Source organism: Schistocerca gregaria, chromosome 2 (assembly GCF_023897955.1).
Source record: "Schistocerca gregaria isolate iqSchGreg1 chromosome 2, iqSchGreg1.2, whole genome shotgun sequence".
In the NCBI taxonomy this organism is placed as follows: domain Eukaryota; kingdom Metazoa; phylum Arthropoda; class Insecta; order Orthoptera; family Acrididae; genus Schistocerca; species Schistocerca gregaria.
This window is the reverse complement of record NC_064921.1, coordinates 706,829,689-707,327,602: the sequence shown is the minus strand read 5'-3', so window position 1 is coordinate 707,327,602 and position 497,914 is coordinate 706,829,689. Positions and strand designations below refer to the sequence as shown.

General features: G+C 43.8%; 1 protein-coding gene and 1 pseudogene across 1 annotated transcript; both read right to left on the bottom strand.

The window, feature by feature from the left end:
• Positions 1–20,680: 20,680 nt before the first annotated feature.
• Positions 20,681–410,519, bottom strand: LOC126334818 (ribosomal protein S6 kinase alpha-5-like). The gene is made up of 17 exons (XM_049997461.1): positions 409,211–410,519; positions 329,160–329,231; positions 200,876–201,094; positions 43,876–43,991; positions 32,291–32,401; positions 31,774–31,857; positions 31,359–31,462; positions 29,626–29,776; positions 29,352–29,513; positions 29,146–29,265; positions 28,837–29,058; positions 28,578–28,748; positions 28,273–28,479; positions 28,022–28,172; positions 25,872–26,086; positions 25,596–25,701; positions 20,681–24,646 (listed from the first exon to the last, which is right to left on the bottom strand). Exons 1-17 carry the CDS (start codon positions 409,482–409,484, stop codon positions 23,865–23,867), a joined length of 3,267 nt encoding a protein of 1,088 aa, XP_049853418.1. The 5' UTR covers positions 409,485–410,519; the 3' UTR covers positions 20,681–23,864.
• On the bottom strand, positions 336,898–337,015 carry LOC126337408 (5S ribosomal RNA; annotated as a pseudogene).
• Positions 410,520–497,914: the final 87,395 nt, after the last annotated feature.

Genomic DNA, 497,914 nt, shown 5'->3' with positions numbered 1-497,914 from the left:
CATAGGTTTCAGTCTTACAGAGCCCATGGCATTCAGTTCATGAGCAAACAGCTGGTGATTTGATTTGAGTTTTTATTGGTCCAGTTTTATCATACAGCACAAATTGTACAATTTATATTGGACAGGTCAAAGATAAGTTACAATAATACAAAGTATTAACAAAACAGTAGGCCAATTAAAAACAGGTACCTTTTACAATTAATTTTGTTACACATTCAGAAATTCTCTGACAGTGTGGCCAAAGAGATTCACCGAATTCTCATTTTTTATTTAAAATTTTCATCCATACAAGCTGCAGATTATGCAACAAGAAAAGGAGATTGATTGACTGTTGTGATTATAACTCTGTCAGCAAATTGTGACAAACATAAGGTAAACAGTTTTCTGGAAAAGCTGAGGGTATCTGACAGGGCATATTTTCATCCAAGCAGAACTGGGCAGACAGCAGCTTTAACAAAGTTCATGAATACCCTTTTCACACCAGCAAGATGACAGTATAGCATGTAGTTTGATCAGCAGAGTCGTCACACATTACTTTTTTGAAAATGAGTGGATCACAGTGACTGTCACTTCAGGTTGGTATGTTGAGATGTTGCCATCTTTCATTGCACCTGCATTGAACAATATTCCACTTCATGAAACCTCATTTCAACAGGATGGTGCAACATTGCACACTGCAAGGCAATCAGTGCAGCTGTGTGGATATTGTTTGGTAGCTAAGTCATCTCAAAATTTGCTGATGCTCTCTGTCCCCAAAGATCATCAGATTTACATGTTTGTGTGTGTGTGTGTGTGTGTGTGTGTGTGTGTGTGTGTGTGTGTGTGTGTGTGTGGTTTTTTTTCCCTTCTTCCTTTGGAGTTACCTTAAGAGTTGGGTCTACATGACTCTGACAACAACACTGGATGATTTTTTTAGAGGAACAGGCTGCCATATGCCTGTTTTATTGTTTATTTAAGTACAGCCAAGGTTTTGACCTTTTAAGCCATTTTCAAGTATTTGCTAAAAACAAAAATTGCATACAGTAAGAGCATGTAAAATTTCAAAAGATGTAAAATATCTTAAACAAGGAATGTAAATTGGTGTATATTTATGAAATATGTATTTACATTTTATGTCTTTAACAAATATTACAGGACACTTAACATGTTGTCAAGCTCAAAGCTGGCCATAAATGAAATGCTAGATGTAAAACCACCCTCTTGTAATAGATCAGCAAGTAATCATGGGAGTACATTATATTTATTAAAAACAGGCTTACATTGGTAAATGAAAAATGAGGGCATGTCCTTAAAATATAATGATAATGAAACCAAAGAGCAAAAGTACTAGAACAACCAAATATTAAAAAGACAGTGTCATAGCTATGTGGTTCAAAATGGTTCAGATGGCTCTGAGCACTATGGGACTTAACGACTGAGGTCATCAGTCCCCTAGAACTTAGAACTACTTACACCTAACTAACCTAAGGACATCACACACATCCATGCCCAAGACAGGATTCGAACCTGCGACCGTAGTGGTCGCGCGGTTCCAGACTGAAGCGCCTAGAACCGCCCGGCCACATCGGCCAGCCATAACTATATGAAATATCTAGAGACTATATACTGGGTCACAATTACTGAAATATTTGGAAAAAAATGTAAATTAGTTACAAACTATGATATGCACACTCTTTATTCAACATGTAAACATCACTAAAGGTATTCATATTTAGGTTATGACAAGTTCAATATGCCTGCCAGCATTGATGGTGCAGATGAATATTGGAATAGTGGAATTCTGTTGCTGTCAATTGATGCTGTGAACAACATCCTGAACAGCTGCTTTCAGCACGGCAGTGGTTTTGGGCTTATTACTGTGCACCTTGTCTTTAATATAGCACCACAAAAAGGAGTTACATGTGTTCAGATCCAGAAAATATGGCAGCCAATCAAGGGCCATGTCAGTGGTCTCTGGGTACCCCAAAGTCAGAATGTGGTCCCCAAAGTGCCTCTCCAGGACATCAAACACTGTCCTGCTTTGATGGGATCGATCCCCGTCTTGCATGAACCACATCTTGTTGAAATCAGGGTCACTTTGGATAATGGGGATGAAATCATCTTCCAAAACCTTCATGTACTGTTCAGCAGTCACTGTGCCATCAGGGAAAATTGCATTGATTGTTCCATGGCTGGACATGTACACCACAAAGTCAGGCATTAAGGGTGAAGAGAAATCTTGATCAGGAAATGTGGATTCTCAGTACTCCAAATGCACCAATTTTGTTTATTTTCACATGCAAACGGCCAACAACAACAAGCTGCGTGTGCGTGCACATACTAACTCCCATCATGGCCCGTGGCCTACTGTGAAGTTTGTTTTAACGCAAACCGTTCAGAAGTTATGACGAGCATAGAATAGCACTGTGCACAATCATCTTTGCAATAAACTTGTATACGTCAGATGGCCAACAACTGTAAGTGAATCTACATTAAGTTGGATGAGGATCTAAAGTCTAAAAGGAACAAAACAAAATAAAATTCAAAGGCAGTGAATCACATTTAAGTATATGGTTAGTGCCATTGTAATACAAACTACAGAAGTTAACAATAGGAGTTAAAAACTAAAGGGGGGAGGGAGGGAGGGAGGGAGGCGATAAATGGATGCTGGCTGAAGAGAGATGGAAGAGATACATAAGTATAAATTGTTAAGCTGAGTCTTATAAAATTAAGAAAATTAACATGGTTAACAGTGTAATTAAGGGAGAGAGAGATGAGTTTGGAATCAGATGCGGGGGAGAGGGGGAAGAGATGCCAATGTCAAAGGACAGTAGCAAGTTGGAAAACTGAGAAAAGCAATGTTAGAGGTGGGTGTATGTAGTGGATGGGAAGGGAGGTGAGGGGGTTGAATAAAATGGCAATAGGAATTTGAGTGCATATTCAATTAAATGTTGAAGCAGGCAACAGGCAAAATCAAAATGAGAGTGAAGTGATGGGAGAAGGTTGGAGTTATGAATGGGGGTGGCAGGGGGGGTGGGGGGGGGGGGGGGGGAAGAGGGAAGAAACTTCAATTGACCTACTTATAGGCAAGTAGTTGGAGGTTTGAAGGGGAAGGGGGAGGAGGGAGATAACAAGAGACTGTGGACTGTGATATTGAGAAATTGTGGGGGGAGGGGAGGATAGTAATCAATTAGATTATGGTAGTATAGTAATGTTCACAGGGCGGAGAGCAGGGGATGAGAGCAGAAGACATGGGGAAGGGGGTAGGGGTGTGTGACAGGTGGGGGGTCCAAGGTGGATAGAAAACATGAGACTGCAGTCACAGTGCAATATTTATGAGCTACAGTACAAACACGAAAATGTATAGTGATTATAATATCCTCGTGGAAATGTAAAAATGCATTACACAAGTTTGTATAAAATAGAGTAGTTGACCCTTAGTAGGAAAAAAGATCTAATGAAAGCCGCTTTGGTGTTCCATAGCATAAATAGATTACTGTGTGTGTATGGGTGGTTGGGTGAGTGTGGGCGCACGCGCACATTCCTAGCCTGGTGTATTTGCTACTCAGTAGGTAAAAAACACCTAAATAAAATAATTCTAACTCATTTACGTGAATTCAGACAAAGAACTCGAGATGAAATTCATGGGATTCTGTCTGAGATGTTGCAGCACTCACTGAGGAATGTCAAGAGCAGAGAAGAAAGAGTGTATAGGTACAGGAGGATGGCTGATAAATCCTATGAAACATGTCTTGGTTTTTCTTTAGTCTTGCTTCCATTATCAAGCACAACATCAAAACTGCCTTTCTGGTGCCTTTAACTTTCCTAAAGTCAAACTGTTTGTCATCTAACAGATCCTGTAAATCTATTTATACATGCCTTTAAGGCAAGTTGCAGTGATTCTTATGCTGCTATTAAAATTTTTTATTAGAAATTCCCATTTTTCTGCATCACCTTATATAACTCCAACAAACAAACAAGAAAGTAAAATGTTTAAGTCTGTGATATGAATAACAGTTCTCATGTTGTGGAAAGTAGCTGGCATTGTAAACAGTTGAAATCTTTTGAGCTATGATAAATCCATACTTGGAAGTGAGCACTAGACACTAGTTTAAATTAGCAGAGAAGGGATACAGCTGGAATGTAGTGGAGCTACCAGTTCCCAGTGAAAACAACTTGTTATTTGAAAATCTTGAGACTCAAATCTGTATATAAACAATTCATCGTTTCTGTTCTATACTTCTCCCCTTTCTTAACTTTGAAGTAGCAACTGATAATAGAGAAATAATAAAGTAAAAGTAATGATCCAGAAATATTCTGTTGCATTCATTGGCAAAGAAGGAATTTATATATATCTCATAGCAGGAGGAGGGAAACATACATGAACATGGCACATGACATTCAAGTGAACTTAAACTCACAACAAAGATGTGGTGCTGTATTCAAGAAACAGTGGTAATACATATGGTGGAACAGAGAAATTAGCACAGAGTAAAATGTACAGCTGAGAGGCTACTGATTAAAGGAAAAACTTTCCTATGGAGAAATGTACTTACTGAATATTTTATGCCTAATGAACATTTCATGTGACTGAAATGTGATTGTAGATTTCCTGATTTTTCCAGGCAGTCACCTAAAGCACTAGGCTATCTCAGCAAGCTCCCAGGCTTAACTCAAAGTTGCATTGTCACACATCTTTTCTGAGTCATCAGTCTTCTGATCAGTTTGATGTGGCCTGGCACAATTCCTCTCCTATGCCACCCTCTCCATCTCAGAGTAGCACTTACAACATATATCCTCAATTATTTGCTAGATGTATTCCAACCTCTGCCTTCCTCTACAGTTTTTACCCACTACTGCTCCCTCAAGTAGCATGGAAGTTATTCCCTGATGTCTTGACAGATGACCTACCACCCTGTTCCTTCTTCTTTTCAGCTTTTTTCATACATTCCTTTCCTTGCCAATTCTACAGGGAACCTCCTCATTCCTTATCTTATCAGTCCACCTAATTTTCAACAGTCTTCTATAGCACCACATCTCAAATACTTTGTTTCTCTTCTGTTCCAGTTTTCCCAAAGTCCATGTTTCACTACCATACAATACTATGCTCCAAACATACATTCTCAGAATGTTCTTCCACAAATTAAGGACTATGTTTCATAATAGTAGACTTCTCTTGGCTAGGATTACCCATTTTGCCAGTGCTATCATGGTTTTGATGCCCTCCTTGCTCCTTCCACCATCAGTTATTTTGTTGTATACATGATCACCAATCCTGATATCAAGTTTTTAACTACTCTCATTTCTGCTACTTGTCATTACTTTCATTGTTCTTCAATTTAGTCTCAGTCCATATCCTGTACTCGTTAGACTGTTGATTCCATTCAGCAGATCCAGTTATTCTTCTTGACTTTCTCTAAGTAAAGCAATGTTGTCAGCGAATCTTAACACTGATATCCTTTCACCTTGAGTTTTAATTCCACTCTTAAACCTTTCTTCTATTTCTATGACTGCTTCCTCGATGTATATATTGAACAGTAGAGGTGAAAGACTACATCCCTGTCTTACACCATTTTCACGCTTTTGTTCTTGATCTTCCACTCTTTTTGTTCCCTCTTGGTTCTTGTGCATATTGTATATTACCCATCATTCCCGATTGCTTGCCTCTATATTTTTCAGAATTTCAAACAACAGCATGACACTGTTGAATACCATATGACACTTGAATGTTACCTCCAGGCTGATAAATCCTATGAACAGGTCTTGATTTTTCTTTAGTCTTGTTTCCATTACAAAGCAGAACATCAAAACTGCCTTTCTAGTGCCTTCACCTTTCCTAAAGCCAAACTGATTGTCATCTAACAGATCCTGTATATTTATCTACACATGATGTAAATCAAAAGCCCCACTCCCACTGCAGTTTCTATCTGTATGTGCTGTATGAGGAGGCTAATCTCAACAGCTACTGTAGGGATTTTGATACAGTTTTCACTATCAGACAGACAGACAGATTCATGAGGAATTTTCATGTATATAATTGTATAAATATTTCATTGATATTTCCTGAACGATGATGAATTAATAGTTCTCTGGGAGTGTGCAATGAGGCCATTGTCATTTATTGGTGAATGGCAGAACTCCCAGGAATGATCCACAAGTGACCACATCATAGCAGTGACGAAAACACTGCATAACTCGATGTAGATTGGTAGTGTGTGCCCTGTACCTATGTTCTGTGGGAAAGGGTATTTTGTTCCAGTATTCCACTCATGTTCCAAGGTCACTTGATTGCAGTGCCATGCTGGCACAAGATACCACTATCAGGAGGGCAGTGTGACCTAATGCTGACTTTGTAAATAATATGTGATACAGGACATATCAGCTGATAAGAACATATTTTTTGGTACAGAGTAAATGTTAAGAGTTGTCAGGGGAAATGCAGGAAAAAATCACACAGTAAATGTAGATCACACTAGACTGGTGCTGGAGTCGGGTGACCAGTAGTGGCCAAAACTCATGCCAAACTGGCACTTCAGTCAAATTAACTTTAGTGGCATGATACCCTACAGCTCTCATCATTGCCATGAGATGTCACTTCAAATGCCAGTTATATATGGATCAGTCAACATTAGTGCCTTCTGAGATCTTTCCTGGCATTCACTACTTAAATTGTTTAACTTTTACAAAAGTGATGGTATTCAGTTACTGAATGTTGTTCTCTGAATTTTAATCATAACTGCACACAGTGAACTGTAAACAAAGTTACCACTATGCCAGACAAGTTGTCCAGCTGTAGGAATTTAGTGCTATTCGTGTGAAGCCAAGGCAGGTTTGTAGTGCAAATATAAATATGATAATAAACAACAATAAAAATGTCCATCACATACAAGATAACACGTCACAATAAGTATCAAATAACAAACATGTAGAATTAATATATATAGCATGTGAGATTAGTTGCTGACTGCACATTGATTTTTAGATTTTGTAACCAATTCAGCTGATCTGCCACATTTTCTTATAGGGTACGCTTTTATGATATGGTCCAGAGTCACCTCAGTTACTCCACAGTAACAATTAGAGCTATCCACAAGTCCTGTTCATAAAGCATGGCCTTGATCTTGTGTGGCCACTTCAGCCAGAGACAGTGGTCATGTATGTGTGAGTTGTGTCCTTGTGAATGAGTGCATACTCCAGTAGAAGGCATTTTGGCCTAAAGTTTATTGTTTAGCAGTCTTTTTGTTGTGTGTGTCTGCGACTCAACAGCTCCACTATATAGTGAGTAGCAGTCTACCCTTTTCATAATATTGTCATTATTCCATTCCAGGTTTTCTATTGTTTAACACAGAACATATGTGTTCAAGTAGAAAGTTCCATGTATTTATGAGCAGACAGAAGCTGAATGCAGTCATCAGTAATGTTATCTGAAAAGAAATTGCCTCAAATGGCTTTCACATGTTCGTATATACCTGTTAATTTTGTTATACACATTTTTGTTTCTGCCTGTATCTCAAGGTTTACACATTTTCTGAATCTGACTGTGTTATGGATTATGAAATAGTTTTCTGCCCCCTAGATCTTATCATACCCCTAATCAAAAAGCTACGGGTCATTTAATAGTCTTTTAGCATGTATTGACAGCTGTGGTAACACTGGCTCACTTTTCCATCTTCTTTGACATGTTAAGCTCTGATTAGTTGGCAGCATGCTGATAAACTGTAGTATCATTTGTTTATTATCTAAACCTCGTCTGTGACTAAATCAATGTAGTGTTATCATATTTTAGAAACTACGAGGGTTGCACAGAAATTAATGCACTTCAATTTTTTTTTTCTCAGCTAAAAACAATGCTACAAATGTAAAATGTTACATATGTATTCCTTTAAGTCTCCTGAGTGACCATGTCAATTTTCTGTCTCTCCTGACCAATATCATAGCTGCAGGACAGTTTCAAAATGGCGTCTGTAAGTGATGTAAGTTACAAGCATCATATTGCCATTGAATTTCTCACTGCAGAGAAAGAAACTTGTGCAAAGTCTGTGGAGCATCTGCTGTCAACGGTAGTATGGTTAGTCACTGGGCATGGAGGGTGAGCTCATCTGAAGGGGAGGTCCACGATTTGCAGTAGTCAGGGTGACCATCCTGTCACACCTTACCTACTCCCCTCAGATTTCCCCTGAGCCCATGTTAAATCAATCAGAAATGATCGTGTATTTAAAACAGATTGTTAATAAAGTTCAATGAATCAATTATTTCCAAAAACTGAGGTAAATAATAATTTAAACAGATAAAATGAACAAGCATGATACTGATTGGTTTATTTTTATTAAGTCAGTCATTTCAGAACCATAATATAACATAAAAGACAACAAAAGTTGTTAAAAAAAGCTGCCAAGTTCAGAAACAAAAAATAGCTTTATTCTATAGACTTTTTGGGTTGGTTTATTTTGCACGACATCCTCGCTGTAATACATCATCATAGCATCAGTTGCGGTTGTTAAACAGTCACTTGCTTTTTCTCTAGCTGCTTGAAGATTGCTTCTCCTACCATGTCAACTTTTTTTTTTTCATTGGCAAGCATTCAAGAAGCTTTTTCTGTTTAGTGAGACAATTCCACCTTTTCAAACCCAGAAATAAGGTTTTGAACCTGGTCCCTTTTAGGCCCTTCATCAATTTCTTTAGTACCACAGGAAACAGTTTTCGACTACACGGGGAAAGAATTTTATTTAAAAAGCATAATAAATTTTTAAGTCCTGGTAGATAACAAAATAAATAAAATTTCAGCCTGTAATTGTTTGGACCAGAGCTACCCCAAAAATGTGTGACAATGTTACCAAATTGTGAAATATAATCTTTGTCTCAAACCGACATGAAGAATTACAAATTTCTGCTTTTACACATCAATCTAAACAAACACAGCAATAACAAAAACTCGTTGCAAACATTAAAATGACTTCTGTAACATATGAGTAGATGGAACACCACTATTCTGCCTCAACTAGCATATATGTCACAGAACAAGTGCTGCTGCAGGGACAAATGTGTGAACTACTGAAGCGCTGAAAAAAGCAATGTAAGTAGTGCTGATTATCATTTCCATGCATATTCATTGACTCAAGTATGAGTTATGTGGCACACAGCCTTAACTTTTTTCCCTCTGGGCCAGTGTTACCCTAGCTAACTTTGCCTTTGAACCTGTTATTTATGTGAGATTTTTCAGTTAATGTTTGTCCTAAGATTTTCATGAAGGGATGTTGGTAGGCAGTGAGACATTTTGAATTACAGCAAACTTAAAATTTTCAAAGTTACTGTCAGAATCAAAATGAAATTAAATGAGTGCATAGCATTGTTGACTGGGAGGCCCCATCCGGGGAAGTTGGGCCGCCGAGTCTGATTTCAGTAGACACCACATTGGGCGACTTGCGTGCTGGTGATGAGGATGAAATCATGATTAGGACGACACAACATCCAGTCAATGAGCAGAGAAAATCTCCAACCCAGCCGGGAATAGAACCCGGGCCCGCTGCATGGCAGGCAAGCACATTACCACTCAGCTAAGCAAGACGTAATAAGCAATCTCGATGCTGAAGGACAAGTTCACTTTATCTGATGGTATATTCAAAGCAGTTATGATAAAACTTGCCAGTGTGACCATTACGTGCTCAAGCACCACAACATATTTGTGAGGTAATTTCATCACTCTCATCCTCTCATTTTCTCCCTAGTGTTCAAATTTCAGTGTCAGCAGTTTCATCATGACAACAGTGAGATCAGCATCCACAACACTGATGTAGAAATGATCTGGTATTCCTATAATGTACTTTCAGGAACAGACAGCAGGCTAATGTAACACCTCCAAGTTAAGTGTTTTATTTCGTAATGTCTCACTTGGCCAGTCTCCCCTTGCAAATGTTTAACTTCTTCTTCTTATTCTCATTATTATTATTATTATTATTATTATTATTATTATTATTATTATTTATAGGTTTCCTGTCACAACAGTCAAATGTGTTAAACAATGAATAAGGACAGCCTGTAATCATGGATTCATTTGCCTTTCCCATTAGGCATTACAATATGGATGTTATTATATTCAAGTATAAGCTGCTGCTGCTGTAAGCTGCAACATTATTATATTGAACAGACAACAACAAAAGAGTGTAGTAACTACCTGCTATATTTCCTTATTGCAGAAATTTAGTTTTCGTTTTTGTTAATTACCATTTTTTTCTGCAGTTCTTACAAGTTGAAAATATGAAATGCCATAATTTCTGTAAAACAATAAGAGAGAGTAATTTCATTACATATATGGTCTATATTTTTGTAACTCATTTTGTGACAGGATCGCCAGACACTGCAGTAATGCTACTAAATTTCCAATTGGCAGACTTTTTTTAAAAAATTTGTCTACACTGTCCTCATTAATGGTAAATTCCTCTCATTTTGGGATATGAGTGATCTGACCTTCCTTCTTTCTTTCTTATTCACCTCCAATCTGTCCCTCTCTCATTTCCAAGGAAGGAACTCTTTATTCTAAAAACTAGGTAGTGTGTTGCTGTTGTTTAATATCAGTATTATATATGCCACCCCCTGAAGGCTGCCAATTGTGTCTGAAATGTACTACACAGTATGACAATCTTCTCACCTGCCCTTTTTCAGTATCCAGATCATTGGGGTGAAACAACACATTTCTCTGTAACACTGCCAATTGTTGCTATAAGAAAAGTTTAAAGTTACAGGGTTGGCATGTTAGCAGAAAGACATCATGAAAACCATATACACTGTGTTCCAAGAGGAATTTTCAATATTCAGGGATATAACAGGAACAATCATTTAAATCAAAAGGGTATACTTTTGTATGACATTTATGTGTGATAGTTCAACTGAAATATTTCTCACTGAACATGAAAAAATGCTTTGAAAGACTACCAAAACTGAACTGAATGGAGAAAAGCAATATGAGTACTATAAAACAAATCACATCTTAACTGTGATACATATGCACTGAAAAAAGAAATTAATGTAATCTCAAAGTGTAATATGGAGCTATTGCAGATACATAAACTTATCCACTTCAGATACAGAATGTTATACAATCCTCATCCATACAGTATGACCTCTCTCTCTGAAAGTAATATTTTAACAGCTGCCCAGTTTGATCTCTGTGAACAATCTTCTACCAAGTGAGTAATATATTATCTCACAAACTCAGTTCTGGTGGAACTAAACAAGGCATTTTCTGTATTCTTGACAGTGCTTTTCATTCTCTAGATCATAATATCCTACCAGTGAAACTAAAATGGTATAGTGCTCTAAGACTTTCTGTTGGTATATATGGTGTATCTTGACAATATAAAACAGGTTCTCCAACTCTTGAAAAAACTGTAATTATGCTGATGACATGAGTCTACTGATAAAGGGTCCCCAACGCATTCAAATCAGTCACAGTCAGAAGAATAATAGAACAGGCTTACAACTGTTTCACAACAAATAACTTAACCCTTAATTTTATGAAGACTTGTTTTATGCAACAAAAACTGTGACATACAAGTAATGGCACTAGAAATAATTACATTCACACTGGATGAGGCTCCACAAGTGAAATTTCTAATCGTTAACATGAATAATAAATTGAGGGGGCACTAGCATATGGATAAGTTAACTAAAAAGATCACTTCCACCTGCTTTGCACTTAAAAAGCTTTCTTATTGTGTAGACCCACAGGTGGGATTGCTAGCATACTTTTACTGAATACTGTCCTATGGTATAGTCTTCAGGAGGCAATGACACTAAGATCAAAAAAGTGTTTATTCTACAGGAATATGCAGTGAGAATATAAAAAAAACTGATGACTGAACATCTTTCAGAAGCCTCTTCAGGAGCCTATGGATCCCTAACTTATGTGCCAATGTGATATTCATGATAGCAACAAGGGTGAATTTAGGTTGAACTGTGCAACTGACAATAGCGGTACGAGAAATAAAAACCACTCAGATGGTGACTATGCCTCTCTATCTAGGAAGGATCATTTTCTGGTGCAATTTCTATTACAGGTTACCAGCATGTATCAGAAAGGAAACTGAAAATCCCAATAATCCAAAATAAAAGGATCTTAGATTACTCACTACTCTTATGATTTATTATCAGAATATTTAGACACAGCATAAAAATTCTGTGTAACTCTAAGGTTTAATATAAACAGTTCTTGGCTCTGCCAACATACAGAATGATGACATCTATCTTTTACAGTCACATAAATGTCTATGCTTATTACCAAAGGTGTGATTCTCTGGGTCATCAAGTGAAATTTGTGACTGGAATGATGATTATTTTTGGTAGGGAGGATGCAGCATGTTATCTTGGCAGGAGAGTTACCGACAGACATGGACGTAGCTTCATGTGTGCCCAAGGGAGGTGTATTGGGAGTCTTGCTGATCATGTTGTACATGAATGACCTTGCAAACAAAATTAATAGTAACATCAGATTCTTTGCAGATGGTGCAGTTATCTACAATGAAGTAAAACTGACTGAATCTGCACAAAGATTCAGCCAAATCTTGAGAATGTTTCACAGTGGTACTATGACTGGCAACTTGCTTTAAATGTAATTCATAGTAATTCTTGTTGTTTTGATCTTCAGTCCACAGAAAGGGTTTGATGCAACTCTCCATGTTACTCTATCCTGTGCAAGCTTCTTCATCTCCCAGTACCTACTGCAACCTACATCCTTCTGAATCTGCTTAGTGTATTCATCTGTTGGTCTCCCTCTGCAATTTTTACCCTCCACACTGCCTGCCAATACTAAATTGGTGATCCCTTGATGTCTCAGAACGTGTCTTGCCAACCGATCCCTTCTTATAGTCTAGTTGTGCCACAAATTTCTCTTCTCCCCAACTCTGTTTAATAGCTCGTCATTAGTTATATGATATACCCACCGAATCTTCAGCATTCTTCTGTAGCAACACATTTCGAAAGCTTCTCTTCTCTTCTCTTCTCTTCTTGTCTAAACTAGTTATTGTCCACTTTTCATTTCCATTGTTAACAACAGTATTATGAGAAGGATAGACTGTGACCCATCTGTCAGAGGAGATGTTCAATCACTGACAAGAATAATGATAAGATTGTTTGTTATACATTTAAGCTTTTAGCCTGAAGGCGAAGTAGAAAACCCACACTTTGCACAAGCGGGAACTCTCCCTCAATATATCCTACATTCCTATAACCATCCTGACCTCAATGCATCCAATAGTCTTTCTCCCCTTTTTCTACCTCTCTCCTCTTCCAATTTTCACTTCCCTCCCCCAACCCTCACCCCTTCTCCCCATGCCATAAACCTCATGACTGCACCTAGCAGGCATATTCTGTATACCCACAATGTCACGGCATGCTTCCACAAGCAATACTACACTTGCCCCATCCCTAACCTGCTATCCCTGCAATTCCTCCACCACCCCCCCCTCTCACCCCACCCCATGCCACTTCTTTACCACATCTCCCATGGCAGATTGCCGCTCCCATCAGGCATACTTTCAGTTTGCAGTCCAGCCACAGCAGCCGGAGAGGGTACTTAGCCCCCCCCCATTCTCTCTCTCTCTCTCTCTCTCTCTCTCTCTCTCTCTCTCTCTCTCTCTCTCTCTCTCTCTCTCTGTGTGTGTGTGTGTGTGTGTGTGTGTTGGCTGGAAGCTTCAATGTATAGTAGTCTATCAACTGTATATGAAGGTAGCATCTGTTCCCAAAAGACCAGATACCAATGATGACCAAGCAGCTTCTCTAGAATGAATTGATAATTAAATTGACACCCTAGCTGTAAATAGACATTGATGTACATCATTGGGCACATGCTGAAAATGTGTGCCCCAACCAGGAATCGAACCCAGGATCACGTGCTTAAATGGCAGACACTCTAGACGTCTGAGCCACCGAGGGCACAGAGGACAGCATGACTGCAGGGACTATCTCATGCACGCATCCCACGAGACCCATATTCCCAAAATGTCCACACCACTAAATTCATAGTGTGCCTAATAGATGTAAGCCCATCACACTCATTACTCACGGCAGATTAATCTGCCAAGTCCTGTACAAGTTGTGATTTGAGTCCCGGTCGGGGCACACATTTTCAACATGTCCCCAATGATGTATACTAATGCCTGTTTGCAGCTATGGTGTTGATTTAATTAACAATTCTTTCAACTGAGCATGTCTGCAACTCACCATCTCCTCTACATGGTGAGTAGCAGTCTATACTACTCTTCTTCTTCTTCTTCTTCTTATTATTATTATTCTTTCTTTTCTCAGACGTTATGTCTGGCCAAAAATGGAAAGTGACGCAGACCTTTATCAAGTGTGACTTCGTTTCAACTGTACGGTATATGTTACATTGCATTTACGAACTTTCAGGTAATTGGACATGTATCAATAATTACAGATTTCTGCAGTTGTATGTATAAGCGTGGATGTAGCTGCATTGCGTTGATGTACTGGTGGATATTGTGTGGTATAATTGGTATAATGTCAACTTTATCCTGATGCCATGTGTTCTTGACTTCCTCAGCCAGTTGGATGTATTTTTCATTTTTTTTCTCCTGTATATTTGTTGTATTGGGTATGGATATTTCGATTAATTGTGTTAATTTCTTCTTTTTATTGGTGAGTATGATGCCAGGTTTGTTATGTGGTGTTTTACCTGTTATAATGTTTCTGTTCCATTATAATTTGTATTCATTGTTCTCCAGTACATTTTGTGGTGCATGTTTGTATGTGGGAACGTGTTGTTGTATTGGTTTATGTTGTATGGCAAGTTGCTGATGTATTATTTTCTCTACATTGTCATGTCTTCTGGTGTATTCTGTATTTGCTAGTATTGTACATCCGCTTGTGATGTGATCTACTGTTTCTACTTGTTGTTTGCAAAGTCTGCATTTATCTGTTGTGGTATTAGGATCTTTAATAATATGCTTGCTGTAATATCTGGTGTTTATTGTTTGATCCTATACTGCAATCGTGAATCCTTCCATCTCACTGTATATATTGCCTTTTCTTAGCCATGTGTTGGATGCATCTTGATTGATGTGTGGCTGTGTTAGATGATACGGGTGCTTGCCATGTAGTGTTTTCTTTTTCCAATTTACTTTCTTCATATCTGTTGATGTTATGTGATGTGATCTAAAGGGTTGTAGAAGTGGTTATGAAATTGCAGTGGTGTAGCCGATGTATTTATATGAGTGATTGCTTTGTGTATTTTGCAATCACTCATATAAATACATTTATTATTATTATTCCATACTGGACTTCTCACTGTTAGAAGTAATTCTCACAGTTGTCAGTATAATTAAATTATCACTGGTCAATTTCTTGTGACATAAGTAGTCTGCAGTGGCTACTCATGGCTGTTATATAACTTGACAGAGTTCACATTCATAATGGGGTTTTTAGAAATCATGTGTGAATGAATGAATGAAAAAGGCAGTGGATAGATTAGTGATAAGACTCTAACAAAACCTGAAAAATGGGATCAAGACCAAACTGAAACAGAGCATTGGTTTTCTGAGTTTGAAATGTAAAATTATGCCAAAACACAGAATCAAGCCCACTGAGCAGTTATTTAATTTTTATAAACATTAAACCAGAAGAATGAAGACATTGACTTAGTCATGCCATTACCATTAACAATGCAACATAACAATAGAAAAGATAGACTGCTACTTATCGCAAAGAAGTCATGTCAGGTTGCAGGCAGGCATGATTAAAAGACACTCAAATGTAACTTTCAGCCACAGCCTTTATCACAGGCAAAATATCAGGAGGTTGTGGGTCTGGGAGGTGGAGTGGGGAAAGATGGGTGGATGCATTGGCAAATAAACTGCGTGTGAAATGAGAATTGGGGGAGGGGGGGGTGGAGGCTGTTGGGTGTTGGGACAGTATGTTATCTTATTATCTTAGGTTGAGGGAGTAGAGAATGTGTTGCAAGGATAACTCCCATCTGCACAGTTCACAAAAGCTGGTGGTGGAGGGAAGGATTCAGGTGTCTCAGGTAGTGAAGCAACCATTGAAGTCAAGTGTGCTATGTTCAGCTGCATGCTGTGCCACAGGGTGGTCTACTTTTCTCTCAGCCACAGTTTGGTGGTGGCCATTTATCCTCATGGACAGCTGGTTGTTAGTAATACCAGTAAAAAGATCTGTGCAATGATTGCAGCAGAGCAGGTAGATGACTGGCAGAGACCTTCTTTCAGGCAGTCACTACAATTCATCAGAATAGTGCAGTGTCTGCATGTAGGATGATTAGGTCAGGATTTGTTTTGGGGTTGTGTCTGTCTGTTCTTTCTTCTACTGAAAGACTGGTGTTCTGAGAAAGGGATCTGGGGAAGGATAGTGAGGCTAAGTTGGAGGTAAGGAATTCCTGGAATGTGACCAGCAGGTGGTTAGGTGGGAGAGGGGGAGGATCACGGTTGGATGGTGGTATGAGCTGGAAGAGGCAGGGTTCAATGTTGGAATTAGGTTGGTTTCGGTTGGATGGATTGGCAACAAAGAATGCTTCCATTGAAGAGACTGTGAGAAGGAGAGTGTCTTCTCCCTCTCCACCCCCCATCCACACACTACTATCCCTTTTCCTCCCCCCATATTGCTGTTTGCATCCCAAATGATGTTGCATTCCAGAGTGTGTGTGTGTGTGTGTGTGTGTGTGTGTGTGTGTGTGTGTGTGTGTGTGTGTTTTGCACTTGCTTATGTGTGTATGTGAAAGTTGTGTGTGTCCTCTCTTTACTGATGAAAGGTGTGGCCAAAAGCTACATGTAAGTGCCTTCTGATCATGCCTGTCTGCAACTTGATGTGTCTTCTTTACGGTAAGTAGCAATCTGTATTTTCCTGCATTGGTGATATTCCTATAAGGAGTTTCCATTGTTTGATAATGCAATGTAAGTGTGGCTTGTATAAAAGTGAAGCTACTTGTTCATGGGACACCTAGGATGCAAAGAGATGAGGGCAGTGGTGACATGGATAAATGTAGCAATTTAAATTGCACTCACTGCATATGGTGTCTTGGTGTTACTGTTGGGTACCCTGCAAGGATACTCCACAGATCCAAATTTAAAAAAAAAATGTATCAATAGATAAATTATTTCTCAGAAACACAGTCACAGTTAGTACCACCATTTTTGTGTAAGATCTTGTTCATAACAAATGTAAGAAATAGATGTTCCAATGAAGGAAACACATACCCACATCCACTGCAAGATAAATGAACACTCTTGTGAAGATAAGATTGGGTTTCTGTCCTGCCATGACTCCATAGATATGTTCTCCAAGGACCTATAGTCCCGAGTAGGTTTCATATTAAATTCTTGATTGGTCTTTTTTTTTATAATTCTTTCACTCTTTCCTGCTGATGGATCCCTAGTTTCAAAACATGGTGTTTATATGATTGATTTGTAACAGTGTCTACTGACTAGTGAGAATTGTGGGTAATAAGAGTGAGGTTGGGGGATGAAAGATTTAACCTAGAGTGTATTAGTATGATTAAAGGGCAAATACTGGCACAGCTAATGATCTGACTCCTCTTTATAAAACGGGTTTACCATAAGCCGCCTTTATATTCAAATGCACTTACCTATTATTCCTGCTGTTAGAGCTTTAGTAGTTAAAACTTCTTATTCTCACAAATTCAACACTGTCAGTACTGAAATTTGAGAAGGTGTTAAAATTACAGGAACAGAAATTGATACAGGTAAGGAGGGGAACAGTAACTGCTGACTAAGCTCCGAGTATTTTGTAACAAAATGAGGGGAAATTTTGTAGAACTCTACAAACAGTATTATGAATGTTGGAATTAAACAACTAAAACAACAGTCCTACATGGGTACATCAGGATGAACTGAGCAAACACTGCATATATTTTTAAGAGACAACAGCTTCTCTAACAGCCATTACAGCTCTGTCTTCTTCAGAAGGGAGAATTCTTCTCAATGCACAAGTATGTAGGTAACACTAACCAAAAATGATAATCTTTTATTTTTTTCTCTTCTTTGGTGTTTGTCCTGTCTGTGGTAGAGTCTGGTAATAATGGTTAATGACTTGGCAATTATTTTCATTTTATTTCTACGGCTACATGTCGTTCCTGTCTCCCCAAACATTAGATAGCACAAGGGTGAAAAGCTTTGTGCATAATCTATCTGTATACTTCATTCTGTGTTTATTCGTATCATGTGTCTTGTTTTAGGGTTGGAAATGAGGAACTGGCCTCATATGTGGCTAGATAAATGTGATATACCACCTAAGCACTGATATCTTGACACGTCAGATAAAACAGTGGCGTCCATGAACCTCAAGATACCGACAGATCACTGGGAAAACCTGAATACTTACACCTAAGCACTACATTCAGACTGCCAGTGTGTCAAATCAGCATTGTTAACTAGCATGGGATTCAGCTGGTGGTTGGTCCACTTTCCTGTGTTGCAAGCCTATGTACCATTTTGTAGTGTTACAAAATACATTTATAAAAATGGAGAAAAATAAATTAATAATTAAAGTGTATATGCGCAAGTGCTGAGGAGGGGGTAATAATTTGATGCAGCTACAGATGAAATAGGGTACCTGCTGGGCAATTATCCTTAAAGTGCAGCTTCTCACAAAGACCCAATGTGGACATTATCATATGGTAGTGAAATTTGGTGGATGTTCTAATGTGTTAATGTGGAACTGATGTAAGCTAGAAAAAAATTAAATTCAATTTTGTCCAACAGGCACAAATCAGGTGCTGTGAATGCAAAAAAAGACATTCTGAAATGTTTCCATATGTATCAGATTAGGGAAAGGATGTGGGCAGAAAAGGTCAAACAAGTGAGAAAGCCATAATGTTGATTTTCTTATTAACCATGGCTTACAAAATTTGTTCAGCATGAACACCAGAGACATTGATGAGATGCTGTGCAATGCCAGATTGGCACCTGGTAGCCAAAATTGGAATTAATTTTTTCCAATGTAAATCATTTCTGCATTAATGCACTGGTATATCTACTTTTAAGTTTCACTACCGTTTGATAAATAGCGCCCACAATGGACCACTGTATGTAGCTGCACTTTAATTTCACCATCTGGTACACAGGAAGAGAGATGCCTTCTTTTATCATCACTCATAGTAAGCCTGAACCCAGTTAGGTAACAGTCTCTTGTTAAATACCTTTCTATCCTGTCTGCACAAAACATGGAAACAGAGCAAATCATCTGAGGATAAGCCTTAAGTACTCAAAATTGGTCCTTTTGTGCTGGTTGCTGCCATTCTAATACGATCATTTTTCCAATATAGTGATTCTTCTATCCATTACTGAGATAATACTACTACTCAGGGGATTCCAAGAACCAAACTTCAAGATTCAATCTACAAATATTCTATATATCACACTGTATAGTGATATGTGAAGTACAGAGGTAGACTTTAATGTCTGAGAAAATTCAGCATTGTCACAAGTTTGTGATGTTCTCATCCAGTAGTAGACCCTCCTACAATTTGATCCAGCACATTTTTTACTCATGTTATCAAGAAATTTGCCCACATCCTGTTCAAAATCTGTTACATATATCTATATGTCATTCAAAGCACAATTATTTATCATCTCTGGCACTATAAAGACAGCAAGTTTGATACTTAGAAAACAATTTAATGACAATGTGGTATCAGTTTTGATACTTTTATGTTATATTCATGGTTATATCTTTCATCATTAAATAGATTTTTTAAAAATTGGCGCTCAGGTTAATGTTATTATGGCTCTGAAAATGTGGAATTGAATGGAATGAAAGTTCTTTATTCCACTTCCCAGAATTAATGTAAATATTTTTCATACTTGTATTCTAGCTTTGAGTCACAAGTACAGTTTAGAGCCTGTATGAAGCTTCAGTGACTTTTTGCAGTATTGCTAGTACCGCAGAATGTAAGTAGTGGGGGGCAAACCTCAGGTTTTGGTAATCTTGTCTCTAATAATTTAATCTGTGGTGTGATAAAAATGGATATAGTGAAGTTGCCGTGGTATAGAAGAATGGGATAAAATAAAAAGATATTTATAGCAACAGGCAAATCTTTATCAGTTATTTAGTTCAACAAGAAATTGCAATGTTAAATCAAAATTGTCAGCAGCAAGAATGTACTCCTACACACACAGACACACACACAATACTTTCAGCCACTGACAACAACAACAACAACAAGATAATGAAAATAAGTTAAAAGTTATTATTTTGTCTGTTTTACACCTCTCAAAACTTTTTGAAAATATTGAAGATACTATGACAACGAGTTTAATAGTGATGTGTGGGAGGGTAAGATTACTTCACTCCCTGGGCCATGGCAAGATGGGAAGATAGGTTTAGACACTACTGCTATTTAGAGTGTAGCCTTTTATTCTTCTTTACCGATTTTTGTACATCTCTAAGTTTTGCTCGTTCCTGTTCTTGACTTAACAATTTTTCTTTCACTATATCTGGATGAATTAAAACAGCTATTTACTGTAACATTTAACTGAATTCTTATGTACTTCTTTGTCTTTTGCATACAAATGTACACTACATTCTTCTTTTTCTTCTTCTTCTTGAAGTTCAAAAGGTATCTGTTACTAGTCACATTAAAAATCTGACCTAAATAAGAAGTGCAACAATTTTGGGAGGATAGGTAGGTATAACATATTCATGACCAACTACTACAGGAGAATTTTTAATATAAATTCTATAGATATCTTTATTTAAATCCCAAATTCAGTATGGTATATACACATATAAACAGAAATATTAACATATTTAGAAATAAATACCGTGTAGATTTCAGTAAGCAAATAAGTGCTACAACTGTATCATATGCAACAGTTCACAGAAAGATTCCACTTCCTGAGAATAACATCTTTTGATGAATATTCTGGACTTACAAAAATATATTCATGTGTAAAATCAATTGATGGCATGCCTGGTGAATCTACATCCAATAAACAGCATTGATGGTGAGAGAGACCACATAAATAAATATTGTGTGTTAATCATTCAGAAAATAGGCAGTTAACTTTAATACAAGCTTCCTTGCCATTCTTGCTACCGAAATTTTTATTTTCGAGGATAAAATACTGAACGATTAATGAAAGTGGAGGAACAGATCACTTTCTGAATACAAAACAAACATAATATAATCTTATTTTCTGTAGTAACATGATTTAGTACAAATTATGGCATAAAACAATGTGAAGTAAGCACATTATGTTCATTTATTATTATGACAGCTTATGAAAACACAATTATGTAGATACATTATAAATAATTTTTTCATAGCAACCTGAGACTGTTCAAACACACAGAAGCATCAGTCAAAAAATTAATGGATGGATCAGTGTTAAGTAAAGCTCATCTCTCTCCAGGAGAATCAGTAAGTATTTAAATCAGTGGCTGAAATAATTGTTCTATAATATCGGAACTACTTTCATGGAAAGGATTACAAACTCACTTCACAGAAAAACTTTTCTGTGATTTTAGGAATTTGGTGATGGTATTCATTTATTAATATATCAACAATAATCTTTTGCCAATAGTTTCATAAACAACCAGCTAACAATGATGATAAGTCAACATGTCCCTCAACAACTCAGATGGTTAATTTATGAGTGCAAGTCAAAATGAAACAATTTCACAATTTTAATCATTATCACAAGCCATTGCACATTTTTGGTATAACTTTACATTGTCACAAAGGACATATAGATATATTTATAATGTAAATTATCATCGGGGACAAAGACAAACCATGGTCATAATTTGTACCCACCTCAAATCACAGTCAATCATTAATAAATTCTTATTTCTAGCTGAATAACCAAACTGCATTCTCTAAGACTGGAATCAGACATTTTTTTAGAATAATCCTAAAAATAACAACTGATATTATTAATAATATATCTTAGCACAGCTACAATCACTAAATATAATTTGCAGATATACTAATATAAAAAAGTGATCACACCATTCATTTCAAAACAAATGCCCCTATTCTTCTTCAGAATCAATGACATTAAACTAAATTAACACAAAAAGGAATTACTTGAGTTATGAATTATTGTTGGAGTGTATACAGTTCATTCTAATGAAAAAACACCATATTTTTTTTCTTCTGATGTGTACCATTGTGTAGAGAAGAAATTCATACAGTGTTTGAAACAAAATGAGCAAGCAAATCTCTAACAGAATTTAATAAAAATACATCACCTTCCAAAGACACAAAGTTTCTCACTTCAAGACAAAATCATACTATCCAACTTAATGTTGGACTTCATACACGTACAAACCAATCAAGTGCAACACACACATCCTGCAACTCATCTGTATTTCTCTTTGGCAAGCAACTATGAAAGTTCGTTTTCCAGCAATGACAAATATAAACTCACTTGTAACAATTTAAATCAACAGTTTCACAACATAACTGAAACTAAGTTATGACATGCTTGCTTTTAAGATGTAGATAACTAATTACCATGTCTGTGTTACACCAAAGGGTAACAACACTGACACAAAGGCCTAAAATACATTTTCAGTCTCAATTGAAAAAAAAAGACATTTCTGAGAGTGAACAAATTCATCACTGTCAGTGGCTGCAGCTATTCAATTTTTTGCATACACGCTTTGAATTAAATAATCATACTTGATATAGAGGAAAGGTAATACTTCATCAATTACAAGGAGAAAACACATACTCCTTGCACTTTCAGCTTGTGAGTAATTATAATTAAATACACAGGAACAACAGTGCTTCTATACCAGAAACAAACAAATGTTTCTGATAAATCTATAGGTAAAACCTTTGAAAGTCTAGCTTGCTTCTTATTTAAGTTTGTAACACATTTACTCACGCACAGTAGTCACTGATTCACACATCACAATGAGGAGGTAATAAAATCATTGCCATGTAAGTAGCTTTATGGAAGCTAATGTACATTACCCTCCTCTCAACAGCCACCAAATGCAAGATAAACATTTAATCAAGATCTCGTAAAATCATCCACTCACCTGCAATGGCAAATGAAATTAAACATGTTAAATGGATATGTAGCTCTCACATGCAGCCTCACCATACAAAACCTGCCCCCTTCAAAAATAACAAACATTTGAGAGGTCAAACAACTACACAAAATTTTAGTCAGATTTTTACCTAGAAGCATGACATATATTGCAGTACAGTTTATTCTAAATTCACAATGCAGTACTCTTTTGAAATACTCAGCTACTGTGCGTTTCGACTAGTCTCTTACAAAAAATATTTGTTACCAATATATCGTCACACTACAACAGGTACAAAAGGATATACATGTGATGACTTAAGAAGTTAACATCAGTTTCTTTTTTAAAAATACTCTAATGTTAACGGCACATTATTAAAGCACCGTAGTTTCAACTCTGCAGTAACTGTGTATAGCTCTCATCTTCTGTTCCCTTTCATATTTATAGCAACTGTCACAATATAGATACACACCATATACATTCTGCAAAATAAACAATTGTCTTTTCAACAAGTACATAACATTTCTTCATTTAGCAAGTAACAATGACATAAATTTTCTAAAAGAAAACAAAAATATATTATTAAGTCCCTTTGTGTAAACAACATATTTCAACAACACCTTTTGCATCAGCTTGTGCAATTCAATTGCACCTTACAAAAAGCCATATAATATGTGTAATTAATGTTTCTCAAAGTGGGATAACCACTTTTCCATTTGCAAGAAAGTATCTATATGCAAAGTCTTCAAGCACTGTCACAGGAGACTAGGCTTAAGAACTATGTAGTTAGTCACACTTTTCCATCTATGACTCCTGCACTCAATGTTGTTTATTACATAATTCTTCCCACCTGACTAAAATGCTTACTCAACTGTAATAGTTGGCATCCTCTTTGACTTCTTTTCTGCACCATGGTGTCTCTGTCTGTGATGCCTTTTGTGGTGCCTCTTATAAGCTGTTGATGTCTCAGTTTTAACAGGCATTTCAGGGGTAGTCATGCGTGAGGATGATCCAGAGCTTGAACTGTCGTCTAGTCGACGCTTCTGAGATGCTGATCCAGAACTGGAACTGTTGTCTAAACGTCGCTTTTGAGATCTAGTCAAAGGACCTGTTGTATTTCTTCCAAGTTGTTCCCGAGAAGGCCCAGGGCCCACATCTTGATGTAATGCCCTGTGTGATGATGTTGCTACTGTAGGAGAACCACTTGGCACTGATAACTGTGCTTCTTGTCCATGTACTGAAATACTCGTTTCGGATGGAACACGTCTCTCCGTAGGTGCTGGTAACCGGTTGCTAATTTCTCCTAAACTTTGTGACACTTTCATTCCTGATATATCAGTCGTACGATGCTCCGTGATCAGTACTTCTGAATCTGAGACTGACTTCTTCCACTTTTTCCTTACAGGAGATAGCACAAAATCACTGTGTCGTTTCACTCCACTCTGTCCACTGTTGGAGCTTGAGGAGCAGCTGCATTCATCAGAAGAAAGACTGGAAAGATACTCCCTCACTCTTGCTTCTCCAAAATTGAACACCTTGTTGCCATCCTCTTGGCTGCTGCTAGCTCGTTTGACACTTCCACTCCCAGTAGAATGAGTGGACCCAGACTGACTGACTTTTACTGGAGTCTGAATTGATGAAGTTCCTAGAAAAAAAGATTGCAAGAACTGTAATGCTGTTGACTGAATGACACAGAAGGAACTGAATGATTACAAACAGAATTAGAATACCAAAATTTGGAACTATTTGCAACATTTTTACATGTATCACTGTTGACTAAATTTCTATAGGTATATGGCGAGTACAGATATTTAGTGCATCATTAGCTTTTTTTTTCTTTTGAAGACAAATATTCTGAAATAATTTTGCAGATAGAGGGTTTGGTTTTATGGTATTCTCTTATATCAGCATACCTGAAGCAAAGTTAATAATAAATAGCTGAAGATATGTTGAAAATCTGAGGATTACTTCAGAAACTACTACTTTTAGGAATGTTTGCAAGTATGAAAGAGAAACATGTTGATCACTGGGAAGATTAAAAGGTCTGATTACGGCTATGGACAGCAATTACGATTAAGGTGGTTGCCGGGGAGAGGAACTATATGCTCCATTACTGAGCTTTGTTCAGTGGACCTTAAAGTGTCCAACACAATACCAGTTAGCATTACTATGAAGCCAGAAGGTTAGAAAGAAAGGTATAAATGATTATTGATAATTTTAAGCAGTTATATGGGGCATTACATTCAGTGTGAAATAAAATATATATGATGCACAGGTAAAAATATTTTATGATTAATTACATTCATCATTTGATGGAAACGAAAAAGAAATCGTACTAAAGAACATTACAAAGCCCAAAGAAAATATTGCAACAGGATTTACAAGACAAACCATGGTAAATTTTATTTTGCACGAGAGTAAAAGTAGATATGCAGACATATGACAGTTTTATCATTAGCGAGTATACTACCAATTTATCACATTGTTGAATTAGCCAGTAACAGAAAGAGCTCAGATAAAACAACAATAACACGATGAAATATGAAGTGGAAAAAAGCTTAACACGATGAAATATTAAGTGGAAAAAAGCTCACCTGAAGAGCTCGAAGTTGAAAAGCTACTCGATGTTGAACAACTTCGAGCATCAGTTGAGGATTTCTTCATACGTCTGCGCTGGGCTAATTTTGCATTTACCACATCCTGAAACAGACATTGAATGTAAAACATACATTGTAAATAACATTTTTTAAAATAGGTATGAACCTTGGATGTTGTCTAAACACTTTTTAATGATCTGTTGAAATCTGGTCATAATTTGACACTTCTGTTTCACCACACCCATAAGCTATAGAACCAAATAAATTACTCACCTGCAGTCTGAAACCTTCTTTTTGTGCCTGGTAGAAGGCATCAAATGTCTGCTTAACTCCTATCTCTGCAGAACGTGCTGAAGAGCCAGCTGTGAGAACATCAGGTGTCATTAAGGGAGTTGATGGGTACAGTCTTGTATTGCTGCCCTTGAGCCATTCATTTGAACGTAAGTCACTCATTCGTAGTCTCTTTTTTGGATCAACAGTCAGCAGACCTGTAACGTTAATAATATTTTGTTACATAACTGTTCATATCTTCATTAATGAGCTATCTAAAAAAAGTTTCTGCTATGTAGTAGAACACTTCTCATATTTACATGACAAAGAACAAGTAGTGTGACAGTTAATGTTTATCATTTACTTTCAATGATGATCAATATTTTCTGTTACAAGTGGCCCCATAATGATTCACTTGGACATCTAAATCTGAGTTTTCGAAAGAAGTGTGAAGAATACACACAAATTGATTGCTAGATAAATATTAAATTGAGAGCTATTTTTATGCCTAATCATTCTAATATTCACAAAATAAATGTCTCTCTGTACTGGTGTAAAAGGCGTTTCAGTTACATAAGTGAATATATGATCTTTTTCCAATCATGGGGCATCTGTATAATGTTACGACATATCATAGCATCTTTGCCACTAATATGTTTGTAAAAGCTTTGTATCTAACAAAACATGCAGTGCATGTTAAAAGTCTGTCCTGTGACAAATCTGAAGTGCTCAGTTATACAAGTTTGAGTGTTCAATGATGAGAATGTGGCAAAAACTATGAACGCCATGTGCTGGATGAAGACTATGAAAACAAGTATTGCAAACTGGCATTTCACATGAGTCACATACCAATGCAAAACTGTATCACAACCATCTGTGTGATGTGCTTATAACTATGTATTATATTTTAGGACAACTAATCAGTAAACAATGCCCCACATGTTCTAATGAAAGCACGAAAGCCGTCTGATGATGAATTGTAAAGATTCAAAATCGGTAACGGTACCTTTTGAATAAAGGAACTTAAAATAAATTTGTGGCTCATTGTTGTCTCAACACCATCCTCGAACACATTACAAGAGTACATAATATGGCATTAAACAATAACCAACAAGAAGGGCAAGAAATTCATGATTCCATAAGCATATCATCAGAGGAAATATGGTTTATTTTAGATAAAGATTAACTATAGGAAAGCTTTGTGCAAGATGGTAGCTTCATTTCTTTTAATGCCAATCAGAAAATGAAATCCTAAGGCAAATAACTGAATTGTTTTGACAATGATTGACGTTCATGTCAATGAGGCATCATGTGAGAAACGCAGCATCAAACAAAACACTGTGTGGGAGCCAGATGCCAGTCACCTAAAAACAAAAAGTGTGTCTCATGGTCAAAAATTTTCGGCTAATGTTTTCTGGGATGCAAACACGAGTTGTTCTTGTTAATTAACTTTAAAATCATAAAATAGTAACTGGCAAATACTATACCAGTCTTCTGGATAAACTGGACAAAACAATGCATGAAAGATGACATGGACTGCACAAGAAAATAGCCAGGTAGATGCTCCTGCCCACAAAGATGCTTTAGCAATGTGAAATCTAAAAAACTAATCTTTTACTGCTATACTATTCACCTGATTAAGCAGCCACTGAATTCCACATACTTCCAAGTATTAAGAATTTTGGGTTAGAAAACATACAAGTTCAATGAAGAACCAATTGCTGAAGTATATTTTGTACATTTTACAATCAAACTTCTGGGGAGGAATACTCGAAATGTTCAACAAAACATATATATCATAGTAACAGTTGCATCATGAAGTTAATGCATTTTTTTCATCTAAAATGTGACCATTCCTTGTCAAGTGTTGTACTTTTTACCTTGCTTTTGCATTAACACTAAGCAATCATATTCACAGCTTTGTTATTGGACAGCTGCTATCCTTTACTAACCAAACATTAATCTTGAAAGGAAACTGGTAACTGGGTCAAGTAGTTGGTATATGTTTGATCAATACTGTAGAGTGTGTGTAATATTAGTCTGATCAACTTATGACCTTTCAAAAGGCCTTAAATGGCACCATGACAACTAGGGAAAGTAATATGTTAAACAAAAATTGTTTTTTCTATGGGCATAAAATTACTTCTGCATACCTTTGGTAAGGTATTTTGCTTGTGAAGATACATGTGCCCAAGCATCAGCATTAAAATTAAACTCTCCTCCTTTTATCCGTGCCATAACAGCAGCTGCACTATCATCCCTTGATCTGGCATGGAACGGTGCTTTCCCAGATAACATTGTGTACTGTAAAGACAAGATGTTTTATTTTAATGCATCAAATTTCGCAAGTTTTTCATGTAAGTATCTCAAAATTAGAAAAATAAATCTGAAAAAGAAAACTTACCAAAATTACTCCTAAACTCCATAGATCACAGTTCTCATCATACCCATCAGCACCTTGATTAAATGCCTGTTTGAGAACTTCTGGTGCTGCATAATGTAAAGTGAAACACGGTGTATGCATAGGTTCCTTTTCTTGCTTCAGTCGTGCAAACCCAAAGTCCACTATTTTGATTTCTGCCATATCAGAGTCATCAGTGAAGAGCAGATTCTGCAATGAAATTTGTATAATGAAATGTGAAGGACTGCACTGAAGTTTAATTACCAGTGAAAACAGAAATGTCTAGTTACTGAAAAACTCAAAAGTACCTCTGGTTTGAGGTCCCTATGAACAACACCTCTGGAATGCATGAAGTGTACTGCTGAGACTAACTTGCGCATTATCTGACTTGCCTCACTTTCAGTGAAATGTATTTTCTTTCTTATCCTTTCAAGCAGCTCACCCCCTCTTAGCAGTTCCAGAACTAGGTATGTATGCGCCTGCAACATGCCAGACATTTAGCAATTATATCCTCATTGTATTTTCTGATTATATTTAGAATGCACTGTGTCTTTCAAAAATGGTTACCTCATCGTGATACACCTCATGCAAAGTGACTATATTTGGGTGTCCCTGGCATGCCCTTAGCAAATTTATTTCCCGTGTACAGTCAATTTTCCGGCTGACAATCTTTACAGCGTACTCTTGTCCCGTCTTCTTATGGCAGCATTTTCGACAGACAGAAAAGCTTCCATCTCCAAGAATGCCTTCTGTCAAGTTAATTTCATAATTTTCAAAAAATGGAGACTCCTGTGGAAGTAAAAACAGTGAAATACAGATAATGTTCTGTGTATTCTATCTACTTTTTCATGAGTAAATACAGTGTTAGTGTGTTACCTTTATTTTACAAGACATGATGGTTGCACTGTTTGGCTTTTTATCTGTGTTAGCTTGGAATATTTCATCACTTATAACATTTTCACTGAACAGAACAGATGGTGCCACATATGAGTAACCCTGAAAACAAGTAATAATATTAAAGAATTATTCTTTCTGATATCAGTACATTATAGTAAGTGAAAAATCTATCCCACCCAACTTACCTTGAAAATTTTATCAAAATTAGGGGGGACAATAGCAGGTGAGTCAGTTGGTGTCATCTTAGTGAATTCATCTGAGAAGTTACTCGTATCCAGCTCATTGGTAATTTTTGGAACAAAGGGTGCTGGAATGTTTTTCTGAGCCAGATCTGCCCAATTTGTGCCCTGTAACACAAAGTTTAAAACATTTTAATTTTACAGCACATTATAAACATCTGCTTGGCTACTTCAGTCTAGACTATGCAGATTTTGTAAGACTTTTTGTAGAGCAGTTTACTTTGAAGAAAGGATGTCTCTTCAGTTCTTCTGCATCTTCCTCTCCACCACCCAGGCGCTTTCGTGGATCTTTCACCAGCAGCTTTGAGATGAAGTCAGACACTTCTGGTGAAAGATGATCAGGTATTGGTGGATTTGTCTTGAGAATTCGTCTGAAAAGTAACAGTAAACATTTTTGTCAAAACTGCTCATGTATCTGCGCTAAGCATGATGAAATTATAGTTTTCATTACAGAATAAGAATGTGTCTAGTACTTTATTTTCAGGAATTGAGATATAACCTGAGCTTACTCTGACTTTGCCTAGTAGAAAATCGTTTCCAAGTTTTTAGCTCCAAATAGGTATTCAAGTACAATATGAAATAAGTTAACAATACACAAGAAAGAATATAAGTCTATATAGGATACAGCTGAATACATGTGGTGACTAATGATGTTAGTACTGGACAAAGTTTACAATTATGTCACAAAACAACATTTATGTAAGTGCTGGAAAGATATTTAAGACAACCACCTAATATCACTCACCTCAATGCTGCTTTAGACTACTGCTAATTTACTTTGTTAAAAAATGACCATCGCCTAATTGTTAAGGGGAAATGGTCTAGCTCAAAACCGGCTCCTCATAAACTGTGAGTTTTGGTACAAAAATAGAACACCTTGTGGCCTTTACTACAGTGCATTAAAAAAATTGTTTTAGCCCATTTTTGGGTCTTTTGGTTTTTCTTTTTTCCTAACGTCTTTTGAATATCCTGTCTTGACTTTAAGCTGGTAACAGACACTTATGCACCTTCTGAAAGTATTGTCATACACCTCCCTTCTGTTATTCATGAGTTGTCAGCCACGTTGAAATATTTTGAGGTGGTATTCTAAGATCCAAAAAATCCAAAACAATGGACTAAAATTAACTTGTAAATTTTTTTGCAGGACTCACTTTGAGCGAGACAATTTTTTCCCTTAAAAATTAGGTGATTAATTTTCATTTTAGAAAATGGAAGAAAAATTAATAGCTTTTAAAACATTCAAGTTAGAAATTTCCTTCAAAATATTTTGCTAAGAAGGCTGAATAAAACGAAAGTAAATTAGAAGGAATTTAGCGGCAATCTTGAGGTGAGTGACATTAAGTGATGGTCTTAATTTTTTTCCCAGTACTGTATAGTTGACAGCTTTACATTACAAAAAGAACACTTACTCATTTGGACAATGTTAAGAGCAAACTGGTGTTAGTCTATTGAGTTGTTCAAATAAGTGGCAAACAGCGGAACTAAGCTGCAATGAGGAAAGAATGTGCCAGAGAAGTGGGAATAAGTTCCTACATTAAAGAAACAGATTCTTAGCTCATAACAGTAAACATTCTGCAACTAAGAGTGAAGGAAAATTAGATATTAAAGTTATTACTTTGTGAGTACTTTGGCTGATTGGAGGAAGACTGGAGAGAAGAAATCAGAATGACTTATATAAAAGATGTGGATTTCAAACCCACTACTTCTGAGTAAGCGTCCATTTGTTAGAACTCTGCAAATATACTTATCAAAGAGTGATGGTAATTTTGATGTAAGATCATTTCAAACGTTATTTCATACTCCTCCTGTTTGCCTGTATTTACATCTTGTTTTTCTGGTATTTAGAATGTTGTGTGTAGTCGAGCATAAGAATGAACAATGAATTAAAGATTGTTGCTGCCACCAATATGAGGAAACTGTTTATGTGGTTTCCACTGTGACTATTATACTCACCTCGAAATCTCCTGTTGGGTATTTTTCTCTCCTTCGACAGTGAAAGGTGAAGCGCCTGTGAGCAGCTCGTATGTAAGCACTCCAACACTCCACCAATCAACAGCCTGTGGAAATGATAAAGAATTGGAGATTTATTTCACATTGTGTAAAAAGGCTATCAGGAGTTGGTAGACATACCCAAAACAGTGGGCTTGCATATTTACAAAAGATAAGCAGCTCAGCCTAAATAACGAAATCTATTCTTGACGAAAGACATTGTTCAGGTCCGATTTGTAGATTATTAGGCCTATTCTTATAATTTATTGCTGGCTACATATAGCACCACTAAAGAGTATATTATTTCTATACATGAAGTGATTGTTAATTCATAGAGTTGTGTATGGTTGCATGGAGGAGATCATAAAACTTCACTTACAATATCATGGCCAGTGTTACCACCTCTGACGACTTCAGGTGCCATGTATTCGATCGTTCCACAGAAGGAGTAAGCTCTGTGTTCCTGCAAATGAAGGAGAAAAAAAAAATTATCAACAATTTCGTATGCTACATTGATGTCCGGAATAAGAAGTCAGACAGGTAACTGAATTACGAAGGAATTATGTTCACAAGAATTCTACAGCTTTTTATCGCAGGTAGAAATTACTGTGAATGAAGCAATAAAAAAATAAATAAAAATAAAAAAAAGGAGGAAAGAAACATACCGAGACTCGAACTCGGGACTTTTGCCTTTCACAGACTGAGCTATCCATGTATGGCCCGCACTCGAAAAAGGCAAAGGTACTGAGTTAGAGTCTTGGTCCAGCACACAGTTTTAATCTCCCAGGAAGTTTCATATCAGTGTACACTCCACTGCAGAGTGAAAATTTCATTAAGGTAAGGAAATATCATACAGTGGTACTGTTGGAGCTGAGAATGTAAAAATAACTGTGTACCTTCTCATGAGGCAGGAATTCTTTGCTGAGGCCGAAGTCCGTCAGAACAACATGCCCTTGGCTGTCGAGGAGGATGTTCTCCAACTTTATGTCACGGTAGATGATGCCCAGCTAAAATGAAGCAAAAACAAATTTAAATGAGTTAATAGTAAAGCTAGCAAATGGACATAATCAGCAATAAACTTTTAAGAAAATGGGAGATGTATTTACGAGCAGTCATCATTGGTTTGTGAACAGATGACATAGAATAAGACAAAACACTCTGCATCACGAGTAATTCTGTTCTATTGTAAAGTTTTCAGCTCTTCTCTTAAAATGTCAGTGTCTGCAAAAAGTAGTGGAAGAGTTGTGATTGTCATCAATGTGAAACATTTATTTACCTCTTACCCTAACGTGCTTCAAAAAGAGTATCATTATCGTCTGTAGGTTTCTCTTATGTTTTACCTTTCTGGCTCTTCTAGCTATTACAAATTTTGCTTTTCTTGGAACGGCAAACCATCTGTAATCTTTCCAGAGCTCGTACGAAGAGCGGGGTAGTTTGTAGGCAGTCAGACATGGCAAGTGCGACATGAACAGCGATTAAGAGAATGAGGTGTGGCAAAGTCCAATGAGTGGATTGATGGGGATAAGTTCAATTAAGATGTAATTGTATAAAATGGCGTCAGTGCTGAACCTGTACTGAAATGAATATGTGGTGACAGTTGAAACTTTGTGCCATATGAAATCTCTAACTCAGATTTCATGCTTTTCGCGAGCTGTCGCTGTAACTATTAGGCTATTTGAAAATGCCTCAAACTTCTGTTCTCACTGATGTTTTCATCTATGATATCCGAAGACTACTGCCAAAGGTCACTGCATACTGATTACACTGCAGGTTCAGCTCATCAGAACTGACACTGATATCATTCCATCTACATTATTTCGCCCCACCGATCTTTTTATTTAACTTCAGTGCGTTTAATTCATTTCATATACTGGGTGTTTCATAATTAATAGCGAAAATTGACATGGGTGAAAATAACCGATATTAAAACAAAAACGCTGCTGTAAGCATCGATCTACAAACAAGCCGTTTGCGAAATAATATTACGACCTGCTACTCACTTCAAACTGAACTCCTGTCCTAGTTCGTACCAATGTATTTGAAACGTAAACTTTTCAGATGACTTCCATCTAAGTGTGCTGAGATTTCATCCCTTGTCCATGGTTGAGGAATGTGGTCCATGCACGATGTGGCACCAATACATGCTGGAATAAGATGAAATCTAACGTGCCGGTACGGCCCAATTTGGGGTGTCGAGACAATCCTATACCTTTTCTTTCAAGATCACGGTACTTCAAGTCATATGGGGTTCTCTGTCCGGTGTCGTCTCAGATACAGCACACCTCAGTTCTATGGTTTGTCTGAGGTCATCTCACATGTGAAGTGCACATCACTGTCGTTCACATGGACGAAGAAATGGAGCAACGAATTCTACAGTTGTGTCAAGCTGTAGGAGATGCTACCGAGATGTTTGAAAGTGCAAAGACGATTGTAGTATTGCACCTAGCACCCAGCGCACGTTGGTCTATCGATTATTCATAGGATTTTGAAACTCACCATATTGTTTTTTGAACACATTCTAAGTTGATATCTGAACAAATCGTAAGTTGATTTTTGAATGCATGCATAGTGTGTATGAAGCCTGTCCAAGGGGAATCCGCATCGCATTCTAGAAATGGGAAACTTCCATGCAGACAAAAGGGGACGGGGCTATACGAGCTGTGCCGAATAACCCCGAACGGGTGAGTGCCAGTAGCTGTTTGTTTATGTGGTTGACGGGGTGTGCGGATGATCAGCGTTGTGAATATTATTACCAAAATCCACAGACTCAGACTTCCAGGGTGGAAACAGGCGACTTACAGGAACAACAGGTAAGAAAGGTTACATATTATCTTCTCCGTGGATCCAAGATAATGAAACTTTGACAGAAAATTTTTGTACACTGCTACTCTAGTAAGGGACAGTTGTACAGCCCCCCGTTAGTTCTATTCTCGGAATAGTACGGAAAATGCGTTGTACGAACACGTAATAACGCCTAACCGGAGAATAAACGAGGGGTAACTAAACCGGTGATTCTGGCAGGGTTAGTGAAATTATTCACAGGTTAAGTTTTGACAATGGCAGGTATAGTTACAGAATTACTGACGACAAGATTGATTGTTAGAACGAGGAAGGAGAATAAGCGTGGACAAGAATATGATTGCAAATTTTTATATGCATTTCGTACTATTACTCTTCGATCTCACGTTTGCGAAATTGGAGCATATGAATGAAATGGGGAAGTATTTCCTAACAAAAAAAAAAACTTTTGGCTTGTAGTAGCCTTGATAGGCATTTGCTATTGGTACTTCGTGAATTACATTCTGTCGTGTTATTTACGTAAATGAGGTGTATAAAAATGGCCATTTGTGCCAAAACAGTCTCTCTTATTTGGCGTGTTACAACTGCTACAATAGTAGAAAAGCCTATTTCTTTTTATCTAGCTGCCAGTGACGAAATAGGCGTAATCAGGTCGAGAAACCGCCCCACACTTGGGTACTATTCGTAACAACAGCTTTTACAGTAGTAGGCAACGACATTTTGATTTTTCACGTAGCAAAACTTTTGACAAACTTTGGTGAGGTAATAGATTCTTTCGCAGAAAAGAAAGCACACCGTGCAAAGCTATAGCAAGATTACAGAGAAGAAAAATTCTGGGACCTAAGGACTGAAGAAATGTGTACTGTCTTGTTTCTCTCTTGTCTTTACTGGTTTTGTGTTCCCTATATTTAATTTTAGGTCACAGGAGAGAAAGTTATAGGCAATAAAGAGTGCATATTATCTGAAGAGTTCTTATTCACTCGATCACAAGTAATCCCGTCCAGTTTTAACTGTGAGGATTTTTTTAAAGGAAGGTAGGGTGTGAAACAGGCCGACTGGGAGCAGGAGAGGCAGCACACATCATTTTCATTTCCACTGGCCTGAAGATAGGTTTGATGGCTTTCACTACAAAATATACACTTTTGAATTCCATAGAGCGAAACACGGTCACACGCAATAGAAGAATGCTGCTTGAAGAGGTGTGGCACTGCACTTTTGCACACTTTAGACGAAATAACATGTCTTACATTCCCTCGAAGGTGTGTGTTCTATGTAACAAACTCTTCAGAAAAATGTGCGCCAAAAAATGAACATATTTTTGAAAAATCGATTATTAAACATTTTTGACGTCCTATCTGAAATGCTCGAGGGAAGATAGATGGGGTGGGGGGGGGGGGCTCCAACAAGTAAAGCCCCTGTTCGGAAATATCGTAGATCCAGAGCTGGCTGTACCTTGTGTGTGACACACTGGGGCAGCCCTGTTTTGTCATTCACTGCCCAGGCTGAAACGCTGAATCCGGCCTGCCCGCTGGCAGGTGAGAGGTGTAGCCAACAGAAAGAACAGTGAAAGTGGCGCGAAGCCAAGCCACGGATAGAGAAAGCTCCTAGATTTTACGGCCTCCGCTTCACCCCGCACCGAGAACTGTTGTGCCAGCCCATCCAAGCTGGCGATCAGGAACACGCAATCTTTACTGTAAATGATGACTACCCCCTATATTTGCTCTGCCTGATGGAGCCAAATAGATAACAGATGCAATTTACACGGGCAAGATATTCGATGAGTACTTCTACCGTGCTCGCAGTAGCAGTTATGTATTGTTTTATTTGTTTCTTTACTTCTGCAATGCCTTTTTAATTATGCACAGACATAACAACACTGAACAGCAGCGAAATCAATATCCGCTTATAGCCGCTGTTATACTGCGAAAGCGCTGGCTGCGCAGGGTGCACTCTGGACGAGTATCGAGTAGGGATGTTCGATGATCATAAGTATTCTTGAAGTTTCAGCACAAATAATGAATGAATTTTATACATAGTGGATGCTGTCGAACTCCGTGAGTGTTCCTTTATAGGGTTGTAGAAAAATATCCGCTACCAGTCACAATAAAATGTTGTTTATGCGTCACAAGACCGGTTTCGGGCTTGCCCCCATCTTCAGGTTTTTATACGTTCATTTACATGTGTGTACTGTTGGAGATAAAAAAGATGAAGCACCATTATTAAAGTCATGCTATGATGATAATTTTGCCACTTACTTATGGTCATTTTTACGTCCATATATCAGGTATAGCTCCATATTACATTATTATGATATGCACTCGTGAAATACACTATGTTTGCATATAAACATGTGGGCTGTGGACAAAGGACTTAGTTGTAGCAGATGTAAAGATGTTGCTCACACAGAAACTCGTAGGTTCTGGCCAAAGAACTTATCCACAGAAAGTGCAAACGTGTTGCATATATAGAAATATAAAAAGCTATTATAGACTGCGGCGTTTCTTGATACACATTATGAAGTTTTTAGGTTCACATTTTTGACAGAGTACTTAGATCTAGGAAGTACAATGTTTTTATATATATGAAATTACTCAAAGCTATTACAAATTAAAAATTAAAAAATGACAGCTAAACAGCTGACAACAGTGTGGCTCAAAACAGTTCTAGCTGTCACTTTTTAATTTTTAATTTGTAATAGCTTTGACTAATATATATATATATATATATATATATATATATATATATATATATATATATATATATATATATATATAACAACATTGTACTTCCTAGAGCTAAGTTCTCTGTCAAAAATGTGTACCAAAAAATTTCATTATATATATCAAGAAACGTCGCAGTCTATAATAGCTTTTTAAATTTCTATATATGCAACACGTTTGCACTTCCTGTGGATAATTTCTTTGGCCAGAACCTACGAGTTTCTGTGTGAGCAACATCTTTACATCTGCTACATCTAAGTCCTTTGACCACAGCCCACATGTTTATATGCAAACATAGTGTATTTCACGAGTGCACATCATAATAGTGTAATATGAAGCTATACCTGATATATGAACGTGAAAATGACCATAAGTGTGTAACTAAGTGGCAAAACTATGATCACAGCATGACTGTAATAATGGTGCTTCATCATTTTTGATCTCCAACAGTACACACATATAAATGAATGTATAAACACCTGAAGATCGGCGCAAGCCCGAAACCGGTCGTGTGACGGATAAACAACCTTTTATTGTGACTGGTAGCGGATATTTTCTACAATCCCACAAATAATGAAGCCTTTGAAACATCGGCTCATGGTATTTACTGTTGTGAATGATTTTTTTTTAGTACTCCAACTGAATGTGAACATGTCTTATAACGATGCCAGTGCAAGACTTTCGTGACTTGTCAAACGTAATTGGCGGAGGGGGGGGGGGGGGGGGGGGGGTAGAGCGTGGCGGGAGAGCAACAAATTTTAACGAAGCCAGGTACAGAGTGGGGCAAACAGAAGTGGCCCAGGGCACAAAGTTCCAGTATACAAAGAAAAACAGCAGAGGAAAGGAAATACAGTTCTATCCTCACCATAGCAGACGTTGAAAGTGGCCACCACCCATCTCTTGGCAGTTTTGGGCCCTGGTCAGAAAGTTGCTGAACGCAGATAGATGCCAGATTGCCGGAATTTCTTTTATTTCATCCGAAATGTTCTGCTGCAGTTCTGTAATACTATGAGGGTTGTCACGATACACCTTAGACTTTAGGGTTCCCAACGCAAAGCAATCGCACACTGACAGAGCAAGTGACATAAGTGGCCAGCTTGGGACGCGTCCAGACTGACTTCTGCTAACAACTCTATGAGGAAGGGGATCCGGCCACCCTTTAAAATTAACCTTGCCAAATACGACTAACCATGCCGACCCTGCGTCACTGCAGGACAAAGGCAGAAGCAAAAGAAAGGAGGAGAGTCACACCCAATCATATCCACTTGTCCGAGTCACTTATTTGCTCCACCCTGTATATTGGCTACCGTTGTAGTTGAACATGAAATAATGCTTTTCACTGTTCATTTAGGTCATGCTTTAGTGGTATCTAATAGTAGTGTGTAGCAGTATGTTCGAAATGTGTTTTTTAACCTTTTTTAGCTGCTAAAAGTTATAAATACGTAGGTACCTTTTCCGTTTATGATACGTAAGATTACGTCTGATTACGTCTGATCCAAACCAGCATATCCACAATTAAAGGTTTCCAGAATTTTTTCCGTCCCCCTCGAATAAATTTACTCTTTTCGTTTGTTACTTTGAAAGACATTATTGAACACTTTCAGCGCTGATTTTCATATCGTCTGTGTTAACGTTAAATACGGTTACGAAATTATATAGCCGGTGGTATTTGCAAACAAGCGATGTCGGCGACTATTGGTACGCTATTTTGTAACTCCAATGTTGTTTCGGGACGCGGTACGAAGATAGAAGTCCAAGTTGCATTACGGTGTGTAGACACTTCTGGGATAAGTAATTTTAATTACTGTTGTCCTTATTGGTTAATAAATATGACACTGGATACATTTGTATGTTGCTCTTGGCGCCAATCTATACAGTCACCATCTGACCGACATCTAGGATCAATTATTATCGCTCATCGAAGTTTAGACATTGATGATAAAATCGAAATCAGAGCCGATGTTTCCCAGTACCTCACTTTCCTATATTGAGACGCATTGTGTGGTTGCTGTCTAGCTGGCATACAGGAATGATACTCGCATTTGTGAAAGTAACGTTGATGTTAAAGTAATTGAAGCGCACATTAGTTATTAACCTGGGAAATTACTCCTATTAGGCACACAATATTCTCTTGTACGTTGTTTTGTCGGAACATAAGTTGCCCACTAAGTCGACATGTCTGTGCTGCTATTGCTGTTTTCGCCGTTACAGGCACCCACCAGCAGTATTACAATGTGTATCCTCAAAATAACGTTAGTATCTTTCTCTTTAACGTTAGTATCTTTCTCTTGCGCATATCGCAAGCGACAAAGGCACAGACAAAGTCTATGAGATGTATTCGACGTAACATGCGTAGTTAGCATCTTCTGTAGTGCAATCTGTCGCTCACAGTTGACGAAGCTTTGTCTCGCTACACACAGCAGTTTCACACGCACTGCTAAAATATAATTTTAAATAAAAAACCAGCTGCTGCTGGTGGTAGCTCTTTTGAATGTTATTCATCATGTCCATCATTACTCTGGAAATGCTTGAAGGGACTTTCTCGCTGCGTTCGTGCAGGTAATATTCGCGCAAACAATGTTCACCCTCGGCGCGGTGGCTGTTGGGAGCGATCGTAAATGGGAAATGCCTTTACGGTCGCCCCCATCAACCACCGCTCCGAGTGTCCACTTAGCTTGCACGTATAATAGTTTGGATAGCAATTAATATACGTTGTATCTGAAAGGGAACAGGAAAAAATCTAAACTTTTACGTTTTTGTAAGTGTTCTTTGATGTTCAATCCGCGGGTTACCATTAGCAATATTCGTATTGGACATTTAAAATATCTAAATGATACTGCTTTCACCATTTGACTTCTTCGATTTCCTTCTGGCTACACTACTATAATTACAGCTATGTTGCCATTTTCGGTTTATTCTTTACCGCTCTTTGGAAATTATTTACATTGCGGGTCGTAGTGCACGAAAATAATATGGATGTATCATATTCGTTATTTAGTCATACGGGAATCATATTAATGCTTCTTACATTGTTTGCCTTACTATGTTCTAATTTCGAAGGACAATAATAATGAATCATTTTTATAAAAAAGGCTAAATAGCTGAAATTGCTACAGTTTTATCTTCAAGGAAATAAACTATTCAAATGACAGAAAGTATTCTCTGTTAGTTCTGCGTGACCGACTTCAAATGATGAAGAAGATGACGATCACAATAACAATTTTAAGAAAAAGAGAATCAAGGTTAAAACTTCGCCACAGCTAACATACCGATCGTTTCGTGCAGTTCATTAACTTTGTTATTACCTAACACAGGCCGAAAAGAGTAGTCTGATACATTTAATTTATGTCAAGCGTTCTTTCCTCTTCACATCTTAAACGTCACAAACATTTTAAAAGATTTCTGCCCACGAAAGCGAAAACGTAGCTTTCGAGATTTTTTTGAATTGTCATACTTGAAAGGTTGATGTGTCGAGTTCCTTCAGATTGGTTATAGACGTTTTAATATTAACATTTTCGACAACACGTAGTGTGTACGTGGTATGAGTAGTAATTTCATGGTTACAGAAGACAAGGTACCTTTAGATTTGAGTTTCGAAACAGAGGGCGTTCTCGTCTTTGGCTTGTCTCGTTACTTTCTACTGCGCCTCTTTCCTTCCTTGATAAACGCAAGGGAAAGGCTGGATGCTGCTGTGATGATAAAAATTCTCTCCTTCTTTGTGGCAGAAGAAGTTGAAAGCGAAACCGTCATGCAGGTATATGCTGGGCAGGAGACTTTGAGCAGTAAAGATCAGAACGTATTCTCCGCTGCGCAGTGAAAGTTTCGTTCCGAGAACAACCCCTAGACTGTGACCAAGCCATTATCCAAGGTATCCTTTCTCCCAGCAAGCAGGTGAGCTTACGAAGCGTCTGGAAAGTGGGACGCAGGTATTGGCGAACTGACTCTTTGAAAGAAGGAAGATTAGGTTGTAACATCCAGTCGACGACGAGGTCATTAGAGATGGAGCACAAGCTCGGATTGGGAAAACACGGGGAATGAAATCGGCCTTATCCTTTTCAAAGGAGCCATATCGGCATAGCGTAGTAAGCAGTTTCGGGAAATTTTGAAAAACCTTTACCTGTATGGCCGGACGTGGATTCGAACCGTAGTCCTCCTGAATACGGGTCCAGTGTCTCGGCACTGCGCCACTCGCTCGGTTTGAACCTCCGAATCAGGGCGACAGGTGCGCTCGGATGCATCAGATGCCGAAGTATTTACCGTGAAAGGAAAAACGTCCATGTTCGAGTCACGGTATGGCGCCTTTAATTTTTCCAAGACGACGAAGCGCTTATTTATTACTGGAACTGAATTATTTGCAGAATGCTCCTCGCGTCCTCTCACCGCTGGTGGAACAGCGAAACCGGGGACAGACGCCGACCCTTTTTGCTCAGAGTGTTACCCGCATTCCAGATACGCTGATTAGTACATAGTGCGTCATCGAAGGGCATGAAACATAGGGGGGCAAGAAAGGACATGTTTATCACCATACTGAGAAGAAATGATGACAGCTGTGGTCGAAATAAAACTGCACACTCAAATGATAATCGCTTTATGGCTTCCCCATACCTCGTGGCTCTTAAAAAAATAAAAATGTAATCCAAATGGTAATATTTTTTGCTGTTTTCTTCTTTTTGTAGTTTATATTCACGCATTAAGTGCACCGCCAAGCGCATATTCTAACGTTGCAAATTTTACAATGAAAAGTATTCTTACTAGCCACACAACACGTCTCCATTATGGTTTCCATTCTCTTCCTCGGCATGAAAATTGCGTTTAAAAACGATAGAGTGTTAATCTGTGGCGGGGCGAATCAGTATGAGGTATTTCGAGAATCAAGATGAGGTATTTGTTCACTTCTTTCTTTTCACTATAATTTACCTAAGAGATTTTTTAACAGACGAAATGAAATATGAGAATTTTGTTCCTGACGGGGGGCAGAGATCGAAGGAGAACGCAATACGTTGTTTATGGACAGACGAATGGTATCATGTCACGGGTGCTGTGTTGAGATCACGCTATGTTTACGCTTTCATCTGACCCGTCTTATGCTTGAAGGATCAAAGTACACGGTGATTCTTCTAAAGAGCCATCAGAGAGCGAATGGGGAATGTAAATGATCTTAGAATAAATCTGACCAAGTATCTCTCTATGACTTCAGTTCGAAACAAGTAGCTAATGATGTGTCTGTCTTATTTTAATGTCTTTTATCGCTTAATCGATGAAGACCTCCGTTAGCACAACCAGAAGAGTTCGTCTGTGGAAATAACCGCAGTGGCGTTTATTTAAAGGCCGTTCACGCGAGTCAGACCTCAATGCCAGAACAGTCTCGCACTTAACCGACTGGTTTCATGACCAGTTCGTTAAAACGCAATATAAATTTAAAAATGAAGAAATATTTAACACCCTACACTTCGCGTCATACTGTACATGGAAATCAGACTTTTCAGTCGGCTGTGGATAATCGTCCTTTGGACGCGTAAACTGCTGTTCAATTGTCCTGACGAATACGAGGGCTGTTCAGAGAGAATCAGACTTTTATTCATAAAATCGGTCTTTATTCAGATGCAGTTGTTTGACGCTAATTACCTTCAAGGCAGTCCCCTTGAGCTGCTACATACCTCTCCCAACGCTGCTGCAACTGCTGGAAGCGTAACTGAAAAGTCTGTTTTTGTTTGGTGCGCTGCTGCTCTGTCTAATTCTACGTGGGCCTAATGCCTTCCCTATTCTGAAATATGGCCCCTTTCGGAGCATTTTTCAGTATCTTTCTCAGGCTACGGAAAAGCCAGAAGTCACTCGGTGTCAGGTCAGGGGAACAGGAAGGCTGAGAAACCACAGCAGTGCTGTGTTTGATCAAAAAAACAACCAACTCTGAATTAATTGAGGCCTAAGAATGGACGCGTAATTTGATGAGGGTACCATTTGTCCACTGCCCACATGTCCGGCCGTTTGCGTCTCACTGCTTCGCGAAGGCGACGCAAAACCTCTCGGTTGTCCTGCTAGTTCACATTAGTACCTTCTGAGGTGTACTCGCAATGAAGCGGACCAGTGGAGTCAGAAGAGACGGTCGATATGATATCCACTTTGCTGAGACCTGCCTCGCCTTTTTTGATCTCGGGTATGATGGATGATTTTATTGCGATGACTGGAACTTTGTTCCTGGGTCGTACCCATAAACTCAGGACTCATCACCAGAGATCACTCTCTTATGAACGTTGGGATTGCTGTTCACAGTATCCAATATGTCCTGTGCGATGTCCGAACGAAGTTGCTTCTGGTCAGTTGTTAGCAACTTTGGCACAACTTTTGCTAAGTTCCTCCTGAGGGCCATTTTTTTGTTAAAATGCAGAGAATGAATTGCATACTAATTGTATACCCTTCTGCAAGTTCTCTGATCGTGATTCGTCTATCCTGCATCACCAGGGTCCTTACGCGATCAAGGACAATCTCACTTCCGGATGTTGAGTGCCTACCTCAACGTGCTTCACTCTTCGCTGACAAGCGACCATCTTTGAAGCGATTGTAACACTCCTTTATCTGTGTGGTACGTATTGCATCGTACCCAAACACTTGGCAAATCTCGTGGACTGTTCCAACTTGAGACTCCCCGAGCTTAAAGTTTGAGGCAATAAGGTTGTTCTCCATTTTCTGTCATTTTGCCCAAAACACAAAATATGACGACTACCACTTACATGCGTTCGCTTGTACACTAAGTATTGCTACAAAGAGAGAGCAAGCGCACCCCGATACCATTCTCGGTATCAACCATAAAAAGGAAGGTCAGGTACTTTTTGAAGAGCCCTCGTACACTCGACAGCTGGTCTCGACGTAGGGACTTACTCCATCTCACGGTACGACACGATACTGCATACGATTTTATTTAAGCTGGGCCGGCGCCATTTCTACACGGAGTCAGCAGTACCGACCTTGTGCAGGTGCTCCAGCGCCAGGATGATCTCGCCGATGTAGATGCGGACCTCGCTCTCGCTGAAGTGCTCCCGCTGGTACAGGTGCGTAAACAGCTCGCCGCCGCTCACGTAGTCTGCAACAACAGAAAGGGCACCATTAGCGAGGAATCCCAAGCCATTCATGCGGAGGAGAGTGGCGGCAGTGTGTGAGCAATTCCGCACAAGCAGATATTCCACTGTCAATAAAATTGATTAGGGCATACATGAAATGTCACTGCCTATGCAATTAAGGAGTACTACGCAATGTTCCTTCGCATGCATGCAAGTCCGAAGAAACACAGCGTCGTATTTCGTAACAACACTGGCACTGCTGTTTCGTATTTATTGGCCAATGCTAGGTCCTCGACTGTCAATAAGTATGTCCTTCCTGGACGAGAATATGCGTAACGTAAGAGAACAGGTTGTGTCTTTTTGACAACGCCATATGGAAGTATGGGTCTGGCAGTAAATCGTGCACGGATAGTCGAAACTGAGAAGGCGACAGCTCGCGTAAAGCAGGAAATCCCGGTTCGACTCCGGATCCGGCACAAATTTTCATTATCGTCATTCCATTACACAGGGTATGTTTGTATACTTCTGCATTTCAAGCGAAATTCGCCGATAAGTGTAGCCCGAACTAGAAAAGAAAACTGAAGTGTAGGAAGGAGGAGGAAGAAGTGTTGAGATTTGACGATGACTTTTTAATTATCTGAGAGACGAAGGAGGAGTTGGGAGGTCAGTTTAACGGAGTGGATAGTGTCCTGAAAATAGGTTGTTAGGTGTACATAAACGTAAAACAAGTGCAGTGGAGTGGAATTAAATCAGGTGATGCTGGCGGAATTACAAGAGGAAATCAAATCTACAAGTAATTGTTTATTATTACGTGGACAGAAAAGTGACGATGGCCGAAGTAGAGGAGATATAAAATGCAGAATTGACCTAAAAAAGGAAAGTGTTCCTGACAAAAGAGAAATATGTTAAAACAGATATAAATATAGAGATGAAGTATTTCTGAAAGTATTTGTCTGGGATGTAGATTTACTTGGAATTGAAATGTGGACGATGAACAATACAGATAAGAAGAAAATACCAACAAGGTTTCTAAACGTAGTACTCCAGATGAATGCTGGAGATTAGATGGCTGGATCGTGTAAATAATGAGGGAGATAACGAAATTATCAGGGGAGAAACAGATTTATGGTGAGAGTTGAATAAATGAAGGGAGAGACTGATAGAACGTATCCTGAGCCGCCAGTGTGATAATCTAGTAATGTAGGAAAGAATGTGACGAAAGGGGAGGGTAGGGTGGGGGAGGAGTATTTGATTAAACCTCTGGAGGGAGAACAGGGCTTGACTATACTAAACATGTTGAAGTGGCTATCGGTTACAGTAATTACGCTTGTATTACGATGCTTGCAAGGATAGACTGGAGAGCTGTGTCAAAACAGCCTTCGGACTAGAGGCAACAACGGCGTCACCCTGCTGGGTTCACGCCTAACAGCCCAGCCCCAGGTCAGTTTGGGACACATTTAATTAGACGGGGCGCCTGGGGGTGCAACGAGCGCTTGGCGGCAGCCACAGGCAGCCTTGAGTACACACGAGCCGCGCACCCCGTCTCAGGTCGCCGCTTAAGGCAATTAGTATGACGCGCCGCCACTGGCCTCGCGACACCAGCGATCAATACGGGCCGGTCGCTCATACTCGGCCCAGCTGCACCTGATGAGCAGCTAATCGCATGATCACAATAGTCTTATAGACACGGTAAGGTCGCACCCACGTCCTCTTAGTATATTATTAAAACTGATCTCATTTATCCTCATGACCGTATCGTTCCTAATTGGATGGCAGTGTCTGATGTTCAACAAGCCGAGGCTGGGGTACCTCAGGGATCAATACTAGGCTCAACTAACCCCCCCCCCCATACACAAGCGCTCACAATCCCGAACACCCTCCCTCCTCCCCCCCCCCTCTCTCTCTCTCTCTCTCTCTCTCTCTCTCTCTCTCTCTCTCTCTCTCTCTCTCTCTCACACACACACACACACACACACACACACACACACACACACACACACACACACACTCTCACTCACTCCGTCGCGAAACTTATGTAGGCAATAATGTTATCTTGGAACTCTTCCACTTGGTCCGTGTTTGCATAGCAAACAGTAATATCAGAAATTGAGTCCGCCTTGATGCAAAACACTTTGTTGTTCGCTTATTTCTTTATTATCCCAAACTAGTTTCGGCGACAAATATCACCATAATCATTGGGGTTTTTCAATCTAAAACATGCATAGAATGGCATGTTTGTACAAACACAGTAAAACACTATTACATTTTTACAAAAGAACTGTAAAAATTTTATAATGTTTTACTACGTATGTACAACCATGCCATTTTCTGCATGTTTTAGATTTAAAAAACAAAAACCACTGATGATGGTGATATTTGTCACCGAAACTAGTTTGGGATAATAAAGAAATAAACTAACAACAAGGTGTTCTGCATCAAGGAGGACTCAATTCCTGATGTTACTGTTTTACTACTTATGTAGGCTTTCGTGGGATAGTTACAGTTTTTATTCAAGTGAGTGGAGGGATGTTCTTCACTCCAAAAGACAATGCTGTATTTTAAAGCACGTTTGAACTTCATCTTTCACCCACCCCTACTCCTCAATAATTAGCCAATGTTTCCTTGTGTCACCCTTGTTTCCTGTCATCTTCCTGCACTCCTTCCTTCCTGTTTGTATCTTGTTATTTTAAGAGGTACCCTGAAAGCTCACTGATAGCATACTCGGGAAATGCGATTAGTCTATTTAGGGAGATGATCTATAGAACTCTCGTGCGACCTGTCCTAGAATACTCCCTGTAGCAAACAGCAACGTCAAAAGGATATTGACCGTATGCAAGCAAGGGCAGCACAGCTTATGACACATTTGTTTGGCCTACGACAAAGTGTCCCGGAGAGCCTAAGAAAGCTCAACTGGCGGCCGCTTCAAAACCGACACTAACTGCCCGGTGAGAGTCTAACTCAAAGTTTCAACAGCCACCACTAAGGGAAGAATTCAGGTATGCACTGCAACCACCTATGTATCACTACCGCAGAATCAGCTACGACAATATCAGCCTAATTACAGAGCGCACAGAGGCGTTTCAGCTGTCGTTCTTCCGAGCTCCATACCCGAATGAAAAGCGTGATAAGTGGTACAACCGGAAATAATTTTTAGCATGCACTTCAGTATGGCTTGCACGCTACTGATTTAGAAGTCATTATATTAATGCATTCAGTCCAGTATGTTAAATTATTTGGTCTGCAGATCACATTCCCTTTCTTTCAAATGGCCGGTTTCGGGCCAGAGTTACCATCTTGAGAGCATTTGTTTCAGTTAAGAAGTAACTTGTCGATACAGAACTGCAATTTTTCTGTGATAACTCAGTCGTAATTGAGTTATGGAAGTCCTGCACCAAGAAGTTACTCCGCAACTGTAAGAAATTGTCTCGAGATGCACAACTGGCTCGAAAGCGGTTGTCTGAAAATAAATAAATGCGATCTGCAGACTGGAATTGGACATTTTTGTACAAATGAAGATCATTTTTGTACAAATGAAGATCGTGGACACTCCCCAGTGACGAACATATCTAGTTTTCATGAATTCATTTCCAATGTCGACATTCTTAATTCTGTACGGTAAACTACGTCCTGGGAAAGCTCTTTTCTGATGTCTAAATGAATGTAGGAACAGCTTCGTCTTTTGAAAAATTTCAATCGTGTTTCGTTTTTTCCGTCATATAATTCTTGCCCGAGATTTATCTGCTCATTTTGCTAATTTTGATGTATTCTTTTAATATTCACAGATTGTGTCTCATTCTAGACAATTAACACCTTCAGTATTTTCTAACAGATCATTCTTGACAAAAATTTAGCCATCTTATGGGTTCTTTCGCTTTGAGAGTTGTAATTTAAGATTTTTTTGGCTGATATTTTAAGGATATATTCTTCACAGATACTTCACACAAGCACATTCCTTTCCTTAAATATCGAAAGAACAACATCTTTCTTCAGTCGCAAATCGTAGAATTCATTGCAATGCTTTTTTTCCGCCCATATTTTACAGAAGTAACTTAGTGAACCACACTGGGTAAAATTGAAGTCCTCCACGTGTATCATCTTATTTGCATCATTAAATGCACGATCGTCTATGTCCGCGAACATTGTACAACTTTTATCAAACAGAAATAAATTTTAAATGCAATGAAAGCTGTTTGAGATATTCTCTTTTATCTTTGTGACGTTGACAGGTTCCACGGTAGCACGATGAAGCACCAACAATAAAGCATACCTGCGGAGCCCTGACAAAGAGTTCCTAAACGGACCGCATGTGAGCAGTGTTCCCGAAGGAAAGTGACGATCAACGGTTTATCATTGATAGAAACTTAATCCGCGATAACTTGGAAGAAGACCGAAGTGTACGCTCCCCACCTTCACCTTCTCCCTCCCCCCCCCCCCCCCCGCTCCCTCCCTCTCTCTAAGTCTCGAAAGCGCCTCAACTAGAAACCCACGTACACATCCAAGAGTAGCTTCTTCCATACAATATTGATGAACAAAACATATAGCGCACAGAATGTAAGAAAAAAATGCTCATTCAGTTAACATGCGAAGTAATGGAAGTACGTCGCTAAGACGATTACGCAGTTTCTCTGTGGGCAACGTTAAACGTATCTTGCAGTAAGCTGTGTGGCACAACAAGTGTTTGGCCCCATTATCCGCCGCGGTGCAGTACTGGGCGAGCGCGGCCAGTAGCGCAGAACGCGGCCTGCAAACCTTGGCCGACATCCGAATCGCCGTATTGCGCGCTGACCTGCTAACGCCTGCCGCCGGCGCCGCAGGCAACCCGCAAAACGATCTGGCCGGCACTGCGCCCTGCTGCCGACTCTTTTCTGCCTCTTTCTTCTGGCCGTTCATGGAGGAAGCAAATCACTCTGTATGGCTACTTAAAACGTCTAAACGAGTTCACTGTGTTTCACTTAATGAATACACAGCTGCTTCATCTTTTGGAGCTTTTATTCTCTTCTCGACTTTCGATTATATGGGCGACTTTGTCATCAAAGAAAATAGCCGTGTACCCTTAATTACAGGAGCAATAATCTCACCTCAAGCTATGAGTCGTCGGTAAACATGAAACACTGAACTCGTCGCCGGAATTCTTTGCGCTCTTCTCTCTCTCAGTCGTATAACCTTTAGGTAGTCTCTGCCGTCTCACATACTCATCAGACATGAATACTTCTTTACTATTCCTGAAGTGTTGCTAAAAGCAGTGCAAGAGTTATTTTCCTCATTATGAAACGAATCAGTTATTATTACCTCGTTTTACACAGTAAATACGAGTTGTTTAAGGAAATTCGACTTATTTTTCAGACACTTTCACGCTCCACAAAACACAACACTGGATCACTGTTCTATAAAAATCAATATTTCATGCCAGAATTCTCTGAGTATAATGATAGAGTTACTTGTTTCGCTGTCTTGCGTTATATTTCCAAAATAATTTACAGTGGCTCATAGAACGGAGACAAGATTCCATGAAGTAAACAGCGTCTGCACTAAATAAAATATTAATTACATGAAGGAATCACCCACAGAAAGGTAAATTCTGGCCAATTAGCAAGAAAATTAAAAAAAGTTCTGTGTGCTATTCCTATGTTCTGCCACACACAGAAAAGATACAACCAAACTTGACGATATGTTTCGTCTAAAATTTTATAAGGGACACTAAGCTTTATCTAATGATGTGATATAGGTAGCCCACGAAACAGAGGCAATGCGATAGATGTGGATTGCATGGATTAATTATTTGTACTGCTTCCATAAAGCGGCCTTGACGCAGTGGTAACATCGATTCCCGTCAGATCACCAGAGTTAAGTGCTGTCGGGCTGGGCTAGCACTTGGATGGGTGACCATCCGGTCTGTCGAGCGCTGTTGGCAAGCAGGGTGCACTCAGCCCTTGTGAGGCAAACTGAGGAGCTACTTGATTGAGAAGTAGCGGCTCCGGTCTTGTAAACTGACAAAACGGCCGGGAGAGCGGTGTGCTGACTACATGCCCCTCCATATCCGCATCCCAAGACGCCTGTGGTCTGAGGATGACACGGCGGCCGGTCGGTACCGGTTGGCCCTCATGACCTGTTCTGGCGTAGTTCAGTTCATTGCTTCCATGAAACTAAGTCACTTTCCTGTAAATTCTATAATATCACTTAACTGCAAGCAAAGGGTTATAATTTTCCAAACTCCAAATAGTGTAAACGAAACAGTAAACTGGTGCAATTAAAATGTTGACGATAACCCGATTTCTTTGTTTTCGAATCTCAAACACTGTGCATCCATAAAGTCACCGTATAATTGTCCTCTGTGGTTTCTAATGACCAGTGATCTCCAACTGCCATGCACAGAGTACCAATTGAAATGTGTGAGAGCACTCTGTGTACACATAGATTCTCTCTCTTCCTATCGCGTTACCAGAGCAACCCAAGAACCGATGACACCAAATATCCGACCACTTAAACGTACCGCGGGATATTAGAGGGTGGAATACATTTAATTGCTTAGCAATTTATCGTGTAAAGGGTACAGGAGCCTGTTCACAATCTGGGTATGTAACAGTAATGGTCCGTCTCTTACTATGGCCCAGAAACTTTACATTAGACAGTTCTCCTCGTCGTTTGAACTGTGTTGTGATAAGACCCCAATGGAAGTTTTCGCGAAGAAGAAGGGGTCTCGCGTTAGTTCCACAAGTCGACACCTTGCAGAGCGGTACGCGAGTCCTTAATCAGTAAAAAAAAAAAGGCCAGTCAGCGAGAAGAAAATCCGTGTCCAAGGCAGCGTGCAGTCTACTCGTTGAAGAGACAAAAGACTGTCTCCGCTTGGAAGCACAGAGACACGCAACAGCTTAACAGTGGCAACGGGGACGAAAGCGTTCCCGCGGTAGCCGCTTTCTCGGCGGTTAACGGAGCGATTCGCTACGTAGTGCAGCGAAGCTAGCGGGTAAAAATAGAGGTTATCCGTGGGAAAGCAAACTGGGGGCGGCTGCAGTTACCGGCACAAGAAGGCGCACCGACGTGACACTGCCGAGTGAGCCAGGACCCAGTGGTCAGCTTTAATGCAGCAGGAAGTAGACCACTACATGGCCGCACCTCCCAGAGACGTTTCCCTAGAAAGCAAATTGGAGCTGCCTCAGAAAGTACCTAAGAAAAATTACCGTGTTAGAGAGCCTTCTGTGGGGCAGAAGTTTTTTCGATTGAACAGTTGAAAAACTACCGAACGCTGCCGTGAGAAACCACAAAAAGTACTGCTACCGAAGCATCTGTTACACTGTGTGTGTGCCGACCAAAGTTACGAATTGTCCAAATTGCCCACCTCCGACTCAAGGATGTCAAGTAATTCTCGTGGAAACCATGATACTCTTACTATAGCTCGAAGAAAAAAATCTGTGGTGACAGATTCCAGTAGCGGAGGAAAGCGTTGCGGCGTGCATGTACCTGCGAAACAGACCTGATAACACGAACTATATAACTTTTACCTGCTTAACACCCAAATCGCACTCTACGTTACCACCAGGTTTTTCTATAATTTAGTGACTGCCGTTACTAATAGATATTAACTCGTTGGCTGTCCCTGATCAACTTCTAGCTGGTTGTCGGCGTCACCTTTCTTTAAATATTAAGAGTGTCCTTGTTCCGATCTCACAAACAAAACTATTCCCATCTTTTCCAAGGTCTTCTAATACCTCTTTCCCTGTCGGCTTGCAGTTCAGGATGTTCTAGAGAACTGTATGATTTGGCATTCTCATGCGGTGTTTTGTCCCATTTTCACGACATTTCTGAAATTTTTCATCCACGTTGATAATATTTAATTCCGTTATAATATCTTTATTTCTTATGCAGACCTTCGCACTCCTCAGGAATCTCACCTCTGTTGCCTGACTTTTGCTTCCATGCGATAAGACAGCAGCTGTCATAATTTTATACTATTTCATGGCGGTCTCTTTTTGTACTTAATAGCTCAAATTTCTGCTGATGGTACCACAAACAGCTCGTAGTTTTTGTATTTATGGTCAATATCTGAATCCAATCATTCAAATGGCTCTGAGCACTATGGGACTTACCATCTGAGGTCATCAATCCCCTAGAAATTAGAACTATTTAAACCTAACTAACCTAAGGACATCACACACATCCTTGTCGGAGGCAGGATTCGAACCTGCGACCGTAGCGGTCGCGCGTTTCCAGACTGAAGGGCCTAGAACCGCTCGGTCACTAAGGCCGGCTATCTGAGTCAAAATGAAAACTTACATACAGACTAAGTACGATAGTCGAGACACATTTGTTCTAAAAGTGAATTATTAAATATTATTGGATATTTCCATGGCAATGCCGTTACTTTAGTTTTAATAGTACAAATTTTAATTTGAATCCGTTGCATATTTCGTTCAGCTGGTATACTGATCTTTGGAGGTCATCGTTCTTTTTAATAATAGCGAAATCATCTGCAAACTGAAGCACATTCAGGTACTTCCCATTCGTTATCTTAATTCCTTTTATTTTTATTTATTTGTGTTCCGTTGACCCAGTATGAACAATCAAGTAATAAATTACAATTATTCCACATTATAAGTCACAAATTTCATGGAATTGAAATGCTTTGTTTTGAAGTGAAGAACAAATAATTGAGAGGAGTATACTAGTCGCCACTTACTAGCTAACAAAATTTTATTGTCGGCCTTATTGCTGCAGTTCCTCCTGAAACTCGTAAACAAAACGACATCACCACTTTGTATTTCTCGTACCTCTGTTGTTTAGGTAGTGCTTTACCTACAGTCACCTTGGCGTTTTCTTTTTCTGTCGTCTTTTCACCACAATAAACGCAACACAAGCTCCCAAGCAAATACGAAAGTTTATAGCAGACTGCTTACACAGTGAGGCAACGTGTGGACACGAGAATGTTTCTTTCCACAAATTTTTGTGCACGCCCTTTTACTCCCGTGTGCCTGCGACTGTGCACGGCGGAAAGGGCATCGTGTGGACAGACCTTTACTGACTCACTCTTCATCAGCCATTTGAGCACTTCTTGCAATACCCTGCGGAGTTATGGCTCCGTCGCCAGGTGACACTTAGCTTGGTCGAGTTACTGAAAGAATTGCTGCGGTGACACCTTCAGTGATGTACTATCAAGGTTCCTCGCACAGTAGAATGTATTTAACGACAGCTTTCGAACGACAAGAATCCGTTTTCAGGTTGCAGTTAACATCGAAATCAGCACTTCGTCAGTGTCTCAGAGTGTCGAATCGGTCAGTATACCACTAATTGTAACTTGCAAATGGACGGTTGACGTCCGATAGCCGTCGTTAAATAAGTTTTACTTAGCAAGTGAAACTACATAAGGTCCCCTCTGCGCCAAAACAACGAATGTGCATTACACTAGTCCCGAGATAAATCTGACCGTTCCACACAGCCTTAAAAATCAAGAATGGCAACTTAAGAAATATATTTGTGCAATATACTGAATTTTCGAATACGAACTAAAAGTGAATCAGACATGTTATTGTGGTCCTCAATCCAGAGACTGGTTTGATGCAGCTCTCCATGATGCTCTATCCTGTGCAAGCTGCAACCTACATCCTTCTGAATCTGCTTAGTGTATTCCTCTCTTAGTCACCCTCTAAGACTTTTACTCTCCACGCTGCCCTCCAGTACTAAACAGCTGATCCCTTGATGCCTCGGAACATGTCCTACCAACCGATTCTTCTTCTAATCAAGTTGTGCCACAAATTTCTCTTCTCCCCAATTCTATTCAATATCTCCTCATTAGTTATGTGGTCTACCCATCTAATCTTCAGCAGTCTTCTGTAGCCCCACATCTCGAAACCCTCTCTTCTTGTCTAAATTACTTATCTCCCATGTCTGACATCCATACATGGCTACACTCCACACAAATACTTTCAGAAACGACTTCCTGACATGTCAATTCCAATTTTATTGCTTAAAAATAAACAAGGGAAACTCGAAACAAAAAAATTGACCCAACAATAAAACTGCGAAAAAGCAATCTAATCGACAGAAACCTTTAATTTGCATCGGAGTCCTATTCAGCATATTCATGCAGTGTGTCACGTAGAATCCCATCGCTCAACTGCGGTAATTTGCATGATATTCCCTCCCAATCTGCCGTTACACGTTCTGAGCGGACCCCTACATTTCGCCGCTGCTATCGGGAGCTTTTTCCGTGTATGCCTTGTAACAGACTTTATGCCGAAGAGCGTCTCTAGCTTTTTAAGTTTATTTCACTAAAAGTCCTTTCAAATCGTGTCTTGCACGTAATTTTCCTCTTTATCACTCGATTTCTATGTGAACTGTTTTGACTGTAGAACTTAATGGCCCTTGCACAAAAAAAGAGACATAGACATACACAAACGTAGATTTCTTATCCTGACCGGCATATTCATTTTTTACTCCACCATTCAAAATCACTTCTCACCTCGAAAGAATAGTACATAATGCACAATCCTAGCCCAGGCTCCACTTTTAAAACATTTTTTTCCAGTAATAGAGGTGAGTATAGCTGACTGAGCTCTTAAATGAACAACTGACGAGTTATTAGTAACAATGATACACCCGAAGTTAGGGAAATAAAGACGAAAACTTTCGTTGTTATCGTGCGTTAAAAAATTTTGGAAATTTACATAATCAGAGTAAGCAGTACGCTCATGTTTGCACAACTCAGAAAGTGCTGTTAACTGAGCGCCAAAATCACGAACGCTACAACTGGCCGTTTTGGCGTTACTAAGTAAGCTCATTTGATGACAACTGACCTCGTAGTTTTTTTTATGCACTGCTATGGCAACTCAGTGGAGGTTTTACTATAAAAAAGGACACGAACAATGAAACTCCCCAGTCCAAGTCGCCGTTCGTGGGTTTGACGTAAGAGGGACGATACTACGCTTCTAAAATATGATCACTTGCTGTTGCTCCGTACCACCTTGAGTTGTGAAACCTGACGAATACTTGTTCCCCCGTGATACGAGAGCGTTATCGAGCAGGACAGTAGCGCGCGCAGAAAGAGCGGCGGGCAGCTTTCTTCGTGTTGTGCAAGTCTTGTTGCACGGCAACAGGACGGCGAGCTTCAAGCTGCGCTGTCAGCCGTGTTGGCAAAGTCAGTTGCCGCAACCGGCGGCTGGCGCCGGCCGGTGCTGCCGCCTGGCGGCCGGTTCGCAAGTGGGTCAGTGGGGGCAAGTGGCACGCGGCGCGCTGGCCCGCTAGACTAGCGGCTGCGCGCTCTGCGCATGCGCCGTCGGCCGCGGCTTCCTTCCTCTTCTACTTCTGCTCCCACCGGCGTCCCAAGAATCCGCCCGGCCGTGCTGAGGACATCACGTAAGCGCTCACTGGAATCCTCTGCAGTAATCAGGACCCAGTTGTTGCGCTCGCTCTCCCTCTCACGCAAAAACGAGCCTAGCCTGACCTTCAGTCGACCTCTAAATCCACCACCGCAGTAGCTTCGAGTAGTAATTATGGGCTATCCACGGGTTGTTGGCAACTAGAGGAAATTAGTATGATACATTTTTCCTTATGTCAAGCCTGTTCTTGGGACTTCCGCCCTGTCGCAGCGGTCTAGGGGACTGAAAAACTGACGGACTTCCGGTGATTGTGAAAGTTAAAGTTGGCCGGAAGTTGAAAGCTGTACTCCATGTCTGCTCGGGAGGAGAAATCTTCAGTAGTACGTTGGAGTGCTCCTGAAGCACTGAGGGCGCGTGAGTTGTGTGTGGTTGCCACAATGAAAAAGATAGGTAAAACACGTTAGTGATTTTTGTTTTACTGCGGACGTCATGAAGGAATGCATACCGGATGCATCCAAGTGACAATTCTATAACGTCAAAACGAGACGCCATCGTCCGTTTGTCTAATGTAGCGCCTTTTCCAGTCTGTAAGTCTGCTACAATCGCTCCTGGACAATACTGTTTCCATTGCTAAAAATGCAATACGATACGAACACTAATTGACTAACCTACAAAAAGTGTATAGGACGACTATTCTTTGTATATCAACAGTATCCCACTTTAAACTGTAACAATTGGATTCGTACAACTAGTAGGTATTGATTACTTATGACGACACTCAGGCGCTCGAGCACATATATATTTATAATCTACATTATGCACTCCGAGAAGGTTAATTACGCGTAAAATTCGTGCTTTGACCATTATTTCGGGATATGTGAAAGTTTGTTTTGTCAGCTGAAGCTCTTCTCATTTTTGTCGTCGATCTGTGCCATCACAAAACACTTAGTGTGCATCTCCCGTTCTCCTCGTGAGCACACAACCTATTGACAAATACAGGCAATGGGAAATCTTACACCTTACAGGTCGCCGTATTTGTTAAAGGATAAACCTCCTTTCTTGCTTACAGAATCTCTCTCTGCATTATGGAGCGGCGTAACAGTGAACTGCCAACGGCCTTGCAGCAGGGGTAACACCGGTTCCCGTCAGAGCACCGAAGTTAAGCGCTGTCGGGCTTGAATAGCACTTGGATGGGTGGCCATCCGGTCTGCCGTGCGCTGTTGGCAAGCGGTGTTCACTCGGCCCTTGTGAGGCGAACTGAGAAGTAGCAGCTCCGGTCTCGGCAACTGTCATACGGCTGAGAGAGCGGTCGGGAGGGATTTAGTTTAGTTTTAGTTGTAGTGAACTGCTGCTGTTTATCAACTGTGCGTGCTGACCCATTGACAGAACTATCACCTAGCAAGCTGCACTGTAGCGGAACTATAGCACGATAAAATTTGCAGCGGGACGTCGTTGCGTGCACATCGTTTGTTTAACGTAAGCGCTCCCAACATCTTCGTATACCGCGCCGTGACACTCCTGTGAAAAATTGTTCATAACGGGGTGGCCACAGGAAGGACATCCAGTCACCAGTTAAATTAGCAATTCTGAATCAGTAATAACCCTGCCGGTATTGCGCATATGCGGCACGGAGGCAGAAGAAGAAAAAGAAGAAGAAGGTTTAGAATACAAAATTTCGTACTGCGAGACCTTTTCTGTTGAAAGAGATGTTACGTATTATAAGTCCAACACACAATGGTTTCACACTCAAGTCTTTCAACATACATTGGGGTGAGAAAAGTCATGGGATAGCAATACGCACGTATACAAACGGCTGTAGTATCGGGTACACAAGGTATAAAAAGGCAGTGCACTGCCTGGGCTGTCATTTGTACTGAAGTGATTCACGTGAAAAGGTCTCTGACGTGATTGTGACCGCACGGCGGGAATTAACAGACTTCTAGCGCGGAGTGGTGGTTGCAGCTAGACGCATGGGGCATGGGGCATTCCATTTCAGAAATCGTTAGGACAGGGCTTCCCAACGTGTGGTCCGCGGACCCCTGGCGTCCGGGGCCACCTTTCATCAAATCGTGCAAAATAATGAGCAAAATTATTGAATAAAAATGTGAAAATCAAATTCGTCACTTTTTTTCGTGTGAAAAACATGTGTGCTTTTTCTACTTCAGGTCGTGTTCCCAAGCAGCCTTTGCGGTTCCTAAGTGAGAACGCATACGCAGTTTAGTGCCGAAGAATGCGGCTTCTCTGATCGACTGTTTTGCAACAATACGGGGATCGTTTGGAGCCGGATCACGGCGCTAGATGCGCCGTAACCTTTTACGCATGCTTTGTCGAGCAGTCACAGCGGTCGCTGGCACGTATGCGGCCCCAGGCATCATTAAATGTTAAACTTGCTTTGTCAGTGCACTACCTATTTCATAAGTCGATTTTTGACCTTCGAGTTGTTTTCATTCATATCTAAATCAAAGACTATGATACTTCAGGGGAGGGGTGTCATTGCGAACATGGCTCTTGCATTAAGAAGCTTTCAGTTCCCATGGCTTTCGCTCTGAAGTTTAAAGTTACTGTGCTCTTGACTGACTAGGGGTCCGCCATGGATTTTCGACTGAAGAAGGGGTCCGCCAGCTGAAAAGGTTGGGAAGCCCTGCGTTAGGGAATTCAGTACTTAGATTCATAGTGTCAAGATGCCGACAATACGCGTTCTCTCTCGCCAGGGACAACGCAGCTGCCGACGGCCTTCACTTAACGACCGAGAGCAGCGGTGTTTGCGTGTTGTTGTCAGTGCTAACAGACAAGCAACATTGAAATAACAGCAGAAATCAATGTGGGGCGTACGACAAACGTATCCATTAGGTCAGTGCGGCGAAACTTGGCGTTAATTAGCTATGGCAGCAGACGACCGACGCGAGTGCTTTGCTAACGGCACGACATCGCCTGCAGCGCCTCTGTTGGGCTCGTGACCACATCGACTGGACAGTAGACGACTGCAAAAACCGTCAACTGGTTGGATGAGTTCCGATTTCAGTTGGTAAGAGCTGATGGCAGGGTTCGAGTGTGGCGCAGACCCCACGTAAACATGGACCCAAGTTGTCACCATGGCACTGAGCAAGCTGGTTGGTGGCTCCATAGTGGTGTGGCCAGTGTTTACACGGAAAGGACTGAGTCCTCTGATCCAACTAAAGGGTTCATTGACTGGAAATAGTTACGTTCGGCTTCTTTGTTACCATTTGAAGCCTTTCATGGACTTCGTGACAATGCGCCATGTCACCCGGCCACATTTGTTCGCGATTGCTCTGAAGACGATTCTGGACAGTTCGAGCCTATAATTTGGCCATCCAGATCGCCCGACGTCAATTCTGTCGAACATTTACGGGACATAATCGAGAGGTCAGTTCGTGCACAAAATCCTACCCCGGCAACACTTTCGCAATTTCGGACAGCTATAGAGGCGGCAGAGCTCAATTTTTTTTATTTTTTTTTTTTGCGGGGGACTTCCAACGAATTGTTGAGTCCACGGCAAGTCGAATCGCTGCACTACGCCGGGAGAAAAAAAAAAAAAAAAAGAGGTCCGACATGATCTTACAAGGTATCCGACGACTTTTGTCATCTCAGTGTATGAGTTTCTGGTTTTACGACAATGGAGTAGCTATTATTACTAAGCTTTCGTGTGAGTAAGTGTGACCTAAACTCCAGCATTATCGAACAGAAGTACTGGTGTTTAGTAGTTGTGCTACGCAGGGTATTGGTGTATAGATGTGTTGCGCGTGAAAGGTTCTCTGGTGTAAAATGACGGTGCTGCCACCCTAGGTTCAAATGGCTCTGAGCACTATGGGACTTAACTTCTGAGGTCATCAGTCGCCTAGAACTTAGAACTACTTAAACCTAACTAACCTAAGGAAATGACACACATCCATGCCCGAGGCAGGATTCGAACCTGCGACCGTAGCGGTCGCGCGGTTCCAGACTGTAGCGCCTAGAACCGCTCGGCCAGTCGGGTCCGGCGCCACCCTAGGCAGGGCTTCACTTTGCGTTTCTGGGTAATGCAAGCGTCTTACTTGTCTAATCCCTGTTGCCCATCACCCACAAGTCGAATCCAGCAAAACCGACGTTTCGAAAACTAGGGCAGTAGTACTCGCGGATTCGGATCCCAACGGCGGACTTTGATACCCCAGTCTGTAAAAGCACTGTTCGTGAAGGATTAGGACACAGTCCAAGTATCTATCCGCGCTCGAGAGGAATTAGCTCCGGAGAAGAATGTCTGCCCGCTCGGCTTCAACAACAGTCGTTATCCTCTCTTCCCACGTGCCACTGGCGAGATAATACAAACATTAAGATTAGAGTTATCTACGACCAAAACAAAGTGGAGCGCTGCGTCTCTCGGCGGTTCCAATTCCGTCGCGGCAGCCCCTTGGCACAAACAGAGGGGCAGTGGCGCGTCTCGGGCAATCACGTGGCCAGCTGCCATCGACCATTTGTTTGTAAACACAGCGGTGGTGAGGCGATAGCTTATTAGTAAAGAGTGTAATTTACGTGTTTACCGGTAGAGCTGTCGACGAGGCAACTGAAAGCGTTATACACCGCGCAGGAATTAGCTGAAGACATGTGGGTACTTTTCATCACTCACTATTTGCTGGATGAACCTAAACACGACGACAGTTCTTACATGCGAGAAAGTATTTAGAAGACTTTCCTTTTTCTCTTTTCACATCGTTCTCTTACCTTCAAATGAAAATAAAGTCTCCCGTTCCCTCGAAGCGTCTGTAGCTCTCACACTGTACTGCTGCAACAGAGCTATTGGAGCACCAATATGTATAATAGCTGCTTTACAGCCGGCACGCCAGCAAGGGCGGCCAAGCGGCTCTAGGCGCTACAGTGTGGAACCGCGCGACTGCTAGGCCGCAGGTTCGAATCCTGCCTAGACGTTAAGTCCCATAGTGCTCAGAGCCATTTGAACCTTTTTTCATATCCGGTAGAGTTAATAAAAAATACACCTGAAAATTGATGGTAAGATGTCTATAAAAGGTCTGTAATGAACGATATGCACTTGCACCTTAGTGCATTCATTTTACCAATACGAAGACCCGCATAAAACAGCTAACGCTGCGTCATTTGCGCCTTTCCCCCTCTGCACGAATCAGTGCAATGGAAATGCCAGGGGACGCACTGCAAAGCAAAACCAAGTAACGTAACTGTAAAATCTATCAGTTACCCTTTTAAAATTTATTTTACTTATATATGAACAATAAAATTTAATAAATTGTATTCCGTTATGATCAAAAACACGATTTCACAATACAAGAAAAAAAAGAATAAGATGACCTACTCTGAAAATCGGTGGGGTAAGGACACGACCCTAAAACTAGGTCCATGTTTTAATGTGAACCTAGGATTTGCAAAGTTATGTTTCTTGTCCGTAGGGCTTTTTCATGAGGATGGCAAATACGCAAAAAAAGTGGCACAAATTATTACCAAAACACATTTAATCTCTAAATTGTTAAAAACACGAATGTCAAACACGTTTTCAGCATAAAGTTTCAAGATGGCTGTAACATATCACACAGTAATGATTTCTACGTTCTATGAAGCTTGCTGCGGTATATACATTCCACTGAACAAAAATTACGCACAGACCAGAAAAATTACTGAGAAATACAGTAATGTTACAAAACAATGTCTGGGACGTAAAACAAAACACAATTTGTCTCTTCAGCCGTTCTAAGAACTGAGAAGATGGTGATGTGATCTGATTTTCGTGGAACAGACATACTATGTCATCTATGAACACACGCCACCTTATTTGATTGCTCACAGTCCTCCACATATACACCCACATGGTCTGTAGAGTTTTCTCCAGGTTCATAAATCATCTTGCTAGATATCAGCAATTAGCACTAGATATGGGATATAGAGATCACAATGCTCAAAACGGGCTATTACTTTAGTGAGTCATTTGTGTCCCATCAAACGCGGAAGGATTGGATAGATACGTAGACGCATAAAATACAGTGGGAATGGAAGCAGTAGTGCTAGAAATCTTTAAACATCACAGTAGTACTAGAAGTTGTACCAATAGCAACTGTAGTCGAAGCTACATAGAGGAAAACGCGCGCACAGAAATTGAATCTACCTACTGAAAAACCATTATGGTAACAAAAATGAAACACTAAATTAATAATTATTATTCAGATTTTCTGCTACGATCAAACGTTGCTTACGGCTGCATCTTAATTTTGAAACGCATGGGGTTGTTGAAGAGTCACTCTAGCATTCGTAAGAGACAATATAAAGAAACCAAACGAAAAATAAAAAATAAAAATATTACTGACAGGAAATGAAATCCGATTGATACTAATTGCGAATGGCTGATTTCCGCTGCTTTAGGTTATCTGCGCATTCTGACTTCCACCTGACACGCTGGTAAAGAAGCGCAGCCATAAACGCCAGTTTTTGCAAGGAATGCAAGCCGAGGCCGGCCGCGGTGTTCTCGCGGTTCTAGGCGCTCAGTCCGGAACCCCGTGACTGCTACGGTCGCAGGTTCGAATCCTGCCTCGGGCATGGATGTGTGTGATGTCCTTAGGTTAATTAGGTTTAAGTAGTTCTAAGTTCTAGGGGACTGATGACCACAGATGTTAAGTCCCATAGTGCTCAGAGCCATTTGAACCATTTTTTGAATGCAAGCCGAAACGGAATTCTACTGCAATTTCCTAATGGAAAAAGGTCAAGGACATGTGCGGTCAGTATGTTACTCATAACTGAAGAAATGATTCCTCTTGGAAACGTCGACCAGTGTGAAAGAGAGACACTGCCTGGATTACATTTTTATTGTTCCTCTAACTGATTGCAAACCGTAATGCAGGTCACCTTTAGATCGAAATAACTGAAAAAAAAGAAGCGATAACAGAAAAATAAGATTTCACAGTAATATTTTTTTGCATTCTAACCCCTCTTTATTCTCTCCTTAACTGTTTGGATCTGAAGGTGACCTACATCTCAGGCAGAAACCAGTTATCTGATTAAACAGATAGCAAGCGATGAGACGGTGTCTTTTGTCATCGTAAGTATGTACCTGCCTTAACGTATATTTTGGATTCCGTCTTTGGCAGTAGCTGTTATGTATCAATTATTGTTTTCTCTACCTTAAGCGTACTGTGATTTAGTAGACTGTTACACGAAGGAGTTTCGTTATTTACAGAGCATTGCCAGTGATGGTTCTCTTCAGCATAAAAATCACTTCATTCATGATGTTGGCAAAAGTTATAACAGACTCGAAAAGTAAAGGAGAGTAAAAATCCTGTACTGATTACAAAAGAGGAGATCTGACAGTAAAATTTCTATATAAACTTTTGCAGAGCGCGGAAAGGTGGATTGCAAAGCACGCAAATGCAGGAAAAGAAAAAGGGGAACGAACGCGAAAGGTGAAACGAAGCCTTTTTTTTCGACTATAACCTCTGACAGCAACAGGGAAAGCACCTGGCGATTACAAAACACGTAAAAAGGAATGAAACACTGGAAATAAATTGTACGAAGAGAGTTAAAAAACTAAGCTACACATGTTGTCCCGCGCTTAGACAATTGCGAAACAGCGCCGCGTTGTCAGAAAAAAGTAAATGTTCCGAGTTTCCTGCTGCGGCACGCGTAACAAGTGCATCACACTGTGGCAGTGAAATGGCGAGGCAACTGCGGAAGCACTCCACAGTTGATGTACGCGCGATAGTATGACTCTAGTGGACAAAACTTCTAAATTGTACACAGATGCACCAAGAAATTCTGGCGGTGGATGGACCAAATGAAATGTCGGCCCCACATCCATGCCCGAGGCAGGATTCGAACCTGCGATCGTAGAGGTCGCGCGGTTCTAGACTGAAGCGCCTAGAACCGCTCGGCCACAAGGGCGGCTGGTCTGAACAATTTGACCAAGGCCGCTCAGACAGAAATGATGGTAACCGGGAGTGGAAGGCTATTGACATCGACGACAGAGGACAATGTCCAGGTAATCTCGAAGAAGTGTGTCCCTGATAAAGGAGCGGGATTCTATCGTCAAAGAACTGAGCAACTGAAAGAACATTCCGACCGTTGTTTATAGAGAACTGAACAGCAGTGTCATGTAGCCCCCCTGTCACTGTGAAGCGTAGCGCAGCATCCAATGAAAGTTAAATGACCGGTCATAAAAATTAAATGCACGGAATGCGTTTTTGACCTTGAGCCCTCCTCCGAGTTCGGAGACATGGTTCAAGTCTTTATCTGACACCACTTCGGCGACACTTTTAAGCTTTTGTGCTTTGGGGCCCGCAGTGCAAAATGTCTTTTAATGAAATGATTATTATGAATAGTAGCCAGTTACACTGCCGTGTAAATTGTTTATATTTTATATCATTCGCTATGAGCCCATTTTGGTATATTGCCGTCGTCAGGTTTACTGTAAATACATAAGCAAGCGATCGTCTTAATATAATGGTCTTTTAACTGTGATCTGAAAAGACGTAATACATTAGGTGTATTTAATTTGCAGCCACAAACACAAAATTCACAAAGGCAACTCGAAAATTGCGTGACGATGGAATGATGACGAGGACGATACACACATTCAGTCCAGGGCGGAGAAAATCACCGATCCGGCCGGAAAGCGAGCCCCGGGCTCCGCGATCGAGTGTCAGAAATGTTTAACCGCAAGACCACCATCTGCAGACGATCTTCCATAATACTCTCTAATTTAGTTCTTCAAGTCAGCTCGTACATAAAATTTGTAGCGAAAAAATGTTTTCAATCTGTAAGCATCAAAATCTAGAAGCGTGTTATGTTCGATATACACTTAAGCGCAAAGGAAACGGTATAGGCATGCGATTTCAAATACAGAGATATGGCGCTGCAGTCGGCAACGCTTATATAAGACAACAAGTGTGTGGCGCAGTTGTTAGATCGGTTATTGCTGCTACAATGACAGGTTATCAAGATTTAAGTGATTTTGAACGCGGTGTTATAGTCGACGCACGAGTGATGGACCACAGCAGCTCGGAGGTAGCGATGAAATGGGGATTTTCACGTACGACCATTTCACGAGTGTACCGTGAATATCAGGAATCCGGAAAACATTAAATCTCCGACATCGCTGCGACTGGAAAAAGATCCTGAGGACGGGACCAGCGACGACTGAAGAGAATCGTTCAAAGTGACAGATGTGCAACCCTTCCGCAACTTGCTGCAGATTTCAGTGTTGGGCCATCAGCAAGAGTCAGCGTGCGAACCATTCAACGGAACATCGTCGATATGGGGTTTCGGAGTCGGTAGCCCACTGGTGCACCCTTTATGACTGCGAGATACAAGGCTTTAAGCCTCGTCTGGGCCCGTCAACACCTACATTGGACTGTTTATGACTGGAAACATGTTGCCTGGTCGGACGAGTCTCGTTTCAAATTATATGGAGCGGATGGACGTATACTGGTATTGAGACAACCTCATGAATGCATGGACCCTGCATGTCAGCAGGGGACTGTTCAAGCTGGTGGAGGCTCTGTATTATTGTTGGATGTGAGCAATTGGAGTGATATGAGAACCTCTGATACGTCTAGATACAACTCTGACGGGTGACACGTACTTATGCAGCCTATCTGATCACCTGTATCCATTCATGTCCATTGTGCATTCCGAACTGGGTAATTCCAGCAGGACAATGCGACACCCACACGTCCAGAATCGCTACAGAGTGACTCCACGAACACACTTCTGAGTTTTAACACTTCCGCTCGCCACCGAACTCTCCAGACATGAACATTATTGAGCGTATTTGGGAGGCCTTGCAACATGCTGTTCAGATATCACCACCCCTCGTACTCTTACGGATTTATTGATAGTCCTGCAGGATTGATGGTCTGAATTCCTTCCATCCAGCACTACTTCTGACATTAGTCGAGTCCATGCCGCGTCGTGTTGCGGCGCTTCTGCGTGTGGCTCTTTAATTTATTTGCAGAACCATTGATCAAGCTTTGTAAGTAGAAAGAAGAACACGTGCAGTGTAACCCACTCTTGAACTGCAGTACGATTAAGACGGCGGAAACAATTAATTGATGTGCGTCTCTGTTTAGGCGTAACAAGAAAGAAAATGTAGAGTTAAACGTCAGGGTGAGACGACTGCGTAGAGAGGACAAATGCAACCGTGTCTGGCTGAAGTGGCTGAAACAGCTACCGCTTTAGACAAGACAATTCAGTCAACGTCAGTAAGAACGGCGACTTAAAATTACCAGCGCATTTTGTGAGATGCGGGGGAGGAGACGACACACAGCTCGACAGATAAGATGTATACGTTCCTTTATCTGCGCTCCAAACTCCAGGTGCAGTCTGCGGAAAATCGGGGAAAGAGAGAGAGCGACTTTTTTTGTTGTTGCGGACAGGGGGGGCTCGCTGTGGAGGCGGGGCGGCACGGCTCAGCGCCAGAATCACTCACGAGTCTGCCGCGAACAAAAGACTGTATGCCGGCGGGGGAAGGGGGGGGGGGGGGGGGGGTGCGGCGTGTGATGCGAAGGGTGGTAAGGGGGCGACAGCGCCTCCACGCCCGCTGCCGGGGAATGCAAGCCGGCGGAATGAGCATCTACTTTGTGGACAAATTACGAGATGCACCATCTTCATCAAAAGTATCCGGACACTCCTGAGTAATGCGAAATTGACCACTAGATGTCCCGCCAGCGTAGAAAGAGGTTGGATGTCTTGCGTTGTCAGCAGAGAAGCAGTAACAGAGAATGGGTCAGTCACGAGAACTCAGTGCCTTCGAACGAGAAATAGTCTTTGCATGTCACGTGAGTAACAAAGCCATCAGAGACATTTCGACACTTTTAAGCTTTTGTGCTTTGGGGCCCGCAGTGCAAAATGTCTTTTAATGAAATGATTATTATGAATAGTAGCCAGTTACACTGCCGTGTAAATTGTTTATATTTTATATCATGCGCTATGAGCCCATTTTGGCATATTGCCGTCGTCAGGTTTACTGTAAATACATAAGCAAGCGATCGTCTTAATATAATGGTCTTTTAACTATGATCTGAAGACACATAATACATTAGGTGTTTTTAATTTGCAGCCACAAACACAAAATTCACAAAGGCAACTCGAAAATTGCCATACACAACCACCACGGCGTTTACCGAATTTGCTGTAACACGTGCTACAAAGTCTACATAGGGAGAACTGGTAGAAACTTCAAAATTAAATATGAAGAGCACACTAGAGAAAGTGAAAACAACCCATCCACTTTTTTTTCAACATTTACAAGCAGAAAAACCCGACGTAAAATCTATAAACGAAGCACTAGAAATCCTCCATATTAGGCAAAAGTGAACAGTCATGAACATCCTCGACCAAACAGAGATATATTCACAAGCATACAGCAACTAGACAAATTTACTGAAGAAACAAACCGACCTAAAGCACAAAAAGTATATAAAAACTTCATTCAGTTTGTAAATAAAGAAAATGGCAAAATAATAAAATCAGAGACGCTGAATACACGTCTCCACAGTAACAGCGATAGCATGAAGAGTATAAAATACTGACATAACACCAACATAAATCATAGACAACAACAATTATTTTTAAAAAAGAAATTAAAAATGTAAAATAATCTCAAAACTAAATCTCCAGGGAAAACAAATTAGAAACAAACATATAAAAATAATAAGTTCACACATCACTTATTTATAATGTTAACTTATCAAACATGTAGTATCGCTGAAGCACTGTCATTCAAGCTGTCAAAAAGGTGGCATACATGGAAACCCAGTAAAAGCCTATATGAATCTCCCGTGTACACCTAGGAGAAAGTAACAATTCTATAAAAGACAGTACATGACAGCAACGATGTTATATGTGAGGTAGAAACACCTAATAATGTGTTAAAGCTTTTCAGATCATAGTTACAAGACCATTATATTAAGACCATCGCTTGCTTATGTATTTACAGGCACCTGACCATGGTAATATCCCGAAATGGGCTCATCAAAAAATGGCTCTGAGCACTATGGGACTTAACATCTGAGGTCATCAGTCCCCTAGAACTTAGAACTACTTAAACCTAACTAACCTAAGGACATCACACACATCCATGCCCGAGGCAGGATTCGAACCTGCGCCGTAGCGGTCGCGCGGTTCCATACTCAAGCGCCCAGAACCGCTCGGCCACACCGGCCGGCAATGGGCTCACCGCAAATTATATAAAATATAAACAATTTACGTAAGTGTAGCTGGCTATTATAATAACTCCTAAATCTGCCCAGGTAGATTGTTTAGCGATGAAATGTGGAAACGCGAAGGGAAATCCACAACTAAACCAAGATCAGGCGGAACTCATGTAATAGAAGACACACGGTCCGTCCAGCATTACGAATGGTGGTTCTAAAAAAATCGCATGCAATCGAGGGAAGGAATCTCTCGTGAGTTTCAAACTGCTGCCAGCAGTCTAGCTAGCACAGAGACCGTGCATAGGAAGTTACAAAGAGTGGGGAACACTAGTCAGGCAGCTCTTCACAGGCCACACATTTCTATGGTCATTGTTAAGAGACGCTTGAGGCGGTATGAAGAGCAACGTCACCACAAAGTCAATGACTGGAGACAAATGCTTTGGAGTGATGAATCACGCTATAGGCTTCCGTCTGGAAATTCTATGAAAAGGCTCGGAACTGGCCAATTCTGCCTAAGCCAGCCGTCTTCCATTTCTTATTTCTTGTTTGGCCAAGGGTTTGGTCAGTTTCATAACTGCAGAAATTAAGTCTGAGAGCACGACGGCCACTTTCAACATGACGACGAACTGCAATTCACAATAATCATATATGGATCAGAATTTCATTCGTAATGAAGGATGGATCAGATAGTCCGAATGAACACAAATAGGCGGTTTCTTCATACTTCACTAATTAATTAACGCCAATTTTTTTTTAATTTGATTGTAGAACAGGTCTTCGTATACTGACTGCGGCCAGATCAGGCAGTGGCAGCTGTCTGCGGATATCTGAATAAGCAGCCGGGCGGCCGACCACCTGGTCCGTGTTGACAATATGCGACAGACAGACACAAGCGGAATGGGAAACATTAACTGTAAATAAATGAAAATATGGATGGACTCAATGCGACATATCTCGCTAACTTCAGTTTCATAAACTGTCAGTGTACAGTAGAGCTATCTCTACAATCATTCTGATAAGCTTCACTCACTCACAGCAGCTTTCCTTCCCACGTATATCGCCCACAACTACGAAATTCACGAAGTTATGAGTGCAGATGCAGGAGATATTAATCATTTAATCTTTGCTTGTCCCAATTCCCAGCAACACATATAACAATTCCCGGCAGAACTGAGAAAGCTGAGATTATCATTACTAACAAGCATTACTGCTCTCACTACGGAATGGTGAGGCAATTCTTAGAGGCCTGCTAGGATTTGTTTTAGCTAGCTATTTTAAAATCTGACAACGGACGCTGAAGAAGTTACTATCAACTTTTTAGTGATTTACAGAATTTCTCGAATTGGATTGATTTGCAACTAACATACTGGAATTAAAATAATTCTTTTGTAACTCAAAGAGTTTTTTATACACAGAAAGTTACTACTTTATAGTCACAAATTAAGAAGCTAATGTTTTTCTAATAGTGCAAAAATACTGTCATTTTTAAGCGATGTGTACATTTATGAATCAGTTTGCTCTTGTAATTGGGTAAGGCCAAAATGTGTAACAGTTGATGGTCAAAATGTGTAACTGTTGATGGTCAAAATGTGTAGCTGTTTATTACCGCTAGTCTATTCATACCGTAAACTAAATATTAATGTGTGCCACGTTCAGTCTAAGACATTCAGTAAGAACCTCTACCAAACAATCCCGCAGGAAGCACAATGTTGCTACACTACTGAAATAGAAACTTTTCATACATTGTGCAGACGACTGCCTTCGTTTAAACGAAGCATCTCCAGGAAATATTTGTAATGTTTTACATACAAATTAGTTTAATGTCCTTTCGACCAGTCGCTGTTTCTTCCATCTTATCAGGGTTGTGGCCAATTTGCAGTCCACTTATCGTTTTCGTGGCCAATTATTAGTTCATTGTTTCTATGTTTAAACGCCTGCTCGATCGTCAGCCATTGGAAACGACACAATGAAGTCGTTCAAGTGAATGTGTCTAAGCAGTTCGACTGTCTTTGGAAAATAAAGCATCCTGATCATCAACCAAACAAGAAGAGGCATGGATTGTATCTATATACTTACAGAACAATAAATCAACGATATATTTAAAATCCGAGTCTGCGTACAGCTCTGTGTGCATTTTTTCTGCAACAAATAATGATTCATTCCTTGTCATCCGGCGTAAAGAAACTATTTTACAGTCAAATTAGAGCCAATGAAGAAAGTGACATCATGCACAGCATCAGTGATAAATTCAACAAGGACGACGACGACGACGGCTGTAACACCGTCCTGTTAACAGAAATGCTCAGTAACCGCTGTATGCTAACTATTCAGTAGCCACTGTGGGTTTCGTACTTTAAGCTCATCTCGAGCTTAACAATCTTGGACACCAGCTCATCATCACGTCTCTTAGATGCGTAACAGCTATCACTTCATACAAAGAAATCGGTGGGAAACAGCATATAAATGATATCACGGTTGGAAAGCCTGTATATTCAAACTGCCACATACTGACCCCCGAATTTTCAAACTGATACACAGAGGAAACCCAACAAAAATTGCACATACTTTGAACGCACTGACTGCTGACCCTACAACAGGACGTGGTTGCGATTAATTTTAGGACCAGCTGTCGTGGAGGAAGGACGACAGAACGCGTCACATTGTGAAGCGGTGTAGTTAATTCATTGATCGGCTGGGCCATTTTTAGTTGTTTTCAGAACTGGCGACAGAGCAGCAGGCTAAACTTAGACGTTTATTAATGAGTACTCTGCAGCGGCATAACCCATCAGCAAAAAATGCAGCACGCCCCGACATCCTATTTCGGGTCGGGCGCTGATGCTGCAGGATTCTGAAGGGCTGCTTGTCGCTCAAGTATTGCGCCGAAGCGACGCGACGCACGTTGGTGGTTTATATAAATAACGTTCAGACGAAGTGACGCGCTTGGCTGTCTTAAATAGGCTCGCTGCTAAACAAGTTGTAGCATTAGCTAGGCACCAGTCTTGCAGCTGTATATCGACTATTTAAAAAAACTATTATTATTATTATTATTAGTAGTAGTAGTAGTAGTAGTAGTAAATTAGGTGGTCGTTTTAGTACATCGATACCGGTTACAACTGGCCATTTTTAAGGCATTCTTTAGTTTGTTTACAAACGTGGAAAAGATCACAGACACTCTAAATTGCTACCAGTTATACTAGAACGAGACGTGGGACATTAAAACGTATCGTTTTTTCCTTCTTATGACGTAGGAACTATTAAGACTCCGTTCGACCTATACTGGAGTACTGCTCACCAGTGTGGGATCCGTACCAGGTCAGGTTAACGGAGGAGATAGGGAAGATCCAAAGAAGAGCGGCGCGTTTCGTCACAGCTTTATTTGGTAAGCGTGATAGCGTTACGGAGATGTTTAGCAAACTCGAGTGGCAGACACTGCAAGAGAGACGCTCTGCATCGCGGTGTAGCTTGCTGTACAGGTTTCGAGAGGGTGCGTTTCTGGATGAGGTATCGAATATATTGCTTCTCCCTACTTATACCTCCCGAGGAGATCACGAATGTAAAATTAGAGAGATTCGAGCGCGCACGGAGGCTTTCCGGCAGTCTTTCTTCCCGCGAACCATACGCGACTGGAAAAGGAAAGGGAGGTATTGACAGTGGCACGTAAAGCGCCCTCCGCCACACACCGTTAGGTGGCTTGAGGAGTATAAATGTAGATATAGGTCCTTGTTTAAACTAGTCTGTTCCCAGCGTCCTCTACACACATCGTAGTAGTTGTGAGAGGAATTTAGAAATAATAAGGCACCAACAGCTTGCCGTTTAGAGTAGCCAAGTTTCGTTGGCTGTTTCCGGACTGAGTGCGTGTGACTTCAGTGACAAATGGGAACGCTGCCAAACAGTGAAGGTCGCAGCTGCGAAATAATCTCTCAAGGGTTTAGCGTTGAACATAACCGCTCTCACTACTGGCTACAGAAAACTGTGTTGAAGGTAAGATAGCATCCATCATTTTATCACACAAATGTCGGTTATCAGTATCATTGAGAGTTACGTGTACCGAGTCTGAGGCAAGATGCGAACAAAGGCATTCCGCCAGCAGTAATTCTTTCTTCGGCAGAAATGAAATCGCGCTTTCGACAGCGGCCTTCGCTCGGTTGGCCCGTATCCCACTTGACGCGTATTCTGAAAGGACGCCGGAGGAGGTCCGTATCTCCTGGAGTTCTGGTATATACTTGACACGATTTCCTCTTCGCGTGGCCTTGGAGCGCTAGCGAAACGCCAGGCTTGCGACTATGGGAACCAGAGCCGCGGAAGAACTTTACTTACGTCATATTACTGGAACAATTTCGCCCGCTCTCTGCCACTCCAGTACAATAGTGTATTAAGACCAGTCACGACAGAGAACAATGAGTTGAAAAATAATTGTTTCGCAGTGCTGACCCAGATTTGATCACCTTCTGCTATTTCTCTGCCCGAGTGTTACGAGACCGCTGCTCCGGTCCGCTAGTCTGATGTCGCGCTTCAGTGGGGTCTATCTTCCGTCATCGCTGAGGAACGCCTCTGACTGGTCCTTGGTGGAGTGGCTGGTGGCCGCAGCCAGCGCTTTTTTTTCTAACATTGCCCTCACAATCACAGCCGTTCTTCATTTTCCAATAAACAGTCGTGGTACAATAATAACCATACAACCACCCCCACCCCCCAAATTAAACGTTTCCACAGTTTCTGTCGAGTAATTTTCTGAGTCAACAAAGATACTACGTACGAAAAATATCTAATGGTACTTGCATTATCTCAATACCCGTGCAATAGGGTTCACGCGCTGAGCCTAGAACTAACTGCGAAGGCCGCAAAATTCACTAACATCTTTACTAAAATATAATATTGGCGCATATACCCTTAAGATTTCCATTCAACAACGTTCCTTAAAACGCCACGAACAAAAAGCAAGAGAGACCGGTTTACAGTTTGTTAGAGACCCATAAATTAAGCACATAGCCTGAAAAGGAGATTACACTACAAAACTTAACACTCGAAAACAGCTAGTAGGGCAATTAAGTCGAACCATAGGTATGTTTTTATGTCAACAACGAAATAGCACTAAGATATTACAGACTCCTTCATATATTTTTAAAGATATTATCTTACTAACCACTTTTGGTTTATTATGCTGTCATCTTTTAACATATTAGTATGAGTGTAATACTTAGTGGCAATATTTCATTATATGGATGTGAAACATTAATATTTAGAAAGATGAAGAAAAACTGTTAATATTCGAAAGGAAAGTACTAAGGAAAATTTTCGGATCTGTATACGACGAAAATAACATGGAATGGAGAATAAGAAGAAATGAAGAATTAAGAGGGCTGTACAAACACCGTAACATCGTGGAAGCGCTCAAGAGGAGAATGTTGAATTGGGCAGGCCATATAGCAAGAATGACTCAGAAAAGCCTACCTAGAATGGCATTTAGCAGAACAATAGATGGAACGAGAGAAGAGGGAGACCCAGAATCAGAACAGCAACAGCAACTGGATAACAGCGCATTGCACAGGCAGAAGTGGAAGAGGCTCATAGAGCAGGCGTATGGTCGATAAGGCCCTTGCCACATGTAAAGTAATATTTCATTCTACTTCAAGTAGTGTGATTAAAAAAATATGGACTCAGACCCGCTAGAAAAAGTTAGTCAAATTTCCGCTTTTGGAAATAACGCTATTGCCACGAAGTGTGTGTTGTTTCTGTTCCGAGCAATGATGTTCTTTACATGAACACTTTTACAAATCCTGTTAGTAATAAAACATAACACAATATACTGACGAAAGATAACAGATTAGACAACGCAAAGGATAAAGAAGAAAAAATTTCGTCTATGAAGCGAACTTCGGTCTATACTGAATATTAACGAAGGATGAAGACCAAAATGCTAATGTACCGTCGAGTGGGAGTAAATTAGGGTCCAATCACAAGCTCGGATTCGACAGTGATGAGGTAGGAGATCAGCACTCGCCTCATGTTACCTGAGCAGTCACGGGCAAGCCAAGTCTGGACCGATAGACGGGGATTTGAAATCTACGTTTTCTGGATGCGAAACCGGTGCGTTGACCATTGCAGCACCGCACTCAGTAGTAAAATACTGTTGGTGTTTTACGACTTACCCAAACATTCTTTCTTTAAGTCTTTTTCTGCTCCATATCATAGACAATGGACAATACACGATAAAGCAGCTGAAGTACAGACGAGATTCCTGTAAGACGAGTAACAAAACACGGCCAATAACTCGGCGTTGAGGTGCACCATGCGCTGACGCCGGGATCAGTTCTCGGATGGGGGCAATTCGGTCTTCCCCCCCCCCCTCCCCCCCCTCTCCCCGACACATATATAAAAATGATGGCTATTAAATTATAACATGATTGCAGATGTCTAGGATTTTCATAACAACAACAATACCATATTTCATATTAACAGAATCTTGCGTCGGTTCTTGGTAGAACAACATTATAATAAATGAAAAGCACCAGTTTGCTTTTCTTTTAATACAATATTTCAGCTATCAGTCGTCTTTTTTAAGTTTTATTGGCAGATCTAGATTTCAGCTAGAAACTAGCCATTCTCAATGTACTATCATGAACTGTGGATGAAGCCCGACCAACAGGCATTACATGCTTTGATCAAAAATTATAGTGCATTGAGCATGGCTAGTTTCTAGCTGAAATCTAGATCTGCCAATAAAATTTAAAAAGGACGACTGATAGCTGAAATCCATTATTTACAAGTCAAGATAACAGTCGCTGAGTACAACAGCCTTCTGAATGGCAGGGTAACCACACAATACAATATTTTATGGTAAACATAATTCGTTTATACTAGTAGCTAAAACAGTGCTTTTGCTTTTAGGAGCCAGTCATGTCACCCTTGACTCTCACGCTTTTCCCGTCTTAGGTGCGCGCTTACGGCGGACGAAAGTGTAACGCAGTGCCTCTTCCGCAGAAATACCTCGAACACTGTTGCTGAGAATTTCAGAAAGTGAAAGGAAGAGGCCCGAGTTTTCCTTTTACGAGGATAAAAATAAGATTTGCCTCGTTAGTTTAGCACAATGCATTCCGTAGCATGTAAGCACCCTAATATTATTTCATTAAGTTAGGTACTTCCAAACCTCGTGTAACCTGCAAACAGAAGTACGAGAGGATGGGAATGTGATGACTAAACTCGTCGTACCCACTCGTTTATTCAAACAAGAAGTAGCAGTAAGAAGTGCTGTAACCTCTTCCGCCAGTATGTTAGTCGTAGCAAGTGCTTGAGTACTACTCTGTCATATTTCTGGCCTACAGTTGGACACCTTTCGCAGCAGCCTGTCGAAGACGTCAACAGTCACAGGTGTGAAAGCGGGGCCCTACTTCGCACGCGAGACGCGGTCCGTGCCTGTGTGCGCTTCGCTACGCTACGGTCCACGAGGCGGCGTCCTTGACATTCAGATGTGGCGCAGACCGGCTGACTACCACACTGTTATAATTCTTCCGCGACGCAAGATGATTTGCAAGCTGCTGCCCGCCGTTCGCAACGCGCACGGACTCGTCAATTTGCATTTGTCGTGCATCACGTGCTGTATGTCTATCGTGCCCCACGAACCGTTCCAGAACTTCCTCTTCCTGGACATCCCAGACGAACTCTCCGAGTCAGTCATCGTCTGTTGAAGCTAGATAATCCTTCGACAGTAATACTGGAGACAAATATGGCAAAAGGTTACTCTGGCTTACACGTAACCTTGTAACACTTACGAGATCAAACTCTCACACCACGCTAGGTCTTTGCGATTCACTAATTATTCACTTATTATTCAATCTGTATATTGAGCAAGTACTAAAGGAAACAAAAGAAGAATTCCGAGTAGGTATTAAAATCCATGGAGAAGAAACAGAACCTCTAAGATTCGCCGACGACATTGTAATTCTGTCAGAGACAGCAAAGGACTTGGAAGAGCAGTTGAAAGGAATGAACAGTGTCTTGAAAGGAGGATATACGATCATCATCATCAAAGGCAAAACGAGGATAATGGAATGTAGTCGAATTAACTCGGGTGATGCTGAGGGAGTTAGATTAGGAAATGAGCCATTTAAAGTAGAAAAGGAGTTTTGTTATTTGGGGAGCAAAATAACTGATGATGGTCGAAGTAAAGAGGATATAAAATGTAGACTGGTAATGGCAAGGAAAGCGTTTCTGAAGAGAGAAATTTGTTAACATCGAGTATAGATTTAAGTGTCAGGAAGTCGTTTCTGAAAGTATTTGTATGGAGTGTAGCCATGTTGGAAGTGAAACATGGAAGATAAATAGTTATGACAAGAAGAGAATAGAAGCTTTCGAAATATGGTGCTACAGAAGAATGCTGAAGATTAGATGGATGCATCACATAACTAATGAGGAGGTATTGAATAGAATTGGGGAGAAGAGGGGTTTGTAGCACAGATTGACTAAGAGAAGGGGTCGGTTGGTAGGACATATTCTGAGGCATCGAGGGATCACCAGTTTAGTATTGGAGGGCAGCGTGGAGGGTAAACATCGTAGAGGGAGAGCAAGAGCTGAATACACCAAGCACATTCGGAAGGATGTAGGCTGCAGTACGTACTAGGAGATGAAGCAGCTTGCGCAGGATAGAGCAGCATGGAGAGCTGCATCACACCAGTCTCAAATGGTTCAAATGGCTCTGAGCACTATGGGACTTAACATTTATGGTCATCAGTCCTCTAGAACTTAGAACTACTTAAACCTAACTAACCTAAGGACATCACACAACACCCAGTCATCACGAGGCAGAGAAAATCCGTGACCCCGCCGGGAATCGAACCCGGGAACCCGGGTGTGGGAAGCGAGAACGCTACCGCACGACCACGAACTGTGGACACCAGTCTCAGGACTGAAGACAACAACAACAATTATTCGTTATAAAACAAGTTCCCCGCATGTGTTTTGTTAAATTAGTATCTATCCGTTGCCAGCTCATGTATATCACGCTTTCTGTGTCCTAATTTTGAGTCTGTGATAACCTGAGATAACGGAACGTTGTTTTGACACAGAGGTAACACTGAACAACAGTTCTGAAAACTTTAAATTAAGCTTTTTTATACTACTCGACAGCAAAGAAACGAGTGTGCTTACATTACTAAGCAACTAAATACACTAAACAAAAAGTAATTTATTGCCAGAACACATCACGCTGATACCTTTTAACACCACATCTAGCCTTGATAGTGCCATTAATTCGGTGATGGAGATAGTGATCAATTTTAATCAGGGGTGCTATCTCCAGCCTGAAGGCACTCGCTGATGATTTCATCCTGCAGAGCTTCCAAATTGCGAGATTGTTGATTGTTATGTTCCACGCGCTGTCGCAAACAGATACCAACATTTTCTATGGGATTAAGATCAGGTGGTTTAGCGAATCAGTCAAGCTCAGAATTGGGGCCCAAGTGGTCAAGTGCTAACGTATGCAAGCAGCCTTGTAAACAAAGCTGTTCTCATCTTGTAAACTGGAAGTGACCGCAGAAGATGTAGGGAAAAAAAAACCCTAACAGAACCACCTTGGACCTCCACTGCACACTCCTCACACAACGAACGATGACTCCTATTTATTAACCGTTCATAGTCTTCTGAAGTAGCGTATACATCACGTCCGAATCGAAATAATTTTGCCAATTTTATATTTCTGCTTTCGTTTCATCGTACTTCCCGTAATAGCTGAATAATGAGCTTAATAATTAACAGGAAACATGGTTCCTGTCGTGCTCACCGCACTGTTTCTATTTTCAGATTCCTGCATTCACTGTATCCCATTGCAGGCGCTGGCGGATTTGACGACGGTGGCACACAAATTAAATTACGATTTACGGAAGCAGTAATGTGCGTAGTAGGTGGTCCTCAGTAGCGTTGCTATGACGACGTGTTCCACTGCGCGCGAGCGTTCCGCAACCTATCCATCCACTCTGGCCGTATAAATGTACTGTGGGAACATAAATCAGTCGCATGAGCTTTGCAGGCGGTGCTTCCGTGTGAGGAGTCACTGAAGCGAGAAAAGTTCTCGCCGACCAGCGCTGTTTCTCACCAATTACCCTTCTTACTATTTGTTTTGTTGGCGAATGTCATGTCCAGCAAAAAGCGACGCATCAAGTATTTCGAAATTCGAGATCATTCCAGCAATTGTTGTACAGCCATTTTCCAGAAAGACCGGCGGATACATTGTGGTGATTCACGATTCTCGAAGGCGACTCCAGCGTCTTACTCGGCGTGCTAAATCGCTCTGTCTTAGGCTACTTTACTTCAGCTAAATCCCTATGTACAGTCTAGCAGATGTAAATTTTTCACAAGTTTTCTAAAAAAGCAGTGAGCCAGAAGCTTTATGCCGACAAATCTGGGAGAAGTGAGACTTTAAAGAATGCAAGATATTTAAGCCTATATTTAAATAACAGCTATAAGAATTGTGTAGCCCGTTCTACAAGAAAGTGCCCTTAAAACACACAACAGTCGCGTTGGTTCCCACTTTTGCCAGTTTTGTTTTTGAAAGTTAAGCTGTTATTGTAAGATTGATGATAACTGTTAGTGAAATGTGTACATTACTAGTAGACAAATATGTTAAAGTCCTAAGAGGACAGCTCAAAAACCCTCGACAGTTGGAATCACAATCAAGTGATAAACAAGCATTCCCATTTCACCCCCGCAGGTCGGCGAGTGAAGTTTCCCCAGAATCTGCTAATTTATCCACTTTAATGGTCTAATTTTAACTGCAAACGTCTGATCTGGGGCTTTCGTTTCTTTTTGTAACAGTACGAACGCGATCCCACATGGATATTAATACGACAAAGCTATTAGGGGAGTTCGACGTGGCGATACCTCCGTGACAATTAGGCTCTACGGTGCCTAACAACTAGACGATAGGCGAAGGTATCAGAAGACGCTGTAACAAAATGGATAAACACATTCAGCACTTTTAGTGCAGGTAATTTCCATTTGACTGCATGCCACAACTTGCAATGAGAAACAAGCTGACACAAACAGGCAGGGGGACTTCCAGTTATTGTGAAATGTATCCAACGCACATTGAAAGGAGGGGTGGGGGAGGGGAGGAGGGGGAATACTCAACGCGTCTCTTGTAACGCAGCCAAGAGGAAAGGGATGCTGCGACGAGCACCACACCAAGGCTGGTTTTCCCACGACATGTCTGTCATCACCTCGATAGTGGATTACGCGACCATCAAGCTGCAGGTAGAGAGCAGTACTTTCGTCACATGGTCAGTAAGCTGTGCTATCTGCGGTACTAGTACTCTGTAGTCTTTGGTAAATTTGTTTACTTGTAGTTAGAACACTCACAATTTAAGACTTCTACCTCAAGGAAGTGTTATAGGCCCTGTATTGTTCCTGATGTACATTAACGACATAGGAGGCAATCTGAGTAGCCGTCTTAGATTGTTTGCAGATGATGTTCTCATTTAGCGTCTTGTAAAGTCATCAGTTGATCAAAACGAATTGCAAAATGATTTAGGTAAGATATCTGTATGGTGCGAATACGCGGCAATTGACCCTGACTAAAGAAAAGTGTTAAGTTATTCATATGAGTACTAAAAGAAATCAGCTGAATTTAAATTACGCGATAAGTCACACAAATCTGAAGGCTGTAAATTCAGCTAAATACTTATGGATTACAATTACAAATAACCTAAATTGGAACGATGACGTAGATAATATTGTGGGTAGAGCAAACCGAAGACTGCGATTCATTGGCAGAACACTTAGAAGGTGCAACAGGTCTACTAAAGAGACTGCTTACACCACGCTTGTCCGCCCTATTCTGGAGTATTGCTGTGCTGTGTGGAATCCGCATCAGGTGGGACTGACGGATGACATCGAAAAAGTACAAAGAAGGGCAGCTTGTTTTGTATTATCGCGAAATAGGTGAGATAGTGTCACAGACATGATACGTAAATTGGAATGGCAAACATTAAAACAAAGGCGTTTTTCGTTGCGACGGGATCTTCTCATGAAATTTCAATCACCAGTTTTTTCCTCCGATTGCGAAAACTTCCTGTTGCCACGCACCTACATAGAAATGATCAACACGATAAAATAATAGAAATCAGGGCTCGCACAGAAAAATTTAAGCGCTCATTTTTCCCGCGTGACGTTCGAGAGTGGAACGGTAGAGAGACAGCTTGAAGGTGGTTCACTGAACTCTCTGCCAGGCAGTTTATTGTGAATAGCAGAGTCATCACGTAGATGTAGACTGCTGAAAGATGTGCGTATGCCGTAACGAGCGCATTGTGGCCATTTACTAAGCCATCTCTTGTGACGACCTACACCACAGGATACTGTACATTACTCGTCACGAGTAAAACTGCATATATCTCAACAGGTATTGATTTCCGGACACATGTATAATTTTACGAACTTTTTACTTTTGGTTAATACTTTCTCATGTGGGAATTTGTGACACTTTCGTTTAAACACTCAGTATAGATAATTCTACCTGCCGAAATAACATCACCATCATACCCAATTGGAAAACACTTGTGTTTAACAGCAGTTAGGCTCCTCTACTATTACATATAATTCGAATACTGCTGTGTGTACAGAGAACGAAAAACATCTCAGCATATAGCTCTTGACGGCTGTAGTAGTGTAAAGTGCTGAGCTGGTTCTACAGCTACATCTACATCTACATGACTACTCTGCAATTCACATTTAAGTGTTTGGCAGAGGGTTCATCGAACCACAATCATACTATCTCTCTACCAGTGGTTCCTAACAGTGCGCGGGAAAAACGAACACCTAAACCTTTCTGTTCGAGCTCTGATTTCTCTTATTTTATTTTGATGATCATTCCTACCTATGTAGGTTGGGATCAACAAAATATTTTCGCATTCGGAAGAGAAAGTTGGTGACTGAAATTTCGCCGCGACGAAAAACGTCTTTGCTTTAATGACTTCCACCCCAATTCGCGTATCATATCTCCCACACTCTCTCCCCTATTACGTGATAATACAAAAGGAGCTGCCCTTTTTTGCACCCTTTCGATGTCCTCCGTCAATCCCACCTGGTAAGGATCCCACACCGCGCAGCAATGTTCTAACAGAGGACGAACGAGTGCAGTGTAAGCTGTCTCTTTAGTGGACTTGTTGCATCTTCTAAGTGTCCTGCTAATAAAACGCAACCTTTGGCTCGCCTTCCCCACAGTATTATCTATGTGGTCTTTCCAACTGAAGTTGTTCGTAATTTTAACACCCAGGTACTTAGTTGAATTGACAGCCTTGAGAATTGTACTATTTATCGAGTAATCGAATTCCAACGGTTATCTTTTGGAACTCATGTGGATCACCTCACACTTTTCGTTATGTAGCGTCAACCCGCCACCTGCCACACCATACAGAAATCTTTTCTAAATCGCTTTGCAACTGATACTGGTCTTCGGATGACCTTACTAGACGGTAAATTACAGCATCATCTGCGAACAACCTAAGACAACTGCTCAGATTGTCGCCCAGGTCATTTATATAGATCGGGAACAGCAGAGGTCCCAGGACGCTTCGCTGGACAACACCTGATATCACTTCAGTTTTACTCGATGATTTGCCGTCTATTACTACGAACTGCGATCTTCCTGACAGGAAATCACGACTCCAGTCGCACAACTGAGACGATACCTCATAGGCCCGCAGCTTGATTAGAAGTCGCTTGTGAGGAACGATGTCAAAAGTTTTCCGGAAATCTAGAAACACGGAATCAACTTGAGATCCCCTGTCGATAGCGGTTGTTTGGTATCTGCTGTCCTTTCAGCAACGAGTTGTGTGTGGCCCTTGGTGTTGAGGGGGGGAGGGGGGGGTGACGTACGCACTGGAAAATGCTCACCATGTCGAGCCGAACGTCATCTGCTAAGTCTAACTATTGTAGAAGCTGCCAGCAGTGGCCTGGTGGTGGAGCACGAGAGGACTGAATCACTGAACGCTATCAGGGAACGCTTAGAAGTGCGAGAAATAAGTTACAGCGCAGAAGCAGCTGAGGTGGCAGAGGCGGGGTTCCCGCACGCACACGTCATAGGTGTGGTTCCCCGCGTCCCGGAGTCGAACGGCTGCGACGCGGCAACAAGTGGCATCAGCCACGCCGGCCTCTTGGCGCCTCGACATCGATTCTCGGTCAAGGTCGACCACGTCGCCAGGTGGATCGCTCAGTCGCCCCCCTCCGCCCCACTCCTCGCAGCTCATGTGCAGCTGCGTTGCGCAAGGTGCTCCAGGAGAACGCAACTATTTCCGTTCTCGGATCGAGCAATGACGCGCGGCGAAACATTTCCTCTGCGGGAATTGTTGCAACTGCTTCAAGGAGCAGTTACACCGCTAACACTTGCCTGAGACTAGAACACCAGAGAAGTTACCATCCAGGAAGTTCTCCCTTTTCCAATGAACTCCAACACAATTTTCCATCACCTGAGCGTTCAAGATGAAAAATTCGTCTCCACGACTGCAACTACTGAGCGTAAATGGAGGAAGTTGAAGGCGTATTGTACAATACGCTTAGACAAGTATGTGTCGAGCAGAATTGGGAGTGATTGGAAAGATCTGCCGCGGTTCGATACCCGTGATAGAAAGCTGCTCCGAAAGCAACTTAAACGTGGCCCGAACCTCAAACACAAACAGAACCAGAAGGAAGACAAAATGAGCGTCATGAGAGACACGCGTGAAGAGTTCAACGAATTCTAAAGTAAAATTCTACCGATCGATCTGTCAGAAAATTCTAAGTAGTTTCGGTCCTATGTTAAATAAGTAAGCTGATGGTACCCATGTATCCACACACCCTGTGAGCATTGCGGCTTCGAAATGTAAAACGAAAGACAGAAAGCCGAAAAACTAAACGTCTTTTTCCAAAACTGTTTCACTGTGGAAGGTCGTAGTCCATTAAATCGACGCACGAGCGTCAACATGACGTATCGAAATAAGTGAACAGGGCATAGAAAATCTACTGAAACCACCCAGCAAAGATATGGCCAGAGTAATTGATGGGATGTCAAGACGATTCTAAAAGACAGCATGCGAAAGTAGTAGTGCCTCTTTCAGCTGGACTAGCGAAACGTTCTTACTGATTGGAGGAAAGCACGGGTTATTCCTGGTTTCAAGAAAGGTTGTCGAAAAGACGCGCAAAACTCTGACGTTGGTCTGCTGGAGATTTTTGGAACACGTTTTATGCTCGTCGATTACAATATCTATGGAGAACAAAAATTGCCTCTGTTCGAATCAGCACGGTTTCCAAAAACTAATCGTGTGGAACCCAGAATTGAGAATCACTACTAGCGGGAGAGAGAGAGAGAGAGAGAGAGAGAGAGAGAGAGAGAGAGAGAGAGAGAGAGAGAGGGGGGGGGGGGGGGGGGAGCAAGAACACAAAGTTATGAATGGTTAACTGTGTATATTTTGTAAATGAATACCTTCATGTTTTGCTCATTCTACAGTGTTTTATATAGAGTGTTCAAGAAAAGGCGCGTTCGGTGACAGTTTCATGCAGTAAGCTGGAAAGCGTCAAGGGTAATCTCAGCGAGTTCATCTGGCAGATGCTACAAGAGAGGCGTCGTACATCACGGCGCGGTTTACTGTTAAAATTTCTAGAGCGTACGTTCTGATAGGAGTCAACCAATATACAGACTCCTGCTACGTATATCTCGAGAAAAGACCATGAGGATAAAATCAGAACCGTTCCAACTTTCCCGGAGGCTTACCAACAACGGCAACTGGTAAAAAAAAAGGGGGGGATTATATTGATAGACCAAGTACGCTCCGCCACACACCGTAAGTTGGCTTGCACAGTATGTAGATGTACACCTAAACACACAATGCCTGAGCTGCAGCACCGTGCACGCTTTTTTTCTCGCCCTCTTCTGTACAGCTTGTGAGTGAATCTGGGATAAATGACTGCACGCCATCCATTTTAATATTGTTCTGCTACCTGTCGCCTTCTAAAATCCTTCATCGATATATGCATCTGTGGTTGCAGGATCTTTTCATGGAACTGACAAAAAAGCATTTCACGATATCATATTTCTACTCTGTAAGACGCGAAGCATCTCACTAACATTTCCGTAATTATTGAATCTGCTAATTACGAACCCAGCAACAGGCCTCTGAATTCAGAATATATTCATGTTCAGGCCCACGCGTTGAGAACAGTGAAGCACTGTAATATATTGACAAATGGATTTTGTGGGTGGTACAACTCTCGTTGCCGAGTTTAAATTCGTCAGTTAATGTTACTTGACACGTGACATACGTGTGACAAACAAAAACGATACACGCTTTAGGGTTGTGTGCCACGTCATTGCGAAACAGTGTAACATCCATGTTTCGATCGGCTTCACAGCGGTCCTCTTCAGTGAGATGTAACTCCAGTTAATACTGGCCATGGAAGCGTGCGCGATATTTATTTGATTCTTTATTATTTGCTGCAATGTAGGTTATTCTAACAGACTGCTCTGTAGCGTATACTGAGGTGTAAGTTGTGTATTAATGTGCCTCTAATGGGATTCGTGAGAGAACTACAATTCTTGCTATGGCACCTGTTTCATTCATGTTTGATTTCAGTATATGTCTATCATTTAAATAGTGTCATTGGCCAAAATATAGAGGCGTTTCAGAGGGGTTCAATATTTCTGGTTTTATAGTAATACTGCGTTTTGTCTCTTGTTTATTGGACTGCAAATCGAAATCTCTGTGTGTGGTAGGTGGGCGATCGAACATGCGATTACTTACTACTGCGTTGAGCGCAGTGATTTTCTCATTTTATTCGGTCTTCGCCTTCTCGACATGCACTTGGTTAACGAGGAATAATCCCGCAGTGCCGGCTGTGGTTGTGCAACTGAATGCTGTCCGCTAAAGAGTATGTGCAACGACCACCATCAGGGTGACACAGCGTGTGGGCGCTGGGAGGACGTGCATGTCAGGGATGGCCTTGTCGAGTGTCTGCAACAGGCGGCCGCTACGTAACCACCATCTGTCTCTGTCTGTCTCTGCTACACGCAGCGGGTGCCGAGGGGAGGAGAGCGAGTGAGAGGCGTAGGGACTGCATTGCAAGGCACATAAATATTATTACCAACATTTCGAGGCAGAAGAAAGGGGTAAAACAAGCGAGGGGATATCGGAGTTGCAAGACTGTCCAGATCTCTCTGAGGAGAGGCGTGACGAATACTGTCGGCAGAACACACAAAGTCTAATTTCCGTCCGCGGTGTTCTACGTTCAAATCGTACATAAAAACGAATTTACAGAAACTTATCTTTCTGCTAGAGCAGTTATATTATACTCATGCCGCGTCTCTATCAGGCCGGACGTTGTTGACAAATTTCTAAGAGTAGTTTATGAAACGGACCTAACAACGAGAAGCTCGTGGGAATAGAGCACACAAGTCTTTAACAATTCTGAAATAAGGAAAGCTCATCTACGAAGATTATGTTAGAAAGCAAACTCAAACATTGGTTTGCCTACAATGGTGATTTACTCTTCGCAGATATGGGTCCCTTGCGTGCGCTATGCCCTTGCTGCCTCCCAATTTGTTACTAGCAACCTTCAAGTTAAGAGTAGTGTAACGTGGAATCGAAATCTCGACGAAACCTTGTAGTCTCACTAACTGCATGGCACAAGTGAAAGACAAAAATGGTTCAAATGGCTCTGAGCACTCTGGGACTAAACTGCTGAGGTCATCAGTGCCCTATAACGTGGAACTACTTAAACCTAACTAACCTAAGGACATCACACACATCCATGCCCGAGGCAGGATTCGAACCTGCGACCGTAGCGGTCGCGCGGTTCCAGACTGTAGCGCCTAGAACCGCTTGGCAGTGAAAGACACCTCCGCATCACTAACGTTTCCAGGGTTCAGCTATTTATTTTGGAACTATAAAGAAGTCACCTACTCATTTATAATAAGAGCCAGATCAGCAATTTTACCTCGCAAATATCGTAACCGGAAGCTCAACTTATATAGACCAAGAAGGGGTGCAGTGCTGTCCTGTTAGCCCGTTGAGGTAAGCAAATGCGAGTACCAGAAACCGAAATGAGCGCGCAGTTGCTGCGAACCGTAAGTCATATTCCGCGAAACTCTTCTCACAATTAAAAGAAAAGAACCAAACATACCCCATTACCGCACGTATATTTCACTGCTACGATCTACATCCCAGTAACTCTGAGGAAATACACGATGGAGAAATGTATTATCGAAAAACTAAATGGAGCTTCATGCTCTTCTCAAGTGTGGTGTTTTGTCAGTTTACGTTTTAAAAACTGATATTTGATATTCTTGCAAAGCACGGGACTATTATGCAAAGATGAGCTGCCAGCGTGGTATCGCGCAGGACAGGGGATACAAATGGCACTTGGCGAAGGCGAACGAGCGGTTCGGCCAGGAGACCAAATGCCAAGGCCGTCATTGGCGCGTAAGCACGCTCACCATGGGAAGATAATTGGGCCGTAGGGCCCCTCGTACACGGCTCGCAGCATTGTCCTGGACCACAGTGCACTCAACAACGTTGCTACTCGGGTTGTTTCTAAAGGTGTGAGATAGAATAATGAAACAGCGAGTGTCTATTTAAATGTTACATGTCCTCACCTACGTACTCCTCCTCCTCCTCCTCCTACTACTACTACTACTACTACTACTACTACTGTTTCTAGCAATTGTAGTATTAGCAGTAAAACGGAGAAGAAGAAGAAGAAGGAGGAGGAGGAGGAGGAGGAGGAGGAGGAGGAGGAGGAGGAGGAGGAGGACGGAGGGAGGGAGGGAGGGAGGGAGGGAGGAAGGAGAAAGAGGAAAAGAGGAAAAGAGAGGAAAGAGAAAGAGAAGGACATGGAGGTGGAGGGAGAAAAGGAAGAGGAAGAGATGGTGGGGAGGAAAGAAAGAGGAAGAGATGGTGGGGAGGAAAGAAAGAGGCAGAGATGGTGGGGAGGAAAGAAAGAGGAAGAGATGGTGGGGAGGAAAGAAAGAGGAAGAGATGGTGGGGAGGAAAGAAAGAGGAAGAGATGGTGGGGAGGAAAGAAAGAGGAAGAGATGGTGGGGAGGAAAGAAAGAGGAAGAGATGGTGGGGAGGAAAGAAAGAGGAAGAGATGGTGGGGAGGAAAGAAAGAGGAAGAGATGGTGGGGAGGAAAGAAAGAGGAAGAGATGGTGGGGAGGAAAGAAAGAGGAAGAGATGGTGGGGAGGAAAGAAATAATATGAGGAAAGAAAAGGAAGAAGGAGGAAGGAAGCAAAATATTACAGCTTAACATCTCGATGTGGTGCGGAGATCATTTACTACATGATTGAAAGGTGAATTTGGGAAACGATAACTTTATGATAAGCCAGTTAAAGATTCCCAACTCCCCTTTCAGCCCTACCTCTGTATCCGCATCCCATATCTTGCGCTTTAAGCACCACACGCACTCCCTTGGTATTATCATGAACCAAACCAATGAACAGATTGAGGATGGAGTCCTGATTTTTTTATCAGTTTTAGGGAGCCTAAGCCAAATATTGTTGCTCCTGCCATAGAATTTAGCGCCTTGGTTGCAAATGGTTTCGAAATTCGAACCCTACCGCCCCTTTCCCTCTTCGCAATCAATGTCAAATTAATAATTATCGGGAAAGCAGTTAGCTGTGACCTTTACGAAAGATTTCTGCAAATGACGTGTAACCAACGTAGGATTGGCTGTGGGGGATGGTGACATCTGATCTTCAATTGAATTCGTTGTTGCATAGCTGAGCTGCATTAGAATCACAGTCCGTTTCAATTCTATGCGCAAATAGTTCGAAGACATTGTTTTAAATGTATGGTATTTTAACTACCTGTCAGATTAAAACTGTGTGCCAGAATGTAGTAGAGAGAGAGATACTGGCATAAGTCAAGCTCTAAGGTCGGGTGATGATCAGTGCCTAAATAGCTCAATTTGTAGTAATACTGACCGCGAAAGGAGGCTCCGAGTTCGATTACTGGTCTGGTACACGGTTTTAAACTGCCAGCAAGTTTCGAAGCTACGCTCACTCTCTGTAGATTTACAGGTTCATTCTGATATAGAGTATCGTGTTTTTGGACAGATGTTGCTTCACGAATTTCATACCGCTATTGTAACTTTTGTGTTCGTAAAAAGTTAGGGCAAGAAGAGTTATTGGAATCAAAACTCGTCTTCCTGTCGTCCACCTGGACGTTAAGTGCCATCTGACCTGCTACTTCATCGTCGTTATTGGGAGCCAGTAACCGAAGGCTATGAAATCTAAACTCGTTAACCGACCGTTAACGGCGATTTTAGACATTTCTTTTCTTTTCCAAATAGCTCTTCAGTTGTCCTTACAAGCCTGAAGTGGAGCCTTCCATGTGTTCCGTCGCCAATACACACTGACATTATTTGCATTCCACTAACACAATCAATCGAAAACTCGGGTCGTGCCAACAACAATATCCCAAGAGGTACTTCTGGCAGTACTCCTTTCTACAACACATCCTGCAGTATTAGGGGTCTGAACCATGCAAATATAAGTGCATTCAGTTAAGCATCTGATGTACTGGAACTGGATAACGGCGCTATAAAATTGAATCACTGATCTTTTCGTTTACGCGTAGACGTGACAGCTATCTGTCCTTGTGCTAGGAAATAACGTATTTTTAAAAAGGAGACTAATATATGGAGTGGTCTTTGCAGATTGTCTCTCAAGAGGTGTTCTACGAAATGTCTCCAAGCACATCTCCTTAATCAATTAAAAGTGAAAGTATTCCACTGTTTTCTTCTCAACAGCTAGGAGCCACCACATACACTAACGCAATTCTCTCCTGATAGCCATTCAAAAACGTGTTTTTCATTCCGTCACGCGCTGTTAAAGGCCGTTGATAAGCACTGTTCGCTATCACAAGTATTTGTTATGTACGTAATTTTTATTGTCTACGCTCGGACGGTATGCACAGTTCTAGGAAACAATGTGTCTCTCTTAACGATTAGTTTAAAGAGTGGCGTACATCGATTCGATGAGGAAGTAGCGCATAACCCGTACTATCTCGTGTTTACTCTTCCCAACTGACTGACAGCAATGTCTGACTCATGCCTAGGAAAGAACTATCACGTATTTCCACAGATATCTCTGTAGTTTCTGACACAATGTTTCTATGCTTCAACTTCGTAGTTTCAGCAGGTTTTCACATGTTATCGGCAATGTACAAGGGCTTTTTGTCAACCTCTCAAATGCAGCGGATTTGTCGACGATGCTTGCTGTATGTGCGCCCATATTTTCTGTTTTGTCCGTCTCATCCAGAACATACTTGATATTAGCTAGATGTCAATTGACACCTACTTCTTTCATTGCATGCTCTAATCGAAGAGGTCATTGGAGAGTAGGCAAAGATCGTACCGAAAATTTACAGGACAGGAGATCGTCTACGGCTTTTCAAGGATACTACCCCCTCTCCCCCACCCCCCTACATTCGTCCAAAGTGGGAGGGTCAATGCTTTGGGTTCGAAGAATAGAATGTTCAGAAATCTTTTTGTTAATCTAAAGAGTTTAATATGTCTTGTATAGAACGCTTATTTTAATAGCAGCATTTGAATTGCCCTTAAATTATTAAAATGTTTAACTCTGCACAAACAGCAACGCTCACCTCTTCAGATGTTTGGGAAACGTTGATGTAGACTTGTCTTCTTTCGAGGTTCGTAATAGATAATAAAGCATGCACTACTCAGATACAAAGGTTACGATGTTTTGGCCACATCCAGAGAAGGTTTGTGGTAGGCTTCGTCGCTTGCTAAAGCAGAAGAATGGCCAAGCGCTTGATGATAGAAAACCACTAGGAGGGAAAGGCAGGCTGACTCTTTAATACATTGATTCTCTTCATATATTTTATGGGAAAGCTATTAGAGAAATATTAACGATTTAGAAGCTATGGCGTGGGGGGGGGGGGGGGGGGTAGGGGGTGGAGAAGGGGGAGGCGGCTGAGTGTGCAGTTTATTTTCACGAACTATAAATCGTTCCGACCGCCAATACTTAATCTGTGCCCGAAAGACTGTTGATTTACGTAGAACACAAGAAATGAAACTTATTCACGGAATCAGCCACTATCTGAAGTTGTTAGGAACACAGCTAAACCCCATTGATGTGTTTTGCAAAGTCCGTCTACTGAGCATGTGAAAGCTTAAGTACTTTAATTGGGAAATATTGACACGATTGAAGTACTGAAGAATGTTGGTGTAAATACGGGAATGGTTATTGTAAAACATTGGACGTCATCGATCAGAGTGGGATCAAGGGAGCTTACGCAGCACTGCTTGATCTACAAAGAGAGGTCAAATGGATTAGAAAGGGAGACGGAGGGGGAAGAGAAGCCTGTAGGATTAGGAGTATCAGTACGGAGGACATTTAAAGACAGATAAGGCTATTACATACTGAAAAATTAGGAAGCCTTGAAACTTTATTTTGTGGCAGTCTTTTGGGTGTGAGACCGCATGGTCACCATCAGTTAGCAATACACCCTGCGGAAGGCGTCTTGCAACAGTCGCCGAAACGTCGGTATTTTACACATGACTATGTGACCTCAAACCCAGAAGAGTTTTATTGACTGTGACAACCGTCACGGAAGCTTACGTTTACATTTGTGTGTTTTTCATGTTTTTGCGTTACTGGGTGTCTTTTATCAAAAATGTACGTGAACTAAAGCTTCGAAATTTTCAGTAGCTGTTCAAAATCCGTAGCTGTCTCTCTGGAATGGAATAAATGTAATACCCTATATCTCATTTATTCGATTACATGTTAGCAAAAAAAAAAAAAAACCTTCATTTTGACTGTGCAAAACTGACAGCTTGACACATAACAAAAGCTTGAACATAAGTTAATGGCTATAATTCAGCGAGCGATCCTTTAACCCTCTCATGACCCTACAATAAAATTATCGAATTCTTTACTTGATCAGAATTTCAGTTACGACTTTTCACGAAACGGCGACAAAAAATTTAAAAATTGTTTGTGACAGTACACTGATCTTGTATTTCTTCGTTTACACATGCAGAAGTTCAGATATCTACCTTATTAACTATGGCCCTCCCCATCAGGTGATTTAGGACTAACAAAGGATCGTTTAATTAGGGACGGACGGACAAGGATGAAGCCCCCCTCCACTCCACCTACTCCTCTTTTCTCCCGTGATTCAGCAGGCACACCGATTCATTCGGAGCCGCCTGCTAGAGAGGGAAGGCGGGCCACCCACCCATGGGGTCCTCGGGTCGACGCCCGACGACGCCTCGGCGGATTCGCTTTTTATCGACTGTGGCGGCGTCCCCGCCAAGACAGGTATTGATCGCGGCGGCCGCGTGGCCGTTCAGCTCAGTTCACCGACGCGACCGCCGCCTGCTTGATTTACCGAGGAATACCACCGCCGACTTCACTTCCCCTCCCCAGGCGTCTTTCTGCAACTCCCTCTCCCCCATAGCACCCGTGATCTGCGCCTACAAGAGGGAAGGCGTTAACATAACATTCTAGCGTCTTTAATGTTGTTTACTTGTCAATCCGCATGGTGTCGCTGTTAATACTATGTTAATTATTTCCAGCTTATCACGTTGTGAAAAGGATTAAATTTATTTTATCTTTATTGGATGTTGTTTAACTTCACGGCCATTAAGGACTGTCCGTGAATAACGTAATGAGTCACAAATGTTTTATTTTATGCCACTCTGTTTTCCGACCATCATGCCGATCTTCAGATGGTTAACTTGGCCATTTAAATACCACTAACAAAGCAAGGAAATGGATCTCCTAGAAGAACTAGAAATATGCATTCATACTCCCACTTTCAGTGAAGACTAAATGAGCAACTGGAGCCAGCTAGCAGCCAATTCCTATAAATTTTCCTTGTGTTGTTGCAGTGGAACTAAACAAAACATGGATCCCTCAACAGTCAGAAATCGGAACAAGAATACTCTCATCACTATAGAAAGAACTACTTAACATTTTATCAGGTACTTTAGAACGAAATAGAGAGAAACCAGAATCAACACCTAACAAAAAATATCTTTAGTGTGTTTTTTTCGGTGACTGACTATATAATTGTATCTAACGTCAATTTATGCTGGAAATAACCTCTTAATGACATCAGTTCTAAGTTCATTCAGCAACTCATACTGCGCAAAGGTGTTTCCCTACCCATGACTTTTTGTTATTATAATGCCCTGAACTGCAAACTATGCACATGTGCGTGTCTATAGTACGCAATGTGATGGCTCTGCCATGTTTTCTCAAAATTCGATTACCAGTTATTGAAAGAAATAACCACCTTTAAACAAATTGTCCTGAAGTCCTTGAATAATCTGTGCTGAGGACATGCTGCTGACGAATACGTTCCTTCTGGTCTTGTAACTGAATTATAGTGCTTGACTTTGGTCTTATGGATGTGGCTCCCTTGTCGTGCCAGTTCTTTGTTAATTTGGACGCAAGGTCTAATTTTATGGCTATTCTTTTGACTCGGTTTATCCAGTCAACATGGTTGGATTCATTCTCTTTAGTATTCGAATTCATCTGGCCTTTTAATCTTACCATATTTTGCCTCCAATTATTGTGTCTGTGTCCCATTTATTCCGTCTTTTCATAGGACACTTTAATACCGGTTTTTCTAATGTTTCAATGCGGTATCTCCGGCATCATTTGCACATCCTTCCGAATTTATGGCTGAAGTGGCAAGGTGATTGGTAAAAGCTGAAAATCTGATTTCCAAGTTGTTTCCTTTCTTCCCGAGGTGTATTCCATTTATTTCTTCAAGTTTCCTGCTTTACTGTACGTATGAAACACATAAATACGGTTTACTCGAAGAAAGTGTCCTCTCGCAAGGAACGATTATGCGCCGACGCACATCATAGTGAGCTGTCATTTTATAAATGCACGGTAGCTGAAATCGCGAACGTGGTGCGTTAATACGTTAAGTAAAAGTCGAAGTGGAACATGGCGTCGTTTCGAAATACTACAGGACTGTGGAAGCAAGTAAAGAGATCATCAGCAACTCTGAGTTAGGTTTGCACTACTATATCACGTGCACTTTGTGACTGTATGACGACTATTATTTTTTTGACAGGTATTGTGACTACTGATCATGCAGACAGATGCGGTGCACACATTACGTTCGGAGAGTGAGGGGTGGGGGGTACGTCAAGACATGAAGCACCGTCCGGCCCTGAGCTAATTTCCTGAAAAGCGCGTCTAAATAGTTGAAGCACGCGACAACACTTGCTTTCCTTGCGGTATTCTTGACGAAAGATTTACGTATTCTTGTTATTTATCTACCCGAAGCAGTGTTAGGAGTATGCTCAGATACACCCTGTATTTGTGCAGACGAGGTCTACGACGTTATGAAGGAAGTCCCAGCATTGGACGCAGTGGGTCCGTGTCTGACGAGACGAGGCAGGTAGTTTTCCTGCTCGGGACTGCCTGTATCAGACAGACGCGTTAACTGCCCTGCCCGGACCGGCGCTGTGACACCCTACGGGGAAGCGCCGCCTTCTGCGAGGCGTGCGGAGTGATTCACCGGCACAGACTGAAATGCCCCAGGACAAACGCCCGTTGCCCTGGCAACAGCCCAGAGCGCATTATCAACGTTGCGTAACACGTTTTTATCGTCACTCCGAGTGGCCCCAAGTTCCAATACCTCGAACTGGTAGCAATAAAGCTTCAAAAATACGATAGCTGTGTACTTACGGCCCGCGTGGGCGAAATGAACGAAGTGAATGTTACGGGACCGTTACCGTTCACAGCATACCGGGCGGTTCACGATGAATATAACGATTACGAAACGATATGAATAGCCGCCCAGATGGCCGCACGCATTAACACGTGGTTTCCAGGGAGTCGGGGGCGCGGCGGTGCATTAACGACGAGGGCCGGTTTATTGGCCGGCCTGGATATGGTTTTTGGGTGGTTTCCCCCACATCCGATTAGGTGAACACAGTGATGGTACTCACGACCCAACTCAGATACACAATTCGGCAACATTTCGAAAACTTTTCTCACACTTTCACATGGAATAACGCTAGTCGGAGACAGATGCGGTGCACACATTACGTTCAGATAGTGAGGGGTGGGGGTGCATCAAAATGTGAAGCACCATCCGGCCTGACCAAATTTCCTGAAAAGCGCGTCTAAATAGTTGAAGCGCGCAACGGTAAAGTAGTAACTTGAGCAAGGTAACACCAATTCCAAAGATATTACGAAGGCAAAGATATAGCATTACGGCAGCTTCGGTCTTAGATTCGATATAATATCGTAGGAGACGCTTGGACCCTGGTAAAACGGTACTGCAAAGAAAAGATACTGGCTCTGACTCCATCTACATCTACATCTACATCCATACTCCGCAAGCCACCTGACGGTATGTGGCGGAGGGCAGTCACGAAAGAGCCAAGTGTCAAGGCTACGCCTGTGCGAGACTGCAGCTGGCGGCGTTTCCGCGGTCCACCCGACGGAAATCGTGACGTGTTCCTGATTAAATATCTGTTCTGCCCTCTGTGGCTGCTTGGCAATTCTTTCTCGGCATGGGCGTCGTCCTAAACTCGCGAGCTTTACGTAACATCTGAGACCCGCCGTGACAACGCTCACAATAGCCAAAACGTGACAGCTTATGGGGGAAGCCCTTTTACGGTGTAACGCCAGAGTGCCTGCTGGAGTCTGAAGTAGGCTGCTCTTATCATAGCAAACGCGGCTGGTGGAACTCCAGTGCCACGCCGTCGCATGTGGCCGGTCGCACTCTTGTCTCCGCCTTCACAAACTTAGACCATGAAATGTATTTCACAGATCTAGCAGACAGAAACAGAACATTATGTCGATACTCAGCTCAGCCGTTACTTGTAACTAGCCTTTTTTTTATTACCAAAAGATTCAGTCATCTAAGCGAACCTTCAGAAGTGGGAAATGAGTCTAGGCATACATTAACAAAAAAAAAGGCAGCAATAAGAAACTAATTCTGTACGCTGTATCAATAGCGAAGTATCGCTAACTACTCCATTCTGAACACAGATGCAAACAGGTTAAAACGACCACAGTATAATTTGCAGAAAAACTACTGTTTCCCCTTACATGAACTAATTAGCTGCTGCCGTTTATGTATTACGGCTTGCTTAATCTACATTAATAACACTGGCTGACAAACCCGGCATTGTCTGGGTATACATTTCGCCAATTTTCTGTTATAGAGGAAACCAAAAAATGAAATGTTTTTGTGATGTACTACTGAAAAAATTTCGTCTCCCTTTATTCGCGAAGGTGCGCACATAAATGTTCATCGTCAAAGGTATCTGTCGAAGAGTTAACAGGATGCTTTAAACAGGCCTCACGCTGGTGGAGATATTACAGGTCTTTCAAAGCGAGAGTATACGCGCAAATGACCAGTTAATAATTCATTCATCGCTTCACAATGTTTTGGTGTATCATTTGAAATATGACGCCGGAACTGAAGAGGACACTTTCCGGATCTAAATCTGATCAATATATCGAAAACAGCACATCGGCTGCTGTGTCGTATTGTTAACGCCATGAAGTTCGCGTAAAGTGTGTCATTGTCAGTGTAGAAACGGCGGTCTTATGTGGTATATTAAGTCAAAAATTTTAAAGTAAAGAACTTTTAATGCCTGGACTGCAATTTTCTTGTTACAATTACTGTACCGCAACTAGGTTCAGTTACTACCTACAACTATGTTCAGACCTTAAAAAAAAAAAAAAAAAAAAAAAAAAGTGGAGAGAAAGTATCCTACCGTACCCTGCGGTATTACTATGTTACATTTTTAGCTATACACTGCACTTTAATGCTTTTTAATCATTTAATTGTCGTATATGATCGGTCTTTTACACATCTCACGTTGGCAGTTAGCTGTATAAAGGCAGCTTCCCAGTCTTGTAATTTTTAACTTCATTCCCCTGCTGTTTTCGTAGTTCTAAAATTATTTGGACCCGAGTACAATTTCTTGGATTTTATTCTTGAATTATTGACAGTTACGTAGGATTTACCTCCGAATGTTGTCAGTTAACGAAGTAACCCTGTCTTGTAATTTTGACTTCATGCTATTCTTATCTTTATAATTTTAAAATTAACTGAAGCTTTTTAAGATTTCTGGACGAAAATTCTTTGGGCATGTCTGCAACCTGGCACGCTCGCTGTCACTGTCTCGATATTTACAGACGCATGTCATTGCATGACAACAGCTACTTATGCTTTCCAATGCATAATGTTCCCTTTTTACATTGTAAGTATTAACACACTTTGTATAGTGGTATTAAGTGGATTTGTCAAATGTCCACCTTTACTGTTGGAAAAGGCTCACAATTATATTATTGTTGAGATTTTACACAGTGTTTTTATATCTTACTCGATTGTACAAAATTTACTTAGGCTACTGTTTCTTCCATTTGTTTACAGATCTGAACATGGTTGTAGAGAGCAACAAAAACTTTAATTGTACTTTTTGCGCTCTAGACATTAAAAGCTTTTACTTTAATTTTTTTTAATTTCATATCCTACAAGGTACTGTATAATCTAAGTACCTGAACTCACTCATGACATCCATCCACTGTGTGTGGTAATTTCCAGCCACTGGCGGGAGGGACGCAGTAGCTGGAGACCGGCTGACCATTGCTCCATCCGCATTAGCGCTTGCGGAAATGCCGTCGGACAAGAATTGGATTTCGCGCTTTACATAACATCACTCGCAAGAGCTAAAAAGCGGAAACGCCAAAGAGCTGCCTTCGAATCATACTTTTATACATTTACGGCGTTTCTTGTTTTTTCCTGCTTATGGACACCTCTGCCCTGTTCATACATTCCTAGGTAGCGAAATGCACCAGGTATAACAGAACAATACACTCAAAAATCCCTGATAATGGCGTAAGTCATTCTAAATTATGCAAACAAAATTCCTTTGGCGAATTTCCAGCAAAGTTGACGCGCGAGGACTGCAGGAAACTGTTCTCTGTAGGCTGTTATTTGTCACCCGCTCAGACGCGAGGCCAGGAACAGAAAATACTTACTCAGTGCGAGCAGTAATTGCGTCGTTCCTGCGAACCTGTCACAGACATCTGTTCTCGCAGTACACACAGATATTTCGTGATACTTCCTGGGAGATTGCAACGGCCAGCGTCCAAATCGCGTGAAACTTATTAAATAAGTTTACAGTGCGGTGCTTAATTTAAGACAATGCGTTGCTTTAGTCTTAATTAAAGTCCTATTGCGTGTAACACCGCGTCATAATGTGATGCGAGACAACGCTACTCCTCACAGCCACTGATACTCGCTGATGATTTGATATGTGTTTTTTTCGGCGCTAGGCATCTTCATATTCAGCGGCCTTACTAAAATAGCTTGACACAGGTGCGGTTAATAACTATAAAAATGTTAAAGTTTCCACTGGAAGAAACGTAATATTCTTGCCTGAAATGAGCCAGTTTACTTCCAATACAAGGATACAAAGGAGACAGTTTATGCTCCACTGTCCCGCCTATGCAGGATATTGAGTCACGTGATTTAGGGAAACCACAGAGAACTTATCTGAATGACAAGATAGACGTCTCACTTTCGCTCCTACGCAAAGCGAGCCCATTTACGTGCCACTTCGTTCAGTTTTGTATGTTCATTGTAGTCAAAGTCGTCTTCTTCAGTGTGAAGACTGGTTCGATGCCGCTTTCCATGTTAAGACTTTCTTGAGCAACTTTGTTTATCTGTACATAACTACTGCAACATACACCCGCTTACTGTATTCAAACTTTCACCTACCTCTACAATTTCTATCCTCCACGATACTGACTGTTCCCTGATGTCTCAGGATGAGTCCTATCACGTGATCCCTTCTTTTAGTCAAGTTCTGGTATAGTCGTCTAGATTAGTAATCCCATCTACCCACGTAATTTTCAACATTCTCCTGTAGCATCACGTTTCAAAAGTTTCTATTCTGTTCTAGTCCAAACTGTTTACTTCCATCTAATGCTACACTTCACACAAAGATCTTCAGAAATATTAACTCTAAAATTCGATTTATTAGATGTTAGAGTGTCACTCTTCTTTTCGAAATAGTTTATTAGTACTGCCGGTTTTCACGTTATATCGTCTCCAGTTTTGCCACTGTCAGTCTTACTGCTCGAATAGCAAAAACTGTGTGGCACTTTTGGTCTGTCTTTTCCTAGTCTAATTCCCTCAGCATCGCTTGATTTACCGGGGCTGCACTCTATTACCTTTCTTTCAGTTTCGTTGATGTTCATCTTATATCCTCTTTTCAAAACATTATCTATTCCGTTCAACTGATCTTCGAAGTCACTGCGGATGGGAGACCGGTCGTAATAGAGACTTCACGAATTTAAATACCTGGGCGCGCTGAAGAACTCGTCATACGAAGCAGGGATGATAGGCAGTCTAACATAACTGCTTCGGTCCAGGTGCTTCTCGATGGTGTTCAAGATTTAGATATATAAAATCCTGGCCCAATCCGTGGTACTATATGGGTGTGAGACGTGGAGGAGCAGAAAGCGAGACTTTGACAAACGTCTCGTAGAGTGCTGCGGAAGATCTTTAGTCCGGCGGCGGACGCAAACGGTGACGAACGGAGGGTCAGATACAACCATGAGCCAGATGAACCGTACCGAGATACGCATGCAGTAGGAATGATAAGATGCCAGCAGTGGACTGGAGATGAGGATCTGATGGAAGGCAACTGGTGGCCACGGAGGCTCCTGTATCTCATCGCCACAAGTAGGAGACTAGCGGAAAAGACCGAAGAGGAGATGGAGGGATGGCCTCCATGAAGATCTGCAACGGTCAACAGTAAATTGGGAGGGATGGCAGCAGCGGATAGATGACGGTAGAGTAGGACAATCCATTGCGCCTGATCGCGTAAACCTAAAGGAAGCTCTTTGGAGTCCTTTACCAAACCGTAAAGTTTATTCTGCCTGATTGTTAAGAACCTTTTCAAAGTTGTACCCCTGCATAGCAGCCCGTTTTGACTCAAATTGCTCACCATGCATCATACCAGCACAGTTCGCCATGCATCTGAACCGCCAGTGATACCGCGTTAAAACTGTTTATCGCGTCTCTGGTCGTCATGTCCCACCCGTTTAACTACACCGCCTTTTTAAAGGCTTCGAGACCAACGCCCGTCACGGCAGAGAGATGTTCACTGTAATGTGGCATGTGTAAGCAATTTGCCACGGGATATGGAGCCGGCAAAGTGAAAGTTGTCTGACGCGAATAACGCACGGGTAAGTGCCGCTGCTAGCCGGCTGCGGCTCCGGCAAGTGGCCAGAATCTGTAGAGGACCACGTCAGCTGACTTCGTATTTAGGCGAACTTATTTATTTTCGATCACAGATATAATAAAGAGAGGTAAAACAGTGTTATTCGTGAGTTGCTGTACCGTAAGATTTTTTGGTTTGTAAACTCCATCCCAGAGAAGAAGCAGAAATTACAGTTTAAAGTTATTACAGACAAGATATGACTGGCCAGGGAGGAAGGGAGGAGGCTGTAGAAAGTTCACATGAGACGCGCCAGTATTAACCTGGATGATTTTTACTAACCACTGGGATATGCAAACCCGGGTGACCGAGAAGGGGCTTCCGTACGAAGGGCCAGGATTCGATTCCAGTGCATTAATCCATTGCTGCACCTCGCTTTCTTCCACCCTATGGTGACGTTCAGGCTATACAGGTTCCTTTAATGTATGGTTTGTGTACTTCATTTACGAGTAATATACGTCAAAAGTGGTGAATAGGTAAGTGAAGTAGAGGAAGAGTTCAGCAGTCGAGGTAGCAACTACAATGAGTCGTTGTTTGGTAGGCCATGAAAGGTTATGAATACTTAACAGCCTTGATGAGCAAATTACTTTTTCGCTAGATGAATCTTGATTTATGAGCACTTCATCTCTGAGTTCTCTGTCACAGAACACTTGGTGGTATATCTGCAGATATAAAATTTTGAATAAATAGGTTTTGAAATTGATTCTGCGCTAACCAATCAATTTTCTTCTCTTTCACCGATACGTGTTCGGATGAAGTTTCACCATAGTCAGTGGATTAGTTTCATTCAACATTTTGTAAACAGTGACACAGTGCGTGTTTGCGAGTATACCTTCCATTAAATGATGATACGAGGGAACCACAAAAATTGCAGATGACAGACTGCAGAAATACCAGCTGTACAGTATACGGGTACATAAATATCAGTAACTGCTTTTAACGAAATAAAATTAACTGTCTGACGATGGTGAAACTTCGCTGAAACACATATGGATCAAAAAGAGGAAAACTGATTTTGCTCCAGGCAGAAGCCCTTTCATGGTCTATTTATCTGAAAGGAAACACTGTCAAAACTACGAACCCAAGAAGAATACAGCATTTGGAATACTTGCAAAGGTGGTCCTGTTCAACACGAGAGAGTAGCACTGTCGCGAAGCAGCTCTGTTAGTGGGTAGTTCGTGTCGCTTCAGGACAATGGTTAGGGAAGTACGAGCTTGGATGACACATGAATTAATTTGTGGAAGTTACGTCAGTATATAAACGTCCCCAGGCTGCAAGTTGAGTTCCGATTGTTTAATGAATAGTTTTCACAAGGCATTGTTGAGTCGAAAATCGTCACCAAAGTCTTCTCTCGGACTGACATCAGAAGTCCACTTCTAAAGAAATGCGCATTCATTGAGAGTCCTACTGTTTCCATTTTACAGTAAAGAGCCGGGAAATTGCCAAAAAAGACACGGTTGATGTTTAAGCGCCTAACAATAGGTGTGATACATTGGGGAGAGACAGGTCAGAAAGTGTAGTGCGATTGCAGGATCATCCGTTTGCGAAAACAATCAGCGATGGATTGCGTACGTGAGTGTAACCTCTGCAGATAAGGTAAATTATCTATTGTCATAATAATTTTGATGAAACGGCACACAGACATTATTAACGATATTTCATTATGTTCCTTATTTAAATTCCACGATACTTACAAATTTATCTTGATAAGAGGTATTATACGAACTTCAGCAAGAGGCATTTACATATTTATCAACAAACTGGTGCTACCGAAACCTCTATAAGACAAGCGAAATACTAATGTGTACAGATTTAGAATAGTAACCTCGAAATAGTTTGTGCATGGCACGAGATGTAATTAGTCACTTCTTCCGTCACTACTAAGACATTCATTTGTGATGCGCACTTGCTTCTAAAATTACAACATAACGGCAATATTTAATTGAGAGTAAAATCATATGTTGATTTGTAAATCAGAAATTGCAGGATAGTTAATAACGCCCTAACTGGAGTACCCACCAACCGAACAGTTCCTACTGCATATCTGATCAGAATTAAGGCTAGAGAAAGTATGGCGTAAGGGGGAGAAAGCGCCATCGAAGCAACAGTGGCCCGGGGCTGCGTACGTGAGAACAATTTCTAACACCGAGGCACTGCCTCCGTGTAGCAGATAAAAAAGCTGTTTTAGTCTGATGTGATATGTCGCCATGTTTCAGGCAGCAATTTGACGAGATACAGATCGGCGTTAAACTTTATTCTCACGTAAGTACTTAGTTTTTGAAGGAAGAAAAAGATAGGGAAATGTAATGGGTGTGGTTGCTCTACTTCTTGTTGATACATTCATGCATGCCCGTCAAGTGAATTAATGCTCCTGTATGAGAACTGTTGCATAATGTAGTTGATTGCAGTTGGAAGAGTTCGTAATACGACAACTATCGACTGTCAGTTAATATCGCTTGCGCAGTGATACGCCGCGTCTGACAAAGTTGGAAGACAATCCATCGTGACATCAAATTCCTTCGTTTTCATTTGAAGTCCTTAATTTTACCCTCGAGAGCTATGTCCCGGAAGAATTTATGCACGAATGGGGCCACTTAAAAACGTGATTGCTAGAATTAACGGAATGTGGGTCACGACAATTTGATAATTTCGTTGTCCACCAGACTTTCAGCCCTTTCCGGACGTCGACTTCATTGATATTTTTTCTTTCGCCGGCAAGAGAAAGAAAATTACATGATATCGCTACCGAAAAACTCTGAAGCTCCGACAGGCAGAAAACCTATAAATCCAGCTGTCTGAACACTAAAAATTACACGCTAAATACAATACTAATCCTAAACTTGAAAGAGTACTAATTAAACATTTCATTCGTACGCAGTTGACAAGTACAAGTACAAATATTAAACTGGACATGAAGTTGTCTACCTCCAATATTTAATTGAAGAGAAACAGCCACTGTGCTCACTAAATCACAAACAGTCGATTTCCAGACACCGTATTTGACCGGTCTAGCAAAACCGTTTCAAGCCTTGACCTGTTAACATGACAGCGAAAAACAGTTTTTGAAATTCTGTTTTCGCCTTCCGGGAATTGCGCCACTTGTAAACTTTGTGTCGTCAACATAACGTTAAAATCAACAGTTTTTTCCTTCTATATATACAGCAATACTCCACAAGCCACCTTACGGCGTTTGGCGGAGGGTAATTGCCGTAGTGCCATCTCCTCCACTTTTCGCCCATCTTTTCATGAACAGTGCGCGGGATGAACAACTGTCAGTAAGCCTCCGTATGAACTCTAAATTTCCCGAGCCTTCTACATCCACGAGGCACCCTCTGTATTTGCTTAGCTTTCACTTCCGTGAGCAGTTTGGGTGGCAAACCACCTTCCAACGAGCGAGCTCCATTCTTTGCACGTAGCGTTGGAAGCAACAGCCCACGACCAAGAAATGCCCGAACAAGCGATTCGCCAGTAAACAGCACTTAATCTTATGTTGTCCATGTTGAACAGTGGTTTGGAAAATGCTATTGTTTACGACATAAAAGATAAAGCAATTCTCTGTCAAACACTTTTTATTTTCTCTTATGACGCGGCTCTAGGTATCTTCCGGTAAGCCAGTGGATTACATTACAATTTTGTTTGCTGCGTATAGCCAGGGGTCTGTTTTTACTTCCATGCAGCTAAAGGTAAGGTAATAATCACCAGTCGCTAATGTAATATAGCACTAGGATTGCAAATTTTAAACAATGAAGACTGCCATGTTATTTTAGGGAAATTAAACTCAAATCAAACCACTGGCTATATCAGCAAACAGAAATGTAATATAATCCACTGATTCACCTGAAGAGAGAGAGAAAATAAAAAGTGGCCGACGCAGATGATTTTAATTTATCTTTCATAAGGACCGCTTGGTTACCATATGTAGTACTTCAGCTGAAGTCTGCCAAAAGCACAGAAATATGAAGAGGTATCTCCTTTCAAGGTTAATAAGAAGCTCCTAGACACACTACACTCTCCATACTCGACTATGGTGATGCCATTCTCCAAGGATTTTCGTACAATAGCTCACACAGGCTGGAACTGGCTATGAATTCTTGTGTACTATACATTTGTGAGGATCGCTTTTTCGACCATATCACATCAGCCTACGGAAAATGATCATGTCTGCGTGCCGATAAGCGTAGACACAATTCTATATGTCTGCTGTATCGTCTTTTCAATCATTGCATTCCTTCCTATTTGTCTTCAACTCTTACTTGACTATCTGAACAGCACAGCAGAAATACTAGATCTCAACAAAGTTAACTTCTCTCTGTACAATCACACAACACTTCCAAGTTCCCAATCATTTCGTGTTTCAGGAACCCGACTTTGTTACGAACTTCCTCAGTATATTTGAGAAACTGAATTCCGTCCAAACTTCAAAACACAGCTAATTGTCCACCTTCTGTCACATCAGACATCTCTCCCACATTCTGTAAACAATAAATAAGTATATGAAAGCACTGTACTCTGCAACCCTACACAGCATTTGGCTCTTGAACGAACTTTTCATTTCAGTTATTGCATATTTCAAAACCTGTTGCCTATTTTAAAAAGTACGTCGTACATTTTACAAGTTACAATGCATTATATTTATAACAAAATTTGTTTTCAGCAGCAGATCAAGAGTAACAGCAAAGAGTTAATACTGATATAAAACGAACATAATTTGAGGAAAAGAAAACTGAACAAAAAAAATGGTTCAAATGGCTCTGAGCACTATGGGACTCAACTTCTGAGGTCATTAGTCCCCTAGAACTTAGAACTACTTAAACCTAACTAACCTAAGGACATCACACACATCCATGCCCGAGGCAGGATACGAACCTGCGACCGTAGCTGTCTCGCGGTTCCAGACTGTAGCGTCTAGAACCGCACAGCCAATCCTGCCGGCAAAACTGAACAATTTGTTTATTTAAGAAGAAGCTAATGGATGATAGAAAAGGTTTTTGATAGAAGGTGGTGTCCCACTACCTGACGCTCCATGTGGGAGGGCACGGGAACTAATTCGAGCCAGTCCCACATGGAGCAGCAATTTGCTTAGATCTTAGTACAAATTATACTGAATAATGTTACTTACAATTTTTCATTATATGTAATAAATTAATATACATTTGAAACTTCCTGGCAGATTAAAAGTGTGTGCCCGACCGAGACTCGAACTCGGGACCTTTGCCTTTCGCGGGCAAGTGCTCTACCATCTGAGCTACCGAAGCACGACTCACGCCCGGTACTGACAGCTTTACTTCTGCCAGTATCCGTCTCCTACCTTCCAAACTTTACAGAAGCTCTTCTGCCAAACTTGCAGAACTAGCACTCCTGAAAGAAAGGATACTGCGGAGACATGGCTTAGCCACAGCCTGGGGGATGTTGGTAATATACATTTATTACATTAATTTTATTGTTACAGTGCTGTTTCTACTAATTTATCACAGAAAATAATCTATTATAGGAAATTTACAGCTTATATGGCATTTGATAGTAGTACGGCATCTTGAATAGTTGCTGTTAATGAGATGACTTTTCCTGTAGGAGGGAGGCCTCGGAAGTTCGCCGAGCCTAGCCTCCCCAGGAAGTTTTAGTTCAATGTATTTCTGTAATTTAAGCCATTATGAAATTAAACATACCAATTATTTGCGTGTTACTTATCTATAGTTACAATCCTTACACATTTTCTATAGTTGGCTGATGGTCCGTATATACTTTTATTTTTTTCGTTGTTCTATTATTTACTTTCACATTTTCTGTATATCCCCGTTGTCTTGTTCTGAGTTTGTTGACGCTCCCGAGTCAGTGGTTTCGTTGCTGTCGAAATCGTTGCATGTGTTGTGTTATCTTGTAGGGTGATACCCTATTGTCCGCCTCATCTGTGGTCGTCCTGCCTGTATACTGTGTGGAGCGCTTATGAAATTTTGTTTGTGATAGTGTTTAGTTCTAAACAATTATCCGGCTGTCTTATCCTTTGTTGTATGTCATTGCCGTGCTGTTGTGGTCGCACGTGTTCAAACACGTCGCAATACAACTTGTCGTGTTCCGCTGTGCCGATTTCTCCCGAAGGAACAGTCAGAAATTATTGCACAGACACGGATACCGTATAAAGAAGCGACTTAGGCGTGTGGAATTCCGGTGCAGAGTGACGTCAGAGGAGTTGTGGCTCCACGGTGAGTCAGCAGGCGCGCCCTTACCTGCTGAGGGCGAGCGAACGGCGCACTGAGTCACGGACTCCCCAGTCGACACAGCGCACAGGCCTTCCCCGGCGGCTGCCCGCTATCAGCGGCCGTGGCAGCGCTCCGCTAATGCTGGCGCCATTGTATGCTGATAGCGCTTTCCGCGTACAACTACGATTCAGCATTCCGTCAACGCTCGTATCGCTACGGATGATGAGCGTTGGTTCACTTACAACCCTGACAAGAACAGCGGGATCCCCTCCTCACGCGGGGAAGAACAGCGAGAATGGCTGAGCGCGCACTGGATCGGTATCAAAAGCACGAGCGAAATAAAAATGGAGTATGCAAATAAACCACAGATTTTTGTATCGACCGAAATCTGGATGAGGATTTCGAGCGAGGCGGTACAGTGGTTAAGGCACTGAAGTCTTGAAGGGGATCGGGTATCTTATCCTTGTCCGAACGTCCACAATTACGTTTCCAGACTTCAGATTCCCACAACAATGAATCGCCGGTGGTTATATTGGTATTAGCTGGTAGGGGAAGATCGAGAGATGTCGTGCTGAGACAGACGCTTACATCCGTTTTAAAGTAGCACCAGTGACAGAAGTATTCTCCTCAGAATGCAGTTGTCTGTGCAAAAGAACACGAAATGATTCAAAATAATAAAATTGTACATTCGATTAAAACAATGCTCTTAAGTGAAAGTGTCTTATTATAAGCCTCATTTTAATATTTGATAAACACGTAATTGTAAAAGTATTTGTATAAAACAGAATTGACGTCCTTCAAGGGTTATGAACTATCTGAGCCAAAGTATCGAGACGCGCCTATGTAATGCGGAAATGGCCAACAGATGTTAGGAGAGACGGACACGGCGATGAGGCGGGAGTCCTGTGTTGTCAGCGAATGGGTGACGAAATGGCGATCGTCCTTCAACGCCAAGAATATGCAGGCAACAGCTATTTGTAAAAGACCTTTTCCACCTAACATTCAGCCCATCGAGATAAGAGGCATTCCAGTCCCATGGTCAAAAACAACGAAACACCCGTATGTGACCCTCGACAGGCGTGTGACATGGCGCCCTCACACAGAAAACACCCGACAGAAATCCAGGAGACGAATGGTAGTGCTTTACCCACTACTAAAGCCATCATCATGACTGAGGGTGATATTGTACCTCACATTGGTGCGGCCAATCCTAGACTACGCTGCTGTTGTGTGGCGCAATGCTGCTCCAACCCACATACAACGACCACAAAGAACTCAAAACCGTGCTCTGAAAAAGGCACTCCACCTGCCACGCCGGTTCCCAACGAACGAGCTTCACCAGCTCGCACGGGTGCCCTACCTGAGGGACCGCTTCAGAACCACTGCCAGAGCTCTCTACGAAAGAACACAAAATTCAGAAAACAGCCCTGTTCGAGAACTTCCGACGCAGGGTCCACTACCAGGCCTCCACCAGATGGCCGGACGACCTACGAGAATAACAAGACTACACACCTCGTGTATATATACTTTTATATTTTATACAGTTTAAAAAATTAAAAAAAATAAAAATAAAAGTAAAACAAAAAATAAAAAATGACTATGTGTGAAGGTGTTTACCGTAAGATGTATAAATGTGTGCAATGTATATATCATGTGAATGTGTGAACGAATGGAAAAAAAACCATCCAGCCAATGTTTCGAAATCATTTTAATGCAGGAAAAAAATAATTCCACCAAAAAGCCAATGTTTTATTTCCAATATATGTTGTTATTGAAGGCGTAAGCGCAAGGCTTGTACTATCTTTCAGACTGGGCAACCCAAGGTGCCCCAACAACTCCTACAGCGCGTGTGTTGTCATTAAGAAAAGGAGTAACTGCAGAACGGATCAGGCAGGACAGTCCAGTGACTTCGTATGTGGACTAGTCATTGTTTGTCACCACGATAACATATACATCACGGACGTTTTAAACCTTCTAAAGTTGCCGAAGTCGACTGTAAAATGATGTGGCTCTGAAGTGGAATCGCGACGGAATAACCACACATGAAACATGACCAGGCACACCTCACGCACAAACAGAGAGGGACCATCGCTTATTGCCGAGAGTGACTGTAAAAATCGAATGAAATCAGCGAAAGGAATCACTCCTGATTCCAAAGCGCTACCAGCAGACCAGCTAGCACAGATGACTGCGTAGCGAGCTAAAACGACTGGGATAGAGCGGTCGAGCAGCTCCTCATAAGCGAAGCTTGAGATGCTACGCCAATGGACATTGGCAGAATGAAAAGGAGTGATGATCATGCTGTAGCCTGTGGCAATCCGATGCAAAAATTTGGTTTGCCGAATGCTTGGACAACTTTACCACCCACCAATGTATTACCAACAGTGAAGTAGGAAGGAGGTGGCATTATGGTATAGGGTTGTTTTCTTGTAGTTAGGGCGTGGTAACTTCATTGTGCTTAAGAAGAAACTAAATGCAGAAGGATATGAGTAAGTTTGACAGCATTGTGTACTATGCCCAGTAGACGAACAGTTTGGAGACCATGATTGTACACTACTGGCCATTAAAGTTGCTACACCACGAAGATGACGTGCTACAGACGCGAAATTTAACCGACAGGAAGAAGATGCTGTGATGTGCAAATGATTAGCTTTTCAGAGCATTCACACAAGGTTGGCGCCGTAGTCGACACCTACAACGTGCTCACATGAGGAAAGTTTCCAACCTACTTCTCATACACAAACAGCAGTTGACCGGCGTTGCCTAGTGAAACGTTGTAGTGATGCCTCATGTAAGGAGGAGAAATGGGTACCATCACGTTTCTGACTTCGTTAAAGGTCGGATTGTAGCCTATCGCGATTGCAGTTTATCGTATCGCGACATTGCTGCTAGCGTTGGTCGAAATCCAATAACTGTTAGCAGAATATGGAGTCGGTGGGTTCAGGATGGTAATACGGAACGCCGTGCTGGATCCCAACAGCCTCGTATCATTAGCAGTCGAGATGACAGGCATCTTATCCGCAGGGCTGTAACGGATCGTGCAGCCACGTCTCGATCCCTGAGTCAACAGATGGGGGACCTCTGCAAGACAACAACCATCTGCACGAACAGTTCGACGACGTTTGCAGCAGCGTGGACTATCAGCTCGGAGACCATGGGTGCGGTTGCCCTTGACGCTGTATCACAGACAGTAGCGCCTGCGATGTTGTACTCAACGACGTACCTGAGTGCACGAATAGCAAAACGTCACTTTTTCGGATGAATCCAGGTTCTGTTTACAGCATCATGATGGTCGCATCCGTGTTTGGGGACATCGCCGTGAACGCACATTGGAAGCGTGTATTCGTCATCGCCATACTGGCGCATCACCCGGCGTGATGGTATGGGGTGCCATTGGTTAAACGTCTCGGTCACCTCTTGTTCGCATTGACGGCACTTTGAATAGTGGACGTTACATTTCAGATGCGTTACGACCCGTGGCCCTACCCTTCATTCGATCCCTGCGAAACCCTACATTTCAGCAGGATAATGCACGACCGTATGTTGCAGGTCCTGTACGGGCCTTTCTGGATACAAAAAATGTTCGACTGCTGCCCTGGCCAGCACATTCTCCAGATCTCTCACCAATTGAAAACGTCTGGTCAATGGTGGCCGAGCAACTGGGTCGTCAGAATACGCTGGTCACTACTCTTGATGAACTGTGGTATCGCGTTGAAGCTGCATGGGCAGCTGTACCTGTACACGCCATCCAAGCTCTGTTTGACTCAATGCCCAGGCGTATGAAGGCCGTTATTACGGCCAGAGGTGGTTGTTGTGTGTACTCATTTCTCAGGATCTCTGCACCCAAATTGCGTGAAAATGTAATTACATGTCAGTTCTAGTATAATATATTTGTCCAATGAATACCCCTTTATCATCTGCATTTCTTGTTGGTGTATCAATTTTAATGGCCAGTAGTGTATGACAATGAAATTGCCATTTTTGATAAAGCAGCATAGTGAGGCAATTCTTTGTGGACAATAACGCTCGTGAAATGGACTGGCTGCTCGGAGTCCTGACATGAACCCGATACAACATCTTTCGAATGAGTTACAACGTCGGTTTCGCTCCAGACCCCAGCGTCCACCACGACTACCTTCACTGTTTTGACCTCTCCAGTAAGAAAGGGTTGCCGTTCCACGACAGACATTCCGGCGCCTTACTGAAAGTATCCTCAGCAGAGTTCAAGCCGTCAGGGAAGGGAGGAGAAAGCGCTTATTGATGTCCACTAACTCACACCCGGATACTTTTGATCAGGCAGTGTGTGCTTCTTTCAGCTCAAACTTTCATCATCAATATGCACACGAAGAATATGGACAGTTGTACACAGCTGATGACAGACACTGTGTTAGTTTTCCCAATCCCCGCCTTACTCGGGTTCGGCCAAATAGCTGGGCTTTCCAGTGGACAGCTACACACGCAGTGTTCTCGCCGTACGCCAGTTGACAGCGCGTTGCGCGTGTGAGGCCGCGGACCGCGCTAATGGACGGCGGCCCACGGAGCGCCGTCGGCACAAAAATACGGTTGGCAGCCGCCCACGGCCTGTCTGGCAACTGGAGCGGCCGCCGCCGTGCCGCGTCCTCAGGCGACATGCCACCACCGTGCAGCCGGTACAGTGCACCGAACCCTGCCCGCGGCGCCGCGCCGGACCTACCATTAAAACTCCACTCACAAGGACCATATTTCACGGCCACAACAACGTTGTTTTCAACATTGCTACAATGTTGTCTCACTGCCCACGCAACACTCTGAATACCCGGGCAATATATCGTGCAACACCCGGGTAATACCGGGTGATCAAGAAGTCAGTATAAATTTGAAAACTGAATAAATCACGGAATAATTTAGATAGAGAGGTAAAAATTGATACACATGCTTGGAGTGACATGGGGTTTTATTACAACCAAAAAAATACAGAAGTTCAACAACTGTCCTACAGATGGCGCTTCATCTAATCAGAATAGCAATAATTAGCATAACAAAGTAAGACAAATCAAAGATTATGTTCTTCACAGGAAATGCTCAATATGTCCACCATAATTCCTCAACAATGGCTGTAGTCGAGGAATAATGTTATGAGGGGTTGGGTTGTTTGGGGAAGGAGACCAGACAGCAAGGTCACCCTTTCAAAGGAACCATCCGGGCATTTGCCTGGAGCGATTTAGGGAAATCACGGAAAACCTAAATGGCCGGACGAGCGCGATTGAACCGTCGTCCTCCCGAATGCGAGTCCAGTCTCTAACAACTGCGCCACCTCGCTCGGTCAATATAATGTTATGAACAGCACTGTAAAGCATGTCCGGAGTTATGGTGACCATTGGCGTCGGACGATGTCTTTCATCTAGAGATGTCGGTCGATCACGATACACTTGCGACTTAAGTTAGCCCCAAAGCCAATAATCGCACGGACTGAGGTCTGGGGCCGGCCGGGGTGGCCGTGCGGTTCTAGGCGCCACACAGTTTGGAACCGGGCGACCGCTACGGTCGCAGGTTCGAATCCTGCCTTGGGCATGGATGTGTGTGATGTCCTTAGGTTAGTTAGGTTTAATTAGTTCTAAGTTCTAGGCGACTGATGGCCTCAGAAGTTAAGTCGCATAGTGCTCAGAGCCTTCTTTTTTTTTTATTTTTATTTTTTTTTTTAGGTCAGGGGAACCTGGGAGGAGAAGCATGACGAAAGTGGCGGCTGAGCACACGATCACCACCAAACAACGCGCGCAAAAGATCTTTCACGCGTCTAGCAATATGGGATTTTTTTTGCTTCTAATAAAACCCCACGTCATTCCAAGCATGTGTGTCAATTTTTTACCTCTCTATCTACATTATTCCGTGGTTTATCAAGTTTTCAAATTTACACAGACTTTTTGATCACCCGATATTATCACGGAATTCCCCGGTGTTGTGCGTTATGGATGGTAAATATTCCGTATTGCAGGGCAGTATCTACCGTTGTCAGTAAACGCTTTCCTCTCAGTCTTCGTCGTCAGATTCCCTTACTGACGCCGACGGCGCTGCAATGCCGAGCCAAGTAATCGAGCGCTGAAACAGTATTCATTTTCTGCAGTTCGAAACACGGCATACACAAAGGCACTCTGTTCGTTTGTTTTGTTGAGGGATGCGGAAGTGAATAAATTAGACAACCACGAGTCCTACAAATGTGATGCGTACATGTACACGACGGGAACTATGGAACACTGTGTTAGATATGAGGCGTGTTCAAAAGAAAAGGTAAGAAGCAACACTGTGGGTATAGTTGAAGTCTCTATTCAAAAATGATCACCAGAGGCCTGAGCACAACCATTCCACTGTTTGCGAGACGAATGATTTCCTGTTCCCAGAATTCCTGCGGGTGTGACTGAAGCCTATCCTCCACTGTGTTCTCAAGTTCATCGTCAGAGTTCAAGTGGTCCCCTCTGAGATGTGTCTTTAGCGGGTTGCACACGTGGAATCTGCGGGGCAACGTGTCCGAGCTGTAGGACGGATGCGGCAGCGTCTCTCTTTTAAACTTGGCTATTACGCTTGTGTGACATTGGAGACGCGTGCAGGCGCGTTATCGTGGGCGGGAGTTAACTGTCCCCATCAGCAGCCCAGGCCGTTTGCTCCTGATGGATTGCGTACGCTACGGAGGAGGTCACAGTAAGCGCCACTGTTAATGCTTTTCCGTCCTCGTGAAATTCGAAGAGTATCCGACCTCGGACGCCGAAGAAGACGGTGAGAATCACCTTGTCTGCCGAGGTCACAGCTTTGAAATTTTTAGGGCGTGGTGATGACACATGCTGTCTTTATCTCTATGACACTCTAAGTTATCCCAAAGCGGCACACGGAAATTTCAACCTGTTTGGTTATTACAATGTTTCGTACTTTTCATATGAACACTCAAAGATCGATATCGGAAAAATGCATTTTCGTTGCAACCGTAGTTGTAGAAGATCTGCAACAGTGGGCAACAATTTCTCCGTCTAGCAAAGCAATTTTTTTCCTTTAAACTTTTTTCCTTCTCGGAAATACTGCCCCGAGAACTAGACCCCTGTGAGAAAAGAATACTGTGCTCGAAAATAATCTCTTCCCCTGGAGAACATTAGCACGCTAATATTCCGGAAATAACCGGAGTATAGCTGTTTCGCAGAACGCCGTTAGGTAACGAACTAGCGAGGGCCTATTTATCACCGATGAGTACCGGAGAAACAGTCAGGAATCTGGCAAGCAAAAAATGGCTACTACAGAAACATTCAAATATACTGGGAGGTCATAATTGCTATTCATAGAGGTCCAGCTCGGGTTGTAATTATCGTATGGCAGCAAAACCTGGTAGATATTCTAATGAATTAATGCGGAACCTATTGACCCTAGAAATAAGTTAGTTCCAGTTTTGGCCACAAGGTGCAAATATGTCGTTGTGAACGCAAGAAAGATATGCAGAAATGCTCCTATATGTAATAGACTAGGAGTGCGACGTGGATGAAAATGTCAGACAAGTAAGAAAGATGTAATGCTGATTTATTATTACCCGACGCTTACGCAATTTGTTCAACATTAGCACCGGAGATGTCGCCACGGTTCCTTAAAACGACGTGATGAACAGTTACGCGCAGCAACCCCCGTGTAATCTGAGCACTGTTTTCAAGTATACTGACCTTCAGATCAAGTAGATACCGAACGCGTCCCTGGCAAATGCATTTTTTTTAGATATCAGCACAGCCTATAGTCACATGGATTCGGCCCAGTTGACCGTGCAGGCCGTGCATCTGGAGAACCTCTGGAGGTAACACATTCGCGGAATGGTGCATTAAGCAGATCTTTCAGTAGGCTAGCGAAATGATGTATTGTCCTGTACTTCATGGGAACAGCGGTTTTCTCAGAGTTTGTTCTTCCAGAACAGGAATCACATGCTGTACAAGGAGGTCTCGATAACGTGCAGACGTCACGTTACATCTGAAAAAACCCTCTGGTTTTATGATCTACAAAAAAAGAAACGGACCGAGAATAAAGTGCTTGTGAATCCACACCATAGTCACATACGGCGAATGGAATGGCCCTTCGTGCATAATTCGCGGTTTAACAGTACCTCAAATTCGGCAGTTGTGTATATTCATTGACAACCGCAGTGTAAAATGTGCCTCGTCACTCCACAGAATGTTGGCCGGACACATTTCAAGAACTCCTATCCGTACCACAAACCGAAGAGCAAATTCAGAACTTTGCTGCGGAGTCATGAAGTTTCAGTTGCTGCTCTGTCTGGATCTTGCACGGGTACCAGTGTAAAATAGACCGCACAACTCTCCATAGTGTTGACCATGGGTCGGACAATTCTCGTGAAACTGCGCGAACACTAGCACTTCCCGTGGCACACGCTGCAGGGTCAATTACAGCAACAGCAACCTCGACAATAAATTCAACCGGGATAGGGAGCCTTTCTCTTCCACGTGCCACACCAAGGTGATCTGTGTTCTCGAATTTTATCACCACCACCACCACCACCACCACCACCACCACCACCACCACCATTTAATGACGTCGGGCTTGTCCTCAGACTTTTCAGTCGTTGATACTCTCTCAATGCAGCGCTATAACGTCTGCTGTTTGCAAAAGTAAGTTTCACTAATAGCCAACAGTCATATCCATAGCCATACTGTTCTTCACTTTAAGACTTGTCAATTGATAGTCAATCTACATCGACAAATCACACGTAAGTGCCTGGCAGAGGGCTCCCAAACTACCTTCACAGTAATTCTCTAATATTCCACTATTGAACAGCGCGTGGAAAAAAGAAACCAACACCTATATATTTCCGTGCGAGCTTGATTTCCTTTGTTTTATTTTCATGATCCTTTGTCCCTATGTAGAGCGGCGTCAACAAAATATTTTCGTAATCGGAAGGGAAAGTCTGTGATTGAGAAGATCTCGCCACAACGAGAAACGCCTTACTTTTAGTGATGTCCATCCCAAATCCTGTATCATGACGGCGACGCTCTCTCCCCTATTTATCAAAGATATAAAACGCGCTGCTCTTGCTTGAAATTTCTCAATGTTCCTCATTAATCTTATCTCGTAATGATCACACACTGCGCAGCAGTACTCCAAAATGGACGGACAAACGTAATGCAAGCAGTCTCTTTAGTAGATCCGTTAAATTTTCTTTGTTTCCTGCCAGTGAAGCGCAGTCTTTGGTTTGCCTTCCCCACACCATTTTCTGTGTGTTAAGTTGTTCCTAATGGTAATTCATAACTATTTAGTTGAATTTACGGGCTTTAGATGTGACTGATTTATCAAGTAAGCTAAGTTTAATGGATTCCTTTTAGCACTCATATGGATGACCTCACACTCTTCATTATTTAGTCAATTGCAAATTTTCGCACCATTCAGATATCTTTTCTAAATCATTTTGAAATACGTTCTGATAACTTTACTAGACGATAAACGACAGCATCATCTAGCAAACAACCTAAGACGTCTGCTCAGATTGTCTCCTAAATCGTATATATATATATATATATATATATATATATATATATATATATATATATATATATATATATATATATAACAGTGGAGGGCCTATACAAATTGTGTACAGCGCCAAATTTGCCCCTCGTGGCCACAACTGGAACTAATTTGCTTTCCAGCGTAAATAGCTTTCGCATTAACGCATTAGCATATGTACCAAGTTTCGCTATTATACGATAGTTACGGCTCACACTGGGCCTCAGCGAGTAGCTTTACTTTAATTGTAACTATCTGATATTGGTATTAGTGACTATCTCGGAAAGAATCCCCGTCGCGTACTGGTTTTACCCACAGCTCAGCCTCTGTATCATGCCTCCCGCTTCGTATCCAACAACGAACAGTAAGATGCCGTGAGCCATGATGAAGCTGGCTTTAACAGCCAACGTGTTTGCCAGCGGTCGCAGACTGAAGGTCCCCGCGGTTTCTTGTGAACGCGGCGAGGAAGCGACGCCAATTACCGGCGCGGCAGGCTTCCCGGAACCGAGCCCCTGTCTTCCTGCTAACGCGCCACCACCAGGTGCTGGCCAGCACTCGCCAGCGGATACCCAGAAACCACCACAACTACGGCTAAGCCATCTCCTGAAGGGGAGTCTGAGTACGGCGCAGCTCCACTTAATTGCATATCCATTTACATATACACGTCGACAGGGGGGAGGAGATGGGAGGGGAGGTTAAGGTTTGGGTTAGAGGGGTGGATGGAAATAATAGGGAGCGAGATGGAGGCAGAATAGATGCAACGCTGCATCATTTTCTCTGCCAGAATTAGTTCTCGTCGGTATACTAATGAGTTTGTAATGGGATTTCTTCCCCATTAGCGTAATGGTTGCTGCGTCCGAGAACCAAAAGTAGTCCAAGCGTGACATACTAAAAGACAGCACTGACAATGCACACAGCGCACATGATGCCATTTAGAAAACGTACACTTATATTTTTTTTACGGATAGAGTTTTTGATTGAAATAGCAAAATGTTGTGGTAACAGACATATGAACGTATGAAAATAGGAAACGAAGCAGTGCAGAACAAAATTTAACTGTCGAAAGCAAATTTTTATGGCCAATACTGAGCGATAGGAAAATTAGCAAATTCGTGGAAAATTATGCAAGTGCTACTAGGGCTGGCGCACTGACGGTTCGATAAAAACTTCTACACATACATTTGATCAATCATGCGAATCCAGTATCTCGACGATTTTTGCCTGATATCGATACTGGCAAGATATTGATTCCTGGAATTCCAGGGGCCGGCCGAAATGGCCGAGCGGTTCTAGGCGCAACGGTCGCAGGTTCGAATCCTGCCTCGGACATGGATGTGTGTGATGTCCTTAGGTTAGTTAGGTTTAAGTAGTTCTAAGTTCTCAGCAGAATTTAAGTCCCATAGTGCTCAGAACCATTTTTGAATTCCAGAGCCGTATCAAAATCTCTACGGTAGTTGCTCACACTAGCCTGGACATACAAAAAGAAGCGAGCAGTTTATATACATAGAAGATTTATTAAAAGTTCTTCGTTTACTCACTAAAACAAGACTAAAACTTACGTTTCATGTTTGCTTGCAGTAATGTTCGCCTGTTATGCTTTTCATGGATGATGAATGTAATGTATGTTCCACTGGCAAAAGATATTTTTATATGATGTATTACTATTTTTAGGTTTTTTACTTTAGTTGTAGTGAGAAACCTTGCTTCTTGCCAAATTTCATTATTCCGGGTGAATGGGTGAATCCTGTAACAGTTTCAAAATATGTGACATAATGGTCGTGACTTAGAAGCTTAAAATTTTTGTACGTCCGAAGGATAATATATTGACATACTAAATTTGTACTCGTTACATGTACCCGTTCCTGAGAAAATGAGTTCTTAAGAGTCAGACAGACGAAGCTATCCTATAATGGTTTCGTTTTTACAGACTGAGGTACAGAGCCCTAAAGATAGAGTTGTGCTATTTTGAGAAACGTTATTTACCGACACTCACTGAGATCTGCATTAGTTGTACACACTGCACGTAAATAAGCGAAGACATCTATTATTGTTCAGTTACGCTATTGGTGAAAAATAACTGAAAACAGTAACAACTTTAAAATACCTGGTAGTAAACAACCGCAGCGATCTGACAGGAATGACTACATGAACCTAATCACAGAAGAAGCAGATGCCAGGCTGAGAATTTCGGAACAACCTTAAGGAAATTTAATTCGTCCACGAGAAAAGCTGCCAATAAATTAACTCTTGTTCGACCGATTCTTGTCCCTCAGTCTGGTACTCTTACCTATGAGGATTAGCAGAGGAAATGAAGAAGATCCAGCGATAAAAGGTAAGTTTCGTCAAGAGGGCGTTTAGTACGCGTGACATCGTTACAAACATACACAGGCTCCAGTGGCAGTCTCTGAAAGAGAGCGGGCTACTGTGTAACTTCCGAAAGCGGACGTTGGAAGAAGAGTCGGTCAACATATTACTTACTCTCACACCTTAATAACCGCGTCGTTGAAATTAAGCAAATAAGAACTCATACGGAAATTTATCGACCACTCCGTCATCCTATTCGTCATTCGCGGATGGAAAAAGAGAAAAATTTTCGTGGTACAAGAAGCATTCACCGCCCCACGCTGTCAAGTGGCTTACGGAGAATGGTTACAGATGACCTCATACACAGAAATTTTGATCCTGTAATTTAACAGCAGCACCCATAAAACAGGCCTTAAAAAGTACATTCTCAAATTAAAAGTAATTTACTTTTCCCCGTGTTATAAACCAAATGTTTTTATACGCTATTAGGTAACATAACTTGAGATACAAAAGATTAAGCGGTGTACTAGATTTAAAGCGGCACAGGATCGCATTTATTCCCCGGACTCGTCCTTTCAGTAACAAGATTAACTACTGCTGTTGCCCGCGTAATATAATTCCTAGCGATTAATAAACGAATTTATCCGTAACAACATCTGCTCACATACTGGCTCCCAATCGACTTCAGCAAAGCGTGATAAACCTGTTTGTCAAATTTCTTTACGCTTCTACGGCGTGCGATAAGCTTCATCACGGTGGCGTGCTTAACCGAGCTTAGTAGAGAAAAAAAACGGTGTCATTGTAACAGTTAACCTACCATCGTAAGAGTGATTGTTCTCGCCGATGAAACACAAGGGAAATACTGCGGTGAAAGAAGGCCACGTGTGAATGCAGTTTTTATATGCTTTTCGACGCAGCTATTGAGGCACTGGAAATAAACCTTGGCAAAACAGATATCGGAAACACAATTCACGTGGTTATAGTTCGTGGGATTTTGGAAGTGAACAGAGTCTGTAAGCACTTTCATGTTATCTTTACGAGCAGGAGAAGGCAGTCACTTTAACGTTCGATTACACTCAATGTCAAGTGATGTTAAACTAGCACTCCCTCGAGGCAAGAATGAGTGACAACGCTTCCACGTGTGCTCCGTTTGTTACACGCGGGAGCTCTAGGCGTTGCTCAACTTCTCTCCATGCCTTTGCCAACACTTCTTCCGGCATTACCTCTACAGCATCTCGTATTCGTGCCTTTAGAGTTTGCACAGCACAAACTGATGAAGTGGACTCTTTATCCTTAACGCAACCCCACAAAAGTCAAATCTCGACCACAGGCACTTCGTAACCGTCACGTCACGTGCGCGTCACTGCGCTACTGTTTTCAACAGCATGAAACATGTACATTTTGAAACGTCCCCTTAGAAAAAAATTAAAAATGACAATGCTGGTAAACCTCTTACGTTATTTGATTTTCGAACAGCTGTGCAAAACTGAACGTACTCAGACATTTCTCTCTTTACTTATTCTGATCAACAATAAACTGACACAAAATATTTTTAGCGCAACGCAATCTGACTTTCAATACTCCCTACAAAAGAATGGCCGTGACTAACAATAACCTATACCTTTCATGAATCACCTGACAAAAATCTTCGTTACTCTAACTACTGCAGTACAGCGAGCGCCAATACTACCAGCTAAATAAAAGATTCTAACTACTGAAGGCACTAACTACTTTATAGGCATAGTTAGCAAATGAAAGATTTTGCTAAAGAACAAACAATGTATTTACCTTAATAATGTTCAAAAGTCATCATATACGGTATATCAGTTCATGACATTCATATTTACAAATTTCCTTTTTCTGGCTGACACACGTCCAAATCGAACCGCTCTCAAAACTCTGGAATCTGTCTCCCACATCCACCACTGCTGGCGGCTCACCTCCATCTGCGCAACTTTACACGCTGTTCACATCCAACTGCCCAACACTACACAAGCGAATATTGCAACAGTGAGTCCAACCAGCCACAGACTGCACACAGCGCGTCAGCGATTTTCATACAGAGTGCTACGTGGCATTACCAACATAAAAACCTAAACAGTCTACTTCAGTTTGAAATAAGGTAACTGACAGTAGCCTGCAAGACATTTGTTAAAATGGGAATGGCACGCGAACGTGTATTTTATCTCGTCGCTTATGCGCTCTGCCCCGTACTGAACTTTTCTCACTGCGAGAATGTAAACTGTCTGTGACTTTAGGCCAAACCTAAACTGCATGAAGTTGCCCAACAAAAAAAAAAAAAAAAAACTGAATGTGATGCAACACTACTGATTTGAAACTGGCCCTGGTAGTGAAATAGTACTAGATCAAATTAAAAATTATGGTCCGTGTGCTTTATGAACGCTATACCTTAAATAATAAAATTTCTTACCTTATCTGCAATGGTAACTCTCTTCGCACTGCTCTCTGTTAGTGCTTTAAATTGTATAGTTAGTAAACAGCTATTGTGTAAGGCTGTTGCTTAGCATACATCTTAATTAAATCGAATATGACTGAGACAATAGCTTCTTGCGCAAAATAGTTAATCAAAGACGACGTGGATCTGGGAAATGGTTTTGACTTGAGGTAAGTGACAATATGGCACTAACTTTAGAACTTGTATTATCACTCTTTGAAAATTAATAATGCTCAAAATTAACACACAATAAATTGATTATACATTTACAATTAGCTTCACAAATTCATTGGATGTGAGTGCTATACACTGTCTCGATCATCACTTATGAATACGCGCACTGCATTGGTAACAAAACTTTCTTTACCTTAATTATTTCCAGTATGATATCTTGCAAATAAAAAGTCAATATTGCTTCTTGTAGCGAGTAAGTGTACATGTAGCACACACCAGATACAACACGTTTTTACGATCGAGAGTCCTCTACATACATATCTGACAGACGTTACTCCAACCAGCACGTCTTTATACTTGACTGTCCCTCTCTATCTCAAGTTACTCTAACACATTGCCCTTAATACATTGAATCAGTGACGAAACTACACAATTGGTACTACACAACTGATACTACACTACACAACTGATAAGTCTGACCAACTCTGATTCAATGTAAAATTTTCTTAAAAATTTTTACCCTGTATACATACCTTTCAAGCACTGTTAATATAGCAACTAAAAGTGGCACTAGAGTTTGTGCCGCAAGAACAAATTGAAAGGTGTTGCCAATATCTCTATCCTTCACGGTCCTTGTGTGTTTTAATGTTAGTGCTGTTAATAATGAATCTTTTAGTCCTTGTAACTGTTGGTTTACTGTTGTAAGAGTTTTAGTAGTGCTTTTGCTCAGCGTCACTTATAAATTACGCTACCTATAACGAGAGGGAGGGAGAGCATCAGATGATGTTAGAGCGTATGTACAAATGTATCTTCTTGTTTTCAGAATGAAACGTCGACGTTGTTTTCCATAAGTTTGGCCCAGAAAAAGACGAACCAATGACGCCTGGTAGTTCGTTAAAAATTCGTCGTGAGCAGAAAATGACATTTCGATGTTGAACCTGAATTACTTTAAAAGGATCAACCGTCGTTACGTTCAAAGCACCAGTCTATGCCATCGCTTTAACGGATCAGGCATACTGGAAAAACGTTCAACGATACTCTTTCGTTTCGCAGCATCTCCTGTACATTCATACTACATGGTTCCAAATCCGAGTCGTTTGTGGTCCGCTATCGCTCAGCTACAATTCCGCAATTGGACTACGGAGCGCGGAAATTACGTGTGAACTGCAATTACGGTAACCGTGCCGGACACGGAAATAGCATCGTCCCGACTACACGACCACTGTCTCAACAAAGACAATGAAGAGCTATTTCCATTACTGACCTTAAATGCAATCAATGTATCAACGCAGAGTGACAGCCCGATGAATGTGCAAGCAGACAGCTTGGCGTTATCTAGGAGCGAGCACATATAGGCTACGTACATCAAATATGCGTCTCTGTCAGGTCAGCACAGAGCATCTAGGCTAGAGATCAGACAGTCCGCTTCTTCCGTATGCTGAGCACTTTAAGGACTCATTTCCAATGCGACGCTCAGCTCTTCCGCACTGCATGAAAATGTCTTGCGTTTGTGTCGCTATACCGGTTGGAGCACGGTTGGGTTAAATAGATGGCTGCAAGCCAACTGGCTAACAGACGCATATAAACTTTACCCAAGACTCGTGGCGCAATTACAAGAAGAGGAATATATTTCTTTGAAAGACTGATTCCACTGCTGGTATTACATAATGTAATGTCGCTGATATGTCATGATATATATATAGCTGGTTACTGTTCACTTTCGACTCATGCTTAAGTCATGTTCCTTCTAGTTCAGCCAGTACATTTATATAAGCCAAACAGAAGACCTTTACTAGAGGAGTAGTTCTCATAATTGAGTTGCCAACCACAAATCATTTTCTAAAGTTTCCTTGGTGACTTCTTAACGATACTGAGACAACTGCTTACGTAAAACTACATTCGCATTGTTTCACTGGGCGGTTTGCAATTATACCATTTCTGTGCACCTACTCCGACCGATGACGAAATGGCACGATAGACCAAAAAATTGTGTTCGATAAAATTTTACGAAAATGAGGATTTATACCAAATTAACTTTTGCACGGTGGAAAGACACAGAAATTGTAAAGTCACGTAACATGTGAGCTCCTATACATGAAGACACAGATTTCTGTAATTATTCTGTCAGCGCAATCTGGAAACTTGTTCGTTTCTTGAGCTTTGAATCTGATAAAACAACAGATGCGTGTTGGATATACGTGATCACGTACGGGATATACTATTGATCTAGGCGTCTACATAGATACTCCGCTAGCCACAGTACGGTGCGAGTTCTGTACCTACTATTTGCATAATGAATAGCATGCAGTTGTAGCCTCTAATTTCGTCACCGTATGATGGATGTGGAAATACTGGCGTGTTTGCTGACGACAGAATCTGTGTGCGAATGCATAAGATTCAAACACCGATTAATTTCGTTTTCTTACCATCACTCAAGTCTTCGTCCTTCCTCAGCCAAAACTTGAGGTAATCAGAGAGCCTCCTAAATGCTTTAAAAAACTTCAATAGGTATTTGCAATTCCACTACGTAATCTTTTAACTGTATGAGTGTTCTTTAAAGATAGAATAAATCTGATACTATCCTGCATGTTTATTCGCGCCGTTATATTCACACTACATTTCAGAGTTCCGCAAGTTTTGTAAAGCACTTCCTTAATGAAACAGATTCCAATTGACGGGTTTCCGGGTCCCGTACGTTCGATATCTGAAATGAATTGACTCCGAGATTTATTTGGAACTTCTATGTTTTGCCGGGCTATTCCTCATGTAGTTAACGCTGTGCGTCGTGTCGGCGACCTCAATTCACACTGCAGGAACTAATGGATGGCCACATCGCGGCCATCTGCAAAATCAACGCTCCACTGAAGCCGGCTTTAATCGGGACGGTAGTCGTAACGGAGCCGAAGTTAGTGTCTCATTAAGGAACCACGCGATAATGGGCGGAGGGAGGCGCAGGTGAAACAGCGGCTGTCACCGTGGCCCGAGCGTTTGAAAAGCGCAGCTTTCAGGCTGGCGATAGCGTTTTCACGATGTCATGCCCGGCTCGGAAACGTCGGCCGTCGCCCTTCGCTACGGAATTATCCCTGATAGGGCTGTGTGCGGGCTACTAATGGCTCCCCCTTCCGGCGGAAAACCAGATGGTCTGAGAATGGTGTTATAAATTAGGCGAGAAAAAACACGAAGTGCTTCACAAGTCTTAAACACGAGCAAATTTCCTAAAGAGTTAGTTGCTGCTAAACTCTACCAAGTTGCTTAGTCGAAGTTTTGATCATTTCAGGGACAACAAACGTATGGCGGATTCTTTCGACTAGAGAATGGATGACCATATGGGCATGCAGGTGTTAATTAGCATAAAGTGCATGACGGTAACGAATGAATGCATCACGATCACGATGACTACATGGTGGTGGTGACCTACACGATGATGATGATGATGATTTAACGACATAATGCTGACTATTATTATAATGATGGATGATGGTATGACGACGACATGATGAGGCGGCGACATGACGACGATGATGATGATGATGATGATGGTGACACACTGCACGAAGACGACTACGACGACGATAATGAAAATCACTACGTGCATGAACACGACGATCACAGTGATTGTGTGTGCTTAATGATGGACCCCCATCAATCTTGAGGTCATTAAAGATGGCGCAAATGGACAAGGAGTCAGTTGTGGCGTCGAACAAACAATCGGAGCTGACAAAATACTGACAAAATGTTTATTTGCGATTTAGTTCCGTACTCAAGACCTTTGGAACAAACACCACCACATTGGCGAGCGTTCGCGATCTTTGCTACCGTGAGGAATGCAATTTATATCAGAGATCTACACGCTTAATACCAAAATTGTAGCCGGCCGGTGTGGCTGAGCGGTTCTAGGCGCTACAGTCTGGAACCGCGCGACCGCTACGGTCGCAGGTTCGAATCCTGCTTCGGGCATGGATGTGTGTGATGTCCTTAGGTTAGTAAGGTTTAAGTAGTTCTAAGTTCTAGGGGACTGATGACCACAGCAGTTAAGTCCCATAGTGCTCAGAGCCATTTGAACCATTTTGAACAAAAATTGTACCGACGACAAAACTGCGGCTGTAGAAGCACTACAGATGGCGGCATAACTTCTGCGTCAGTACGAATCGTAAATTACCGACCAGATGGAGTACTCCAAGAACAGACAGATATTGTATGATTTATATTAGCTGAACGGTATTGTACCTCGTAGTTTAACGAGCGAGGTGGCACAGTGGTTAGCACACTGGACTCGCATTCGAGAGGACGACAGTTCAATTCCGCGTCCGGCCATCCTGATTTAGGTTTTCCGTGATTTACCTAAATCGCTCCAGGAAAATGCCGGGGTGGTTCCTTTGAAAGGGCACGGCCGAATTCCTTCCCCGTCCTTCCCTAATCCGATGAGACCGATGACCTCGCTGTTTGGTCTCTTCCCCCATACAACCCAACCCACCCCTCCCCTCCCCTTGTAGTTTAAGAGGCCTGGGACACACACACTTCTCATAGGAATGCGAAAATAAGTCCATGTGATTCCTAAACGAACGCATTTTTGCTTCCAAATGTACAAGGTAGCACTGGGGTTGCAAATGCACCAAGTCCATTGTGACTCTATATTGTTAACAATCAAATCATTTGAATTTCGTATGTAGTCTTAAGTCTATCCGAAATGCTGTAACGATAAAGTGCGTGTATGTGTGTATTTATGGTAGCCTTACGTAGAGCCAATGCTGGGAATTGCGGGAAATGAATGGCTCCTGTTAACCTCGAGGCAGGCATCAGGACCAGGGAACAAAACTGGGAACCATTCACGTTAGTTTAATTCCAATGGCTCGCATTGCGACAGTTTGTTCCACAGAGTCAGATCTCTTCTCTTCCCTCACTTTTTAGGGATGGCAGAGCAGTAAATCTGGCCACGTTGCAGGTGAATTTGCGCAAGCGGCTCCACTACAGCGATGAGAGGTTAACTCTTGGGCTCCTTCCCGCCATATCCATTAGTCTCTTCTCCCGCCCTCCCCCGTGAAGCAGCGTGCAGTTGTTTTCTTCACCGTTCAGCACTTTCATTCTAAGAGAAATTCACCAGCAGCACGAAAGAGGGTACGAAATGTGCCTCGCGAAGAGGGCTCTGCGGCCTACCGCAGGAATCCGGAGCGACGTACCGTCCTAAGAAACAGAAAACCGCTGTCCTCAGGTTCTCGCTCGGAACAGCCACCGGGTTGCATTTCACAGCCGCGACTGTCTCGCTACTTTTCGCGCATCTCTCGCAACGTGGCGTAGAGGGTGCATCCCAAACACGTGCTCCAAAACACTGCGGCTAATAGGGAAAGGATGTTAGCAGTAGTTGTTTCTCAGTTACATGCACAACATCCAGTACAAGAAAATTCCATTGGAATATGTAAAACTACACACACTGTAGACGTGGATGTACCTGTGAGCTAGCCAGAACATCTGTTGCCAATACAGTCATGCCATAGCTGTGACACCGAGAGTTTTAGAAGGTTTACAGAACGTTCAAGGTTTCCAAAAGTTAATAATACCGTTTCTTCAGCACAAGACCGAGGAACGCAAACTAACTCTCCCCCTGTCACCGAGAAAGGAAAAACATCGTCTCATTTGAACGTACTACAGTGACATATGGGAAGTCACAATGAACAATTTGATAAAGAACACTTACGGTCTATCAGCCGGGAAGCAACGTCAACCAGGCCTGCAAACATCACCTAGACCACAGCTCATGTGCGTCGTGCGACTTTTTCAATACCCTCTCGCTCTCCGCATCGGCTTTTGTCGGCTATTTCATAAACATCATTCGTTTCAACTTTGCTATGAGGGTACTTAACTAAAGAGAGACTTTGGCAAATATGTAAAAACTAATTAAGATGATAATTCGATTTTAACTAAACCCTCACAAGCATGGTAGTTTCGGAGTATGAAGGTCGGACAAACGCAACTGTTTAACGTTTATTTTATGCTGCTGAAATCCTCAATATTTTGAGGTAATATGCACACAATAGTTAGTTTCACATTTTGTGAGAGTAAGAAGTTTTTAGTATTCATTGTTTTAATATTAGCCAAATTGTCGCGGGGCGCACAAGCGCTGTATCTTAGGTAGCATTTGTAGGCAACTTTGAGGTTGTTCCCGGTTCGTAGACTACAAGGACCTTTATCAAGTTGTTCGTCTCGACTTCACCTGGACCACTGTGGTGTATTGAAATCAGTTTCGGTTTACACCCTGTACATACAGGGCGTAACGGATGTAAGGGTAGACATTTCTATTGGTGACTGAGGACTGTGTCCTATATAAAAGTACGCCAGTATTTATGCCATGTGCAGACTAATAATTGCAGCTATTGCAAGCCGCTTGTTTTTAGGTTGGTTAGTACTTCCAGGTACATGAGACAAGAGCTGCCCCTGGGCAGAAGGTCGTATGTTGAAGCGTGGACGCATGGACGCAAAACGGTCAGTCTATACTGAGAGGCGTAGTCCACTTGGTGACGCAGTTAGGACCACGCAGGAAACATCGGGTAGTAAATTATGTGATGTGTTTGTGGGAAGACTTTTCGACACAGAGGGTAAATGGTTCAAATGACTGAGTACTATGCGACTTAACTTCTGAGGTCATCAGTAGCTTAGAACTCAGATCTAATTAAACCTAAGGACATCACACACATCCATGCCCGGGGCAGGATTCGAACCTGCGACCGTAGCGGTCACGCGGTTCTAGATTGAAGCGCCTAGAACCGCACGGCCACACCGGCCGGCAGAGCGTAAATAACCGACACACTGATGTGTGTAGATATTAAGGCATGGCGTATAAAATTATGTGTACTTGTACTCGTTACGCCCTGTAAACGCACCTGTCATCAACAAAGGAGATTCTAGGGATGAAAATCAAAAAGAAACAAAAAAAAATCGAGAAAAGTGGGTTGCCATTGCGTTAAATAAAGTAAATGGCCTAGATTCCGGTGACTAATAATTGTATGGATCTGCAACACATTCGAAAATAGTGACCAGAACGTTGCGTAAGTTTATTGAGTCGACTCGTCACCGTGAACTTTACTTCAAGCCCCTGTATCATTGCGTGTGGGGCAGCGCCTGCCATCCACGAACTGTGTATTCAGGGAACAGGACAATATAGATCCTGTGTACACAAGCTTCGTGTTAGGCAGTTATTGACAACTGCCTGAACTAACATCGAGCTCCAGTCTTCACTGTGCTTCAGCTTGTTTCCGACAGTCTGGATACTCGCGCTAGAGACATGTTGGTAACTTTCTGCAAAGTTGTTCAACTTACGCTGATTAATGCCTTCGCAGCTTTCATGGCGTTTTCTGTAACGGTTTAAGTATTAACTACGCCTCATCCATACGATTTAGTTGTAACTGTATCTTGTGGATATTGGTACGTCTACAATTCAATAAACTTAATGTATTTTGCCAAAAAAAAATTGTGGCGAAATATACATATTTTTTAAACCGGAGATATTGCGCTGTACCGTGTAGTAAAAGGTTTTATTACCTGTCAGGTGGCGCAGAGGGGTGCTGTCAGCCACGGCACACGTTGCACCAATCTGACTGGCACGTGTGCCACGTGGTTGGGAGGGAGGGAGGGCAGGTGATAGGAGGAGGTATTGATCAGGCGCCGCCCTCACCACCGCCTCCCTGCCCCACCTGGGGGCGGCGCCGGCTGTCCGCAAACAAAACAGGCGCCACTGCATTGTTACCTAACCGCCGCGATACCGTGAGCGCCGACTCCGAGGGTCGCTCTCTCCTCAGAGAGCGCGCGCCACTTGTGACGCGCTGTTCTACGAGCACTGACCGTGGCGCCTTGCAGCGCGGTAGGGGGCGTACTAACGTGTCGTCACTTTCTCCGCAACGCGCCTCACGTGCATCTACCACACGAAAGGATTCCTAGGGGTGGGGCTGTTTGTGGAAGAGACCAAACTGCGAGGTCATGGGCCTCGTCGGATCAGGGAAGGACGGGGAAGGAAGTCGTCCGTGCCCTTTCAGAGGAACCATCCCGGTATTTAGAATGAGATATTCACTCTGCAGCGGAGTGTGCGCTGATATGAATCTTCCTGGCAGATTAAAACTGTGAGCCCGACCGAGACTCGAACTCGGGACCTTTGCCTTTCGCGGGCAAGTGCTCTACCAACTGAGCTACCGAAGCACGACTCACGCCCGGTACTCTACCTCGTCTCCTACCTTCCAAACTTTACAGAAACTCTCCTGGTTCACCAGGAGAGTTTCTGTAAAGTTTGGAAGGTAGGAGACGAGGTACTGGCAGAAGTAAAGCTGTGAGGACCGGGCGTGAGTCGTGCTTCCGTAGCTCAGTTGGTAGAGCACTTGCCCGCGAAAGGCAAAGGTCCCGAGTTCGAGTCTCGGTCGGGCTCACAGTTTTAATCTGCCAGGAAGTTTCATCCCGGTATTTGCCTGGAGCGATTTAGGGAAATCACGGAAAACCTAAATCAGAATGACAGGACGCGGGATTGAATCATCGACCTCCGGAATGTGAGTCCAGTGTGCTAACCACTGCACCACCTCGCTCGGTAAAGATTCCTGTCCTACTGTATTTTTTCATGTTAACCAGTGCAACATGACACTAATAATGTCTATGTGACACACCCATTAGTGCCAGGATTTTCATTTTTTTATCTTCTTTGCTACACAGAAAAAGGAATGTTAGAAGTGAAAAGGCAGTTTTAAACTGAGTGCAAAACGTATGGTAAAGAAGGATATTATTCGTGACATAGATAATTTTGTGATTTTTTTAATTCACTCCGATCATATCTGCTGAAGGGACAACACGCCATTTCAGCTTACAGCTTCTTGCGACATCGTTGTTGGCAGATGACGACTTAGCTGCTCTCTACCAATCGTCACGAAATTACCTGACGTCTATCACAAATTTCCTACCCGTACCACGAAATTCCTAACTAACGTTTATAGTACTTGATCATCATTTGGAACTCCACTTGTACTTGTAACAAAAAAATGTTAAATTTCCGTTAGTAGTCGATCCCGTTAATATGATTTATGGATCCGTTTAAAATTCTTTTATGTTAAAGAGTAAAAAAATATTTAAAAGTATCACAAATATACCTTTCTTTATATTACAAGTACATGAAAAGTTGCACACTTTTGTACTGAATCAAACTACAGTGCAAATTGCAAATCGAAAAACAACAAAGTACTTGGTATGAGAGGTAGCAAGCTGTGTAACACACAGTCCCATATTACGTTTCTTTGAGCGAGTACGTGCTTACGTCTGACTATTTATTCCAACACATCGCCTTCTGTTTTGAAGTACTGTATTTTCACAATCAGGTGGTTCATTCCATCAAATCGGAGCTCATCTGCTGCGGTACTGTAGTGTGAGGTTCGTCCAGATCCTTTCGGTGGCGCGCATACCACCTCGAATATACCGACAGGATTATTTCTCTCCAAAAATTTACGTAAGAGATTTTGTTCTGCATTGGCGGTAGGGAATCCTGATGCTGCGTTGACGAACATCCAGTAACAAACTGAAAATAGCCCAATACCATTTCCTGTTACTGATATTGATCGTTTAATGCTTGAGGTCAAGATGGAGGATCAAGGATTTCAACGTGCTTCCTCGATCGCTGAGAATATCTGGGCGGTGGTTACTGGGTTCACACCAGTTGTATTTGATGCTGCAGAAACAACAGACTTATGCCATTCACACAGAAACAGGCTACTTTCCTCTCGTAGGGCAGAATGAATAGTATGTCTTTAATCCTTACTCTGCTTATCTCGTTAATCCGTTCTGTATTTCCCTTTGTTAAGAACTGTGAAATTTTTTGGGAATACGTACTTCTCCGTCATTCCTACTACCCTCAAATTAATACAACTATACGGCACAAAAGGCATAACAGAAAACGCGGAAAAATTATTAAAATCCTCGCGTCAGTGCTTAGCATTACTTTTATGTAACTCTGAAAATTTAGCAAATGTCACTGCGATACAGTTAATTTTGTATAAATTTAAATAAATGACATGTCACTGTTGCCGTGTTAAGGAACTGTTTACAGTTGTTGAACTTTTAATGATAAAATATTTTTACTATTATACGGTACTTACTCTAAATGATCAAATTCTGGTTTTAGAAAGAAACGTTTAAATTCGGTTGCCAATAATTGTTCATAGTCATGGACTGCTTCCTACTATTGTACTGTATTGTTTTGTATTTTAACTGGGGGCCTAGATGGAGAGGCTCCGTCCCCGCCGCAGCCGCAGCCGCAGCGGTCCACTGCTCCACGACGACTACCGCAGTCCACTTCACCCCTCCGCCGCCCCACACCGAACCACTCTTTCAGGCTTATTGTGCGGTTCGGCCCCTTGTGGACTCCCCCCTCACCCCCCTCCCATGGAACGTCTCACACCAACCGAGTGTAACCCCTATGTTTCCGTGGTAGAGTAATGGTGGTGTACGAGTACGTGGAGAAAGTGTGCGCGCAGCTATCGCCGACATAGTGTAACTGGGGCGGAATAAGGGGAACCAGCTGCATTCGCCGAGGCAGATGGAAAACCGCCTAAACACCATCCACAGACTGGCCGGCTCACTGGACCTCGACACAGATCCGCCGGGTGGATTCGTGCTGGGGACAGGGCGCTCCTTCCCAGTCCGGGAGGTCGTGCGTTAGACCGCACGGCTAACCGGGCGGGCGCTTCCCACTATTACTGATACAACAATCAAAGAACAATCAATCATTGATATGCTCACTATTACCAACACCCCAATGAAAGAACAATCATCAATGATACTCGTCGATAAGCTTAACAGGTTTATAGAAATGCATTGTTGTCCAATTCTGTCAAGCGCAAAGTTAATGTAACGCTGGGCCCGAGTGGGTATCACGGAAAAACCATTCAGTGCGCTGTCATTTTTAATTGTTTTTGTGTCTTAGGTTGCCGTTTCCGATCCGTTACATACGACAGGCGACAGCGGTACCCGCGACCTGCGGTCATTAACCCGAATCGCGCATTCGACCCGGCTCGTGGCGGGCTGTCTACCTGTCCCGCGAGCTAATGCCCTACGCGTGTACTCTGCGCCATCAAGTCGGCGCATCAAGCGCTGCCATTATTTACCAGTCGCACAGCTGATACTCCAGCCGTGACTATGCCGTAGGCTGGATGGACAGAAACTACAGATGGCGGTTACCGAAGTAACTTGTTAGTTAAAACCTCTCAAAATAACCGGTTTCTGAATCAACAGATTTTTCGGTTTCTTACTGTTGCTATTTCCTGGAATAAATGTAGACTTCGAATAAAGACTGAAAAATTCTGATGAAAGTGAAGAAGCAGAAAATCTTGATCGATAGGGAGTTGAGGCTGTGACAGAAATTAGTCTCATTGCCTCCAGCAGAGATGGTGGAGGTGGAGGAGACAGAGACGGCGCGAGTGAAAGGACACGAGTTGATGACTTCCCTGCATTGCATCATCGCTTTGGATGGCATCAATTTTTTCTCACTGAAGCAGCCACGAAGTTAAGGGTTCAGTTGACTCAATTTTATAGCATGTCAATAATATTACACCGGGTGATCAAAAAGTCAGTATAAATCTGAAAACTTAATGAACTACGGAATAATGTAGATAAATAGATAAAAATTGACACACATGCTTGGAATGACATGGCGTTTTATTAGAACCAGGCGCTCCATCCCATATTGCTAGACGCGTGAAAGATCTCTTGCGCACGTCGTTTGGTGGTGATCGTGTGCTCAGCCGCCACTTTCGTCATGCTTGGCCTCCCAGGTCCCCAGACCTAAGTCCGTGCGATTATTGACTTTTGGGGTTACCTGAAGTCGCAAGTGTATTGTGATCGACCGACATCTCTAGGGATGCTGAAAGACGATATCCGACGCCAGTGCCTCACCATAACTCCGGACATGCTTTACAGTGCTGTTCACAACATTATTCCTCGACTACAGCTATTGTTGAGGAATGATGGCGGACGTATTGAGCGTCTCCTGTAAAGAACATCATCTTTGCTTTGTCTTACTTTTTATGCTAATTATTGCTATTCTGATCAGATGAAGCGCCATCTGTCGGAAATTTTTTGAACTTTTGCATTTTTTGGTTCTCATAAAACCCCATGTCATTCCAAGCATGTGTGTCACTTTGTACCTCTCTATCTACATTATTCCGTGATTTATTCAGCTTTCAAATTTATACTGACTTTTTGATCACCCGGAGATTTATCAATAAATTTACCATTTCTTCTGCTTATATGCCACACGCCACGCGGTAACATGCGTAGTAATGTCTCAGGAATGCTGTTCCGATTCTTATGCCATGTGTTTTTTCCTTGTTTCTAACTGTCGGCGTTATAATTCTAGTAGCACTAATCGCTTTACCCACTGTCTATAATAATCAAGGTACGAGACACCATCATATATAGTGAAACTGGTTGTACGGTTTTCATTCTACATTTGGTACTGCAAATTTATGACAGTTGTCCGTATGAGGTACAGTTCTGCTGAATTACTATCATGGCCATCATAACTTGTTCTTATTTCTAGACTGCTTTGTGGGTCATAACGTGCTGCAAGCATGACATAACGACTTTTTCAGTTGATGAATTGTAGCTAAGAATTGGATTAACTCTAACTGCTGCAGATTTCAGAGCATACTTATCCACAATTAAGTCATCTACATATCATTTCTGACGTCACTGCTCACAGATCATTAGTGTAGAGAGAACGAGGTGGCACTGTGATACAAAAGTTGCTACGGGATCAAATGGGACTGTGGATCTCACCATTTTCCGGACGTTTCTCACATGATTTTCCTGTTTTTTCGTCATATGTTGTAGCTGGTAGCTCTACTCGACCACTACTCGAAATGTAATAAACACGCACAGGAAAGGTAAATGCGGGAGCTACTGCCAAATTTTAACTGCTCAAACTGTTAACTGCCCTTATCGCAGGTATACAAGCGACAGAAGTTTTTTCTCAGGCCTCTGGTCCATTTCTTATCACTTGCCGCAGAGCTTTTAACGAAACCCGCAGCAAACTGTTACGTGAGGAATGCAGCAGATTATTTACTTGTAGACAACTTCCTTGGCTCGCATCTCCGTCTGAATCTGCCCGAAGCGCTTTAACCTCAACCACTGTTATCACAATAAGTTCATCTTAGGCTGGTTACGCTTATTAGTTTACAAGGACTCCGATTCCGGCCTCTGCTGTTGCAAGAAGTATAATTTTCGCCGAGTTACGGCCGTGGGGTAGCGTGCAACGTTTCCTTTGTCTTGCCCCCTCCCCTCTCTCGCAGGAACTGGAAACTTGCCCCCCTGTTAAGTGAGAGGGGTGCTGCAGCACGGCTTCCTCTAGCAGTTTACACCCTTCTTCGCTAAACATTCCTCGCTGCGAATGTCTCAAAGTTTCTCAGCATTATTTACTAGCGGCCCTCTCACGTCTTTTGTTTTGTTATGGGAAAACAGCGGAGCTTCAAGCGGCTTGAAGGCACCGAGAGGAATTTGCTCTAGACACGAACTCTCGTTTCAAATGGATTAGATACCTGTAAGGCCAAGGTATGAAAAATCGTCGGTATCAGTGCAAAATTGGGTTACAATAAATGCTTCTTAGAGAAAGTTTTCATTGTATTAACTTACACGTTGACGCTTATCACTCACAGCAGCCAAAATCGTTATCGGGAAGGTTAGTCGCAACGAGATACCAGAGATATTTCGCAAACTCAAGGAAGTTCTCAGAGTGCTCTTGCTCCTTGAGATATACGCGATCTGAAACGTATCAGCTTCTTATTGCATATGAGGTAGCTAATAAATGCTGAATGCACACACTGCCACTTGGCTGCATCTCAGATCTGCTCTCACATAATACAATTCTCAGCTCTGTATCCTGCCAGCTGTACAAACAGCCAATTAGCACGTAGCTGCACAATAGACTGCACGCTTGTTGGTAAGTGTTACAACGATAGCGTAGTATGCAGCTATGATATCTACCCGCTCATTCACTCATTTCTGCATATTGATAAAGAGGGTTCAGGATACAGAGTCTCATTCAGATGTTAATAATAAATATTTTTGTTTCGTTGTGGAACAATTTAGTGTGAATATTTAAGACATCTAAAATAGTGCAGAGCTTTGTATAAGGTCTTCGTATAACTACGTTGCATTTTTTTTTTTTCGTTCTTGGAATGTCAATATATTGGAACAGTACCAGCCCATCACTCAAACGTCCCGAAGAATTCACCTGGACATTTTCGAAGGCACAGTAAAGTAAATAATAATGGACTTGAACTTAGGTTCTAACCAATCCATAACATGGTTAAGAGAGCGAACGCGGGCAGTTTGGCACACTACCGCATGCCACCATACTGCGCAAATACTTCAACTTCTTCAATAGTAGTGGTAGTAATAGTGTCACATGACCGAGCGAGGCGGCGCAATGGCTAGCATGCTGGACTCGCATTCGGGAGGACGACGGTTCAATCCCGCGTCCGGCCATCCAGATTTAGGTTTTCCGTGATTTCCCTAAATCGCTCCAGGCAAATGCCGGGATGGTTCCTTTGACAGGGCACGGCCGATTTCCTTCCCCATCCTTCCCTCATGCGATGAGACCGATGACGTCGCTGTCTGGTCTCCTCCCCCAAAACCAACCAACCAATAATGTCACATCGTAGCCAGCTACTGATTTTTACAACTTTGTTTCTGTAATTATCCTCGTGAAATTCGTAATCTACACTCGAGAGTCAAGACACGGGACCAAAGGTTAAAATAAATAGAATAGAAACAAAGCTTTCACTATATCTTTTACTTTTCTCATCGTATAGGAGAGTGTAAGGGGTAAGAAGAGACTTCAAAGAAAATGTGGCATTCTATTTCAGAGGTTGAGATGGTGTCTCGACAAGTCAAGCATTAGGGTAAGAAGTAAGGCTGAGCTTTATATTCAGTCGACATCGAGGTCATGAGAGAGACAGCGCAAGCTCGGATTGGTGAAAGATAGGCAAGCAAGTCGGTGGAGCCTATTTGAAAGAAACCTCCCAGAATTTTGTCTTAAACGATTTAAGATCATGAAAAACCTAAATCTGAGTGGCCTGACTATTTTTAGAACGACCGGTCTCCCAAATACAGGTCCATTATCCTTACCTCTCTTGATTATAATTTTACGGACGACAGAAAGCCAGTAATAGTCACTGTAAATAAAACGGGAGAGTAAGAAGTCGGACAGGCAGGAAAGGTAGAAGGTGGGCGAGAGGGCGAGAGAAGCTTAACAAAATATCGAAAGCTACGCCTGTTGGGTCGGTGAAACGGATCTACAGAATCAAGTCTACAGTATGTACTTCGGGGCCACTGGCGAAAATCTCGCTACGAAAATCTTTAGTTTGGCGCACCTGCAATAATAGTATGTGGTGTTGGGAGTGCGAGACTAGACGACGACCAGGGTCACGTGCTGGCTGCAGATGCACGTATCGAGCGGGCGCGCCGCCTTGGCGGAGTTTGGCATTCGGCCGCCGGCCTTGCCGCGGTCCTTCACTCGTCACGCCGCGTCGCCACGGCTGCCCGGCCGCTTGGTCGCCTGGCTGAGCTACAGTCGACTCGGCCGCCGCCATCTTTCATCAGCTATCACAACAGGGTGTTACAAAAAGGTACGGCCAAACTTTGAGGAAACATTCCTCACACACAAATAAAGAAAAGATGTTATGTGGACATGTGCCCGGAAACGCTTAATTTCCATGTTAGAGCTCATTTTAGTTTTGTCAGTATGTACTGTACTTCCTCGATTCATCGCCAGTTGGTCCAATTGAAGGAAGGTAATGTTGACTTCGGTGCTTGTGTTGACATGCGACTCATTGCTCTACAGTACTAGCATCAAGCACATCAGTACGCAGCATCAACAGTTAGTGCTCATCACGGACGTGGTTTTGCAGTCAGTGCAATGTTTACAAATGCGGAGTTGGCAGATGCCCATTTGATGTGTGGATTAGCACGGAGCAATAGCCGTGGCACGGTAAGTTTGTATCGAGACAGATTTCCAGAACGAAGGAGTCCCGACAGGAAGACGTTCGAAGCAATTGATCGGCGTCTTAGGGAGCACGGAACATTCCAGCCTATGACTCGCGACTGGGGAAGACGTAGAACGACGAGGACACCTGCAATGGACGAGGCAATTCTTCGTGCAGTTGACGATACCCCTAATGTCAGCGTCGGAGAAGTTGCTGCTGCACAAGGTAATGTTGACCACGTCACTGTATGGAGAGTGCTACGGGAGAACCAGTTGTTTCCGTACCATGTACAGCGTGTGCAGGCACTATCAGCAGCTGATTGGCCTCCACGGGTACACTTCTGCGAATGGTTCATCCAACAATATGTCAATCCTCATTTCAGTGCAAATTTTCTCTTTACGGATGAGGCTTCATTCCAACGTGATCAAATTGTAAATTTTCACAATCAACATGTGTGGGCTGACGAGAATCCGCACGCAATTGTGCAATCACGTCATCAACACAGATTTTCTGTGAACGTTTGGGCAGGCATTGTTGGTGATGTCTTGATTGGGCCCCATGTTCTTCAACCTACGCTCAATGGAGCACGTTATCGTGATTTCATACGAGATACTCTACCTGTGCTGCTAGAACATGTGCCTTTACAAGTACGACACAATATGTGGTTCATGCACGATGGAGCTCCTGCACATTTCAGTCGAAGTGTTCGTACGCTTCTCAACAACAGATTCGATGACCGATAAACTGGTAGAGGCGGACTAATTCCATGGCCTCCACGCTCTCCTGTCCTCAACTCTCTTCACTTTCATTTATGGAGGCCATTTGAAAGCTCTTGTCTACGCAACCCCGGTACCAAATGTAGAGACTCTTCGTTGCTCGTATTGTGGACGGGTTTGATACAATACGCCATTCTCCAAGGCTGCATCGGCGCATCAGGGATCCCACGCGACGGATGGTGGATGCATGTATCTTCGCTAACGGAGGACATTTTGAACATTTACTGTAACAAAGTGTTTGAAGTCACGCTGCTATGTTCTGTTGCTGTGTGTTTCCATTCCATGATTAATGTGATTTGAAGAGAAGTAATAAAATAGGCTCTAAAATGGAAAGTAAGCGTTTCCGGACACATGTCCACATATTTTTTTTCTTTGTGTGTGAGGAATGTTTCCTGAAAGTTTGGCCGTACCTTTTTGTAACACCCTGTATATGCGCACTTTCATTACGAGGACTTTCATAGAATCAGGACAGCCTAGTAGGAAACAGACCTACAGATGAAACCAATTTAAATGTCTTAAGTCTCATTCGAACAGAGGGCGTTATACAGCTTTCATCGCAATGTAAGCACATAGCATGTCTCTGATGATTGTACTCATCGCTTAGCTGGCTCTTAATCATGTGGTCGAATGGCCGTTCTGACACCATCAACTTTAATCCAAAAGGAAGAATGTGGTCAACGCCATGTATCCTATCTGCTGCCTACTATCTGCTCTACACTTTAACTGTTTACGTGAAGAGTTGGTGAGGCGATGTAGTCATATCAGTTAGGTAGGAGCCAGAAAGTGGTTTCCCAGCCCGTAAAAAGAAATCTCTCCCAGGTAACTCATTTAAAAATGAATCTCGAAATAATTTGTTCTGATGTTACACACACCATTCGAAAATCTTGGCTTTTTCTCCTCCTCTTCCTCATTCTGGTTTAGCCAACATACCTGTCCCAACATCGTATTTTTAAGACTAGCTTTTTCTCGGTCTTCCAATGTGTCTTTTTCCTCCTGGCATGTACTTGTCAACAATGTCTGGAATTATGTCTTCATCTGCACGTTTAAGATGTTACCCGCATTTCTCTCGGTATTTTCTTGTACTTCGTCGTTTAAGTTGAATGCTCCAAATTCTTCTTGTATATTCGGATTTCTGATGAGATCCTTTCTTGACCAACCACTGAAGAACATTAAAAATCTCATTTCAGCTGACTATCTGCTGTTTTTATATTTCTTCTTTTACGTCCAAGGCTCAGTGCAACAGACACGCAAAGCCACCGCTTTTTACAATTCTAATTTTATGTCTTTCCTCATCTTGTTCTTTAACATTTTACTTTTATTCCCACAAATAAGATGAAATTTATTGATTTTACTCGCTACACCATTATTTTTATTCAAGTTTATATCGCACCCTGAATATCTAAAAATGGAAATTGTCTTCAATAATGAACCATAACTTCAGCTTTAGTGACAGATATTTTCAGATAGTAGGATTGTAGGATTGTCTCCCTAGTTCATGTAATCTCTACACCAAATGTTGTAAATTTGTTTTATTATTCCGTATTAAGAATACATCTGCTTGTTGTGCAGCATTGAGATGTTTTCAGGATTCCGTGCCGCACTCGATAGAAACGGAAAACTTGTAGAATCACTGTGTTGTCTGTCCGTCCCTCCGATTGTTAAGGAGTCTTTTTTGTAAGGAACGGGTAGATGTATAAAGATGAAATATTTTTACGGAACACTCTGTGCGCGTTCTACTCACAGTTCTCCTTTTTTTCTTTCTTTTTTTTCAGCTTGATACCTTCATCTACTTCATTCATCCATCATTCATTTGCTTATGAGATCATTATTACAGACGTCAAGAGTGTAGGTCACACGCAAAACCTGTGTCTCATGCTTCGATTTATTGTTATCTCGTTTTTCTGAGCTGGCTGTGTTATGATTATTTTGGAATCTTCATATCAGTTTTTGATTGCCTGTATTAAGATGCATGGGATATCCTCCTCCTTCCATTATTGTCCTTAGTTTGTTTCTACCCGAGCTCAGCTCGATCTCAAACCACGTCCCGTAACTTAACAACAGACGAATATTGACGAAATAAAGGCTACTGCAAAGACAGACAAAATCGCAATACCTCAAATGTACACTGAAGAGGAAAAGAATATGGAAAGGAAAGGTAAAAAAACATTCAGTAAGCAAATTATCTTGGTCGTATACACATTTTTCAGCGATGGGGGAAATAAAAACTTCAAGGGCAAATATAGATAGGGGTAGTACTGTAATAGTGACCTACAATTCCAGTACCATTCCGTTCACTTCATTGTGCCTCAGTGTTGGTTTCTGAATAGCCCTTTACGGCTTGGGATTTCTCCACGTCTTCTGCTGTATGTTGATACACTAACGTTTGCGAAAGTAGCATCATCTGTCTTCTCCTTCACTTCCCCTTCCAATTCCTCTTCCCCCTCTTTCCAATTACTCCACCCCATTCACTTTGCCTCCATTCTTTTGTTGCTGCTTCTCCCTTCATTCCTCTTCCTAGTCTTATGCCCGCCCTATACCTTACGTACCCCCCCCCCCCCCTCTCTCTCTCTCTCTCTCTCTCTCTCTCTCTCTCTCTCTCTCTCTCTCTGCCGCAGCCTACCCCCCTTCCTCCTCCGCCCCCCCCCCTACCCGACTCTCTCCCCGTTCCCCCCTCTGCCTCCCCCCTGCCTTCCACATTCAATCTTTTGTGGCTTGACAACTCATTCGTTTAAATATCGTTGGGAAAAAACATAATTATGCGTTTTCGACACTCGTATCGAAGCATATTTTTATCTTGAATGCACACTCCAGCGAGCATTTCTTCTAGAATGAGCAGCGAACGTTCTGTATGTGTTGCTGTTGTTGAAGTACTTCCAGTACAATAATCATTGTCACTTCCTTTGACTGCTTTCCAAATTTTTACACTTGGCCATTTACAGTGATTATCAAATACTATGTGAATTACTAGTGAAACACACGTTTGTCCTAAACTGTGTGTTCGATGATTTCGCTTGGAATTTACCGAGCAGGCGAAGCAACCATCTACTTAATCTCATGTGATTTAGCTGTTCCATGGTTTCCGTAAATCACTTCAGATGAATGTTGTTTCCTCGACATGGCCATGGAGAAGGCCTAGTCCTACTTATGTCCAATCGGCTACAACAGTTAACTCCGTAACACTCCCGTGCTGGCTCTACACTCTAAACTTAATCCAGCTTACTTAATGAATTTTTTGAGATAGGAACTTTAATGCCAAAGATATTGACATCTCCGTATTCTATTTCGGTTCCTCATACAAAAATGTATTAAGCCACTATACAAAGACCTAACATGGAGTTAGACTTAACCAATAATCCCGTACTGTGTTACAAAGCATGGTTTTTTTTTTCTTATCCTGCCAGGCTGGCCATTTATTTCATACCCTTTTTCTAGCGTCACATTGGTTCATCCTGTTCAGCACTATGTAAAAATAAATGACGTTCACTGATTTCGTTATTGACTCGTTACTCCTTATGCTACCAGTATCCTTTCCAAAACTGTCACGTATCTCAGTATTACATCAGTCTTATGTCCTTCGCCGAATTCTCTCTCGTGTAAGAACCCTTTCGACGGCTGGGGCTGCTCGCCACTTCCTCGTCCACCCTGCAACTGACGCACCTGTGGCGTCCGCTTCCCTCGCCTTTTCGCTACTTATGTCGCGTGATCGACTTTCTGCCGACTGCGCTATCTGTCCTCCTAACTTGCGTCAAAAGGTATAAACTACTATATATAGCAGTGGGGCCGAGTTCCGGGTGGACTTCTTTATCCATTCTAAGAGGGCGTCGTGAAATGTAATGCCCCGAATTTTTCACGTGGAAACTCTTAAAGCTTTATAATAAAACTTTAAGATTCTACATCTTTACTGTACACCACTACATATTTATTTCTCAACATAGTCACACTGGCGACCAACACATTTCTCCAAACGAGAGACCACTTTGTTGACACCTCTTCTTTTAGAAACAGATGGGTATCGGATGCGGCGAAGTGGGGAAAGCATGGAGGATAAGTGACTGTGAATGCAAGGCATCGGGTTGTTGCAGATGTCGCGGCATTCTCGTGGAGTCCGACACTGTCATACTGAAGGAGAGGGCGAATTCTAAACTCTATTACAGCACGTAGTTGTCACACAACGCCATGCTTACGCTGCAATTAGGAGCCCACCAGCGGCAGAGGACTGCAAAGATGTCGACATCAAGAGCAAAAATTTAGAATATTGTCTTTTTACAAAGTTTTACGAGTTTTTAAATAAAAAATTCGGAGGCACTACTTTTCAGTACGGCCTCGTATATTTTTTAATTACTCAGCAACTAGAGAAATGTGAGACGACTGATTTCCGAAGATACGGTAACCTGGAGTGTGACTTCTTGCTCCTAGGAGGAGACTCGTTAATGCGATGGTATCGGGAAGTAGTGCTACGTTGGATGTGTGGTAAAAAAAGCGGGGGAGGAAGTTTTAATTGCAGGGCGGGTGACCGATGAGACCGGCGCTTCTGCGTACACCTTCCCGCTCCCCCTCTTCACCCCCGCCGCCGTCACCCCCCCCCCCCCCCTCGCCCCTTTTCTTTTCCAGCGGCGCTCAGAGCCTGGAGGCCGCTGGCTGCTGATCCGCAGTCCAGCCCAGTCCAGCACCAAAGCAGTGGTGAGGTGCCGCAAGGCGCGGCGTGTCACCTTTAAAGGTTGCGCCCGCCGAGTTAAAGCGGACGCGCCTGCCTGGACGCTCCACGCTGAACCGCTACCACAGAGAAGACACTGCAGGCAATGTTCACTATCTCATCAAAAGTAACTGGACACCCGTACTTGATGCGGAATTGACCAGTAGATGACACGAGGGAAGAACCAGCTGTATAAAAAGAGGCAGGTAGTACGGTGGAGTGCTCGTATACAGAGTCCTCGATTCCATCAGCCACGACGGCCTAGTGTTCAAGCTCTTTGCATCCGGGCTGCTGACGTCACACGCGGTCACCCTCCGATTGTACCTACCGGAGCGAACCTTACTAGTTAGGGCAGACTATGGTGCGTCCACAGACGGACAGCTAAGTGCGGGAGTGCTGCAGGAGTCGGTACACGTCCCCTTGTTGTACTCACTGTACACTGCCCATGTACCGCGGATGGCGCATGTCGGATTGGCGCTCCACGCTGATGATACTGTGTTGTATGCCCGCAGCATGAACGCGGACATGATGCGACACCGTCTCCAACTCGAATGCGACGCTCTGGGTTCACGGTCAACGATACGACGCAACAAATGGCCAGGCAATGTTTTTCACCCGAAGATTGTTGCCGCCAGATCCCCTGCCTGTCGAAATTCTGGGAGCACACGTCCCACGGACCAAGACAATGACGTACATATGGTCACTCTAGACCAAGACTCTCCTGGGCGCCTCACATCTGCGACTTCAGAAGCAGAGCCACAGGGCGCCTTCGTGCTCTGCAGCCGCTGCTCAACCCGCAGTCGACGCTCTCACCACAACACGCCACCACACTGTATCTAACACTAGTCCGACCAGCATTAACAGTACGCAGCTGTGTTGCGGGGAAAAGCTGCAGATTCACTCATCGCAACGTTTGCAGAGGACCCAGAACCGAGCTCTGAAGACCGCTCTCCGTCTTCCGAGGCAGTAACCCAATCGTCTACTACACGAAGAGACAGGCGCGTCCTGCTCCTGCAGGAGAGATTAAGGACCATCGCGATGCACCTCTACGAGGAAGTGGGGCAATCTCGCAACCGACTCGTCCGTAAACTGGGCCACCAACCACATCGTAGGCCAACCACGCGTTGGCCTGACCTGCTGCGAGAACAATTTTCTCGCAACAGGCACAGCAAATCATCACCAAATCACCCAAGGCCAATTCGATAGGTAAGGTTTCTTTTTTCTTGCCCACAGGAACAGCATTTTTATGCTTACACTGCCCAACATGACGAGCAAGGAAAGCTCGCCAAAGAAGCGTCAGCAGTGATGTCAGTAGAGGAGCAGCAGTGAATGCGGAGCGGGTCTGTCAGTGGAGCTCAGTGACTTCGAACGTGGACTCGTGGTTTGTTGTCACCTGAGTACCAAATCCATCACCGACATTTCAACCCTTTTAGCTTTGCCTACCTGGCCAGCTTAGGAAGGGTTGACAAATCGCTGATGGATTTATTACTCAGGCGACATCCAATGACTAAGCCACGTTCGAAGTCACGAGCTCTACTGCCCGACCCATCCTGCCGCTACTCTACTGTCACCACCATACTCCCCGCCTCTTTTTATCTGCGATGATTGTGAAGTGAAAATGTAAAGGAACGACAACAGCCAAACCAGGACCAGGCAGGCTTCACGTACTGACGGACAACGGCTGTCGAACATAGCAAAGGGTGGCTGCAAAACAATCTCACGAAATCATCTTAAGTGGTCACTCGTGAGTGCCAGAGCGCTAGCAGCAATCTTACTAACACGGTTATTGTGGAGTGAGGGTTCCAAGGTGAGCCATCTGTCAGACGGGACCTCAAGGTCAGCTGTCGTTAGTGCTATTAGAGACAAGAGAAGGCTGGATTTCTTCCTCACCGCCATCGCCACTACCACACTCTACATGCACCCACCACGATATTGTACACTAAACAATTAAACTTTCGACATCTTAGACGCATGCTGCCGAAAGTTACCAACCGTAAAGGCTTTGTGGAGGTCGCGAGAAAGAGAAACAAACAACATAGTTTGCGCTGTAATGCCTAACAGTACTTTGCTTTTTAATCTGATTCACATGATGCGATCGAATTGATATAACATACGGCTAATATGTGACCGTCAAAACTAGTCTCCAATAAGGTTTAGGTTACCATCGGGTGCGCTGAGGTGGCCAACAGGAGTACTGAGAGAGACGCTTTGTTTACCTGATGAGAACATAGATCTGTCGTTCCCACACTAAACAATTAAACTTTCGACATCTTAGACGCATGCTGCCGAAAGTTACCAACCGTAAAGGCTTTGTGGAGGTCGCGAGAAAGAGAAACAAACAACATAGTTTGCGCTGTAATGCCTAACAGTACTTTGCTTTTTAATCTGATTCACATGATGCGATCGAATTGATATAACATACGGCTAATATGTGACCATCAAAACTAGTCTCCAATAAGGTTTAGGTTACCATCGGGTGCGCTGAGGTGGCCAACAGGAGTACTGAGAGAGACGCTTTGTTTACCTGATGAGAACATAGATCTGTCGTTCCCGTAGAAGAACAAGGGACTTCTTTTCCGATATTATAACGTAGTCTTTTCTGTTCGACAGTGATGGACCATACCTGCAACTCTGGGGATAGCTTTGAAGACTAGAACGAACGTAGGCATCGCGCACTACCTGTACAGGAGAAACACGAACAAAAGGACGTAATTCGTCCATATTTTAGGGCCCCCTCCCTCTTCAAGGCTTGCCACCCGGCTGCAATTCGACGAGCATTTGCAGATCACCCAGACCACTGGTCTCCTTGCCCGAATTTATAGACGCTCTGTTCAATGTGACTTTCTTTTACTAGAAAGAAAGCGGAGCGTAAACGAGCGCAAGGCCCAAGTACAGAGAAACCAGTGCTTTCTTCATCACTGCAAAGCCCCGCAAGAGGATGCGTCAAGGAAACGCGCCGCTGCTTGCGAGTGGTGCCTGAGTGCTGCCGTCCAAACTGCTTATTAACACGCCGCCAGCGACAGCTTAAGCAGAAGTTGAGCAACTTGCAAACTCGCGCCTCCATATTCCGCCCTGTCGCGTCAACGCGCGTTCCTGGCGTTTACTGAGCTTCGCATGGTGTCTGCAAAGAGCAGGTTCTGCACCTTGACGTCTGGACTGTAATTCTGCCTACCCCCTTCTCCTATCTGTCTACCTGTCTGTGTTGTACTCCCATTGTGCGAGACTGGAAGTAATAGAACAGAGATGAGCAGAGGAAGGGGAGGAAATACGGCAGAGAATAGAAGGAAGTCACCACGAGTAAAAGGTAGACAGACTAGAGGAAACCTAGAAGAGGCTAGCAGAATAGAGGCTAGCACAAACCCAGGGAATGTCCATTATGATTATCTGGGCTGTTATGCCGTGCTCGGTTGATGAATTTTGTCTCAATTCACAACGTTTCGTCCCCGTCTGCGGGAGACATCTTCGAGGAGGTCTGTAGCTCGATGGAAGATTCAACACACCCGCTGGCTCGCTACTGACTGCCGCTAAATTCCGTGACCGCGCGCTCCCGCGCCGCGGCGTGACGTCACGTGTTTTGAAAACGTCGGTGCAATTGGCCACTGCCCGCTGCCGTCGATCGCCGTTGCCATCGCCCAGTAGTGGACGGGTGGTAAACATATTCTTTAACACCGGCATCCATATACCGTTTAATTTCACGCCACCCTCCTTTCGATTGAAATTATTAGGGTGTTTAGCGATTTCGATTGCCTCCCTGTAGAGCCTTTCGTAATATTCGCCTGTGGCAGCTAGTACTTGCGTCTCCTCGAAACGAATGTGGTGGTTCCCTGGCTGGAAAGCATGCTTCGCAACAGCTGATCGTTCCGTTTCTCCTCTTCTACAATTGCCCTTGTGCTCTTCCAAACGTTTAGAAACCTTTTAGTGGTACCCACATAAACATCTCCACAGCTGCATGGGATCCTATACACTCCAGCATTTCCAATGGTTTGCGAGCGTTCTTGGCAGGCTTAAGGTATTCCTGTATCTTCCTGGCGGGCTTGCAAATTACGGTAATATTCCGCTGATCCTCCCTATTCTTTCCGTTACATTTTTAACTAACGGCAAGAAAACCTTAGATTTTGCAGTAACCTGTACGTCACTATGATTTCTGCGTGGCTGTCTCAACGGACGTTTCATTTCCGCGGACGAATATCTGTTCTTCATTAGTGCATTGTGGAGATGTTCCATCTCCGCGTCGAGCAACTCAGGTTAACAAATATCTCTAGCTCTGTCCGCTAACGTCTTGATAATACCCCGCTTCTGTTGTGGGTGGTGGTTTGAATCCCGGTGCAAATAACGTGCCGTGTGCGTGGGTTTGCGGTGTACTGAGTGGCCCAAACTACCATTTTCGTTTCTAAAAACCAGCGCATCGAGGATATGTAATTTACTGTCTACCTCCTTCTCCATTGTAAACTAAATTCTCGAGTTTATACTGTTCAGATATATTTTATAATCAAACCCAGAGAAGACTAGCACAAACCCAGAGATGCCAAACAAAAAATGGAGGCAACAGGAATACTGCATAATTATGTCACCAGAGTCTTCTGATAATGGCGCCGAGCGTCTCTTCGTCTCTTGGAGTTGGGTCATCTTTACTTCCAGTCTTCGTGTACTCAATGAATTCGAACGGACTCCGCCGAAAGAGAGGTCTGGTTGGTTGGTTTGGGGGTATTAAAGGGACCAGACTGCTACGGTCATCGGTCCCTTGTTCCAAAATTTCAAACACCCACACAGAATAAAAAGGATCAATGAAAAAGACGACAGACACAGGACAAGAAAGACTTAGACAGATACCAGACAAAAGGAATTAAAAAGCACACAGAGTGTGACAGTGGTTGGCCGACCATAGAGACAAAAAAAGAAAAGCCAACCATCGAGAAACACACTAAAAAAAAATCAGACTAAAATCGTAGGCCATAGGCCAGAATCAACACAAAAGCTCCTTGCCCGAATAAAACGCAAAACTAAGCCCACCATACCAGAGTCATCAGTTAAAAGGGCAGGGAGCGTATCAGGCAGCGCAAACGTCTGCCTGAGCACACTTAAAAGTGGACAGGCCAACAAAATGTGGACCACCGTCAAAGAGAGGTCTAGCACGTAAAGAAATGGGGCACTGATAAACGTGGTTGACTCTTATTCGATAGGTAGCAACTTGATTAAGGTTCCCTGTGTCTTAGAGAAACCACTTCTGTTGAATGCCAGGACGGTTACTCCCAAAGCACAAGGCCGATTTCCTGCACCATACTAGCCCCGTCTCTGATAACTGCTTTCGGAGTTACTTTTACAACGGACACTACGCTGAAGACATCAGAAAGAAGCCGACATCAGGCGTAAGAGATTTCTGTTCCACGAAAAGTTGCGGATCATCGGTACGCTGCGAAATTTGTTCTGCGGACGTCGCGCCCGCTCTCTGTGACGTGATGACATAAAGCACGTCGTCTGAAGACCGTCGGCAGCGCTGTAGCTCCATTTCGCTCCCTCTCTCCGGCCTGGCACCCACCGCTTCTTTCCTTTTGGCCGTTCCTCCTCTTGGCGAGATTTCCGGGCGTCACGAGAGATTCCTCTCCCACTCACCGCTACTTCAGCCGTCCTGCCGCCGCCCCCTGCTGTCCCTTGTTACCGTTACGTGATGGCGACGCCCTCGCGAAAAAGATACACTGCCTCCTTTTACGGCTTCAGAAGTGCGAAGGACGCGCCACAGCTTTCGCTGAAGAGTACTCGCCGAGTCGCCAGCCTGTGAAGTTACATTTCCGTGCTGCATCCGTCGCTTATCTCCGCCTCATAACTAGAAGTACCGTGCCGTATTTCGTTTCTCCAAAGAGTCTAGACTCGGCCCCTCATATCCTCTTGCGCTGCCCACCATTTATGCAGTTAACCGTTCCCAAAGTTACTTCTACGGGTCAAAACATTAAAAATGTTAAATTCGGTGTACTTAAATGCATTACGAAAAATACTTCTTTGGAAGAAAGATATCGCCAGAGCTACAGTCTTCTCCAACAGGCGTGGAATATTAAAATTTGTGCGGGGTCGTTCTCGAATATCACGCTCTATGTTGCATTTCTCGTCCCTGTGCACAATGGCCTAAAGAATCACGCATTAAAACACTGTACCACATTCTTTTTCGCATAGTTGTTGCGTATATATTTCAGCAAGCAGGAGCCCGATAACAACGTAATTCCACATTACGTAATGAAACACATTATACTCACTGGGTTTCTAACTCTCTGCATCAAACATCTACGGTGACAGATCACACCATAAAGAACAACTTCTGTTAGAAACAAATTATTCACTGACGTTTTCTGGCGTTGCTAGGCGTCTTTCAAAATCTTTTTTTTTATTTTTTTTAGCTTAGGCTTTCACACAGACGCCTATGTCACAGCTGGTTAGTCTCCGAAGGGTCGTTTTACAAGGTTATCCCAAGGACGAACAACAATTCGGCAAGTCAACCGTTTATTATTAAAAACCACAAGGGTTACAGGACTACGCTGAAACCGCAACCGAAGAAGCGATTTAGTTTCCTTTGTACTGTAAATCTACTATTCTTTCTTTAGTTGCCGCGTTAGAATTACGTTCTTTCGCGGTACCATGGCGGGAGTTCACAGAATTTCACCTCACTAACATGCTGCAATTGCGACAGAATCCTGAGAAAGTATTATTGAGCAAACAACCGAGGACAAATCAGTTCAACAGTGTATGGAAAGCTCATGTTCGAAATAAAAATGAATGTGTGATTCCTGCTATACTAAGTCTCATTTTACCAGCTATTAATGACAATTACATAATCTCACTGAAGAAACATGTAATTACTCTTATCTCACAGTACATAAGAAGGTTTCACTAGTTAACTATGTGACAAACTGATCTCCGATTTGAGAGCTACCATGAGCTACGAACTTGCTGCGATACCTTGAACCGTTTGTGAGATATGGGGGATGTTACGAACATTTCACTCTCATCATGGCTTGTGTCTACGATCCGAAGTGAGTCCCCGACATAAAATGCTTTTTCTCCGGTCTGGAGACAGATCTCGACTCAAGTCGAAATAAAACTTCAATGTTCTCTACATTTCGCACCGAGTAATGTATAAACTAATACAAGCGAAACACAAAATCATAGCTAGCCCTATTTTTCATTGCAAACTATTCGAATTTCGCGCAGTACCTACTTAATACAGATTTATCAGACTGTGACCGTCCACGAAATGATAGGTAGCTTATCGTGAAACTGAGGAATGACGCTATGAGAAGCGAGAGAAACAATATTTTTAATCTACTACTTTCTTTAAAATGGTTTTAGAAATGTTGCAATGTGGGTAGCGTACGCATGCCTCCTTTCCCGTAGTGTACCAGAGGCGAGCAGAGAGCGTTTCGTTAGTAAACAGACGAAGCGTGTTGCTAAGTAGCCGACAGCTTACTGAGTGGCCTGCCCCTTCATTAAAGAAGGGTGGGCTCACCCAACACTCAGAACGAGAATGTGTTACTGCGCTGGGGACAAGTTACTTTTTTGTGACAGTCTTCTGACTGGTTTGATGCGGCCCACTACGAATCCCTCTCTTTAGCTGAGAGTAGCACCCACGTCCTCATTTATTTGCTGGATGTATTCCAATCTCTGTCTTCCTCTACAGTTTTTGCCCTCTACAGCTCTCTCTAGTGCCATGGAAGTCAGTCCCTGATATTTTAACAGATGTCCTATCATCCTGTCCCTTCTCCTTGTCGGCGTTTCCAACACATTCCTTTCCTCTCCGATCCTACGCAGGACCACCTGATTTCTTACCCTATCAGTACACCTAATTTTCAACAATAGCCCGCAGCACCGCAAGTCAAATGCTTTGATTCTCTTCTGTTCCGGTTTTCCCGCAGTCCATCTTCCGCTACCATACAATGCTGTGTCCCAAACGTATATTCTCTCTAATTTATTCCTCAGGTTAAGGCGTGTGTATTTTTAGCAGACTTCTCTTGGCCAGGAATGCCCGTTTTGCCAGTGCTAGTCTGCTTTTGATGTCCTACTTGCTTCGTCCGCCATTGATTATTTTGCTGCCTATGTAGCAGAATTCCTTAACTTTTCTACTTCATGACCATAAATACTGATGTTAAGTTTTTGGGGCCGGGCGCGGTGGCCGTGCGGTTCTAGGCGCTGCAGTCCGGAACCGCGGGACTGCTACGGTCGCAGGTTCGAATCCTGCTCGGGAATGGATGTGTGTGATGTCCTTAGGTTAGGTAGGGTTAAGTAGTTCTAAGTTCTAAGGGACTGATAACCACAGATGTTAAGTCCCATAGTGCTCAGAGCCATTTGAACCATTAAGTTTCTCGCTTCTCTCATTTCCGCTACTTCTAATTAGTTTCGTCTTTCTGCGATTTACTCTCAAATCATACCCCGTATTCATTAGAATGTCCATTCCATTCAGCAGATCATGTAGTTCTTCTTCACTTTCAAATGGTTCAAATGGCTCTGAGCACTATGGGACGTAACTGCTGTGGTCATCAATCCCCTAGAACTTAGAACTACTTAAACCTAACTAACCTAGGGACATCACACACATCCATGCCCGAGGTAGGATTCGAACCTGCGACCGTAGCGGTCGCTCGGTTCCAGACTGTAGCGCCTAAAACCGCTCGGACAATCCGGCTCACTCATGATAGCTATGTCATCAGCGAATTTGATCACTGATATCCTTTCACCTCGAATTATAATTCCACTCCTGAACCTTTATTTCCATCATTGCTTCCATGATGTACAGATTTAACAGTAGGGGCGAAAGACTACATTCCTGTCTTACACCTTTTTAATCCGAGCACTTCGTTCTTGGTCGTCCATTCTTATTAGCCCTCCTCGTATCTTGTACATACTTTGTATTACCAGTCCCTCCTTACAGCTTAACCCTATTTTTCTCAGAATTTCGAAAATTTTGCACCACTTTACATTGTGGAACGGCTTTTCTAGGGCGACAAATCCTTTGAATGTGTCTTTATTTTTCTGTAGTCTTGCTTCAGTTATCAACCGCAACGTCAGCATTACCTCTCCGGTGCCTTTACCTTTCCTATAGCCAATTTGATCGTCGTCTAACTAATCCTCAATTTTATTTTCCATTCTTCTGTATGTTATTCCTGTCAGCAAAGAAGTTACCTCACAAGAGCTTTTAATCCAAGAAAGGTTTATCTTTTCCTTGCATTCTCAGATGAAAAACCAAGTTCGAGTGCATGTACAATTCCTATGTCATCTTCTGTAGACCCGTGGCCATTCTGAGAAATATTTACTGAGGTTTACTGTCTCGCATATGCCTCAGCATGAAGACAAACACAAACACGTGTGTGTGTGTGTGTGTGTGTGTGTGTGTGTGTGTGTGTGTGTGTGTGTGTGTGTGGTGAGCACGACTGCTACTTGCTTGGGACGTACCTGCGGCGGCCAGCTCTGCTCCCTCACACATCGCGCAGTGTAGAGCAGCCGGCAGCCGGCGCCAGCGCAGGCGTTGGGGCTCCCCTGCCGGCGGCGGTCCCCCTCACAACGGCGCGCGGGGACCGTGGGATACGGGGGACCGGCGAATCGCACGCAACACTCGCGCCTGTGCGTGCGCTAGCAGCCCTCTTTGTTTTCATTATTTTTTAAGGGCTGAAGCCCCCACGAGCTACCGTACCGCGGCGAAAAACGCCTGCTGTTGGGGACCGTTTCCGAGCTGCTCCGTCGCTGATTTCGCTATACTGCTTTCAAAGCAACCCATCGGTGAAATCACTGAACCGACAAAACGCTTTTAATACGAGGCTCACCTCGCTAGTGTACTTTGTAGGTTAAAAATACATACTTCCTAATCACTCTTCGTCTCATACTTCCTTGCACATCACCCAACCCCTCTCCTCCTACGTCTATCAACCAACCAGCCAACTTTCCTGCCTCTATGACCGGTCTGATCATCATCTTCATCCTTACCAGCAAATCTCTCTTTCTTTCTCACTGACAAACATCCGAATCATGAAACACACACACACACACACACACACACACACACACACACACACACACACACACAGTACACTTGGTGCTTTTCTGGTACTACTTAGTAAGAACTTACCTTCAAGAAGCGAAATTCTAAGTACTGCGGATGTACTCATTAAAAAATATTAGCTACGTGATAAGTTGAGGAAAATTGGACAACAGCGGTAAGTCCTTCGGACCCACGTTGAAACAGACCAACAGTAATAGTAACTTGAAATTTTCTGCACGTCATGATGATACCCACAGCGCGGGATTAGCCGAGCGGTCTAGGCGCTGCAGTCACGGACTGTGCGACTCGTCCCAGCGGAGATTCGAGTCCTCCCCCGGGCATGGGTGTGTGTGTGTGTGTGTGTGTGTGTGTGTGTGTGTGTGTGTGTGTGTGTGTGTGTGTGTGTGTTGTCCTTAGGTTAATTTAGGTTAAGTAGTGTGTAAGCTTAGCGACTGATGACCTTAGCAGTTAAGTCCCATAAGATTTCACACACATTTGATCATTTTTTTGATGGTACCTACAACAAAGTACTACTGCAAGAAAGATATTCAATGAGATCTTGATAAGATTTCTAAGTAGTGTGAAGTGTGACAACCTGCATTACATGTTCAGAAATTTAGAAATATGCATTTGACAGAACAAAATATTGTAGTAGCCAATGACTATAGTTATCAGTTAGACGCTCTTGGAATCTGTCGGTTCATACAAATATCTGGGTATTTTATTTTGTAGGGATATAAAATGAACTGATAGCACAGGCTCTGCTATGGGTAAGGCTGGTGGCTGACATCGGTTTATTAGTAGAATGCTACGAAAATGCTATCATACTACAAAGGAAATTCCTTACAAAACATTTGTGGAACCTACCGGGGATTATTACGCAAGTGAATGCGATCCATACCGAACAGGAAGAACATACGAGATTGAATGTATACAAGGTGCTCAGCACGAATGGTCACAAGTCTGTTTTATTGACAAGAAAGCAACACGAAGATGTTGAAAAATAAACTTACATGAAAACTACTTCTACCCCACGTACGTCTTCTTGCTAAGTTTGAAGTGTGAGTAACGAGAAATCTAGGAATATACTGCAGCCCCATACGTATCGCTCCCATCGCGACCGCAAAGACAACATTAGAGTAATTACAGCGGGCGTACAGGCACTTAAGCCGTGATTCTCCCCGCCCTCCATGCGCTAACGAGAAGGAATAAAACAGAAATACGTGGTACAACGGGAAGCACTCTCTCTCTCATGCATTTCACGTTGGTTTTCAGTATATAGACGTAGTCCTAAAAAGTATTTGTCGAAATCCTTCACTCTGCAGCGAAGAGTCCTCTTTTCTGTTACTGCTCAATAATAATGATATTGCGACTTTTCTCGTGACAGACGCCGGGGTAAATAAAGGGATATTGTGAATACTTCGTCCATAAAGAATGATCATGAGGGCTGTGACTGCTAATAAATATAAATAATACAGTTTGTTGCATCAGGCACTTGTGCATTTTCGTACTACGCGTTTCGATGGTTCTCACCATCATCTCCAAATGGGGAATTTTGTTGAGAGTTTCCTCGTATTAGTGGAGGGCACAGAAGCTTTCCCACATCAGCAGTCTAAGTGCAAAGCAAGTTATGTCTTGTCTTTCGAAGTGAAATAGAATCGAAAAGGTGGTGCATACTGCTACTTGTTGCGTGTGCTCTGCGCTGTACATTATGTTTACACTGTCGCTTCACATAAAGGAATGTGTATCATCTTTGTGTGAAGCGAAAGTGCGAGCGTAATGTATAGTGGAGTGCGAATGCAAGACGTAGCTCTATGCAGCATGTTTTCGGTTATACTTCACTTCGGAAGTAGAAACTGTTGTGTGTAACTTGATACACAGTGGTGAGGAGAGATGTGGTACAGGGTTGTGTGGCAACTGTCTTCGCAGGAAAGTTGGACACGAGCAGAAAGGATTAGGGAAAAAGTTAAGACACTGGACAGAAGATTTACTTAACTTGTATTTCCCCAAGCGTACAGAGTCTCATTACAAATAATGCAGCATATAACTGAATCCAGTTATTTGTGAAAGGAGAGGCTCGCGGAGTATGGATGTAGGTATACACGGATAAGCGTTTCTGTACTAAGCACGAATGACGAAGCTATGACTAGGAGGCGTCTGCATAGCAACACGTTGCGAAGTAGTTCCGAGCGCGAATGAGATGAGCCGCTGCCGCCGGCCATCCTACATCACGCTCCTAGTCAAGAGCCATCGGAGGCATGGCTCAGTGGGCGCGCACCATTGGGTCCGCCAGATCCTGCGCAGCCGCTATCGCCGCCCAACGGAAACTCGCAAATCCGTTACCAACTGTAGAACGACAGTGCTGTGGTATCGTGGCACCATAGAAACATAACCTACTTTTGAACATTGTCTGCTGCTGTGAAGACCAGCAATGTAACAACAGGAGATCATGATAACAACCACTGGAACACGTAGTGGAAAAATAAACAAGTGACTGACAAAGTAAAGTGTTTTATTTACAAACGGATATTGTGCTTGGAGGCGGAGGGACAGCACACACTGTAGCGCGTGCCCATCTGTTGCCGCTTAGTGGAGTGGCCCCCAGCTGAAACAAGTTTGTCGCCAACAGTTTATATTGCCGAAATACGCAATTTCCGGCGTAGAGAATTTGCCGCCGTGCGCCCCCTCGAATAGTCCTTCCTCCTCGGGCGGCGTTAACAACTAGTTTACGGCGAAACTTGGCCCCGGGGCGGGACGGTGGGATTTCTGTTCGGGAGTGTTTCCGCCAGAAGAGCGCGCCCCCACCAGACGACTGCACGGCGTCGCAAGAAGTCGCCAAGTTGCGTCGCTGTGACGGCTAAGCGACCGGCGTGGAGCGGCGCCCAACAGAGTCTGCGTGGCCCGCCACCGCGCATGCGCGTGGGCGTGCGTGCGGCGCGGAGAGACGTCGCGGGCTCTCATTAAACGTTCATTACGACGCGCTAATTAAGTGCGTGGTGCCCGGAACCGAGGGGAGCGGCCAGGTTGCGCGCTGAAGAAACGCCGCGCGCTGCCCAGGCACCTGCTGTAAGCGCACAGCCGCCTCCGCACACAGCAGATCGTCGGCTGCACTCTATCACTGCCAACTGTTTATCGCACGACCAGTAGCTGTGCGCAACGTTTATATTACACGTTTCTGCCCCGTGATTATGTCTGGATAGCTTGTTGCTCGTAGCACTGAAAATTGGGGGACGTCAGCTGTAAAATACGAGGAACATTCAATAATTAGAGACAAAAATGGATTAAGAAATGAAACAGTTCGTAGTAGCAGTTTTGTACTTTCATGTCTTCAGGTTGGCATCACTGGGATGAGCTGAGAACAGCTAACGGATAATTTTTTTTTATATAACAATGTTGCATTTAACGGCTGTTTACCCGAGTGAAGCCGCGCGGGATTAGCCAAGCGGTCTGATGCGCTGCAGTCGTGGACGGTGCGGCTGGTCCCGGCGGAGGTTCGAGTCCTCCCTCGGGCATGGGTGTGTTTGTCCTTATGATGATTTAGGTTAAGTATTGTGTAAGCTTAGGGACTGATGACCTTAGCAGTCAAGTCCCATAAGATTTCACACACATTTGAACATATCCGCGTGAAGTTTCTGCCTCAGTTGAACAACGTTCAGTGAGCCGTTTTTTACCTTCTGGAGATGAGAAATCGTGTGAAATTTTTCTCAAATGATTGTAGTATGAACGGCGTAAGTTACTGTATTTGGGCAGAACAGTTAAGAAACTAGCGAACTTTATTCAATGACGAGCAACGCCCCGACCAGCCAGTTGAAATGTCAAGTGCTCGGCTTTAAAGCCGCACTGACGACGTTATGCGTGAAGACCGACGTATTGCATTTGGACCTGTAGCAATAACTGTTGGCACAGTTCATAATGTTATCAGTAACAAGCGCAAGAACAGCAAAACAAGTACAAGGTGTGTCCCGAAATGGTTAATGCAATAACAAAAGGAAAGAAGACTAAGTGTATACAGGCTTGAAAGAATGCTATGAAAGAGAAGATGTCCCCTTTTTTAAAATATGATAATAACGTGAGATGAAACGTGATTTGACCATTTTGAACCAGAGTCCAAAAGACAAAGCACGGAATGCAAGCTCACCAGGTCACCTCTCCGAAAAATGTTCAGAACGCAAACGTCGGAGGGAAAAGGCATATTGACCTCTTTTGGGATGTTCAGAGTGTAATTTTTGTGATTATTTGGAAGATCAGCGTACAATAAGCAGTGCCTACTACTAATGTATGCTGTAGAACAAAGTAAAGCCACCAATTGAGAGAAAAACGTCGCGAACTTCACAGAAAAGACGTGATATTGCTACACCACTATGATATCCGTCACACCGCCCAGCTAACCCTATAAACTATCGACAAAGTTGGGACATGCTACCTCATCGTCCCTACAGTGAACGTTTCGCTCCCTCACATATCCGTTTGTTTGGTCCACTCGATGAGGCATAACGCGGAAAAATTTCAGCGAGAACGAGGACGACAAAGAATTTGTGAGAAAGTGGCTCGAACAACAAGATGAAGTCTTCTTTGTTTCAGGTATAATCAAAATAGTTCATCGTTGGGATAATTATACCAGTATGACGGGGATTATGTTGAGAAGTACTAATAGTCTCGGTTGTAAAAATATAGCTTTTTTTAAGATCTTTCATTGTGGGAAAAGTGATTATGAACACTGGATAATTTTTATACTTTGGAAATGCTAGAATCTCTGACAGAATTCAGACTTTTGTGTGGACTTCAACAACTATACCGTCAGATTATTATTATTTAGGGCCTTCGGTCTAGGGGGATTTGAATACGAATATCAGGCCCCTATTACCGCAGTTATCACCTGAGCCAAAGACTTAAGTAGGTCCAAAAACGCTCCGTTCGGGAATGTAGGATCCAAGAGACTTGTAATTTCACTCCCTAACAATCTCTCGGCAGGAGAAGCGCCACATGGAGAACAAATGCTATCTTCTTGCACTGCTGTTCTTTTTTTTTGCCGACTCTTAATTGAAAGTTTTCTTTGAGGCAATCGAGCACGGGCAAGGAGGGATGGTTACCAGAGAAGACGCTTCGTACGAAACTAGATGGTGTTGCCTAAAACGGAAGCCTCTGCCTTTACTTTACGAACATTCAAATTTGTCAGTTGAAAGCGAAAAATGTTGCTTCGAAAGGATAACAGTTCGTATCATTAATTCTTGTATTAAGTTCGTAAGTGACACACTTCCTAACCGCGGCCAGACGCAATCATGTCCATATTAGCACATAAATTTAATTTCACTATCACAGTGAAGTTTGACATTGCTCTGTTGCTTTTCCGTATTAAAACAGGACGCTATAATAGTTCACAGAAGGCTTCATAATTTTTCAGTTAGTAATATAGTCCGGCATCATATAGTAACTACTTTCAACGACGGTACTGATTTATTTGTCGATTGATTTTGTGTATAAATATTCACGTCCTTCATGAAGAAATCGATTAATCATTCGCTGTTAACATTCATCGCAAAGCACGCAAACTCATATTTTATCAACATCTGTTCCTCTATGTATGGTGCGACTCGACTGCTGCAAGCGAAATCTAAACGACGACGCTCTCGCCTCGCATAAAAGCACGTGAGTGGTAACGCTGGGTCATTGTTTAATGAAACGGCAGGTCAGTGCCTCCTGATTGAAAACTCACGCTCAGCTCCGAATCTCCGAGAGAACCACCGATACTTGAGGGCTACGAGTTACTCTGTCATACCGTTGTCTCTAGCAGGCCCCGTTACACACTCAGCTGTGTTTATTGTTTTCCTCTGTTTGCAGTCGATTTCAAAACAGCTACGGACGGATTCATTTTCAATCACTGTAAGACTGTAATCGATGCGATATACCACCGTTCATATATCCCGTTGGTGTCTCCCACGGCATCCCTTAGAGTGGTAACTAGAGCGCGCAAATGAGGGTTCGGCGACAGCGTAACCTTTCAACCGTCGACCGTCTTCAGGATTATGTGGCAGGCAGCATAAAATAGCACCCGCCGTACACTGTGGCTTCCCAAACGCAGAACGTCGGCACTGCCTCCTTTCAGCAAATACTCTTGTTTTTTGGATATTACCGTACTGTCAATCACGTAACTGGTACCGATCTTGTTTTGCGCTGCCTCGGCAAATTGTGTACTAATTGCCTGCCTGTATACACGCACGCCGTAAGCTACTGTAGCAGATACAAAGTTGCAACGTGAGGCAGTCGCGCGATAATGCTTGTTTTGCTAACGAGAGCTCCGACAAACGGGCCTGTTGCGCGGCGGAGCACGTTTGCGCGGCGGGTTGCCCGCGTGGCAGGGGTTTTCTGGTCGGGATGAGTGAGTTGATATGCTCTCGGTAGTGCGTAAAGGCCACGGAAGAGGTTCTCAAAATATTTCTATATGCGCCTCCCCATCCTCCACATCCCCCTCTCCACTCCGTTTTTCCCTTACAAGCCTTTAATTACTTAGCATGTTCGGAAGTGATTTTGTTGTCCAAACATTTTTCTGAACATGTACCCCACTTCCTGTTTTCCAACTACGTCCCAACGATATTCACGTATAAAACTGATGACAACAAAAATTGTGAGTGATAAATTCCGTATCTTAGGGTGTTCAGAATCACAAACAACGTCGTTTTCCACATTTAAAATTAGAACCATGTTTCCTGTAATAAAGAAGTAACATTTTATTTTTTGTAGTTGTTGCTTGTCGATTTCCTATATTGCTCTTAATTTTAAGTATGTACTAACAATTTCATCAATTAGAGAACAAGTAAGAATATTAGAGGCGTTTTATGAAGCCACCAGTTAACAGAAGCAAGCACAATACGGGATCTTGTCACAGTGTATTAATTACCACCTCGAGAAAATGAAGGTACGTAATCAATGTTTTACTTTGTTTGGACATTTTTTAGCTTGTTTGCAGGTGCATGTCTGTAGATCTAGTACACATTCTAATCTCCTCGAAGAAGTGCCGCAGCAGACTACTACAGGAGCTGAAACAAAACTGACGAGCCTGTCTCCAGTTCAGCAATGAGTTACGTATTTTGTTTTTCCACCCCTAGTTCCCTTCTATGGCAGGAAGGCGAGGTGTGTACTGTATCCGCAGAAATGTACCTGCAAAACTAAAAAATAAATTACACTACTTTATTTGTGTGAGATACTAATCGAAATACTGTGACTAGCCCTCCTATAATTCTGAATGTAATGATGCTGAACCATTTGAAACCAATTTCATTTGGAAACCACATTCACAATTTAATACGCTGGATGCATCTTCTTTTTCAGAACATGTTTCAGCGAAACTTGGTCCTGTATACTCACTGGTTACTCTCAGAAGTTTGTTTGCTATGATTAACCTTCACAGATATCTGACGTCAGCCAGTTTGATAAACACTATCTCAAAAGCAAGCTCATCCATTCTATTAATATTCGTTTAAAAATTATATACAATCCAGTTGTTTTAGGTGCAAATCCGACAACCGGAAATGTACTCGCCCGACGCGTCCTTAGCCAAACTACGCACGTCGTCTGCAGAACATAACTACTTTAATAATTTTGCTGCTGATCATGTTAATCATGTTTTCTGTTTATCACAGTCCCATTACTGTAAACATTAAGATGACCTTAATGTGCTCCCTGTAAACACTAAGTCTCATACCAAAATACGTATAGCTGACTTATTTTATTCATCACCGATAATACCTAATCCAAACAACGGAATCAAGTTTCGTTGAAAACGAAATAAGCATTCAGTTGCAAAGAAAATTTAATATTTATTCTTATCCCTATAGTACTAATTGCATGGGGGCGCAACTGCAAACCATTTCGGCATCTCTACAGTTTAATGTGCAATCCGAACCAAGTGTCGTTCCTGGTAACTCCTCACATCATTGAGAGGGAGCGGTAGAGGTAGAGGTTACATTAAAGGCTGAGTGAAAAGTTACGCACTTTCCAGCTAGACTATTACACCTGTCTTATTTGTACTATAAACCTAACTGAAATAGGAAGGGAGGAAGAATAGTTGCTAGTATTAACAAGATTTTAGCTACGTTCTGAATTCGTTGCATTTACAGTACTGTTAAAATTTAAACGCACCGAAAAGAATGGAGAATAGTCGGTTCTTACACCAAATCACATAAACAGAAATCCAAGTGCCACAGCGTTGACAGTAGCTGGGAAGCAGTTGACTGGTAGTGAAAAGCCGGCGAGCTGTGCGCGTAAGTAGCAGGTAGCAGCTAGGCACTCTTGTTTCCCTTTCTCCTCGCTAGGCAGACCGGATGGCGTGAGGAGAGGAGAAGCTACTGCTGGAGAAAGCGGGACTTGGAAACCACTGGAAATTCCTCCAGCAGCCGCGGCGCTCCGACGCTCCAGTTCCCACTACTGTAGTTTAAACACCACCTACAGGAAGAACATAGCGCCACCGCGATTACACTCGCCTAGTACAGACGCCAGCGGCGTTACGCAGTCTTTCGTGAACATCACGTTTCAGTAACAACTAGCGTGAAAAGCAAGTAGCTTCTGTCAAGACACTATACGTTGTAAAACCTAATGCAGTTGAATAAGTTGCTTCTATCTTCCTATATTTATGAAAATCTGTTGATACTAAATCACGTTATCGACTGCTTCTACAAAGTTGCTTCACAAACGTGATATTATTTCGATGAATTTTTGTCCAACAGAAACCAGTACGATACACTGGAAGACGAATCGTCGACGGAAATGAATATAATGTCGGGAGAGTATTCAAACGTAATAGGACCACAATGTACTCAGTACACTTGAAAAGCAGATAGCGCCAAGGTCTTGGTGGCTCAGAGGGAAAAAGCGTAAGATAACAAATTCGTAGGAGCCCGGGGTCCGATCCATAGTCTATCACCGTAGCATACCGGATCACGTGTTCCTACGTTTAGTCTCTGTACGTTAGGAACCACATCACCCTTTCTGCACTGTCCAGCAGACTCATGAGGCGCGGTGACTTCAGTTGAATTACTGTCTTTGAAAAAATGTGTCATTTCTGTCCGTCTCACTGCGTATTACTTTCAGTTATCTTCTGTACTATAGTGTAGCAATTCTCTGTGTGTGGTCCAAGTTTCATCGACCTATGTTATCTGGAAGTGACATCATGCAAAAGTTACTTTCGTCCTCAAGTCTGGCACACTATTGTACTTATACTACTCATGTGGATTTGCAGCTCCTTGTGTTTACCATGTTTGCACTTAAATTTGTTGGACGTAAGATCCCCCAGTTACGCAAAATACCGTTTTTCCAAGTTCCCAAAAATGTCAGCACCTCTTCGCCATCATCAATGGGTCTCTGTTTTATTTAATCTATACACTCGGTTTGCATAGTTTTTCCAGGACCACTTGATTATTATTTATTACAGGTAGCTTACATGTTTTTGTGTGGCAAGCCCTTTTATGCTCAGAATCATGGTGATTTGTCGTGAATCACACGTAAATATAACACATATTTTCACAAATATGGTGGTAAAAGCACTTTGCACTTCGCCAAAACATCCAAGTGGTGGTTCTGTTTTGGTGAAGTGCAAAGTGCTTTTACCACCTTATTTGTGAAAATACGTGTTATATTTACGTGTGCTTCACAACATCTCACCATGATGCTGAGAATAAACGGGCTTGCCACACAAAAACATGACAAGCTACCTGTAATAAACAATACACAAGTGGTCTTGAAAAACCATGCAAACCGAGTGTGAAAATTAAACAGAAACCCACTGATGATGGCTCAGAGGTGCTGAAACATCTTTGATAACTTGGAAAAAACGGTGTTTTGCACAACTGGCGGACCTCACATCCAGCATTGTACTTACGTTTGTCATCGTTCACTGGGTTCATGACTGGACCAGTGTTCAAATATCACTGGAGGCAAATTTTTAACAACACCGCCGCGCATTCTCTTCACACTCACGTAATGCATATTGTATGTCAATAAGTTATTATGAATTGGTACTAACCGGTGCTGCCATCATTTCTTATCCTAACAGGAATTACTTTCGATGGCAGGGGTTCTCATCCAGCCACATTTGTGCTTGACGCCAAGAGTATTTGGTGAATACAACAATAACTTTATCATTGTAGATAGTGAAACAGTAGATAGCGAACGAATTCAGTGGCGACCAGCTGGAAACTTACCACGTTGCTATCAACAGATATCTAGGAGTAACAGAGGTGAGCAACTGAAGTGGGATTCTGTAGAAGGAAGGTGATCTTCTCCCAAAATCTTGTTGGAAAAAATATATAAAATCAGTATTTGAGGAAAAACGCGCATGACTCCTGTTGCGTCTAGTGTATATAGCACTTGGGAACAATGAGAATGGGGTAACAGAGTAATTACGCCTCGTAACAGCACGAACAGTTATTTCCCTCTCAGTCCGTACCTGGACAGTAGCTGATATTGCAACGAGGAAACGAACAATTTTCGTGTATTTCAGAAAATTTTCCTTTTTATGTTTATAGAACAAAATTAAAGAGACTCGGAAGAGGCGTAATGTGCTATAAACCTTCACCTTAAGTCGTTATGGAATTGTATAAAAGATAGTGTAACAACCATTCATTTTTTCCACCACCATGAAATAAAGTGTAAAATTTAAGGCGACTGAATGGTGAAAGGATAATTGTTATGGCCGTATTGAGTCGTACTCAGCATAGATTCCGGTGGTTTGACCACAAAACGTGTTTATAGTTAATATAAAGTTACTTGCAAAGGTACTACAGTGCGTTTAAAAGTCCGTTCCCGATGCTGCTATAGCTAAAGAGAGAATCAGAATTGAATGAACAAAGCAGAGGAATCACAAAGAGATTTAAGAAAGAGAAAATGAATTAGTGTTCACCAGCGTGACATGCTCCTGCAAACAATGAGGGCCATACATCTCTTTGCAAGTAATTCGCAGTGGAAAATGTCACCTTTCGGCTACGTCGACAGCTTAAGTAAGTTTCTGTGAAAAACCACCCCAGAGTCGTCTGAGCTAATTCACTTCTTTGGACGATTTCTTAATCGGTTGAGAAATACGTTTCTTTCGTCGTTGCCTCTAGACCTGATACACGGAATGCAGAATGTTCTGCAGCAGTGGAGTGCTAGAGCTGGCAGAAGGATAACATGCGGAGCAAAAGAACGACGCTCGTCGGTGAGCGATGTAAGGTTTCCAAACGCCCTGCTGGCCCGCTTGGACCGCGGCCAGCACTGCAGAGGGCCGCAGGAAGCCGGCCTGTCTGACTGATACTGCCACTGCTGGATCGATCCACTGTCTACTTTGCGGGTAATGCGTTCTTTCTCAGCAGGCTGTGATCAGTTACGATGGGGACAGACAGGTGGAAGGAAAAGCAGAACAAATTACCTTGTGTGCAGCGCTGTGGTAACTCACTCGCAGTACGAACGTGTCTTACCTGAAACAAAACAAAATTAAACTACATTAGTTTTATGAATGGAAATGCACCTCAGTTTCGTTACAACAGGTGAAAAGACACAGGAAAAGGGAATCTAGACATTACAATAACTGTGAGATAATAAACGAATTATGACCGGATGTCATAATTATTTACTGTATTTCCCCTTTAGTAACTGCAGTTTACCTCCAGTCACAACCTTACAGGCAGTCAGTTGTCAGAATTACACAGAACTTTCCATCTCTTAACTATCGGGTTAAAAAAATGCCTTCCAGCTAACAAATTACTTTCGAAAATTCGTATGAAATTAACTTTATGTTGTCTGTCGTTCGTTGCTTATAATAATAATAATAATAATAATAATAATAATAATAATAATAATAATAATAATAAAACAATAAATATAATAAAACAATAATTTATTATTATAGCTTTGAGTGAATGTCCGTTGTATATCGATCCACTGATGACATCCACTGACCAAACCAAAAATTTAGTGCAGTGGTTAATGTGGCTGCGAAGCATTTTTGAAGTGCATGGAAATCTAATATTGATACTGTGAAAGCAGACACACGTCTGAAGCACAGTTTATTACATTGTTTGTAAAGCTGCAATACAGCTCGTGTTGGGGTGAAATCTTGGAGGTTAGTCTGGGTATGATTATTCACTATGATGATTCATGTATTTATTCAGAATTAATATTTTGTACATTAAACTGCGTATGCGAACACGTAGTCGATAAGCTACGGTGATAAAAGTATAACGGTTTAAACATTAATCTATTTCTCGAATGGTTAACTGGAATACTGAAAACATTCTGATGTCTAAAACACAGAATATTCAGGATCTATATACATGCTGCGTTGGAACTTTTGACACTTACCTGGATCGTCGATTGTGGCAATTCGTAGCCATAAAATTCTTAATTCCTGCTTTAAGTGTAAACAAATATTTAAATCGTGTTGTAAAATGTTCTGTAATTGCAAACGGAACTGCTTAAAGTAATCTTGTTTTACCATAAAATAATGTTCACTGGGTATAACAAGAGGAAGATACAGCAACATTTTGTGAAATATATTCGTAAAATGTAAATACGATATTACATGAGCGTTATGGTTTACTATAGAAATATGAAAATTTGTGTCGGACCCGGATTTCCCTCTTGTCGCGGTCGGTCGCCTTACACAACTTTGGCTAACCGTGTAAGCCTCCCGGATTGATTCAAACTTCCATGTTATAGCCAGAGTTCGGGAGGCGTGCACGGATACCCGACAGCTCCCGATAAGCAGGAAATCCAGGTTCGAGTACCGGTCCGGCACAAACTTTCATGTGTCTATAGTAAACGATACAGGTGATGTAATATCGTATTCGCAGTTTGACAATACATTTCATAATTCAATACGCCTATGGGTGTCTGTTCCTTCAGACATGGATGCCTGAAAGACATCTGGATCGAACTATACAGACTATGTCAAATACATACGCTGCACTAACTGTATTCAATCTTTATTTGTTTGTAAATCTGCCGATCGGTTGACTGTGCAGTTCAATTTCTGTTGTAATTTCTGGAAAACGTCGAAATAAAAATTGGCAATTTCATGACACCTCGGAAGTGAACATCTTTTTTTCGTTTTTAAAAAGCTTTACGTGTTTCCTGTAGATGTGTAACAAAACATTGACTATTGCCCTTCCATCGCAGTTTCTTAAGATGAGTAATTATGACTCGTGGTTAATGAAGGAAAATTAAACAAATGGACTGATAGTTATAAGAATGTGAGCCACCTATTCCAAAAAATCGGGGCCAAGTTTCTGCTTTCCGGCCTTGCTACAAAATGATAATTAATTGAAATCCTCAGTTGCCGACAGGTGTTGTTGATATACCTATATGGGGAAAGCTGAAAATGTGGGCCCCGACCGGGAGTCGAAACCGGAATCTCCTGCTTACATGGCATACGCTGTATCTTTTTTTCCGTTTTCGTGCGTTGCATCTGATCGGGGCGGTCGTTGTAAGACTCCCTTTTAAGTTCGTTGTTGATCTATTAACTCAGTTTTTTTGTTACAGAGGGCGGCTAACCCTCTCACCGAGCACTCTGAGCTACCGTGCCGGGGCCGGCCGGAGTGGGCGAGCGGTTCTAGGCGCTTCAGTCTGGAACCGAGAGACCGCTACGGTCGCAGGTTCGAATCCTGCCTCGGGCATGGATGTGTGTGATGTCCTTAAGTTAGTTAGGTTTAAATAATTCTAAGTTCTAGGGCACTGATGACCTCAGATGTTAAGTCCCATAGCGCTCAGAGCCAATTTTAGCCTACCGTGCCGGCGTCCATCTGAGCCACCGAGGACACACACAACTAGCGCGACTGCAGGGACTTATCCCTTGCAAGCTTCCCGTGAGACCCACATTCTCAACTGTCCAAAATCTATGTACGTAATGTGTCTAATGGATATTTGCCCAACCATTCATTACACGCGCACACTAAGGTCACGATTCTCTTAAGATTTCGGGCAAGGTGTGCGCATTCGCGCAGGTATATCAACATCAACTGTCGGCAGCTGAGGGATTCAATTAATTATCATTTATTCTAGAGAAGCTGCACGGTCATCAATGGGATCTGTTCTTTCGAGAGCAGTTAATATCTTCATATATCGCTACAAAATGTTTAGGCATTTGGGTGTCGTCGTCAGACCGCTTTGCCCAATGTCTTAATGTTGTGCTTGGTAACTAGAGAGCACCACAACTTGAAAAGGAATATTAGTGATCTATAACTGAACTGCTTTTGTATTTTAACGACAAAGGAGAAACAATATTCAATTTGTATGAGAAATGTATGTCGACAGCTAACTAAGAGTTAATGCCCGACATTGCTAACAGAAAAGAATATCTTTAATTTGACGCTTGAAATGGCTCTCAGCACTATGGGACTTAACATCTGAGGTCATCAATTCCCTAGAAATTAGAACTAACCTAAGGCCATCACACACATCCATGCCCGAGGCCACATCGGCCAGCTTAATTTGACGGAACTGCAGCTTATGACACAGTAAGTTAATGTAGTATTCGATAGCTGTGTCATTTCCCACTAGCTCATTAGGTCACGAGCTGTTGTCAGAGACCATACATTTCGTTTAGTGCGGGGAGACGTGTGGAACGGCTGGTCTAAATTGCAGCAAGAAGCGCCTTGCGTGATTTTTATGGGGAAACAAGGCGAGCGTGGACGCGTCTCCTGTGTGTGAGGGCTGGCTTCCCGTGTGACGACGCATGCTGATTACCGACGGTTACCAGCTTGGTGGGGTGAAGGAGGGGTGCGGAGGGGCGGCGAGCAGTAGTGGGACGGGGGGAGGAGGGGTGTCGCGACGCTGGCGCCCCTGTGTCGGCGCCTGGCGCGCCGTCGCGCCACCCCTGCTAATCAGCCACTCCCCCCCCCCCCCCTCCACACACACACACACACACACACACACACACACACACACATACACACATACACACATACACGTCGCCCTTCGTTGGCTTGGGCGCACAACGCAAACAAATTCAATGACAGCATCGCAAGTACAGAACTCGGCCGCTTCTGACATCTACGTTACGGCTCACGTCTGCAGTTTTGCTACCTTCTATAATGGTCAAGTTTAGTTAATTACATAAACGAGATGTCATTTAACTTGACCACGCCAAGTAACGTTTTGTCCTGAAGCAAAATAATGAAGGTGCCAAGCGCAGTTTGTTCAGCTACCTGGGTGACAATAACAATCGTGGCTGCCTTTCCTGTATCTCTGTTCGTTACGAAGATATGGACAGCAGTATGTCTGTAGCCAAGGACTGCCTTTACTATACACAGCGTATCATTTACAACTACTAGAGTACTGTCACTACATGTATGTGTACCAGAAAGAAGAAAACATTATTGTAATTACTGTTCTGCTTGCTTACATTCTCCATAGATGAGCAGTATTTCTATAATCTACATCTACATTTATACTCCGCAAGCCACCCAATGGTGTGTGGCGGAGGGCACTTGACGTGCCGCTGTCATTACCTTCCTTTCCTGTTCCAGTCGCGTATGGTTCGCGGGAAGAACGACTGCCGGGAAACCCCCGTGATCTCTCTAGTTTTACATTCATGATCTCTTCGGGAGGTATAAGTAGGGGGAAGCAATATATTCGATGCCTCATCCAGAAACGCTTCCTTTCGAAATCTAGACATCAAGCTACACCGCGATGCACAGCGGCTGTCTTGCAGAGTCTGCCACTTGAGTTTGCTAAACATCTCCGTAAGCTATCACACTTACCAAATAACCTTGTGACGAAACGCGCCGCTCTTCTTTGAATCTTCTCTATCTCCTCTGTCAACCCGACCTGGTACGGATACCACACTGATGAGCAATATTAAAGTATAGATTGAACGAGTGTTTTATACGCCACCTCCTTTGTTGATGGACTACATTTTCTAAGGACTCTCCCAATGAATCTCAACCTGGCATCCGCCTAACCAACAATTAGTTTTATATAACCATTCCACTTCAAATCGTTCCGTACGCATACTCCCAGATGTTTTACAGAAGTAACTGCCACCATTGTTTGTTCTGCTATCACATAATCGTACTAATCTCGTCGTTGCTATACACCATACTCAAATAAACCTTCAACTCAAAACTATTGACTGAATAACTAGCGTGCATTTTCCTTGTGTTGCCGTTTGTTTATGGTCATATCCAGCAAGTAGACGAGCTACATTTCCCCGCGTACTTGCTCTGTACAGGTGAGTTAAATTCAGTTTTGCTTTACGTTTTTAATGCCACGTTTATGTGAATGTGGTCTGGGGTAAGTTTCTGAATCCACAATGAGTAGAGGAACTGGATTATCAAACAGGCAATACAGAGTGCTACTTGAAGATATATTGCTGTTGATATCTTTATGACGAAGAAAGGCAGTAATCATGCTGGTTATTGTCCACCAGGTAGCTCAACATCATTTGCTTGACACACTTTTTTTTTTTTTTTTTTTTTTTTTTTACTTTACTTTACTTGTGGTGGGAGCCTACTGAAAATGAAACCTACTGAATAGCTAACACTTTTCTCCTTCATGCTTAAAGTTATGTTATCCACGTGCGTATCATTTTTCCGCCTAGCGTTCACTGCATGAACGTTGCGGACTTAGGGTGAGTCAGTACTGTCAACAAGCCACCCCGTTATGGAGTTGGCTTACAGCGGTGACAGATCTGCAATTCCGATACACCTGAATAACGTCTTACACGAAGCTCGCGGACTGACACAGAACCTCAGTCTGGTCGACCTTTTCTGGGCGTACAATTACCTAAAAAAATGTAAGTACGCACGTGCATAAATAACGTAATTGAAAAACTTCCATTGTTTAATGACGATTTTGGAGACTCCACACTGGTATCAGTAACAAAGGTGTTTCAATGTAGGAGATGCTGGCTCAATACGATTTTGGGTAAGTTTTAAATTTCGTAACAATTTTGTTGCTCTCAACAGTGGAACAAAAGAGTAATACTTTATAAAAATCTCAGTGTGTTTGAATCTATCTCAGATATTTCCAGATCATTCTTCTGCTGGTGCTACGTACCGTTTCAGGGCTAAGTGCTACCGTCTCCCGTGTCGAAGGACAGAATAGCGAGTCAGGGTAGTTTCAACAGAGCAAGTACTACATCGTGCGTTGCAGCCATACAGGGTATTCAGCAGGCGGTGAACGTGTCCTTTCGGGTTCAGCCAGTGATGGAAGCAAGCATATCGCGAAACAAACGCTCCTTATTTCAGCAAACCGATCGCCAATGTAGGAGTAAAGGCCGAGTCCTTATCCCATTACCGGGAACCGCTCTTTGTGGAAGTGGCGGATCACCTTGAGAACAGCAGTGCCTCGTACACCATTCCTAAGCTTCCAGAAATATGGCGAGCAGGTGCGCAGCCGGTGTCCCCTCCAAGGCCATCCATACTAGCGGGCAGCATGAAAGCTACTGCAGGAATCAATAGCAAAGGGAACCTCATCTTCTCGCAGTAGTGGGTGCTCAATTCGAGCACAGCTGTCGGCAAATTGCCAATTGCGTAGCTTCTGAACGGCGCTAGTTGAAGACGGAGAAAAAGTAGTAAACTGGAAAAAGTCTGTCTACAGGTCTTGGCAGGCCCATGTACCGACCGACCACCGTGTCATCCTCCGCCAGTGGAGTCATTGGATGCCGTATGGAGAGGCGTGAGGTCAGCACAGCGCTCTCCCGGCCATTGTCAGTTTCGTGACCAGTAGCCACTATTGCCCGTCAAGTAGCTCCTCAGATGGCATCACGAGGCAGAGTGCACTCCGCTCCAGTACTCCCATAAAGGAAAAATCTACGAGAATCGAACCTGGTTCTTCCGGATGGTAATCAGCCACCCTAGCCACTAATCTACGAGGCCGAACAAACTGGAAAAAATGGTGCAATTGAAGTCTTAAAAGCAGCGTAGGAATGATCGACATAGTCCCTTCATATTACAAGTAATACCTGACAATTGTCATTCAGCCCTGCTTTTTTCCCCATTACAAAATGTTTTTAGCACATTCCTCAAAGAATCAAGTCACCTCCACACTATAGTCCTCACTTCCGTTACAAGCACATTGGGTATAAAATGGAGTTCCAGATGCAACACGTCAACACAATCTAACAACACCTCTAGACTTGATAATGGTACCAATTCAGTAAGGAAGAGTCCACTAGTTTATTGAGGTACTTCATATCCACCTGAAGCCACCCATTGATATATCCCGTAGAGCTAAGGAACTGCGAAGATGTTGCTGTTCCAAACAGTTCCAGTCATTTTCTGTGGAATTAGGGTAGGGTGATACAGCGGACCTAAGTACGATAACCTGCATAAGTGTTTGTTGGTCCTGGAACGTTTGAGTGCAGTACTGACACCATACTCATCACGGAGCTGCAGACAGAATGGCGTCACGTGCTCGCCGATAATGTTGAATTCCACGTTGTGGTTCATGTACACTGAGTGAATGGACTTGATTCATGGTACGAAATGGATCCCCCAAAACATTCCAGAACCACCTCCAGACTGAGAACGCCCTCCACACGCTCGTATATACGTTGGTGGACCAATAACTGGAGCAATTCAGCCGCGGTTTGGTCATGGGCACGTGTAAACACAATAGCTTCTTTCCGTCCTCCTGTCGTGTCTCCATTTCGAACCATACTACTGAGTTGATTCTACATTACTGACTGGCGCCCCCTCTGCCCCCCCCCCCCCCCCCCCCCCACACACACACACCACTGCCAAGACAGTAATGGAAAAACACAAGACGTGCTAATACCGGTTCTACGCCACTAACAGTGCTCCAAAGCGACCAGCATATCGGGAGGGAGCGACACTAACATTTTGGTCATTTAAACTGCACCTGGATATGATACTGTTCGCATCACTAGCAAACTATTTAGTCGTTGAATATTCGGACGCAGTTTCATTCGACTTGACTGAGCCCAAAAGAAATGCCAAGTTTCACGGAAATAGTCAGTCACCATATACGAGCAGAATAGCTTGCTACAGGCGGTTCTTTACGTCTCATAGGACAATGTGTACGATTTCTGGTTCAGGCTATCGCGAGGCTGCAAATTGTGTAGACGTGCTTTTCACATCTTCAGGTGGTGATGGTCGCTAGTAGGTAATGGGCCACTTGGATACACTCGGTCCTTCCGCTGCTCAGAACATATCAGCGTGTTGGCTTCCGCGAGACACCACAGGAGCTTCACCGTTAATTCCCTCCTATGTCAGTGAGTACAAGCGAAGTCCAGATCTGACCATCTTCATTTCGGTTTAGAGTGACTCCCCTACACGCTCGCTGCAAATGTCCAGACGATTCATTCGAGGGATTTTTTTGTTTCCTCAGTCTTCTTCTCTGAAATTATTGTTCCATTTATAATTACCTCGCCGTCAATTAAAAAAAAGGTTTGTAGTTTGTTAGCATTATATAGTTTGTGCCATTATTTAAAATACAGCAGCAAAATTTGTTTGCTTAATATGAAGGTAAAAGAGAATCTAAACTCGCTGCAAAAATGATAAAATACTACATAATGAGAAACTAATAAATCTGAGAAATAATGTCTCAGTTTTCATATTTTTTCTGCTTTTTAATTCTCTCTTCTTCCCGTTGTTCCCTTTCGCCTGCCATTCTCATACACACCACCACCACTAATCACCACCACCACCACCACCACCACCACCACCACCACCACCACCACCACCCGTTACTCAGTGCATCGGAAGGTCTCCAAATATTAGCTGAGGAGAGCTCAGTTGAAGTGGCAACCTCTGAATTAGTATTAACTAACCTCAACTAATTCGTAGCACTCATGATGGGAAATAATAAATTAACTGGGAAAACTTGGGAATTCCACGCGAAACTTCTGCTAAAGGATGCCAACTGCCACTGTCCGTACTTTGAGTTCCTCGGCGCCTTTATACGTATTTGTATTTTCTATTAGCAGCTGTCGTTCTGGATAATTTTGGGTGTTGAACCAGCAGCTATAGACGAGGTCCGAGTGCGTCGCGGTATCGGTATTGGCACAAGCCGCGCTCGCTAACAATGCACCCTCCGTAGTAACTACCGAGACTTAATAAGAGAGGCGAGCACGCACCATCTTCCCTCACAGTTATGCAGACCGCACTACGTCTGGCGGAGAGATGAATCACGAACTAGCGAGGTGGCGGCCCCGGGTGGGCGATGAGCTGTGGTGGGGGTACAGACGGAAGAGGGGGTGAGGGGGAGGGGGAGGGGAGCAGGGAAGAGCAACAACTACGGCGGGGGGAGACACGGAACTGCAAGGCAACTTCCGCGCAAGCCAGCCCGCCACGGAGGAACTTGACTCTGTGGCCAGGATACTGGTAGCCGTAACTGTAGGTTGGTAGAGTTTGACCATCGGCTTTTCACGGTCCTCGTTCCGAGACCTGCGGCTAACAAAAGCGCCGGTAGACACTGCAGCATCGTTAAGTACTCACCACGCCTCAGTATGTGTGCCGAAGCGCACACGGGACTGGACGGTTGAGTAATACGAGTAAACCCAACCTCCAACCTCCCTCCTCCAATGTCCTCCCTCCCTCAAACATACAATACAGTTTTCGTGACACTAAACGATAAAGTTAACTTAGGAGCCTGAGGTGTTATACGAATGAGTCCGAGAGGAAGTCAAAGTTTTAATTATTACCTTGAAAAAATAATTTCACGTACAGAGGTAGAACATACAGTGTTCAGTTACATTATTGAGACCATCTGTCAGAAGCCTGAGTAACCAACGTTTGCAGCGCGGACCGCTGGAAGACGCGCAGGAAGAGAGTGTTTGGTTCTGAAATGTACTGATAGGTATGTGGAGTCATGCCAACTCCTGTACCATGGCTAGAAACGCTGAGTTTCTCGGTTGATGATCCACGGTATGAGCAGGCAATCGAGATTCCCCAAGAATAGATGAATACTCAGGTCGATCCATTGGGCCACTGTGCCTTCCAGAAAGACCGTATCACCCAGGAAATTCCACGAAAACATTCCCCAGACGTAACACTCCATTCTCCGGCCTGGACCCTACCGACAATTGTTGCAAGGCCGTACATGCCAAGGGCCATCTGTCCGATGGAGCATAAAAAGTGATGCGTCTGGAAAGGACACCTGTCGCCATTCATTCAGTGAACGTCCAATTGCAGTATTGGCATACCAATTCCAGCCCTCGCGCCGATAAGCAGCAGTCATCACGGATGCGTGAACCAGGCAGTTTTTGGGGAGGCCCCTACGTTCAAAATTGCCTGAACGGCATTGAGGAGACACTGTTCATAGCCCTCTTCGTTCATATGACGGGTCACTTGCTGAACAGTTGCACGTCTATTCGCCCGTACGGATACCCGCAGCAGTCTTTCACCCCTGTAATCTGTACCTCATTATGCACCATAGTTGCCTAATTTTATTTAACGCTGTTATGCCATGCGCGATGTACTTCGAAAATTGCGGCACGCGAACAGTTTACAAACTTAATAATTTCGGAAATGCTTCCGCCTTTCGCTGGAAAGCGAATGCTGATGCTGATGCCCTTTTGATCGCACCGTTACCGCATTACGGCAACGACTACACTGTTTTCTAAGTCCTTCCGTAGATGCTTTATACACTGAAGAGCGAAAGAAACTGATACGCCTGCCTAATATCACGTAAACTCTCTCCCCACCCCCTTTTTGTCGTGCAGTCGGCTCCGACAGCACATATCGATGCTGCTTCGTTGACTGGTTCACACACTGACACTTGTTGATGGCCCAGCATTGAAATCTGCGGCAATCGGCGGAAGGGCTGCGCTTCTGTCACGCTAAGCGATTCTCTTCGGTCGTCGTTGGTCCCGCTCTTGCAAGATCTTTTTCCAACCGCAACGATGTCGGGGATATGGTGTTTCACCGGATTCCTGATATTAACGGCACACTGGTGAAATGGTGGTACGGGAAATTCCCCACTTCACCGCTACTGCTCTGTCCCATCGCTCGTGCGCCGCCTGTAACATCAAATTGAAACTCAGATCTTGATAACCTGCCATTGTAGCAGCCAGACACTTGTTGTCTTGCAGGCCGGAGTGGCCGAGCGGTTCTAGGCGCTACAGTCTGGAACCGCGCGGCGGTTACGGTCGCAGGTTCGAATCCTGCCTCGGGCATGGATGTATGTTATGTCCTTAGGTTAGTTAGGTTTAAGTAGTTCTAAGTTCTAGGGGACTGATGACCTCAGATGTTAAGTCCCATAGTGCTCAGAGCCATTTCAACCATTTTTGAACTACTTGTCTTACGGTATATAGGCGATCTCGACCGCATCGCCGTATTCTGCCTGGTTACATATCTCTGTATTTGAAACTGGTGTATATCTGCTACAGTTTCTTTGCCGCTTCAGCGTATATCCTCCACTAACAGTGCTGTAACCTGCTATCTGAGAGTTTATTGTACATTGTAGTCGAACAAGTAGGCGGCGGTCACAATAATGTGACTTGACCGTGTATGTTCCGTGGGCGTAACGAACGACACATACCTGACGGACTGCAGACGAACAGTTGAAGTTTCGACACGACTTTGGAGAGGTATACCGACAAACCCTACGAATTCGCCTAGCATAACTAAAGGCGACAAGTAAGACGTGTGTGTGTGTGTGTGTGTGTGTGTGTGTGTGTGTGTGTGTGTGTGAGAGAGAGAGAGAGAGAGAGAGAGAGAGAGAGAGAGAGAGAGAGAGAGAGAGAGAGAGAGAGAGAGAGAGAGAGAGAGAGAGAGCCCGGCCGCGAACGGGCGCTAAAAGCGAATCGCCGGCTAAAAGCGGACTCTGTAGCGCGTTATCGCTTCATGGGCGCCGCCGCACCGCATCGCATCACACCGCGTCCGCTAGCCTTCCTACTGGGCGAACCGTGGTGAAAGAGTGATGGCAACACTTAAGAGGGGCGGCGTTTTTTCACCGTCACAATTCTAACAGGGCGTGTCGCTGCAAACGCGTTGCGAAAGGAGCACGGTGACGAAACAATAAATCAACATCACCTACGTAATTCCACTCATACCAAGTTCCTTTCACTTCCACATTACCCATTGTGCTTGTGTATGTTTCGATTTACAACATAAGCTTCTATAGTGAAGGGGAAACGTGCCTTTACACTGCGCTTCTGAGCTCTCCTGGCTGCCTCCCCGAGAATTCACGCACCCTTAGTGGTGTGCGGTGCGCGAGACTAATTACGAGACAAACTGGTCCGCGCATTTCCCTGGAAACATTTAATAGCGGAGCCGGCTTAATTCTCAGCACCAGTATTTAAAGCAGACTACGGAAGACTCACCAGCCTCGTCTTGACCCGCGAGACAGGGTTAACTTTCTCTCTGCTCCACACACAACAGTAGCTACCTAACTTAGCGCTTGACAATACGAGGAAGACGTAAGAAAAACCCAGGTTCAGAGCATTTCTCGACCTAAAAAAAGCGTTCGGCAATGTAAAATGGTGCAAGGTGTTCGAAATTGTTAGGAAAATAGGTGCAAGCTATGAGAGAAGACTGGTAATGTACAACAAGCGGAAAAATGTTCCTATCGCAGCATAAAAAGGCGAATATGCTCATGTTTAAATACAACATTCGTTCCGATTTTAATACGCAACTCACCTCTCACTGCCACAAGCTCCCCTCACTGTAACTCGCCCACATTCACAAATCTGCCGCTGTTGAGTCGCTGATTCCCACCCATTCCCTCTTGCCCATTCTCTCACCTTCTTCAGCCCACATCATCATCATCATCATCATCATCATCATCATCATCATCATCATCATCATCATCATCATCCTCATCATCATCCTCATCATCATCCTCATCATCATCCTCATCATCATCCTCATCATCATCATCTCTCTGTCACAGTCTCCTGTCTCACAGCTACAATCACCCTGTCTTACTACTAGCTTCTCCTCTCACTGTTACTGTTTGCCTCTTGCTGTCACATTCATTCCTTCCCACTGCTGCTGTCTCCTCTCACTATCACTCTGTCTTCCTCGATGTAATTGTAAGAGTGTTTCTCATTATCGTTGGTGCTCACCCACTTCCACTTTCTCATCGTTTTTCCTCTCTCAATGGCTTTGTGTCCTTCATTATTTTTCTTGCACAGTTCTGTTGCTGCCAAGTATATAACTATGTTCCACTGCCATTCTCTTTCTGTCTCTTTGTCTCTCTCTGACTTACAGTCGCCGGCCGGGGTGGCCAAGCGGTTCTAGGCGCTACAGTCTGGAACCGAGCGACCGCTACGGTCGCAGGTTCGAATCCTGCCTCGGGAATGGATGTGTGTGATGTTAGGTTTAAGTCGTTCTACTTTCCAGGGGACTGATGACCTCAGAAGTTAAGTGCCATAGTGCTCAGAGCCATTTGAACCATTTTTTGACTTCCAGTCTTGTATGTGGTTATTGCCTTCTCGATTGGTAAATGAAGTCGCTTGAAATAAATGTGAAAATCTGTTTGGATCACTGATACATGGACTATGAGAGACCTCTCCTGCCGCAGGATTTGTGAGTATAGTAGCTTCAATTACAATATTCCGCACATTTTTAACCAACAAACTAGTAGCATTACAAAGTTTCCGACTGTTCAGATTCCGTACTAGTACTCTGATCATAATGTGATATGCCATGAATACCACTTTCCCGTTTTCTATTAAAACCAACTGTGAGCAAGAAAACAAAGCAGCACATAGTTGTATATACAACTTCTTATTAATATTATATATAGCCTAAAGCTGCTCTTTGTAGATGAAAGTAGCTAAGCGCACCGTCCAAAGCACAATCCATCCTACTGCTGGAAGACCAGCCACTTAACACAGAGCCGCACCGTTAGGGCCTGACGGAAATTCCTGCTACTCTGGCGTTTCAGAATTTTTTGCACTTCGCACTGACGAGTAGAGTGGGCTGCTTCAGATCTGGCCCTTTATAGCGTAGGTGCTCTTTTCAGCCCGTTGCTAAGTAAGCTGGTTGTGCGGCAGGCGACGGGGGTCTCCAATTCGTAATAAATGCGACGGTATTACCAATTGTGCAGAACTATAGACCTATATCTCTAACGTCTATCAGTTGCAGAATTTTGGAACACGTATTATGTTCGAGTAATGACTTTTCTGGAGACTAGAAATCTACTCTGTAGGGATCAGCATGGGTTTCGCAAAAGACGATCAGTCGTTTAATGAGCGAAGAGCATATGGACTATCAGACCAATTGTGTGATTAGATTGAAGAGTTACTACGTAACAGAACGCAGCATGTCATTCTCAATAGAGAGGAGTCTTCCGAAATAAGAGTGATTTCAGGTGTGCCGCAGGGGAGTGTCGTAGGACAGTTGCTATTCACAATATACATAAATTACCTTGTGGATAACATCGGAAGTTCACTGAGGCTTTTTGCGGATGATGCTGTGGTATATCGAGAGGTTGTAACAATTGAAAATTGTACTGAAATGCAGGAGGATGTGCAGCGAATTGACGCATGGTGCAGGGAATGGCAATTGAATCTCAATGTAGACAAGTGTAATGTGCTGCGAATACATAGAAAGATAGATCCCGTATCATTTAGCTACAAAATAGCAGGTCAGCAACTGGAAGCAGTTAATTCCATAAATTATCTGGGAGTACGCATTAGGAGTGATTTAAAATGGAATGATCATATAAAGTCGATCGTCGGTAAAGTAGATGCCAGAATGAGATTCATTGGAAGAATCCTAAGGAAATGCAATCCGAAAACAAAGGAAGTAGGTTACAGTACACTTGTTCGCCCACTTCTTGAATATTGCTCACCAGTGTGAGATCCGTTACCAGATAGGGTTGATGGAAGAGAGAGAGAAGATCCAACGGAGGGCAGCGCGCTTCGTTACAGGATCATTTAGTAATCGCGAAAGCGTTATGGAGATAGTAGATAAACTGCAGTGGAAGACTCTGTAGGAGAGATGCTCAGTAGCTCGGTACGGGCTTTTGTTGAAGTTTCGAGAACAAACCTTCACCGAGAAGTCAAGCAATATATTGCTCCCTCGTATGTATCTCGCGAAGAGACCATGAGGATAAAATCAGAAAGATCAGAGCCCACACAGAGGCATACCGACAATCTTTCTTTCCACAAACAATACGAGACTAGAGTGGAAGGGAGAACAGATAAAGGTATTCGAAGTACCCTCCGCCACACACCGACAGGTGGCTTGCGGAATATGGATGTAGATATGACATCTAACGGAAACCCCCAAAGACCTTGTTCCATGGATTGCTGTAATTTGTATTCGGGGGAATGTTCTGTATTGCCACAGACAATTTATTGTTTGTGTGTGTTTTGTTTTGTATGGGAGTTCGAAGATTTTATTCTGAAGCAGCTGCAAGTAGAAAACTCACGGGGCGCGGCTCGAACGATACTGAAGGAGCTTGCTGAGACGACAGCCGCGGAATGCTGGTCAAAAAACAGCCAACAGCCGTGGCTGGGGCAGCGCGCGAGCACGTGTGCGAACCGCGGCTGGGCGGCGATTCCCACGGCCCGCGCAGCGTTGAGTGGAGTGGAGACGAGCGGTGGCCGCATTTGCGCCGGCGTGGCAGGAATCCGGCAGCAGCTCCGGGCTACACAGCAGCAGCTGTAGCGCGGAAATGGGCCGCGCCGTTAGGCGAAGGCGCAGCAGCAACAGCGACATGTCGCCGCGGGGGCGCTCGCTCTGCTACACGGCGCGGGCCGTTAGCTCTGCGCCTCGCGGAGCCAGGGCAGCCGCCGCAGCGCCGATCCGCCAGTGTGTGCGCCGGCCGCGCCACGCCGCGGCGAAAGTTGCGCACCAGCGGCGTGGCGCGAAGGGGCTAATCCCGCGTGAGCGATGGGCAGCCACTATTAGCTGTCGTCAAGTAGCGAACGACTGCGCGTGCGCAGCGGAGGTGCTCTCTGCGTTTCCAGTACTGGCAATAATTTGTATGAAGCGTCTTGATCACACATTTGTTTCACTCTTAATTAAAACTCATACATCTCCCGTTTCGTAGGATTATTAAAAAATATTCCAAAAGAGTATATAACGTCAAATATGTGCGTTCTGACGACATCTTACTACACAGCCTGTACCGTGTTTAAAGTTCGACAACTAATAATAACCCGAGTTTTTTAGATTAAATCAAGATACAGGTAGGAGGTAAAAAGATGTACTACAGACAACGTGAAGCCTGTTTTAAACATCTTAGACGCCTCCTGCAGAGGTCCATAGGCAGCAAAGTTCGTTGAACGTACGTCGAGAGTACAGTCTTGGTATCCCTTTGGTTCATATGGGCAGTTAATTGCTAAGCATGTCCGCAGACGTAATTTGCTCCTGTTATTTATGGCGCATTGTGCACCACAGTTACCTCGTTGTCGGTTAAAGGATACCGCAATTTATCCACGGCGGCAAGCCAACAGTTTACAGAGTTGACCGTTTTGGAAATGCCACCACCATTAGCCCGAAAGCCAATGATCGTGCCATTTAGGACGTCAGATAAATCGTTCCGTTTCTACTTTACGACTTTGCGCTGTTTTCCGCGTCCCACCACCCTTAACAGGCTTTCCATGCCCTCCACTGCTAGTGCTGCCACCTGCCGTCTGTGAGTGGTTATTGTACCTTCACGTCGCATCATATAGGCCAGGCTCCCTGGAGCAGGGAGCGCTCCGCGGCTCACAATGGAGCCGACGAGCTGGAACAGCCTGATATAGCCGGTGGTCACATAAATGGGATTGGACCGTGCAGTTTCTCAAACCATCAACATATTGAAACGTTCCTCACAAAACTAATTATATCGGCAACTTCGTCAGCTGGCAACCAGAGTGCAGGAGGTTTAGATTTCTGACACCCAAAAGAAAGTGTCTACCTCAATTTTGTTCCCCATAGCTGTCAAGAAACTACAAAAAGAACTGAAAAGAAGAAATCACCCCAAGAATGACAGAAAAAAGCGCGAGTTGTCGCATATCTATGTACTGTGTGAAAGAAGATGTTTGCACGTGAATGACGATGTCAGACTTGCGGGATTAACCGAGCGGTCTTAGGGGCTGCAGTGATGGACTGTGCGGCTGGTCCCAGCGGAGGTTCGAGTCCTCCCTCGGTCGTGGGACGCTGTGTTTGTCCTTAGGATAATTTAGGTTAAGTAGTGTGTAAGCTTAGGGACTGACGACCTTCGCAGTTAAGTCGCATAAGACTTCAAACACATTTGGACATTTATTTTTTTTTTTGACGATGTCAATTATTATGGGTGTGTCCTACATTGTGTGACAAATCAATAATGCTGATACGACATAAGATAGCTGAAACAATCAAATTAACCGTGTTGTATACTGCCTTCACCTTTTTAAAGTTGAAAATTACACCTGGTTAACTATAGTTCAAACACTCTTTAACTCCTTTCTTGTTGTTAGTCTCTCTGTGAACAGAAGTGTGCTCGTTTATGTTGTCGAAATTGCCTTGAAACCATGACTGTAAAAAACTGGTTTTCTTCCTACACACAACTTTTCATGCGTCATCAAAAATAACTTTAGCATATATATAACGCAAAGAAAAATTAAGGAGATTTTAAGCGTAGAGGAGGAGGAGGAGATTAGTGTTTAACGTCCCGTCGACAACTTGGTCATTAGAGACGGAGCGCAAGCTCGGGTTAGGGAAGGATGGGGAAGGAAATCGGCGGTGCCCTTTCAAAAGGATCCATCCCGGCATTTGCCTGAAGCATTTAGGGAAATCACGGAAAACCTAAATAAGGATGGCTGGAGACGGGATTGAACCGTCGTCCTCCCGAATGTGAGTCCAGTGTGCTAACCACTGCGCCATCTCGCTCGGTTTTTAAGCGTAGAAAAATACTATAGGCTGTTCTACTGAATAGGACGCTTTAAGGTGGAGGCATGTCGTTTACCAAGTCAGCACCTAATTACAAGAATATCAGTATTTCTAATGCACGCTTGGGAAGGTCCTTGTTTTTTCCGTCTTTAAGTGTACCACAACTTCTGCATCACAAAACAAATGTTGCGTAATCCTCTGTTTACTTCTTTCAGCGCGACACAAATAAAGCCAAGGCTGCGCAAACCGCCCTCTGCTGGTTCGCACCGACCTACTCAACGCATCTCAGAATGGGATTCTCTTCGCAGTTCACTTCTCAGTTGATGAAACCAAGATTGTATTTTGGTGGTCTGCATAGAATTGTATAACTCGCATTATTCAGCGAGAAATCCTGAACTTGTTGAATGCTCGCTATTAAAAATATTGGCTGGCAACTATGGAATGAAACACTGGTACTTATTGTAACAGTTGGCGGTAGCTCGGCACATAATGTAAGCACGAAGAGGCACTAGCCGCCTGTATCTGGTCACGCGCCTAGCAGAACGCTGATATAAGAGCTTTCGTGTGGAATCTCTGGCGAGACAGCAGAGCAAGCAAACAAGAGCCGAGTTGCGACAACCGACAGGCCGGCACGAATTTTGCGCAGTCGCATCGCTTACACGTGGCTGCAGGGCTGTCCATTCAGGAGCAGAAGTGAGGACTTGCGAGAGCGCAGACGGTGGCGCCGCGGAGTGGCAGCAGGGCGAATCACGCAGTGCGCGCCGCCAGTTCGCGGAAACAAGTAAGGCCGCCGTGCGGGCACAAACATTCGCCGAACGCGTGCCTGCCCCCACCCCCTGCACCTTCTCGTCCAGCACAGCTGTACGGAGAAATTTTCCACGGGTAGTTCTCTCCGTTCACTTTCCGCGTAACACCTCACTGGCTACGGAGAAGGGCTGAGTTCTGGCGAAAACAACCAGAATACATCTCCGACACCTGTTCCTGAGAGAATTAGGAAATTCTGCGCAAGGAAATGATTTCATTGGGGCACTGCAGTTCACGTAAGTGGACAAAGCAAGAAGTGAGAAGATTAAACGTCGAAACAACGATGATCAATTTCACAGATTATACTCTATAGATTTACTAATTTAGTGAATTATTTATTGTATTACAGGATGAAAACGAGGAAATGATATCCATATGAATCGTCGACACTTTATTGTTCCACTCATCGAAGATTTAATTCAACACAACAGATTACTCGTTTAACTTACGAGACTAACTGTCAAATCTCTTACTTGTGGATGATTCACCAACTGCTGTGGAGTAAAAGAAAGCACTGGAGCCCTTTCTCCCCATGGAAACATGTAAATAAAGGGAAATAACTGACTTTACACATGACATATTGGTCAAGGAAGTAGATGAACTTCGTCCTTTTAGTGGCCAAATGTGCCATTTAAATGACGAACAAAGTAGTCTGTAATTTAACTTCGATCACTGAAACTCTTTCTTTGGAAATAATTTATGAAGCTTTTTATTTTCTAGATAACAGTTAGGCTGAGCAAACACCGGAGAGATGCGTTTTGGGAATTGGTGTGTGTGTGTGTGTGTGTGTGAGTGTGTGAGTGTGTGTGAGTGTGTGTGAGTGTGTGTGAGTGTGTGTGAGTGTGTGTGAGTGTGTGTGAGTGTGTGTGAGTGTGTGTGAGTGTGTGTGAGTGTGTGTGAGTGTGTGTGAGTGTGTGTGAGTGTGTGTGAGTGTGTGTGAGTGTGTGTGAGTGTGTGTGAGTGTGTGTGAGTGTGTGTGAGTGAGAGAGAGAGAGAGAGAGAGAGAGAGAGAGAGAGAGAGAGAGAGAGAGAGAGAAATGAAAAATAATTGTGTGTGACACGTAAGGAAGCAGATGGCTGGCAACAGGGCAAAGGAAGCTCTTTGCTGGATTATAAGAAATACGAGAAGACCAAGCTGACTCCTTAACAGAACTGGAGTGCAATAGGTTAGAAAGAATGCAGCTTATCTCTGAAGAGTGCACTCCAAGTATAGAGGAGAATATCAAGAAAGCAAATGTCAAAAGGATCATGATGATGGTATTATTATATCATGGTGATGGTGGTAGTGGTGGTGGTGGTGGTGGTGGTGGTGGTGGTGGTGGTGGTATGATGATAAATCCATCACACACAAACACGTCTAATGTGTAAATTTTCTGTCACCAACTTGTGCGTGGCACCCAATGAAATTTTGACTATTTCAGAAAGTGTTCGTAAGGGTATTCCTCGATCCTCTCTCACGATGACAACAGCAATGTTGATATTTTCTTCCGCAAGAGCAAGAACTGGAATACCAAGTCCAACATTTTTTGGAACTGATTGTTTCCTCTCATTAAACAACTTAAGGCGTTTCCTAGCTTTGCTATAGCGAAGAACAGACTCCCTACAAACCTCCTGCAACATTTCATAGGCCTCAGTTGAAGACTTGTAGAGATGAAAGGAAATGCAAGGCTGTACGTTGTTCTTCGCGCGTCAGCTCCGTTCCTGCGGTTCTTGTTTCAGTTTGCCTGCCTCTCACAGGCGGGAGCTAGGAGTGCCAACAGCGAAAATATTAGTACTCAAGCTAACAAAACACAACAACATTAAATTCTAGCTCTAGAAATTACGACAGAAAAAGTGGTCATTCGTTATCGAACAGTCTAAACAGTGATGTGAATGAACTATCGTTATTGTATCACAAGACTTTGCATATTTTATTGTATTTAGACTCTTTATTATTTGGAAGGTCGCAGATGAGACACTAGAGTAAATAAAGCTGTGCGAACGTGTTATGAGTCGTTCTTGGGTAGCTCAGCTGGTAGAGCACTTGCCCACGAGTGTTCATCAGAGACAACAGTATCGCCGGCCGGAGTGCCTGAACGGTTCTAGGCGCTACAGTCTGGAACCGCGCGACCGCTACGGTCGCAGGTTCGAATCCTGCCTCGGGCATTGATGTTTGTGACGTCCTTAGGTTAGTTAGGTTTAAGTAGTTCTAAGTTCTAGGGGACTGATGACAGAAGTCCCATAGTGCTCAGAGCCATTTGACAAGAGTATCCTCAGGAGTACCCTAGGGAAGTGTGATGGGTCCGCTACTATTCTCTGTAGACGTAAAGAGAGAGAGAGAGAGAGTGTGTGTGTGTGTGTGTGTGTGTGTGTGTGTGTGTGTGTGTGTGTGTGTGTGTGTGTTTTGAGTTGTCCTTATCGTTAGTTTAAGTTAGATTAAGCAGTGAGGAAAGCCTAGGGACTGATGACATCAGTCATACAGTCCTTACCACAAATTTCCAATGATGCTGAGCCGTACGGTATGATATGGAAGTTAAGTGACTGTAAGATGATACAAGGTGACTTAGACAAAATTTCTAATTGGTGTTAGAAATGATGGATAGCTCTAAAAGTAGAAAAATATAAGATAATGCCGATGACTAGGAAAAACAAACCAGTAATAGTCGGGTTCAGCATTAGTAGCGTTCAGCTTGACATAGTCACGTCGTTCCAATATCTGAGCATAAAGTTACAAAGCGATATGAAATGGAACGGGCGTGTGAGGATTGAGGTAGGCGAATGGTCGATTTCGGTTTATTGGGAGAATTTTGGGAAAGTGTGATTCATCTGTAAAGGAGACCGCATACAGCACGCAAGTGCGACCTATTCTTGAGTTGTGCTCGAGTGTTTAGGGTCCGTACCAGCTAGAATAAAAGGAAGGCATCGAAGTAGTTCAGAGGCGGGTTGCTAGATTTGATACTGGTAGGCTTGACCAACACGCGAGAGTTACAGAGATGCTTCGGGAAATCAAATAGAAATCCCTGGCGAGAAGGCGACGTTCTTTTCGAGGATCACCACTGAGAAAATTTAGAGAATCGGCATTTGAAACTGACTGCAGAACGATCCTACTGTAGCCATCATGTGTTTTGCGTAAAGGCCATGAAGATGAGATACGAAATAGTAGGGGGCCATACAGAGCTCCATCTGCGAGTGGAACAGGAAAGGGATAGACAACTAGTGGTACACGGTGGTGGTAAGTTCCTATGGGATCAAGCTGCTGAGGTCATCGGTCCTTGGGATTACACACTACTTATCTAACTTAAACTAACTTACGCTAAGGACAACACACTCACGCATGTCTGAGGGAGGACTCGAACCTCCGACGGGGGTAGCCGCGCAAACCGTGGCAAGGCGCCTAAGACCATGCGGCTAATGCACGCGACAGTGGTACAGTATCGACGTACATGTTCGAGTCCTTTTACACCTTACAGTTTTAATGTGCCAGGAGGTTTCGATTGATCATTACATTGCAACATTTTGTTGCATTTATTATTGTTATTATTATTAAAATTGCAGGCTTTGTGGCACATCAAAAGTGGGGACGACACGAAACTGTATTTGAGGGAGAGCAGAGAGTAAGAACCTTAATGTCCTCCAAATTCGAGATCCAGATACGTATGTGCGGCCACGTGCCGCGACTACGTTTGAGGTGGATGTCGGTCAGTGCGACTCCTGCCACGGACACAGATGCGCCTGTCACAGCAGGGTGCTGGCTGCCTCGTGACAAGAGGGAGTCGGTTACAGGAAGGTCCGGGCGGCCAGTGAGGCAGCCAATTGGCTGGCGGCTATTAATGGAGCACAGTGGAAGGCAGACAGCGCCTGTCCGCAGATGAGCTGGGCTTCCAGCCGCTCCCCCGCCCCTTATCCCCCCTCCACCCCCCTCATCCACCACTCAAACACCCCCCCCCCCCTCCTCCCCCCGCCACCGGCTCTCAACACCGGGTGCTGTCTCGCGCACCGCTATCGCAACGCCGCCAATCTGCCGTCGCCAGCAGCAGCTCAGCTCACCGTCTTCAGCACTTAACTAACCTGCTACGTGACAGCGTCGCTCTCACACCTTCGCACGTTTTGTACGTGCGACAACTGAAGGACCTGCCCCAACAAGGAGTGCGCCTCTACGTTCTGTTCCTACTGTGCACTGGATGCCTGTCTCGTGGAAAATGTGCCCCTGGCAGTGCCTAGAGTCGATTAAGCTGTACTAGCTGCCAACATCAAAGCGATTACAGGTCGAGAAGTCGCAACATATTTTCGATGGAAAACAGTAACATCAGACACGTAGATGCTATCTGGAGAGACATTAATGCTGTAATAATTCCACACTCGTGAAGAGTGCTGTGCATGTACTAACGCGATATGTAGCAAGATTTTTCGAACATATAGTGTGTTCGAACATTATGAATTACCTCGAAGAAAACTGTCTATTTACACACAGTCAAGATGGGTTTAGATAACACCGTTCCTGTGAAACACAACTAGCTCTTTACTCGAAGTGTTGAGTGCTACTGACAAGGGATTTCAGATCGATTCCGTATTTCTGGATTTCCGGAAGGCTTTTGACATTGTACCACACAAGCGGCTCGTATTGAAATTCCGTGAGCATATGCAATATCGTCTTAGTTGTGTGACTGAATTTGAGACTTCCTGTCAGAGAGGTCACACACAGTTCACAGTAATTGACGGAAAGTCATCGAGTAAACCAGAAGTGATTTCTGGCGTTCCCCTAGGTTGTGTTATGTGCCCTTTGCTGTTCCTTATCCATATAAACGATTTGAGAGACAATCTGAACAGTCGTCTTCGGTTGTTTGCAGATGACGCTCTCGTTTATCGACTAATAGTCTTCAGAAGATCAAAAAAATTGCAGAACGATTTAGAAAAGATATCTGAATGGTGCGAAAAGTGGCAGTTGACCCTGAATATAGAAAAGTGTGAGGCAATCCACATGAGTGCTAAAAGAGACTTAGGTTTCAAGATAAATTAGTCTAATCTAAAAGCCGTAAATTCAACTAGATACCTAGGTATTACAATTACGGACAACTTAAATTGGAAGGAACACACAGAAAATGTTGTGGGGAAGGCTAACCAAAGACTGCGGTTGATTGGCAGGACACTTAGAAAATGTAACAGACCTACTAACGATACTTTCTTTTAGATACTTTTAAATACTTTTAGATACTTTCTTTTAGAAAGGATACTTTTTCTTTTAGAAAGATCCTTACAAGATCACAGAAATGATACAGGATTTGGGCAAAAGAAAGGCGTTTTTCGCTGCGACGGAATCTTCTCACGAAATTCCCATCATCAACTTTCTCCTCCGAGTGCGAAAATATATTGTTGACACCGACCTACATAGGGAGGAACGTCCACCACGATAAAATAAGGGAAATCAGAGCTCATATGGAAAGATATAGATGTTCATTCTTTCCGCGCGCTATACGAGATTGTAATAATAGAGAAAAGTGAAGGTGGTTCGATGAACACACTGCCAGGCACTTAAATGTGATTGGTAGAGTATCGATGTAGACGGAGAAGAGGGGAGATGCAGAGAAGGAACAGAAATTCGCTACAAATTTGTCAATAGTGTCGTTCTGCGCTTTCAGACAGTCGCATGCCTTTTCGACTGCGCCTGTAACATTTATAGATCGCTTTCCTGTTAGTGTACCTTAAATTTCCCGTAAACAGAAAAAGTTGGTCCTCTATGTGCGTCAGTTCAATGGTGTCCGTACTTGTAGTAAAGCACCCACCTGTTTATCGTGAAAAATACACAGTTCTCTCTCGGCGCATACGGCGTTCCACTGCTGCAGCCGGTTGTGGTTTTCAGTAGCAAGAGGGTCACCGTCTTGTTGTGTTTAGGTCAGAAGCGCTTCGTCAGGCCGTAGTGGAAAGCAGCAACTCTCACAGGCTATCTTACGCCGCTCCTTGACCCCCACAGCAACAGCAGTGGATCTAGCTGTACAGTGCTGCCCTCTTCACTGTCTCCGCTTGTGTGTACACGGGCAATTATTTCAACATGGCATCTCCTCCTCACCCGACTACTTCCTAGCCCCCATACAATTTTTTTCCAACTAGTAAGTCAGTATTGTATAAAGGTTGGTTGAAATTCTTCTATGCACTCCAGAATTAAGACTACATGTCATTTTTTCATGTTGTTGTTGTTCTGGTCTTCAGCCCTGAGACTGGTTTGATGCAGCTCTCCATGCTACTCTATCCTGTGCAAGCTTCTTCATCTCCCAGTACCTACTGCAACCTACATCCTTCTGAATCTGCTTAGTGTATTCATCTCTTGGTCTCCCTATACGATTTTTACCCTCCACGATGCCCTCTAATACTAAATTGGTGATCCCTTGATGCCTCAGAACATGTCCTACCAACCGATCCCTTCTTCTGGTCAAGTTGTGCCACAAACTTCTCTTCTCCCCAATCCTATTCAATACTTCCTCATTAGTTATGTGATCTACCCATTTAATCTTCAGCATTCTCCTGTAGCACCACATTTCGAAAGCTTTTATTCTCTTCTTGTCCAAACTATTTATCGTCCATGTTTCACTTCCATACATGGCTACACTCCATACAAATACTTTGAGAAACGACTTCCTGACACTTAAATCTATACTCGATGTTAACAAATTTCTCTTCTTCAGACACTCTTTCCTTGCCATTACCAGTCTACATTTTATATCCTCTCTACTTCGATCATGATCAGTTATTTTGCTCCCCAAATAGCAAAACTCCTTTACTACTTCAAGTGTCTCACTTCCTAATCTAATACCCCCAACATCACCCGACTTGATTCGACTACATTCCATTACCTTGTTTTGCTTTTGTTGATGTTCATCTTATATCCTCCTTTCAAGACACTATCCATTCCGTTCAACTGCTCTTCCAAGTCCTTTGCTGTGTCTGAGGTTCGCCGATCACATTGTAAGTCTTTCAAAGTTTTTGTTTCTTCTCCAAGGATTTTCATACCTTGCTCAATATACAGATTGAATAACACCCGGGAGAGACTACAACCCTGTCTCACTCCCTTCCCAACCACTGCTTCCCTTTCATGTTCCTCGATTCTTATAACTGCCGTCTGGTTTCTGTACAAATTGTAAATAGCCTTTCACTCCCTGTATTTTACCCCTGCCACCTTCAGAATTCGAAAGAGAGTATTCCAGTCAACATTGTCAAAAGCTTTCTCTAAGTCTACAAATGCTAGAAACGTTGGTTTGCCCTTCCTTAATCTAACTTCTAAGGTAAGTCGTAGGGTCAGTATTGCCTCACGTGTTCCAGTATTTCTACGGAATCCAAACTGATCTTCCCGAGGTCGGATTCTACTAGTTTTTCCATTCGTCTGTAAAGAATTCGCGTTAGTATTTTGCAGCTATGACTTATTAAACTGATAGTTCGGTAATTTTCACATCTGTCAACACCTGCTTTCTTTGTGATTGGAATTATTATATTCTTCTTGAAGTCTGAGGGTATTTCGCCTGTCTCATATCTTGCTCACCAGATGGCAGAGTTTTGTCAGGACTGGCTCTCCCAAGGTTGTCAGTAGTTCTAATGGAATGTTGTCTACTCACGGGGCCTTGTTTCGACTTAGGTCTTTCAGTGTTCTGTCAAACTCTCCACGCAGTATCTTATCTCCCATTTCGTCTTCATCTACATCCTCTTACATTTCCATAATATTGTCCTCAAGTACATTGCCCTTGTATAGAGACTGTATATACTCCTTCCACCTTTCTGCTTTCGCTTCTGTGCTTAGAACTGGGTTTCCATCAAAGCTCTTTATGTTCATGCAAGTGGTTCTCTTTTCTTCAAAGGTGTCTGTAATTTCCTGTAGGCAGTATCTATCTTACCCCTAGTGAGACATGCGTCTACATCCTTACATTTGTCTTCTAGCCATGCCGCCTCAGCCATTTTGCACTTCCTGTCGATCTCATTTTTGAGAGGTCTGTATTCCTTTTTGCCTGCTTCATTTACTACATTTTTATATTTTCTCCTTTCATCAATTAAATTCAATATTTCTTCTGTTACCCAAGGATTTATACTAGCCCTCGTCTTTTTACCTACTTGATCCTCTGCTGCCTTCACTACTTCATCCCTCAAAGCTACCCATTCTTCTTCTATTGTATTTCTTTCCCCTATTCCTGTCAATTGTTCCCTTATGCTCTCCCTGAAACTCTGTACAACCTCTGGTTCTTTCAGTTTATCCAGGCCCCATCTCCTTAAATTTCCACCTTTTTGCAGTTTCTTCAGTTTTAATCTACAGGTCATAACCAATAGATTGTGGTCAGAATCCACATCTGCCCCAGGTAATGTCTTACAATTTAAAACCTGGTTCCTAAATCTCTGTCTTACCATTATATAATCTATCTGAAACCTGTCAGTATCTCCAGGCTTCTTTCATGTATACAAACTTCTTTTATGATTCTTGAACAAAGTGTTACCTATGATTAAGTCGTGCTCTGTGCAAAATTATACCAGGCGGCTTCCTCTCATTTCTTAGCCCCAATCCATATTCACCTGCTGTGTTTCCTTCTCTCCCTTTTCCTACACTCGAATTCCAGTCACCCATTACTATTAAATTTTCGTCTCCCTTCACTATCTGAATAATTTCTCTTATTTGATCATACATTTTATCAATTTCTTCGTCATCTGCAGAGCTAGTTGGCATATAAATTTGTACTACTGTAGTAGGTGTGGGCTTCGTATCTATCTTGGCCACAATAATGCGTTCACTATGCTGTTTGTAGTAGCTTACCCGCATTCCTATTTTCCTATTCATTATTAAACCTACTCCTGCATTACTAATTCCAAATATACCTAACTTTAACCTATCCATTTCCCTTTTTAAATTTTCTAACCTACCTGCCCGATTAAGGGATCTGACATTCCACGTTCCGATCCGTAGAACGCCAGTTTTCCTTCTCCTGATAACGACATACTCTTGAGTAGTCTCCGCCCGGAGATCCGAATGGGGGACTATTTTACCTCCGGAATATTTTACCCAAGAGGACGCCATCATCATTTAATCGAAATGTTACGACACTCTGTGACCAAAATCGTACTGAAACGGAGGATGACAGACTAAAGGTCGAAATACCAAATCATTTTCCAAAGCTGTTTCACAGAGGAAGACTGCACTGTAGTTCCTTCTCTACACTGTCGCACACATAAATGGTAGATATCGAAGTAGACGACAGAGGGATAGAGAAACAATTAAAATCGCTCAAAAGAGGAAAGGCCGCTGGACCTGATGGGATGCCAGCTCGATTTTACACAGTACGCCGAAGGAACTTGCGCCCCCCCCCCCCCCACCTTCTTGCAGCGGTGTACCGTAGGTCTCTAGAAGAGCGTAGCGTTGCAAAGGATTGGAAAAGCGCACAGGTCATCCCCGCTTTCAAGAAGGGACGTCGAACAGATGTGCAGAACTATAACGTCGATCAGTTGTAGAATTTTGGAACACGTATTATGTTAGAGTATAATGACTTTTCTGGAGACTAGAAATCTACTCTGCAGGAATTAGCATGGGTTTCGAAAAATACGATCGTGTGAAACCTAGCTCGCGCTATTCGTCCACGAGACTCAGCGGGCCGTAACACGGGTTCAGAGGTGGATGCAGTGTTTCTTGACTTCCGCAAGGCGTTCGATACAGTTGCCCACAGTCGTTTAATGAACAAAGTAAGAGCATATGGACTATCAGATTAGTTGTGTGACTGCATTGAAGAGTTCCTCGATAACAGAACACAGCATGTCATTCTCAATGGAGAGAAGTCTTCGGAAGTAAGAGTGATTTCAGGTGTGCCGCAGCGGAGTGTCGTAGGACCGTTGCTATTCACTATATTGTGGATGACATCGGAAGTTCATTGAGGCTTTTTGCAGATGATGCTGTGGTATATTGAGAGATTGTAACAATGGAAAGTTGAACTGAAATGCAGGAGGATCTGCAGCGAAATGACGCATGGTTCAGGGAATGGCAACTGAATCTCAGTGTAGACAAGTGTAATGTGCTGCGAAGACACAGAAAGAAAGATCCGTTATCATTTAGCTACAATATAGCAGGTCAGCAACTGGAAGCAGTTAATTCCATAAATTATCTGGGAGTAGGCATTAAGAGTGATTTAAAATGGAATTATCATGTGAAGTTGATCGTCGGTAAAGGAGATGCCAGACAGATTCATTGGAAGAATCCTAAGGAAATGCAATCCGAAAACAAAGGAAGTAGGTTACAGTACACTTGTTCGCCCACTTCTTGAATATTGCTCACCAGTGTGAGATCCGTTACCAGATAGGGTTGATGGAAGAGAGAGAGAAGATCCAACGGAGGGCAGCGCGCTTCGTTACAGGATCATTTAGTAATCGCGAAAGCGTTACGGAGATGATAGATAAACTCCAGTGGAAGACTCTGCAGAAGAGATGCTCAGTAGCTCGGTACGGGCTTTTGTTGAAGTTTCGAGAACATACCTTCACCGAGGAGTCAAGCAATATATTGCTCCCTCGTATGTATCTCGCGAAGAGACCATGAGGATAAAATCAGAAAGATAAGAGCCCACACAGAGGCATACCGACAATCTTTCTTTCCACAAACAATACGAGACTAGAGTGGAAGGGAGAACAGATAAAGGTATTCGAAGTACCCTCCGCCACACACCGAGAGGTGGCTTGCGGAGTATGGATGCAGATGTAGACTGTGCTGCCAACCACGGCTGAGCAGCCCGCTGCCTCAGGGCGCCGCCCCGTGGTTCACCTGTCGAGGCACCCGGTTCCTGAGCGCCGCTTCCGCCCCCCCCCCCCCCCCCCCCTTTGTCGCAACTCGAGCCCCACCGCTGTCGCCGCCTGCGCGACGGAACAGCCAGCCGCTGTTGCTGTACGGGCTCGCCGCTGCTGCGTCCGCTCTCGCTGTCCCACTTTCCCCCCGCTGGGCCCGGACCGCCGGCGGCCAGGCGGGGCGCTTGGCACAGCTCGCGGCCGGCGTGCAAAAACAACACGAAAATCTACTTTCCCTGCTGCCGGAGCCGCCATTTCGCCCGACCGCCCCGCCGGCGGCGGAATGAACGGGGCGGTTCGCCAGCCACCGCGCGCTAATGCCCTCTGACGGGGTCGCGTCGTTCTAAATCTCATTACGGCCCCAGTGCCTAGCTTCCGCAGTATTTGTCACATCAAATTCGTGTGTCGTCGACGCACTTCAGCGATCAGGCTGCAGCAGTACTTAGTGTCTATTGAATGGAGTTCGTAACACGGTGGGCACTAGCTGTGTTTGGCTGGGATGGATCTGTTGTGTTGCTTTGGTCATTAACCGTAAGGCTGGGTTCTACTGCTTTCTATTACTAGCTATCCTCATTTTATCAGCCTAACCGATGTAGCCCACATCGGTAACTGTCTGCCGCTCCTGCGTTTCTTTCCCTCTTTAATCCATTCGGCTACAGTTACCAGTGGCGACCTGTCGCAATAAATGTCCAACCATTCTCAACCCTCCCTCCGTTTCATCATGTTTATAGTAGCTACGTTGAAGAGCCAAAGAAACTGTTACACCTGAATAATATCGTGTATGGCCCGCGTGAGCTCGCAGGAGTACCGCAACACGACGTGGCAGGAACTCGACTATTGTCTGAAGTAGTGCTGGAGGGAATTGACATCATGAATCCAGCAGAGCTGTCCCTAAATCACTAAGGGCACATGGGGATGAAGATCTCTTCTGAGCAGACGCAGCGCAGAGCAGCGTTTAATTAGTGTAAGAAGTCACCATACGATGTGTATGGAGTAGATATTGTGGAAGTACCTTGCTTTAAATTCTTCTGGGAAATGTAAGAGTGGCATCAGCCTTCCCGGCAACGAGATAAATGCGGTTGTTCCACCTTTAATCACTCCGAAAAAGTACCTTTAAATACATATCTGTTATAACTGATCATCAATGTCAACGATATGCGGGACATGCCATACAGTTGTATATACTAGGATAGTGCGAACGGTTGTAAGATTTTTGTTTTAAATATTGGTATTCCGGTTGCATTATTTTTATTTGTAGCTCACTGTTGCTGTTTAAGTTCACATAGTCATTTTATCAATTGTAGATAGTGGAGATGTGAACACTAGAAGATAGGAGTTCCAAATGGAAAAACCTGAACATTCCCGACATATTTCAGTAGAGAGGTGACATCAGCAGAGAGAAAATGGTTCAAATGGCTCTAAGTACTGTGGGACTTAACTTCTGAGGTCATCAGTCCCCTAGAACTTAGAACTACTTAAACCTAACTAGCCTAAGGACATCACACACATCCATGCCTGAGGCAGGATTCGAACATACGACCGTAGCGGTAGCGCTGTTCCAGACTGGAGCGCCTAGAACCGCTCGGCCACCCCGACCGGCTCAGCAGAGACAGCCAGACACGTTTGCGCCGTGTACGAGGAATGCCACTGGACAGAGCACGTCAAGAGAATGATATTCTAGTTTTAAGGAGGACTGTTTTGAATTAGTGACTTCGTGATCTGGTGAAGATCGTTTGAACGCATTAATCAGTAATGATCCTCAGTGTACTCGAGAACTGGCATGTGTGATGAATGGTGGTGATTTTACCATCGTGCGACATTTGCATGCAAAGGGGAAGGTTCAATAATCGGGTGTATGGGTACCGCATACTCTAAGCTAAAATCATAAATATCAGCAGGCGGCAATGTGTGCATCTCCGCTTGCTTGTCATCAGTTGGCTCGTGAACAACAACAACCATTTCTTACCTATATCGTTATTGGTGACAAGAAATGTTTTCTTTATGCTAACAGAAGGAAAAGAAAGGAATGGTTGAACCCAAACAAAGCAGCAACTCCCCGTACAAAGACCTGCGCTCATCAACAAAATATAATGACAGACATCTGATGGAGCAGCGGCGGTGAGGTGTACTACGAATTGCTCCCCTGAGGTGTAACCATCGCATCTGACATTTACTGTCAACAACTGAGACGTCTTGCAGACGCAGTCGAGGAACAGCGACCAGGAGGACTGCTTGAAGTGATGCTACACCACGATGACGCCCACCCGCTTTCTGCTAGCCTGACAAAAAACACTATACAGAATTTGGGAGTCATTCCGCACCCGCCTTATTCACCTGATTTTGCGCCCTCAGATTTTCGTTTAATCCGCTCTCTCTAACAACCATTAAGCAACTTCCCTTGCGGGTGAAAATGCGCTTCGAAAATCGCTCGACGATTTCTTCGCCTATAAATAGTGTGATTTCTACAGTCGCGGATTCAAAAAAATTACAGCAACTTTACTAGACTGTTGTAAACAGCGAAAGAGAATATATGATTGGGGACTTAAGTCCGTGTAATGTGCATATATGTATATTTTTGTGTTTATTAAACTTAGTCTAAGAACTTATACACTAGCCCAACAGCTAACAACTATCCTAATGGTACTTTCATTTTGATATGAACATCATATTACTTTCCCTCTGACGGTATCTCCAGTCTGGGATTTGGAATGTCTTGTTGGCTACAACTGTTCAGCCCAATTGTTGTTGCTGCTGCTTGTGGTTTAAGGTCATTTGTCTACTATCCGCAGATCCCTCCTCCCTAGCCTTGGCCCACCACCCCCAACACCTCCCCAACCCCAGGATGGAATCAGTGAACCTTATCTGTCTTCGGCTGGAATAAATTATATGTGCAAGTGCGTTAAAGCTCTCTGAATTGTTGCAGAGCGTGCATCTGAGGCGGGACATGGGTACCAACCCGGTATTCACGTAGTGGCATGCGGAAAACTGCCTAAAACTATTTCCAGACCCAGCGCACCACCTACGTCGTTAGCACGTGTACTACCACGATTCCGCCGGCGAGGCAGCAGAGCCGCCTACAGTGGCCGACCAACGTGTTAATATGCACCAGGCCGATTCGAACCAGGACCGGCGCGCCTCCCCGTCCCGGAAGCGAGCGTTTTAAAGCTCACGCCTATCCGTTCGAGTCATATAACCGTATAGCTGGTCCTACATTCAGTACGTGCGTGTTTTGTTTATTGATCAATTTGCGTCCAACAGTGTAGGGGCTTTCCCGGAAGTCCAGACTAACATAAAATTATTCCGGGACGGTGACGTCACAATGAGCTGTGCGTATGCTATTAGCAGAGCGTCCACGGCGAAGCAGATGCCGCATCTGGAGGTGGCCCAAGAAGAGGAGGAACGACACACAATGAACACAGCAAGGAGTGCTGCCAGATGACGGCCTAATCTGCCGCGATGACTGGCGGCGGGTCTGCAGCATGCCGGAGGCGGAAGTACCGCACCAACAGCCACAGGTGCTGCCACCGCCGCCGCCTCCGCCCCCGGCGCCCCCTAACGAGCGGCCTTCCGCCCACGCAGTTGGCCGGCCTTCTCACGACAGATGGCCCCACTGCCACGCGCTGGACGCTCGTCAGCAGTTCCTCCCTTGCCGAAAGCGCCTAGCTCCTCCCGTAATGGGCCCACTTATATCATGCGTATTTGTCAACAAACTGCTTTCTTGCTTATCCACGCACTCTGCACGCTGCCATTTCGTCTTTTTTTTGTAGGGTCCTGGCAAAACCTCACACTATGATTTCATTAGTAAATGAAAAAAAAAATACGATGGTTGGGTTGAGCCCGCCGATAACGGTCGTCGGTTTTGACTCATGACGTATCTGATTGGCATATGACGTGATACATGCGTAAGCAAGGAAGAGAACACCAACAATATTTATGTTCCGTCTACAGTGTAATGTAACATCAGTTTCAGAGTAAGGGCGACAGTGTATCCACGAGTTTATTAACGTAACGAACGTGATGTCTACAAAGTAATCAAGAGCCATGTTTAAGTGGCCGGCCCGGCTAGCCGCGCCGTCTGACGCGCTGCTCCTCGAGCGGGAAGGCGTACCGGTCCCCAGCACGAATCCGCCCGGCGGATTAGTGTCGTGTCCGGTGTGCCTGCCAGCCTGTGGATGGTTTTTAAGGCCTTAGTTACGCTATGTCGGCGAACGCTGCGCAAAGACTGTCTCCACGTACGCGTACACCTTAATTACTCTGCCATGCAAACCTGGGCGCGGGGGGTCCACTGGGGGCCGAACCGCACAATAACCCTGGGGGCGGCGGTGGGGTGGGTGGACTGCTGTGACCTGTTGTGGGGTTGTTCAATACACCAATGTTATAGCTTATCTGACACTTATGGGATATCTACGCGTGAGTTACGTTCCCCGTGGTGAAGCCGCTATGGATCAAAGCTGACGGGTGGTATCGGCCAGCTCAGTATTTCCCCACAGGGGTATCATTTCCTTAACTTCTAAGGCAAAGTAGTTTCGGTACTCACAACCCTGTTTCGGGGCAAGGATGGGAGTATCCAACTGGTTAGTTGCCAACGTCCTGGAGATGCATCTGGCGACTGGTTAGTTGCCAACGTCCTGGAGATGCATCTGGCGACTGGTAGGTCACAGAGACAGGGGTTATCGTGCACCGCCAAGACTATAGCTGGAATTTTTTCGTTGCGCATTATCTAACGACCTCTAGGTGAACGAAAACCTGGCCATGACCGTGGGGATACGAGGTGCAAAATTTGCTAGTTGAAGAGACGTGATACTTTAATGTGATGTGATGACAACGTTAGAGTCGTCGAGGAGAGAGAGAGAGAGAGAGAGAGAGAGAGAGAGAGAGAGAGAGAGAGAGAGACAGTTTTATGGGCGCTCGGCGCTCAGCGGTGGGGTTATCAGCGTCACGCCCAGTCAATAGCGTAGCGTCCGTTTTTGACCACAAAACTGGTGTATGTTTCACACGTGAAATCACTCTTCATTATCTCTAGCATTTCTTCTACTGTGGCCCAAGAGTCTGGTGCTTGATGATCCTTACCGACGATTCCTTTAGATCTTTCAGATAATCTGTCTCTCCTAGCCCAAAAAGGTCCCTACACAAAGTGGTTACGTTTCTCGGCAGGGAACTTAATCGATCAAAGTGACCTCCTCTGCTCCTTCCTGATGACGTATGGTCTCTACGAGCTCCGAGCTTACTCAGAGTTATTTGGTAACCATAACAATGCTTCAGCAAAAGTTAAGTAATTCATGTCACTATAATATGCATACATACAGCCAGTGCATGTCTTCCAACTACTTAACCACATCTGAAGAGTGTGTTTTAGGATGACTTCAAACTGTCTGGTAAAGGTAAAATTCATTACAATCATTTTTTAATGAAATCTTTTAGTTGTTTTCAGTCTCCCGATGACAACCCTAGTCAAGACCATCGGTGATAAATTTTTACTAAACTCCTGTTAAACTGGTGGCTATTATTTTCAGACCTTTTAGTTAGTACAGATTCGCAGTGATCTGATACAAGTGTAGTTGCCGACGTGTTTGGTAAAGATGGCATCATAAACATGACGAATGATGCGCTTTGGTCAGCAATAAAACGCAGTGGTAGATAGAACACGTACAGTGCATATTTGGTAAATTTAAACACATCAAATTGTTGACTACCAATGATTACAAAACTTATTCGATAAGTAATGTGCAAACTAAGGTGGAACTAGAAAAGATGCGGAAATTTGAGTAATCCGTGATAGAATAAACCTGAGCAGAGAGGAAATAAGTGGATAAAAATGAAGGCACGTAGAGCGTGGTGTATGTAGAGACTACTGCTTACTACGCTGCATGTAAAATGAGTAGAGTGTTGAAGAAATTGATACAGGATAGAAACAAATCGTGCGTTGCGTAAGGCCGAAGGGTATGCCCGTACTACTACGTACACATTTCTTCGATATCTGCTTCTAAAGAGTAGAAGCTAACATACTGTAACAGGAAGAAACTTTGGAAGGCAAATTATTTTTCAGAACCACGAGTAACTCGACTGCAGCGATAGAAATATTTGTACTTCTCTGTTCATATGGGTTGGGCAAAGTAAGAGGGGGGAGGGAGGGAGAGAGGAATATTAATAGGGACAGTGCGGCGCTGTTTTTAATTACCGTGTCCGGACAAACGGAAAGAAACAAGGGAGCCGTGGACCGGCGGACGACACTGCCGCCGGAAATGACACCGAAACGAGCTCCCAGCTTTTGATTTACGTCTGAAGCGATTAAAATGCATGAAACTCGTGGTGCACCGACAGATTGCATTATCGAGCCACCAGGCTGTAAATCAAGCTGTCCGCGACTCAATAAAATCATAGATCGGGACCTGGAAAATGCTGCTTGCATTCAGTTTTGCCAGTACTGATGACGCCGTCGCGGTTGAAACAGTTGTTGCGTTAATCACGTCACTCTTTGAGGGGGGACAAGGCGCAATTTCAACAGCTTCTGTGTTTTGCCTTCCGGCAGAACTAGCGTTCTGTAACCTGTACGTTAATTAACTTATTCAGTCGAGCGTTGAACGCAGTTTTGGTGCATTAGATTTGCAAACTCGAGAGATTAATCGCTCACGCGTTATTATTCGGGTAGCTGAATGTTTTGCCCACGTGGAATTATACTATGTTACATACTTACATCCTGTACGTCCAGGTGGCGCAGTGGTTGACACACTTTATTCACATTCTGGATTATGGCTGTTCAAATCCCTGTCCGGCTATTCAAATTTAGATGTTCTGTGGTTTTGGTAAATCACATGACACGTATTCCCGGATGGTTCCTGCCGAAAGGACACCGGAATTTCCTTTCCCACTGAACCTTCAAGTCCCAGTTCGTATTCTGTTCCTAAGGACGCCTTCGTCAACGGAATGTTAAACCGTGCTCCTCGATCGCTCGGTCCTTCGTTGAGTCGTTAGTTCCTTAATAGGCTCCTTCCAAACAAGGACCATAAAAAAAGTTTTAGAACATCCGATCGCTGCACCCTTCAGTTGTGACAATGGCACCCTTCAGTTGTGACAATGGCACACTTGGTCTACGAGAATGCACGTCCGATGTACGAAGGAATAGGAAGACCATTCAAAATTAAAGTAGAAGTAAGTACTGAAGTTTCGTTCGTCTCCATTATTTTTGACGCAGAATTGTATTTACGGTTTCTTAGCTGAGAAAGAATTTGTTCTTTAACAGAAGTTGCATAGCTACACTATTTACATTTAATATATTAATATTTTTTGCTCCTTTTTTCGTGGTTACAACGCCATTTTCATCAGCTGAGCTGCTTGGCTCTAGGCATAAATCAGCACTAGCGAAAGCGGATCTAGCCACGAAACTATTCTCGAAAAAGAAAATTTAAATATATAAAACATGAACAGTGTGTATCTGAGGGACTTTTGTTTCCAAAATAAATACTGAAGTGATGAAAATGGCATTTAAGAAGTAGTGTTGTGACTAATAATGCAAAAATTAAAACAAAATCACGGTTCGGCTACCTCATAATCAAAACAGAGCGCGAACTACCGTGGATTAAAATTCAGGTAAAAACACCACGTAGTAGTTAGTTTTAGATTTTATCTAGTTTTACATTCTCTGAAACGGCTATTTTTGGCTGAACAATTTATGTAAATAAAGCGAACCAGAACTCCACTTCCAACGGTATTAGTATGGGAAAAAGAAAGAGTACGCACTGAACGAGGGTTATAAAACGCATACACTGTGGGCTGTGAGCACTTTTTCATTTTCACCACTGTGAAATATATCTCTTGCACTGAGCAAGAGATCATAGCTCTTACGGTACGCACATTGCAGTCATTGTTTGTTGGAGACTTTTCTCTTGTTTGCGTCCATACTATCACTCGTGGAAGTCTGTCGATGCAGTTCTGGTTTACCCTGTAGAATTTCACTTAGACCAATATGGAGATTGAAATAACTTACTGAAACTACCAGCCAAAGGTAATTTAAGAAGTAGTTATCGAGGAGCGTGACAAATCCCACATGAACTACGCTCAGTTTTGCGGGATTCATGTTTATTTGTTTACTGACTGTGTGATACATCCCCTCGATTAGACGCCCTGCTTGTTTTTCGCGTGTTAAAAGATATATTGATGGACCTGTCCGCCTGAAAACAGCTATATATCCGAAAACGGTAAATAGTGGTTTGTTTACATTCGCAGTCTCGTGGAGACAAGTATAATCTTACAGGCAACTCTAAGTAATCTTCGTCCCGAAGTGAGAAACTACAAGGCAGTCAAATAAAAAACGAGACAGATGCGAAAAAAGGATGTATACTGTTTATCACTTCAAAAATGGTCATAACTGTTAATACATTTATCACGCTGTGAGGGGAGACGCTGAATGCCTTCACGCAAAAATGGTTGCAACTGCCTACGCAGCCATGACTGTACCCAAGCGAGAACCACCTCGTCCGAAGCAAATCTACGTACTCCAAAACAAGAGTAATGGAATATAGTCGAATTAAATCGGGTGATGCTGCGGGAATTAGATTAGGAAATGAGACGCTAAAAGTAGTAAATAAGTATTGCTATTAGGGGACGAAAATAACTGATCATGGTCGAAGTAGAGAGGATGTAAAATGTACACTGGCAATGGCAAGGAAAGCATTTCTGAAGAAGAGAAATTTGTTAACATCGAGTATAGATTTAAGAGTCAGGAAGTCGTTTCTGGAAGTATTTGTTTGGAGTGTAGCCATGAATGGAAGTGAAACATGGACGATAAATAGTTTCGACAAGAAGAGAATAGAAGCTTTCGAAATGTGGTGTTACAGAAGAATGTTGATTATATTGGTAGATCACGTAACTAATTAGGAGGTATTGAATAGAATTGAGGGAGAAGAGGGGTTCGTGGCACAACTTGACTAGAAGAAGTGATCGGTTGGTAGGGCATGTTCTGAAGCACCAACGGGATCACCAATTTAGTATTAGCAGGCAGCGTGGAGGGTAAAAATCGCAGAGGGAGACCAACAGATGAATACACTAAGCAGATTCGGAAGGACGTCGGTTGCAGTAGGTACTGGGAGATGAAGCTCTCACCGGATATGTGTAGCTTGGAGAGCTGCATCAAACCAGTCTCTGGACTGAAGACAACAACAACAACAACAACAACAACAACAACAACAACAACAACACCAACATGTTACCCAAGATTGTTAGGTAAGCTGCAGCGATTTCGCTGAGAAGCCCTAACACATCCTCCATTCATTCGCGATGTTTGGCCATGCGATTTCCGTATTTTTGGAAGCCTGAAGAAAGGCATTAGTGGCAGTTTGGAGGAAGAGGTGCACGCTTGAGTACAATCGAGGTTCCGTAGGGCAACCGCAAACATTTTTCCATGAAGGCATTGACAGTGTTGCCTCATACTGGGATTAATGCATTAACAGTTATGACGATCACTTTTGAAATAATGAACCGTTTTCCTGTGTCTCTTTTTCATTTGATTGCCCTTTATAATTTCCAATACCGACAATTACGACTAATTGCTAAAGAGGATTTCGATATGAGCTTTCAGGAGAACAAACACTCTGTCAGCACACAAATGCTGGTCCAAACATCCTTGTTATCTCGCCGGCGTATCCTGCTCACGTGGCCTCCACAGAGGAGATCGTAGAATCGACGTTAAGCCGACGAACAAAACAGGCACGCTTTGCGGCTAGAGCGTCAGCGTCACTCACCTAGTATGAGGTGCAGCTTGGCCTCGGTCTGGAAGGCGTAGTGCAGCGTGACGAGGAAGGGAGACTGGCGCACCGCCTCCAGCACCTGGCGCTCGGTGCGCGTGTGCTCCGTCGTCTTCTTCTTCTGGATAATGGTCGCCTTCTTCAGCACCTTCATCGCGTACAACCTGCCGTCGTCGGGACCGCCGCGTTTCCGCACCAGGAACACTTTGCCGTACGCTGCAACAGGCGCAAGGGGGAGAAAGCCGTCATTTCACTGAGAAAGCTGTACAAGTCCGCACATAAGAAAACCATTTCTAAATTTTAAGGAGGAAAGTTCATCCTCAGCACTACAAGTTACTTAATTATTTGACAGCGAGTGGGTTGGGCTGCTCTCGCCACCAGGGCACCAATGGCAGACAGCCGTTGTCGGTTCCTACTCTGTCGCCATTTTTTTATTCCGCAAAATGCTGTACCTGCTAGTTACCCAACGGGAAAATTTTCCATACAAAAATTATTGTCTGGTTCAAGGGAGCAAGGGGGGGGGGGGGGGGGTGGTGACCGATCTCAGACTAAATGAAATTAAGAACATATTTCTGACATCCTGTAACACTTTTTTTCATTTCGTTTAGCCAATAATTTAAAGATCTTTTCCTAGGATGTTAATAAAGGTTACAAATGTTTTCATGTGAAAAGATAAATTCTTCCATATCACTCGCAAATGACGGTTTCAACAATAAAAATCAAAGTACTAATCATAATAAACACCGTCCGGATCACAACTTTTTATTTACCGATAGCCGACTTCAATCCGCGTTACAAATCTCTTTCAGGTATAGACTGGAACGAAGGTACAATAACAATAATGACTTCACAGACGTGTGATATTACAAACACTTGTCTCATAGGTAGAAGAAATGACAAAACATCACGAACCCTCACACGCCTAGCGCCGCGATGTATAGTTCGCCAACGTTATATGAAAGTATAACATGAACAACAAGGATGTGGTGCGGAATTTTTTTCGTGTGGCCGCTTAACATGACCGTAAGTCATAGATGAGTACATTAAACAGTGTAAAACCACTTTGAATGAGAGAGCGGTTCTAGGCGCTACAGTCGAACTGCGCGACTGCTACGGTCGCAGGTTCGAATCCTGCCTCGGGTATGGATGTGTGTGAAGTCCTTAGGTTAGTTACGTTTAAGTAGTTCTAAGTTCTAGGGGACTGATGACCTCAGTAGTGAAGTCCCATAGTGCTCAGAGCCATTTGAACCATTTTTTAAAACCACTTTCCTATATTAATAAAAATTATAAAAATTCACATTTAAAGTATAGGGTAACAAACAAAAACGAATGTTAGAATCTTACATTTTCGTTCTTTATTACATATTTTAAAAAGCTAGTGAAAAATTACCGAATTGTATCTGAGACTAAGAAATTTGCTTTCATTTTAATGAACTAAAAGAGGAATACACTGAGGACGCTTACTGTAAGTTAAAAACCGGGAAGAAAATGAGTCTATAAAGTTACATAACTAGATTCATCTTTCTTCTGCCTTCTTTAACTTACAAGGGTCCTCCAAGTTTTTCATTAAAATCGACGCAAATTTCTTTAAGCTGTATATATGTTCGGTAATTTTGCACTGGCTCTTTAAAATACAGTATGTAAACGAGAACGAAAATGTACGGTGCATAGCGTCCAGTCAGTATTGCTTTTTTTGTTTTGTTGATATATTACGTAGCGCAACATTCACGCTGATATTTAGTAAATTAAAGTGTCCCGCGAGTCTTAGCTACTGTTAATTCTTTCATTTGTATATGGAGATACAGTTTTACAGTCTTTTAATGTATTCATCTGTGACTATTTATATTACGCGACTACACGAAATTTTTTTTCCCACCACATCCTCGTTTTTATGTAGGTCGATGAAATACAATTTGTTGCGCCAGCTGTATGGGAGTTCGTAATACGCTGTTACTTCTACTACCCAAGAGACAGGTGTTCGTAATACCACCACTTCCGCCAAATTGTAATGGTTATTGCTTTCTGTTCAAACCTACATATGAAGATGATTAGCAGACCAGACTGAAACCTTTGCGGGTAAATAGAAGTTGTTATACATGCCAGCAGTTACGAAATAATGACTTACAAAGAAAAATTAATGAGCTACCCGAAACGGATGGTAAGTTAGAAATTTAGTAATTCATTGAAGCCGAAGGAAGTTTAAACATGATAGGAAAGATTAAAAACGAGTTGTAGATTCCCACCACCAGAGTCCGACAGAAGGCGACACACATCAGAAGGACATCGAGCCAAGACTCACTGTGGGCTCGTGTGATTACTAAGCTATGTGCCTACTTATACTATACATGTTTTACTCGGCTCTAGGTACAATAACCTGTCACAGCTGACGTACTAGGTGATTTGGTCAAGGAAGTTTATTGTTGCTTCGATCACTTTCTCTGTCTTGCTCTGAGGTGTCAGGCATGTTGATTATCTCCTCGGTCTCATCTGAAGTATATTCTGTCGTTCTTTTATGTATCGATAGTGCACGACTTTTGAAATCTAGTCTGCCCTGCTATCGATTTCTTTTCACGCAGTTTCGTCTGTAACAGCACTGTGAGAGTCCTCATATGTATGCAGGAACCGTCTGTCATGTGTGAGAACTGTGCAGTGCTCTGGGAACATCTCCCCTCACCAGTACGTCTTTCCCTTTCACTGACATGTCTGCGATATAAATGCAATGGGTAAGAGAAATGTTCAGTAAGTGAGAGGACACCGCCTCCGCTGGTACCGATGTGTCTCGTTTCCTAGCCGTCACCTGATGTTGGTGAACACGGTATGAACTCTCCGACCCTGTACAAGGTATGAACTCTCCGACCCTGTACAAGGTATGAACTCTCCGACCCTGCTGTCTGACCGCTATCTGATAAACACTATAGGCACAGATGACAAATGTGAATTTCAGAACTTTTATGCGGTTTCTGTAAGAAATGTACACTCTCCACGGAGAGGTTCAGTGGCTGCTTGTATATGGTATTTGTGTCGATACTGTCTCAACTTCAGGCCTCAATCAGCAGATGCCAACTAATTTAAATCACACTACACTTGTTCCAATGTCTTAACTGATACTGCTGCTATTTAAAGCACCTCGCCGCCTCCCAAGCAGTAGTACTCAAGGAGATCGTCTCACGTAAGTGATTCGAGGGGACTAATGCTGATAGTGGACGAAATTGCATGTGCCGGCACCTGAAGTCCATTATACAAAAGGGCATCAGCTTCACGTATCACAACTAAACTATATTTCTTTTGCTCTCTTCTGAATCCCGTCCAGCTGCGAAACCTGAACACTGTTGGTGAAACAAACTGCGTGGAACGGATGATTACGTCTTTTTAGAAATGGCTTACGAGAAGATATTTTGAAAGAAACAAACACGTGACGAAAATTCATAGATAGTACTCAGAGAAAATATTTTGGACAATTAAGCAGCCGTAACAAATTTTTAACAAATATATTCCAAGGACAATGTTTCGGAATGAGAACAGAGTGGAGGCAAAAGATTGTGAAATACCTGTTATACGCAACTAACTGTCCATTATCAAGAAATGGAGAGAAAAGCGGCTTCAGAGGCAAGACACAGCCTTTTGAAGTAAGCTGCTTGATTGATTTCTATTCTGAGTAGTCCACCGCGTGTATCAGTTACAGGTTTTTGTCGCTGTCGCTTCAGAGACTGTGCTCCACAATAGGGTGGCAAAATTACTGAAAATAGGACAAGTTGGAAGCTTCTCAGCAAGAAAATAAATCTAGCGGCGTGGCTCACAGCCCTAAGCGGCTTGAGTATCAGTAAAGCTGCTTATTCATCTCAGCAGATTCTGATTTTAACCTCGCAGCTGGTCTTTTCGCCAAACGAAAATACGTCGTGCTCTTCGTTTGGTAAGGTCTCAGATATTCCTTCCATCTTTTGTAATGTTTATTTTAGTGAACAAAAGCTTAAAAATCTGGAATTCAGTTACATTTTGGTACTTACTTAACCGCGGTTCTGGATCGATCGATGAAGCTATTCGCGAACTCGGGTCAAATAAAAAAAAAAATGAAACAACGAGTAAAACCTTTTGCAGTCGAGTTATTCTTGTCTCTGGTAAGAGAACAAAAGGTCACGGAACAAAGACGCTAGAAGCATGCTGTATCTCATCAAGTAGACCCAAAAATGTAGCGTCGTCGTTCTAGAAATGTATTTCGATGCTTGGGGTTGTAAGTGCGTCTGAATGTCAAGTCCACGAATAAACGCTTTCGTTAAAGATAACCTTTCTTGGAGTGTAAACTATCTTGAGCCAGTTTTCTTTTAGCCTCACAGGCACGTTTCACATTTATCTTTCGGCATCTGGCCACTGTCAAGTCCACTTCACAACACCAGAGAGTTCGCGAAGATATACATGGCATAAGCCAGTGTCAAAACTACATTTGATGCTGTAATATTTAAAAAAAGAAAAATATAAATTTGTTATCAAGACAGTTCAATGTAGAGTTCACTGAACCTATACAAGATTTTCGAGATGGTTTCCATGCTGTTCTATGCAACACTGCATCTTTTCAACACAGATTTTCAAATTGTTTCGCAAATCACCAGGGTTCATTTAGGAAATCCTTTAGCTCCATACTGCTTGGGTACTCCACGTTGTTTCTGTATCATCTTTTCCTTAAGCGGCTGTATATATTGAAAAAGTGGACTGTTTTCCAGCCCTAACAACACTTCTTGCAGCATATATTCCCAGTTTACAGAGCTGACAGTACAGTTAATAAAATAAGTTCGGATTAGTCCAATTAATTTTCCCTGCCTATACACTCATACCAGTACAGTTTAACTGTGTATCCATCGCCACATTGGGATTCACAGAATCCCAGTAGACACAGTTACGTCTGTTCTCTCTGCTACTCACACTAAAAAGTCGCTTCGTCGTCCCAGATCATGCTTTTGCAAACTTTTGAATTGGCTTCTTGTCGGATTATATGCAACTTGCGGAAACCCATACGTCTGTCCGAATGATATTCGTTTAGGCTTTGAGGTCTGAATATCAGCTCTTTCTGAATCGTTCATAGGCCTTTTCTTGGTGTTGCGTACAGTTTGAACGCTTGTCTTTAAGATTTCGTGGGTGATTGGACAAAACAATGGGCGGCAAACATCAAGATTCTTTTCTGTAGTAACAGATTTTGACCTATGACTGAGGTAGCTCCGCTACCGATGCAGTGTCTTCAAATCTTAAATTTGAGATTATCATGTCGTGATGGAGGTTGTAAAACGTTCCACTAACAACTCACGAATACCAGTGTAACTATGATCAATTTTGCACCATATGTGCTGTTGTGTAGTTATCTAGCTAGTCTGTGTGTCTCACGTAACAACACACAGCATACCTCGAACTCCTAGCGACAACTGTCTTACAGCTCACAACGTATTTACTATTTCAAATGGTTCAAATGGCTCTGAGCACTATGGGACTTAACAGCTGTGGTCATCAGTCCCCTAGAACTTAGAACTACTTAAACCTAACTAACCTAAGGACATCACACACATCCATGCCCGAAGCAGGATTCGAACCTGCGACCGTAGCAGTCGCTACTATTTCACACACGATCTCTAAGGAATATATTAAACGAGAACCAGCACAAGTCTGAAATTGCGTCACTTCTCTTCTTAAGGAAACACAAAGACTGCGATTTCACCGCACGTTAACATCGATAACGCACAGGTCGGAGTTCAGTTGGACGTTATCTGCTGTGACTCGATGAGATCTTCAGGCAGTTTTCTGACAAGCGTGTGTGTCAGAAAGTTAACCCGATGTGCCGACATGACAGAGAGAACACGCGAGAAGTTTCTGTTCCCAATGCTGGAACCGCGGTCGTAACTGGAAACGCGCTGCGAAGGAGCACCTGTGTCGTGCATGGCCGGCCTTGGCGGACATGGTCGCAGGAAGACTCGGCTCTGTGTGTCTGATTCTTTGTACCTGGCGGGGTCATCTGTTCGTCACGCAAGCTGCGGCCGAAGCCGAGGAGGCAGTCGTCGTCACTTATCGATCTCTATCGCAGCTGTGTCTGCTATCTCAGGAAGTCCGACCTCTAATCAACAGCTGTAGCACGCGATCTCCTCATGGGCTTGAAGAGTCTCATCCAACAAACTGATATAGTGGGCTCAACAAACACTTCAGTCATCCCTGATGCTGTGAGTCTTAAACGGTGGTACCGCACACATTCTTTGAAGGCACTTGAGACATCGCCAAAACAATGTGACGATAGGCGTGATTCTGCATAGAAAAAGGCGAACTTCATAAACGTTGCTAACAAGAACAGCTGAGTTGTTTATTCGTATGCGGCGAACCACCACACCGTCGTGACTCAGGAGGCTGTCGGAGACGGTGAACTCGAGCTAAGACGTCTCCTGCATTATTTACTTCGCGCTAAGCTTTACAACTTACGTAATTTGAATGTCACATTTCCTGTTGTGGCAGTGCTCACGTTTATGAACTTCGCTTTCGTGTAAAATGGTGTGGAGTGCTGATGCAACGCTGGCAAAAAATCTGTTTTGGAGACTCGTATTAGGTATTTCCAGGCGTCAGCGCATGATCTGCTGCTACAGGGTGATGTTTAGTACTTAGTTGGCGACAGCTCGTGTGTTCGTTGAGCCGAGTGCTAATGCAGTAGCAGACTATGCTCTTCTGCAAGAACCATCCCTGTGTTCGCCCGAGTTGATTTAAAGGAATCATTAAAAACCTAATGAAATTGGGTGGACTGGGATCTGAAATTCGCAACACGTAAATTCTAGATTGTTTGGCAGTCAAGGCTATTCACGCGAAATCTTACAGTTTTCTTGTCGGCCGTTTCGCCGTTGTTTTGCAACCTTGGCGGATGTGAACTTTTCAGGATATTGTCGAAATAGGATACGCGACCTTTTCCCTGTCGCGTCGTTGTTCAGTACTTAATGAACTACAGAAAGGGCAAGTCCCATCACCCAGCACTATGTAGACATATTAAACCAAAACTGAAATGAGCTATGGCAAAACGAAGAAGAGAGCAGACAAAACTTAAAGCGTTTTCCGTGCTATGCTTAAATGTTATCGTTAGTTTAAAAATATTTTCTGCAATTGGAGCTCGTTGCTATATCCCGTCAGCCCCAAAGGATGCAAGAATGGATTAATAATAATAATTTTTAAAAAACCAGAAAAGTTAAGATGGTGGTGTTCGTGCTTCAGGTATCCTTCATAGCGTCCCTCTACTTGACTGCAACGCACATGACAACAATATGAAACTGTTGAAACGTCCCCTTAGAACAATTATACAAGACTGTGCTTAAACTGACACACAGTATTTTTTTAGCGCAACGCAATCTGACTTTCAATAATCCATACAAAAGAATGGCCCTGACTAACAATAACCTATGCCTTTCACAAATCACCTACCTCACCAAAAATCTTCGTTACTCGAACTACTGCAATACAGCGAGCGCCACTACTGCCAACTAAATAAGAGATTCAAACTACGGAAGGCACTAACTACTGATAGGGATAGTTAGCAAATGAATGATTTTGATAGAGAAAAAACAATGTATTTACCTTAATAGTGTTGAAATATCATAATATACATAGCAGTTCATGACATCCAGTCTTACAAATTTCAAAACTCCGCCATCTCTCCCCCCACATCCACCACTGCTGGCGGCTCACCTCCAACTGCGCAACGCTGTGCGCTGTTAACAGCCAACAACCCAACACTACAATGGCGAATATTACAACAATGCCACCCAGCCACAGACTACAGACTGCACACAACACAGCCAGTGATTTTCATATAGAGCGCTACATGGCGTTACCAATATAAAAACCTTAACAGCCTACTTACACTGTCAGAAAAGTCAGTCTTTGGGATGTTGTTTAACTCGTGCGACACGTTTGCACATTCGTCGGTCCTGGAGAGCCATTACAGACCAGTTCTGCACTTTGTCATTTTGTGGTTGGTTCGTATTAATAATACCAGTCTCATCGCCCCTGAAGATTTTTCCAGAAAAAGAACAGTTCACTTTTCAATTTCAATCAAGTCGCGGCAGGCGCCCACAGGTCATCGTTTTCGTTCGGTAGTCAAGGTGTGCTTTGCACACACTTCTCTGTGCTTCAAAAGCCACTAGAGAATGTCTTGAACCCTTAATTTAGACCTGTTGCTCCATCGTGATTTGCGACGCAACAACATTGACACACTACGCTCGCACAACCGCTACTTAACATTACCTGTCCCCAACTGATAGGTCGAATGCAGATCTGTTGTTTGCTGTTGTTAGTTCAAGCTACCAGCGTAATTACTGCACCGATATCACTTATACGCCAGGGATAACATCTACGTCAGAACTTTTTCAGCAGACGGTGTATACTTTTTTCTTTAAACGTTCTGCGTCATCTTTCTGTCAGCTAGCGAACTGAAAATGATAATTGGCTGGCCTTCTCTACACACCTACAGTATCGTTTCCGACGTATACCGGTAAGTGGCCAAGGGTAAAATCACAGGACTTCTACCATTTATATACCGGGTGATCAAAAAGTCAGTATAAATTTGAAAACTTAATAAACCACGGAATAATGTGGATAGAGAGGTAAAAATTGACACACCTGCTTGGAATGACATGGGGTTTTATAAAAACAAAAAAACAAAAAAAAAACACCTCATATTGCTAGACGCGTGAAAGATCTCTTGCGCACGTCGTTTGGTGATGATCGTGTGCTCAGCCGCCACTTTCGTCATGCTTGGCCTCCCGGGCCCCCAGACCTCAGCTCGTGCGATTATTGGCTTTGGGGGTTACCTGAAGTCGCAAGTGTATCGTGATCGACCGACATCTCTAGGGATGCTGAAAGACAACATCCGATGCCAGTGCCTCACCATAACTCCGGACATGCTTTACAGTGCTGTTCATAACATTATTCCTCGACTGCAGTGTAAGTAGGCTGTTTAGGTTTTTTTATTGGTAACACCGCTGCCACGTAGCGTTCTGTATGAAAATCACTGGCTGTGCCGTGTGCAGTCTGTGGCTGGTTGGCATTGTTGTAATACTCGCCATTGTAGTGTTGGGCAGCGGCAGCTGGATGCTAACAGCGCGTAGCGTTGCGCAGTTGGAGGTGAGCCGCCAGCAGTGGTGGACGTGGGTAGAGAGATGGCGGAGTTTTGAAATTTGTAAGAATTGGTGTCACGAACTGATTTATATATTTTGAATATTAAGGTAAATACATTGTCTGTTCTGTATTAAAATCTTTCATTTGCTAACTATGCCTGTCAGTAGTTAGTGCCTTCAGTAGTTTGAATATTTTATTTAGCTGGCAGTAGTGGCGCTCGCTGTTCCTCGACTACAGGTATTGTTGAGGAATGATGGTGGACATTTTGAGCATTTCCTGTAAAGATCATCATCTTTGCTTTGTCTTAACTAATTATTGCTATTCTGATCAGATGAAGCGCCACCTGTCTGACATTTTTAGAACGTTTGTATTTTTTTGTTTCTAATAAAACCCCATGTCATTCCAAGCATGTGTATCAATTTATACCTCTCTATCTACGTTATTCCGTGATTTATTCAGTTTTCAAATTTATACTGACTTTTTGATCGCCCGGTAGTTCGAATACAGGCGGTTAGGGCAGCTTTGGACAAGTTGCGGAGTTCATGTGAGTCGGAGTGAAGCACTTGATTAAACACATCCCAGTCCTCACTCCCTGTCGTGCTCAGCTGAAGCCTGTCACGATTACGGATTAAACAAGAGAAGCGCCGTCGTCTACCACCCTTGTGCGAGCTACATCCCTCAGGAGTGGCTGCCAACGCTCGCATCCGGCAGGTGAAGGGCGCAGTGGAACGCCGGCCGCTGGCTGTCTTGCTGGGTGAATCACGGCAGCGCCAGCGGCAGCCAACCGGAAGCCTTAAGTGGGCTAAGCGCCTCACGACACACAAGCTGCCCACGCTGCGCTACGTTCTGTGCTGTTCTCAGACCTTACGTATGCGCTGCTACTCACACCGCGAAGCTTTCCTCTCCCTTTTTCGAAGCAGATAGGTGATCGACACTATCTCAGTACTCTGGCAGGAGAACATGTGATGATCCAGAGTGAGCTTTAGGGGACCACACCGTGGTTCGGGTCGAAAAAAAATCGGTATTCTGTTTTCATCATATTTCGCTAGATTAAGGTTTTATTTAAGTACTCTGAAAAAGATTTCGCAGAAAAAAAAATTTCGAGCATTTAAAGAGCACTGCGTATATTTTAGATCTTCATATCTCGTACACTGCACGTTAGGGATTTTTTTTTTTTTTTTTACTCCCGAGTGTGTTGGCTATCCTTGGAATGCAACGCTGGGTATTCTTTTGTTTCTGCTGTTTGTAAACAACACGCCTTCAAACAGGCGGTTAGTTTTGTTAAAGCGTGATTGCGAGTAGTTATTACACAAAACTTATACTATGGGCAGGCAATTAAGAGGAATAAAGAAAATCTGGAGGGAATGAAGAGAGGTGTTTGGGCCATATTCTTCCGTAAGTACTGTACTGATGATAAGCCATGTCGTGGATTGCGTCCATCAGGAGAAAATTCGTGGTGCAAATACTATAGGGTTCAGGCAATTGGAGAATCTTATCCTCACCAGTATTCTCTTCCTGCTGCTGTCATTATAGCAATTAAACCTATTTTCAGAGACTTGGCTCATCCTGACCTCCTAAGGTAATGTCTCCATGGGCAGACACCGAACCCAAATGAATGTTTTAACAGCATAATTTGGAACCGCCTTCCTAAAACTGTCTTTGTAGGCATGCATACAATGAAACTAGGAGTTCATGATACTGTTATTACATTCAGTTGTGGTAATATTGGAAAGTGTTGGGTACTGAAAAAACTGGGAATTAATCCTGGTGAGAATATGATCATTGGACTGCAACATGAGGATAGCCGATGCAGACAGGTCTGCATCTAATATGGCCAAGAAAGCGAGACAAACATCCATGAAGGTGAAAAAGAAGCTGCAAGACCTGCTAGAGGCCAGAGAGAGGCCATCATATGCAGCAGGACAGTTTTAATTAACTGTAAGTAACAAATTTCAAATGTTTTTTCTTTGAAGTCAATGTCCCGCAAACTAAAATTTTCAGTAAATATGCCCCATTATATCAGAAACAACATAGATAAATGAGTGAAATTTTCAGAGACTCTGCATAACATAAAAAGCCACCTCTGGTACTACATTCATTAACATTCCCCTATTAGGAAGTTCACAAAAAGATATTTTCTGCAGAAAAAACTTAATATTTTTTTAATAAATTTAATGTTTTAAAAACAATAAAATGGAAGTGTAGATTTTAGTACAGTTGACTATTAGCATCATGTAACATACAATAAAAATATTAAGGTCCTGTATCAAATAGTTTTTTTCAGAAATGGGTCAAATACTTGCCTAAATTAATATGGGTTAGATAGGCAGGGTGTGGTCCCCTTAATGTCGCGCTTCAGATAATACTACGTGTTGTTTCCAGTTCGCAGTACGTGAGGGAATTTCTGGCATGCAGGAACTAAGTCGAAACTTCTTGGTTGCAGAACAAGTATCGTCTGAAGCTCGTCAGATCACTTCGTCGTTTTCGGTAATTTTCGCTTGAGACTCACTTTTGCTTACTCCCTCCCACCTTCATCCCGGAGACGACTATTGAGTTTGAGATTTTTTAGGCGCTCTTCAGTGTCTAGGAGTGACGACATGAGGAAGAGCTTTCTTGTAAATATGCAGTCACAGAGACAGTTAGCTAGGAAATGCATTATGGGAGGTGCGACATCAAGAGTGGAGTTGTGAGGGGGGGGGGGGGGGGGGGTTCAGCAGAACCAAGTAGTACGGCGGGTGATCCAGGACTATGATCCATTTGCTTGCCCAATATCTCTGACACAGTCTTCACTTTGCAGCTGGATCACTGTTGTGGAGGAGCGACCGGGAACCTGCCTCTGGGTATTCAGGTCGAATTCGATGAATTGTCGCCCACAAAATCTGGAGGACTCTGAACACTTCATGTTGTCTAGCTGCTCCACCGCCATTTTTTCTACAGTTGTCAGATACGTGATGTTACAGTGGCGATCAGAATGCCTGTTGCTCTTTGACCTTCCATACGGCTGTTGTTGAAACTTCCAAGATCGTAATGCCTCACATGGCCACGAGATAGTATTGCAGTTCGGAGTTCCACAAAAGCAGTCCTAACAGACATGAGACACTGTGTATTCTGCCTGTAGTGGGCGTAAGGGCCAACAAAACGGCTTGGTACAGTAACCAATGATTTAACAAATAGGTTCATTAACGCTGAAACTTATTGAACCAATAAGATAGTCATTCTTCAATTTGGCATCATTTACCAGTTGTTTTTAAAACTACAATGTGTTACACACACACACACACACACACACACACACACACACACACACACACACACACACACACACTTTGCCAATCATAGTTTGTTTCACTCATATTCTTAAGTGTTTGATCCCAATATAACATAAAACACTTCAACGTTATGCTCTCACTTGAGCGCAGAGTGAAATCGGACGTAGTCAGTAGATCACCAATGAGCCGAAGTTTCGGGCCGAAGGTGTTTGGGATTAAAGAACTCTAGGCCGGGTGGCGGCGACCTTTCGCCCACGCAGCAGCGGTCTGGGCCGGACCGCGCTGCCTCTGCTACCGCAGCATTAAGAGAGCGCCCGTAGCTGTAAATGTCAGCGCGAACGCCCGCGTCCGCCCCCACGGGCAGTAAACGAGCTTTACGAGTCGCGGCCGCGCGGCGCCGCGCCAACAGCTGACCGCCGCGCTCCGCCACGCCACGCGGCCTCTCACAGGCTGCGCCACTTCGGGAGGGGACTCGAGGACAGCGACAGTAGCTTTACTTCGTATGTCGCGTGCATACAGGTTCCACACAAAACAGTTGGGTTAGGGATTGTAACAAAGAGCCACTATGTAAGTCCGAAAATCTGCAGTGGATTAAGAATATACCTTAACAGAGTCAAGAGGACAACTATTCCTTGCCGGATGTTAAAAACTTTGTATCATCCTAAGTATCAGATTATAAAGCCATCCGGCCACTCGTCCATCCATCCAGCCACTCGTCAACTCATCCATCCATCCATCCATCCATCCAGCCACTCGTCAACTCATCCATCCATCCATCCATCCATCCATCCAGCCACTCGTCAACTCATCCATCCATCCATCCATCCATCCATCCATCCATCCAGCCACTCGTCAACTCATCCATCCATCCATCCATCCATCCATCCATCCAGCCACTCGTCAACTCATCCATCCATCCATCCACTCATGAACCCATCCATCCATCAACTCATGAACCCATCCATCCATCCACTCATGAACCCATCCATCCATCCACTCATGAACCCATCCATCCATCCACTCATGAACCCATCCATCCATCCACTCATGAACCCATCCATCCATCCACTCATCCATCCACTCATGAACCCATCCATCCATCCACTCATGAACTCATTATCCAGTCACTTACCAACTCATTCAATTTCAAAAATTCTATTTCCACTTTGTAAAGTTACAGACATTCATACAGTTCCTGTGCTTCGAATCTCGCCCTTACTCATCTCTGCCATGAGTCAGTAAAATGAGTATGGTACAGCTGGTGTTCAGATGAAATGGCGATTTGGTTATCGTGAAAGACTGTTTTCTTAGTGCAGCATGAGATCTAGATTTGGTTTTAACGACACTGCTAACTAAACACCACTGGAACCCTCCATACGATTCAGCGTCACTGATAGTTATGATAAGCATGGAGATCGGTTTACATTAGATAGCCTTGCAGGATATTTTGAAGGCTGTCAATTAACCGTTGCGACTGGGATACGACAGTCATAAATACAAGGATACCAGTCATAAACAAAACAGTTTTCTGCTGTGTATTGTCGTAGCATAGAGGTTAGCGTGTAAATCTCATGCGCAAAATGTTGAAGGCTCGCAACTCCTCAAATGTAGTGAATTTTCTCTTATTTTTGCAAATTAATCGATAGAGTTCTGAAACGTACCCTTTGAAAAATTATACAAGACTGTGCTTAAACTGACACACAATATTTTTAGCGCAACGCAATCTGACTTTCAGTAATCGCTACAAAGAATAGCCCTGACTAAAATGAACCTATACATTTCACAAATCTCTTACCTCACTAAAATCTTGGTTATTCGAACTACTGCAATACAGCGAGCGCCACTACTACCAGCTAAATAAAAGATTCAAACTACGGAAGGCACTAACTACTGATAGGGATAGTTAGCAAATGAAAGATTTTAATAGAGAACAAACAATGTATTTACCTTAATATCATCAAAAGTCATAATATATATAGCAGTTCATGTCATCCAATCTTACAAATTTCAAAACTCTGCCATCTCTCTCCCCACATCCACCACTGCTAGCGACTTACCTCCAACTGCGCAACGCGACGCGCTGTTAACATCCAGCAGCCGCTGCCCAACACTACAATGGCAGACAACAATGTAAACCAGCCACAGACTGCACACAGCACAGCCAGTGCGCTAAGTGGCGTTATCAATAAGAAAACATAAACAGCCTACTTACAGAGTTTGATTATCATTTCTCAAATTAGATATGTATTTTTTTTCTAATTCTTTGCCGCGTTATATTCATCATGCTGAGATGCTGAGTTTTTCGATCTTTTTTTCCTAGCATCATCCCCTTATAGTTTGGAATATGCTAGAGCCGCCTATGTTTGCAACCAAGTGGTAGCCAGGACTGCTCATCGGTTGTAACGCAGCGTCCCATGTAGCCAATTTGAGAATACTTTCAGGTACCCAATGACGGCGAGAAATAACGAATTTCTGTTACCGCTAAAACTGAAGGTGCAAATCAACATATTACGAAATTTTTCTGTCTTGAGTTTATTTGTAGGAGGTTAGCCTTCAAAGCCCTGAACAAAGCGATCGTGATTTTTAGTTCTGCCGCAAATTGTTGATTGCTGTTTTCTGGGATATATTGCTCATCACGAGGTTGTGGTTGGCTTAGGACATTAGCTTAAATTTAGGGCTACAAAAACCCGTCTTGTGCCGCAGTTTAGTCATTCGTCACTTAAAATCAATTGCCGGCAGAGTATGTCCCCTCTTATTTCCGTCATACCTTACGGCGGCCGCTTCCAACATTGCCCCCCGCAACATACATTAGTGTCCATTAAAATTGCTACACCACGAAGATGACGTGCTACAGACGCGAAATTTAGCCGATAGGAAGAAGATGCTGTGATATGCAAATGATTATCTTTTCAGAGCATTCACATAAGGTTGGCGCCGGTGCAGACACCTACAACGTGCTGACATGATGAAAATTTCCAACCGATTTCTCATACACAAACAGCAGTTGAGCGGCGTTGCCTGGTGAAACGTCGTTGTGATGCCTCGTGTAAGGAGGAGAATTGCGTACTCTCACGTTTACGACTTTCATGAAGTCTATGGCGATTGCGGTTTACCGTATCGCGACATTGCTGCTCGCGTTGGTCGAGATCCACTGACTGTTAGCAGAATATGGAATCGGTGGGTTCAGGAGGGTAATACGGAACGCCGTGATGGATCCCAATGGCCTCGTATCACTAGCACTCGAGATGACAGGCATCTTATCCGCATGGCTGTAACGGATCGTGCAGCCACGTCTCGATCCCTGAGTCAACAGATGGGGACGTTTGCAAGACAACAACCATCTGCACGATCAGTTCGACGACATTTGCAGCAGCATGGACTATCAGCTCGGAGACCACGGCTGCGGTTACCCTTGACGCTGCATCACAGATAGGAGCGCCTGCAATGGTGTACTCAACGACGAACTCAGGTGCACGAATGGCAAAACGTCATTTTTTCGGATGAATCCAGGTTCTGTTTACATCATCATGATGGTCGCATTCGTGTTTGGCGACATCGCGGTGAACGCACAGTGGAAGGGTGTATTCGTCAGCGCCATACGGGCCTATCACCCGGCGTGATGGTATGGGGTTGCCATTGTTTACACGTCTCTGTCACCTCTTGTTCGCACTGACGGCACTTTAACAGTGGGCGTTAACATTTCAGATGTGTTACGACCCGTGGCTGTACCCTTCATTCGATTCCTGCGAGACCCTACATTTCAACAGGATAATGCACGACCGCATGTTGCAGGTCCTGTACGGGCCTTTCTGGATACAGAAAATGTTCGACTGCTGCCCTGGTCAGCACATTCTCCAGACCTCTCACCAATTGAAAACGTCTGGTCAATGGTGGCAGAGCAACTGGCTCGTCACAATACGCCAGTCGCTACTCTTGCTGAATTGTGGTATCGTGTTGAAGCTGCATGGGCAACTGTACCTCTACACGCCATCCAAGCTCTGTTTGACTCAATGCCCAGGCGTATCAGGGCCGTTATTACGGCCAGAGGTGGTTGTTCTGGGTACTGATTTCTCAGGATCTATGCACTCAAACTGCGTAAAAAAGTAATCATGTCATTTCTATTATAATATATTTGTCCAATGAATACCAGTTTATCATCTGCATTTCTTCTTGGTGTGGCAATTTTAATGACCAGTAGTGTATTAACAGCTGTGGGACCCACCATGTTCGTGCGTCGCATCGCGTAGAAGTGGACTTGGCAACGCTGTAGCTGCAAGTGAGACGTCTACTATGACAACTTTAATCGCAATATAGTTTGAGTTTTCCGTCCCCGTTGCTTCTTTGGTTAGTTTGTCAGCCAGTTCCATTACCTGGAACGCCGTCGCGACTAGGCGTCCAGAGGGAAACGGTGGATTTCTTGTGCTGCGGAGGAATAAAGTTCAACTGGATTTCGTCCGTAGGCGTAAAGATGAAGCGACTCCGATGTGACGGCGGCCAGGCAAGTGAGTCGCACTTGCGCCGGCAGCAGCGGCACAGGTGCGTGCGGTGGGCGTCGGCAGTGAGAGCCACACTTGGAGTTGTGTGTGGGTGGTGGTGGGGGGAGGAGGGGGGGGGCGGTGAAGTGGGTCGCGGGCCGCACTGCCGCATTCCGGCCGCTGAAGGCCGCGCGCGCCACAGGCCGGCCGGCCCACAGCTGAGCGCCTGGCAACGGGGTCACAGTCTGCGCTCTGCCGCCTGACCCAGTCCTCTGCTGCTGCGGCGGCGACGCGGAGAGCACGAGCGTCAAAATAAATAATTAAACAGCTAAGTCAGATCCGCAACCGTGGAAGGACAAGAGAGATGGCTCTTCTGAAGGAAATTCACCTATGTCCTTCACAGGTTCCAAGAGTTTTCTGAAATTGCTGGTGCGCAAATTACAGAGCAATGGAGACGTAGCTCAGCTGCAACGCCACATCTCTCTAGAAGAGCTGCAAAATACAGTACACGTGGCTGTGGAGTTTTCTTAACATTCGTTGCGAAGGCCTCTTGGTACAGTACATCACAAAATTAAACGATCCCGCCAGCTGAAGCACCAGTGCCAGAGAATCCTTTCAGAACAGAGAATACCTTTACATGCTTCCCTTTCAGAACAAAGTGCTTCAAACTGCGTGCATTACCTTCAGAGACAATCTACAGTGTCCAGGATGAGATTTTAACTCCGCAGCGGAGTGTGCGCTGATATGAAACTTCCTGGTAGATTAAATCTGTGTGCCGGACCGAGACTCGAACTCGGGACCTTTGCCTTTCGCGGGCAAGTGCTCTACCAACTGAGCTACCCAAGCACGACTCACACCCCGTCCTCACAGCTTTACTTCTGCCAGTACCTCGTCTCCCACCTTTCAAACTTTGCAGAAGCTCTCCTGCGAACCTTGCAGAACTAGCACTACTGGAAGAAAGGATATAGCGGGTAGGGCACTTGCCAGCGAAAGGCAAAGGTCCCGAGTTCGAGTCTCGGTCCGGCACACAGTTTTAATCTGCCAGGAAGTTTCAATCTACAGTGTGTTCGGAAATTCCCTTTGCGTACTTCCATGAATCGTAGAGGGAAGTGAATATGTAACATTTTGAATAGCAACCCCTGTCTGCAGAGGTAGCGTTTCCTTGGTACAGCTGTTTGTAAACATGTCTGCTAGGTAGATATGCAGCACCGTAGTCAAGGTGGGGGGTAGTTACGGCGGATCTGCTGATGTCATTTGACGTCTATCCTACCTCTTTGACCTGGTTCGAACTTCATTCACGCGTGTGAGTATTAGAGCAACATGGTCGAGTAAACGTTTGCAGAATACACCGACATGATCCTTCTGAATAGCGAAGCTCACTGTAATGAAAAAGTTTCTAGTCTCATTTATCAATATTGTTCTCCACAAGGTCCGGCTCCATCGCATACCCTTTTCGCCACAATTATGCACCGTCACCAGACGGGAGTGTTGTACTCCAAGGAGACGCCGCACACGAAACCTGCAGGACGCACGTTGAAGAGAACCCGTCAACAAATACACAAGCAACTTCTCTGCCTATTAATGAGTGGATTTTAAAACAAATTATGTACTGCCTCACGCCTGATCAATTACTTGCAGCCGGCCGGGATGGCCTAGAGGTTCTAAGCGCTACAGTATGGAACCCGCGCGACCGCTATAGTCGCAGGTTCGAATCCTGCCTCGGGCATGGGTGTGTGTGATGTCCTTAGGTTAGATTAGGTTTAGGTTGTTCTAAATTCTAGGAGACTGATGACCTCAGAAGTTAAGTTCCATAGTGCTCAGAGCCATTTGAGCAGTTGAATTACTTGCAAAAGTGATCACATTACCAACATGTTTTCGAATGGTTGTAGTACGGAAACGGCACGTTTACGGACACTGGGTTTCAATTCAAATCATCATCTACTCACCCCCCCCCCCCCCAACAAGTCCTACAACTTTGTTAGCCGTGCAGAGTGGCCGCGCGGTTTGAGGCGCTATGTCACGGATTGCGCGGCCCGTCCCGCCAGAGGTTCGAGTCCTCCCTCGGGTGTGTGTGTGTGTGTGTGTGTGTGTGTGTGTGTGTGTGTGTTAATTTAAATTAATTTCAGTAGTGTGTGAGTATAGGGACCGATGATCTCAGCAGTTTGGTGCCTTAGGACATTTGAACTTTTTTAAAAACTTTATTACGGGAAAATCCGAACTCACCGTATGTTAAATGCCAGTACTTCGTGGATGAATTAATTCTACTCGAGTGACATTAAGTCTGTTTCTTTAACAAGGGATTGAACCCTGCATCTTTTTAACTGTTGAAGGAAACTATTAACTGAGCCATCCGGACAAAGTTCACCCCAAAGCTTGACTCGCCACCTGCATCTGCCATGAGCGCCCTTAAAACGTTTTAGAACATGCTTGGGATACCACAATACTCAGTGTGGTTGTGTATGAGGCACTTCACTTGAAGTTCACTCGCTTAAATATCAGTAAATGAAACATATGCACCAAGGAATACACGTCACAATGCTATCTAACGCATTTATACTTACATAGTTTTATAGTGTTCAATGTCGATTCTCGCGGATTAATAAAGAAAAGAGAGGTTCCTGATTAAATAATGACCGTCTTTACGAGTCAAACACATGTAATCACAATATACTGAGAAGCAATTTAAGTGTGGCTAATACTTAACTGACTTCGACAATGACCAGGAAACTTAATTGACCTTACAGCGAAATCCTAAAACAGTTATCAGAACTACCTACGCTAACCTCATAACTTATTTACATTTTTTGTAACACAAACATTACGTATAGCCTGAAAAGTCGTGTTTAGAGAAGAATCAACGGTAAAATATGATTTGGTTCCAAGAGTATAACAAAAACTGTTAAGATCAAATTATTCTATCTGTTGAAAAACAAGGACGCCTAATTACAATTTTATAGCTATTGATCATATGAAAGAAGTAGAGATATTGCATTAAAATTTGCTCCATCTGTTTAATGTTCAACATAACTCTAAACGATAATTAGTGACCTGCAGTAACAGGTTGCAGTGTAAACGTTGCATTGACTTTGTAACAAGTGCGCCGTGTTTAGCACTGACAACCTGTCAAGGAAACTCTTGGCAGATGCGCTAGGAGGCACACGAATTGTGTACACTCTGCTGATGTTACAGTGTTGCGCAATGTTATGGCTTACGTTGCAACTCTTATGGTGCTGAAATACATGTGAACCAATGAGCTTATACAAAGCATGAAGATTACCGTAACTCAGGGCCGGCTTTTATTTTTATGGCAATTTAATGCCTTATATAAGGATACTGCAAAGCTGAGACTGCAAGCCTGAAGACACTAGCTGAGCATTTGCGACGTCTTCGAGATCGTCGAGAACAAATACCCTGTGCATGGTTGTTCTCTTCAAACAAAACGGAATTCGTGGTTCGGAACTCGCATCAGGTGTGAGAGTACATGCTAGCTCCAGTCGAGAATTCTAACACAGCGCTCGTAATAGACACTACTTCATCATGCCTTACACGAATTAGTACGACAGTATAGTCAGCGATCACTCTCTACCGATTTCGTTTCTTTGTAAAGGTGGGGGTCGGTGTGGTGACTTCTTGCGGTCATGTCGTCAGCCACCAGCGTCATGTCATGTCATGCCATGTCGTCAGCCACCAGCGTCATGTCATGCCATGTCATCAGCCACCAGCGTCATGTCATGCCATGTCATCAGCCACCAGCGTCATGTCATGCCATGTCATCAGCCACCAGCGTCATGTCATGCCATGTCATCAGCCACCAGCGTCATGTCATGCCATGTCATCAGCCACCAGTGTCATGTCATGCCATGTCATCAGCCACCAGCGTCATGTCATGCCATGTCATCAGCCACCAGCGTCATGTCATGCCATGTCATCAGCCACCAGCGTCATGTCATGCCATGTCATCAGCCACCAGCGTCATGTCATGCCATGTCATCAGCCACCAGCGTCATGTCATGTCATCAGCCACCAGCGTCATGTCATGTCATCAGCCACCAGCGTCATGTCATGTCATCAGCCACCAGCGTCATGTCATGTCATCAGCCACCAGCGTCATGTCATGTCATCAGCCACCAGCGTCATGTCATGTCATCAGCCACCAGCGTCATGTCATGTCATCAGCCACCAGCGTCATGTCATGTCATCAGCCACCAGCGTCATGTCATGTCATCAGCCACCAGCGTCATGTCACCACCAATCCATTGGACTTCCAAGCTAACAATTCAACATATTTAAGGTCGTCCAGTAGCATCACAACCGCTCGCACGATATTTTTAGTCACATGTCGTCGCCCTCAGCTGTGAAGTTTCTCGCTCAATAGATGTGCCACCTGATGACGTGCGGTCCTCGAAGTGGCGAAACGCGTCTTGTGGCCGGGATGAATGGGCCAGCGGGTGGCGACTTACGACGCTGCGCAGCTCGCTCCGCAGCGGATCCCGTTACAAGCGGTTCTGCGCAGCCAGCCGGCAGGAGGCTTGGCTGTGCTTGGCGGGGTGAACGGCCCGCGGGTGGATAACCCCAGCGGCCGCGGGTCGAGGACGGCCGAGCGCCACGGCACCGCCCGCTACTTCCCCCTCCCCCGCCCCCTCACGAAGGGGGGGGGGGGGGGGGGGCGCCACGAGCCGTGCCACCGCGTGGCGTGGCGCTGTCCTGCCCGAACGACGGCTACCAGTTCAAGGTCGCGGCCGCCGCTGCCGTAGCCACGCGCCGAGCGCGCAGCACGTGCCTGTCACACCTCTAATGAGCAGCCGGCACTGGCTGATGCCCGCGGCAGATCTGCCTGCCTGCCCTGTGGCTCACTGCAAGCGCAGCGCCTCCTGTTATAAGACGTGCTGAAGAACGGACCCGCAAAATTACATACCTATATCCATAACATTGGTTTCATGCAGAATTCTTTAACGTACTCTCAGAATACAATCAATTTTCTTGAGACCGAGGAGCTTTTGTTCTCGAATCAGCATGGTTTTAGAAAGCATCGCCCGTGCAGAACTCAGCTCGCCCTTTTCTCACATGATATGCTGCGAACACGGGCTGTGGAATAGGTTGATAGACACGTGAATAGCTTGATGAGTCCTTAATTTAACCCAGTATGTTGTCCTCGACGGCGACCGTTCATCAGAGACAAGGGTGTCGGCAGGAGGGCTGCAAGGAGGTGTGATAAGCTCGCTATTTTTCACTATCTACAAAAATGATTTGGCGGATAGGGTCGGCAGCAATCTCCGGTTGTTTGTTAATGATGCTGTGGTGTACCGTAAGGTGTCGAAGACGATTGACTATAGGAGGACACAAGACGACTGACAAAATTTCTGGTTTGTGTTACCAAAGGTTGCTGCTAGCCCTAAGTGTTGAAAAATATAATGCAGACGAGTAGGAAAACAAAAGATCGTGATGTTCGGATACAGCAGTAGTAGTGCCCTGCTTGACAGTGACGACGTTTAAGTATCAGGGAGTAACGGAGCAAAACGATACGAAATGGAAGGAGAATGTGGCAGAGAAGGCTATGGCCGACTTCGGTTTATTGGGAGGATTTTGGGAAAGTGTGGCTCATTTATAAAGGAGACCCCGTATAGGACGCTAGTGTCACTTATTCTTGAGAACTGTTTGAAAGTTTGGGCTCCGTACCAGGTCGGATAAAGGAAGACAAGGAAGCAGTTCAGACGCGGGCTGGGTTATTTGTTAACGGTGAATTCGAATAACATACAAATGTGACGGAGATGCTTTGGAAACTCAAATGGGAGTCCCTGGAGAGAAGGCGGCGTTCTTTTAGAGGAACGCTGTTGAGAAAATTTAGAAAACCAGCATTTGAAGCCGACTGCAGAAAGATTGTAGTGCCTCCACCATAGGGTTGGGTTGGGGTTGTTTTGGGGAAGGAGACCAGACAGCGAGGACATCGGTCTCATCGGATTAGAGAAGGACGCGGAAGGAAGTCGGCCGTGCCCTTTCAAAGGAACCATCACACCATTTGCCTGGAGTGATCACGGAAAACCTAAATCAGGATGGCCGGACGCGGGATTGAACAGTCGTCCTCCCGAATGCGAGTCCAGTGTCTAACCACTGCGCCACCTCGCTCGGTCTCCACCATAGATTACGCGTAAGGACCACTAACAAAGTACGAGAAATTAGGGCTCATACAAAGGCATATAGGCAATCGTTATTCTATCCCTCTGTTTGCGAGTTGAACAGCAAAGAAAATGGCTAGTGGTACAGCGTAAACCTCCACCACCTACCGTAAGGTGGCTTGCGGAGTATCTACAGTATGTAGATGGAGATTTCCTCGTAACTTCTGACTAGCAGCGTTTCCAAAACTTTCCCGATCAGACGTCACTGAAATACTGTGGGAGTTACCCGTCCGCCTACGTAACCAACGTTAAACGAAACATGTTTTGGTTAACTTTTGGAATCGTCAATGATAAAGAAACAAAGTGCGCCTTCAGTTCATTCTACAGCTTCTCCCAGCGTAATTAATGAAGGAACAGTTGTCGGGTTAACTAGTCGTATGTCAGGGGCCAGTGAATGTAATATTTCGGCAAGCAATCAGTTCATCAGCGCACTTGATGATGAGAACATAGTCGCTTGCAAAAATATTGTGTCCGTTGGACACAGACATCCGGCAAACTGCCTTTTAGCTCCTGCCCGGGGTTCTCCGGCCGACGTTCGTCTGTTGATTTTTCTGACGTTTCGCCAACACGAGTGGCAGGCATTGTCGAAGTTTCATCCTCCATTGCTGACGGTGGAAACTTGAACAATGCCAGACACTCGCGCTGGCGAAACATCAGAAAAGTTATCAGACGAACGACGGCCGAAGAGCTCTAGACAGAAGCCAACAGGCAGTTTGTCAACAAGCGGACACGAAAGCCGTAACAATTTTGTAGACATCCGGCCGTTCACCCGTGAACTATTTCCATATTAGCTCTGGAAAATGAGCAACACAAAGGCCACAGGGCACGATGACCAGTTCTAATGTATAGAAAGGCAAACGTTGCCTAGGTCAGGGATTCCCAAATCTTTCCGCTGACGGAGCGCTTTGAAAATCCTGGTACTTTGATGGCACACCTTATTTGTTTTGAAGGTTAAAACAATTATTCAAACTTTTCAAAATCAGAAATTTTTGTTATTCTGTGATTACTCCAATTTTCAATCATAGCCAATAGCATAGGAACCACAATAAAATTAAAAAAGAAATGTCGAAAAACGCCATGTTCTTTTTTTTGTTTTACGAGGAGCACTTCTTCACTTCCCGCTGAACATAAAATTGGGGAAACCATGGTGTTGGTACTTTTTTCCATTTTACTGCACAGAGAAATGTGTTGGGACACTTGATGTTCGTTTTCTATATTAACGACCTTGCAAGCAATACTAACAACATCCCAAAGCGTTTCGCAGATGTATTTATCTGTAATGAAGCAGTATCTGAAACAAGCTACACAAATATTGAGTCAAACCTTGGTAAGATTTGTAGGCGATGAGAAGCTTGACAACATGAGAGAATATTTTGGTTACGTAACACTTCTGTGTTTATGGTGCTATATGGCTTGGTTGGTACTGGCTGGTTTCTGCTACCGTTTGCATGCCACTGTTCCAAACATGCTGCCTTTAAAACGTTGTCCACTGGCTGTCTTTACAAGAGGTAGACAGTTTTTGCCCGCTCAGAAATCTTACACTAATAAACTGCAGTCTGTCAGTATCAGATCACAGAAGTAGTAGTTCCGCAGGGAAATAGAAGATTGGAGAAATAAAGCGTTGTACTTATTTGTCAGCACGCAAACCAGCTTTTTGCTTAACAAAATGGTTCAAATGGCTCTGAGCACTATGGGACTCAACATCTTAGGTCATAAGTCCCCTAGAACTTAGAACTACTTAAACCTAACTAACCTAAGGACATCACACACACCCATGCCCGAGGCAGGATTCGAACCTGCGACCGTAGCAGTCCCGCGGTTCCGGACTGCAGCGCCAGAACCGCACGGCCATCGCGGCCGGCTTTGCTTAACACTCATGTGGAAATACTACCTTTGGCAGCAAAGCGTATGTTGGACTGACTGACAAAATACTATTTTAGAACCACAGCTTCGCTCATTCACACCTTAACTGATTGGGCGCTTCTGACAACGAACTGTCTATCCTTTCATCTGGTTTTCCTTTCCGTTTGTAATGGTTGCGAAGATGCAAGAATTAGATAGAAAACGTTTACTGTACACCAGACAGCAAGAACGTTGCTGGCAAAATGAATTTCTCGTGACAACGCAACTGTTGTACTAGTTTTCTTCAGCGTAAATCATAGTGTGTTATCAACTTGACTAAGACAACAAGAACTCTTAAGAGCTCTTCCCCCTATTTGCGCCGGCTAATCCGAGCAGCTCAAGCAAATGAGGAAACTGCAGAAACAGACGACTCCCAAGACACTGTTTCCACGGGGACGCAGTACTCCCATGTTTCTGCGACTGTTCAACACCACCATTAAGATCAGTATCTGCAGTACTTGCGTAAAGGAACTACTAAATATTTGTCGAGACCCAGACCCATTACAGAGTGTCAGTTGCTCGTTACTTTAGTTACTGAATGTCACTGAGTAGAAATGTTTTTTGAAGTTGTTCTGGACACTTCTGTGACTGAAAATGATTCTCGACACAATGGGAGTTTGCTACATTTCCTGGTCCTCCGACAAATAAAATCAAACAGTGTGCTTCTTTTCGGGTAAATGATGATTGCGCAACTCAGCGATAGAGTTTACACTATCGTCAGAGTGAGCACTTGTAAATAGCACAGTGAGACCTCGTAAAATAATACTCTAACAAATGTAGGTAGATAGAAATTATTGCTATCACAGACAAACAAGTTACTCATGCCTTCCATTGCTCGGGCACGGCTTTTGAAATCCCAGCGCTAACGAAACGTGTCTGGGAGTAAGGAATTTGAGACTTAGGCCGGTATTACACTATCATATTTCTTTGACAAAGCAATATGATCAAATATTCATCAAATTTCTTTGATAAAGATTTTTGATGTGGTGCTTAAAAAAGGGTATTACACTGTCGTCATATTTTCGTCAAATTTCAATATGACGAAGAACACGCAGTTGCTAGTACCGTAATTGCACTGTGTATTTGGAAGGAAAGCGGCGGAAAAAAGGAAACACACTTGGATGAAGACATACGTATTAAGTCGAGACAGTAAAAGCATTCAGCAAAACTTGTTACGAGAGCTGCTAGTGGAGAACATTATATATATTACTTACGAATGGATGAGAGTGTATTTCGATATTTGCTCAGTTAAGTGGCTTGTCACATTACAAAACAGAATACTCTCTTGAGAAGTGCTGTGTGTGCGGAAGACAGGCAAACTGTGACTTCTTGATACATGAGAGAGCTACTCTAGTTTACAGCAATGCACAGTTCACAACACTGCACGTTAACCAAAATATTTGCAGAAAAGTGTGAAGCGATTTATAGAGCACTAACGATAGAATATGTGAAGGTAAATAAATGCTTCGTACACTGTATGGGCAATAAGAAATATTTTCATTTTTGAATACCTTAATTAATGGAATTAGTGTCCAACTACTACAAAATTAATAAAAAGTACGAAACAGATGAAGCGCTTTTTAATACACAAAGTAGAATGGAAAGTTAAGAAAAGATTTATTTTAGAGTGTGACCACAATCTTTTATTTCGGCTTGCTGAAAGCTGCATTGCTCATCCCCCACAGCAGTCGAAACACGTTTACTATGGGAAAAAAAGTCGAAGGAACCTACTAACTTTGAAGCCACGTTTATGGACACGCTACAGAGACGTCAAATAGCTGTAACGAAGCCAACGCTCTAAGTGGTTACATTTCATTGCTGTGAACAGAAGACGAACGGCTTTTATGATCAAATATACGGTGAGACTCTAGATTTGATCATATTTATTTGATGACAGGCGAGATTTAACAAAGTGCCGTTTTAAACCATCAAATTTGGCATGAATATTTGACAAAGAAATGTGATAGTGTAGAAATACGATAGTGTAATATCGGCGTTATGAATACTGCCGCCTACGTCCGAGGCGAATACGACGTGCATGTTAGAGAGAAGACGAGCTAGTACTAAACGTCTCTGGCACTAACGGAACTGTACTTCGAGTCTCGTGGAACATTTGTTTCTGAGAAACTAATAGATGCAATATGCAGCTGACCAGTAATTCGATTGAATCTTTTAACAGCGCCACCCACTAACCTCTGTCCCCCTCCCGTGACGTAGACTGCGAACAGTGTATTGGCAGAGCGCGTGAGTCACAGCAGCATACTTGTCTGCGGGAGCCCTGGAGCAGTTCAAGGCCGGTTGCACGTGGCGGGTTCCGTTACATCCGCGCTTCGCAGGTGCACCGTCAGCTGACCAAGCCGCGAGGCACGCCCGGAATCTTCTACACACACACACACACACACACACACACACACACACACCTCGCCTTTGCTTGAGGCTGACTGCTGACAACCGCTGTCACTCCGTGGTCGTCGCATACCCCTGCAGAACAGTTACAGCCGCAAAAAGGACTGGGTAAAAGGATTGGGTAGAGCCTCTTCCGCAAGACTGCCAAGCCATGAGATCGCATTTGGCGATGCGGACGCCCAACCATAAAGCCTCTTTTACACGGGCGACTTTCTTTCCTCAGTCTACTTGTGGTGACAAGTGGGTCTTCTACATTGCCCCTGATTGTTTTTTCCTGTGCTGACGAAAATCACGTACTGGACCTCGAATTTCATGAAGATAAAAAAAAAGAAAGAAAAAACAGCACACTTGTGCGATATCAGCCCCAGCAATCAATGCCGTGCGCAGTTATGGTGATCTGAAATAACAGCATTTGAATTTCAGCGCCTTCCCTCGCTCCCCCCCCCCCCCCCCCCCCCCCTGTTTGTCATTCGCTCAGCCGTCATGTCAGAGGCGAATGGAGAGAGAGAGAGAGAGAGAGAGAGAGAGAGAGAGAGAGAGAGAGAGAGAGAGAGAGAGAGAGAGAGAGGGGGGGGGGGAGGAGGAGAATGGACACATTTGACACCTGCCCAAAGTTTTTAGTAATTTTTTGGGGGAACACGCCTTATTCTATGCACATATATGTTCAACGTGATTCCATGAACATTCTTGTATTGACATTCTGCTGATATCTTTATGACTCAAAATCGAAATGAATAAACCTAAGCAACTGGAGAATTACTATGTAGTGAAATTAATGATTTTCGTTTTACAATACTGCAATACAGCATATCCTGCAAATGTATTTTGGTTTCAGCATTCCAGCTTTGAAGTCGAAAGAAAAAAAAGGGCAACAGCAATGTTAATAATTCTTTAATGACTTAGTAATTCGTATCATTCATTCATACAGGCAACATGGAATAGTGATGCTTATTCCTCCCCCCCCCCCCTCCCCCCCCTCCCCCCTCTAGCGGGTTGATACGCTAATGTCGCTTGTGGATATCAGTACGCACCAGGACTGCAAACCTGTAAGCATAAACAAAATAATAATTAACTACCTATGTTTTAGAGGTGATGTTTAAAACCTTAGAACAACCCCTCGCGTAGTTACAAAGCAGCAGTTTGCTCTCCAAGATCAAAGACGCAAGCTCAATATATGTGCCGTAATTCTGACGCCAAACTGGCTTCAGTGGAGGGAAGAAACACCCTACAGTAGAGTTCTTTCTGTGAGACGCGAGAGCAGAGAGAGAGTGCGGTGCCGGCCGATTCCGGTGGACGGAAGGACCTTGTAAGGCTGTACGGGTGAACGGGTGAACGGCCGGCCGTGTCGCAAGAAAATCGCTGGAACGCCGGGTGACTACCGTCTGCGGACCTCGTCGGCAGCTAACGGGTTCTACCTCGTGATCAGCTGCTTTGTCTAGGCAGCCGGCGGCCGCCTTGTTAATTGAAAAGGCACTTTGCAAGTAATATCGCCAACGAGCGTAGGGGAGTGCTGATCGCACGGAAACCGCACTACCTCTCCCACACCTATTAATACACCTGCCACGATACTGGATCGCCAGAGAATTTTTACTAAAATATGCATATAATTAAATTCATCCTGTATTGGATTTTTATTTGCTCGTTCCACATGATGCACCCTTTCCAATAACACGTAGTATACAGGACTATGGACAGTAAAAACTGATATAATGACATCCCTGTGTCGATTTCCTGCGACTAAGTGAGATGGCACGCTTGGATAGGAAATACAGTGGAACTGTAACAGAGCTGGGTTCCAATTCCCGTCCAACCATCCGGACTTCGTTCCCCTTGGGCCAATCTGAACTGGCGTTCCGCGACTTATGTCGTCGTTTTCAACGAGACGTTAAACTGTAACTTTTATTCCTTTCTGTATACTACTCTGTATCGTCATCCTCTTGAACACCACCTACATGCGCAGACTAGGCCTACGCAAACCCTACAATTTTCGTTCGTCTGACGTGAAGCCTGATCGCTCTAGCATCGCATGTCTTGAGTTGTGTGAAATGAATTTACTTACATGCAGCAGGTAGGTAGTAATCATTCTCTCTCTCTCTCTCTCTCTCTCTCTCTCTCTCTCTCTCTCTCTCTCCTCGTAGCAGACTAAAGTAACTGGAGAAAATCAGATCTGGTGATTTTCTCCAACCACAAACTCATCAAGTCCCCAGGTCTCTATTGAAACCAACAACGTTGCACTCCAATAATTTTTACCACTATCGGGGCCCCTCCATAGTTACACAGGAGCTATCATTACGTAAGCATTGTACCATCACATTGCCACATTGCTGTATAGGCTGGTTCCCGTTGTGATGTCGTTAATTTTTATCCAGAATTTTCATACTTTTCCTTCAATCTTCCCTCCTGCGTTAGTCACGAGGCCCCTACGTCTAGCAAGGACTCAAGGTCGTCTTTTGGTCAGATGGAGCAAAGTTCACGTCTACACATTTAAGCAGCACTAACGTCCGTAAAAGCTTCGCTTTCTCGTTTGTTTGTTCCGTCAGCGGAAGTCTAACTGCACTGTGTCGGCAGTTCTTGACCTCACATTTGCTAAGTCTGCCAAATATTTTTGCGAAATATTTTAGCTTCAGACATTAAAACGGCTGTTATTTTCGGTTTTTGGAAAGTAAATCATTACATTAAATGGAATTTAATAGGATCTGTAAATCAAAACGTTAAAAAAACCCATCATGTCTCCTCATATTCGTCATGTCATTGAACACCCTTGTTTCTATACCTTTACCAGTTTAGGAAATGTCACAATGATATTCAGATAGGACCGCCCACGCTATAAATTGGGATTCCAAAGGTTAATAGCTCCGAAGAAGTGACCAACTTGTCCAGTGAAAGATGCACGAGGTAAGGCTTTAAAGTATGAGTGTTTCTGTCTAGCCACAGTCAGATCAGCTTTTACAAATGAACACTCGAATTTGCGTGAAAATTGTAAGTGCAAATAAATTTTACTTATCTCTCTAACGATTGCGACAGTATATTTTTGTCAGTGAAGTTCATACTGCATTCTCTTTTTTTGCTACGAGTTCTTAAAAAGGTTGCTGGATTACATTTTCTGAAAAGTACTGAAGTACTGTTTAGTTATAATGATTTGAACTAATAAACCTGACGACTTCACAAAGCTGGGCTGCAGAACTGTCTCTACTATTGCCTCATACTACTTATCGACTCTTAATGATTACAATAGCACTAAAATGTGCGTCTAAATACTTTATGGTACGCTCTGTTCCAGCTGAGCTGTTTGTATATTATTTTTGAAATTTTATGTAATTTCTATTTCACATTAGTGTCACTCTATTGTAATACGGTTTTGACACTGAATTTCATTTTAACTCACTTATGCGCATGTAATAAGTTTATATTGTGCGAGAACATGGACGTACTTTACTATTTTCCTTCTAAGTTTTATTCACATGCATCGAGTTATCACAATTTATAGTTGCATGTTACAAGCTACAAAAAAAACTTTTAATCCATATAGAAACACCAAAACTACGAAAATTTCCTCTGATCATTCATAATGTGAATCATTTCATGCGACACAATTTACTAACAAAGCTATTTTTTCTTTAACAATATACGATGCCAATATTTTGAAGTATCTTATTAATACACCCCTCCTCTCTCCCCACTGAACTCAGTAGCAGAACAAAGCTTCCCTCCTCTACTTGCGCAATAGATGTTTTTTGGACTGGCCCGATTTTCTTTCGTAAAATAGAAAATACGTGATTCCTCTAAAAGGAACGTTACGTACATGCACTATTACTATAATGAATTTAATAATCGTTGTAATTTCTTTGTGTCATCTAAACTGATAACTTCACCACATGCACTTCGGCATGCGAAAATTATCTTCATAGAGTGCGCTCTTCTGACAGCCATACCATCGAAATGCAGCTGCACACATGTAGCGGAAAAGATACTCAAGGGCAAAAACTATTGCAGACTTAGCTGTGCCCGAAACACACTGGCACACAGTCCCACTATACACGTGCAAGCAGTTGTTGGAGCAGCGGTAGAATTACCTCAGCAAATAAAACTCTTTGCGACGGTGATTATCAGATCGTACTGTGAACTATGTACTTCCCGTTCTACGCCAGACAGCAGACACGAGAGACCCAATTACGCAACAAAAAGCGAGTCTGGTGAACATGGGACAGTAATCCATACGAAGCCAGTCCCCACATTGCAGAATCGTCTCCTTGATACACTTTTATGCCCGAGGAGAATGTGCTTGTATCGCATCAAATTCCGAAGGCAAACGTGTTTAAATGCGCCCAACAGCTTCAGTGGCAGTATATGTCTAAATAGTTTCAAGGTACACAAAAATTTTTCTAGCCCTCTCTTGCACGGTTTCGAAAGTAACTGTTTTTCTTCATTTCAGGTTTACCATATAAATAACTATTGGTAACAGCTCTTAACAGATTCTTATTGTCTTCTGTTATACGAGCCGTGGCTTACGGAACCTTCCATTGTATGACTGCCCTTGGGCATTCCTACCACGTTCACGGTAAAACCAAAGATACTCTTACTTCACATAATCACATACGAGAAGTTGCAAAGAAACTAAATTTGCGCAAGATGCTTTGAAGCCATTACGTCTTTCCATATAAAAGTAATTATGTAAATGACAGGTACAATGATGTGAGAGAGAGAGAGAGAGAGAGAGAGAGAGAGAGAGAGAGAGAGAGAGAGAATCTATTTAGTGAAACTAGGATATAAGTGTCATTGTTTGTAATGAAAACTTTCCACAGACTTCTTGTATTTTGCACTGAGAACAACTATTTGCCACCTTCGGTCTGTAAATTCAGTTGTATACTGCTCATTCTGATGTAGGTTATTGTTTCTGGTTGTGTTAGTAGCAGCTGCTGCTGTACTCAGGTTTTCTGGAATCCTTGAGCGTGAAAAAACAGTCTATGTGTAGTTGCTGTTGCTGTGTCGCGATAACGCCTTTGCGAGAAAGAAAATGTTCTGTACTGACATTCGCAGTACCGATATTGTCATTACCCACTTTATTTTCTCTCTCTCTCACTCACTCACTTACACACACACACACACACACACACACACACACACACACACTTTACCGTGTGGTGGGAATAGCAAATAACACAAACAGGAAGGTAGAGTAGGAGATACGTACGTTGCCTGAGAGACATAGTGGTAAAGGAAGAGGGGTGGGGAGGGGGTAACAGAGAGAGAGAGAGAGAGAGAGAGAGAGAGAGAGAGAGAGAGAGAGAGAGAGAGAAGGTTATTCACTGTCACGGCTGTGGCGCGCCAGTTTACATCCGCATAAACAGGAAAACTGCACTCCCGGCACGCTATCTTCTTCCTCGTCTCCTTCCCAGTACGTGCTGCGCCTCACGAGTTTTTCCTCATCCCAGTTGAGCATGTTAGTTCTGCCTGGACCCAGTTGTGAACAAAAGCATTCTTCCATTTTGGCTGCTCACGCTAGATGTCCATTACAATAGTAATTACGATTTTTTTCTCCAGAGGATACCTACATGAGTAAAGGGATTATATATTGTAATACAGCAGTTATGCGCGGGTTAATCCAAAAGAATATTATTATTATTATTATTTATTTCGTTTCACCCTCTAAGGAGCACGTAAAGCCAATACTTAGCACTGGCTTTCTTCTTGTTCTCCATCTTCCCGAAACTTCATCATCTTTTCACTTTGGCTTGCGTCCTTTCTTGCGTCATTGCCTTTGAGTTTCAAATTCCTGCCTGTTGGGTTCTTGTGTGTGATGATGTGTATTGATTTTCTGTTCGTATGTAGTCCGTGTACTTGACAATGCTGCCAATACTATTTTCTGTGAGGTCACTTTTGGTATCAAGCATCCAACGTGTTTTGGACTGTCGGGTACTGTTGATAATGTCTCAGATATTTTGGTCAAGCGAGAATCGCCCACACGTTCTATATGACCGTAGAATTTCATAAGTCTTTTCCGTGCAAGTAAGGTGAACCGCTCAGTCACTGACTACACTATTTCTGAGCTTTTGCGCATCCAGATGCCACATTGAATTTTGATCCAAATATTTTTCTCAGTGTGTGTTTCAATTTTCTCGAGGTCTTTGACGTTGGTAATTACTGATGACGTCTCCGCACCGTAGAGTGCTTCCGTAAGATTGATTGTGTGATGGTGACATAAGTTTGGCTCTGACGGACAGTGGTTTCTTCTAGATATTCCAGTTAAATGTGTAGGCTTTGTGAAATTTATCTGCACGTGTTGTGTTAGCTACTCTTTTGTTGCTAGTAATTTCAGCTAGATACGTGAAATGTTAAACTTTTGTGATGTTGGCATACTTGAACGCAGCCATGGCAGTCAGTTTAACACTCCCAGTATTCTCGATTTTAAATCTAAAGCTATCCATATAATTGTACTAATTCGTCATCCTTCGCCTTTGTTGAATCTTTTCGACATAAAGCGTCCCTATTTTCCACACAGATGAAAGCGAAGGAAATTGGTAGCGATATTATTGAAGAAACCATTCCAGAGTCCTAGGGTCATTAAGGAAAGACAGGAAAAAACAGAATTCCAAGGTACAAAGAAACACAGCAGAGGAAAGGAAATACAGTAGTAACCTGACCATAGCAGATGCTGAAAGTGATCGCCGTTCATCTCTTGGCGCTTTCTGGGCCCTGGTTCGGAACGTTTTTTGACTTGTTCAGAACAGATCCTGTCTGGTGCCATTTTCGGACTAAGCGTTGCCCGGCACTCTTTGCCGACACTTCTCAACAAACAACTGACCACTCCGTTTCCACGACTTTGTTGTCACATAACTTTCCACTACGAACACCCGCTGCTCCACTGCGAGTACCATACTCCACTGCGAGTACGCACACGTGGTGTGCGCTTCACGCGGTGTGATTGAAGGCATACATTCACGTCCAACAGTATCCACTCGTCTGGATCGCTTATTTGCCCGACCCTGTATGTAAAACATAAGTACGTAAAATGAAGAGATTCTGGAAGCGGATACAATTAACATGATAATAACAACAGAAATAAATTTCCTGACAGCCAGCAATCATTGTGGATATGCGTCACCACGTTTGGCAAACATATTTATGTTAACTCTACACGAACTTATTGCTGCCATCCGTAAAGCTAATTTTATGAATGTCCACCTGTACCAATTTAAAGCGTGTTTGTAATTTAACTTTGAATGAAGTAATTTTAAAATCTGCCACATTATGACCTAGGAAAAAAGGAGAAAGAGGCAACTTCTCCCCCAACACCACGTCACAGCTATCCCCTGTGTCTCTGAAGATCTTCTGAAGCGATCTGGAAGCTGATGCTCGATTTCTGCACAGATCGTATTGACACTGACAGTGAACGTTGGTTTACAAGTTCCAAGTTTTGTTGACAATTTTTTAAGAATTCATAATATCGAAATTTTTTAGATTTTGTAGCCTAGCAACGTCTCTAGTAAGTTAGTTATGTGTTCCTTTTATCATTTGAACGATATTTTCATGTAAATGATGTAGAATGAGTCAGTTGACAAGTTATATATTATGATTAATGTTAATGAACACATTTTTAATCCTACTCATGCAAGTACACTTAAAACAATTTTTTACAGGCTACCAGTTTTTAAATAGAAATTAGTCCGTGGACTAGGAGGAGTTGTGTAGAATAAATGATTTTTGGTTAGATTTAAAACTTACTTAGCTGAGTGTCGATCATTTTATACTACTGGGCAAACTGTCACAAATGTTGTTGGTGATGATGTAGATCGAACTCCTTTCTGAGCCATTGGCAGCTTTAATAATGATTAATAGAAGTCACATTTTCCTCTAATTTTGTAGGTGTGGACATTGCTCTTCTTAAATTGTTATGGATTATTTGTTCAAATAACTCTAAGCACTATGGGACTTGACATCTGAGGTCATCAGTTCCCTAGACTTACAACTACTTAAACCTAACTGACCTAAAGACGTCACACACGTCCATGCCCGAGACAGGATTCGAACCTGCGACCGTAGGAGCAGCGCGGTTGCGGACTGGAGCGCCTAGAACCGCTCGGCCACAGTGGCCGCCGGATAATTTGCGACGAATTTCATTAGCGAATACGTATTTCGTGAAGGATCTGTAGACTGTTACAATTACTAGAGAAATGTGGTATTCGGCAGTAACGATTCACAGGCACATGCTTCAGGGTTCTGATCCACACAAAAACTGTTCCAATATCTCTCACTCTTATCTTGCTTTAATTTTAATTACAGATCTAACGACATCAGTAGCTGTAACTACATTGTAAATAATGAAATATATCAAGCAAGCTACACTGAAGCGCCAAAAAAACTAGTGTAGGCATGAATATTCAAATACAGAGGTATGTAAACAGGCAGAATACGAGGTTGCAGTCGACAACGCCTATATAAGACAAGTGTCTGGCGCAGTTATTAGATCGGTTACTGAGACAGCATCTCCGAGGTACCGAAGAAGTGGGGATTTTCCCGTACGACCATTTCACGTCTGTACCATGAATATCAGGAATCCAGTAAAACATCAAATTTCCGACATCGCTGCCGCCGGAATAAGATCCTGCAAGAACGGAACCAACGAAGACTGACGAGAATCGTTCAACGTGACGGAAGTGGAACCGTCTCGCAAATTGCTACAGATTTCAATGGTGAGCCATCAACAAGTGTCAGCGTGCGAACCATTCATCGATATGGGCTATCGGAGCCGAAGGCCCTCTGGGTGTACCGTTGATGACTGCACAGCACAAAGCTTTACGCCTCGCCTGCGCCCGTCAACACTGCCAGTGGACGTGTACGGGTATGGAGACAACCTCATAAATTCATAGACACTACATGTCAGCTGTGGACTGTCCAAGCTGGTGGATACTATGTAATGGTGTAGCGCGTGTGCAGTTGGAGTGATATGGGACCTCTGACATGTCTAGACAGGACTCTGACATGTGACACGTACCTAAGCATCCTATCTGGTCACCTGCATCCATTAATGTCCATTGTGTATTCCGAAGGTCTTTGGCGATTCCAGCAGGACAATGCGATACCCCACACTTCCAGAATGGCTACAAAGAGGCTTCCACAGACATGAACATTATTGAGCCTATCTGGGATGCCTTGCAACGTGCTGTACAGAAGGTATCTCCTCTCCCTTGTACTTGTCGAGAGCCGTGAAGGATTCATGGTGTCAGTTCCCTCCAGCACTACATACATTAGTCTAGTCCATGCCACGTCGTGTTTCAGCTCTTCTGCGCGCTCGCTGGGGTCCTGCATAATTCGAGGCAGTTGTACCAGTTTCTTTGGCTCTTCAGTGTATACTACGCAAGTTAGAAGTCTTTATTCACAAAAAAACTAGCATGAGTGTGTACTCTCATGTGAGACTTTGGATATCAGTAACAAAAGAAGAACCCAGCAAATTATTAACAGCGATAGGAGGCGCTGATAACGCTATCGTGAATCACAATTAGCGTATCGCAACTTGCAGAATGGTATTCCGCGACGTCGGCTCTGAAAGGCGGTCCCGTTATAAGGTGTATCTCCCCACAGATTGTGTAGAATTTAGAGCTGCTCGTAGTACTTGGCAGTGCTGGAGAAAGCGTTGTGCGGGCGGATACAGGGCCAATGGCAAACTCGTTCCGCCGGCGCTGCGAGGTGAACAACCAGCGACCGACCGGAAGCATGGAGGCCCGGAGGCCCAACAGCGAGGACTAAAGAGCCGCAAGGTGCTCCCGCGTAGACATGTTTCTCAAACGGACATTTCCATGTCGCGGCACGCATTCAGTCGCTGTGCTGCTTCTCGAACATGCTGGAAAACTCAGAGGCCCTAGCAAGTGAATAAAGAGTCGTAACTGTAAGCGCAATGAGCCCTGCTAACAAGCACCGCACAACACACTTCACTGTCCACTGGCTTAGTCATCATGTTTCTGACAGAAAGTACTTTATTAGGTGAGTTCCTTAGCTCTGATTAAGCAAAGACGATGAGAAAATAAGTAAACACTGATTTAGCAAGGAATCAGCGTAATTTTTAGCTGCAGCTGTTTTACAGAGCCAAGTATCGCAGAGGTTTTGACACGGGATTCCTATTTGGTAGCTATTGCGTTCAAGATCTCGTGCGGCCACATTGGTTCATACTTCCTGTTGAGCTAAACCACTATACGCGAATGCTGGGACGGTTCCTTAGAAGTCTATCTCCGTTGTTCTCCAGCTATGCTCAGTCTACAATGCCCTCCAACGTCACGGGAACGTTTATTCCCCAATATTCTCTCTCTCTCTCTCTCTCTCTCTCTCTCTCTCTCTCTCTCTCTCTCTCTCTCTCTCTCTCTTCTCTCTCTCTCACACACACACACACAGACACACAGACACACACACACACACACACACACACACACACACACACACACACACACACACACACACACACACACGTACGTGTATGGACTCTGATGTTTTCACGAGTTGGAAAATCTGTTATTTTTAGTTTAACTTTGTGCCCTCATGCTCCTTCTATCGCCACAATCATTTGTGAATCGTATAAATTTGGTCCTTTGTCTCACGTATTTTCACTATTTGTTTGTTTTATTTTCTGATGCGTAAATTTGCGTAAATTACGAACGAACGAGTCCAAAATTAAAAGTGCAGATCCATGGTGGTAAACGGGTTGGGGCCAGGGGTTGAGGGGAGGGGGGGGGGGGGGGGAGATCGGGACCGTGATGACTCCTGCTCTCTTTAACAAAAAGTAAAGATGAAGCAGAAGCACTATACTCACCATTTTTTATTTGAAGGAAGGAAGATTGGGCTTTACGTCCCGTCCGTCGACACAGATGTCATTAGAGACGGAACACAAGCTCTGACTGTGTAGAGGATTGGGAACGTAATCGGCCGTGCCCTTTAAAAGGGAGCATCTCGACATTTGTCTGGAGCGACTTAGAGAAAACACGGGAAACCTAAATCCTCCATGGCCAGACGCGGATTTCAACCAGTTTTATTTGAGGGGAGGGAACAAGTAGAAGACGTAACCCCTCCCTCCGCCATAACCGATACCTGGATTTGCACCAACAAAACATTTGCCTGCACGACTGTGGAAAACCACCTGAGAAATCCACACAAACGCTGGCCAGTCTACCAGAACAGCGGTCGTCAACTCCCCGCGCGTTCAATTCGATCTGGCGTTGGTCAACATGAATTTCTTCCGTTTTGAACGTTATTCAAGACTTTCAGTTTCGTTACTGGGATCAATACTAAAGTAATCCATCGACAAGCTACCCTCACTCAATACAGCTGGAAGTCTGACGTTTTTTTCCTTTAACTACCGCCATTTTGGACTTCACTGCAATTCATTAAGTATTTAATATTTTCAATTCATACTGCAAACAAAAAATAAACAAATAGAAGGGGTTGCTAGAAGTTTTGAAGCAGCTTGTTTTGCAGGAAATAGCGAGTATTTCAACTTTTTTCTGGCATCGCGTTGTGTGTGTGTGTGTGTGTGTGTGTGTGTGTGTGTGTGTGTGTTGGAACACAGGGCAATTGAAAAACTGAACCCAGAGCAAAACATGTCGCTGAGAGAATTACTCCTTTTTCTAAATAATTAAAAATAACGAAGAGATCTCCCAAGACCAGATGCAAAATTTACCGAATTCCTTCGAGGCTGAGTCAGGCTCTAACAACAGCTATCAATGTGACACAGCCTGTACTTCCTGAATGTAAACGTCGCAAGTCGGAGTGCGAAGGGCGAAGACTGGACTAGCAGCTCTTTGTTCAGGAAACGTACTTCACCTTGCCTCACGTGGCGCTTATCTTTTCGCCACCTCCCCGATGTCTCTTCCGCCTTGTGGTCCGGCTCCACTTCGCCTCCTGTCCCTCTTATGTTGTCCTAGTGTTACATGAACCGACTTCAAGCTCCAGTTCACTAAACAGTGATGTTTCCATCTTTCCAAATACTCCACCGATAAGCTGCGTATAATCTCAACTCCACAACTGTTAACTGCTCTTACGAGTTATCATATTCAGTACAACTGTATCGTCTCCAATTCTACAAAATCCGTGACGAAACAGTAAAATTTCAAATATGAAGTCGTTGCTGGAAAGTTATTAAAAGACTAGACAGTCTCCCAATTTTTCTAAACTGAGAAGTAACAGGTTCCCCAGTGCGGACTGTACAGTCTAAACATTAGGACTATGAAATAGACTATCAGCAAGCTTTGTGTCCTCTGAGTCTTTCGCGACGGCATACATGAATAAAACGTTTTCAGTTTTCAAGCCGCGTAATTTCGAATATAATCCTCGAGCTTTCGATTACCATCTCCACCATCGCCGTCAGGTGTTCACTAACTGCCGGGGTCAGTGAACTCTTGGCGACGATGGCGGAGATGGTCATCGAAAGCTCGAGAATTTTATTCGAATTGGCGCGGCTTGAAAACCAAGAAAGTTTTATTCGTATCAGCAAGATTGTCAGTTATGATGCTCCCATTCAGCATACCTGACCCACTAATCTCACTAACGTTTAGTGGCCAGCCAACTAACAACCCCTCTGCACCGGCTTGACTACTTGCCACCATTAAAATAAATAGAAATAAGTCTGCTGTCCTGGTGCATGAATCGAAAAATTGGGTCTGAAGATATACACAGCTACTTTACAGGTCGTCCACTTTGGTATGCGGCCAAGAAACAGCGACCGTTTGAGACAATAAAAGGCAAATTAGATCGATTATCTGTCTCAGTGACTGTGCGAACTCACTATGTAGTTATCGTGTTGCGAGGTGGCTACTCCATCTTTCGTCGTCTTCCAGAGCGTATAAGGGACGTTGGATGTTCTTTTCCCCGGCTACCAACGGTTCCAGAAAGCGAGGTATTTGTGGCCAAATCTGAAAGGACGCTATCTGAGATGTCTATCGTTGGAGGACTAGTTATGAGCAACAAACGTCTTTGCGATTGGATGAAAATATGTTAGAGCCACTGGAAAGAGCCAATAGGGACGATTAATTCAGTAAAATCGCAATCCAATGAAATTTGAGGAGGGAAATAACGGAATGACTATCTCAAACTTTAGCATACTTCATACCGAACTGTGACACAAAGAGTGGAAAGGTGAAGTGTGTTGACACCACTAAGGTACGCAGCACATGTCCACCACGTCATCGACTTTGTACATACATCTAGAAATACACCTGCATGTACATGAGTTCTAAGTATTTTTGTTGCAATATATTGTCCTACAATTAAATTAATAAGCTTCCCATCTCCATTTCAGACCAAGGTTTTCGGGAGGTTCCCTTGATTGCAAAACAAATGACTGTACTGGAAATATCCTCCGAACTACTGCTAATAGGGACTTCGTATGCCGCAATCCCAGCTGGCTTAGAAGTCTGACTGTACAATGGGTCACTACATGAACAGTGCTGTCTACAGAGAGAGCGACTGTAAAAAACTGAAAAAGTATTGCAAACGCACGAAGAATAAAAGAGAAAAACAGAAAAGTGGAACTAAATAGAAGGAACGAGGACACCTTACACATTCAGCAATTCTAGAAGCTCTTCCTTAACGATAAAACCATTTTAAATATACACTGTGTGCAGTTAAATTATTTATACAAGATTCTTTATTGCATCACATATTACATTAGATCACTGGCCAGTTTCAGGGCGTGGGCAGTATCAAATGCCTCTAATAACAATGCCAACACAGTAAAGAGGTAAATCACTCTGACGTCACACTTTGCGTATTATAATTGCTGTTGAACTCCTTATAGTAGTGTCTGTGACGTGTGTCATATTTCAAAAGTATACAATGCTAGGTGGGACTAGAGATTTATTTCTCCCCCCCCCCCTCCCCCCTCCCGCTCCCTCCCAAAAACTATGTATTTTATGATTCAGCAAGGAATGTACCCGATTGTATTTGTGCCACCATTGTAAACAATTTCAACAGATATGAGTAACATAGGTTTTCAGCAACTGTAGTCATATTTTAGGTACTACACGAACTGACGGACACGAGGGACTGCTTTTTGCCATCACAACATACGGCTATGTTACGTAACCACATTACGCTTTATGTAGTAATGACCTCTGTAATTTGTTTTAAACTAGTGACATTATTGCGAATATTTCAAGTATTATAGAAACTAATGAACATGAAAAACCACTTTTACCACTGGCACAAATTTTATACAAATCCACGATGTTTCTTATATAGCAGTAACGAGTGTATCTAATTGTACTAGCAATGTCAGCTTACATTGTGCGATGATTTTTTTTTTCCTTCCTGAAGAATAATGACAAGGCTCTTAATGCATACCATAGCGTAGTCAGACGACTGCTAGCCTCTATGCTGGTGTATATTGTGTAAAATCTCACTTTCCAGACATTCTTTGAGCGTCGCCTGTTCCCATGTGTTTGTAACGACTGTGTTTACGTCCGTGGAAACGAAAGTACACGTTGTGCTGCTAGGTACGTGACGCAAGGACAAAGAAGCCGTTTGTCAACAGAAGTTCAGTTGTATGACATGTTACAAAATGTGTTCCTGTATGCAGTACATGATGTGAAATACGGTATACACTGAGTTTCGGCGCCTGCGCGTGCCTGCTTCAACATAGTAATGAACAGTTTTCAAATATTGCAAACATACTACTGACACACCTATAAATTGTAATGTGCCAAGTGTAACGATATCCATATAATAGTTTACTTTTTTGCTACGTTGATATTTAAGAATTGTGACAGGCAGAAACGAGCCAATAATGTAATACATCTGTATGTATTTGTGTATGTTCCACTTCTCCTCACCACTGGTCCTGTTTCAATCAAATCTGGCATGCATACTATTCATTGCCTCGATAGAATTACCATGACAACCACGTGACTCCCACAGGTGTTGGAGAGAAGGTGAGAAAAGTTTGGTAGCACCTGACACCTAGGCTGCCCTGTACAATTGATATGTTGTGCAAGTAGTATCTGAATGCATTGCAGGGGGTATATGTGCGGCTAGGAATGACTGGACAGAAAAGCGGGAGGGGAGGGGAGGGGGGAGAAGGAGACATACAGAGAGAGGGGAAGTAGGAGCTAGATCAGGAGAGGGGGGGGGAGGTAGTGTGTGCAGTATAGGTGCCGTACATGTATGTGAAGTTGCGGCTAAACGGCTAGTGATGCAATAACGATAATTCTGCATGAACAATTTGGCAGGCTACAGCGGACATTTAAAATTGTTTTGTCATTTGAAATCACTTCAGGGCTATTGGCCCTAACATGAAATCCAGCAGTTCTGAATATGTCACTGTCTTTCGAAGCAGGCGCCTGAGCGTGTATGTGCGCCTAGACACAAACCGTCTATCGCACAGAGAAGGTACGCTGGCCCTGAAAACATCCAGCATCTTGCTGTTTCCCTTGGTTACATTTGAAGTTGTATGGCTGCTGGACCGCTTGTTTGCACTTGACCTGTGTGTAGCGGCACAGACAACTTTTACAGCACCGTGGAGACTGCAGCGGCTATTACCGCCTCGGGCGGCCACGCTGGTGGACCGTGCAACGACGTCAGGAGATGATCGGCTGCGGACAACAGCAGCAACCGCCGCCGTCCCGTTAAGCCGGGCCACTTAATTAGACGCGGCGTGGCGCGGGCTAACGGCCCAGATTAATCGCGGCTGCCGGACTGCACGCGGCCAATGAGGCAGGCCGAGTCGTCGCTTCCTACCAGCGCGGCAGGAAATAGACCCCTCCTCCACCTGGCGCGCCGCGGGCAGCTGACGAGCTCCCAACGTGTTAACGCCTTAGTCCTTACAACACAAACAGAATTTGTCTTTCGTGATGATGGACCGAAGTAGGCTAAGAAGTCTCTTTAATGAGGTTGAAATGGCTCTGAGTACCATGGGACTTAACATCTATGGTCATCAGTCCCCTAGAACTTAGAACTACTTAAACCTAACTAACCTAAGGACATCACACAACACCCAGCCATCACGAGGCAGAGAGAATCCCTGACCCCGCCGGGAATCGAACCTTTAATGAGGGATCACTATCTCTTCTAGACCAAGTGTGGGGAAAGAAATCGGCCGCGTGCTTTTGATATCAGCCAAGCAGACATTCCCTTTAGTCGATGGAATTACGAAAAACAGCCCATTTACGATTGTGTACCACGACCTTCTCAGACTTGTTAATCACGGATTTTGATGGATCTTGGTCATGCTGTAGAGGCACATGTCCTGAGTACCTGGCTAGCACACCCAAGTCGATGTTCACGTGTTAAGAGTACCTCCTGTACATACATGTAATATTAATGCTGTTTGGACCACCGAGTAAGTGCAGTGGCTAACCACGGCTACCATTGGTGCGCCGGGCTTAAATCCTGCCCATGTACTTGTCTTCAGTTTCATCGTCTAGGGAATCGTTAAATACTACGTGACATTCAAAATGATTCATAAATAGTCATTTCACCTTAGCAATTTCATTAATAAATCAATCATTACAGCAAAATTTCTTCAAATGTTTATTCCGTTTGTAGTCCCAATACTTGGACAACGTTCGCTTCATGCATTTCTTACACGTGACCTCGCTTCTTGTTGTCCCCCTCTCTCTCATGGACCACTAAGGAATTTCCGGGCCCTATAAACCGACAGCACCAGTTTTTCGCAATTTGTCGTCAGTGCACTTTGCGCCGAAAGAGTACAGTGAAAGGGTAGAAACAAATGTTTCTACTGAAGAACAACCACAATAACGTAAATTAGAAATAGAGCAGTGTGGGTAATAGTCGAAGAGCTAGATCACTAACCCCATTCAGATACACCGGGTGGCTCAGATGGTAGAGCACTTGTCCGTGAAAGGGAAAGGTCCCGTGTTAGAGTCTCGGTCCGGCACACAGTTTTAGTGTGCCTGGAAGTTTCGTATCAGCGCACCTCCGCTACAGAGTGAAAATTTCATTCTGGTCATCGAAACACTGTTTGAACCTTCTTACAAATACATCTCCGAGCACGATTTCCCCTAATTCCATTGCAATTGGAGGTGGAGTACACCATGCAATCCAACATCTGCCGAGCGGTTCTAGGCGCTACAGTCTGGCACCGCGTGACCGCTACGGTCGCAGGTTCGAATCCTGCCTATGGCATAGATGTGTGTGATGTCCTTAGGTTGGTTAGGTTTAAGTAGTCCTAAGTTCTAGGGGACTGATCACCTCAGATGTTAAGTCCCATAGCGCTCAGAGCCATTTTGAACCAGCATCTGCTGGCCGAAAGAAGACTCAGAGTCAGTGATTTAATAGACGTTATCTATGCTGTAGCAAAAGAAACACACATTTGAAAAAAAAAAAAAAAAAAACTTTGCTTTAGCCGCTGTGCTCCGCTGTCTGGTCGGAGGTCCGCCTGAAACTTCAACGTCGGTTTGCTTGGGAACCAGGTGCCGTCGTATGAAAAGCCTTTAGCCAAGTATACAAGACAGGCCCCTCTAAAATATACTTCTAGATACAAACTCATCAAAATCCATGATTTATAAGTCTGAACAAAGACTGCAGTGCTGTAAACACCACACTGCCGAGTTATGGCTGCCTGTTAAACGTTTTATACAATCCGGTTAGATCTTTGTAGACCTGTGCCAGCGAAACAAGGACCTACTGAGTTGTTACATACGGTGCGCTGGGTTGTGTCGAACGTGCCTGCAGGCATCCACAATGAAACACCACTAGTGCAGCATTAGCTACAGCTTCGGAACTGAATGATACATTTGCCGTTTTGTGTTATTCTTCATGTGTAACGTGGCAGAATTAGATTGACGTGTGCAAGCAGAAATAAGAAGTGGTCTATATTAACTGATTATAGGCACTTTCCCGAGTACATAAATCTCTCTCCTACCCGTCTCTCTCTTGTAGACTGTGTTCCCTTGTTGACCAAACTTCAGCGTTGCTAATTGACAGGAGAGAGCACAGTTGGAAAAAAATAATAGAAAAATAAAAAAATTGTTCAAATGGCTTTGAGCACTATGCGACTTAATATCTGAGGTCAGCAGTCCCCTACAACTTAGAACTACTTAAGACTAACTAACCTCAGGACAAAACACACATCCATGCCCGAGACAGGATTCGAACCCACAGTTGGAGCACGTGGTGTGGCAAAAAGCGGCATCACACTACCGACATCGCGAACTCTTCCGCCCTAGCTGTTGGTGGTGGTATGCTCATGGTCCATGAAAATTATTCGTTCCTAAACGTTTCATCCAAAGATGCGCTGGAGATCTTTAGAGGCGTTGGTATCGCTTTTTCATAGTTTTTATGTCGCTCTCCGCCGTCCGATCCTTCAATCGGCTAGACTCAGCGAAACCAGGAGCACTTCTGAAGATGTGCAGCGCAGTTCTGGACAACTGCAGGTAATAACCTAATATGTGGAGCTCGTTCAAGATCGGCTTTTCTCTCCATACGTTATTCAGTACGTGCGAACCACTCATGACCCACGACTTCTGCGGTCACACCGTTACACGAAGCTAGTACGAGATAATGGCATGCTTCCGTATCAAAGCCCCGCGGGGACACAGCATTAGAAATCCAATGTGTCGCTATCTTGTGACCTGGAACAAACCCCGTGGCTGTTCCAAAACAGACTGTAGGGACGCAATGCGCGCGTCTGCTACGGCTGCCTGGGCCAAGCGACGCACAGTGGCGCGTGGCCAGCAGCTCACCAAGTGGCGAACCGAGCAGAGCCGAGCCGAGCCGAGCCGAGCCGAGCCGAGCCGAGCCGGTCCCGTTGGCCGAGCAGCGCCGGCTGGAGTTCAAAGTCCGCGGCGCCCACCAAAACAACGCAGGGCGCTGCCGCCGTGTGGCCTCACTGCCAACCCGCTACGGCCGAGGCACGAGGCTGCCCGTTTCTCAAACCTACCCTTTTTACGTCTTTAACAGTACGTGATATAGCTTCGTAGTTTGTAGGAAGGAACGTTCCAACCTCATAAGCTTCAAATCAGAGCACACTCCGCTGCAGAGTGAAAATTCATTCTGGACCCGAGTCCTCTGCCAGTTTAACGTCGCGTTTCTCGAACTTCCTTTTCTTTGAGTCACACCAAAGTACGTTTCAGACTTTCGTGACCCCCCCCCCCCCCTCCGACATATAATTTTTTCCGTAGATGCAATAAAGCAAAAACTTACAATACATAAAACACATTTTTATTCCGGTTGTTGCTGTTGTTTACAGTCGGAAGACAGGTTTAATGCAGCTCTCCATGCTACTATATCTTGTGCGAGTCTCTTAATGTCTGATTAACAACTGCAACCTGCATTTTTCTTAATCTGGGTACCGTATTCATCTCTTTGTCTCCCTCTACGATTTTTACCCCCCCACCCCCACCCCTCACAGTTCCCTACAATAACAAATTGGTGATCCCTTGATATCTGAGAACGTGTCCTATCAATCAATCCCTCCTTTAGTCAAGCTGTGCCACAAATTTCTTGTCTTCCCGGTTCTATTCGGTACTTCGTCATTAGTTATATGATCGACCTTGTAAGTAGGCTGTTTAGGTTTTATGTTGGTAATGCCACGTAGCGCACTATATGAAAATCACTGGCTGTGCTGAGTGCAGTCTGTGGCTGGTTTGCATTGTTGTTTGCTATTGTAGTGTTGGGCAGTTGGATGTTAACGGCGCGTAGCGTTGCGCAGTTGGAGGTGAGCTGCCAGCAGTGGTGGATATGGGGAGAGAGATGGCGAAATTTTGAGAGCGGACGATCTGGACGTGTGTCCATCAGAAAGAATAAATTTCTTATATTGGATATCATGGACTGATATAATGACTTTTGAACACTATTAAGGTAAATACATTGTTTGTTCTCTATCAAAATCTTTCATTTGCTAACTATGTCTACAAGTAGTTAATGCCTTCAGTAGTTTGAATCTTTTATTTAGCTGACAGTAGTGGCGCTCGCTGTATTGCAGTAGTTCGAGTAACGAAGATTTTTGTGAGGTAAGTGATTCATGAAAGGTATAGGTTATTGTCAGTCAGCGTCATTCTTTTGTAGGGATTATTGAAAGTCAGATTGCGTTGCGCTAAAAGTACTGTGTGTTAGTTTAAGGACAGTCATGTATAATTTTTCTAAGGTGACGATTCAACCTGTCTAATCTTCAGCTTTCTTTTGTAGCACCCCATTTCGGAAGTTTCTATTCTCTTTTTATCTAAACTGTTTATCGTCCATGTTTCACTTCCATACATGACTACACTACAGACAAATACATCAGAAAAGACTTCCTAACACATGAATCTATATTTGATGCTAACAAATTTCTCTTCGTCAGAATTCCTTTCCTGCCATTTCCAATGTACTTTTATAACCTCTCTAACGTAACGACTATGAGCCACTAATTTTACAAATTTATTCTGTAAGACTCTTTAATAGAAACATATAAACATAAACATTAGGTATGCAACGAAAAAACTTATTACTCTTAAGCAAGAACACAACGGTTAACATTTCAATAAACTAATATAAAACGGAAATTCATCTCTGTGGAATTTAGTGCTGTTTCGGTACTATTCTGGCCTCTCAGTCCTGTTATGTCAGTGAATTTCTGTTATGTCCGTGACTTTGTAGCCAAATGGTAAAAAATCAGACCAAGAAGCAGTGTCGCAGTTCCTGCCAGATTTGATTTCTTCAGTGTTTAGCAGTTTTGACAGCTCTAGGACAGAAATCCCGTCGGGCCAAGGTCTTCAAGTCGACCACAGCTGGCGTGATCAAGGATTTAGCCTCCACGGCTCTCTAGCTTCCAGCAGACGGGAAACAACACGGATTTCCAGTTGCCGCGTCCGTTAGCAATCTCCGCTGGTATCAGCTACACAGATAACCAGTAAATAATCACTGTTAATCGAAATAGCTTAGAGCAGAGGAGCCGATTTCATCTTTACGGTAAAGTTGTCAGACTTCTTGCCCTGGGCGTAAACGGCGAGCCGCTAAAGCCTACGGGTTAATTACCCTGCCAAGGCCGTGTAAGCAATTTACCTCGCTCAGTCAACATCCGACTTCGCTTTAAGGAAAATAATTAGTCGCTAAACGAGACAGGTTTCCTGCAGGAAGTTCGAGCCTCCTGCTCCTAAAGTCTGACCACCCTTTTACAGTCCCCCATACCTCTGGGTATTTAACTATCATCTCTCTCTGTAACTTACAACGCAGATGTCAATATCGGTACTGTTTTCTTATTTACACACATTAAAAGATCATATTTCTCTCGTCTGCATCTTTTCCCACCCTCAATTAACGGGAGAGAAAGGTCGAGCACTCTATTTTTGAAATGTATACCAGTACTAACAAACTTTATCCTGGTAAGACGTGAATGCTTAAAATAAAATACACAGTAATGAAACCAACAATATTTGTCCGAATTAAGGGAAGAGGAACTTTTCTATTTCAAAACATTTCAAAGAACTTTTATCTCTACTGTGATTTTGAAGTCCATGGCTCATATTACACGGGACCAAAATGTTTTATTGCGTGATTCACTATTTAATTTTTACCTTCCTAATGGGCACTGAGTTTCGCTAGTACATTCCCATCATGTGGCTCTAAACTACGTTACATTATGTTTACGTGGTAGCCCTTTCTGAACCCATTCGTGACATTTAGCAAGCAGCAAATAGTTCCAGAGAAAGACAGACAGAGAACAGAGTTCAATGTATGATCACCTAATGGGCGCGCAGTGCCGAGCGGAAAAATAAAAATGGAGTAATGATTGACACAGCGAAATCCTGTCTTTGGGATTTTTTTATCGAACTAAAAATCCGAGAACATATGAAGATGGAAGAGAAATGAATGTGCTAGTTTATTGATTAAGTTACTTTACTCCGGGAACAGAATTTTATATTCTTTTCTACGCGATATTTTTTCAAATTTTTAAAATTATTTTTAGGATACTTCGGTTACAAATGTGATTAAGCCACATCAAAGAGTGATTTCACTGTCCAACTGTATCTTAATGCTTCTGCTTTAGTGCTTCGAACTCACTATCTACACTTCCCATCCTCGTTCTAATTCGTCTTCCATCATCATTCTTTCTACTATTATAGTGAAAACCCAACTAACCTACCAACAACCTATTGAGAGTAGAAAATGTTATTCGAGACCTGGCTTATGCTGGTGTGGTAAACATCTGTTGCTGTGTACTAGGAGTACTACAAAAAGTGTAGCTGTCGTCAACCTGAATGTTGGTTTGTATACCAAAAAGCTTTACTATAAATGTTCCTATGTCAGGTGGTATGGTTTTGCCTTATTCCGAACTTCGAAATGATTGGCCATCCAGCCACTTATGAATAATCCTGAAGTTGGACGTGGACAATGAACCACGGTACAATTCTGCATTATTGACATTAATAATATATCCAGAGGTGAAAGAAATGATAAGTGCGAGATAAAATTACTAGTTCTGACTGGGCGTCGGACTAGAGACCTATGAGTGCGAAGTGTGGTCAACGATGATTAACAGAGGCCAATTAGCTTATTTTTTATTCTATCCCCGCACTAACGTCTAGCACTGCATGTTGCTCAAAATCTGAGGCTCGCTGGTGAGTCAGATGAACCTACGACAAACTACCTTTTATGAGCTCGATATCCTTGCTAATCCATCCCGATAACCATTACATCCACTCGTGTAGTATCTGGAAAACTTAGGCTATACGTTTTACATAAGCCTTCTGTTCCGTAGACCAATAGTAGTTTATCAGACCACCAAATTCCCTTCTTAACGAGATGTGGTTGCATAACCTCATCGAACTAACAGCAATGATAAACAAGTTGATGCCGTTTTTCAGCAACGGCCCTGAGGCTGTAGCAGAGGGCGTGAAGAAACAAATGAAGGCCAAGTGACGGACTGTACTTGGAAACGACCATTAAGGTTATCACAGGAGTTGCCGGCCTCCCGTAGAACAAAGGAAATTCTCATTTGTGCCGGACAAAGGCTGTTTCGTTTGCGAGATGGCACTGCCGAGTCTGCAAGTGCTGTGGCTGCAGCGTCTGTCACTGAATGTGTCCGTCACAGCACGTCGTGTTTACGTCTCCTGCGAAACTCCTGCGGTATTCAATTAGCTTACTTGGTTCGCGAGCAGTAGCACGCCTCGCTGTTCACCCAGTAGTTACCTTTAATTCAAAACGCTATACAGTTTATAGTCTGGGTATAGTTTCTGACGTAATTCTCTCGTTTTCTGCTTTCGTGCCACCTTGCATCTCCTGTTGCAACTTGTCCCCAGCAATCAGCTTCTGAAATCGTATAAACTTTTTTCTGCGTGTTATAGTATTTCAGCTGTTTGTGTGTAGTATTTCCTGTGTCAGAGAGAGAGAGAGAGAGAGAGAGAGAGAGAGAGAGAGAGAGAGAGAGAGAGAGAGAGAGAGAGAGAGAGAGAGAGAGAGGGGGGGGGGGGGGGGGGGGGGACCAGCCTAACATACGCCTGAAATAGCGGGAGAAATCACTCCAGTTGGTCGGTGTACCAGAGGAACAATCGTTAAATTAATGTGCGTACTCACTCCAGGTGTGGCACACCTCCCTGTCTCGCAAATGCAGAGCACCGCACGTTAACACTTTTCTGGCTAAGACTCATTTTTGATATATTTCAAAAATAAAACGTCAAAATCTGTTTTCCGTCACGATCAGTATTTAAAAAAATAGTTAACCGATTTTGAAAAATCAGAAGAGGAGGAGAAGCATAGCACGAATCTAACTAGGTCAGTTTTTTCATTAGAACCAAGGATTTTCAGAGGAAAATTTTTGTTTCTAGGTTGATTTGAGCAAGATGGTAAGTACAGAAAGGTACAGAAAAATTGGTACGAATACGCTCCTTCTAAAAAAAAAAAATAAATAAATAAAATAAAAAAAATTATTCTGTGCATACAAAATTTGAAGATCGCTTTTACATATTACATACCAAAGTATTTTTTACATTCTATGATTTTTGGTGAAGAACAAACGACCTGCCTCTAGCGGGTGCCAGAGAACAGGTTGCTGTCTGGCTAACGTTCAGGGCGTCATAAGAAAGACAAAGTCTGGTGACTTGGTGTGTAAGGAGCTCTCCTGGCATTTAAGGTGACTTGTTTGTTAGCTTCCTGCCCAAGCACGCCGTCGAAATCGAGGCGTGTTCTGGAAAAATAGCCAAACGTCTGTGGCAAGTCAGAATTCAAATGCTATCACTGTTTCCATCGTAATAATTTGATAGGTTACGAGAAGGAAGAACTTAATTCCTGCGAGCGCGCACTCCTATATGTAAATAACATGGAATAATGCAGAACATATTCGTATTACAGTAAGAAGAAATTCCCAGAACTGTTGCAAATGCGAAGATGAAGGAAAAAAGTATTGTAACTCCGTAACCCTTTGCTTCTATTCATTGCGTTATGGTGACCGGATGCAGCTTTAGACAGTATCTTTGTTCTTGTGATGTTCTGAAAGCTTTTGCCGCCTTTACGTCCGTAACAGAAATTTATTTATAACAAATTGTACCATGAGTGGAGTGAAGTGTTCGTGATCAATTTCAAAGTGCCATATCCTGGAAACATCATGCTGTCACAGATTGCTACTTCTAATACAAACACAATGAAATACGAAGAAATCCAATATGGCACTCGACTGCTATCGAATTTCGTGGTTGTATCAACTTGCACTATGATGTCATGAACGTTAGCCAATCAACAAAACAATTCCTTGGCATCTTCGAGATGCAGTAGTATATATGTCACACAAACTACAAATTACGTACAAACTAGTAGCATTACTGAGGAACGTAATAATAATAATCCGTCGGGTAGACCGTTCTCCGGGTGCAAGTCTTTCGATTTGACGCCGCTTCGGCAACTTGCGTGTCAGTGGGGATGAAATGATGATGATGAAAACACAACACCCCGAGCACTTAGGATTGATATTCTGTCGCGCTGACCACTCAGCTACCGGGGACGGACAGTGTAATAATGTTAGAATACAATATCTATAAAATACAAGGAAATAAAATTATTCGTCTCTTCAGATATTCTCGAAACTGGGAAATGGTCTGATATGATTTTCATGAAACAGTTGCACTGTACCAGCTTTAGATGTAAGTATCTCCGTTTGAACGCTCATGGCATTCTATATATCGAGCCCATGGTCCGTAGTACTTTTCTCCAAGCCGCGAAAGCTTCTCGCTAGATGGTTGCATTAGATAAACTGCGTCTTACTTTGTTGGGACCACTAAAGTAAGAGAGCAACTTTACGAATAGATACGACGCTGTACTACGTCAAAGGTCGGTAATTTTGAAATGCGTTCTGCCACCTGTTACGGAACGGACACTACGAGGCGATACCGAGGTTGGGTTTCAGCCTATTCGTTTAGTAGCGGCGAGACTCGGCGCAGTATTGGGCCGGCGATGGCGTAGTCGCGTGCGGAACCTGTAGCTAAGTACATTACTCAGGGGTCTGGGGATTGGGCGAGGTAATTGCCCGGATCAATTACCGGCGCCGCAGGCAGCAGCGAGCCGACAGCAAGACGCCCACGGTTTCCGGTCACAGCCGCGCCTCAAAAGTTCGACGCCCACGCCAACTGAGTGTACGTTCTATAATCAGCACCGTCTGGACTTTGCTGCGCCCATGTGAGCAGCATGTGCAAACATAAAACTTAGTGGAAGTTACATCTTCAGTGCCTCAAGGTTGCTTTTCACGAAATAATCAAATAGCACTAACAACTTCTACTAGAAGACGACACAGCTGACCGTGTAACACGAAACCTCACAGCAACCAGGTTACGTCAAATATAGGGTGAAATAAATGGCCGGCCGGGGTGCCCGTGCGGTTCTAGGTGCTACCGTCTGGAACCGCGTGACCGCTACGCTCGCAGGTTCGAATCCCGCCTCGGGCATGGATGTGTGTGATGTCCTTAGGTTAGTTAGGTTTAAGTAGTTCTAAGGTCTAGGGGGCTGATGACCTCAGAAGTTAAGTCCCATAGTGCTCAGAGCCATTTGAACCTTTTTTTTTAAAAATAAATGCAGTTAATGCAGAAAAGGATCGAAAATTTTTGACAGCTTAAAATATTTACCGAGCTATCGCTACTATTCTGTAGCTAAAACAGAACACGTCGGAAGAAAGTATAGCTAAAAATTCCTATGTAAAATCATGAGATTATAAACATTTCATGGAGCTGCTTCACCTAAAGGATGCTCGTTGGTGGCAAAATACACTAAATGGTCATAGCTTTGGAAATACTGATCTTGGTTGGCAGAGTTCTACGATAATGTCGTTGACCGAATGTGGCGCACTCTTTCTTCTGTGTATCCGCCGTGTTTTGTCAAAACGAGCCAGGTAGATTGGTGCACGGCAGCGTCTTTCAAAGATTTAAGTATGTCTACCTGTACTAATCACAAGGTGTTTTCAACCGACGTTCCTATGGCAGGAAAACTTCGACTTAATTAACAACTGCACCGTCAGCCAAACAAAAAACGGAAGAGGAATTTTCGTCAGTAAATTATGCTTATACAGGGTGTTACAAAAAGGTACGGCCAAACTTCCAGGAGACATTCCTCACATACAAAGAAAGAAAATATTACTTTCCATGTTAGAGCTCATTTTATTATTTCTCTTCAAATAACATTAATCATGGAATGGAAACACACAGCAACAGAACGTACCACCTTACTTCAAACACTTTGTTACAGTAAATGTTCAAAATGCCCTCCGTTAGCGAGGATACATGCATCCACCCTCCGTCGCATGGAAACCCTGATGCGCTGATGCAGCCCTGGAGAATGGCGTATTGTATCACAGCCGTCCACAAAACGAGCACGAAGAGTCTCTACATTGGTGCCGGGGTTGCGTAGACAAGAGCTTTCAAATGCCCCCATAAATGAAAGTCAAGAGGGTTGAAGTCAGGACAGCGTGGAGGCTATGGAATTGGTCCGCCTCTACCAATCCATCGGTCACTGAATCTGTTGTTGAGAAGCGTACGAACACTTCGACTGAAATGTGCAGGAGCCCCATCGTGCATGAACCACATGTTGTGTCGTACTTGTAAAGGCACATGTTCTAGCAGCACAGGTAGAGTATCCCGTATGAAGTCATGGCGGTGAATCGATGAAGTAGAGTACATACTGACGAAACTAAAATGAGCTCTAACATGGAAATTCCGGGCACATGTCCACACAACACCTTTTCTTTATTTGTGCGTGAGGAACGTTTCCTGAAAGTTTGGCCGTACCTTTTTGTAACACCCTGTATGCTGGTATGTGGGGAAGATGGCAACGGTTTCGTAAGAATCTTAAAGTAACCCAGTAGGAACACAGCTGACAAAGTTTCCCATCACTATCTAGGGCATTTTATTTCTCAGGGATTTTTTTTTTTGACACAGAAATTGTGAATGTTGAGCGAGGGGACGCGTATAATACCTTCATTTTCAAAGCAATGTAGACAAAACCTGAAATTATTGGATACATATAAGTCGTTATCACAAAGTTCCTGCGTATCAATAGCCGTTGTATACGAAGGCAGTTTTAATTTCGGGATAATATTGTAGTAAATAGTCATTCTCGTGACCCATATTCATCGCTGCTACCGCTCTCGGCAAGCGATTGGTACCTCAGCTCCCAACCTCCGCTTCTTCGATGGTCAGTTTACCATTTTTACATCCAATGATATGTCAGATGAGAAATTTAGCTTTTTATTTTCTGAATTCTTTCGCTTTCACTGCACCGTTGTCATTTCACAAGTATTTTTATGGCGGTTCCTTGATTAATGGCGCATCTGGTGTCAAAATATCATCGGTGTGACTGACTGACTGACTACACGGCGTGTGAGAAGACAGGCCGCCCAAAAAAAAACAGGTCAGAGTTTCGTTAAGCTATTAGCGAACCACGCAGCAATTTCCTCGCGAACTCAAGTAGTTTTTAACATTTATAGGTGCCGAATTACTATATCGACTTTTTTTTTTGAAATTTAGCTGGGTATGAGAAAAAAAATTGGAAATTTGTGGTAAGTTCTATGGGAGCAAACTACTGAGATCATCGGTCGCTAGGCTTACACACTACTTAATCTAACTTTAACTTGCACTGAAGACAACACACACACACCCCTTCCCAAGAGAGGACTCGAACCTCCTACGGGGGGAGCTGCGCGAACCGTGGCAAGGCGAACCGTGGCAAGGCGCCCCTGAGCGCACGGCTATTCCGCGCTGCAGGATGAGGAAGGAGAAAGGAGACGAGGGAGGAATAAATTTCAGATCCTCGATGATTTGATGAACGGCAACACATTCAGCAACATGAAGAAGGAAGCAATGGATCGCAGGAACCGAAGACGCAAAGGACCTGATAATATAGCAGAGAACTACTGATGTTTACTGGAGCACTGGAAAGAGCTTCAGAGAAAAATTTCAACGACATAACATGAGTAGAATCACACAGTAACAAGATAACGGGAAACCACAGTTCAGCCGTCAAAGGGTGAGGTATACCCTGTTGTGTGTGAAATCTTATGGGATTTGACTGCTGTCACAGTCCCTAAGCTTACACACTACTTAACCTAAATTATCCTAAGGGCAAACACACACCCATGCCCCAGGGAGGACTCGAACCTCCGCCGGGACCAGCCGCTTCTATCGCATCCGTTTCGGATTCTGAAGTCGATCATCAGGTGCAGTTCCAGAGACAGCCTGTATAAATCGCGTGTCTGGAGTTTTGCCACTGCTCCGAAACAGCAGAATAGTGGGGGAATCAAGCGCTACGCTCAGAGTAGCCTTCTGAGGTAGCAACTGAGCCATCTGCCCGTCGGTGGGAACGGCCGTCCACGCAGCGAGGCAGCGCTCTGCGGCCGCGACTGCGGAAACACCTGCGGCCTCCAAAGGAGCGCAGCAGCCGCTGGCCCCGCCCACCTCACCAAGGACGGGCCTGGCAGCCAAGCCTCGGCGCCGTGGCACCGCTCAGCTCCTCGGAATTATTCTCATTCCTCGCTGAGCCACGCTGCGCCGCGAATAGGCTGCGGCTAAAAATAGACCAGCCGAGAGGAGAGCGGAGGAGTGGGAGAGGGCGGGGGGGGGGGGGGTGGGGGGGCGCCATTCTGGCCCGGGCACGCGTAGCTCCACGCCACACCACGCCGGCCAGCTGCAAGCCGCCTCGCCTCCCAGGCGCTTAGGCTGCCGCTGCTACGGCGAGCGGCCAATTAACCCGCTCTGGAGAGCTTGGCCGCGCTGCTTACTAACCACCTACTGGCGCGCGCAGGCACAGGTCTCTTCCGCAACGGAGCGGTAGCAAGAAGACGGCTTGCCTAACAAGCAGCAGAGGAAGTGCGGATGGTCAATATCGGTAGTCGTAATCGTGTAACTGCTGTGTAATACTCGGCTTGCTGTCTCCGGCGGCCGGAGTGGCAGAGCGGTTCTAGGCGCTACAGTCTGGAACCGCGCGACCGCTACGGTCGCAGGTTCGAATACTGCCTCGGGCATGGACGTGTGTGATGCCCTTAGGTTAGTTAGGTTTAAGTAGTTCTAAGTTCTAGGGGACTGATGACCTCAGATGTTAAGTCCCATAGTGCTCAGAGCTTTTTTTTCCCCCCTCGAATGCAGAAGATCGTGTGTTCCAATGTAGACTGTTCACGAAAAGTTTTTATTTTTCAATGCTAATCAAAATGATTATTTCTAATCAGTTAATCGGTTTAAATGTGATTTGTCTCATTTCCATTCTGTTCATTCATTTTTATTCTTTATTCTTGGTATCTTATTTTTCCTTTGGAATCAGCCTGTATGACTTTCAACTGATAGCCAAACAGGACTGTTCATCGGTTGGTATCGCGTCAGCTCGAGCACACGTTACGACAGTTTCAGGTAACCATTGGAAGTGAGAAATTAAAGTTTGCTTTTATTGCTGAAACTTTTTTTTTGCCCCGAGTTTGCTAGTAGAGGTCAGTTTTAACAACCGTGAACGAAGCGAGCGTGATTAACAGCTCTGCCGCAGATTGTCGTTGATCACCGTTTTCACGGATACGTTACACGTTACGAGGATGTGGTTACGTTAAGGAAAAGAGCGTATGTTTAGGGCTACAAACTGTTCGTCTACCGCACTTCAGTCGATACACCTAAAATCCGCTGTGGGTAAAAAATGAGGCGTTCCCGTCATACCAGACGGCAACCGCTTCGAACACTGGTCCGCCTTACACGTAACAGCACTTGTGCAGTAACCCCTTGTGCATCATTGTAGTTTAGTACGTCCCAGTTGTGTAACAAATCGTGTAGAATCAATCTAACAGTCTTATTATAGCTCCTAAAATATCTAGTTCATTTGTTCCTGCCCTTTATGGGTTAATTGTGTAGCTCATGTCCCTTATATATGTGTGTTAGCTGGCTGGGCAATGTGCAAATTTGTGATCAATTTCAGTCAGTTTTCACCTTCTATGTAGGTCCTGTAGATTATACAGGATGAACGGCTTCTCTTTCCGATCTAACCTACCTGTAACACAGTGGAGGAACATCACTCTAAAAAATTCTGACAATATATTATCATCACGTGACCTCTGCGCGTGCTTCGTAAATAGCCAGAATCTACAGCAGGGAAAGTGTGCATCCCGGTGAAGGTGTTTTGGTATCCGCAGCACTTTCCCTATTTTATAGTATGACAAATTTCACGTATCTCTCAATGTACTTGCAGTATCCAAACTTAGCTAGCAAAGCAGACAGGCACTCGGTTCCAATTTGAAACTGCTGACTGTTTGTTCCGAAACGGATGACACGGACCCACGAAGTTCATCGTCCTCGTGTCCTTGAAGAAAATATCGCTGGCCCGTCTTCCATTATGGCCATTTAACAGCCATTTGACATCCATGAGATAACCGTGCTAACACATACCAAGGTGTCGAGCTTTGTCAAGCACGACTTCTCCGTACAAATTTACTGCGTTCAGGTCTCTCCAATAGCTTACGCAGAGGGTCTCATGAATAGCAGTCCAGGTGAAGATTACACTGAATATTTCAAAGTAAACTTTGCAAAACAAGAAAGAATATCCCTCGCAAGATATATTTGTTAACCAATTTACAGAGTAAGTTTGCAGACATAGTTTTTGTATCCAACTAAGACAACTTATTGTGCATTTTATCGATAACTGTTTTCCCATTTCTCCTATGTCATGTGAATGACATAGAATTACGTAACTGCAAACGTTAGACGAGTGAGGGAAATGCATTTCACTGAAGTTTTACTCCAAGATATATTATGTGGAATTGTATAATATCTGGACAGATGGCAGCAGTACTCACCGCGATCAAGAACTAGTTACACGTGTCGTACAGAGACTCACCTGCAAAAAAAAGATATCATTAATTAATGATGGTTGCTTGGGTAACGATTACATATTTACATATGTGAACTGGATTACACAAAGAGATTAAATTCCGTGCGGAAACGTCCGGTATACAGTTCGGTATACAGTTCGGCAATCCTGAGTAGAAACATCAACGACAATGGAAGTCTGAGGTAGGTGTAGAAGCGTGTTAGGGCGATCTCTGTGTTTACGAATTAACAAACGGCAGAAAATCCGGATGCAACACACACTTTTGCGGAGATTGTTCGCTGTAGTAGCACGCTGCTCGATTGTGCACACGACCCCTAGTGCAATCCGCTCAAGTCCTAAAAAAATTCAATCTTGATAATCAACATCTCGTGTTCCGCGCAACTGTCAGACGTCTTGAGCACTCAGCTGCGGGGGTGGACGGTTTTAATAAAATCTGGTATATAGATGATTGCAACGTTATTATTAATTGCGCATACATAGGAAAAGAAATCCGCTACTATATAGCTACGATACTGATGGCAAACCGATGGAAACAGTATCTGCCGTAATATATCTAGGAGTAGCTATATGGAGCGACCTTAAGTTGGATGACCACATAAAAAAAGTACGAAAATCAGATGCCAGATTCAGATTCATAGGTAGAATCTTACCGAAATGTGATTTATCCATGAAGGAAGTGGCTTATAAGGCGCTTGTTCAACCCATTCTTGAGTGTTGTTTATCTATCTGGGATCCCTACTAGGTACGACTGATAAAGAGGTAGGTAAGATCCAACGAAGAGCGGCACGTTTCGTCACGAGATCGTTAAGTCGCTACGAGAGCGTTACGGAGATGCTCGACAAACACCATTGGCAGATGAGACTCTTCCAGATTTCCCGGCGGATGTGTAAATAGTCTTCACGGGTTTGCCTCCGGATCACGTTGTGCAAATTTAACAATATTTCTTCGGAGCAACTGTCCGATATGTTCGGGTAGTTCAACCTTGCTGGTGGCTAGGTACGATTGACGGTCTCCACACGTCGACGCCCCGTTTCTAGAACACACGTGCGAAGAATGCGCAGGCGAGGAAATCACGCATGCGCAATGAAAAAAAAAAAATGGTTCAAATGGCTCTGAGCACTATGGGACTTAACTTCTGAGGTCATCAGTGCCCTAGAACTTAGAACTACTGAAATCTAACTCACCTAAGGACATCACACACATCCATGCCAGAGGCAGGATTCGAACTTGCGACCGCATGCGCAATGATTTGCAGATAGATGGTGCCATATTCTAACTCCCTCTGCCGAAAATCGCAGAGCGATTCTCCTGCCCGTGCGCTGTACGCTGCGTTTGCCAACAGTGCGACCTGACGTTACTCCGAACGGCCGTACTAGACCAATGTTATGACGGGCCTGTTACAGAAGAATCTGAATTTTTGCGTCGTGATTTAATAGCAGCAAATTCAGGGTTCCAGGCCGTGCTCAGTTGAAATACCGCATCGTTGTTGATGGGATTATCAGCTGTACGGGTAAGTATTGCTTCCTTAATGACCCAATCCTAGAAAGATGATGCTGCGAATAAAACTTCCGTCTGTTTATAAATCATCCTTTGTCCTGTATTCAGACAGTGTTCCGCTATTGCCGATTTTTCCGGTCGAGGAAGGCGTGTACGACGCTGATGTCCATCGCAGCCTTCTTGTACTGTGCGGCATGTCTGGCCTATAAACGCTGCCCCACACTGACAAGGCGTCTTGTGCACACCACATTTCCTCAGGCCAAGGTCATTCTTAACCGAACCAAACAGGTTTCTCTAGTGATACAAAAAGTATTCTCCGCCTCACACCATTGGGAGAACTGCGAAGTATGATACGGATGTAGATGTTAATCAGCAGCATCATTACTCATTTCTCTGTACGGATCAACCAGAGAGAGCTCGAGTGTAATGTCTGCACTCGCAATCTACACACGCTGTACGCACATTAAGTATCCAGTATGATCCGCTAGCCTCTCCTGATATACGTAGCCAGTACCTCAGCTGCTACGGCACCATGAAATTCAAAATTGGCGTCTGGATGCCCCAAAGATACAACTTTGCGCCAATCATCCCTGAGAGACCGCCGCCCTCCTTCCTGAATACCGTTTACCGACCACCGGCGAAGGAGTGTTTACGTTTCGGAGTGGCGCCCACTTTCGTCTGTTGCGTCGGTCAGAGAGACGGCGGCGCCCAGCTGTGGCGCCGCCAGCCTCCAGACGGCGTCTTGGGAGAGGGGTCATTGGCCCGCCTCCCCCGCACTCGCGTACACACGTGTGCGTGTCTGCCTGCGTGCGTGCGTGCGCCGTCCGGCCCGCGCCCCCACGCGCCGAGTGAACCGTGAAGGCTGAAACCTTAGGCGGCGGCCAGCAGGAAGTGGGAGTGGGAGTGGGCACCGGAGAGATACGATGCCTCCCCCGTCTGCTGAAATCAATACGCCAAGCTGGCCGCCCCACCGGTCATTTACATGCTGCGTGCTCCTGAACAACAATGACTCGCCCTCACTGGCTTCCTTGAAGTCCGCTACTTTCACTCCAGCACTCACGTCTGTCTTACGATTTGATATTGTGTGTATGTTAGAGGGAGCGGGGCGGCCTGAAACAAACTACACGTTTCGTCTTACGCTAAGACCATTTCACAACTACAGTGGCGCTTGGGGCTTTGTCAAAAGAGAGTTTATGTTCCCGGTTTCCTGCAGACACCGTTCTGTTGTCATAGAGATAACAGGTGCATCACAGCGTGAGACTGAAACGACGCGGCAACTGGAAAAGTACAGAGACAATACGTTTCTTGTGGACAAAACGTCTGAAGTGCACAAAGACAGACCGTGAAATTCTACCAGTTTATGGACTGAATGCACTGTCGCAACCACCCGTAATAGAATGGTGCAACAATTCGACTATGGGCGCACTGACATGGGTTATGCTACTCGACAAGTCCGAATCTTTCTATATTTTCGGCAAGCTGAAAGAACATCTGGGAGATAAAGAGTTTTCTCAATGATGCAGACATTCACATAGCCGATTTCAAATGACTACGTGACGAGGGGGTGGACTCATATTATCGAGAAATGTAACGACTGGTATAACGTTGTTTATAGAGCTGGTGACTATGTTCAAAAATTGTGTCTTGTATGTGCATCACTCTGACGTGGCGGGCAGCATTCAATAAAAATTACTTGACCTACAACAATAACGTGTAACATACTTTTTGAAGTACGCTTGTAATTCTTAAACGCAATTTTTCCCGCTTAAGACTTGCAATTTATTTTTTATTTACTGCGATTCCTATTTCGACTAATACTCATCACCTTCATGCTGTAGTCTCAAAAATATCCGCACCGGCATAAACACGGCAACTGTGGCAAACATCAAACGGGACTATACGAAAGTGATAGATGTTACTGTTGTACATTCATCTTTTGGATTTGCAGCTCTTTTATTAATTCCGTGTTTGCAATTAAAATTACTGGATATAGGTTCCACCTTTTGTGCAACACATTGTTTTTCTTGTTACTCAAACATGTTTCAACACCGCTGTGCCATAATCAGTGGGTTTTGTTTATTGGATAACTTTATTTTACATTGTATGGTTTTGCAGGACTATCGGTGGAAGATACTATACAGAGTTGATGGTTGGAGTGTAACACCAAAGCTTGCGTAACCACTTATGTTGACCACTGATGCGGTATATACAGGGATTATGCCAACCTCTTCAGCATTAACTACGGCCTGAAGATGGCGCACTGAAGCGCCGAAACTGTTAGCTACAAAACTAAATCATAAGGACGGCAGAATGCGTTTCACTTACTTCCAATAGTAAACGGCCGTGGTCCTCAAGACCTCCTGTCTAAAGGATGGACATACAAAAACCATACAAACAGTTCTTCAAAACCATATAATGTAAAATCAAATTTTCCAGTAAACAAAACCAACTGGAGATGGCACAGATGTGCTGAAACATGTTTGGGTAACAATAAAAACAGCGTGTTGCATAAACGGTGGAACCTATATCCAATGAAGTTATTGTTGCAGCTGTTGTCTTGTTTTGTGATCATTTGTGCATGTTACGGCCTGAAGACCTTTCGTACTCTCATGATTTTTGGACTAGCGACCTTATTTATGCGCTTGTGACTAACTTTGAAACTTCCACGTTGTTTAGCAACATTCGATAGCGTACTCTAACAAGAAAGTGTTTGACAGCTGCTAGTAGAAACAACCATTTTCAATACTCGCCATGTGTGTCGGGGAAGGGGGGAGGGAGGTTGGATAGAGTTCAAAATTTTACAAGGATACCATGGCTTGATCACAGTGATCACGTTCGAGTGGAGATAGTTGAATAGAAAGGAAGAGACTACCACGATCAGCGTGGAGTGTTGCATCAAATCAAAGAGTCCCAACAAAATTAACTGAAGAAAGAGTCGCAATTAAGTAATGCCAAGAGGTACCTATAAAGTAATTGTTAATTACCGGTTTCGACCTTGAGGCTACTTTCAGTTATCATCAACGTATTTACAAAATCCTATACTGCAACGTTATTTAGTGTGGCGTCGAATAAAATAAAAACAATCTTGCGCCTAACCATTCAAAGGGAAACTATGTGAAAATTATAGCATTATTAACTGTTTAATAAAATAATAAACAAATGAACTTACAGAAGCCTCGCGTACTCGTTAAGAACGAGAATGCTTCCCTGGTCACGTGTCACACGAACGGGACTGAGAAGATGGAGCGCGAAGGAGCAAAAGGTGACACGCTGTTTGTAGCTGCGTACAAACAAGGCGCTCACTGTTTCTCCATTAGACAGTATGCCTATTGAATGTGATTTGGTTTATGGGTACGTGATTATAAAAAGCCTCTCTCCCAAAAGTTCAGTGGTGACACAGTAAAAAAATTAATACAAACGTCAAAAACGGTAAATATTACAGGTTTTGAGTCAAGTGTCTATTCTATGGCAGACAAACTGATTGGCCGATTGGGACTGCAACCTGAGAACCTTGCCCTTCGTGGGGAAGTGCTCTGGCACTGACGACTCGCCCTCACAACTCTGCTTCCGCCAGTGCTTCATGTCCCATACTCCAAACTCCACCGTAATTCTCCCCCACTCACTGTGGGCCTAGCTCTCCTGGACGATAGGACACCGTGTAAATGACACGGGCACAGTTTGGGGAATTGTAGAGTTGTGGGGGCTGGTCGTGATCCGCGCATAGATAGTTCTGTCGGTACAGCACTTGTCAGCCAAAAATCAAAGTTCCCAGATTCGAGTCCCAGACGAGCAGACAGTTTTCACCTGCCAGAAGGTTTCAAATAAGCCCATAATCCGCCCCAGAGTGAAAATTCATTCTGAAAGAGTAGATTCCTTTGTTGCAGTCTTCATTTCATCTACGAGTAGTACGTGTGCCCATGTATCATCATCCTACGAATAAACCAATGTAATTCCTTTTAGATTTTTCTGCATAATATATTTTGTGGTTTGCTGTTGTCTATTTCATTATACATTTTGGCTTTAGGTAACAATGACCGCACAACCAGCAACAGTTCAATTACAGGAGTACAAAGGTAACATGAAGCTGTAACTCAAAGTAAAATGACAGAGTAACTTTAGTTTTGGAGAACGATTACACTATGAACATTGTATTACGTGCAAGTATACCCCTACAAGTTTTCCCCATTGCTTAGCTCGTCTAAGAAAGTTTGAGTCTTCATATACAAATACCATACTACAATTTAAAAAATGAAGGAAGGTACGTTAATTTGAGCATTTATGCGTATCCGTAGTATATACACAACGCATCATTCTAACTGGGCTGTCTCCAGAAGAATACTCGAGCCTCGAGAATTTATAGTCCGCTTATCAGCTTCTTTTAAATATTTTTCTATCAAGTTGTACTTATTTACATCGTAGAGGCACTTCCAGTAACCTGTTCCCTGTACAGTGATTCTTTACCCTTAGCGCATGCCAGTATTACATGATACACATGTGCCAGTCAGTTTGGTCTTCATCACAACGTACAGAACCTGGAACTTTTAGTCTATGGAAATGTGCCGGGTAACATCCGTGACCCCGAACCCCCCTGATTCGGTGACCGCAAGCTACGCATGCTTTGCAGGGTTGCCTACAACACTCACGCGCGGGGGCTGTCTTTCAACGCGCACGTGCCCTCTGCTACAGTCCCAACGCCTTCACGTTCGACGGGAGGTTAGACTTAGTGTTCCTGTGACATCGCGGCGTCTTTGCTAGAGTATAGACGCAGATGTACAAGTTGCCGGTATTAGGAGACACGTACGACCCCCCTCACGATCATCAATGTCTACCGTAGGCGATCGGGTCGCCCCACAAGCACATTCGCTTCATCGTTACGGCCAAAGAAAGCAAGGCTGGGCCGCGTAACGAGCGAGAAATACGGCGGCTGTAAAGCGTCTTTAGTGCCGGCCCGACACCGGGGCAGCGGCGGTGCGGCTAGCCAGTGAGCGTGCGCCGCAAGGTGGCGACGGAAACGACGGCCGCGCTAGCGTCGAAAGAGTCTTTCGCGAGCGATACGCAGGTTACGCTGTGTGTTTGCCCCTCTGGCGCACAGCTATTTCTGTGTCTGTGACATGGTACAGTGGAGAAGAAGGGGGAGAAGGGGGAGAAGGGGGAGAAGGGGGAGAAGGGGGAGAAGGGGGAGAAGGGGGAGAAGGGGGAGAAGGGGGAGAAGGGGGAGAAGGGGGAGAAGGGGGAGAAGGGGGAGAAGGGGGAGAAGGGGGAGGAGGGGGAGGAGGGGGAGGAGGGGGAGGAGGGGGAGGAGGGGGAGGAGGGGGAGAAGGGGGAGAAGGGGGAGAAGGGGGAGAAGGGGGAGAAGGGGGAGAAGGGGGAGAAGGGGGAGAAGGGGGAGAAGGGGGAGAAGGGGGAGAACTGGCACCGTAACTGCGAGCTAATGACATGTCTCGAATGCATTCTGATTCTGTCCAACAATATCTACACACTGTTTACCTCATGCCTGCCTAGCCAGGTATGGGCCTGAGATGTGGGGAGTGCAATTCATCATCATGAGGATGGGGGGGGGGGAGAGTATGTCATCAACATATACAAATTTCCCCCAGGTAACTTATTTATTTATTTACTTATTTACCTGCGCTAATCCATTTAACTGCTTAGAGTTTACATTTTATATACGCTGTTCGTATGTAGTGTTCAACGAGAATGTATAATAACTATTGTAAACCATTTAGATACTATCTTATTCATACTAACTACAATACAATCGAAACTCACAAAGTGAAGATTATAATGCAAAACAAATGAGTAGAAATGGTATGATTAGCAAAGGGAGTATGATGAGCAAAGGGGACTGACATGAGCAAAGGGAGTAAGGTGAGCAAAAAGGAGGAAATAGTGTAAGTAGGCTGTTTAGGTTTTTTTATTGGTAACGCCGCCGCCACGTAGCGCTCTGTATGAAAATCACTGGCTGTGCCGTGTGCAGTCTGTGGCTGGTTGGCATTGTTGTAATACTCGCCATTGTAGTGTTGGGCAGCGGCAGCTGGATGCTAACAGCGCGTAGCGTTGCGCAGTTGGAGGTGAGCCGCCAGCAGTGGTGGACGTGGGGAGAGAGATGGCGGAGTTTTGAAATTTGTAAGAATTGGTGTCACGAACTGATATATATATTATGACTATTAAGGTAAATACATTGTTTGTTCTGTATTAAAATCTTTCATTTGCTAACTATGCCTATCAGTAGTTAGTGCCTTCAGTAGTTTGAAACTTTTATTTAGCTGGCAGTAGTGGCGCTCGCTGTATTGCAGTAGCTTGAGTAACGAAGATTTTTGTGAGGTAAGTGATTTGTGAAACGTATAGGTTAATGCTAGTCAGGGCCATTCTTTGGTAGGGATTTTTGGAAGTCAGATTGCGTTGCGCTAAAGATATTGTGTGTCAGTTTAAGCACAGTCTTGTATAATTGTTTTAAGGGGACGTTTCAATAGAAAAAAAGGAAGGAAGATTAAGGCTTAGCATCCCATGGATAGAGGTTGTCAGAGATGGATCACAAGGTTTAATGATTTAATGGTTGGGAAAGGAAATCGCCTCAAAGAGGAAAGAAAGAGGAGGAGGAGGAGGAGGAGGAGGAAAGAAAGAGAAGAAGGAGGAGGAGGAGGAGGAGGAGGAGGAGGAGGAGGAGGAGGAGGAAAGAAAGAGAAGAAGGAGGAGGAGGAGGAGGAGGAGGAGGAGGAGGAAAGAAAGAGAAGAAGAAGGAGGAGGAGGAGGAGGAGGAGGAAAGAAAGAGAAGAAGGAGGAGGAGGAGGAGGGGGAGGAGGAAAGAAAGAGAAGAAGGAGGAGGAGGAGGAGGAGGAAAGAAAGAGAAGAAGGAGGAGGAGGAGGAGGAGGAAAGAAAGAGAAGAAGGAGGAGGAGGAGGAGGAGGAAAGAAAGAGAAGAAGGAGGAGGAAAGAAAGAAGGAGGAGGAGGAGGAAAGAAAGAGAAGGAGGAGGAAAGAAAGAGAAGGAGGAGGAGGAGGAAAGGAGGAGGAGGAGGAAAGGAGGAGGAGGAGGAAAGGAGGAGGAGGAGGAAAGGAGGAGGAGGAGGAAAGAGAAATTCAAAGCCATCTGTACAAATGAACAAGTATCCAGGCAGACGCTGGCAGCACATGTCATTACAGGGAACTAGTTCGTCATAAGGGGCGGTAAAACAGCTTCTGGACGGGGATACACACAGTTGAGCTGCGAGTCGAGTGCAGCAGAGGTAAGCAAATAGACGCAGGAACTGCAGCGAGCAGCCGAGAAGATCAAAGCGACGCTGGAGCTCACTAGAGGGCGGGGCAGAGTGGCAGTTGCATAAGCGCGGAGAACGCCTCTCCGTTACGTAAAGAGGCTGACCCTCGCAGCAGAGTTCGCGGCTCCAACGACAACAGAGCAGTCGCTCATCACAGCTCTGTAGCCGTAGCACCACTTCATCAGTCCTGTAGTACCAATCTACAACAGCTCTTTCCTTCGCTGACGTCCATTTGAGATGTCTGTTGTATTTCAGCCAGAGCTATCAGCATTCTTCGCGCCAGCCTACCTCTTGAACCAATCGTCATCGTCATGACGTCATGTACTACTCACTGAAAGGGTTGGCGAAGGCTGAGCAAGGGAACTGGTTGTGTCTCATCCGAATGAATCGACCCAACGTTTGCTCTGGGCGATTTGAGGAAATCACAGTGAAATTAAATATGCGTGGCCGGACGGCAATCTTGACTAGCGTCCTGCAGAAGCGAGTACAGGGTCTTAACCACTGTTCCACCTCGCTCGGTACAGAGAATGTTGACTATATTTCAACTTCAAGGGATACCACAGGTACTTTATAAACTGTAAGAAGCGAAACGCTAAATACTTGTACCTGTAGGGGACTCATGCTTGGTGCAAGGAATGGCAGTTTACACTTAACACACGTACGAATGCATATAAGGTGGTTACTGTTTTATTACTTGATTGGCGATGCATCAATAGAAGCAGTGGGAACGAACGATTACACGGAACTAGTCATAGGGCATAGAGATACTACAGATTCATTGGAAGATTTGTAATGACATTTAATTCATCCCTGAAAGGAGGACTGGAATAGCCTCATCCGACCGTTTTTGAGTATTGGTCGTCAGTCTGGGATACTAGTCCAGTTGGTTTGACACAAGAGACAGACGTCATCTGAAGTATAACATCAACTTCCATCAAGGGCTCATTTAGTAAGAACGATAGCATCACGGATATATTCACCGAACTGTAAAGGCAACATCGATAAGAGTAGCACTGTGCAACAAAGACAAGTTTTAGCGGTGGATTTCGCGAAGATACGTCGGAAGAATGACATCTTAGCACTTCCTCGCACATATGCATCGCGTGAACATGGCGGTAAAGAATGGGAAATCTTAGTCGCAAATGAAGTCTCCTGCGTCACACAGTGCAAGGTACGTAACAGAGAATTTATGTTGATGTGGGACGTGAATTTTACTGCCTTCTTCCGTTTCCGGTCATTGGTGATGTCCATGAAGCATACTTGTCTCTATGTTGTCCAGACTTCGTTTGAGAGTTCGCTAACGCGAAGAAGTGCGCGCACTGTCCGTTCGAAACCATGTATAGGAAAAAGTGTTTGCAATTAGAATTTGGCCAGCAGCAGGAGAAAAGGTCGCTTCCGTTTACCAACAGCTGGCTTGTGAGCGAGTGGCCAAACAACTTCGTCACGTCTGATGGAGTCAAGGATCAAGGAATTTAGATTCCTATCACACTGTCGTATGGGAACATGAATCTCAGCATCCGCTTTATTGCTACTGGAGAGGAGCAGGCTGTGTGTTAGAACCGGACATCAGCAATACAGAACGCCTCTACACTTCATATGCACTGAACTCAATCCTATAAACCAAACGCCTTTACTTCAGACAAGTCTTTTTCACACGAAGTGTGCCAAAACTAGCGAATTACAGAATCTCCCCGATTAGTGAAACGGAACTAGATGCCTGTTTCTGTTGTAACTGTGTATTCCCTCTTGAAAGTGGCGCTACACATTTAACATTTTTGAGAGAAATACAAGAAAAAAAAAGATTCAGCAGTGAAGTTTCGCCACCAGTTCCGAACTTTACAGTTTTCTCTGTGTCGCGTAATTCTCTAGAGGCAGGCACTGAGTTCGAAGGACGTCAGCAACAGACATATGTCGTGCTTTATCTGCAGTTTCATCGCCGGCCTTTGCTAATACTGTTCTTATCTGTTCAACGGTGCTGATAGCCGTTATCTCTACCATGTTACACACTCTTCCCGGCATACTATCACCCCAGTTAGACATTGTGTCCGGATCGCGACAAGTTCAAAAATATTCAGCGCACGAGAACGAGGAAGTGAACTGTTCTGTACCACCAAAAACGATCTGGTGGTGCTGACTGACGCTTGACCAGCAGTCATAGCTGTGATAATGAATATTCTGTCAAACACAACCGCCGCTGTTACCTTCTCCTCAACGAAATCGAATCTTATCGCACGATTTCCTTGTTTCACCTCGTTTCACAAATACGTACCCATCACGTTGGCCATTAAAATTACGTTTACCCCGAGTACTCAATAATTTTGGCTTAATCAACCCACTACTGTCTCTTTTAATCGTGTTGCGCTAACGTGGCTAGCAGACCGCACAAAAAAAATTGTCACCTTAAGAGAGGTCATGCTAATTCAATGCGACGCCATGCAGATGCCGATGAAGTTAGAGTGCTATATTTCGCCGTTTACTTTCTGCCACATGCTCTTAGCGACTGCTGTACTATTTCCTTTATAAGGATGGAGTATTTGACGAATGCTGACAGGAGCCATAGAAGCTCTCATCCGTTTCACTCAATTTTGACAGATGCTCGTTTTCAGTACCTGACCACTTGATAGTCATCTAAGGTAGAAATTGAAATCGCGAAAACCGTGAAAAATAATACAACCGATGGCGAATATGATGTGACTTTAAAAAATTGCTGTCCATTTAGAAACCTATCACTGACAAGGTCTGACAATCGTCTCCTATCGCTGTCAGTTGACATCTTTTTGCCGCCGCTCTTCCGCTGTGTTACATGGCTTCAAATGGTAGACTCTTTCTTGTAGACACGTTGGAGTGTCAGCGTTGATTCACCAATAATCGGGCAAGTTCATTCACTGTGTGGCTACAGGCACGTCTGAACACTACAGTTCCTATCTGCCGCTGTGTCACGTCGAATGATGTTACTGCGCTAATTCCATAAAACGGACTGTCACATACATACCAATTCAACGGCGTGGCTTTAGCTCAGTGGTGAAGAATCACATGACTGCCTGATACCAACTGGACACCGCCTACTGTGCTCTAAAAAGACGAATGTGCTCTAAAAAGACGAATGTGCTGTTTTAAGAGGGTGACATTCTGCATGAGATTGGTCCAGTGGTTACGTGAAGTAGCAAAAGTACGAGGGTTGCCCAGAAAGTAATGCAAAGCATTTTTTCTCGGCCAAAAACAATGCTACGAATGCCAAACGTTACGTCTGTGTTACCTGAAATCTCCTCAGCGAGGGCGCTATGTTTCCGTCACTTCAGACAGATAGCGTACCTGCAGGACAGTTTCAAAATCTGTACGTGCTGTCATTGAATTTCTCGTTGAAAGGAAAGAAACCGTGGGGCATAGTCACAAACGCTTGTGCAAAGTCTATGGTGCATCTGCTGTCGACAGAAGTACAGTTAGTCGCTGGGCACAGAGGGTGAGGTTATCAGAAGACGGTGCGACGGAGCTCCACGATTTGCAGCGGTCGGGGAGACCATCCACGGCTGTCATACCTGACATGTTGCAGCGAGCTGTTCAAAAATGGTTCAAATGGCTCCAAGCACTATGAGACTTAACATCTGAGGTCATCAGTCCCCTAGACTTAGAACTACTTAAACTTAACTAACCTAAGGACATCACACACATGCATGCTCGAGGTAGGATTCAAACCTGCGACCGTAACAGCAGCGCGGTTCCGGACTGAAGCGCCTAGAAACGCTCAGCCACAGCGACTGGCCCTTATCAAGTGGTTATTCCCTTCGGCTTAGCATGCTTGTTGTAAAAGCTAAGGTGCCTCATGTAGGGTTGCAAGATTCAAAAACAGGAAATCCGGACTAAGCGTTATATTTAGCTGGACATTTTACCCTTAAAGCTGGGCTACATGCTTTGAACAGAAATAGGAAGTTAGGTATTTTCAGTCCTGTATTAATAACCAATAACAGCTTTTGGCGACATTTGCCTGAAACGTGCTTCAGCTAAAAAACGATGTATAAACAACCTTGTAATTTGGCAGTTATTATAGGAAATAACTGCTCATTCTCGATTACTCAGTCTTCTTAATATAATCTGATTTCAAAATAAACTAGAAATTCCCCACTAACAAAAAACAATTACCTAGTCTTCTACAACAGAAAATAAAAAGTTTCATTAACTTTAGTCGTCTTAATTACAATTATGAAAAAATAGCAGTCTAGCGAGGTATTAGTACTTCCCGCTTCACCAACTTTATCAAGAACGTTATTTTCCTTGAAATTCATATCGTCGAACGGGTGAAAGTATAATTTTAAATTACACAACAAAAACACCATATTTGTGCCAGTTTGCAATTTATTGCGTTCCTCTGTCCATTGACCATTTGTGAAAGAAAAGACCCTGCCGACATTGGCATAATAGCCTGGAATTGCGAAGTAATATTCTGGCAGTTGGAATAATTCCAAGTAAAATTCTTCATTTTGAAGCGATTTGAAATAAAATGTCTCCTTTTCATACGGCAAAAACCTTCCTAAACGCAGAGTCGTCTATTTTTTTGTTCCGTGAAGTTCATGAAACTTTACCACTGACCAAAACTTTTTCTGTTAGCTAACTTTTTTCTTTTTTTTTTCTAGCATAGCATTGGTTGGTATGACTATACATTGTTAGGTTGTATCTCCTTACTTCTCCTCATACGTATTCCCTGAACTTACGTCATTAGCTTGCAAAGACCCTTAGTTGTGTCTTGTCTATATCACGCTGAGAAGCCTAACAAAAACCGAAGAAGCCAGACTTTTGTACGTTTGAAATGAAACGCATTCGCAACTGCAAATATGGACTACTATGAGCTGTATAACGGAATGACAATGAAAATTTGTGCTGGGCCGGGACTCGAACCCGGACTTCCCGTGTAAGTCTAACGTCTGTAGTGGCCGCAGTGTCTGTTCCTTCGGACATCCTTGCGTGTCCCAAGGAACTTTACATCGTAATTCGGAGTAACACAGACACTGCAATGTCGTATTTTATATGTTTGGCCGGATACGACCTCAAGAAGCCGGTCATTTCCGGCTGTAGTCTGACACCTGGTGACTCTAGACTCCTCAGGTAGTCGGTAGATAGAACTATCCAGTTCCTGCTCGTGAGGAGACCAATGGAATCAAGATAGGCAGGGGTCCTTAGAACTGCATCCTCCAACGAATTTCCGTGGAGAAGAGAGACTTGGCGCCCGCATGTGTCGCGGGCGAGCGCGCAAGCCGGTGCAACGACCCGCAGTGCAGCCGCCACCTGGCGGTGTTCAGGTCTCGCCTCCGCACGCTCTCCCCCCCCCCCTTTCTCTCCCACCCCTTGTCTAACCCCTTCCTGTCCAACCCCTGTTCCACGCGTAGCCCCGGCTGCAGCTTTTTGTGCGTACTCAGCCGACCACGGAGAGCCGAGTCCGGCGGCCAAGCACGCACTGCTGCAGCTGCGCGACACGCAACACGCGCCTTCTCCCTTCCCCCCCCCCCCCCCACTTCTCTCCCTCCCCCTCCCTCCCGCTTCCCCCTTTTATCACGAGCGCACATGCGGGCTACGCAGGCGGCAGCGCGGCGTGGCTGGCTCTGACACAAAAAGAAGAGGTAAAGTCAAATAAAGTAAAGAATGGAAGCAAGGAGAAAAAGTGCCCCGCGGGCAGCCGACTCAGCTGGAGACAATATGGCGCGCCAGACAGCTGGAAGGTATCGGCAGCGCGCGTGCCTGACACGGCGTGCTGTGCCTCTGCGGATGGGAGGGAGGGAGGGAGGTAGACAGATAAGCTGTAATGAGATGGCACGAACACACAGGCCGTGTCACCAGGGGGCAGGCTTACGTCGTGTACTCGGGAGCTCATCGTTACTACCGGTAGTCGCCGACGAGTTTGAGCTCCAACAACTGTTTGTCAAAATCTTCTGGATCGTTCGCAGAGGGGGCTGCGGCGGATGGCGGATGTAACAAGCTCCACGTAACACACTAACTGCCACTGGAAGAGACAGAGAGGGGCAGAGGGGGAGGGCGGCGGGGTGAGGTAGATGGGGGAGGGAGGGGGGCCGTGTCCGCTTCCTCATGCAGTGTTCGAACAACACGTGTTACGTTTCGTACAGGGTGCCAGTTGCAAAGAAAAAGCCACTCTAGAACTAACTCACATACCAGATGTGAGGGAGCGCTTGGACATGAAATACTTTGAGCCAACACGAGGACTGATCCATTCTCTCACTGGCCATGGACCCTACCCGACATACTTATGTCGATTTGGGAAGAGGGCTATACCCGCGTGTGACTGTGGCGTGTCACAGGGTACTCCCGACCATGTGGTTTACGAGTGCCCCCTCTTCAATGATGTTGCGACTACATTTCAAGACCATTCCAAACCATGACACATATGACCTGCTTAGACGTGAGGACACTTTTCAACTGCTAAATACACTGGCAACCAGGTATCACGGAAAGTTTCAGCAGACGACTTGAGGGACATGAACTAAATAACTGAGGCAACCAACACCGATTGCGTCCAGAGCCCTATTCCCATACCGCCTTTGCGTGGACTGGCCGATTTTCCATCATAGTTGGAATCCGCCACGTGCAGGATTAGGGGTAGTGGGGGGTCAATGCTACCGATAAGGACATGCACCGGAAATGATGTAGGATCAGTTAGTTTGTGGGACTTAGTTCAGGAAAAGTAAGTTAGGGAACTGCAGCGAATCAACACCGTGGCCTGCCCACTGCCAGTGGCACGCTCTTCGGGTTTAGCTCGATGATGGTGGTGGTGGTGGTTAGTGTTTAACGTCTCGTCGACAACGAGGTCATTAGAGACGGAGCGCAAGCTCGGGTTACGGAAGGATTGGGAAGGACATCGGCCGTGCCCTTTCAAAGGAACCATCCCGGAATTTGCCTGAAACGATTTAGGGAAATCACGGAAAACCTAAATCAGGATGGCCGGAGACGGGATTGAAGCGCCGTCCTCACGAATGCGAGTCCAGTGTGCTAACCACTGCGCCACCTCGCTCGGTCTTAGCTCGATGAGCTAGGCTATCAAAAGTAGGTTTATATCTCATTGGCACCCATGTGACGCTACAGGCGATAGGAACTAGTTATAAGAAATAGATGTAGGTCCTAAGTACTAGATATTAAATGCCAATTGTATGTAATAGTAACTGTAGCTCACTTGAAAATTGTAATTAGCTGCAACATAATTATATCAGTTGTATAATTATTATGACCCACTAATCAGATAAGGAAGGGGGTTAACATTGTATAATTATTATTATGGTTTGTAATAAAGTTATTTTTTTAACCATTCGCTTGCGTGTTTCGTGAGTGTTTTATTGACATGTTCTTTTTGGATAATGCTATTTTCAGCTATAAATTCCTTACCAGATGTTGAACTTAGCATTAAGCGATGTTGACAATTATCGACGAGTCGGGAGTAAAATACGTAAACGGCGCGACATTTTTTCGTCACAAATTTTGATACAAACCAGCTGCACAGCATAACATGAAGTTGTAAGTGTACTGTAATGGCTACAACAACGCTACACAGAGTTTTTAATTAGTACTAGCCGAATACGGAACTGACGGGTGAAATTAATTAAAACCACTACCAACGTTTACGGATTCTGAACTTCGCAGCCCAGTTATCAACAAAAATTCGACAAAGAGTAGTTAGTTATTGGGCTCTGCACGTAGCGAACCTCAAGCTGCGAGTCAGCAGCCATAGTCGCTTATGAAAAGCGTGAAAATCTTATCCACAATAATAACCTAAATTGTCCTGAACAGCGTTTTCAAAACTAAGCTTCTAAATGAGAGCTTACAATCTATTTTTATCATCAGTTTTCACTTTTATCAACGAGACACTTATTATCAATGCAAGAGTCATTCAGAAACTGCGAATTCGCCCGAGAACAAGAGAAATGTACACACCGAAAATTATTAGGGGAAAGATAAAATAACAAAGGAATAAGAGCACAGGGCAGAGTGCGAGACGTAACAATGAGTGCAGGAGGGCACGATAGTTACCCAGGCAAATGGATGGCAGATGTACTGTCCAATTTCTTTGCTTTATTCGAAGAAATAAGTCAAGAATAAGGTTTCTGCCTGATCAAAGGCGCGGAAATGACGTTAGGAAAGACTCGTAAACATCATGACGCGTATAACTGAAGACTGAAATTCAAGGAAGGGTACTGAGATAGCCTTTTCCCAACAGTGGATGTCAAATGGATGCTCCTGTTATCGATGATCACCGTCGCGATGACGGCAATCGACGATCGCGATTGCCGTGGCGAAGAACGGCGATTACGATCGTCTGGCGAAGAGCATCCCATTCGCGACAATTATCGCACATTACAGAATATAACTGCGACTTCCCTTCGTTATGCTGGTGATCAAGTAGTAATCCGAGAAAGCGAGGACAAACTGCTGACGACAACGTGCAAACTGCGCCTCAAATTCCAGTTTTAGTTCGGAAACTTTCTACCGTTCCAACTACAGTAATACCTTCCTTGCCAAGCCAACAATCTGAATAAAGGGAAACCCTGGTTGAAACCCATAGAGGAGGTTGCCGGTGACGCGTGGAGCATTCGTTCCTCGCTCTCGCCCGGTCTGGCTGAGTCAGCCATGGCGAGGTGGCAGGGCCCGACCTCTTAACTAGAGCCGGACGTGCGCCGGAATGCCATGGCGTGGACCGCTTGTTTAGGGCTCTGCGACGCGGCTATCACGCCGTTACTCAGCCGCTGCCGTAATTGATGGCTGTCCTCGATACCGCGCAACGGATTCATCGAGTCGCGATACTGCTACCCATCGGAGAGGGCAGAGCGCCTGCTGTTCTTCCGGCGTTTTAATATCTCTGGTTTATCGGCTCCACGGCGTACAGTCTTCGGAGCTTACCATCTGTGTTTTTCAGTACGCTTGTGGCAGTCGCTTGCGTGCAACGGAGGTTGTGTGTGTTGCGTGTGTAGAGGGGGAAGTGGAGCTTGAGCCCTTACATTAGTCAGACGGTCCCTTATTATCCCTAGTCCACTCCTATAATAAACTGTTTTAATGATAAATCGACAGCCACAAAAAAGATGTACAAAGCTATCTTGCTATCTTACAGAACACATTACAGAGCCTTTAGCAGTCACATTTTACGTAAGCGAGAAAGGCATGTTGGACAGATGAAACATACGACTTAATGCCCTGTCCATAGAAAGAGTTAGTTTTATTATCTGGGTACATGGCTTTCTGAAGAATGGATAGCTGGCTATGAAATAAAAGGCCGCACTGAACGAGCTCGACGGGGTTTATAAAATTTATGGTACCTACATATTTGGATTTTGTCCTGTATTTGAAATAACGGTTTGTCGTATTTTACTTCCTCAATATTTCTTTACGGCACAGAAAATTAGATTGGAGAAATAAACACCCTTATCAAAATAGAATTTTCCGGGTGCGAATGTACTACAGAAGGAAAAACCTTCAAGGTTTAAGACGTTGTCTACGAAGAGGTCATTAGAGAGCAAGCACAGGATCGGAGAACAGAAGATAATCAACCAGAAGATAGAAAAAGTAAGGGAAAACTTAAATACTGATGGCCCGTTGGAGCTTTGAACCTGGACCTTCTCGAATGCTACCACTGCACCATCTCCTTGTGCAGACAACGATTAAGGTAGGTGCAAATGACAAATTACGATGCCCGTAAGTGTGTAAGTAAGTACGCCAACAGTCCAACATATCTAATTGAGAAGATAAATATGGAGCTTTGTTGGGCCTAACACGCGAAACGAAAACGCCGATTCTTACAGTCGAAAACTGACGGCAATACTGAACGCAGAAGAGGAATCTGAAGAAAGAGGACGCCTTAGCTACGACCATTAGGCATTACACGATATTCAGTCATCGAGACATGCTGCAGGAAGCCGAAAAGCAATGGAAAATATGATCGCGAACATACATTATTGGATATGCATTTGAACAACAACTAACAGCTTACAACTAAATGGATTGTGACGCGCAGTAAACTTAGATGAAAGATGGTCAGTAAAATCCAACGTCGAGTAGGGGTTACTCCGTTTCGGCTTCCGTGCCTTGTTCTTTGTATTATCGCAGAGCCTCCTCGTAAAGACCAATAATGAAGGTTTTATAAAAGTTAAGACAAAACAATCATCCGCGTCACTCTTAAATTTTTTCCCAAGACGCGCTTTTCAAGAGTTTACACTCCCATCATCAGTTGGAACAATGATATTGTGTTACATATTTGCTAGCCGGATGCAGCCAGTTATTTTTTGTGGTTTCCCTTTGCTACAAAAACCTGTAACAGGCACTTGTTAGATTAATATGGCACTAAATTTATAAATTTTGAACAGTGACGGAGCTACTTTCAAACTGTTCCAGCGCACAGAAACCTGTGGGTCGTCATAAATACACAGTTTATCTGAATTTCTTACAGTTCACAAACTAATAATATAAAGAACCCACAGGTTATAACAATGTGTAGATACAGTGCCTTGTTCCAGAGATCGTTCATTACTATCTTTCACTGTGGACCATAGATACATAAAACAACTACAATAAACGAAAATTAAGTTACAAACGACCAACCGCAGTGTTCTGTGGACTGGAAAATATTGCAAGCAACTATCACTGTCTAAAATTTACACACTTAATGCCGTATTACTCTAACTAGTGCCTGTTATGCGTTGTTGTAGCAAAATGAAACCACATCAAACTAATTGCTCCAGCCGGCTAGTAAATATGTAACACAATCTCATTATTCCACCTGAATATGAAAGTGTAAACTCTCGAAACGCATCATGGGAAGAAACATAAAGAGTGACTGACTCAGGTAATTGTTTTATTTGAACTTTCATTGTCATAAACAGTCGCCTTTCCTTACAACAGTCCAACATCTGCGTCGTAAGGCTAATGAAGGATTCGCTTCCAATTGTTAGTTTCCGGCATTTGCAGAACGTATTCTTTCAATTTAATTTTGCTCTGCAGTGTTTTCTTCCTGTTTTTATTTGCACACTCATTCCCCTTTTTCAACTGTTTCTGAAATTTCCTCATTTTGCAGTTTCCTTTCATGCACCTCAGCAACTTCATTCTACAGGTTTGTATCTTTCTATGTTTCTGCCTCCTACCTCGCTCTTGAGCCATGCAGTAACGTAGGAACTACCATCACACTGTAGAATTTAATTCGGATGTTTGTTTCACTTTTCTTTACAGTTGCTTTCTAGTAGGTGTACGTTATTACACATTCGTCTTTCTCATATGATTTCATTTTCAAGATGCTGGAAATATGAAAGTGCTGCATTGTTATTGTTCTTTTATGCTGGTTTCTTTTAAGAATCCATCTTTTAAGTTTCATTTATTTCGCAAACTTACCAAAAAGTAAGAGAGGATATTATAAACAGCGAGTTAGCTAGCATCTATAACCTGTAACAAATGATTATTCCGCATTACATGTTAAGAGGTTTTAATTGTGACCTTCATGTGCCTATGATTTATGCATCACGTACAGAATGTTCGGATCTACACGGTGTTACAAAAAGGTACGGCCAAACGTTCAGGAAACATTCCTCATACACAAATAAAGAAAAGATGTTATGTGGACATGTGTCCGGAAACGCTTACTTCCCATGTTAAAGCTCATTTTATTACTCCTCTTCAAATCACATTAATCATGGAATGGAAACACACAGCAACAGAACGTACCAGCGTGACTTCAAACACTTTGTTACAGGAAATGTTCAAAATGTCCTACGTTAGCGAGGATACATGCATCTACCCTCCGTCGCATGGAATCCCTGATGCGCTGATGGAGCCATGGAGAACGGCGTATTGTATCACAGCCGTCCACAAAACGAGCAACGAAGAGTCTCTACATTTGGTACCGGGGTTACGCAGACAAGAGCTTTCAAATGCCCCCATAAATGAAAGTCAAGAGGGTTGAGGTCAGGAGAGCGTGGGGGCCATGGAATTGGTCCGCCTCTACCAGTTTATCGGTCATCGAATCTGTTGTTGATAAGCGTACGAAGACTTCGACTGAAATGTGCAGGAGCTCCATCGTGCGTCAACCACATGTTGTGTCGTACTTGTAAAGACATGTTCTAGCAGCACAGGTAGAGTATCCCGTATGGAATCACGATAACGTTCTCCATTGAGCGTAGGTGGAAGCAACTAAAATGAGTTCTAACATGGAAATAAAGCGTTTCTGAACACATGTCCACATAAAATCTTTTCTTTATTTGTGTGTGACGAATGTTTCCTGAAAGTTTGGCAGTACGTTTTTGTAACACCCTGTATATGATATTTTAGGTTTGCGGCAGAGCGGACTATAATCGCGAAATTTACGTGAAACGAATGTTTCAAACTACATTCGCTGTCTAAAGTACCACATACAGCTGTGAAAAACAAATATTTTGCAATACCGCTGTGTAAAGGACTCCGTTCTTGTTTGCCTAAGACGTAACGGATGGCAGAGGATGTGTAAGCCGCACATAAGGGTGGAACTGTTGTGAATCGGCAGTGTGTAGAAGCAGAGGCGGGCATCCGAAGCCTTCAGCTGTTTTTGTCGTCCGCCACCGGGCTGGCCTGCGTTGCCTGGAGGGCCAGCTGGAAGCGATGAAGAACGGCCTCGGGGGCAGCTGGTGCGGTGCGGAGCGCTGAATGATTCTGGGCCCAACGGAGGGTGCGCGAACAAAGCTGCCAGCAGGTCCGGAAGGGTTGAGGACGACGCACCAGCCCTCCTCCACGGAGGCTGGCAGCTGACGCCGGGAAACTTTCCCAATACCTCCCCAACGTCGCGAGAAACACGCTATAGTAGCGCTCACACGAGCGCATCACGTCGCCAGGCTAACTCATTTTGCGTGTAAATTCCGTGCCGTCATTTGCAGCTCTAAAATTCCTGCTGCTCGTAGAAAGAGTGTGATTTTGCAACATTTCACGAAGGGGCTAAAAACTGCTGCGTAGCTTCCGACCGTATCTCCCTTTCACTTTTTCGCTGAATCGTATATTCAACGAACGGAAGCCGTGCACGAGCACAGTCTCTGAACAGGCCCGCGGACTTATTTCTCAGGAAATATATATCAGTCTGCAATGTGACGGACTACTGAAACTACCGATACCACCGGCTGGCGAGGTGTGCGGTGCTGTCAGTCAACTTGAAGGAGCAACTGAACTTTAACTAACTACACATTAACTGAAATATTTTGTTACAAAACTGTTAATATGAGGATAATCATGAGGTATACTGCCACAAAACTATGTTATAAACACTTTATATATATACATGCGATGTGTAAAATATCGATGTACAACCAAGGTTGGCAGTACTGCACTGTTTGTAAACTCTGTGAACAGGAGCCGGTTGGTGGCGGGTGTAGAGACAATGGGCAGATGGTGTTGAGACGTCTTGTAATACGCTTGCTTTGAGAAGGTCAAGGATAGAGGGAACGAAATGATGTATTGTAACAGCTGCTACATGGAAAATTACTGAATATCGTCACGATCAGCTTTTATAAAATAAAAGTTGAAAGTTTAAATATATGAGTCAGTTCTTACGCAGCAGAATACACACCCTGGACCTCAAATTGATGTAACAAACAGCGGATGGCGAGATTCATCACTGGACCACGAGCGTGCAACAACGACCAATAAAGGTAGGAAAGTTATGTTACTCTAAATTCAAATTGTGACGATACCTTCCTTTCTCCGTGTCTTCAACCCTGTATGTACTCTGTTAGAGTAAACAGCGTGACAGGGGCTTGTGGTCGACTAGGCACGCCAGGGAGACCACACAGGTTTAAAATGATTTTTAGCTTAATATGCTACTACTGATAATAATATTTGTGCCCCGGAGAAAGTGGTGCATTACAAGCCTCACACAAATACTGCTTTGACACATAGCGGTGCAACATATAGCAATCGAATGCTCTTCTTCGACTTTTCCAGGAAGTATTGCACAACGATGTATGTACGACCTGAACTGTGTGTTGTAGGATACTTTCTCATGTCGATATTCCGTCAATTTTTGGGTTTTAAAGAAGATCACTGGGAACATGTACCTTTTTCTAAATTACCTAGTGTTTAGGGGGTGCTCGCAAAGGTATCACACATTTTCTACATCCACTGTCAGAGTTACACAACTTAGTGGAATATTAATGAAATATGCGGAGTTACATGTAAGATTTAGAACTGCAGGAGACTGGGGCAAATATTAAGAGGATACCATCTACGAAACGTCACGCTGGTATCTTGCACTTCTTCCTTTTCATAGTCGAATGGAGCATCACGTATTAACGGCATCGTTTCGCTTCAGCGAGGTTTTTACTTTAAAAATTAGAACAGTTAGCGATAGGGAAGGTTTTGAGATTAGGGCGTACTTTTATTTCGCCATGGTGATCACAACGCTGTCAGCCAAAAACAGACAGGCAGCGAACATTTACGTGTTATTTTTGATCCAGCAAGTCTCGCTTTCCGCCTCCGTAGACTGATTCACAGTCTGAGACAAGGTGGCTAGTGCACACGATGCACGCTGTAGACACTTTGCTGCAGCCCTTAGTAGTAAGTTAAAGTGTACTAACGTGCTAGAAAGAATGACTTATTCTAGGACTGAATGTTACCAGGTTTTCAAGATCAGCGTTCGCGATTCGATGCACGAAGTTACGCAAATTTCCTAGCAAGAGCTTGAACAAACATTGCTTCCAGACACGCCCCTCATTTATCCACAGAAGCTTTTGAAAACAACCACCACCACCACCACCACCACCACCACCACCACCACCACCAACAACAACAACAACAACAACACCAACACCAACACCCCCCCCCCCCACACACACACACTCTAAATCGATGTCATGTCAAGGACAAAACTGACTAACAAAGATATGTCAACACGTTGTAGCCGGAATGAATTTTCACTCTGCAGTGGAATTTGCGTTGATTTGAAACTTCCTGGCACATTAAAATGGTCTGCCGAGCGGGACTCGAATCTGGGACTGAAGTAATTGCGGAAGTAAAACTGTGAAGGAGGGTTGTGATACGTTCTCTGACAGCACAGTAGGCAGAGCACTTACCTGAGAAAAGCCACAGTCCTAGGTTCGAATCCCGACGCAGCACACAGTTTTAACCAGCCATGGAGTTTCGCATTCCGGACAGCTTTTGTTAGCTGCATCGTGTACCATGCGCTAGCATCTTAAGAGCTAGGGAAGGGAGTTTAGAGCGCGTACTGGCAAGGGAACCTCCACATCTCACCCCCCTCAGATTTAGTTATAACTTGGAACAGTGGATAGGCCTTGAAAAACCTGAACATAGATCAATCGAGAAAACAGGAAGTAGTTGTGTGGAACTATGAAAAAAATAAGCAAAATATGCAAACTGAGTAGTCCACGTGCAAAATAAGTATCAAGGACAGTGTGAGCTTAGGAGCGCCGTGGTCCCGTGGTTAGCGTCAGCAGCTGCGGAACGAGAAGTCCTAGGTTCAAGTCTTTCATCGAGTGGAAAGTTTACTTTCTTTATTTTCGCAAAGTTATGATCTGTCCGTTCGTTCATTGACGTCTCTCTTCACTGTAATAAGTTCAGTGTCTGTGTTTTGCGACCGCACCGCAAAACCGTGCCATTAGTGGACGAAACGACGTGCCTCTCCAATGGGAACCGAAAACATTTGATCGCAAGGTCATAGTTTAACAGATTCCTCCACAGGAAAACATGTCTGATATATTCTATACGACGCTGGTGACGCAATGTGCTTGACATGACAGGAATATGTTGTCGACCCACCTAACTTGTACACTTGGCGAATGGGTAAAAAGATTCTTCTACCTTGCCCGATTTAGGTTTTCTTGTGGATGTGATAATCACTCCCAAAAAAGTGATGAAAACGTAAGTGTTTGTCACATGAACTGCAGCAAATGAATGCAACAGTTTCGCATTCGCACAGTTTTCCCTGTGCTCTGTCAAAACATATGTTCTTAACGTTTTCAATTTTTTCTGTGTGTAGACCGTGAAATCTTGCGTATGTCCAAGCAAATCTGAACACGTCCTGGAATTTTGGAGAGCGAATCTGATTTGATGTGAGTAACTGAACTTTGATAATTGTCTGAAAATAAAAAATTAAATTTTTCACTCGAAAGAAGACTTTAACCGAGGACCTCTCGTTCCGCAGCTGCTTACGGGACCACGGAGCTCCTGGGCTCACATTATCCTTGATGTTGCATATCTTGCACATGGACTACTCAGTTTGTGTGTTTTGCTTATTTTTTTCATAGTTCCACACAACTACTTCCTGTTTTCTCGATTGATCTGTGTTCAGTTTCTCAAGGCCTAGCCACTGTGCCAACTTATAACTAAATCTGGAAGGGGTGCGATGGAGAGGTTCCCTTTTGAGTATGTAAGCATGTATTTTGCAATGCGTGCGTGAAATAAGTAGAAAAAGAGACTAGTATTGACTTCGGGCCCCTCCAACAGGGAACCCTTAGGTACAGGACGAAACTTCGACCGGTAGACTCATGTGTAACGCACAACAGACGCACGGAATTCGGTATAATTTAAGTTTTCACTGGAAACACAGTGCCTTTTCGCTATGTAAACAAAAGGAGATGTTTAAACTTCTTGTGGTGCTCTTCTACGGAACTGAGAATTGAGAATTCGGGCGCTCGGCGAGCAACTCTTCTAGGGTCGTTAACAGCTGAGCTCGTATCGTGATCGGTTCTAGGGGAGAGGGGACAGTCGTTAAGGGCTTGAGCCACTGTAGTGGTTGGCAAGTGTGGCGCGGACGCGCCTGTAACCCGAGCTGCGCACCACTCGCCCTTCTTCCAAGCCCCCCCCCCACCCTCAATTTGCAGACACGGTGCTCGTTTCCCGCTGGGCCACCCAGTACCCGTGTGACAGCTGCGTGGCGACCACGTCCGCCTACAGCCTACATGCTGTCTTTCCTGATACTGTAGCGTGCTCTTACGTCACTAACGCAGGCTGTTTACTTGTTAAGCAGATTCACTGGTCTGACATTAATGATCGGAAAATTTTGTGAAGGTTGAGTAAACTGAACACACGTCATCCGACGCGCGTCCGCTAGATACGTTGACCAGGCAAAACAGTCAAGGCAGACGTCGGTTATAGCCGAAAGCATCTGCGTGAGAAAATAGTACGAGCAACGCACCGAGGTATTTACAAGAAATTTCAAGTATCCCAGTCATACTAGTTAATCTTATTTCATCGTATATCAAGGGTTAGCAGAACATGCTACGGGAACAGCAGGAAGAATGGTTTCAATCGCCCGTCACGAATACTGTGTCCCGTCGTGTCCTTCAGGTTGGTAAGGAATCTGTTCGGTGTACACTATGTCATAATTAGCGTACATGATTTACAGGGTGCCCGAAAAGTCTTTCCCTGATTACATAAATTGATAACTCAGGCTAGAAGTAAGATACAAATACGAAACTGGTGCCCCCTTTGTTTACAAACTATCAAAGTTTTTTTCACACATCAGTAAACTTCCACATGAGCACCCTTGGTAGCACGTAGCACATCTAGGCGATATTCAATTTTCGTCCACACATTAACCAACATCACTGCAGGGATCGATTCAACGACTGTGGTTATCCGCTGCCGCAGGGTTTCAAGATCTGGTACACGTGATCTATGTACCTCGTCCTTGACATAATCCAATAAAAAGAAGTCTAATGGGGTTATGTCAGGAGAGCGTGGAGGCCAAACCGTTAGCCCATCACGACCAATTCATCGCCCAGGAAAGGTCGTATCGAAATAGGCACGGACGTCCAAACCCTAATGAGGCTGTGCACCGTCTTGCTGAAACAAGACATCGGGTGATACTGAAGCAGCTGAGCAACAGCATACAGTTGCAACATGTCCAAATACACTGCATATGTGATGGTAGCCTCAGCGAAGAAGAATGGCCCGATAATTCGATCGTGCAAAAGCGCGCATCAAACATTCACCTTTCGGCTGCCTCTGGTGCACTCCGTGACCTCGCCAGGGGGTTGTGAACCCCAAATGCGCTTCGTCGGAAAAAGCAATTCATCTGAGATAACCATCATCGTCCTCAATACGTGACAGCATTTCGACCGCAAAGTCATATCGACGTGTACTGTCACTGGGCAACAAGGCCTGAACGATTAGCACTTTGTATGCAAGAAACAAACGTTTGTGAAAAAAACTTTGATAGTTTGTAAACAATTAGACACCAGTTTCATATTTGTATCTTACTTCTAGCCTGAGTTATCACTTTATGTAATCAGGGAAAGTCTTTTCGGACACCCTGTATATCGAATGATGTCGACGACGACGCGTTGATAGATGCGGCAAATCGCCCCTATTAGTTGTACAAGTATGTGTTTGTCATCAAAACGAAGAGCTTACGCCAACTGGGAGACTAAGACCTTTTCTTTCCCTTCGGTATACGATTTTACGAGAGTGGTTATGAGGAGCTACAGACTTCAATATGAAATACTGCCCTAGGATTTAGAACCAAAGTGTTTGAAATGCTAACTTTTTAATTACGTCCCCATTTAATTTGGCTCATTTTTCCCACGGACAACCTCAACACAAAATACATTAATATTTCGGCGCATTGAATGGTTAACTGTACATCCGTACTTCTTTAAGGTGGTGTTCCACATGCAATACTAATGTGGTCTCTGTAATGAGCTACATATTTTTTTCGAACGCTACTGGAATATATCGTAAATCTTAACTGTTCCAGTTCTTAATTCGAACCAACAAAGTGGTCCACACTTCAAATTTGAGGTGCCCAAGTCAGAAAAGCTGAGTGTATTGCGGTCACGTCACATTGGAGTCCAAGATACAGGCCCTGTTCGACCAGTCCATTTTGGACCATATCAGCGCGCCACTTCTCATATTAAATCAGCAGCAAAATGTGCCGGTGCTTCATCACCGATGTACCACATAACCCAACAATGGACAATGGGTGAGATTTGAAAGTAATCACATGGTGACAATCCTAAAGTTTAAACCTCAAACATATTTTCACTAAATAGACAATACGTCCAATTGGCTCGTGCGTCACACACACAGTTATCTGGCAACGGCATGCTTATGTATCCAAATAAACTGGAAAGTTTTTGCTTTTCTTATCGTCATATTTGACCCGTGTCAATTTTCGTTATAGATTATAATACACTTTGTACACACTTACAAGTGGACATTAACAGAACGTGTGACCACCCTCCGCCTGTATGACGGCTTGAAATTTAAATGGGACATTGTCAGTGAGGTGCCTGAAAGCGTATGGAGGAATGACAGCGCATTATTCCTCAAGAGCGGCTAATAGAAGTTCCGTTACTAATGGTACATACAACTTCACAATATTTCTCCACATGAGGTGAAAATTATTTGATCGTTCTCGCTTTTTAATAAAGCGCTAAGGGCATTCTTACTTGATCACTGTTCCTATTCGGTATCAGTATATTTAAAACATACTCAATACAAAACTTTAAAGAAGAAAGGGCGAAGTATCTTACTGCAAATAATGCAAGCCGAACTGGAGATTAAGCCAATCGAACTGACTCACTGCGTAAAAAGTGCGCACTTACATTTATATAACATCGAATATTGTAGTGTACTTATATTAAACTAATAAGGAAATATCGGAACCTATAAAAAAACGCCAATGTTAGCAAAAGAAGTTTGTATGTAGTGGGATGTGAACCACCGACACATCACACTTTTCTTTACGAATCTGTGACGCTACTCACTGCGCTAAACCCCAACCGCAAGTGCTTGATAATTATACGTAGCATGTTACAGCTCCTGAAAGATTTAATCGTAGCTCTGTTACTGATTGGTATTTAATTATGACGACGTATACCTAGAACAATGCGTGTTTGATGGATCATCAATGTGCTGTTGCCTTCAAATAGACTACTCTCATCATCCACAAGTTACAAGAAAACTTCAGCTACAAATATGATGTTCTTCGTAGTTCTGTTACGACGAATCGCACAATCACCGACACTTTCAAGAGATCTTCAATTTTCTGGTGCTCAGATACGCCGTATATAGATATGGTATTCAACTGAAGGCAAAATGGCGCCTAGCGACTCTCTACTGAAGGGACATGGCATGCATGTGCCGTAGGTGACGTTTTGCTATCTCATTGGTCAACGTAAAACGGACGCTTAGAATATCTGACATGCCAGATATTGTTTTGCACGTTTAGAAAGACCCCCCCAAAGTGTTATTCCACGCTGTGGTTGTGGTCTTGAGTAATCAGACTGGTTTCATGCAGTTCTCCATGCTACTCTATCCTGTGCAAGCTTCATCTCCCAGTACCTACTGCAACCGACGTCCTTCTGAATCTACTTAATGTATTCATCTCTTGGTCTCCCTCTTAGATTTTTACTCTCCACGCTGCCCACCAATTCTAAATTTGTAATCCCTTGATGCCTCAGAACATGTCCTACCAACCGATCCCTTCTTCTAGTCCGGTTGTGCCCCAAACTCCTCTCCTCCCCAATTCTATTCAGTACCTCGTCATTACTTGTGTGATCAACCCATCTAATCTTCAGCATTCTTCTGTAGCACCACATTTCGAAACCTTCTATTCTCTTCTTGTCCAAACTATTTATCATCCATGTTTCACTTCCATACATGGCTACACTCCATACAAACAATTTCAGAAATGTCTTCCTGACACTTAAATCTATACTCGATGTTAACAAATTTCTCTTCTTCAGAAACGCTTTCTTTGCCATTGCCAGTCTACATTTCATATTCTCTCTACTTTGACCATCATCAGTTATTTTGCTCCCCAAATAGCAAAACTCCTTTACTACTTTCAGTGTCTCATTTCCTAATCTAACTCTCTCAGCATTACCCGACTTAATTCGACTACATTCCATTATCCTCATTTTGCTTTTGTTGATGTTCATCTTATATCCTCCTTTCAAGACCCTATCCATTACGTTCAACTGCTCTTCCAAGTCCTTCGCTGTCTCTGACAGAATTACAATGTCATCGGCGAACCTTAAAGTTTTTATTTCTTCTCCATGGATTTTAATACCTACTCCAAATTTTTCTGTTGTTTCCTTTACTGCTTGCTCAATATACAGATTGAATAACATCGGGGAGAGGCTACAACCATATCTCGGTCCCTTCCCAACCACTGCTTCCCTTTCATGTCCCTCGACTCATAACTGCCATATGGTTTCTGTACAAATTTTAAATAGCGTTTCGGTCCCTATGTTTTACTCCTGAAACCTTCAGAATTTGAAAGAGTATTCCGGTGAACATTGTCATTCCACGCTATGACGTCAGAAACTCGGCACGGTCAACGTTCGAATGCTTAAGAAACAGAACGGTCTCTAGAGGAACACTTTTTTTACGCAACCTTTAAAGAAAGGATGAGTTCTGGCCAGGAAATTAGTCTGCTAATGAGGTACCGCAAGGAAGCGGATGGCGAGCGCGGCACGAGTTATCAGTAGTATCAGAGACATCGAGCAGACATCCCGGAAGCTCTGGAGCTGAACCGAGGCAGAAACCGAGGAGGCGTGCCGTGCCGAGGAGGGGGCACTCTTTGCGTGACAGAAACACGTAATAAGTGGATCCCGGCAGGCTGCGGGCACGGCTGTAATTACAGCTGCGATGGGCGATCCCAGCCAGCTCGAGGGCACGGCTTGTCTCAGCAGAGGCAGCACCAGAGGCTGCAAGGCGACGGGCTGGGCGACTGGAGTGGCGCAATTACCGACACAGTCGGAGGCGCCGAGAGCTGGACTAACTGTACACACGGCGAGCCCGCAGCAGATGCCGGCGAGGCGCCGCGCAGCTGCCGCACTTCTTGACACTGTACAGAGCGGAGGACGCCCTGCTAGATCCCAGGGGGCAGGTCAGTGGACCCGCTAGCAGCTAGCTGCCGCCGCAGTTGGCACGCGCGCCCCAGCCTGACGTACGGTGGCGTGGAGCGTGTGAAGTGGCTGGCCCCATTGCTGCCAACAACTTCCGCCCACAGCTACACTGTTGCACCAACTGCCTCGCCTCTTTGCGCTAAAGGGCTGGTAGCAGTCGTGAGCGTCTCTCTCTCTGTTGTGTGCGCGCGCATGCGTGTGCGTGCGTGGGGGGATAGGGGGGGGGGGGGGCGCTTATCCAGAATTTGAAACACGAACAGCTGCTAGCATGAGTTTCTCAGAAGTAGATAGATAGATACCTTAGGGGTTGCGAAGCAACTCAAGTCGCTTGATACGGGCAAGTCTTCAGGTCCAGATTGTATACCGATTAGGTTCCTTTCAGATTACGCTGATACAATAGCTCCATACTTAGCAATCATACACAACCGCTCGCTCACCGATAGATCTGTGCCTACAGACTGGAAAATTGCGCAGGTCGCACCAGTGTTTAATAAGGGTAGTAGGAGTAATCCATCGAACTACAGCCCTATATCATTGACGTCGGTTTGCAGTAGGGTTTTGGAGCATATACTGTATTCAAACATTATGAATCACCTCGAAGGGAACGATCTATTGATACGTAATCAGCATGGTTTCAGAAAACATGGTTCTTGTGCAACGCAGCTAGCTCTTTATTCGCAAGAAGTAATGGCCGCTATCGACAGGAGATCTCAAGTTGATTCCGTATTTCTAGATTTCCGGAAAGCTTTTGACATTGTTCCTCACAAGCGACTTCTAATCAAGCTGCGGAGCTATGGGGTATCGTCTCAGTTGTGCGACTGGATTTGTGATATCCTGTCAGGAATGTCGCAGTTCGTAGTAATAGACGGCAAATCATCGAGTAAAACTGTTCCCCGGGGAAACGTCCTGGGACCTCTGCTGTTCCTGATCTATATAAACGACCTGGGTGACAATCTGAACAGTTCTCTTAGGTTGTTCGCAGATGATGCTGTAATTTACCATCTAGTAAGGTCATCTGAAGACCACTATCAGTTGCAAAGCGATTTGGAAAAGATTGCTGTATGGTGTGGCAGGTGGCAGTTGACGCTAAATAACGAAAAGTGTGAGGTGATCCACATGAGTTCCAAAAGAAATCCGTTGGAATTCGATTAGTCGATAAATAGTACAATTCTCAAGGCTGTCAATTCAACTAACTGCCTCGGTGTTAAAATTACGAACAACTTCAGCTGGAAAGACCACATAGATAATATTGTGGGTAAGGCGAGCCAAAGGTTGCGTTTTATTGGCAGGACACTTAGAAGATGCAACAAGTTCACTAAAGAGACAGCTTACACTGCACTCGTTCGTCCTCTGTCTTACCAGGTGGGATTGACGGAGGACATCGAAAGGGTGCAAAAAAGGGCAGCTCCTTTTGTATTATCACGTAATAGGGGAGAGAGTGTGGCAGATATGATACACGAGTTGGGATGGAAGTCATTAAAGGAAAGACGTTTTTCGTCGCGGCGAGATCTATTTACGAAATTTCAGTCACCAACTTTCTCTTCCGATGCGAAAATATTTTGTTGAGCCCAACCTACATAGGTAGGAATGATCATCAAAATAAAATACGAGAAATCAGAGCTCGAACAGAAAGATTTAGGTGTTCGTTTTTCGTGCGCGCTGTTCGGGAGTGGAATGGTAGAGAGATAGTACGATTGTGGTTCGATGAATCCTCTGCCAAGCACTTAAATGTGAATTGCAGAGTAATCATGTAAATGTAGATGTATCCTTCGTGATGTTTCCAAGACGTCTGACTGCGTTGAAAATGTTACTTTCTTCAGAAAACCCTAAGCTTTATGGAACTGATTGCTTTACGTACAACTGATCTGAGTGGTTTCCAAAAATGATTGCCTATTGAATGCGCCACGCTAACGAGATACACTGAATGTGCTACTCCATATCGACCACACGACTCTGGTGGCGCCAGTTATGGGTACTTTTACAGCATTCACTACAGGAACGATAAAAGGCGGTTACTAAGTTTTAATTAATTAGAAATTAAAGTAGTAACTTACTCGTCAGCCACATCTTGTTCACGCACTATTTCACGTGTTGTATTAGCCGCAGGCAGCAATCTTTTTTTCCCGTAACCCGGACACAGTCTTCCTACGTCAGTCAGGCACATTGGAAGGGTATCACGAGGGCCAATTTTTCCAACCAACCTCATCCTGTGGAAATATAAGTATTTTAAGAGGAAGAGTTCGTCTATCTCCTGGACTCACCTCTTTTTTTATCGAACATTTTGAAACTTCGACTAGCGTTCGACGTTCCGTCGGTGAACACACCCATCGTCTAACGACCATTTCAACAGCATGATTAAAAAATTCATATCCAGAGCCTTCTTTCTGTAAGGTGCTGTATGACAAAGCTGCCCTTTATCACCTAGGTACCTGGCAATATAAGACTTTTTCGGAGCACTAGGGGATTTTCTTTCAATGCCACCAAATACCTAAATATGTTAATCTTCATTTTTCAAAGGTCGTCCTCTTTGGTATTTCTTAGAAGCTATTTGCTATTCGTATATTTCGACAACCTAGATTTGGCTACTAATACTTTCAGAAGAGAGTTACTGACATTTTTATCTAAATTCACCTTAACAAATTTCCTTTCTTCGGAAACACTATTTTTGCCATTGCCAGTCGACATTTTGTCCCCCCTCTAGTTCGGTTATCGTCAGTTATTCTGCTGCGCAAATAGCAAAACTCTTCTGCTACCGTATCACATATAATCCAACAACAATTGTTCTAATTACACACTCGGAACGCTACATACACAGACTGTGTAACTCGCCGGAATGAGATCTCGTGAACTGGCCAAAACCTCCATAATTTTCACAGGTAACATTGCCTCCTCGGCTTCAATATTTTAGGTATCAACTGAAACTACAACGGAGTTACCTGTCCAAAAGCTAAGTTCAGTGTGTGACCAATTTACCGAGTCACTCCCCTCATGTTATTCTGTCACAGTATGAGCACAAGGTGTAAGCAGCTTCACGTTTGGAAGAACAGGACCCCACGAAACTGCAGTGATGTCAGCGCAGTTCGAATCCGGAACCTGGCTACAAGCAGATACTGCGTTTACGTCTCACTTACCGGCGCTGACCTCTCGTTCACTGTTAATTACCATTAGCAGCGAACTGTTGCAAGCCGTCGAACAACAGAGGGACTTGGAGAGAAGCGTTTCTAATTAAGTAGGCGGACGCCGATGAATGGCGATGGTACCGGGAGCGCACAAAGCCACAGAAATCTCCCCAGAGTGGAATTCTTCACGGCAGTTTAATCTCCTTTTTGAAATTTCTCCAGCAGCGCGAGGATCCTTTTGTTCGTCCTCTCCGCCGCCGTCACTTTATCTCGCAGAAACAAATTAGAACAGCGCGGTCCCGAGCTCGCAGAGCAGTGCTGGTACTTGTGAGGAGCGGGTACCAGGATCGACGATAAATCTGGTGCTGGGGCTGCGACGGAAATGGAGGTTGGGGGGGGGGGGGGGGGGAGCGAATGGGGTACTTGTGGGAGGTGGGAGGAATACTTCGCCTCCGGGACGCACCGCCATCCCCCAGTGGGTCCGCGCAGAAACCATTCAGCCGTATCGTTGAGGGAACTCCATTTCCACACTTTTGCAGCTCTTTCCTCACCGAGAGCACTTCCTACGAAGTCTACGCTGAAATGAATCTCCCTTGACGATTACAGTTGTACTCCTGCCCAGCAATGGCAACTTGTCTCTGTCTTTCACACACGTTTCTCTCTACATAATGTGGAGGACAGTCAAACAATTTAAAATCAGAGATGGTAAAATAGTCTCTATTAAACTGAGCGAAAGTTCAAATCTACAATAACTGTTTGTGTTTTCACTGTACGAGGACTGGTTACATACCACGGAAGTATATCTTCAGGTCATGCAAAACTAATACTTTGTGTGCCACGACTTCCAAGGTGCAAGTGCGCATAAAAACATGTCACTCTTCAGCAAAAGCTTGGATGAAACAGCAGGTGGGCGTCCAATCCGAACCACGGATGATTAGTAAAATATCTCCAAGACTCTGTCAGAAGAACAGCCCGGGCAGCAGATGACAATCCACGTACGATTGAATGAAACCATCGTCAAAATTCGCGGGGAAAGCAAAGAATTAAAGGATACACACAATTCATAGGAGTTGTCACTAAAATATATTTGCAGGCGTCAAATAGAACTCTATATTTGACACCTGCAGTGTGGAGTGAAACGTTCATCCTAATGCCAATGATTAAATAATTAAGATATGCGTCCTGTGTTAAATGACAAACTATTGCTGTTGTAAGAGTTATGGTTAGCTCCTTAGTAGACCCTGGCATTTTCGGTGAAACGACTCAGCGGAACGAAGAAAACAGATCCCTAAAAATTGCACTTTGGATCTTTGTTCGAAATTTAGTAACCAAACGAATAGTCAGGAATAGACAAATGAAGCGTCGAATTGACCAGAGTTAGGCTTAGTATTGCGAAGAAAGATTTAATTGCTTGAAAATAACCAGGGCAATAAAAGAAAACTTAGTAATTTGAGTAAAAATTGAAATATTTCGCGAAGAGCTGCCTTTAGTTGTATAAATGAAGTTTCAGAAAGTTCATCTCGTCAAGATTAGTTATTTTGGGCCTAAAAAGTTAATCTAGTGTACAAATTGTGGAGTTGTTTCTTTCATGTTAAAAAAATGAAACAAACATAAAACTGCAGAACATATTAAAACATTTTTTCTTTCTCTTCAGCTATATACCCCAAATAATAGTACCGCAATTTCGATCGATATTTAAACATATCACACTTCAAGCTTGCTGAACAAAATCTGAGACGCTGTCTTCGTCAAGACTTCAGACAATAATGTACACTTGTAGTTCGACAGTAAGGTCACTGCACAACCAGAGCGGCGCATTGTCAAAAGAGGGTACACGTCCTGACTTTCCTACAAATACAGTTTTTTTTATGAACACACCGCCATTTGATTGTACTGTTTATTTAATTACGACCCAGGTTTGGGTCTTTTATGCCATTTTCAAGTGACTGTTTGGCATAAAAGGCTGAAACCTGGGTCATAATTAAATAAACAACAATACAGTCAGAAGGTGGTGTGCTCATTTAAAAGTTAAATGATGAATGTTGCTCAGCAACACAAAAAAATTTAAGTATGTTGCGGTATAGATAAAGCATCGCAGTGTTAGACTGAAACAGGCGACAACTGGTAAACGACGTCGAAGTTGAAGTACATGGGATAGCACGATTCTGGTGGGCAATAAAGTTAAATTGCTCTCGGATACATCGTCAAACTGTGTCGCCCAAATGCAATGGCGCAACCAGCCGTAGTGAAATGCTGCCAACACTTTGACCAAGGCCGGACAGATGTGGGTGATAGTGATCAGGAAGTCCAGAAGTTGCACGACGCTATTTCCATATTTTCCACAACTTGAAAGAACGTTTGGAGGGAGATTTTCCGCCAATGGGGACATTCACACAGCGGTTTACCGGCCGGCGAGAAATGGGAAGACTGATGGAACGTTCCTACTGCTCTTAACAGACTTGGTGATTGTGTTTAAATTAGTGTCACGTGTCTGAGGTACTTTGAAGCGTACAGCAGTTACTTCGTCTGTTATCATAACGGGTAACTTACTTTTTGAAAAGACTGAACGATAGGTGTGCCAAGATGTCAGGGTAAATGTGGTACAGGAAGACAGATGAGAACATATTCGACAAATAATTGAGGACTTTAGGTGTAGATGCTACTATGAAGAGAAGAGAATGGCAAAGGAAAGGATACGGCGACGCGTCGCTTCAAACCGTTCAGAACGTTTGTTGATTCATTTATTTTACGAGTTTCCAGCCTGCTGGAGTAATTGCAGGGCAGCAGGTTGCGTTATCCAATAAAAAGGAAAAACAGTCAAAGTTACAAATTTCACTTATTTACTTGTCGACTAGTTTCGGTACGGGACCCAATTTCATATCACCCAGACAGTCAAATTGGGATTTCCAAAAATACAAGAACCATGTCAAGATAAACATAGACGTACAAAGAAGTGCAAATGAAAAGTTACAGAGCAGTTTTTTGCCAAATAGAATCGTGGTTAAGACAAGACGTTAATCTGTAGGTCCCTACAAAACTACCCTGCGCAAATTCGTCCCAGTGTCGGAGGGAGGCAGGCAGAGTCATACCATCCAGTGGGTGCGTTAAAAGCAACGTCACACACACACACACACACACACACACACACACACACACACACACACACTAGTGCAGTCTTTAAATTACCAATGCTACTACTCTGTCCGCACGCAAACGCCTTAGAGTTTACTGGCTAAACGTGTACAAATTTCGCACTCGCAGCCAGCCAGAGAATGCCGGTACAAATACTGCTACGTAGCACAGCCAGCGGCGGCGGTGGCGTGGGTTTAAATATTAAACCAGCGCCGGCATCCGAATTGATATTCCAGGTGAACAACCGCCAGCTGGAATGGTTGACTGCTACCGAGCAGCGCACATAGGCTCGCCGCCAGCGAGGAATAATAAATAGAGAGAGAGAGAGAGAGAGAGAGTAAATAGAGATAGATAGAGAGAGACGGGCCTTGCTATGCTGCATATTGTGCCCTAGTTCCTCTTTATAAACACCGCACAGTGTCTGCAAGACGTGGGTTTATCATCGGATCCCCGTTGCGAAAGCTTCTCTCGCCTCTCTTTCGGGCGCGAGCAACTGCAGCTTGAAATAGCATAGAAATAAATAAGAAAGTCCACTTAAGTGATTTTCTGTTTAGAAACTGAGCTTTCTGGAACAGCACATTTTATTGCTGACCGAGATGAAGGGGACTCGAAATAAACAACTGATTACATCGGACTTCGAATTTAAGTGCGTAATACATAATATTTTCTGTTAATTTTGTTGAATTTCTATCGACTAATGCTTGGAATATTACTTAAACAAAAATAAGGAATAACTCATTTTCTTATTAAATAAATGTACACTGTATGATCAAAAGTATCCGGACTCCCTCAAAAACATACATTTTTCACATTAGGTGCATTGTGCTGCCACCTACTACCAGGTTCTCCATATCAGCGACCTCAGTAGTCATTAGACATCGTGAGAGAGCAGAATGGGGTGCTCCGCGGAACTCACGGACTTCGAACGTGGTCAGGTGATTGTGTGTCACTTGCGATATTTACACACTCCAAAACATCCATACGGCCATTGTTTCCAATGTGATAGAGAAGTGGAAACGTGAAGAGACACGTGCAGCACAAAAGCGTACAGGCAGACCTCTTCTGTTGACTGACAGAGACCACCGACAATTGAAGAGGGCAGACATCTATCGAGACCATCACACAGGAATCCCAAACTGCATCAGGATTCACTGCAAGTTCTGTAACAGTTAGGCGGGAGGTGAGAAAACTGATATCATGGTCAAGCGGTTTCTCGTAAGCCATACGTCACGCCGGTAAATGCCAAACGATGCCTCGCTTGGTGTATGGAGCGTACTCATTGGACATTGTAACAGTGAGAAAACGTTGTGCAGAGTGACGAAAGAGGGTATACAATGTGGCGATCCGATGGCGGGGTGTGGGTATGGCGTATGCCCGGTGAACGTCATCTGCCGGAGTCTGTAGCGCCAACAGTAAAATGCGGAGCGAAGGTGTTATAGTGTGGACGCGTTTTTCATGGAGGGGGCTTGACCCCTACTTATTTTGCGTGACACTATCACAGTACAGGCCTACATTGATGTTTTAAGTACCTTCTTGCTTCCCACTGTTTAAGAGTAATTCGTGGATGGCGACTGCATCTTTCGACATGATCAAGCACCTGTTCATATTGCACGGCCTTTGGCGGAGTGGTTACACTACAAAAACATCCCTGTAATGGACTGGTCTGCACAGAGTCCTGACCTGAATCCGATAGAACACCTTTGGGATGGTTTGGAACGCACACTTCGTGCCAGGCCTCACCGACCGACATCGATACCTCTCCTCAGTGCAGCACTCCGTGAAGAATGGGGTGCCATTCCCCAAGAAACCTAACACCTGATTGAATGTATGTCTGCGAGAGTGGAAGCTGTCATCAAGACTAAGGGTGGGCCAACACCACACTGAATTCCAGCGTTACCAATGGAAGGCGCACGAACTTTCAAGTCATTTTCAGCCAAGCGTCCGGATACTTTTGATCACATAATGTATGTGGTACTTTTTCAATGACATCACTATTCCAGGATTTTTTGGCAGGCGATTGATACCGTTCCCGTTTCTTTTTCTTTCTTGTCATTTTCTTCATCTCTATGTATGTGCTACACTCACAATTCACAGTAATTTGCAATATTTACGCTATAACATTCGAACTCCATTAGGCCATACGATACAGGATTAGCTTGTGCTTGCATTCCTTGCTGTTTTCATCGCCAACCGTTCCTGTCTCCATCTGCATGTTTACTGCACATCTTTCCAATACATTTTTCTCCCATTATTTCCCTTTCTTCGGTTTCCACAACGTGCGGTTTTCAGTTCTATGCAGTGTTGTCAAAACATTAACCCGGAAAGTCGGTGTCACGGATACACTTGCTTACTGAAAGAAATCTGTCTTTTATGAAATGTATTCGCAGTTGCGAATACGAATAACCGTCAGCTGTATAACGAAAATGAAAATTTGTGCGCGGCCGGAACTCTAACCCGGATTTCCCGCTTTCCTCGAGCGGTCACCTTAACTGGTTTGGCTCTCCGCACAGAACACACGGCCAGGCCCAATCTTCCATATGTCGTTCCTGAGTCACAACCTGTCCCCGTACACACTCTACTAGTTTCCCGTACAAGGGGAATTGAAGTAGCTGCCTGGTACGGGGGGATAAAGAAGAGATACTGCTGTGCCTCTTGTTAAGAAAACGATGCGATGTTTCTTCGGACATGCATGCACTGCAACATCCTATAAGGCTGTCTTTACGTGGGATAATGGTTTTTAACTTTAGCTGTGCAGTTTCCGCAAGTCAGGCTTCAAATATATTAAATAAAAATGTTCAAATGTGTGTGAAATCTTATGAGGCTGAACTGCTGAAGTCATCAGTCCCTAAGCTTACACACTACTTAACCTAAATTATCCTAAGGATAAACACACACACACACCCATGCCCGAGGGAGGACTCGAACCTCCAGCAAGACTAGCCGCTCAGTGCATGACTGCAAAGACGAGACCACTCGGCTAATCCCGCGCGGCCAACTATGAAGTTCTCCTTAGAATTCCGCCTTCTGCTTCTAATACCTACCAGTTATCTTTATTATATCCTACACGGTCTCATTACTTCCAACCTGAAGGGAAAAGAAATATCAACCGCAAGATGTGACATTACTGTCTCAACCATGTAACTGTTTTTCTTGTTCTCAACTGTCCTGTCTCATTCAGTATTGTTCCTTTAAATAACGGAGGGAAACATTTTTCCAGTGCCAAACGCTATTTCTAATTCATCCTTTTATTTCTCACATGTACAATTGCCATATACACTCAACCGCCAAAGAAACTGGTATAGGCACTCGTTTTCAAATACAGAGATATGTGATCAGGCAGAATACGGCGGCAACGCCTATTTAAGACAACTGTCCGGCGCAGTTTTTGGATCTGTTACTGCTGCTGCAGTTAGCAAGATTTAATGAGCATGAACATCGCGTAAGTCGGCGCACAAGCGATGGGACACAGCATCTCCGAGGTAGCGATGAAGTGGCGATTTTGCCGTACCACCATTTCACGAGTGCGCCGTGCTTATCAGGAATCCGGTAACACATCAAATCTCCGACATCGCTGCCGCCGGAAAGAAGATCCTGCAAGAACGGCACCGATTTCAATGCTGGGCCATCAACAAGTGTCAGTGTGCGAAACATTCAACGAAACAACATGGATACGGACTTCCAGAGCCGAAGGCCCACTCGTGTACCCTTTATGACTGTATGAAACAAAGCTTTACGCCTCGCCCGTCAATCCCAACATTGAAGAGTTGATGATTGGAAACATGTTACCTGGTCGGACGAGTCTAGTTTCAAATTGTTTCGAGCGGATGGAGACAACTTCATTAATCCTTGTCCGTGGATGTCAGCAGGGGACTGTTCGAACTGGTGGAGGCTCTGTAATGGTGTGGGTCGTGCACAGCTGGAGTTACGTGGGACGTCAAGATACGTCTCCCACAGATGAGAAGTACGCAAGCATCCTGTCTCATCACCTGCATCCATTCACGCCCATTGTGCATTCCGATGGACTTGGGCACTTTCAGCGAACAGTGCGACCTCACACACGTCCAGAACTGCTACAGAGTTGCTCCAGGAACACTCTTCCGAGATTAAATACTTGCGCTGGCAACCCAACTCCGCCGACATGAACATTATTGAGCATATCTGAAATGTCTTGCAACGCGCTGTTCAGAAGAGATCTCTTACTTAACTCTTACGGATTCATGGTGTCATAGTGTCATTTCTCTCCAGCACTACTTCAAACATTAGTGGAGTCCATGCTACGTGGTGTTGCGACACGTGGGGGCCCCACACGATAATAGGCAGGTGTACCAGATTCTTTGGCTGTTCAGTGTATCTGAACATCAATTTCTCATGGTAAACTACCGCAATGCTTAACGCACATAAATCGTTCGATTTATCACTTCATACGTTTTCTTCGTTTTTACTGCTACAGCAAGTTGTTAACGACGTAGGTGTGCGCCTTTTGTGTGACGGGAAATGACCTTGTGGACGACATCGGAAGTTCACTGAGGCTTTTTGCGGATGATGCTGTGGTATATCGATAGGTTGTAACAATGGAAAGTTGTACTGAAATGCAGGAGGATATGCAGCGAATTGACGCATGGTGCAGGGAGTGGCAACTGAATCTCAATATAGACAAGTGTAAAGTGCTGCGAATACATAGAAAGAAAGATGCCTTATCATTCAGCTTCAATATAGCAGGTGAGCAACTGGAAGCAGTTAATTCCATACATTATCTGGGAGTAGGCCTTAGGGGTGATTTAAAATGGAATGATCATATAAAAATGATCGTCGGTAAAGCACATGCCAGACTGAGATGCATTGGAAGAATCCTAAGGAAATGCAATCCGAAAACAAAGGAAGTAGGTTACAGTACGCTTGTTTGCCCACTGCTTGAACACTGCTCAGCAGTGTGGGATCCGTACCCGATATAATTGATAGAAGAGATAGAGAAGATCCAACGGAGAGCAGTGCGCTTGGTTACAGGATCATTTAGTAATCGCGAAAGCGTTACGGAGATGATAGATAAACTCCAGTGGAAGACTCTGCAGGAGAGACGCTCAGTAGCTCGGTACGGGCTTTTGTTAAAGTTTTGAGAACATACCTTTACCGAAGATTCAAGCAGTATATTGCTCCCTCCTACGTATATCTCGCGAAGAGACCATGAGGATAAAATCAGAGAGATCAGAGCCCACACAGAGGCATACCGACAATCCTTCTTTCCAAGAACAATACGAGACTGGAATAGAAGGGAGAACCGATAGAGCTACTCAAGGTACCCTCCGCCACACACCGTCAGGTGGCTTGTGGATGTATGTAGATGTAGATCCAAGTCAGGCTTTGACAATCTACTTCAGAAGAACATCACTATATTTCCTCACTGTACTTACGCGAGCGGCAGCATACGTCGATAAGTTTGCAACTAAGTACTCCCGCACGCATAAACGCGAGATTGTTTTACGGGGCCACCTGTTAGCCGGTGGCTTGGATTTCCCCGGAGCGTTAACACGCACTGAACACGGAGCTAACGCTGCCCGCTTAGCGAATTTACGACGCAAAAGCGCTCTACATTCGATGAATATTCGATAAGACATTAGCCGTACGCTGGCCTCTAGGGTGTCGGCCGGGCGCTACGCGCCACAGGACTGCGTCGGCGGGGGCAGGAACTAGCAGGTAGCGGGTACGTAAGCATACTGCCCACATGTCTCGAGGAGGCAACGGCAGTCACGGATGCAACAGGTATTTCGGTTCGATATGTTCACAGCATCATCAGGGCAGGAAGGAAGGAACAAAGAATGCCGTTCCTGGGCGTCCCCATTGATTGCTGGACATATCGCGTGTTTCAGTCCTGGGGTTGCAAAAATATACGGCATACATATTTACTTGTAGACAACTTATTTCTTGGCAGTGGGGCTTAAAAGCACCAACAACGTTCCGAAGGGAAGAATTTGAATGCGAGTATTATAGGGAGGTCTAATCGAAACTTTTGACTATCAGTCGAAATACCGAGCGATCAAGAAGTCAGTATAAATTTGAAAACTTGATAAACCACGGAATAATGTGGATAGAGAGGTAAAAATTGACACACCTTCTTGGAATGACATGGGGTTTTATAAAAACAAACAAAAAAAACACCCCATATTGCTAGGCGCGTGAAAGATCTCTTGCGCGCGTCGTTTGGTGATGATCGTGTACTCAGCCGCCACTTTCGTCATGATTGGCCTCCCAGGTCCCCAGACGTCAGTCTGTGCGATTATTGGCTTTGGGGTTACCTGCAGTCGCAAGTGTATCGTGATCTACAAACATCATCTTTCCTTTGTCTTACTTTGTTATACTAATTACTGCTATTCTGATCAGATGAGGCGCCATCTGTCGGACATTTTTTGAACTTTAGTATTTTTTTGGTTCTAATAAAACCTTATGTGATTCCAAGCCTGTATGTCAATTTGTATCTCTCTTTCTACATTATTCCGTGATTTATTCAGTTTTCAAATTTATACTGGCTTTTTGATCACCCGATACATATTTCTTAAATACGAGAATACAGACTACGATTTTTCTGGTTGCTTTCTAATGTCAACACTGGACTCAAGTTGTCTATTAGCATGTAGAGTGATTATAAGCACAATGAACTCACAAAAACGTTATTCACTGCATGTACGACAGTCCAAGGAAAATGTGTCTCGGTGGTGCAATGGGGACCACTACAAAGCTACAGGTGCGGCTTTCGATCCCCATCTACAGAGAGACTCCTCCGCTGAGTCTCGCCGAGTCAGCCTCTGAAGATGTCCAGCGCAGTCCTGGACGAAACGTCAGGGGCGGTAGAGTTTCTTGGACCACGACCTCACATCCACCAGCAGCTATGTCATCCGGTCGTGAAAGCCTTCATTCTATAAACTGTTTATTGTTTCAAAAGTAATCGCCATACCGTTTATCCCACTGCAAGACAAGACGGCCAATGTCTTCATGCAAAAATGTTTGCGATTCTCTACGGGCCCATCATCGTACCTCGGCGTGCAAGTCTTCGTCCGAAACAAATCGGCGGTCAGTAATGCCTTGCTCCAGGGCTCTAGAGCACAGTAGATCAGTGCCAGACTTCGGATTCTAAGGTCTTCGTTTCGATGCCTTGTCTATACCAGGAATTTTATCTGCCACTATCTTAGCGCCCACTGCTTCGTTCGCGTAAGCTGCATTGCCTACAGAGATTTCTTTGTTTTTATTTAACTGAATTTTTATGTTGTTCACATATTGGAACAGCTTCTAAGCTTTTCAAGCTAATTAAGGCCATATAAACGTGGTAATTTCCGAATGTACTTCCGACCAAATAGTGATTCTGGTAGCTGCAGTCCAAAGTTTCTGTCAATCATGCCTTTTGGATCCCTGTGGAAGCATTCCATAGCAACTTTCATCCCCAAAAAATACTTCTTTACATCTAACCGAGAAGTGAAATACCAATTTTCATAAATTTACTTATAAATTTTTGTAATTCAACGAAATATTGTGTCAAAAATTTTCTTTCCCTATTGCACTTCCTTAGGGGTTGAATTTCCACACACACTGAAACACGTCTTTATTTTATTGCTAACCGAGAAGTCATACAAGTAGCCTTAAAATCATTTAGTAGTCTAAAGTAATTATTAATTTTCAAAAATATCTTTCAGCAACTTTCTTAAATTTCCAAAAATGCTCAAACACATGTCTGAAAAACCAAATACCAGTTATCGTAGGTCTAAGTTCAAGATTGCCTTAACAGTTAAAAAAAATCCTTCACCCCCTTAGGGTTGCCGCAGTGGTTATCACACTGGACTCTCGTTCGGAAGGACGACGGTTCAATTCCGCGTCCGGCCATCCTGATTTAGGTTTCCCGTGATTTGCCTAAATCGCTTCAGGCAAATGCTGGGATGGTTCCTTTGAAAGGGCACGGCCGACTTCCTTCCCCATCCTTCCTTAATCCGATGAGACCGATAACCTACCAGTTTGGTCTCTTCCCCCAAATCAACCAAACGTTAGGGTTGCAATTCCGAAAAATCTCTACGTAAACGATGCCTGAATTGTAAGATCCACACCTTCTCCAAATTTCAAGTTTCTATCATCGTCCAGATGATGGGTCAGCCAGTTAGGACATTAACTTTTATGTACAGACATTATCACTAATTTAACCTACTGCAGTATTTGTTATTGTGAAAGTGGCTTCGTTGCAGAGCGGTTCGGAGCCCACTTCTAAACTGTAAGTTCCACCATGAACGGTTGGGTAAATTAGTTGAAAGGTTGGATGAAGCTAAAGGCGTACCATCTTCATGAAGACCACGTCCACTAAAGCACCGCAGCGATCAAACAAATCTTTGGGCAGACAACAGCTTTACCTTTCCCTTACGAAGCCAACCACAGAAACTTTTCCCACAGACGGACTAAGTCACACAATGTTCGAACATACGTGGGTAAAAAAACATGGTCGCTTGTAATCACGTCAGTGTTTCGCGACCATTCAGATCAGTCCGGAATTTTTATACCCTCTGTCTGGCTGGGAACAGGAATAAAACTGCGCAGGTACATTTATTTGGTGCCACGTCTTGTATGTATAATCATAAAGATTTAATAAAATGTATGCCGTCGAGTGTGGAAGTGTTCCCCCTCGCCAAACTAGAACAATGTATCACGCGTGGCCGGAGCCGGCGAGGTGTGGCGTGGCGTCGGTGGGAGTTGGCAAGCTTCCGGTAGCGGACCTCCCCAGCTGTCGGAGGTGGCCTGAAGAGCTTCTGGCATTGACGGAAACGCCGGACACGAGGTGGGGGAGTGCGGATAGACGTCGGAAGGGTTAAAAAGCGCCCTCACGCAACTGCACGGTGGAAACAAGGGGAACGAGATAAGGGTGGAGGTGTGGGAGGGAGCGGAGAGGAGAGGAGAGAAGAGAACGCCGACCGGATGTCCAGCGGGGGAGGCGGCGAGCAGGGCTGCAAACTGTGGCGCGCTGAAAGCTACCTGCGCATACCTGGCTGGTTGCTTCCGGCCCTATCACAACCAACCTGGTTGCCATCACGCGTTACTCTGGCCTACTGCCGCGGAAACGGTGGGAGAACAGCCTTCCTGGCAGTTTCCCACACTTGTTGCAACTGTCTACTCGTCTGCAACTACAAGGCGGCAGTGACTATGGTGGCGCCTCTCAGTCTCAATACACGGTAATGTTTTTTTCATCTTATCTTTTATTCCCCACCCACGACTGTTGGGCGTTCTTATGTAGAATTTGTTCTTTTTAGGCAAATATCACAGCTGTCTAGGGATGAGGCAGTGAGGGAAATTGGGAAAATTTGGGATGAATGAAAATTCTAGAAACAGAAGATGAAGTAAATGTTCCTGGCAGATTAAAACTGTCTGCTCTAGATTTGTAGAGCACTTGCCCGCGAAAGACAAAGGTCCCGAGTTCGAGTCTCGATCAAGCACACAGTTTTAATCTGCCAGGAAGTTTCATATCAGCACAGACTCCGCTGTAGAGAGAAAATTTCATTCTAGAAGAGGAAGTAGATGAAAATAAGATGAGAGGTATGATATCACGAAAAGAATTTGACATATCGCTTACCAAGGTCTGTCCTAGGAATTTCATCTGTCATTATCACTAGTTTAACCTACGGCAACAAGTCGAAACAACATCCCTGGAGTAGAAAATATTCCTAAGAATTCAGGGGATTCTGTACCAGACGAGGGAAATACCCTGAGCCTTTATGAAGAATGTACGTTCAGGTGTGAATTCTACCAAACTGCAAGTTTAATAAATAACTATTGCAAAACAGTGACAAGAATTACTTACATAAGAATTGAAAAATTGGTAGAAATCAATCTTGTGGACGATTAGTTTCCGTTCCAGAGAAATGTTCAAACACAAGGCCATATGGACCCTACTACTTACCTTATCTTTTAAGTTAAAGTAGTGGGTGATCAAAAAGTCAGTATAAATTTGAAAACTGAATGAATTACGGAATAATGTAGATAGAGAGGTACAAATTGACACTCATGCTTGGAATAACATGGGGTTTTATTAGAACCAAAAAAATACAAAAGTTCAAAAAATGTCCGACAGATGGCGCTTCATCTGATCAGAATAACAATAATTAGCATAACAAACTAATACAAAGCAAAGATGACGTTCTTTACAGGAAATGCTCAATATGTCCACCATCATTCCTTAACAATAGCTGTAGTCGAGGAATAATGTTAAAAACAGCACTGTAAAGCATGTCCGGAGTTATGGTGAGGCATTGGCGTCGGATGTTGTCTTTCAGCACCCCTAGAGATGTCTGTCGATCACGATACACTTGCGACTTCAGGTAACCCAAAGCCAAGGGCTGAAGTCTGGAGACCTGGGAGGCCAAGCATGTCGAAAGTGGCGGCTGAGTACACGATCACCACCGAACTACGCGCGCAAGAGGTCTTTCATGCGTCTAGCTATATGGGGTGTTTTTTCTTTGTTCTAATAAAACCCCATGTCATTGCAAACATGTGTGTCAATTTTTACCTCTCTATCTACATTATTCCGTGGTTTATTAAGTTTTCAAAATTAGACTGACTTTTTGATCACCCGGTAGTATACTCCTACGCTGAACTATTAGAACAAAGTACAGTTTGTGCCACTACTTATATATAGTAGTTTTATTTTTCTAGAAAGCTTTTTGACTGGAAATTTCAGAGTTCTGAAAGTAGATGGATAAAGTATTGCCAATGTGATTTTAATTACAGCTTGTACAGAAATCAGACTGCGTTTATGAGTCGGACATGACAGGGAAGCCGTAGTTGAAAAGGGAGTGTGAGAAAGTTGCAGATCGTCCCCGATTACTATCTGCGCGATGAGTAAGCTAAACAGGAAACAAAGAAAGAATTGTAAAGAACCTGTCGTAATTTAGCACTCGAATGGGGTCTGGAACTCTTTGCAAGATTATCGGCAGTTGCAGCGATCGGCAGAGGTAGGGCCTCCCTCTAGCCGCTTTAAGCGCCGAACGGCAGGCCGAGTTAAAGGGTGAGGGTGAAGGTGCCGACGACCGCGAGTTCGTTCGCCCTGCGAGGCGCCGCCGCCCCCGCGCGACCCCCGGGGTGAACACTCGCCGGTACAGCCACCCGGCCGGCCGCCTGCCAGCCTCCAGGGCCTACACTCGAGCAGAGCTGTCACTGGAAAGCTGTCGCCGGCATCTTCCATTCCACTGGCTCCGTTGTTCTCTTCACTGTGCGAGGCGTTGTAGCGGGTGTCTCAGTGGACAGTGACAGAGCAGTGTCCAAGAGTACTCTTTTGTCCGAAATTGCCATTACGAGAAGCGTGGCTCAAGTAAGATCGTCTGCAGGGCGACCTACAATGGGCAACTAGTTGCCGACTAGCTGGCAACGCAATTCCGCACACGGAGCAAGTTAGGAATGAGAAACTGTAGTCGTGTGCCAAGGGGGAAGGAGGGAGTGGGATTTGTCACACCAGCATCTATTGGTTACACGCGGCGCGTCGAACACAGTTTCAAGCGCAGAGGAAGATGTGGTTCTCTTTTAATAATAATGATGGTTATTATTATTACTTCTTTCCTTTCTCAGACGTTATGTTTGGTTAAAAATGGAAAGTGACGCGGACCTTGATCAAGTGTGACTTCCTTTTAACTGTACGGAATATATTACATTACACTTAGGAAATTTCGGGTAATTGAATAAGTATCAATAATTACATATTTCTGTAGTTGTATATATACGTTTGGATGTAGCTGTATTGCGTTGATGTACTGGTGGATAATGTGTGGTGTGACTCCTGTAGTTGATAGTACTGCAATGGCGTAGCCGATGTATTTATACGAGTGGTTGGTTTGTGTATTTTGCTAGTTTCTGCTCGTTTTATGAAGAATTTTCTTAAATTGTCTACCTGTCCATAATGTAGGTTTTTTTATGTCGATAAATCCCCTTCCTCCATCCTTTCTTACTACTACTACTACTACTACTACTACTACTACTACTACTACTACTACAGACCAATAAAATTCTGGATTCAGCCGTACATCCAGAGAAATAAAAAAAAAATGCAGGCTGTACCTAGCATCCGAAGATCTGGAACAGACAGATTCGAAATTCGCAGCTTTTTATAGAATGACTTAACAGTGGTACAGTCATTCGGCGCAGTTGATTTTTTTTCCTCCGTAACACAGCGTTAGTTTCATTTTCAATACCCCAAGTTTCCTAAGATTTATATACACGGAAATTTGATTAAGGTGGCTTATGCTTGTTAAATCATTTCTATATGACCACCACTGTATTTACATGTACCGGAAATCTGTGGGTTTTTATTGTTCGCTTCCACTTGACAATTTTACCGAATGACCGTCACACAAAACAATACTATCGGTATAATTTACAATTTTTTGCACTTTTCCACTGACGTACCAGTAATTTTATTTTAAACGGTATATGTACAGTACACTATAAACGTAATAAGAAATTCTTTTCTGACTTCACAACCCGTTTTCTGTGTCAAATCTCTGCTGCAGTAGCCTCGAAGTTGTCGTTGCAGAAAATGGATTCCACCTCCAGTTCCAAGCTAATGTTCACAACCCACTCGTTCACTTTCAAATTAAAACGATATAGAGCTGTGTTCAAGAACACGGCGCAACTCAGATCGCTTTGCAACGCGCGCACCGTGTCGCTGGCAACTGGTTGGTAACGCGTTGCAAGCAACTCACTGGGGAGTCATTGTACAGTCGCGCCGTCTGTGTTGCCCTACTCAACTTCACACGAAGTGATTCACTGTCGACCCGTTACCAACCAACCTCGCGACGAGTGGCTTTTGAATCGCTCTGTGTGCGGAGGGCCAGAGGTTTATGCATAAATACTTCCTGGGTTTCAGACGATGACTGCGCGAAAGCTACAACACATTCAGAAGACTGACAGACATCAGAGTTTCGCAATATGCACCGTGGCTTAGTTGCACTAAGGGACGGGAGTTTCAGAACACGTGGACAAATCACCCACTCCATATTGTTGCGTGCAATTAGTTCCCGCCTGCGGATATGCAACTCGATCAACAGGTACCTAAAGCGGGCTGCTGCGTTGCGTCCGCACGCACGAGCTGACACTTGTCGCATCAGGAATGGTGCCCCTGATGAACACCTGTAACCGTATTTAAGAACTTCTAGATACGCCCTATCCACTGGTTTGGGTACATTTGCTGTATGTCTTGTTTTCGCGCAGTCGCCTTCCGAAAGCGCAACTTCTAATTATGAACAGCATCCAGCATTTAGTGCTATTTAAAAAAATTATTGAAATCAAACCATTACCGATTTCGGAATTCTTAAAAATCCATCTGAGGATGCCTCTTACAGATTTTCTTGCTTTTCTGCTGCGACCTCGTACTGTAGTAGTTATTAGTTTTTGTGCGCTAAGATAAGCAAAATGTTTCTCGTTCAAAATTCGGTAAAGTTAAACGCGAATATAATTTAAACTTCGTGTAGATATGAACGAAATTTCATCGCTTCACCAAAGACATTTTGCATCGCCCATGTACTCCACACAACGTATGTACCAGGGTTGGAACTTTAATAGTGTCAACTATTTATTTACTGCTCGTACAAAATAGGTACGTGTTTAGAATTTTTAATGACCTTCAGAGTAGTCACCTTCATTGTGTATAACCCGTTGCTAGCGATGTGGAAGTCGTAGGATACTCTTAGCAGTGCCAGTTGTGTTGACAGTTCGAGCGGCGCGGTCTATTGCCCGACTAATTTGTAGCAGTTCTCAAGCGAATGGCGTGACGTGTTTCCTTCAGTTTACAAATCGAGTTGAACTTTCGAGAGCTTTATGTGGTGTAGCACTTAGCAGCCCCATCAGTCAAACAAATCAGTAACAACTTTCACTGTACGTGCTTGAGCATTGTCCTGCAAATTGTTGGTCAGGTCCTGCAGAAAGTGTCACACACACACACACACACACACACACACACACACACACACACACACACACCGAAGTGGGTACATATTAAGGTAGCAACGATCACAGTACACGCACTTATGCCAGAGGTAGATTTTGTAGATTAACATTCCATTTCAGCAACAAAACCCCTGGTAAGAAAACTATGTAAGATGCAAATTTTTGACATCCGGAACGGTCGCACTTGTTAGAATGGTGTGAGTCATTTCACCGTGGTCAACTGTATTTCTTAGAAAACACGTTGTCATCCCCTTGTATTTTTTCCTCCTATCTGTGTAATTATGTAGTTCTCAATTCGTTCGAGGAATCAATCATTCATAATAGGAAACACAGTCATAACTCAATCACTCAAAATGATTCAGAAATTTTACTTGTTAGAATGAAATCAGGTGATGATTATTCTCCTCTGCAGGCTCGTGCTTTGCCGCAATCTGCTATTCTGTACAAATAAAATGTCTCGTATTTTTGGGAGCGTTGTATAATCAGTCGGGAAACCTCAGATCAAGCGGATATTTGGCTTTGATGAAGTTTAACCTTCGGAAGAAGTAATGGAGCTCTTGGATCATTAAATGCAGGTTCGCATCCAGTCTTTCGGCAGTTCCCTTCTGATTAACAACTACGCAATATATCGATGAATATAATTAATTCCCAAATGTAAAATAATGTATATATATTTCCCTTTTAATCGTACAATTTCGTATCAGTTATCTTTTGTCATGAATCTCAATATTCAGATTACAATTCTTCAAACAATGTTCGGGCTAATAGGCACGAAGACGATCTCGGAAGCTTTTTTCTAACAACCACCAGAGAGAGTAGTACAAAGAATAATTAAGCGCTCGTGGCATAGCTATTGTATGAAACTACTTTGCGAATGGATTCTGCGAGTATGAAGATAGAAAATTAGTAAATGTCATTCAAGGGTAGAATTGTATCAGAATAACTCATAGAATATAAAGAGATATTACACCCTCTCCAAACATCTTCAGAGGGGTGTTCAGCTTTTATAAAAGTATGATTCACAACCAGGCTTAGTGACGAGGTAGGATGTGAATAAGACCTCCTTAGAAGCTGAAACGCCCTTGAAGACGGGGACGAAACATTGGATTCCCACACAAATTCATTGAATACAGCAAATACTTGGAAATGTGTCAAGAAGCCCAGGAACATAACATCCTAACAATGCGCGTGGCGTGTGCGCTTTTCCTACAGCGCGGCTGCTTCGCACAGCTGAGGACAGAAATCTAGACGTTCACTCTCCTCCTTACAAGATGAGCCCGGAAGCTGCCGCCGTGAGCTTGATTTTCGCTAGGCTGTTATTCTTCGCAGGCGGCGACCGTGATTATTCCCGGATTCGCGGGGAGGGCGCAGCCGCGCCGCAGTCCGCCCCCGAGCCACGGCGCCGACAATCAGGCTACAGTCGGGCGCCGCTGCCGCCGCCGCCGCCGCCGCTGCACTCGACGCCCCCGCATTCCCACCCCCTCTCCTGTCCCTCCCCCTTCCCTTCACTCCTTCGGCCCTCTTTTCGTCCCGATGCGGCGGACGGCCCTCAGATTTTCGCTGCGCCCAGCGCTGAAACCTTACGTTCCGAGCATTCCAATTTCCACATCGGAAGCTACCAGCCGGGTTGTAGCGCGAGGAGCACACTGGTGTTATGCAGCGAGTTTTTAATAAAAGTACGCGGTGGGGTGAAATTCACAGTGCAAATGAGAGTAGCGCTCAGAGCCAAAACTTGCGGAAGCGAGAGTGAATGTCTGCCATAAACTCAAGCATTCTGATTCGTAGTGTATTCTTCTGGCAAAGCAGCAGAATCTCAATTTGTCTGACAGAAATTGCACGTAGATATTTGTAAGAGGTGGTTTTTACTCGCTGAATTCGTACAGAGACACACTACCGATACCAGTGATACAGCTGGTTTCTTAATCAAAATACCCACGGGTGTACTGCCGGTCTACAGTGTCCAACGGGCACAATATTTCGGCGATCATACATCTCGCAATCAGCAGGTGAACTGACGGACTGAGCTCCTGTGAACGTGCCGGCTCGGGGATCCGTACGCTACAGAGGGAACTGAGCAGTTATTGCGACACGTATCATCGCCGAAATATTGTGCCCGTTGGACACTGTAGACCGGCAGTACACCCGTGGATATTTTGATTATCAAATGTGCCCGGGGAAATTCAAGAATCACAGCTGGTTTCTTGTTTCTTAGAACGACCCAAAAAGTCGGATGTATTCAATTAAGTCACTAAGAATGAGTACCTTACCACCAGGCGGTTCGCTAGAATGAATAACAGAACCTGACAAGTTTCCCGAAACATTAAAAAACATGCCGCTGACTGTCCACAAGTGAGCATGCGTACAACGTACAATCGCTGGCCATTTCGCGGTTGAAGGTCACCGTTCTTTGGACATCCTCTGTCCTGGTAGTAGAACTACAAGAGGCAACCCCTTCTCTAGCGCCCAGTGTGATTTCCGGGTGCCACTCCTCTCGATTCCTTTCCTCCAGCACTGCTGCAGCTCTTAGTGTGAAACACGAATCCGATCTCGGAAGGCCATATTATTGGCAAACATAACCCCTTTGCGATGCAGGCACAGTTTCGTGTACTGTTGTCATACACGTTCCGAGAGGTCATCGCTTGGAACAGTTTCTCCCAGTTATTTATCATCTCTGGGTAGGACGTATCGGAAGAATTCATATTTCTGTAGTTTATGTCTACTGCGCCAACAGTGATTTTGGTCGTCATTTACGATGCTAAATCGACTGTGATTTTGTCCATTATTCAAGGAACACTAATAGAAGATAAATAAAAAGCCGACCGTTATACGATTAACACAGTGCTTTTATTATCCTAACTTGACCTTGCAGATCCTCCATCAGATATCTAACTATTTTCTTATATCTACGTACTGAGTTAGCTAAACATTGGTATGTCTGCACACATTTCTAAGTGCCTACTTACCAACCCATATACCTTTGCACTAACTTCTGTCTACATTCCCACCCCAGCATACTTACACCCCCCCCCCCCCCCCCTCCCACATATGCCAACCTCTCTTAGTCTCATACTTCTTTACGTAACTATTAACCTCTCTGGACCAAAACTGTAGATCTTGCTCTCAACGGTGCTTGCGGGCTGGTTACAGGGTGCATAGAACCTACGCCTGTTGAGAACATCTACTGTCCTGTTGGTATCGCTCCTCCAGATGTTCGTGGAGAAGTTACCGCCGATCATGAACGACTGAATGCTGAGAACCTTGAAGCTCGCCGGCTGTTTGCCCATGAACTAACTCAGATTAAGCTATGACCAATAGAAAATGTCGTTCGAAGAGCACAACATTTTAAATTCCCTCCAGGTAACACGAGACGCTTTCGATAGAAATCCGTAAAAGATTGGGTGGAACAGCGAGAAAATCTTCCGGTCGGCTGAAACCAGAATTAGTGTTATTGGAATTCCCCAAACCGCTCGACAACTGGTGTCGGTAGGGTGTTAAGCTACAGAGTTCCACATCGGAGGATAAGAAGTGTGAGTGAGCAGAAAAACAGGAACACCTGCGTCAGTGACCCTTGAGTCAATTGATCTGTACAGCGCATTGCCTCAAAGCTGCAAACTATGCAGGCCTAGGTGTGGCTCAATTTTGAACCAATGTCACCTCATTTGGCTTCCGACACGAGTTTAATAAAACCCTTCTCCCCTCCCAACCAACCAACCATTCTCCCTCTTTTCCTCCGCTGATCATTTAACAACCTTTCTTCAAATTATTCTTCCCTACCAACCAATCTCTCTCTCTCTCTCTCTCTCTCTCTCTCTCTCTCTCTCTCTCTCTCTCTCTCCTCCCCTGCCCCCCAACCCGCACCCACCTCAAGCATTCCTCTGTCACCCTATGACTGCAACAATTCGTTCAATGCGAGCGATCATTATTAGGGAGCGGCACTGTCTGTGCAAAGTAACGGGAGATCCACGACGGCGCGGTGCAAAGAGTGCGCAATAGAAAGCTAGCAGCCATCGCCGTCGCCGCCTCTGCGTGGACTTTCTCCGCACTCCTTCGCACTACGCCTGCCACTGGCTAACCAACAGTGTTGGCTGTTACTCCACCATCGGCAAACACGCGTTCTATTATCGCATGAAGCTCAGTTCCCTGTAACTTCCACAGTCAAGATTTATGAACTGCGAAACTTGTGGAAGCACGCACAGAGCAAGCCTGAAAAAATGACTGCTGGCATGGTACTTTGGAGAAGCGATACTGACATGTCGCAAAAGTGCTGGCGTTCAGATACTTTGCCCCGATTTGATTTGCACAGGCCTTGTTGAAGTGGTCTCAGCACTAAAAATTAGAGCCTAATCAAGCAACCTTCTTGTCTATGAGCCCAGCTAGCGAATTAAGATGCAATACGCTCAGAACAGTACTATCTGAACGGCAAGGCACATAAACACGTCCTTCTTGGTCGGTGTCCACTGACATCCATAATAGTCTTATTATTCGAGTGGAAAGTCAAACACTAATACTGAATGATGAACTTTCGGTCCAACCTTTAACTCCAGCAATACTTTCTACGCACGGTCCTTGAGGATGTGGTCTGCAATTATTGTCGTCAGTGAAGCGTCAAGTCAGTATCTGCGGGTCAGAACGTACCGATTTGTACATTGCTAACCCGTCGTTCCTAGGTTACATGTGATCATGAAAAGTGCGCGATACTAACTCTCGAACTCGTCCAGAATGACTCCGCACGAGCCGTAGTGCTTATTGTCTTCAGCCCAGTCAGCAGCGCGATACGGCATCACTCCACAGGACACTGTAGAAGAGGTCTCTGATTTAACCAGTGGGGTTGACGCATAGTGTGGTGGTCAGAAATCTGCTTCACCACTTCTCTCTTTGTCCGACTTGACCAAATTCCGCTTATGATTATTTTTTTTTCCACCAGCTAGAATACTTCCATTTCGAGTGCCTGAAGCGTTCCTTGTCGTCGTCCTTTCGGAGCTTCCGCAACGGGGAGGGGGGGGGGGGGGGGCGGCGAAGTCCAGTCAATGACCATGCCCTCTTTGCGGTGTGCGAGACAAATCACAAGACTAATTGCTCCGCAAACTTCCCCCCAAAACTTTTGTTGGTGGACACGGATTATTTGCATGCACTGCTACACAAGCTCTATAAGCTAAATGGGGTGGGGTACGGCAGCATACCTTTGGCCCGTGAGGGAGGATTAAAACAGTCACTTGTATACTACTAAGCAACACCTTGTAGCAATCTAACTACTTTCAAAAACACTCAGATCCGACCGCTGGAGCCGAACCGCACAATAACCCTAGGTTCGGTGTGGGGCGGCGTAGGGGTGAAGTGGACTGCCGTAGACGTCGTGGGGTTGTGGACCACTGCGGCTGCGGCGGGGACGAAGCCTCTCCGTCGTTTCTAGGTCCCCGGTTAACATACAATACAACATACATTGTAAGCTGCAGAAGGTCAGTTAACCATAAATAGAGTTGCTCACTGCCAAAGCTACTGCTCCGTCGTTTTGGTACGATACATAAATGACTTAGAGATAGGGTTGCCGGCAGTACTGGTAGCACTGGTACAGAAAGAACAATGTATGAGAAACTGGGAAACGAGGACTTATTTCTTTTTCGTTTGTTTTGCAAATAATTACAACAGCGTATCGTTCAATGTTAGCCCACTGTGTATTCTATATCCTTGAAAAATATACACTGCATTTTGTAAGTAACACACATTGGTTGATCGCATAAGCTCTGCTCTTTCATATAATCAAAACAATTAATTCTGACGTAAATACAGTTAACACGTCAAAAAATCTATATTAATACTGCAGTTTTTTGGATTCAATACGACGTCCTTCGTCATGGTCAAAGGCAAAAGTTTGCTGTTATTACTTCAAAATGGTTCAAATGGCTCTGAGCACTATGGGCCTTAACTTCTGAGGTCATCAGTCCCATAGAACTTAGAATTACTTAAACCTAACCAACCTAAGGACATGACACACATCCATGCCCGAGGCAGGATTCGAACCGTAGCGGCCGCCCGGTTGCTGTTATTACTGGTAAGTGCGAACGTTGTTTATGAATAAGAGAGATTGTTTTGTATAAGCTCGACGAAGTATTGAAGCGATGTTTGATATGTTTTTGCCTATTTTTTAATTGTACCGTTTTCAGAAAATTTCATATTCTAGCGCTACATGATAATTTTGTGGTTTTTTTATTTTCGCTACAACATCCTCTTTCACGTTAAATTTCAACAATTTTCGAATAAAACCTGAGTTAAGCAATGGCAATTTCGATTTAAGTATAAATATTGTTTATTTTTAAGTAAGACACTGGAGAATAATTACGTAGAACAAATATATTACGTAGTTTATGGGGCTTTCATATACCCTCATTAGTTTCTAGAAGGCTTACCGCTTCCTATTTCTATGGCGATCCATTAAGACACGTATCAAACACGAAAGCAAAGCTGTCAATAGCTACAAATAGGTATACAACACGTAACGTGGTTACGAACTTAACTGGACAAAGCTACTAAGAAAACTGCCGTGTTCTAAGCTTAGCTTGTGATAGCTTTCGGTAGTTTTACAACACTAGCCATAAATATTACAGCTGGCCCATTATCTCCAGTCGCGCGAAATTAGCCGAGCGGTCTATGGCGCTACAGTCGGACTGTGCGGCTGATCCCGGCGGAGGTTCGATTCCTCCCTCGACCATGGGTGTGTGTGTTTGTCCTTAGGATAATTTAGGTTAAGTAGTGTGTAAGCTTAGGGACTGATGACCGTAGCAGTTAAGTCCCGTAAGATTTCACACACATTTGAACATTTTGAACATTATCCCCAGTCTGAAGAATTATCCCCGTCCCCTGAAACAGGAAAAGCAGCGCTGGGGTTCACAGTAACGACCACCAATAGCCGACAGGCGCGGTCAGGAACAGCTATCTTTAATGACGACTCCGCGTATGGAGGAGTGCCGATGCACTTCCTGGTATCGCGACCTGGCGACTCGAAGCCACCCGCCGGAGAGCACAGAACTGGATCTTTGCCACTCCAGTCGCGGCGCCACAAACCATTCCGCCGCCAGCCATCTGGGACTCACAGCCATCCTTCAAGTTTCGCCGCACACTGATAGGAGACTCAGTGGTATGTTCGCATCGCCACTACCTCGTTGTCGTAGCGCGGTGTCGGTTAGTGTGTAACGCCGGAAATGCATATCCTCTTATTTCCATCTACTGTACTTTAAATTTTTTTCCTTATTTTGTTACCTGAAGATATGACGTTTCTGTGTCTTTGTATATTGTAATTGTTTTACTATTTGTATATACATGCATTTATGTCGAAGTATAATTGGTTTGTTTTGTAAATACTATTTGTATTTTTACGCTGGGTCTTGCCTAGGGTAAACTATGCTATCGAACGAATACATTGATAGGACGTGTGGAGAACCAAAGTGTTTAGGATCTTTGGTAGTGTTAACTCTGCCGCGTGGAGCGCGGGCAGAGGGACTCTGGCTGGAACAGTGCAGTGGAGCAGGTGTGTGGTATGACGCTCCCGCGAGTTGCCGCGCTTTCGGGGTTTGGCAGCATGTAATTGCGCTAAACTTGCTATGGTAGTTTCTGACACGGTGTCGCGGACGGGAAGCGTTAGCTAGCAGACATCAAGAGTCTGTTTCGGCTGGAGACCGTGTCGATAAGAAGGCGCGCCAACATCCAGCTTCTGCAACAGCGACGGCTGACAATGAGTGACTGTCGCCACTTCCTCGATCGATGACTTCTAACCTTCAATCAACCAACAAGGAAGACTGGAAATACGTAAAGTTTTAAAACTGTATAGCAGACCTCAGCTTTTCAAACTGTTAAATTTTTCTCACTAAATTACAGCAACGTAGCATGAACCTTTGTTGCTCCTTGTCCCAATTGCATTACCAAGCAGGATCTCTTCCTTTTCCGGAATGAACCCGAGTGTCGATGAAATTAAAACGCCAGCATTAAAGTAACATCATTCGATTTCACTGCTTTAATTTCAAAATTCAGTTAAGGTATACATAGCTGGCTACAATATTTAGATTACACAAGCACAAATTAAGAGTGCGAGTTTTGTTACCGTATTTTAGCTTACCTGTGACTGCAGCTCAGCTTGGTACGTGCTAAATTTTACTATGTTAATTGTTCAGAATCATTAAATTCAAGTTCAAAATTAAATCTCTTATTTAGAAATTGCGTAGATCCAAGTAGCTTTTGAAATGATTGTTGAGGTAGCCCAAGACTAACCATATTTTACTGAATTTCGATGTGCTTCAGAAACAAAGGTCACTATTAATTTCAGTCACTAAATTAACTTTGAATTTTCCGGTTTTATTAATTCTTTTGCTAAAATAAGTCAGAGTGTAGCGAAATTTACTACTTCAGACAAAGTTTCAGTTTTCACACTGCACGTGTCTACCTTCAGTTGCCAAGCTTCTAGTGCGAATTATATGTGCAATAACCTTTCTTTTTCAGTTACTATAGTAATTGTCCATATCCGCTAGTTAATTGTTAACGTAACGGCCGCACATTTACTTTCTTTATTAACTTTACCCCTTTTCAAAATCAATTTCCACCAGTTTCATTTGCATTTTTCCACTTAGATGTAACCCTTTCCTCACTCTTTACCCACAGATTAACTTCGGTGACGATTGCTTTTCCTAAATTTCCATTAGGTACACGCGGTTTAATTTTTCGCTGTCATTAAGGTCGGTAAGTGAGGAGGAGATTGCTCGTACTGCGTTAACAATCTCACGTACCAGCAGTGCTGGAGATGGACGGCCTCAGCTCGGACGTACCGTACACTCGCAGAGGTGGCGACCCCGCTTTCGGAGAGTGCCAATCCGGAACGGTGGTGCCAGCCGGGCGTTTCGCAGCCCGGACCGACGCACGGCGCGCGCTGTTTATTAATTATGGCGGCGGCGTTTAAAATGCAAAGCGGGGCCCGTGGCGCAGATAATGCCGTCAGCCGGGGCCGGCGGCCATCGCGGCGCAGCGCCTGCTCAGATATTTATGACGCTCCCGATCCGGGCACGTCTGGCGCGGCAAATTCTGAGCCGCCGCGCTAGCAGAATTGCGACGCGGCGTTAAGGGGCCGGAAAACAGAAAGCAAAAACGCCGAGAACACGGGCGACAGGCCGGTGCTACCGGGGCCACGTCTGCGACACTACCCTGCAGTTCACGTCCAAGTGCCTGGCACAGGGTTTACAGAGCCGCTTTCAGATCATTTCTCGACAGAACAGCTCGTGCAAAAAATGAACACCTAAATATTTGCTTCCCCCCCCCATGAACCATGGACCTTGCCGTTGGTGGGGAGGCATGCGTGTCTCAGCGATACAGATAGCCGTACCGTAGGTGCAACCACAAGGGACGGGTATCTGTTGAGAGGCCAGACAAACGTGTGCTTCCTGAAGAGGGGCAGCAGCCTTTTCAGTAGTTGCAGGGCAACAGTCTAGGTGATTGACTGATCTGGCCTTTTAACACTAACCAAAACAGCCTTGCTGTGCTGGTACTGCGAACGGCTGAAAGCAAGGGGAAACTACGGCCGTAATTTTTCCCGAGGGCATGCACCTTTACTGTATGCATGAAGAGCTGCGTCAAACCAATCTCAGGACTGAAGACCACCACCACAACAACAACAACAACAACTATTTGCGTGAGATCTGTGATTTATGTTATGTAATTTATTTATCAGCTCACGTTGCCCTTTTCTCACGATATTCTGTGAACTATTCCATCTTTATAGGTTTCCGCGAAGTATTCGACACGGTACCACTCTGTTGAGTGTTAACGACGGTGGAGCATATGGAATAGGTTCCCATATATGAGAGTGCCTCGATGTCTTCTTAAGTATTAGAAACCAGTAAGCTGTCAAAAAATGTTCAAATGTATGTGAAATCTTATGGGACTTAACTGCTAAGGTGATTAGTCCCTAACCTTACAGACTGCTTAACCTAAATTATCCTAAGGACACACACACACACACACACACACACACACACACACACACACACACACACACCCGAGGAAGGACTCTAACCTCCGCCGGGACCAGCCGCACAGTCCATGACTGCAGCCCATTTGAGTACGCTGTCCTCCTAGGCGAATGTCTGTCACAGACAAGGGTATCGTTAGGAATGCCCCAGGGAAGTGCGACAGGACCGGTGTTACCATATACATACAGAAACTGGCGGATGCGGTGGGGGCGGGGAGAGGGAGGGGGGAGGGAGGGGGAGGGAGGGAGGGGGAGGGAGGGAGGGGGGAGGGAGGGAGGGGGGGAGGGAGGGAGGGGCAATCGGAGGTCGTTTGCTTATGATGCTATGGTGTACGGAAAGGTGTCGAAGATGCGTGACTATAGGAGGATACAAGGTAACTTACACTAATGTTCTGGTTGGTGTGACGAATGGCAGCTGGCTCCAAATATAGAAAAATGTAACTTAACGCACATGAACTGAAAAACAAGCCCGTAATCACTCACGGCCGGTCGGGTTGGTTGTTCGGTTCTAGGCGCTACAGTCTGGAATCGCGCGAACGCTACGGTCGCAGGTTCAAATCCTGCCTCGGGCATGGATGTGTGTGATGTCCTTAGATTAGTTAGGTTTAAGTAGTCCTAAGTGCTAGGGGGCTGATCACCTCAGATGTTAAGTCCCATAGTGCTCAGAGCCATTTGAACACAGTAACGTCGCTCAAATATCGGAGAGTAACGGTGCAAAACGATATGAAATGCAAGGAGCGTTTGCGGATTGTGGTAGGGAAGGCGAATGGTCGACCGGCTTATAGGGAGAATTTTAGGAAAGAGTCTTTCACCTGTAAAGGAGACCGTATGTAGGGCTCTGGTGTGACCTATTGTTGATTACTGCTGCAGTGTTTGGGATCCGTACCAGACCGGACTGAAGGAAGGCGTCGAAGCAATTCAGAGGCGGCCTGCTAGATTTGCTACCAGTAGCCTCTAACAACACGTAATTTTTCGGAGATGCTTCGTGGACTCTAATGGGAATCCCTGGAGGGAAGGCGACGTTCTCTGCGAGAAACACTATTGAGAAAATTTAGAGAACCGGTATTTGAAGCTGACTGCCGAACGATTCTACTGCCGGCAGCATATACTGCGCTATGGAGCACGAAGATAAGATACGACAAATTAGGGCTGATACGGAAGCATACAGACAGTCTTTTTTCTCTCACTATTTGTGAGTGGAGCAGGAAAGGAAACAACTAGTACTGGTATAGGGTACCCTCCGCCATGCACCATACGGTAGCTTACGGAGTATGTGTGTCGATTTAGATGTATTTAACCTGATATGATAAGGGGCATCAGGCCATCTCTTACAACCATAAAGTACCTTTTTTACATCTTAGGTAACTAAGAAATAATTTTAATTTAACAAATAGCACTAAAAAGATTGGAGTGTGTGCAGAGACGTTGTGAGTAAATAACACTATCAACTAATAAAGTTAATACTGGCGGTACTCGTTCTACCACCACCACCACCACCACCACCACCACCACTACTACTACTACTACTACTACTACTACTGCCGCCGCCGCCGCCGCCGCCGCCGCCGCCGCCGCCCCCGCCGCCGCCGCCACTCCTAGTGATAATAACAACAACAACAACAACAACAACAACAACAACAGTGGCGATGTGAAAGTAATTTCTAACTGTACAAAATAGATGTTTATGACGTAGTGGATAGTGGGAAAGAAAATTTATACTAGCAAACGAGAAAGATCAAGTTGGAAAGAAGAATGTACGGACAAGGACAATGATCGCCATTATTGTTGCTTCAGTAGGTATGCTATTAGTAGATACGTCATTATCTGTTTTCTGAAGCTGGAAATGGTATCCAGGTCTCTAATATAATGCGGGAGGTTATTTAGAAGTCGGAATCTCGGTTCTGAGAAGGATTTCGAGAAAGTGGCTGAACGATGGAGTGGGGCAGAATGGATTTTGCTGTGATGGGATCGGGCGTTTCTTACATGTTTTTTGACCAGAGGGTTAAGATCCAAGAGAGAGGTGAGGGGACACTGTGCGTTGAGAAGACAGTACAGAAGGCAAGAGGTATGATAATCTCTGCGCTTGTCTGCACGCAGCCAAGGTAGCTGTCCATACGATGGTGTAGTATGAGCAGAGTGTCGAACATCACAGATATAACGAACACGGGCATTCACAACCAGCTCCAGGCGCCGTGAGCACTCCTGAGGAAGGCCTTGCAGGATAACATCGCCGTAATCAATAATTCGAAGTACGAGTGTTTGTACAAGATTCTTTTTCAGCTCAAGCGGGAAGAACTTTTTATATTTTTGTAGGGCATCGAGAGACGCTAACGCCTTTTTGGACACTGCAGTTACGTGCTCAGTCCAATCTAGATTTTAATCAATTATTCCTCCTGGACACACTGCTGAGGGAGAGAAGATATTTTTTTACCCCATTTAGCACTAAAGATTGTAGGGATTCTCGATATTTCTGGCTAGTTTTATTATGGTGGCATTCAACATCATTGTTAATTAATGTATATTTGATAAATGAACCATATGATTTATTTTTGACGGTGTGCAATTTGTCAAGACTATTTGCGAAACGTCTTTGGCTTCGAAAGGTTGCAGAAACGTTAGCAGAAATCTTCGCAAAATCTATTTCAATAATTCCAACAGAAAGTAGTGACGTACGGAAAATATGAAGAACATGAAAGCCTGTTGTTGTTGTTGGTGGTGGTGGTGGTGGTGGTGGTGGTGGTGGTGGTGGTTGTTAGTGAGAAGCCTGACTTGATGTAGTTCACAGTATCCATACTATGCAAGCTTTCTCTTCTAGTAACTACAGCAACCTACAACCATTTAGGGACATGTTCGAATAGTATGTGTGGAACACCTACTGACCGCCACAATGGTCAGAGATTCGACCAGACTTGGGAAGATATAGCAGCTGATCAGACTGACAGCAACACACACACCGCTCGATAACACACTTAACACTTTTTCTGCTTTTCGAAAGCCATAGTCAGGATGACGTTCTCATGCTCTTACTCCTTTTCATTTTAAACTCGATACTCCAAAACAAACTTTCAACGCTACAAAAGCACCAAAATGGCCAACAGGGTACAATTATACACCTCACACCTCTATCGGAATGAAATGCAATGTTACAACAGCTGTTGATAAGGCTCAGACTGTGACAGTAACGAGGGATTGTCGCCTTCGTCGTTAAATGACTATGGAACATTCAGGCCCAATAAATGTTTCCTTCTTTATTTGTGTCCTGTACGATCTAATAAGGCTCAGAAGAATCTGTGGGGAACCTCGAAAAATTTAAGAAAGCGTAATCAGTAGCTCTGTCAAAAGCGACGGAAACTGTGTTAATGTGCTGCAAACTATGGTGGGAAACAAAAATTTACAGACCTGTCACACTTTTTCCGTGGATACTTTAAATTGTGATTTTAGTTGTTTACGGGGCCCGACACAGCAGTCGCTGCCTCATGTACTTTGCCTGCGGTAGTTTGGATCATTATTAAGGAATCATCATGTCTATTGGGGCACAGCCAACAGTGACAACGAGCAGCGAAAGCATATGTCTGCATGCCGCAGCCGCGTGGCCCAAGCGGAAACAGGGTAATGAATGTAAATGGCATGCGCATAGCATTATAACGCAATTCCATAACTAGCACTCTCAAAAACAAACAACGTATCAGGTTCATGCGACGATCCACAAAGCACCGTCTGTGATTCTCCTATTTGTGCGACATAACGCCTTATATGATACCTGTCTGCTGCAGGTAATCAGCAAAGATATATGATTTTTATACGCTACTCTAGGGCGAAATTATCGTGCGTAACTGCGACAGTATTTTAACGCAGTCGTTGCCAGTCATTCCGGATAGCCTGCAAATATAATTTGTTGACTTTTTGTCTCTGACTTTAGCCTTCTGCCGGATGCATTTCAGTATTTCGTTGTTTTAAGAAGTTTATCCTTCAGGCAGTATTGTGGCTTTCTTGAGAATAACAATCTCTCTAAAAAATCAAAGAATTCAACACACAGATATCTTGCGAAACACGTTTTCTCTGTCCATGAAATCCAGAGCATCGTAGACTTAAGGCGCCCAGGTTGCAGAAGGCATTCGATACCAGAACATATTGTTTTGTGACCACAATATGAGCTTCTCGAATTATAGAAGCAGATCTTTCGCTCTTAACGGGAAAAAATAGACGAACAGGAAGCTAGGTCCAGGAATACCCTATAACAGTGTTATAGGGCCGCTGCTGCTTATAGTTTATTTATAGTATATAAATGGTTTGGTGAATAACGTCGGATGATCTGTTAGGAGATTTGCAGCGGTGCTGTTGTCAGAAGGTTGCAACGTCACAATACTGTAGTGAAGCACAGAAATGTGCTGGCTGTGGCTGTGGCTGCTGACGCTCAACATAAATACAAGACATTGCGTACATATAGACAGAAAATTAATGTACTGTATTATTACAGGATTTCAGAACAATCACTGGAAGCAATTACTTCGGAGCGATTTGAAATGGAACAACAACGTAAAATTAATCGCGGTTGAGAAATATACTGCACTGAGATTAATTAGAAGAATCCTAAGTAAATTTAGTCCATCAAAATAGGAACTAGCTAATAAAAAAAATCGTTCGACCAATACCTGAATACTGCTCGTCAGTCTGGGATCCATTCCAAATAGGATTCATATGGGAAATAGATAAGATTCGAAGAAGAACAGCAAGTTTCGTTATACATTCATTTAGTACGTCTGGCAGGGTCACGGAGTTGCTCCTGCATCATTGCGAGTTTTACCTTTAAAATTCAAATAGCGTATCTTTCACGAAGAGTCAACCAATATACTGATTCCGCCTACGTATGTCACGCGGAAAGACCACTTAGGAAAAAATTAGAAAGCTTCGAACCCACACAGAGGATTACCACTTGTCTTACTTCCCGCGAACCATTCACAACTGGAACAGAGGAAGTGATACTGATAAACAAACTAACCTCCGCCACACACCGGAAGGTGGCCAGTGAGGTATACACGTTGATGCAGACTCTAAGAATCTTAGGGATTTGTACTTCATGCACGGAGGAAGTGGCTTACGAAGCACTCGTCCGACTGGGGGTGGAGTATTGGTCATCGGTCTGGGATCGTCTTCATCATGCTGAATTAGAAGAAGAAATAGGAAAGTTTCGAAGAAGAGCGGCTTGTTCCATCGCGGCATGGTTTAACAAGCGCGAGATCGTTACTGCGATATTCAGCGACCTCCAATGGCAGAAGCTAGAAGTGGCGTTGTGCATCAAGGAGAGCGTTCGCTGCATCTGTGTCGTGAAATAATGAGTGTGTGTGTGTGTGTGTGTGTGTGTGTGTGTGTGTGTGTGTGAGAGAGAGAGAGTGTGTGAGAGAGAGAGAGAAAGAGAGAGAGAGAGAGAGAGAGAGAGAGAGAGAGAGAGAGAGAGAGAGAAATATCAGATGTACAGCTGTTCTCCCAACGCAGTAATAGTGACTAACATGGAAGGAGCAAAATTTGCTGTCGTAAAAGACATATCCTCCGCCACCCAACGTTAGCTGGTTTGAGGAGTATATATTCAGATGGAGATATTTTACCCAAATTATCAAATACACGGGAGGTGCTATTCATTCCTTTCTGGGCAGTGTCGTGTAAAGTAAGTTATGCTGAAACTGAATTTTGGATCATCCACACCAACAGCAGCTGCAGGCGCCATGGTATGGTCCGCATAAACGCTGTCCTTAGTTAGTTCAAAACGACTTGCCGACTTTAACACGGGTAGGCATTAGCGGAAAAAGCTTTTCAGGCGCACACCGAGTTTCAACGTGCTCTCGATTACTATCTTTGCGGTAGGAGAACGTCCAATAATGTTGGTGGGTCGACCGCAGTAGTTATCGCCGCCCCGGTGGTAGTTCAGAGTGCGAGGCGAGCTTATTAGCGGAATTTGCACACAATGCCGGCGCCAGGTCAAAGTTCCGCGCTACGCCGCAGAGCACAGAGTATCGGTTCGGAAACCGGCGCCCAGCGACCGTCGCACGGCCGTAATCTCATCCAGTCAACGACCCCTGACCCGAGCGCGACAAACAAGCCTCCAGGACACTTCCTCTCATCACCGCCAGAGCCCCATCAGATTTAAAGTACACAGTGCGCACCGATCCCGCTGCCGTACTTTGATTCGTCGCCTACCACTTGCATTACGAAGCTAGTGAAGTGAAATGAGGTATCAGGGGAGGTAAAAATTCAAACAACGCGCCTCCTCATCACCGATTTTGCTTATGTTATATGCACGGCTTAGCCGGAAATAAAAAGAGAGAATTGGGAGCTCCAGATGGCCAAAGGTTTACAAAAAATAATTTTGACGTGTGTCGAGCTTCCGAACAGCGGTTTCCACAGCGGAAGGAGAACAAAACGGTATTTAGAGTCTCGTGGGACCATGTCCCTACTCGCAAACTTTATTTTCAATTTTTGCTTTACCTACACTGCAAATTAACCTGAATAATGGCTCTAAGCACAATGGGACTTAACATGTGAAGTCATCAGTCCCCTAGACTTAGAACTACTTAAACCTAACTAACCTAAAGACGTCACACACATCAATGCCCGTTGCAGGATTCAAACCTGCGACGGTAGCAGCAGCGCGGTTCCGGACAGAAGGCCCTAAAACCGCTCGGTCACAGCGGCCGGCTAACCGAAATAATGCTCAATATGTTGTATTTACGAATGTTTTCGTAGATGGCATGAAAAAGAAAAGCGTTGGAAAGTTTGGTGGATGACAGAGTCAAAATATAAAAATGTAGTTACTTCATCAAAATCTGGCGAACTTAGAACAAACAAACAGAATTTGGAAATTTGTGGTAAGACCTTAAGAGACCAAACTGTTGAGGTCATCGGTCCGTAAGCTTACACACTACTTAATCTTAAACAGGGTAAGTTAGTTTTACCCTAAGTACAACTCACACACACACACACACACACACAAACACACACACACACAAACACACACACACACAAACACACACACACACAAACACACACACACACACACACACACACACACACACACACACACACACACACACCTATGCCTGAGGGAGGACTCTAACCTCCGACGGGGAGGGGGGGGGGGAGCCGTTTTTATCGTCAGGTAAAGAACTTGATCGAAAAACTTCAAAACTGTTCTTTTATCATTGAGAGATAAGAAGGAATCACATGCCGAGAAGACTCCATCAAATCACATTCCATTGCAAATTTTAGGTAAAATAATGCGATACGCGTGGTTTGCTGCGACGCTGACATCAGTACCACGATTGTGTCACCAGCGGTGGAGCGTCAAATGACAGCCAGTTCTACGCTATCTACAGTACTCGAAAGCTACGAGAGAGCTCTTTTAACCCTTCCAGCTCCAGTGATTACTACTGCAATCCACCATTTATGTATTATGTTTCGAAATACCAGTGCATGAAACTACCGATGCTACGAAGATCATGATTCAGGGTTTACGGAGCATAGATGGTTTTATGCTAAACGCAGTGATACTTAAAAACGATGTGAGTAAAATGGTGGGTTGCGGTACAAACCACTTGAGCTGAAAAGCTTAAGGGGATGACTACAATCTTGTTCGGAGAGCTTGTCTTGTTCACGGGTGATAACCCGAGGGGATTTGTCTACTGCCATTTGCATTCTAAGAACTGTTTTTATTTCTGAATGTTTGTCCATTCGTTCGCAGCCTTCGTGTGTAAGATAAAGGAAACGGTTACGCTCATAGAATATTAGATAATGAAGAACGTGAAGATTGTTTTGAAACTATTAATACTGCTGAAAAACACACACGGTTTGAACCCGCTATCAAAATAAACACGAAATGTATCGATCAGGTTGACTGTCCCAACATACATTTCTTATGAAATGAGAGAACGTATTAAATATGTTGACGGTGTTAGGAGAGCAACCAGCCACAAATTTACTTTCAGTTCCTTCATTCAAAGGGTACCGTTACCTGTTTCGCATCGTTGTGATTCATCTTCAGACGGTTTACACGCTTTCCTTATGACATATGGTGTGTTTTTTACAGATTAACTGTCGTGAAATGTCGGTTTGGAGTGTTTGTTTTCGTAACACTCGTCGAACAGACGTGAATACATTCCCACTGCATTCTTATTGTTTGCACACGTGAGTTTTTCTCACTGAACACTTTAGATTTGTTACCGAGAAGATTTCTACCGCACATCTTCTCGGTGACAAATCTAAAGTGTTCAGTGAGAAAAATTCACCACGTGCGCAAACAATAAAAATGCAGTGGGAATGTATTCACGTCTGTTCGACAAGTGTTATGAAAACAAACTCTCCAAACCGTCATTTCACGACAGTTAATCTGTAAAAAACACCACATGTCATAAGGAAAGCGTGTAAACCGTCTGAAGATGAATCACAACGATTCGAAACAGGTAAAGGTACCTTTGGAATGAAGGGACTGAAAGTAAATTAGTGGCTCGGTGCTGTCCTACCACCACCAACATTTGTCTTCAAATCACGGCCACGGTCTCCATCATGCATATGACAAAATTGCGTAAGTATTAAATATATTTAAGACGTAAAATATTCCATAAACTGTAACGAACGATTAGGTAATGGGAAGAATTCCCTCCATTGGTGTATTAGAGGGATAAATGTGGAAGCTTGAGATGCGATATCGCCCTTATTTTCTCCACAATGAACTGCTGTACTCCAAAATAAATGTAGTACACTGACGAGGTGACTTACAGCAGTCAGCACTATTTAGGCTGTGCAATGCTTTGACTGAAGAATATGGGGATAGCGTCTATGCAGGGTGAAGGCGAAGTGAAGGCGCACTCACCTCCCGTGCCCAACACCTTGAGCAGCTCGAAGTGCGACATGTCCACGCGGCCTGCCGTGCCCGTCAGGTTCACTGAAACAAAACGAACAGCAGAATCAAATTAGGCGTCGCATTGCACCAGGCGGGGAAGCTCAGCAGCACCCAGCTTCACACGTTTCGTTTATGAGATCACTGTTCTAAAATAATTATTAGAATCATCTTAATTACAAAGAAAGAAGAGCTACTTCCCCCAATAAATTGATCATATCACTGACATTTAAAAACTCGTGCACAGTAAGGGAATACTAACCAGTGTGCCTTAATGTCAGCATTTCAAATTTAAAAAGTCGTTTCTGTTGTGACCCTACTTGTGGACCAAGGAGTCCCTACGGCATGGAATTTCAGTTCTGTTCAGGAACTCTCTTTCGTTCGCAGTTAGGTTCTTAGTGTATCCGTCGCAAGGAATTTCTCTAGGTAGGAGAAACTGTGTCCAGGTAGGAGTTACTCCCGTCCAGAAAACAGATTAACCATCATCGTCTGAACTTCAGGGCTGGTGAGAATTCCTTTCATCGGCAGTTCCTGAACAACTATTGTGTGCCACGTATCTCCTACGGTGTGGTCGGAACGAAGGAAAATGGTGTTGAAAATATGAGGAATATGATCATTATAATGATGGCAACAATTATCTAACTGTTATCTAACTGTCGTGACTCCGACAGCAATCTACCGTTCGGTCTTGAGAGCAGTGGTAATATATATATATATATATATATATATATATATATATATATATATATATATATATATATATATATATATACAACGACCATGACACCAAGGTAATAATTTGATCGATTGTGGCATCGCCGGGAACCTAAAAATCTGCGGTAACATCTACGGTTATGATGGATCAAATCGATGGATGGATCGATAGATCATTCAATCCTCCGATTCACTTTTATATCCATCTATATACCATTACATTTGTCTTAGTCAACAAATCGAATGATAGGTTAATATTACCGGTGTAGCGATCAATCGATCTAAAGCCGACACGTCATTACATAGATGGCGATGGCGACCATGATAGTACCATTCGTGACTATGGTGACTGATTTATGTTAACAAAGAATGCTATGTATCGATCATAACAACCACATGCGATCGATCGTAATGACGGTGTGAGTCTATCGATATCTTGAGGGAACGACAGCAATTAGTTCACCAGTCGGGGCAATGACGGCGCTCAATCTATCAGTCGAGAGCAACAACAACAACAAAAACAACAACAACAACAACAACTCACCGACCAACCGAGGCAATGATGGCAACGAATCGGCCAACGGAAGCAACGACGGCAACCAATAGAGGTATCGAAGGCAGTATTAATTTAAAAAATTAAGAGAAAGTGAAAGCAGAGTACCATGTAAGTAACCTTAAGGCTGCACGTAACAAACCCTCTGTGAGACTTCTTCCATTCTAATACTATGCATACTATCTCGAGACAGCAGCAGTGTTACCGTATTGCTTTCCACATGTCCAGATGTCCAGATGTCGAACGCTAAAGTATTTTAATTGTTCTGTTACATATTCCATCAGCGAAGCGATGTTTGCAATTAGATTGACTAAACAGATAAGCAGGTAGAAAGTTATGAATGACGGTTATACACACAGACGATTGTTTCATTTCACAGCCTGCACAGTCCGCAGAGCAATGCGGCTACTAGCTACACGTGTGGAGCGAGAAAGTCTGACGCTCCCGTTCGTACATATCTCTGTGACGAGGATATCAGGAAAAAAAAAATGCGGGACAGGACAGTGCCTACAGACACGTGTCCCACTCGTGGGATGGACGCCGCGCGGCTGGCGGCAGCGTTGCGCCCCCGCAGTAATTTACGAGTCCGCCCCCGACACGCACAGTCGCGCATAATTACTCTGCGGCCGACCGCCTCCCCAGAACAACCGGGGAAAAAGCGGACGCGCGCTCGCAGCCCCTGAGTTCCGTCCCCAGTGGACGCAAACGGCGCCGTCGGCGTCTCAATAAAACACGGACCTTCTAGCGAACGGTTTGCCGTCAGGATCCCCTCAGCCGCCAACACACAATGTACGGACCACCAGCCATCGCAGGAGCAAGTGGATATAACTCCTTTCAACGCAGAATAAAAGAATGACATCTCTATATTCAGAGCAGCATTCACATAAGAGCTCCGACATTCCCCTGATTGTTAGGTCAGATTAAACACGAGAGATATTACTGTCGGAGGATATGGTTGTTTACTTCTACCCTTGTACAACTGTCTACTTATCTAGATAAACGTTTGGCTTTTTAAGCATATGTTGGGGTTAGGATTCATACATGAAACAGAGAAGACTCAAAGAAGAGCAGCGCGTTTCGTGACGGGTTCGATTAATAAGAGCGAAGGCGTCACAATATGCTCATCTACCTCCGGCGGCAGACGCTACAAGAGAATGTGTATCACTAACACTCACGGAGAGTACGTTCTCAGGAGAATGAATGAGCAGTACTTTGCTTCCTTCCTCGCAGGCATGCGGAAAGTCCAAATGCTTCAAATAGCTCTGAGCATTATGGGACTTAACATCTGAGGTCATCAGTCCCCTAGAACTTAGAACTAATTAAACCTAACCAATCTAAGGACATCACACACATCCATGCCCGAGGCAGGATTCGAACCTGCGACCGTAGTGGTCGCACGGTTCCAGACTGAAGCGCCTAGAACCGCTCGGCCACACAGACCGGCGCAGAAAGTCCACCCTTCTCGCTTATCAATGGCGACTGCAACAACAGATGGGGAAGAGACAGTGGCACTGTACAGTACCCTTCCCATCACACACCGTAAGGTGTAAGTTTTTCAGATTGAATATTAAATTTAGTAACAAATGTCATTTGAGGCCGGCCGCGGTGGCCGTGCGGTTCTAGGCGCCGCAGTCCGGAACCGCGAGACTGCTCCGGTCGCAGGTTCGAATCCTGCTTTGGGCATGGATGTGTGATGTCCTTAGGTTAGTTAGGTTTCATTAATTCTAAGTTCTAGTGGACTGATGACCTCAGATGTTAAGTCCCATAGTGGTCAGAGCCATTTGAACCATTTTTTTTGTTTTCATTTGAGTTGAAGCGACTAAGCATTTCCAGATGAACATTATTGTTTTTTTCCCCCTACCCAAACGCTCTAAAACTGAAAGCCGAACTTCAATTTGTCGGGATTGTTACAATCAGCTATTCATACGGAGTCAATATCGGTCGTTTTAGATAATTTTTACATATCATATCCTTCCTCCAATAATTCCCAATCGCACCAGAACCCCCAATCGCACCAGCAATGTTGCGAGCAGTTGTTCATTAGGTGGTCGGGTTTTTCATGGAGGAGCTTGCATCCATTGTTATTTTGGGTGGCACTATCACAGCACAAACCTACATTGATGTTTTAAGCACCATGTTACTTCTCAGTGTTGAAGAGCAATTCGGGGATGGTGATAGTATCCTTCAACACGATCGAGCAGCTGTTCATAATGCACAGCCTGTAGCGGAGTGTTTACACGACAATAGCATCGCTGCAATGGACTGGCCCGCATAGAGTCCTGACCTAAATCCTATAAAACACCTTTGGGATGGTTTGGAACGCACACTTCGTGCGAGGCCTCACCGACCGACATCGATACCTCTTCTCAGTGCAGCACTCCTTGAAGAATACGCTGCCATTTCCGAACAAGGGAAGCTCCCCAAAGCACCCCCGTCAGATTTAGTTATGAGTTGGCATAGTGGATATGCCTTGAAAACCGGAATACAGATCAATCGAGAAAACAGGAAGAAGTTACGAGGAACTATGAAAAAAATAAGAAAAATATACCACTGTGCCAACTTATAACTAAATCTGAGGGGGGTGCGATGGAGAGGTTCCCTTGTAAGAAACCTTCCAGCACCTGATTGAAGGTATGCCTGCGACAGCAGAAGCTGTTATCAAGGCTAAGGATGGGCCAACATCATACTAAATTCCAGCATTACGGAAGGGAGGGCGCCATGAAATTTTAAGCAGTTTTCGGCCAGGTGTCCGGATACTTTTGATGACACAGCGTATATACAGTCGCCTTTACAGGTGAGCCACTCTTTCCTAAAATTCTCCCAGTAAAGTAAAGTCTACCATCGCCTTCCCTACCATAATCCTAACATGGTCGTTGCATTTCATATCGTTTTGCACCGTTACTCCTGATATTTAAACGACGTGACTGTGCCAAGCGGGACACTTCTAATGCTGTATCCGACCATTACGGGTTTTCCTACAAATCCGCATTTTTCTACATCTGCAACTACCTGCGTTTCTTCACACTAACCAGAAATTTTATGGAAGTCATCATGTATCCTCCTGTAGTCATTCATCTTAGACAGCTTTCCGGCGCATTTTTCTATGTCTGGAACTAGCTGCGTTTCATCACACTAACCAGAAATTTTATGGAAGTCATCATGAATCCTCCTGTAGTCATTCATCTTAGACAGCTTTCCGTACACCATAGCACGATCACCGAACGGCCGCAGATTGCTGCATACCCTCACCGCTGAATCACTTACGTACATAGAGAAAAACAGCTTTCCTAAAACACTTCCCTAGCGTACTACAAAGATGGTTCAAATAGCTCTGAGCACTATGGGACTCAACATCTGAGGTCATCAGTCCCCTAGAACTTAGCACTACTTAAACCTAACTAACCTAAGGACATCACACACATCCATGCCGGAGGCAGGATTCGAACCTGCGACCGTAGCGGTCGCTCGGTTCCAAACTGTAGCTCCTAGAACCGCTTGGCCACACCGGCCAGCCCCTAGGGTACTCCTGACGATACTCTTGCCTCTGATGAACACTCCTCGTCGAGGACAACATGCTGTGTTACATCGGTGAGCGAGTATTCGTACCTTCAAGGAGCCAGACGTACAGCAGAGACGAGCAGCACGACAACACGTTTCAACGCATAATACGTCTCACTTGCTGAATGCTCGCTTCGGCAGGCGCGGCAGATGCGCTCCGAGTACACAGAGCTCCTGCTGTAAGCTGAGGCTGCCACCCACGGCCGGCGGCGGGGATTTGTTTGCCGAGACGAGCGCGCGGGTTTGTTGCCTTTCCGCAGACTCCTGCACGCCTCGACGCCGGCACTCCGGCAACAAAAACACACTCGGCGCCCCCAGTCCTTGACCTGCGGCAACCGGCAGTGGCGCCTCGTAATCGCATCACCGCGGAGGCCTCGCCGATTCCGCGCGCCGGTACACTGTCCAAAGTTCGCGTAGGCTGCAAAAGCAGTGCACAAGGTCCCGCGGAGGTGGTGATAAGCACTGTTTATCTCACCAGCGGTCTTATTTTCGGGGGTAAATATTTTTTCGTACAAACCGAAGGCCACTACTGAACTGGCAAAGACAAATGAACGAAGTTTTTAAATTAAAGTCGTGACCCTAGAATCAACGAGAGCGTTTTATACAACGACAGCAACTACTACTACTTTTAGTAGACCTACTACTGACTAACTGCAAAAAAGCTGTGATTCAGAGAAACATGTTCCCTTCATGACAAATGTATTGGCAATGGATATTTAAGCACGGGCTACAGTAAACGAATAGAAATTAAAATACACTCCTGGAAATTGAAATAAGAACACCGTGAATTCATTGTCCCAGGAAGGGGAAACTTTATTGACACATTCCTGGGGTCAGATACATCACATGATCACACTGACAGAACCACAGGCACATAGACACAGGCAACAGAGGATGCACAATGTCGCCACTAGTACAGTGTATATCCACCTTTCGCAGCAATGCAGGCTGCTGTTCTCCCATGGAGACGATCGTAGAGATGCTGGATGTAGTCCTGTGGAACGGCTTGCCATGCCATTTCCACCTGGCGCCTCAGTTGGACCAGCGTTCGTGCTGGACGTGCAGACCGCGTGAGACGACGCTTCATCCAGTCCCAAACATTCTCAATGGGGGACAGATCCGGAGATCTTGCTGGCCAGGGTAGTTGACTTACACCTTCTAGAGCACGTTGGGTGGCACGGGATACATGCGGACGTGCATTGTCCTGTTGGAACAGCAAGTTCCCTTGCCGGTCTAGGAATGGTAGAACGATGGGTTCGATGACGGTTTGGATGTACCGTGCACTATTCAGTGTCCCCTCGACGATCACCAGAGGTGTACGGCCAGTGTAGGAGATCGCTCCCCACACCATGATGCCGGGTGTTGGCCCTGTGTGCCTCGGTCGTATGCAGTCCTGATTGTGGCGCTCACCTGCACGGCGCCAAACACGCATACGACCATCATTGGCACCAAGGCAGAAGCGACTCCCATCGCTGAAGACGACACGTCTCCATTCGTCCCTCCATTCACGCCTGTCGCAACACCACTGGAAGCGGGCTGCACGATGTTGGGGCGTGAGCGGAAGACGGCCTAACGGTATGCGGGACCGTAGCCCAGCTTCATGGAGACGGTTGCGAATGGTCCTCGCCGATACCCCAGGAGCAACAGTGTGCCTCATTTGCTGGGAAGTGGCGGTGCGGTCCCCTACGGCACTGCGTAGGTTCCTACGGTCTTGGCGTGCATCCGTACGTCGCTGCGGTCCGGTCCCAGGTCGACGGGCACGTGCACCTTCCTCCGACCACTGGCGACAACATCGATGTACTGTGGAGACCTCACGCCCCACGTGTTGAGCAATTCGGCGGTACGTCCACCCGGCCTCCCGCATGCCCACTATACGCCCTCGCTCAAAGTCCGTCAACTGCACATACGGTTCACGTCCACGCTGTCGCGGCATGCTACCAGTGTTAAAGACTGCGATGGAGCTCCGTATGCCACGGCAAACTGGCTTACACTGACGGCGGCGGTGCACAAATGCTGCGCAGCTAGCGCCATTCGACGGCCAACACCGCGGTTCCTGGTGTATCCGCTGTGCCGTGCGTGTGATCATTGCTTGTACAGCCCTCTCGCAGTGTCCGGACCAAGTATGGTGGGTCTGACACACCGGTGTCAATGTGTTCTTTTTTCCATTTCCAGGAGTGTAGTATAGGTGAACTGACATCTGATTTACATTTCCCAAATTCTATCGTTGTGCATTTCATTCGTCAGTTAAGCTTCGATAATTTGCAGTCATTGTCAGATGAGCTACCATGGTACTTCAGATAAAATAAAACGTTTCTTTCAGAGTGGCGTCTTCATTGATTTCCGTTAGTCGTCCTGTCATTGCGACCATTTAGCACTTTGAGCAGCAGTGGTTTCTGTCTGAAACGAACATTTATTAAATTTTTTTTTTTTTTTTTTTTTGAAGGAGCTATGCCTTTCGCATGAAACCGATGGTATTGCACGACCGAGACATCTAGTGGTACACCGATGTACATCTACGAATGTAGAGCGTTTTAGAAGTCGCAGTGTTCAAAGCAACATTCGCGCGGATATTGTCCTGCGTATTCAAGGAAACTGTGACATGATTTTTTTTTATAGTGATCATCTTGATGGTATTATTGACAGTGAAAGCAAGTTATTGTAACGTTAATTGGAGTTTGTATTAAAGCACTCCATCGTCAGGCCACAAGTGGCCCATCGGGACCATCCGACCGCCGTGTCATCCTCAGGTGAGGATGCGGATAGGAGGGGTGCGTGGTCAGCACACCGCTCTCCTGATCGTTACGATGGTTTTCTTTGACCGGAGCCGCTACTATTCGGTCGAGTAGCTCCTCAGTTGGCATCACGAGGCTGAGTGCACCCCGAAAATTGCAGCAGCACATGGCGGCCCGGATGGTCACCCATCCAAGTGCCGGCCATGCCCGACAGCACTCAACTTCGGTGATCTGACGAGAACCGGTGTATCCACTGCCGTAAGGCCGCTGCCTAGAGTTTGTATTACTGCTGTTATATGAATGGTTTCGAAATGACACCACTGGAACATTACGCACTTTTGATACAAATTTCTTATATTTCAGGTCATTTTTGCATGTTATTTCGGTCTTTTTGTTCTAGGCTTTGTGATTTTATTTCAGTTTCGAGATAGGGGACTGTGTGTGAGAAAATGCGAAACTGATTTCAAATATATCTCGTGAAATGCTGGTGGTTTATTGGGAGGGGGTAGGGGGGGGGGAGTCGATAGGAGACCGAACAGCGAGGTCAGCGGTAACAAGATCTAGGATGGCAGAAATCAGAGGACTAACAACAGAAACAGCACAGTCCAGTCATGGGGAAGGGATAAGGTGCAAACAGACACAGAAAAGGTCGGGCGGGGCAGCAGGAAGAGGAAAGAACAGCAGGGGGTTGGGTGGAAATGGGGAGAGCAGGGATGTCCCAGAAACGCTACGCACGGTGGGGCACCAGCCCCGCCACCGACCCATTCCGACAGCCACGCCGTACCATTATCACGATACAATGGGGATAACGCAAGGGGAAGAAGACAAGAGAAGTGGAAACAAAGCAGCACAACAGATCAGACAAAATGTAGGGAAAAGGCGGGGACAGCCTGGCCGGTGTAGAGACGAAGTCAAGGTCTTCATAATCAACGCCTACACTGAGGGCCTCTAATTCCAGAGGAAAATTCGAGGACTTATATCTCACAGTACAAGCCACTTATACGAAGAAAACTGAGGCCAGATATAACCATGCGAGGGTCGTCCTCTAATACCCGAGAAAAGGAATGTGGGAAGGCATATTTAGTGCGAAGGACCAATTGGCGCGGTCAATCCAGGAAAATATGGATCTTTGCGAGCGGAGGAGGGTGGTGAGAACAATATGTTCCGGTGGTTCCAAAGTAAACTCTCAGCTTTAAAACAGTTGATTCTTTAATTTTTGCCAATTTCTTTTTCTACTCGTTATTTTTCATGATGGTGTCACGTTTCTGAGAATTTTAAAATGAATTAAGTTACATTGTTGGGGCTTAAAGGGTTAAGAGAGAAATGTGAGCTTTCATTATCACCTTGTAGCCAATCAGATGTCAGGCTTGTGAATGGCAGGCGCTCAATTGTTGACGTATTACCGAACATGGAAGTATCCCTGAGAGGGAATGCGAAGCGGTTTACAGTAGTAAGTAATGCGATAGTCATTCCTGAAGACGTGCATGACCAGGAAGGAACGTGGATACAAGGCAGAAGAGGAAGTCAGAGCAAACGTATGATCAGTTGCAAGGAAGAGAAGGAGTGGGGAAAGTGTTAGACGTCTACTGTGCGGAACACACACGAAGTGCATTTGGGAAACTAATGGAAAATTAAATTAGGATGGCTGAATAGGGACTTAAACCAAGCTTATCCCGAAAGAGAAATCTAGTATTTTAACCAGTATGACGTCTGTGGTGTGATGATGATTTCAGTTTACAATGTGCAGAATTTGGCTTGAAGTTCCAGCTGACTGGGGCATTTTCGTACATAAGTGGACAAAGTTAGATTCCGAAAACTCCGAGCATATACACACTCTCTTTCTTTTCAACAGTGGCAGAATACAGTTCCTTACTGATCGCATTCGTTGTAGTGTTCCCATTATTCGAAATCCGTATTAATTCCCATTCACCTCCGTAACCAAGTGGCTAAATGTCAATTACCTCTGTGTGACTGCACCAACGTCGTATTAATCCTGTGTTATCCAACTCTACAGATCATAGGAGAAGGATTATTCGTCAATACATCTTGCGAATACTTATGGAAACGGAACGAACTAATGACCAATTGCGTATCATTGTGCAACCCAATCGTGACGTGGCTATTCACCAAATAGAAGAACTAAACACCATCAAAGCAATTGCTTACAATAATTGTTCCAATCCAAAATTAATAGATGAACTAAACTCTAAGATAAATCCCCACTAGACCAAATACGATGACAAAACAGCATTGAAGAATACCACAACAAATCCAAAAGAAAAATATGTAAGCTTGCCATTTGTAGGAAAACTGTCATATAAAATATGATATAAACCTGTTCCGAGGAACAGATATCAGAATCAGCTACTATACAAATAACAAAATAAAGGACAAAGCTATCCATAACATTAAAAATAATACCAAACTGTACAATCAATCAGGACTCATGTCCAAAAACATACATAGGCCAAACAGGTAGAAACTTCAACATACGTTTTCGAGAACACATGGATGCTCTTCGTTTAAAAAACTGAAATCAATCCACATTTGCCCAACATGTAGCAGAAGAACAACAACATCAAGTAACAGACATATCTCATAACCTACAAGTTCTCCACTTAGCCAACAAAGGAAAAAGAATGAACCTTCTAGAAGGAATCGAAATTTATTCACATAAACATGTATCCCCTTCTGACATACTTAACGACCAAACAGAGATACGAAACCGAATATTTCTGAAAAACTTCCACACACTGCTTATCAAACCACTTGCTAAGCACCGTCAAGAAATAGTCTAATATAAACCCAACAAATGCATGTAATAATATACAACATAAAAATCTTAATTCTATCTTTGTTTTATTGTAAATGTATGAATTACTGCTTTGTATAAATGTGTTATATTAGTTTATTATCTTCAGTACTGCCTAAGTAACAAAAAAAAAAGTATACATCGTACTTAAAATACGTCTATCACCCAAGTCAATGTTTAGTAAACAGTAGTTTAGCAAGAACTTCAAAACTTTCGTAAAATTTAACTCTGTCCACAGATAAACTGCTTCTATGTAAACAAAACTGTCAGTCGACAACATGGCGGATAACGCAGTGCGCCTGTTTAAAATACGTGACAAAAAGTGTTTGTGCTGTTACACACAAAAAAAGGAGATGAGAATGTAAGTAAAATGAAGAACTGATAGTGCGTAACTTTAAACTGGAGAAATTGAAGTAAATGATTGGAATCGTTGCTTTTGCACATGCCAGCTGCAGCATCCAAACTGGTGTCTACATTGTACCACTGTATAAACTGAAGTTACATGTAATTTGCCAGCTGAAGATGGGTGCAAACCCGAAATGCATACTAGCATAAATAAAACGCATTAAAACAAGTGGCTGGTCGCTGTATTTTTATAGCAAATTATTATTGAGAAACGTCTAAATGGAGGCCAGTACGTTGTTTGGACACAGAAAGAGCCCCCCTTTGTAGCCGCATGCCCAGCTACAGGCGACTTCACAGGTACTCCGAACCGGTAGCCGACAGTAGCGCACGGTGTGGCGGGGGCGGAGTCCCGCACGGTGAACAACCCTCGCAGGGCGGGCAGCTGCGGCTGCCAGGTGCTCTCTCCCACCCCCACACGCCGTCACCTGCTGCACGACAGGCCAGACAAACAACGGTGGCTGCCCTGCTCTGCTACCTGGTATTCTTACACAAAGTTTGCCTTAGCTTGCTAGGAACGCTGTACGGCGCACAAGCTGACATCGAGTGCTAGAAGCAACTGAATGACTACAAGTTGGAAAAAATAAAAGATTCAAAGCTGTAACCACGTCACATAACTCAAAATTTTATTTCGATTGCGTCACACCTCAGTAAGGAAGTCGCTCCTGCTGCCGTGCACCTACAGTCAAGGGCAGGCAGTGCGTGTGCTACTATGAATAAATCAGACGTGCGATTGTACTCTGATGTCATTCTTAAGGTAAGCCTACACGGAAATATTTTATTGGTGTCCCTCTCTGTAAATAAGTGACGGATTACGATGAAACTAATATTTTTCTGCTCGATATGGCACACTAAGAGTGAAACATTCGATGTACTACCAGCAGATGGTCCTGTGAGACATTAATGGGGGTAGGACGTCAAACGAGCCGACTTTAAGCAGGAGAGGCACCAAAGGACATTTTAATTTCTACTGTCTATACTTTTACAAATAAATTCATAAAACTTTGTCAGCATGACCAGGAAGGATTGAGGACACTCACTCAAAGCAGTGGAATTTAAAAAACGTAGCAAAATGCCTTTTTTTACATGTGAAATTTCATCATTTTTTCACTTACTACTGGCTGCATTTGTTTCTGTAGATACACTTTTCTTCCTAAGTAAGAGAGCTTCTTCGATGAAGAATTGAGATAATTAACTATAAAATTTGGGTTTTTCTAAACATGAAGTTTAAAATGTAACAGTTCATACATTTTTTGATAAATAATTTCTAGAGTTTCATACACATGTAACTATAGTTTGTATACTGTGCAAAATCCATTGAAGGATCTCTCTTACTTAGGAAGAGAAGTGTACCTACAGCAACAAATGCAGCCAGTAGTAACTGAAAAAAAATGATGAAATTTCACATGTAAAAATGTATTTTGTTACGTTGTTGAGCTTCCACTGCTATGAGAATGAATCCTGAATCCTTCCTGATCATACTTTCAAAGTTTTATGAATTTATTTGTAAAAGTATAGACAGTGGAATAAAATCTCATGTGGTGCCTCTCCTGCTCCAAGTCGGTTCGTTTGGCATCCTACCGCCCTTAATTACGTCTAGTCGTAATGTCTTTTTGATAAAAAGTGGAACTGCAGTTCTTCCTACAACCAGGTGAGTAGGTTACGAAGCTAGAGAAAGGTAATGGCATTCCATCCTGAAGAGGACCGTAATTAGCACATCATCATGGAGTTCGAACTACTGCGCGCTGTTTTACCTGTGTGGATGGTATGATAAAGCCACTCGGCAAGTATTCCCAAGGGTCATTGTTCCAATTTCTCTACTTCATACTTTACATGAATTTTCTGCGCCTAATGACCTCGGAGATAGCCTTTCTCTCCATGTTGCTTTCTTACCCCGACGAGATATAGAAGTGGTACTGCTGAAAGCTCTAGAAGGAGATGCCTTCGTCTTATCAAGCTTTTTCAGGTTTCAGACAAGAAGATTTACATCGGTGGATCACAATGAAATTTCTGCTCTTAAGTAGCAGCAGTCTGACGGAGTTCGGTCACAATTCGGTGTTCGGCGTTTGGTGTATACACCACGCAGACTACACCTCATTTCACAGCTGGTGCATCGGAAAATCGGAAAGTTAACGGACAGTATCACGCAATAGCCCAAAGTAGTTATGTCAGTACAGTGATGTTGTTGTTGTGGTCTTCGGTCCTGAGACTGGTTTGATGCAGCTCTCCATGCTACTCTATTCTGTGCAAGCTTCTTCATCTCCCGGTACCTACTGCAACCTACATCCTTCTGAATCTGCTTAGTGTATTCATCTCTTGGACTCCCCCTACGATTTTTACCCTCCACGCTGCCCTCCAACACTAAATTGGTGATCTCTTCATGCCTCAGAACATGTCCTACCAACCGATCCCTCCTTCTGGTCAAGTTGTGCCACAAACTTCTCTTCTCCCCAATCCTATTCAATACTTCCTCATTAGTTATGTGATCTACCTATTTAATCTTCAGCATTCTTCTGTAGCACCACATTTCGAAAGCTTCTATTCTCTTCTTGTCCAAACTATTTATCGTCCATGTTTCACTTCCATACATGGCTACACTCCATACAAATACTTTCAGAAATGTCTTCCTGACAAATCTATACTCGATGTTAACAAATTTCTCTTCTTCAGACACTCTTTCCTTGCCATTACCAGTCAACATTTTATATCCTCTCTACTTCGATCATGATCAGTTATTTTGCTCCCCAAATAGCATAACTCCTTTACTACTTCAAGTGTCTCACTTCCTAATCTAATACCCCCAACATCACCCGACTTGATTCGACTACATTCCATTATCCTCGTTTTGCTTTTGTTGATGTTCATCTTATACCCTCCTTTCAAGACACTATCCATTCCGTTCAACTGCTCTTCGAAGTCCTTTGCTGTCCCTGACAGAATTACAATGTCATCGGCGAACCTCAAAGTTTTTGTTTCTTCTCCATGGATTTTCATACCTTGCTCAATATACAGATTGAATAACATCGGGGAGAGACTACAACCCAGTCTCACTCCCTTCCCAACCACTGCTTCCCTTTCATGTTCCTCGATTCTTACAACTGTCATCTGGTTTCTGTACAAATTGTAAATAGCCTTTCGCTCCGTGTATTTTACCCCTGCCACCTTCAGAATTTGAAAAAGAGTATTCCAGTCAACATTGTCAAAAGCTTTCTCTAAGTCTACAAATGCTAGAAACGTAGGTTTGCCCTTCCTTAATCTAGCTTCTAAGATAAGTCGTAGGGTCAGTATTGCCTCACGTGTTCCAACATTTCTACGGAATCCAAACTGATGTTCCCCGAGGTTTTTCCATTCGTCTGTAAAGAATCCGCGTTAGTATTTTGCAGCTGTGACTTATTAAACTGATAGTTCGGTAATTTTCACATCTGTCAACACCTGCTTTCTTTGGAATTGGAATTACAGACGCCAATTCCGGAACAGGTTGACCTGATAAATCTTGGGAAAAAGCGACTGGTCATGTATTTTTCCTCGAAATGAATAACCACTCAGAAACCACACTTAGGCTGCCCGAAACTTCGAATGTTTCCGGCGCCCAAGTAAGCTACGACAGTCTTCCCGAGATGGAGAGCCCCGCCCTGCGATCGAACGTGTGGAGTAAGACAATAGCCGATCAAGCTGAAGCCAGCTCGAGTACCGCAAGAAGTCACCGTAATCACCTTCGTCCCATCTAGTGTCAATTACCCATTTTTCCTAGCCGCGCCTTGCTGAGAAAACCTTTGTACGCCCCAAGTCAGCGCGGCGAGCTTTCCTTTGTTGCTTAGTTTACAGCTCGTTCCTGTGCTAACAGTGATGTCATGACGCGACGCCTTGCCAGGGGAACAAAGGCTGGCGGGAGTGTTGGCGATGCGAACCTGCGACCCGCAGCGGGGCGCGCCTAGGCCGCGCCTGCGCGCACCGGATGTTGCGCCAGCTATTGTTCCGGCGCGCCGCGTGTGAGAACGCGAGCCCGCGCCGAGCGTAGCCGAACACAGCCGAGCCTTCCACTCGCCAAACCCTGCCGCCGCCGCGTTGACACACTGCGAGTTATACGACACACACACACACACACACACCACACACTGACTCACGTACTAGGAATTCGGGACAGAGAGATATTTTCTCCTACTGCGATTAGAAATGATTTTATGTTACATTCGTGTAGCATAAGTGCTGTGTATTATCATGTACGAATGCTTTAAGGTTCGTTACAGAAAAACTGACATTTTGATATCCATGTGCAATGGTAGAAGACAAGTACAGTGTCTACGTGGGGAATAACGGACGTCCGTAAATGTCGCACTGTGTCGTACTAGAAGAGGGACTACTTTTAAAATTTGTTTCGTCCATACGGCGTCCTCTTAGAGACCACTATTTTATCCTCCACTTGTTTCCGAACTTTAAACCGTGTGCTGAGTTTTTCATTGTTTTGACAGCAGTGCGTTCGACCGTTTAATTTAGACTTTACAGTGATGCTATGAACATGAATTGAAATAGTATGTTACTGTAACAAGTCATACTCTTTTTACGCTCACTACACTTATCATGGATTTTAACGTCATCATCAGGTGGATTAATGTCAGTGACACACACGTACTGTATGTGCAACTTTGATGTAACCTATGGCACTGTCTCCAAATATCATAGGCTTCGTTTCCAGTCGCGTTCGAGTCACGTATTACATCAGATACACTTTGCACACACTGGTGTTCGTTCCCTAGAGCAGTGTTTCCCAACTGTGTTCTCCCGGAAATGAAGAAGCGATCTACGAAAAATATTAATAATATGTATTTTTTATGTTCTGACATTACTAATTTTTTTAAAAAATATGCTTTTTGTGTGATTAGTTACGATTTAAAATTTTAGAACTCCCTCATTGGTGTTTCTAATTTTTTAATAATTTTACTAACCAAAATAAAGTGTACCATCACAGTACCAGATTTCTAAAGGTGTTCCGTCGGAGGAAAAGTTTGGGAATTCCTACCCGAGAGCAAATGTGTTCAACTTCATTTCAGAGAGAAAATGTACTACATTGTTGCCATCTGAAAGTAACACTTTCGCACATTTCCACAGCAAACGTTCGGAGGTTGCTCTCGTAAGGTTGTGTATTCTTCAGGTAAATCTCGCGTAAGTCCTTCTTAGCATCCCTTCTCTGTCTGATTCCTATGAGACCGCTCCTCGTAATTACACTGTAATTCACTGGCTACTTTGAGTCTTACTAGCGCAGTAGTGTCAATTCCCCTTCAAGCTCTACTTAACTACCAAACTAGCGTGCCAGACAACCGTCTAGTCCTGAGAGCTTCCCAAAAAGGGTGCAACAGGCAGCCTTTCTGCCAGTGACCACTGGGGTTTAGAGTGACTGGTGTCTGCTTCAGTAACTAACTTTCTCAATGGTGAAACAACCTAGTTACTTCTCTAACTACGATCTTTCTGGATCATTATTGCCTCGTAGATGAAAGTTACTATTGATGTCAACGAAAAATCTCTGGCGTTTAGGATGGTACAGACATTCCCGCAGGACCACACTAAGATTGTAATTCTTCAACAAACAGACCAATTTTCGGTTTAGGGAAATTCACTAACTGATGGTGACCACACATTGCCTTAAGCAACCGAAAAGCATTACGGGAGACCAGCTGCCACTGTATTCAGCAGCTGCCCTAATGACAATTACCCCAGAATTGTAGCAGTCCCTACAGTATCAACTTACACATTTGACTATAATAATCAAAATACCTATTTATTAACAAACTAATAAAAAATCTTGTTCCCTAAGACACGATATTTACCAGCACTTACGACACTTTTCCACCAGCTCTCGATCCCTTGATACGGTTAGACCCTTTTAGAATTCTGCCGTTTCGTTAGTGTTCCTATAGGGTTTATGAGACCAGAGTCATGAAATGGATAGACCGGAGCCACCCATGTTTTGCTCGAGGAAATTAAATACTCAGCCTGTTAGGGATTTGGAGTCGCCGTACAGGTCTGGAGAATTCAAGCAGATGAGCTGGCTTGTTGAATTACTGCTAACTCTACAAAGCCGTCGCTTCCTCGTGAAGTTTCTTGAGCCACCTATAAAGTGAAAATAAAGGTCCGGTCTGTCGTGGGACCACAGAACGCGGGAGAGGACCGCTTCCTTAGCAGTCTCGAGAGTAGAGGTTATAGGGAAGAAGTGAGCACAAAAATACGTACACAATGGGTGTTCATTAATTCCGTTGCCTAACGAGAGTTTAATGAGTATATAATGAAGGGCTGATCTTTGCGAGAACTTCCATCAATTAATGTACTCCGTCACTGGACCTGGGTTAAAATGCTGTGCGAGTTCCCATCGTCGTCAAAATGTAATACTCGTCTTTCACGACATGAGGAATAATTGCACATTTTCTGAACGGTATATGTATTTGCACTTAAACTGGCAATAATTACCGAGCTGGAGGTGGAACCACATGACTTTTTTTGTGTGTGGTAACTAACGGATTGCAAAGTTGTGCTGGTTTATCCTTGCTCAGGATCATAACCACATAGTTATAGTTCACTATTGCTGAGATATGCCATCACGATTAGCGATTATACAGAAAAACAGTGTGTTATTCCGTATAGCCTTGTTTTTGGAGTCAACACTGGACAGCAACACTGCAGCTTTGATGCATTCGTGAAAGCACCACCATATAGAAATTAACGTTTAACGCAGTTCACTGTGCGTCATCCGACAACCGTCATAATCATAGCAGCTACACTGGCTTTATATAGTCGCAAAACCCGAAATCTCATACCGGTTTACAAAGTTGAATGAAACAAAGTTTACCTTGACGCCAGTTTTAACTCGCGGCCTCGTGTGATCGCCGGTAGGGATCTCCTTGGGGGATCTATCTTGCTCGTTTTACCCAATGAGCAGCGAGACAAGTACATTTCAGTTTTTAGCAAGACAGAGTTCACCACACTGGTGCCCGCAAGTAAGAGTATTTCGTAACTATGAGCTGCCGCAAAGATGGGTCCAGCATAAGGGGTGTTTAGATCTCGCATTACACCAATGGCGAGGCTTAAGGAACGCTTCCAACGAGACTGTGGAGCTGCATAGCAACAAGAAGTGAACTCATTAACTTCAGACATGCTCGCGAAAGTAGGAATTGACTGATTACAGTCTGGACGAGTGCTGTGAGCTGTTGAAAGATACAAACATTTGTAAAAGGCGATTGAAAAATTTGATCTTAAGCGCAGTTGTAAGAATTATTTCAAAGTCGTTTGCGCTTGTATGTAATATACATACCACTGCAAAATCGTATGGTTCTGCACGGAAAAAAACTTACAATAGACCACAAATTTCTTTCTTAATTAATGTAGAAGACAGTTTTTTGAAATCGGATGTATCTTTTTGAAGCACACTGGATACTCGAAATTGCTCAGAACCAGGTACGTCAAGTGTATCCCATTGAGAACGAAATTTTTGGCTACACAACAACATACAAATTTATCGGCGAATCTGACTAGTTCACTTATAACTGCCTCTGGTTATGTATGAAACGTGATATTACTCAAATGCCCACCACGACTCTGGAAGCACATTGCCGTTTTTTTTAATGACGTTTTCAGTGACTTTTCGGCGTACTTGCAACTGTAGTTCTGAAATTGCACGCTGAATCTCGGCCTTGAGCCCTGGAAGTGACTGATTTATTAGAGTACACACAAGATTTGAATTACTCCCATAGAAAGAAAATCACATGGTGTCGACTCACGAGATCTGGGTGGCCAATTCACGTCAACGCTGAGAAAAATCATCCGCCAGGCAAACTGGCTCGTAGCAAGTCCATTTTTGCAATCGATATGTGACAGATTGTAGCTCCTTGTTGAAGCAATAACTCTTCAGCATTCACACGATCCAGTTCGCACCACAAAACTATCTAATGCACAGCGCTAGCTTTGGCCGTTCACTGTTAATGGGTTTCTGACACGACCTTATAAGCAGTACGGCCCGTTTCGCTCTCTTCCCAAATGCCGCTCTCCACATCCACTCGTGGATGCAATGGCTTCTGTATTATCTATCAAATGTTTCCTATATCCCAAATCCTGAAATTTTGTTTGTTCACGAAAATGCGTCTCATCAATGAAAATTATTTTCTTAACGAAATTATTGCCCGTTCTTTGTTTCGCCAGTACTCTACGGGCAAATGCCCTGCGCTTTTCGCTGTCGTTTGGCTACATTTATTTTATCAGTTAAATTGTTTTACACATTTTCCGTAAAAATCGACATCAAAAGTCGTACTGTCGCTTTAAGTATGGTGCAATCCATTCGCCGACGTCCACAACAGCTGAGTATTTCCAGAACCAGCACGCAACGTATTAAAAATGCTTTTCCGTTGTAAAACGCTCCATTGCCAACCGCAAAGCAAACAAATGAAAATCTTAAAACATTCAGTGCTCTCAACTTATTAGAACACATGGAAGTCATTGAAAAAGCTGCGTTCTTTACTTTAGTACGATCTCAGAACATCAGCTTCAAGCGTTTGCTGCATTTTTCCACAAAGATTCACAACAAAGCACGTTAATAGAAATCAGTGTGTACGTCTATTCCTTTGTAGACAAGGGCCGAGATCCGTGGCTGTATCGAGTCTTTCCTTGTAAGATAACGCGTATGTTTGCCTTGTAAGGGACGGTGTACCTTTATCAGCTTCGGGGGAGGGCACCGCTATTTCCATTCGGGAAGCGTCGATATCCAAATGCCCCTGTGCTAGAGAGCCATGAGGAAGTGATGCAGGCCGGAGTGGCGTCGGCGCTTCGGTGTGCCTCTCACCACAGAGCCCCGCTCGTGGATGCCGACTGTATCGGACGGGAACCGGGATACGGGCCCCCAGCACGTGGCGTGGCGCCGCCGTGATGAACGGAGGGGCACGGAGCTGGCCGCCACCACATGGTACGGCCCTCGGCAGCCGATCTGACCCGCTTTCTGTCCAATCGATGCGACAGGAGCCATCGTCCCTGTCGCTGGTGCCTGCTCCGCGGCAACTCGAAGGCGGCCTCGCGGACGATGGCTTCTAGCGCTGCTCGCTGCGTACGCGACTACTGTTCACACGCGCTCTTAAGGCCAGGTTCGCATTCAAAATAGTCGAATATTTTTATCGCATTTTTGAAAGGTATATGTGTCTAAAATAAACTACTGGCCATTAAAACTGTTACACCAATGCACGTGATAAACGGGTATTCATTGGACAAATGTATTATACTAGAACTGACATGTGATTACATTTTCCCGCAATTTGGGTGCATAGATCCTGAGAAATCAGTACCCAGACCAACCACCTCTGGCCGTAATAACGGCCTGGATACGCCTGGGCATTGAGTCAAATATAGCTTGGATGGCGTGTCCAGGTACACCTGCCCATGCAGCTTCAACACGATACCACAGTTCATCAAGAGTAGTGCCTGGTGTATTGTGACGCAACAGTTGGTCGGCCACTATTTACCAGACGATTTCAATTGGTGAGAGATCTGGAGAATGTGCTGGCCAGGGCAGCAGTCGGACATTTTCTGTATCCAGAAAGGCCCGTACAGGACCTGCAACATGCGGTCGTGCATTATCCTGCTGAAATGTAGGGTTTCACAGGGATCGAATGAAGGGTAGAACCACGGGTCGTAACATGTCTGAAATGTAACGTCCACTGTTCAAAGTGCCGTCAGTGCGAACAAGAGGTGAGCGAGACGTGTAACCAATGGCAACCCCATACCATCACGCCGGGTGATACGCCAGTATTGTGATGACGAATACACCCTTCCAATGTGCGCTCACCGCGATGTCGCCAAACACGGATGTAACCATCATGTTACTGTAAGCAGAACATGGATTCATCCGAAAAAATGACGTTTTGCCATTCATCAACCCAGATTCGTCGTTGAGTACACCATCGCAGGCGCTCCTGTCTGTGATGCAGCGTCAAGGGTAACCGCAGCCGTGGTCTCCGAGCTGATAGTCCATGCTGCTGCAAAAATCGTTGAACTGTTCGTGCAGATGGTGGTTGCCTTGTAAACGTCCCCATCTGTTGACTCAGGGATCGAGACGTGGCTGCACGATCCGATACAGCCATGCGGATAAGATGCCTCTCATCTCAACTGCTAGAGATACAAGACCGTTGGTATCCAGCACGACGTTCCGTATTACCCTCCTGAACCCACCGATCCCATATTGTGCTAACAGTCATTGGATACCGACCAACGCGAGCAGCAATGTCGCGATACGATAAACCGCAATCGCGATCGGCTACAATCCGACCTTTATCAAAGTCGTAAATGTGAGGGTACGGAATTCTCCTTCTTACACGAGGCATCACAACGACGTTTCACCAGGCAACGGCGGTCACCTGCTGTTTGTGTATGAGAAATCGGTTGGAAACTTTCCGCATGTCAGCACGTTGTAGGTGTCGCCACCGGCGCCAACCTTGTGTGAATGCTCTGAAAAGTTAATCATTTGCAGATCACAGCATCTTCTTCCTGTCGGTTAAATTTCGCGTCCGTAGCACGTCAAAAGCTTCTACAGCCCATTGTCACGGTCGGCGTTGGATGCTCTGAGCCAGAGACGCCCGATTCAGGTAGAAGACTTGTCAATATGTGACGCACGATCGTAATTGATTTGTATCACCGAAAAAGCTGACGAACAACGTGTGCAGGCTGCCGAGCGCAGCATACATACCTCAGCCAGGTCGGCGTTTCTCGCCGAGAAGAACGAGGGAATCGCTCTCCAGAAACCACTCCAGTTAGAGGAAGGGTTTATACATAGTCCTGGAACTGCTTACGCAAATTTTGCTCAAAATTAGTCAAACCACAATTTCGCATAATTTCGGTCCGCCATATTGGATCAGCCAAGTTGAATTTTGAAAATCTGACTTCAGATTTGTGTATAGCGACATCAAAAATACCTAACATTATGTGGTTTCTATGCAAACTAAACAACTTACACATAAAAAGTTTTCCCTAAACCTTAAACAGGTCTTTCTCGAGAAACGATTTTTCAAAACTGCGTACAGCTTGTAATAAGCACGATTCAACCTTTTTATTCTACCTCTGACCTTCAAAAAGTCCGCCCCAGGTAGCTGAGTGGTCAGCGTGACAATGTCACTCCTCTTGGTCCGTGTGGATTCCCGGCTGGGTCGTGGAATTTTCTCCGCTCAGGGACTGGGTGTTGTGTTTTCCTGATCATCATGATTTCATCGCCATCGACACGCAAGTCGGCAAAGTGGCGTCAAATCGAAAGACTTGCACCCGGCGAACTGTCTGCCCGACGGGAGTCCCTAGTCACACATTTGCATTTTACCCCCAAAAAGTGAACACTTTTCTTGGGAGCTGATACATATAATATACGAAATTTGTTTAATAGTAACTGTTTTTGTACCCGATACGCTGCAACCTGTTAACCGATCGAACTTTATTGATGTTTTATTTCTAGTCGTTAAAATGTAGGGCTTTGACAAAGCATCGCCAGCAGACTCGGCTTTGTGCCACTGCCTTTGTCACTCACGCTTCCTTCCTGCTTCCGTTGCTTCTTTCCCCACTGTCGTTCAGCGTCCAATTCTCGTATTCCATTTCAGGTCCAAATATTGTGAACCTTTTCACCGTACTGCTTTTATATTCAAATATATTTAACAATGTTGTTACGGGATGAGGTTGTCAGCCAACCGTCCCAGACTGCTTTGGTGGCGATGCCACCTTTCCGCCAGAGCACATGCCATGCTAGATAGTCTGCGAAGACCCCTCTGTTAAGACCTGTCTGGCTTGGGTGGCCCTACCAGTAGCCCTTGCCCAGCATTATCATGGTGTACAAACCCTCCCGTGCGGCACTGAAAGTGCCTACGATAAGGTGAAGTTTCCCTGGATGGCCTTATCGATCTGGTTAACTTCATGTGGCATGCTTCTTACATGCTGGTGGTGTTCTTTCCTTCGAACCCAGCACAGTGATCCATGTAAAAACTGACTCAAACTCTCAACTTCCTACTACTGCATCTGAATTGTTTTTCGTGTGTCTGTGACCAGTAAATTCGGAGAGAATGGTAACAGTGTATAGAAGTACTTTACCATATCTACGTATTTGTAACTGTCATGAAGCACACTCGGCAGCATTAGGCACATCACACGAAGAGAGTGTTTCTGTGGACATTGAAACAAAGGACATGGGCGAATAACAATCTGAAGTTTTGAGATTATATGTGAGCAATCTTCTGATTACATTAGTTAGAAGCATGCTGTCAAACTGAAGCACATGGGTTTTAGTCCCAGCACTAATTTAGCAAATTACCGAAGTAGTCCTACGTGGGCAGAAATATAGGGGGCAATATCTTGTAAATTGTTTAATGGCGGCTGAGCGTCCCTTCCATCGTGGTCTGACCTTCCACGCAGGGAGAGACCACAACTAGCTGTAAACAGGGAACAGGCTGGACGGCCGGGCCTCGACTGATGACGTGCGAGTCACGTCAGCGCAGCCGCTGCTATCACCGTCCAAGGCTGCGGACCACACCAGCTGACACTGGGACCCTAGTCTGTTCTGTTCTTTCCTCTCTCCCCTCCCTCCTCCTACCTCTTCCCCCTCCCTCCCCAACCCCCCCCCCCCACCCCCCACCCCCCGCCGGTGCCACTACAGTCCTTGATCTGCTCCCAGGGACGTAACGCTGCCACAACACCTAACATCAGCGGAGGACGGAACTCACGAGTGTATAACCAACTTGATATTAATGGAGACGCAGGGAGAAGAAACCAAGAGCAAATTATTGTACAAAGTTAAGAAAAAAAGCGCTACTCTGCACATTTACAATAAAGTGTGGGGAAACACCACATCCTTAATACCAGAGAAAATAAAGGGCAGTGATTTCATAATATATTGTATCAACAAGTAGGCTACGTTGTACAGCAGAAACACCAGCACTTATAAAATCTTTTAATACAATTACTAGATGGTTAGAATAAAGTGTGGCTACTCAAGGTGGTCAAGAGTGGGCTGCAGTTATCGTATGGCAACGAAACTGTGTAAATACGCTAATGTGTTAATGTGGAACCGATTTATGTTGGAAAAAATCGGCGCTGGCTTAATATCAGGAGAGGCCAAAGACAGACACGCAAGCACCAAGCCGCCAACGCTCTCTCGACAGCTAGTACTTAGATCGCCGCCGCTGACCGGAGGGCCCCATTCACCAACTTATGCAGTCACTAGGTCAGTCAGTCAGTCAGTCAGTCAGTCAGTCACTGACTAGACTCAGTACTCCAGGTCGGCGTCTGTCTGTCTGTCTGTCTGTCTGTATTACACAGGTACCCGTACAAGACACAAACGCTGCAGCAGCTGAAACCCTAACAATCGCAGCAATGTTCTGAATATGGTCCTCCATTTCTGGCTCATATAGAAGTTCATGAGGTGCCCGGGCAATATTCTATGGAGCGACGAGGCACATTTTGCACTACAGGATGCAGTGAATACACAGAAGTGCAGAATTTGGGGTACTGCGAATACATAGACAGATTGATCCCTTATCATTTGGCTACAAAATAGCAGGTCAGCCACTGGAAGCAGTTAACTCCATAAATTATCTGGGAATACGCATTAGGAGTGATTTAAAATGGAATGATCATATAAAGTTGATCGTCGGTAAAGCAGATGCCAGACAGATTCATTGGAAGAATCCTAAGGAAATGCAATCCTAAAACAAAGGAAGTAGGTTACAGTACGCTTGTTCGCCCACTGCTCGAATACTGCTCAACAGTGTGGGATCCGTACCAGATAGAATTGATAGAAGAGATAGAGAAGATCCAACGAAGAGCAGCGCGCTTCGTTACAGGATCATTTAGTAATCGCGAAAGCATTACGGAGATGATGGATAAACTCCAGTGGAAGACTCTGCAGGAGTGGCGCTTGGTACGTGCTTTTGTTGAAGTTTCGAGAACGTACCTTCACCGAGGAGTCACGCAGTATATTGCTCGCTCCTAAGTATATCTCGCGAAGAGACCATGAGGATAAAACCAGAGAGATTAGAGCCCACACAGAAGCATACCGACAATCCTTTCCACGAACAATACGAGACTGGAATAGAAGGAAGAACCGATAGAGGTACTCAAGGTACCCTCCGCCACACACCGTCAGGTGGCTTGCGGAGTATGGATATGGATGTAGATGTAGAACTTAAATCTACTGAGCTCAGGTTTATACAGGGTGAGTCACCTAACGTTACCGCTGGATATATTTCGTAAACCACATCAAATACTGACGAATCGATTCCACAGACCGAACATGAGGAGAGGGGCTAGTGTAATTGGTTAATACAAACCATAAAAAAAATGCACTGAAGTATGTTTTTTAACACAAACCTACGTTTTTTAAAATGGAACCCCGTTAGTTTTGTTAGCACATCTGACCACATAAACAAATACTGTTAAACCTCGTGTTGTTTACGATGAGCCATTGCAGTTGCAGTATCTCGTTGTGATGCGGATTCACAACTACCTCCTCCTCGGTCCGTTCTTGTTTGTAGAGGACACACCGAGGGGGTGTGTCAGATGTACCGTGACGTCTGTACTCTATCGGACCACCTTGTACAACATGGGCTTCTTCCATTGGAAGAACTCACCTATGTGAAAATAACTGTTTTCATCAAAGATGGGAGAACTCTTCGTGTCGCTAGCACAGTAAGAGATCTGCTTCATGCAACCTTCCACGAATATGCTATCCCCAAAGCCTTCCCGATGCATGGCCCGGAAGATGAATGATGTAAATCCATGTGACTTTTGGCTCTGGAGATATCTAAATGAACGTATTTACCATGGGCTCTTTCAATCTCTGCCCGATCTGAAGGCCAGTATACAGAAATACGAACCCTCCTGGAACTAAGTAAGTCCATCGGAATGCACAATGGACCTGAATGGATGCAGTGGATCATAAAGGATGCTTAAGCACGTTTCACCTGTTAGAGTCGTATCTAGACTAATCAGGGTCCCAAACCACTCCAACTACACACGTCCCACGCCATTACACAGCCCCCACCAGCTCGAACAGTCCCCTGCTGACATGCTCCATGGATTAATGAGGTTCTCTTCAAACTCGTGCACGTCCACCCGCTCGATAAAATTTGAAACGAGACTCGTCCGATCAAGCAGCATGTTTCCACTCCTCAAAAGTCCAATGTCGGTGCTGATGGGCCCAAGTGAGACGTAAGGCTTTGTGTCTTACAGTCATCAAGGGTACACGAGTAGACCATCAGCTCCGAAAGCCCATATCGATAATGTTTCGTTAAATGGTTCGCAAGCTGACACTGGGCATGGTCCAGCATTGAGATCTGCAGCAATTTGCGGGAAGGTTGCACTTATGTCACCTTGAACGATTGTCTTCAGTCATCGTTGGTCACTTGCACGATCTTTTTCCTCCTGCAGCAATGTCAGAGACTTGATGTTTTACTGGATTCCTCATATACACAGTACACTCGCGAAATGGTCGAACGGGAACATCCCCACTTAATCGCTATCTCGGATGTGCTGTGTCCCGTAGTTCGCGCGCCCACTCTAACACCACGTTCGAACTCATTTAAATCTTGATAACCTCCGATTGTAGCAGCAATAACCTATCTAACAACTGCGCCGGACACTTGTTGTCATGTAGGCGCTGCCGACCGCAGCGCCGTATTCTGCCTTTTTACACATCTTTGTATTTGAAAACTCAAGCCTATACCAGCTTCTTTGGTGCTTCAGTGTATAAGTGTGTGTGTGTGTGTGTGTGTGTGTGTGTGTGTGTGTGTGTGTGAGAGAGAGAGAGAGAGAGAGAGAGAGAGAGAGAGAGAGAGAGAGAGAGAGAGAGAGAGAGATGGCAAGGTAAGTTTGGGGATTAGAGCCACACATGTGACTCTCGAACTTTGGCTGCTGCATCAGCACCATGTGGATAACAAGAACTCTATAACCTTGCTCTGGTTTACATACAGTAAGGTTGGCGTCTGTATTACCAAAAGGCAATGAATGGCCCACATGGGCCTGTAACGCGAGAGCTGTTATCTGTACCGAACGCTGCCTGATAACGGCGAACAAAGCTTATTCCTCAACCGCCTTATCGAGGTACTTATGAAAGATTGCGAAACTTGTTCGCGATTTAACGTATTTTACGATTCGCAGAACCCAGCGTGGCTACATTCTCCTGCCGACAATTACTACTGTGTATGCAGGCTGTCTCTTGCCATATACGCCATTAGATGAATATACCTGTACCTTGATCAGAATAACAGTTGACCGACAGCTAGTTGTTTACAGGACAGACAGGATAGACACCACAGCAACAGCCAACCAAAACACGAGTTTGGTCGCACCTTCTGTCGTATCACACTGCAGCATCAGTTGCCCATTATCAGCGAACTGTGCACGTCCGTATTGCGGTCTGCCACTTAATTGTCATTCGTTCTTACGTGCTTCATTTCACTGTGTTGTATGTTTCTTTTACGGGATGCATGAAATTAACTGGGGAATTGGTTAGGGAAGTGAAAAGACGATTAAGATAGTGCAAAACAAACGCAATGGTACACGTTGAAGGGAAACGTTTGCACGTACTCTGCATGGTGACGTGCAATTACTGCTACAGGAACCATATTGCGTTTATGCCTAATAGTGAACCGACATCATCTAATTTCATGTTCATGCTCAACTTTGTGATCCTGATCCAAGTATAGACATCATTTCAGAGACTAAATAAATCGTCCGGTGATTGGTAACGAACATTGTTTATCCCAACCATTTACGAGAACGCTTCTTTAACATTACGTTGGGAACATTATTGTAGTGTTGTATTAAACCTAGACCCTAGATCAATGGTTCCGAACCTGCCTGAAGAGAATTACCCCTGAGTACAGTCAGACTTCAGCTAATAAACACTACTGCCCACCACAATCAACATTAGCGGCTAACGAAAGTTCAGAATGAAAAAAAATCGAATTACACCTTTTTGAATGACGAAAGATATTTAGTTTCCGTAGGGGTTTTAAGAAACAATGAAATAGTGACTCAACGGGACAGTTGGTACTGCTGATTACAAACTTTGTTTTATAGAACGATGAAACATCGATACAAAACGTGTTTCCTGTGCGACACTCCCTTCCCTAGCTACACTAGCTTCACGCACACCCTGCACTTCTATCTGAAGCCAACCAAATTTAAATCTGTTCACTATATGTAGGCTTCCTGTTTGTAAATCACTAGACTGCTAACGTCTTAGTCTTAATTCTGAAGTGGTAGACATTTCAAGACTTCAGGCTGTCAGGACTTCCTATTCTAACATTGGTGCTGCCACTGCTATTTCTTCTTCTACTACTACTACTACTACTACTACTACTACTACTACTACTAGCTAAATCCAAACATATGTAAAACTACAGAAATCCGTAATTATTGATACTTGTTCAATTACCCGAAAGTTCCTAAATGCAGTATAACATATACCGTACAGTTAAAAGGAAGTCACGCTTGATCAAGGTCCGCGTCACTTTTCATTTTTGACCAGACATAACGTCTAAGAAAAGAAAATAATAATAATAATAATAATAATAATAATAATAATAATGATGATGATGATGTATGGACCGTATAGAAGTGCAGAAGCCATTACATAGTTCCTGTTGTATTACGCTGTAATTGATCTACTGTTGGGAAGGGAACAGAGAAGCAATTTCTCATCTGGGAAATACGTACAATTTGGAGAAAGCATTTTTATGAGATATTTAGCCATATGTGACTTGTGTACCTCAGTTATACTGTCATAAATACAAAGTACAAAGTATGTGCAGTAGGCTGACTATGTGAAGAAGAAGATACATTTATTTCACAACCTGTAACATCCACCACATAGTAACACAATAACAGTACTTCAAAAATGTAATTATTGCTAAATTATGTAATCTGTATTGCAGTATAACGAAATAGAGGTATAGTGATGAAATTTAGTTACATGTCCATCAATACTGAATCCTTTTCTTATCCCTCAGAAAGTTACATTTGACCCTTCAGGGGGTAATTACCGCCAGGTTGGGACCACTACGCTGAATGAACAATCGCTGTCCGTGTCTAAGAGGGAAAATGAAAGCCAAGCCGCTCCTATTATCTGGGAAGGAGACTTTTGACTGAACAAGTCTCTCCAAAATAGAGACTCAATGTGTAATCCGGTGCCGTATAAGGAAATCAGTTAGCAATGTAATGAGATGCAGGTGGAGAAAGCGGGTCTTGCTTGCCGTACATGGCGTGCCCGGACCGGCTCACCAGTCTCTAGCGGTTTCAGAGGAATCTTGAGAACCGTTACGGAAGGTAGTGTTGTCAGCAGCAGTAGACACGTCATCCGCTGATTACGGCGAAAACTCTCGGAAGTAAACATCGCACGACCGCGACGTTTATCGCGAAAACACACTGACTCGCGAACTAGACTCAGTCACAAAATTTCGTGGCACAGCGATCGTGAACAAGTATTAAAGAAAATATTTCCCTTTGCCCATCCAACTCCTCTGCTATAAATTCCTTCTAATTTCTTCTCGTAGTGGAAATTTAGTATCCTGGCTCAGTCACAATTGATACCAAGAAACAGGCCATTCTTCATACTCGTCTACAAAGCGCGGAAAAATATTATCTGCAAGATCCGAATTCGAAGTTGCGGCAACCGTTACATTTGCGTGACAATATAACGGGTCCTTCAGAACTGGAAGGTAGGAATGGTGGTACGGATGTCAGGGGGCGCAAATTTCTGTTTAGAATATCAGAAGGTTTTACTTGTAGGCCATCACAGACAAAATCGAGTTTTCATTTTCAATCGGATCCTGAAGTGATAGGAGAAAGACATTAAACGTTCACTGGCCACGACATATTGTCCAAGACTGGTGCTGACTTAATAAGACGGGGAGTGACACAGCTTTATCAACGAGTTTTGTGGCCAAAACTTGTCTCACCGGTCTAATGATGAGCACCAGGAACAACTGACATGGAGGCCTTCGGTTCAATTATCGATAAGAGGCGCGGATTTTCCTGGGGTTGTGATCTCGAACGAGGTTCACTCAGCCCCGCTAAATGAAATAACTGCTCGTTATACTGACATTACGTTCTATCTCATGGATGTATCACCGCGTCTTTATGTCCAATAGAAATGAAAGATTTGAACACTGGACGCGAACTCAACGCTGTACTGTTTGCGGCGTATTTTCCCAATTGTGTGTGCAGTGCTGAACCCCTATCTATCAGTTTTCCACGTGACAGAATCGTCATGGCACCCATTTCCCCGAATTCATTAATTACAAAATGAATATGATACTGCTATGTCGTAATTGGAGGGCTGGCCGCCACGTACGTATTTCAGATGGAATGAAACAACAGAAGCGATCACAGTCATGTAAGCTGACTGTTATAGTAGATGAAATATTGCGTTTACTTTTCTCAACCATGCCTCATTTGCACGCAGAAAAAATGCTTAAATATGGTTTTCATCTACCGGCAGTGAAAATCAGTTCTCTATTACGTTCCTAATTACTCTGTATCTACAGCACTGGTTCCCAAACTTTCTTAGACTATTAACCCTGAGTGCCACTGTTAGACATTAGCTAGGAATCTCCCCCCTCCACCTCTCCTTCCCCGCTGTCCGCTGCCTGATGCCCCCCCCCCCCCCATACTACACTTAACTAAACTGCAGAATGAAAAACTTTTCTTGGAACATTTTTATTTTTAAAATGATGAAAGATGAATGACATTTAGTTAGTGTGTGTGTGTGTGGTGGGGGGGGGGGGGGTGTTAGAATGAATAATGAAGCCATTCGAGGTTTACCCCAAGTGTTAGCCCCAAGTTGTTCTTGGATAAGAAGGCCAACTCTCCACAGTGAGGGTAGCCGCTTGTTACGAAACATACTTCCCCTGCATTACTCACCCCATTTAGAAATCAGACAAGTTCAGATGTGTACACTATACTTGCTGTATATAAATCACTTGATTCCTGCACTCCTTACTCCTGAACTGCCAGAAATTGGGCGACTTCAGACTGTTAATGCTTTGTGTCTAAGCACATCACCACCACCACCACCACCACCACCACCACCACCACCATCTACAACAATGATAATATGTACAGCACTATAGTGGCTCTTATGCAATTACTGCTGTGTCATGCTGTCAATTAATTCATCTGTCTGTTACGATGCGACTAATGAAGCAATTTCTGAACTACTGCAGGTAGTACCTACAATTTGGAGAAGATGTTTTCTTGAGATATTTAGCATTTGTTATGTATACACCTCACTTTTATCATCAGCAATGTACGGAACAAAGCACAATATGTGTGTGTTGTGGGTGGACTATGTGAGGAACCTATAACCTCCACCGTATTAATGCTATTAGCATTAGAGTGTTAGAAAATTGTTCTCATAGTAATTATCTTTTGAAAATAATTTAGTATCGCGACTAAAATAGAATCTTTTAGTTTTTATCTCTCAGAACATTTCATTTTACCCCTCAGTGAGTAATTGCCCACAGGTTGTGAACCACTGATGTAGATCCTCTGGAAAAATTGGTGTATATGGACTGCGTTGGCTTAATTTTTTCGCATGCCGTAAGACTTTAGTTCACTCGTATCCTCCGGGATCACACCCCTTGAAACATTATGAAAGTGCAGGCTGTTTTACAGTTTACAATACCAGACTTTGATGATGTGATTTTTAGAGCTGGTTTCCATATGTCAGTTTGCAAGTAGGAAGAGAAGCGGAAACGGGGAAGGGAGTATTTGCAGAGCTATACGTCGAAATAGGCGGAAAGAGTTGCTTTGAAGAGTGAATCAGAGTAGTCACTGAAGACTTTCAAAATGCAATACTACCAGATCTCACAAAGGACCGTGTTGGATTGTATGAGCTGAGGAGGTGCTTTAGTTTAGATACAATGCTACTTCATCAAAACATATCGTTCAGTTGCTCGAGGTGAACAAATAGTTTTGAGCATCTGAGCACTCTCCCTAGTTTTATGGGTTACATTCTCCCAATCACACTTTCGTTCCTTTACCATTTTAGAGTTCCGAAAATTGCTTACAATGAAGGTAAACAAGTACACTAACTTTGTTTCTTGGCAAACGATATGCGCTTCAGTCTCGGTGTAGAGTTCACGCTGCAGTCCCATTCAACATAAATAAATATCCGATCACTTTGGTTCGATAGCTTCTTCCTAAGCCACAGTGTGATTATCGGAGTCTTCCGAAACTAAGGCGCACTTAAAACGTATTTACGGGTCGATGGAAGTGTGAAAAAAAAATTATTCGGCAAAATAATCAGATTCGTGCTATGAAAGCGCTTGATGGCAGGTTTTTTCTGTACCTCATCTGCACTTCATTGGCCCTAGGTTTGCCATGAATACAAATGAGTATCATATAATTTTCTCATTTCATTATCATAAAGAGTGGCACAAAAATTATAGGGAATCAGGAGACAGCGCCAAACCAGTTCTAAGACTGCTGAAAAAAGTCCAAACTTTCCCTCTGTAGTTATTTCTGATCATCATATCGATATAAATAAAGTTCAGCACATAACGTACGTAGTTATTAGTTTGAACGCCCGCTTGGCTGCTGCGAGTAACCGCACCCCAGCGCGCCGTTAGTCGCTTGGGTCCCGTTAGCGCAGTGCTCGGGCAAAGCTGCTATTTCGAGCATTCATCACCATGCAAACACTCCCTCTGGGCTGACACCAGAGACCGGCGTTAACCGGCTTGTTAAAGTCTCAAACTGTCTCCCAAACTATCGACGATCCGCACGCGATGGGTCGGGTGCCGATCAGAGATTACATTTTGTGAGTTGAACACTTTTCGAACCGCACTCTAATGTCACGACAATTTCAATAAACTATGAGCGCAAGGAAAGACAGATATTTATTCTTTCGTATTTCATATGTCGCCTAGCTATAAACCAGTAACTTCTCCGAATTCCGAAGCGCTGCCACAAGGACGTTTGAAATCCAGTGTCATGTCGCATATGTTTGTGAAAGTCAACCATTTGCGCCTCCATTGCCATTCCTCAGGTAAGCATCACTGCGGACTTTCGCAAATCACACGTAACCAAAATTAACTCTTCATTCTACAGTTGTGTGGGAGATGTTGCCATACTTCCGAACGTATTACGGTTGTATACGGGAAATTGATTCAAACCGAGACCAACAGCTTTCGCGGGCATTGCTGTAGTCGAAAATGGAAGCTTAAACGTGGTTTGTGCCCGGATATCTAGGCGGGTACCTCAGGGTTCACGTGTAATGTTTATCTTTCTACTGTGTGATCATTCCCTACGAAAGGCGAAATAACTTACACGTTATACGGAGTTTCTTTCAATTTCCTGTTGTCGGTTTGCTTCGTACGCCTGTCTGGATTACAAACTCGGAAATGAAACTAAGAGAAATTTTATACCTATCATCAGGTGCACGGTATCGTAAAGACAATAAATCAGTTTGACTCCTGAATATGCACCACACCATTCATAAATTTGAAGAATGGAGTGCTTAATAAATTACCGTTTTATAATGACATTCTGGTACAAACTATGCCATTTTTCACATTTCCTCTCATCTAAATGGTCTACACATTTCATCTTTTGTACAGTTTTTTTCAGATAGTTGTAGCTATTTTATTGGACACCGAGCACACGTAGCATTCTTGCTCACAGCTCTAACATAGCCGGAGCACTTGTTGACTATTTTTTAATCGGCGTACACTCTCTCTCTCTCTCTCTCTCTCTCTCTCTCTCTCTCTCTCTCTCTCTCTCTCTCTCACACACACACACACACACACACACACACACACACACACACACACACACACACACACACACAAATCTGTGTTTATTTACTTCCTGGATCTCGCCATAGCCAGAGCGTTATGATGGTTGAATGTTAGTATTAGGGAGGTGCCGTCGGAAGCAGTTGTGACTAAATTCCAATCTGTCAGTGAAGATGAGCGCAGATTCGGTCTCGCACTACTTGTTCCTTTCGTTTTTGACTGTGTCTCTGACTACGGCAATTGAATTAACGGCGAGGACGATTGCATGGTAGACAAACGGAGTTGCGGAGACATTAAGAAAGTAGAGAGCCCTATTTAACAGGCGCACGCCAGTTGTGCTGCTCGGGGTGTACCGTGCTAACGGTGCGATGTAGACGAAGCTGCAGTGTGGGCGCACTACACGCGCCGTTGGGGAAGGGCGGGCTGAATTGTGGTCCAGTCGGCAGCCGGTCCGGTTCCAGCAGCCGGAACTGGAACCGGCCGCGGGCCTAACTGTTCAGTCTCGCCCATCTGGTCTGTCCGCTGATGCTTTCACGTTACGGGTCTGTATCGGTTCACCTCTTTTACATTCCACTGAAAGCTTACTGCGGAGGATACTGTACTTCTGAATGGTCGCTGAGTACACCAACACAAGCAGTCCAAAAATATGGAGCTGTCTTCCCACTGAACGCCCCCACTCACTGTCTCTTTTACGTGTTAATAAGAACTTTAACACGTACATTTCACTGATATAGTAAAGTTAACAAGACAGTGGCAAACAGGCCTCTGCATGCTACGCCAACGAACTGATTTCTTAATAAAAGAAACGCAGAAACCCATTCTCTAGCATGGGTTTTGCAGCTGTGGGTAAGTAGAGTCAATGCAGATTGATACCACTACAATGACAGGAAGAACTATATTTGCTGAAAAGACTGCATATTTGTAGTATAACATCATTATCACAGAAATGTGATCTTACTGAATAAATAGCAGCAGCAGAAGTTAGTGGGGCATGTAGTTAAGGTAGCTTTGAGCGGCAGGGCGGGAGGGGGAGGGTAGATGGGGAAATTTTACTGAGTAGGACACGTAACGAACGTCTATCACGTTCTAAATCATCGCGTAAAAGAAATGATGTAAGCAATAGCGAGATCAGTAATTTGAAGGGTGTCAGGAAGATGTAGCGAGTTTCATATACTCGCATGGCCACCCACATTAACATCACCGCGGAAGCCAGGCTCATTGCTTTGGGAAGAACGACAGCCGGATAGCCTCCGTGCGCGCTCAGATCTCTCTAATTTTACATTCGTGATCTCCTCGGGAGGTATGAGTAGGGGGAAGCTATATATGCCATACCTCATCCAGAAACACACCCTCTCGAAACTTGGCGAGCAAGCTACACCGCGATGCAGAGCGCCTCTCTTGCAGAGTCTGCCACTCGAGTTTGCTAAACATCTCCGTAACGCTATCACGCTTACCAAATAACCCTGTGACGAAACACGGCGCTCTTCTTTGGATCTTCTCTATCTCCTCCATCAGCCCGATCTGGTACGAATCCCACACTGATGAGCAATACTCAAGTATAGGTCGAACATGTGTTTTGTAAGCCACTTCGTTTGTTGATGGACTACATTTTCTAAGGACTCTCCCAAGGAATCTCAACCTGTCACCCGCCTTACCAACAATTAATTTTATATGATCATTCCACTTCAGATCGTTCCGCACGCGTACTCCCAGATATTTTACAGAAGTAACTGCTACCAGTGTTTGTTCCGCTATCATATAGTCATACAATAAAGGGACTGAATAACACGGGGCCAAGAACAGTGCCTTGAGGCATGCCATCATGTGGTACATTCCATCTGCACTTCTCTTCACCTTGGTGTACTGTAAACCGCCGATGGCATTTCTTGTGTTGCTGAAGACACACACAAATAGAGCCACACGGAATTGGACATCTGTTGCGTCATTCTGCGCCTTGGTGGGTACAGGTGTGTACGGAGACGCGGCGAGGTGAGCGGTGGCAGGTGGCTGCGCGTACGCTACGGCGGGTTTAAAGGCCGGGCAGTAGGCGCAGGTGGGCGTCGCCAAGGATCCCGCGCGTCCTTGGCGCCCGCCGCGGGCCTAGTCGAGCCACAGCGGCTGCAGCAGCAGCGCCCTTGGTAGGGTGTGAACCCGCGACCGCCGGCCGTGGCGGACCCAGCCGGCAAGGCCGCTGCCGCTCTTTCTCGCCCTGTTGCCAGCCGGGCTGGCGCGCTGTCGAAATTTTGGCGCCGGCAAACGCGCGCCCGTGCCCGCTTTCACAACACCCAGCCTCTTGCCTAACGGTGCTGGTGTAGCCACTGTAGTTACACTCGTGCAGTTATCGCTCCTAATCACTTGGTGAAAACAGCAGACAACCCAAAGTAGGTCGCAACTTAGCACACAGCGCCCAAGTTGCCTGCAATAGCTAATGCGATACTCTAATCGACCTTCGTTTTTTGACGAATCCATGATTTCACGTGGACGCATAAAGACAATGAAAGACAGGGAGAAAATGCCCTAAAGTCGACCGCTTGTCGTTCGGTTCTGAGTTATGCTGAACTCTAGTGGTATGAAGTGCAAATATTAGTTTAGGCTCTGTAGGTACTGTGTAGCAGAGTGCAGAAGAGCCCACTTCACTTATTACTTACCAGTTCGCCATAGGATGCTTTGACAATGGGAAATAGTTTTACATTGCGCTATATTTTCCGTTATTTCTCCTATGTGTGTTTTGAATGTTAAGATTTAAGGTTAATGTTTATGATCAAACCGTTTCATTTAGCGGCTTGGCTAAAAATTTATTGGGGTAACTATACGAGGGTAAAAATCGCAGAGGGAGACCAAGGGATGAATACACTTAGATTCAGAAGGATGTAGGCTGCAGTAGGTACTGGGAGATGATGAAGCTTGCACAGAATGGAGTAGCGTGGAGAGCTGCATCAAACCAGTCTCAGGACTGAAGACAACAACAACAACAACAACAACAACAACAACATCAACTATACGTTGACTCTGGTCGTGTAAAATGGAACTTCTCAGTTGCTTGAACCGGATCCCTTCTTTTCACATGTTTGAAACTTGCCTGTGTTAGTACAAGCTCTTATTCTCTTGGAATTCTCTTGCACACTACAAGAGAATAATGGAGAAATTCGATCGAAGACAGTGGAGTTTATCTAAAAGGACAAAAAATGGTTCCAATGGCTCTGAGCACTATGGGACTTAACATCTATGGTCATCAGTCCCCTAGAACTACTTACACCTAACTAACCTAAGGACATCACACGACACCCAGCCATCACGAGGCAGAGTAAATCCCTGACCCCGCCGGGAATCGAACCCGGGAGCCTGGGCGTGGGAAGCGAGAACGCTACCGCACAACCACGAAATGCGGGCTCTAAAAGGACAAACGCGATTGATGCAGTTGAGGAAATATGGGTTACAAGGACGACAGTAAACAGCAAAGCAACACTTACGAGATTGTCCAACATTAAGTAAGGTAGACCTGAGGAAGGAGCAGAAACAGAGGGCGACCTACAGTTTTGGGTAAATATCTTTAAGAGCTGCTTGAGTACTGTTTTGCTACGGAAGCCTCTTCCTTTGGGCTTAGTCTTAATGACTTGTGCGGAATGGCCGCGCAACTTGCAGACAGAAATAACACTCAACACCCTCTCAAAGACGACATTAGTGGGGGAAAGTTGGTTAGGCTAACTCTTAAACGCTAAAAAACCAAATTGCGAGAAAGCAAGCTTACAAGAAGACCCTACAGTAGGGCTCATTCTATGGGGCATTCTATGAGCTTCTAGAAGATGCTGTATTATACCTACTTCGAAACTAGATTATGTTTTCTCTGATTTAATATTTTTTAAAATTTTGATTACAGTCAATTTGACTATTTTTACACGGGGGTCCTACTCCAGCAACTTTTTTCTGTCTCTGTCTTTTCCAAGAGCACGATGTAAATGATCCATAACATTATAAAGTAAATACTACATGCTTCTAAAACCATTTCGTACTCTTTTCTGTTTAAAAAAATCAAATAGTGAGGGTCCGGTTTTCAGCACTTTCCTCTTTGTATTTTATGAATAATAGTCCGCCTACGTTTCGATTTTAGATACGTGTTTCCGACTCGTACTTTTAAAGCGAAAGCTCCATCATAAGAGTTTTGGACGTTCTTGAGAGGTTTTTCTTCTTGAAGTGGTGAAGTTGAAAATTCTTTACGCAGATTACCTGAATGTACATATAAGCATTACGAAAGATTGTCAATGGGTTACGCTACAGAATGCCACATGAAAGATACCACTGCTGATGAGTAACGGCCGAAATATTACCACAAAGCAGCTTTTGTCGAACAATTAATTAATAATGACATTCTTAACAATTGAAAGGAAACAGCTTTGTTTGCACAGAATGTGTAATTTTAGTATTTAATACATACGTTTGTGACTATGTGCAGAATAAATGGTACCGAGAGTGAACCTGTTTCTCAACAACATGCAGGCTCCACTGCTACACCAGCTGAAGGCTCAAAGTCTCATGTCAATGTTACAAACTAAAATGTCACTCTCTCTCCGAAATATGTATCGCAAATAAAAATCTAAAAATTGGAAGACAAATAGTCGTTGGAGAATTATTCATAAAATATAATTCGACTTTCTGATTTTGGCGGTAATGCACATTGACATTAACATTAATCTCCTTCAGAAAATAGAATACAAGAAATTCAAGTGACTCGCTGGCTCCGTGCTTTAAATACATTAATAAGGTACAAAAAGCTCTTCCAGAATTTCTTAAATGTGGTGTTATTCACTGCATAATGTGATATACGTACATACACTCACTGAATTCTGTCACCAAGGCATTTTCAGGTATACAAACTGAGTGCCCCACGACGCTCGTATCACTTAAAAGCGGCCTTGGTGGCCGAAACGGTAAGATGTGAGGGATTAGGGGTCGTATAGAGGCATACGGGCAATGATTATTTCCCTGTCTCAAATTGCAAATGGAGTAGGATTATAAGTAGACAATATTATAACTTTACTCTCCACCATGCATTGTCCAGTGGCTTGCAGTGAATCTATGTAGATTGTCTGTATCGTGTGGACATTGATTATTACATCACCTGAGCCTCGAGAAGGTCAATGGGAAGATGAATCAGGAGAAAGCGCGGTGTGAGGGAGGGGGGGGGGGGGAGAGGGAGAACAAAATAGGCTATATTTTGTAAATGTATAGTTGCCCTGATTGTTATCGTCCACCGTCCACCCCTGTTACCCGTAGCACATAGGAAAGCAAATGAGATCGTACAAGAATATTTCGGTAATACATCGAACTGCCTGCATCAGCCGACATCAGGGATGTCAGATAAGTATATTTTTCCCCCTACAATACGTCCAAAAATCGAAATAATCAGCAAGCAGTTGCATAAAAGAAAATGATCAGCAACCAGATGCGATGAAATAAATTTGCTTTCTTAACCGGTTTCAGGCACTTACTATCGAATTATTTTCGAGTGTCAACAATAAGGTACACGCAGCATTTTGATGTGGCCATGTGGCTGATTCTGCTGATTAGCCAGTTTGGAATAATGTCTGCATTTGTCGTTTGGCTTCTTTATAGCGTCTTTGTACACGCACTGAGAACCACACGACCACAGCAAAATGCTGCATGCACGTTATTGTTCAGACTCGCAAGTAATACGATAGTTATAACCTCCTGAAGAGGGGCACTAAATGCCTGAAACCGGTTAAGAAATCAAATTTCTTTTATCGCATCTGGTTGCTGATTATTTCGATATGTACCACTACAGTTGATGAAGATGAATAAACACTAAACATCCGGAGATACTCAGCAGTACTTCGGGAATTTCATTTATAGCAAGACGGAGTAACAATATCATTTCCCAAATGCAAAGCCATTACACCTAAGTCAAACGCTTCAGTGCCACTACCCTACGAGCGTGTATCCGGAGCACCTCAGCGATAATACGAATATACCAGGTATTTAAAGGCCTGTCTACGTCGGTATCATGTCACGTACGAGAGCGTCCTGCCGGCAGAGTTATTTCTAGATCCAGACACACAGTGTAACATGTGTCTCCAAGCTAAACAACAGATCGAACCTTGAAAGCGACGACACTGCTCATCCCAGGAGTACCGCCCCGTCACTACTTTTAGCGCTGGCTATCTTTGGCCCGTCCCGCTTGTGTATGAAGTTGTCACTTCTCACCGCAAACAAGCAGCTACGTCAATTCGCTTTCTCTGCGCGCCAGAGCCAGCCATCGAACCATACTTGTTTACTACGAACATAACTGAATTCTACCCTCCTCACGTAATTCAGTTTGAGAACTCTTTCGCGTGTTGCGCTGTCATGTCTAAATGAAGAGAGAGATCTGGCTTCGGCCAATGCGGCAATGGAGTCAAAAAGATCATCTGAAGTCTCTCTCTCTCTCTCTCTCTCTCTCTCTCTCTCTCTCTCTCTCTCTAGAAGTCTCTCTCTCCCTCCCTCTCCCTCCCTCTCCCTCTCCCTCTCCCTCTCTCTCCCTCTCTCTCCCTCTCCCTCTCCCTCTCCCTCTCCCTCCCTCTCCCTCTCTCTCCCTCTCCCTCTCCCTCTCTCTCTCACGTACGCCCGCCAGCACGCTGCAAAAAATGAAAAAAAACGAGGCACTTATTGCTTCACGAAAACTGGCTTTGTCAGTTTAACGTTACCCGCCTCATCCTTCCAAGAACTAACATCACATTTCATTTCGGCACCTACCCCCTAGATGCATAAATACTTTATTCAATGACGCTATCAAAAATCAAAATTGATAAACTGGATAAACTGAAGAATTAAAATGGAAAAGGTACTTTCCGCAAAGAGATTAGCAACGTGACTTCTAGAAAAGATGTGCCGAAGACGAAAGGAAGAAATCATTTTTATGTTAAGAAAAGAAAGCGTGATTTACCTGTAATATATTAACGGATCTAAGTTAAACAATACTGAAATTACTAGCCTTTCATTTGAGACAAACTAGAAACAGGAATGGAGTGTGTATCTCTATGATAAAAATGTTTTCGAGTAAGAGCGTACGGCAAGACAAGCCCGTAAATCATTAACTTGCGAGACGAGAGTGCATCAGACCCGGGTGGTACTCGTGCGGCGAGTTAACGACTATTGATCGATACTCAAACTGACATGCTCACTATAGCTAAAACGAACTCTTATCAGAGCTTACTGCATTTACAGACGGCGTTGTTACAAAAACCTCAGTTCTGAACGCAGTGGAGAGCCTCAACCAAGACGAAAAATCCAAATGTAAGTTAACAAAAGCTTCTCTGATAAAATACGTTGCAAAATCTTAAAATGAAAGGAAGGTATTTTTACTCCAAGATCATGCTGTTCTTCAAGCAGCAACGAGGTTAATACCTCCTTTGAGTCGTCTATCGATAATAACTTCGATAACTGTAGGCTCCAAGATGTGATGGTGCCTACATTAGAAACAAAGGCCGTGTCAACAACCATCTCTTTCTGATGACAGGTGGTTGCATAGTAAAGTTTTTCGCGCGGTGTGCTTCTTAAAAAGGTAGGATTATCTCTTTCTGTATATTACACAATGTACCTGATGCTACAGTATGCAAGAGAACGGAATACGTGCTCACAGTAGGTTTTTCCGCTATTCCTCGTGTCAACCCTCTTTGCAAGGTCCGCATTTGATGGAAATAAGCCAATATTACGCACGCAGTGCCGCTGACATTGCCAAATTGCAATCTATGCAGGTTAGTATCTTGTGCTGTGCCTGTGAATGCAGTAAAATATCGTCAAAGTAAATGTTTTAATGAAAACATTTTATATATTTTATGAATAACAGACATTCCACATATATCTGCTTATTACGCTTTTATTTCCGATATGTGTTTCGGAGCGAAAGCTTCGTCGTCAAGGTTTACAAGATTCACTGGTATTTTCGGTCATGACCCGCTCAGACGTCTCACAATAAACAAGTGTTTTCTGTTTACTATTATCTCCCGCAAGTACCGACTGCTTCACAACACCATGGCAGCATGAAAACGCTGACGGTGGAGCTTTCGCTCCGTAAGCGATTGGATTGATTTGGGGGAAGAGACCAAACAGCAAGGTCATCAGAGTCGTCGGATTATGGAAGGATGCGGAAGGAAGTCGGCCGTGCCCTGTGGAAGGAACCATCCCGGAATTTGACTGAAGCGATTTAGGGAAATCACAGAAAACCTAAATCAGGATGGCCTGACGCAGGGTTGAACCGTCGTCCTCCCGTATGCGAGTCCAGTGTGCTAGCCACTGCGCCACCTCGCTCGGTTGCTCCTTAACGCATATAGGAAATAAAAGCATAATAAACCGATATATGTTGAATGTCTTATTTATTGGAAATAAACACCTACAAGACAGAAATACTGTGTAGTCGCTGTCCTTTATTCGTAAAATATTTATCATTCACTGACCCTTTGTGCCACGTGAAACCATTACGTATTAGATCCGTAATAATAGGTATGTTTGGTTGGACGTAACATGCTGCATTAACAACGCAGTTATAGTAGCGTCTCTCTCTCTCTCTCTCTCTCTCTCTCTCTCTCTCTCTCTCTCTCTCTCTCTCTCTCTCTCTCTCCCCCCCCCCCCCCCCCCCGGTATCCATGATTGCATATATGCCTTATTTGGCTGTCACGTTAACTCTCGTCTCTGGACCACACTTACGCTTGTGAAGAAAGTGACCTCCGCATGAAAACCACTGTTACACACGTTGGGAGAGTGAACAAATGCCTAAACGCATGTCCTTAAGTTCAGTGAGCAGGTAGGCGAGTAGAATGAGTCATGTGACGCCACAACCGCAGTCGCGAAGACGTTACAGAAGAGTGAAACGGCAGCAAGTATCGTGCTGTGTTGCTTAGCCTGGGAGCAAACAGTGCCCCCGGCGTGTCAGTGGTACCAAGGTGAGGCACGCTTTTGCAGAGAACTGGGTAGCGGCCGTGACCGCAATAGCCGCCATGCAACACGAGTTGGCGAGTCGAAGCGAAGCTCACTTCGCAAGAATCCGACAACTCACGCTGCACCTACCCGAGGTCACATTGGTAGCATCGTTCTGTGGCGACTACAAAACTACGAGTTTCGCCGACTTCAGCAGAATTCAAAAGCATTCCCATAGAGGCAAAATTTTGCCTAGTTAAATATTAGCAAAGGACATTCGTTTAGAAATTTCCAGCTCTCCAAAAGACCCACTGCTGCTAAAGTAATCCGCTTAAACACTACTTTCGAAGGTAACCGTGCAATCTAGCTTTCACTTGAGCTGTTTCATTCTCCAAACGGTCCTCCCGGTTGGAGTTAAGCAGGGATCCTTAAACAGCAAGATAGCAGAAGAGGCCCACCATCCCCTCGCAAAATGAAGTCCAGGCAGTTTTCTCAGCTCCACAGTCCCACCGTCAATGGCTGTGAGATACAAAGGACGACAGTACGGAGAACAAAATTCCTCAGCAACAATTTATTGCTGCAGAAGATGACGAAACCCTTGGCCATGAACAGGTTGCAGCCCATCTGGAAGCCATTAAACAGGTTGCGTGTGTGAGTCTGCCGTCCCAAGGCTAGTGTATTGAAATGGAGGTTGCTTCAACCAGGAGATGATTTTCGGTTGTCCTTCCGTGCAGAGTAGATAGGGCCCTTATTTACTGGATTGCTCTAATTGTCCTTTCTCCGTCACATACGAATCGTTCCCTTCCCACGAGAATGCAGTAACAACCGGCCAGACAAACTCAAAGGGATTGTTGCGTCGATTCTGTGTTAGGAGGACGGCACATGAGTGGTACAACCAGAAAGTCTGTGTGTCGGGCTATGAGAAGTACGCCGATAGCTTAGCTGTTAAAACGCTGGCCAAGGGGACAGGTTCGAGTTCCCGCCCGCCCCAGCACAAACTTATCATTTGTAAGGAAGATACAGAGCAAACGTTTGTTTAAGGAACTATTTTGTTTAGCATTCGTTATAAAAAATCTTACCATCAAATCGTTAATATTCCGGCATCTTCTGAGCTTTCGTGTGAAAAGCATGAATAATTTTGGAAAAAATTGTACATTGTAAGTTTGGCATAAAATATGTAACAGATCGCATCCGTGACGAATAGTTAGCGTTTCTGCCTTCGGTGCAGGAAGGCCCGGGTTCATTTTCCAGAACCCCTCCGACTTTTTCCTGAGTAGGAACGTCTGGTTCACAGACGTCTCAGCACTTGTGAGGTCAAATGAGGAGCTGCAGCAATATTCTCAAGATTCATCTACTCGCAACTGTGGCCGAAGGGACTGGCGACACGCCGATCACATGTCCGACGATCACAGATCGCTCCACGTACTGCCTTACAGGCAGCCGGAACAAGCCTAAGACATAATCCGCGAGTGACGTTAACGTTATGGAACGAAAAAAGAAATAGTCCATTTGCTGTCTCAACAATGAAACTTATACCACTATACCAGTTAAGAAAGCTAATGGTTATCTGCGATAATCTGTGCACACTAGCGCTGTTGATACAATGTTGATATATCGATATTTTTTCAAAATTATCGGGACATGTCAGCGACACTTTTCCTTCGATATATTGACATCTAAATGGCAACATCGAGTGCTGATATTTTTATTTTATATTATGATTTATTTCACATTTTTCGGTAAATATTTGAATTTATTCTTTTGAAATTGTAATAGAACATAATTTTACTTTCACTGTATGAAGAAGTTTTATTACTTTCTGATCTTTCTTTGCGTCAAATATGTGCTGTTGACTGCGTTAAGCCAGTGTATGTGGCACAAAAGAAGTTGTTGGACTGCACTGTTTTCTTTATCTCATTTTGTTGGCTTTCGTTCGTTGTATCTGCTCGTGGCGGACGTCGTAAGACACCCGTTTAAGTTCGTTGTTGGTCGATTAACTCAGTCTTTTTTATTATAGAGGGCAGCTAACCCTCTGACCGAAAACGCTGAGCTACCGTGCCGGCGCACTGGGGGGTTGCAGTGCGAACGGGATAACAAGTTTCCCGATGTAAAGATATAGCACACCAGTTACGCCAAAAACAATTTTTAACGCAACTAGTCTGCTATTCCTTCACATCGGGCTTCTTAAAAAACAGCTGCTGAAAATGAACAAAAATCTAAATGAGAAATCAAGATGACTGTGCAGCCGATTTTTTATAGGCACGTACGTCGAGTTTTTTCGTCGATTCATCGATACTTTTCGATATATCGAGAGAAACTTTTAAATGTAGATATATCAGATTCCTGATATTTTAAAAAATATCGACAGCCCTAGTGCAGACACCAATGAATGACTTTCTTGGTGCAATAATTTACCAACAACCGTGTGATTTGTAGTTTATTTTATTAACTTGTATGTGCTACCTGTTTCGGCATTACATTGATACCATCTTCAGGCCCCACTGGTCATAGTCGTAAAATCGCTACACACGGAAGGAGCCATATAACTGGATCCGTGAATCAATCGCCCTGCAACAGCTCTTGGTGGCCAGGCGACACAGACTCAGTGGATAATGGATCAAGGAAGACCAGTGAATGAAGTTTAAGGACGCCCTGCGTTCACTTTAAATGAATTTTGCAGGAAGGGCAATCTTAAGCAGGGATAGTCGTCCGGAGTTTGAACAAACATTCTCTGGAATAACAGTCGATTTCAGTCCCCTTCTACTGGCGGAACAGGGCGTACCCGGAACAGTTTCACAAGCGAGCGCCCCTGGCTAGTTGTCGCTCGGTGGAAACGATGTGCGTGTCTGACAATTCTGGTGACGGCGACGCGACTGGCGGTGCCGACGGACAGAGGAGGCTGCAAATGATGCGGCGAACGCGCAGATTGCGATCGATGGCCGGCGGCCAGAGTAGCGTGGCGTGGCGTGCCGTGGAGTAGCCGGGGCCCGCACGCGCGCCCCGCCGTCCCACTTGCAAGTGGGCTGTGACCCAGTTGCCACCCGCCGCTGCGCGCAGTTGCGGCACCAGCCGGCAATCTCCCGCCACATCGCCGCCCACCTGCGTGCCTGCCTTTCTCGTAACGTTTCACCAGTGTGGATGGGTGTGGGTGTGTTTTAGAGAGAGAGAACGCGCACTTTATTTCTCTTTACTTCATTTCAGTCAGTGCTGCTCATACGGTGTACTGCCAACCAGCCTCCGTGGCCTAGGTCCGTAATGCACGCCTGAGCGGTAGCTCTTGACTCGGAGGGATTTGTGTTTAATGTCCCGGCGGCGAGGTGCTGCGCCGGGCAGCCGCGTCGTCTGGGGCGCCTTGCCACGGTTCGCTCGGCTCTCCCCATCGGAGGTTCGAATCCTCTCTCGGGCGTGTGTGTGTGTGTGTGTGTGTGTGTGTGTGTGTGTGTGTGTGTGTGTGTGTGTGTGTGTGGTCCTTACCGTAAGTTAGTTAAGCCAGAAGCGTTGGAGGGATGGACTCCATGAAGAGATTTAAACCAAGTGTCAATAGATGTGAACGGATGGCGGATAGCAGCAATGAACAGAAGACAGTGGATGAGGAAACTTGTAGATGCGTGCGGTCCACTGGGTCTCATCACGTAGTAGTAGTAGTAGCAGTAAGCCTAGGGACCGATGACGTGCCGGCCTGAGTCGCCGAGCGGTTGTACGCGCTGCAGTCTGGAACCGCGCGACCGCTGGTTCGAATCCTGCCTCGGGCATGGATGTGTGTGATGTCCTTAGGTTAGTTAGGTTTAAGTAGTTCTAACTTCTAGGGGACTGATGACCTCAGCATTTAAGTCTCATAGTGCTCAGAGCCATTTTTTGAACCGATGACGTCAGCAGTTTGTCGCATATTAAGTTACCACCACGTCGAGGTCATCACGGGCGGAGCATACGCTCAGATTATGGAAGGATGGAGGAGGAGAGCGGCCGTGCCCTTTCGAAGGAACCATCCCGGCATTTGACTTAAGCGATTTTAGGAGAATCGCGGGAAACCTAAATCAGGAAGGCTTGACGCGAGTTTAAGTCATCGTCCTCACGAATGAGAGTCCAGTGTTTCTAGTCGGAGGTAAGCTGCTTGCAATCATGGTGGAGGATGAAATTTTCACTGCCAGTGTTTGGCCGGCAAGGGGAGGAAACGTGGTGGCGTAGAGTTGCTGATCACCAGTCCTTGCGCAAGTTTCCTGGATAAAGTTACAAACCTCTCCGCATTGTCTCGTGAAGTGAGGGTATGCGACAGCATTGATGGTGATCCTTCCGTCGGATGGGGACGTCAAGCTGGTGGCTCCCTTGATGCTGTTCGACAGGAATAGGCTCCGTGCCGGCATGGGGTTTCACCACCACCCTCGTCAACAACACAACACTCATATATATCCGTATATCCGCAAGGAGAGAGACCAGTGTGTGTGTGTGTGTGTGTGTGTGTGTGTGTGTGTGTGTGTGTGTGTGTGTGTGTGTGTGTGTGTGCGCGGTTGGGGGGGGGGGGGGCAAAATCACTCTGTGGGATGAAACTTCCTGGCAGATAAACTGTGCGCTGGAGCAAGACTAGAACTCGAGACATTTTGCTTTCGCGGGCAAGTGCTCTTCGAACAGAGCTACCCATCCACGACTCACGCCCCGTCCTCACAGCTCTACTTCTGGGAGCACTGGCATATAATTATAATAATTGATTTACAATATAATTAATTGTAATATAATTCATATACTGGCAGAAGTAAAGTTGTGAGGACGGAGCGTGAGTCGTGCTTGGGTAGCTCAGTTGGTAGAGCACTTGCCCGCGAAAGGCAAATGTCTTGAGTTCGAGTCTGTCCGGCACACAGTTTTAATCTGCCAGGAAGTTTCATATCAGCGCACACTCCGCTGCAGAGTGAAAATCTCCTTCTGGAGACAGCAAACGTTTTGTCTCTAAGGAAACTTGTTCTACATGACGTCATCTACCACCGCCAGGCATTTAATGCGAGGACTTCGAATTACCCTGTATCTGAGAAGGGGGATGAGGAGAGGAGGGACGGTAATGCTGTGAGCGGCCCCTGCCCGGGATCTGCACCTATACAGCGCTGATTTTGGGGAGTGAGTGTACTGCGGCACACCCAGTGTGTTACGATCGACATCCCTGTAACTCTGCTCTAGTATGTTTCCTCCGACCGAATGTGGTAGGGTGGAAGGAGGGTAGGTGCGGGGCGCAGGCACGAGCAGCGGATTTCACCAACGGGACAGCCCGTGGAAGCCCTGCGGCCGCGGTGCGTTGTGCAACGCGCTTTCCTCTGCCGTGGCGCATGCGGGGTGTATCGGCGACCGTAATGCGGGCTCGTCCCTCCCCGGCCGGCCTCTCGCGGGCCCTCGCCATTAGCCGCGGCTCGCCCGCTTCTGTACCGGCCTGCTGCGACCACGTCCTCATTTAAGCCCTCCACGGGGACGGTCGGCTTTGTGATGTAACGCCGCCATTCGTCTTCGGCGATCGTTAGCGGACAGCACAGATAAGCATCGGACCAGAAAGATCCGTCTCTCCAAGACGCTGCGGTTTCCTCAAAGGACAGTTATTTCGGGACAGTATTGAGAAAGTAACGATATCGGAGCAAGCTACGACTGCACGGAAGACAGGAGGAATCCACTGTCTGTATATCGGTCACTGCCAGTGCCGACAATATGAGGCAGCGTAGATCAAAAATTTAGCGTGGCATTGGCAAGTATTTACAGTTACTAACCCTACTAACAAGCATTTTTAAAATATTTCCAAAAGCTGAGCTGTAGGTGGCGTAGTGCTTAGCGTCTGTAGATAGCGGCAGCGGGTCGCCTGTTCAAACCGAACCAACAACAATTATTTCTTACTTTTCATTTATCTGGAAGGTCCTAGAAGTTTCTTATTTTTGTATGCTCTGGAAATTCGATGTTTGTTTTATACTTTCGAACCTGTACCCATAAATGAAGAGCGAGCTGTTAATAGTGTCGCCACTCTGTGGTCATGGTCTTTCCTGCCAAATACGTGGTGAGCTGCAATGGGGCAGAGGTAGCTTAGTTCGGAATATTTGGGAGGGGCGTCCACTTAAGACATTTGTGTTGCACCCAAGGGAAATCTTCTGGAATCTGTGGTTATAGCCAGGGAACGGCACTTTTATTTAATCTAATCCCTGCATATGTCCCAGAGGAAAGCATGAAAGCCTAGCGTAGGTGTAAGTGTTTTTCATTATTTGTATACACAGTTAAGCCACTTACTTGGACGCGTGCATAGTACCAATATCGTCGCCGGCAATGCCATGGAAAGCGATGTAGTATTGACACAAGATGGTTTTAAAAATATGATCCTTGTTTCAATACATGCTCTTGGTTAGCCTTTCTTCCCCGAAAATACCTCATCTGTCCGAAGCCATGTACTCAGAACAATCTCTAGCTACAAGGTGGTTATAATTAAAGTGCAACCACTGACAGAGGCGGAGTGTGGACTGTAATTATCGTATGACAGCGAAACTTGGTAAATATTTTAATGCGTTAATGGCAAACCGACTTACGCTGAAAAAATTGGATCCAATTTTGGCCACCTGGTCCAAATGTGGCGCTATGAACGCAAGAAAGACGTATAGGAATATTTCCATATGTAACGGTTTAGGAATTGGTCGTGGGCATAAAACGTCATGCAAGTGAGAAAGGCCTAACGTTGATTTTATTAGTAACCGCCACTTTTACAGTTTCTTCAATATGACCACTGGAGACGCCGACGAGATGCAGTACAGTGCCAGATTTTCACCTGGTGTCCAAAACTAAAACTAACCTTTCCGTACGTTAATCGCTTCTGCATTAAAACATATCTCCCAAGCTTCGCTGTCATAGGATGACTGCTGTCCAACTGGACCTCTGTGAGTAGCTGCACTTCAATTGCCGGTAGTGTATTCCACGGGTTTCCAATGCTTCTGGCTGACATTTATCTTGCTTTATTCCCTTTTCTCCCTCGACTCTCTTAATTTCGTCAAAATTACTCTTATGATTTACTTCTGTAAGTTTTATTTTACTTTACCCTCTGTTGGTGGTTTAAAACTGAATTTTTTTCCCGCCCAGAATTTCACTTCTCTTCTGACCGGATGTACATTGGTTTTCATAGTGAACATGCTTCCAGTGCGAAGTTTCTACTTCGTTGGATACCCTGCTTACGAATTTTGACTGGGGTATGGTTACGACGTGACAGTGTAATAAATTAAAACCCTTCCCTGATAAGCAAATTTGTCACGCCTTAATTACCGTATTCAATTAGACTAACGGGCATGTTGGTGATCACGGTGTCTGCGTGCCCTGTACGGAACTAATTCTATTCTTCGGGAAAAGGTTTTTCTCATCAGGCAACGGTGTGGAAAGGACTATGATTCCGAACGAGCTCTATACGACACAGGCGATCAATCTAGCTGGCCACTCGATATATTCGGTTGTTCCCTGTTGAAGATAGTTGTCGAGATTATGATGATATACCCGAAACCTAAAAATAGACTCGGTTGTGAAGGCATCTCTTGTGCAGATTTTAATGACTTGCTCCTATATCTCGTAATACAGTGGTAAAAATATATGCAACAACGGTATTACGTGAGTGCCACATATTGCGGCTAATTACTAATCGGTTTCTCCTCGTCCTCAAATGGCTCTGAGCACTATGGGAATTAACTTCTGAGGTCAACAGTCCCCTAGAACTTAGAACTACTTAAACGTAACTAACGTAAGGACATCAGACACATCCATACCCGATGCAGGATTCGAACCTGCGACCGTAGCGGTCACGAGGTTCCGCGCCTAAAATCGCTCGGCCACCGCGACCGGTTACTTGTCGACCTCATCTCTCTTCCCCCCTCCCCCCCCCCCCCCCCCCCACGAGATCTCACTGCTTCACAGTCGTATCTGTATGTATCAATGTAACAAAATATTCTAGATCTTTCTTCAGTGTTTAAGGCTAACTCCCGAACAGGCTATTCTACTCTATACAGACAGTTCAATACGATTTGCATTTAAGATGAATCTGAAGAGCTTCCACGTGTCACTTAAGTCTCATTCCTCCTTTCCCTCCCTCACCACAACAAAAAATGACCGTTGCTATCCGTCAAACTGTGTACACGACGCGCGCTATTCCCAGGTACCATTTCTTGTCTTTTTCGAGTCCCGTCTTTGTTACTTCTCCCCTCTCCACCATTTATATTCTATTACTCTCCACGTTCCACTCTCTCACTGGCTCTGTGCCCTACACCCAATCGACCACTCCCTGCCGACCTATTTTCTTCACCCGTCTGTTGCTACCACGGCACACAACCGAAATATAGCTGCCTACAAACTATTTTTCATTTTATAAACAATTTTTTTTCTACTACGACCATTTGTCTTTACTGTTTCTACATGTTTGATTCATACTAAACGTACCATATGTCACAATGAATTTAATGAAGAAATGTGAAAAACATAATGACATTTTTCTAGACATAAATGAATCTCGACTGTATCATCGGTAAGGACAGAAGCTGAATTTGTGCCCATAGCCGGGATATGAACCAAAGTTTCCTGTTTATTGGACAGATGTGCTAACCACTACACGACTGTAAGTACTACAGCTACCATAGCTGCATGGATTACTGTAGTCCAACCCTCCAATGTCGGAGAGTTTCGATAACAGTAACTATTTAAGTAGGGGAAAATGGACTGAAGGTGTGAATTGAAGTTTGTGTTACCGAGGGCACTGGACTAGGATGGTCCGTGCAGCTGTGGTTAGCAAAACAAATGTTCAAATGTGTGTGAAATCTTATGGGACTTAACTGCTAAGGTCATCAGTCCCTAAGCTTACGCACTACGTAATCTAAATTATCTCAAGGACAAACACACACACACACACACACACACACACACACACACACACACACACACACACACACACACACACTCATGCCCGAGGGAGGACTCGAACCTCCGCCAGGACCAGCCGCACAGTCCATGACTGCAGCGCCTTGGACCGCTCGGCTAATCCAGCGCAACTGTGGTTATCACATCTGCCTATTAACCAGGAGTCCCACGTTTAAGTCCGAGCCGTGGCACAAATTTAAATCCATTGCTCCAGCTTCTAGCCTTATGAAGAATGTATGACGAAATGAAAGTGTTGCATGGCATTAACCCTGCCGCATAAATGAACAAAACTGTGCTTGTCCGGATTATTGTTTCGATGATCTTTCCGTAACGTTTGGAAACTCGCGTTGTTGTGAATGATTTTGTTCAAATTGCTGCGGTGAAGAAGGGTAGTGGTGCCGGAAACAGGACACGGCGAGGCGTATGTTGCGTTAGACTGCGCGAATGGGGGTCGGCCTCTGGGAAGCTCGCAGAGCGGGAGAAAGTGTTCCGCCGAGACGTGCGGCGACTCAGAGAGAGAGGCTAGGCGCCCCTTGACACACTCGCCGCTTCCACACCTGCTGGCCAGCGTTCGCTCTTTCCCTCGCGGCGTTACTGTCACTGACAGCCAAGTTTACACTTGCCTTGCAACGGAATGTCAGCCGCAGCCGCGAGGGTCGGGCAGAATGCGTTTGGGACTGTGGCGGCCCTTACGCAGGCTGCTGTGTTATTTCTTACTGAAAGCGGTTACTACCTTTCTACGCCGGACGTGGCCTGCAAAGTGCACACGTCTATGGAATGTATTCAGCTACGTCAAGACTAAGAGATGCCAAGCTAGCAAGTGAATACCTTACTGCCGAGTAGGTTTTTACCTGCAGTTTCCTTAGAGCAGGTGAGGCATCCTGACAAACTGACGGAACAAGTGTTCCACATTCTGGAAAGTGCTTCTCTCACGAAGGTCTGGTTAGTAATTCTGGTGCTATTCGTGCAAGAGGAACCTCTGCACATTAAAGTAGCGTAGTTAGAAAATTACTACACCATCGTCGAAGAATCACAGTCCTTAAACATCTGCGAGGGGTAACAAAAGTTTTTATCACCACCCCCAGAAAATAAATCAGGGCAATTTTTGTTTGACGGCATGTCAATGTCTGCAGTTCTGGTACACACTGAAATCTCAGTGATATAGGATCTTACCACACTGCTAGGGCATCTAAAACAAATAGAGCAGTCCACTGATAAAACTGGAGAAGGGATGCGCTATTGTGTCTTGTGTGTCATAGTGATGCCCTATGATACTGTGGCACGGGGAATTCAGTGTGTACCAGTACTGTAGACGTGCGCCTGCAATCAAACAAAAAATCAATTTAGTAATTTTATTTTTTCCATGTGATAATTAAAAGACGAGAGAAGCGGGTAAATTTGTTTCTGTGAACGTGGCTGTCTTATTGAACTGAAAAATAATTAGGGAGCAGGGCGTTTCGAAAAATCCTCGTCCAATCGACTCAAACTACCGTTTTCATCAGTCTCGCTTTCAAAATGTCGCAATATCGAAGTTCAAAGAAGAGCTGCGTCATTTGTAATGCTGTAGTAAAAACGTCAATGAAATCCTGAGGAAGAGATTAGAAGACAGGGAAAGCTCATTCCTAAGATTACATCTTGCAACATACATCTCGCATAATGAACGACTGGCTAAGACTATAAAACGACAGGCTTACATAAATAAGCAAATTACACCAATGGCTGAATGATAAAACATTTTAAATACAGTAATCTGCCGCCTTCTATTATACAGGATGACCTTTATTGCGTCACGTATACATTATATCATTCGATGCCAATTTGAACCTGTGGTCATTTTCAAAATGAATGTACAGGTTTTAAGGCTTTGAAATATTTATCACATACAATTTGCCATTATATATAATCCATCAAACGAAAGAGCAACTCGAACGGTTTGGTTTGTATACCTGTGCGCAAAGACAAGACCGGAACGAGCAAAAGTGACTGAAAAACGAGTTGAACGAGTGAGAGACTTTGACGTTTAGCCCCAAATAATCACTTCAGAAGGATAGGTTTGAGTTTTAGGAAGTCCAGTGACGTCTACCTGGAGACATAAGGCGACGCTTCCAACTAATTCCTTACCGTTTGCAATTTTACCAGCTCTAAAGTTTACAGACTAGGGTTTACGTGCCAATTTTGCGAACTAACTGTTGCTGCATGACGAAGATTTTTTTGGTTCGTGCCGTCTTCAGAGATGACTCTGCATTTCACCTATGTGGAAATGTCAACACGCATTATGTGCCCCAGAGATAGTAGAGCTAAGACGAGACCCCCTAAATCGAGTATTTTTTGTGCCATATCCTGACAAACTTTATGGATCTTTCTCTTACGGTGACGAAACTGTAACTGGTATTTTTTTTAAACGTTGATGCTCTAGAACCGTGGCTCTACCCTCAAATGGAAGACTCTGAACGACAGAACTTCCTTTGTCAAGGAAGATGGTGCGCCGCCTCACTGGCTTAACTCGGTACGGGATTGCTTGAGCGCCGGACAAAGTGGCCGTGCGGTTCTAGGCGCTACAGTCTGGAGCCGAGCGACCGCTACGGTCGCAGGTTCGAATCCTGCCTCGGGCATGGATATGTGTGATGTCCTTAGGTTAGTTAGGTTTAATTAGTTCTAAGTTCTAGGGGACTGATGACCTCAGAAATTAAGTCGCATAGTGGTCAGAGCCATTTGAACCATTTGATTGCTTGAGCGATTGGTGGCAAGGGGGCTGGATGACAAATCTTGTTATGCATTACCTCCACGTACACACACGACCTGACGCGAAGTACTTTTTACATTTGGAGGTTCATAAATTTTTATTATTTTTACCTGTAAGCTTAGAGTTCAAAATAATACTTAAATTGAAAGAGCAACTCAGTTTTTCTTAATAGCGTTCAATTTAAGCACCATTCGGCACATATCGAATCGATAGGCGAGTTTCTCCCAAACCCTTTGAGTGTGTCCGGAGTAATTGTTGCAACAGTGCTGGTTCTAAAGTCTCATAGCTCAACTGGTAGTGGAGTCACGTACACACGGTCCTTTATGAACCTCCAAATGTAAGAAGTACTTGGGGCCAGGTATTGTGTGTATGTTGTGGAGGTAATGCAAAACAAGATTTGTCATCCAGCCCCTTGCGACCAATTGTTCAAGCAATCGCGTACCTTGTTAAGCCAGCGAGGCAGCGCACCATTTTCCTGACAAAGGAAGTTCTGTGGTTCAGTTTCTTCCAATTGAGGGTAGAGCCACGGTTCTAGAGCATCAAGATAAAAAATGCCAGTTACAGTTTTATGTATACGAACTCCTTGCTGTTACCGAGAAGCGAAAAAAATTGTTTCTCACCACCAGGAACGCATTTGGGGGGCTGGGAACCCGCATTCCGCGATCGAGAAGTCTCTTCACCCTGTACTGGTGACAGTGTGGTGTGCAATGTCCAGTCCCAGAATAATCGGAGCGATATTCCTTGATGGCGCGGTGACTACCGATAAATGTGCACTGAACCCAGGAGTTAATAATTCCTATGGCATCTACAAACTATTGTCCGAATGATTTCCCAGACCTCACTGAAAATAACGACGCCACGTCGCTGCCTGGCGTAACAGAAACGGCAGCTGCGCGTTGACTCACACGGCAGGTCCTGCTCATTTTGCAACCGAGAGTGGTCGCGCCAGTGATCGCTTGCAAAAGGTAACGAGCCTGTTGTATCCGAGCGTCGGCGGCTCATAACGGCACTGCCGTATGTGGGAAACTGAGGTGACTATCAGCGCTGTTTACCCACCCAAAATGTCAGCAGTTCCGCTGAGGACGAAGTCCATCTAAGGTCAAACAGCAAATATGACAGATGACAGTCAAGGCTTGTCCACCAGTACCAGCTAGCAGCACAGTGGGAAAGAGTAGCTGTGTGCCTTCTTTTCAGGGTCGTCTAATCGAATCCTGCAGCGGCTTCTTACTACCACGCCGACTGCACCGTCGTCGTCATGCCACTTTGTGGAAGTTACATAGTCGGCGAAGTGATGCCTGGTTTGAATAGACAGTGCTTTACTAGATGTAATAGTATTCTCCAGAATGAGAACCATTTGATCGAGGACACTATGAGGAGGGAGAACAGAAACTTTAGTACAGAATGACAAAACGCCAATCTTCATGACGCTGTCTAGCATTTTTTCGTGCTGTTACTCGGTGCGCGGTTAGTGGCTTCTTCTTCTTCTTCTTCTTCTTCTTCTTCTTCTTCTTCGCAAAGTCTTATCTCTGCAGCCACAGTTTACTCTCTTCAGCAGTATTCTCCGTGTATGAAGAATGCCCTATATCACTGATCACTTTTGTTTTTTAAATATAGAATGTTCTCGTTCGTTCTCTAGATTTCCTTGCTACGATCTCGCCTTCGAAAACGTTTTGTAGCAGACTTTCAGGTCCGATTAAGTGTCCTACAAGTTTGCTTTGCTTTTACCTATAATACTTCAGTACTTTGCTCCTTTCTCGTATTTCCTGTAGAATCAGCAAATTCGTTTTTCCGTCAGTCCAGCTAGTTCTTTTAATCCTGCTCTAGAAACACATTTCCGCCCCTTCGAGGCGAACTTTCTCCTGCTTTGCTAACGTCCGCGTTTCAAATGCGTGTGTCAGGACACTCTACACAAAGGTCTTTACAAATCTTTTTCATAGTGTGGGAGCTAATGTGCTTCTTCAATAGCAAATTGTTCCTAATATGGAAGGAACTCCCGGCCACGTTTACTCTGTTCTTGATTTCCTTGACGTAGCTATTTTTAAGGGTGAAAGATGTGCCAAAGCCATTTAGGCTATATTCTCTTATGGGTAACCAGGATTGACGATGGTGATTGCATTACGGTAGTCGTAGGACGTACACAATGTGAAGCAACCATATGTATACAATGCATTTGTAAGACTGTGGCAATACACGTTGGCATTTATTCAAATGCCAAGATTAATCATTGGTAAACAAAACTACCTGAACCGTTGGAACTGTATACTTTAATGAGGACTCTAGTTCAGATACTTGCCTTACACATATGATACGATATATCGGTAAAATACCTTAACCACAGCTGTGAGATTGTCCAGAATGAATTTTTTACTTTACGGCGAAGTATGAATTGAAATGCAAGTTTTCACACATTAAAACTGCCCGAGATTCTCCCACACCCGAAGATATTAAGAGACTCAGAGCTAGAGTAATAATAATCATAGCGTGTAGGCTTTCACGGCCGGCGTCTTCCGTAATTAAAACTTCCGGGCTAAGAGGCCGTGGTCCAATAGTAGAAATACTTCTCCATGACGTTTCGTTGCCAGCTGCCGGCAACATCATATGAGGTGAGTCGTCAGGGAGAAGTATTTCTACTATTGGACCACGGCCTCTTAGCCCGGAAGTTTTAATTAGAATAATACTGTTGCTGAAACGGATTCGTTACTAACGATGCCGAGAACTTTAAATAGAAACCGTTCAAAGGAAGGGGGTGATATTCTGAGGCGAACTTAAAGAACCAATATTCGCTGCCTACTGTGCAACAATCCCGCTTCTATCTCTCACAGGGATCAAGATAACATACGGAAGCATGCGCGCAGTCACCAACCCAAAACAATGAAATACAAAAAATAAAAATTATGTATGGCATTTGGCTCAGTGAAATCCGTTTCGACTTTACACCAAATTCTCAGCGTGGCAGTGCTGCCGCTTATTTAATCAAGCTGTTTCTCATTTTGGCTTCACAAGGCTGATGGACTCCGCTATAGATCGGCTTACCACAGGATCATCTGAAGTGAATACCGAGAATCGAACCGGGTACCTCCGCCTTAGCAGGTCGCAAGACTAACGACTGGAGAACGGAAACGTTTATAAATAGCAGCGACAAATGTTACACATTGTAATGCAACAAGGAAACGGCTATAACGGAGCAAATATAATGACGCTAGGTGCGTGTATTACTGTCTCGTAAGTTAAAGTGTGTTGACACGACGCAGTAATAATACAGGTCGAGTTCCAGAGAGACATGTGATTTACGGCGTCTTTCGCGCAAGAATTGTAAATGAGCGTTTTTTTCTAACTGAATTAATAGCAAACAGCGATGACAGTTTATAAACTCTTACGGGTGTTGCATTACTCGACTGTCTCTGATTCATTGTTCGTAACGAGAAGAATAGTTTATGATTTTACGTTTGTTCCTGATTGTGCTAGGCGTTCCATAGGTGTAAAAGTGTTCACTTAGTTAGCAGACGGTTTTCCGCGAATGAATCCAAGATATTTAATAAAGTAAAATATTTTAATTCGACAAATCCTGTAGCGATAATTACCGCTACTGACAGACGGAACCCGTGACGCATGATCTTGATTCGAACCTGCTTACTGTCCGGTTTTATATACGGAAGAATTTTCTCCGTTAAAGTTATTACACCAAATATAAATTGTTTCCCTTTGCAGACCAGTGATCATTACTCCATGAAGAGAGCTACAGTGCATGGTAAAAAACATATATGACGTGCTCAACGGAAGCCTTTTTCAAGTTCCGGAACCACAAGAAATAGCAGCTGCAGCGGCGTGGAGGGTACAGAATTCCATGCCGACCGACTGGCTAGTATTTTCAGCTCTACAAGATACCGAACAGCGTGTCCTACCAGCACAAACTGCTATCAAATGAGATTTCTTTAATGTATTTTTTCGCAATTCACTGTGAGAACATTAACGGATCCATACAACAGACTTTAATGAACTGCTAGTTAATAACCTTAGGCAGTGTTTAACGAACTTCAGCGAGTTACGACTTGAGAAGAATAATAGGCCAGTGAGCTACATGTCCGTAGCCGTATAACTAATTATCGGAATTACATCAAGTCAATCAAGTCACTGTTAAACAGTAACAGGGGGAAATGTTGTGGCTAATTGTACGGAGAGAACAAGGCTGGTTGACATGGATGGCGGTGGTCGTAGTTATTTGAAGATACTGCACAGGATAGCCTAGTTTGGAGCGCTGCATTGAAGCAATCTCCGGACTGAAGACTGCAGCAACAGTTTCTTCGTTTCTTGTTTCCGGTGAGGGACAAGTACACTGGCTCAGTCCGAGATAAAGCGGTATGTGAGTTGAGCGTCTGACGCAGAGCGCCGCAGCTTGGCTGGTGGTGGTGGGTGGCGGGGGGTGGTAGGCACGCGGAGGCGGCCAGGTGTTGTCTGGCTCTCAGCTGACCGAGTCCTCAGTCAGCTGAACACGCGCCGGCAGACAATGGCCGCTCGCTACCTGCGCGCCATCTGCCACTTCCCCTCCCCCACCCCCTCCCGCCGCTAGTCCGGCCGTCCCTGCTGCCCACATAGCAGCCCCAAGGCTTCCCCACAGCTGCCCCGAGCCGCCTTTCAATACTCTTAAACCCAAGGTCGGTTCTTCCTACTAGACTATTGTTTAGCATACAGCCTGTGTGTGTAACACAGCGCCGCGGGCAAGTACACCTGAAAAACAAGTCGCCGTAATGGCCTGCTTAGTCCAAAGTGGCACGCCAACTGTAATGATGGGCCGGTCAGCGCCGTGTTTCAGGTAGACACTCCGAGCAGGACAGGCAGCCGGCTTAGGAAGAGAGTTGGATAATGTAGCGCAGGGAAAATTTTATTGCATTGTTCCACATATTGCTATTCGTAAACTTTGTACATTATTAATTATTATTTCTGCGTATCTGATGCGACAAATTAACTAGCAAATTGGCACAGCGCAGATTTACCGTCTATTCGGCCTACTCCGTTTGCTGAATTTTGCCGATTCACTTTGACTACGCTTTTTCCGCCCTCCTATGAAAAAATACACAGAAAGAAAGAGAACTATTAACATGTCTTAACTACGCACTCGTTTCAAGAGCTGTAGTAGTATTTATCCCATGGAACACTATTTTACGAGGGGGCGTTCAGTAAGTAATGTAACAGTTTTTTCCAAGGTCAGTTTCGACTGACAAAGTGCTTACTTTGTTGTGGGACATGGTGAATATTTCCGCTTCAGCCTCTATAGTTTCGTGAAGTTTCGATGGTGGCGTCGCTTTAAATAGCCTTCAAAAGGGCTTCTGTAACGAAGGTGGGTTCCAAGCAGAGGTGTCATGGAGTTTCTTTTGGCGGAAAACCAGAGCATCGCAGATACTCGTAGGCTCTTTGAGAATGTCTACAGAGAACTGGCTGTAAACAAAAGCACGGTGAGTCGTTGGGCGAAGCGCCTGTCATAGTCTCAACAAGGTCGCGCAAAATTTGTACGGTCTCCCGCGTACCTAACGGCCTCACGCAACTCTGTCTCCTGTAGCGTCGAAACGTGCGGACACACTCATTCGAGGTAATAGATGGTTCACAATAAAGCTCCTCGCTGCTCAACTGGACAGCGTCCTTCGGTTGGTAGTGCTGACACACACGTCCACCATTTACGGGTACTTACAGACCATCTGTGCGGAGTTGCTTGCGCGTTATAAAGCTGGTCGTGCAAATTTTTATTGCACATCGTCAAAGGCGATGAAACTTGCGTCATCACTTTGAACCGGAAACAAAACAATTCGTGAGTGGCACCGAAGTTCAAAGCCGCACCGTCAGACGGTGAACTCATGGCGACAGTACTCTGGGACTCTGAATGGATTCTTCTGTTTGATGGCGCGCCTCATGGTGCAACGTTTAACTTGGAAGTTCATTGTGCTACCTTCAGGAAACTGAACAACGACTCCAGCGTGTGCGTCACCACAAAAATCCAAGGCCTCAGTCGAGTCTGCGCGCCCGAGAGCAGCTCACAAAATCCCCATTCTCATCCACTCCCACCTTCCGGCCTCCGTTTGTTTGGCCCCATGAAGGATGCGCTCTTCGGGAAGCAGTGCGAATATCATGCGGACATTACTGACGCTACGAGACGCTGGCTCCGGCGCCGATCGGTAGAGTGGTGCCATCCGAACATACAGCTCCTCCCAGTATTGTGGCGTTAAGGCCGTCTCATTTACTGGAGGTTATGTTGGGAAATAGGGTTTTGTAGTCAAAAAGTGAGGGCTAATATGGTGTATTGGAATCTCGAATAAAACCAACGTACTTTCAGAGAAAAAGTTACTTTTATGTTGTGCCTGCGGATGAACCAACACAAATTTATCCATAATACAGAGCAAATGATTTGTAATTTCCACCCAAGGGAACAGCAACGTTAAGCACTGCATTGTAATGTTTTGACCTGAAATGCTTTTCGATGTTATTACATACAAAAGGGGCTGAGGGTTATTATACAGTGGTTAGTTTCTGGTACATAAGCGAAATAAATTAGTTACTTAGACTGACACGTTCTCTATGCGGCAATATGCAGATCGCTAGGAATTTACAAGACAAAAGAAGTTGTGACTTATTTCTGATTATTGTTCCTTGAAATACGGCATGTTGAACGTGGTTGGCTGAACTGTCGCCAACAACTTCCTGGCAGGCCGCATTCATATATTTACTTACTACAAAAGGACCAATTAACACTGCCGTCAACGTACGCAATGGAGTGCCACCAAGCTAATGAGTTGATCTTGGAAATTTTCAAAGACGGACTGCATACATGCGAACTAAATGTGCGCCAGTTACTGCTCATTTCGTACGTCAGCACTTCTGCCGCGTCATTAGCAATGTTCAGCGCGGTATGATGAGGCCATGTGAACGCGAAGTTACAAACACTTGCGAGGACACAGATAAAACACATCACACTTGGCCACTGGCGAACGGCCATTCGTCGATTTCACTGCTTCGGCCTCTGGGACCGTGGCCAACACGGGATGCCAAGTGCATTCTCATTTCGGAATGTGTCAAAAAGCATCTAGTTCTCTGCGTCAAAAACCAATCGCCCTGTACCGAGCACATTGTCAATTTTTTAGTGGAACAATGTTACGACCATCTACCCTCTGTGAAATAAGATAGCGCTGCGCACTATGTGTCCAACGAAAGGCCTTCAATAATCGCCAACACCTTGAGGTTAGCGAAGTATTTAAATTATGAGGAAATACTCAGTTAAAATCATCGCAGAGACAATAAAATTGTTAAAACTAATGAACACTTAGTAATGTCATAGAAATACCTGTTAAATTGTGTCAGTACAATTTGTCAGATTTCTGAGTGAGGAAACGAAGTAAATACTTCGAAGAATGCACATTATCTACTTTTAATTCATATTGACATTTGTCATCATACCGAACATAGCTCTTCCTGCTATTGGTATGCTTCGAGACCACTGCAGGAGAAATACAGCCAGTGAGATGCGGGTCACCCGTAGCAACGTCCTGTCAATTATATTTACCATTTTGTGGTTCAAATGGCTCTGAGCACTATGGGACTTAACTACTGAGGTCATCAGTCCCCTAGAACTTAGAACTACTTAAACCTAACTAACCTATGAACATCAAACACATCCATGCCCGAGGCAGGATTCGAGGCAGGATTCCGGACTGTAGCGCCTAGAACCGCTTGGCCACTCTGGCAGGCACCATTTTGTGTTTCGACAATATTAATAAAAAACAAGGACAGCTGCTGTTATATGTCCGTTTATTGGGGCACACCAGCTTCGTTCTAAATAAACTTCCTCAGATGACGAAATGTAAAAATATCGGTATGTGATGTATAGTACACGTTGTATGAAGTCAAAGGCGGTGTAGTTTCTCTTAAGAAGCCAAGATTGTGACAGCTGACAACCGCACGGCATAAGCTTTTAACAAACAGATCCGAATGGAAAACGAAGTAAATTATGCATTAAGAAAATACGACTGCCTGAACTTGCGTTCAATTTCCATCCGCGTACGAGGAGAAAGTACATGGCGTTGCCAAAAACCAGAGTTATCAAATCAAGTAACATGCAGCACTGGGAAGGTTAGTGTGATGCAGTTTATTACGTAAAGCTATTCCAGCCTCCCTACTCACCCACAGCAACCTCGTGAATGAAGTGCAAAGTGTAAAGTGTAAATGCCGAATATTAGCACTGGTATCTCACACCAATATGTTAATCTTCTCCAGGGTTTGGCAATGAATTAAGTCTTCCTGCAAAGAAGATTAGGACTACAGCAACAGCCTTGCCTAGATCGACACCGAGTGATAAGTAAGTTCTCTTGCTTCACAGCCCCCCCCCCCTCATACATCTGAGTAACAAGATAAAAATTGATTTCCACAGATTTCTATACATAGCCTATTATCACTTAAATCAAGTAAACTGGATCTTCTATCTTCTACAGGCAGAAGTAAGGCCTGCCATTAGCGGATACGGCACTGAACCCGTTGGTATAGGGCTGTATATGCTCATGATCTAGTGGTAAACACAGAGTAGCGAGTTCGATTTCACTTATTCCTTCGTCGGCACGGTAGCTCAGTATGTTTGTTATGGCGACTGGCCACACACTACTAAAAAAGCATGAGTCAACTTCTCATCGAAGCAATCTCAAAGATGTCATGAGACATCTGCAGAGAGCCACTTATTAAAAACGAAGAAGAACCAGATCTAAAGAAATAAGAAGTGTGTTCAAGTAAACACAGATGCCGCGAGACAATATCGATCGGAGCACGGAACATTTTCATTCTGTTTTAAATCTGGTCTTCCCTTCGCAATCATGCGAAGACTTATCAGAAACGACATATTATTTGGATTCCACGTTAAACTGTAGGTCCCCTTTTCCAGGTTGTTTAGGGACACACAAGATGCTGAAGTGGTTTCCAGTGAAAGGATTTGCAGCACGTGGCCTTTGAGCCGCACGAAATTATGCTGTCGGACGCAGCTGTCTGTGAAGCTCATGATGTTTTCATAACAGATGTTGGGATGCTTTAATAGAAGGCTACTGCTATTCACAACTGAAATAATACTAGATACGCTGGAAAAAGACTTTGTAACAATGACAGCACACAGGATTACCGACGTGCATTGTCTGTAAGGCTTGCGTTTCGTGTAAAATTAAGACTCGCTCTCAAGCGAATTAATGTTGTAGGCAGAACATCTATTATGAAGTGCCACTGATTCATATGTTTGTAGCTATACCACCACACACTGAGGTGACAAAAGTTACGGGATATTTCCTCATATTGTATTGGAGCTTATTTTGCTCAGCATTGTGCAGCATCTCGACGTGGCATGGTTTCAGCAGGTCGCTGGAAGTCAGCTGCATAAATATTGAGCTATGCTGCACCTATAGCCGACCATAATTACGGAAGTGTTGCCGTAGCAGGACACCGTGCACGAACTGATCTCTCGCTTATGTTCCATAAATCCTCGATGAGGTTTATGTCGGGCCATCTGGGTGGCTGTATCTTTCGCTCGAATTGTACAGTACTTCGTTCAAATCAGTGGCGAGCAATTGTGGCCCGGTGGTACGGCGCATGACAGCAAATGCTCTCCAGGTAGCTAAACTTAACCAACTCCAGTCGGTGATCGATTCTGTTGGACCAGCGGACCCAGTCCATTCCATGTTAAACACAGCCCATACCATTATGGAGCCACCACAAGCTTGGTCCGAGTTCTCCCACCACTAGAATCCTACCATCACCTCTTACCACCTGAAATCAGGATTCATCTGACCAGGCCATTGTTTCCCAGTCGCCTAGTGTCCAACAGATATGGTCACGAACCCCGGAAAGGCGCGGCATGCGATATCGTGCTGTTAGCAAAGGCACTCGTGTCAGCCCATTAACATCAAATTTTGCCGCACTGTCGTAATAGATGCGATGGTTGTACGCCTCGAGTGATATCTGCAGTGTTGCTTGTGTGTTAACACTAACAATTCTAAGGAAACGCCGTTGCTCTGTCAGTAAGTCAAGGCCGTAGACCACATTGTTTTCCGTGGTCAGGGTACTGTCTGCAATTTGCTGTTCTCGGCACGCTCTTGACACTGTGGACCTCGAAATACTGAATTCCCTAACGATTTCCGAAGTGGAATGTCCCATGCGTCTAGCTCCAAGTACCATTCCGCGTTGAAAGTCTTCTGTCGTGCGGCCGTAATCACTCGGAAACCTATTCACGTGAATAGGATGAGTACAAATAAGCGGGCCGGAGTGGCCGAGCTGTTCTAGACTCAACAGTCGGGATCCGCGCGACCGCTACAGTCGCAGGTTCGAATCCTGCCTCAGGCATAGATATGTGTGATGTCCTTATGTTAGTTAGGTTTAAGTAGTTCTAAGTTCTAGGGGACTGATGATCTCAGAAGTTAAGTCCTATAGTGCTCAGAGCCATTTGAACCATTTGAGGCCGCTTAAAAACCACATCCAGACTGGTCGTACAAATAACTTTGCTAATGCACTGCCCTTTCGTACTTAGTTTACCCGATACTACAGCCATGTGTGTACGTGCATATCGTTGTCCCTTCACTTTTTATCACGTTAATGAATGACAGACCAACGGAAATTAGCTGGCTAATTTAGCGCCATGAAGCTCAGTAACCGAAGTCCCGCGAAGATGAAACGGGCACACACGATTAAGCAAAGGCAGAACGCGGAAAACAAAACAAGCGTGAGGACGAGCAGAAATTTCGCCAGGCCGCCACCCGCGTGGCTGGCGGAAATAGAAAGTGGGTTGGCAACCGGCAGCCCTGACGACACCGCGGCCACGGCGTTGCGTAGGGCGAGCGTAGCGTAGCCAGCGCATTCCGGAGGCCGAGGAAGTGTCCTACAGTGTGCGAACTCGCCGCTTCTCGGGGCCTTCCGCAGAACGTGAAGCTCGCATCTCCGACTAGCAAAGCGCGAACAAGTGTACTCACCCTAGAAGCAAACGGCAGTTGCTCCGAACACTGCTGGGACACTGCTCGCCACACAGCGAGACAGAGTTCGCCTCTGGTTTTGCGAACGACGGGACATTGGGAATTACGAGTCAGTTGCTCCAGCAGATTAAATGAGTATTAGTTCTGAAGAAGCTCTTTTCGCAGAAACAAGTACAGGAATCAAAAGAGAATGACGGAGCCCACTGTTGATATGCAAATAGAACGTGCCACTTTGTTTGGACCCTCCTAGCGGCGAGTGTTCAGAGACAACGTTGGTTGGTTGGTTGGTTTTGGGGTTTGATGACTGCTAAACATCGAGGTCATCAGTCCCCTGTTCCAAACAGACATACTAGTAAAAGAACTATACAGTAAAAGCGTAACCTCTGCACCCAAAGGGCGGGAACACCAAGGTGTACAGAGCTAAAATGAATACCGCAATAACACAAAATAGGGGACACTTAAAAGGAGCAGAGCAAATAGTTAACTAGACTAAAGCAGACTACAGTGGTTGGTGGATCAGGTAAAAGGTTAAGCACTCAACCACAAACGAAGAACCTCCAACTGGGAAGCGTTGGTAAAGCTACCAACAAAACTTGTTACCATAAAAGACACTATTTTGGTATCCACGTCACAATTAAAAGTCGCTGGAGTGGGTGTAGCCTGAGAAATCATGCAAGAGCTCCCACACTAGAGTGAGTGATAAAACCCAGCTGCACGGATAAAACGCAAAACTGAGTCAACCACAGAGGCATCGTCACCTAGAATTAAAGGACTGCCGCAAGGGGGCTAAAACGGGGGCAGTCCCTCAGAAGATGGACCACTGTCATCCATGCATCACAGCGACACTTGGGCGGGTGTTCAGAGACAAGGCTATTGTCAGGAGTGCCCCAGGGAAGTATGATAGGAGCGCTGTTATTCCCCATATACATGCATGATGTGTCAGGCAGAGGAAGCAGCAGTCTGCAGGTGTTCGCTCATGATGATGTGGTGTACGAGAAGGTGTTGAATGACTATAGGATGATACAAGATAACTTAGACAAAATTTCTAGATGGTATGAAGCATAGCAGCTAGCTTCACGTGTAGATTTGTTACCGGTTGGTTAGAATAAAATGCGAGTATTACGGAGAAGCTTCGGGAATCCCTGGAGACTTTTTTCGATGAGTGCTAGTGGAAAAATTTAGACGCTGATTGCGGAACGGTTCTACCACCGCCAAAATACATTTCGCATGAAGACCATGAAGATAACGTCAGAGAGACTGAGGCTCGTACGGAGGTATATAGACAGTAGTTCTTCCCTCGCCCTGTTTGCGAGTGGAACAGGGAAGGAAATGGCTAGTAGCTGTACAAGATACCCTGCCCCACGCACCATACGGTTACGGAATATGTGTGCATGTGGAGATTTAGATGTGTGATACAACTTTATGGATAGGGGACAAGTTTACGGATTAGGGAAGAATATACAGAGAAACAGTTCGTTCAGTACCTGTCCATCCTGCTCGTCGAGAGAATACTTCAGAGCATCAGGTAACTCATCCTAACAACCCAACCTGCCTTTCCGTTCGCCATAAAGGTCAGCAGATCTAGGCAAGAATTCGTTTTTTGCCCCAAATATTGCCAAACATGTACAGGGAGCCCAGAGATACAAAGCAAGTGCCTCCCGTGTGAGTAGACAGCAAGTATCTGGGAAGCAGCTTATACTAGCGGTAGCCGAAGTCTACATAATCAGTCACTTTATAAAGGTCTTCAATACGCAAGTTGGGTGGACACCGAGTGTCAACTATTGCACTTTCCTAATTACTCGTCTTTGTGGTTTAGCTGAATATGATTACTGCAACGCGTCACTTGGAAGGAGCACACTTGTTGCGGTCAGCCGTTTCCTATTCATCATTCAGTAGTGAGCTCGTATACAGTGTGAAAAGCGAAAGATAAACCGAAGGATGTACTTGGTCCATGTGGCATTTCGGATGTCTCACTTGTCGAAAGGACTGCTTGCGGAAGTCAAATGTGCAGTAACGAATATTGGCAATACACATGGATTAAACTACCACAATGTAGTTAAACGGCGCCGGCCAGTGTGGCTGAGCGGTTCTAGGCGCTACAGTCGCAGGTTCGAATCCTGCCTCGGGCATGGATGTGTGTGATGTCCTTAGGTTAGTTAGGTTTAATCAGTTCTAAGTTCTAAGGGACTGATGACCTCAGATGTTAAGTGCCATAGTGCTCAGAGCCATTTGAACCATTTTTAGTGAAACGGCGTGTACTGTCGGAAGAAGAAAGCTAACCTGTAACACCACTTAGGCCTGTTCCGACTGCTGCCTACAAGGAGATACGATCATGTGACGTGTGATGAGCATGTGACCAATCCCTACAGCGTTAATTAACAGTAGGAAAATCCAAATGATGCTGCCTCTTCCTTATTCAAACAGTTCCTTATTCGGTATTACGAGGCTGATTGGACCCGTTCGAGACACCCATAGCTCTGAAAAAATCAGTGTACCGGAAGAGAACCAGAGTGCTTCCACAACGTAGGTGTGACCCTAACCACTTTTTTTTCCATTCGGCCACGGAGGCTGATTGTACTATATTCTCTGGAAACTGATTTATTTACGTTGCGCAGGATCAATGCAAGAACACCGGATGCACCAGAGTGCAAGGACTACGCCTTCAAATAACACGTGGTGGTACGTCTGCCCTCTGACCCGAGCACACCAAGCAGCTACTGGGTCACGTCACCCAGTAGTGGCTTTCAAGGTCGGACAGAATAGAGGGCCATTCAACGCGGTGGCACTGAAAGGGCAGGACAAGAAGAATTCGCCCTCTCTCCCAAATGCCTACCCTCTGTGAATGGGGAGGCCACAGACACAAAAGGGAGCGCCACCCAATCCGAGTCATATATAACGTACACCTGGCGGTCCTGTTGGACGCTAAAAACAGCAGTTCGAAAACATACCGTATTTTAAAAATGTATGACGGCCTGGGAGAGCCAGTCATGACAAAACTCTACCATCTGGTGAGCAAGATGCATGAGACTGGCGGAATACCCTCAGACTTCAAGAAGAATATAATAATTCCAATTCCAAAGAAAGCAGGTGTATCAGATGTGAAAATTACCCAACTAACAGTTTAATAAGTCACAGCTGTAAAATACTAACGCGAATTCTTTATAGACGAATGGAAAAACTGGTAAAAGTCGACCTCGAGGGAAGATCAGTTTGGATTCCGTAGAAATGTTGGAACACGTCAGGCAATACTGACCTTACGCCTTATCTTAGAAGAAAGATTAAGGATAGGCAAACCTACGTTTCTAGCATTTGTTGACGTGGAGAAAGCTTTTGACAACGTTGACTAGAATACTCTCTTTCAAATACTGAAGGTGGCAGGGGTAAACTACAGGGAGCGAAAGACTATTTATAATTTGTACAGAAACCAGATGGCAGTTATAAGAATCGAGGGGCATGAAAGGGAAGCAGTGGTTGGGAAAGCAGTGAGCCAGGGTTGTAGCCTATCTCCGATGTTATTCAATCTGTATATTGATCAAACAGTAAAGGAAACAAACGAAACATTCGGAGTAGGTATTAAAATTCACGTAGAATAAATAAAAACTTGGAGGTTCGCCGATGACATTGTAATTCTGTCAGAGACAGCAAAGGACTTGGAAGAGCAGTTGAATGGAATGGACAGTGCTTTGAAAGGAGGATATAAGATGGAGATCAAAAAAGCAAAACGAGGATCATGGAATGTAGTCGAATTAAGTCGGGTGATGCTGAGGGAATTAGATTAGGAAATGAGACAAAGTAGTAAAGGAGTTTTGCTATTTGGGGAGCAAAATAACTGATGATGGTCGAAGTAGAGAGGATATAAAACGTAGACTGGCAATGGAATGGAAAGCGTTTCTGAAGAAGAGAAATTTGTTAACATCGAGTATAGATTTGAGTGTCAGGAAGTCGTTTCTGAAAGTTTTTGTATGGAGTGTAGCCATGTATGGAAATGAAACATGGACGATAAATAGTTTGGACAGGAAGAGAATAGAAACTTTCGAAACGTGGTGCTACAGAAGAATGCTGAAGATTAGATGGGTAGGTCATATAGCTAATGAGGAGGTATCGAACAGAATTGGGGAGAAGAGGAGTTTGTGGCACAACTTGACTAGAAGAAGGGACCGGTTGGTGGGGCATGTTCTGAGGCATCAAGGGATCACCAATTTAGCATTGGAGGGCAGCGTGGAGGGTAATTATCGTATAGGGAGACCAAGAGATGAATACATCAAGCAGATTCAGAAGGGTGTAGGTTGCAGTAAGTACTGGGAGATGAAGAAGCTTGTACAGGATAGAGTAGCGTGGAGAGCTGCATCAAACCAGTCTCAGGGCTGAAGACCAGAACAACAACATGGTGGAGGCGGACTATTTCTAGACGACGAAACACGCAGGGACAAAGTAGCAGCAGGCAGTTACCTTCACTGCAGTGCGTCTGAAGTGTCATGCAGCAGTCAGTAGAGCGGCAGCAAAGTATTGCGCATTGCGTGGATCCCCCGACTTCTAGCCATAGCGGGGTTGAAGCGCCGTGTACGCACAGCGGCGGCGGGTGCCGGGTGGTGCAGGGGCACGCCCCCCATTGATACGCGGCCGGCGGGCGGCGGAGGCGGAGACGCGAGATACGGGCGGGGCGGCGGCGGTCTCGAGACTGGCCGCAGCGCACGCCAATGCCATCCCGCTATTCCTGGGAGACGCGCCCGACACTGACAAGCCGCCAGCTGGCGGCCGGCTGCCGCCACAGCGCAGTGTTTTCGGAACACTGTTTTGCTTCACCCGCGCGTCGTTATGAAGGAACAAGGTGAAGCGTAGTCTCGAGCGCGTCATAAAAGTCGTCCGGTACCTTCCCTATGCTGTTCTACAGAGAGTATGCCAACAGCGGAAACTAACGAAAGTGAATGTACAACATAGGAGAAGCAAAAACGTTTCCAGTAAACACGGTTCCGCAAAAGAGCCACTTGAGAGATCTACACTGAAGAGCCAGAGAAGTCTAATATAGTGTCGCGTCCCCGCAGGTTACCAGTGCCGCAACACAACGTGGCAGGCATTCGACTAACGTCTGAAGTAGTTCAAATGACTCTGAGCACCATGGGAGGTCATCAGTTCCCTAGAACTTACAAGGAGACGGCACGACCGTGGGGTCGGGGATTTGTCCGAAATTTTGTGTGGTGAAAGAGGACCCCTAACACATCAAGTGGTTAAAATGTTAGGAAGCACTACTCGGAAAATCCCGGGAAAAATCGATCCACAGTTTCTTAGGAGCCTTGTGAGTATAAAATGTTAGTCCATTGCCGATCCCCCGTCTGAGTTACATGGTTAGCGCTCGGACTCTTACGCCAGACGTCTCGAGTTCGATTCCTCCTCCGGCACTTTTTTTTCCTTCTGTTGCTTGCAAAATTGCAGCGCATTCTTACAGAAGAATCGTGAAATTAATTCCCGGGAAGATTGTATAATAATTAATACTATAATTCACCGTCAATTATCGTCACAAAATATTCCGAGACGTGATTCAATATGCCTGGTTTTCCTCAAAATTATCAGAAACTCCAAACTTTTTCGTAAATGTCAATGGGGCATGTTTTTGTACAGATTTATCGCGAACGCCCTGTCATTGAAAAAAAAAAAAAATGCCCTTTATATGTTGCGCAAGCTGTGGGAAAAATTATTTCTTTGTTTTTACGATAATTACCTCTGCGGTTCTTGTTTATAATTATATGTATAAACACTAAATGTTTCCCAATCGACTTAGTTATTCTGGTTAAAAACCCAATGTTTCCCCTCATATAATTTACAATTAAAAATGGAAAACGCACCGCCATGAATTATGTTGTTGGACAAAAAGAAAATAATTTTTATTCAATAATGTAATTTGTTAAAGATAATGTAGGCTCGGAAAACTTTCTGAACAATTAGTGGAACAACAAAACAAAATGAAACTGATGAAAAAAAAGTGCCGGAGGAGGAATCGAGCCCGAGACCTCTGGCGTAAGACACCGAGGCCTAAACATCTAAGGCAGGCGGTGGCTCGGCAATGGACCAACAGTTTATACTCATAACGCACCTAAGACACTTTGGATCGATTTTTCCCGGGATTTTCCGAGTACCGCGTCCTAATATTTTAACCACTTGTGGTGTTAGGGGTCCTCTTTCACCACACAAAATTTCGGACAAATCCCCGACCTCACGGTCGTGCCGTCTCCTTGTCAGAACTACTTAAACCTAACTAACCTAAGGACATCACACAAATCCATGTCCGAGGCAGGATTCGAACCTGCGACCGTAGCGGTCGCGCGGTTCCGAACTGAAGCGCCTAGAACCGCTCGGCCACAACGGCGGGCTCTGAAGTAGTGCAGGAGGCAACTGACACCATGAATCCTGCAGGCCCTGTCCACAAATCCATAAGAGTACGAAGGAGTGGGTATCTCTTCTGAACAGCACGTTGCAATGCATCCCAGATATACTGAGAATATACATGTCCGCCGAGTCTGGTGGCCAGCGAAAGTATTCCAGCTGACAACAGTGTTCCTGGAGCCATTCTGTAGCAATTCTGGACGTGTGGGGTGTCGCACTGACCCGATGGAATTGCCCAAGTCGGTCGGAATTAACAGTGGACATGAATGGATGCAGGTGATCAGACTGTGATGCTTACGTACGTGTCACCTGTCGGAGTCTTATCTAGACAAATCAACGGTCCCATACCACTCCAACTGCACACACCCCACCTGCTTGAACAGTCTCCTGGTGACATGCAGCGTACATGGATTCATGACGTTGTGTCCATACCCGTAAACGTCCATCCGCTCAACACAATTTGAAACGAGATTCGTCTGACCACTCAGTATGTTTCCACTCGTCAAGAGTCCATTGTCTGTGTTTACGGGCCAAGACGAGGCGTAAAGCTTTGTGTACACAAGGGTACACGAGTGGGCCTTCGGCTCCGAAAGCCCATATCGTTGATGTTTAGTTGAATGGTTTGCACACTCACATATTGATGGACCAGCATCGAAATCTGCGGCAATTTGAGGAAGAGCTGCATCTGTCTCACGTTCAACGATTCTATTCAAGAGTCGTTGGTTCCGTTCTTGCAGGTTCCCTTTTCCGACCGCAGCGATGTTGGAGACATGATGTTTTACCGGATTCCTGATATTCACGGAACACTCGTGAAAATCCCTGCTTCATCGCTACCTCGGAGATGCTGTGTCTGAATCGCTCGCGCGCTAACACTACATTGAAACTCACTTAAATCTTGATAACCTGGCATTGTAGCAGCAGTAACAGATATAACAACCGCGCCGGACATTTGTTTTCTTATATAGGCATCATCGACCGCAACACCATATTCTGCCTGTTTACATATCATTGTATTTGAATACGCATGCCAATAACAGTTAATTTGGAGCTTCAGTGTACGTGTACATCTGCAAAGATACTCCGCAATCCACTGTATGGTGAATGATGAAGTGTATCACGTACCACTACTAATCATTTCCTTTCGTGTTTCATTGACAAACACAGCGAGGAAAAAACGACTGTCCGCTTACTAGCATCTGTACTGGCCCTTATTTCCTTCATCTTATGTTCCTGTTCTTTGCGCGAAATAATCGTTAGCGGCGGTAGAATAGATCTGCAGCCAGTCTCAAAGGCAGATTTCTAAATTTTCGCTATAGTGCCTCGCTAAAAGACTGTCTTCTCTTCAGCGATTCTCATCTGACTGCATACAACTTTTTAAGTAGGGCAACCACAGCTTTGAGTTAACATCTTGGACACAACTAAACCGCTCTAGCTTTATTTAGTCCTGTGCTTTTTAGACCACTACCGGTTTCGTGGCACTAAAAGCCGTATGTTCAGGTGAACATATAACTAAAACTATAGGAATATTGAGCGTGTAAAGACAGCTGCTCACTATTACAGACCAGGACTGGCAGTAGAAGACAATTCTATGCTTGTTTATTTTTCAGTTTACAATTTAAATTCCCAGATGAACTCCAAACCACTTCATTATACTGTTGACTTCCTCCCGAGTACATCCGCCAGTCTCTTCCACTGCCTTAAGTAAGTGTTTACACACACACACACACACACACACACACACACACACACACACACACACACACAGAGAGAGAGAGAGAGAGAGAGAGAGAGAGGGAGCTGCGTCCAATCACTGTCGGAAAGACACAATAAACCAGCCCAGATCATTGAGGTATAGTACGATCGTGGAAAACGTCGTCGAAAAACGCTTATAATTACCCCAGACTATCTAGGGAGATATTAAATGCGTATCGAGTAAGAGACAAGCTGGCCCTAGCAGATTACTTTCAAAGGGCCACTCTTGTTAATCTTGTTTCATTAAACATCAGGTTAGTGATTTGGTTCTATGGTACCAGAAATCTAGCCTTAAGAATTTCTTGAAAGTTTCTAAAGCCAAAACTTTAATATGTAAAATGTGTCGTCTGCCTTCCATAGAGCACCTCAAGAAACTGAGTGGACGAACAGATCCAACGTTGAGAGATGTAAATAAGCGATCAAATACTTCTGAAATCAGTCAGGTGATTTTGCACCGCAACTCGCTGGTTACGTGTATTGGGCCACTAACTATATTGGGGTTCATGATAATGGATGCTGACAATCACCTAATTACTATTCGCAGCACGAAGAGTAAACTAATTAATGGGCCAGTGATTGGCTATGGAACCAGTAATTAGACAATATCGCCGAACACTGAGGTTGGCGAAGTGTTTCATTCAGCGGAAAGTACCATTTTAAAATCACCGCAAGGAGAATAAAATTGTTAACACTAACCGACGGAGGAAAATGTCACAGAAACTCCTGTTAAATACTACTAATGCACTTTGTCAGAGAGCTCGACGAAGAAACGAAGTAAATACATCGAGGAAAGCACAGCATCTGACTTAAATTCACATCGATATTTGCCGGCGTACCAATCAAATCTGTGCCCTCTGTTCATTGACGTATATGCTACTGTCGGCGAGGTATGTCTATTGAGATGCAGGTTGTTCGTAGGAACGTTCGTTCAGTAAGTCCAGACATGGGATGTTCAGTTCCGTTACACATCCAAAAACATGCTGTACAGTACAGCAAACCTCATAAGTGAAGACCGAGGATTTGATCCAGTCTATTTGTGGAAATGAGCCGGCGTCGACAACACTTGAGGAAAATCGGATACCAATGTTTACATACACACAGATGTAATATATGAACTAAGAGATCTTGGTAGTTTTCCAGTTCGAACTGTGATATTTCGACTCAACCTACAAGGTGGTCGAACTGTTTCTACCTAAAAAAAATCAAGTCACGCTCATCGGGGACACACTGCCAAACAAATACGAGGGTTCCACGGCAGGGCCACAACAAATAACGGAAGTTAAAGTGATTACACGGCCTGTTTCTGCACACAAACGTGAGAAGTTACGTAGATAACCTACAAGGCTTAACTGCGCCAGGATACCATCACACTGCTCCGAAACAAAATGTGCTTTATGATAAAGTTATCTACTTTGAGATTTCGGCACCACACTACTAAGGAAATAATGCATTAAAGCCTATTCCTTATACCCATCGTTTTTCAAGTCGTCTACACCGAGGAGCTGCATTTTAAACATGCTTCCGCATCACAGCGTGATTAGCACAAACTCGTCTGTTAGACAGGAAACGGACTAATTGGAAGTAGCGACATGACCATTGATCTTGTCCTGTACACCTATTTTGGTGGTTCCAGTAGCTGACTGTTGAGGAACCACTTGCCCAAGGCTTTTGACTGTATGACTTAGGGTATCCTATTGCGAAAGTTAAAGCATTAAGGAACAGTAGGCAAACAAGGTTCATGATTTTTATCTTATGTGAATTACAGAAAGCAATGTGTATCAGTTCCATGTCAAATGGATAACAATTGGAAGCAATCAGTGCTCGGCCACAATGAAATTTTCACCCTGCGGCCAGGAAGTTTCAATCAGATTGTCATTCCACCTAGGTTCCATTTCGAGCCGTCTTGTTTCTTATGATTTGGTATCGGTAGTTTATGTTGACCTATATAGCTCAAGGGAAGTGTTCGATTCCAGTGGACATTGTTTTTAGTTGATTTTGGGAAGGTTGTGGTTGTTTTATTTTATCGTTTGGTTTAGTGTCGTCTGTTTATTTTTAGTTTGTCCCCACCCAAAAACACCCAACTTTCCCCACTTCTCCCGTTAGTTTCATTATATTTTTGGAGGAATATATGTTTGATGGTTTTTCGATCTATTTTTGTGTTTTGCCGTCATGTTTACTTCATGACGTCATACTCGCGATATGAGAGTTCTGAATTGTCGTTTCCACCATATTGGTGACGTCATTGGTCAAAGCATACGGATGGAATCGGACGTTTCCGTTAGCCCGGTTAAGGAATAAAAATAGAGCACCAGTCCTCTTACTAAAAAGGCACCAAATGAAATACTCTAAAGCGGACATCTCAAGGGAAGTAGATGATCAACGAATTTGGGAAGATTCAGTACACACAGTTCCGCGCTTCCCATGTAACTCAAAAGCTCCAAAAATAAGTTCCTCAAACAATGAAATACAGGAAGTGGAATGTGTTAGGTAAATCTTTGAGATTACAGGTACATCTCAACTCTGAAACCCACTGTCTACAATTAATGGAGAATTTTAATGTAGCTATGATTACAGTAATTATGATTATTGCCATTGCTAAAGTAAAAATAAAGGAACTAGTTCATCCTGAATATTTCTGTTCACTAATGGGGTACAGAACCGTTTCCTGGGAGAATTCATGTTACGGGGATAGCATTTGCGTAATATATTCTTACATCAATGATATTTGGCGTTAAATTCAGAATATCCATTAATGCCCTTTGTCGCATTCAATAATTCTCTCTCCACAAAAAAGTAGTGAAAAATAATGAAAACCATGAATGTAAATCTAGTACCGAAAGCAACCTCTAGGAAGTCCGCAAGGTGTTAACATCAGTACAGAATGGAGTCAGAGACATGGGTGCACAGGTATTCAACAAGCTATCCGGGCTCATTAAATGGTACGTAGATAACGTAGTGCAGTTTAAATTAAAGAGCTTTCTATTAGGCAATTCCTCAGAGTATCTTCGAGCTAACTATTAAATTTAATGTTTTACGTTAAAGAATAATTAGAATTGGAATTGTAGTACAGCAGTGTTACGTGTTTTCACTGTACTGCACTTAATAGACATCTCTCGGACCACTCTTCTGGTGTGCATGGAATACGACTAACGCAATAGTAAACACGTTTTGAGATCGTAAAGCACACACACACACACACAGAGAGAGAGAGAGAGAGAGAGAGAGAGAGAGAGAGAGAGAGAGAGAGAGAGGAGGGGTGAGGTGGGAGGGGAGGGCTAAGTGGGAAGTGTAATGCCATCGGACTCCCATGGCGAGGGCACCCCTGTCATTACCGCCAGCGCCTGCTGACACAGGGCGAAACGTGCTACGCGCCGGTTAGCGTGCAATCAATACCCATGCAGCAAATTAGTTCCGAGCAGTTGTCGCCCTGTTAATCTATTACCCCGCACAACTGTGTTTGGCTGACCTAAGGCCGCAGCCCAGACGAACCGAGGGCATGTCGCCCACGCGAAAACAGTACTATAGAGGACACTCGAGCCGTTGGCTTCTCACGCACTCTGAGGAAACGAAACGTAGATGGCTTGTCTCTCCACGTCCCCCCTCCCTTTTTCTTATTATTTCGCGGATCACTTTGTCTTGATGCTTTGCTCCACGCCGTATCGCAGCTGACGCACGACGCGCAACAGGCGAACGTAGTTTGAGAGGAAAGACGTGCCAGACAACTTCGGGAAGGTCATCGCTGCGTGGTTTAACGAGTGTACGCCACCCCCCCCACCCCCCCATTTAAATCTATGTAGCAGTGATCTCAAGATGATTGCTACTACAGTCTAGGTAAGTGCAACACAGATTACACACGTCAACATGAGTGCCCTTCACATCTGGTTGGAAGTAGCAACATTTACGCGACAATTTATTTAAAAACCATAGTGCTAACTTATTCATTCCATACAGAAAATGAAATTAACTTCGACACGCTAAATGTGTAACGACAGAAGTCATATTCTTAGCACAGCAATCGAGTTTCTATAATTTACAGAGCCGTTGTCCAGAGTCTACCCCAATAAGATAAAATAGCTAATATTGCGTTAAAAAAGAAAAACGTTGGAATATAAAAGCACAATGACAGTAGCACGAGTTCTTCCTATCACCTTCTTAAGCTTGGACTCGAATTATACTACCAAATCGAAAAAACCACCTCGACAGATGGAGAATGCTGCACCCTTTCTCAATTTTACTATGGGACTTCAACCCAAAATATCCAAACAGAACAAGAGGTTGAACAAATTACAACGTAGACGTAGCTTTCCTTCTGATTTTAACTTCCATGCTTGAAGAACTAAATGCAGGACCGGAACTTCATTTTACTTTGAAACATCCAGCGACATATCTGAGTTACGAAATTATCACACTGATACCTATATACGCACAGAACGATGGGCCCGCAAAATAGAACACGGAGACAATGTTATGCAATGATCAGATATAGGTGTCAACAGAAGCTTCAGAAAATTTTCGGAAATAACAGAAGCCAGGAAATCTCACAGAGCAATAGCACATCGATCTAGCTTACTCTCAGCGACAAGCGAAAAGTTCGCCACTACTATTAAGAACTTGTCACTTGGGTGCAACGGACAGCCTACAAAGAAAAGTGGAAAGAAAAAGACGTGTACTGGTAAATCATCCAACAGCAACGGTCAGAAAAAGAGAAAGCGATTCATAAATCTGATCTAACGTGGCGAACTTCTTTGATAGCACAGAGCACACAACATTCTTTCGACGCACTGATTACCGTAGGTAAACAAGCAGCAAGCGCGTGAGGAACCAAACACTTAGTAGCTGACTGGAATGTAGATATCACTAATCCCTCATATATATAAGAAGAATGCAGTAACTATAGCAAGGTGGAGGAGCCCGAACTGTACACAGAGCACAGAGCGGATGGAGAAATTAGTTGTAGCTGACACAGCAAATTTGAGTGAAATGTCTAATTGCCTCGCGTATTATAGTTATGGTTAGGGATCACTAATGCAAACATAACGCCTGAACAGCTGTAGTGTAGGGTGGCAAACGCAATCGTTCCTCACAGCAAATGGAAGGCATGATTTGGAAAATCTATGCTCAAAATACAACGGTACACAATTTATACCACGGTTTTACAATGGTCTTTCAGACACGGCGTACACACGTTGGGAGGCGCATCGAACTTTCACGCTTGAGTTAAACCCTGGACGCCTTATTTTAAAGACCCGGGCCCCGATACCAATTTATTAAATAACTGTGACTATAGGCTTCAAAGCTTAATGAAATATCTATCGTATGGTCAAGGTTTTCCCCCCTGAATCTGTGCACTGCACACAGTTTCACAAGTTAGAACTTGCTGGTTATCTGTCACGCATTCTGCGAGGCAAAAACCTGGCCCACTCTCAAACGTCAAAATGGAAGAACGATTGCGTTGTGCCGAATACAGTACAATGAGATACAAATAAAACTATTACTACGAGCGAAATTTTATATAACGAAACCCATATCTCAGCGCAGACGATACAAAAATACTACCAAAAAGGTAACACGTGACATCCTCAAGCCAAAAGCCAATGGCTCATCTGTCTGTAATGTTTCCTCTTGTTAAAAGCACAAACTTGCTCTCTGTTGTCTACGAAAAGTGACAGCCGTATTGGTAGCGGACACAAAAAGACGTAATGCCCACACTTTGATGTTCGTCAAAATATGGCCGCATACAACTTTATTATATTAAAAGCACGAGAGTGAAACCGGAAAAGTAAACGGTAAATTCCGGCATGATACATTTGGAAGAGCAGCTACAACTGCAGCGACGACACGGGAAATCCATTACGATATCAATGTGTATCTAATGATGTGTTGTTCCTTATTACCTCACTTCGACATTTACACGTTCCCATCGCCATGTGGGGCCAAACCGGTTAAGAAACCGTGATTCGAAATGTCTACGAGAAATAAAGTGAGAGATTTAAGACTGACGACGAAAATTATCATTGAACGTTCTTTCCAGTTCGCAAACAAAATAAGGTTACGATAAATGCCTCATAAATATCGATACAAAGTTTAAAAATGTCACCCATTCACAAACTTTCCACGACTGCGGCGGTAACCACATGAAGGGAAAAGGAAGGAAAGAAAAGGTGAAAGGTAAAGGTACCTCCACTCCTCCCCCCCCCCCCCCAAAAAAAATCATGATTATTTTGTAGGTTGTATACAATATATGTACACAATGACCATAAAAAGTCTCGCCCCAAACTTGTCCAATATAGAAGTTTTATGAATTTTCTTTGCAGAATTAATCTGGAACAGTGCATCACACATGGCATGAACGAAGCTTTACAGCACGCTGCACATCGTACTGTTACTACACAACAGTTACTTGGAATTCGCATTCATTGGTTTCGCCATCTAACAACCAAATCATTACCATCCAACTCCACCTCGGGCTACACTATGGATTACAGTTCTCTCTGGCCGCAATCAGTATATCAAATCCTAGCCGAAATGGAGCAATCGGTCTTCGCTTCCTTGTAGGAACACCCCGCTAATTAACCTACAGCAACTCCATGTACCATTCAGTAGACCGGGCCATCCGAAGGGGGCTGCAAACCATACTCATTGTTCGCAAAGAGCTCAGTAATTTTAATCACTGCGCCACGCGGACACTATCTACTTAGTCGCTTGTCTAGCGAGCAGGCTCAAGTGCCATACCGACGGTTGTGCGACAGGCGTGCAGACACATTCCTAACAGCACGCAGAGATAAGCAAGGACTCGTGCGGGAACTTACCGTTAGACACGTTGGTCCTGGTGTCGCCGACGCCGTTGCCCGCGGCGGAAGCGTCGGCCCGCGACCCAGGCAGGGGCGTTTCGTCCTCGTCCCTCGTCGCACTCAGGAAGCGGCCTATGCGTTCGCGAATGGCGGCCTCCGTGTCGTCGTCTATCTCCTCGTCCTCAAAGTAACCGCTCTCGTGTTCTGTGTTCTTGTGAACACCCATGGCGGCAGAGGCCGAACAGCCACTCTCCGCCGCCGTCGCAGCAGCAGTGTCAACCGTCACAGGCATACGACGGCCGTCACAGGTCACGCAAAGTGGCGAAGATCGCGAGTCAACTCGATGTGTGCGAGGAGCACTGCCCGCATAGCTCTGTACTTTGGCGCAGGCCAGCTTGACTACCGGACTGTCCTGGCTCAGAAATCACTGGCGTACAAACCGCGGTACAAAGTCAAACAGTCCAGTGCCGAGCACTTCCACAAAATCACAGTTTCGCAAGTCACAGTTCGGCACCTCTCGACCACTGATGTACAAACACAAAAAGATCAAATCACACTACTAAGTATCAAACAGCCTGCCATCGGACGTTCCACAATAGCACGAAAAATGTTCCACTAGCGACTGTGTAACAGTGCGCAACTATCAAAAATACTTTGTCTCACTCGGGTGGAGAAAATCAGATCGCTCCGGGTCTGAGAATCAGTCTTCAGTATGTAGGTCAAGAACTTCCGCCAGCGGAGTCGCACTAAACAAATCAAATCTCAGAACTTCGAAACTGCCGAAATCACAGTTTCAATACAGACGCGAAAATATCCAAGCGAACACTATCCTCGGAACACAAAAAAACAATACTCCTTTCCGCACTTGTCCGTTAACGAGGCAAGAAATAAACTCCCATCCGCTGGATCCAAAACTTTCTCCTTCAACTGCAAAGTATCACTTTTCAGGTCACAGAACTACTTCTTACGTTCTGTGAGTGGCACACAAAAACACAGGTCAGAATGATACGCAGTTCCGTAGCGTGATGCACAAAAATCGTAAACGAAATGAAACTTCACTAATAATCACAATCTGCAAACAAAGAACAAAAAACCACTGTAATCCAAGGCGGCGTTGTAGTTGAGAGGCACAGACGGCGTTCCTTTTGTTATTCGTCAAAACGACTTTTGTAGTTCCACAGCTGTCGCTGTTGTCAACAAGGAAGTAGCGGACGCTAGCGCTCACGCTGCACGTGTTGTCGTCTCAGCGGACGGCTAGCGACTAATCAGAGTCCAGCACTCGATCAGCTGTTCGCTCACGACAGCTTGCGAAAGGGCGGCACACTGCGCATGCGCAGTGGCAAGCGACGGCCTCCCCCACTACCGGACGCCATAGCTGCCCCCACCACAACTCTCCAGCGTCGCCAACCTTGCCGCAGCAAAAACCTAGCGTGTAAATAACAGTCGACTTGGCGTCTGCTCCTGCCGTGCGCGCTTTGTCAGCTTTTATTTGCTGCCTGCAGAGACATAACTGAAGAAGTAAAGGAAATCAACGGCTCAGCCCGATTAAGTATTGTTAACAGCTGTTACTGTAGACAAAAATAATCAGACGGCTTCCCTGCACTCTGTGGATTTCTCGGGCGCTTCGTTTGTTTGTCATTCGCATAGCCAATGTGGACGATACAACTTGCTGATAACACAACAACTGGCACAGGGGCGTAGGGGGATATTGATACTGAGACACGGTAGTACGGAGGAAACGACGAACTGCAGTAGATTATTGTTCAAGTCCATTTGAAAATGCTCACTGGATAAAGCGTTCTGAACATACTGTTTGGGCAGCAGTTTCTCAACTGATGTGCTCTTTAATCACGCTGTTCTCTTCTCCCATCTTGTAGTAATTTTAAACAGGTAAGTTTTCACTGTTCAATAAAACTGCCTGTACTCATTATGCCAGATAGGCGACAATGTTTCGACCATGTTCATTCGAGAGCCAGCTTCGTCATCCCAGTCTTCACCTTTACTTTACGGATATAACGGAAAACCATCTAAACACGCAAGCAGACGCTTGGAAAAACTGGCTACTACGATAATTCACGCATCGTTAAGTGGTGGGATAGTACTGGAATACGGTGACGTTATGCGCTGTTGCGATGGGCTCACACAATGCCTCGTTGGATACTGTCAGAAGTAGGCCTAATAGATGGAAGAGTATTCCATTCTGTTTTAATTTCTAGTGTAGTAAGGAGCATATACGAATGAAAGAAAAGGCTACCGTTCTGATAATCAGATGGCCGTCTATGACCTACGTTAAAATTAATTTTCATCGCCGGTTTGAGAATACTGCTCAAGTGGCGTAAGGAAGTGAAAGATGAACTTTTTATTCTTAACAGTTTTTAATTAAATAAAGTAAAACTGTCTGAGTAATTACTGTACTGCGTCTATGTAGTTTATTCAGTGAGGTTGTGCAAGGGTAAGGTGCTAGGGTCATTCGGGAGGAAGGTTGTTAATATTTACATTTCCCATGCTTTCACTAAATGAAAATCCCGGGATGGTTCTTTTAAAAGATCACGGCGGTTTTCCTATCATATATATCCCTTGTCAGAGCCTGAGCTAATGACCTTGAGGTCGGCGTATTCCGAAAAAGTGGGATCTACAGACATAGCGGAACGTATCCTACTTTAGACATTTCGTATTCAAGGAACACACTTCCGGTAAATGACGTAAATATTGCTACAACAAAACTGTGGATGAATTCCTTCTTTTTTCATGACGACAAAACTGTTGTTCTGTCCCTAACGATGTAGACGACAGCAGCACATTAACATGTAGCTTCCCTTCCGAATGACTGCTGTTTAGCAGCGTAAGCTATTAAAGTCAGTATGCACTTAACTGTTAGAGGGAAGCCGCAGTATACTTAGTCGAAGTGATGTAAGGATATAAGGCTAGAAAAACAAGAACTAACGACAGTGCTGTGGATTTATTTACAGAACGCGCTGCTTTCATTACTAATTTACTTGATGTTTCTGGTACAGGATTGTTTTTTGGGAAATGGACAACAAGTAGGTGGCACTTTTGCAACCATCTGCATTTAACCCTTTCAGACTTGAATTTTTTTCTGGAGGAAGGATGTTTTTATAATGACTGTGGGATGCAAGGTTTATACAAAAATATGTACCCGTATCAAAACATACTTTGTACAATCGGTTTCATTTTATGGACAAAAATAACTAATTACAAAGTATTTTTTATTGTAATCAACATTAAAATGATCATTCAATAATTACTGCCCAAAAAACAACACCAGTATTTAGTTATGCATTGGACTGTAGAGAACCAACCACGATCGTATATTCCGGTGCTCACGAGCTGCTGCGCACTGCTACGGCCACTTGCTGATATGTTCATAGTGATGCCCAACAGTTGGCAGCACTTGCGCATGATGAAAAGGCTGAACATTCACAAGTGTGTACCTCAGGTTTCCATTGGGAAAGATGTTTCCTTTGCAGCTAAGACACAGTAAAAGTTAATGTACACAACTGTAGCCAGAGGGTCTGTAAGGGTTAAACAGGGATGGTAACGTTATGATAAGATTCTCCCAGAAAGAGACTGAGTTCGGCCGCACACCGCCTTTTCCAGCTCTCTGGTTCTCTTGTCCATTTTTGGTAACAAACTGCAGCCAACACTATTCAGTCGAATGTAATCGTTTGTTTGCACTCTTCTCAAAGTGCTCACAAAATTATAAATGTTGATTTGATTCAAAACGTGAATTAAAACTAGATTGAAAGCTCTCGCATGCGTTCGTCGTTCTCCAAAGCGCAGAGGATTCGTCTGCGCAAACAGAAGGCGAGAAACATGCAATTTCCTCGTCAATATAATCTTCCAATAGATAGTCGGAGAACTGCATCAGTAATGAATCTTCTGTCATGATACTCATAAGATCACAAAACGCATTTCCTACCTCTTCATGTTTTACGTACGTTAAAGAGAAGCAATAGTGAAGCCATTTCCCTTTTTCACACTCTTTATCCTTGCAAACTGTGCCAAGTCCAAGTCTCTCAATTTTACGCCACCTGTTAAAGAAAGAAGAAAAAAAAAATTCAATACCTACAATTTTCAATACTACTGAGGGGGAAAAATTCGAACAACTGGTTCGCTACTAATTAGCACCAATGAATGCCTATTCCAGATGCAACTTTTTTCTCATTCACATAATTTCGTGAGCAAAGAAGTTTTATGGAAAAAAACAGCTGTTATAATTTATCACTAGATGGTGTTCATTTGAAAACTGATGAAAGTTAAGTACTTACTGCCGTCCATAAATACTAACAAACTTCTCGTAATATTTTCTAATCAGTGTATTATAACATTTACTGACTCTAAGACTTATTTTAGAAGCTAGATTAAGAAAAGGCAAACCTACGTTTCTAGCATTTGTAGACTTACAGAAAGCTTTTGACAATGTTGACTGAAATACTCCCTTTCAAATTCTAAAGGTGGTAGGGGTACAATACAGAGAGCGAAGGGCTATTTATTATTTGTACAGAAACCAGATGGCAGTTATAAGAGTCGAGGGACATGAAAGGGAAGCAGTGGTTGGAAAGGGAGTGAGACAGGGTTGTAGCCTCTCCCCGATGTTGTTCAATCTGTATATTGAGCAAGCAGTAAAGGAAGCAAAAGAAAAATTCGGAGTAGGTAGTAAAATCCATGGAGAAGAAATAAAAAGTTTAAGGTTCGCCGATGACATTGTAATTCTGTCAGAGACAGCAAAGGACTTGAAAGAGCAGTTGAACGGAATGGACAGTGTCTTGAAAGGAGGATACAAGATGAACATCAACAAAAGTAAAACGAGGATAATGGAATGTAGTCGAATTAAGTCGGGTGATGCTGAGGGAATTAGATTTGAAAATGAGACACTTAAAGTAGTAAAGGAGTTTTGCTATTTGGGGAGCAAAATAACTGATGATGGTCGAAGTAGAGAGGATATAAAATGTAGACTGGCAATGGCAAGGAAAGCGTTTCTGGAGAGAGAAATTTGTTAACATCGAGTATAGATTTAAGTGTCAGGAAGTCGTTTCTGAATGTATTTGTATTGAGTGTAGCCATGTATGGAAGTGAAACATGGATGATATATAGTTTGGACAAGAAGAGAATAGAAGCTTTCGAAATGTGGTGCTACAGAAGAATGCTGAAGATCAAATGTGTAGATGACATAACTAATGAGGAGGTATTGAATAGAACTGGGGAGAAGAGGAGTTTGTGGCACAACTTGACTAGAAGAAAGGATCGGTTGGTAGGACATGTTCTGAGACATCAAGGGATCACCAATTCAGCATTGGAGGGCAGCGTGGAGGGTAAAAATCGTAGAGGTAGACCAAGAGATGAATACAGTAAGCAGATTCAGAAGGATGTAGGCTGCAGTAGGTACTGGGAGATGAAGAAGCTTGCACAGGATAGAGTAGCATGAACCCAGTCTCAGGACTGGAGACCACAACAACAACAACATTTACTGACGCAGGCAATCAGTATTTGAAAAGAGATACAGAACTAATGGCTTTTATTAGTGTCATGTAACTAAGGTCGAATGTAAACCCAATATTATACAGTATTCTTTAACAAAATGAATGGGCGCGTTTTTCAGATTTGTAACTACAATTCTATGGTGGACAGTTAACAAAGAAATATACTCAGTTTTCTGTGATTTGGTAAATATTCTTAAATAATCATTCGATAACACACTGTAGACAACTATGTGTAACGTCTGTAAAGTGGTGGTCTTTTCATGAAGAAAAACAGTCAACACTGCCTAGAGTCCCAAGCGAAACTATATTGTGTTAGTATAAGATAAAAAAAAAGATGGAAAAATGAAAGAAAACTTTCCAAGCTTGGGAGAGATGAAACCCGCAGCCAACTATTTCATTCTCGAGAAAGACTGCATTAACAGCTCCGTGGATTGCTGCCTAAAAATCAAGCACGAATATTTTTGCTTCGAAGCACATTCTTTTGTTTAAACATTCCTGTTTAACACAACCCGGAACACTGACGTACGTTGGCGCCTTTTTGTCTTTCAAAAGACAGAAAACCAGTGGAATACACATCCCACAGCTGTACTTATACAGGGTAAATAATTGCAAGAAAAATTTTGGTGTATAATCAAATGTGCCACCCATTAGAACTATGTCCTATAACGAATATTTGACTCCGTTGAAAAAAATATCAAACCTGAGTCAGAATCATTTTTCAATACAAATTCCTATCTTTTATTGTCTTCGTGTTATTAGAACTGACCGCTAAGTGTACCTCCTCTGTGGCACTTAAACCTTGTGCTGGCAATATTGTTTCTTATGTATGTTACATCTCGATGAGTCAAGATGTTGACCAAATGGCTCTGCTCCACCTCCTAATTAATGAGTTTTGCCGGTCGCTCGTCAATATCACATGTAGCTTTCGATTTTGTTGAATTCGAAACTGATTTTCTTCCTAAGTCTTGCACTAAATATGGATCATGACTACGATTTCCGTAGCACCTCGACAAAACATGGTGATTCCCTAAAGCAAAAATTTTTGCATTGCAGTTATTCTTAGAGTATCTCCATCCGTGCCGCGCGGGGTTTGCCGAGCGGGTTTTGGCGCTGCAGTCATGGACTGGCCTGGCGGAGGTTCGAGTCCTCCCTCGGGCATGGTTGTGTGTGTTTGTCCTTAGGATAATTTAGGTTAAGTAGTGTGTAAGGTTAGGGACTGATGACCTTAGCAGTTAAGTCCCATCAGATTTCACACACATTTGAACATTTTTGAATCTCCAGCCCTGCTCGCCAGTCGATTTCGCCTCCCTATAGCGTCTAAAGGTGAAATTTTTGTAAACAAGGAATTGATGCCTTTCACTAAATAATGTCTTTACACTGTCCTCCATATTCAGTTTAACTCTCCTACGCGTTTAACAAAACTTCATGCTGAAACTCGGCACTACGTACTATTCACGGGCGGACACGAACAAAGCAGCAGTAACAAGCGTACTGGGTCTATGGAGGCGTTGCCGGTCGCACCTTTTAGGTGGGAAGCCGCAGGTCTGCGCTCTTCAACCTGAAGAGAAAGTTGCTCAGTTCGTTTGCGGGGATAAGTGAGGCCTAATCTTGCCTAATGTTGCTCAGTTCGTGTCCGGCCGCCTTTTCTACGATACTCTGGATGAACTATTGCCTTCTATACAAAGCGCTCTTTTCAGAAAATACGAAGTGAGGTGTCCAGGCCGATTTCTAGGAAACATTGCGAACAGCCTGCAATTCTTTCTTTTTAATCTGGTGTTCACTGTAATCGAAATAAGGAAGGAAGGAGCAACCTATGATGAGATAACAAAGAGATACGGGCCTTAAGCTTTCACTTACTAGTAAACAGACGTAAAGCAAGTTACAGAGATTTCCTATTTTGAGTCAGATAGTTTATAAAACATACCCAGTGTACCAGTTTCTGATTAACATTGCGAGGACAGCGACATCTATACCAGGTTGGATTAAAAACTAGTATAAATTTCTTCGAAATAGCTGGAAGTTTTGTGAAACAACATTGTTGGGAACAAACTTAATGTTCAAGCTGCACCTCTCCACTGTTCTCCGCACCTACAAAACCTTAGTCCGTTCCATTCTCTCCTATGCAAATGTTATTTAGATATCTGTCGAACCAAATCTTTAGAAGTCTCTCCAAATCCCTGAACGCTATGCACTCGGCCTTGCTTTCTGGATCCGTATACCGTCTACCACGAGGAAGCACTACAACCTCATCAAATACCCATCCCTCCTCAGCGGCATCGAACATCTCTTATCTTATTCTATCCTCAAACTAGGTTCCAATAACTCCATTGTTTTCCTGTGGCCACCAACCCTTCGTATGTTGCTGCGCCTTTACAAACATATCCCACCGTCCCCACACCTACACCCACTCCATATCCTATACCAGCCGCAACTTCAACCGACACTCTTTACTGCTGACGTCAACAGATACATGGCAAAGGCCAAAAGTAGCCGTTTATCTTGTCGCTTTTGCTGATCTCAACAGCACTGCACTTTGTAGACACTACGGTGTTAAGCAAGAATATCTTCGTGATTCACCTGGATGACACGGCTCACTGAATACCATGAGTCACGCTGTTTCTAGGTGGGTTTGGAGCTCAGCTGAGGCTGGCAATGTACAAACACCCGCAGGTATCATCCCTTGTCGCTAAGGACTGACCTTGACCGTCGCGAAAGTTGCTCTCTAAAGAAAACAAGAGAGCGGCCAGCATTAGTAAACATTTCGTAAAAACCAATACTCATTCAAGACAAGCGTTGTGGAAGCTTGCTCCTTTCCAATTGCTGCCACATAAGATTTTTGATACTTGCTGTTTCACTCGACACAAATTTCAGTAATCCAGTTTCATCACAGAAATTTAATGACATACACTGATAAGCCAAAACATACGACCACTGCCCAGCGAGACGTCGGATACCCTCTGGTGGCCTTGTGGACGCGTGATCCGGTAACAAAAGTATGTAAGCGGAGTAGACACGGACGTGGCATCACCCTAGCGAAGAATGGGAAATCCAATGAGATAATTGACTTTGGAAGAGGGCATATTATTATTACGCAGAGCCTGTGAACGAGTATCTCGAAAATGAAAAAGCTGGTCGAATGTTTACGTGCTAGTGTTGCGAGCATGTACGGAAAGAGGTAGAAGCACAGTGAAACTACCACTAGGAGCTAAATCGTTGGATGTTCACAACTCTTCACAGAACGTGGGGTTGGCAGGCTTGTCTGCTCTGCAAAGTAGGACAGATGGTGATCTGTGCACATCTGCCGAAAGAGCACAGTGCTGGTGCAGGCACAAGTGCTTCGAAGCAAACAGTTCATCGAACATTGTTGAACACGATGTTCCGCAGCAGACCACGCCTAGGTGTTCACATGTTAACCCAACGACATCGTCAGTTAGGTTGCAGTGGACGTGGGACTGTCAATCAATGGAAACGTGCCGTCTCTTCGGGTGAATCACATTTTTGCCGCACGAGGTCGATGGTCATCTCAACAAACGCCGTCATCGTTCTGAATGGCGGCTCGAAACATGCAGCGCTCCACTGACGTAGGCTGGTGGGAGCAGTATTATGCTACGGGGGACCTTCTCCTGTTCTAGCATGGGACCTGCGGTAGTAATAGAAAACACGCTGACAGCTGTGAATTACCTGCTGCCCTTCATGATTGATGTCTTCTCCGACGACGATACCATCTTTCAACAGTATAATTGTCCGTTTCTCGAAGCCATAAACGTACTACAGTATTTTGATGAGCATTATGGTGAACTCACGTTGATATCTCGGCGGCCAAATTCGCCTTATGTAAACGCTATGGAAACCATCTGGTTTGCTATCGGACGGTCCGCAGCTCGTGGTCGTGCAGAAGCGTTCTCGCTTCCCGCGCCCGGGTTCCCGGGTTCGATTCCCGGCGAGGTCAGGGATTTTCTCTGCCTCGCGATGACTGGGTGTTGTGTGATGTCCTTAGGTTAGTTAGGTTTAAGTAGTTCTAAGTTCTAGGCGACTGATGACCACAGATGTTAAGTCCCATAGTGCTCAGAGTCATTTGAACCATTTTTGTTGTTATCGGACGCCATCACTGCGTACGCAAAGCAGCGGTCCATTATTTGCGCGAGTTACATGATTTGTGTGTAGACATCTAATGCCACATACCTATACAAACCCATCAGCAAACTGTCGAATCCCTGATACGCAGTATCAGTTATGTATTTCGTTCCAAATATGGCAAACAAGCTATTAAGCAGATGATTGTAACGTTCGGTCTCATTAGTGTATGTGCAGCAGGTAGAAGATTTCTACGACATATTACAATAGCCGATAAACGGCATGAAATGCCACTGGAAGATAATAATGGGAGATTTCAGTGCGAAGGTTTGACAACATCTAAGAAATACATTTTATGGGAAACTTCTGTCTAGATACCAGAATTGACAACAGATCATGTGTGTTAGAATCTGCAAAGACAAACAGCATGTCGGTCCTTAAAATATTCTTCCTGACGAAAAGAAGAAAAACAGAATGCTGATTTGGCAAGGACCAAATAGGACTAAAAAAAGGTAATAAAGAAATGTGGCGACTACGACACACTTAAGAACTGAAAGTGATTATAGACTGGTAAGGACAATTAAACATAGGTACAAAAGTATAAAGAAGAAAATCTGATCACGGAAGTACTCAGAATTGTAGAGTACGAGAATTTATCTAACAATATGGTGGACAACAACAAGTGCAGAATCTTAGTAAAAGGAGATTATACGGCAGTTATTTACAGAAAGAGCTTATACAAACAGCAAAAGATGTTGCAGCTACGAAGAAAGCAAAAGAAATGAAAATCTGGAATGGACGAAGCGGATGTCAAATACACTCCTGGAAATGGAAAAAAGAACAAATTGACACCGGTGTGTCAGACCCACCATACTTGCTCCGGACACTGCGAGAGGGCTGTACAAGCAATGATCACACGCACGGCACAGCGGACACACCAGGAACCGCGGTGTTGGCCGTCGAATGGCGATAGCTGCGCAGCATTTGTGCACCGCCGCCGTCAGTGTCAGCCACTTTGCCGTGGCATACGGAGCTCCATCGCAGTCTTTAACACTGGTAGCATGCCGCGACAGCGTGGACGTGAACCGTATGTGCAGTTGACGGAATTTGAGCGAGGGCGTATAGTGGGCATGCCGGAGGCCGGGTGGACGTACCGCCGAATTGCTCAACACGTGGGGCGTTAGGTCTCCACAGTACATCGATGTTGTCGCCAGTGGTCGGCGGAAGTTGCACGTGCCCGTCGACCTGGGACCGGACCGCAGCGACGCACGGATGCACGCCAAGACCGTAGGATCCTACGCAGTGCCGTAGGGGACCGCACCGCCACTTCCCAGCAAATTAGGGACACTGTTGCTCCTGGGGTATCGGCGAGGACCATTCGCAACCGTCTCCATGAAGCTGGGCTACGGTCCCGCACACCGTTAGGCCGTCTTCCGCTCACGCCCCAACATCGTGCAGCTCGCCTCCAGTGGTGTCGCGACAGGCGTGAATGGAGGGACGAATGGAGACGTGTCGTCTTCAGCGATGAGAGTCGCTTCTGCCTTGGTGCCAATGATGCTCGTATGCGTGTTTGGCTACGTGCAGGTGAGCGCCACAATCAGGACTGCATACGACCGAGGCACACAGGGCCAACACCCGTCATCATGGTGTGGGGAGCGATCTCCTACACTGGCCGTACACCTCTGGTGTTCGTCGAGGGGACACTGAATAGTGCACGGTACATCCAAACCGTCATCGAACCCATCGTTCTACCATTCCTAGACCGGCAAGGGAACTTGCTGTTCCAACAGGACAATGCACGTCCGCATGTATCCCGTGCCACCCAACGTGCTCTAGAAGGTGTAAGTCAACTATCCTGGCCAGCAAGATCTCCGGATCTGTCCCCCATTGAGCATGTTTGGGACTGGATGAAGCGTCGTCTCACGCGGTCTGCACGTCCAGCACGAACGCTGGTCCAACTGAGGCGCAAGGTGGAAATGGCATGGCAAGACGTTCCACAGGACTACATCCAGCATCTCTACGATAGTCTCCATGGGAGAATAGCAGCCTGCATTGCTGCGAAAGGTGGATATACACTGTACTAGTGCCAACATTGTGCATGCTCTGTTGCCTGTGTCTATGTGCCTGTGGTTCTGTCAGTGTGATCATGTGATGTATCTGACCCCCGGAATGTGTCAATAAAATTTCCCCTTCCTGGGACAATGAATTCACGGTGTTCTTATTTCAATTTCCAGGAGTGTATAAGCGAGAACTTCAGGCGAACTGGTACAAAACCAATTTAATTGAATTTTATTTTAGTAAACAGTGTCCTTAAATGTCTTCGGCAGGATTTTCTACGAGAAACAGTAAAAGTATGAAGCAAAAAAAAAAAAAAAAAAAAAAGAAGGAATTTGTGCTGGGTGCAAGCCACATTTCATGAGTTAACATAACAGATGTTTCTGTTGTTGAACCATGAATCAGAAATACATATAAACTTAAATGACGAGTGTGGAATGTGACTAAAATGGCATATTGAAAACAAATAACAAGTTGAAAAGAAAATAGTACGAATTAACAAATAAATCGTATAAGAAGTTGATGAGTTTTGTATTTACGGCAACTGAAGACACTAGACACTGCGAGGATGGACAGTAAAACAAATAAAAAAAGTAAAAATGTCCTGTGCTGCTTTTGGTAATTTTAATAACGTTTTAAAAACTAACGGTGTGAACGGGAACTCTTATAATCAGTGCATATTACCAGTTTTGACTTATGGCATCGAGGCGTGGACCCTAAATGTGAAAATCATTCCAGTATTGGGCGTTGTTAAGTGATCTATTGAGAGAAGCATGTAGGAAATATCTGGATGAAACAGGAACACAAATAAATGGGTTAGAAACTGTGGCTGAAGACGCAGTTATGACTGTAAGAAAAATTAAATGAGTGTGTGTGCGGCATGTAGCTAGACGAAGAGATAGTTGATGGCTGAAGAAAGCTCTTTGCTCGATTCCACGATTTAATAAAACACTTTTCTAAAAGTACTTACCTGAAGTGAAGCCTAAAACGGAAGTGAAATGTGGACGATGAGCCGTTCAGATAAGAGGAAAAGAGAAACTTTTCGTATGTGGTGTTGCAGAATAATGCTTACGATTAGATGGGTATATTGGATAACTGATGAGGGGGTACTGAGTCAAATCGAGGAAAAAGATATTCATGGTACAAATTGACTAAAAGAAGTTATAAGTGGGTAAGGCAAATCCCGAGGCATCGAAGAACAGTTGATTTGGTAATGACAGGAACTGTATGTTTGGCAGAGTAGGGGAGGTATCAAAATTAAACTCTAGGGAGACAAACCAAGGCGTGTGTGTAGTGAAACTCTCAGTCGGATTTAGGTTACAGTAGTTATGCAGAGAATAGAGAGTTACATCAAACAAGTTTCCGTCCTGAAGATCACAAAAATAAAATTACACTACAAAAGCATGGATACAACATTTCTGCCATGTGCCATTCCTCATAATTAAAATCAGGAAAGACAGCTGTATCCTGAGAGAGTAATGAATTTGAATGTTTGTTCTAAAATTAATTTCAAATGAGTTTTTAGTCCTTTCTGTTTCGCCTTTCTTAGGACTATGTATCGATTTCAGTTCTTCGTGTCGTTTTATTTTCATCCATTATATTTATCTATATTATAAAAGTTACAGTTTACTTTTATTAGTCCACACTATACCTCAAGTTCTAAGGCTTTTACAAAATTTAATTTCAACGGTGCCGTTGCGATGTTTCTTCTTCTATTTCCAAGTTGTGTGTTTTAGTCGACAATTGACGGATGTAGCTGCACTCTCAGGAGAGGCTTTTGATGGAGACCATCGAGTGGTGGTGGTAAAGATGAGATTCGATGAACTGAAAGACATAAAGGAAGAAAGGGAAAGGAAAATAAAATTGTGGAAACTAAAGGATGGCATGGTACAAGAAAAATTTAAGAAGTTACTTAAGTTCAAAATTCCTAACACCGATATGGCAATGTGGAAGAGGAATGGGGTAAGTTCAAAGAAGCGTTTGTAAGCTCTGCCAAGAAGACCTGTGGCACAGTGTCTGGAAGGGTAAAGGAAAACAAGACAACATTGTGGAGGGTGAAGGAGGCAGTAAAAGAAAAGAAGAAAGCCTGGCATGAATGGAACAGAGACCGAACAGCTCAAAGTTAAAGGTAATACCAGGATAGTAAAAATAAGTGCAAGAAAATGGTAGCAGAAGAACAGAGGAAAAGCTGGGAGAAATTCACCCGAGAGCTGGAAAAAGATGTTACTAGTGGTAAGAGGATGACACATGGAATTACAAAGAGTATGAGGAAGGCAAAAAAATACACAAAGCTAGTGAAAGGGGAAAGCGGAGAGCTATTGATGCAAGCAGAGGAGATAAGCAAAAGATGGAAAGAGTACTTTGGTAAATTACTAAATGTGAAGAACGGCAATGAAAATGGAATAGAAGTACGGCAGGGGGCAGAGGACTGGAAGAAGAGGATGATATAATTATTTTAGTAGTGGAACTAGCTATGAGAAAAATGATAACAGGAAAGGCATCTGGGATGATGAAATTACTGTGGAGATGATAAAGGCAGCTGGACCAGTTGGGCTACAGTGGGTATATAGACTAATAAGATGCATTTGGACCCAAAAATGTGTACCTGAAGAATGGGGAAAGGGAATAACAATCCCAGTTTTCAAGAAGGGTGACAAGAAAGTATGTGACAGCTATCGAGAGATCACACTCGTATCCCAAGCAGCAAAAATAATGGAAAGAAGAGTGAGAGAAAAAGTGGAAGGGCAGTTAGAAGAGGAGCAGTATGGCTTTCGTCAGTAGATGCAATCTTTAATATGAGACAGTTGATGGAAAGACATTGGGAGTATGGGAAAGTTCTGGTGATGACATTTCTCGACCTAGTCAAAGCATATTCCAGTGTTCCCAGGGAAAAGGTATGGGCAACCTTGAAGAGAATGGGAGTTGGAAAGCAAACACTTGAAGTCATCCAGGCAAAGTATGAAAAAAGTTTTAGGTGTGTGCAGACGCCAGTTGGAAGAACTGAATGGTTTAAGAATGTTACGGGACTAAGACAAGGAATTGTGATATCATCACTACTATTTATATTGGTGATGGATGAAATTGCCAAGCAGACGAAAAAAGACCATAGAGGAAGGTCGATGAAGCTGTTGCTATTTGCTGATGATATTGTGGTGTGGGGAACAAAGCAGTAAGGAGGTACAAAAACAAATAGACATCCTAAATGATAAGGTCGAGAAAGATGGAATGAAATTTAGTGTGGAGAAAAGTAAGACCATGGTGGAAACCAGAGGGGATAGAGAGGGCAAGGGACAAATTCATATTAAGGGACGAGATATTGAAATAGTGGACAACTTTAAATATTTTAGAAGTGTATTAATGGGGAATGCTCGTTTGGAGACAAAAATTAGCAGAAGAATACAACAGAGTAGTACATTTTACCAGTGTATGAGGGGCTTGGTGTGGGGAAGGGAAGTGACAATGAGGTGCAAGCTGGTGCTATACAAGACTGACTTCACACCCATACTAATTTACGGCTCAGAGACTTGGAGTACGACTAGACGAGACGAGAGTAGAATAAAATCCAGTGAAATGAAGTTTCTGAGAAGTATGCTAGGGAAGACGAGGAGAGACAGAGATGTTAGGAAGGAAATTGGAGTGGAGTAGTTGACCGAGAAAATTGAAAAGAATAGATTATAATGGTTTGGGCACGTGAAGTGGATGGGAGAGGGAAGAATACCAAGAAGAACGATGGAGTTCAAGACTGAGGGCAAGAGGCCAAGAGGAAGACCGACAACAAGATGGATTGATACAAAAGATGAGTTTAAGGAGGAGAAACGTGCTATGGAAGCAAATTGTGAAAGAAGAATGGTGGAAAGATCGAGTAAAGTGGTGAAGTACCATTGATACCCCAACCTGACCAGATGTTGGACAGTGGGAAAACGAAGATGATGATGATATTTCTAAATCTTTCTTAACCTCCCAGTTATAGCTTGTTGCGTATATCTTTGTGCAGAGGTACTCAGAGAACTATTTTAAAAAGAATTTGAAGATGATGACCACAGCTTCACTAGTTTATTCAACATTACGTATTCGCTGGAGTAAACAGAAGGGGAACCAACAGCACTAAATTATGTGTTGTAAACAACAAATAAAAAGAAATTATGTTTTACTCAAGACGGAATACTCAAATATACTCGTATTTTTATTGACCAAACAAAGTCATCACTTTTTATCTTAATAATTTGTAGCAATATAAATAATCTGCCAATCTTTGTTACAGAAGTCTTTTATTACATTGCAACAACATCAAGAAATCCTTAGTCCTATGTAATATTATTAATTATCAAGCGAAATGATTTCTGTTTACTTTCCAATCTGTACTAACAAATGTAACACTGCCCAAGGCTCGTATCTTTGTGGAGAAAGTGAAACAGTATAAAAAGAATAAGTGCAGCTGTCCTCAGTGCGACAGTTAGTCTGAACATTGAAGAGCCTTACAGGTCAAGATACCATGCGAGGTCTTCCTTAACTTCTCAGATTCAGCTTATTATTAGTGGATTTACCCAGAGATCCTTGTCTTCCAACGAACGTTCAACTGGGCTATCCCGGCAGCTGTAGGGGTGTCCCACACCTTCCTCCGACCTTTCAACTGATTTACCCAGGACGTTCAAGTGACAAACATCTTAATATGAACTCGTAAGCACGGCATATGCAGCGTCTCTCACCTTCACAAATTATTTTCAGCAATGAAAGAAGTGATAAATGACAGATAAAAGTCCCAGAACCAGGTGGGAATTCAATTCCGGATCTTTGGCTTTGCCAGATGACAGTAACCGACTAGGCTACCGGGCCACAGACTGTTACTTCAGTGAGGTACCAAGTCATGGGATAGCGATTGCACAAATACAGACGGCAGTAGTATCGTATACACAAGGTATAAAAGGGCAGTGCATTGGCTTAGATGTCATTTGTGCTCAGGTGGTTCATGGGAAAAGTTGTCCGATCTGATTATGGCCACATGACAGGAAGTAATAGACTTTGACGCAGAATGGTAGTTGGAGCTAGACGCATGGAACATTTCATTTCGGATATCGTAGGCGAATTCAGTACTCCAAGATTCACACCGTCAAGAGTGTGCCGAGAACATAAAATTTCAGGCACTACCTCTGACCATGGAAAACATCGTGTCCGATGGCCTTCACTTAACGACCGAGTGCAGCGGCGTTTGCGTAGAGTTGTCAGTGCTAACAGATAAACAACATTGGGTGAAATAACCGCAGGAATCAATGTGGGACGTTCAACGAGCGTGTCCGTCAGTACCGTGTAGCGACATTTGGCGTTAATGGGCTATGGCAGCAGACGATAGATGTGAGTGCTTTAGCTAACAGCGCGGTATCGTCTGCAGCGCCTCTCCTGGGCTCGTGACCCTATCGGTTCGACCCTAGAAGACTGAAAAACTGTAGCCTGGTCAAATGAGTCCGGATTGTAGTCTTCAAATGGCTCTGAGCACTATGGGTCTTAACATCTGAGGCCATCAGTCCCCTAGAGTTAGAACTACTTAAACCTAACGAACCTAAGGACATCACACACATCCATGCCCGAGGCAGGATTCGAACCTGCGACCGTAGCAGCAGCTCGGTTCCGGACCGGAGCGCCTATAACCGCTCGGCCGTAGCGGCAGGTGGATGTTTGTAGATAAGAGCTGATGGTAGGGTTGAAGTGTTGCCGTAAACGCAGGATGTCAACAAGGTGGTCGTAGTTCCATAATGGGGTGGGGTATGTTTACATGGAATGGACTAGACTACGACGGGAAAAAAAGGCGTTCCGACACAGTACTAGGAGGTGTCCCACGACTTCTGTAACCTCAGTGTGTTTCTCGTTGTTTAATATAGCCGGTTAAGCACCAGCGCTGCCTTCCCCCCCCCCCCCCCCCCCCCTTCCTTGTCGTGCATCGCAGGCAGGATCAGAGGAGAATCATCACCTCGTGCCGACCGTACCTTGACTGCGCGGACCGCGACGTCTGCGACGGTAGCCACTTCCGCCGCCTTGTTTGCCGCCACTGTGTTTACAAGGCGGCGGCAGAGACTTAACAAACTGCGCGCGCGACAATAAACTGCAGGGGCCGAGAGGGCAAGAAATGCTCCCGGCACAGACGAAGGACGTGTTTTGACACTTCTGTACTGCATTATTATTTCACATTATTGTTTATCTCCTTTTTACGAGGGAGTGTTGCGAAGTATTGTGCAAGGCATAACTTCAGCCTTTCTGTAAGATGCTGCCTCCGCTAACAATGAATCGTAAAACGTATTTTTTTTCCGGTTGAAACGGCAGTAGTCTCTTAACGGATAGAGTGCTGATCAAATGAAGTGACAACCGTGACCATGACTACCACCGCACACATTTAAAATTTAAGCATTCGTACAAAAACATTACCAAGTTAAATAAATAAAGTTCATACTCAGAGGACACCAGATGCTCTCCTGCATTTGTACGTGCACCCGCCACTTGTGTACAGCGTCAACGAACAAAAACAATTTTGAAAGGAGGCCTTTGTAGATTAAATCTACAGTGACTGCGAGAGCTATTGCGTGGACCGACTCGTTATGCGATATGAATTCTGTGTCCCTGACAGACATATACTGAAGAGCTAAAGAAACTGGCACCCGCGAGCGCGCAGAAGTGTCACAACACGAAGCTGCATTGACTGGACTGATGTCTGGAGTAGTGCTGGAGGGAATTGACACCATGAATCCTGAAGCGCTGTCCATAAATCCGTAAGAGTACGAGGGGATGGAGATCTCTTCTGAAGAGCACATTGCAAGGCATCCCAGATTTGCATATATTCCTGTCTGGGGAGTTTGGTGGATGTGTTTAAACTCAGAAGAGTGTTCCTGGGTCTACTCTGTAGCAATTCTGGGAGTGTGGGTGTCGCATTATCCTGCTGGACTTTCCCAAGTCTGTCGAAATAATGGACATGAATGGATGCATCTATGAAGATGGCATCTTTTCTTTTGGACATGTCAGAAAGAACAGATACCATCGGTGAACGTGCAGCTCTCTTAGAATGACATGGTAATTAAACCAAGACCCTAAGCTGTCGACTTGCGTTGATATACATCAACGGAGACAGTTGCTTACATGGCAGACGCTCTATCCATCTGCGCCACCGAAGGCACAAAGAATAGTGCGCCTGCAGGGACTTATCCCTTGCACGCTCCACGTGAGACCCACATTTCCAACTTAATGTTCACACACTATACACGTAGTGCCCCTGGCGATTACACTCATTACTCGCGGCAGTCAATCTTACCGAGTCCCGTAAGAGTTCGGGCAATGCGTGTGCATCGAGCACAGAAGAAGAAGGTCAATGGCCGGTTAGCCTTGCTACTGCTTGATAGTTATTTCTGTTTTTTTGTGCCAGAGGGTTAGAAATGAATTAAATGCTCGCAAAATGTTCATGTTACGGATTTTTCTCAAAATATGTAAATTACAGATACTATAGAATGATTTAAATTAATCTTATACGAAATTATTGGGTCCATTTCGCCAGGTAACACAACAGAAAGACGTAGCAGAAACATCGCATTTTGCAGGAGCCTGTGCTAGTATCAGCCAGGGAGAGAAACCGTTTGTACGGATATACAGGGTAGATACAATAAAATTTTCGCTTCTTGAGAGATTCCACATGAAAAACGAGTGATCGTAAGACAATGAAACTTTGTGGTAACATTTGTAAGGATATGCGAAATAGAAATCACAAATAAACCAGCGCAGTATGAACATCATTCCTATGAAGCTGGGTACCCATACAGTACATAGTCTTCTGTCTATCATAGTTCAAGTAGCGAAAGTTTAATTATAACTACACTATACTTAAGAGCGTAGTAAACAGACCGAAACGTTTCTCTTTATAACATTCCAGTATTAGAGAACAGCTATTTTCCTGTCAGTCGACATTAAGGACGAGCAAGGTAGCGCACTTGTTAAGATACTGAAACTTCCGGGCAAAGTGAGACTGGGAGACAATAGTACACAACATTCAGTGTGATTATTAAGCCATGTAACTCACGGCGATGCTCGAACAAACTATAGTTTCAATTAGGGGAATTATGTAACGTCGATGCCGAAATATCTACTTATACGAATGTGACAAATGGTACTCTCGAATGCGATTACTTTGTCACTTCGCTGCGAAACAAAGTTCTTGATATTTGATGTGGTTTCTCTGTTTCTATTCTCTCTCGACTCGCCGCTTCTACGTTTGAACGTAAAACCTGTGCAGTATTGTACAGGCTTGGCTGCAGCATACAGCCCTCTGCAGGTGTCGCTGTTAACTCTCAGTCATACAATTTCAGGTATAACTAATTATTTTTTCATATTTTTGTCCCACAGTCTTGTAATAATGTTTGAATTATGTCACCACCATTTTACTGTAAAACTTCTTCACTTTTCATTACTACCATGATTTTAGCCTCAAGCCATTATTAAGTACAACAATGTTGCCAGAATGAGATTTTCACTCTGCAGCGGAGTGTGCGCTGATATGAAACTTCCTGGCATATTAAAACTGTGCGCCGGACCGAGACTCGAACTCGGGACCTTTGCCTTTCGCGGACAAGTGATCTACCAACTGTACTACCCAAGCACGACTCACGGCGCATCCTCACAGCTTTACTTCCTCCAGTACCTCGGCTCCTACCTTCCAAACTTTACAGAAGTTCTCCTGCGAACCTTGCAGAACTAGCACTCCTGAAAGAAAGAATATTGTGCAGACACGGCTTAGCCATAGCCTGGGGGATGTATCCAGAGTGAGATTTACACTCTGCAGCGGAGTGTGCACTGATATGAAACTTCGTGGCAGATTAAAACTATATGCCGGACCGAGACTCGAAATTGGGACTTTTGCCTTTCGCGGGCATTTGCAGTAGAGCACTTGCCCGCGAAAGGGAAAGGTCCCGAGTTCGAGTCTCGGCTCGGCACACAGTTTTAATCTACCAGGAAGTTTAACAACAATGTTGGTTATAAATATACTTCCCTAAGTGAAGTCATATTGTCAGTAAGTACAAAATCAACGAAACGTATGGCAGACACATAGCAAACATGTTCTTCAGCCGTAAAACTATTGAGCCACAGAATGAACACCAACACAGAAGTTCCATGTGCAGTGGACGTTGTCTGAAAATGTACTATGGATGTTACTTGTTGAGTTAACTAGTATTCTGTTAAGTCGGTAGCTTATTACTTTGCTATCCTTCCCCGGTGTTGGATACATGATCGTAGGCAAGCCTTTAACTCAACCATTTTGTGAGGAGGGCACGCGAGAGTACGCGGCTGCAGCTATTTTCTTTCTATAAAATACCAGCAGAGCGTTCTGTGAAATGGAGGTGTGCACGTTATACGTAGCAGCCGTGTAAAAATATACAACGAGGTGACAAATGTCATGGAATACCTTCTAATATAGCGTCGGAGCTCCTTTAGCCTAACGCAGTGTAACAAGTCGCCCTGGCATGAACTCAACAAGTCGATGGAAGTCCGCTGCAAAAATACTAGTTCACGCTGCCTCTAATGCTGTCATAATTGTTAAAGTGCTGCCGGTGGAGGATCTAGTACTCGAAATGACATCTACATTATGTCCCATAAATGTTCGATAGATGGCCATATCATTCCCTCGGATTGTCCAGAATGTTCCTCCAAGCAATCGCGAACAACTGTGGCTCCGTGTCATGGCGGATATCATCCATAAAAATTCCATCTTTGCCTGGGAACATGAATGGCTGCCAGTAGTCTTCAGGTAGCCACACATAACCACTTCCACTCAATGATAGGTTCAGTTGCACCAGAGTACTCAGTCCATTCCATGTAAACACAGCCCACACCATTATGGCGCTACCTCCAGCTTGCACAGTGCGTTGTTGACATGTTGGGTCCATGGCTTCTTAGGATCTGCGCCATACTCGAATCCTACCATCAGCTCTTACCAACCGAAATCGAGCCTCATCTGACCAGGCCACATTTTTTTCCGCACGTCTAGGGTCTAACTGATATGGTCAAGAGCCCAGGAGAGGCTGTTAGCTGTTAGCAAAGGCACTCGCGCCGGTCGTCTGCTGTCATAGCCCACTAACGCCACATTTCGCCGCGCTGTTCTAACAGATGCGTTCGTCGTACGTCGCACATTGATGCCTGCATTTATTTCAGGGAGCGTTGCCTCTCTTTTAGCACTCACATCTCTGGGCAAACGCCGCTGCTCTCGGTCCTTAAGCTTGTCGGCCGCAGCGTTGTCCATGGTGAGAGGCAATGCCTCAAATTTGGTACTGTCGGCACACTCTTGGCACTTTTAATCTCGGAATACGGAATTCTCTAACGAGTTTTGGAATGGAATATTCCATGCGTCCAGCACTAACTACCATCCCACGTTCAAAGTCTGTTAATGCCCAGCGTACGACCATAATCACGTTAAAACCTTTTCACATTAATCACCTGTGTACAAATGACAGCTTCGCTAGTACACTGCCCTTTTATACATCGTGTACGCGATACTAGCGCCATCTGCGCATGTGCATTTCGCTATCCCATGACTTTCGTCATCTCACCGTTAACTTTTCTGGTGCGACAAAGACTTCGGGAACTAGATTTCTAGAAATCTTTTAAGTCTATTGTACTACTACTTTCTGTTCTACGAGGGGCGTTAGAAAAGTCCATGCAAAGTCCGGAAGATGGCGCCACCGGCGCGTATTGAGGTCATGTTTAGTTAGTAGCGTCTTTGGAAACAACGCACACCAAGTTTCAGCCATATTGGTCTATTTCTTTGTGTTTGGCATTCGTGTGAATCAAGAAAGTCTAGTGATTGTCAAATTAATTTCGTGTGGTGATTAAACATTACTTTATGAAAGGCAAAACGCCCCAGGAGACTAAAGAGAAGCTTGATAAACATTACGGCGAATCTGCACCGTCGATGAGAACAGTTTATAATGGGTTTCAAAATTTTCGGAGTGGCCATATGGGCACAAGTGATGCTGAACGTTCTGGACGCCGTGTGGAGGTTACGACTCCAGAAGTCATTGATAAAATCCATGATATGGTGATGGATGACAGAAGGGCTAAGGTGCGTGAGATTGCTAGTGCTGTGGGCTTCTCGAATGAACGGGTGCATAAAATTTTGCATAAACATTTGGATATGAGAAAGCTATCCGCTAGATGGGTTCCGCGATTGCTCACACTTGACCAAAAACGGAATCCTGTGAAGTGTTGTAAGGATGGTTTGCAGCTGTTCAGGAAGAATCCGCAGGAATTTCAGCGTCGTTTCGTCACTGTGGATGAAACATGGATGCATTACTATTCTCCTGACACCAAACAACAATCTAAATAATGGGTTACCAAGGGAGAATCTGCACACAAAAAAATGGCGAAGACCATTCCTTCGGCCGGAAAGGTTATGCCGATTGTCTTTTGGGATTGGCAAGGGATAATCCTCATCGACTATCTGGGAAAGGATAAAATTATTACAGGAGCATATTATTCATCATTATAGGACCGTCTGAAAACCAAGCTTCAGGAAAAACGCCGGCGATTGGACCGCAAAAAGTCCGTTCCCATCACGACAATGCACCAGCACACACCTCATCAGTTGTGGTTTTCAAAATTAATGGAAATAGGATTCCAACTCGTTTCATATGCCCCCTATTCTCCAGACTTGGCTCCCTCGGACTACTGTTTGTTCCCCAATTTGAAGAAATGGCTGGCGGGACAAAAATTTTATACAAACGAGGAGGTGATTGCAACAACTAATATCTATTTTGAAGAGCTGGACAATTCCTATTATCCGGAAAGGATCAAACAATCAGAACGGCGGTGGACGAAATGTGTAAGTCTAAAAGGAGACTATGTCGAAAAATAAAAAAGGTTTACCCCAAACACGTAAGTAGTTTTTATTTTTGTACCGACTTTTCAAACGCCCCTTGTATTATGGGCTATTAACAACTACCTTTCCAAAATTTACAAAAATTCTAATGCCATTGATCGTCTTCAAATAGTTCCATTGATAAACTGCATTCAGATGTTTTTTTGTAAACATAATCACAAAATTTTATTAATAAAAGGGTGTATAGAGATAGATGGAGAAACAAGTAAGTAAAATGTTTATTGTTTCAAAACTATTTGCTGTAAATATTAACACATTTATCCCGCTGTGAGACGATCAATGCCTTCATGAAAAATTGTTCTGGGTTTCCTATGGAACCATGATTGTACACAGGCCTGCAGTTCTTCGTCCGAAGCAAATCGGCGGCCACGAATGTTTTTCTTCAGAGCTCCGAAAATATGGAATTCGTGTGGGGAGAGATTAGGTTTGTGTGGAGGGTATGTAACGGCTTCATGGCCAAGATTCTGCAACGAAGTTGAAGCAATCGTGGCAACGTGTTGGCTCGTCTTGTCTCACCGTGAGATAAATGTATTAACAGTTATGGAGATTACTTTTAAAATAGGAAAAATATTACTTAAGTATTTATTCCCATCTGCCTCGTTTTCATTTGACTGCCCCTTGTAATTATCCAGTTCAGTTATTCCTTTCCAGAGAATATTGTCTGCCTTATTCTAAACATAAATCGTATGGTTGATTGCATGAGTCAGGTACGTTATCTGGACGCTCCCAAATCCCACTTACAGCTGATGTGTGATATTCATTAGCCTTGGGAGTGCCTTCCCTTGGCAACTATCTAATACGCAAGGCATTTACGCACTCATTTTATGGACGCTACGCTGCATCAGATCTGTAACTACTGGAAGTTTGATTTAAGCGACACGGTTCGAAATACTGGTAACTAAATACTTGATCACTTTACAGCGCTTATGAGTCTTGAAGCTGATGTCACCTGACATTGTGCTTCTAATACTGTGCCGCTGAACTTTTTCCTTTTTGTTACATTTGACCCCAAGGTGTAACAGTACTTTTAAAGCTTCATCCACCCGTCACACCCTCAATTCCCTCCACCTTCCACTTGCCAAGGTCTTAGCACGAAGGTGTTCGGGCTCCAAGCCATTTGTCCTGCCAATTGAAGTCTTCTCGTCTTCATTTTCTGGAAAAATCTTAACTTCTTATACCATTTACGAAGAGTTCCTAATTCGTCCATCATCCCCGGCAATCAGTGTAATAAATGACTCCTCTCCTTAAATGTGGATAAATGTAACATGGCGACTATAACTAAGAGTAAGAACCCGATAGCATCCTATTAAAAGATTAGGTCTGGACGTATGGACTACGGCACACCGTTTAAATATTTAGGAGTAGTGATAAGAAGCGGTATGAAGAGGGACGATCATGTACAACCAGTATTAGGGCATGTGATTGGAACACATGTTTTCAAAGTGTTCAAGAGCAGTGTGCATTTAAAGGCATTTCAACGGAAGTATGGAAGACGTTAGTACTGCCAGTTCTACAATATTGTTCCAGAGTTTGGATTCCTCATTAATTGGGCATGAAAATAGACATCGAAGTCAAGAACGTGCTGTTAGGATCAGGCAAGTTGGTGTAGCCCAAACGAAAATATAAGAGAGAAGTTTAGGGAACGTAAATGGGAATCTCTGGAAGAAAGGCAACGTTTTCGAACAGTTGGGTAAATTTAGAAAACTAGTATCAAGGAAGATTATATGACAGTTCTGACGTAACTGTCGTATATCTTGGGTTAAAATATCTCGAGGATAAAATAGGATAGATTAGGCTCCCTACGGAGGCATCCCTACACCTTAATTTTCCCTCGCTCAGTGTCCGAATGGAACAGTTAATATTGTTAGGAAGTCCTCTCCGCCAGACACTGCACAGGGGCTTCCAGGATATATAAGTCGATTTAGATATAGATACTGCGAACTGCACCCAAGATCTTTCAGAACTCCGGAAATCGCCATCTTTACTGTCTCGTTGACAGTGATTTTCTAGCCGATTTTGCATGCATTTGAGGCAAGGTCACTTTCTTCTTGAATGGATGTTTTTGTTCCAGTGTAGCTATAGACTGCCCGAAGTAATTAGTACCAAACTAGATACACAGATCATTTACCATTTGAAAGAAAAAAAAACAGTTTCCGGATAAGATACAAATAACATTCTCAGTGAGACAGCACGAGGGGAATATATAAGTAGAATGAAATAAAGAGTTTAGCTGTCGAAGATGTGCAGCAATTTAAACCAAATTTGAGTTATAGTAAGTAATTATATGTTACGTGCTAGTGAAGCTTAGAGTTGGATGGGGGAGGGGTGTTGGTGGGGGAGGGGGGGGAGGGGAGGAATCTGGATCTATGTGGAGTAAGAACCCTGTGAACACACACGGAAGGAGAGGGAGTGGGAACGGGTTGCAATGTAAACATTAATGTAGCTGTGGTCGCCAGGGGCTATTTTAACCAAACCTGGTACATATACAGGGGTGGACAAAAATATGGAAACACCGAAAATAGCCTATAACACATAACCATGCCTAATACGGTGTAGAAAACTCGCTGGCATTCAACGCAGATTCCAGTCGTGTCGGAATGGATAAATACAGGTCACGTACGGTTTTCATGGGAATATTATAGCATTCTTTCTGTGCAAAAGTGGAGAGTTCAGAGGACGACGACAATGTAAGTCGATGGCGAGCACGTACTCTCGTCTCCAAAGTAGACCATAAAGGCTCAGTAATACATCTTTTGATTCTAGTGACCAAGAGAGATGCAACAATTCATCCTCGTGCTCAGAGAGCTAGTCCTGGATGATCCGAGCTCTGTGATAAGTGGAGCTGCCGTCTTATAACATAGCAACACCGTTGGGAAACAAACGTTGTGCATGGAATGACATGATCAGCCAAAATGATCACATAATCCTTGGCAGTAATGCAGCTTTGCAGAGCAACCATGGGCCCCACGAAAAACCACGATATCGCTACCCAAATCACCATAGAACCCCAATCGTGTTTCACTCTCGGAACGTAAACTCGGTTAGAAGTTGCAAGACTCACTCTTACATCGCTTCGGCGTCACGTTTTCTTGTTAAGGAGTGGTTTTGGAATTCCAGTTCGCCCTGCATTTTCCGTCTTATGGAGCTCCCTTCGTGTTGCTGTCATTGTTCGCGAGTTCTAAATTCAGTTTCGCAGTGATTTTGAGTTGTCTACTGATTTTTCTTCACAATCCTCTTCAATGAACCCCTGTCACGATCAGTCAACACATACTTTCTCCCACGTTGTGGCTTAGAGTATGATGCTTTTTCCGCTTTCCTTGCATGCGGTATAAATCTTCGATATGGTGCCTCTTGAAACGCCAAACCACGGAACAATTGGTAAGTAGTTAAATAATAAATGTTAATATAAAACAGGAGCTGTCACTCTAGGATTCACTACATCTACATCCGTACTCCGCAGCCACCTGACGGTGTGTGGCGGGGGGTACCCTGAGTACCTCTATCGCTTCACCTTTCTATTCCAGTCTCATATTGTTCGTGAAAAGAAAAACTGTCGGTATGCCTCTGTGTGGGCTCTAATCTATCTGATTTTATCCTCATGGTCTCTTCGCAAGATATACGTAGGAGGGAGCAATATACTGCTTGACTCCTCGGTGAAGGTATGTTCTCGAAACTTCAACAACAGCCCGTACCGAGCTACTGAGCGTCTCTCTTGCAGAGTCTTCCACTGTAGTTTATCTATCATCTCCGTAACGCTTTCGCGATTACTAAATGATCCTGTAACGAAGAGCGCTGCTCTCCGCTGGATCTTCTCTATCTCTTCTATCAACGCTATCTGGTACGGATCCCACACCGGTGAGCAGTATTCAAGCAGTGGGCAACAAGTGTACTGTAATCTACTTCCTATGTTTTCGGACTGCATTTCCTTAGCATTCTTCCAATGAATCTCAGTCTGGCATCTGCTTTACCGACGATTAATTTTATATGGTCATTCCATTTTAAATCAGTCCTAATGCCTACTTCCAGATAATTTATGGAATTAACTGCTTCTAGTTGCTCACCTGCTATATTGTAGCTAAATGATAAAGGATCTTTCTTTCTATGTATTCGATGCACATTACACTTGTCTACATTGACATTCAATTGCCATTCCCTGTACCATGCGTCAATTCGTTGCAGATCCTCCTGCATTTCAGTACAATTTTTCATTGTTACAACCTCTCGATATACTACAGCATTATCCGCAAAATCCTCAGTGAACGTCCGATATTATCCACAAGGTCATTTATATATATATTGTGAATAGCAACGGTCCTACGACACTCCCCTGCAGCTCACGTGAAATCACTCTCACTTCGGAAGACTTCTCTCCATTGAGAATGACAAGCTGCATTCTTTTATCTAGGAACTCTTCAATAAAATCACACAACTGGTCTGATAGTCCATATGCTCTTACTTTGTTCATTAAACCACAGTGGGGAACTGTATCAAAGGCCTTGCGGAAGTCAAGAAACACGGCATCTACCTGGGAACCCGTGTCTGTGGCCCTCTGAGTCTCGTGGAGGAATAGAGCGAGATGGATTTCACACGATCGTGTTTTTCGAAACCAATGCTGATTCCTACAGAGTAGATTTCTAGTCTCCAGAAAAGCCATTATACCCGAACATAATACTTGTTCCAAAATTCTACAACTGATCGACGTTAGAGATATAGGTGCATAGTTCTGCACATCTGTTCAACGTCCCTTCTTGAAAACGGGGATGACCTATGCCCTTTTCCGATCTTTTGGAACGCTACGCTCTTCTGGAGACCTACGGTACACCGCTGCAAGAAAGGGGGGGCAAGTTCCTTCGCGCATTCTGTGTAAATTCGAACTGGTATCCCATCATGTCCAGCGGCCTTTCCTCTTTTGAGTGATTTTAATTAGTTTTCTGTCCGTTTGTCATCTATTTCGATATCTACCATTTTGTCACATGTGTGACAATCTAGAGAAGGAACCAGAGTGCAGTCTTCCTGTGTGAAACAGCTTTGGAAAAAGACATTTAGTATTTCGGCCTTGTTTAGTCTGTCATTCTCTGTTTCAGTACCGTTTTGGTCACAGAGTGGCTGGACATTTTGTTTTGATCCTCCTACCACTTTAACATAGGCCAAAATTTCTTAGGATTTTCTGCCAAGTCAGTACATAGAACTTTGCTCTCGAATTCGTTGAACACCTCTCGCTTGGCCCTCCTCACACTACATTTCGCTTGGAGTAATTTTAAAAGACTACGTCCATGTCATTTTTCACAACGCATAACAGAATTAGGAACAAAACAGGACGGTGATACGGTACAGAATGTGCAAACAAGGTTTGGAACGATTTGGCAGAGCTGAGGACAAGCTAATAACGGATGTAAGAGGCTCAGGAGAGAATGCAGTGGAAGAAGGAAGAGAGGAAAAAAGATTAGGGTTTGATGTTCCATCGGCGTCTATGTCTTTAGAGATGGAGCACAAGCTAGGACTGTGCGAAGGATGAAGGAAAATCGGCCTTGCCCTTCCAAGGTAACCATCCCGACATTTTCCTGGAGCGATTTAGGGAAATCAAGGAAAACATAAATCCGGATGGCAGGACGCTGATTTGAACCGTCGTCTTCCCAAATACGAGACCAGTGTCGTAACTGCACCACCTCGGGCGGCTGCAATGGAAAAGATTACTGAGAAGGCGTGATGTGGAGTACACACTTGTATTTTGCAAGTGAAGTGAAAGTATATAGGGAAAAGCAGGAATACGCTCAGATACTGGAATGGGCTGTTTCGAACAACTACTGGCCTTTCTAGCGCCTCTTTCTCGTGGCAGTGAACGACACAGCTGGCCAAGGCCGGCAGAGTGGCCCGCGCTCGCAGTCGCAGCAGAGCCACAAGGCCCCGTTACGACAGCCGATTAGCGGAATTTCTGTGGGAGCGTCGCCGCCTCGGCCCGTCTCGTCTCCTCTCGTCTCCCTTGCGCAAGGTGCGCCCGTCCGGGCTTGAAATTCGGCCACAGCCTTGCTGGCGGACCTTCATTTCCCTTTAGGTTTTCGAAGTCCCACAGGCCACATAATTATTCACTTCCACCTCCCCCCCCTCCTGGAAACATTATGTTAACACCGAGCTGCACCGCTCTATCTGTGACATGCTGTTTGTTTCTGTTGTTGTTGTGGTCTTCAATCCTGAGACTGGTTTGACGCAGCTCTCCATGCTACTCTATCCTGTGCACGCTTCTTTATCTCCCAGTACCTACTGCAACCTACATCCTTCTGAATCTGCTTGTGTATTCATCTCTTGGTCTCCCTCTGCGATTTTTCCCCTCCACGCTGCCCTCCAATACTAAATTGGTCATCCCCTGACGCCTCAGAACACGTCCTACCAACCGATCCCTTCTTCTAGTCAAGTTGTGAGACAGACTTCTCTTCTCCCCAATTCTATTCAATACCTCCTCATTAGTTATGTCATCTACCCATCTAATCTTCAGCATTCTTCTGCAGCACCGCATTTCGAAAGCTTCTATTCTCTTCTTGTCCAAATTATTTATCGGATATGTTCACTTCCATATTTATCGGATATGTTCACTTCCATACATGGCTACACTCCATACGAATACTTTCAGAAACGACATCCTGACGAGTAAATCTATACTCGATGTTAACAAATTTCTCTTCTTCAGAAACGCTAACCTTGCCATTGCCAGTCTACATTTTATACCCTCTCTACTTCGACCATTATCAGTTATTTTGCTCCCCAAATAGAAAACTCCTTTACTACTTTAAGTGTCTCATTTCCTAATCTGATTCCCTCAGCATCACCCGACTTAATTCGACTACATTCCATTATCCTCGTTTTGCTTTTGTTGATGTTCATGTTATATCCTCCTTTAAAGACACTGTCCGTTCCGTTCAACTGCTCTTCCAAGTCCTTTGCTATCTCTGACAGAATTACAATGTCATCGGCGAATCTCAAAGTTTTTATTTGTTCTCCATGGATTTTAATATCTACTCCGAATTTTTCTTTTGTTTCCTTCGCTGCTTGCTCAATATACAGATTGAATAACATCTGGGAGAGGCTACAACCCTGCCTCACTCCCTTCCTAACTACTGCTTCCCTTTCATGCCCCTCGACTCTTATAGCTGCCATCTAGTTTCTGTACAAATTGTAAATAGCCTTTCGCTCCCTGTATTTTACCCCTGCCACCTTCAGAATTTGAAAAAAAATAAAAATGGCTCAAATGGCTCTGTTCACTATGGGACTTAACATCTGAGGTCATCAGTCCCCTAGAACTTAGAACTACTTAAACCTAACTAACCTAAGGACATCACACACATCCATGCCCGAGGCAGGACCGTAGCGATCACGCGGTTCCAGATTGAAGCGCCTAGAACCGCATGGTCACACCGGCCGGCTCAGAATTTGAAAGAGAGTATTCCAGTCAACACTGTCAAAAGCTATCTGTTCAGCGATTCTATACCGACGACCTACCAAGTTACGGAGTTGTAGACGGTGACGTTCCACCCACTCTTCCAAATAGGCCCACGGATTTTCAATGGGCTTGAAACTGGTTGAAAGGTGACACAGTTGGCCGTAGGAATGACTGATTCTGCATACAGGGAAGTCAAAAAAACCTATGGCGATAATACTGGAAAGAAGGGCACTTACACTGAAGCGCCAAAGAAACTGGTACAGGCATGCGTAGTAAAATACTGAGAAATGTAAACAGGCAGAATATGGCGCTGCGATCGGCAACGCCTCTATCAGACAAGTGTCTGGCGCAGTTGTTAGATCGGTTACTGCTGCTACAATGGCAGCTTGTCAAGATTTAAGTGAGTTTCAACGTTGTTTTATAGTCGGCGCACGACCGATGGGACACAGCATCTTCGAGGTAGAGACGAAGTGAGGATTTTGCCGTACGACCATTTCACGGGTGTACTGTGAACATCAGGAATCCTGTAAAACGTCAAATCTCCGACATCACTGCGGCCCGAAAGAGATCTTGCAAGAGCGGGACCAACGACGACGGAAGAGAATCGTTCAACGTGAGCCAAGTGCAACCCTTCCACAAATTGCTGTAGATTTCAGTGCTCGACTGCCAACACGTTTCATTGTACGATCCGTACAACGAAACAGCTTCGATATGGGCTTTCGGAGATGAAGGCCCACTAGTGTACACCTGATGACTGCATGAGACAGCCTGCCGCGGTGGCCGTGCGGTTCTATGCGCTTCAGTCCGGAACCGCGAGACTGCTACGGTCGCAGGTTCGAATCCTGCCTCGGGCATGGAAGTGTGTGATGTCCTTAGGTTAGTTATGTTTAAGTAGTTCTAAGTCCTAGGGGACTGATGACCTGAATATGAAGTCCCATAGTGCTCACAGCCATTTTTTGCATAAGACAAAACTTTACGCCTCGACGTGGCCCGTCAACACCGACACTGGACTGTTGAATACTGGAAACATGTTTTCTGGTCGGACGAGTCTCGTTTCAAATTGTACCGAGAGTATGTATGTGTAAGGGTATGGAGAAAAAACTCATGTATCCATGGACCTTGCATATCAGCTGGGGAGTGTTCAAGCTGGTGGAGGCTCTGTAATGATGTGAGGCGTGTGCAGTTGGAGTGATTTGGGACCCTTGACACGCCTAGATACATTGACATGTACGTAAGCACCCTGTCGGGTCATCTGCATCCGTTCATCTCAATTCTGCATTCCAACGGTCTTGGGCAGTTCCTGCAGGACACTCCCAGAATTGCTACAGACTGGCTCCAGGAACACTCTTCTGTGCTTAAACACTTCCGTTGGCCACCAAACTCCACAGACATGAACAGTATTGAGCATATCTGGGATGCCTTCCAAAGTGCTGTTTGTATTCTTACGGATTCATGGACAGACCTGCAGGATTCATGGTGTCAGTTCCCGACAGCATTACTTCAGACATTAGTCGAGTCCATGCCACGTCGTGTTGCAGCACTTCTGTGTGCTCGCGGGGGCCATACGCGGCATTAGGCAGTATTTTTGGCTCTTCAGTGTATACTAAGAGCGCGATTGCACTCCACTGCAGTGGGAAAGAGCGATAAACGGAAGGAATACGTTGAAGGCCTCTACGAGTAGCAGGACTGGTATGTTGGCGTGACTGAGAAAGAAATGGGAATCGTATGAAAGTCATAGAGGATGCAGCACTACAGTTAAAGCTTAACAGAGCTTTGGAAGACTAACAATCAAAAAAGGTAGAGAGGAATTTCTGAAATAAGTTGGTTGAGTGGCAGCCAAACAAGCGTTCAATTTAGTATGCAGGGTCTGTGACACCGGAGACGTGGTATTAGACTTTCTAAAAAATATCATTGACACAATGACGAACACAATAAAGGTAGATAAGGGTAAAACTTTCGCACAATCAGCTGAAAACCTCATGTACCAAAGTTCCTAATAATAACAATAGCCGCCGCGCGGGATTAGCCGAGCGGTCTAGGGGGCTGCAGTCGTGGACTGTGCGACTAATCCCGGCGGCGGTTCGAGTCCTCCCGCGGGCATGGGTGTGTGTGTTTGTCCTTAGGATAATTTAGGTTATGTAGTGTGTAAGCTTAGGGACTGACGACCTAAGCAGTTAAGTCTCTTAAGATTTCACACACATTTGAATATTTTGAATAACAATAGCCAGACGTGGTGGCCGAGCGGTTCTGGGCGCTACAGTCTGGAACAGCACGACCGCTACGGTCGCAAGTTCGAATCCTGCCTCGGGCATGGATGTGTGTGATATCCTTAGGTTAGTTAGGTTTAAGTAGTTCTAAGTTCTAGGGGACTGATGACCACGGAAGTGAAGTCCCATAGTGCTCACAGCCATTTGAACCAATAACAATATACAGAAGAACGGAAAAGAAAATTGGGGATCTGTTAGATGACGATCACTTTGACTTCAGGATAGGTAAAGGCACCAGAGAGGCAGTTCCGACTTTAAAATTGCGATTGAAAGCAAGAGTTAGGAAAAATCAGGAAGCGTTCAGAGGATTTGTCGACTTGGAAAAAGCATTCGATAATGTAAATCGGTGCACCATGTTCGAAATTCTGAGAGAAATCTGAGTGAACTGTATGTAAAGACTGATAATATACAGTATGAGAAACAACCAAGGGGATACTATCAGAATGAAAGAAATTGGAAGATCAAGAACAAAGAGCTCGGATTAAAAACGATGTAAGACAGGGATGTAGTATCTCGTCCCTATGGTTAAATCAATACACGCTTACGTACACCTGCTGTCTACTACAGTGTTTTTCGGGCAACGAAGACGAGCACCTTTATGGTACCGCTGTGAGCAATTGTCATTTGGGGTGTATCTGGCTCCAAATGACCATTGCACGCAGTTCCCTTCACAACGTTCTCTCGGAAACTGGCCGAAGTGGACTCGCAGTCGCCGACAGCAGGAATTTTTGTCGGAATTAAAATTATGTATCATTGCCGAGATGTGACACACACGTCCGGTCCCTGTCTTCTAGGAAATCTTTACAACCATTGTTCTCAAGCTGCTTTACGAGGCAGCAAAAGGCACACCATCCACTTTAGACGCTTTGGACAGTCTGCGTTGATACACCAACAAACTGGTTAACTTCATTTATGTTGTGGTCATAGCACATCCAAAACCGACAGCTCCTTTCTGTCATTGTGCCACGTGTTCACACTGACTCATCTTATTGCCTTTGTGTGTGTGTTTGTGTAGTGGGAGGGGAGAGTGGTAGGGTGGATCCAAAGTGCTACCTCTACCTCCCACTGAGGCTGAACTTCTGGGGTGAAGGAAGTTTATGATTCAATTTTGGCTTTATTTAGATTTGAGCAGGACGTCGGTTCATGTTCTGCAGGCCCTACTATAGTGGTGGTTTTTGCAGTTAGTTTGTTGTTTTACTGGGAACGCCCACAATTACGGGAGGCACTTTTACTTGTTCTGGGGTGAGTGAGCCTGTGTATTCCAAGTGTCTGGTGGTAGCTAGTTATGTGTCAGTTTTATCCGGTAGATGGTGGGCTTTAGGACTGAGCCCGCATCTCGTGGTCGTGCGGTAGCGTTCTCGCTTCCCACGCCCGGGTTCGATTCCCGGCGAGGTTAGGGATTTTCTCTGCCTCGTGATGGCTGGGTGTTGTGTGCTGTCCTTAGGTTAGTTAGGTTTAAGTAGTTCTAAGTTCTAGGGGACTGATGACCATAGATGTTAAGTTCCATAGTGCTCAGAGCCATTTGAACCAGCCATTTAGGACTGATTTGGTCCCAGTTGGGGCGAGTGGAGTTCTTGGTGTAGCCTAAGTCGTTCATTCGGCCCATATGGGGGCACGATAGACAAGTCTTAAACACCTGTTCTGCGTCACCTTTAGTGCTTGCTTGAGATTCGTGGTGCTAGTGATCCCCCACGTTGAGTAGGCATAGAGTAACGTCGGCAGGACTGTTGCCTTATATTGTCTACCCTTTGCCTTTTCGTTCATTTGGATGCTGGCTAGTAGGTGGTACAGTTGTAGCAGGTGGTGTAATAGCTGCACACTCTTGGACTGGATGTGAAACTCGAAGGTGACCTTGAAAGGTGTCTGTTGGATTACTTCCATGTTAATTTATAAAACTGTTGTCATTTACGGCATACATTCCACTTCTAAATTTACTGTGGTGTTTCCGACTATCTGGGAGGAGACTGAGCAGTGGAACGTATTACTTTCACACATAATCAAGAACGATCTGTCACACTACTACACTTTAAAACACAGTTTATATATAATTCATGTCACACAGTCTCATACGGAACGTACATCCGCTTTCTTTTATATACTGTATATGATAAGATACTGACATCCCCCTTCCCTTCTGTGTGAAAGGATGAATGAGCAAATGTATTTCTAGTTGCATGCTTGATGGCAGCAGACAAGCCTGTCTGCTAGAGAACAGTAGGACCAACGTCGGAACAGGTAGCTACGCTTTATAAAAGCGAAGAGGTTTCTATTCTTAGTATGGTCCTGTCCGTCCCTTGTCATGTTGGTATAGGAAGCTGCCTCTCGGGTCACTTCCGTTTGTATTTGGGAAGCACCCTTGGTACGGGCCCACGGCAGTCGGTCCGCGGCGAGCGTCTGAAGTGGTGAGATCTCCGGCTAAGCGTGTCTCTGCTAAGTCCAAAGGACAATGGATTTCTTAAGTTCAGCCCAACCGAAAATTTAATCAACTTTATTTCAGGTTTAGATCTAAAATATCTAATGTTATCTTAAATTGCAACGCAGTGTAATTCGAGTGTGGAGTTCAGAATATCTTCCAGTAGTTGCGTTGTCACTACTTTGTGAGTAAAGTGGAACAACGTGTGGATGATCCGTAACTCTAACTAAGATCATCAATCTTAAATGCGAATGTGCGTGAGATTACAACGTCTCGTCTTGACAATATTTTTCAATATAGCAACTTTTCTTTATGTTCAACCCTCGTTGGGTGTACTTTGTGAGACCAATACCACGTGCTTATACAGTTGTTTGACCCACCAGGTTAATAGTAAGACGATAGTAACCAGATCGAGGTTTTTCTTTTGTAATTTGTGCTCCCATGTAATTCATTTTAATTATCAAAATTATTGTGGAGTTACACTCTTTGTGTAGACCAAGTTGACCACATGAAGCATGTAGTGTAATCATCAAAGTAGCCCTCAGCTATTCTTGTCGAGAAGATTTCACAGGGAGTTAGTATGAATTTAGTATACCAGTGAGTGGTATTTCATGACGGACAGGATTGCGCTACGAACGTAACTTCTTTGGGTGAAAATTGAATCGGTAGGTTGTGGTTAATTTCCTCTTGCATATGTTTCAACGTTCTTCGTGTGTTATTTTATGAATGCAGTGTTGTATGCAGTCTCCCAATCTTGGCTCCATATTTGATGTGGTCCGTAAGATTACAAACTCACGTTTTCACAATCCTAGATAAGGAACCAGTTCAGTTATAAATCAAGTTTAATATGCTGAAATTTCAATGATCAATGTTAAAATTATATATCACCGGTTGTCGTAAGATGACTATTAAAAGATTATAATTAATGGTAGTCTGGGAATTTGGTAAGCTAGACTGGATACCTGGTGAAACAGTTGCTCAATAATTCAAGGTTACCTTCCCCAGATAGCTCACAGCTTTTAAGCAGCTTTTATTGTTGAATATCAGGGCCGCAGAACAACTTACTGCATCAACATTACAACCTCCTGGTATCAATTTCATACTATCCACAGCTCTGCAAAGCAACCAGTATGCTGTTTCAAGGGAGAGGGGGCAGTATTTTGCGTAGTGCGGTGCATGAACGTCTTGTGACTTTTCCACTGGGGCTCCCCTGCCGATAATCTGACACTTCTACTTGCTGCTAAGGTGCGTACCGCAATGATTTAACGCACAGCTTCCGTATTCAGTAGGAATGGGATTCAAACGGCTGTCCGATGATTCGCATATAGCTTTTCGTGCATGCTAGGATGGTTACGTCAATAAAGGCACGGCTAAATTCCTTCTCCAGCCTTCTCCATTTCAAGTTAGTTCGCTACCGCTACTGATCTAGACGTCGAAGGGACACTCACTCATATGCACGCTCCCTGTATGCCATTACCGGTACTCGCCTTAAGGAATTAGGGAAATCCCGAAGAAAACTAAATCTGGTCGGCAGTATCTTACCATCCGCTACCTCATTCTGCGGAAGGGAATCTGTCAGCCGGAACGATCACAAGAACGTTTATGGCAGTGGCTGTGACCTGGTTTGCGGAGGCGCTCGAAGTCGGAAGAGTAGTGGTCGCTGCCAGAGTTACCAAGGTGCGGTACTGCAACCACTGCGGCCTTTTCTCAGATTAGCAGATATTCTACCAACTTCTTCAACAATAAAAAATACAAACTACACTACTGTCCATTAAAAATGCTACACCAAGAAGAAATGCAGATGATAAACGGGTATTCATTGGACAAATGTATTATACTAGAACTGACATGTGGTTACATTTTCACGCAATTTGGCTGCATAGATCCTGAGAAATCAGTACCCAAAACATCCACCTCTTGCCATAATAACGGCGATGATACGCCAGGGCATTGAGTCGAACAGAGCTTGGATGACGTGTACAGGTACAGCTGCCCATACAGCTTCAACACGATACCACAGTTCATCAGGAGTAGTGACTGGCGTATTGTGACAAGCCAGTTGCTCGGCCGCCATTGACCAGACGTTTTCAGTTGGTGAGAGATACGTTTTATGTATCCAGAAAGGCCCATACAGGACCTGCAACATGCGGTCGCGCATTATCCTGCTGAAATATAGGGTTTCGCAGGGATCGAATGAAGGATAGGACCACGGGTCTTAACACATCTCAAATGTAACGTCCACTGTTCAAAGTGCCGTCAATGCGAACAAAAGGTGACCGAGACGTGTAACCAGTGGCACCCCATACCATCACGCCGAGTGATACGCCAGTATGGTGGTGACGAATACACACTTCCAATGGGCGTTCACCTTGATGTCACCAAACACGGATGCAACCATCATGATGCTGTAAACAGAACCTGGATTCATCCGAAAAAATGACGTTTTGCCATTCGTGCACCCAGGTTCGTCGTTCTTCGAGTCTGCAGTAGACTTTCGGCCAGTATAAGGACACACAGCCTCCTTCTCTCGAGCACCATCAGAACCGTTTCGACGGGCAGGTTGTGGCTACGGTTAGGAGTATCAAGGGCTTTCGGGACGAGATCAAAGGATGCACTGAACCAGATGCTCGGAATATACCCGTTAGCCGTCCCCACCCAGTACGAAGCTGCGACGTACTGGGTGAAGAAGGGTAAACACGACATGGCGGCAGAAATCACTGCGGAGGGCAAACAAACGGGTGTGTGAGAAAGGCAGCAGAACCCCAGCGATAAGGCACGCTGAGTGCACAACTTCTTCCTCGACAGCCGGAAGCGGATGGGAAGGAGACATGTTGACTCCAGCCGGGGCATGGTCCATTTTCTGCCTGGCCAGAGCGGCCCTTATCCGGCTCACTGCTACCGCATGAACTTCGATCAGAAGCCCTAACGCACATGCTGAGAATATAGTTCTCCAGACCACACATTCTTCCACTGTCACATCCTGCACCATGCTAGACAGCTGTACACGGTGGTTTTAATTAAACCTTTGCTACTTGGAAAAACAAGTGATAGTGGGACACCGAGCGAGGTGGCGCAGTGGTTAGCATACTGGCCTCGCATTCGGGAGGAAGATGGTTGAAACCTGCATCCTGCCCTGGTTTAGGTTTTCTGTGATTTTCCTAAATCACTTTAGGCAAATGCCGGGATGGTTTCTTCGAAAGGACACGGTCGGGTTCCTTCTCATTCTTTCCGTAATCCAAGCTTGTGCTCTCCGCCATTAATGACCTCGTTGTCGACCGGACGTTAAGCGCAATCTCCCCCTCCCTCGATAGTAGGAGAATGAAAGCGTGTTGAAACATTTGAAATGTCATGCGAAAGAAAATGGCTCTGAGCACTATGGGACTTAACATCTGTGGTCATCAGTCCCCTAGAACTTAGAACTACTTAAACCTAACTAACCTAAGGACATCACGCACATCCATGCCCGAGGCAGGATTCGAACCTGCGACCGTAGCAGTTGCGCGGTTCTGGACTGAGCACCTAGAACCGCGAAACCACCGCGTCATGCGAAAGAGAAATAACGAATAAACCACTGAAAGAAACACATTTAAATTTTCAGACGCATCCAGGATAGTCTGAAACCGCACTAGAGATAGCATTTCTCAACTGTCCGCAGCACTTTACGAATGGTGGGCCATGGAATGTCCAACTGTCCTGACACAGTTCGTCATCTGGTTGAAGATCGCACATTTGCTCGTGCATTCTCAGCCACGGCGACAGTAACTTCTTCAACCATTTGTGGTACAACTGGCTTTTGGCATGTCCCAGGATCAATCCACAAATCGCCACTTAATTCGAATGTACGAATCATATTCCTCAAACCCGTTGCGGAAAGAGGACCTCTCCGTATCCCATTAATCTGTCGATATTCGCGAAGAGCAGAAGTACTGTTGTTGTTTTGATAAAACAGCTTCGCGAGTAAATCCCTGCTCTTCTTGACGCAATAAATCTCGGGTGAACAGCCCGGTATGAGTGTGCATAGGACACAATATTTCGGCAATCGACCACAACATAGACCAATAATCTACCAAGTGTTTGCTGCTATTAGACCTCAAAAAATCCCATTCCGGAGGAGGTTTAACTTTAGAAATGCTGATCGAGACATGCAGATTTACTGGATGCCGAAGTGTCTTCCCAGAACGTTACGACACCTTCACCATGGCCGTAAAGAAATGTCCCAATACACCTATCCGTCGTGGCTGTCGAACATCTTACATACCTGGGCCCACATCAGATCAGGCTGGTTTATTTACAGAATATAGCAATTTATTCGGAGCAGTCCGTTCAGTAAAATAACTATAGAAACATGAAACAAACTCATTTCCTTTATAAGAGAGTCAAAAAGGGGAAAATGGTTTATAAAAATAGAAAAAACCTACATTCGAAAAGAGACAATCATAAGGCTACGAAACTTCTGTGACGCCTGTGCAATGATCCAACTAAGACCACTACAGACCAAAATACCATCGCCAACCAAATAGCACACCAACTACTGCTAAATGGGAAGCACAGCCATGAATCCAAAAACCTAAAACTATGAAGAACTGGGCAGGAGAAAAATACCAACTTTTCACTCCCATTCACGATCGATGAATTACAGAAGGCTATTAAACAGAGGAAAACTGGTAAGTCAGCTGGCGCAGGCGATGAACCAAATGAGCAAATTAAGCACTTTGGATTAGCAACAACGAAGTGGATTCTCCTGATAGATGTCAAATTCCAAAAATATGGCGGAAGAGCCGAGTAATTGCAACAGTGAAACCTGATAAAGAAAGAAACAGCCCAAAGTATTTTTGATCAATCGCACTACTATGTCACCTTCACAAACTGTTAGAGAGAATGATCTTAAACTTTCTCTCACATGTAATTGATCCCTTGTTTACACACCATCAAGCTGGATTTCGCTCTTGTAAATGCTCCACATGACAAATACTCAGTATAGCACAGTTCAGAGAAGATGGCTTTGACGCCTGTAAGGTGACAGGAGTGGGATTCGTGGACTTGACAGCAGCTACGACACCGTCAACCGCCAGTTAGTATTAAACAAAGTCTACAACCTAACCAATAGAAATCACCCAAAGGAGTGCTCTTGAAGATTTGTCAAAATACTACAGAACAATAAAGCTTAAACAAAACCCATCAAAAACACGAATGGTCAGGGGTTAAACTAGAGCACTGTGGCACTCTAAAATACCTAGGAATAACACTCGATGGATCTCTAACGTACAAAAACACTGTATGAATTTCAGATCAAAAGTCTCCACAAATAACAACCTACTGAGAAAACTGCCCGGATCATAGTGTGGCAGCCAAACTGAAACGATCCGAACTTCTGCAATGGCACCATTCTACTCAGCTGCAGAGTATGCCTGTCCTGTCTGGTACAAGTCAACACATGCCAAACAGGTGGATATTATCCTAAAAGACACATGCAGAATTGTAACATTCTGCCTGAAGTCAACTCCAATCGAATGGCTGTACAACCTTGCAGGAATTGTAACACCTCTGCTCCAAGAGAATTGCCAGAAATTAGGGAAAGACCGAAACTGGAACAGGGAAAAACGCATCCCATTCATGGGCAACAATCCCACCCACAACGACTAAGGCCAAGGAAAAGTTTCCTCAGAACATCAGAGAAATTAACAACCACTGATAAAGAAGCTGGTCTGCAACTATGGAGCCCTGAGGCATCTAACCCTCTTGGTTGGAAAAGATTTTCAGCATATTTACCCCCTGGTCATGACGAGAATTGGCCAATCTGGATGTCCTTGAATAGGCCGAAGTCAGGAGTAGGCAGACCAAGGGGTAATCTGGCAAAATTGGGATACATTGAAAAAAACAAAACCCACTGCGACTGCGGGGAAGGGCGGACTATTCAACATAAGCTTCAACGTTGACTGTGTCCAGCTGCCTGCACAGAAGATGACCTAAACCAGGCAACGGAAAACGCACTGGAAGTGGCCAAATTTTGGTCAAAGGTATTATGTATAATGTGTTGATCTGTCAACAATTTTATAAACTGTATGTTATGTATATTTATCACTCGAGAATAGTAATAATTTGTTTCTCTGTACATGTATATCGCATCTCCCGACTTCTGTCCCATTCGGATAATTCGTTTCTGGTGCTTCGCTATTTTTCGTCTTAAGAGTGTAGTTATGACATGAACGCATTCTGAAGGAAACGCATCAATCAGTGAACATTGCGTGGAAAAAAACTGTTCCTTGTACAAACCACCTCTTACATTTGGTATAGAAAGATGTGCACTGTTCTGCGGGCACCATTTGCAAAAGGCTGAAAAACGTAAGTGAAGAACCACAGATTGCCTTATCTAAGTGGAAAGGCTTCGTTGTTGCACCCTCCGGCCATCCTCTACAACAATTCCTTGCAGTAGTTGAGTCTTTTGCCGTAAAATTACGTGAACATACCATCGCAGACACCTTTTTCTCGTATTTTTATCTCCATGTTTTTTGCAGTGTTTTTATCAGCTGTCTATCCTTCCATTACCAAATTTTTCGATTCATTGATGCTTCAGGATATCGATCGCTTCTGTCTGTCAAGATGTGCATTAGGTTTCTTATCTCCCATTTCGATTCAGTATGTCTTCATTAGCTGCGCGATCTATGCATCACATTTATGAATTCTTCTGTAACATCACATTGAAAAATCTTCTAGCCTCCTCTTGCCTGTAATGTCTATTGTTCACGCTTCACTTCCACACAAGGCTAAACTCCAAACAAATACGCAGAGAAAAGACTTCCTAGAATTTAGATTTATATTCGATGTTAAATAAGTTCTCCTTTTCAGAAACGCTTTTCTTGATTTTTCCATCCTCATTTTATGTCCTCTTAATCTCGGACATCGTCAATTATTTTGCTGCCCAAATAACACCATTATTTATTGCTTTCTAATCTAGTCTGATTTATTTCGAATACATTCCATTACCGTTGTTTTACTTTGATATTCATTTCACAATCTCTTTTCTGTCTTTTTTCCATTTAGTTTAAATGATATCCCCAGTCCTTCTCCTTTGATGACGGAATCACAATGTCATCGGTAAGCATCAAACGTTTCATTTCTTTCCCATAAACTATAATTCCTGTGCCAAATTTCTCTTTAGTTTTTTTTACTGTTCGCTGTGCTTTATGTAGTGACTCACAACCGAGTAGCGGCGTCTCATACGGGCGTACAGAAATAAAAGAATAAATATGTAACAAATGCTTGAATATTCTAATTCGTTGTACAACAGTATCTGTTCAGTATCTAGCCTATTTCCACGTGTGTTCTACTTTATTCTTCTTTCGTACTGTTTGTTCACTTACGGATTTGTACAGCGAAGCAAAAAGCATTGCCTCGGCCGTGTCGCAATATGAAAAAAAAAAAAAAAAAATCGCTTGATAATTGGAGACGCCTAACACGTGAAAGGAAGTGTGATGCGGCGAAGGTTAAATTCTGGTGAAACGGTGTCTTCCCAATTTCTCTGTAGCTTGTCCGCGTCATTCATTTCAGAAAGGCTGAAGGCCATGGTGTTGGATATAGTCAGACCTTTAGGCCGGTAAACACGAGAAGAAGACCAGTGTGACTGGTGTATGTATTCAGTTCCCACTTATCTTCCAAACAGGGTAAGTTACTATTATGTTCATGAAGTTGAGTAAGTATGTGTAAATAACTACGTAATATGACACGTGAAGAAAGATCTCAACTTATCGCGAAGTGATCTTTCACGAACAGAGCGCAGTTCTTTTGTACTTCCGATAGGTTTCACGAGTCTGGCTGCGAGGGAGCGCTGCAGGGGAATTTGTATCACGTGCTGGCAGCCTCCCTACCGTTGGCAACACTGCAGCGCCGCCTGCCCAGCCGCCGAGCCCCTCCGCACTGTGACGTCACGGCGGGTGACGTAGGGCGACACCTGTGTGACGTTGCGCAGACACACGTTGGCAGCGTACGCTGCGCGTGCTCTACTGTGTCCGTTTCGCGCATCTCCAACCGTTGTCTGCCAGGTTGGCAATGGCTCCTTGTGGGTAGCGTTCCGCTATCAGCTCGTAATGCTGCTTAGCTGAGGTACGCACATGATGTACAGAACAGACAGCAGACGCGGAACTGAAAACACTCTTACATAGAATTAAAAGCTCAAATACAAGGATACAAATAATGGTTCGGCGATGAAAAGATGTTAAAGATAAAGCTGTTCTGAATCCGAGGGTTCTCTTGAACACCACAGTGCTTTACTATAGTCCGATCAAAATCACTTGATAGCTGACACTTCATGGGCTGGAGCTGGTTTTCTCCAGTTTTTGTAAATTTATGGTAAGATCTTATGGGACAAAACTGCTTAGGTCATCGGTCCCTAAGCTTGCACACTACTTAATCCAGCTTACACTATGCTCACTATGTCCGAGGGAAGACTCGAATCTCCGACGCCTCAGAGCACTTAAGGTCACGCCTGAAACGTTCGCCGTTGTCAAACTGTCACAAAAGTCTGGTCATCTCTCCTACACCGACATTCTTTGGTGTTGCGTTTGTATCCCGAATCCTGTATCTGGTCCTTTAATGTCGTATTTGATCCCACTTGCGTGACACACACACACAACGTTGCTAACGATATACACGCGTTTCATACACAACACTAACCAGACACTACCAGATCCTTCCACACAAGACGCGATTCAGCATCACATATACAGTTACTATAGTCACAGAGATCGTCTCACATTGGAAAACTTTTGTACTACATTAGGTGAGAGCAAATTTTTGAAGACTGAAATTCATCGTTGCTACTGGTACATCAGTGTCACAAATGCGACGCATTTACTCAGTGTAGTGACGTAGCGCAGTGCTTAGGGCATAAACCTGTCGTGACGAAGGTCGTTGGTTCGAGACTTGTGAAGCGTATCCAAAATTTTTATTTTTCTAAATCTAAGCAAGAGGCTCTCATTATTATTCTTTCAATTATTTGATTTAAATGTATTTTTTTTTACTTTTTACTATTTTACCGTGTAATTTTCATTATTATACTGACTTTCTTATTTGACCTTATTTTTCTTCCTAACATTCTTTTTTTAATTTGGAATCGGCCAGTATCTTCTATTATCTACAACCGAATGCCAAGCAGAACTGCTCGTCAATTCGTAACGCGGTAGTTCGTGCAGTCAGTGTAAACATAATGTCAGGTAACCAATGAATGATAGCGGGAAATTACAGTTTGGTTTTTAACAGTGAAACTGAAAGTTTTCTGTCTTGAGTTTTCTCGTAGACGTTAGCTTTGATGGCCGTGAACAAAGCGATCCTGCCGCAGATTGTTCATCGCCGTCTTCTCGGATGCATTGCCCATCACGAAATTGTGGTTAGGTTAGGTATGAGTTTAAATTCAGGGTTAATTCAGGGTTACAAAACTCGTCGTCTGTCGCGATTCAGTCATTTGTCACTTAATATCAGTTGTCGACAGAGCAATTCGCATTTTCTTTATGCCTCACGGCAACCACCCCCCAACGTTGCTCCGCGTACCACAGTAACAGCATTTGTTAAGCGACCCGTTGTGTTTATGTCACCTATAACCGTGCGTTAACTGGCAGCCGATGTGGACATACTGTAGAGACATGTCTCAGACGTCAACCATCAAGTAATTTTAATCGGACTATAGGCATGGTCGTATTGCAAAATACCGGGTTCCGATAAATCGAAATTTAAAAAAAGTATCATTACGCCCTTCGATATATCGGGAAAATAGCATCGATATATCGATGGATAAAATACTGGCCTAAAAAAGTATAGGCTGCATATTGTAAATATACTGCCCCTTTTAGAGCTGTATTCATAAGTATTGATTTATTATTAGATACTCTGTACATCAACTAGCTAGCAGCCTGCCTGTCCCTCTTAGAGGAAGAACTGAAAGAAAACTAACGTGCCGGCCGCGGTGGTCTCGCGGTTCTAGGCGCGCAGTCCGGAACCGTGCGACTGCTACGGTCGCAGGTTCGAATCCTGCCTCGGGCATGGATGTGTGTTTAAGTAGTTCTAAGTTCTAGGGGACTGATGGCCACAGCAGTTGAGTCCCATAGTGCTCAGAGCGATGCACGTTCACACTTGGCGATAACTGCTTCGCTAACAATTGTAACTGCATGTAAGTGGCACTTTATTGCCACCAAGTGTGAACATCCGTTGTTCAGTTTCATCTCATATCGGATTTGTGTGGAACACTTCATGTGGATTTCCTGTTTTTCATGTCTAATTAATAGCTGTAGTGTCAAAATTGCGTGGTGAAGCTAAATGTTGCAGTCTCTGTTGGTAGCGCCTACCGCCGATTACCGTCGTTTCCCCTCACACGACTCTAACCACAGCAAAGACCAATCTTGCCGTTTAGATGTTTGTTCATCATTTTCAGCAACGGTTTTTGAAGAATGCCGATATGAAGAAATAGCACACTAGTTGCGTTAAAAATTGTGCTATTTCTTTACATTGGAAATCTTGTTATTGCCGGCCGCGGTGGCCGTGCGGTTCTGGCGCTGCAGTCCGGAACCGCGGGCTGCTACGGTCGCAGGTTCGAATCCTGCCTCGGGTATGGGTCTGTGTGATGTCCTTAGGTTAGTTAGGTTCAAGTAGTTCTAAGTTCTAGGGGACTTATGACCTAAGATGTTGAGTCCCTAGTGCTCAGAGCCATTTTTGAACTCTTAGGTTCATAGTAATCTTGTTATTCCATCCAAATTGATAACTCCCCCCCTCCCACTGCAATCGGACTTGAGCCACACATACTTGCTTCACACAGCCAAAGAGATAGAGTGTCTGTGACGAAAACTCAGAAAGTGGTAAGACTCCTTCACGCAGTGAAAGTAAAATTATGTCCTACTACAGTTTCAAAAGAACAACTTCAAATGACCAGAAACGGTGAAAAAATATAATATAATTAAAAAAAATATCGATATATCGATGCTCTGCCAGTGTTAAAAGTCGTGACTTTGAACATTTGCTACGGCATACGTATGTTAATTAAGTAGAGGCAAGTCTGTGTACAAGATCATACCCATTTTTCATTTACTTTGACTTTTTTAGGACATGTTGAAGGATGAAAGATAGGCAAGTAATTGCTTTCATTTCTAATGAGGTGCTGTATGGTATGTCAGCTAATATGATACACTTGTGTGTGATGCTTTAAGTTGTTATTATTCTCTTCTAACGACTGGTTAGTCGAGACATTTTGTTATGGAATACATTTTCTGTAAATTACACTTGATTCTGAGTAAAGTCGTCCGTATGTGAGATATCAATAAAACGTTCCTGTAGCGCCGGAAAAATGCAACTGTGATCTCTAGTTCCTACACTCGACTTCCTTTGGTTCATGCTGTCTTTCTGTCCTACATCTTTGGCCAATTTGTTTTTCCTCACCCTGTATAAAGACCGTCGTCACTGGAGGATATATTCGGTCATTGCACCCCAGGCACCAATATACATAGGAATATTGCGCCCGTTTATCCGTGAACGACTCAAAATAAAGAAAGGCAGCGGGGCACTTAATTTTATCTTGTGGGTAATACTCTGAGATTCAACTTCAAATGTGTGTTATACAATGCTTCCAGAAAGTTCAGGGACAAGTCTAAATTTTGTTCAATTCGCATGTGTCCCTAAATTTACAACATTTGAGTCAGTGTTTTACACTATGTTATTACACGGCTGAATTACGGGTTTCCAGAAAAACTTTGTTTGCTCTAGCTCTAATACTTTTTGAAATTTTATGTTTGTCACAGAGCAGTTATGGAAGAAATAAATGCTGCAGTGTTTCACGGCTGTAAAACGCCCTTCATGCTGTGTGTGCTAGCTCTTCTTCCACCTCTAAAACTTTTCAGCAAAACTATTTAGCGAATCACACCAAAAAATAGCTTGGATCGATCTAGCAAGAATAAAGTAAGTTTGATGCCCATTGGAAATATAGTGAACATTGGTGATTGTTTCACATATGCTGTCTGATTCTGAATCTTAAGTGTCAAGTATACTGTGGTTCCTCTTTCTCCAAGCAAATTATTCTGTGAGGTAGGTTTTTCCTGTTTTAACTTTGGGTACTTTTTCTCACATAGAAGTATGTTTCTTCATAGGCTATTCATCTGAATACTGAGTTCTCGTATTTAAAGAATTCAGTGCTAAATTGTTTTCTCTTAATGTTTGCTGTGGAAGTACGTGGCACAGCTGAGGCCAATTATGCACGTTTTTTGTAACGTGTCTTTTAACTACCTGGCAAAATTTAAGACCTAGCAAGGTATTAATTTAATATTCACTCCAAGTGCAGCTCAACGCGGTAAACCACGTGGGTCAACTGAAACGATGCCCAGGCGCCGAACAAAGACCGCGAAAACTTGGGGTGAGTGGGCGGGACTTGTTCCGGGTGAAATCCTAGCGATAACGATTACTGTAGAAAGCACGGCTACAGTATAAAATGGCCATGTGCTTCGGGATTTCGGTAAGTGGCCTATCGTGGACTTCATTTAGTCATAGCAGGCACACAAAGGTCTGGTTTGTGTACGGACAAACGGCTGATTAAGCTGTGCGTGTCCTTCCAGGAACTGGGAAGGAGTGCTTGGTAGGTATACTGCCAGCCACCCTTTTGTTGTGCGGGCGAACGGGGAGGAGGGTGTCTTGGAAACTGCCGACGCTTCCCGCTCGGCGCGTTGTTGGAGCGGTTAATCTCTGCTGCTAGATAAGGACGTGTATGACGAGGCAACAAACATCGGCGACTGGACTTTGGCGCTGTTCTGCGAACGTCTGCGCTCGTTTTGAGTGAAGGACAGAGCAGAAACCGCTACCGCGGCAAAGGAACCGCAAAATTCCCCTTGAATGGCCTGACAACGAAGCAAGCCCAAAGCATGCTGCGACTGCTAAAAGCACAGTATTTTCCATAGCGCTTGGAACACTAAACCTGTGCTTTAACACAGTCACCGAAATTTCAGAACTGCGTGAGAAATCTACAATGAGTAAAAAAGTCTGAATTGCATTAAACTCACTGAAATGGAGTTCATGTGGTATCGGTGTGACAAAGTCAGTGAAGATGCAACGACATGATGAGATACCACCGAAAGCCGATCAGAAATACTGAACTTGCAGCGTAGTGAATATGTTGCGAGAGCTGAAAGAGACTTCGTATACCTTGCTTTTTGCAAACATTCGCGTTAACCGTAATTGTTTTTCTTTGAAACTTTTTTTTTGGTTTCTGGCTATACAAATGCTAAACATCGTTTCACCGTCAACTTATTGATATTAGCGCCCAATGGGGTAACACAACACACGCACGCACACACACACACACACACACACACACACACACACACACACACACACACACACGTTCGGAAATTCCCGTCACAAACTAGGACTTGTAGAGAGCAATGCGTACATGATATTTTAAAGAGGAATCCATGTCCGGGGACACATCGTTTCCGTTCTACGGTTCTTGCGATTCATTTCTGTTTGAGGAACTGAATTTGGTGTGACGCGCTGCCGTTATTAGGTAAGATTTCGAAAGGAAACATCGATTTATCGCTTAAGTACATGTATTTGTATTAACACTTAAGCATTACGTGTTTACATTATTCCTAAACGAAAGAGAACGCAGCATATTGAATGTACAGAACAGTACTGATGATGGTGGCGCAGTGGCCACCCTGATTTAGGTTTCCCGTGATTTCCCTAAATCGCTCCAGGCAAATGCCGGGATGGTTCCTTTGAAAAGGCACGGCCGACTTCCTTCCCCATCCTTCACTTATCCGACGAGACCGATGACCTCGCTGTCTGGTCTCCTTCCCCAAACAACCAAGCAACCAACAGTACTGATGCGTTACAACAGTTGTTCGATGTTGCAACCGCCAACATTTTTACAGACATTTTACCTGCGAAGCATGTTGTGGTACACACTCTCCATCCCACCTGGTATGTCTTGTTTCTAGAGCAGCAGCCTCTTTCTCTAAAGGAGTCTCGTAAATTAAACTTTGCAGACGTTAAGTGAGTCAAGTAACCGTCTGACGTAGTGCACGCAATCCTGTATACACTATTGCATACCAGGACAAGGGACTCCGAGACTATCCTCTTTCCCTCATCAGGCGTGGACGCGTTACACGTCTGAACTGAAACCGGGCCGGACATGAGTTCTTATTCAAAATATTATGTACTGACTCCCCTCTACAAGTCCTAGAAGGCTGTGACGGGAATTTCCGCATACTATATACATATGTTTGCCTGTTAGAAGTACAAACGAAAGGAGTGAGTAGATGACAGTAAAATATGCTAATACTGAAACTTCAACAAACATAGAAATCAGTGGTTCCCCCGAAACGGCGTATGCTTGAAGTGTAGTCCTACCAATGCTACACCACTGTTAATGTCTAAGGTTACTTTATTCCGAAATACAGCAACTGAGGCGTAAATGACAAACTGACCTCATTTGATTTTATCATCATTCTGAATACTTAAGTACTGGCGAATGCCGTATCGACAGCCACGTGTCCTTCCAGTTTCCCACTACGTGTTCACTAGCGTTTTTTTTTTTTAAATGTGTTTGGGGATACTTAAAACTACTATGTGTATTCCAGGTATATTGATAGTGTCGGTGAACTCTGCAAATGCATCATGGATCATGTTTGACGCATTCGGAACACGCCAGGCGTTTTGAACTTGAGTGGGCACCGTTAAAGAGACGTACTGAGGAGTACCTTGACATGAGAGGTGGCTATGTGGAACACTTGTTGCAATGTGTTTGCCCTCAAGTGCCTATCTGCAGTCTGGACCCCAGGGGACTCCGTTATAAGCTGTCCATGTACTTAGACGTAATAGGTCCTATCGGGGAACTATTGGTTTCCAGACAATAATGACTTTACAAGTTCAAGCTTAAATCTGACAGCCTGATCCCAGCAGCACTCAGTGTCACTGCATGCAAGTGTTTCAGACCACCTTTGCAAGAGTGTGTAGGGTAGTTCTCCACAGTATGTCGCTACTCGCATATCTTTCAGACAACCTTTACAGAGTGGATGTGGTAATTCTCCGCAGTATGTCCTACTGTCTGTTCGCCCACACCGCAACCCACAGTACTTTCACAATAACCCCACTTCTTCTAGATGTGGCAACATCTCCCTTGATCCGTACGGATGCGGTTGAGTATTGGCCATTCGCAACGGTCAGAAACTGAATTTGGTGGCCGCTCTGGGGTGGATGTTCATTCCAGCCTTCTTTACTCTTCTCAGTGACATCGGAAACGTCTGTGACCCGAAAGTCGGTCCAAGATGGCTTGCGTGACTTAACACGTGTAGTGCTGCACTGTGAAAAATGTAACTTACAAATGAATTATCATGCGAGTCTATTTTCTTGTGACTTGGCACCTTGACATTCGAAAAACTTACAAGATGTTAATATCACTTTTGTCTTTTTTATGAGAATGATTTTTTAAAAGGACAGGACACTGAGAAACGGATGGACTCAAAGAAATTTAAATTCTCTACAGAAGAATTGGGATATCTGAGCGCACCTCCAGACCTGAGTCATACTTTCATAAGAGCTAATGTGTCCACCTACGACGTCCAGATAGAACCACTGGGAAAACAGATTTGGTCGAAGGCCATGACTTACCCTGTCACAACGGATAATGTGACTAAATTTAACCCTGCAGTGGTGTGCCTGGAATTCTGACGCTAATGGTGTGTGGTGTGTAGTAGATCCTATGTAGTTTTTATACGTATTTTGAATATATTAACAACGAAATTTGTGATTTATTCAACTGCAAGCTATTACCATGGATTAATATTGCTCTATATTATTAACATACCGTGGCAGTAATAAGTAAGCATTTTATTTATTAATTATTAGTCACATACCAGGTACAAATTTTGAGTTATAGGCTTATAATTTCTCATCCAATGTAACGTATTCACTGACAGCAAAAAGTTTCTTACAGTTACAATATTGAGAAAAGGAAAGTTGCCGCTCACCATGTGGCGGAGATGCTGAGTCGAGATAGGCACAACAAAAAGACTATCACAAATACAGCTTTTGGCCAGTACGGCCTTCGTCAGAATTAGACAGAAAACACACACACACATCCTCACGCAAACGCAACTCACACACAAAAGACAGAAGTCTCAGGCAACTGAGGTCACACTATTACAGTTAGTCACAAACCAGTGAAGAACGCATCTAATTCGAGCCAATTTTTCTACTTCCTTCTTGGCTGCTGCAATGTCTTGGTCATCAAAACTAGGACAACGCAAAGATAATCTGAATCATTAGAGGAACGTAGTAGCCCTAAAAACCTTTATTCCACTTCCATCAGATGCCCAAAGGTCTTCCAAATTCGGTCTGCTTGCCTTGTAGGTTTCTGATAAGTACAGCAGTCCGTTGGCATCATTTCGTGCTTCGTTGCAGGTTTTAGTACGTTTCCTTGTGAATACTTCTCTCTCTCTGACGCCCTGTGCATTTATTTGTAAATCAATCAGTTTTGTTCATTAATATCAGGAAATATAAAGAGTCTGAAAAACTCTGATGGTGTATCACATGGTATCAAGGATGATGCGCCGGCCAGTGTGGCCGAGCGGTTCTAGGCGCTTCAGTCTGGAACCGCGCTACCGCTACGGTCGCAGGTTCGAATCCTGCCTGAGGCATGAATGTGTGTGATGTCCTTAGGTTACTTATGTTTAAGTAGTTCTAAATTCTAGGGGACTGATGACCTCAGGTGTTAAGTCCCATAGTGCTCAGAGCCATTTTTGAACCGACGATACCAGGAAGTTGGGTAATAATAGTGTGCGACCCTGTACTAACATTAGGTCGTGGCAATTCTTTTTTCCATCTTTTCCCAGATAATAAGTATAACTCATCTCATCTTCATCGTTTTCAACTTCTTCTGCTATGATGATGCGTAGTGATCGCTGACAATAACATTATATTCTTCGTCTCCATCATCGTAATTTATTGCCCCCACATCAAGAGCACTATCAATAAATCGTTGCAGTTTGTCCCCTTCTGACACATGACAATCGATATACAGGGTGTTACAAAAAGGCACGGCCAAACTTTCAGGAAACATTCCTCACACACAAATAAAGACAAGATGTTATGTGGACATGTGTCCGGAAACGCTTAATTTCCATGATAGAGCTCATTTTAGTTTCGTCAGTATGTACTGTACGTCCTCGATTCACCGCCAGTTGGCCCAATTGAAGGAAGGTATGTTGAATTCTGCAATCACGTCATCAACACAGATTTTCTGTGAACGTTGGGGCAGGCATTGTTGGTGATGACTTGATTAGGCCCCATGTTCTTCCACCTACGCTCAATGGAGCACGTTATCATGATTTCGTACGGGATACTCTACCTGTGCTGCTAGAAGATGTGCCTTTACAAGTACGACGCAACATGTGGTTCATGCACGATGGAGCTCCTGCACATTTCAGTCGAAGTGTTCGTACGCTTCTCAACAACAGATTCGGTGGCCGATGGATTGGTAGAGGCGGACCAATTCCATGGCCTCCACGCTCTCCTGTCCTCAACCCTCTTGACTTACATTTATGGGGGCATTTGAAAGCTCTTGTCTAAGCAACCCCGGTACCAAATGTAGAGACTCTTCGTGCTCGTATTGTGGACGGCTGTGATAAAATACGCCATTCTCCAGGGCTGCATCAGCGCATCAGGGATTCCATGCGACGGAGGGTGGATGCATGTATCTTCGCTAACGGAGGACATTTTGAACAGTTCCTGTAACAAAGTGTTTGAAGTAAGGTGGTACGTTCTGTTGCTGTGTGTTTCCATTCCATGATTAATGTTATTTGAAGAGAAATAGTAAAATGAACTCTAACATGGAAAGTAAGCGCTTTCGGACATATGTCCACGTAACATCTTTTCTTTATTTGTGTGTGAGGAATGTTTCTTGAAAGTTTGGCCGTGCCTTTTTGTAACACCCTGTATATCGATTGTCATGGGTCAGAAGGGGACAAACTGCAACGATTTATTGATAGTGCTCTTGATGTGGGGGCAATAAATTACGATGATGGAGACGAAGAAGAGGTGTGTAGGGGTTTGACAAACCCCTGCACGCTCACACTTGTAACAGCATCTCAGGAAGTCCCATTCAAACCAAAAACTAGAAAAACACTCTTGTACCACTCTACTGACATCTCGTAGCAACTACCTGGAACCACAAAGCAACGTGACACGCCATCTAGCAATTGATTACAGAAATTCGTCATAGAGGATGTACCGTACCTCTACACACCACTGCCGGGTTAAGTGTTCTGGAATGGAATAATGATCAGGTCAATGCAGATAAAATTAATGACGAAGTATTGACATGAAAAGATTATATGTGGTATTAGGTGGATATATACTACGCGATTAAAAGCGTATAAAGTCCCGTTAGTGGATATTAGTATGAAGTGAGTCCACCCTTCGCCTTTATGACGGCTGCGGTTCTGCTAGAGCCGTTTTCAGTGAGAGTCTAAATGTCTGTGGAGGATGGCAGCCCATTACAACTCAAGAGCTAAACCAGACAAGGTGATGCTGGAGAAAGCTGGGGTCTCGAGCGAAGTCGAAGTTCTGACTCATCCTAAAGGTATTCTATTGCATTCAGGCCGGGACTATGGCCAGGCCAGTCCATTCAGGAATGTTACTGTCCGCAAAACATTGCCTCACAAATTCTGCTTTATGACATGCTGATGCAGTCAATCATCGTCTCCGAACTTTTCCTCTACTGTACGTCGGACACTATGCTGTACTATGTGTTTACATATTTCCACATTTAGCGTTTTCTTAAGCGCAATAAAGAGACCACACCATAACCACAAATAATATTCCAGTATTGTTATCACCACCTCCTCCGTAGTTCACTTTAGGCACGATACATGATGGCAGGTACTCGCCAAACCCAAACTCTTCCATAGGACTGTCAGAGGGTACAGCGTGGTCCACCACTCGAACACACTCCTTTGCAGTCATCCGCCAGCGCCGCCACTCTAGATACCACCTCAAGTGTCGCTTAGCCTGACTACAGAAATACCGGGTGATCAAAAAGTCAGTATAAATTTGAAAACTGAATAAATCACGGAATAATGTAGATAGAGAGGTACAAATAGACAAACATGCTTGGAATGACATGGGGTTTTATTAGTACCAAAAAACTACAAAAGTTCAAAAAATGTCCGACAGAATGCGCTTCATCTGATCAGAATAACAATAATTAGCATAACAAACTAAGACAAAGGAAAGATGATGTTCTTTACAGGAAATGCTCAATATGTTCACCATCATTCCTTAACAATAGATGTAGTCGAGGAACAATGTTGTGAACAGCACTGTAAAGCATGTCCGGAGTTATGGTGAGGCATTGGCGTCGGATGTTGTCTTTCAGCATCCCTAGAGATGTCGGTCGATCACGATACACTTGCGACTTCAGGTAGCCCCAAAGCCAATAATCGTACGGACTGTGGTCTGGAGACCTAGGAGGCCAAGCATGACGGAAGTGGCGGCTGAGCACACGATCATCACCAAACGACGCGCGCAGGAGATCTTTCACGCGTCTAGCAGTAAGGGGTGGAGCGCCAGCCTGCATAAACATCGTACGTTCCAGCATGTGTTTATTAGCCAGGCTGGGGATGATGCGATTCTGTAACATATAGGCGTACCTCTCACTCGTCACGGTAGCAGTCACAAAACCAGAATCACGCATTTCCTCGCAATGGGATTTCCACGACAGTTCTAGGATTTTCGGTAGCCCAAATTCTGCAGTTGTGGGCGTTGATAGATCCTCGGAGCGTGAAATGAGCTTCGTCGGTCGACAACACGTTACTCAACCAATCGTCATCTTCCGCCACCTTTTGAAACGCCCACACTGCAATTTCCCTCCGCTTCACTAAATCGCCAGGTAACAGTTCATGATGCCGATGGATTTTGTACGGATAGCATCGGAGGGTACGCGTAAGTGCCAACCAAACAGTAGTGTATGGAGTGCCGGTGCGACGTGCGACTGCACGAGCGTTGACTTCCCCGTGCATAGACGAACCCGCTACAGTCTCCATTTCTTCCTGAAATGTCTCAGCGGTATTACGCCTTGTGCTCGGTCGGCCACTACGGGGTCTATTGTCTAAACAACCCGTGGCTTCGAGCTTCGAAATCATTCTTGCCACAGCTGCATTTACAACGGACCTTTACCCGTTCGAATCCCCTTCCTATGGCGATAGGATCGTAACGCTGAACTAGTACATTCCCCATTCTGATAATACAGCTTCACTAAAAGCGCCTTTTCAGGTAACGTCAACATGCTGCGCCTGCTGGCGCATCTGACTCTCTCTTTCATTACAGCTCCTTTTATACACGATTGTCATGCGCAGTCACTGACGTTTTGCTGTCCAGCGCCATCTGTCGGACATTTTGTGAACTTTGTTTTTTTTTGTCCTAATAAAACCCCATGTCATTCCAAGCATGTGTGTCAATTTTTACCTATCTATCTACATTATTCCGTGATTTATTAAGTTTCCAAATTTATACTGACTTTTTGAACACCCGGTATGTAGCCTATGAGGAGCTACTCGAAAAGCGTATCTCATTATTTTTTTAACTCCCTACGCACACTCTGCGAACTCACGAATCATTCCTTCCGCCGATTTCATAAGGTTATTTACAAACACTCATCGAAATATGCGAGGCGGCCGGAGTAGCCGTGCGGTTCTAGGCGCTACAGTCTGGGACTGAGCGGCCGCTACGGTCGCAGCTTCGAATCCTGCCTCGGGCATGGATGTGTGTGATGTCCTCAGGTTAGTTAGGTTTAATCAGTTCTAAGTTCTAGGCGGCTGATGACCTCAGAAGTTAAGTCGCATAATGCTCAGAGCCATTTTTTTTTTTTTTTTTTTAAATGTGCGACGGGCCCTGTCAGTCAGTAGATGAAGTCAGCATGGACTTCTTTTAGCTGTGGTTGTTCCCTCACGTTCCCACCTTGCAGTCACGTCATCAACAGTCGACATGTGCAGCTTTAAGGGTTGAAATGTCCCTGGTGCATTTGTTGCTGACGTCACACACATTGACGAGTCCACTTTCGATGTCACACAGCACTTCTGACCGGCCTATTCTGCGGTTGCTGCTTTTCTACTAGCAACACAGTACTTCCTGACTCCTTTCAAACCGGTGGGTATGCCTCTCATGACGTCTTATAAGCAATTCCTCGTTATATAGGTGTGTCCGGATACCTCTGACGAGATACTGCACCAGCGGTGATCAAAGTTTCAAAAAAAGTTCAAATTTGTGTGAAATCTTATGTGACTTAACTGCTAAGGTATCAGTCTCTAAGCTTACACACTACTTAACCTAAATTATCCTAAGGACAAACACACACACTCATGCCAGAGGGAGGACTCGAACCTCCGCCGGGACCAGCCGCACAGTCCATGACTGCAGCGCCTTAGACCGCTCGGCTAATCCCTCGCGGCGATCAAAGTTTGAGTGAGGCCTGGGTCCATACTCAGGTAACGTAATTGATAAGGTGAAAAACTGGAAATCCAGTCTGGCACAAATATTCTATTGTCATAACCACGGACTTTTTCGCTGCGTCATTGCCGAATAAATCTATCACAGAGTTCTTTCCTCGTTAGATTTGTATCTCGAGCTTTCGGCGACTTCATCTTCAACGTCAGGAGATTAGATTTCAGTACGTCGTTAGTTACTTTAGTTGGCCGAATTATGTCATGTACACGCCACGAAATCACAGGCAACTGAAGTACCTGACAGCCTACTGAACTCTAATCGCCTGGCGTTGACGACGGAGTAAGTCGAAAGTTTGAACTGACATATCTGACGTGGCAAGAATCATTTATTCATATTCAGTAAATGTGTGTCTAGAAGGCAAGGGTGCTGTGCAGATTCTCGTTCACTCCGAAACTCTGTTCCTTTTCACGTCACTGTCGTCATGTGCGGACAGACGAGACAGACGAGGTTGAAATGTCAGCTGGACGGTTCATCATGGTTAGTGAGAACGAAAGTGTCATACGCAGGAGAGCAATCGGAGAAACTTCACTGATGGGCATTTAAATAATCAATCGGTACACCACGAAAAAAATTACACTAAAATTCCATCACTTCACCTTCCACGGTGTGTCAAGGGACATTTGTCTGTGTTAGCACAACGAAGCGCGAAGGTGAACGGCGAGTTCTGTCCCACCCATCTTACACGATAGGAATATTCGGACGGAAGACACCCAGTGACACTCTGTCACTCCAGAACATTTTCCGATGTGTCTGTAATCCGCAAATGTAAATGTAGTTCGGACTGCGAGCAGATCTGCTCTGAAACCTAAGGACAAAAACGAAAGAGCGCAACTATAGTATCGAAGTAGCAACGCTCCGTCCAAACAAAGCAAACATTAGAACCTGTCTACAACAAGAACTGTTAGATCCGGTGTATTGTCAGAAGGAGACACGAGTAATAAACCCATAGTCGGAATGAACTAGCAGACGTATAGTGTCAAATTTGTGTGCAAACATGCACATCATATGCTCTGATCTATGTCGGACAGGATAAGACCGGGCGGTTATAATTAAAGAGCAGCTATTCACCAGGGCCTGTGTGCTCTGTAATTATATCATGGCATCGAAACTTGGAGGATAAGCTAATGCGTTACTGCGGAACTGATTAACGCTAGTAAAAATTAGTTTGGCCATCAGGTGCAAATCTGGCGCTGTCAGCATCTCGTTGACGTCTCTCGTACTCATACTGAACAAACTGTGTAAACGGCGGTTAATAATAAAAGCAACATTATGCCTTTCTTATTTGTTTGGCCTTTTCTGCCCACGTCCCGTACCTATCAGTTACACATGGAAACATTTTTTCTTGCATTCACAGAGCCAGATTTGCACCTGGTGGCCAAAACTGGAACTAATCTTTCTCCGACGTAACCTGGTTCCGCCTTAACGCATTAGAGTATCTACAAAGTTTCGCTATCATACGATAATTACAGCCCACAATCGATCTATGTGAGTAGCTACACTTTAATTATAACGACTCGGTGCAACAATTATAACGTTGCGTACGTAATGAGAGTAAATAGGAAAGAGTGTCGATCAGTGAAATGTGTCGTGCACATCGGCCGCACAAGACCCCTAAATATTTGTATTTTCATTCATAACAACAAAAATAACTATTTTACGTCTTTAAGAATTACAATGTCCACTTACCTTTTTTTATATTTTTATTTATACGAATATGCATTTCGGTTTTTACCATCTTCAGAGACGTGCTGACAGAAGATTTAAATATCTGTCACGCCTTCTGAACACGGGCGATAGCCAGATGCACCTACTGGTATAAATACTTACAGTCTCTGCCAGGATTAGGTTATTAGCCTGTCTCGACTTCAGTTTTCCTACCATTTCTTCATGGGTCGACCAACAACTCTTCTTCCCGTAGGATGATATTTAAGGACAAGCTTCGGAAGTCTACTGTCCTCCATTCTAAAAATGTTGTTCCTCCAATGTGTCTTGCTGTGGGAAATTCTGACATATAATAAGTATATATATAATTGTTGCCTTATTTCTTCATTGCACTTTTTGTCTTTTAAGGAGTACCCTTTTGCGCATCTGAGCAACCGCATTTGTTGAAGTAATAGGTCTATAATCCACTGTCATGGAGCTCAACAACTAGTAAAATGGATTCATAAAAGTATTCAGGTAGGAAATAGTAAGTCAACAAACACGAAGAATGGTTTTGGGTTTACAAAAAACCGAAGGTTTTTCTAGTCTCTGTATTACCCATTCATATTAAGGATGTCAAATTAAACGCCTTTCAGCCGTAAATTTCCAATCTTATCTTATTTGGCAACCAGTTTTGCGTTTTTCTATGCTATATTCAGGCCCTTTGTACAGACAACAATGGTACCAGTATGAAATAAATAACAAAAAAAGAGACCATGGTGCAAGTCTTACATGTTTTTTTGAAGTTTATCGCTGTTGTTGTCTTCATTAGCTTGGTATTTCAGGAGACGAAGGAGAAATTTTTGTTCCACTCCAAGGAGTAGAGTGGACTGTTTTAGATCAACCCATTGTAAGGTGGCGATGCTTTTCTGCAAATTACTAGGTGACCTTTTAACAAGGCAGAGGGTTTCCTAACTGGGAATAAACGGGAGAGTTTTACTAGTTTCGGCATTGATCTGTCAACCAAGGGAACACTCCCAAGAACCTTGGTTGGAACCGAGGGATCTGGACTAATTTCATTTATTTTCGGAAAAATATTTCCTACTATCCCACTGAAAACTTAAATTTTTGTGTATTTGTATCGAATGTTAAGTCTTGTATGGATGTACCACTGTGATGTGTGTGTTTAGAGAGCACTAGGAAACTTGCACCTCAGTTGTTGAAACATGCATGCGAGAATTTGTGCATTGTTCCTATACCTGAACACGAAGCTGTGCATGAGAGTTCTTCTCGGAAGTTCCCGATACGTAGCAACTGGCGCAGAAACTTCAGGCAGTGTCGCGGAGATGCTCTAAGATGCACTCTGAAAGATGAGAAGAGGCAGCTTCCACTGATGTTCTAGGAAGAATTTATTGTACTGGCATTATATGTTAATTTAGGATACAGTGCAGCAGTGTGCATCCATGTTGATGCAACCCTTTTTTCCTAATATCAGGTACGCACTCTGGATTAAGAAGTCGTCTGGGCCTTTTCTGATATCTTGCAATTTAGGAGAGAACTTCTTTGATCCATCTCTTACATATCTTTCTTTTTATTTCTTTTCCTGTCGATATAGCCAATGTCGTCGACCGTCTTAAATAAAAGAAAAAACTCATTAAATGATTCTGTCACTTTATTGTTAACTTGTCATACCCTTTTTTCGACATGTTGGAAATATATATTTTAGTCTTACTTTTCAAGGCTTCTTCCAGATCTACTTCATCACGTACATCCACTTGCGCTGAAGTTTATCTGTACAAGAGTGAAACACTAATTTGTCATGAGGAAAGAAAGCCGGTCCAGATATATGCATTCCTGCTTGGTTTTCCCAGTTAAAAGAATTTAAAACTTCCTCTGGGAGTGCTGACAATAGTTATGGCGACGTGAAATCTCTTTGCTTGACTTCACATTCAATGTCGAAAGTCTCGTAGGCCTTATGAAGTGTAATATAGGCCCCCGCTAGCTGTGTGGTCAGCGTGATAGAATGTCCATCCTAAGGGCGCGGGTTCGATTCCCGGCTGGGTCGGAGATTTTCTTCGCTCAGGGACTGGGTGTTGTGTTATAGTAAGCATCATAATTTCATCCCCATCGACACACAAGTCGCCGAAGTGGCATCAGATTGAAAGACTTGCATCCGGCGAACGGTCCACCCGACGGGAGGCGCTAGTCACACGACATGTAGTGTAATAAAATTTGCAACAATGGCAGACATATCCTCCTGTCTCCTGAAATTGGAGGTGTTATTTATTTCTCTAAAGTAACATGGGAGATTACTGCACAGCCAGGTTCCTGCTACTGAGAAGGACATTGAGAAATTGGCTGACATTGAGAAAATGCTTCCATGTTGTCCAGACAAGAGCGTTATGGTCGACAAGAGCTTTGAGAGACAGTGTTCACTGATAAGACAGAGAGTAAGAAAATCTCTGCGCTAGTCTGCACACGTGGCCAAGATATCTGTGCATGTGATGGTCAAATGTCATAAAAGAGTTGAAGAAAACAAATACAATGAACACAGGCATTCACAACTAATTCCAGGGTCCGTGACCTTCCCTGAGAAAGGCCTTGCAGGATAACATCGCTGTAATCAGTTACTGTAAGTGTAAGTGTTTTTACAGTTTCCTTTTGAGATCAAGAGGGATGTGCTTTTTATATTTTTGTAGGGCATGGAGAGATGCTGATGCCTACTTGCACATTTCAGGTATGTATTCAATCCAGTTTCGATTCTTTGCTGAAGGAGAGAAGTTGACAATTGTCCCATTTAGGGTTAAAGATGGTAGGGATTCCAACGTTTCGGGCTAATGAGCCTAGAATGATCAACCAATATCTTTTGGGTTTCGGACGGATTGTGCTTGAAAGCCATATCCTGCATCCATTTTGATAATGCACCCAGGTCAGTATTGAATTTTAAATAGCTATCTTCCGGTTCATTGGTCTTGCACTTCGATACAACTGGAGGTCATTAGCGTCTTTGTGGTAGGCGTAATTGCAGTAACAGAAAACTGATGACACATCATTTACTTACAATGAAGGGAGTATATGACCTAATACCGAACCCTGGGGGATGCCTGATACTACCTGCCTCCCCTGTGACTTTGTGGTGCCAGACGTGTCGCTTTTCTAGCCTGGCATCAAATACAAGCGAAACCATTGATCTGCACTTGGCGAGATATTTAGGCTGCTAAGTTGGGCAAGTAAAATTTCATAGTCGACAGTGTCAAAGGCTTTGCTGACATCCAAGAAGCACATGATTGTCGTCTCTTGTGCATCCATGGCAAGCATCAGATCATCTGTTACCTTTATTAAAGCAGATGTTGTGCTGTGATGTTTACGGAAACCTAATTGGTATTCGTCTATTAGATTGTTCGTAATTAGTAGTTTGTTAGCTGTTGGTGCACTATATATTACAAGGCACTGGAAAGAGCAGGAGGCATGCAGATAGGTCGCTAATGAGTGGTTGCGTTTCAAGGCCTTAGGGAAAACACTTGTGATTAAGGAGTGGTTGAAGATATCTTTAATAGTGGGCAGTAGTGGATCAATACTTAGCTTCTTCATTTGTACTGTGACGTCATCGTGTCCAAGAAATGCTTATGTGATACGGATAACGACCTTGGAAGTAACATGCTTTAGATAGAATGTTTCGTTGCTACTTTTGTTTATCTTCATGTTCAGTTGTGGCTGTAGGTACTATAAAATGCCGATTCAGTTCATCGGATTGGACAGTGGGATCAGCTGCAGCTTTTACTTTGCCTATACCATGACCATGCAGGTTTTTCCACAGAGATGGTCTAATTCTGTTGCGCTTACTTGAGTTTTTCATTTCTTACAGCTTGGCTGACTCTGATCCGCTTCTGCTTGTAAGTAATCGATTTTCAGGGGTGGGGTGGGGGGTGGGGGGTAATTTGTGTGTCCGATGTGCAGCGTTTTCATGAACCGTTTTAGTTCTTCAGTGAGCAAAGCTGCAGGTCTCCTTCCTACTTTTTCAGTCCCAAGGGGGACATATTTGCCATACAGTCGAGTAAGTTTGCTAGTGAAGCGATGTAGTTTTTTGTTTGTCAGAGAATGCAGTAGAGAGCATCCCCCACACTACGTACTGTGCCTCAGTTGCAAGTTCAGGTAAATTAATGCGGTTGAAGTCTCAGTATGTAGTGAGCTGCATTTTCCTTCGAGGGCGTTCTAGCAACTATGTCATGAAGTTTATGTCACGGGTGCACGTGCCACGTACAGGACAATCTGAATTTTTTTGGAAATGGAAAGAATCATCTTTCGTTTAAGATTTTCTCGATGACAACACAATTTTGGTCTACTTCGTCGGGCTATTTAAAACAAGTCCGGAGGTACGCTGACCGATAAATGCGTTTGCTGACGATAACGCACGCTTGCACAGTACACGTGGCACAGAGAAACTGCTGTAATCATAAGAAAAGAAAGAAGGTTGCGGTTTAACGTATCGCCCACATAAGTGTAACTGCGCATTCCCCTAAAGAGATTCAAGGAAAACTATATCTGGAACTACTCGAGTTAAGGCGTTAACAGCTGATACGCCTTGTTCTCTAGTCTTAAAACATTTGAGAGCCAAAACTGTACACATTTGTTCGTTGATACCCGCCTTTTCGAGCGTAAAGAACTGAGGGCTACATATGTAAGTAGGATTCCAGAAAGCTTATCAAATCAAATCCTTTAATCATGTTGGTACATTTTCTCTTTTCTAGTTTTTCTTCTGAATTTGGCCAATTATACTTCTGGGTCTTTCTTTTCATCTCTTCCCACAAACCTTTCCTTCTTTCACTTCATTTGTTTCTTTTCTCCTCGGAAATGCAACGTAACGTCCTCCTTTTAATTTGTCTCTTCAAATGATTTTATGTTGTTGACTTCGATTCTGAATTAGTATTGATCGAGGTGGTGCAGTGGTCAACAGCTGCACTCCCATTCGGGAGGACGACGATTCTAATCCACATCCGGCCACCATGCTTCAGTTTTTCCCTAAATCGTTCAAGACAAATTCCGGGATGGTTTCTTTGAAAGAACTAGATCTATTTCCTTCACCATCCTTCCTTAATCGTGGCTTGTGCTCTGTCGTTACTGGTCGCTTTTGTCGACGGTACATTGAACACTAACCTTCCTTCCCTTTTCTGAATTCTTCTCTGTTTTTGATAATCTCTAATGTAATACCAGTAGCTAGTGCATCTCTTTTGACGTCTTCTACCCATTTAGAGGTGTACGCAACTGAAGAGCTTTTGACTCACTCAGTTTCCGCCAATTGTTGCTAAGTGTACACAAAATTTCAACAGTTGTTTGCGTACTGTGTCCGTGGCCTTTTCGTTGTACTTTCAGAGCTCCTCGTTTTGCCTGTTGTTTCAAGTCCCATTAGTAGTTTTCTGAGGTCACAGAATTTCATGAGCATCTTCCTCTCCTTTTCAAGTTATTACAGTTGTTCCTTTAAGACACGCTGAAGCATAATGAGGTGACGAAGTCATTGGATAGCGATACGCCCATACACAGATGGCGGTAGTGTCACGTACGTAAGGTATAAAAGGGCAATGCATTGGCGGAGCTGTCATTTTCACCCTGTAGAGGACGCTGCTCCGCCCTGTACTCCAATACGCCGCCGTCTTCTGGGGGAACGCCGCCGACACGAACCTGAAGAAGCTGGAGACACTGCAGAATCGCATCCTTCGGCTGGCCTTGCACCTGCCTTACGATTTCCCCACCGCTCATCTTCACGACATCGCGAAAGTACCTCTGCTCTGCGACCTCTTCCAGGCGACCGCCCGCACCTTTTACGAACGTGCTCGCCGGTCACACAACGCCCAACTCCGGACGCTGGGCCGCAAACTGCCGCGCAGCGTCCCCACCCGCTGGCCACACCTGCTCGCTGCATAGTTAGCACTGCAGAACTGTGCTGCGGAGACACCCAAGAAGACAATCCACTTGTGGCGACGCATTACATCGATATGCATGGGAGGCAAAGCAATAACTGCTCCGAACTCCATCACATATCGGTGGACAATTTGTCTCCGTGCAGATCCACGTGAGGAGCTGTCATTTGTACTACGGTGATTCATGCGATAAGATTTACGACGTGATTACGGCCGCACGACGGGAATTAATGAACAGACTTTGATCGCGAAATTGTAGCTTGAGTTAGATGCTTCAGTCATTGCATTTCGGAAATAACTGAGAATTTAAAGTTCCGAGATACACAGTGTCAAGAGCGTGCCGAGAATACCAAGTTTCAGACATTACGACTCACCACGGACAACGCAGTGGCTACCGGCCTTCACTTAACGATCGGCAGCAACAGCATTTACGTAGCTTTGTCAGTGCTAACAGACAAGTAATACTGCGTGAAACACCCACAGAAATCAATGTGGGGCGTACGACGAACGTATCAGTTAGGGTAGTGTGGCGAAATGTGGCGTTAATCGGCTATGGCAGCAGACGACAGACGTGAGTGTCTCTGCTAACACGACGACGTTGCCAGGGGCGCCTTTTCTGGACTCGTGACCGTTTCGGTTGGACTCTAGCCAACTAGAAGACCGCGGCCTGGTCAGCTGAGTACCGATTTCATTTGGTAAGAGCTGCTGGTAGGGTTTGAGCTTGGTGCAGACACCACGCAGCTGTAGACGCAAGCTATCAACAAGGCACTGTGCAAGCTGGTGGTGGTTCCGTAATCGTGTGAGCTGTGTTTGCAATGAATGGGCTGGGTCCTCTGGATCATTTACTAGAAATGATTATATTCGGCTACTTGGAGGCCAATTGCAGCCATTCATGAACTTAATGTTCCCAAACAACGATAGAATTTCAAGGATGACAATGCACCATGTCACTGGGTTACAACTGTTCGCGTTTGGTTTGAAGAACCCCTGGACAATTCGAGCGAATGATTTCGGCATCCTTCTCGCCTGACATGAATCCCATCGAATATTTATGGAACATAATCGGGATATCAGTTCGTGTTCAAATCCCTGTACTGGAAATACTTTCGCAATTATGGACGGCTGTAGTTGCAGCGTGCTCAATATTTCTGCAGGGGACTTCCAACGACTTATTGAGTCCATACCACATCCATCTGCTGCACTAGGCCGGGCAAAAGGAGAATCGACACGATTTTAGGAGGTATCCCATGACTGATGTCACATCACTGTATGGAGTCTTTCTGATTTTATAACGGAATTATGGTGCCTGATTTGATCTTGAAAGATATTGCTCGCTTGCTGTACCTGTTTTTCATTAGTTTGTAAGTAAGTTCTAGTTTTCTGACCCTCCCTTTTATTGCTTCATTATCCAGTCCACTGGATTGGATCCAGTATCCTAAATAATTGGATTTATCTCTCCTTTTAATCTTCCCATATTTTATCTTCAATTATTTCATCCCCTGGTGTCTGTGTGCCATATATTCCTTCTGTCCACATGAGACTTTGAGACCCATTTTCCAGCGAATTCATGCAAGATCTCCAGCATTCTCTGTGCTCCCTTCCAGTTTCTGGCTAGGTGGCCAAGACCATCAGCAAAAACTAAACACCTCATTTCTAAGTTGTTTCCTTACTTTCCCACGTGTATTTCATTGATCCCTTCCAGCTTCAGAGCTTCTTTCATGTTTCCATTATTTTTTTCACGACAGTACTGAATAGAACTGGGCATAATGCAACTCCATGCCTGACCCCTGTCTCCGTTTCAAAGGACTCAAAGAATACTCAGGAAACTTAAATTACGAAATGGTGTGTGATAGGTTTTATTTTACAGTTTCCCTCGTTTTTCTATAAATTCCGAATTCCTCTACATTGAGTCGTAAACTCTTCTGAACTCGAGAAAAATTACTACTGTGTTCTGGCTTCTTCCTGCAGTTTCTTTTTTTTTCTCAGAATCCTCTCGAGTTTGTATATCCGTTCCCTACATGACCTGCCTTTTCGGAAACCAGCCAGATATTCTCCACTGACGTGATGAGACTGTTCTTCAACGCTTCCTAGTAGGACCTTGGAGAGCACCTTTTAAGCAACTGAACGTTTTGGTAGACTGTAGAGCTCCAATTTAACTAGTTGATCATTGCACTGTTGGAGGTGGGAGGAGGAGCGTCTTCCTTCGGCGTTCTCCTTTTGGAGCTGAGTTAGAAATCGGTGGTTGACTACTCTGTTCCACTTATGTGTAAAGGGCAGGAAAATTCTGCTCCTAGCTTCATACTTCATTTCTTACTTGCAGGCGTATTCATTCTTCCATCACAAACGTTGTATCGAGATAGGAACGCAAGTAAGGATAGAAGCTCTTGAGGCTTTAAGCAAATTAATTCCTTGAAAGAAGATTCAAATTAAAAGAAAAGTACATTGTCAGTTTCAGAATACACAAAGCACACCCAGTACGGACGCGAAAAGAAATATTCATTTAACCGTTCTTCGAAGGAAAAGCAAGTGGTATTGCACGCATGTCGTCAGGCAAAAGTAAGATAACAGAAACCGAAAACGTACGTAAGTGCGTGAACGAGATAGCATTTCCAGCCATCACGTGGTCGTAAAGTGGAACTACACACGAATGAGTGCTGTGCCTTGGGACTCGGGGAACGGTAGAATGAGGAATATCAAGAGCGTCGACACATAATGGTGTTGTTATTGATCCAGCTGCTTTTCGTAAATTGTAAACATCGGGAATTTTTGATAGACACATGAATAATAAAAGAACAGTTCATCATTTGAACTGCAAATGGTGGCAAGTCAAATAAATGTTCAATTGTCTGTTTACCTACCAGTTCCACGAGAACTGCAAATTATCTACGGACAATATAACTATCTAACGAACAGAATCCAGGGATACTCTACGTGTCGGCTTTGGCGGTAGTACAAAGGGGTCATATCTTTTATAATTAGTGTTCAATATATGTAGCAGAGAGTACATGTCTCCCCATGATTGAGAAATCGAAGTGCAACTTGTTAACAAGTGGTGTACGTCTTCTCGGTTGGATACGTTTTGATAATCTCACACGTATAGAGACTTCTAATGTGTGATTTATTTGTGGTAGTTACCAATGATGTAAAGAAGACAGTTTTCAAAAAATGAAACAAAGAGAAGAACTTCGTTTCATATGCTGATAGTGATGAAATCTAGCAATACCTGTTGCAACGCATGTCTAATCTTAGCTATTTGTTCTTCATCTGGATATGATTTTTAGGGTGTGAATTGGTTTGAAAAAGAATTGTATTTTCTTAAAAGATAAAGCGGTCATCCTCGTGAAGTTTGATTCGAAAATAATGGGGATTTGCTGAACATGATCTTATTAGTAATGGTATGTCATTGCCTTCCTCCAGCCTTTGAGCTGTATTGTCCAGTCGGTTATAGAAGGACGTATATTTCAACGCGGTGCGACATGGAGTGACATGTACTTGTTGCTAAGTAAGAGATATACACAATCATCGCAGAATTGTCGGTAAGGTCATATTAAGAACGAGAGGTTCGAGTAAATGCTTTGATAGCAACCAGCTTACTGTATCACCGTCGCCTTCAGCAATTACGGTCTCTCAAGATAGAGTTCCGTCCTTGTTCTGACTTCAAAATTAGCGTGCTTATTTTCTGACAAATCAAGCGTTCGGTATGTAACGTCACCATCTCAACACCGTCTGCCTGACAACAACTTATATCCAGCAGAGATTTCCCGCTGATTCATTAAATATAATCTAAAACCGCTAATAATCTGGAATAACTAACACTGTTGTCTGAGTGAACATCGCACGTAAGGGTTCAAGGTAAACTTACGGTTTCTCTGCCTCGTGATGGCTGGGTGTTGTGTGATGTCCTTAGGTTAGTTAGGTTTAAGTAGTTATAAGTTCTAGGGGACTGATGACCATAGATGTTAAGTCCCATAGTGATCAGAGGCATTTGAACCAAACTTACGGTGCCGGACAGTGTGGCCGAGTGGTTCTAGGCGCTTAAGTCTGGAACCGAGCGATCGCTACGGTCGCAGGTTCGAATCCTGCCTTAGGCATGGATGTGTGTGATGTCCTTAGGTTTAAGAGGTTTAAGTAGTTCTAAGTCCTAGGGGACTGGTGACCTCAGATGTTCAGTCCCATAGTGCTCAGAGCCATTTGAACCATTTTTTAAACTTACGGTCAGTCTGAGTGCACATCGTACGAAAGGGTTCAAACTAAATTTACGGTCAATGTCCCACGATTCTCGCTTTAATTACCCAACCGAGATGGCATTGTGGTAATTATTTTGGAATTGCATTCAGGAGAAGCGGTATCAAATCCTCTTGCGCTCATCCAGTGATATGTCATCCTCGGTTTTTCTAAATAGTGCCCAGTCAATGTAGGACCGATTCCTTCACGTATTCCCTATCGATTTGGTTCCCCTTCCCTAATACTGCGTATGTAATGAGTACGTCGTTGAAGGAACGATAAAGCATAAAGCCTAAGTCATTTTTAATCCTTCTTCTCCTTACTTTACTCTGATTTTACAAGCAGGCCAATAGCAGACATAGGGACGAAAGAAGATGCTATTACTGACGGAGAAAACATGCAGCAGCAAGAAGGAGCTGTGCGACATAAACAAAAACTGGCAGGCGTGTTTCTACATCTGGAAGATGATGCCTATTCAAATTTTGCAGCTGGCCGGGGTGGCCGAGCGGTTCTAGGCGCTACAGTCTGAAACCGCGCGACCGCTACGGCCACATGTTCGAATCCTGCCTCGGGCATGGATGTGTGTGATGTCCTTAGGTTAGTTAGGTTTAAGTAGTTCTAAGTTCTAGGGGGCTGATGACCTCAGAAGTTAAGTCCCATAGTGCTCAGAGCCATCTGAACCATTTTGAACCAAACACATTAACGTGGCCATCGGTCAAAAGCCCGTATAACTGCCTCTTACAGCGCGGAACGCTTTAAGACATGCAGGAAGTGACCCAGTGAGGTTGCGGAAGCTACCAACAGGGATGAGGAGCGATGTCGACTTGAGTGCAGTGGCCATCTGCGCTAGGTTTATCAGCTGAGGATCCGTGGAGCAAACTGCTGAGGTTATCGGTCCCTAGATTTACATATTACTTAATACTAAGGACAACACACATACCCATGCGCGAGGAAGGACTCCACCACGCATCGTACGGTGACTTGCTGAGTATCTGTGCGGACGTAGATGTAGACGTAGTTGCAGTGGCCAGTTTCGCATTACGTAAGGGAATTCGAATACATTTGATCAGATAGTGTGCATGAGTAGTTTTTCGACAGTGTGAGATTATGTCAAATTTTGGGTGAGTTCAAAAGGCCGTCCAGTTGGTTTTTTTTTTTTTTTTTTTTTTTTTTTTTAGTCTATAAGACAGTCTGGCAACATCCACTGGTTAGTCGAAACCGGTTACTACATTTTGAATTACGCCTGAAACCCCCGTCTGAAGAGAATAAAAGAAAGTACTGTAACTGTTTTAGTTACCACTTCAGCGCACGAATATATTGCTCCAAAGCAGAAGAGGTGAACGGACGTGAAATGATGAAATGCTCTTCCTTTCGCCTCCACCCGGCAGCGCTGTATGAAATAGGCAAGCAGGGGCGGCCGCCGGAAGGCCACCCCTCCGTGGTATGGATTCTGTGCAGGCGCAGGTAGCCGCCTCCCGCCCCATCGCTTCGATCCCCACCCACTTCGCTAAAACCAGCACCCGAGGGGTGCAGCGCCCTGTGCTTGTGAACAACGTGCCTACGCAACCCCTGACTGCAGCGCGTGTAAATATTGCCGACGACATGTAGCTTCCTGGCTTGTCGAAATATATTAAACTGGAAGATCACTGTGCACGCCGCATTTTTTTTTATTGTCCTGGCATACTTTTGTGGCCGTTATAGCAGAGAAGCAATCACTAACATATTGCATACAAAGCGGAATGAGAAAATATACACTGCCTGGCAAAAAAAAAGTGGTGCACCCTGAAGATATTGTTGGATGTCTACATCTACATCTACATTTAGACTCCGCAAGCCACCAAACGGTGTGTGGCGGAGGGCACTTTACGTACCACTGTTATTACCTCCCTTTCCTGTTCCAGTCGTGTATGGTTTGCGGGAAGAACAACTGCGGAAAGAATCCGTGCGCGCTCGAATTTCTCTAATTTTACACTCGTGATGTCCTCGGGAGATGTAAGATGTTACTTCATACACGTACCCACTATTGGCGGGTATCTGAGTGGTTAGAGCTGTAGTTCTCTGTGGTACGTAGAATGGACACCGGAATGCACTAGTGGTGGTCGTGTTTAGTGCTGTTATCTGGTCTGGTAGGGAATATAAAGAGCTTGAACAATGTCAGATGTTGAGTGGTTATTGTGAAGGTCACGCGCATACCGCGTTCTCGTGTGAGAGAGCGTTATCAGCACCTGACAGAGTTTGAAAGGAACCTCATTGTGGTTCATTGGCCAGATGGTCGAATCGTGTATTATCCAGATCTACATCTACATCTACATCTACATGACTACTCTGCAATTCACATTTAAGTGCTTGGCAGAGGGTTCATCGAACCACAATTATACTATCTCTCTACTATTCCACTCCCGAACAGCGAGCGGGAAAAACGAACACCTAAGCCTTTCTGTTCGAGCTCTGATTTCTCGTATTTTATTTTGATGGTCATTCCTACCTATGTAGGTTGGGCCCAACAAAATATTTTCGCATTCGGAAGAGAAAGTTGGTGACTGAAGTTTCGTAAAAAGGTCTCGCCGCGACGAAAAACATCTATGCTGTAATGACTTCCATCCCAACTCGTGTATCATATCTGACACACTCTCTCCCCTATAACGTGATAATACAAAACGAGCTGCCCTTTTTTGCACCCTTTCGATGTCCTCCGTCAATCCCACCTGGTAAGGATCCCACACCGCGCACAATATTCTAACAGAGGACTTGTTGCATCTTCTAAGTGTCCTGCCAATGAAACGCAACCTTTGACTCGCCTTCCCCACAATATTATCTATGTGGTCCTTCCAACTGAAGTTGTTCGTAATTTTAACACCCAGGTACTTAGTTGAATTGACAGCCTTGAGAATTGTACTATTTATCGAGTAATCGAATTCCAACGGATTTCTTTTGGAACTCATGTGGATCATCTCACACTTTTCGTTATTTAGCGTCAACTGCCACCTGACACACCATACAGCAATCTTTTCTAAATCGCTTTGCAACCGATACTGGTCTTCGGATGATCTTACTAGACGGTAAATTACAGCATCATCTGCGAACAATCTAAGAGAACTGCTCAGGTTGTCACCCAGGTGATTTATATAGATCAGGAACAGCAGAGGTCCCAGGACGCTTCCCTGGGGAACACCTGATATCACTTCAGTTTTACTCGATGATTTGCCGTTTATTACTACGAACTGCGACCTTCCTGACAGGAAATCACGAATCCAGGCGCACAACTGAGACGATACCCCATAGCTCCGCAGCTTGATTAGAAGTCGCTTGTGAGGAACGGTGTCAAAAGCTTTCCGGAAATCTAGAAATACGGAATCAACTTGAGATCCCCTGTCGATAGCGGCCATTACTTCGTGCAAATAAAGAGCTAGCTGCGTTGCACAAGAGCGATGTTTTCTGAAGCCATGCTGATTACGTGTCAATAGATCGTTCCCTTCGAGGTGATTCATAATGTTTGAATACAGTATATGCTCCAAAACCCTACTGCAAACCGACGTCCATGACATAGGTCTGTAGTTAAATGGATTACTCCTACTACCCTTCTTGAACACTGGTGCGACCTGCGCAATTTTCCAATCTGTAGGTACAGATCTATCGGTGAGCGAGCGGTTGTATATGAGTGCTAAGTAGGGAGCTATAGTATCAGCGTAATCTGAAAGGAACCTAATCGGTATACAATCTGGACCTGAAGACTTGCCCGTATCAAGCGATTTGAGTTGCTTTGCAACCCCTAAGGTATCTACTTCTAAGAAACTCATGCTAGCAGATGTTCGTGTTTCAAATTCTGGAATATTCCATTCGTCTTCCCTGGTGAAGGAATTTCGGAAAACTGCGTTCAATAACTCCGCTTTAGCGGCACAGTCTTCGATAACAGTACCATCGGCACTGCGCAGCGAAGGTATTGACTGCGTCTTGCCGCTTGTGTACTTTACATACGACCAGAATTTCTTCGGATTTTCTACCAAATTTCGAGACAATGTTTCGTTGTGGAACCTATTAAAGGCATCTCGCATTGAAGTCCGTGCCAAATTCCGCGCGTCTGTAAATTTTAGCCAATCTTCGGGATTTCGCGTTCTTCTGAACTTCGCATGCTTTTTCCGTTGCCTCTGCAACAGCGTTCGGACCTTTTTTGTGTACCACGGGGGATCCGTTCCATCTCTTACCAATTTATGAGGTATGAATATCTCAATTGCTGTTGCTACTATATCTTTGAATTTGAGCCACATCTCGTCTACATTCGCATAATCAGTTCGGAAGGAATGGAAATTGTCTTTTAGGAAGGCTTCTAGTGACACTTTATCCGCTTTTTTAAATAAAATTATTTTGCGTTTGTTTCTGATGGATTTGGAAGAAATGGTATTGAGCCTAGCTACAACGACCTTGTGATCACTAATCCCTGTATCAGTCATGATGCTCTCTATCAGCTCTGGATTGTTTGTGGCTAAGAGGTCAAGTGTGTTTTCGCAACCTTTTACAATTCGCGTGGGTTCGTGGACTAGCTGCTCGAAATAATTTTCGGAGAAATAATTCAGGACAATCTCGGAAGACGTTTTCTGCCTACCACCGGTTTTGAACAAGTATTTTTGCCAACATACCGAGGGTAGGTTGAAGTCCCCACCAATTATAACCGTATGAGTGGGGTATTTATTTGTTACGAGACTCAAACTTTCTCTGATCTGTTCTCTGGGGCATTCGACTCAGTCTGAGTCCGGATCCTAGACTGCACGGGAGTGTGAGAAGCGGTCAGGCACTCGAGGTAAAGTTTCCGTTCGGCCACGTCTGATTCCCCCCCCCCCTCCCCCCCAGCCCCCTACCCCTCGGGAGAATCGCCCTATTGTGCCCCAAGCACATCGTAACCCCTTCACATCACTGCCTACCATCCAAGAAAAAGTAATGGACTCCCTGCAGCATTCTGCGTCATCTCGCATCATTGGTCGGAGTCGAGCAGCAACAGAGCTAAGGAATTGCCGTCACAAGCGTATACTGACGTTAATACTACAACGCAGACGGCTGCGTATGATGCGGTGCCGCGACGGGAAACATGGACTGTTGATGAATGGCGCCTTATAGTGTTAGTGATGAATCATGGTTCTGCTGTACCGCAGATGATTACCGTCAGGGAGAATGGCGGCGACGTAAGGGAAGGGCTCCATTCTTCCAACATTTTGGAGATGCTCAGCAGAGTGGCGTCGTGACGAGAGAGCCATCGAGTATGACTTCAGGTCACGGCTGGTAGTGATGGAGAGAACTATTACGGTACAACGGTACATCACAAACATCTTACGTCTTCGTGTGTTACCTCTCGTGCTACATTGTCGTGATGCGATTTTTCAACAGGACAATGCTTGTCCACACATGGGACGTGTCTCTATGAACTGTCTGCATCATACTGAGATGTCTTCATGGCCAGCTAGATCGTGAGATCTGTCCCCAACAGCACATGAGTGGGACCAGCTTGGCCATCATCCCACTCCCAGTGGCAGTAACCAGGATATCAAGAACCAGTGACAACAGCTGTGGGCCACCTTGCTTCAGGATATGATACAACGCTTTATGACACTGTTTCCAACCGAATAAGTGCATACAACCAAGCCAGAGTAGGTGCAACATCTAACTGATAACTTGCCTGGTATAGCAAAGTTGCTTGTAAACTTGACTCGTTTGTGCAACCATTGAAATAACATCAGATTATCTCCCTCATTATCTTCCTCCTTAGCGTCTGCCTACTTTGCTCTTTTTGTCAGTTAGTGTATATGTCCTTAGAGTAATTGTGGTAAATTGAAACGACGTATGACGAAAAAAGAACAGCCCTGCTTTAATAGCATCATTCGTCAGGTTCTGAGGAATTTTTTTTCTGTTGCGCCATTGCCACAAAAGAGACCGTAGGCATACAGATTGGCGAAGGATAACACTAAACGATACTATCAAAAACCAAAGGAAACACAAGATATAAGATGCCTTCACTAGCCTTCAAAGTAATGTGCGTTGGTGACGTAAATCTACTGACGACTTTTATGAAAATATGAGAACGTATTTTCGTCGCGGCGACGTTTTTGGACCAGGGTTTGTCAGCTTTATTGCCGCATCAGATTTGTTTGAATACGCATGCTTTTAAACGGCGTCCTCTGTCGTCATCAGCAGGACTGAAATGTCGTAGATTTAAGCCGGTGCTTTCGTATGCAGTTGGTCGAATTATGTGATGGTAATGTCACGAAGTCGAGGAAATACCATGTGCTAGAAGAGATTACGTCGATGTCTGCGATGGAGCAACATGCTGCTCCAGTTATATCGTAAATAACACAGTTTATTTCTCTGCAGCCTTCCAATTTCGAGCGCCCGTTTCCATACAGCGCCATGGTGTAGCCGCTGTGTCGGTTTAAGTGTAGGTAGATGCATAGGATACGATTTCCGTCTGCGCAGGACTCCTGTTTTATTTGCGCAGAAAAGAGTATTCATTCCATTTTTCGACCGCTCAAAAAAATTAAAGAGATACTATATCCAGTAAAATATAGTTTCAGTATTCGTGGAACGTAAATAGGTCATTTCTACACGCCACATAAAGTATCACGAATTTGACAAAACTTCTGCTACCGAACACAGCCTCACAAAAAACCATTCGATTACGTTTGATAAAGAGGAAATCGCATCCCATGCATCTACCTGCTGGTATTCTGTCATCAAAGAAGACACAGAGAGCAGAATGTGTAACAACTTAACTGGGACAGCAGAAATGTCGTTAGTGGTGCATGGAAACAAGATATCTTTCTGGGGGCTATTGAAATTTTCGAATTGAAATTTAGTGTGTTAGATAATTTGATGGTGCAGCATCATTACTTTATGGAGCAGAGGCAATATGCAAAAATTGATAGTGATTCTGCGTCAGCGAAGACTTGAAGGATTCACTCTTCAACATACATAACCTAATGAAAAGCATCTGAACACCTGTTTAGTGGACATTAACTTGGGATATACCGACCCTTCGCTTTGAAGATGGCTGCACCTTCTCTAGGAACACTTTCAATGTGATGTCCAGTGTCTGCCGAGGAATGACCACCTACTCTTTCCCAAGACCCGAAACCAGAAAAGCTCGCTAGGGTCTGGAGCGATATCGTCGTCCTAACTCATCACTAGGGTTTCCAGTCGGTTCGAGCAGGGTACGTGGGCAGACCAGTCCATCTGAAGAATGTTATTGTCCGCAGACGATTGCCTGACAGATCCTGATCTGTGACAGAGTGCATTGTTACACTGATACAACGATCGCCTCCGAACTGTTCCCCTCCTATACGTTATCCCAAGCGCTGTAGGGAGACCACTACCGACACTTGCAGCTTATCTAGCACACTGCACAGATGCCATTCGTGGTAAAATCCAACAACGAACCCTGCAGGCTTGCTTAGCTTCTGCATTTATATTCATGCATGAATTTCTCGCGGTGTTCGCAATTTTTGTTCAACCCGTGTATAGCTGTTGTGAGGGAGAGGTGGCACTCCTGGAATGGAGGAATTCGGTTTGCAGATTTAAGGAAATCAAGGAAAATCGAAACCTGGACGGCTCCTTCCGAAGGTGAGTCTAAAGAGTTAACCACTGCGTTACATAGGTGCAAGGGTGAAATATTTATATTTTTATTTTGATTACAGAGTGGAATTCAGCGAGAAAGGAAGATTGGCCCTTCTAGCATTGCGTCTTAGTCTACGTGTGTAAGAAGTATGTTATGCGTGGCAATTTCGGAGCTCATTCTTTCCATCCGGTATGAATTTTAATGTCATGGAAGAACACGCTTGTACGTCGCATCTGCTTTACTAAACGACTGTCACGGAACCCAATACGAACTGCAGGTTGCGTCCCTAACGGCTTCCATGAAAAACAAAAATATGATTAAAAATATTTCATGTAATTATTGACCGAATTTAAAAATATGAATGCCGCCATAAACCACTCATTGAGAGGCATGATCTGACGTTAAAGGTTTAACACCATGGAACAAACATTAAACTCAGAAACTGTGAATGTGTCTTGAGGCAGCACAAACCATTGCGCTCAAATTATCCAGACTATATTCAACCAGTATCTAAGAATGAGAGCACTTAGCGACTTTCAAGAAATTTAACACATAATTTCAAACCCTTTCGAAACTTTTTGTCCTTGACAATCCCCATAAAATAACGAATGATAAGACGTTCATTGCTCACTACATTTTCGCTGTTCATGCAGTGAAACTTCACCATCAGGCATGACGTCTTAATTTATTAAATCTTTATTGCTAATTTTACTCTTAGCATATTCAGCAGACACATTCCACATATCTCACTGGATGTACCTGTAAGATCACATCATTGTACGACGGACAGTTCAGAAGATACGTCATAAGCATTGAGATGCGTGAAAAAAAACTAGCTGTTTTATACGAGGGTCCTTCAATAATTAAAGAGGCAAATTGGTCTGGGGAAAAACTGTTAGTAGGGAAAGTTTGGTTCTTTTATGGGTTTAAGTTTCTGTCACTGGGATGAGCCCTGATCAAATGATGTATCACATTTTTTTGTTTATAACCTCAAAAATACATTTCAAGATGGTGAATCCGATTGAAACGTCCACATTAGTGCAACAACGTTCTGTTATTCCTTTTTTACTTGCTGAAGGCGAGAAACCAGTGAATATATACTGTAGAACGTCTAAAGTTTATGATGAAGGTTGTATGAAGCGTGAAAATGTTTACAAGTGGGTAGAGAAGTTCAGAAATGGTCGCGATTCAGTGACTGACGAACACCGTTCAGACCGATCAGTTGCATTTTCAACTCCCTCACTTGAAAGTCGAATTGATGACATTATTTGTGCCGACCGTCGCGTAACTATGGAAATGACAGTTGATAAGGTTCAGATTAGTACCGGTACAATTCATAACATTATCTGTAACAAGCTGAAGTACTGCAAAACATGTGCAAGATGAGGCCCAAACGAGTTCACGCGGCTACACAGGGGAACAAGGTTGAGAGTGTGCACAGAGAGCTAAAGGAACGTTATGAAAGAGAAGGTGAGAACTTCCTCAACAAAAATTTTAGGTTGTGATGAAACTTGGGTTCACTATTATGAGCCAGAATCAGAAAGATGAAGTATGGAGTGGATGCACATCAACTCACTTGTCAAGAAAAAATTAAAAACCCAAGCATCACCAGCTAAAGTCATGTTGACGGTGTTTTGGGACGCTGGAGGTCCAGTTTTTTGTGATTATGTCGAAGAGCAGCATACGATGAACAGCCAATACTACTTGGATTTGCTTAAAAACAGCCATGAGAGAGACGTGGTTGATCTCAGAGGAGAAGTGTGATTCTCCAGCAATACAACGCACGGCCTCATATTGCTCAACTAAACAGTGAAACAACCGACAAAATGGGCTGGGAAGTATTGCCTCATACTTATTTAGCACCTAGTAAGTTCTATTTGTTTGGTGCACTGAAGGAGTCATTGCGTGGGAAGAGATTCAAGCAGAAAGAGGACGTGAAAAAGTTTGTGGGAAATTGGTACAAACATCAAAATTAAAAGTTCTTTGCAGCCGGAATAGAGAAGCTTGTAGCCCGTTGAAACAAGTGCATAAATTTTCAAGGGGATTATGTTGAAAGGTAGAAAAAGTATTGTTTTGTAAAAATAAACGCTTTTTTCTGCAGACATATTTGTCTTTTTAGTTATTGAAAGACCCTCGGACATGGGAGTTCGGTTATTGGTTATTTACTAAAACAATATCTCGAGAAACTTACTCTGTGAATTTTGTACTCAAAGGTGTCTCCTGCAGACGTAAATGAGTAAACAGTGTCCTCTCAGAACGCAAATATCTCCCCCTAAACACACCGTGTTTGTACTGCGCTGGCTTATCGTCAGACGAGATGAACGCATCAGCGTGGTTCAAAGAGCAACTGCAACTGCAAATGCCGCTCGGAGACAGAGTTAATAGAGAGACTGATATCGGTGAGTGCTACTCTGTTCTGTGAATTGGTGCTACTGCATACCAGAGATAAACTAACTGCTTACAAGCGGCATCTACACTGCGAAACACAATTACAGGACTACTTTTCCAAACACCCGTAACTGTAACCCGCTGAGAAGCAGAAGCCCGCAACTCGTGGTCGTGCGGTAGCGTTCTCGCTTACCACGCCCGGGTTCCCGTGTTCGATTCCGGGCGGGGTCAGGGATTTTCTCTGCCTCGTTATGGTTGGGTGTTGTGTGATGTCCTTAGGTTAGTTAGGTTTCAGTAGTTTAAGTTCTAGGGGCCCTATGACCATAGATGTTAAGTCCCATAGTGCTCAGAGCCATTTGAACCATTTGAGAAGCAGAAATTTGAAATCTGTCTCAAAGGTGCATACAACCTTCCTCTGTAATCGCTGTATGTCCATCTTTTCAGAGATGGTTCGGACCTCGGCTGTTCAGTACAGAATGTCAAATGAAACTCCATTCAGCCGGCTAAATTTAAAAATTGCTATTTTACTGAGCCACCGGTTTCGGTAGTCGAATTAAGTCGGGTGATGCTGAGGGAATTAGATTAAGAAATGAGACACTTAAAGTAGTATAGGAGTTTTGCTATTTGGGGAGCAAAATAACTGATGATGGTCGAAGCAGGGAGGCTATAAAATGTAGACTGGCAATGGCAAGGAAATCGTTTCTGAAGAAGAGAAATTTGTTAACATTGAGTATAGATTTAAGTGTCAGGAAGTCGTTTCTGAAAGTATTTGTATGGAAGTGAAACATGGACGATAAAAAGTTTGGACAAATAGGGAATAGAAGCTTTCGAAATGAGGCGCTACAGAAGAATGCTGAAGCTTAGATGGGTATATCACGTAACTAATAAAAGAATACACTAAGCAGATTCAGAAGGATGTAGGTTGTAGTAAGTACTGGGAGATGAAGAAGCTTGCACAGGATAGGGTAGCATGAAGAGCTGCATCAAACCAGCCTCAGGACTGAAGACCACAACACCAATTACCAGTTTCGGCAATATATTACGCCATCTTCAGACCCTCTGACCGACATGCAGGAAGATTCCAACCTCGGTTCCGGTCAAAATAGGGACCGGCATATATCTGGAGATTTTTGAGACAGCAATCACTTCAAACATCGAATGGTTTTGAACGATCCCCAGTGGGTCGGCCCAGAATACTCGAGCAAGAATTACCGTCGCGTTGCACTCAAAACGTGTGTGAACACGTTCAATGGGATTGCAAGATCTGATGCAGCAAAGGCTGTTTCTGCTTTTCAGCCATCCTGCTTCCAGCCCCCCGGATCCGTCTCGATGCTACCCGTGTCGGCAGGTGATGTTTGAAGTGATCGCTGTCTCACAAATGTACCAGTCTTTGTATGCTGGTTTCTATTTTGACGGGAACCGAGGACGGAATCCTCCTTCAAGTCTGTCAGGGGGTCTGAAGATGGCGTAATACCTCGCCGAAACTGGTAACCCAATAAAATATCAGTTTGGAAATTTAGACGACTGAAAGGAGTTTGATTTGACATTATTCTGTAACGGTGCAAACGCATTGCCCCCTGCGACGTTACCCTAGGGTTTGGCGAGGCTTCAAACAATAAGGTGTCGAAACATGCGAAAAAAGGCTAAAACAGAGAAGTTCATCCGAGGTGTAAGAGGGAGCAGTGATGTCACGTTGGCACCAAATTTTCCTACAGTTCTCCACACTTTTATCGTGGACGTGTCACACGTAAGAACTTCATCACACATCCTCAGGACCCATATTTCAGAAAAGCGACGACCAGCGTTGAAATCATACGGATTTTGGTTCAAATGGCTCTGAGAACTATGGGACTTAACAACTGTGGTCATCAGTCCCCTAGAAATTAGAACTACTTAACCTAACTAACCTAAGGACATCACACACATCCATGCCCGAGGCAGGATTCGAAACACGGTTTTCTTGTGGATAGCCCAGTAAGACATTTATGACTCACCACCGCTCAGTATTGACACGAAATGGCCTTAAGGGGTACATCAGTAACATCAATGAAAACACCCCTTATCCGAGGGCGTTGATCCGGTCACGGCAGTTCGCAGTATGATGAGCAATAGAACGTTGTTCTTGACAATCTTTGACACCCCGGACGATTCAACCCTTCTCTAAAGACATCATGATCCTGCCACCTCACTGAAAGTCATCAAACACCTTTGGAGTGTAACGCGACAGTAAATTATTCGATGAAATGTAAATGTGATCTGATGCAGCAAAGGCTGTTTCTGCTTTTCAGCCAACTTGTTTCCAGCAAGGAAATAACATATCGTTTAAAGTCCCACGTCAGGAGACTTTGTGCCAATGTTTTGAACTACACTCCTGGAAATTGAAATAAGAACACCATGAATTCATTGTCCCAGGAAGGGGAAACATTATTGACACATTCCGGGGGTCAGATACATCACATGATCACACTGACAGAACCACAGGCATATAGACACAGGCAACAGAGCATGCACAATGTCGGCACTAGTACAGTGTATATCCACCTTTCGCAGCAATGCAGGCTGCTATTCTCCCATGGAGACGATAGTAGAGATGCTGGATGTAGTCCTGTGGAACGGCTTGCCATGCCATTTCCACCTGGCGCCTCAGTTGGACCAGCGTTCGTGCTGGACGTGCAGACCGCGTGAGACGACGCTTCATCCAGTCCCAAACATGCTCAATGGGGGACAGATCCGGAGATCTTGCTGGCCAGGGTAGTTGACTTACACCTTCTAGAGCACGTTGGGTGGCACGGGATACATGCGGACGTGCATTGTCCTGTTGGAACAGCAAGTACCCTTGCCGGTCTAGGAATGGTAGAACGATGGGTTCGATGACGGTTTGGATGTACCGTGCACTATTCAGTGTCCCCTCGACGATCACCAGAGGTGTACGGCCAGTGTAGGAGATCGCTCCCCACACCACGATGCCGGGTGTTGGCCCTGTGTGCCTTGGTCGTATGCAGTCCTGATTGTGGCGCTCACCTGCACGGCGCCAAACATGCATACGACCATCATTGGCACCAAGGCAGAAGCGACTCTCATCGCTGAAGACGACACGTCTCCATTCGTCCCTCCATTCACGCCTGTCGCGACACCACTGAAGGCGGGCTGCACGATGTTGGGGCGTGAGCGGAAGACGGCCTAACGGTGTGCGGGACCGTAGCCCAGCTTCATGGAGACGGTTGCGAATGGTCCTCGCCGATACCCCAGGAGCAACAGTGTCCCTAATTTGCTGGGAAGTGGCGGTGCGGTCCCCTACGGCACTGCCTAGGATCCTACGGTCTTGGCGTGCATCCGTGCGTCGCTGCGGTCCGGTCCCAGGTCGACGGGCACGTGCACCTTCCGCCGACCACTGGCGACAACATCGATGTACTGTGGAGACCTCACGCCCCACGTGTTGAGCAAATTCGGCGGTACGTCCACCCGGCCTCCCGCATGCCCACTATACGCCCTCGCTCAAAGTCCGTCAACTGCACATACGGTTCACGTCTACGCTGTCGCGGCATGTTACCAGTGTTAAAGACTGCGATGGAGCTCCGTATGCCACGGCAAACTGGCTGACACTGACGGCGGCGGTGCACAAATGCTGCGCAGGTAGCGCCATTCGACGGCCAACACCGCGGTTCCTGGTGTGTCCGCTGTGCCGTGCGTGTGATCATTGCTTGTACAGCCCTATCGCAGTGTCCGGAGCAAGTATGGTGGGTCTGACACACCGGTGTCAATGTGTTCTTTTTTCCATTTCCAGGAGTGTATATGCGAAACTCCTCGAGCGTGTCTCAAGAACAGAATATATGACAGACAGTTACATATCGCCTTGTGACGTTAAGTAAATTTCGTAGCTGTATTTTCTTAACTCTGCTGGTGGGGGAGAGTGCAATGCTAGTGTCTTCCTGGAGTAAGATTCTGGAGTTTCTCTTCCCCGAGGCAGGCGAGCGGAAGTGCTGTCAAAAGCTTGCGTGGTCTTGGCGCTTCGAATACGCAACAGTTCACAACTCCCTAACGAGCTACTTGCTCGCAGAACTGCTCGCCCGCAAACTGGCCCGCTACCGTTGTCCGCAAGTCGGCATCTGCCTTTGAAATTACAGTGTAGCGACCGCAGGTCCCCTGAGTATTGATGGCATGAAGATCTGGGTATCCTGTAGACAGAAACAAACACGTGAAACCGCCATTTTACTGTCTCCAGTGTAGGAAGACTCAGAATCTTAGATTTCAGATGTTGTTGGCCAATCAGGTGAATGTGGAAACACAGAAAATGCTGTGTACCAACCTCTGGTCAGTTAATGGATATACAGGCAGCGATGGTAGAGAGGTTTCAGCAGGCCTCCCCTTGCATTTTGGCGTATTCATAGAAATTCTTACTCCTTTGTCATTTTGGCGAAAGCTGTGAATCCTCCCCTCGAAGCCGTCGGTGGGATCGAACACGAAGTCACAGAAGACAGGAGACGGTGTGCAGACAAGTGGGTGAAAGGTGACATCGAAACACAGGTGCCTGGTTGCAGCCTTTTGCAATTTTGCAAGCCGCTGTGAGTAAGTCTTTCAAAATGATGGAGCACAACAATCAGTCGCCCTTTCCTTTCAGGCTTTATTAAAGCCCATCTATATTTCGGCTAGTGGCTAGCCATTATCAATGCTAAAAAATACAAGAAGTACGTAGTTAGGCGATAGTGTAATAACCTATCTCGCTTATACATTAGATTACATATAACTATTTCATAGTTTCCTGGTACGTTGGACCCCTACTGTTCGGACTTCTGTCACAATTCGTTCAACACCACTGCCTACTAAAGACAGACTGCGGAGAACCCATCGGTTGGTTGTATGATGCCCTCTACTGAACTACGTAATACGTGACATTCATAGAAATGCAGTGATGGCCTCTACTAAAAACTTCAAATGTGCATACGAATATCACAAAATAAATAAAAGTAAAATTGTTTACGTTGTTGTCTCACTTACTGCCACATTTAACAGTAAACATAGAAGGCGTGAAAAATGCAAGGTTCACTCCTTGTGAGCCAGTTTTCCTGTTATTCTTTAAAACACATCGACATATTGGTAAAAATTTACGTAAAATTACAAAACACTAGGCGGTACGTGATGTATGCTGTGACTATTAGAATTGATTTGATTTAAATGTTTTATCTTTTGTAATATTTTTCTCTTTACCTAGTCATCGCGACGAGGTACAGGGTGACAACTATTGAACTATATGAAGTAAAATCGTCATGACTTCTGAACGCTTTGCGTTAGCACGTTCAAACTGCACGGTTACCCGCGGGGCATGATGGGAAGTAGTATGCGCATGCGCACGCACCTTGTTGCTGTCGGCCATTTGCACGTCAAAATGCCTGAGCGTATAGCGTTTGTGAAGGCCTACTATGCGAGCAATAACAGCCCAAATGCGGCTCAAAGGAAGTTTGCGACCGAGTTCAAGCTGAAGACAACCGATTCAAGTGTGTGCTAACAATCAAGAAATTGATTAGCAAGTTTGGGAGAACGGGTAGTGTTCGTGACGATAGTGTTGGCATGTCGGTCGCCCAAAAAGGGTGAAGACGCCTGTGTTTCAAGCCAGCCCCAGGAAATCGACAAGACGAGCTGTGCAATAGGTGGGACTCAACAGGGAGACACTGCGACAAATTGTAGCTGAAGACCTGCATCTCTTCTCAAACAAAATTCAAACCTGTCAGCCATTAAGCCCCAGGGCAACGGAACAGCGGTTGTGTTTCGGCAACACTATTGTCCACAGAATTGACGAACAGGGCTTTGATGTGAATATAGTTTGGTTTAGCGACGAAGTCCACTTTCATTAGGATGAGTTCGTCACGAGCAAAATTGGCCCATTTGGGGGACTGAGAATCCACATTTCGCGATCGAAGAGTCTCTCCACCCTCAAGAGGTGACTGTGTGGTGTGCAATGTCCAGTCCCGGAATAATCGGTGCTATATTCCGTGATAGCACAGTGACTACCGAACGGTATGTGGAAGTTTTGGAAGATCAGTTCATCCCCAATATCCAAAGTGACCTTGATTTCGAAAAGATGTTGTTCATGGAACACGGAGCTCGACCTCATCGAAGCAGGAGAGTGTTTGATGTCCTGGAGGAGCACTTTGGGGACCGCGTTCTGGCCCTGGGGTGCCCAGTGGCCACTGGCATGGACCTCGAATGGTCGCCGTATTCTCCGGATGGGAACACATGCGACTCCTTTTTACGGGGCTACATTAAAGACAATGTGCACAGCAATAACCCCAAAACCATTGCTGAGCCGAGAACAGCCATTAACGAGGCCATGGACAGCATTGATGTTCTGACAGTCAAGCGGGTCATGCAGAATATCGCTACGCTTCTTCAGCACATCATCGTCAATAATGACAGACATATCGCACATGTCATAACCTAAATCTGAATACCTGCAGTGACGTTTACATGTTGAATAAACTGTGTGCCCACTGTAGTTTGTAACTAACTGACGTTTTTTTCTTCATATAGTTCAATAATTGTCAGTCTGTATGTTGTTCTTCTTATTTACTGAATAGTTCATGTCAGCAAAATGGACAGTTGGTGTGACTTGCCGTTACGTTACGGATGTAGAGAGTACGAATCTCTGTGCCACTTCAAACAGATTTTACTTATAAGTACAATAAAACGAATATACTGAATTACTTTTATTGACAATGTACATGCATCTAAACCAAGGTAACACGGAAAAACTTCTGTAGCTTCAATATTATAACCATCATACTCGTACAGTATTATGTTAATGGCTGCTGCATATTGGCAAGACGGCAGGAGCTATTTCGTATCTCCTGGTCCATATCCTTCACTGCTTGCTATCAATCAATTTTCAAACAATTCCCAAAATTGCGCAAATAATCAGGTTGCAACTAACATCTGTGTGATGGCAGAAGATCTCAAGCTATTCTAGAAAGTCAAAGAACCTCCCCTTTCCACACTTATGCAAAAACCTCACATTAGATGTCAAAGTCGGTAACTTAGGTTTTGTTGTAAGTAAATGAGCAGCCATACTCGACTTCTCCGTGGCATCTATTCTGTCAAACGCGACGTGTTCCCCAAACCGAGTTTCCAGCCTCGTTCCCGTTTGGCCTATCTGACAGGCCCCAAGTCTGGGCAATCAATTTTCTAAACTCCTAAAGCATGAAATAGGTTCTTTGTATCTACAGTATGTTTCAAAATACACCCTAGGTTATTCTGGTTTCAAAAGACATTGTCACAGTGTACTGTCTAAAGACAGTTGCAATCCCTGTGCTCATTTTTTTCATAGTACCGTAAACTAACAAACGTAATATTTTCTTTAGAAGCCATATTATTGTAAGGGATCATATTATTTTTGTATTTATTAACTACTTTCTTACAGTATATATTACCTAAAAAGTCATGTGGATAGTTATTCACTTTCGCGATGCGCCTTGTTATGGAATTTTCATCATGTTCGTCTTTTGACAACAAACTTTTGAGTACCCGATTGATAGAAAAATTGAAAAACGCCTTCTTACCTTGCACTAGGTGGTTTGACGTAAAATTCCACAACATGTGTTGCTTCTTCACTGATTTCACTCATTTGGGTATTCGATCTTCGTTTAATTTGCGTTTGCGAACTTCACAGATTTGGAAAGCCAGTCACAGTTCTGTAGCAGTCTGCTACATGGTATCAGCCAAATGATTTACAATACGTTTTCTTCTGGCATGAGCTTCACTCAAGGAATCGTTAACTGTAATTTTGTTGACATAAACCCATATTCTGCTGTGAAACTAAATTTGTTAAACTCATTTTGTGGTCTTATAATTTTCTTTATGCTTCAAACAGGCAGTCATTTGAATTATAAATACGTAAATAGATATTCACTCTTTGTTCAAAAAACTATTTGCCAATCATTTAACTGTGAAGTGATACAAATTTCAGAAAATAAACCAAAAACTAAACTAAAGTTTCGGATTTTATTCTTTTTTTTTTTTTTTTTTTTTTTTTTTTTTTTTTTTTTTTTTTGTCCTAGAACAGTCCTGGTCAGCTGGTCAACCGATCAATTTATTTTGCATAACTGAGTTGTGCTCTCGCTGTAGCGGCGTTCCATTGTAAAAGCAGGCAGTCGCACTAGGTACATAATTATTTATGCGGTAGGGAATGTACTTCATTTGCATTGCAAATGATTATTAAGAATGGCTCCCATTCTTACTTACCACATAACTGAGTCACAGAGAATTTCAATTACTGTAATTATCAATCTGTTTAATGTATTACAAGGGGTGCACTATCTTGTGTAACGTTTCTGTGTTGAAAACATACAAGTTCGCACACTCCACTGCTGAGCTCCAGCAATTCGAGGTCGCACGCAACCAATAGAGAAATCATTTCAAGTGTACGTGACGATATTAATTATTTCCGGAATCATAAGCTCCATTCCGCTTGTCATCACTAAGTCTAGTGGACTATGTGCTGTCTCTGAGTGCCGCTCTCTTCCCTCTTTATAAACACAGAACTACAATCCACATTTACCTAGCACGTCGTCACCTGCACCGAACGGTTACGCCTAAGACACAACATTCTCACTGGGAGAATGCTGCTAGCGAGCGGGAAGGAACAAAAATCTTTCCGATTAGGGGGATGAAAACACCCAGTACAATATTAGCACTTATAAAACTTACTAGTTAATTAGTTATCAGCTGTATTATGAGATAAATGAATGCATTTCTGCAGACATTGTAACCACCTTATAACGGAAATCGCAAATTAAATTTTTAACAGAGCCAACTGATCATAACTGTTACAGTTATTGTGGTCGTAAGTCACTAAGCTGTCTACATTTTCAGGTAGCTCCTTGCAGGCCACACGACAACTATCCAGAAAACAAGCAAATAGAATGTGGCAAGAGAGACACATGATTCTTCCTCATCTTACTCGTCTTTGCTCCGTAGCTGGTTTGTTCCAAATTTTAACATTTTTAGCGTGCATGCACAGAGGTGTGACTCTGTATAAAATTTTCACAAAAGCACATACAAATTTTTATCGCCTAGATATTACGCATTACAACTTATCAAGGGATTATATTTGTTGGTACTTAACCGATTACAAGTGTCTCTCCTAAAATAAATCGCAAAGAGGTAAACTGGTGATTTCCGAGAACGCGCAGGCCCCGAACGACATATCGAAGACGAAATACATCGAACGCGCGGCTGTCGTGGTGGGACATACGGAAAGTGCACTGTGAAGAGGAGTGTGTGAAGCCATTGTAGTCCCGAGTCCCGATACTCTTACCTGGCGAAACTTAATTCCTCGACTGTGTAGTGTGCAATCTTGTTTAGATTTCTGTTGGGAGTATGGGCTGCTGCGAAACGACGATTTGAGGAATTGTGTGAACTGTCATAGTGACAGATAAAGTGGAATTTCGTAAGAAAGGCGCCGATGCTGAAAAGATTATTTTCCTATGTTCAAAATATGGTGCAGATTGTTATTATTCTCATGGATTGAAACATTTTAATAGCACTTACGGCCAATATTCTCACAAAATATCTGCTATTTATACGTAATTAAGCTTAAAAATCATTAAATATCAAGGTCCAGTCACATAGTCTAAAACGCTCTCTTATTGGCTGATGCTCTGTTGACGTCACAGTATGCCCTCTAGTATTACAGGTAACTCTAAAATATTTCTTTCTGCTAATGACACTAGCTTGGTAGTAAAGGATGTTGTGGGCAACATTGGCTCGGTTTCGAATAGTGCAGTACATGACCTAAG

What these genes read in the sequence shown, in the direction of transcription:
- LOC126334818 (XM_049997461.1), bottom strand. Translation starts at nt 409,484, where the DNA reads ATGCCTGTGACGGTTGACACTGCTGCTGCGACGGCGGCGGAGAGTGGC. An exon ending in ACCCAACAGGAGATTTCGAG is followed by an intron (nt 29,777 to 31,358) that starts GTGAGTATAATA and finishes GTTACTTTTCAG; the next exon opens with ACGAATTCTCAAGACAAATC. An exon ending in ATTTTGATAAAATTTTCAAG is followed by an intron (nt 29,266 to 29,351) that starts GTAAGTTGGGTG and finishes ACTTGTTTTCAG; the next exon opens with GGTTACTCATATGTGGCACC.